General features: G+C 39.4%; 7 protein-coding genes and 1 pseudogene across 36 annotated transcripts in view; 5 read left to right on the top strand and 3 right to left on the bottom strand.

Moving 5' to 3' along the window:
• Nucleotides 1-70,973, bottom strand: part of tcf7l2 (transcription factor 7 like 2) — a 163,662-nt gene extending 92,689 nt beyond the window's left edge. For 7 of the 18 annotated variants that reach the window (XM_088323944.1, XM_088323945.1, XM_088323952.1 and 4 more), the window contains exons 1-5: nt 70,283-70,973; nt 70,099-70,165; nt 69,863-69,987; nt 21,130-21,228; nt 8,367-8,426 (exon numbers count right to left, since the gene is read on the bottom strand). In XM_088323944.1, the coding sequence (XP_088180070.1) occupies nt 8,367-8,426; nt 21,130-21,228; nt 69,863-69,987; nt 70,099-70,165; nt 70,283-70,471 (540 nt within the window). In that variant the 5' untranslated portion in view covers nt 70,472-70,973. The remainder of the gene's footprint in view (nt 1-8,366; nt 8,427-21,129; nt 21,229-69,862; nt 69,988-70,098; nt 70,166-70,282) is intronic. The other 11 variants (XM_088323949.1, XM_088323954.1, XM_088323948.1 and 8 more) reach the window with 7 other exon arrangements.
• Nucleotides 70,974-136,653: 65,680 nt separating this feature from the next.
• Nucleotides 136,654-412,928, bottom strand: vti1a (vesicle transport through interaction with t-SNAREs 1A). 2 transcript variants are annotated; one of them, XM_088323629.1, is made up of 8 exons: nt 412,739-412,928; nt 407,054-407,112; nt 401,823-401,933; nt 358,911-358,988; nt 322,235-322,319; nt 220,115-220,185; nt 216,374-216,446; nt 136,654-137,376 (listed from the first exon to the last, which is right to left on the bottom strand). In XM_088323629.1, the coding sequence occupies exons 1-7, from the start codon at nt 412,830-412,832 to the stop codon at nt 216,381-216,383; spliced, it is 564 nt and encodes a 187-aa protein (XP_088179755.1). In that variant the 5' UTR covers nt 412,833-412,928; the 3' UTR covers nt 136,654-137,376; nt 216,374-216,380. The 2 variants fall into 2 exon arrangements, with proteins under 2 accessions (XP_088179755.1, XP_088179754.1); XM_088323628.1 differs by having other exon boundaries at nt 216,385-216,446; nt 412,739-412,927.
• A 78-nt stretch (nt 412,929-413,006) lies between these two features.
• zdhhc6 (zDHHC palmitoyltransferase 6) lies at nt 413,007-423,322 on the top strand. Of its 8 annotated transcripts, none has more exons than XM_088323627.1 (11): nt 413,007-413,166; nt 413,594-414,070; nt 414,156-414,247; nt 414,768-414,927; nt 415,307-415,465; nt 416,389-416,442; nt 417,011-417,178; nt 417,255-417,296; nt 417,574-417,628; nt 418,611-418,657; nt 422,693-423,322. In XM_088323627.1, the coding sequence occupies exons 2-10, from the start codon at nt 413,816-413,818 to the stop codon at nt 418,637-418,639; spliced, it is 1,014 nt and encodes a 337-aa protein (XP_088179753.1). In that variant the 5' UTR covers nt 413,007-413,166; nt 413,594-413,815; the 3' UTR covers nt 418,640-418,657; nt 422,693-423,322. The 8 variants fall into 8 exon arrangements, with proteins under 8 accessions (XP_088179753.1, XP_088179752.1, XP_088179748.1 ...); XM_088323626.1 differs by having other exon boundaries at nt 422,690-423,322; XM_088323622.1 differs by having other exon boundaries at nt 417,574-417,719; nt 422,690-423,322.
• A 10,176-nt stretch (nt 423,323-433,498) lies between these two features.
• Nucleotides 433,499-444,810, top strand: coasy (CoA synthase). Of its 3 annotated transcripts, none has more exons than XM_088323939.1 (10): nt 433,499-433,615; nt 434,789-435,497; nt 437,841-438,055; nt 439,188-439,319; nt 439,444-439,633; nt 439,701-439,765; nt 439,821-439,905; nt 441,462-441,559; nt 442,020-442,166; nt 444,555-444,810. In XM_088323939.1, the coding sequence occupies exons 2-10, from the start codon at nt 434,846-434,848 to the stop codon at nt 444,600-444,602; spliced, it is 1,632 nt and encodes a 543-aa protein (XP_088180065.1). In that variant the 5' UTR covers nt 433,499-433,615; nt 434,789-434,845; the 3' UTR covers nt 444,603-444,810. The 3 variants fall into 3 exon arrangements, with proteins under 3 accessions (XP_088180065.1, XP_088180064.1, XP_088180066.1); XM_088323938.1 differs by having other exon boundaries at nt 441,459-441,559; XM_088323940.1 differs by lacking the exon at nt 444,555-444,810 and adding an exon at nt 443,514-443,667 and having other exon boundaries at nt 441,459-441,559.
• Nucleotides 444,811-447,265: 2,455 nt separating this feature from the next.
• On the bottom strand, nt 447,266-470,968 carry LOC148346911 (myosin light chain kinase, smooth muscle-like). 2 transcript variants are annotated; one of them, XM_088323934.1, is made up of 12 exons: nt 470,774-470,968; nt 466,730-466,886; nt 466,354-466,665; nt 464,074-464,164; nt 461,782-461,985; nt 461,494-461,711; nt 458,313-458,436; nt 455,679-455,831; nt 453,042-453,171; nt 451,556-451,637; nt 450,125-450,265; nt 447,266-447,649 (listed from the first exon to the last, which is right to left on the bottom strand). In XM_088323934.1, the coding sequence occupies exons 1-12, from the start codon at nt 470,939-470,941 to the stop codon at nt 447,444-447,446; spliced, it is 1,986 nt and encodes a 661-aa protein (XP_088180060.1). In that variant the 5' UTR covers nt 470,942-470,968; the 3' UTR covers nt 447,266-447,443. The 2 variants fall into 2 exon arrangements, with proteins under 2 accessions (XP_088180060.1, XP_088180059.1); XM_088323933.1 differs by having other exon boundaries at nt 464,074-464,167; nt 470,774-470,967.
• Nucleotides 470,969-485,108: 14,140 nt separating this feature from the next.
• pus3 (pseudouridylate synthase 3) lies at nt 485,109-500,811 on the top strand. Its single transcript, XM_088323935.1, has 7 exons — nt 485,109-485,156; nt 491,179-491,554; nt 491,639-491,907; nt 493,981-494,164; nt 494,249-494,358; nt 500,235-500,407; nt 500,492-500,811. Exons 2-7 carry the CDS (start codon nt 491,183-491,185, stop codon nt 500,686-500,688), a joined length of 1,305 nt encoding a protein of 434 aa, XP_088180061.1. The 5' UTR covers nt 485,109-485,156; nt 491,179-491,182; the 3' UTR covers nt 500,689-500,811.
• LOC148346910 (U2 spliceosomal RNA) lies at nt 495,181-495,294 on the top strand (annotated as a pseudogene).
• Nucleotides 500,812-503,514: 2,703 nt separating the features above from the next.
• Nucleotides 503,515-523,567, top strand: dcakd (dephospho-CoA kinase domain containing). Of its 2 annotated transcripts, XM_088323937.1 has the most exons (6): nt 503,515-503,772; nt 507,270-507,384; nt 509,934-510,137; nt 511,132-511,219; nt 512,345-512,552; nt 523,436-523,567. In XM_088323937.1, exons 2-6 carry the CDS (start codon nt 507,273-507,275, stop codon nt 523,496-523,498), a joined length of 675 nt encoding a protein of 224 aa, XP_088180063.1. In that variant the 5' UTR covers nt 503,515-503,772; nt 507,270-507,272; the 3' UTR covers nt 523,499-523,567. The 2 variants fall into 2 exon arrangements, with proteins under 2 accessions (XP_088180063.1, XP_088180062.1); XM_088323936.1 differs by lacking the exon at nt 523,436-523,567 and having other exon boundaries at nt 512,345-519,524.
• The last annotated feature ends 467 nt before the right edge of the window (nt 523,568-524,034 follow it).

Here is a 524,034-nt window from a genome sequence, read left to right as displayed (position 1 = left end):
TGCGTGTATACAAATTTTGCAGTGATTTTGTGATAAAACCTTTAGCGATGTTTTATTTTATCTTTTTTATTCGTATTTTTAATTGTCTATCAAAAATATACAGGCAAATTTATTTTAAAGTGGTCATTTTGTTCTAATATATACATGTATATTGTAAAATGTACATGTTTTTGTAACCAAATAGTTGATAACTTTTTACAATTGCTTGTATTTGTTTAAATATACAGTACGTTATTTATACTATGTTATGTTGACTTGATTAAATCTGTTGTTTCAGCTCCATGTGAAAAATATTTGAGTAACTTTTTTCCATCTTCACAATATTGCGGAGATTCCCCCAAAACTGTTTAAATGTGATGCTGAGATTATGATAAATGTGTTTGTAACATCTTGTCTTGATTACTAAAATGTATTGCTCTCTGGACTGCTGATGTATAGCATCAAGTGTTTGCAGCTACTTCAAAATGCTGCAGCAAGACTTGTGACTAGGACAAGAAAGTTTGAATACTGGTATACTGCCCCGTTTTTAGCTAAATTGCACTAGCTACATGTCCATTTAAGACTATAAGGTTCTGTCACTAAAATACAAAGCGTGCCTGGTCTTGCCTTTCTCATCTTTATGATTTAAGATTCAGACATAAGATTTGCAACGTCACTAGAGGCGTTTAAACCTAGAGTAAAGATATATCAATATTCTTTAGCTTGAAATTGATAAAGGTTATACTATTGTTTTCTCGTCTTTTACTGCAGCCTGGCTAGTGGCTGAGCCTAGATATTGCACATTGCATGCATTCAAAGCATGCCATCTGGACCCAAATGCATTGATAGACTGAGGTGGAAAGCTTTGATATAGCTGTCATGCACAATTTCAGTTATTACTTAAGTTTATTGTTGATATTGACTATTGGTGCCCACACAACACCTGCGTGATCATTCTGGATTACCTCGTGTGTAGCCCCTTCACAACAAATTTTCCTGGTGTTTTTGTACTTTTTTTCTGCCCTTATGTCGGAAGTACTTTGAGACTCGGAGGGCTATACAGATATATGTCACTTAACTTGAAGTTTGTGTACTTTTTTCTATTTGTCTCCCTATATTTTCCCTTTATTTCTATTAAGCGTTCTATAAAAAGTGTTCCGTAACGGGAGTAGCATTAAATTAGCCCGGCGTAACTAATATTTTGACTTGTGCCACTCCCATCAGTAAAAGCCAAACCTATTTTGGGTAATGCTGTAACAACAACAGTAGGATGAGTAACTTAGTAAGCATGTGCACACCTGCATCGGTATGCATACGGTCTCTGATCGCATCATCACCCGTCTTGCTCAAGTGGCCCAACCACCAGGACAGGAACAGGGAAGCACGCTGAGAGCAAATCAAGTATGCCTCATATTACATTTCTTCCAAAACAAAACTCTAGTATTCAGACAAGTTAACGAGTACGACATCGACCTGGAAGAAGATATGTTAGGAAAAAATATATACGCAACAAGACGGATCAAAACATAAAATCTGATGAGTTTAGGTGGGTCTTTTTGGAACTGCGGAGAGGAACAAAAATCAAATATAATGGGTTAGCTTTGTGTAGGTCTGTAATGCCCGGCAAACCTGAAAGCATTGTTTTAAATAAACCTGATGCATGGCAGTTGGGCAGGAGAGGGAGGGGATAGCCCATCAAATGTCTATACACAGAAGATACCTTGTATCCCCCTGAATTGCCTCAAAGAGCAGCCCCTTTCCTTTTTAAGGGGGGCAGCAAACAAGAATTTCAGGCAGCTTAAGTGCTTTCTGGAATCACTCACCATTCAACAGCACCATTCAAATTTTACTGCAACAATGTATTGTCCATATCGTAAAATTGTTCCAGTGGGTTTTTAAATATTTTTTTCTTTCTAGGGTGACATAAAAGGATGAATTTTATTCTACAATGCCGACATCCATTGTAATATTAACCGTTATGTTGTCATTTTTTAATGCAGTAATTTAAACTAATCCAGTATGGGTAGGAATCTTTAGGTGAAGCACAATTTAGTTCAGCAGAACAGGAGACTAAAAAGACGAAGATATTATTATATAAAGCACATTATATAATACAACAAGTGACAATAAGGGTCAGGAGTAGTAGCTCAGGATGTAAAGCGCTCTTTCCACATACTGTTTCCAAACTACAAATATGGACTATCTTGCTTCTATCCATGCCATCATTCTGTGTGTGATGTACAAACTCTTTTAAAAGGTGAAATGCTCTGAAGCTGAAGTCCCAGCAGAAAAAAAGTCTCCGATGTCTTCAACCCAAACCATAAATTCAAATTCTAAATACTAACCTAAACCATGACACAAAGGCAGAAACATTTAAAAAAAAAAATCAAGCACCTCCCCTCAACTTCCTTTCTGTGAATCTAGTACCGGAAAAAAAAAACATTTTCAAAAAACAGCTTCACATAAGTACAATCAAAAATTCTCAACCCAAATAAAACCCGTAACCATGAATCTTTCCCATTTACAAGTATTGTAAAATAGGGAATTCTATTTAGTTTAAAATTAAAAACTGGACGGTATGTTTCAATTATTAATGTTTTTTTTTATCCATTCTATGTGTAAAAACTGAGTCTGGGGATGCCATCCTACTTGCAACCATTTTTTCTTTTTCTAAAAACCTGGGTGCTGTAAAGGCAATCTACACATTTCCTTCATGCCTTTTAAATGTGTTGTCTAATGATTGTGTCGCACCCTTAATCCTATAATCACAAATGTATGCTGGTCTTATCAACAATCCATGTAGCACACCTAACTAGTCATTTTACTGAACAATGTTTACAAACAGACAATTCGGTATGGTTCCTCATTATTCATCAGCTTATTGTTGACTGTTATACATGAATGTACCACCAACCTATTATATCATTGCAGTTAAAAGTTTGCTTGACATAAGTGAAACCGCAGAGACGATTGTGTGTTTTCGAACTCACTATCCTTTAGAACTGTTTTACAGAAACAGTTCCTACCTTAAACAAGCCATCCAATGCAACTACAAGTTTAGAGAACATCAATCCACAACTTTCATCACAGAAGAACAACCCTGACCCCCAAACGCTCTGCAGTGATTCGCACAATTGATGCACACCTCGACATTAAGCGACATTTTTTAATGCCTGACACAAGCATTGTCGGCAAGCCCCAGTTTTGCCTCTTCTGCACAATGATGCCCAGCTCCCTTTTGTTCGTGTGTGCGCCGCACTTGTTTGTGTCCACACCGCTTCAGACCGCCGCATCTTTTGAATGGCAAAAATGCATTCAGCATCTTCTGAAAAGGTTCGATTCTTGAAAGTTCCTTGAAAAAGGGAGAAGACAACTCTTGGGAATAACAATGAGTATTGGTCGTAGGGAAGGAAATGTGATGACGCCCACAGAAGCCTGAATTAACACGTGACCACACTCGGCCAATAAACTTTAGAAAAGTGTCCCGAGGCAATAGCACTTAATATTTACATTTTTAACACCCGAAACACTTCAATTCTTTTTTTTTTTCTTAATTTGTTTTTGTTTCTCAATACTTTGCCCTTCTGATATTTTTTTCCAGATACGGGTATGGATAGTTTGGTACTGGGCTGCACAGAAAAGAAAATAAGTTCCATTATCTTTTTTAACTATTGTTGTTTTATTGAACCGGGACTTAAAGGTGGTACATCTGAATTAAAATCTGTGTGGTTCGCAGTTAACTGTCGGGCGGTGCAACTGTCAACTTTGTAAACAAGAATTCCCGCCCGCCAAAAATACAGTGAAGGACGGATCAAACCAAACCTTTGGGCTTGTAGCCAATCAGTATAGTGAATGGTCAACTATGTCATGCTAGAACGATAGGCAACACACTTGCTGCTATGGAAAAACTTTTTGCAACAGAGTTGGATAAAGAATGGATCCCTAAATAAAGAACACGACAGAAACCACAAAACACAAATTAGCGTTTTGTGTGGCTGGCTCATTCAGTGGGATCGTAATTTTAATTTTTTGGCACGCGGATCGGAGTGACGTTTTGCGTTAAATGTTACAATAGCGACCAGAGTGACTATTAGGACGTCCACCCCACTGATCAGCGGTCCCGGGTTCAGTTCCAGCTACCGGCCTCCTTGAGTGAAGTTTGCATGTTCCAAAAACATGGCTGGGATGGGCCCAGCACCAGAGAAGCCCTCTTTAGGGTAACCGATTAGGGAAAAAAATAATGATATTTTGGTTTAATATTACGAGGACATCTAAGGCTTACACTGCAAAGCTTAATGCTCAATTTCGATTTTTGAGTGAAATGTGATGTTTTTGTAAATTTGTTAACATTGCAAATCAAATGGGACTCGTATGCGATCTCATGTGACCTCAGCGTCTCCTGTGTGATCCCAAAAGTGTCCGTCATGCGCAGAAAAGGACATTGACGTCATACGCAATACGCTCAGTGTTTATGGAAGTTCACATGGATAGAAAGGGCGTAGATAGTATTGTGCGAGTGGAGGCCAAACACAATTGTCTTTAATTAAATCCAAAACCTCACTATCCCTCCATTGCATGCCCTCAGTGTTTTTGTCTGCGATGTTTGTTGAGTTCGATGCTTTCTCATGCTTCTCAATGGTGTGCATGTCGCAAAAATGCGCCTCGACCGCTGACACAATGGTCGCATTCCAAAATATCAATTATTGGATTTAGGACCACATCTAAATTTGGCGTGGGCCTGGTGTGAAAAAAAATCTGATTTGTGCCATTAAAACAGACTTTAACTGATCGGATACAGGTCCTGTCCCTGCAAATCCAAATTCCCTGCAGTGTTAACCTGGCCTAGATGTTCTACATGACCACACGGTCAATTTACAATCATTACTATTGTTAATGCTGTTATCATAATAAATGTTGTTACTATTCTACATAAAGCACAAACATGTTTAATGTTGCCCTTGGGCCGGGCCAGAAAAATATAGTCAGACAATTGAACCGTTTGCCAACAGTGGTCAGAATCATTCTATCACTGGAGCCAAATTATCATCCAACATCTACGTCCTGCCCCCGCCTAAGTCCCTGCCCCTCAAATTCTGTTGTGTTACCTCCCACTTGTAGCTGTGCCCCCACTCTACTCCTGCCCTCAGCCCAGTGCTAATTGCTAAATCTGTTGAACCATGTCAGAGCCAACAATGAGACACCTGGAGTTCTGTCAAAACAAGTTTCCCTGTGAAACAGCCCCGAGCGTTAATACAGTGGCACAGTGAGCCGCCCGGGCTGTTGTCACTCAACGTGCATGCTGGCTGTGGCAGTCGGCCAAAATTTGGACTACGGCAGAAGGAGGGGGAGACTTAGAGGGTTCAGTAGAAATTAAGTGTGCTGTACAGTTTCAGATATAGATTGGATTATTGATGCCACTTCTTAACCTAAACCCTAATTGATGTTGTATACGCAGCAAATAAAGCGTGATTACCACATTTTTTGATGCCTACTTAGCACCACGGTGGGAGTAAAATGGGTTCAAGTTGTAGATTGTGACATGTGACGCCCGTGACAAGACTTCCATCTGATTGGCTGTCATCTGATACTCCAGCCACGCCTTTCCACGGCAGGATGTAAAAACGTGTATTTTTTGTGACACCATTGCACACGCGGACAGACAGGCAGGCAGACACACCCAAATGCAATTGTGCCAGACCTCGTCAAACAAGTTTGAGCAAAGAAGTATCGCATGAGAACAAAGGCAGCCAAGATGACACGTAGGTAAACAAAAACCTCATATTAGGGCGGTCGTGGCTCAAGTAACGTCCATAACCAGAGAGTTGCTGGTTAAATTCCAGCAGTCCCCTCAGTCATATCTCTTTGTGTCTATTGGAAAGGCATTTCACACACCTTGCCTTCAGTACCAATGTGAGTTACACTGGTGCACGAAAGGTGGTGTTTGGACACACAAACACTACCACAACTCTAAACGTGATTGTGTAAGTAAATAAATATTGCATCCATTTTAGGTTTTTCGAGTGCCTAGACACGCACTATATGAAAAAAATGCATAATTATTTTCAGCAAGATTGTCTTGTACACATACTACTGTTGCAATAAAGTGTGGTTTTGTGTCTTTAAAGGGATGGTGTTATTTACTGTCAAGAGATTGTGCAAGGTCAATGAGTCTGATGAGCCAAACCATCCCAGGAGGAAGTCCCAAATCAAGCATCAGATCAAAAACCGCTATGTAATCTTATCGTGTGACAACTTGTGAAATATTTTATTGCTTTAATTCAATGACCAAAATACCAAAAGTTTTTTTCCCCATCTTCTTTCAATAATAATTTTGTTAACCGCTATGACCACTACCAGATCCTTGTAGATAGACATTTAATTTTGACATCATCAGTTTCTATGAGGAAGATCTTTGTGGGAGAAGGTAACTCTTACACTGAAGTAGAGTATGTATCAATCTACGTAGTGCCAAGTGTGTCACCGAAGGTGATAAAAAAAACATTTTGGCATTGCAGAAAAACTATGTAATTTTCCTTGTGTTGTTTCAAACTCAGTGAGTGACTCAGTTTAACTTCTAGCGTGACTTCATCCATACTGTACATATTTCAAAGATGCGTGGCTAATTAGGTACAATTACCTTCAAGTCCATTCATCTACATTTTGGCAGATTTTCAGTGTTCATTTTACCTCTGAAAAGTGGTGGGGCCCGGGGACTCGCATGCTAAAAAAATCTATGGGTCCCAACAGAGAAAAATTTAGTGTTATCGGGGTTGAAATTGTAAATCGGCGACAAGTATATAAATAAATATATAAATCTATATATTCATTCAGTTTTAATCATCACACTTACTTGGTAATACAAAACAGTTATCACTTCAGATTTTTCAGTTCACAAAAATATTGTACATTATACAAAATAATATTGCTGAAATATTAGTCTATATATTCATGGAGTTTTCATCACTTCAGATTTTTCAGTTCATATATTCTTCGTGGTTTGCTGTCCCGCCACAGTTCTAATGTCTTCTCAATGCCCAATTGCAGCAATGGAATTTCCATAGCTAATTTGTGGTTTTCATGTTGTTGCGCCGATCCAATGTGCTTTTCTGAAAGTTCGTATTGCGAAATGATTTATGCAATCCAGTTTTTTTGTCACGCTTCACAGAACATGTAGCCCCATTATCATCCTCCTCATAGCGTAACCAGGAAAATATTAGAGTCCATTTTGGCAGAACAGTCATTTTCTTGTTAGGAGTATTCTTTTGATTATTATCTTTCGTCGAATCGTTTGCTTCAAAACATGTGTTTTCCTTGCCTTTGCGGTCCTCTGAAGAATTTCTCAGCTGTTTTTCGTGCCGGAATTAATGCCGTTGTTACCACTTTCTGTATTATGTTTCGACTTATTATCGACACTGAAGAAATTACCAATTTTTTGTTGATTTGCACCTAATACCAACTGTTTTTTCGGAGGCGTACTTCTCTTTCACTCGACAACCACCAGAACAATGACGTCATCTCGAAGCAACGAGATCTCGTTTGCCGAGATCGGCGTGAGACCAAAACAACAATGGCGGATCTGCCTGATGAAAAGTTTGGAGTGCAGTAAATCTTTGTTGGAAAAAAAAAAGTAATCGGGTAATAATGACAATTTGGTGTCAAAAAATTTGTGTCCCGGGGACGCACGTTGATTTGACACAATGCGTCCCCAGCAAAAATGATGCGTCTAGGACGCAGGGACGCGGGCAAACGAGAACACTGGATTTTTGAAAGATTGATGCCTCCACAAGTGACACACAGTCCATGTTTTAATTGTCAAATTAACTGCATGACTATTTTTTTGCTTGCCTTTTTACAAACTCCATACTCCATCTACTAGTTATCATGGTAAAAAAGTCATAAAATTATTTTCCTCATTTACATGAAATAATACCGCCCCTAAAACTGGCTGATTTCAACAGAATCTGAAACAGTAAATTAGGTACTTTGTCATAGATGGTTTTACAAGATGTTAATGATCGTGCCAAAAAATATTGCATACAGCAATCTCATTCCAAAGTATGAGCAAGCTCAGCCGAGCCAGTTAAAATGAGGCAGAGAAATGTGAGAGAGAGAAATTAAAACACACAGAAAAATAATATCAAATAAAACTTAGTTTGGTTATGAGAAAAGCTGGCAAAGACCATAAGAAGCAAATCAACAAGAAAGGAGCAGCAACTGAGTAACAAAGAAAAACACAGATTAGCATTATCACCTTGATCCCAAGGCATCGTTAATTTATATTCTGGTTGAGTTGTTTTTAATCATCAATTAGCAGGTGTTAATTTATGTGATGTGGAATCAAACCAAAGAAATCTGGCATATTTTGGGGGAATTCAAAGGTCTCTCACCAAATGAAATTGGTGAAGGCTCAGATCTGACTGTCCAGGGAATTCCCAGCAGAAGGGCCCCTGAAAGGCAAAGATGGACGGTCCCAAGTCACACAATTATATGAGCTCTTCACGCAGAATCACACATACACACAAATGACATGAGCGAAAATTCAGGCAAAAGCAACACGTTCTCCCCATAAAAATCATGCATCGCCTTGTTTTCTGACTTATTGAAACGACGGGCTCATCTCTGCGGGCTTGACTTCTCCTGGGTGCATGTCGAAGTCGGTTATTAGAGGCTTTTACAGCCAGAAACCAAAAGAAAGCCTGCGCTGGTAGCTGGTTACGTCGCTGTCCGTACCGGCTGGCTCCTTGTTAGAACACCATTACACTCTTTAGTACATTCCAAACATTTTGCTTTATTTCTCAGAAGATAAAAAGAAGCTGCCACGTTCAGAACTTAATGGGTGTTTAAAAAAAAAATTGATAACTTTAAAAAAAAGCCCGTCCCTTTTAAAGTAGTGGAGGTGAAAAAAAGACTACTGGAAATTATTATTGGAAAATTAAGCAGGCTTTAAACAAATAAAGCCAAATAAGACTACAATAAATCCCAGAAAAAGAGTAATGTAAAACAAAGCAACTTTTATTTGTAGGGAATACTATTTTAAAGCCCTCAAATATTACTCCGGTTCCTTGTAAGAGCAGTGTAAATCACAGAAAAACTATTGCATTTGAAAATTGGGCTTTCATATCATGATACTGATCACATCTTTTTTTTCCTCTTGCATTTTAAAGACACATTTTTGCCCCTGAGTGGAAGTTGACAGAAGCACATGCTGCTTCAACCAGCCTGTAATGTCGGAACAAAGACGCATGGTGACAAAACTACTACATAGAATTTCACAAATATGAGGAACATAAAAAAAAAAAAAAATTGAAACGTCACAAAAAGAGGTAACCCAAACCAGAGGAGGCTAGTAACAGAGTATATCAACTCCATTACATTTACTTGAGTAAGTTTTGTGAAATTATGTACTTATAGAAGTATTTTTAAATCCTATACTTTTACTCGAGTAAATTTGTGGAGAAAATAACTATACTTTTACTCTGCTACATTGGGCAACATTGAAGTCGGTACTTTGTTACTTAATAAATCCCCTTCATGAAAGAACGCGTCTGTCCGTCTCCGCTGAGGCGCATTTATTTTTACGCAGAAACCCGCCAGGCTCAACGTAGCAGCCTTGTCACGTGGTCATATTCAACTTCAGTGGGAGAACATTGTTTACGGAAGAAACAGCTAGAAAATGTTGCTATGAAAACACAGCGGAGGAGGCGCACCCCTTGCCTCACATCAAAAGTATATTCCCCTTAAAAGGGTGACAGACACCAGCAACAATATGCAATGTTCCTTTTGTTCGAGGTTCATGGGCAAGCTTGTTGTTCTGCTTGGAGAGCCTGTTAAGATAAGTATTGGGGCTTTAATTGTGCTACATGTGCTTTATTTTTTTAATTTGATGTATGCTGTTTTTTAATTGTTTATTAAAGGCACTTGAATTTACATTGATTATTTTAATCTACTTTTTAATTAAATGTATTTTCTTGTTTGTTGGATGAACTTTGATAATTTCGGTTGTTTAAAAAATACGACGCTGCTACAGTTACAAAATATTTGGGTATTTTTTTCACCAAGTACTTTTATTTACTTTTATTCAAGAAAGTATAAGGATGACTAATTTTACTTCTACTTGAGTACTATTGTTCTGAAGTAACTTTTCTTTTACTTAAATTTTTGGCTACTCTACCCACCTCTGACCAAAACGCAGAACATTGTACGTAATCTGAGGTAGCCACACAATCCCCGAAATATAAACAACCATAGATATAGACACTTATTTTAATTTACTCTCAAAAACAAGTTAAAGCCTTTTGTAAATGAAGTCTTAAGGTATCTGACAATGTTCACAAAATAAAAAGACATCGCAAAATGTTCAGTTTTGCAAATGTTACAAAAGAATCTTTTAAAAAACGACATTGCAATGAAGGTTACAGTCTGAAGAAATCAGTCCGTCCACAGTATCAGGCTTTAATGCTGCTCATTAACGGGTCACTATGTTCCCACCTTTACTACTGAGGACCCTTTCAGAGGGAATGCTGGTTGCGGAGATACACGGATAGCGCTTTGCTAGCTAGCTGTTTTTTAGCTTAGGGTCAACGGTCACTGGCTTGGTGCTTGTTTAACATCAGCTAGCACTTGTTTGGGACTGAATTATTTTTCCTTCTGCATATTCTAGCAGTCCATAAAATGTGGAATAAGTTTGCCGTATTGCCAATCTTGTGGTCAAAGTTTGCAATGCACATCACCGCTGTTTTTTTTTTTTCTTAACACTCTTTTGTTTTAAGTGGGTATGTTGGGTGTTCATCATTTGTGTCTATCGCTCATTTTGACCATCTTGTGGTCTATTCTCTTTAACTCTGTGTGAGCCGCTCTACCATTATTCCTGCAGAAAGCTTGGTCGGACCTTGTCACTTTCTTCGTCTTCTGAATGTCAGTCTGGAAATTGCATTTTTATTGCATTAGTGCCCGGATTTTCTCCGTTCGGGTGATCTAATTACAGTTAAAATATTTGGACTTTTAACGAACGTTTTTTTCATTATTTATGTGATCAAAAAAATTTGACTATAATTATTGTTATTGTTTTATCGCCCAAGCCTACTTTTGGGGTTAATTTATACTGCTATTAAAGGCTAAACAAAAACTACTTTAAATCGTCAAATTACAAAATATCTATGTATATAGGTTGATCCATAACCAAATAGATCTTATTTTTGTGTGTGTGAGTAACTCATCTGGGTGGGTATGCAACAATTCCACCGATGCTGTCCTCAAGGGAAAGGATACCTTAGGACAAGTATCATAAAAGTGCACACCAGATCAGATGTGTGTTTGTGTTGTTCAGCAGTCAGCTACTGTTGAAAGTTTTCTTAGCTGACCCTCAGGGGGTTAAGTGCAAGTGCAAATAAAAGCCGGTGATCTCAGCGCAAAGAAAGCAACTTGTCGGATTGCTTCCAGGCACCCAGATTGGTCAGTAAACTAGAGGTCATGCTGCCTTTCCTCAGCAAAGTTCTCTGCCCTGTTCGCTGAAATCAATAGTATCTCTTTTTTATTGCAGTTTTATCGTGTGCAGATACACTTACATAGGGACATTGCTTCTTTGCATCTCTATTGACCAGTGTTTTTCAACCTTTTTTGAGCCAGGGCACATTTTTTTCACATTGAAAAAATTTCGCAGCACACCACTAACCAAAAATGTTGTAAAATGACGCTGAACAGTATGTTTAATTACAATATAATTTATAATACCCCCAGTTTTTACAGCACAGACACTTGACAATGACATATTTGCAGAAAATCATTCATAAATGTTTTATAAAATTTTAAATTTTAAAAAGTGACATTGGATAATTTATACCGGCACATCTGACGATCCCTCAAGGCACACTAGTGTGCCGCGGCACAGTGGTTGAAAATCACTGCTATAGACGACAATGTTTTATCCGAGCAATGACAACCGAGTCAACAAATCATGTGGTTCACTGTACTTTATTGTTATTGTAAATCTCACAAGTGAGAGGTAATGATTAAGTGATAAGTATAGGACAGGGGTCTCCAACCTTTTTCAAGGAGAGACCTACTATTTTGTTACTTATTAGCGCAAAGGGCACCCAGTTTGGTAAGCATTTCTAAAATAATTTATGTTTTAAATTACTACTTTTTTACTTTTGTTTACCAGGTTAATTATTGGATGTGGGGTTAAATAGACACAGTCAACCACAAAAAATAAAATCATTTGACTAGAAAATCACTAGAACTAGTGAGCTATTTTTAAAACAGATCGGCGGGAACCTCAGCTGTCATCAGGGGGGCACCTTGGTGACCGCCGGCACAACGTTGGAGGACCCTGGTCTAGAATGTATTTCTATAACTGAATAATTTTACAGATCTCGTTAGAAAAAAATCAGAATTTTAGCTTCTATTTTGGAGAGCAGTTGACTATATCAGTGCCTATTTTCTTTATGTGAATGAAAGTATTATTTTGCGTATTGTCAGTTTGAAAAATAAGGCCCGTTTGTGCTGATTCATCAAGTCATTGAAAAAAAATCTAGAGATTGATCAATTTAATGATACAGTCATTATCGTGCCCTGTTAACAGGTATCATGACCTAAACAACTGTGCATATTTGCAGGATTATTATGTGAACCAGGACAACCTCGATCCACTCATTCATTTTCTGTGCCGCTCAACCTCAGTGAGTCGCGGGGGAACCTTAACTTATTAATCTTATTTCACCATGAACAACCTTTGAAAGATATACAGCAGCGTTATTTTACGATAAATAATTTTAGAGAATTAACTGCTGACACTTTACACTGCCTTTTTCCTCACAAAACCATTAAGAAACATTCAAATTCATGGATTTTAATCTAAAAACTGCAGTCAGGAACCTTTTTGACCCAAAGAGCTATGAAAGCAAAATATTTTTACTTTTAATTTTTGAGAGGCACATATGTTTTAAGAAAAAGTTCAACAAAACCCGCTATCCAGACAAAATAAATTCTTCAGCACATTTTATTTCACTGTGACGTTTGCTTTGATAAAATCTATGCAATATAAAATATTATTGCCAGAGCCTGTTTTCCGTATCAACAAATGTACAACTTAAGTAACTGTGGGTGAGAGGCAAATTAAGATTGCTGAAGCTCATTTGAATTGTAATTTTTTTTCATAAATAATGGTTCCAAAACATAGTTATTTTGTTAAAATGTCATAAAATACTGCAACAGAGAAGGATATCGATGTATTTAGGGGAATGCGCTATGGGTGCAGCGATCCACACACTGTACTGTTTCCCCAATCAAATTGCTCAGGGTGCTTGGCTGTCGTTTTTAGGTGTTAATTGTTGTTTTGTGTGTTTTCATCATAAAGTGTCTCTAGAGTGAACACAGATTGTTTAATGGGTTTCCATATAAAGTATTCCTTAGAGATGTACAGCCTAAAGGTGTAACACCGTTAAGAGTAAACTGTAGTTAAAACTTTACATTATATATTCTGGACTAAACCATCAGTGTGCAATATTGCTTCAGCTTTGTTTACACCTAAGTGGACAAGTTACAGAGAAGATCACCATGGCCCGAATTTTAACTCCAAGCCAGATGTACTCATGAAGAAAGCCGTATCTGGCTCGCGAGCCATTCGTTCCGAACCCCTTCTCTACAACTTGGGAAAGTTATGATGTTAAAATTTTACAGTATTATGAGTGGCCGTTTCTTAACCAACACAAACTATGTGCGATATATATGGTTAATTTTTTTACAGCAAATGTTTCATTGTAGTGAAAGTAAGCAGCCAGGAACTTCACATACCAAATAATGTGTTGTAGGTTCAAACACCACTCAAAACCAATCAAAAGGTAAGAAACCATACATGATTTTAAAAATAGAGAGCAAAGGTGTGAAAAGCAGAAATTATTCTCAAGAAGTTGGTCCTAAGTGAACCTCTTCGTGGCAGGTCCTCAATGGAAAGTGTTCCATTATCGATCACCAGGACTCTTCTAGTCATTGTTGTCTTGCTGACAAAGTCGACATTGAGTGGATTGTCTGCGGAAACAAGAGGCTGTCCAGACAACAGCCCGAAGCCTGACAGGGCGTCTCGTGACATTGCATCCCCCTTCGCTAGTACTTGAGCAAACGTCTGCCAAGGATTACACAGAGCATAAAATTATGAGCAGTATGTGGACTTGGCCGCGTGAGGCCTTCGGTCCGCTGCTTGGGTGGTACCTGCTGACCACAGGGTAATTCATTAACAATCGTGAACAATTGTTGCAAGTCCAGGTGCCCTGGCCCATTCAGACCATAGGTAGCCCCCCTTTTGTCCTGACTGAAGAAGGAAACATAACAAAGAGAGTTTGATCTGGGGACTGTCTATTCACTGGATGACCTTAAGCAACTCTCACCGGACCATCTGGTCTCAATCAGAGTTAAAACATTTCCTAATGTGAAAGTGAAAGGTGCTAAAATGGTGGGCGGTCCTAAAGCCATAAAAATGTCCAGATTCCATTACTTCCTTTGCGCTAATTATGATACTCTCCAGGCGGGGGGAGGGGGAGTGGTGGGGGTTTATACCGACATGTTCCCTCCCCTGATTTCCTTTTCCCGGGGTCATTTTTCTTCTCTACCTTAAAGACACAATAATACACTCATGGCGGCACAGTAGGGGAATGGTTAACAATGCAGCCGTCCCTTGCTGCCAGTGAAAGCAGACAAAACAATGGAGTCGTTGTTGGCCTCTAGACATTGATGCTGTGCGCGTGAGTGCATGTACATGCTCCTGCCCCAATTCCAAAAGTGGCAAATTAAGCATCAACGGCAATCAGGACATGACAATGCATGTCCAAATTTCTTCCACCAATTATGTCATGATGCCCTCCCTCAGTAGAAGAGACCACCTCCTTGTTGTTTCATAAGCCATATTCCTTCTATGTAGAAATGGCCAAGTTGTTCAATTACACAGAATTGTTGATTACTACATGGCTGAAAGCAATGCTTACAAACCAGATTAAGTTGGCCTTTCAGCCTAAGGGCACTGCAGTAGCGGATCAAATCATTTTGTATAAGAATTATTTAGACCACATGTGTCAAACTCATGGCCCATGGGCCAAATGTTGCTTTAAATGTATGAGTGTCTAAAATAAATTGGGTCAAAAGAGTGCTTAGACAAAAAAAAAACTACATTTTCCACAGTGCCTGTTACCAACAACACCCACAACTAGACAACAGTATTTCCATATCAATGCCAAGTAGAAAAATCAATTATCCTAAAAATGTCCAATACTTATTTTATTATGTTTAGATTATAGTATGAATGTGTGGTGACAAATTTTCATGCAATTTTCATGTTTGTGACTTGAATAATACATTCAGAGTTACATTACCTGAACGATAGGTTACATCTATTTTGCATACCAATTACATTTAGTTAAAGGGAGAGACTAATATTGAATGCCGCCTAGTGTGCAAAAAACTTTCATCTAGTAAAAAAAAAAAAAAAAAAAAACCACTGATTTGAATAGGAAGTAAAACACATTACCTATCATACCAATGTTAATGTTTATTAAAAAAATGTAGGTCTAGAAATGTGTATTTCTTTTAAACCGGGGAATCCCCACTAGATAAGTGCCATGATTGTTTGGCATCCTGCCAAAACATTGTGCTGTTTATCACTGGTCCTCGCTCGTATGAGACAATACAGTGCCATCTAATGGTCAAATTTTAGAAATTGGGGCTTTAAATTTTGAAGTTACATCAGGACCTTTGATGTCCTCAGTGAAAATGAGTTTTACACCCGAATCAAGACTCTTAAACTAAAACTTTGAGTTTCCCAACAATTATTCAGTTCAAGAGAAGCCATTTCTAAGTTATATGTTCCGAATATATTTGAATGTGCGAACAATATATCTGTCAATATGCTTGACACAACATGTAAGTGTTTAAATAAAATGACAGTAATATGAAGCTTACAGTTATAGTTGCGGAAAGTTCTCTCTGATCTCTGTTTTTGTAGCTTGAAGTATGTTGTGCATGGATTTGTTCCACGTTTTAGCTATTTGTATTTTCCATTTAATATCCATTTTTCATTAAAACAGCAGCCTCCCAGAATTTGGTCTGATGGTTATCGTGATTTGCTACTCAAATTATTTTTTAAGTGGTTGACTAACCTTACATCCAATAATTAACCTGGTAAACCAGAGTAAAAAATTAGTAATGGAAACATTTTATTTTAGGGAGCGATGACGCTTCGCATTACAATGCATTACCTACTATTATCAGCTGCCGTTAATCACGAGGGAAGAAGAAATGCAAAGTCAAACCAAAGCCACCAGAGAGAAGTGCCTGCGTAACTTTTAAGCAGGGTTGTTATATTTTTCTTCATTTAATGTATGGCCTATTGAATCGGACTGCTGAGGAACACGGAAACAAGTCCAAGCTTTTACAAGCACTTAACCCAAAATTCAATCACGTTTGAAAACACAGAATTAAAATGGAAGCAATTTCAAAGATTTAAAGCAAAAAAAATTTGGGGAATATAATATAAGTTTGGTATCGCCATTTATTTTTTTTCGACGTGACAATTAAGTATATTTTAAACTGGGTTATTTAAGCTCAAATGCAGCTCAGCTTTACTTCTTTTTCCTCGGACGCTACCTAACCAGCCCCGCCTGATTGGATAAGCAATCGGGGAGGAGACACTGAAGCATTAAGGCTCCTCTTGACACGTCTGTGAATCAAGACAGCTGATAATATTGAGATTTTAAAAAGTCGGTGGTGGAGTCATGTTGGTAGTATTAACATTTGGATTTATGTCTTGTAAAAATAAAATCAGGGAGCTATTTAGGTTTTAGCGTACCTATATAAAAATTGCTGCTAAACCAAATTTTATTTCCTGCACCATTAGTGTTTGGTTTAAGTGAAAGATTAGTCATGTGAGTTGTGTTGAAATTCTATTCTTTTTTACTGTAAACAATTCAGGGAGCTATTAAAGTTTAACTATTTAAATTCATAACAAATGTTCTTTGTTTCTAATAGCATTATTAAAAATGTTTAATGCTAATAATCCGTATCGGTATCGGACATGAAAAACCCACATTGGTCAATCCTTGGTAAGAACCCTGTAATTTATTTGCTGTTGTCTGTATGACCTGAATTGCTAACATAAAATGTTTTTTTAACTGTCCAAACTTTTAACCTGTAAAGCATGTACAAATCTTTGAATAGATTTTATTTACAGTCCCCTCAATCTTTGTCTGGATGGCTCTATGTCATTTTGCCATCTATAATGAACACTCAAGCCAGCCTTTATCTTGCTACAATCGTATCAGGGCCAAAGCAGTCCCACTACAAGAGCTTCGGGCACTGCCAGGTCAAGGTGACGGACTGTTTCCTATAATTTGCTAAGAAAAAAGGAACCCACTGTTTATAGCACTTATTGATAAGGGGATCACGCAATGAAACAAGGAGGCCAACTTTCGCTGAAATTATTGACTGAATGACATGGGTGCTAGTCTGTTCAGGGTCAAAATTGGAACGGCGTCGACAGGAATCGGTTTAAGATTAAAAAAAAAAAACACACACACACAAAAAAAATCCTCTCTTTTCCAGATGCTATGCAATCGGAATGATGCAAACCAAGGAAACATTCAATCGCACCTCCTTCGCAGTCAAGCGGTAGATAAAGGAGAAGGAGGAAAGGAATGCCAACAATACAAGCTGCGTTTCACGTTCAATTTCATCACGCGCGCTAACAGAAACTTGCGTGTGTGTGCGCGCAATTTTTGTGTGCATGCGGTCACGCACAATGCTGCAATGCCTTGGAGCCTATTCGGCCTGTGTGCTGAAGGGGGGAATCAGCCTACTGAGTTATTTATCATCAAGTTCAATAGTTTTTCTTGACCAAACAAAGACACTATCAGAATTGAACTCACTCAATTCAATGATTTTAGCTTAAAAAACTTCAACAGCATTACACTCTGTAAATACTGTCAATACTAACAATTTGTTTTGACTTGCAATTCACATTGTAAGTGATTCCAAGGTCGATACTTGCTGTGGAGGATGAACTATAGATTTTAAGTATTCATCAGCAGATGAGGAAACTGGATTGATGTGAAAATCAGTTATGTTGAAAAAAAAATACATGCACAGTCTTACAATCTAAATGCAAATGTTAAATTGTTAAAATCTACAATGAAGAGTCATCAAAAGCAAAAATCCCCAGAACTATGCAAATTACTAACAACAACATAGTCAAGATCTACATACCATGAAAAAACATTGACAATTCACCAATACATTTGATTATAATTACCGCATGTTTTGTATTATAATTTGCATCTATTTTTAGTTTGGCCAAAGGTGCGACTTGTACTCTGGAGCAACTTAAAAATGAATTTTCTAACATATTATATAATTGAGTTTAAAATTTTCTTTAGCATATTTTCTGTACTATAAGTCAGTTTTTATATATATACGTAGTTTAGGGGGGGTGACTTTATATGTGAAATTATTAACACATGATTACATCACTGAGTTTTACATTTTCATTACCGGTACTGTATCACTTCAAATGTTATTATCATACTAAACGGAAAGAGGGTGCTCTAGGCCCATGTTCATAATTTCAACCTTGACCGCGACAGAGAAGAGGGAGGAGGAAAATGTTGTCTAGCTCTAGAATGCGGGGAGTTGTTTACTGGTAAAAGTGACACCAAGTATGAATAATTCAAAGGTTTTAGTGATTTGGAGTGAAGCAGAGTTTGGTAAGCATGTTCTTTTTGCTAGTTATGTTAATCACTCTGAATATGTTGTCGTTACTGAAACATACCTTTTACGTTAGTATATCGTGTTCTCTCTTTTATTTTTATTTCAAATTGCCTTTCAAGATGGAATGTATGATTTTGTGTTAAATGTCCCAAAAAAATTAGACTTATACTCCAGTGCGGCTTGTATGTTTTTTCCTTCTAAATTGTTCATTATTTGGCTGGTTTGATTTATAATCCAGAGTGATTTTTAATCTGAAAATGATGGTAGTATATAACTTTCCATTAGGTCAGACACCCTCATTCTTAAAGGGCTTGAAGTCCAACACTTGAGTCATTCTCCAACACATCTGTTTGAAATGATCAAAATCTTGATTAAGTTTCTGGTGTGTATCCTTGAAATCTGCTCATTGGAATCTTGTGTGTTGGAAGACGAACATATCTCAAACATGCGGAACTACCAGCCTCAGGAACAGGACTCTGAGGCCTCTGGTAAACCATAATCTATGATCCTAAACACATGGGAAGATGCAAAAAGCATACAAGAAAAAAAAATCCCAGGCTTGAGAGACCTAATGGACAGGATTTCACAAAAATTACATGTCCCAACAGAAATACAGAGACATAAGCAGTAATACTTAACATACACATATAAAAATCCGCTATTATATATCATGTTTATCCATCCTTCCATCCATCTAACCGTTTTCTGCACCACTTAGCCTCAGTCGAATCTCGGAATATCATGTGACAAATTATAATTTTCATCGTTTGACAATTTTCATGTCATTTGTGATCATTAGTGGGCTAAAATACTGGGCTACATCTATCAATGGCGCTGTCTTTTCAGTCTCAACTGTTATGTGAAAAAGAAGAATGGTGAGAAGCAGTTTGGAATGTAATACATGCCCTTTTTAAATGGTATTCAAGGAATATAGATTCACAATCACATCCAAAGACGAGTTCAGAGCAGTGGATACTGTACAAGTTAAATCAAGGAAATCATTCATCCAAAAGTGAATCGCATATTTGATCAAATAGATGTGACTAAAATTGGCAATCTTTCCTTCCCTAGTTGCTATCCAAACATGAACTATCACAGAGAAAATGATGCGCAATTTTCCTAATTTGAACCAAACGTTTTGACTTCAATCAATAAAATGTTTGCAAACTTTGTTTAAAAGAAGCCTTAAAAAGCAGACATGGAGGATGGACGCGAAGCATGTGAGTAATTACGGGTATTCAAGCCGTATTAATCACTTTCAAGGAAAATAAGAGGCACGATTATTTACCTGGCTATGAACCGTTAAAGGACTCATTTTCAGCAACTACGAAAATAACAGTGCAAGTAAATATGTCTAAGCTGAACACTCAGGTTTAAAAATAACACCCACATCCAGCGGAAGAGAAGGGCCGACCCGAGACAATTTTATTTTGCTCAGAATAACGCTTGTTGACACTCAAGTCCTTTGTCTGCAAGACAACTTTTGACAGTGTTTCTGTTTCAAGTAAATAACTTTGTCAACTCTTGCTATTTAGAGACGGCTCACAACAAGAAAGGAGGCTTGGACTTTGCAGAATATGTTGTCTGTCAGGCATTGTAAAACATTACTCATAGGGATTATCCAATATCCAGGCAAATAAATTATGACCACAAGTTAAATTATGAGTCGACATTTCTTCCAGTGCTAGACCTAGGTGGCCAAAGTAAGGTTCGTATAAACTGGCATTGATCTACAAGAGTTACCATGTTAGGTTGACTGAGCCTATTTGAACTCTACTTCGAATAAGTACAACCGGGTAATAATCTTGTAACAATTTAGTAGTAACAATAACAGTAATAAATTGTTATTTTAGAATTTAATTTCATAGGTAGATACTCGCCACACACACACATTATATATTAGGTACTCAATCTTTGGTGATTTTCTTCCTTTGGTGAGCATGCGGACACAAAACTTCCTTACACTCTAACCTTATCAATGACCTGTAGGGCACGCAATGCCTTTGAGTGCCAACTAAGACGGGCTAAAGAATGTGTGCTTGCGTACTTGGGTACCAACAAGCCTGGGGAAGGACATATGGGCAGCCCAGCTAAATCTCTCTCGCCACAACTGCACAAGCTCTACCTGACATATCTGCGGGGTAGAATAAGCAATGCTGGGATGGTCACCTAAACTCGCCCCAAAACCAGCACGAAAGCAGAACAGCAGTGTTACCTACTTCTTAACAAAGTATTAAAATGTGCACATTTACTCGTGCCACATTCTCAATCCTAGGAACCTTACCAATACAGTTAACTTTGAAAACATGCAATCATTCATTCAAATAGTGAGAGAGGAATTTTTGCAATTTTTCCTGTATTGTGTTAAAAATCTGCTAAGGGGGCAAAAAAACAGCTGTTACTTACAACAATATGGGCTGGTGATGGGGACCTGGCATCTTTAAGTGCTTGTCTACTCTGAAGACCTGGTTGAACATCGAGCAGGGGCCATTTCATCTGTAGGTACTGAATGGCAGAAAAAAGCAGAATGGAAAGAAGGGAACAAAACATGTTAGCAATAAAGAAAACAAACAAACAAACAAAAACAAGTAAAACAACAGAAAGGTATATTTCCTTGAATGGGCAACGGCGTGCAAACTTGAAAACAAAGTGGAGGATGGAAATATTGATTTTACACTAAGCCATTAAGTTTACGGGTTCAATGAATGGAGTTGTTATTTTTTCTTCAGAATTAGTTTTTTTTAAATGGGGAATAATTGTATTGAATTAGATTTGAGCAATTCCCTCAAAATATGTTTACGATTAATAAAGAAAACACTCAATAGAGTAGACGTAGTTTTGTTAAAAACACACATAAAAACAAGCAATATGCTTTGGAGAAAAAAAAATGAAAATTGAAAACAAATCATATATTAGGGTTCAATTGAGCCAATTGTCTCCTCAGTTCTTGATTTGTTGGGAATTTTTTTAACTCTTCAGTGAAAGCCACATGTCTCAAATCTCAATTTGACTGTTTTCCTGAAGGCCTTTAAAAAATACGTTCTAGAGCTATACATGCATTGAATCTACCAAATTAGATATGTAAGCCTGCTTTTTCACCGGAAAAAGATGCACATCTTACTTTTATCATCCTTAAGTGAATTGTAGTTGAATTTTGGTATATTTAGTGAAAATGTTCATTTCCAGGGGAAAGAAAATGACAAAAAAAATAGTTTTGTGAAAAATGTATTTATACTATAATATTTGCATCAATGGACATTTTTTTGCATCTGTATAATCTCAAATATCCAAACGATTAATATTCACAATAGTGATAACACCTCAAAAATGTACTACAAAATAACAGTTGGTTCATAGAAGAAAACAGCATTGTTGGATAATCTTTTTTAATTGCTTATATATGACTCCTCAAATCATGTATCCACACCACAAGACAAAAGAAATATGCAAACATATCGCAGGATGCATGATTCGTAAACTACAACATTATTGCCGTTGTCCCTTTTGCAAGACGATTATTACTAGACGATCCAGAGGGACAAATTAGACAGCAGTCGTCGGCTAAAATGTTTAGCAAAGTCTTGCCCTTTCCTGGACTGGGTTTACGTTAAGTATGTATGAACCAGCCCGGTGGCCTTCGGGGTAGGGCGCCCGCCCAGAGACTGGGATGTCGCTGGTTTAAGCCTCGGCCGAGTCATACCTAAGACTTACAACATTGGTACTTATTGCCGACTTGCTTGGGGTTGGAACTGGGGGGTTTGGTCACCTAATGACTCCCAACACATCAGTTGGGTTGAGCGAGGGGGCTGGGAATTCCCTCCTCTGTATCAATCTCCCAGAAAGAGTCAGAAATATGAACATGTTCCTGACTCTAGCCACCTCCCACTAGGGGGATATGGCTATATATTATATACTCTTTGTACTCTTAATTTAATCATCTCAAAGTTTTGCGTTTTTGCCATCATGGTCACCATCACTGTTAAGAGTGTGTTTCTGCAGCGGTTTACTTATGGTCCTTCAAAGGCTTGAATAACAGATATGATGGTGATGATGATGTGACATTGCTATTTCTAATATAATTTCAACTTTATTGAAACCAAAAGTTATCTGTTGGTTATTATGCTACTCTGCTCTTTAACAGCGAACACGCTAAAAATTTCACATACTTGCTAGTGCAACAAAATGAGCTGCAATGATTATTTCAGCCAGAAGATGGCGTCACCAAATACAATATTTTCTAATTTACATGCATCGCCTTTAACTAAATTAAAATGTACGAATGACAGAAAACATTGTTTTGTCATAAACAAAACCATAAACATACATTCAAGCAACGTGAGCTTATAAAATGGTATAAAACATAGACCCAAATAAAGTCTAAATTTGACTAATTGGAATGGGAGGGAAAAAAACATAAAAGAGTTGGTCTTAAGAACAGGGCAGCACGGCGGCGCAGTGGTTAGCGCGTGATTGGCCGGTCCAAATTGTCCCTAGGTGTGAATGAGCGAGTTGTCTGTCCCTGTGTGCCCTGCGATTGGCTAGCAACCAGTTCAGGGTGTCCCCTTCCCACTGCCTGATGATTGCTGGGATGGGCTCCAGCACCCCCGCGACCCTACTGAGGATAAGCGGTGCAGCTTATGAGATGAGATGAGTCTTAAGGACAACATGAATGAATGAATAGCCCTAAGGCCTGTTTTAAAAAATAGCTCACCAATGGATAGACTGAATTAAAAAGGATCAAAACCAAAACAAACTTAAATTAATGTGTTTTATTTAATTATACTTTAAAACAAGTTTTACCTAAAACAAATGTTTGAGTTGAGCATTGAGCTATAATCTTAATACCATGGTAAGTGACATTTTTTATCAAAATTATTTTATCAGACATAAAAACTGGCCCAAAACTTTTCGCCACCTACAAAAAATGAATGACTATTTTAATATTTCACTACAAATTCTGTGGAATTATTCAATGTAGTTTGTATTTAACATTAATTAAAGCTGGTCAAGTCAAAGTGAGGTTACACAAGCCATAAGCAGTTTGTGGCTTGGAGATGACCTAATGTCATATACTCGGCCGTTATGAGTCTTTTATTGGCAGCCATAAATGGGTGCAGGCGTGGCGTCTCACCAGGCTAGACCTCCTGACGGCTCTCATAAATGATTGACTTGGCTGATATCAGGCATTTTTCCCAAAGCCTTTCACTCTCGCTCGTTGTGTCTCTGTGTCACACGTTCTCGCAAGAACAGATAAGCAGAAACGGGACATGTGAAACATCTGTCAAAATGTGATGACACACTGAATGGATTATTCCAGAGTGTCATAAGGTTTCCCGGAAGAGCATCGCCGGATAGATTTCCTTTGTGGCAAAAGTCGCTCTTTCCTAACAAGTAACTTTTCTACCGTTTCTACCCTGGAAAAGTCTACCTTTAAAACTGGGCCAACAGGAAGGGGTATTTTTCTTAGGCTTTGTGGTCCATAAAATACAATTTCAGATGTTTACATATGATCGTTCCACTTACACCCAAAGAGTTATTTTACAATTCCAGCGAAAAAAGTGTAGCCTGTGTACCATGTGTGCTTCAATAAGTTGTGTCAATGAAACAAAAGACTCTAGCATTGTGTGTAAACTGACATCCATGTTTTACATGATATTCTTCCATCTTCCCAACATTGCTAAAATTCGTCCTATGCTGTCTCAGTCAGATGCGGAGATTATAATTCACGCGTTACTGTAATGCACTACTCTCTGGTCTCCACTAACGTGTTTCAAAATGCTGTAGCGAAAACCACAAGAAAGTTTGATCACATTACCCCGATTTTAGCTAGCCTGCTTTGGCTCCCTGTTAGCTTAAGATGTGAGTTTAAGGTTCTGTTGGTATTATACAAAATTGTGCATGGACTTGCTCCCTCATATCTTTCAGATTTAATTTCCCCCTATTTTCCGGTCCGGAGCCTTCGCTCTGAAAACGCTGGTCTACTAGTGATCCCAAGAGCCAGGAAGAGATCCGCAGGTTCGAGAGCGTTCTCCATCCGAGCCCCGATACTGTGGAATGCAATTCCCTCTGAGATTTGATCTGCAACCTCAGTGAAAATGTTTAAATCTAAGCTTAAAACACACTTCTACTCTATAGCATATGAATAACCTATATTTTATGTTGATAATATCTGTGTATTATTTGCCCTCAGGTAGGTTTCAGATGAGGGGATGGTGTCATAATAGTCTGTAGTTTGCAATAGTCTTTGATCTGTGCAGCCCTTTGAGACTCTTTGTGATTAAGGGCTATACAAATAAACATGACTTGACTACTATTTGAAAAACGTCTACAAAACAAGTTTGTGTTTTCTTTATTTTGGTAAGAATTTATTATGAAACTGACGACTACATAAATAGATTGGGTTGTTGTGAGAGTTCAAGAGGTGTACAATTTTGATTGATACCAATGATTTACTGTTAATGGCCGCTTAAAACGGACATTGCCTGCTTTATGAGGCCATGTTTTTTATGATTATTTGAGGCAGCTATTAAACTTTTTGCTTTAAAGTAAAACTGGCTTCAAGGGCTGAAAGAAACAGTCAAGAGTAAAACAGAGATTACCATATTTATTTGTGTATCCTGCACGTTTTTTAACCTAAATAAGAAATCAAACTTTGGCTGCGTTTGTCTTACAGTCGTTTAGTACAGAATTTGTGCAATGGTTGATCAGTCGAAAATGTTGCTGACCACAATCACAAAACATTGGATGCAGCAGGAATTGAACCTAGGTAGCGGCAGTAAGAGTGCTGAATCATAACCACCACGCAAGAAAACATTAAATTGTATCTCATCATTACAATATTTTGATTCATGGTACGAGAGACGAATGTTAAAGAAAGGAGAAAACAAAGTTATCCTTAAAGAAATGAAATAACACAAAAAAGCATGAGGAAAACAATTATTTGGTGTAGAGGTGAGATTGGGCCTAAAAAAATCTAACCAGTCTCGGGCCCATGTGTATTAAAGCTTGAACAAGCCCGTGTCCAACCAATTAACATGATTTGGTGGCGCAGGGTGGGGGACATATTGTGACACAACATTCATTACCTTTAATGAACCAAATCGACTTAATTCACTAACAAGAAATTAACTTTCACCACTTCTATTGACATATTGAAATGGATGTTAGGATGTGAAAAAGGGACATTTTTTAATTTAAATTGTGGCTTTTTTGTCCAGGTGATAATATACTCCCACCATCTGACATCCACATGGTTAAGTTTGCTTAAGGTCTAGATGGTATCGGACAGCCACTTTATTGCAAGCAAGGGTGAGTTTTTTTGTTTAATTTCAATTCAGACCTTTTTGTGTTTATCTCCATACATATACACAACCTGATTAAACACCCTTTGGTTTGCCATGCTGCAGGAGTGCCCAGTGTTTTGTATGCACATATGTGTGTGTTTGAGTTAGTCAGTGCTGGTCTAGAGAGTGTGTCACGACCCTTCGAGAGACTGTGTCTAAATCAGTTGTAATTAGCGGGGAGTTCACCACAGGGCGCCTGCCAATGGTCTACGCTGGAGGGAGTTATTGACTCCATGACCAGTTACAACCCTTGCAAGGAAGGGGAGGAGGAACTGTTGCCTGGTGTTTCTCTACTACTCATTTATGACCACAAGACAGATTTTAGAGCTGCAAAAGTGAGACTTTATTTATTCTTGTTTGTTTCCTGGGAAAAGAGAAAGGTTGCAGAAACCTGGGTTGAGCTCCTTTAGTGATTTATAACGGCAATATAGTATTAATGTTAGAGTGAGAGAATGATAACGATGGCAGTGAGTTAATATAGGAGGGTCCTATATCAGAAACAAATATACGGACTCTGCCATGTTTAAAGGTCAGATAGAATGCTTTTTATGAAGATTGGAGATAAATTACCTATTTGTGAGGTCAAGTTCTTATCTATTACTTAAAAATGTGCTGGTTGTATTCAGTCATGGACTGTATTTGCGTGGAGAATTTCATAGAGTTGCACCAAATACAATGAGGTGCCATACTTGCAGAATACTGAAAGCAACCTCCAGACAAATAAACATTCACCATTTAATTAACTGACCCCAAATACCTACACTTGTTTGTTCGGCTACCGTTTTTAATGATGTGGTGCTTCAAAGTCAGTTTTATAATATTTGGTTGAATGATTACCATTATACGTCCTATTCAAATACACATAAAAAATATTGTTGTACTCATGTATAACATACAATTCTAATTTCTAAAAAAAAAAAAAAAATCACTGTATTTTGTTTTTCACAGCTCAGACTACCGCAATATTCGGACTATAAGGTGCACCTGATTATAAGCTGCAGCCAGTACATTTTTAAAGGAAAAACAATTGTTTACATACATGATCTGCACTTGACTATAAGCCGTATGTGCCCACGTTGAAACGTGACATATTTACATAGAAAGAACGTACACAGAAAGTTTTAGTATACGGTACCTTAACCCCTTAATGTTCCAACGGCCACTGGACTTGTGATAATCAAATATGTGTCTGTACGATGTCACATCAAATTGGAAAGCTTAAACTCTAGGGATTCAAGATATGATGTCCATTTTAAAACGTATTCATCAGAAAAACATCACGATAAGTCTGGAACAAGATACCCAAAAACTTTAAAGCTGGCGTAACTCACCATTATGTCCTCTAGCCATCTTGAACGCTTTTGAATTGTCCATAGTGCAATTATAGTGTACAGGTCACACTCCTTTGATATTGAAATAATTTATGATGATTTGCTGCGACATTCAACTCGGTAGCAGTGATGACGTATTAAACGGACAAGCCAGCATGCTCAATGAGAAGGTTCCTCATTTAGTACAAAGTCTAAAGAGCTACTGCTGTCATCTGTAAGGTAATTCAAGACAGGAGCAGGAGAGGAGCCAACAAAGGCAGTGAGTCCAGAACTACTGCCGCAGATAGGCCCACAGGAATGTCCTGTAAGCACATGTGCTCACATGCACTAAAATATGTCAACTGTGGCAAGAGCAATTTCTAAAGGGAGCAAGAGGGCGACACACATTCCGTAGTAACTCGCCACCTTCTCCTAATGCCGAAGGGTTGGCACCGTGGCAAGTTTAGGGAGGGAGCATGTCAGGACAAGTGGCCGTACTTCAGAGCTTGTTGGTTGCATATATTCTCACTTGCTAATCTGTACTGCAGATTTTACACAGATACCAAGGTAAACCAAGGCCTTGCAAGCACGTTCTTTTCTGGACAACACCCCAATGATCAGCCAGCTTGCTTTCTACATCCCATCCCTCCCCAACCCTTCCTTCCTCTATCAGCAGACATACTGCCTGGGCCACAACCTCTGACCCATCTCTGCTGCTCCCAAGCCCATGCTGGCTCACCCAGCTCCTACAATGAGGCCTGAAAACACTTCTGCCTTAAGGGGGGCCTCCCGGGTAATTCAAGAGCCATTCCGAAGTGACAAATTGCTGCATAGTTCTATGGTATGTCACTCATCAATGTCGTCTCCCCACTTGCTCCAAAACCTCCTCCAGGAACTCCCAACCCAGTAAGAATCTCTCCATCCATCTCTTTGTTTCTCTTCCTCTCTCTATCTCCCCTACATTTCCGACCCCCAAATCCCTGGCCGGACCCACAATTAAAGCTGAATGACTCAATTGTCTCTCATGAAGTGAAAGACTCCTCCAAATTATTGTGCTTGCAGTGAATGGAACTCATGCCAGGACAAATGTTTCACCCAATATAACTGGGTTTTTATTCATTTGTTTTAATTTCAAGCTTGTATAACTCCCCAATACAGGAAAACATTTAAATAACCAAGTGTCTGTGACATTTTCCCTAAGAATCCGGGAGTAATAGAAAAGGTGGTCTTCAGATTAGCCAACAATAGATAAAAATGTATTATTAGCTCAGATTTTTCATGTATTGTTTTTATGTATATGTTTGACTTTTAATTTTTAACACATAATTATTTACCATAAAAAAATACCTTTTAAAGGTTTTCTCACCAACTGGTGACAATGTGTAGAATAATAAATCAGACCTTGCTGACAAGTGTTTATAATGAATTGTTCAGTGTTTTAATTGCTAATAATTCCTGAAATGACCAGTGTTACTTGCTTGATTTTGCCTTTAATAAGTCATGGGGTAATTAGCCATTTGTTTTGGATATTAGCTCAAACCTTCTATTAATAGAACCTCCCCATTGTCTAAGGATTGGTCAAATGTCACCATTTTTATCATAGAAACTACGTAATTTCTGCATATACTAGATACCAAAATTTTAATCAGATGCATTACACGTAGGAGGTCTCAAATACAGGTTATTTGTTGTGGGATTAAAAGTGGAGGGTATCAAAAGGATCAAACTAATTAAGATTTATGTGTGCCAATATGGTCCAAAAGATCTGTCTCACTTTACAACAGGACTGTCCGACAGATGAAAGGTCTGCCAGGCACCCTATCCATTTGGGGAATGCTAAATTTGTGTGCAATAATTAGTAGAGGGGTAGGATGCAAGACATAACACAGCTCAGATTTTGAATCAACACACATATGATGTGTGTCTCGACTGAGTATTGGAGAACTCCTCTGCCACATATGGTTAACCAAGAATTATAAATAGTTAAAAAGATTGTTGCATTATGCCAATCTGAAAGAGAGAATTGAGTCATGTTGAATAGAAAAAGCCCTATCTGAGATGGGGTAGATAGTAAGGAGATTACACTCAATCACATAGCTAGCGCTTTAAGAAGCATTAATAAAAAGTGACGAGATTAAGACAAATGGAGATAATTAAAAAAAACAAAAAAACATCCGGGTGAACTACCAGCAGATTAACGGATTAATCCCACCAGTTTAACAATCTGATCCCGTTAAAAACAGGAAGGCCAAATTTTCACTTGATTTGTTTGCAGTGAGTCTGTCCTTAGAAGCAGGTGGAGGGGAAGACACAAACAACAGTTGTTGGAAAAGTAGAACTCAATTTTGTGCAACAGAGGTCAGAGGAATCTTAAAGATTCCACTTTGAAAATCTCCTTAAAGGATAAAAAAAACGACTACAGATGTTTTTGGGCGAGGTCACTTGATGAATAGACCAAGTAAAACTCTTCACAAAAGTAGCTGAAATGTGGACAACATCAGCATCTTTGGTCCTACTAATAAAAGTTTTATTGGTAAATATTGGCGAGAGGAAAAAAAAAAAAAAACACCCACCTGCCTTGATAGCCAGAGGCATTTCTAAGAAGGAAAATAAAAGCAGACTATGGGAAGGCCTGGGGTTTGTGAGCCCTAGTGCAGGAAAGAGTCCATTGGGCCTCTATTTAGTCCAAAGTCAGTGACACTAGGGCCGGTTGTGAGGTGTGAGTTCAGCTGGAGATGAGGGTGTTCAGGCAGCCAACTTGGTCCAAAATATACCAAGTCAGACTCCCTACTTCCTTGGAGGAAGAGCTCTTCCAAATAACATGTATTCCTAAGGGAGATGCCCAGGTGGTCTCTTCTGTCTCAATTGCACATATTTGACTCGCTTCTTTAAATTAAGCTATGATCGTCAAACTCCAACTGTTATTTTGTTCCAAATTTGATGATTGTTTTTGAAGCATATATTTGTCAACTAAAATTGAACCAATGCCAGTTTAAAGGCCAAAGGAGGATAGGAAATAAATATAAATAGGATTGGTTCATCAATTCGGGTTTTGTATTACGACAGCATTTATGTGGACCATGAAAGAAAACAAAAATGGCCTTGTTGTGCCAACTAAGAGAGATAGAACCCTAGGCGTTAGACAAAGTGAGGCACAGTAATATGAGCAATAATGAATACCGTAAATTCCGGACTATAGAGTGCACCTGATTATAAGCCGCACCCACCACATTTTAAGAGGAAAACCGATTTTGTACATACACAAGCCGCACCTGTATATAAGCCGCATGCGCCCTCATTTAAACATGTAACACAGACACAAAAGTAACCCAAACCCGACTTCAAGTCCCGCGATTGAAACTAAATGTCCTTCATTAAAGTCCGCAGTCCAAAAAGCACAGCCGGCAAAATGAACGTAAAATGATACCAGTACCGAATGTTTGATGCAGACCTGCAGAGTCCAGGTCCCGTTGAAAGTAATCCAAGGAAAAAGTGTATATTTCCAAAGGTAAGGGTGGGAAAAATATATCAGATTAACACATTTACTCACGCAACTCCTTTTTCTTTAACCAACTTTTTACCCCTCTTCTTTCCTTGTCTGTCCCTCACCTTTAGCGGTCCCCACTTAAACTCGGCACCCCGCGTTGTTCCGCCCCTAATTTTTCGTTCATCCGTGCAAAACATATCAGAATAAGTGTCTTAAATAAATACAAATAAAGACATTACAAAAATATACAGTTGCAAATACATATTATACATGGGTTACACATATTTACAAAGAAAGACGGTACACCGAGAGAGTTTTCAAAGCTTTAATAATAATAATGTAGCTTTGACAGGGCAGTTAATGGTAACAACACTCGAGCGCCGCTAGCGGCCGTTAGAAAAATTACATAAATTGGCCGCATCACTGAATAAGCCACAGGGTTGAAAGTTAGGGGGGAAAGTAGCGGCTTATAGTCTGGAATTTACGGTAATATTGTGCAAATAAATTATGTTTGGCAGCAAAGGCCCATTTATGCTTCTGTGTTGACTCCTGCTACATTACAAGCCACGTGTTCAGTGTTGGGCAAGCCTTATAAAAATCTATATAAATATTAGATTAATATGTTCATTTTAAAAGCCCATTTCTAGTCTTGCATTTGATGATTTATATATTTAAGAACAACAACTTAAATGTTGGGTTTACGTTTCTTTAAACAAAAAGTTTGTGCTCTGTACATAAAACATGTTAAACTCCTTATTACACAACAACGGAAACCGCAACAAATAAGGGTTCACTACGTGTGAATGTTTGTTAGTCTTTATTTGACCTGCCATTGATTGGTGACCAGAGAACGGTGTACAGTGCCCGGCCACCCAAATCACCCTGGATATGTTCGAGCTGACCCACAAACGTAGTGAGACTTGAAAAGCATATTAGAACTAGACTTGGGAGTATTTATAGAGAGAAAATGTGTGAATGCTGATAGCCGAGTTCCAATTATTAAATATTTTGTGAATATATGCTAGTTGTTTTCAATTACCGCATTTTCACGACTATAAAGCGCACCTAAAAGCCTTCATTTTTTTTCAAAAGCTGACCATGCACCTTTTAATACAGTGCGCCTTTATATATGGATAAATATTGAGTCACAAGGCCTCGCAACTAAGGCAAGCAGCCGCTGACTAGATTTTCCCCCGTAGGCGAAGTATTTCGCGGAGTATGCTGGGATATATACACGGACGATTCATTTCCTAACCAATGTGTCAATCATCATTTGAATTGGTCACTATTGGCTAAAGTTATTCGGAGGTAAAGGAGGCGGGTCCTTTTTAGCATTTACAGGCTCGCAAAGGCTTAAGCGGCCCTAAACAAAGCCTTAGGTTGCTCTATGGCCTAGAAAAAAACATTTTTTACATGTCTGTATTTGTAAACAGGAATTATGGGGCTAAACAGACAGCTAGCAACAAGCAACGTCCATCGATGCAGATGCCTCTCGGCATACAGTGCATCCGGAAAGTATTCACAGCGCTTCACTTTTTCCACATTTTGTTTTGTTACAGCCTCATTCCAAATTGTATTAATTTAATCTCCTATCTCAAAATTCTACACAAAATACTCCATTATGACAATGTGAAAAAGTTTTTTTTTTTACTTTTTTTGAATTTATTAAAAATAGAAAACTAAGAAATCACATATACATAAGTATTCACAGCCTTTGCTTAATACTTTGTTGATCCACCTTTGGCAGCAAATACAGCCTCAAGTCTTTTTGAATATGATCCCACAAGCTTAGCACACCTATCTTTAGGCAGTTTTGCCCATTCTTCTTTGCAATAAGTCTTAAGCCATCAGGTTGGATCGGAGACGTTTGTTCACAGCCATTTTCAGATCTCTCCAGAGATGTTCGATCGGATTCAAGTCTGGACTCTGGCTGGGCCACTCCAGGACATTCACGGAGTGGTTCTGAAGCCAATCTTTTGAGATCTTGGCAATGTGGTTTGGGTCGTTGTCCTGATGAAAAATGAACCTTCGCCCCAGCCTGAGGTCAAGAGCGCTCTGGAGCAGGTTTTCATCCAGGATATCTCTATATATTGCTGCATTCATTTTTCCTTCTATCCTGACTAGTTTGCCAGTTCCTGCTGCTGAAAAACATCCCCACAGCATGATGCTGCCACCACCATGCTTCACTGTAGGGATGGTATTGGCCTGGTGATGAGCGGTGCCTGGTTTCCTCCAAACATGGCGCCTGGCATTCACACCCAAGAGTTCAATCTCATCAGACCAGAGAATTTTGTTTCTCATGGTCTGAGAGTCATTCAGGTGCTTTTTGGCAAATTCCAGACGGGCTTCCATGTTCCTTTTACTAAGGAGTGGCTTTCGTCTGGCCACTCTACCATACGGGCCTGATTGGTGGATTGCTGCAGGGATGGTTGTCCTTCTGGAAGGCTCTCCTCTCTCCACAGAGGAACGCTGGAGAGTGACCATCGGGTTCTTAGTCACCTCCCTGACTAAGGCCCTTCTTCCCTGATCACTCAGTTTCAGAAGGCTGGCCAGCTCTAGGAAGAGTCCTGGTGGTTCCAAATGTCTTCCATTTACGAATAAAGGAGGCCACTGTGCTCATTGGGACCTTCAAAGCAGCAGAATTTTTTCTGTATCCTTCCCCAGATTTGTGCTCAAGACAATCCTGTCTCGCAGGTCTACAGACAGTTCTTTTGACTTCATGCTTGGTGTTTGTGCTCAGACATGCACACTCAACTGTGGGACCTTATATCGACAGGTGTGTGCCTTTCCAAATCATGTCCAATCAACTGAATTTACTGCAGGTGGCAGATGCACTGTATTTTGTCTTTTGTTTGTCTGCATCAGTGCGTGTTTTGTGTAATATTTTACACGGTTGGATTTACCACACTCATGGATGTAAGAGTACGATGGTTGCGTATTATTATTGAACGTGATGGCAGCAAGACGACTTTGGTGAGCTACCCCGGCTTTATATTTTCCCAGTATAATGTTTCAGACTGATCTTGATGTTTCTGTGAAGATTTTTAAAATCAATTTCAAAGAGTTTATTGCCATATGTAAATCAAGAACCATGTTTCCCTGCACAATGAAATTCTTAATTTGCTGTACACACAGTTGCCAGCGAAAAAGAAAATCGAAACTAAGAAATGGTCGTCATTTCTTGAATCCCAAGAATTTAACCTTCCTAATGATATGTGGAATGACGCATTTGAGTAATTGGTGACATTGTATAGACACCGTGTCCGTAGATGTCTGAGACATGTATTTGCTTCTTTGCGAGCCGTCGGAATGTTAAGGGGTTAATGAGTTTGACTTAACTATCTGACTGTTTTGTTGACATTTCCAGGGAGTAGTGCCTTATAGACCGATGTGCCTTGTGTATGGAAAATATAGGACAAAAACCTTATTGGAGGGTGCGCCTTATAACCCAGTGCACCTAATAGTCGTGAAGATAGGGCAAGTATTGGATATAGAAAAAATATGTTAAAAAGAGCATAGTTTTCACCGGATTTACAGTGTGTAACGAGTAGGGATTCAGCGAAATGCAAATCTGGTCCAAAAACAAAAATGTGAAACCGAAATCTGATCAATGCTCCATGCCACAGTTAAAAGTTCATATTGAAAGGAATAAGGTTAAACGTACAAAAGAAGGTCAGAAGAAAGTGTGACTGCTGAAGGTTAACAAAAAAGAAGTATGTTTGGGTGATGGTTTCAAAGTTTTGGGGTTTATTTTGATTTATGTTTTTCTCATAGGGATTTTACATAAAACAGTAACGTAGAAAGAAATCTACACCTTTTTCGGATTACACAGCATTCTGATCCATTCAGGTAATCTAATAACTAGCTTCTTTTTGCAAATTGTATCAAAACTAAAACTTAGTTTTAGCCTGACCTATCTTGGATGTTTATTCTGCTCTCTAGAACAAGGGTTCACGAGATATAGTTTCTGCCCTTGAACTGTTGACCTAACAGGTGTGGACAAGAGTGTTAGTCAAACACAGACCAAAGTGACCAGTAAATTGTGCGGATTGCACAACTGATAGACACACGTGCATTAAACTAGACAACTATCCATAAAAAAATCCTTGAACTCCACAACCGTATTTTCTGGACCATGAGTCACAGTTCTTCTTCATAGTTTAGCTGGGGGTGCGATTTACACTACGGTAAGACTTTTATGTGAAATTATGAACACATTATTATATCAATTAGATATACATTTTTATTACTGGTACAATACATCACTTCACATGTTATTTTCACATTAAAGCGCATGAGGGCGCCCTGGGACTGTGTTGATAATTTCAACCTTGACCGTGACATAAAGGAAGAGGAAGCTTTTCGTCTACCACCCGAGTGTCCGGAATATTGGGTAATCTGAGGTGGGAATGACAAAATTATTGTATTTTGGCAGAAATAAAATACAAATGTAAGTAAATAGCTGTACAAAAGGTTCTTTCTGAACTAGCCTCAGTGGAGTAAACGGTGTTCCATTTCTTAAAAATCTCCTTCCATTTCTTATACCGAGCCTTTAGGAGTATCTTGGCCACGCTATTAATATCAAGAGAAACGGTGAAGGGCTAGCTGAGGATGGCGCGGCTTCATTCAGCTTGACTAATGAACAGGCTTTTGCTGGCACTTTAAACACTGGGTTATACTGTGAAACATCTCCTTAAAGTCCTTCCTATTCCAACAAATCCGTGCTAGCTGTTCATCAGTGACTGTGATTTCTTAATGAAACTATCTGGCCTTAGTGCAACCTAGAAATCATAAGGGAGTCAAACTGAGCAAAAACTCTTTTGTGCACACAAATAAGTTTAAATTAGCAAATAATTAATTTTCCAAAAACCATTTGGCATTTCCATCCATCCATCCATTCTCTTCCACTTATCTCGTCTCTGTTTGTAGGGGCAGAGCCTCAGCAGGGAGGCCCAGGCCTCTCTATCCCCATCTACACCATCCAGCACCTACAACAAGATCCTGAGGCAAAGGCCAGCCTAGAGACATAGTCTCTCTAGTGTGTCCTGGGTCACCCCATGGCATCCTGCCGGTGGGACATGCCCAGAACACCATCCTAGAGAGGCATCCTTATCAGATGCCCAAGCAACCTCAGGTGGCTCCTTTTAAGGCAGAGAATAAGCAGCTCTACACAGAGTCTCTACTGGATGACAGAGCTTCTCTAGTTTTATCTCTAAATTAGAGCCGAGCCACCCTTTGGAGGAAACTTATTTTGGCCGCTTGTATCCGGGATCTTGTTCTTTCAGCCATGATCCACAGTTCGAGACCAGAGGTGAGTGTCAGAACAAATTTCCTTTAAAGGGACAGTGTGTAATAGAGCTGCTCGATTTAGGAAAAAAAACCTAACTGCGATTTTCCACACCAGTATTGCGATTTCGATGCGATTTTTGACCTTTTTATTTTTTAAGTGCATTTACTCTGCTAGTTGTTTTTTTGTGAGTATTCAATCATATTAGCATGCTTAACCTTGAAAAAAACAGCGTTCTCTTTGTTAGGGTTGCTGTCTGTTGACAATTTTCTACTTATTGATTCCTCAATCGATGTAAGTACAGTACTTACCTACCTACCTGTGAATTGCACAACTTCAAGCTCATTAAAAATAGTGGTCCAGTCTACACAATTTTCAAAACATATGCATATCACAAAATAAAATTCAAATTATTTATTTTGACATGTCTTCCTAACCAAAGTCAACCTTGAACATAAATACCATTAGAAAAAAGGAATTGATAAAATCTTAAAAAAAATCAAGAACATTTGCACACTATAAAAGATAAACTTTGCACTCTTAAAATAACCCACACAATCCAAAGCAAACCTGTATCATTATTAACTTTTGAAAAAAGTAAATTATGAACCAGGGCTGCACGATTTTGGAAGAAAACTAATTGCAATATTTCAGACCTAAATTGCAATTTCAATCCAATTTTTGATTTTAAAAGAAACGTGCAATTTCTGTGCTAGTTTTTTTTCCTGGGGAGAACATAAACATAGTGACATGCAAACTTACCTTGAGATAACATACTTAGAGACAGAGAGTTACAAAATATCAACTTTAGATGTACAAATAAAAACAGGATTGCAGTTGAAAAAATGGTCTTTATTGCCATTATAAAAAAGGAAATTGGAGGGTTATTGAATCAGTGTAAATAAACAATTAAGGGGCTGGCAAGCTACACATTAGAGTCGGGTCCCCACGACTTTTGCAATGTCTTTGTGCTCCAAGTCGTCCGCTTTATTGGTAATGGATTTGGTGTTTGTGACTAGCCACATTAAGCAGTGGTGGCTTAAAAGTTGTTGGCCTAGCTGTTAGCGTAGCTTTCCGACGCCGCCTCTGCCAATTCCCAGACTCAGCGCTTTTAGAGACACTAAAGCCTGCGGGAAGCGGAGAGGACGTGGACTTGCTAACACGAGGTGGTGTATCCCTGGGCACAAAGATTTCCATCTGCTGCAGGGACGTCGAACTTTTGGACTAGCGTGTGACTTCATCCACTCCGCGGTGGCTAAACTACAGCAAAGCACCCCGAGGGCATCCTGTTAATCTGTTAATAAACAACAAAGGAGACTGCTGGAAATGTGGGATGAATAAAGTATCTATCTATCCATCTTAAATTGTACATCTTAGGAGTCCCTAACCTTTTTCAAGCTGAGAGATACTTTTGTAACTATTAAGCACAAAGGACGCCCACAGTTTGATGTGTTTCTAAAATAACGTATGTTATTACTATGTTTTTACCATGTTAGTACCAGGTTAATTAATAGAAGTAAGATTAAATAGACTCATTCAACCAGTCAAAAAAAAGAAATCAACGAGAAAATCACAATAAGCAAGCACTGGTAGGCCATTTTTAAAAGATGTCCACGGGCATCACGTTGGAGACCCCTGTATTAGATAATTGACTAGATTAATTATTATTAACTCTTGAATTGTAGTTGGTTGCTTGAGCAGATCATTCTCTATTTTGTTTTGTATTAAGCTGAACCCAATCGTAGCGGACTACCCGGAAAACAATCGCAAGAGTATCTAAGGTGAATAAAATATTTGCATACTCCAGTCACAGTCAAAATATTTTTCACGTAATATAATCCTGTTAACTGACTTGGCAAACAGCATTCCAAACATGTTTGTGGGTGGAATATTGATAACTACCTTACCAATAAAAAACAAACCAAATATTCACAAGGAATATAATTGTAAAATTTCTATACAAGTTGAATATTACTGCATTTTGAATAAATGTTTGAAATTTTGACAAATGTTGTTATATTTTATTGTTTCAACTTTATGTCCATTTTTTTGACTCAAGTGTTCAATTTGATTGCTGGCAGTTATGCTGAAACTAAAATGAACGGATAACGAGACCCTTGCGAGACTGCCTTCTTCAGAAATACCATTTAAATTGGTGTCAGCATAAACTGACGCGAAAGTAATTGGATTTACTTGTAAAGCTTTGTCTTCAGAAAGCTGTTACTCGTATAAAATCAAAATACCTGAAAAACAATTAACTTCGAGTATTGGTAAAAACAACGAAAAAAAAATAATTTCAAGTTATTTTATGACACTTGATCTAAATTTCAGGACTAGTTAGGAAAAAAAATAATTTGCATTAATTTAAAACAAATATGTGATTAGGTTTGAGATCTTGATATTTTGCTGCAACATAATGCACCATATTTTTGTGTAAGACGTACTCGTGTGTGACATGCATCACAATTTTTGATTAAAAATTGGTAAATACTTTGTTTTGACTTTTTCTCAGTTCAAACTAAGTATTGAAAGTGACAAATATTGAATATGTGCTGCCATGATTAAAATAATTACAACATACACTTTTAACAGAATGCCAAAATAAGATAAACAATGAAGTTATTTAATGTCCTTTAAAGTCATATTTATCATCAGATACACCAATAAGATGTTTCCCTCGTCATGCTTTTTTGTGTTCATTCATATTTTTCAGGATGACTTTGATTTATTCATTCTCTAACATTCGTCTCTGGTACCGTGACTAAAAAAAGTACGATGATATATATTTGAATGCATTTTGTGATCAATATCCATGGCTGGGTTAAGTGGTTAGGATTTGGCGCTCTCACCGCAGTGACCCAGGTTTGATTCCCGTTACACCCAATGTTTTACGATTGTGATTGCACAAATTCGGTAATATACCGCAAAGCCTTGTGTATGTCGAACACCCAAACCTTTAAGTTCTTTTCTAGGTTGGAAAAAAATGTGCTTCATGCAAAAATATGTACAGTAAGTTGATTTCACTTATATTTTAGTTATTCAAGTAGTCAATTATTTAATGTATTTTGTGTCACCAATCAGCAAAAACGACCAAAACATTTGTCAACCTGTGGCAAAATGTCTGGCTAACAAATTAGTTGTCTTAGTACATGTGCACATGTCAAGGAGTAGGCAAGTACCATATTTTCCGGACTATAAGTCACAGTTTATTTTCTAGTTAGCCGGGGATGTAACTTGTACTCTGGTAAAACTTATATGTGAAATTATTAACACATTTTTATGAAGTTGAGTCTTAAAGTTCAATTACCGGTACCGTGTATCACTTCACAATTTATTTTCCCACTAAACCACAAGAGGGTGCTCTAAACCTGTGTTGATATTTCAACTATGGCCCTGTTGTTGTTGGAACATTATTTTAAGCGGAAGGAAAAGCGGCTTATCTTCTACCTACCAAGTCGGAGGCGTTGTTCACCAGTAAAAGTGACATTGAGGATAAATCTTTCATTGAATTTAGTGATTTGGGGTAAAGCTAAAATTTTTGTAGGAATGTTCTTCATGCTAGAGTTACCTGAATAACTCTTGATATGTTACATTGTTACTGACATATAAGAGCGTGTCTAAGATATGCACGTATGAGTAATGTTAGTATGCAGTGTTCACCATTTATTTTTATTTTAAATTGCCTTTCAGGATGTCATGCATGTTTTTGGTGTTAGATTGTATCAGATAAATGTCCCCCAAAAACGTGGCTTATACTTCGGGTGCGACTGATACATTTTTTTCTTCTTAAAAATATATTTTTGGGGGCTGGTGCGACTTATACTTTGGAGCGACTTACAGACCAGAAAATACTGTACAAATTATTTTATTGAATCAACACTTGCCTTTTTTTGTAATTGGAACGATCATACAAAAAAAACCTTTAGAGTACCCTAAAGAGCAACTGCATTAATCCACTTTTCTTTTTTTTTTTAGCTGTAACAGTGCCATTAAAAGAAGTACACTAGATTATTGTCTAGGCTAAACAATCCTTATTGGACTGACCTACAAGATGGGCTTTCAGCAGGCCTCCTTTTGGCGTGAAGCAAAGTCAGGAGGCAGGCAAGGAGGATTTCGGACAACCTTAACAACGAGCTGAAGTTAAAAAGGTGAAGCGGCAACTGAGCTCAGCTGAGGGTGAGAACTGCACAGTGCCCACAAACTGCTGGAGAATGCCTGTTATTTGTTATAGCACTATGAAGAGAGTTGCCCTTGATGGTCCCTTTTTTTTTTTTTCGTTTTTATGCTGTGAGAGTTCGCTGCGAATTAGTTAAACGGCAGCCGGGATATAAGGAAGCTCCTTTCCACAGGGGAGACGATGTGTGCACTCTCAGGCTTCAACAAAGACTTCCGACACGCATGGAACACCGCCGCGCGCTATCACAAGAATCCACCTACACATATTCATCAATCTCCAAGTATCATGCAGGAGGCACCGCGCACACACACACACACACACAGGCAATTAATCCTCACAAAAGCAATGTACAGACGAGCCAACACTCGCTTTTTTTTGTTTCGTCTGTTTGCCACCTGAAAGTGCACCTAGAAGCAGTCGAACCTGCATATTCATGAGAAATGTTGGATTGCAACTCTGGTCTCAAAGATGGTTTAAGTTGCTAACTCGGAAGAACATCATTATTTTTTATCTTATTTATTTATTTATTTTTTAAGCCTACTTACGATTAGGTATCTTTAGTAGGCTGCATCAAAAAACTCATTGATTTGAGTCTAGGAGTTTCCATTGAAACAGAATTCAGTATGAAAAGTCAATTTTCTTGTGTGGTGCGCTGGTCGAGATGCTTTTTACATAATCCTGCTGGCTGACTTAAGAAATATGTAGACCTTTAAATCACAAACAATCTTTCGCAAAAAGCCTTACTTAATCAACTCCCACAACAAACCACATTTATGAATAACATTTTGGGGAATTTTTACCAGCACTTGATTTGAAATTGTATTTAAAGGATGGGATGCGTAGTTTGAGGTGCCTTAAAAAGTGTAAACCTAAATATTTTTTTATTTTAAGTGTGTGGTATGAAAGCTAAACTGAGTTCAAAAAGCCTTGTATTTCCTTTCACCGTGCCGATCTGCTTTTATCTTACTTTTATCATCGATGTTATGTCTGCCTTATGGTCGTAAAATACAGGACTAATATTACAATGAGCATAAGCATAGCGTAAAAAAGTGTAGTCAAGTCAAGTTTATTTGTATAGCTCTTATTCACAAGGTGTCTGAAAGGGCTCCACAGACTACAGACTATTGCATACTACAGACTAGTACTACACCATCCCGTGATCTAATACCTACATGAGGAAAATTAAGAAACCTTGAAAAGGTTTGAAAAGTTTTGAAAAGGCACACAATCCCCCTTCCCGGATTACCAGGCTGAAAACAAAAACCAACAATAAACAGAAAGTGTCAATATGAAATATAGGTCATTCAATAAGCCATAGAACAGGGGTGGCTAACCCCGGTCCTGGAGAGCCGCATGTCCTGCATGTTTTGGAGGTTTCTCTGCTCCAATACAGGTGATTCCAATCACCTGGATCGTTATCAAGCTCTCACAAAGCCTGCTAATAAGCCAAAAATTTGCGTCACCTGTGTTGGAGCAGAGAAACCTCCAAAACATGACGGACGTGCGCTCTCCAGGACCGGGTTAGCCACTCCTGCAATAGAATATAAGTGTGTTTTAATGGAGAACACTCTCGAACCTGCAGATGTCTTTTTGGCTCTTGGGATCACTAGTAGACCAGCATTTTCAGAGCGAAGGCTCGGGTTAATTAATTTGTTTTAGGGAAGCAGGTTCACGTGTAGACTGACGTATTAGCTTTTATCATAACATAAGTCAGTCAATCAAGCGTGTATGTTTGTGATCGAGAGAGAGAATAAAAAGTATGGTAACGTGAAAGGTGAAGTGATTAGCTGTTACTATAACATTAGTTTGTCAATCTGGCTCTACAACAAGAGTGCACACTTTTTAATTGTCATGCTATGCCTCTGAGTGTTTATTAAGACCACTGAAAATATTGAGATTTTAAAGTCAGTGGTAAAAAAAAGCCTGTTTGTGATTAAGAAATAGCGTTAAAAGTGTAGTTAACTTGGAGAAAAGGCAAGGTGAAGACTGATATATTCAGGGATCAGAATGGAGATTTTCATTTTCAGCTGAAATAGCCAGCGTCCAGGAATAAACCAGGGCTGATCCCTGTATATTAGCTCATATAATCATTATTTTGTCAATCAAGCATGTGTGTTTGTGATTGAAGGAGAGCATAAAAAAGTATGCTAAAGTGGAAGTGATTAGCTCTTATCACATCAATAGTTTGTCAATCTGGCTCTAAAACAGGGGTCCCACACTTTTTCGTGCTGCATTCAAATTTTGATGCACTTTTTGTTCTAAGTCAATTTAGGTCATGTTGGTTGTATGGACATGCTTATATATTTATTATTTAAAAAATCAGGGAGCTATTTTCGTTTTATGTACCTTAGCCTAATTTTATTTCCTGCACTGTTGGTTTTTGGTTTAAATTGAAAGATAAGTAATGTAAGTTGTATCCAAATTCTAATGGATTTACTGTAAAAGGTTTAAGAGAAGTATTTAAGTTTTATTTGAATTTATAACAACTATTCCGTATCTTTTTGCATTATTAAATTTTTTTACTCCAATTTTGAAGCTTTTACAGCTAATGAATATTGGCTTCAAATATCCGTTATCAGCCTTCTCTCAATACTAATAATCACTATCGGCCCTGTAAAACTCATATCGGTCGATCCTTATCCCGCACCCATTGAAAATAAAAAAACAAGCACGCGCGCGCGCACACACATACATACATACACACACACACACAAACACACACATACACAATGTTACACACGCCCCTGGACAAAAATCCCACGCCAACGATAACATGTCAATAATGAGATCGGGCCATCTATTGATCATCTTAATTTTGCATCTATTATCAAGGGAGCAGTTTTCTCCTGGGGGCTATGAAGCTGGGCACTAGCTCGCACAGACAGGCTGAATGGAGATCATTACAACTGATGTTATCTCACCCGCACACATGCATTCACCAAACACACGGATGCAAGTACGATGCCGTGATTGACATGAAGATAAGGCAGCAGGCGCACGCCTCCCTCACACACCAAGCTAATGATAGACCTGTGCATACAAACAAGTTTTGGTACATCTAGGAAGCTGAAGTGGAAAAGAAGAAAAGCAGGCTCCACTGCTTTTTTCCTTTTGCTAATTGGCTTAGTTGGATAAGGAAGCTTGTTTGGAGTTTGTGAAAAAATGAAGCATTTAGGAAAGCACTTCTAACATTGTTGGTTTTTGTTAATGCTCTTAAAATGTTCATTTTTGTCTCCTTCCATAATGCTTTTAATGTTTCAGCCAAAGCCATTTACATTTTCTTGTCCATAAACTGTCATACAAAATAACTTGCCTTGCATCATCCGTTCATCTTTTAAATAATGTAAAAGCATACTGAAGGCATACTGCAAACTGGATTTAGAAAGTTGGAAGCTTAACAAAATGGTGTGGATTGTAAAAGAAATGTTTCCATCAATTTGCCACTCATAAGAAAAAAGATGTGTTGACAATCAATAACTTCCCCGCTGCACAGGGATAACGCTCTCTAACTGAACTTTAAAATCCACCAATTATGTGATTCCAACTAAAATCCCAAAAGGTTAAATTATTTTTGTGTAACATTATACATGGCAGCACGGCGGCGCAGTGGTTAGCGCGTGTGCGGCACAGATCTGAGGTCGTGGGAACCGCCTGCGTGGGTTCGAATCCAGCTCCCGGCCCTACTGTGCGGAGTTTGGCATGTTCTCCCCGTGCTTGCGTGGGTTTTCCTCCGGGCACTCCGGTTTCCTCCCACATTCCAAAGACATGTATTTAGGTGGATTGGCTGGTCCAAATTGTCCCTAGGTGTGACTGAGCAAGTGAGTTGTCTGTCCCCGTGTGCCCTGCGATTGGCCGGCGACCAGTTCAGGGTGTCCCCTGCCCACTGCCCGATGATTGCTGGGATGGGCTCCAGCACCTCCGCGACCCTACTGAGGATAAGCGGTGCAGCTGATGAGATGAGAGATGAGATTATACATATCGACACTTAGTCTTGCAAACATATGTCAAGTGGAATAAGGGGACAAGAGGAACTATTTCCGTTACAAAGATAAGTTATGAACAGAGGGTGGAAAATGCATGCTAGTAAGTCAAATAAATCTGCACTTATGTAATAAAATGCTTACACCCTTTGTGCACATGAACTAAAACAACATCATGGAAAGTCAGTTGAAAATCACAGAAGGGCCTTTTTATTTTTATTTGTTTCGTAAGATGGCCAATGGGATTTTAGTGAAATCAACGTTTGTTTTCTGCGACTGTATCACAAAATTTACAATTCAAGCTCCTAAATGAACAAACTGTTATTTTAAGTTGATTAAGTGGTTAGTTTTGTTTTTTAAAGTCGATCATTCTGCAGACAGTATGTTTAAATGCAGGAATAGTCGGACTAAAATCAAAAAGTTTTGCAAATATCTGTGTTTTGAAGAGCTATGTGACTATGCTCTAATTAAGTGAATGGAGTGACTAATTCATAATCAAAATTCAATTGATGTAAACCCATTGGGCGTATGCAATGCCTGATGAGCAAGCACTATTTCTTCTTCGGCTATTTGTTGTCAGTTGCCTCATGAACCTTGGTCTTGTAGCGCAGACACAAATTATACACACGTAAGCTAAATCAAAAACAAGCATAATGTGACATATTTGAAATATTTTCATTTCCTGTCACTATAGAAAACAGTTACATGTATACACTTCTGACAGGCACCATACGGGTAAAATCTGTAAACAAACGAGAATGAAAACGTCATTTGAAAAGGAGAATAAAATAACAGCAACTTCGTTAATTGGGGGTGAGTGACATGAAAAAAATTGTCTTTCATTTAATTTAAAAAGTTGAATGCAGAAGCAAGTCTATTTGATTAAGGGCTATACCAATAAATAAATCAACATTTGCAGAATTACGTCGTCTGAGTTGCCCCTTCCACTTAAAGTTATTCCAAAACCCTAAGTATACAAGTATTAACTCATCTCACTACTCATTGAAAAATATTTTAATGATTGGTCTAAAACTAAATACCCATCTCAATAACACTTTTCCGTGCCTGTAAACCTACAAAATGTATAACTACATCACAAAAAATATTGACTCGGTATACTATTCTCCACTCCTTACACAACCGACATCTCGCTTGTCTTAAGGCAAATACTTGAAATACAATATACAAGAAGGAGAAACTTTATATCAACAAAAGCCAGTGAGTAAAACATTTGTGTATGTCTAAAATTGACGCATGGGGGAAGTCTTACATCGGGTAACCTTGAATGTTTAGAGGTGACGTCCGAGGTACATAAAAACCTTGGCTGCGAACTGTGTTTTTTTTTGTAAGAGATGCAGACAAGAGTGGCAATGGGGGGAGGTGAGTAGCGGTGGTGAGAAATTAGAGGATAGAGTACATGGTGGTTGGTGGGGTGGGGAAAGCCTTCAGCCAAGCCATCAAGTTGAACATTGAACTTCACAGTAGTAGCTGCCTTTCTGCGCTGCGCTGTTTGATGTTACCTCTAAAGCAAGCGATCAAAGGTTTGGAGTCTGTGGCGTGGGGAAGTCCCAAGCTCTTAGCCTGCCAGCTTGTAATATATGCAGAGAGAATTGGGAGCTACATCGAGAAAAGTGAATAAAAAATAAAAAAATGAAAGGAGGCTTGCACAGAATTTTGGTAAATACAATGAAGACAATAAGATGTTATGCATATGACTTGGCTGTAGACCAGGTTCATATTTGCAAAAAATCGTGTCAAAATAGGTACCCAATGGTAAGGCAAAGTACCTATAAACATTGTTAAAACCTTTTCCCTGATTAAGTGGCTATATCCTTATTGCTTCAGACCAGAAGTTAAATTCTAAAGAGATTTACCGGATATGAAGTGAGCACTACATAGACAAGCATTCTGTACACACATGGCACAGGATGAGGATGCCATTTTTCTGGCTTGCTCTTTTTCAATTCAATGCTGTACTATTTTATTTAATGTTAATCACTATAACATTAGCTACTAACGATAATATTGCCTTAAAATCACAATAAGTAAGTCATTTTTTTCCTAAAATGTTGTTAACAAATATGAAACGCAGTGTCACTTTGCAAGCTCTAAAGATCCCACATGAATACATTCTATAGAAAACAATGTGTTATGTGTGTTAAAGTCACCAGTAGTTGAATATGTATCAAGTTTGAGACAATAAAACAACGGTTTGTATTGACAATAGCAAATCATGACTTTAGAGTGACAGTTCACGGATCCCTTAACCGCATGGGTTGTCGAGGCACCAATGAGGACGCAACTCTGGACAGCCTTTTCCACTGTTGGCAGTCCCTGGCCTGTTCTTAGGTCGTGGCAAAGTTGGCACCAGTCCATTCCTTAATGTTGTCGGCCCAGTTCTTTTTTGGTCTTCCTATCATCCTGCCCCCTTGGACTGTGCTCTGGAGAATTAATTTGGTCAGTCCTGATGATCTTGTGACGTGACCATGCCATTGGAGTTTCCGTCTTCGAACAACTGACATCAGTTCTTCATAGAGACCAATGTGATGGTGTTGCGCACTGTTTTGTTTGTCACATTATTATTCTTAGAGGTTTCCTGAAACATTGCATCTCCATAGCCAAGATTTTCTTTTCCAGTTTTGCAGTAAGAGTCCATGTTGTTTCGCAAGCGAAGAGGAAGATGAAGGTAACCAGAACACGATGAGTCCGACCTCTGATTTCAATGCTATGTTCTTGTCCCTCCCGATGGGCTTAGGTCTGGCAAGTGAGGCTGTGATTTGAGCTATCATGGCCATGATTTCTGGTTCCGACCCCTCGTCTGATATGACAGCTCCACGATATTAAGACTTAGTGACAGGTTCTAGCTATCTGTTGTTGAATGTGAGGTTTGTGGTGATACCTTGTGTATTGTTCTTTACTTTGTTTTTTTTCTGTGCTGATTTCCATCCCATACAGGGTTGAAAATTAATAAAAGGAATCGTCAACTATGGTTAATGGCTAATTACTTATGGCCGATGTGACTCATCAATGTAAAATCAATGTCTGAAACTCATGACAAAAAGTTACCGGACACCAGGGCTGACAACTCTAAAAAGTTGCCTGCTCAGCCATAAAGTTGCCTGCCCTATTTTTCACAACTTGAAACACAATAAGACAAATATTTGCAAAAAAAACAACCACTGTTGCAATGTATTAAGGGTTGATAATCAGAATATATAACAGAACAACACTTTTAAATTATTATAAATCTACTTATAACATTCATTGCATGTGTATGACATCGCTGATTTCCATCTGCCATCAGTATGTACCTGTATTTACTCATCTTCATTCATGCAATGTTTGTGTTGCGTCGTCTGCTACAAGCCGTGAACTCCTCTTTACACGATCCTTTTAATGTACGTTTACGTTTTGTAGCGTCATAGATTTTGTTAGCTTCTTTGAATCTTTCTTCTGGGGCTGAGGTTTTGCCTTGATTCCTAACCACTTATCCATTTTTCTTGTGTTCTCTGTGCATCTACTTTGGAAAATGATATGCAAATGCACAACCTTATAACCCTCGGGAAAGTCCGGAAGCACGAAGTTATTTGATGCAGGCTTCTGATTAGCTGCAGAGTATGCAAGTTGCCAAACGAACCGAAATTTACAAACGAAGATTTTGAAATCGGAAGAAAGCAAAGGTTTGATTAAAAAAAAAAAAGTATCTTTTTTTTCTTTTTTCCCTTGAAAAAGTTGTCAGCCACCAGGGCGGAGAAGTTTTGTAAGTTGTACGCCCGACGTAAAAGATGCACGCCACAGGCTCCAGACAAAAGCTTATTCCACCATCTTGAGCCAATTTCAAGAAATGTCGGTGGAGAGATAATGAAGACCTTCTTGATGTCAATTTGTTAAATGCCAAAGCAGATTTTTCTCCCTGTGTCTGCATTCGAGCAAACCGAAATCTGTTTTTCCTGTTTCTATTTCACTGTGTGTCATTTTATCAAATCTACGAAATAATAATAATGATAATGCTAGAGCCTGTGTCCCATATATATATATATATATATATATATATATATATATTTGACTTAATTTGTTCTCCCTCCCTCGGTTACTTAAGAGTGCTGGGCTCATTTTTACCATAATTTTTGTCCTAATTAATGGTTTCAAAACGGTGTGCAAGAAAAGTTATTTTGTAAAAACGTCACAAAAAACTGCAAACTATAAGGATATTATCGTATTTAACTTTGGCACAGACTGTACTGAGCAAGAGAGCAACAGGAGTGATTTGCGCTGTGTCCAGAGATTCGCGGACCTCATCAAATTATTCAGATTGATTTTCTGGAGTTTTGGGTGGTTTTTGAATGTTTACTGTGGATTTATATCATTAAGTATCCCTACAGTGAATACACATAGCTTAATAAGCTTCAAGTGTTCGCCTCCCATAAGAGCATACAGTGGGACCTCGCTACTTCGAGAGCGTCGGACCCGCTCGGCTTGTCGCGGTGTTGTGCGTATCGCGCCCGAAAGTACCCGCGCCGCGGGTTAGGGGCTCGCTCGCGAATAATAAGGATAAGCGGTGCAGATAATGAGATGAGATTTATTTCTTTTTTTCTTTTTGAAGGGGCGTCGCTACTTTGCAGATTTACACTTTTTGCGGGTGGTTTTGCTCCCCATTAAACGGGTCTAAAAAAATCTCATCTCATCTCATTAGCCGTGCCGCTTATCCTCAGTAGGGTCACGGGGGTGCTGGAACCCATCCCAGCAATCATCGGGCAGTGGGCAGGGGACACCCTGAACTGGTTGCCAGCCAATCGCAGGGCACACGGGGACAGACAACTCACTCGCTCATTCACACTTAGGGACAATTTGGATATATTGTTTTTTTTTTTTCTTTTTGAAGTGGCGTTGCTACTTCACAGATTTTCAGTTTTTGCGGGTGCTTTTGGTCCCCATTAACCGGGTCTAAAAAAATAATAATTAAAAAAAAAAAAAAGTTTTTTTTTTTGAAGGTGCGCCGCTACTTCGCGGATTTTCACTTATCGCGGGTGGTTTTGGTTCCCATTAACCGCGATAACCGAGGTCTTACTGTATATGGATGACCTTACAATCACCACAACAACTGTCCCTGGCAGCAGATGGATCCTGCAGGGTTTGGAGAAACTCATTACATGGGCGAGGATACATTTCAAGCCCTCAAAGTCAAGATCCGTTGTTTTGAAGAGGAGGGGAGGTGGTGGATAAGTTCAGGTTTTCGATCTCTGGTACTGAGATCCCAACCATTTCACAAAAATCAGTTGAGAGCCTGGGGAAACGCTTTGACTCAACTCTAAGAGACTGCTGCCATCCAAGAGTCTGGAACAACTGGGAATGTGGCCAACCAATGTAGACAAGTCCGGCCTGCCTGGTAGATTTAAAGCCTGGATCTACCAGCACTCTATTCTTCCCAGCGTCTTGTGGCCTCTTCTTGGTCTATGCAGTCCGGCTGTCAACTGTGTAGTTCCTCGAAAGGCAGATCAATGGCTTTCTTTGGAAGTGGCCAGGACTTCCCCACAGCTTCACCAGCGCTGCCCTGTACAGGACAAGCAAACCGCCCAGCTATCTTTCAGTGGGCTCACTGAAGAGTTCAAGGTGGCACGTGCCAGAGAGGCTCTTCATTATAGGAATTTCAAGGACAAGGTGTCATCAACTGAGGTTGAAGTGATAACTGGAAGGAAGTGGAGAGCTGAGAAGGAAGTGGATGAGGCAGAGTCATGACTGAGGCAGAAGACACTGGTTGGGGTCCTGGCATTGGTGAGAGCTTCTCTCCAAAGACCAAAGTGAGCCAGGACCAAGGAAAAGAGACGCCATCTTCTCCAGGGAGAGGTCAGAGCAGGTGAGGAGGAAGAGCGGGTCAGCAAGGCAGTCAGACTCCGGAAACAGGGAGCATGGACAAGGTGGGAGAAAACATTGCAGCGCAGAGTGACCTGGTCAATCATCATGAAGATTTCCACCATGTTAGGTTCCTTGTGCAGGCAGTTTACAATGTCCTACCACGCCCAGCGAACCTTCATGTGTGGGGGAAGAGCAAGACACTCTCCTGTTAACTCTGCTCTGGAAGAAGCTCCTTGGAACATCTCTTCAGCAGCTGCCCAAAGTCCCCAGCTAACAGTCGCCATCGCTAGCGCCATGACCAGGTTCTGAAAGGAGTTGCTCACCAAGCAACATGGGCAAATACCATTAAGCCCAGAGCAAGGATGAAAATTTCATGAAGGCACGAGAGAAACCCAGGCCTTGTGCACAGACAACAACAGGACTCCTCCGCATTGCCTCTAAATTGGCACTTGCACGTCAACCTTGGAAAACAACTAAGGTTCCCCCAGCATATATCAGCAACATCGCTCTGACCAGACATTATCATCACCTCTGAGGCTTCAAAACACCTGATCATTCTGGAACTCACAGTCCCATGCAAAGAGCGCAATAAGGAAGCCAATGAAAGGAAACGTGCAAAGTATCAATATCTGTTGGAGGAGTGCAAGTGTTGGGGCTGGAATTTTTCTTTTTGAGCCAATAGAGGTCAGCTGCAGAGGTTTTGCAGGACGATCCTACTTTAAAGACCTTGGACAGTTGGGTGTAACAGGGGCAGCCAATAAATCCGCTAGCGAAGCTGCAGAAAAAGCTATTAGCTGGCTATGGCTCAAAAGGGCAGATTCTGTGGGCTGCTACTATGACGCAAGTTAAGGCATGATCACCTTTGGCTGGGTCACCTGAGCAAGAGTGTCTGATGTTGCGAGACCCGAAACACTCAATGAACCCAGGATAAATCACTGATGATGCATCCCAGTTGCATCCAGGAGATGTTTCTTTCAAGTTTATTCAAATTATTTCTTAGCGACCTACTGCCAAAATAAGGAATGTTCATACGACAACCTTACTGTTAAAAATATGCCCGATATATACTGGACTGAACATTGGTTTGTCTCAGTGTGGTTTTGCCTTCACATGTACCAAAACCGCAGTTTGACCAAATTACTTTGGAACGCTCTAGATAAATGTGTAATGGTCAAATTTGATCTCCAAGCCATATGTACTTATAAAAAGAGCCATATATGGTTCGTAAGCCATAGGTTCCTGACCTATGGTGTACAGTATTCTCATTGAGGGGAAATCAAATATGAGAAGTTAGGTGGTTCCTGGCTGTATGCAGTGTAGCTATAGACAGTGGATCTTTGCCTTGTCCTCACGACGGAATATTTTGCCATGTTGCACAGGCATCCTAATAGGTGGATAGAACATTTAAGGTAATGAGCGATTTTCAAAATCTTAAATAAATAAACACAAACATGACCGCTTTTATGCTGGTGCTTTAGCATCCTTTTAGAGAAGCTTAAGCTTTGGACTGAAATCTTATGTACAACTCAGTTATAGCAAAATCGGTACGATTAGGTTTAGCCTTTCTAAATATGTTTAGGTATTCGTATTGATAGTTTTTCGTTAACTACGTTCTAATACTCAAAATAAAAATGAAAAAATTACAAAATCAACATCTCAAAAGTTATCCTACTGTAATATTGTCACTCCCATTTCAAAGAGATGTTATATTTACCTTTACATATTTTGTTTACATTGTTGCACCTTTTTATTGAAAACATCCCAATGAATGTATTACAACGTTCGAATAGCAGCAATAATATGAGTTCTAATTTTTAAAATGTATCTTAACTTTACAGAAAAACAAAAACCTGCTCTAAGCAGTTGTCAGCCATCCCTATTGGTATGATACTCTTAGTATGTAGTATATAAGGTGGAACCTAAATTATCAAATACATCAAAATGAATATGTAGTGGTTATAGTGGTGAATTCACTAGGGTTGGTGTGTAACCCACTTCGATTCAATATATTATGATTGATGCCTACCATATGTTTTTCTTTTCCGGTCTTTTTCAGACTGCCTGGCTAGTGATGATACAAGGGAGAAGGACGATTTGACACGAGTCGGCGGACCAGCATTTGGACCTGAGGCATGTCAACCCCTGCATCGACCAGCCGGCAGAGATGGTAAGCTGCGTCGTTGCTGTTATGGACTTTTTGGACTATGTTATAGGGTTGAGGCGTTGTTGCTGTCACGCACTTTCTGGACAAATTTCAACATGTTTCCTATCATTCTCTTTTATTGTTGTTCACTATGTTTGTGTAATGCTACCCAATGCAAAATCAATTGCACACTGGTCATCCTGGAAGGGGGAATCCCACTTGTGAGGCCCTTTCTCAAGGTTTCTTTTTTCCTCCTGCTGAGGTTTTGAGTTTTTCCTTGGTTTAAGATCAGGCGTAATTGGTGTAATTGAAATCCTGTGCAGTCCTTTGAGACATTTTGTGATTAAGGGATGTACAAATAAAAGTGACTTGAAGTGGGTATACAGTGGGACCTCGCTACTTCGCGCTTCGACGTTCGCGGATTCAGAGCTTCGCGGGCCTAAAAAATAATAATAAAAAAATAAAATAATTATTTTATCTTTTATTTTTATTTTTTTTAAGCATTTTTGAAGGGGCGTCGCTACTTTGTGGTTCCATGTTTGTGGGTTCAGAGCTTCGCAGGTCTAAAAAAATAATAATAATAAAATCAAATAATAATGAAAAAAAAAACACACAAAAAAAAAAAAACATTATTTTTTTAAGCATTTTTGAAGGGACGCTGCTACTTCGTAGTTCCACGTTCGCGGGTTCAGAGCTTCGCAGGTCTAAAAAATAACATTAACCGCGATAACCGAGGTCCCACTGTAACTGGAAAACTGCGAGGAAAGATATTTAATATCAGAAGTTCTCCCTTCTTCCCATGTCGTTTGGTGAGAGGGACTCATCTGGATCTGAGTATACAGATCGGTGTTAAAGGCAGGACTGAGTAAACAAACCTTGGTTGTCTCAATGAAGCACAAATACACACACACATGGACTCAGCTGGGGCACAGTGTTGTGAAAGTTGTATGAGAGATTTGACGCTGAGACAAACTCAGACACACACATGCACTATTGCACACATCTAAATATTCACACATGCACACACACATATGCAGACACTAACACACCCTTTCCCCAAGGCTGTAGGATTAAGAGGTCCAGCTGGCTGACAGCAAGCCCCTTCCTTCCCACGTATCCTGTCAGCCCCGCTTCATCCCACCCCTGCAGAACCCCAGGTCTGTGTGGCAGTCAGCTAGGTAGAGCATGCCAGCGTGACAAACCTGAAAATCACTGATCATTTCGCACAGATATTGGGGAAAATCGGTTTATGTTGAAGTCAATTGTTTAAGGTAGAATAGTAAAATTTAGCAAATAGCAAATAGAAAAATCTAGTTTTCCTCCACGCAAAAACTGCACACATTCCCGAACTTGGCTTGTGAAGTCATATCTATTCTCCCTGCACTGGATTAAAGTATAAAGTCATGTTTCCTAAAAGCCGCTAGGACATTAAATCATGATCTGGCCAGTTTTTGATTGCTCAACTACGAAAGGGTGTGGTATACTGAGACAGGGGTCAGGAACATAAGGCTTGCGAGCCAGGTACAGCTCTTTTCATGAGTACATCTTGCTCATAGATAAAATAGGCCCCGCCAATCTATATAGTTTCGGTTTCAGTAAATTAAAAGTTGTATATTTGTTGATAGTGGGCACAGGCTATGGCATTATTATTATTTTACATATTCTGAAAAATCAAAAAATATCACGCAGTGAAATAAAATGTGCTTAAGAATAAGCTTTTGTCTGCAGAGCGGGTTTGTTTGAAAACATATGGAGTGGCTCCCAAAGAAAATTGTCAAAATATTTTGCCTTCGTGGCTCTTTGAATCAAAAAGGATCCCGACCCCTGTACTAAGATGTGCAATCGTGTACTTTTTTTCACAGCTTTGTACTGGAAAGAAAGCACTAAGTATAGATTCATCATTGACCAATCAATGGACTAAATTATCTTGTCTCCCTGTTTTGATACAATGCTATTCTTTGAACATTTGCAGGTTCCTTAGAACACCACTAACAAGTAATGTCAGACCAGTATGGATTTTGTTTTGGCAGATGAATATACCAGATTTTTTTACAGAAGGAAATGTTGCTCGTCATTAAGTCTGACAATAACTTAACAATTAATAAGGCGAAAAAGTGTTGTAACCCAATCCTTTTGAGTATGTGTCATTCTACATGGATTACCTTTAAATAAATTGGCACTGCTTGAAATGACAGACCTACAATGTAACGTACTTAACTAATGTCAGTGAATATATTTAACAATTACACTATTTACCCTTGTTATGATAAATGGTTAAGCCAACATCTATTGTATACTAGGATAACGGCCTGCTACATTGGCTATGATTACAGTACATACTTGAGCAAGGAAAAATCTGTCTAAATTCAAACTATACTAAATCTAAACCCAAATGTAATGCACTTTGTACATTATTTCTGTGAAACACAAACTAGGTTGTATGCATTAAAACTTAGAAATGCAAAAAAAAAACACTATAAAACACAAAACAGAACTACAACAGCTCTGCAAAACACAAAAATCTTTAAGGACAAACATATTCCCAAAGAGAGCCTTTTTTTTCAGTAGCATTGTCATTTCAGTCTTGCGTACATAAATATGGATCACTAAATCAGAGGTTCTATGAAGCAAACAATGTTTTCTTTAATTCTTCAACTTACTGATTACCAAGCCAAGCATGAGTGATGGGCTTGAGACCGAAAAAGTTCAGTCAAACAAAACGTGAGCGGGACAAAGGTTGCAAGCACAACCACAGAATGCCAATACTCAACTCAGTGATCCATTCTGGCAAGGCAGCTCTAATGAGCAGAGGAAGAAGAAAAAAATCCATTCCACAACTCTGATACTGTTGGTGGGGCAGATCACTACCATAGATTGGGGGAGGGTGTGGTGTAGGAGAAGGAGGGAAAGAAACACAGAAGGTCTATGGAAAGAATAAGAATGAGGGAGTGAGAAATAGGGAAAAAGAAAAAAAATCGCTATGATGACACGTAAGTGCAAAGAGCGATTAAGGGTTTACTTTCAAAAGGACTCCCCATTGATCTTTTTTGATAGACCTGCAATAAATCAAACTGGATTGACTCGCATGAGAACCGAGCCTAATCCTTTAGTCAGATCCGGGAGAACTCAGACCAGACCAGCTGTTAATTTAGGCTTTACAAGATAAAGAAGGAAAAATCCAACCTGATGTACCCTTGGGCAGAGGCTTACATCATCCCTGTAAAGCAATCAACTTATTGCCAGTTTGGAGAGGTAATCAGAGCACATATTGAGAGAGATGGCTGGGGAGGGATTTCTGCACGGAATGGGAAGGGAATTTGAAGGGTAGTAGTGGATAGAGGCAAAAAAAGTCAAGAAAACGAACATTATTGAGGCATCCTCGGTAGATGGATTTTCATAGTTTGAAAAATATTCTGACATCAAAGACATATGTCAGAATGGTGATCTATTTGGAAACAAGGCTTCCGGAGATGGCCCCGAGTCTTAGGGTTAAAAATCGCAGCTGCTTGGGAGGATGTATTAAGTCTGGTTTTTCACTACGTTACGTTCACTTAAGACCTGAAATTGTCACTGTGAACAGTTATTTGCCTATAGGTACACAATTGGCTGGCAACAACTACAAGTTGCAACCAATGTCACATCAAAGCCCCCAAAGTAGAAGTTGCAATAAAGAAAATGGATGGATGGTTGGATTTACGCATATATCCATCTCTCAGACACGAGGTTGAATCAACAGGTAAGGTTGGGCAAGATCTTGACCCCGAATCACTCATGTGATAGTGTCAAATCAATTGAGTCCTGCTTTGCACAATTCAACCACAACATAATGTCACCATAGCAATTTAAATGGTTAGTTTTTAGGACCTAACCAAGAGGATGTTTGTATCTTTTCATACGAACTGGTAGAAATTATAGCAAGGCACAGGCTGAACTGTGCTAATGTATTTAATAGGTCTGTTGCTCCTGTTCACCATAATCAGATGATGGCAGGGGTGTACGATTCTCTCCTTCACTGCGTGTTACTGCAATGACGGATGCAGTGGATAGGGCTCCAAGCACAGCCACCCTGGCGAGCTCACACTGACACAAAGACTCATTAGCTTGCCACCTCACCCACCACCACCATCCCCAGTCTTTAATGTCCTCTTTACGCTGCAAAAACAGCCAGATCAGGCTTGAAATCGAATAACGGAGCTTTGCAGGGCCCTTTAGCAAACCCTGCAAGTGTGCTAAAGAGAAGCAGGCCTTTTAGTTTCTGGATTGTTTTCAAAGGGAAACCAAAGCTCAGGAGTCCATACAAAATTACACATAAAATAAGAGGCGAAACAGCAGTCACAGTTGAGGCCGTTTAACAAACCTAATAGACACACTTCAATCAAATATGCATGTCAACTGTTCCACTACTTATTAACGCAAACCAAGACATCGTGTAAAATATTTTAAAAGAATATAATAATCAGTCCAGCTATATTAAGTCTAATTTTTTACTTTCAAGCTTTTGCTGCTGGTATCCACCACTACTATTCTCAGTTTTCAAAACGGTCATATTTATTTACAAAAAGCATTAATGGAACGGGACATATGGCAAAGAGGCCGTGTCTCAATTACTTTTTGCTCAATTGAATCATTTCTGCTGTGATTCACTAAGTCACAGCACATTGAAGCACGAGGGGGAAAATGGGTGCGCTAAAAGTAGTGTAAGGCTTGGGGAATAGAGCAGGTGGAAGTGATTGTCACAGAGATTAGAAAAAAATAAAAATACAGCGGAATGACTTTTAGGATTTTAGGAAATTGTGAAGTTTGGCACTGGTCGTTGTGGTGTTCAAGACACGGGCTTTATTTTTCTTGAAAATAAAAACAGAACAGAAGGCTAATGTGGAAGCAGTTGGCTCCAGGCAGCCTATCCGAGGAAACCACATGGCAGGGCCAATTGAAAACATGAAGAAAACAATTTTCTCCTCAATGTGCGCCAAGTGAAGTTGAGTTTTTTTTCCTGGTAGCCGGGGTCTATTTTATGACAAGCATTTGTCATTGGCCTAAAATTCCCAGCGGGTTCCATTCCTTCCAGATAAAACCCCCAGAGTGAAAACCATCCCATCGCAGTATCCACCCATGCTTATGCCTTAATCATCAGTTTGAAACAATTAGAGGTTGACTTTTTCCGGCCTCTTTCACCACATCTTGTCGTCTCGCCAAGGAGCTCAAGAGGCCAACAAAGAAAACTCTCGTTGAGTTGTGCCAGTTTTGTAATGTATTTGTCCCTTAAATGGCAGAGTATCTTATCTGTGCTAACAGTCCAAACATATGGTGTGCATTCCATGCAATGTTGTCCAGGTAACATTATTAAAATAAGTCTGACAATCCCCACTTCAGATGTTGAAAATGATACATAGAATATCTTCACAACTGGGCTGCATAGTGTGAAACTATATCCAGCAGTAGTGAAAAACATTTGTCCAACTGGCAACCAAAGTCAGACTGGCATCTCGCCACTAACTGGGAACTGTAGTGTATAGACCACTGGACTAACAGTGTAAAACGATCTGTAGGAGCGTATAGAAAACTTCCACAAGTTATCCTTTTCCAAGATCAGGAAATGAATTCTTCATGCCTATAGACAACAAAAAACAGTTGTTCTCCCTAGGGATTGGGCAAGCACATTGGGCAGGAGCTAGCAGTCAAATTAGAGGAGATATGATGAAATGTGCACATGCAACGTTAGAATGCTATATTTTCACACTGCCAAAGATGATTTGGATTGCCCCAAAGACTTCTCATGGCATTCCAGACCATTAAGATGCTGTTTCACTCCATTGCTAATGTTTTCCATGTTTGTGTTGCCATCATTTATAAAGGCAGCCGGCATTCAAAGTTGTTCAAAATAATGCAGTCTCATGCAAAATGTGATTTATATGACAGCCAACACCCTAAGGGCATAATACACAATTCAATGGTCTCAAGGTGAATTGAAAAACTGCTGGCCGAAAAATTAATATCTCGATTTTGTAGAAGTATAGTCTCTTCATAACAAAATGCATCCTTTGCAAATTTTCAAGCTACCATTTTTCAGAAATAGCAAATGTATCAATTTATTTTTATTTGATAAATTCCCAGCATTATTGGCAGTCCTAATTCATTAAACTGAATCAAACTTGCACAATAGATACTGGTACTAAGTTGCATATTCAAAATTCTAGTACTAGGCAATGCCAACCATTCAAATGATACAGTTTCGGATAAAATTCAGGACCATAGTTTTCTTTGTATATCTTGAAGTAGGTTTAAAAAAACCATGTACGAGAAGGTCTGCAACAAGGTTATACAAATGGTTTATTTTCTGTGATTTGGATTTATAAATGCAATAAGTTGGTTTCAGCAACCAGATTTCATCCATATTTGGAATTTCCAGCTCATTCACGATCAAGAAGGGAATTTAACCCAAGGTCTCTGACCCGAACTTGACCACAAGCCTTAAGTCTTTCGCCAGCTGCTGTGTGTCAAGCCTGAGGCTCCAGCACTGGCACCTGTCTTTGACAAGCCTCCATATTCACACCCGTAATATTTGCACTTTTCTGTCAGGTGACAAATTGTAACACACATACTCTGCATCCAAGAGTTACTTACTTAAGCAGCATCATAATGAAAGAGGGCTTTGTTCCAAATGTGTGAAAGAAAGAATAAGTCTTAAGTGTAGTCACCAAAACTTCCTTCAACGCAGAAACTGCAATATTATTATTTTTGATTAACATTTTTGCAATTGTTGATTGGTTTTGCTCCAGTTAAACATTGGGTTCCTCGGCCAGAAAATGTAAGCATAACTCATAAAGACCATTTACAAAGAACAATAAATGTTACCCAGGAACATACAGTTTGTGAGGGATGTTGAAATAAAACCTTCCCTAGGCATCAACATTTAGCAGAAAACTCTTTGGCCCAAGTCAGACATAGAAATAACTGGGTAGGCTAGATTCTGCACCACCTGATTGAGAGTGGTGTTTGGTAAATGGGGCTTGTATTCACTCAGGCATGTGCTGGACTGTGACCACATGTCCCAACCTCATTTGCAATGCAATCCCGCAAGGTGCACACACTGGATCTTTTGTGACTGACGTGTACAGGCTTCATTTGTTTTTATCCACCAAATACATTTTTACGCAAGCAATGAGCATCACGTGTTCCATAATCCCTAAAAAGTCTCCCTGGCGCAGACACGCCCATCCACACCAGTGAGCTGCCACACACATGCTTCTTTCCCAGTCTGACTAATGTGCCCTGACACTCGTACATCACCCCGCAAATTGGCCAAATGAATTAACTGCGGACCATGCTGAGCTTTACGGGCTTTAAATGGATTCCCTCCACTCCAGGTCTGCCCAATAATTGCGTTTATCCATCTTGTTGAAGCCAGGTTTACACACTCGCAAAAGATCATTCCAATCCCCTGGAAACATTTTCCGCTCCGGCAGCCATAGCAAGAGACATTTGTCATCGGATCATAACGGCTAATTCAAACAACAATTAGCTTGACGACTGGGCCGTATGTCAATGTCCAGCTCATGTCAGACGGCATGTCATCTGTCTCTTCATTTGTGCAACACCTTCCATTTTGTCTCAGTGTAATCAATTGTGCTGTGTACGACTTCATAGAGTACTCTTGCTGGTTGAAAAGGCCACAGTAGGTTATAAAGTGCCTTTGTTCAGAAAAGAATACAGACAAGCGTGCTGGGCAGGCATTGAGCATTTGTTCAGTAGGGGTCATCTCAACACTTGGGAATGTTTGAACAGAAGTGCATTAGACACTAGATGGGGTAGTAGGGGTGCGGGCAAAGGATAATTCAACTATGTAAACATACAGCTACTTCCTTCCCGGGGCTCCTGAGACAACCCACTGTTCAAACAGCGCGTATCAGATTCTTGTGCATAAGAGTGGAGGCCAGCTGCTGCCTGTCCCGTTGCAGATATGGATAAGGCCCTACAAGACTGAGAGGCTTCCACAGTCAGCCAGACTCCCGGCAGCCAGCCCAGGGAGTGTTTCTCCGCCGCATTTTGGGGCTCACCTCTCTGCTTATCTTATCTCATTGATATTCTAAATATGCAAAAATGTGGCAGCCAATAAAGATAGAAGTGGCCATAAAAATTGAGATAAGGACCCTTCGGGTTCAAAAGGGCACTGCAACGTGTGTCACATGACAGACGCCATTCTGCATGGTGATGCCAGTTTCTAATCTCAACTTTCATTATGAGGGCTGTGGTTTCTGATTCATTGCAGGTATCGTATATCAACCTTTGAATGGCATGCCATTATTTTGGCCTAGAATAACTTCCTATTTGTGACTCCTATGGCTTGCGCTGGTTTTATTTTGTGAAGGCTGTATCATTTAGAATTCTTTTGTAGAATTTACTTTTATCGTCATTCTTTGTAACAATGCACACAGAACGAAATGTCGATACACCTGACCCGTACAGTTAAACTGTAGCGAGCCGATGCAGCCGCAGCCAAACAGGGCGTCGCCATTTTGGACCCAACTGCTGTGTTGGGAGTGATTAGTTGACCAAACCCCCCAATTCCAACCCTCAATGCCGAGCGCCAAGCAGGGAGGCAATGAGAAGCAATGTTGTAAGTCTTAGGTATGACTCGGCCGAGGCTTGAACCAGCGACCTCAGTCTCGAGCAGGCGCCTTACCATCTAGGCTACCGAGCTGGTTTAGCGCAAAAGCCCGTGTTAGTGTATATAAAAGAGAACACTGATTTAGAATATTACTTTTGAGTGGATGGCAACTGTAGCTCAGCTTCCAAAGACACATTCTGCGGTGTTAATTTTGGACTTCTATAGGGGTTGATTCACTTATGTGGCTTTTAAACTAAAAAAAGATGTCCCCCACTCCCTCAGATAGGAAAAGAAACTGCCACTTGGGAACCTGCTGGATGAGAACTTGTCCCAATTTCATTTCCAGACCCATCATTACTGAGAGGGCAGGATGTAGTCCAATTCTCCAAGAGGCAAGGTGTGGAGACTGAAACTATAGGGAGGTGCACACAGAAGATTCTTGTAACTTTTTTTTTTTTTTTACACGGGAGATTGAATATATATTTTTCCATTATTTGGGAAGGGCTTTGCCCATTTCTGCCTTTCTTCAATGCAAGAAGACAAACACAATTGTTGAGCAGGTAGACATGCCGCGCGTGATTATTCCTATCCAACAAGCCATTTCAGGGTGAATAGATTGCATCAGCTTACGTTTCAAAAATGCCAAAACGCCTGGTCGCCTTCACAGTCTTGCTATCGCTGTCAAAAAGTCAGTCAGTCAATCCCAACTGGCTGGACACCATTGTCTAAACAAGTCACTTCATCCACTTTGACATTTCCATGGAAAAAGCCCAATTGACAACTCACTCAATGCTGTGAGTTAATTTGCTCAATTTCAGAATCGACCCCAACCAGACGGTTGATGTAATGCGCTGAGATGAATACACTGACAATTTTGAGTGGTTCGAATGGCCTTAATTGAGTGAAATAATTACTAGATTTTCTCACTCAGTCATGTAGTGCTTTATATGGGTGGCCTCTAAATGAGCAACAGTGCAAGCTTTGCCAATGTTAGATGATGTAAGCCAGGGAGAAACCAACATGGTGCCAGCCTGGTCTGAGAACCTGGCTACAGGAAAAGCCTATCTTAAATTTAGCTCAGTGAGGCATGATTTTGATTTTGTGTGAATAATGTTGTAAAAGTGATAATTGGAAAATGTAAACTAAAACCCTTCAACCATATATTAAATAAACATATTGTAAAAATAATTTGTAAATTCCAAAGCTTGTATAAAGCAAGCTTAGGTCAATTTTAATAGATAAAACTAATGCTCTTATTTAAGTGGAGATAATTGGAGGGAAATACTTGTAAGAGCTTGGATAAAGCCTCAGGTAAAGCAATGCAATGAAAGAGTAAATCACAAACTTTAATAAAACACCACACCGAGTCCGTTCAGCAATCAATTTTGAAGCTGTTGAGTATCTGGAGGTGCATGAGCCTCGCTTTAGTCAATTGCCTTTAATACACGGCTTTGCAGGGCTCACATGCATGGGGTAGGACCATGTGCGGCCACAACAAGCTGTTCCCATGAAATGTTATCTCGAGCTTTGCACAAGTTGACATCTGTCGCTTAACAAGAAGTATTATTATTCTGTAAATGGGTTTATAACATCTGCTTTAGGAGCCAACATTGGAATTTAGTCTTAATCCGTTTTTCTGATGGAATTTGTTCATCAACGTTGGGAGGAGGGGGGTTGAATAAAAAAAGAGGGAAAGTTTTAACACGGCTGCACATTGAAAGGGTTTACTTTTAGAAACATTTGGAATGTTCAGGCCATGGCGCAAACTTTATTCAGTCTTTTACATGCAAATGCTGCCATAATCCATTGATTAACAGATTAATTTATTGCGGCGTGTGCTGGCAAATCTCCCTCACCTTTCGCATGCGGCTTCACATCCACCACCTTTCATGGCGGATTGCCTCATTAGTGCCCCCGCGCTGTTTTTTTTTCCTAACACAATTGCACACAACCCCTCGGAGTTTATGCCACTACAATTAAAAGTTTAATTAGTAGATTAAGAATACACAGGCTAATGTTTTAATCGCCAGTTTTCTTAACAATAAAAGAACCCAATATAGATCACGATTTAAAATAGCATACTGAGTGAATGGATCCAAAACAAAGTGAATGGATATACTGACAACTGATTTGATTATATTGTTAGTTGTTTTGAGACCTGTGGTGTAGTTGTTGACCAGGATGAATTCTTCACTCAATGTCATGCTGCCAAGTAGGTAAACAAAAACAACTTATTTATTCTGTTTTTGTATCAAATATTTAGAAATACTATAGTATCGGTATATGTTTTCCATCAATTAACCTATATTTACTATAGCTTTGTCAGGTTGGTTCCAGCCAGGATTAAATATTCTCTTGATTTGAATTTAGAGGGAGAGGACACTTTGGACCCGCGACTCTACTGAAGATAAGCGGTGCAGATTATGGATGGAAACATTGGTTGCCAATCATTTAAAGGGCACAAAGATACAGACAACTAACAAAGCGCTCACTTATTCCTAGGGAAAAATTGGACCTACCAATCAAAAAGCAATAAATGTTTTGAAAATTTGGGAGGAAACCAGAGTGTCCAAAGAAACCTATGCAAGCACAGGGAGATCATACAAACTCTAAGCAGGGAGGTCAGGAGCTGGAATTGAACCTGGCACCTCTGAATTGTGAGGTGGAGATGCTAACCAGCCAGCCCCACACTGCTGTAAAGTGATCCTAATCTGAAAAATGTTTTTCAATAAGAACTCAAAGGAACTAAAGTTATCTATTATTCAACCTATTTTTGGGGCCGTTTTAGTGTTTTTATGAAAGGTGAATAGAATGGGAATGTTGAGCTATCAAAAATAATTAATTTTGCAAATAGTAATAATAATAATAATAATAATCAAAAGACAATAAAGCATATGTTCTAACTGCACACATTTTGGGTCATGTTTAAATCATCCAAGTTAGTCTGATTTGTTATTTTGCAATGGTATTGTCACTCAGGTTTGAAAATGTTACTTGCTCCTTATCTGGCCACATGTTAAGGTTAGTAACTTCAGTGACACTGAACAGTTGCTACGAGCTTTCATGAGAAGGGGAGAATATGCCATGTGTGGCGGTCTAGAAAATAGGTCCTCTATTGTTTTGTCACTGATGAGCATGTCAGTGCACTTTGACCCATTCTTAAACTTGCTGCGAAATCCAATGAAGCCAGGATAACACAGCCGGAGTTCAACACGTGCGGGAAACGTTGCCGGTTCTAGTTCCATTCCTGCATCCAGGCCATGGTTATGTGAAGTGTTCACTTTTATCATGGTTATGCTTGGGCATCTTACCAGGAACTGTCGTGATAACCAGCAATTATGCTCTCCATTCAGAAGACTTTTGTCATGGTGACCCCCACAACGCAACCCCTCCACATACAGGCGCCCCTGCTACCCACCTCACATACTCCCTCCTCTCCACTCCAATCCGTTTGCACATATTTCCCGCTTTCTTGTACTCTTCCACCTCTATTACAACTACTACTGTGTGAATGAACTTGAATTTTAACCAGTAGCAACCCACCAAATCAGGTCCACTGGTTTTATTAGTGTATCAACTTTGGCAAACAAAAAGAGAAAACCTATTTTGTACTTGAGAGAACTGTTTATATAAGTCAACTTCATTTCACCACCATCAATACCATGTTGCCTCAAAAAGAGTAATTGAAGGAATGAATTGGGATTTATAAGTTTTATGGTTCTCAACACACTTGAACAGCTTATCTTTGTGCGAACAAAAATGAAATAAACCCTTAGGATTTCTCCAAACAACACAGTTTATCAAAAAAAAAAAAAAATACAAGACATGGAACTATTGTCCGTTTTTTGAGTAGTTTGCGCTCGGTTTATGTACAGAAGTGTGAACGTAACAAACCACATCCATCAGATTTCAATGGTAGGGATCTATCAGATATGTTCTACGTCTCCACTTAACAGATTTTTTTGTTGAATTGACAATGACTACTAGAACTGTTCTACCTGGAAGCGCAATTAAGGCTTTTCTTATTGCGAAAATAAACCTAGGTTCTATTGGAACCTATGACGCAAGGTTTATCAGAATTAACCTAAATATAACTGCTTGCGGGCAGCACGGCGGTGCAGTGGTTAGCGCGTGTGCGGCACAGTTCTGAGGTCGTGGGAACCTCCTGAGTGAGTTCAAATCCAGCTACTGGCCTTACTGTGCGGAGTTTGTATGTTCTCCCCGTGCTTGCGTGGTTTCCTCCGGCCACTACGGTTTCCTCCCACATTCCAAAGACGTGCATTTCAGGTGAATTGGCCGGTCCAAATTGTCCCTAGGTGTGACTGAGCGAGTAAGTTGTCTGTCCCTGTGTCCCCTGCGATTGGCTGGCAACCAGTTGAGGGTGTCCCCTGCCCACTGCCCGGAGATGGCTGTGATGGGCTCCAGCGAACATCCCCCCCCCGCCGCCATATATTTATTTATTCCTGAATCTAGCAGTGCTTATGGTAGTCCGGTTGACATGAAGTCAAATCTAATGGCTAACAAAACTTCCACCACCTCAAGTGGAATTATTTAACCTCAATCTACTTAAACAGAAAAAATAATATGGCATTTGTGGCCGTATTTATACTTTATCAGTGCTTGAGCCAACCCATCACAATCCATCAAGCCACGGTGGCCACTTAAAAGCCTATTGAGGCAGTGATTTTGCTGTCAAGGCAAATACAGTCTGCCGCTTGCTTGCTCCCAACAAATATTTTTTTTCTGGAAAAAAAATTGACATTTTTACTGCAGGTCCCAAAGAAGAAAATTGGGGTATGAAAACAGACGTAAATTTAACAGCCGGTGAAGTGGGGGAAGAGCGCAGAAATTTTTAACACGATGACAAAAGTGAGCTTTCCAGATGTACAGTGCTATCTTTTTGTGTGCGGCTGGAGTGGCCGTTATAGAACCGCACAAGAGAAAAAATAACCAAAAGCAGAAGGGAAAAGGGAGCGAATGAGATGGGGGGAGAATGAAGCTTGGGAGGGTGTCTGAAAAAGAGGGTACACTAAAAGGGGGGCGAGACGTTTCTATCGCACAGCTGCTAAACGAATGCCTTTGTGCGAGGCTATCGACATAAAACTAAAAATATGCCAAGATGTTAAAACAACAGTCTAAATAAGTTCAACAAAAAATCTAAACCAGACTTCACTGCAGCTGAAATCCCTCCAACCTCCTACATCATCACAACTGTCATTTTTCTTTATATCGCTACGCACCAGTTAAAAATATGATGACACATCCATGTTTTAATTTTTAAACATTTCAGACAGTGACAGCTCAACCCACGAACATATGCAGAATAAGACAATTAGGCCACGTGAGCAAGGATGATGGAAGGGTGGGGAACGTGAACGCACATATTTTCAGTAAATATTTACGGCAAATTTGTTTTCCATTCATACACCAGGCACCAAAAAAAAAAAAATCTTACTGTACCGCCTCTCCAAAATCCCCCCACATCGCTCTCCCTCCTGCACCTCTACATCTGTGATTCATTGACTTCACAATTTACCACATGTCGAGCCGGGGAGAGGTCAGGCTCCACGTGAATCATGGTGCAAATATGCGGGTGATTTATTGTTTTGTTTAAAAAAATAATAATAATAAAAAACTTGCGGCCTTGCTCCTTGCTGATGGCAGAACGTGAACAATTATATTTCAGACTCATTAAGCAGAACAAACGCAACGCTCTTAACGTCTCGCAGGCACAGCATTTTAGCGTGCCAAACTCCCCTCTATACCCTCAACCCCTTGCAGTCTCCTAACATTAACTTTTTAAATGCAAAACAAATTTGAAGAGTTGAGGAAAGAAATATGGAAGCGTTTCCTGCCATAGTTTTTGTCAATCAAATTGATTACCAAAAAAGCCCGGCAACCTTGCGCAATTTTGATGTCCCCCACTCAAAGTCCGTACTCCCCTGCAGACACCAATTAAGACCCCATTAGTATGTAAAGCCGATTTTATAAAGAGTAGCAACACGCACGCACGAACACACACATTTCTTCAAATCCCCATTTTATGCCAAAAAGGGAAAAATCCATTTACAGGAGAGCAAATGCATGTAATCCATACGATGATGCATTGTTGTGCTGACAATGCCGCCATGTTTAGCAGATACCGTTGCGCGGGTGCGACGATTAGAATGGATACAAAAGAAACTCATCGTTGCATGCTTTCAGGGACAGTAAAAGCCAGCCGTATGCATTATCAAAATTCAGAAAACAAGATGCAGTGTGTTTTTTAAAAACTGAGAAGAAAACCAGTTTCCCGATATGGGGGCCGATTAAACATCCAACTGCTAAACTCCTAAAAATGAGTCCACGGGGTTGGTCAGGGAGGAAGGGCAGGGGGACATTGCCTATTTTCGGTGGGATGCAAGCTTATACAAACCCGCTTGTCCGCAGACGGAAAAAAAAAGACAAGCGCAGCCTGACAAGTCTTTGTGGTGCCTTAAAGAAAAAGTCCAATCAGAGCGGAAGAGGGGGAAATGTGGGTGGGGGCTCTTTTAAAAAGACGGAGCACATGTCGAAAAGCTTAAATTATACTTAATTGTCAACCTCTCAAGACTCGGCAGTGACTGACAAAACATTTACGTCAGAGGTCATGTAAGTTATGTTAACCCCTAGCTGTTGAAAAAAATCTTAAAAACAAAAAAATATTCTAAATCCAAATAAGGACCCCTTTTTTCTTTGTCTTTGTAAAAAGTTGCAGCATAACAGACAGCTAATCAATGTCCCAGTGAATTATTAATGCCGGCTTTAAGTCGAATACATTGATATTAGACGCACCGACCACTTCAAAGGCGCTAATGACTTGAACACGGCAGGGGTGTGTTATGTAGGGGGTTATTTACAGACTATCCGCAGGCTTGAGGAAGTCCAATTGTAGACACTTGGATGAAACCTCACAAAATGCTATGACATTCCAAAGATCAAAATCTCTCTTCAATGTTTTAAAAATGGAAAGCACCAATAATAAAACGAAAAAATAACTCGTGAAAAAAAGGCCTTAAATTTGGTGTTTAAGTTGTTTGACACCACCAGGCTGTACTTGCCCAAGACACACCGAAGGAAATGGTGCCCCTACAACCGTAGTGGTTAAGGGATCCAATCTACCATCCAAAAAACCAGCCATGTTTTCTGAGAATCAATGTTATTTTGGATTTGGGTCAAATGAGATCTCAGCTAGGAAATTTAGGATGCTGAAAGATCGACGTTACCTCAAGATAATCCTGACAGGAAAGACTTCATAATAAATGTGCATGCCCCTTTATTTTAAATGGAGAAAAATCTCTACATAGCAATTAAAGAAATATAAAAGAATTTCATTGCACTGGAATTTAAAGAGAAAAGTCTAACGCCTTTTCACAATAATCTGCTTACAAGGAAATGCTTCACATTAGTGTCTGTGTATTCAAATTGTGTTTGTGTTACAATAAATCAACGAGAGCAACTGACTTGAAATAACAACAGAAGGAAATGTAGCCAGATAAAAGGCCCGGATTTTTGCTTTTCAATAATAAAAAGCAGAAGTTATCACACAGACACTTAAAGAATGGGCAAAAACGTCAACCTTATCTTAAGAGTCTAACATATTATTTTTCAAGGTGTGCAAAATAGAAAATGGAGGGAACAAATATGAGATGCTCAAGATGGACTGAGAAGCATGGTGAGGGGTCTATTGCAGCTCGGAGGTTTCCAATTTCCTAAATTCCTCGCCTTCGCCTTAAACTTGTAAAATGAGATGACAAGTCCTAAAGCGCATGACTTGCAATTGTAAACGTTTAAAGTAAAAAAGGTGGAATGCAAAAAAATGGAGGAACTTGGGGGAATTACGGCGCTTGAGACTCGTCGTAGCCCCGGTGGGAATCCGCGAGACGCATAATTATGGCCCTGCTAAATAACATGAATTTATTGATGAACCTGTCATTTCGCCCTAAGACCCTAAAAATAACACTGATATTATTTGTAGATTGGAAACAAATAAGAATGGTTAAAAAAATGTTTTTTGACACATGTAAATAGCAGCACATTTGCAGCTTATTTGCAGATTTCACTAGTGCAGCTCACACATTGTTGAGAGGAGAAAAAAGGGCATTTTTGATGAGGGCTGAGCAAACACTGGCCGAATGCATACCTGTTAACTAATACGTTTTTCCCGTGTTTGGTTTATTTTTTGATTATTTCAATTTGTGAAACGTGAATAGCATTTTGCAGAGGATTTTACTTGCTTTAATTGTTTTGTTGAACCGATCATCTTGCACATTTCGGCTCTAATTTAGATCACCTCGGTTACTGGTAGCAGACAACAACGTCATCGTAGATTGGCAATGAACGTGAAGCTTGAGAAATCCTGCAATGCTATGTATAATAAGCAAGTGAGGAAAGAGCTTACATGCTGAAAGAATTGTTTGTGCCATTTATTTGGAAAATAAACCTGACTACCCAAATCATATTTTTATTATTCTACACGGTCTGTTTTGAGTTTAGTCAATATATGCCGTGATGTGTTTGTAAGGTTTATCATCGCATAGTATGGGAAATTGTTATCGTTTATAAGCGGAGCAATTAGCTGAAGTTGACAAGTATACCAATGTGTTATTCATTGTGAGATACCTTTATGATATTTTTTCATGGTTGTTATTTTTAGGAAAACAATTAGAATTGTATATGCGCGCACCGCACACACACCTTGGCCTTCCTATTAAAGCCCCTTATTCATTAGCCACTTAGCATGCTAGCAGCGATGACAGACAGGACTCTGGAACCTCTCCAAATGTACCCTTCACGGACAGTCGCGAAAAGTCGACTTATTGGGGGAACTTTTTCACCATCCGCGCCCCCCGCCCCCACCCCGTTTTCCGAGACGCCGTTAACAAAGTTTGCAAATGTCCGTGTCAACAAAAACAGAAAAATCACAAACTTACTGTGCGTGCCGTGGGTGAAAGTGATCCGTTGGAGAGATAGGGGCTCGTGAGATCGGGGATCATAATAAACGGGTAGCCCGGGTACGGTGGGCTCTTGAATAGCCCTCCATCTTGCCTTTTCGCTGCTAACATGGCGGGACCGGAGTTGCGGAAGAAAGAAAAAAAAGGGGGGGATAAAAGTTGTTTTTGAGAATATAACTCAAATCAGAGAGTAAGAAATTAACGCAAGAACTCACCTTCTTCTAAACTTTCTCGTGTTTTGTCTCTGAAAGTTTCAGACCGAGGTGGAGGCCGTCTCTCCACCTTAAGGGAGGTTGAAAAGAACACGGAAAATGCGTTACGGGAAGAAACAGGCCGACCTGTCGGCTATCTCGCCGGTAGTTGACCCGCGGGGGCGGCCGAGGAGTTCCAAAAACTTACCTCGGAGTCGGACGAGCTGTTCTGATTTGTTTCCGACTCGTTAACAAGCGACGACTTGACGTCCGCTAAATCCCTTTCAGCCGACGAATTCTCCGAGATTTTGTCCTCCTGTTCTCCTTCGTCTTTGAAGGAAATCATTTCGTCGTTGGCGCCCAGGTCGTCCCCTCCACCGCCGTTAAGTTGCGGCATTTCGCTCCCGTTTTTTTTCTCCCCCCCACGAGCTTTGCTTGAAGGCGTCTAGCTGCTTTCAGTAAATAGGGGGTAGGGGAAGGGAATATCTCCGACAGGAGAAACTTTTTTTCCTGTGTAGTTTCTCAAAAATGACCACTCGCCGTCGAAAAACTGCCACTTTCCGCGACTTCGGGGGTTGTCGTTGGTGGCGTTTCCCCCCTCCAGTTAGGAAAAAACACACACACCGCGTGCGGTGTTCGCGGTCCCAATGTAAAAAAGTCCCCAAAAAGAAAAAGAAGGAAGCTCTTGGCGGAAAAAGCCAGAGAGGAGCCGCGGCGCTCGGATTGAGAGAGTTGAAGTTGGTCGGAGTGGTTTTCAGTTCAAAGGCGGCGCTGATTGACAGATAGAGAGGGATGGAAATAGAGAGAGTCTGGATTCGGGATTATTGACAGGGAGAAACACACAAGAAACTAATGAGATTCAAACGGGGAGGGACTTGAAGTGACGTCTCATAAATAGGAAAAAAGAAAAGGAGGAGTAGAGCGAGATAGAGATCGTGAGAGAGAGTTAGACTTGAGGGCAACACTGCAGGAAAAATGCAAGCGGTGAATCGCACATGAAAAAACAAAAACACACATGGGCGGGCTAACACAAGAAATAGCTTTACCGTTTCCTCATTTTTATTTAGATTTTCAAGTACTACGACAACCCCAGCCCAAATTTATCGGATATTTTATAAATATTTTCATGTATTTCATTTATTTTGTCCCCTTAAGGCAGTGTTTTTCAACAAGTGTGCCGAGATACCCTGGCTAGTGGGTTCCTGATATTTACTAGTCTTTAAGTGACCCAACCCCCCAATTCCAACCCCTAAATCCGAGCGCCAAGCAGGGAGTTAATGAGTACCAACTTTGTACCCAAGTACAAGTCTTAGATATGACTTGGCCAAGGCTCGAACCTACGACCTTCCAGTGTCGGGGCGAGCACCAAACCTAGCTAGTTTTATACACTAATGACATGCTTATGAGGTAGTACACGAAAATAGATTTAATATTTGAAATAAAAATGATAAGATTAAACTTTAGTAGGGACTCAAAATAAGGAGGAAAGACATTAATTGATTTTAAACATGCAAGGAGAACAGGGAGAGAAGCCTTCAAAAAATGAAGTCCAACCTGCTCTAAAGGCCTTCTAAACAGCAATCTCTTTTTATTAAAAGTTTAAGTTAGTGTGCCCCTGACACTGTTTGATAAACACTGCATTAGACAGCTGCTTTTGGCCTGTTAAAAAAAAATCTACAGCATTTTCAAATTTAAACAACAAAGACTCGAAACTTTAAAACTCACTTCTACTCTATAGCATACGAATAACCTAAACTTCTTATATGTAATAACTTGTGAAGCCCTTTGAGACTATTTGTGATTAAGGGCTATACAAATAAAAATGACTTGACTTGAAACTATTGTTTCGTCACGGTTGTTTTATTTTGAAACGACAATGAGTACCTATGCATTAATACACCACTCCAATGATCGCACCGTATTTCCGTTTAAGTAAGTTTGCCCTTTCCTGTTTTATCAAACACATGTTGTTCTCGTTTTTTTCTTTTTTTGTCTTTTATATATATTCTGAAGACAGGTTGTGTTATTGCGCTTAAAAATAGAGTGCGTGATAAAATCTGCCGCTTTTTAATGTCAAAAGGTTGGCATGTTTGTGTGAGGCAGGAGGTGAAGGCAACACTGCAGGAAAAAAGACTGGCAGTTATTGCACACGTGAAAAAATTAAAATAAAAGCACACATGGGCAGGCGCACAAAAGAAATAGCTTCACAGTTTCCTCACTTTTATTTACATTTTTAGACATTGCCATACTCCCTGCTCAAAGGTCTTGGATAAAAGCATAGCAAAGCCTTGCTTAGAGTACACTAGACTGATATGTTTTCATCATATTACAAGATATCCTTTGCATTTGTGTTAAGCATATATTGAGATCGTTTCTTTTTCTTACAGCCTCCTGCATGTGATACGTTAGATGTCCTGTGAGACTAAGCCGAATTCTGCTCCCTTTTTTTTCTTCTATGATTTTATTTAGAAGAATTATTCTCACCATCTGGACTAAAACAAGAAAAACATGTTTGTGATTTAGAATAAGGAGAAATGTTGAACTATTGAAATAATATTATACTTTTGTGTAGCTCATGCTTGTTAATACTGGAAGTTAATGGTACACTGATTATATGTGCAGTTACTCGACAGTAGACTGCATAAAGGGGGCTTTGACAATAAATATAAAAATAATGAAATACCATGAAACATTTTCTCAAATTTTTAAGCATTTGAAAATTAAAACATTTAACCCCAAAAATATAATAAGAAACAAGGAGGAACAAAATTAAAAACATGAGGGACTTTCAACCACCTCTTGGTTAAAGGTTAAACACAGACCATTGTTTCCACATGTAATTATGAACTGATATTTAGAAAAATAATTCATATTTCTAACTATGACAGGGAAAACAACAATTGTCAGATTTTATTTGAAGTAAAATTAAAAGCAAATGTACGGACAGTAGAGACAAACTTGTGTATAAACTGACTGTGAAAAAAGAATAACTCTTCATTTATTTGAGCTTTTGTCTACAGTATATTTTAAATCCAATATTTATTTTTTAATAAAAATCTTCAAAACAACATTGTCAATCTGAAGGTATTTCCCAGAATTGGATAATGATTTATTCATAAGATAATGAAATGTGATCGTGGGGAAAAAACATAAGTTATGTTTTTTCCTTTTATGTTTTAATAATTTATGTTCAAATAAGTAAACAAAAATGATATTTCCCCCCTAAACACAAAATATGATACGGCAAGGCGCTCAAATATTTTAGAAAAGGAGGCCCCATCCTGCATTTCTTTTTTCTAGGGACTTGTGTGAGAGTGTATGTGTGCGTGCATGCACGTGATATAAATCAATGATGAGGGCTGCTTACCTTATCTCCTCAATTCAGAACACGTCTAATCTCTTTTGAGCAGTGATTCAATTGAACTACATATTACCAAATCTGCAGTGAATTTCTTATGGATGACACAATTATATAACATGAAAAAATTCTAACATAGTTGATTGCATGTATGGACGGCATAAAAGACACACAATCATGCGTACACACATCTTCACCAGCTCAGGCTCTGCTGAGCAAGTGCCCACACCTTTCAGACCAAAACAGTCGAGCGCCGAGCAGCTTTTACTGTGGATTGAAATTTGACCGTCCTGACCTTGATTTAAATCAGTGCTTCTCAATTATCTTCTGTCCCACCCCCCTCGGAAGAAGAAATCAACTGGCGCCCTCCTAAAATTGATCTTTTCCTTTTTTCAAGCGATCACATATTATTGGTAGGGACAAAACAAAGCTTTTCGGCACTTTTTCGCTAAAGAATAACTTAAGCGTCTTATCAGCGTGATTGGGTTGTAATGTCTTTAAGTGACAGCTTAATTTATTTGGCTTTGTGCTATCTGCTGCCAACATTTTTAACTTAGCAAACACATTTGCCTTTGCTAATGTCCCTCTAAGGTTGCAATCAGGGGTGCTATGGGAGGAGACTTTTGTTCGTCTCTTCATCCCGTCTTTCTTCTCCTGCCTCTGTGTCAAATAATTTTTCATGGGATCGCCTGAAGGCCTGCCACACTGTCTACATGCCATACTCAATATGTATTCTCTGTGCTTAATGCAGTGCTTTGAGGCTAAATTTAATCAAAACACTCTGCCACTGAGAACACCACTACCCCTTAGTGTAGGGGAGGTGAAATTGCACTTCATTCTGGGAAAGTTAAAAAGAGAAGTTCCCTAAAGTCAAATGCCTCGCTCCACCCAGGGGTCGCGCCCCACTCTTTGAGAACGACTGATCTAAATAATTTGGAATCAAATGAAAATACATAAGGCATCTACCTAAAAATAGCCTGGAGAGGGATGTGTGCCACCGGGCTGTACTTGTCCAAGACACACCATAGGAAGTGGTGCCCCGACGTCCCTGGCTGTACTTTGGCGCTTTTCCCCTCTTATGTTGCCTGTGTCTGAGCCGAAAAAAGTGTAAGATCCGCTCTTTTTACAGGGGGAACGTCCGCATCTGACTCAACCTCTCACTACAGCCCAAATTTTAACACAGAGGTCACATTAAACAGGTCATAAGGCAATCCTTGCATCGGCACTTTTTTAGGAACAAAATAGCTGTTTTTATTAAATGATTTTTGATTTTTGTCAGTATATATTTGGAATGACACCCACGGATATTTTATGTGTTTTATTGCTCAGATTTGGAATCAAAAGAGAAGAGGATGCTTCTGCATTTAACCAATGCACTGACTTGGTTGACATTTGCACAGAAATTAAACTTAAATTGTATTCATTTGATTGCATTTAGTTTTTCAAAAGCCTGTTGTTTTATTATTATAAATGCATGATGCATTTTATTGCACTCTTTTAATTACCCAGATAAGCAGCACATCGTGCACATTCCATTTAAATGTTTTTTCGAATCCTCAAATTAAAACTGACATAATAATTGCATTTCTTGATTGCATTTCTTTAATTTTATCAAAGCCAAGGAACATACTGTAATTCATTAATATTGTAGATATACTATATCCATTTTATAAGTTATACTTGAGGCAGTATCCTATAACTATTTTTTAAAATTCCTTTCAAAGTTGTTGTTAAATAAGTTATTTTGGCAAAGCGTTTCACATTTCTATTTTCATTTATGTGTATACATATATACAAATATATACAAATATACACATACATACATACATACACATACATACATACACACACACACACACACACACACACACATATATATATATATATATATATATCCATCCATTATCTGCACCACTTATCCTCATTAGGGTCGCAGGGGTGCTGGAGCCCATCCCAGCTATCTTCGGGCAGTGGGCAGGGGACACCCTGAACTGGTTGCCAGCCAGTCGTAGGGCACACAGAGACAGACAATTTGCTCGCTCATTCATACCTAGGGACAATTTGGACCTGACATGCATGTTTTTGGAATGTGGGAGGAAACCGGAGTGCCCAGAGGAAACCCACGCAAGCACGGGGAGAACCCGCAAACTCCACACCGGAGGTTCGATCTCATGACCTCAGAACTGTGCCGCACACGCGCTATATATATATATATATATATATATATATATATATTTTAGATTTTATATTAAGCAGGTGAAAAATGGACACTTGAATACATTTTCTTGATTGACAAAAAAGCCTAATTAATATAAATGTTATTACTTATACTAAGACTATGCCTCATTAGTTTGTAATTGGGTCAAGAATGAATAAAAATACATCAGAAAACCACAGTTGATAATTAAAATCAATTGATTATAGATCGAACTACTCAAAAATCGATTATGCATAAGTGCCGAAATTTCTCATGGGAGATAAACTGATTACTGATTAGTGAGTAATTAAACAATATTTGTGAACTTTACTGCAGTTTTTAAAATGCTAAACCTTTCTGTTCATATTCAGGGGTGGAATTATCAATAAACAAGTTGGACAGGTAGTCACTGTGAAAACATTTCCTTGGTAAATTTGCATGCAGATTCCGATCAATGTTGGCCAAATAAATTCAAAGCGCAGCCAATGAATATGATATATGATTGATGCTGCTCTGCACAGCACTAGAAGTATTCAATACCCCTGCTTCCCATGCCTAAAGCACGACAGCCACTGTGGCGCTAGGCCACAGTAGGCCCCTGCAAAACCATGACGATTTTCAGCCACACTTGCGATAGTCATTCATCACAGTTTGCGGCAGGGCATAAACACACCCAAAATGGACTGTGCACGGACAGGCACACAAACACACACCTCACTTGTCCGTCACATTGCCTGGCCAAAATGCCTGCAGCCGCTCGGTGCTTAACACAAATGTAAAGGATATCTTGTATATTCATCTGTACAAGTGGAACTCGGGACAAGTTTAGGTTCAGAACTTTAGGGGTGCTGAGCCCCCAGAGTTTCTAGCTCGGTAAAAAATGGTTCATTTCACACCATTGTTCAGGAGTGTCACTGCATCTGAGCCCCAAATTGTCATTGCAGTCTCCTAATAACAATAATAATTATAATTATAATAATACTACTAATAATAATACTATACAACATGCTAAGATTTTTTGTTCCACTAGCAAAACTACCCTTATTTTATGTATTACCATTCCCCCCATTTTTTTGTTTTGTTTTTCAATGTACGATATGGTAGTAGCGAGCCAAAACTAATTTACTATCATCAAGAAGTCTCCAGGAGAGTGTTTCTTTCCATTGTGTCCCAGGGAAGGGATATTCAATTACCGACGATATAAATCTGTATAATATTCTAGTCTTATCAGTGTTTGTAGGGGGGGGCAGTGTGTAATATTTAGTGCATCCTAGTGGTGCAAAAAAAGATTGGTTTGAATATTAGGCAAAAATACATGAACTATCATACCAACTTTCATTTTTATTAAAAAAAAATCAAGATATATGTATTTCTTCTACACTGTGGAATTCTCACTGTTATTGTCTAATTTTGGTACCATGTTTTTATGCTTGTATTACAACACTAATCTTAACACCAATAAGCTCAGGGAAAGATAGAATTATAATTAGAGGTTGTTTTCTTAAAGAGTGTGTTTGAATGTTTTCCACACTGTCATTTCCTAACAAACATTTGACCAAAAATGCTTATTCAAAAAAAGTTTTGGTCATTAACACATACATCCATACAATAATGAGTTCATTTCATCTCATCTCATCAGCTGTACCGCTTATCCTTATTAGGGTCGCGGGGGGGCTGGAGCCCATCCCAACCGTCTCCGGGCAGTGGGCAGGGGACACCCTGAACTGGTTGCCAGCCAATCCCACACGGGGACAGACAACTCACTCGCTCAGTCACACCTAGGGACAATTTGGACCTGAAATGCATGTCTTTGAAATATGGGAGGAAACCGGAGTGCCCGGAGGAAACCCACGCAAGCACGGTGAGAACATACAAACTCCGAACAGTAAGGCCAGTAGCTGGATTTGAACCCACGCAGGAGGTTCCTACGACCTCAGAAGTGTGCCGCACATGCGCTAACCACTGCTCCACCGTGCTGCCCAAAATAATGAGTTAATAGTATTAATATAATATTCGGAATATAGGTTGTTATTATTATTATTATTATTATTATTATTATTATTATTATTATTATTATTATTATCACTCCCGGACATACTGTTCATTGACCTAACTGGGAGGAACCTAACAGGGTGGAATTTGTTTAGCTAATCTATATGTAGCTCTTTAGCTGATCAACTTTTAGCAAGCTAACTTTCAACAGTTAAACAAAACTTTAGTAACTAAATCTAATGTTTTTTTTTGAAAATCTGTTCTCAATAAAAACTTTTCATAATTTGCCATAACAGTGTTTAAGAGTGACTCATACAAGTATGACACGTTTGAAATAAAATAAAAGGTAAGCAGAGTAAAAATTGATGCTTACCCCTTTTTCCACAGTTAAACTCCCACCAAAATCACATGATGTCGCTTGGCTTTTATGTAATTGTAGTCTTGGGCAATTGAGCACATTCCAACAGGGTGGATAATTATTACTGGGACATGTGGATTTTAAACAAAATGACAAATAATAATATAAATTCATCACATTGAATTGTATAATGAAATTAAGTTTAGTATAGTCTATCAAATTATTAAAGAAAAAAAAGGATTTTATAATTATTTAGCTTACACCTCTTGGGGAAGTTGATTACATTGCACTGCAGACAAATTGAACATGTGTGGCACCAAAAATGATCTAAAATACAAAGTAAAATTTGAAATACATTTTATTTAAAGTTAAATGATTGCAAACACTTAAAGTAAAATATTTAAGTACTTTTTATAAACATTTTGCAGATTTTAAAGAAAAATCAGGTTAAGAGAAAGATGCGGGCATGAAATGTTGCTCCACAAAGAGGAAAAACGGCGTCAAACAGTGGTATTGTGCATATAAAATTAACCGTCAAAACCGGTCTCAAAAGTTCGATGTGAATGCACTGTTACGGACAGAATTTTATTATATCAATGCAGTGTCTGAAATTCATGACAAAAAGTTACCGGACACCAGGGCAGATAACGCTAAAAAGTTGCCTGCCCAGCCATAAAGATGCCTGTCCCATTTTTACCAACATTAAACACAATAAGCCGACTAATCGAAAAAAAAAACATTGTTGCAAAGTATCAAGGATTCGATTGATAATAAGAATGTATAACAGAACAACACTTTAAAATTAAGTTTATTATAAATCTACTTATAACATTCATTGCATGTATATGACATCGCTGTTTTCCATCAGTATGTACGTGTATTTACTCATCTTTATTCATGCAATGTTTGCGTTGCGTCGTTTGCTACAAGCCACGTGAACTCCTCTTTCCACGATGCTTATAATGTGCGTTTACGTTTTGTAGCGTCATAAATTTTGTTAGCTTCTTTTCAATCTTTCTTCTAAGGTTTTTGGCTTGATTTCCAACCACTTATCCATTTTTGTTGCACGACCTTATAACGCTCGGGAAAGTCCAGAAGCACGAAGTTATTCGATGCAGGCTTCTGATTGGAGTATGCAAATTGCCAAACGAACCGAAATTCCAAAATTTCCAAACCAAACGAAGATTTCAAAATCGGAATGAAGCAAACTTTTGATTTGAAACAATATATATATATATATATATATATATATATATATATATATATATATATATATATATATATATATATATATCTCATCTCATCTCATCTCATTAGCCGTACCGCTTATCCTCAGTGGGGTCGCGGGGGGCTGGAGCCCATCCCAGCAATCATCTGGCAGTGGGCAGGGGACACCCTGAACTGGTTGCCAGCCAATCGCAGGGCACACAGGGACAGACAACTCATTCGCTCATTCACACCTAGGGACAATTTGGACCGGCCAATTCACCTGAAATGCATGTTTTTGGAATGTGGGAGGAAACCGGAGTGCCCGGAGGAAACCCACGCAAGCACGGGGAGAACATACAAACTCCGCACAGAAAGTCTGGAGCTGGATTTGAACCCACGACAGGTTCCCATGACATGAACTGTGCCGCACAAGCGCTAACCACTGCGCCGCCGTGCTGCCCTATATATATATATATATAAAATAAAAACAAAACATTGTTTTGTTTTTTTCCTTTTTTGAAAAAGTTGTCGGCCACCCGGGCAGAGACTTTGTGTAAGTTGTACGCCCAAGGTAAAAGATGCACACCCCAGGTGTCTGGGCAGACGCTATTTCAGACACTGATCAATGGTTTGGTATAAAATATTTGAAATCGGTTATAGTCCAGCAAATTTTCTCTGAGATTTAAACTTGACACTGCCACTCATTTGCTCATTTTGCATTCACGGCTGTTTTTCTTACATCGCTGACATTTCTCTGAGAAGCTGTAAAATCTTTTATTTTTTTCCTTTTTTTCTCCCCCTAACGCCACCACTTATTAACGAGCGGCACAATAGCTGCTGACCTTGAGTCAAATGGCGGCGCACGCCAGCAAACCGTGTGGCGTTCATTAGCCGAAGGGACGACACCGGAGGGGGAGTTGAGGCGGCCATTGTGCTCTTCACAATGAAAAGTCAAAAAGGACGCTAAACACCATCAAGGTTGCAGTGGTGAGAGGGCTCCTGCGCCGATTTGCTCGAGCATTACGTGCTCATAAAGGATGGTGAAAACAACCGGCGCAGGTAAATGACAATAAATCTATTCATGGCAATGTTTCTAAAGTTTTTGTTTGCAAAAGCTCTCCCTCACCTTGTGCTGGAGGCCTCCCAGAATAGCTCACATTCAGTTAAAAGATTTTAGAGCAGTGATAATAAAGTCGTAATAAAATAGTTTGTAAAATTGAGGTACTGCACCATTCTGAGTGCATATATACATTTGAGAAAGAAGTGCTCTAAACTGTATAGTCAATTGGTTTTAGAATCCGAGCTTTAGATTTTACAATAAAATGCACACCCATAAGATTAATCCCATGATTTTGCGTGGGGGCAGGTGTGTTTGTGGTGTCTTACGTTCCAAACGGGACCCGCAATAATCAAAAATGCCTAATAAGCTCAAGGTTAGACTATTGTAGTGCACTTTATGTTGGCGTTTCCCAGTCTTCATTTAGTCGACTTTAACTTGTGCGGAACGCCGCCGCCTGTGTTTTAACCAACACCAGTAGACATACGTATATCTCTCTTGTTCTTAACTTTCGTCATTGGCATCCTGTCATTTTATTAATTGATTTAAAACTTTTAATGCTTGTTTTTAATCATGTAGTAATCCATACCACAAGCGGCAGCAACAGGTAGCTAAGTGCCTTGTGCATTGAGATAAGCGACTTAGTGAAGCATGGATGCAGCGAGAGGTGGATAACAGGACAATAGTGAAAATCATGGAACGTTTTTTAAGAGGAAAAATAATGACTATGAGACCCACATGAAGCTTAGTATGACTGGAAGTCAAAAGTAACAAAAGATGCCCAGCAAAGTTTCTGGCGCGAGGCAATACAACAAAAGCTTTCTTTCATTTCAATTTACTTTCATTAGAGATGTTACTGCACCAACTCTGTTATGCTTGGTATGTGGTGAAAAGCTCTTCAACTGTGTCTTGGTCCCAAGTAAACCTAAATGTCATCTTCAAACGAAACACGCCTCACTTCAAAACGAATGTCATGGACTAACCTCCCATATCTCTCAGATAAAATTTACCGCTATGTTCCTGCTCAGAGCCTTTGCTGGAAAATGTTGGTCAACTAGTGATACCAGGAGTCAAGAAGAAATGCGTAGGTTCAAGAGCCATCTCCATTCTTCTCCCAGTGCTGCGGAATGCTCTGCCGTCTGAAATCCAATCTCGAACCTCAGTGGAATTGTTTAAATCTAAGCTTAAAACACACTTATATTCTACATCTTACGAATGAACTATGTTCCATCATTTTTTTTTGTGTTTACGTAAGTTTTGTGCATGTTTATAAAGCTTTTATGTGTGTTTACGTACATTTTTGTGTCAATTTACGTACATTTTTGCGTCTATTTACGTATGTTTTGGAGTGTGTTTGAGTATGTTTTTGTGCGAGTTTACATACGTTTTTGTGCATTTATACGTATGTGCTTGTGCGTGTTTACGGGGGTTTTTGTGCATGTTTACGTAGGTTTTTGTGTGTATTTACGCAACTTAATTGTGTTTTTACTTATGTTTTTTGTGCGTGGTTATGTACAGGCGGATTGTTATTTTTTGATATTGTTGACTTTATTTTTGTTTCACTTGAAGTCTAAGATATATCTGCTGGGAAAGTGGAATACATTTTACAAGGTTCTATAACAAAACTACCTGTCAGTTTGTGTCTATTCAACTGACTCAAATACCGCTCAGAAAATGTAAAATTATTTGACTTACAACTTATTTTTAAAGAAACGGGAATAGTTACTTTCCCTGGTAACTAATTACTTTAACTATAAAGTAATTCTTACACAGTTACATTTTGGAAAAACTAGTGAGTAACTATAACTAAACTTTTTTTAAATTACGTGCCTAACACTGATACTTGCCTAGTTTTTTTTCTTTTTTTTTTACCAAGTACTTTCTAACTTTTGCAATTTTTTGGATGACTACTTTTTAGTTCTACTTGATTCTTGTTATTCTGAAGTAACAGTACTTTTACTTGAGTCAAGTTTTTGACTACTCTACCCACCTTTTCACAAAACACACACACACACACACACACAATGTTGTCTTTGTTTGGAATTTGAGGCAACATTTTATTTCACCTATCGATTATCTCTACGGTCTTCCCAAAAGTGGATCGTTAGTTACTACACGATTGCTAAAAAACACTCGCCGGCTCAAAACTCCAGTGGAGTTTAAGGCTCTCTGGCACTCGTGGTCTTTCTGGCTCTTAATTTATAAAATGAATGCAAAAAAAAAAAAAAAAAATCAATCGGCCTCAAGTTTTGCATCCAAAGGCTTTTTGTCTCATTCTTCTTGCGCAACAATCAATGTGCTGCACATGGCTGCAGGATTTGGCCGGATGAATTTCAATGAAAGCGGCGCTAATGACTTCTGGAGCCTTTTGCACCAGCCTAACCCTCCATCCCCAGCAGTCTACATGGTCTGTAATGAATAACGAATATTCCGGCCCGCAGGACAACGCCACTGAGATAAGGCCTTAAGCCGATTGACGACAAGCTTCGTGCTAACAAACTTTTGACAACATTTAAGAGCATCAAAACTAAAAATGAAATACAGTAATATTCGTACTGTATTTTCTGGACAATGAGTCAAAATTTTTCTTCAAGCGCTCGGTACTCTTGTGCAATAATGCGGCTTAATTAGTGAAAAAGACTATGTTAGCTTTTCCAGTAAGGTCAAAGAGGAAACTTTTTAGTGTTTTAGTGATGATCATAGTTTTACTGGCGCTCGGCCTCTGTACTAAGATTAATGATATGTGGCATGCCAGTCATGTTGACTGCAGTATAGAAAAAAATGTGTACCCCCCAAAAAATCATCAGATCATGGCAGTAGCCCTTTGCCCACTGTAAGGGAAATTATGTTCTATGTGTGCCTTTTGTACTATATTCTTTATTTCACACCCAATTTAGACTTCATACGTTTACATATCTTTATACGTTTATATATTTCTGTATTGTACTCAAAACCAGTCAAGCTTTCAAGTTGTTCTCAGGAGCAAGCACCTTCAAAGTCAGGGCAATAAGGTTCCAAGCCAAAAAGCTACAATTCAGACATTTACTGTTAGACTCCTATGTGTTGCTAACTATCTACAACTTGAAGGCCGCTGGGTACGGTGTGTTCTGGGAGAGCCTGACTCATCTCATCTCATCAGCCGTACCGCTTATCCTAATTAGGGTCGCAGGGGGGGCTGGAGCCCATCCCAGCCATCTCCGGGCAGTGGGCAGGGGACACCCTGAACTGGTTGCCAGCCAATCGCAGGGCACACAGGGACAGACAACTCATTCGCTCATTCACACCACAATGAGCAATTTTCTATTGCTCATTTATTATACTCGCACACTATCTAGTGACGAACATTATACACTGCATTTACTGTCTGAACCAATAAGAAACCAAATTGTGTCCTCCAATCAAAATCCAAAAAGACTGTACAAAAAAGAGGCGCACACTTCTGTCTGCGGAAGTTTTTTATTTCAATTTACGAGAACGCAACTTTGCCATTGTGATTTTCATGTTAAAAATGTTGGCAGGGGAAAGTACAAAGCCAAATAAAGGATGCTGTCACCCAAAGATATAACAACTCAATCGCGCTGATAGGACACTTGAGTTTTTCTACAGTGAAAATGTGCCGAAAGACGTAAATTTGGAATGGAGGGATGTGTTATCGTTAATGTCGAACAATCTTTTTTTGTCTCCACCAATAACATGTGATCACCTTTTTTAAAAAAAGAGCCATCTTGGGGGGGTGTTGAAGAAGATAATGCTAGACATAGGCATAGGAAAAGACACCGTTAATTTTGGAAATAGAAGATGGATGGAGTGTTTGGTAAAGAACAAAACAACCCTACTTTTTGAGGATGCATAAAAGAAAACAATGCAATTTTTGGCCAGAGAAAATAAATGCTACTTTGTCTCATTTTCAGAATTACAATTTGAGAATATTGCATTTTTAGGGAAGGGTTGGAGGTATTTTGAATCAAAACTGATTGTCGTAACAGACACTTGCCAAAGTGACAATTTACTATTGAAAATAGGGCTGCACCATTAACCAAAATCTGTCAATATTGCGATGTGACGTAGTGCGATTGTGTAATTGCAAAACACTGCATTTTTATAAGGATTTATTGTCAGAGACCAGAACAAGCACTCGGAGCCAATCGTGTCAGTTTTATAATTTATTTGGACAAGGGTCGGTGGAGCAGGCTTGGGACGTCGTCTCTTGGTGGCAGAAAGTCTCTTTGGACGAAATGGCAGCTCCGTGGTGAAACGCGTGACGAGTAACGTAGCAGGTAAGTCGGTGGCCGGGGCGGGAGAGTAGGTCGTAAACTTTTAACAGAAAAGGGTCAGGCAACGAGAAGCAGGCTTGGAATACACAAAGGGAACGTGGGTACCTTGAATGTTGGAGGCTCACTCATGGAAACGAGGAGTACACTCGAACGTCCATCTCTGGACGCTGACAGCTTAAGTAAAAAGCTTCCACCAAACAGGAAGCACGCCAGCTGATTACCTCAGGTGGCTCCAGTTAGGTAATCACGACAGAACCCCCCCCTCAAGGGACGGCTCCAGAAGTCCCCCAGGGAAAAAAATTAATCCAAAACACGTCACATGGAAACACAGGTAATCCAAGGGAACAAAAAGTCATAGGCCAGTTACGAATAATCCCCAAAACCCAAAATACGTCACCGATAATCCAAAATAGAGAGTCCAGCGGTCGACCGACGAACCCCAGAGGACCCCTCAGAATTCTTCCGAATGGACAGACACCCCATCGTCTGCATCTGAAGGGGCGGTAGCGGGTGGGTCCGCAGGCGGAGGAGTAGCAGCGCCAGACCCCCGAGGACGACCACGGCGCGGTGCTGGTTGGTCTGGATGTAGTCGATGGAACTCCGCCACAAGAGACCGGTCCAGGATCTGCCTGCTGGGAACCCATGATCTCTCCTCCGGACCATATCCCTCCCAGTCGACCAAGTACTGGAAGCCCCGACCCCTGCGTCGGGAGCGAAGCAGGCGGCGCACTGTATAGATAGGCTCCCCGTCCAAGGAGCGTGGAGCCGGGGGAGGAGGTGGAATGGGTGCCAACGGGCTCCGGCTGACGGGCTTGATCCGGGAGACATGAAACGTGGGGTGCACTCTCATAGATCTTGGTAGACGGAGACGGACTGCTGAGGAGTTGATAATTCTAACAATAGGAAACGGGTCAAGATACCGAGGAGCCAGTTTCCTCGACTCAACCTTCAGTGGTAGATCAGCGGATGCAAGCCACACCTTCTGGCCCACCTGGTAATTTGGAGCAGGACTCCTCCGTCGATTAGCCCCGACTGAATGAGCCTTGCCTGCCCGAAGGAGTGTGGCCCGAGCACGAGCCCAGGTTCGCCGTGCGTTCGCCGTAGCTGACGGGCAGTTAACTTCCTCTTCTTGACTAGGGAACATAGGAGGTTGGTAGCCATATACGCACTGGAAAGGGGACATTCCCGTGGAGGAGCTAACCAAAGAATTGTGAGCATACTCCACCCATGCCAATTGCCGAGCCCAAGACAACGGTTCACTAGAGACCATACAGCGAAGTGCCGTTTCCAGATCTTGGTTCACTCGCTCAGACTGGCCGTTGGATTGGGGGTGGAACCCCGATGAGAGGCTGACTGAGGCACCCAACAGACGACAGAACTCCTTCCAAAACACGGACGAGAATTGGGGACCCCGGTCAGAAACAATGTCCAGAGGGATGCCATGGAGGCGGAACACGTGTTGCTGGACTATCAACGCAGTTTCCTTGGCGGAGGGGAGCTTCGGTAGTGCCACGAAATGGACCATCTTACTGAACCGGTCCACGATTGTAAGTACGGTCGTCATCCCCTCAGACACTGGCAACCCCGTCACAAAGTCCAGGGCGATGTGGGACCATGGCCGGCGGGGAACCGGTAGTGGATGTAACAGACCGGCCGGACGTTGGTGGGATGCTTTGTTCTGGGCGCACACTTGACAGGCGGAGACATATTCCCGAACGTCCTTGGCCATGGAAGGCCACCAGAAGCGTCGGGACAAAAAACTGTGGGTCCGAGCCGACCCTGGATGGCAAGAAAAGTGAGAATTGTGCCCCCATTGGAGGACCTCAGACCGTAAGCGTTCGGGGACGAATAGTCGACCCTCGGGACAGGAGCTGGGACCCGCCTGATCGGGTAATGCCTCTCTGACTCGGGACTCGATATCCCAGGAAACTGCCGCCACCATACGGGAGGCCGGAAGGACCGTCGCAGGACCCTGAGGTATCTCATTGGAACTCTGGAATTGCCGGGAGAGCGCGTCGGGCTTCACATTACGAGATCCGGGTCTGTAGGACAGAGTGAAGTTAAAGCGGGTGAAAAACAGAGCCCAATGTGACTGGCGAGGGTTGAGCCGCTTGGCCGATCTAATATATTCTAAATTCTTGTGGTCAGTCCAAACTATGAACGGCACCGTTACCCCCTCCAACCAATGCCGCCATTCTTCCAGGGCTAGCTTGACGGCCAACAACTCACGATCCCCCACGTCGTAGTTGCGTTCGGCCGGGGACAACCGTCGGGAAAAGAAGGCGCACGGGTGCATCTTCTGGTCCTTGTCAGACCGCTGGGACAAGACAGCGACCACTCCCACATCTGAGGCGTCCACCTCCACTACCAGTTGGCGTGCGGGGTCAGGTACCTGGAGTATAGGGGCCGTAGAGAAATTATTCTTTAAACAGTTAAAAGCTGCATTTGCCTCGGGAGACCACCGGAATGGCTCTTTGGGGCTGGTGAGGAACGTGAGGGGAGCTGCCACCGAACTGTAGTTCCTGATAAACCTCCGGTAGAAGTTGGCAAAACCAAGGAATTGTTGGAGTTTTTTGCGAGACTCAGGGACAGGCCAAGAGGTGACAGCTGATACCTTGGCAGGATCCATCTGAAGGGTCCCCTCCGCCACGATGTAGCCCAGGAATAAAACCGTCTTGGCATGAAACTCGCACTTCTCCGCTTTAACAAATAAAGAGTTCTCTAGGAGACGACGGAGAACAAGCTGGACATGTTTTCGGTGTTCCTCGAGGGACTTCGAGAAAATTAAAATATCGTCCAGATACACAAAAACAAAACGATTAAGCACATCTCGTAAAATGTCATTTATCTAAGATTGGAAAACGGCTGGAGCATTGGTTAACCCGAACGGCATTACCAGGTACTCGTAGTGACCGGTGGGTGTGTTGAATGCTGTCTTCCACTCATCTCCTTCCCGGATACGGACTAAGTGGTAGGCGTTGCGCAGGTCAAGTTTAGTGAAGATTGTGGCCCCCTGTAGAAGTTCAAATGCAGAGGCAAGCAGAGGCAAGGGATAGCGATTCTTAACAGTGATTTCATTAAGGCCCCGATAATCTATACAGGGCCGGAGTGACCCGTCCTTTTTTCCAACAAAGAAGAACCCCGCCCCAGCTGGAGAAGAGGAGGGTCGAATAATACCAGCCGCCAAGGCATCGGAAATGTACTCCTCCATGGCCTTCCTCTCGGGAATGGACAGGGAGTAGAGGCGGCCCCGAGGAGGAACGGACCCTGGCAGAAGATCAATCGCGCAGTCATAAGGTCTATGAGGGGGCAGGGAAGAGGCCTTAGCTTTACTGAAGACCTCCCGTAGGTGGTGGTAACAGGCTGGGACCTTGGACAGATTAGGTGGGGCCCTCGTGGAAGCAGGGTGATCCGGGTAAGGAGCGGCTCGCAGGCAGGTTTGGTGACAGTCCATGCCCCATTCTAGTATCGACCCAGTGCGCCAGTCGAAATGGGGGTTGTGTTGCACCAACCAAGGATGACCCAGAACAATGGGTTGGCTAGGGGAGTGAAGTAAATGGAATCTGATCTTCTCTCTGTGATTTCCAGACAACTGTAGTTCTATGGGTTCAGTTATTTGGGATACGGTGCCTAACAGGTGACCATCCAAAGCCCGAGCTGATACCGGATTAGGAAGGGTTTTAACAGGTATCCCCATCTTGTGTGCGAGTGACAGATCCAGGATATTGGCTTCGGCGCCAGAATCGATCAGGGCATGTAAGGGCTGAGATGAACCGGAAAGAATGAGATTTGCTCGGAGAACAGGTCTATCAGTCTTGGGGAACGAAACTAAAGCCGAGCTCAATCGGACGTCCCCTATGTCCGACGAGCGTTGGCTTTTAACGGGCAATTGACCACCCTATGTCCCTGGCCGCCGCAGTAAAAACATAGCCGTTCGGAACGCCTTCGCTGGCGCTCTTCGACGGAGAGAGAGGTGCGGTCCACCTCCTTCATCTCATAAGGTGTGGTAGAAGTGGAAGAAGGTGTGGTAGAAGTGGTTGGGGGGTTCGGTACCTTACTAACGTCTTGACTATGCCTGGTGATGAATTGGCTGGTATCTTCTCTCTCTCGGCGTCTTGCCTGGACCCTACGGTCGATCCGGGCGGTCAAATCGATAGCATCGTCAAGTGTTACCGGAGGAGCGTGGGATACCAATTCATCCTTGAGATAACCGGACAGACTGTGGAGATAGGCGTCGACCAGCGCCTCTTCGTTCCAGTGACTCTGGGCTGCTAGTGTGCGAAAGTCGATGGCATAGTCGGCAATGGAACGTCTCCCCTGGCGGATGTTCATGATTGAACGAGCAGCGTCGACCGATGAGGAACCAGAATCAAATACTTTATATCATTTCCTGGCTTAGCAAACTAAAAGAGGTGCATGCTGTCGCCCCCCGTTCGTATTCAGCCGTTCCCCAAAGGCGGGCTCTTCCAGTCAAATGATTTATTACATAAGCCACCTTCGTCTTTTCGTTCACAAAGGTGCGCGGCTGTAGATCAAAAATTAGTCGGCAATTTATGAGGAAGGGGCGGATCTGGGCGGGCTCTCCACTGAATTTCTCTGGCGAACCTTCTCGTGGTTCAACAATGCCGGTTCCGGCCTGATCGGAAAGGGGCGGATTTTGTGGACGGGCTGCCAGGGAAGTGTCGCACTGTTGCTCGAAAAATTGTTGGTGACGTTGTACTTGCCGGACCAGTGTGGACACGTCATGGGCCATCTGTTGTACCGCGCCTTCGGTGTGCAGTAGGCGCTGTAGTGCGGATTGCTGCTCGGCATTTCCGCATTCTTCGGAGGTGGGAAAAAACGTCGCTGGATCCATTTTTTGGTTCGAGTGTTCTGTCAGAGACCAGAACAAGCACTCGGATCCAATCGCGTCAGTTTTATAATTTATTTGGACAAGGGTCGGTGGAGCAGGCTTGGGACGTCGTCTCTTGGTGGCAGAAAGTCTCTTTGGACGAAATGGCAGCTCCGTGGTGAAACGCGTGACGAGTAACGTAGCAGGTAAGTCGGTGGCCGGGGCGGGAGAGTAGGTCGTAAACTTTTAACAGAAAAGGGTCAGGCAACGAGAAGCAGGCTTGGAATACACAAAGGGAACGTGGGTACCTTGAATGTTGGAGGCTCACTCATGGAAACGAGGAGTACACTCGAACGTCCATCTCTGGACGCTGACAGCTTAAGTAAAAAGCTTCCACCAAACAGAAAGCACGCCAGCTGATTACCTCAGGTGGCTCCAGTTAGGTAATCACGACATTTATAGTGTGATGTTAGGGCGTGATGGAGTGTTGAGACAACCAGAATTGTCAAAGTTCGAGTTTTTACAGCATCAGTAACGGTAACAAAACTAACGCATAAAATCAAGGCAAAGTTAGCAAGCAGTGTGTGTGTGTGGCTGTGATACGCTGGGGTCGGCGGGCGGGATGCACAATTGGCCACCAAAACAAACAACGTTGCGTCACGACATCTAGTAGCCTTAGCAGCTCGCCCCTTAATAAGAAATTCATCAATAAAATCGGTCTCTGAGGAAAGTCAGAAGACTGCAAATAAATGATGATCACGAGCGGGTGCTCTGTGGATTTTTATCGCGTCTGGAAAATGACTGAAGAGGTGTCGGGAGAGATAACAACGGCGAGGCTGCAGGTCCGTTATGGCTAGGCTAACAACTCTCTTAAGACACCTCTGTGGAGGCTGTATTTCACCAACGCCAAATCCTTCACCCATGAAATAGGTGCCCTGGAGCTACAATTTGTAGGAAACTGCTACATTTGCGACTCTTTGGGAATCATTGCGCAGACCTTGCTAAAGTTGCGGTTACCCGATGCTAGTGTGCAGCTATCCAGCTGCTCTCTTTTTACTCTCAAAGGGGAAGCCCTTCCATTTTGTCACACTTTTGTATAATGACAATATGGATAATTTATTCAAATGTCCAGTCAAGTCAAGTCAAGTCCCATTTATTTATATAGCCCAAAATCACAAAAATGTCTCAAAGGACTGCACAGGATTACAATTACACAATTACCTGATCTTAAAACAACATGCGGGCAAGGAACAACTCAAAACCTCAGCGTGAGGAAAAAGAGAAACCTTGAGAAAGGACCTCACAAGTGGTAATCCCCCTTCCAGGATGACCAGGGTGAATCACAATTAGCATTACTATGAATTAAAATTCTGAATACCTTGTTGCAAATTATGTTGGTGTTGAAATGTGACAGGTTAATTGGCCGGTCCAAATTGTCCCTAGGTGTGAATGAGCAAATGCAATTCTGTTTTCATTTGTATCTCTACAGTTGTATACTCTCAGCCGGTAATTATGTTATCTTGGGGTTAACTTTGCATGTCTCTATGATTATTAGGTTCTCACTAAAAAGAAAACTAGCACAGAAAACGCGCTTTTCTTTTAAAATCGAAAATCACATCGTAATAGGAATACAGTTCTGAAAAATAGAGATTGTGTTTTTTTTTCCCAAAACCGTGCAGCCCTAATTGATACAGTGTAAAAAACACTGTTATTAATATTTCATAAAACCTTTATGACATAATGGATATGTATTTGAATTTGTATAAAACAAATCGTGATTATGTGGGAGGACCAGACACTTGTTAGCTACCTTCCAAAATCATTATCATATCAGTCATATTTGAATAAAATTAATAAAGAAACTCCTACATTAATTAGCGGTGAATCCTTGGGTCGTTGAATCAGACCATTACGAACACCTCAGCATCTCTTAGATTTAGAAACTAAAGAAAAAAAGAGAAAAAAAACCCTGCTGTCATCCTTTATTTTGTAACATTAAAAACCTGCCATGCGTCTTCTAAAAGCTCTAATAGGACAAAGATTGTATTTGCATTTCCATACAAGTGCCGTTTTCAATTGATTAGTAAGCGGTCATTGATGTGGCGCAAATGGATGTGTTCCCCTCTGTTCTTAAGGGTGCCTAATAGGAAAGGGTGGGCAACCCAGACGGAAAGGGGGACTTTGCTACTTTGATGTTCAATCAGAACTGGGTAGGAAAAAAAATCCACTTTTTTTGGGCCTGATTCCGTTTGGTCAATAATGACGCCAGGCAAAGACAGAGAACAAGAATTGTATACTTTTCTATGGGGGATGGGTTTATGCAACACAGTTTACCTTGACCAAAAAAAACATAGTTATCCCTCGATGTAACACTATATGAGTCATTTTACTATTGAGTGCCCTTTCAGCATGATAACCTTCACTCAAAAAATATTGTAAAATATTCAAGTCAAGTTATGTTTATTTGTGTAGCCCTTAATCACAGGAGTCTCAAAAGGCTGCACAGACCACAGACTATTGCAAACTACAGACTGTTATTGTACCATCTAATCTAAAACCTACATGAGGGTAAGGAAAGACTCAAAAACCTCAGCATGAGTAAAACGAAGAAATCTTGAGAAGGAACCGCACATGAGGTAATCCTTCCAGGATAACCAGGCTGCAATGGATGTTACATTAACAAACATCAAAAATATTTTATGCTTAAGTTAGGCATTACTACTTATGTGATGAAAAAGAAGCTACTACACAAGGATTACTATGAACGATTTTTAACACGTTTATTAACCATATTATCAAAATGACAAAAAAAATCTAATGGTTGCCACTGGAAATAAACGTAACAGGGAGGATACCTTTTGCTTTTCTCATCAATAAACCATAATAAAAACTTTGAAAAAAAGGTTGATTAAAGAGTGGTTCTTACTCTTCTTCTCCGTGAATGTTTTCCCTCCAACAAAATGTTTTACATCACATGGCCCTATGTGACTAAAATGTCATTATTACTGATGTGACTCACCTGTGCCCGCTCAGTGGGTGCCAAAAGCCGCGGGTTCTGATTGGCTCCCTGTCACTATTTGAACCCTGTCCTCTCAGTCCCCTGTTGTCAGTCCGTCTGCGAACCTCAGTATATACCAGGTAAGCCTTTTTTGACCCTAACTCCCACCTGTCCCGTTTTTGCTCCCGTCTGTCTTTGACCCGTTTTGATCCTGGCCACGTCTGCTCACCCGTCCCAGCTTACAACTTTTTTTGTCCCCGACTACGTATACTCTCTCATTCTGGCTTACGAGCTTGAGGTTTTCCATCAAATCTGGTGTGATAGTTTGTTGAAGTATAAAGCGGCCCTTGCCTCTGCAAAATCAGCCTACCTTTCGAAGGTGATTGCGTCACAAAAGAACAATCCCAAGGTCCTTTTGGACACTGTAGCATTGCTTACAAGGCAACAGACTATCCCAGATAGCTCCACTCATTCTGCCCACGACATAATGGTCTTCTTTACTAAGAAGATCCAAAGCATACAGAAAGAAATCGCTAAAGACAGTATTAATTCAACACATACTAAAGCACTCAAATCTATAGATGCACGACATGGTGGCTGTCCAGGGATTTTGTCCCGTTTTAGTGAACTGTCACTCGATAATCTTAAACAGATGGTGAATACGGCCAAACCGACGACTTGCCAGTTCGACCCGCTTCCAGGTTTACTTATTAAAGGTCTCTTTGGCGTTCTTGCACCTTCAGTTCTAAATATTTTAAACATATCACTCTCCTCAGGTGTAGTTCCAGCGGCTTTTAAGTCCGCCGTCATTAAACCCACACTGAAACGACCCAACCTTGATCCAGAAAACGTATGTAATTATAGACCTGTGTCAAACCTACCGTTTTTTCTAAAATACTTGAAAAAGTAGTGGCACAGCAGCTGAATGATTTCATGTCCGAGAACAATCTCTTTGAATCAATGCAATCAGGATTCAGGGCTAACCACTCTACTGAGACAGCTCTGATTAAGGTAACCAATGATCTCCTACGGGCAATGGATTGGTATCTCAGGAAACGTCCTCTTATGGTTCAGATCCTACCTCTCAGATATGACACACTGCGTTAAATATGGCGAATTGACATCTGAGCCCTTTAGTGTTACCTGTGGTGTTCCGCAGGGTTCAGTGCTTGGCCCCCTTCTCTTCAGCATTTATATGCTTCCACTAGGTGATATTATTCGCAAGTATAATATCAGTTTCCATTGCTACGCAGATGACACTCAACTCTATCTCCCGATGGAGAAATCTGCCACACTAAACTGTGGAAATTTGGAGGCCTGCCTCATTGAGATAAAAGAGTGGATGTCACTCAATTTCCTGCGTCTTAACTCTGAAAAGACTGAAATGTTAGTTATTGGTCCATCTAAGTCCCGTGACTTATTCTCTAAACCCGCTGTGAACATCGACAATTGCCACATCACACAGAGCGACTCACTTAAAAATTTAGGTGTCATATTTGACCCCGATCTGTCCTTTCAAACACATGTGAAGAAAATTACTAGAACCGCTTTCTTCCATCTTCGCAACATTGCTAAAATTCGTCCTATGCTGTCTCAGTCGGATGCGGAGATTATAATTTACGCGTTTGTTACCTCCCGTCTCGATTACTGTAATGCACTACTCTCCGGTCTCCCGAAGTCCAGAATCAAGAGTCTTCAGCTGGTACAAAATGCTGCAGCGAGGCTTTTAACTAGGACAAAAAAGGCTGATTTTGGCTAACCTGCATTGGCTCCCTGTTTGCCTAAGATGTGATTTCAAGGTTCTCTTAGTATTATACAAAATCATACATGGACTTGCTCCCTCATATCTTTCAGATCTATGTACTTCAGGTACTTTGTAACCTTCGTTCTGAAAGCGCCGGTCTACTGGTGTTTCCAAGAGCCAAGAAGTGTTCCGCAGGTTTGAGAGCGTTCTCCATCCGGGCACCGGTGCTATGGAATGCTCTTTCCCCTGAGATCTGATCTGCAACCTCAGTGGAAATGTTTAAATCTAAGCTTAAAACACACTTCTACTCCATAGCATATGAATAACCTATACTTTTTGTGGACAATATCTGTATTATTTGTAATTGCAACATCCTTTGCTGTCTGGTAATCCTGAAAGGGGGATACCACATGTGCGGTCCCTTCTCAAGGTTTCTTCATTTTCCTCATGTTGAGGTTTTTGAGTTTTTCCTTGCCCTCATGTTGGTTCCAGACCAGGGGATAATGAAATAATAGTCTGAAATAATAGTGTGTGCAATAACTTGTGCAGCCTTTTGAGACTGTTTGTGATTAGGCGCTATACAAATAAAAATGACTTGACTTGACTAGTGGTGGTGAGTATGTGGCCTAGTAGTTATTTGTATAAAAACTAACAAACAAACAAACAAAACGTTTATACAGTACTTTTATTTGTTGAACCAATGCTTGAGGCTGTAAAATGTTTTTTCAGTGTATTCAATTGTATAATAATTCTAAAAAATAAAGGTTTTCAACTTATCACAGGTTCTTTTTTTGGAAAAAAAAAAAAAACAGTGACAAACAGGGGATTGCTTTGTATGTTAAATCTAGAATAACGCCCAAACGAGAGGCACATAATGTAAACAAACAAAGAAAGAGAATACACTAAAAATATTAACTTATCTTTTCTTAGCAATGTTTTTTTGCCTCACGTTTAATGAAAAACTGATCCAAAGACGTCTTTTGGCAATCTGTTTGAAATGCGTGAGGCAGACATCATCATAGTTAGCGATATCCTGACCTATCAACACTTTTATTTATTCCTTTCCAAAAATTTAAACTTCGTGGAATTTTTCCTAAATGTTTTACTTTGGGCTGATAGAATGATGGCTACTGCGTCTACCTTCTTGCCTTCTCCGAATCCCAAGTTTACGGCAGTGTGTGTTTTTATACCATTCAATTATCTCTCGCTTTGTTTAATGGCCAGAAAAAGTCTTTTCCTCTTCTTCTCTCCTTTTCAGCTTTTCTGCATGTCTTTTGTGGGGTCTATTGTGAATGTTAGCTCTTCGTAGAGGTACCATACAATAGACTGTTTACAGAGCAGAAAGGGGTTACGAAGCTCATGCCTCAGAGGGGGACACGAAGAGCATCCTGGGATTCACAATATGCCAGGTAGAACTCTGGGAGCGGCGAACTTTGTATCTTGCGAGAGACAATATATTTCCATTCAGGTACTTTGTAACCTGAAACTTTTGTATATAAAGACATTTGTAGGTAAAGGTATCACGGTATAGGCAAATAGTTAAAAAAAAAACCTATTATGACAACTATACCGTGACATTGATGATGTATCACCCTTTAAAAAAGGAGTTTGAATGCATAAAAAGTAAAAGGATACTTTGACATTTTAAAATTAAATATTAAAATGGGATAAGAAACGGGCAGCACGGCAGCACAATGGTTAGCGTGTGTGCGGCACAGTTCTGAGGTCATGAGATCAAACCTCCTGTGTGGAGTTTGCATGTTCTCCCCGTACTTGCGTGGGTTTCCTCCGGGCACTCCAGTTTCCACCCACATTTTAAAAACATGCATGTCAGGTTAATTGGCTGGTTCAAATCGTCCCTAGGTGTGAATGAGCGAGCAAATTGTCTGTCCCTGTGTGCCCTGCGACTGGCTGGCAACCAGTTCAGGGTGTCCCTTGCCCACTGCCTGAGGATGGCTGGGATGGGCTCCAGCACCCCCGCGACCCTAATGAGGATAAGTGGTGCAGCTAATGGATGGATGGATAAGAAACATGAGTAGATATTTGACATGTAACTAAATGATCAGATGAAATATATGTTTTTAATTAACAATGATTTGTTATACACTGCTTCTATAAGGTTTGTAAAAAGAAAGGCATCACAGTCACCATAGACGTCTTAGACATTATGGCAAAAAAACAATAGCACGTCTTTTGTCATGGGAAGAATACGCACACTAGCATTGACGACAGGCAGGACCTGCGATTATCATCACAAATGTTAGCACGACATTTCTTGGAATTAACAAACACAAATGTCTCTTTTTCTTTATTTTAACTCCACCAGGTGACTGTATGATTCACAAAGGACGAAAAACTATAGACAGGTTTTGGCCAGGTCGCCCCCTTTGGAAAATACCTTGATTCCTTGGACGATTAAAAAACTCGGTGACCAGAATGGCCAGCTACCCAGACCAAGAATCCAACAAGGATCTGGTTTACCATATTTTTTTTATCAAGGTTGCGGTAGGAATTGGATTCTTCCTTTGACCTAGACTGCGTGAACTTTGAGAAACAAGCGATACCTATTGATTTGGGATTCCATGAATTGGTGATCATCGTAATTTGGTTTCCCATTCCTTATTTGATGAAAAGATTTAGGTTGACTCTAAAACTTTATCAGTTCGCATGAATGTAAATTTTGCTACTAATGATATGTTTATCAACTGAAATTAGAGCATTGTCTGTTGATGCCCTTGCAACATCAATTGTTAAGAGGAGGAAGTTAGTTACTTCTGCAGATCCATATATTTCGTACATTTGACGATCCTCCTACTGGCTTGTTTCACTCAACACGTCTTTTGCACTTTTATTTTTTAAAATACTTCAAATCATTACTACATACTTGTATTTATATATTTACAGAAACTGTGCGGGTCAGATGTATCAACATTTCATTCTGTATACATGTACAGGAATGACAATAGAAAAACATCCAAATCTGTTGTAAATCTGACCACAGAAGGAGACAAGCAAAGACCGGTGTGCTTGTTATGTTAAACATGTTGGCAGCAGACAGCATGTGGCCGAAAGAGTTAAGCTGTCACTTCAAGATATTACAACCCAATTACGCTACGACACTAAGACACTAACTGAAAATGTGCCAAAGGGCATAGATTTGGCATGGACAAAGAGAATGTGTAGACACTAATATTGAGCAATCATCGTTTTGTCCCCACTCATATTAAGTGATCACTTAAAAAAGAAAGATCGATCTTGGAGGTGCACGAGAGGATTTCTTCTTCCAAGGGGGGTGTGACAGAAAATAGTTGAGAAGCACTGGCCCAACAGCATTCTGTAGGCGCTACGATAACAAAAGAGCAATGATTTCATCAGGTGGCTTAAAACATAAAAATGCCCTTGCTAGCAAACTTTGTATTTGTCGGAGCAGAAAGGAAAATGGCAAGGAGGGTAAAGAGGTGCGTGGTGTCAAAAAGTGTGTTTGGGCGCGAGATCTCATCTGCATATGTGAATAATACATGTGTGCTGCTTATAAGCATATTAAACGGCGGGCTGGCAATGTGACGGACGGGCGGCCGCTCCGTGTCGTGTGAGGAGGAAGAAGAGATTAGACTTTGCCTCTTAATTATAAAGATGTCAAGTGTCAGCAGCTGAACTCCCTCCCGTCGGGGTCAGCGCCTTTAGTTTGCTGATTATATGCACAAACTATAGATAAAGTCTCATCATACGGGCTATTAAGGACGAAGCATTAGCATGCTAGCACAGTACAGCGGAGTATGGAAGCACAAAATGTTTTTGATGATCGTTTGTTGTACTTGAACCGTTTGGAGAATCAGCATAGTTTTGGTCTCTTTTTGAAGACAACACTTGGAAGTTTTCTCCTCTACAGTCAAGATCTGTTTAGGTGCGACTGGCCCTGAGTTATGGAAGTTTGAATAGACACACACACACACACACACACACACACACACACACACACACACACACACACAAAACAGATTTTGTGTCCGCCGATTTTTTCCGAATGATTATGAAATTGTGTCAAACATTTATGAGGCTGAAATAGTAAGTTTAATATTTTGGGGATATTATCCATTGTTTGACTTAAATGCTCGCAGTGCCTGCAGATTTCATTTTTTCTTTATTGCTTGTTGTCATGATTACTGATGCGAGGCACCTGAGGCTGTCCCATTGGCGCCAACAGCCATGGACCCTGATGGGCTGTTGGACTCTTTTTAAACTCCTGCCCTCCTAAAAACACTCGTCCGATCGTCTGTGAACCTATGCTCCCAGCTAGGCAAGCTTTTAGTAAAGCTTGGACTCTATCCTGCCCTGTTTCCTGCTTGATACCTGTTGCCGACCTCTATTCTGGACCTGTTTCTGTTTTTGCTCCTCCGCCTCGGCCATCGACCTGTTTTTCTCGCTGTCTACGACTACCCTCGCTCAACACGAAAGTGCTACTTCTGCGTTCCTGCTATCTGATACCCGTGACGGACGATCATCGGATGCAAGTCCTGTTCTCCTTCTTAATAAAAACTGAGTAAAACGAATGCAATTGGGTCCCGACTCCGTTACTGGTCTGTGACACTTGGAATCAATCCAATATGTAGAAACTCAGTATTCTAATAATATACAACAGGGGTCGGAAAGCTATGGCTCGCAAATCAGATATGACACTTTCAAAGAGTACATATTGGTAACATGGCGGCGCATGGATGCATGCATGCGGTTAGTTGCTCTCCAGCTAATCTTCTATTTATTGCCGTTCTCTTGTCTTTTTTGCTTTCACTTTTGGACACATGTGTGGCCAAAAATACTTACAGTAGGGACGAACTTTTTCGGTTGGGTGGGCGTCTAAATTTCGACTTTTCGGGCACTTTTTATACCGCCTATGTTATACCGAGCGAACTTCAAAGAGATCCGGCATCCTTGTGGACAGCTATTCTTCCTAATAAAAGACGACAACGGCGCCGTAAGGACAGAAAACAGAAGCGTGGTTGCCGTGCAGGTAGATGTGTGAAGCGTGCGAAGTCTAAGGAGCAAGAAGAACGCGAGGATGTAACTAATTCCACCATTCATTCCTAGCCGGACAACCGAAGCTTTACATTCAGCGCACACGAAAAGCCACAACGGCGGCATCTTTTGAAGATCTCTACAAAGACTACAAAGAGTTCAGCTAAGTCAAATGATTCAGCAAAGCTAAAATTTGGTCTTTTAAATATTAGATCGCTTGCTCCTAAAGCTTTACTTGTTGATAACATTATTCGTGATTATAAACTTAACTGTATGGGTCTTTGTGAAACTTGGTTACGCCCGGATGAGTATTTAGCGCTAAATTATGCTTCTCCCCCAGATTAGGAGAGTAGCCATTAAGCACGCACGTTGAAAAAGGGTGGCGGTGTCGCGCTCATTTCTGAAAAATCGCTCAAATTTAATTCTCGTACCTCTAATAATTACAAGGCGTTTGAGGCTCTTGTGATGCGGTCCTCTCTATTGTCAATTTATGTAATAACTATCTATCGCGCACCTGGGCCATACAGAACTTTCTTGGACGAATTTGCTGAACTTTTGTCTGAACTAGTAACCTATGCAGACAAAATTATAATTATGGGGGACTTTAACATTCATATGAACTCCGCACTCAGTTCACTTACTATTGCGTTTAAGTCTCTAATTGATGCATTTGGTTTTAATCTACTGGTTGATTTGCCAACCCATAAAGATGGGAACACGCTAGACTTGATTCTGACTCGAGGAGTTTTAACCTCAAACATTATGGTGTTACCGTGTACTACCGTTATCTCGGATCATTATTTAGTTACATTTGAGGTGCTAGCTAAATGTAGTGTTAAAAAAGCTGAAGGATTTAGCGGACGCAATATAAGCACTGGCACAGTTTCTGAGCTCTTTGAACTCCTTCCTGGAGCAGTGGCGTCCTTTCCTTCATACAATGGCTCGATTGACTCACTCATGAATGAGTTCAATACCACCCTGACTAGTGTCCTGGATTCAATAGCGCCCATAAAGCTAAAATCACGTCCTAAAAGATGCACGCCTTGGTTTACTGATGAAACTAGAACCCTTAAACAAGAATGCAGGAAATTGGAAAGAAAATGGTGCGCCACCAAGCTTGAGGTTTTCCATCAAACCTGGTGTGACAGCTTGTTAAAGTATAAAGCGGCCCTTGCCTCTGCAAAATCGGCCTACCTTTCGAAGGTGATTGCGTCTCAAAAGAACAATCCCAAAGCCCTTTTTGACACTGTAGCATCGCTTACAAGGCAACAGACTATCGCAGATAGTTCGACGCACTCTGCTCATGACTTAATGGTCTTCTTTACTAAGAAGATTCAATGCATACAGGAAGAAATTTCTAAAGAAATTATTAATACCACACATATTAAATGTCTGAAATCTACAGATGCAAGACAGGGTGGCTGTCCTGGGAAATTGTCCGGTTTTAGTGAACTGTCACTTGATGATCTCAAACAGGTGGTGAATGCGGCCAAACCGACAACTTGCCAGTTCGACCCGCTCCCAGGTTCACTTATTAAAAGTCTTTTTGGCGTCCTTGGACCTTCAGTTCTAAATATTATAAACATATCACTTTCCTCAGGTGTAGTTCCAGCAGCTTTTAAGTCCGCCGTTATTAAACCCACACTGAAACGACCCAACCTTGATCCAGAAATCTTAAGTAATTATAGACCTGTGTCAAACCTACTTTTCCCCTCTAAAGTACTTGAAAAAGTAGTGGCACAGCAGCTGAATGTTTTCATATCCGAGAATAACCTTTTTGAATCCATGCAATCAGGATTCAGGGCTAACCACTCTACTGAGACAGCTCTGATCAAGGTAACAAATGATCTCCTACTGGCAATGGATTCTGGCGCTTCATCACTTTTGCTGCTGCTGGATCTTAGTGCTGCTTTTGACACAGTGCACCACAATTTCCTACTAGAACGGTTGGAAAAATGGATTGGTTTCTCAGGAACCGTCCTCTCGTGGTTCAGATCCTACCTCTCAGATAGGACGCACTGTGTTAAATATGGTGAAATTACATCTGAGCCCTTTAATGTTACCTACGGTGTTCCGCAGGGTTCAGTGCTTGGCCCCCTTCTTTTCAGCATTTACATGCTCCCATTAGGTGATATTATTCGCAAGTACAATATCAGCTTCCACTGCTACGCAGACGACACTCAACTATATCTTCCGTTGGAGTAATCTCCCACACTAAACTGTGGAAATTTGGAGGCCTGCCTCATTGAGATAAAAGAGTGGATGTCACTCAATTTCTTGCATCTTAACTCTGAAAAGACCGAAATGTTAGTCATTGGTCCATCTAAATGCCGTGACTTATTCTCAAAAACTGCTGTAAACATTGACAAATGTCACATCACACAGAGTGACTCAGTTAAAAATTTAGGTGTCATATTTGACCCTGATCTATCCTTTGAAATGCATGTAAAGAAAATTACTAGAACCGCTTTCTTCCATCTTCGTAACATTGCTAAAATCCGTTCAATACTGTCTCAGTCTGATGCGGGAATTATAATTCATGCATTTGTTACCTCCCGTCTCGATTACTGTAATGCACTACTCTCTGGTCTCCCGAAGTCTAGAATCAAGTCTCTTCAGCTGGTACAAAATGCCGCAGCGAGGCTTTTAACTAGGACAAAAAAGTACGATCACATAACACCAATTTTGGCTAACCTGCATTGGCTCCCAGTTAGCCATAGATGTGACTTCAAGGTTCTCTTAGTATTGTACAAAATCATACAGGTACATGGACTTGCTCCCTCTTATCTTTCAGATCTGATTTGCCCCTATGTCCCGGTCCGAAGCCTACGATCTGAGAGTGCCGGTCTTCTGGTGATCCCAAGAGCAAAGAAGTGTTCTGCTGGTTCGAGAGTGTTCTCCATCCGGGCACCGGTGCTGTGGAATGCACTTCCCCCTGAGATCCGATCTGCAACCTCAGTGGAAATGTTTAAATCTAAGCTTATAACTCACTTCTACTCCATAGCATATGAATAACCTACTCTTCTCGTCGGCTGAAAAATAGTCTGTGTAATATAGTGTAATAATCTGTGAAGCCCTTTGGGACTCTTCGTGATTTAGGGCTATACAAATAAAGATGACTTGACTTGACTTGATATGGCTCCGAGATACATTTCGGGATGTGTTTTTTTTTAAAAAGGTCGTCCTCTTTCTCTCTCTTTTGTTTTGAAAGCATTATTTACGGAAAAATTAAGATTGAAATGAGCTTCAACGGTCTTAAGTAACTGTGGGAGGGAGATGAGTCTAAAGTGGTATATTTGTTTATATGAGACACAGACTCTGGCATTATTCTTAATTCATGAATTTTATTTTTTAACGTTACACAGTGATAAAATGCGCTGAAAAATAAGATTTTTTTTCCGGAGAGTGGGTTTGGCAGTTTTGTTGAATTTGGTCTTAAAATATATGGTGAGACTCTCTAAAGAAAAAGTCAAATATTTTACTCTTGTAGCTCTTTGGATTAAAAAGGTTTCCAATCCCTGAAATACAACATGAATGGTTTATAGTTGTTCTGTACATATGTCAAATTTCACTTGACTATAACGCAACCAGGCCCGGGGTGGGCCGAAGAAAAGGGAACAGTTCAAAAAGACAGTTTTGATCCCAGTAACATAGTATCGATACGATACGATCGATATACCCCCACTTAGTTATTTCAAATTTAAATTTTGTGCGTGCATGATTATAGCATCAGTGATTGGAGCCAACCACAGCAACAGTGTAATTTGATTGTCGGCCATCTTGCTGCAAAGGATACCCCCCAAAAAACAAAACCTGACAAAAGGCTGGGTAAAAATACAAAAGAAAAATTGAGTTTCAAGGTTATTATTGAATTTACATAGTTTGTAAATGTTTTATTACTCGTTCTTGGCTGTCAGAATACCACATTTAGATCAAATAGTAAACACAGTCTTTTTTTGCCTTTTCTTTTTTCTATTTTTCTTCTCTTTTGGGATTTTCCTGTATTTCCTGTTTTTTTGTCTTTCTTTTGTTTTTCCCCCCTTTTTTCTTTCTACCTTTTTCCCATTTTCTTTTACTTTTCATTTTTTTCCAGTTTTTGTTGTTTTTACTCTTTACTTACCTTTTTATACTTCTCCTTTTTATCTTTACCTTTTTCGTTTTTTTCTGTTTTTATGTTATTTATTTATTCATTTTTTTACAGGTACGAAGAAAGCTCCAAAAGACTTGGGCCAAAAAAGGAGAATTAACAGAGGACCCTTAGGTCAATATGTATTCTTCATTGTGCTTTATAGCGTTGTTTTTGGTTGCACTAAACAATACAGCAACAACTAAGGGTCAAATATTAAATAATGTAGCTTTTAGAAAATAAATGTAGTAAAATTAAAACATTATTTCCTCTTTATTTTCACATTTTTTCCTTCTTTTCCCTATCTTTTTGCTTTTTGTACCTTTTTCTGATTTGTCACTGTTTTACCCTGTTTGTCCTTTTCATCCTATGTTGTCTTCTCCTTTTCCCCTTCTTGTCTTTCTTTTCACCTTTTTTTCCTTTTCCTTTTTATGTTTTTACTTATATTTTGTTCCCTTTCATTTTTACTGTTTTTTTTCCTCAAAAAACAACAACATTCTTTTTCCTTTTATTTGTTTTTTACTATTTTCTTAATTCTTGGTTGATATTTTCCTGTCCATCCATTATCTGCACCACTTATCCTCAGTAGGGTCGCAGGGGTGCTGGGGCCCATCCCCGCTATCTTCGGGCAGTGGGCAGGGGACACCCTGAACTGGTTGCCAGCCAATCGCAGGGCACACATAGACAGACAACTCACTCGCTCATACACACCCAGGGACAATTTGGACCGGCCAATTAACCTAACATGCATGTTTTTGGAATGTGGGAGGAGACCGGAGTGCCCGGGGGAAACCCACACAAGCCTGGGGAGAACATGCAAACTCCATACAGGAAGTTCGATCTCATGACCACAGAACTGTGCCGCACATGCGTTAACTAATGTGCCGCTGTGCTGCCTGTCATACTTTTACTTTTTTGATTTTTTTATTTTTTTCTTACTTTGCAAAATGCTGGGCTCTGGGTCCGCAAAAAAAGGCCCAGGCACTTGCATAAGAGTGGATCCCAGGTTCCATTTACGCACGTTATTTTCGGCTCTGATTTAAATACACACCCGGAAAATGGCATTACATTATGTTCTGAATTTCATTGGATAACCAATGTGTCAATAGTCATTTTAATCGGTTACTACTGGTTGAAGATATTCGCAGCTACAGGAGATGTTTTCCTTTTATCAAACAGGCCAATATAGGCTAATGCGGGCTGTTGACCGTGAAAAAACCCTGCTTGTGTCAATCAAAAGGTCAGAGGCTAACTGCCATATTGAAAATAATTTTACGAGTCAGTTTATTTTTAAAGGGGAGTTTTGGGGCAAAACTTACGAATTAGAAGAACTACGAACGAAAAATACATGCTTTTAGGCATATTATTTTTGCATCAGTCAGCATTATCCTGTGTTTTGGAGTAAATATTTTACTCGGTTGTATTCACTAGACGGTCTTGGGTCCTTTACTCATGTTTGCGGATAAATATATCATTTGATGACAATCAGAGGATGTAATTTGTGAGTTATGCCAGCTTTATAGTTTTCGGGTATTTTATTTCAGACTGATCGTGATATTTCTGTGATGAGTACATTTGGAAATGGTCAACATGAAGCTTTCCAATGATATGCAAAATGAGGAATTTCAGTGACTGGTGTCATGTATTTGTTCATCAAGAGTCCTGGCCGTAGGAACATTTAGGGGTTAAGCACTCCAGTTAATATTCAATTAGGAATTGCTATTGGTAAATTTTGTAATTTTTAAAAATAATTTTCTCTGCCACATGTACCGTATTTTCTGCACTATAAGGCGCACCGGGTTGTAGGGCGCACCCCGAAAAAATAGTTTTTGGTCCTATATTTGACATACATAAGACGCACCGGATTATAAGGCGCTACAATGGGAACGTCGACAAAACAGTCAGATAGTTCAGTCAAACTTATTACCCCCTTAACATTCCCAAAGCTTGCAAAGACGCAAATACGTGTCGAGAACACGTGCGGATGCGGTGTCCGTACGATGTCACTCAAATGCATCGTTCCATCATTCGGAAGGTTAAAGTCTTGGGATTCAAGAAATGCCAACCATTCCTTAGTTTCTATTTTCGCTTGCAACTTTACTGTGCATATGACAATAAACACTTGGAATTGAGTTTAATTTAAAAATAGACACTCCATTCCATCCATTATCTGCACCGCTTATCACAGAAACATCGAGTTCAGTCTGAAACAAGATACAGGGAAAATATATAGCCAAAGTAGCTCACCGAAGTCGTTGTGTTCAATAATAATGTGCAGCCATGGTCCTCTTATATCCGTGAGTTTAGTAAATCCAGGAGAATAAAATATTTACAAATACAGAATAGTAAAAAAATGCTTTCTGTATGCCGTCAGCCATGTGCTATACGCATTCATCTTTTTCGGCCAATTGCAGGCTTTGTTTTGCCGCTTCAGCCAATTCCAACCTGTAAATGATAAAAAGGATCCTCCCCTTGACCTCCGAATAACTTTAGCCAATAGTGATCGATTCAACTGATGATTGACACATCTTTTTCGGCCAATTGCAGGCTTTGTTTTACAGTTTAAGCCTATGTCGACCTGTAAATAATAAAAAGGATCCGCCCCTTGACCTCCGAATAACTTTAGCCAATAGTGATCGATTCAAATGATGATTGACACATTGGTTAGCCAATGAAACGCCAGTAAATAAATCCCAGCATACACCGCGGACTACTTGGCGTTCGGGGGAAAATCTAGTCGGCGGCTGCAAGTTAGTTGGAAGACTTTGCGATTTAATATTGATCCATAAATAAGGCGCACTGTATTATAGCGCATGGTCAGCTTTTGAAAAAAATTAAGACTTTTAGGTGACCCTTATAGTGCGGAAAATATGGTAAATGAAAGGGAATGCAATGCAGGCAAATATTAGAGTGCACAAGACAGTGGTTTGATGCCTTCTTTCAACAGGGATAAAATGTCTGCACTGAAGCTCAGCTGAGTGATCGGATGACATCCTGACATCGCTGCACCATGAAAAAATTTAGTTGACTGCTTCCAAAAGACAAAGAAAGCAAAGCAGTCAGATTACAACAGGGAGTGAGAAGAATAGATTCAAAAAAGACCTAAAACATTATTATATATTGAAGTACCATGCATAAGGCTAAGAAGCTCTTACAACTTTGGACAGTTTCCAAGCACTACCTTGTCAAAGAAAAATCTAACATTCCTTCTTAACTTATTTTTCTCTTTTAGGCCTTTATTACATGTTTATCATGGATTGTAATGTCTAATCTCGTTGCAAACAAGATTGTTGTTTTGAATGACAAGAAAGATAATTCTAATTCAAATATAAAATGTTATTTACATATACATATTTATTCTAGGCGATTTATGGTAAAATGTATATATTGCTAATGTGAAATTCATGAATAATAAACTGCATAATCGTTGGCAGGGAAGGAGCCCGAGTTGGAGTGTGAGGTTGAGAAGTTCCGACGAGAAATAGTCGGACTCACCTCCAGGCACGGTTTGGGCTCTGGTACCAGTCCTTTACGAGAGGGTAGCCTCCCTCCACCTTCGGATGGGGGGACGGCTCCTGACTGTTATTTGTTCATATGCACCATATAGCAGTTAAGAGTACCCACCCTTCTTGGAGTCCTTGGAGGGTGTGCTTGAGAGCGTGACCCCTAGGGACTCCCTCGTACTGCTGGGAGACTTCAACGCTCATGTGGGCAATGAAAGTGAGACTGGAAACACTCTCCAGTTTCAATGATTTGTCCCTTGATAATCTAACACAGATTGTCAGTAGGGCCAAACAAACTACGTGCCTGCTCGATCCGTTTCCAGCTTCACTGGTGAAGGATCTGTTTGGGATTTTAGGACCATCAGTTTTAAATATTATTAATACATCGCTATCCTCGGGTATTGTTCCTGTAGCCTTCAACTCTGCCGTCATTAAACCCACGCTTAAGCGACCTAACCTTGACCCAGAAAGCCTAGGTAATTATAGGCCAGTGTCAAATCTGCCATTTTTTGCAAAATTACTTGAAAAGGTCATTGCACAGCAGCTAAATGACTTGATGTCAGAAAATAGCCTCTTTGAAACTGTCCAGTCAGCATTTATGGCAAATCACTCTATTGAGACAGCCCTGGCTAAAGTAACCAATGATCTCCTTTTAGCAATAGATTCCAGTGCCTCATCAATGTTACTGCTGCTGGATCTCAGCGCTGCTTTTGATACTGTCGACCACAACATATTATTGGTTCGTCTAGAACGCATTGGTATCTCAGGAACTGTACTCTCGTGGTTTAGGTCCTACCTCTCAGACAGGATGCAACGTGTTAACTATGGCAATCTGACCTCTAAACAATCTAATGTCCCCTGTGGTGTTCCTCAAGGCTCTGTACTTGGCCCCATTCTTTTTAGTATTTATATGATCCCGCTTGGTGACATTATCAGCAAGTATAATATTAGTTTCCATTGCTATGCAGATGACACTCAACTGTATGTGCCACTGGAAAAAACTGGACATTTAAGTTGTAGAAATCTGGAGGCCTGCCTTACTGAGATTCAAAGATGGATGTCAAATAATTTTTTACGCCTTAACCCAGAAAAAACTGAAATGTTGATTATTAGTCCAGCTCACTGTCGTCAGTTGTTTTCAAACACTACCCTGAACCTAGACAAATGTAATATCACCCATCGTGACTTGGTCAAAAATCTAGGCGTTATATTTGATCCTAATCTGTCGTTTCAGTTACACGTGAAAAATATTACTATTATAGCTTTCTACCACCTCTGTAATATTGCGAAGATTCGTTCGATGCTGTCCCAATCAGATGCAGAGGTTTTGATTCATGCGTTTATTACTTCTTGGCTTGATTACTGTAATGTATTGCTTTCTGGTCTACGGATGTCTAGCATTAAAAGTTTGCAGCTGTTTCAGATTCCGGCAGCTAGACTTTTGACTAAGACCAAAAGGTTTGAGCATATTACTTCTGTATTGGCCAACTTGCACTGGCTCCCAGTCCACTTAAGATGTGACTTTAAGGTTCTCTTATTAACATATAAATGTTTGCATGGGCTTGCACCCTCTTATCTCTCCGATTTGATTTCCCCCTATGTTCCTGCACGGAGTCTGCATTTGGAAAATGCCGGTCTACTTTGACTCCGAGAGCCAAGAAGTCTGCAGACTCGAGAGCGTTCTCCATCCGGGCCCCGGTGTTATGGAATGCCCTGTCTCTGGAGGTAAGATCTGCAACCTCAACGGAAGTTTTTAAATCAAGGCTTAAGACACACTTCTGTTCCAAAGCATATGATTGATGCCTACCTTAAATTCTGTTTTGTGCTGTCTTTTTCCGACGCCTCCTGGCTGATACGAAGGAGAAGGATGATTTGAGATGAGTCAGTGGACCAGCATCTGACCTGCAGCATGTCAACCCCTGCATTTACCAGCTGGCAGAGATGGGGAGCAGCGTCGTGGCCGTCATAGACTTTCTGGACTGGTTTACAGGCTGGGGGCGTCGCTCCTGTCATGCACTTTCTGGACATCTTCAACATCTTACCTAATGTTTACTATTATGTGTACAGTAATGTTAATTGTAATTCACCCTGGTCAATCCTGGAATGGGGATTACCACATGTGAGGTCCTTTCTCAAGGTTTCTCTTTTTTCGTCACACTGAGGTTTTTGAGTTGTTCCTTGCCCGCATGCTGGTTTAAGATCAGGTAATTGTGTAATTTTGTAATTGTAAACCTGTGCAGTCCTTTGAGACATTTTTGTGATTAAGGGCTATATAAATAAATGTGACTTGACTTGACCTGGAGGGGCGTGATTGGGAAGAACGGCCCCCCTGACCTAAACCCGAGTGGTGTTTCGTTATTGGGCTTCTGTGCCCGTCATGGTTTGTCCATAACGAATACCATGTTCAGACATAAGGGTGTCCATATGTGTACTTGGCACCAGGACACCTGAGGCCGTAGTTCGATGATCAACTTTGTCGTCGTTTCGTCAGACCTGCGGCCACATGTTCTGGATACTCGGGTGAAGAGAAGGTCGGAGCTGTCAACTGATCACCACCTGGTGGTGTGTTGGCTCCGATGGTGGGGAAAGATGCCGGTCCGACCTGGCAGACCCAAGCGTGTTGTGAGGGTCTGTTGGGAACGGCTAGCAGAATCTCCTGTCAAAAGAAGTTTCAATTCACTCCTCCGGCAGAACTTTGCCCATGTCCCGAGGGAGGCGGGGGACATTGAGTCAGATTGGACCATGTTCCGTGCCTCCATTGTCAAGGCGGCTGATAGGAGCTGTGGCCGTAAGGTAGTCGGTGCCTGCCGCGGCGGCAACTCTCAGACCCGTTGGTGGTCACCGGCGGTGAGGGATGCCATCAAGCTGAAGAAAAAGTCTTATCGGGCCTTCCTGGCCTGTGGGACTCTGGAAGCAGCTGGCAGGTATCGGCTGGCCAAGCGGAATGCGGCTTCAGCAGTTGCGAGGCAAAAATTCGGGCATGGGAGGAGTTTGGCGAAGCCATGGAAGCCGACTTCCGAACGGCTTCGAGGAAATTCTGGTCCACCATTCGGTGTCTTGGGGGGGAGCGGTGTGTCATCGACACTGTGTATAGTGGCGATGGGACACTGTGCATAGTGGCGATGGGGCGCTGTTGACCTCAACTCGGGACGTTGTGAATCGGTGGGCGGAGTACTTCGAAGACCTCCTCAATCCCACCGACACGTCTTCCTCTGGGGAAGCAGAGCTGGAGGACTCTGAGTTGGGCTCTCATATCTCTGGGGTTGAAGTCACCGAGGTGGTCAAAAAGCTCCTCGGTTGCAGGGCCCCGGGGGTTGATGAGATCCGCCACGAGTTCATTAAGGCTCTGGATGACCCGTGGCGTAGTAGCCTTAAATGTTACAGTGTTACCGTATCCTAATGCCATCTCTAAACACTATTTTGTTAAATGTGAGGTGCTGTTTAATGTTTACTGTGATAAGGAAAATTTAGGCTTTAGCAGTCTCAATATCCGCCCTAAAACGGTGTTAGCCTTAAAAGAATTATTACCTACGGTAACTGCAGCCTTCCCTTCGTACACTGGGTCTGTTGACTCACTTACAAACAACTTCAATACTGCTTTGGTAAATGTTCTTGATTCTGTGGCGCCCCTTAAGTATAAATTCCGACCCAAGAAGAATACACCTTGGTTTACTGAAGAAACTAGGTTACTCAAACAAAGTTGCAGAAAAATTGAACGAAAATGGCGCACTACTAAGCTGGAGGTTTTTCGACTGGCCTGGTGTGACAGTTTGCTGAAATATAAAGTAGCTCTTGCCTCAGCTAAAGCTTCGTATTTCTCTAAGTTTATTGTTGAACATAAGAATAATCCGAAATTTTTATTTGACACAGTGGCGAAACTTACCAGACAACAACTTAACCCAAATGGTTGCACTTATTCTGCTAATGACATTATGGAATTTTTTAATAAAAAGATTCAACTAATCAGGAATGAAATTTTAAAAGAACGTTCTGTTTCCTCCTCCTATATCAAAGATGTGGAGGTGCTAGGTATGGACTGTGTCAGCGGTTGTTCAGAAACATTCTCCAGTTTCAATGATTTGTCCCTTGATAATCTAACACAGATGGTCAGTAGGGCCAAACAAACTACGTGCCTGCTTGATCCGTTTCCAGCTTCACTGGTGAAGGATCTGTTTGGGATCTTAGGACCATCAGTTTTAAATATTATTAATATATCGCTATCCTCGGGTATTGTTCCTGTAGCCTTCAAGTCTGCCGTCATTAAACCCACGCTTAAGCGACCTAACCTTGACCCAGAAAGCCTAGGTAATTATAGGCCAGTGTCAAATCTGCCATTTTTTGCGAAAGTACTTGAAAAGGTCGTTGCACAGCAGCTAAATGACTTCATGTCAGAAAATGACCTTTTTGAAACTGTCCAGTCAGCATTTAGGGCAAATCATTCTACTGAGACAGCCCTTGCTAAAGTAACCAATGATCTCCTTTTAACAATAGATTCTGGTGCCTCATCAATGTTACTGCTGCTGGATCTCAGCGCTGCTTTTGATACGGTCGACCACAACATATTATTGGTTCGTCTAGAACGCATTGGTATCTCAGGAACTGTACTCTCGTGTTTTAGGTCCTACCTGTCAGACAGGATGCAATGTGTTAACTATGGCAATCTGACCTCTAAACAATCTAATGTCCCTTGTGGTGTTCCTCAAGGCTCTGTACTTGGCCCCCTTCTTTTTAGTATTTATATGATCCCGCTTGGTGACATTATCCGCAAGTATAATATTAGTTTCCATTGCTATGCAGATGACACTCAACTGTATGTGCCACTGGAAAAAAATGGACATTTAAGTTTTAGAAATCTGGAGGCTTGCCTTACTGAGATTCAAAGATGGATGTCAAATAATTTTTTACGCCTAAACCCAGAAAAAACTGAAATGTTGATTATTGGTCCAGCTCACTGTCGTCAGTTGTTTTCAAACACTACCCTGAACCTAGACAAATGTAATATCACCCATAGTGACTCGGTCAAAAATCTAGGTGTTATATTTGATCCTAATCTGTCGTTTCAGTTACACGTGAAAAATATTACTTGAATAGCTTTCTACCACCTCCGTAATATTGCGAAGATTCGTTCGGTGCTGTCCCAATCAGATGCAGAGATTTTAATTCATGCGTTTATTACTTCTCGGCTTGATTACTGTAATGTATTGCTTTCTGGTCTCCCGATGTCTAGCATTAAAAGTTTGCAGCTGGTTCAGAATGCGGCAGCTAGACTTTTGACTAGGACCAAAAAGTTTGAGCATATTACTCCTGTATTGGCCAACTTGCACTGGCTCCCAGTCCACTTAAGATGTGACTTTAAGGTTCTCTTATTAACATATAAATGTTTGCATGGGCTTGCACCCTCTTATCTCTCCGATTTGATTTCCCCCTATGTTCCTGCATGGAGTCTGCGCTCGGAAAATGCCGGTCTACTTGTGACTCCGAGAGCCAAGAAGTCTGCGGGCTCGAGAGCATTCTCCATCCGGGCCCCGGTGTTATGGAACGCCCTGCCTCTGGAGATAAGATCTGCAACCTCAACGGAAGTTTTTAAATCGAGGCTTAAGACACACTTCTATTCCAAAGCATATGATTGATGCCCACCTCATATTCTGTTTTGTCCTGTCTTTTTCCGACGCCTGCCTGGCTGATACGAAGGAGAAGGATGATTTGGGATGGGTCAGCGGACCGGCGTCTGACCTGCAGCATGTCAACCCCTGCATTTACCAGCTGGCAGAGACGGGAGGCAACGTCGTGGCCGTCATAGACTTTCTGGACTGGTTTGCAGGCTGGGGGCGTCGTTGATGTCATGCACTTTCCGGACATTTTCAACATCTTACCTTATGTTTACTATTATGTGTACAGTAATGCTAATTGTAATTCACCCTGGTCAATCCTGGAAGGGGGATTACCACATGTGAGGTCCTTTCTCAAGGTTTCTCTTTTCTCCTCACACTGAGGTTTTTGAGTTTTCCTTGCCCGCATGCTGGTTTAAGATCAGGTAATTGTGTAATTTTGTAACTGTAATCCTGTGCAGTCCTTTGAGACATTTTCGTGATTAAGGGCTATATAAATAAATTTGACTTGACTTGACTTGACTTGGATGTTGTGGGCGTGTCACGGTTGACACGCCTCTGCAACATCGCGGGACATCGGGGACAGTGCCTCTGGACTGGTAGGGGGGTGATTCCCCTCTTTAAGAAGGGGAACCGGAGAGTGTGTTCCAACTACAGGGGAATCACACTTCTCAGCCTCCCTGGTAAGGTCTATTCTGGGGTACTGCAGAGGAGGGTCTGCCAGGAGGTTGAATATCTGATTCAGGAGGAACAGTGTGGTTTTTGTCCTGGCCGTGGAACACTGGACCACTTCTACACACTCTCCAAGGTCCTTGAGGTTGCATGGGAGTTTGCCTGTCTGGTCTACATGTGGTTTGTGGACTTGGAGAAGGCATTCGACCGTGTTCATATCCGTTGTGGTGAAGAGGGAGCTGAGCTGAAAGGCAAAGCTCTCGATCTACTGGTCGATCTACGTTCCCATGAACCTATGAACTTTGGGTTATGACCGAAAGAACACGATCCCGGATACAAGTGGCCGAAATTAGTTTACTCCGCAGGGTGTCTGGGTTTTCCTTTAGCGATAAGGTAAAAAGCTCAGTCATTCGGGAGGGACTCTGTGAAGAGCCACTGCTCCTCCGCATTGAGAGGAGCCAGTTAAAGTGGTCCGGGCATCTGATGAGGATGCCTCCAGGACGCCTCCCTCGGGAGGTGTTCCGGGCATGTCCCAACTGCAGGAGGCCCCGGGGGCGACCCAGGACACACTGGAGAGACTATGTCTCTAGGCTAGCCTGGGAACGCCTCGGGATCCCGTCGGATGAGCTGGAGGAGGTGGCAACTGGGGATAGGGACGTCCGGGCTTCCCTTCTAAGGCTGCTGCCCCCGCGACCAGAAGATAATGCAGAAGATAATGAATAGATGGATGGATGGATAATGTTTGTTAATTGTCAACAATTAAATAACCAAAATATAAAATGCAAATATATTTAAAAATCACACACAAAAAGTACAGTGATCAATAAAAATAGGAAGAATATAGATTTAAATGTGATATTTTTATTGAAAAATGTTTTGATACATAGAGGAAACTACAAACATTTTGTTAAATTTGATAAATCAATGACAAAATATAATAAATAAAAAATGCAAATATCAAAATACACACACACATGTAAAAATTGAAAGAAATGCATAAGGTTAAAAACAATAATTTTACAAGATAAACAGTGGTTTTTAATGAGTTTGTTTTGGTTCGGGGGGCTGTTACAGCAGCCCCCAACTAATGCTGCTTGCCTCCATTCCCCCCTTTCTAAATATTTTATGTGTTGAGCTCACGCTGAGTATGTGAAGGCCACGCTAGCAGGGTACAAAAAACAAAAAGGCAATAAGAGCAAACACAATCGCGACTGCAACAAGCTTACTGACTAAATCTTGTTTCTCACATTTCTGTTCTTCACCTTTTTCCATCAAAAACTATGTTTAGGAAATCCCCAAAGGGAATACGTCCTATCCACATTTATCATTTTTACCATCAAATCTTGTGACTAATGATGTCACTTTTGGCATTTGTGATGATGGGCGTTCACAAGTCTTTTGTTGTGTAGTGAATTGACACAATTGACAATGTGTTAAGGTCTGACATACCTCCTACCACTGGAGGGCCCAAACCGGGGTTTGAACTTCAATTATCACTCACCTTTGCCCAATTATCCAGAACCCTTTAAAATACATTTTGATCATTGCCAATTTTTGGTAATTGTGTAATTTCATTCCACCACCACGCCAGGTTTGTTTGTTTGTTTCTGGGTTTTTTTGTTTCTCTGCTATTTGCAGTTTCCATTTCCAGTTTCCATTCCTTATTACTTATTTGGAGTTTTTAAGGTTTATTTCGGACATGTAATTTTTTTTTGGTCCCCCTTGTTTAGTTGTTACTTTGGTCCAGAAAAAAAGAAAAGTAAAGAAAAGAATGAAAAAAAAAACAAGAAAAAATGCAACACCCAAAGAAAAAAAAGGGATAAAAGCAGTCAAGTCAAGTCATGTCTATTTGTTTAGTCCTTGATCACAAAAGAGTCTCAAAGGGCTGCACAGACCACAGACTATTATTACACCATCCCCTGATCCAAAACCTACATGAGGGCAAGGCAAAACTCAAAACCTCAACATAAGGTAAATGAAGAAACCGTGAGAAAGGATCGCACACAAGGTAGTGACCAGGATGCAATGCATGTTGTAATAATAAATAATACACAGATATTTTCAGCATAAAATTAAGGTTATTCATATACTATAGAATAGAAGTGTGTTTTAAGCCTAGATTTAAACAGTTCCACTGAGGTTGGAGATCAAATCTCAGAGAGAAGAGCATTCCACAGCACCGGGGCCCGAATGGAGAACATTCTCGAACCTGCGGATCTCTTCTTGGCTCTTGGGATCACTAGTAGACCAGCATTTTCAGAGCGAAGGCTCCAGACCGGAACATAGGGGAAAATTAAATCTGAAAGATATGAGGAAGCAAGTCCATACATGATTTTGTATACTACCAACAGAACCTTAAAATCAAATCTTAAGCTAACAGTGAGCCAATGCAGGTTAGCTAAAATCAGGGTAATGTGATCAAACTTTCATGTCTTAGTTAAAAGCCTCGCTGCAGCATTTTTGTGAAGGCTCTCAAAGAAAAAAATAATACTCTTAACATTTGAATACAAAAAGTTTGTTTTTTAATTTGCTCATTAAAAGACATTTGGACCACCAGAAAACCTGCCTTCTTGCAAGGGCTCAAATTGTAAAAGAAAAAGCAGCGACTGATAAATATGTGTTTATCGTCGTGTGTTTGTTCATCGCTATTTTGTCGAGTGAAGTCAGATTAAAATACTGGCAGCACCGTGGCGCAGTGGTTAGCGCATGTGCGGCACAGTTCATGTCTTGGGAACCTCCTGAGTGGGTTCAAGTCCAGACTTCCTGTGCGGAGTTTGTATGTTCTCCCCGTGCTTGCGTGGGTTTCCTCCGGGCACTCCGTTTTCCTCCCACATTCCAAAAACATGCATTTTAGTTGAATTGGCCAGTCAAAATTGTCCTTAGGTGTGGATGAGCAAGAGAGTTGTCTGTCCCCGTGTGCCCTGCGATTGGCTGGCAACCAGTTCAGTGTGTCCCCTGCCCACTGCCCGATGATTGCTGGGGTGGGCACCAGCACCCCCGCGACCCTACTGAGGATAAGCGGTGTCGCTAATGAAATGAGAGATGAGAAGTCAGGGTACTTATTTTTTCCCCAACTTTGCGACTATGACCTCCCACTTCGAGTGACATTTATATTTTCCTGGTCGTGCGTCGGTGAACTCCCACTTCCCACTTTTCTGGAATGCAGCATTAGCCCTCAATCCCCTTTTCTTTTGGCGCATTAGTCAATACTATATACTTAATCACTATCTAACTACATTGTAGTCGCTGTTTAGAATGGTGACATGATCTGAAAGGATGTGCCGTAAGCAACTCAGAGGAGAGCAAAAAAACTCACCGCTGAAAACAGCGTCAGGTGCGCTGGGACCACACGACTGTTGGCGTTCTTTTGACGGTCAGCAACTGTAACGGTGTATTAAGGGCGGAACAAAATAGCTAGATTACGACATTGCTGTAAAAAGAACCCTGTAACGTAATTGCATTATTTATAACGGCGTTATTCCCAACACTGACCATAACAACAGATTTACAGAAGTTCCAAAGTGAAAGAAAACCCCATCCGTTTCAAATACTCCTTTTAACCAGATGATTTTGTTTTAAATGTTATATAGTCAATTCAAGTCATTTTTTATTTGTAAAGCCCTTAATCATGTCTCAAAATGTCATGTCTCATAAGTCTCAGAGAGCTGTAGACAACGCAAAATATTATTACACCATTCCCTGATTTAAAACCTACATGAGGGCAGGGAAAAACCTTGAAAAGGGACCGCATATAAGGTAGTCCCCCTTCCAGGATGACCACGCTGCGATGGATGTTGCACTACACAGACTTTGTTAACATGAAATATAGGTCATTTATAAGCTGTATAATATAAGTGTGTTCTAAGGCTAGATTCAAACGGTTCCACTGAGGTTGCAGATCGAATCTCAGAGGGCAGAGAATTCCACAGTACCAAGGCCCGAATGGAGAAAGCTCTCGAATATGCGGATCTCTTCTTGGCTCTGAAAACAATATATATTATATATGTATAATATATAATAATATATCTAAAAATCTGCAAATATGTGAGTTTGTCAGTATTAAATGGGCGGGTAGTGATGACATTTCACATTTTAGAAAATGCCACTATGGTGTCCGGACGTAAAAAACATCAAACCTTTACCTTTTTATGCCTTCTTTGTTTGCAGCTGGATGTCATTGGAGAGCCCAAAAAAGACAGGGGAAAAAAAACTAAAAGTGTGCCTTTTTTCCCACTGTACATCCGCATGCGTGCATGTGTGTGTGTTTCGCAAACGAACGTGCACGCAGGCTTTGTTTTCCTTTTGAACATCCCTTTGATGCCGCCGCTTACTTATTTATTTATTTCCCCCTGCTCGCTCACTCGCTGGTTCGGCCGGATGAGCCTCGCCGAGTGGCATCCATCAGCCAGGCGCCTCACCGGGTGACCTCCAAACCTCCTGCATGAGGCGAGAGGAGTGGAGGGGGGGATTCGATAAGAGGGGATGAAGCGGGTGAGGGTTTTGAGATTCGGAAGTCCATTTGTGACGATTCGGATTCGATCTGTGACGTTCTTTATAAGGAACATGTGACCTGTTGTGACATTTGGGAGTAGGTTTTTTCCCCCCAAGATTGATACCAATTTTGATATTAGACTCTTGAGTTATCATTGCAGTAGGCCTGTTATGATGTCCTTGTGTGTATGCGATACACCATATTGAAAACTCATCTCATCTCATCAGCTGTACCGCTTATCCTTATTAGGGTCGCGGGGGGGCTGGAGCCCATCCCAACCATCTCCGGGCAGTGGGCAGGGGACACCCTGAACTGGTTGCCAGCCAATCACAGGGCACACGGAGACAGACAACTCACTCGCTCAGTCACACCTAGGGACAATTTGGACCGGCCAATTTACCTGAAATGCATGTCTTTGGAATGTGAGAGGAAACCGGAGTGCCCGGAGGAAACCCATGCAAGCACAGGGAGAACATACAAACTCCGCACAGTAAGGCCGGTAGCTGGATTTGAACCCACGCAGGAGGTTCCCACGACCTCAGAACTGTGCCGCACACGCGCTAACCACTGCGCCGCCGTGCTGCCCATTTTAAAAACTAAATATGAATAAAATTACTAAATTTTGTGCAGGCTTGGGGAGTAACGGAATACATGGAACGGTAAAAATTATGTTGGCAAGCTGTTTGGATTTATTTTCATTTTGTTTCTATCGCATTTTATGTTAGTTTTGCCGGAAATCAAAGAGATCAAAGCCAGGAGAGAAAGCTTACTACGTGTTGTGAGTCATAATTTTATACATATTTAGTTTATTTTGTCTTTTATTAGCATATTTGGTATTGGAGTAATCCAAAAGTAATTGAAAGTATTCAAGTTAAAGTAACCCTACCCAACCCTGGTTATATACTAGACCAAACCCTTTGTCACATTCGGTTGCTTTGGCTTGGCACGCTTTAGAACTTTCAGGAAAATAGCAAAGGATTTTTTTTAAATTTCCGAACCAGATGTATTCATGAAAAGGGCCATATCTAGCTCGCGAGGCATAGGTTTCTGACCCCTACCCTAAAGAGCCACTGTGTTATATTTGACCAGTAGGGACGGTTGAAAACGAGCGCTACAAAGCACAAGGAAGATTAAAAATGACAGAGTTTTTACCCAGCCTTCGAAAACTTTTGTTTTTGGGGGTACCCTTAGCGGCAAGATGTCTAACAATCATGTCAGTTCCCACTAGGTGAACCTCATATTATGTAAAACAAATATTAATGAACGAGTATTTGAAAAAAGTATGTTCATATTATGGTCCATGTCCAGAGAACCCAAATAGTATGGGAAAGATATATGACCTTGAGTAGGGATTGCATAAGTGTATAAACCCCTTCTTGACGTGCTAGATTTGTGGTCTAACTATTTTCAAAATGTTTAAGAAGGTAGCAGTGTGGTTGGTTTGGTCCTGAAATCCCTGCAGCAGAGTAGTCAATTTTTGGAATAACAACGCATTCAAATCTATAAAATGTATATTTAATAAAACACCCTAAAACACATTTCACCCCCATAATCCCTTTGTCTGTGACTTCTTACCTTTTCCTCTGAGCTGATAAAAAATTATTTGGCGGTCTCTAGGGATTGAAAGATTTTCCCATCATTTATTTATTTAACCACTTTTGTAAGGACTATAATTCTGCAGCTGTGATCTAAGGTGGAATGACAATTTTTCAGGGTCAAGGAGGGACTGGGGTGATGGGGAACAGTGATGCTGGTAGGAGGAACAAGTGGAAAGAGCATTTGGGGTTGACAGGAAGAAAAAAAAATCTGAAATAAGAAAAGGGGAATACAGTGCCATTAAAAAGTATTTGTCTCCTTCCTGATTTCTGTTTTTTTTTTGTGTGCATATTTATTACTTACAAAATTTTCAGATCACAAACCAATTTTAATTCAGCAAAGAGACAACCCAAATAAATACAAAACATAGTTTTGAAATGTTAATTCCATCAATTAAGGCACACAAAAAACAGAACCTATTTGGCCCTATGTGAAAAAGTAATTGTGTTGGTGGGTATTATATAATGGCATCAAGCTATATGTGAAAAAAAAACCTTTATAAATTTAGTGTTGAATTATGCTTTGTTTTGTGGTTTACAAGTTACAGCGGCAAACCTTCCTGTGTGGAGTTTACATGTTCTCCCCGTGCTTGCGTGGGTTTCCTCAGGGCACTCCAGTTTCCTGCCACATCCCAAAAACATGCATGTCAGGTTAATTGGCCGGTCCATATTGTCCCTACTTGTTAATGAGCGAGTGAGCGGCAATCGTTGAAAGTTTTGCAATTAGAAAAAAATCTAACATCTTTGGAAACAAGCGCACCTGCACAGAAGGCCCACTGCCAGCCTTCCTTCCCCCACGTCCGTCCACTCGTGCACCGCGAGCGCTAAACGAACCCCGGCACCGGCAGCGAGCGCGCCGACGCCCCCTCGTTCATTAGCGAGCTCTTCAGTAGCCTGTCACGGCGGATGCGCTCCATCAAAGCTGACGGCCTCGCCGTTTTTTTTGCGGCGAGATGTCGCGGGTTATCACGCTGTGCTCAGATCTCGGGCTGCGGGCGGAGCGTGACTGGCAGGCCGCCTTTTGAACACGCTGATTTCTCCCAGTTGGAAATTTAGAATCGTGTCGGCTAAGACGACGCATGCAAAGTAAATTGCCGTGCGTGTTGGTGGAGAGAGGGTGGGCCGGCGGCGTAAAAGCTTCTCGCTCTCAATCAACGTCCGAGCCACCTACGAGAAAAACGGACAGAAATACAGCAGGGACGTTACAACGCTTTTTATTTAATGGGCAGATTCAAGGCAAGTCACATTTATATGTCTGAAGGGACTGCACAGGCCGCAATTAAACCATTCGTTGATCTGAAACCAACATGCGGGCAAGGAAAAATTAAAATCCTAAACACAAGAATAATAAGAAACCTTGAGAAGGGGCCTTACAAGTGGTAATCCCTCTATCAGGATGGCCAGGCTGTAATATATGTTACATTGGGTAACACTACACAAAAGATAATCAACATAATGAAGGATTTTATAAATTTGACTATAAAGGATTTTATACGATTGAATACAAGTTACATTTATCGAGTTTAATGCTGTAGCTATTTACTGACTGTGCCTTTATTCAATGAGCAGTAAAAGTTCAGGGCACCCGGGTAGGAAATATTGCTTATGAAATGAAATGATCTGCATTTATATAGCGCTTTTCAAGTCAATGACTTCCCAAAGAGCTTTACATTGTGCTTCACATTTCCCAATAGCGGCCGTGATCTGTGCAGCCATGTAAGGCGCTAACGTGCTTATTGGGGGTATTGGGGGTTCAGTGTCTTACCCAAGGACACTTCGACATGTAACACGGACAAGCCGGGATTCGAACTGGGATCCCTTAATCCTAAAACGATCGCTCTACCTCCTGAGCTACTGATGCCCCACCGCCTGCCATTCCGCTTACAGGAATGGCAGGAAGGTTGATAAGATAATCAGCACAGCCAGACGCAGAAAGGCCCTGATGACGGAGGACAGCAGGCATTTTTTTGAGAAACGCTCTCCGTTGTTTTGAGGAACCACAGACATCGGGACGCTCGTCTCTGAGATTGTTAAGCTCACATGGGCTTCATTGGCGCGCCCATGGGAGGAGCCGGCACACTATCTTGCAGAAAGACGTGGGCCGAGAGGACGAGCGAGAGGACTTCAGACAGGGCTCCCCAGAGACTCCAGCGACACCAATTCGGCCATTTTAGATGGAGTACACCTAATTAAATTGCTAATGAAATTAAATCTGCCGCCGTGTTGGCTCTCTTGTTCATTGTTTCCATCAAGAAACAAGCGCGCATAGAATGATGGGTGAATGTAGGTTGTGTTTGGTTAATGGGGTCAGATAACTAATTTGAACAATTTGGTAAACAGTACATTTTAATATTTAAAACCTAACAATAATAAAAAAAACATAGTTAAGATGTAAAATTGTCCAGAATGACAGTGCTTCCGATCTCAGCCAGCTGGTTGATGCAGATGATGACATGCTTCAGGTCCAGGCGCTGGTCTGCTGAGTTCTCTCGATACTTCCTTCTCCCTCGTTTCTCCACAAACTAAGCAGAATGAAAAGATAGGGGAAAAAAGTATGAGGTCTGCATCAATCATAAGCTATAGAATAGAAGTGCGTCTTAAGTCTACATTGGAAAACTTCCACTGAGGTTGCAGATCTTATCTCTGGAGGCTGAGTGTTCCACAGCGCCGGGGCCCGGATGGAGAATGCTCTCGAGCCTCCATAATTCTTCTTGGCTCTTAGTCACAAGTAGACTAGCAATCTCCAAGAAGAGGCAGATGTGCTCAGTAAAAGACTCCAACTGCCAAGCATGGGCATAACCACCTTGTTTATCGGGGTGCTCGAGCGCCTCAAAGTTTAACCCAAGCACCCCCAAAAAAATTATAGCATCTTGAAACTTTTCCCTAATGCTGCAGGGACGTCGAACTTTTAATAAACAACAAAATGATACTGCTGGAAGTGTGAATTTCCCTGTGAGGATGAATAAAGTATCTATCTATCCATCTATCTATATACGATCCACGCTCCGTCTCCCGCCCCGGCTGCCCGACTTGTTCCGATCTCCGATCCATGCTCCATCTCCTGTCCCGGCTGCCTTTCTTGTTCTGATCTTTGATCCACGATCCGTTCTCTGTCCCGGCTTCCTGACTTGTTGTCTATCTCCAACCACGCTTCGTTCGCGAAGGCTTCCCGCTCCTCCTGCCCAGCGAGCACCGGATCGCGGTATTTTTCCTCTCGCCCTGACTTGCCCGGTCCCTTAATATAGCATTGTGTTAAACGTTATGCATTTGGGTCCACTTCTTCTACCCATTGTGACAGATTTCACATCACTAAGCCTGGTGTACTGAATTATTCCTCGGCAAGGAGTGATAGAGAACATTAGGTACAACATAATTATCTGGTACAAAAGTATTTAATATACAAGAATGTAAAGCCCTTATTATCGTCGATTCAAATAGTACCAACAGTATAAGCTCTACCCATGTCAAAATCTTGAATTAATATTTTATGACGCACAAGGATATTAACAAATCTATAGAAAACATTATAGCAGTAACTAGAGGATCGATACTGCGCCTAAAAGAATGTCCAAAAACCAACACTGTCAAATGTATTTGAATGAGTTGTGATAAGCGAAACATCCATCCATCCATCCATTATCTGCACCGCTTATCCTCAGTAGGGTCGCGGGGGTGCTGGAGCCCATCCCAGCTGTCTTCGGCAGTGGGCAGGGGACACCCTGAACTGGTTGCCAGCCAGTCGCGTGGCACACAGGGACAGACAATTCACTCGCTCATTCACACCTAGGGACAATTTGGACCGGCCCATTAACCGAACATGAATGTTTTTGGAATGTGGGAGGAAACCGAAGTGCCCGGAGGAAACCCACGCAAGCTTGGGGAGAACATGCAAACTCCACACAGGAGGTTCGATCTCATGCCCTCAGAACTGTGTCGCACACATGCTAATCATTGCGCTGTCGTGCTGCCCTATGAGAAACATTATACAGACAATACAGTTGCCATAGCAGTATTGTACATTTTGGAGTTAACTTGGACTTTAAAGTTAATTTGTTACTTTCAAAATAAAAGTGATATGTAAATACCATACCGACTCACAACATCATGATAAAATGACATATATATGACTTAATACATATAAATCCCCTACTGTCACAATATCATTAAAACAGTATAAAGATCCCTCGGTTTTCGCTGTTAATGGGGACCAGAACCACCTGCCAAGAGAGAGAGAGAGAGAGAGAGAGAGAGAACGAGAGTCAAGAGAGAGAGAAACTGAATAAAAACTACGTACGTACGGTATTGAAACATTTTCTTAAATTTTTTTTTTCCGGCAAAGCATTAACTAAAGTTCACAAAAGTCACGGTTCCCTGTATTGTGATACTGAACACTTGTCACGGAGGAAAGTATCATGACACAGCAATATTGGTGCATTCCCATGTTTTTCCCCAGAGTGCAGATGATGACAAAACAGGTGTCTTGTTGAGGTTGAATCATTTGTGTCCCCCCATGTGGGAGGTTTGGGGTCCACTTTGTCATTAACAATGGCAAATTCATGGCAGAACTCAAATGACACCATTGTTGCTTCTCCTCAGGGAGTTGTCTCAGAATTCTTCTCATGTGTATAGTAGACAACTAGTACTTTTCTCCGCATGTCTTTTTTACTTCCCTGAGAGAAATGAGCCTTTATTCTCTGTACTTCCCTCAACTACTTCTTTCCTGATATAAATACTGACGCTAAAGCAGAGAGTTCTGTTCTTTTATTACAATAAAAAAGTAAAATCAGAAAACAAATACAAAAAACAAAACATATATAATATATTCAGGGCGAGGTCAGAAGGGTGTCCACCCAAAAATTATTGGGAAACTCTTGGAGCGGTATTTTATGACATGGGTGAAGTGTGCACGATAGAGGAGCATGATAGATGAGCCCTTGCGTATCGTGGGAGTTTATCAAAAGGATCCTATGTTACACCCTGGGCAGATGGACTCACCCATTGGAATTTGAGCGTGTTCTGGAAATAGTCCAGACCAAATCCATGAGTAAATCCTTTACTTAAATACAACAAAATAATTGATATGATATAACTGGAAAACTCATGATTACAGGTATATATGCAATGACATTTTAAAGTAGTCAACATCAGCGCCTAACTGAGTATGGTAGGCAGCAGAGGCTCGGTGGAGTACTAAAGTTGGGCACTTTAAACACATATACAAAATCAAGCATTATTTAATAAAGTTTACATTTCATTGAATATTTGTTAATGAAATGGAATGTGAATAAAATAAAGATTACGTAATTCTACTGAAAAATGAGAAACATATACAAGGACTAGTGGTCCTTTACAATCATAAATATAATTATTACAATTAGTATGTAACATATTACTGTGACGAGCGTCTGCAGATGCAGAGTGAGGCACACAATTCTCTGGCCTCTTAGCAGAGGGCCAAAGTGAGAGCAAAGATTCTGATATGGTGCACACCTCAGCCACAAAATATAGAATAAATTATGGTATTAGCAGGAATGTCAAGCCATTTAGTATTTTTTTTCATAACGGAGGATTACCTATCTGTTGATGCTTTTATTCAAAGGAGCATCACATACACCTTATTTATAAGCTAAGGTAAGACTCTGAAACATTTTTTCTATGCTACAGATTATATATTGCTTTCCTACTATGCTTATCAAATCGAAATTCAATGTAAAATGTGTGTATGTGTTTGTATTTGATTTATGGGCTCCTAAACTGTCTTGATTACTAACTCTGATCACCTGGAGCAATCGGGTGGCGCCTGGGTGGGCGCCTTCTGATTGGCTGGCACTTCGCTGTTAAGCGCGCTGCGCCCAGAGTTCCGTGTCAGAGTGTACATTTGTAACTCTGTGCGACTCTCCTGATTTCCCGTTCGTCTGCTTACCTGTCTCCGCCCCACGCTTCGATCTCCTCTCCAGCCCCGGTAAACTCGACCTGCCTGATTTCCGCACTCCGATTGGCCACTCAATCCGAAGCTATCTCTTTAGCGCCACTGCTGACGTCTGACGGCCATCACGTCTCCCGCAAGCCCTGAACGCTTCCTTAAGTAAAGAACTGAAACGAATGCTCTGGGGTTTCCTGGTCTGTTCTAGTCTCCTGATAGAACACTCTGACCAGAATGAATCCCGCGTTCGTTACGGAAGCGAGAACCAGCATGGGGCATTCCAGTGCATTCCTCCTGCCGAAGGTGCGGTTCGACAAGTCGCCTCCGAAGTGGCCAGCCTGGCTCAGCAAATGTGCCAGCAACGGCATGAGCTGGATTACTTACACCAGGATTGGTCCAATCTCTCTCAAATAATGGTCCGACAAGCCACTTCATCGGTGCCCAACACCGACAGCGCTCCTTCAAGCTCCCGGTGGCGAATTCCAGCCCCGCCCTCTCCAGGTCCATCCGGCGCCGGATTCGCTGAGCCACGAGTGGGCGAGCCAGAGAAGTTTTGTGGCGATCCCGCCCAGATCCGCCCGTTCTTAGTAAATTGCCGGTTGATATTGATCTCCAGCCCCGCAATTTCACGACTGCGGGGCTAAAGTGGCGTTCGTCATTAACCACCTCACGGGAAGAGCTCGTCTTTGGGGAACGGCCGCATACTAGAGAAGTGCGACGGCGTGCACTTCATTCAACCTTCTGGCTCAAGAGATGACGAAGGTATTTGATTCGGGTTCTTCGTCGGCCGATTCCTCCCGTTCACTACTGAACATTCGCCAGGGAAGGCGCACAATAGCCGATTATGCAATTGACTTTCGTACACTCGCGGCACAAAGCCAATGGAATGAAGAGGCGCTGGTCGACGCTTATTTGCATAGTTTGGCGGACTATCTTAAAGATGAATTGGTGTCACACGCTTCCCCGGCTACGCTAGATGAGGCGATAGAATTAACCGCCTGGATCGACCGCCGGGTTCAGGCAAGACGGCGGGAGCGGGGAGGTCCGAACTGAGTCGTTACCTGCTCGACTCCAGAAGAGGGTAACGTACCGAACCCCCGGGTCCCAGCATTCCCCATTGTAGAAAAAATAGAGGCGGACCGGGTCTCTCTTTTCCCCGAGGAACGCCAGCGAAGGTTCGTTGAACAATTATGCTTATACTGCGGCGGCAAGGGACATCGCGTGGCCACCCATCCGGTAAAAGCCAACGCTCGTCGGACATAGGGGGCGTCCGATTGAGCTCAGCCTTCGTATCTGCTCCCAGGAACGCAAGACCCGTTATCCAGGATCCCTCTCTACCTCTCCGATTCTGCTCAGACATTTCCGGCCCTGATTGACTCGGGCGCCGAGGTAAACATTATCAATCTGTCCCTCGCCCGCAAGTTAGGTATACCTGTAAAAACACTCCCTAGTCCTATCTCGGCACAAGCGTTAGATGGGCACTTGCTGGGCTCCGTTTCACAAATAACGCTCCCCGTCGAAGTAAGACTGTCCGGTAATCACCGAGAGAAGATTTGTTTTCATCTGCTGCATTCCCCGGGTCAACCTATAATTCTTGGCCACCCTTGGTTGGTCCAACATAATCCACATTTTGATTGGCCTTCTGGCTCGATATTGGACTGGGGTATGGACTGTCATCAAACCTGCCTGCGGGCGCCCTCTCGACCAGATAGTTCCGTTTCCCCGAAGACTCCACCCGACCTGTCCCGGGTTCCTGAGTGCTACCATCATTTACGGGAGGTTTTTAGCAAGGCCTCTTCCCTGCCGCCCCATAGGCCTTTTGATTGCGCTATTGATCTCCTGCCCGGGTCCACTTCCTCTCGGGGTCGGCTCTATTCCCTGTCGGCTCCCGAGAGGGAGGCTATGGAAAAGTATATATCAGATGCCCTGGCGGCCGGCATCATTCGACCCTCTTCTTCGCCAGCGGGAGCAGGGTTCTTCTTCGTTGGGAAGAAGGATTGGTCTCTCCGACCTTGCATCGATTACCGGGGACTCAACGATATCGCGGTAAAGAACCGTTACCATTACTTCCTTCGAGTTACTACAAGGGGCCACGATATTCACGAAACTCGATCTCCGTAACGCCTACCATTTGGCCCGTATCCGGGAGGGAGACGAATGGAAGACGGCGTTCAACACCCCCACCGGCCACTACGAATATCTGGTAATGCCGTTCGGGTAAACCAACGCTCCCACTGTCTTCCAATCTCTGATTAATGACGTGTTGCGGGATGTGCTGAACCGTTTTGTTTTTGCATATTTGGATGACATTATAATCTTTTCCAAGTCCCAAGAGGAACATCAGAAACACGTCCAGCTTGTCCTCTGGCGCCTCCTGGAGAACTCCCTGTTTGTCAAAGCCGAGAAATGTGAGTTCCACTCCAAGGTTGTTTCATTCTTGGGCTACATAATAACCGAAGGGAAGCTACAGATGGATCCGGCCAAAGTATCGTCTGTCACCTCTTGGCCCGTTCCGGAGAATCGTAAAAAGCTCCAGCAATTTCTTGGGTTCGGCAATTTCTACAGAAGGTTCATCGTTATTACAATTCGGTGACGGCTCCCCTTACGGCTCTTACCAACCCCAGGGACACTTTCCGGTGGTCCCCCGCAGCTGTTGAGGCCTTCCATAAACTTAAAACTTACTTTTCCACGGCCCCTATTCTTCAGGTACCAGACCCCGCACGGCAACTTGTGGTTGAAGTGGACGCGTCGGATGTGGGCGTTGGGGCTGTCCTGTCCCAGAGATCTTCGGAGGACCAGAAGATGCACCCATGCGCCTTCTTCTCCCGGCGGTTATCCCCGGCTGAGCGCAACTACGATGTGGGGGATCTGGCCATTAAGCTAGCGCTAGAAGAGTGGCACCGCTGGCTGGAGGGGGTGACGGTGTCGTTTATTGTCTGGACAGACCACAAGAATTTAGAATATATCCGTTTGGCCAAGCGACTTAACGCACGACAGTCGCGTTGGTCTCTGTTTTTTGCCCGCATCAATTTCACCTTGTCCTACAGACCTGGTTTCCGCAATGTGAAACCCGACGCCCCCACAGGTGACACTAATCAGTCATCATGACAAACAATGTATAAAAAAAAAATCGAGGAAACCAAGACCAGGTAGTTGCTTGTAGTCCAACAAATTTTATTTTTACATTTTAACCACGTATTGAGAAAAAATAAAACATTCTTTTTCACATGGTGAATAAGATGCTTTTTCTTAGTTACATTAAGAGCACATCAAGAACCCAATATTGTTTTAAACACAGCCAACACACTCTGGGACTTCTCGTCATCTCTCTCTGTCTCTCTCGTGTCAATAATCAAAATGATGTTAGATACAATTCATTTATGATCACTCGACCCCTTTCAGTTTGCCTACTGGACAAACCGCTCCACCTGGGGTGCCATCTCCTCTGCTCTTCACCTGAGCAGGAGCCTAACACACCTAGAGGAGAAGAACACCCATGTGCGAATGCTGTTCCTGGACTTCAGTTCAGCATTCAACACCATCATCCCACAACACCTGGTAGACAAACTGAGACTCCTGGGCTTCAACACCCGGAACTGGCTGCTGGACTTTCTCACTGACAGACTCCAGTCAGTGCGGCTTGGTCAGAACATCCCTGATGTCATCACCCTCAGCACTGGCTCCCCCCAAGGCTGTGTCCTGAGCCCCCTGCTGTTCACACTGATGAAACACGACTGCGTCCCTAGGTCAGCCACAAACCACGGACGACACAACAGTGGTGGGCCTCATCAGGGACAACAACGACTTGGCCTACAGAGAGGAGTTGGAGCAGTTGGTGGGCTGGTGCAGAGTCAACAGCCTGGTCCTGAATGTTGACAAAACTAAAGAGATCATTATCGAAAAACCAGCCCAACCATGCCCCACTTCTCATCAACAACAAGGCTGTGGAGGTTGTCAGCAGCCCCAAGTTCCTAGGGGTGCACATCACAGAGAAACTCACCTGGTCCGTGAACACTACATCACTGGTGAAGAGGGCACAGCAGCACCTGTACTTTCTGCGGAGGATGAGGAAAGCCCACGTGCCCCCACCCACCCTCATCACATTCTACAGGGGCACCATAGAGAGCATCCTGACTAGCTGTATCTCTGTGTGGTGTGGAGGCTGCAGTGCCTCCGACTGGGGTAGTGTGAGGAGGATGATGAGGACAGCAGAGAAAATCCTCGGGACTTCTCTCCCCTCCATTCAGGACATTGGCCAGAAGCGCCGCCTATCCCGAGTCAAGAACATCATTAGGGACCCCTCTAACCCCCATCATGGACTGTTCACTCTGCTAGCCTCCGGGAAGAGGTACTGTAGTGTCCGGTGCAGGACCACCAGGTTCTGCAACAGCTTTGTCCCCCTGGCCATTAGACTGTTAAATGGTCAATCACATGTAGTAAGCCTACACAGCAGCTAATCTGTACATCTTTTTTTTGTTTTTTGCACTACTGGCAGTTCTCTTATTCCTAGCACATCTGTTCTCCTCTGCACTATCGTACTCCAGTGTTATTGTTATTGTATAGTGACTTGTTTACCTGACTGCCCATTTTGCACACCTGGTTAGCTGCTCCTCTTGCACGCTTTGCACTACTGTATAATACTTTACATAGCTATAATTATTTAGTATATTATTAGTACTTCAATACTCCAACTCAATACAACATTTTATTTATATCTGTACATTCAAGGAAACTGCGGGTCAGATGTATCGACATTTCGTTATGTATACACGTGTACAAGAATGACAATAAAGTATATCTGAATCAGAATCTGAATCTTATGTACAGTACAAGTTGATGTAAGACACATGTCAATGAGTGCATGAAGTAATTGAATGGATGCTTGAAAGGATGCTGTGTAAGATGACACATGCTCTCAGGCTTTAAATTGCGTTTCATTTGTTCATCCTTGTTTGTTGCTATTGTCTTGTTAGTTGCACTTTAATAACTTGGCACTTTTCTGTTAGTTTTGCAACATTTGGGTCATATAGTCATGTGTTGAAGTCAGGCTTGGGCAACTGCAGGGGTAGGATGAGCGGTCCTGGGAGCACCGCTGTGTGTGTGCGCGGAATGAATGACATTGCAAGGAGAGAGATGTACATGGCAAATGTAAACAATGCTAATGCGAACGTGGAAAAGGATAAAAAGAGTTAAAACTAACACACACCGCTATTTAATAATGTCCCCTGTAGTGTGCAACATAAAAATGCTTTTAAATGAAATTGTAATCCTGCAAAGCAGTCCTTATTTTTTACAAAATGTACCTGTAATTTGCCTTTTTTTTCCTGCAACTGTAAAGGAATACAATTACATTTTTTTTGTATCCTGATAACATAACGCCATTACATGCATTTGGTTACTCCCCAAGCCTGCACCTCACTTACACCCAACATGTCTAAAATGAGGGGTCCTAATAAAAAAGTGTACTGAAGGGTTTTCATGGGGGGAGGATATGGGGACTCCCTCGAAATATGTCTACTGACTGTTTTTTAACGCTTCCTCTTAATCAACATAATCGCCCGCTGACAATAATGACAAGAAAATAAAAACATCTTACAAGGCATGGGGGATAGATGAGTAGACGGGTGCCCCCCTGTTCCCTGCACCCCCATTGCCCCCCCCTCTCTCAGGTTGTCGCCGGTGTTCAATTATTTCCTTGTCAAGTGGCGGCGTTTTTAATGAGGCCCTGTGGGACTGACGTCTGTCAGTCAGCCCTGACTTTTTGACACCATTACAACTTCAAATAGAAGCCGCCGCCCGCCACGCTGCCTTCTACCCGCTCGTCTGACAGGCTGAGGGGGGGACCAGGGGGAGGGAGGGAGAAAAGGTGGCAGAAGAGAAGAGGGGGAGACTGTGGAAAACACAGGAGCGTGCAGGTAGGATGAACACAAGGGTGCATGGGCGGTCACTATGCGCCTTCTCATCCTCGACTTCAAGACGTTGATCTTCGAAATGCCCCCCCCTCTAAGCGAGGGACTGGACACCCCCTACCTGCCGCCCAGTGTGGGATGATGGACTGTTTTGTCGATTGCTAATGTGCCACTTTGAAGAGAAATAGAAGGCCCTGGTGGAGATGGTGGTGGGGGGGATGTTGCACAATACATGGGTCATTTTTACTATTCAGGGCCATTTTCAGCATGGTTACCTTCGCTCAAAAAAAAAAAAAAAAAAAAATTAATACTTTCAACATTCTATCTGAAGGAGGGCCTTTAAAACCATAAATTTATCGATACAGTTTAAGATATAATCCTGAAACTTTTTTTTACCAATTACTTGACACATGACCAAGGTCTGGTTAACAGTTCTCAGGTCAGGAGTTTAAATCCAGCTACCAGCCTTCCTGTGAGCGCTTTGCATGTTCTCTCCATGCTTGCATAGGTTTCGTCTGGACACTCCCATATCCTCCCCAATTCAAAAAACATGCATTTCACTTTAATTGGACGGTTTAAATTGTCCCTGGGTGTGAATGAGCAGGTGAGTTGAAAGGACAGAGGGCCCCAAAAAATATATTCCCATCTTATCAAATAAACAACACAAAATGTTGTACTGTGCCAAGAAAAAGTAGTTGCGTGTGCGGCACAGTTCTGAGGTCATGAGATCAATACCTCCTGTGTGGAGTTTGCATGTTCTCCCCGTGCTTGCGTGGGTTTCCTCCAACATTCAAAAAACATTCATGTCAGGTTAATTGGCCAGTTCAAATTGTCTCTAGGTGTGAATGAGGGAGAGAGTTGTCAGTCTCTGTGTGCCCTGTGACGGGCTGGAAACCATTTCAGGGTGTCCCCTGCCCACTGCCCAAAGATAGCTGGGATGGGCTGCAGCACCCCAGCGACCCTACTGAGGATAAGCGGTGCAGATAATGGCTGGATGGATGAATTAAGAGAATAAACTGAGATCCTAAACATTTATGAAACACATGCATTTATTCAACACCAAAGATAAAAGCAGACAAAACAATATATATATATATATATATATATATATATATATATATATATATATATATATATATATATATATATATATATATATATATATATATATATATACTGGACTGTCTCAGAAAATTAGAATATTGTGATAAAGTTCTTTATTTTCTGTAATGCAATTAAAAAAACCAAAATGTCATACATTCTGGATTCATTACACATCAACTGAACTATTTCAAGCCTTTTATTATTTGAATATTGCTGAATTTGGCTTACAGCTTAAGAAAACTCAAAAATCCTATCTCAAATTATTAGAATATCATGAAAAAGTATACAAGTAGGCTATTCAACTAATCACCTGAATCATCTAATTAACTCGAAACACCTTGCGAGGGTTTCCTGAGCCTTAAAAACACTCAGCTTGGTTCAGTAAACTAAATCACTGCTGATCTGACTGCTGTCCAGAGGACCATCATTGATACCCTCCATCAGGAGGGTAAGACACAAAAAGAAATTTCTCAAAGAGCAGGCTGTTCACAGAGTGCAGTTTCAAAGCATATCCACAAAAAGTCTGTTGGAAGGGAAAAATGTGGCCGGAAACGCTGCACAACCAAGAGAGATGACCGCAGCCTTAACAAAATTGTGAAGAAGAGCTGCTTCCAGAATTTGAGGGAGCTTCAAAGACAGTAGGCTGAAGCTGGAGTCCAGGTATCAAAAGCCACAGTTCACAGACGTGTCCGGGAAATGGGCTACAATAGCCGTATTCCCATGGTCAAGCCACTTCTGAACTCAAGACAACGGAAGAAGCGTCTGACTTGGGCTATGGAGAAGAAGCACTGGACAGTTGCAGAGTGGTCCAAAGTCCTCTTTTCAGACGAAAGCAAGTTTTGCATTTCATTTGGAAGTCAAGTCAAGTCAAGTCAAAGGCGCCAGATTCTGGAGAAAGGCTGGAGAAGAGCAAAATCCAAGTTGCTTGAAATCCAGTGTGAAGTTCCCACAGTCAGCAATGGTTTGGGGAGCCATGTCAGCTGCTGGTGTTGGTCCACTGTGTTTCATCAAGTCCAGAGTATATGCAACTGTGTACCAAGAGATTTTAGAGCACTACATGCTTCCATCTGCTGAAAAGCTCTATGGAGATGAGTATTTCATTTTCCAGCATGATCTGGCACCTGCCCACAGTGCCAAAACCACCAGTAACTGGTGCACTGACCATGGCATCACTGTCCTTGATTGGCCTGCTAATTCCCCTGACCTGAACCCCATCGAGAATTTGTGGGGTATAGTTAAGAAGAAGATGAAAGACACCAGACCTACAAATGCAAATGAGCTGAAGGCCGCCTATCGAAGCATCCTGGGCATCAATAACACCTCAGCAATGCCACAGGCTGATTGCCTCCATGCCACGCCGGATTGATGCAGTAATCCGTGCCAAAGGATTCCCAACCAAGTACTGAGTGCATCAATGGACATTTTCAAATGTTTGATTTAGTTTTGCTGTTATAAAATTATTTTTTTTACTTGGTCTGAGGAAGTATTCTAATATTTTGAGATAGGATTTTTGAGTTTTTTTCAGCTGTAAGCCAAATTCAGCAATATTAAAATTATAAAAGGCTTGAAATAGTTCAGTTGATGTGTAATGAATCCAGAATGTATGACATTTTTGTTTTTTTAATTGCATTACAGAAAATAAAGAACTTTATCACAATATTCTAATTTTCTGAGACAGTCCAGTATATATACCACAGCCATATCCCCCTAGTGGGAGGTGGCTAGAGTCATTTCTGACTCTTTTTGGGAGATTGATTCAGAGGAGGGGATTCCCAGCCCCCTCGCTCAACCCAACTGAGGTGTTGGGAGTCATTAGGTGACCAAACCCCCCAATTCCAACCCCTAATGCTAAACGCCAAGCAGGGAGGCATTAGGAATCGACAAAACAAGCCTCGGCCGAGTCATACCTAAGACTTCCCCCCCTCTAAGCGAGGGACTGGACACCACCTGCCTGCCGCCCAGTGTGGGATGAAATCCCGTACAGTAGCGTCATACCTTCATAAAAGTCCCCAGGGTCAAACTTACCTTGATTTGACATCCTTACAGAGAGTATACGTTCTTCATTGTCAATATACAAAAGAACAACAACATTAGGAGGGCTTCTCCTTTCAGTGTGAAAAAGCAATGTAGAGCTCGCTAGCTGCACGCCAGCATTGGGCATTGAGTTAAGCTAAGTCTCAGCGATTATTAACCCTCGTGACATGCATCTTTTTGGTTACACAATTTATGACAATGTACATGATTTGGAAGTGAACTTAAAGTGTTTATGTATTCCTTCCCTGACCCTTAGGACAGTACATATCCTAGATGTGACGATAGAGAACGCTAATGTAACTGTATTGCATATACATACAATTTCTAGGTGAATATTTCATATGGACTTATTAGAGCTTTGTATCAGTCAAACAGTGGTGAGCTCCCAAGTGATACAAAAAGTAATACAAAAAGAGTGAAGATGTACATAATATGTAGCTGTTTGTCACGAGGGTTGAAATACAACCGTCCCAAATGTAGTTTTCCAAGAGTTGTAGCTCCAGGTCATTAATTTCATGAGTAATGGATCTGGCCTTGGTGAGATACAGGCTCAGCAGGTATTGCTTGTAAACATAGCCGTAGCAGTAAGCCGGACGCACAGCCTGGCTATTGCCTTCTCTCCAAAAGCCATCACAGAATTTTCCCGAACCCGATAATATTTCACAGAGCACCCATTGGTGATCACCATTTCTTTGAGTTTTTCTGACTTCCCTCATTACTTTAAAAGCTAGCTGTCCTTATTTGTTTTGGATGGACCCATTGCGCCCACCCCGCTGTTCAACTGACAGCATACACCTGCCTATCACAGTCGTGCACAGAGACAGACAAGCCCACTCAACACTCCAAGCTCTTCCTAATCTGGCTCTGTGTTTACATTTGCTGTGTGCTGAATGCTCAGAACACAATAAACGATATGTTCGTATTAATGACCATTCAATTCAAAATCGGCGAGGCAGTGAACCAGCAATAATCGAAGCACGAAGTACCCAAGAATTTCTCTCTGCCGAAGTGTCTTGTCGTTTAGATTATTGTAATAGTTCAATGGCTGAAAACCCTGAAGCCATCTAATGCCATCCCTAGTCAAGTCAATTTTATTGTCTTATTGTACACTATTACACAAGATTTATGTACGGAGTTGCCCACACATATTTTTCACATCAAATTTCCCCTTATCTTTCTGCTCTGAGCCTTCACTTAGAAAATGCTGGTCTACTGGAGATCCAGAGTCAAGTGTAGAAATCCGCGGGTTCGAGGGCCTTCTCCATTCGGACCCCGGTGCTGTGTAATGCTGTGCACTCTGAGATTCGATCTGCAACCTCAGTGGAACTGTTTACATATAGATTAAAACGCACTCATATCGTTTATGAATGACCTATATTTTATGTTAATGATGTCTGTGTGTTGATTTTTGATGCCCTTGCAACATCCATTGCAGCCTTGTCATCCTGGAAGGGATTATCAGAGATGCAGCCAAGAGGCCCATGATCATTCTGGATCAACTGCAGAGGTCTACAGCTGAGGTGGAAGAATATGCCCATAGTACAAAATTCAGTCGTATACTGCACAAATCTGGCCTTTATGGAAGAGTGGCAAGAAGGAAGCCATTTCTTAAATATATCCATAAAAGTGTCGTTTAAAGTTTGCCACAAGCCACCTGGGAGACACACCAAACATGTGGAAGAAAGCGCTCTGGTCAGATGAGACCAAAATCGAGCTTTTTGGCAACAATGCAAGACGTTATGTTTGGCGTGAAAGCTGCACAGCTCATCACCCTCAACACACCATCCTCACAGTTAAACATGGTGGTGGCAGCATTATGGTTTGGGCCTGCTTTTCTTCAGCAGGGACAGGAAAGACGGTTAAAATTGATTGGAAGATGGACCATTCTAAAGGAAAACCTGATGGCTGGGACTGAGATTTGTCTTTCAACAAGACAATGATCCACAACATAAAGCAAAAGCCACAATGGAATGGTTCACCCCAAAAAATATCAAGGTGTTAGAATGGCCAAGTCAAAGTCAAGACCTCAATCCAATTGAGAATCTGTGGAAAGAACTGAAAACTGCTGTTCACAAACGCTTTCCATCCAACCTCACTGAGTTTGAGCTGTTTTGCATGGAGGAATGGGAAAAAATATCAGTTTTCGATGTGCAAAACTGATAGAGACATACCCCGAGCGGCTTGCAGCTATAATCGCAGAAAAAGGTGACTCTACAAAGTATCAGCTCAATGGGGCTGAATAATTTTGCACACCCACTTTTTGGTTTTTTATGTGTTAAAAAAAGTTTAAAATATCCAATAAGGTGTGTTACACTTCATGATTGTGTCCCACTTACTGTTGATGCTTCACAAAAAAATTACAGTTTGATATCTTGATGTCTGAAGTCTGAAATGTGGCAGAGGGTCACAAAGTTCAGGGGGGCCAATTAGGGGGAACACTGTTTTAAGAGCTATACAAATAAAGGTTAGTTGATTACACTAAATGTCTTTATACTGCACTTTGAATGGCAATTTATTGTCTGAAAAGTGCTTTACAAATAAATACGATTTTATTTGTAATGAAAAAATCAGTGTTTCAAGACACATTTGCAAATGGTTTTATTGTAACACAAAATACTCCAGCCCAAAACGTGATAAAAATGGAGCCACATTTGCAGGGAAATTGGAAAGAGCGTTTTGTCTTGCTGTGTTTAGCACGGTCAATCTGATTATCAATTAAAAACTTGAGAAAACAGCTACTACCATTCCTTTATTACACACTTAAATGTCTTGATAAATAAATAACAGAATCAGTGACTTTAAACATCTCCAAGCTATACAATATTAGTACACACTGTAGAAAGTTGAATTGACAAAACAATGAAAGTGTTTGTTAAATTCTAAATTTCAAGAACAATATTCTAGTCAAATGTTAGTATCCCGGACGTCGAGCTTTTTTCTCGTCCGTAATGGAAGGGGCTGAGATCAACTCATTCTTGTCCCCGGAGACGGACGTCAGAGCGTGACGGAGGAGAAAAGACGACAAAACAGCCATAAGACGACAAGAGCGAGGAAGGAAAAAGAAAAGTCCTTGTCAGTTTCTGGAAAAGCTTGATTCATGGTGACCATTTGTCCTGATTACAGCATAACAACGCTTTTTGTCGCTATTAATCATGGGTGTGTGTGCGGTGCCTGTTGTTCTCTCGATAAATGTGTGTGTTTTGGGAGGAATCAGTGGCCCCGAAGATTGAAATAGATGGCCAGAATAATGGTGAGGACGATGAAGGCTCCCAGGACGAAGACCAGTATGCGATTCTGGATGACCCTGCAGAGAAACACAGAAGAAACACTGAGCATATCATGCGAGGGTAGGCACACAAACAAACAAAAAACTTGAAACAATATATTTATATATTATATGCAAATATAGTTTCTTCATTTATAAATTTGTTTGTTTAGTCATAATATATGAACTTCTTCATTATTGGATAGCAAAGCTTCATTATTATTATTATTATGGGTTGTGCTTTATTTTGTAGTCAAACGAGACTTGGCCTTGTCATATCAGTTTCTAAACCTGTTTAAACACCCCTCTTCCCAATGGAAACTTACACTCTCTTAGTTTAGTTTTTACTCAGGGGCTGCCCTTCTTGTATAAAAGTAGTGATTAGCTATTTTTAGTGCACACTTGTGAATCCTTTATATTGGGTTACAATTTAGAATTATTAATTATTTCTAGGTCAGCAGAAAGGGCCTTGCAGGCTCTGAAAGCCCATCACGGCCTAAACCAAAGTTAAACGTCAGCGCTAAGCGCATAAACTTCTGTCTGAAAGTTTATCTGGCGAAAAAAAAGCAGAAAAAGAAAAGTGTTTTGATAGTACGCTGGAAGTCATAAAACAGCAAACTAATGATGGAATTTAACAGAAGAACATTTTGACCGGGCCTGACTTTGGAGGAGGATGGATAGCGAAGTAGGACAGGGGGTGCGCGTGGTAACATTTTGACAAGACAGATCGAGCGCCAAAGCATTTGTGCCTCCCCCCAAAAAAACGCTCCACACTGGCTGCCGCTGACAAATGAGAGAATTATCACATTTGCTGACATGTGGAGGAGAGGCCGAGGTTGGCGGGGGTGCGCGCTGTCCACTTCTCTAAGCAGGAGATGAATAACCCTCCCAGTGGTGGTCATTTATCAACGGGGGTGCGCTCGGTCACCCCCGGAGCAGCCCGCTGCCCACAAACACGTGCTTACGTCTTGATTTCCAGAATGTTCTTGAAAAAGTGCGCACAAGCTAAAATCCTATGGTGCTGGTGCGTCGGTGCGCCACCTGGGGGAGGAGACGCTGCTGTTGAGTCTTTAGCAGGGCCAGGACTTCCTCTGACTGACATGTACAAAACAGGTGAGGATGGGGTTAGAGCAGGGGTCTCAAACTACAGGCCCTCGGGCCATTTGTGGCTCCAGGATAGTTTGGGGCTTCCGCTGTTAACGTTTGGTGGTAGATGATGGGGGAGGCAGGAACTGGAGGCGGGGGTGATCAAAAGGAGGGTGTGGTATTTATTAACTGAAGAACATTCAAAGTAGCAAACAAACATGCGTTCACTAAACAAGGAAATGTCTGAACCAGAAAATAAGACCAAAACCTAAGTAAAAACGAAAACAGAAACAAACCTGGCGTGATAGTGGGAGTGATATGACAACTAGGTTGACAATGTCAGAAGAATAAAGATTTGACAAAGACCAAACAAACCTTGCAGATCAAAATGTCATTTTTAAGGGGTTCAGGTTAATTGAGCACAGTTGTGTGGTGGTTTGGGTCCTTCTGGTGGTAGGTGTGAACACCCGCCTTTATATGATTGTTTAATCTAAGTGAGACCAGCCCACGCAAATTATGGATTATTTTTCTATCACCCGCGAGTAAAGCGAGGGTGGTGATAAAGTTTTTGTTTCTGACCTTAGTATACATATCTGTTTGTTTGTCTGTCCACCCAAAAAGGGGGAGGGAATTTAGATATGACCACCATCTTTCACAGACAGTGAGGTAAGTTACCCTAGATAATAAAAATGCCCCTAAAAAGATGCCTTAGCACTTTTGGTTTTGGGGACTCAGCATTTTTCCCCAAAAGAAATTCCACGCCCCCGGGCTAAAACATTGAATATCAACACCATCTATTACAGGCAGTGAGGTAGATTCCCAGAAAGACATTCTACTGTCCAAGGCCAGAACAAGTTTGGCCAGGATCACAATCTTTCACAAGCAATCAGGCAGGTCACTCTAAAAGTGAAAATCCCAACACAAACTCAACTCACCACTTTTGGGTTTTGCGGACTCAGCAGTTTTTTTCAGAAAGACATTTCCCTCCTCCAGGCCAGAAAAACCTTCTATTTTAACACTATCTTTAAGGGTTGGCCTAATGTATATGTGAGTCTCGGTATTTTATATTCTTGCCTGTACTTTTTAAATCTCTCTTTTTAGTTGCACTACACCAGGGGTCGGGGACCTAAGCCTCAAGAGCCATATATGGCTCTTTTCATGAGTACATCTCCCCTTGAGATAAATTAGAACATGCACAATTATTTACACACTGTTACATGCAAAGCGGAATGAAGCACAAGTGAAGCCAAGACAACACTGACAACATGTGAGGTTCGGTCAATTATATAAAGGGCACTGTTTCACACCAACAGACCCCGTTTTGGTTCTACAGTACATCCCTAAATAATATTTTATATGGAAGCGCATTAAACCATTTATGTTGACTGTTGAAACTTTTAATGACGAAAACCCTAAGAACAATCTGTGAACACCCGAAAATTCTAGCAAAGCATCTAGAACAATTTGATAGGGTGAGCGGTAGGAATGGGTGCATGCACTGGTTCTTCCCATGCCCAGCGCCGTCCGCACCGAAGGTAAATAGGCCTGTTTTCTCGTCTACAGTATTTTGTGACATTTTTACGAAAATAACTGTTCGCATCTTGTTTTGAAACCGCAAAGAACGACGGTCAAAATGAGCCTCAACTCTCTTAAGTAACTGCGGAAGGAAGACACATTTTAAGGGGTATTTTTATATTGATATGGGACGCAAGCTCTGGCATCATTAGTATTTCATACATTTTCAGATCAGATCATTTTCAGATAAGACCATCAAATATCACACAGTGAAACGAAATGTGCTGTTTAGCGTTGTACTTTAATTTTGTCTTAGAATAAATGGTGCGTCTGTCTCCTTCAAAAAAAATAAAAAAATAAAGAAAATTATTGCTCTTTGGCTCAAAAAAGTTCCCGCCCCAAGCACTAAACAACACAGCGACATTCAGTGGTCAAATAATAAATGATGTTGCCTTAAATTGAGTTATTATATCGATATTGATAATCTTGGTGGAGAAAAGAGTTCATTCAAAAAGTTAAAAAAAAAGGGAAAAAATGTTGAGCAGAAGTGAAGGGAGCTGTTGTGGATGCTCTTTGTGTTATTCCCCGGAAACGCAAACCATTAAACTGATCAGTGAGTGGAAACGCGGTCTCGTCTGACCACACGGGCGTCCCCCTCCTGTCAAGGCTGCAGGACGCTCGCGGTTTGATAAGTTGTGTTCCGTCTCGCCACGTGTCAAGACGGGATCAACGAGTAGCGTGTTCTTCACACCTCAACTTTTTCGGCTTTTTTTTCTCTCTTTCTTCCTTTATTACAAGCTGGAGACTTTTGCTGGCGAGCCGAGCTTGTCCCGCTCAGCAAAAACACGCATCAGTGTCACTTGGCGTCCAAAAGAGAGGAGCATATCCTCTCCGGATGTGCAACTCGACCGTTGCCAAAAAAAGAACCCCTCTACCCTTCACTCCAAAATTTGATGATGCTTTCCAAACACACAATCCGTTTTGTAAATAGAGTCAAGGAGGGTTGCACTGAAAAAAATGATAAATTTTCTGATATTATCAATCACCTAGAGCATTTCAGTCAAACATTTAGGTGTCACATTTGACCCGAATCTGTCCTTTCAGTTACACAATAAAAATATTATCAAACCATTTTTTTTCAATGTTCCCAACATTGTAAAAAAAAATACTTTGCTGCCCTAGCCTGATGCAGAAATTAAAACTTCTGCGTTTGTTACCTCCCGGCTTGATTACCGTGCTGCATCGAGGCTTTTTAACTAAGACAAGAAAGTTTGATCACATTATTCTGATTTTGGCTGACCTGCATTGGCTCCCTGTCAGTCCAAGATGTGCTTTTAAGGTAATGTTGCTATATACAAAACTATGCGAGGACTTGCCCACTCATTTCATTCAGATTTAATTTCCCTCTATGTTGCTGCTCGGAGCCTTCGCTCTGAAAATGCTGGTCTACTAGTGATCCCAAGAGCCAAGAAGAAATTCATAGGTTCGACGACGTTCTTCAATTGGGCCCCGTTGCTGTGGAATGCTCTGCTCTTTGAGATTCGGTCTGCAACCTCAGTGCAAGACTTTAAATCTAGGCCTAAAACCCACTAGCTTATGAACAATGTTGACCTCAGGGAGCTGACCTGCTATTTTATGTTGATGATGTCTGTATATGGTCTATAGAGCCCGCTAAGACTTCTGTGATTAAGGGCTATACAAATAAACATGACGGGGGCGGCAGTAGCTCAGGAGGTAGAGCGCTCGTCTTGGGATCAAGGGATCCCAGTTCGAATCCCGGCTCGTCCGCGTTACATGTCGAAGTGTCTTTGGGTAAGACACTGAACCCCTAATACCCCCCAATAAGCAGGTTAGCGCCTTACATGGCTGCAAGGCCGCTATTGGGAAATGTGGAGCACATTGTAAAGCGCTTTGGGAAGTCATTGACTTGAAAAGCGCTATATAAAAAAAATGCAGATGATTTGACTTGATATGGTAATGAATTAAATGATATGCCATATTTTCTGTATACCACATTCAATGCCAGGCATTTCTTTCAAACGGAAGGTGCCAGTGCCAGCCAAATTGCACGATTTTGACTCATTTTTGAAGGCTCACAGAAAATGTAGCAGTACAGGCATAGGACATATCCAAAGAAAGCTTGAACTCTCATCTTACATGAAAAAAAAACTAAAATATGCTCTTAGCTTTTACCATTGTTCAGTAAACAAAAGTTGAACATGGCTTAGTTACTTGAAATGACTTATTTTCAAGAACTTCCAAGAAAAACAGGATAAATTTGAAGCAGAAGATATTATATTTTATAAATATATTTGTTATACCTCCAATATCTGAACCAGGGGCCAGGAACCTATGGCTTACAAGCCAGATAGGGCTCTTTCATGAGTACATATGGCTCCAACAAAATTCGGGTTATTCAAATATGTTCTAAGACGATCCATTTCTAGCAAGTGCAGATTCGATTGTGGTGCATGCATAGCCAACCTAACACTATTCTGGTTGCGTATGTATAGAGAGCACAGTTCCCACAGCAGTTTTAGCAGTACGTCACTAAAGAATCCTTTTTATAGACGCTCCTTAAAAAGTGTATGTTCACTGTTGACACTTTATGATGAAAATCCACAGAACAATCTGTAAATACCCAGAAACGGGAGCCAAGCACACAGAGCAATTTGATTGGATGAGCGGTAGGTGTTGGCAGGGCTATGCACTCACCGCAGCTTTTTAAATGTTTACATTTTGACAAAATAACTGCTTGCACCTTGTTTCGAAACCATTACTTAAGTCCGATCAAACCACCTTCAGGATTCAGTCTGAAAAAGGAATGGTGTAAAGCTGGTACCTTGGGAATTTCCATTAACTTCTGTGTATATAAATAATTGTCATCCATTTTGAAAGTCCACTTGAGAAATCATTAGGGTCGTGTTATGTTCTCAAAAGCCTAAAATATTCAGTTGTATTTATTCTATTTGTTTTAGTGTCATAAAACCTCAAACTGATCTCTCCAGTGCTTATTTTTACCAGTCTAGTCCCGAGACCCGGATGTTGATTTCAAAACACGGAGTAAAAAAAAGTCGGTCCTCCTCAGAGACAAAACCGCAACGAAAAAATGCACTCTGATGGACGGAGGTCCGTTTAGCTGCGGGGGGAGAGAGAGGCCCCCTTAGAGACCACATGAAGATAATGAGGACTTTTCTGTCAAGAAAGATTTACAAAATCCAAGCAGTGCTATTAAAATTTAAAATCTCCCGTTTTTCCTCTTCCTTCTTCTTCTCTTTTTTTCTTACGTCCGCAGCCTTGTTAGCTCTAATGAATATCCGGGTACACCTAACTGTGAGCTCACGTGGGTTCGACCTACATGGCACTCTTATATACCGATCATGCGCTGCCTCGATTTGTGAGTTGAATTTCTACCTTGGTCAGGCTTGTACCAAGAAGCAAATGCTAAAACTATGCAGGAACCGTCCAAATGACGTCTCCTCAAGAGTGTTTCCCTGTATGTCATTATGAGTGAAATTAGTGAATTCAATTTGCTGTTAATTCTGAACTACAGAGCTCACCCAAATAAAAGCTGCAAGCTCAAATATAAGAAGTAAACTCAGTTTTGTCTTGGTACAACCTGCACAGGATTTTAAGCTGCAGGCCTAGAATGATACCCAAATTCTCAAACAAGCGAAATGTGAGAAAATAGTACATGTTTTCAGCATAATATCTATTTATTTCGACTGTATGTTTAAATTTTCAGAGATAATGCATTTTGAAGACAGATGTCTCGTTTTCAACTTTCAACATAAACTGTAACGTCATCAGTGTAATACAGGCCCCCTTGCAAGCCATTCCTCCGAATGGTTTACGTGTTAATTATTCGAATAGGTTTAGAGTGTTCTAAATTTTGGTAGTTTTTGTGGAGAATGCCTAGGCGTTGTGTCACAGGTGTGTGCTACAACAGTACAACAGATGGCGAGCAGCAAAAATGGGGCAAATTAGCAAAAATAACACACAAAGCTAACGGGGCTAACCCAGCCAGGACACGGCAGACTTGCCGGCTGCTGAAGAGGGCTAACCTACTCCGATCAGTGGAAAGACAGGCGGCTGGCCGACCAAACACATGCAGAAGGCAGGCAGACAACCCAGAAACCAACAATGAAAAGCGGCAAATTCAACAGACACGAATCCGGCCAGGAATATCCAATGAACACGGCAGGCTTGTCACTGGTCAAGGTGGCTAACCGGGACGATTATTGCCAGGCTAGGTGACCCAAAACACGCATTAAGCAGCCAGGGAACCGAAAAAGAAAATTGTCCACGTTAACAAACAGGAACCCAGCTGGGAATTACTAATGGACACGGCAAGCTAGCCGGATGTTATCAGGGGCAAACTTAAAGCAAATAAAACTGAAAGCCTTAGGCAACCCCAATGCTGATGGGGAATTTTCCGGACAATATTACACTAATTGTGGAAAAAAAACAAAGGAAAGGAATTGTGATACCTTGAATATCTAAACAATAAGTTCCAAGGATACTTTGTTTGCTAAATAACATTTTATTGCAAGAGCACTGAACTTTGTGAGAACTTTTCAGCCCCCGAAGTTTCCTGTGATGTGATATAATGATTCGGGTTGTTATGACGATCGCGGACGTAGACTTGACGTCATCCCTCTCTGTCCTGACGATTTCAGAGGCATTTCCTCCTGCCATATAGATAGATAGATAGATAGATACTTTATTCATCCCCGAAGGGAAATTCACTTTTCCAGCAGCATCCCTGAGCTGAGAACAATCGAAAATAACACGGGACCTATATATGGTGTAATACACAATGCCATACGGTGTAATACGGTAAATAGCAGTAACGAAACTAGGCATTAATTGTTGATAAAGACCTGGTCAAAGCCATACATGCCATCTAGTGGTGATCTATCATGTTGATATAATTCACAGAGGTTTCATACTCACATAAGGGCTGCGCCAAAGCCTTGCGAATGGTTAAATAAACAACCACCGAATTTCATGTTTTGGCACTCAGACAATGTTACTGTTTTATACGTTAGGACTTATTGAACCATAAGCACTGTGTTATCATTTTTGATTGCCAGCACCCTAAAATGGCATTATTTTACACTTTAGTCTTACACATAGACGAAATACAATTCCTCAGATTACTGCTTAAAAAAACCTTGCTTTCCAGAGGGATATATTTTGAATCCTACACCTTCTGTTTATTTCTAGATGAAAATGGCACACTTGCAACCATTTCCAAAATTTGGTCGACACGGCTCCTCCCACTCGGCACCGAACCAAGATGTCTGCCAAGAACAAAGTTCGCCGCCGAGTTTCATCTCTCAGGCCCTCCTCCTCAGCACCTAAAGCCCGAGAAAATCAAAATCAATTGCTGCCTGAGCCGCCCTGGCTCCGCCTGCAGAGAGCCTGGGAATAAGCTGCAGAGCCAACCAGGGAGGGAAAGATCAATGTGCTCACAAATGGTTTGAGTGACGGACACGGACGAGAGGAGGGGCCAGAGCCAAACATACACTTGTTCGCGCTAACTAAAACAAATACATCTTGCATTGTGCCACACATGTGCCCACACTCACAGATATACAGTAAAGAAAATAAGTATTTGAACACCCAGCTATTTTGCTATTTCTCCTACTTAGAAATCATGGAGGGGTCTGAAATTTTCATCGTAGGTGCATGTCCACTGTGAGAGAGATAAACTAAAAGAAAAATCCAGAAATCACAATGCATGACCGGCAGGGCTCTGTCAGGGAGCAAGTGGGCGCGTTTGACCGCAGAATGTTTTTATTTTAACCTTCTAAAGAATTAAGTGCACTTGCACCTCCAAACCACAGTGTTTCGTTTACATTTAGCCTCCACGCCGTGAATATAAGCATAGAATATGAAGTGTATCTACAGAGTGAAGCACACCCTCAAGTGACCCCATGAAAACATAATTAAACAGATCCCTTAGTGAGGTAATAGAGGATTTCTTCTTCCGGGGGGGCAGAAAACAGTCGAGATGCACTGCTCTGGTTTTACAAGGAGCTTGGAGATTTCCATATTCTTCGGACTATAAGATGCGCCCGACTATAAAAGCACAGTAAAAGTGTACAGACAATATAGAAAGGAGTTTAAGAAAGTCAAGTTTCCTTCACTTTATGGATGCGGGAGAACATTGCAAAGGCTTTACAATTTCATTCATACGTATAAATAATATATATTTTATATTTATTTGTTTTACTAAGGCAGAGGTGAGGTGCAGGTAGGAGAGGCACAGCTTCAATTGCCCCCTGAACCTAGTAGGGAATTGGGCCACCTTTAACAGCGATAACAGAAGTCAAACGTTTACAATAATTGGTAATGAGTCTTTCACAACGCTGTGGAGGAATTACTTTTCACATAGATGTTTTTTTTTTTCTGCCTTAATAAATTGAAACAACATTTCACAACTACATTTTGTATTTCCTTCTGTTGTCTCTGTGTGATATTAAAATTGGTTTGTTGATCTGAAATCTTTGTAAATGATAAATATGCAAAAGTCACAGAAATCCGGAAAGGGGGCAAATATGTGTTAGGGTTTGCTTGAAATCATCAGTCTTATCGTAGCTGGTATCGGTATCAATGACACCTATATCCATCAATTAGAAAAAGTGGTATGGAACTTGATTTAAAATCTTTTTACCAGATACAATTTTGCATCCTATCTTTTTATCTTGTTTTTTTTTTGTAGTTGTACGTTTAATCTTTGTCCAAATAGCCCTTACCAGATTTGAATGACTTGAAAACAAACTAGTAAGATTCTCTAATCTGCCGGACTTGAAAGTTGCTTTGCAGTTTCCCACTCGGACATAAACAAACAAGTTGACCTTAGACGCCGCAACCGCGCCACGTTGTTTACGTTCCCCCGATTGCTCCCCAGAGAGAGTTCAAGATAAATGATTTGACTTATTTGCTTGACTCTTTTTTCCCCCTTTAAGCAGAGTGCCGCTCGCCCGCTGCTTAATTGCAGGCTGTTTACGCTAATGAATTATTTAGAGATCATCGCTAAATTCCCTGCAGATGGACGAGTGTATAAAGAGGAGCTGGCTTGCACCTTTTTACGTTACTGTTTAAGTCACAATTTTTAATGGTTTTAATACTCCGGTGTGACTTGTATGTGAAATTATAACCACATAATTATAACATTGAGTTTTACATTTTCATTACCGGTAGTGTATATGACTTCACATGATATTTTCACACTAAACACCAGGAGGTTGCTCTAGGCCTATGTTCATCATTTCAGAAAGAGGAAGCAAAGTGTCTTATCGTCAAAAAAATGGAGGAGTTGTTTACCGGTAAAAGTGACACCGAGGTGGAATGTTTCATCGGATTTAGTGAATTGGAGTGAAGGTGATAGTTTTGTTAGCATTTTAAGTATGCGAGAGTTAGCCGTATAGTTCTACATCTAGTGTTAATTTTGCTTTTTGGAGTTACTCTAAATTGTTTAACAATAAACAAATTAATAATAATAAAAAAAAATGGACAAGGTAAAGAGGAGAAAAACTATTGATTTTTTTAAAAAATCTGCCGGTACCGAGTCTCAATAATGATACCTTGGCAATACATGAGGAAACATGAATGGACACTAGGGACAAGAGTGGAACCAAATTAAATAAATTGTTTTATTATTTGTACTTTACATACTATTATATTTATTATCATTATAATTTTAGCTTTTTAGTTTGATGGGTTGGATTAATAAACCGACTGGGCCTCATGTGGCCCCAGGCCCTAGTTTGCCCACACCTGTTGTAGCAAATTAAATAAAAATTAGTATAATGCCAGAAACATTGAAACATTTGAAATATAATAATCAAAAAAGTGACAAATCAAAAAAAAGATTGAATCATGTGTAAGTGATTGCATAGAGCCAAATTTCACCCAATGTATTACCGTATGACCATTATGATATTTGATATTCATAAGTTCCTAATGAACATTTTATTTAATTTTTTAAAAATAACTCAAAGATTGGGTGCGGGTGAAACACAAGGTCTTACAATAGAATATAACAGTGATTTCACAGTATGAAAATTAAAGGTACAGTGTGTATTATTTGCCCAGTAGAAGTTGCTTTATTCTGTCATGCCACGAGTGCTAACGGTACGGAGACTCAAACTGAACACACACCTTATTACTTTTGAAAAGAAGAGAAATATATATATATATATATATATATATATATATATATATATATATATATATCTCATCTCATCAGCTGCACCGCTTATCCTCAGTAGGGTCGCGGGGGTGCTGGAGCCCATCCCAGCAATCATCGGGCAGTGGGCAGGGGACACCCTGAACTGGTTGCCAGCCAATCCCAGGGCACACAGGGACAGACAAGTCGCTCGCTCATTCACACCTAGGGACAATTTGGACCGGCCAATCCACCTGAAATGCATGTCTTTGGAATGTGGGAGGAAACCTGTCACCCTCTCTCTTAGTTCTCTACTACTTGACGGCTTCAAGCCATAAAAATGTATTACGATTTTTAATAGAAAATATTATGGGTGCGCGTTATACACCAATGTATGTTATTACTTGATTAGTTGAAAATTATATTTGAAGCAGAATAAATAGATGAAAAAGAAACTGGTTTTCTTGGATCAAGGTTTTTCTGTAAATCTCCCTCCCTCGACCCCCACTTGCACCATCTCACTCAGTGGGATTTGTGGACGCAGAAGAATGGCGCGGAGGCTCTACAGGTTCATTCATTTTTAATAGAAGCGGCTAACAAGGCTGGTAGAATCTGTAAGACTGGGAACCCTTTTTCTCCCCGGGCCACGGTGAGCCAAAGAAAGAGCGAATTTGTGAAACGGAGAGGAGAAAGTGAGAGAGCAAGAGATGAAAAGGAGAAGAAAATGATGCAGAAAGTATTTGTTCCCATAGGTTATGTGAATACACACTTACTTTATCATCATCATCACTACCACCATCACTGTTATCACCGTCATCATCAGTATCATCGTTGTCTCCATATATTTTGAGCATACTATATAATAAGAGTATCTATTATATTAACAATAATTCTTGTTGGTGCTCATGGTGACAACTGACAGTTTTGTGGTGTGTTTTTGACCATCATACAAAGTATCTTTAAAAGCAGGATCATCCATAGCTAAGTGTCCTGATCTGCGCACTTTTGACCAAAAGCGAAATCAGAATGACTTTCCAGTTGTTCACATTTGACAAAGAAATCTTCATGATAAAGTTTTGGAACGTCTGTGAATTTCCTGCATCACATTCATCAAGGTCTCACAACACATTAGTGTATCTCGGAAAACTGAGAAACAGTGCCATAAATATAACTAAATTAAAAAACTGGCCGAAAATAGTGCTTATATTTGATAAAATGAGCAAAACCATCCATTACAGCACAGGGGGTAAGTACTATTGTAATCAAAATAAATATTGCCCTTTTAAATAAAAAAATATTTAAAATGAGCAAACCCATCTGCTATAGAAGACATTTTTATTAAGTTCGAATTTATTATACTTTTACGGCCATACTTCTCGTTGGAAACAATGTCCACTATGTTCTTATAGATGACAATAAGAAGTATAAAAATTAATACCTAGCAGTATTATTCTGCATCTGCCATATCAGAGACTTATGCATATTTTAGTATTATATTTTTTACTACAAAAAAAAAAATCAAAATACAGTGAAATACGATAAATACAATTTAAAAAGATTACCAAAAATATATATCTTACATGAAGGTTAAAAGTGCTGTAAAATGAGGGCAATAGCATCTCAAATATGTAGATTATCTGCAAAACTACCATATTTTCCGGACTATAAATTGCTCTGGATTATGAATCGTACCAGCCAAAAATAAGTAATTAAGAAAGAAAAAACTTCACCTCTGGCCAAACTATGAAAAATACTCAGACATATGGTGGGAAAATATGATACTTACAATGGGACCTGCAGTAACCCCCAAAAAGCCTGCCAAGGGGTGCATATTTTACAAAAATAACATAAGAGTCAATAGGCTTCCATTGATGATAATGGGAACTGCAGTACCACCTATGGTCTTACAGGGGGCAAATTACTTAGAAGAAATAAATGGGAGCCAATGGGCTTCCATTGACCTACTGTATTTCCCTGACTATTAAGAGCTCTGCATTATAAATCGCAACAGCAAAAAGATGCATAATTAAGAAGGAAAAGAAATATAAATCGAATTAGAGTCGTCACCCATGGCCAAACTATGAAACTGCAGCTAATAGTCCGGAAAAAAACGGTACACCTTTTTCACTTTTTAAGATATTTCAAAGCCAATTTTCCAATGTCTCCAGCACCAATCAAAAGAAAAAATGCAGTGTGAATCATGTATTTTGCAGAGCCACAAATATATATGCATTTCACATATGTGATTGTCAATCTTGCGTCTGCATTCATCAAGACATATGATTTTTAGATCTTGATTAAGTCCCAAATATATTTGTTTTTGAGACAAATCTCTTCCGACGTAAGTGTTGGGTAAAAACGAGTAATATGTGCCTAATATTTTCAGTTGAACGAAGTTCTTCCCATTACAAATTTACCAATGAGAAGGTTACATTAATACACATTTTATAATGCGTTGTTTAGGTTTAGTATGCACCTGTCCTAATGGGTGCAGCCTGTTGAGGGTGATGATGCTTTATAGGACAATGCCACACAAACTAATGACAGCTGCAATTAAAAACCAGAGAGCAGTGTCACCGTCATACTTAAGTAGACTTGTTAAGAAACATGGCCACAATTTCAAGTATTTACATGCAATCCCTGAAAACACATCATTAAAATGTAAGCATATAAAAAGGATTATAAGCACCCGTATGAACCCTGGGTATAGAAGATAAATTGAGTGAACATTAAGAAAAAATTGCAAACATTCCGTTGCTTACAGGAACTTGGGATAAATCTTCCTGCTAAAGTTTTGAAGAGTGTTTGGGAATTTCCTCAGTTGCCTCAAAGAGCAACTTAACACCCAGGTTCATCATGGTGAAATGTGACCGCGCTTCTTCGGGTCATCCCGTGAGTGACACGTTTTAAAAATAGTCACGCACGCACGGCTCAAATTGCAAATTTCATGCCAACACTTTGGATATTATATCCAGTATTGTTACAATGCATTTATAGAACTTTACTAGCGTCGCTGTGAGGAGAACAATGGCTTACAATAATACTGCCACACCCACAATGATGTATTGACAAAGACTATAATACTTATAACCTTTCTTGCTCACTGCCGCTCTCCTTTAACTGCTACCATACATACTTGCATACAAGCCAAATTTAGAACTATAAAATACAGTGTTAAAATAAAGTGTTTGGCTTATATGCGCGTAAAACAAAGTAAGACATGTATATCCGACCAATAGCCCCTGGCTGTGCTTTGTTCTCAACTACTCCCCTGGCTAATCTTTTCTTCCCTTTCAGTCAATCTGTGCCATCCTGATTGTGTTTGAGAGGGACTACATCTAATTTTATTGTGATTTTGTGCGTTTTATTACCTTTTTTAACCCATAGAACAGGAACTTAAAGACCTGGTCAATTGCCTGGACAAAGCATTAAGCCAGTATGCGATGGAATTCAGCACAGAAAAAAACACAAGAAATCACCAACAATCGCCGTATCACCCCAACATCAAATATCAATTACAGAGCTAGAACCTGTCACCAAATTTAAGTATCTCGGAGCTGTCACATCAGAAGAGGGGTCAGAACCGGAAATCATGACCAAGATAGCTCAAACCATACAAAAACATAGCCGTGAAACTAAAGATCAAACTCATGCAAGCGCTGGTTACTTCCATCTTCCTCTAAGCTTGCAAGACATGGACTATCACAGCAAAACTGGAAAAGGAAATCAAGGCCGTGGAGATGCAATGCTACAGGAAATTTCTAGGCATCAGGTACCTAGCCATTGTGACAAACAAAACGCTGCACAACACCTTCAGAGGGCACATTGGACCCTACGAAGAATTGTTGTAACATTTGCGAAGACGGAAATTTCAGTGGTATGGTCACGTTACAAAAAAATCAGGACTGGCTAAGATCATAAGGATTTTTCAAAGTATTTCTTTTTTTTACAATTGAATACAATTTGTGGGTTGTTTAGAACAAAATGACTTTTCTTTATATGGGGTTGTTATGTACAAAATCCGGTCTTGTTTTGGGTTGCTTTAAACAAAAGGCGGTGTGAACAAAATTAACCTCATTTTTTTCAACCTTTAAAAAGATTGTTTATTTTTTTTTGTGCGTGGATGTGCGGCTGCATTTTCAACCTGACCCAATTTTGTTTATGGTACAAAAATAGACGACAGGATTTTGTAGTTTTTAACTATTTTTATACTCTTTTTTTTCAAAATTGCTTAATTTTCGTATTACGTTATGAATTTGATAATACAATTATTATATAACGTGTCACCCGCAGATAGAGTATGAGGCACGCAATTCTCTTACCTCATGGTAAAGGACAAAGTAATTATTGATAGTATTAGTAAGCTCGTAAAACAATCCAGACTGAAGTTAGGGGTAGTTTTAAAACGAAAACAGTTTTTTGGGGCAAAACAACCCCAAAATATGGTTCGAACTAACGTAGGAAGTGGATAAGTCTACTCTTGTCTAAAATTGGGGTACTTTTGATCTAAATTGTTATGATATGCAATCAAATAGTTTAAAATAACTCAGAGTGGGTGTGAACATTATGTTATAAGTCTCTCAAATTGAAAAAAGACTTAAGTGACATTCTCAGATTTCTTTAAAATATATTTGATTTTCTACTTTTTAGTTAAACGAGTGAGCAGTTACTCTACAAAGACAAGTAATGTTTTCTTATAAAAACGTGGGAAAAAAAATTTGAATTCGCATGCGTCACATTAGAATTTTAGATGGCGTAACATGATGCCAATGTTCTGGTTCATGATGTATGATTTGGTAGCTATGAGGATATTTGTGTTTACGTCTGTGTCGGCACGCGGCGTCCTTGCCTGCTCTTAGTTTGCAAAACTAAACCGCGCTCTCCAAGTATATGCATCACCATTCCAAAGTAGTGATGTCGATACCTTCCTCATCCAAATAAACATTTCTGACCAGAATCAGAGGACATCAGCTGCCGCACATTCACTTTAAATTTCAATTATTAAATACTGAAAAACGAGTTAAACCAAACCTAGATAGTCTAAATAAAAATGCTTTTAAAAAAATAACTTTTGGACAGAAATATTCTCATTCAATTGTCCAAAGATAGTACTTACTTATCTATCTCTTTCTCAAAATAATAATAATAATAATAAAAATAAAATGGCCATTAAGATGAGTAAAAATATCAAATACAGCAGAGGAGTAAGTATTTTTTCTCATATAAAGAATTATGCTCTTCTAAAATTAAAAGAATATTTAAAGTAATATAGAAAATTCCTTATTGCCATTAATAACAACAAAGTGAACATTGTCTTAAATTAGATTAGACAGGGCATTCCAGGATAAACGAGATAAAAATATACTAGATACTGAAAAAAGAAAAGCAGATTAAAAAAAAGTTATAACTAGGGAACATTTTTACAAGGTTGTGTTTAAAGACTGGCCCAAGTGTAGAGTGAAATTTTAATCCGTCATAATATTAAAATGGAAAATAATGCAAAACATATGCCATCTGCCATGGTAGACTTTTTTCTACTTTTAAGGAAAAATTCTATTATTTTACAAAAAAAAAAACTAAAAAAAAAATAAGATTCAAAATATTATGAAACAAGAACATAAATACAAATGAAAATAAATATATACAATACAATATACAAATACCCAATGTGACGTGCTAATACCCACTGTAGCGTGTTGTATAGAGTATTTAAATAGTGCTACATAAAATACACACTGCAATAAAAGTACGGTAAGTCAAGGGACATTATTCTTGTTAAAAAAAAATCCAGCAGAAAACCACCAGCTGAAAATGTGAGAAAAAAAGAAGAATTACAGAAGTTTCTTAGTACCATGTTACAACAAACCCTAACCTGTAGCCGTTTGGTGATCATTTCAGAATAATTTCAAGCCATGAATAAAACATCAGATAGGGGAGAAATCGACGGGATATTTTACACACATGAATCCACATTAATGTCTCAGTCAGGCAGCCCACGCCGAAGTCAAAAATAGCCTGCGAGGACAAAAAGTAGAGCTGCAAGAAACCTCATGTCCATTCTGATAGTCTCCACACACGAGGGCATGGTAGTACGACGGCTGGCAAATTGGCCAAAGACGGCACATAAAAAAGAAAACCTTTAACCATAGACAAGTCTAAAAGGGCCGGGACAACTAGTAGAACTCTTGAAGAGCTTTCCAGGAAGAGCAAAAGTACAAAACATTAATTTGAAAGATGGTGTGGAAGGGTGTGTGGTACAAGTCGCAGTTTTTTCATAGTCTGGCCTAAGGATGCGACTTATTCTACAGTGAAATTATTTCACACATTATTATATAATTGTGTTTTAAATCTTTATAACCGGTACTGTGCATCGTTCCACATGTCATTTTCACACTAAACAGCAAGAGGTCGCTCTAGGCCCGTGTTGATAAAAGCAGAAATAGGAAACCAGCATATCGTTTACCTCAGGGACCTACGGGGAGTTTTTTACCGGTAAAAGTGACACAGAGGATGAAGATTTGATTAGATTTAGCAATTTGGAGCGAGGCTGATAGTTGGGTAAGCATGTTATTTATGCTAAAGTTATCTGAATAACGTACTGTAACGTAAGTCTAGCACAGTGCCTCTCAATGATTTTCTGTCACGCCCCCCATCAGGTAAAGAAATACTCTTGCACCTGCCAAGAAGTCTGTTTCCTCATCTGGGTCAATTATTATTTTCATGGGGTCACTTGAGGGTCTGCATCAATTTGTATCTACACTTCATATTCAATGTTCTTACGCTGTGGTCTTTAGTATATGGAGGCTGATTGTTTACAAAACACTCTGCAAGAAGAGCGTCACTGCTCCCCTCGTGTAGTGGAGAGCAATTGCACTAGATTCTGGGAAATTAAAAAAAAAAGTCCTGAGGTCAAGCGTGCCCCCGGCCATCTTGAAGAAACATCGTGCCCTTCCAGGGGAGCCCGCCCCACTATTTAAAGCCAATGGTATACTGTGTTCTCCATTTTATCTTACATTTAAATTTCCTCTCAAGATTAAATGTACAGTATGTCTTTGGTGTTGGACTTTATCAAATTAATCCCCCCCCCCCAAAAAAATGCAACTCATACATGTTTTCTTCTTCTTAATTATGCATTTTTTGGATTTTGCGATTTATACTAATAGTCCTGAAAATACAGAACTTTTAAAATATTTTTATGGTACCAGTTTTCAACTACCCCAAAATATGACTAAGTGGTTAAATTCCTGTTATTAAGCGAATGCATTTAAAGCTCTAAATAGGTTTTAAATAATTGAAAGCTGTTTGAAACACATCCTGTGACTTACACCTTGAACACATTTAGAGGTGCTTAATAAACCAATGTAGCGAGGTAAGCGAGAGTTGCTAGCCAAGAATGTACAAGTTACAATGTTATCCTACAGCTCACTGTTTGACACTACAAGAAATACTTTAGTCATCTTAAATAATCCATGCTCTTCATTAAATTTGCAGACTAGCTTCCGTAGCCCATCTGCACACATGATTCTTTTTGCCTGTTCAAAATGGAAGGAGTTGCTGAGAAAGGAGAAGGAAAGTAAATGATTTGTAGAAAGGAAAACAGTGTCTATTCAAGTATAACACAAAAATTATTTTTGACAAAATAAGTATTCAGAGTTTGGGTGCATGTTGTACACCAGCTTAGATGTATCAGTATATTATTTGCGCAATGATTTATCAGTCGGATATATCGCTGACCAAAATTGCATAACATTGAATGCAACCACATCTCTCGACTCACAAGACACCTACCTTCTATTTTTAGTAACACCATCCAAATCACCTTTGTGGACGAACTGAAATAAATAATTCTCGAGGGATCATGCACAGAGGCGGGACTTAACTAAGGAAATAGTTTTAATCATCAAACGCTTAAACAGCAGACTTTGTAAGACGGCCCCATTTCTGTGGATTCTAATGTGAAGTCAAGTCATGTTTATTTGTATAGGCCTTAATCACAAGAAGACTCAAAGGGCTGCACAGACCACAGACCTTTACGGACTGGGTAGTGGTTGGTTGGAAATCCTTAACCACTAGGGTGTAGGGGCACCATTTCCTGTGGTGTGTCTTGGGAAAGTACAGCCTGGTGGGGCCCATCCTCTTCCAGGCCAACAAATGCTTCCACCCAGGCTACAGACTTTTATATTCCACCCTCCCCTGATCTAAAACCAACATGAGGACAAGGAAAAACTTCAGCATGAAGAAAATGAAGAAATGTTGAGAAGGTACCGCACATGAGGTAATCCCCCTTCAAGGATGACCAGGCTGCAATGATTGTTGCAAAGGCATTAACAAACAATACACAGGCATTGTCAACATGAAAAATAGGTCATTCATAAGCTATAAAATACAAGTATGGTTTAAGGCTAGATTTGAACATTTCCACTGAGGTTGCAGATCGAATCTCAAAGGGAAGAGCATTCTACAGCACCTGAATGGAGAACGCTCTCTAACTTGCAGGCCTCTTCTTGGCTCTTGGGATCAGTAGTATCCAGCATTTTCCGAGCGAGAATATTTTCTAATGTGATGTTAGGCATTCGATTATTGATGACCTACAGCTTTAAAGCCCCGCACCAAAGCAGCAGGGAATGTATTGCAACGGCAGCTTGGTTCAGTTTCTGAGGGCCCCATATCCCTTTACCGTTTGGAGAACGGATGAGCGGCCACAGGTGGGAACGCGGGGAAGCCATCCAGGGTTGGGAGCCTAGGGTTGGACGGCACTGACGCAAGCCATGAAAGGGGTTATCTTCCATATTATGCTTATGAAAGACAAAATGAACATAAAACAAATAGAATTACTTAATTGTGTTTAGTTATAGCTTCTCGGTAAAGCGTTTTTTTTTTAACCCTTCCAGAATGACTAGCAGACAGCCAAAGGGCTGTGTTAAAATAAACAACTCAACGGCCCATCATGTCACCATTTTTCTGTAAATGCGGCGAGGTGGGTTTGTTCAAATGGAATGTGATGGGTGTGGTGTAGATAAAGGCATGAAAAGATTGTGCACAGGACTACTAATACGACTACAGTAATACTAGGATTCCAATATACCATTACTGAAATATTAGAACAGAAATACAACAACAAAAATCTACCACAGTAATAGTAAAAAATGTTAAAGAAATACTACAAAGATACTAGTATGGAAATACTTCAAAACAATTCTACAGAAATACTGCAAAAATACCAGTACAATAATACAAAAGTACTGCTATGTACATTTTTCAACGAAAATACTAAAAAATACTGCTACCGAAATATTAAGACAGAAATACTACAAAAGCACAACTACATTAATACTCCAAAAAACTAGATTCTAATAAAATAAATCCTAAAAATATTCTGGTTTTAAGTGTAATCCAACCAAATCACTAAACCCAATAAAATTTTCATCTTCTGTGTCTCTTTTACCGGTAAACGAATCATCCAACTCGAGAGGTAGACGATTAGCTGCTTTCTTTTCTACATTGCTTACTTCATTCTTATCGTCACCTCCGCTTCTCGCTAACTCCAAACTATTTTTGTTTGAAGCATGTAATCTGCAGAGTATGATTTTCTTTTCAGTATTTATTCAGCACAGTTGTTTTTATATGTTATCGGTGTTGACAAATGTCCCCCACCTCCACAACGGAGCAAGGTTAAAAATCATCAGCACAAGCCTAACATATGAAGTGATATACAGTACCAGTAGTAAAGATTGAAAACCCAAAGATATAATAATGTGTTAATAAATTCACAGATAAGTAGTGCCAAAAGTTAGGAACAAACTGTGACTTATAACCAAGAAATTATGGTATGATAAAATGCAAAAGATCGCAGGTTCGATTCCCAGTTCCTCCGTGTTATATGTAGAAGTGTCCTTGGGCAAGACACTGAATCCCTAATGCCCCCAATAAGCAGGTTGGAGCCTTGCATTGCTGCATGACCGCTATTGGTGTGTGAGTGTGTGTGTGAATGGGTAAGTGTGAAGCACATTGTAAAGTGCTTTGGGAGGTCTTCATTGACTTGAAAAGCGCTATATAAATGCAGTCCATTCAATTTACAATATATTATGCTTGAAAAATACATTTGTATTTTTAACACGAGTGCCAGTGAACCAATATTGCAGCTGAAATGGATTCGAACTAGGGGTCTCCAGCGTGGTGCCCATAGGCACCAGGTTGCCTCCTTAGAACTGCAGAGGTGCCTGCAAAACTGTTCTGAAAATTGCATACCAGTGCGGGGTCATTGTGCGGGGTCATCAAACTTCCTTTGCGCTAATTAGTAATAAAATGTAGCTCTCAATTTGAAAAATGATCGAGACCCCTGATTTAAACTTCAGGGCAGACAAGTAAAGGTCAGCCAGTCCCCAAAAATGGGCAAAAAAAATAAAAATAGTCGTCCTTCCTCCCTTGCACAAGAAAAACTCTCCTCAGTCCCGACTTTTATTGGATGCAGCACAGGCGTGGGTGGGAATCGCCACGAGAGATGCAGATTGGCAGCTTCACCGTCTTGCCTTTTTGCTGCCGAACCGGGTTCAAAAGTCAAGGGGGCACCCAAGACGCTTTGGGACTTTTTGGAAATGTGAGCGCCAATCCATATTTGCAGAAGGCCGCAGTGAAATCTCTGGAGTGTCTGCTGATATACAACAAGGTGGGGGTAGGGGAGCAAATGTAGTGAGTGTATCCATTGCAAGCATGAGGTCTCAACTAAGAAGAGAAACCGTGTGACCAGCAAACCGGTCAGCAGTCCGAGGCTTCGCGATCTGTATTCGAGTGTTCGCCACATGACAAGCTCGCTGCAATACAAAATTCATGGAGGAACTGTCCATCAACTATTTATGATCACGTTTTTTTTTCTTCTTGTGGACACTAAGAGAGTTCCCCCATGAGCAAGCACCAAAGTGAAAAGAAAACAACAGAAAGACTGAGACTCCAGAAAAAAAGGCTAAAAGCTGCGAGGCTAAGGAAAGGCTACAAACACCTTTGGGTGTAAAATAATTTTCTTTTCAAGGGGCTGGGACCTGAAAGCGGGGTCTTGATATGCAGTACCTTAGGTAGCAAACCTTGCGGGTAGTTTGTGTGGTTTTCCTACCCCCACCTTCCACCTCTGACACTTAATATAATTTGTAAAGCAACCAAAGTTTCGGAAGACAACAGAACCCAGGGAAAAAAGGATCCTGAGGAATGACTTGGGAGTGCATGATAATTGACCAATGGCTAAGCCCCGCCCCCTTTACTAACCCAGACAAACATTTAACATTCTGTGAAAAGCGTTATGGCGAGAGTCACAGTACGAAACATTTGGCAGGACTCAATTGATGCGTTTTGGGCCCAGAAATATTTAGTGTAATCTCAAATTTACCAACTTTGTATTAGAAGGTTATATTCATGATTTCAAAGTTGAAAAGGTCTATGAAAATTTCTAGCTTAAGGCAAAAGTGTACAGGTCACAATGTAAACATGATATACCTCATCTCGTTGCCATCCCCATCTTAAAAAACAATAAAGAGCAGGAGTTGGGGACCTATGGCTCCCCGTTGACCAAGAAAACGGAAGGATCTCCATAGCAAGAAAATGAAAAATATCAACAATTTTGTGTGGACCATATTTTTTCTTTTGCAGTGTATAATATATAATATTTAGTCCGCGGTTATTTTATTGGTCTGGGAAAGAAAGACGCGAGCTGTTCTCAGTATTGGTACAAAATTACATTTATAACACACCCCTTTAATGATTGCAAAAAACATTTCACATTGGAGAAGTAAACAGGAAAAAAAAATGAAATTCTCTCCACTCCAAAGATCAGCAAAAACCACAAGGTCAGCAACGTACCCTCCGGCCTTGCTGACCAGCACATAATAATAATCACCTTTTTTTCGCCACCCGTGAGCCTCCGCAGCTAGGGCTTTAGTGAGCTGCTCGGATCCGTTAAAACGGTCGGCCTCGCCGATCAAACGTGGCAAATACCTCCCAGGTCAGCAAAAGGGCTACCCCGCGTCAGTTAACAATGCGGCATTTAGACATCAGACGTATGCAAAGCGGACAGTACACAGGGGGAAAGGAGATGGAGATGTGGGGAAGACTTGTGGGAAGCAAAGGCTGGACTGGAGTGATAATAAGCGCCGGGGCGCGCCCGAAAAAAGCGACGGGAAGTATTTAACGTTGTTGCATCAGCGCTGCAAAAAATTTGGGATGTCGGATTGAAATGAAATATCACTCAAATAAAAAGACTTAAGTTTGTTGATCCTTCCTTGTCTGCTACCTTTCAGAAGTTAAAAACGGAATAATGCTACATTCCATAAAAATGGAAAATCTGATTATCATACTCCGATGGTACCAGATGCGACCTCAAGGCGTCCCAAGAAAGGTGGTAAAATATAATTGGATTGACACTTGAGGTGGTAGGTCCTAGCCACAAAGTCAGGGTATTTATTTTTTTCTCCTGGTCGGAGGTTGGAAAACTCCAACCTCCCACTTTTCTGGAATGCAGAACAACAATTGGTAAGGGTTTATAATCAGGAATTAGAGAAGGCAGCACACATAAAATATAAAAAAGAATTCAGTATTTTCCGGACTGTAAGGTGCACCTAACAACTGTTAAATAATAATAATAAGCGGGGAGAATCTTTAGCCAATCAGAGTGCAGAACACAACGCACAGCGCAAATCCGTAAAGTAGCAAAACTGTGAAAAGTAAACTGGGTTAGAGTGAGGGATTACTGTGTAGGGCATGGAATATAATATCAATACGCACTGTCAGATGAGACATGCTGACTAGAAAAAGCTACCTGGAAATGAACACTTTGAAAAGGTGAAGCAACTGGAAGCTGTTTTGACGACAGGGCAGCGCTTTTTCACGATACTTTGCGAGTCAAATGAAAATGTTACAAAGGTGAGCTACGAGGTAGACGCCAAGCACTGCAAACCTTTCACGGAGGGTGAATTTATTAAAGACTCTTCAAATAATGCCAGGTTGAATAGTTGGCCCTCACACATTTTTAGCTTACCAAATCTGGCCAGCTTTCTGAAAAGTTTGGACACTCCTGATATAGGGGTTTTCAACCCTCATGAGAAAAAAGAACTGATAAATAGTCACTTCACAGCAATAAATAAATTATTAACCCATTTGCAAATGTGCTTATTTTAATTATCATTTTACAAATTTCAAAATATCTTTTTTATATTTTTCAAGCAAAATTGAAAAATTAGCCTGAAAATATATAAAAATATCTACCTTATGCTGGATAAGATGATGTAGCTTATTTTTTGCTATTGGAGCAGAACAATCTTAAATCCAAACAACATAAAGAACACATAATACATAAGATTTTTAAGAGTGTTTTTTTTTAACAAACTGCACAATAGACATTCTTTTCTACACTAGTAGGAATGTTTGTATACATTTTATTTCTCATTTTGAGATTTTTTTTTTTCTCATATTGGAAAAGACACTTGAGCAAATCAGGAATCGATTGGTACCTTTTTTTCTATCTGATATCTTGTGAAATGATACTGATCTCTTACCATTTAACTATTAAAGAAGAATTAAAGAAGGCAACATGTTGAAAAAAAAAAATAAGACTGTACTTTCCAGATTATAAGGGTACCTAAAAACTCCAGATGATTGGCCAGAAATTTGAAAGTGCGCCTTGTAATTCGGTGGATAAAATTGGAAATCCATACACGGCAATCAAACCAGTGTAGATCAATATGGTAGCACTTATTGTAGTTTTAATTACGTGCGCCTGATAGGCCAGTGTTCCTTATATAAGAAAAAGATAGAATGAATGACTTTTTTTTGGGGGTGCGCCATATAGTGCGGAAAATACGGTAATAATAATCCTGTTCTCTTGGTAGTGTTTTTCACATTTTAGTTGTTTTTGTATCAAGTCTTTTTGCTTTGTACTACAGCATATCAAGTAGGGATGGGCGAATACAGACACCATGTATCAGATAACAGCCTTTTGTTAGATATTGGTACTCACAATGGTAGCTGATACCAGTATCAGCTGTCCGTTACTAGCCATTTACCAATCACAAACCTGAGATTACAGGATTCATACATTCCTATCCAATTTTTTGACTTTTTGGTAAATTATGTTGCTTCTAAATGTTATTACACTAAATTGTATTGCACTGTTATTACAAAGGATGATTAGGCGGTCTCCAAACACAACTTTTAAATATGTTTGTCTTTATTTCCTGACATTATTCTTTTTTTCTTTTTTAATTTTCTAGTACATGTTTGTTTATCCTGGAGTGCCAAGTCTAATCTCCTTGCAAACAATGTTCACTACATTGTTATCAATTACAATAAAAACTATTCTATTTTATTTTATCCTATTCTATTCTATTCTCAATTAACTAAATGCAACGTTAAGGAGAACGTTAACATTGGAATTCAAATATGTTTCTTTCATGATATAAGTCTTTTTTGCAGAAGTAATAAAGGTGCTGTATCTCAGTCCGATCAGGAGGTTTCTCCTGCAACTGGTAATCATGGAAACCGATACTAACTGTTTCAAGTGGGGGAAAAAACCTCAAAAACAAAACAAAACAAAAAAAGGCCTGGAGAGGGATAGGCACCGCCAGGCAGTACTTGCACAAAACACACTCCAGAAAGTGGTGCCCTGACAACCCGATTAAGGGATATGTGAATGAATTATTATTAACTAGGGTATGTGATATTGGGGCCAATGAATACTATACAGTACAGTACTTAATAGGTGCCATTCTAAAAAATGTGGTATCAAACAGTCCTAATATCTAGATCTGAATTAATTGTCGAATTGGAGAGTTAAAGTATACTTTTTTATTCATAATAAAAGCAAGTTATTTAATTACGAGTCATGACAACAAAAAAGTAAGTGTTTCATGACCTTGTGAACCTTGTGAAGTCATACTATATTGAGTCCAATCCAATCAAATTGAATCGTTTCTGTCCCCAACAAAAGCATCCTAAAAATTACTTGCACCCCTAGTATGGAAATCCATATCAAGTGGTCTTTAGCGGCGATATTAACACCCTTCATAGTTTCTTTGTTTTTGTAATTGCTGCAACACTTTAGCATGGTCAGGATTCAATGAATTGCATTGCAAGACTCAAGTTTGTTGACCATTTTCTGCTCCCTCTTAAAGAAAGGGTAGCCTTAAGGAATCAATGGTAGGACCCCTATGGTTAAGGAATCAAGGGGTGAAAAGGTAAAAGGTATTTTTCTGTTGCTTGGCCGATTCTCCGTCTGCCTTTGCCTCTTGCTTGGTTGGTTAACCGACTGACCTGCTGTCAAAGGAGCCTTTGTGATGGCTTCCTGGCAGGAGGCCCATTCGATCTTGTGCTTGCCTGTCTCAGCGATAAAAAAAAAAGAAAAAGAAAGGTATGTCATTGGTGGCAGGAATGTGCAGACAGTCTGACTGGTGTGGCCTGTCCTGAACTATGTTCCAGGAATTTGCTGCTTGGCACAGGGGCTAGACTTGAACACCAAGTGGCTCTTCTCTTAACATGGTTTACCTTGACGCTAGGAACATTGGGTACATACAGGCAATTATCCGATTGGAAACTGATTATTGCAGGTATTTTGATTATGTATACCCGTGTAAGAGCACACATAAAACCAAGTAAGGTCTTCTGTTTGAAATGGTTGGGTTATACCAGGGGTCTCAAGATTAATTTACCTGGCGGCCGCCGGGGCTAGGGGTCTGGGTGAAGTCCGGGTCAAAACGGGGTTCCCACAAAAATTTTGGGATAAAAACATTCCACTGTTTTGGATTATCATTTTTTGAAAATTCCCTACAGAAAATAAGATCTAAAAAAACAAAAACAAAACAAGAATTCATATGAAATCGGAAGTAGAATTACAATTGTCTTTAAGGTCATTCCAATATGTTTTCCCTTTAAATGTCTTACCCATCATAAATCTCAGTTTGTAAAGAGAACAACTTGTGAGTCAAAATAAGTATTTAGTCATGGTCCCTTTGTAATATAACGGCAACATCAGAGTTAAGTCTGGATAGTTAGCATCTACCAAATCAAAGACGAAACAAAAAAAGTACTGACGGAGCTGCTTTACTCTAAACTGGATCACAACTTGTACTCTTTATTTTCAACTCGGTAGAAAAACAAAACAAAGAACCTTTCACAGACTCAAAAACAAAACAAACAAAAAAACGTTACCTTTTCATCAAAGGAAGTAAGACACCTGCTTAAAAAACAATTCTGTCAGCAGTCAATAATCACTAAAAGTAGCAGGTGTAAATTATTTTTCAGCCCCCTACCACAGCCTCAAGCCCATTACTGTATCCTCCTATAAAAACAAGGTGGGGTGAAAACAGACACAAATTTAATAAATATAAAACAAATACAAATCAAGACAAAGGTCCAATTTTACGTCCAACTATGAAACATTTTCCACATGTTTTGTTAAATCTAAGCTTAAAACTCACTTCTACTCTATAGCATATGAATAACCTACTATTCTCGTCGGCTCCAGAGCAGGGGAATGTATAATAATATTTTGAAAAATAGTCTGTGTAATATAGTGTAATAATCTGTGAAGCCCTTTGAGACTCTTTGTGATTTAGGGCTATACAAATAAAAATGACTTGACTTGACTTGTGACCTTCTCATTCTTTAGAAAGACGTTACCTTTGGTATGGTATGAAATGTAAGACTTTGAAGTTGAGCTCCAAATTTCTTTAACCAAATGTTTTTAACAAGCTTTCTATCGCCTTGTTGGACATCTAAGACATACAAACAAGACAACACAAAACTATTTTTATTCCTGACATAAAATATGTAGTACAATTTATTAGTAAAAATAAGATTGAACGGCATTCACCCAATATACTCGTATAGAGACCCAAAAACTGTTTTAAAATGGCGACGTACTAAAAGATACCAGACATAATAATAAAACATATAAACAACAATAACTGTTATTATTTAAAGTGTAGAGGATAAAGATTATTATACTGGTAACAATGATAAAATTAAACAATTTAAACCATTTACTGAGGTTTTACGGTAAACCTGTATCTTTGAGCAGAATTTGGGCAAAGACTTGTACACTTTTTTCGTATTTTCCAATAATTTCCTTCTTAGAGTCTGACCGCCAGAATGCCGCATACGGGTTTTTGAACTGGGCAGAAGTGTGTGGTGATTGGACACACCTGTGCCCAATTATTCTGAACCCTTTAGAAGGACATTTTGATTAGCAAACTTAGTCGGGTCATTTTCATTTCTTCTGCCATTGTTATCCTGTTTCCATAGCAGGTTTGTTTGAGTTGTTTCTTTTTTTTTTTTTTTTTTATATAATTTACTCCATCTATTTTCCAGTTCCAGGGTTGGTTTTTGTTCCTGTTTTTTTTGGGGGCCTTTTGTTAGTTGCTTCTTGCCCACTTGTTTGTTTGGTACATTGGTCTTAGTTTTGTAAAAAAAAAAACATATTCTCTTGAGCACCCCTGTTTCCTTTTTTTTTGTCTCCCCCACCTGGGTCCATAACAGACAAAACTTGAAATTCATTCTCTGACTCAACAGTTGTTGTCACTTTTTTCCACTTTTCCTAACTACCAACTTTCTTGGGAACCATTATTATTGGCAAAAAGGCAATAAAACAATACATCTCAATAAAATAAGAAGTGGTCCCTCTCAAACACTTTTCGCACGGCAACAATTGACCGAACAGGAAGAAGAAATCACATATGAACTGAGAGGATAGGCAGTTTGGAAAATGAATGAATGAATCTAAAGGACATTTTTCACCCCATGTAAGAAATACAGTTTTAGGAGAACAAAAAAACACACTATTGGAAATGACAAGTTTTTTAAATGAAAAGGTTTTATATTATGATTTGCTGGGTTAGGGAGAGGGTTACACACACACAAGTACTCTAAATACCGCAGGTCTGGTGATATACTGTGCGACCGCAATCAAAAGGACAGGCTCAGCAAATCGTCGAGAGAATATATGTATATATATATATGTATGAATAAATACGTCTCTCTCTCTCTCTCTCTCTCTCTCTCTCTCTCTCTCTCTCTCTCTCTCTCTCTCTCTCTCTCTCTCTCTCTCTCTCTCTCTCTCTCTCTCTCTCTCTCTCTCTCTCTCTCTCTCTCTCTCTCTCTCTCTCTCTCTCTCTCTCTCTCTCTCTCTCTCTCTCTCTCTCTACGACCGCACTGCACCGTAGTGGTTAGCGCGTGTGCGGCAGAGTTCTGAGGTCATGAGATCGAACCTCCAGTGGGGAGTTTGCATGTTCTCCCTGTGCTTGCGTGGGTTTCCTCTGGGCACTCCGGTTTCCTATCACATTCCAAAAACATGCATGTTTGGTTAATTGGCTGGTCCAAATTGTCCCTAAGTGTGAATGAGCGAGCGAATCGTCTGTCCTTGTGTGCCCTGCGACTGGCTGGCAACCAGTTCAGGGTGTCCCCATTGCCTGAAGATGGCTGTGATGGGCTCCAGCACCCCCGCGACCCTACTGAGGATAAGCGGTACGGATAATGGATGAACGGATATATATATATATATATATATATATATATATATATATATATATAAAATCTCGCCTCTATCCAGTACTCGGATACAGCCAGAAACACAAACCTGATATGCTGATATGGTTTTGTCAGAGAAAGGTGCACTGACAAAATTCCCCTAAATACATGCGTTATAGAAAAAATATTAACAAATTAAAATACACATTAAAATCAAGGATCTTCAGAACATCTAAAAATAGTTTAATTTAACAGAGGTGGGGATTAAAAATTGAGCAAACCTAAAACCTCCCCATGTCTGCACAACATTAAAAACATTTTCAATTTTTATATGTGGAGCGGGCGGCTCGGCAGCTGAGTGGTTAGCGCGTCAGCAGCACAATTCTGAGGTAATGGATTAAAATCCAGCTACCAGCCTTCCTGTGTGGAGTTTGCATGTTCTCCTCGTGCTTGGTGTTCTCCTGGTACCCCGGAGAACATGCATGTCAGGTTAGTTGCCCGGTCCGAATTGTGTGTGAATGAGCGAGTGAGTTGTCTGTCACTGTGGGCCCTGCGATTGACTGGCAACCAGTTCAGGGTGCCCCCTGCCCACTGCCAAAAGACAGCTGGGATGGGCTTCAGCACCCACATGACCCTACTGAGGATAAGCGGTGCAGATAATGGATGGATGGACATATGTGGAGTAACTACCTGGACAAAAAGCTTTTCATATGTCATAAAAGCAAAGAACATCATGTATTTCCCATCGAGTTTGTTTTTCAACCAAAAGTATGATAGCAAGGGATCCATGAACCGAGAAAAAAACTTAAGTAAAAACATTTTTTTGTTTCACTGAAAATTAAATAATTTTTTTAACTTAGCATTTTGTTTTGCCGCTTGCTTTTCAGGGATTCTGAGTTGCTTGACTTTTAAAAATTAAAAGTTTAAATTAAGTCGAAGTATGTTGCCATTATAATACCTTTTCGTCATTTAATGGAAGGTCTATCAAGTCAGACTGCCAGGAAACATGTTAGCGGCAAAAATTTCAAGCAATTAGAAGCACGTCACCTAAAATACCAGCAGTTTTCAACCCTTGAAATCACTTAAATTCCAGCAGTTACAAGGATTTCGAGCACCCATACAAACCATGAGCATCATGCTTTGAGACTGGCCTAAGTTAATAGTGCAATGAAAAATGCATGGTAACCTTAATGCAATGAAAGGCATTGAAATAATTTTTCAGCAAAAACAATCCCGAATAAGTCAGATCACAGTGTAGCCAGGTAGCTTTTTTTGGTCAAACTTTCATCCTGCCAGAGTGCCACTGCAAACATGTGGCAGATTCCGATGCTTCTTCTATTCTGGTCTGTAAGCCACAGTGGTGTGTAAAATGAGAGGGAATACTATGTTTGGGCAAAAGTAATTTCAGGGCCTTGTTTGTTTTTACTGCCTTATTTTGCAAGCCGGAGGTTGGCTCTCGAAACGCTTTCTCTAGTTTTTTTCTCTCTCTTTGCAAACAACATCCAACACAAGTGCTTATTTCCAACAGAGGTAAAAGGAGTCCAGTCGTCTTTGGCTGGATGTGGCGCTCGATTATACGGGTGGTTAATTGCGAGGTTATCCCTGCATGTCAGTGGAACATATGCACCAGCACAGACATATAGACGGAGCTGAAAAGAAATGAAATTAGCAGCCGTCTTGGGGAGTCGGCTAATTGCGATGTATTCCCAGCGGGGCGATAGAGGAGCCGTTTTCAGGGAAGAGTAAATGCACGTTAAATAGTAGGGAATGGAGCCAAGCGCCATTATTTACAACCGGCGATTATCGGGAACATTATGGTGCCACTTGTTTAATGACTCGGAAAGCTGTCCGAGCCGGTGGGCAGGATGAGTTCGCACCCGGAGACACAGATGGGGTTGCCTGACAATGACACTTCTTGAAGAGATAAAGGATTTTAATGGCAGATAGGCAAGAGAGCACTGTGTCGTAAGGGGTGTTGAGCACTAGAGACTAGAGTGGAATCACGGAAAAAGAAGAAAACAATCTTTGCCCCGCTTGAAGTAAATTCCAAACATTTCTTAAGTTATATTTTGCATTTTACTATCCAGAGGGGCAAGTATGTATTTAGTCAAACACTACTTGTGCTAGTTATCCCGCATTAAAATATTAGAGAGGCCTGTATTGGTCACCATGGGTAAACTTCAACCACGAGAGACACAATGTTAAAAAAGGGACAGTATTGTTAACTATTATATTGTTGTATATTATATATAATATATTGTTCATCTCGGGCAACACGGCGGCGCAGTGGTTAGCGCGTGTGCGGCACAGTTCTAAAGTCTTGGGAACCTCCTGTGTGGGTTCAAATCCAGCTACCACACTTACTGTGCGGAGTTTGTATGTTCTCCCCGTGCTTGCGTGGGTTTCCTCCGGGCACTCCGGTTTCCTCCCACATTCCAAAGACATGCATTTCAGGTGGATTGGCCGGTCCAAATTGTCCCTAGGTGTGAACGAGCGAGCGAGTTGTCTGTCCCTGCGTGCCCTGCAATTGGCTGGCAACCAGTTCAGGGTGTCCCCTACCCACTGCCCGATGATTGCTGGGATGGGCTCCAGCACCCCCGTGACCCTACTGAGGATAAGCGGTGCAACTAATGAGATGAGATGAGATATTGTTCATCGCAATAATTTCATGATTACTGATGCGGGGCACCTGAGTCTGCCTCGTTGGCGCCAACAGCCGTGGACGCTGATTGGCTGCTTCCTCTTTTTTGAACCCCCGCCTTCCTGACAACACTCGTCGGATCGTTTGTGAACCTACGCTACACTCAAGGCAAACTTTTGTGACTCCTGACTCTATCCTGCCCCGTTTCCTGCCTGATACCTGTTGCCGACCTCTTTTCTGGACCCGTTCATGTTTTTGCTCCTCTGCCCTGGCCATTGACCTGTTTGTTCTCGCTGTCAACGACTACCTTCGCTCGACACGGAAGTGCCACTTCCGCGTTCCTGATATCTGCCACCCTTGACCGACGATCATCGGATCTCGGATGCAAGTACTGTTCTTCTTCTTAATAAAAACTGATTAAAACAAATGCAATTGGGTCCCGTCTCCGTTCCTGGTCTGTGACAAATAATTTGTTTTTTACCCTTTGTTGGCAATGACGGAGAACCATTGTTCTCTGTAACTCTTCACAAGCTTTTCACACACTTGCTGATATTTTGGCCCATTACTTTATGAACATTTTCTGCCATCTGCTATACAAATTCAAATTCAAAGTGACAATTTAGTTGAAACATAGTAAACATATATGAAAATTAAATTTTAAAATAAGAAAAAAAGGATCTGCGAATTAAGGTCCACTTTAAAAATATGATTTTAGTCAAATGAAATTTGAAATATGCTTTATATTCTGCTCATTAATGTAAGGCTTATTTTCCTTACTTTTCTAATTGAAGAGTTAGAAATATGGTCATATTTTTTTTTTAGTTTTGGTGTCTTATTCTACCAAAATATTTTAGATAATTGACAATGACAAAAATAATAGTTAAATTGATGATAATGAGAATATTGTGATTATACTTTTTCTAAAAGAGGTTAAACATAGGTTTGGATTTCATTTAATATTTTTACTACAAATTTTATTTTAAATGAGAAAAATATTAGTTAAAATTAACACAATTAACTGCTATGTCAGATAATTTTGCTCAATTTAAGTATTATGGTTAACTTCTTTTAAGTTGAATTTTTTTTCTCTCCATACTAGCTTGAAAAACATTGTGTTTCTTGACGTACTAAAAAATAAAAAAAATATAGTACATTATTTTATTTTTTATTTCTTTCATTTGATCAAAGTATATTATTTACAAGCAATTTCTAACCAACTCTCTGAAATGCATCAAAGCACACATACTACACTCCAATACTCGTGTGCCTAAACACATATCCATCAAGATTCTCTCACACTGTCGGCACGAGAAGGAAAAAGTCACAGACTAAACTTTAATCTTTGACACAAAAGTTGTGTTGAACTCTAATATGAAGTAAACTCCAAGGATCACATTTTGTATAAGGGCATTTTTTAAGCTTGTACCTCAAAACAAGCAGATAAAAAAAACAAACAAAAAAAAAAAACGGCAAATCCCCTTCGAAGTAACCACTTACTGTACAACGAATCACATGTACATAATAAACTTGTAAAATGTACACACACGCCCACATTGATACACTGCCTGCAAAAATAAACTCTTCATACAAGAGTGTGAAAACCCATAAAAGTGAGCTGAAGAAACATCGGTATACATTTCACAAAAGGCCACTTGTTGCACATGGGTCAGTATATTCAGAAATGGCAGGATTGATAATTTGCTACACAGGACTATGCAAAATGACAAACCAGACTATTTGGAGTACTTGTATGAACTTCTTGATTATCGAGTGGCGGGAGTTTTTGTGTTGCTCACGTCGTCGCGACTACGAGTTTGATTCAGATTCCTACTATAGCAGAATTCTGGACTGAGACTTTTTATCTCAAACAGTTGGAAAGTTTCGGGTAAGTATCTTGGACGATTGGCGCAAGGTAAGTGCCGCGCACAATTGTTTTACAGTCGGAAGCTGCTGCCGATTGCTGTTGAAGGGCATCCCCTCGTACGGCTGCTAAGACGCTCTTTCGGCATCCGAATGCTCACAAGTGAGTATGGGTTGCTGTAAAGGTTGCTCCCGCTTCCGTAGGCAAGTAGCCCTTCTAGAGGGACGTGTCCGTGAGCTAGAGCAGTTTAAACGGAAAATGTTAGGTGCCTCGGACACCACTGCTAGCGTGGGTCGTAGCAAACCTGCCAGTCCGGTTAGCACTAGCCCTAAACGGCATGCTAATCGCGCTGAGCCAATTCAGACGCATAACAAGTTCAGCCCCCTAGCTAGTCCCACTCCACCCCTGTCTACTGGCTCCCCCACCCTAGTTATAGGTGACTCCATCACCCGTAACATGAAGCTTAGCACCCCAGCCAAGGTTATGTGTATTTCTGGGGCCAGAGCACCTGACATTGAGGCTAATTTGAGGGAGCTGACATGCAAATCTAGACACCAGGACAGGGCTAGCTACACCGATGTAGTCATTCACGTCGGCTCTAATGATACTAAAATGAGGCAATCTGAGATTACAAAGAAAAATATTGCTAGGACCTGTAATCTCGCCAGAAAGACGAGTCGGCATCGAGTAATTGTCTCTGGCCCCTTGCCTGTGAGAGGCAATGATGAGAGGTTTAGCAGACTAGTCTCGCTAAACCGGTGGCTGGCTAGTTTTTGCAGTAAGCAGGGATTTAGGTTTGTGGATAACTGGCCTGCTTTCTGGGGCCGACCTGACCTGCTGAGGAGAGACGGCCTTCACCCTAACTGGGAAGGTGTTCTCACTCTTTCTAAAAATATATATTACTGTTTAGGCCTTCCATGACAGGGTACACTAGTGCAGGCCAGGTCACAGGTGATTAGTGAACCTGTAACCACGGGTGTGGAGTCTGTAATGCTAAAGCTAACTAGCGCTATGCTAGATTCATGCAATTCACATAGTTTTTGTAGTTTAGAGCGTTCTATTGGCTGCACCATACACCCTGATCTGTACTCTTCTATAGAATCTTCTTCTGTGCTTCTTACCCCTGTTTCTCCCTTGTTAGGTGAGGAGGGAGAAGAAATAACATTATTTTCTACCAATAGTCATCCTGCTACTCCACCTGTCAACAATATTCCTGTGGTTTGGAATTCGGGCCGCATCTGCCGTCATGCAAGGCACAAGACCCGGGACCGGCAGTATAATCCTGTGAAGGTAACCACTAAGGTTGCCATTAAGGTTCAAAACTCGCGAAAGGTTTCAGCTCAGTCCACAGTGCTGAAGCTTTGCCTTCTGAATATTAGATCACTAGCCTCCAAAGCTTTACTTGTCAATGAACTTATTAATGAACACAATCTTAACCTTATTGGCCTTTGTGAGACCTGGTTAAAACCAAATGAGTTTGTAGTGTTAAATGAGGCTTCGCCCCCTAAATTTGTGAGTTCGCACTTGGCACGACCATGCAAAAAAGGTGGAGGTGTTGCTCTTATATCGGAAGGTAAGTTGAAATTTACTGCTGGTACCCCTACTGTTTTTAAAACGTTTGAAGCACTTGTTATGAGGTCCTTAATGTCAACACCAATTTATGTAGTTGTTGTGTATCGCCCACCTGGACCATACTCGAATTTTTTGGATGAATTTTCGGAACTGTTAACAGACTTAGTAACTTATGCGGACAATGTTGTAATTATTGGTGATTTTAATGTTCACATAAACTCCCCATCAAATTCACTTGCAATTGCTTTTAAGTCACTGATTAAAACATTAGGTTTCAATCAAATAGTTGATGTGCCCACTCATAAAGATGGGAACACCCTAGATCTCGTTCTGATAAAATGCAAATGATATGTGTAGTATACAAGCCTTGACTTGTTTAGACAACGGGAATGGTTGTTTTGTCAATTGAAAAGAAAAAAAAATCTCTTTGTGAATGAAATCAGGTCACATCAGTGACAACTAAGACGTGTTTTTGTGCCATTAAGTACTCCGATTATGGTTTGGCTCCTTGAGGAAGTTGACTGTCTTACACTTTGGATACAGTAAAAGCAGCTCAGATGGCAAGTGACCTCACTGTGTGGTTTTCAGTAACAGTATTGATGTTGGCTGAAACCGATGACACCAACTACACTGATGACACACCCCACCCCACAGGGTGCACCTCACTCTTGGTTGCTATTCTGTGTCCTAAACAATACGGGCTGTCAAAAGAGACAAACAAACTTGAACCGTCTCTAGAACACAACAGGTGAGTCCAGTGCATTGTTAGTCTGCTAATGAGACGACGGCTTTTTTTCCCAGTGTTTGTAAAGCTTGGCATAAGTCAAGCACTCCAAGTTCTCCACTACCATTAGAATAAATCTGGTGTGAATTAATCCATACTCCTGTCATTTGAGGTCACTGAGTGCTGCCGGTGTATATTCATTTGGTGTTGAGTATGTATTTATTAGTGGTATGGAGAGAGATTTGTCTCAAAAGTATTTACACACATATTGTGCAGATCCTAAAATATATTCGTGATTTACCCATGTTTGTGATAGATCCACAAATATATCCACAATTCACACACAGGTTTTTCAAGTTCTCAAAAATGTTCACTATCTGTTTGCTGGGATATTTGTAAACCACAAATGAATTTGTTGATCTGAAGTATAAATGTGTAAACATTTTTGAGACAAATCCCTCCCTATTTGGTAAAAATCAGGGTAAAATGTAGCTTGCATTTTCAGTTGCGGGGAGTACTTCCCAAAATCTACTACTTGGAAACGCTACCTTCATTTATTACACGGCCTTAACAGTGCACCTCAATTATTTTCTGTCACGCCCCTATTAATGTGCCCGTGTCCCCCTTAAGGCTGCCTCACTATTTGAGAACCATAATTTATGCGTAATCCTTGCACCAATACAAAGCACAATTGTAAACTTCAGGTATTTTCAAGAATTTCAAGAAAGGATCGAGCCATACGTTTTTTTTATAGGCGATAATTAATATTTGGAGCCATTATTCATTTTCTGTAAAAACTTAAAAATCTGCTTAAGTAACGTTTAATAATGTAAAAAGAAATAACTAATATTTGTTATAAATTCAGATAAAACTTTAATAACTCTCTGAAACCTTTTACAGTAAATACATTTGAATTCCAACTCAACTAACATGAAAATCTTTCACTTGAACAGTGTATGAAATAAAATTAGGCTTAGCAGCAACTCGTGTAAAGGTGCAGAAAATCTTACATAGCGCCCTTCAAAATGTGGGCACTCCAGTTTTATGGCCAGAATGACAAATTACTGTTATGGTAACAGCTAATCACTAAGCCTTCCACTTTAGCGTGCTCTCACGCTGAACGTTGTGGGATGAATAAAGGATAATCTTATCTTAAAACAAGTTAATTACATTTTTAACACTCTTTAACATCTCTTAATCACATACACGCTTTTGCATCTTTGACACAAGCATGTCGGGACAAGTTAGCTGAGCTCTCACCCTAAGCGTATTTTTTTTGCTTGAGTGACTCCGCCTTGGTCACTTATCCACTCAGAAAGCACAGGGTGGGTAGCGAGGAAGGAGGAGTAGGAGCAAGAGAGAAAGAGTCTCGGCTGCATCTGAGACTTAATCATCGGCACGTCGAATAAATAAAAATCGCAATACAGATATCCGTCAAATTCCCAAATATAGGTGCAGATAATCGGCCCACCCGATAAACGGTCGACTTCTAATTTCAAGCATCGATAAAAACCGTGTAATTCCCATACCCAAAAGTTTAGGACGTGGTGCCTTCGAGATTAAAAGAGGTCTTCTCTCGACTTTTTTGTTCTCTTTCCGAGCTGAAGGGAAACTTCCCAGCGAAATCCGATAGCATCCGAGAGGAGAAGGCGTCTAATTTGTTCATGGCGGCGCTCGCCAAACTCGCACGACCTATTTTCTCTTCGACCGACATGCCGATCGATCTACTTATCTCTGCAAGATCAAAGTCTCGCACCGCCTGTGTACATTTAGCCCCGACTCTGGTCCTCCCACGTCATTGCTAAATATTAATGATAATAAAGTCTCACAGCCGTTAGTTGTGTCAGGCAATTACAGCCGTCATCGATCGCCGCTTCGGCGTTCCAATTAGAAGCCGCCGCCCGTAACGTGTCCTGGCACATCAAAGGATAACCGCCATTGATCCACTCCTGGATCTTAACATTTACCGTTAGGAGACAGAAAACAGGCAGCGATGGGGTGTGATGCAAGGGAGAAGGTTCACAAAAACAGCAAATCGTTTCTCCCAGGTCTGGCAAGGAAGTGCGGAAGATGGAAGGCTGAGGTGCAAAGCAGGGGGTGACCGCAAGACAAACCGAATGGAAAAAAACCCAAGCATCCGACAGAGGAAGTGAGGATTTGGAACCCTGCAGAAGGGGTCCATATCATGGAATAAAACAGTTGACAGCTCTTCAATTTTTGGGAAGCTTTTGTAAGAAGAAAAAAAAAAGTTAAAAAAAATGTTACATTTGTTATTTGTTAAAAATGTTTAAAATATCCAATAAAGTGTGTTCCACTTCATGATTGTATCCCACTTATTGTTGATGCTTCACAAGAAATTACAGTTTTATATCTTGATGTTTGAAGTCTGAAATGTGGCAAAAGATCACAAAGTTCAAGGGAAACAGTTTTGCAAGCCACTGTATACTCTGGACTTATATGTGAACTCATTAACACATTACTATATCATTGAGTTTAAGATTTGATCACCAGTACTGTGCAACACTTAACATCTTACTTTCACTCCAAACGGCAAGAGGGAGCTCTACGCCTGCTTTGATATTTTCAACATTGACCGCGGCCTAGAGGCAGAAGGAGGAAGTAGCTTTTTGTCTAACTCCCGAGTGGTAAAAGCAACACCTCAGATGAAGAATTGATTGGATGTAATGATTTGGAGTGAAGCTGGAGTTTAGTAAGCATGTTCTTTATGCTAGAGTTATCTGAATAACTTTATTTTTTAGGTCATTAGTGACATGCGTGTCTAAGTTATGCAAGTACGTGTGACGCTAGAAACTGTGTTCTCTTCGTGCTCTTAATTAATATGTTACAACAATACTGACATGTCATGATTACTGATTCGGGGCACCTGCGGCTGCCCCGGTGGCGCCAACAGATCTGGTCGCTGATTGGCTCTTTGCCACTTTTTAAACCCCCTGGCTCCCCGTTACCGGCGTCTGATCGTTGCAAACCTTCAGCTCCCGCCAAGGCGAGCCTTCCGAACCTGACTCCATTTTTGACTCCTGTACGTTTCCCGGCTTCGACCTGTTTCCGTTTGATCACGTCTCTGGTCCTGCGCCCCGGTAACCCGACCTGCTTTTCCCTCTTCGACACCGCTATCTCTCGCCAGAGAAGTGCCACTTCCGCATCATGAGCGACCTGCTCCCCACAATCTACGATCACTGGATCGTGGGTGCCAGCTTACGTCTCTTTTCAAATAAAACTAAGAAACTAACGCAATTGAGTTCCCGTCTCCGTTCCTGGTTCTTGACACTGACATGCATGTCTAAAAAATACACATACTTGTAACGTAAGTATACTGTGTTCTTGATTTATTTTATTTTCATTTTTTTCCAATCAAGATGACATGTTTGTTTTTTGTGTTGGATTTCATCAAATAGATTTCCCTCAAAAATGCGACTTATCCTCCGAGTGCGCCTAATCTCATCTCATCAGCCGTACCGCTTATCCTCATTAGGGTCGCGGGGGGGCTGGAGCCCATCCCAGCCATCTCCGGGCAGTGGGCAGGGGACACCCTGAATTGGTTGCCAGCCAATCGCAGGGCACACAGGGACAGACAACTCACACCTAGGGACAATCTGGACCGGCCAATTCACCTGAAATGCATGTTTTTGGAACGTGGGAGGAAACCGGAGTGCCCGGAGGAAACCCACGCAAGCGCGGGGAGAACATACAAACTCCGCACAGGAAGTCTGGAGCTGGATTTGAACCCACGACAGGTTCCCATGACATGAACTGTGCCGCACAAGCGCTAACCACTGCGCCGCCGTGCTGCCCCCCGAGTACGCCTAATACATGTATTTTCCTTCTTTTATCCATCTATCTATCTACCATCGTCATGTCCCTCAAGAGGGGTGACCGACAGCAAGACAAACACATACAATGACAAAGAAAATAAAAGGGAAAAAAATAGGAAAAAAAACACACAAAAATATTTGGACTATAGCCAACCCAATTGCCCAAACAAGTTTGGCACCTCGGCACCTAATTTGGTCATGTTTTCGTCCCTCCAGATGAAACGGGACACAAGAAAGCGGCCATGTCACTCGGGTCAGGGTGACACAACACACTCTTTTGTTCAACAGCATGGCCTGACAGCTTTCACTGGTTTACCCCTGCCGCATCATACGGGTGCCCAGCCCATCCTTAAGAACGCGTCCACAATCCCACTATCCTTTCACAACAACTCTCCACTCCTTTCTATCACCAACAAGAGCTCTAGCTTCCATTATATTAAGACCTCTTTCCTGCAGTGCACTCATAACACCATCCATCCACGTCAATCGCGGCCTTCCTCTTGGTCTCCTTCCATTGACTTCTGCTCTGTAGATCCTCTTCAACATTCGCTCCTCATCCATCTTCTCCATGTGTCCAAACCAACCGAGTACTCTCTTATCAACACGCTTGCTCAGTTCCATGACTACTCCAGTTCTGTCTCTCACAATTTCATTTCTCAATTTATCCAATCTTGTCACTCCCAACATAGTCCTCAAACACTTCATCTCAAAAACATGCAATTTCCTTCTTAAATCTGCGTTCAGATTTACTGATGCATTTTTAGGCTAGTTTGACTTATACTCCAGTGAGACTTATAGTCCGGAAAATCAGGTACTATATATATGGGCTATAAGGAGCACCTAAAAAACTCAAAATCAACTCCTTGCCCTGAAGAATTCTCATGCCGGCGTGAGGAGGGGGCCCTAACGTGGATACAGCTAAGCGGCTAGAGGCGTTATAAGTCTTCGGTACCGTAATCATGGTAAATGTGAACTCTCTACCAAATAAGACAGACGAACTGGCTGTACTGGTGAAAAACATCAAAGCGCGCAGGGAGTGCAGTTTGCTGTGTTTTACGGAAACGTGGCTTAGATCTAGCATCCCGGACGCTAACGTGGCGCTACCCGGAGCAACCCGGAACTATCCGGCTTCACCTCTGTTAGACAGAGACACGAAAGCCTGCTGGAAGCAGAGAGGAGGTGGCTTGCTAACACGAGGTGGTGTATCCCTGGGCACAAATATTTCCATCTGCTGCAGGGACGTCGAACTTTTGGACTAGCGTGGCTAAACTACAACAAAGCAACCCGAGGGCATCCTGTTAATCTGTTAATAAACAACAAAGGAGACTGCTGGAAGTGTGAATTTCCCGACGGGGATGAATAAAGTATCGGTTTATCTATCCATTTTATACACCAGAAAGTGTGGATACAAATGAAAATGCCACATTACAATTGATTTATACTGCATACAATAATTGTTCAGATTTTGAGAAACATATAGAGTGGTCTTTGAATGACCTCTTGCGGTTAACATAAAGTGAGAAACTTATTGTGATTACTTGGATGACATCTTTAAAATTTCAAACATATGTATATATATATATATATATATATATATATATATATATATATATATATATATATATATATATATATATATAAAATTATATATATATACATATACATATATACTTGGAGTATTTCTACATCTTTTGTAATCATTGCATTTAACATATTTTAATTTGGTCTTAATTCCCTTTTTTAAATTTTCTCAGGAAATATTACACCACAAAAGGAACACACCATTGATAAAAAAAACATAATGACAGGTTATAGACAAGTCTTATGGGAGACTATTTCCCTAAACAACTTTAGACCCTTCTTCTATCAATTATTTCAACTCATTATCAACATAGAGTCATAAAAAGCTAAATCTCCAAAAGCTTTGCAATTTTGAACAAGGTAAAACCATTCCTTGATGAGGACGCACTCCGTACTAAGTACTGTACTGTGAATATGTCCTGCCTGCAAGGAAAACAGTGGAAAAGGGGTAGCCACTTAAAAGCTTTGGCTTTAGCTTACGACCTTTGAGCACATGTTTATGTATTATATAATTGATTTGTACAACTGTATTTTTGTGAAAATACTTTGTCTTTTCCGATGGTAATTTGTTGATGTTTGTTTTTGCCGTGCCTAAATAAAGCCTCAATAAATCAAACATCATATAATACTTTTTTATTACATTATTAGAGGAATTATTTGGTGATCAATTAAGAAACGATCACTTACAATTTACATTTTACAATACATACATTTCCCCACATCCTTCTGGATTTTCTCCTCTTTACTCTCTAGCAAACATTTTCTGCTACTGTGTGAGCTCCATTTCCTAATGGACACTTTGGCTTAAATTAATTTATGCTGATTTGCAAAAGAGTATCACAATTTAATGTTTTATACTATTAAAGCCTAGTTTTTAAATCATACTTATACATACAGTTATACAAATTTGTACCAAAAAAAAAAATCAAAATTGAAATTAGAATTGTATGTATTACCATTGGCAACAATGCTGAAGAACATTGTTTACGTGGTACTCCATGATAAACACATAGTAAACACATAAAAGAAAAAAATAAAGTGGAAAGAATGTCAGCATAAATAGGCAACTAATTGTAGTTATGGACGAAAATACCTAAGCTTTTAAGTACAATAATTCGGGGTTCTTCTTTTTAAAAAATGGAATAACAGTAGATGCTGAGAGGTTAAGAAAGCCGATTAATTATCTAAACGGGTCTCGGTGACATTTCTTCACAAAAAGCTGGTTTCACATTATTGTACTATAGATCCCTTAACCAGTAAGGGTGTACGGGCACCACTTCCTTTGGTGTGTCTTGAGCAAGTACAGAGATTTTTTTGGGTGATAAAGGGCTTTACAAAAAAACATGACTTGACAAGAGGCGAGTTGGATTCAAATTGTCTAGTGTTATCTAGTATTATGGTAAAGCTCATAAAAGAACAATGTCTCGCTCACACTTAGGTACAATTTGGCCCAAGCCGTCCTCCGATCGAGTCAATAGACAGCGACGTGCCCTTATTAAACCGTCAACATCCCGTGCACAATAGCCACCCAACAATCCGACTGTTGACTGTGTGACAGGGCCTGTTGTTGTCCTCTTTCTCCACTGTGCCGATAGCTCGGATGGTCCCGAGGTTTAGCCGTTGTTCTGCTTTACAATGCCGCGCTTCAAGCCGCTGATAATGGACTGGAACGGGGAGCTTGCGTGGAATGCTGGCCCCTGTGCACACAGTTGATTGACTGACTGGGGGTGATGTTGGGATGCAATGATGCAAAGATGCCGAAACAAGAAAAATGTGAGAGGACTTTACACTAAAGTTTGTCCGATCAGTCAGGATACATTTCCTTAATACCGTCTTCTTCTTTTTCTAGGTTTTTTTTTCACGTCTCGTATTTTTCCCCGTAGATGCCGTGACCCTCGCCATTATGCGGTATGCTAAGACGATGCCTTATTTCAGGGGTCTCCAACATGGTGCCCGCAGGCACTAGGGTGCAGCCTAACGACAATTGAGGTTCCCGCGGACCAGTACTGAAAATAGTAAATTTATTTAAAAACATTTTTTTTTCATTGATTGACTGAGTCTATTCAACCTTTTTTTTAATAATTAACCTGGAAATAAAATAGTAAAAACCTAGTAAGAACATGATACGTTGATCATTGAGAAATTCAAATAAATGAATGAATGAATGAAAACTTTTATTTCGAACATAAAAATAAAAACAGGACAAAAACAATGAGTCAACAACAAAATAATGCCACATAACATGTTAGAAAAGGGGTAGCATATGCTTATTTTCCCTACCATATCATGGGCTTCATGGACAATAAAAATGTATTCAATTGATTTTAGTCTTTTGATAATTATTCTTGAGCAATTAATTAAAAGAATAGAATGATAATCTAGTATTAAGTATTAAACACATAGATTCATTCATCTTTTTATTTATTTATTTTACAAGAATTACAACAAACGTATTCCAATTAATGGGTTTAAAAAAGTGAATGATTAAATAAATTGCAGAAAAAAGTGAATGATTAAATAAATGTGCAGTTTTTAGCTCTCTATCTGGCTACCTTTTAATCTTTGTAGCTAGTGACCTTCCTACCTTCTTAGCTGTTTAGCAAGTCATCCAGATAGCTTTTTACATTTGTTGCATGCTATCTAGCTAACATTTGTCTGTTTTTGCTAGTTTTTAGCTTTCTATTTAGTTGGGTTTTTACTCTTAGCTAGCTATCTCACTCCCTTTGTATTTTACTTGGTTACCTTTCAAGCTAAGTATTAAACTACATTTTAGCTATTTAGCAAGCCATCTAGATGGCTGCTATTTTAGAAATAAATATTTAAACTGATTAGTAAAAAAATAAAAAATAAAAAGTAGCTCACAGCATGAAAAAGGATGGAGATCCCTGCCCTATTTTACTTCTATACCTCGGCTTTCCTACCAAATCATGTAATGAAAGAATATTCAAGGGAAACTGATTGTTGGAAAAACTACATTATTGTACAGGGGGAACATTTTTAGAAGTGCTGATGCAACGCCTGTTAAAAAGAGAGTTAGAAATAAACAAACAAAAGGTTAATTCCACATTTAAATTAAATAATAAAATTTGATATGTAACATATTGTCATTAATATTTGATCACGTAATTGAATTATCAAATGAAAAAAAATATTTTAATTAGCGAATAATGTGTTACTCCTGTTTCAATATTTTTTTGTAAGAAAAGACAACAAAGACATCATAGACATTGTAGACCAGGATTGCTCAATATGTAGATTGTGATCTACCTTTGGATCACTGATGTAGTACTGGTAGATCATGGGAACGTATGATATGCATTGTCTTTGTTGGGACATGCTGCAATCTAGCAGTCAAATGCAGTATTTCCGCAGACAAAAATGTTGCTTAGCAGCAGTCGCAACTTGGTGAACTCCTGATTTTGTTGAAGTAAGATGCTATTTTTTTCATTACATGTTTTTTAATTTTTTGATTGTGATGTAATTTGTATTTATAATTAGGAGTTCAGATAAAAAATAACATTTGCATTTACATTAATATATTACAGGAAAGATGATGTTGGAGTTTAGAAATATCTGTCTTACACATAAATAAAAAAAATACTATTAATTAAATTACTATTTAGGTATATATTTATTTTTTAAAAAAAATATTATTAACCACAAATGTAAATATTTGCCTGGTTTGACAACAGAGTATTTTTTTTTCTTCGATGAATCAAACTGCACTACAGCAATACAGTGATCCTTATTTATTGCCAGAGCATTATTGGACAAAAAACTAATCAGAATTTAAATAAATGAGTTATGAGGTTCACGATTGTATTCAAAATAAATTTTAATTCAATTCATTTGATTCGTTTAAGCGTGCAGTGAGAAATATTGTGAGAATTCAATTCCACTAATGATGAAACTTTCTTTGAATGCTAGAATGCTCTTAAATCTCTGTTTTTATGTGGTGGGTAGATTATATTAACTTGTAATAATTTTGTAAGTAGCTCACATAATGAAAAAGTATGAGCACCCCTGTTATAGACATAATAGCGAGTGCCAATAGCCAGTCAGCAAATCCCTATCATTATGCATAAATGGAAATTCTCCGACTAATAATAGGTTTTCAAGCAAAATTAGAGTGGATGACCGGTTATCAAACTGAAATAGAAATAAAACAGGGTTAGAAATCTAAGAAAAACCAAACTTATGATTTCTCGTCTAACACCTTGTCCCTTGTGTTGTGTTAAGGCTTCCAGTAGCCCGTTTCAAGGTTATAAATGTTATATGTTATAACCGATGCATGGGAATATAGGGTCATGGATGCATACGTATGTTAGGATGTAATAATTTTACCCCTCAACAAACCTAGAACTAGTCCAGTAGCTTTTCTCCCCTTTTACCTAACAGCATTGGAGCTTGTACATCCGAAAACGTTAGACACGATTCAGGGTGAAACTTTTGGGACAACAAAACATACTGGCAAGTAGGCGCAAAAACCGCTGGTGCAGTCAGGTCAGATGAGGGGACGGGTAAGGTTGAAAAAGTAACACAAAGATGCTAAGTCAAGACTGACTTGCCCTCAATACTTCCCCTCACAAGGTTAGAACGCTGGCGCCATCAGAATACAGGGGCTAGGAGGAGGGCTCCGGGTAGTGTTGGAAAACAAACAAGACCTAAGAACTGTGGATTTTCTGGGCTTTGGATGATAGGAATGCAACAGGCCAGAATACCTTCTATGTACTGTCACAGTGAATGTACGTATAGCAGAAATAAAAAATGGCACTAATAGTAAATCAATTATTGTACTGGTGGTTGTAATTTTAGGTAAAAATGACATTAAATTTTAAAATTTAAGAAATTGATTAACGATCAACAATCCCAAAATGATACATCTTTACAGTGATCTGCAAAAACGAGGGTTACTACGTTTAGAATTACATCGTGTAGTTTCTTATGCATTCTGAGTGGCTAAACAGTCCCAAAGACAGTAGTTATTTTTTTCATAAAAACATGTTGATAGTGTACAATACTTTTACTTGTTAAACAAATGCTTGTGCCTGTGAAAATGTTTTTTCTTTCATTTTAATGTAGAGGATTTCACTGTATGTATTTCGCCTATCATATAGGTTCATTTTGGAACCTTACCCCAGCGATAAACGACAGATAACTATATATTTTTTCAGATTTTTTTTGTTATCCCAATTTAAAAAAAAACCTTTAAATAAAAATGTCAACAAAAACTTTTGACTTCATTCCTTCAAATATTTGAAATGAAAAACATCCCTCAAAGAAAGCAATAATTCCATATGTCCAGTAAAGATCTGTATTTTATGTTGAAAAAGACCAACAAAGATCAACCAACTGGGTTTCATTTTGAGACAATAAAACTTTTGTTGACAAATCAGCTAGCTGCTAATGCTATTTGAAGCCTCCGGAAGGCTACCGCTAATGCTAAGCAGGCACATTGTAGTATGAAGTTGCTATTACAGGTAAGTATGGGCGTTATGGCCATTATTTAAACTTTCAAATTCAACCGTCTCACAACTTCGATTTTAATTGATTTTGAATAATAAACCTTCTGACACAGATCTAATAAAATAACTTTTCTTAATTTTCCACATGTTTTTCCTTAATTATAACGTAGACTTCAGATCAGAGCATGTTGTTGGTCTTTGAGACTTTTTGTGATTAAGGGCTATAGCAATAAATGTGACTTGACATGATTAAAAAAATACCTCCTATACAAAAAGTTGAATAAATGCAAATCTAAACTTCACACATTTCGCAAAAAAAGATAATTCAGGTAACTTGAGCTAATTTGTTTCAGTGCCACAAAAACAACTAGTTAGTAACTCTTCTTTTTCATTAAATCAAATAAAATTAAAAAGTATTAGTGTTGAAATTATAAGATGTGTTCTTACAAATTGAGAAATTCATAAGCATGTGGGATTATGAGAACAATTATACAATGTGCGCAACGCCAGATACACAGCACAGTTGGTAATCCAACTCTTGCCAAACACGCTGAAGCATATCTCAGTCTCCAGCAGATTACTGTATCTTTCAGACTATAAATCTCTCCGGAGGATTAGTCGCACCAGCCAAAAAAGCATATTTATGAAGGAATAAATATTTGTCGCGCTGGGAGTATAAGTCGCATTTTTGGGGGAAATTTTTATAAAATCCAACACCAAAAACATACACGTCATCTTGAAAGGCAATTTAAAATTAAAATAACATTGAAAATGCGGTATCCTAATGTGACATGAATGTGTATATTTTAGACACGCAAGTCAGTAAATCTTTATGCTAAGGTTCTTCAGATACCTTTAGCATACAGGACATGCTAACCAAACTATCAGCTTCACTCCAAATCACTAAATCCAAATCAAATCTTCATCCTTAGTGTAAACAACTCCTGATAGACCATAAACTGATTTGCTTCCTCTTTCCGCTTTGAAACAGGGCAAGATTGAAATGATCAATACAGGCTTAGAGCACCCTCTCACGGTTTAGTGTGAAAATAACTTGTAAAGTGAAATACAGTACCAGTAATAAAAAATGAAAATGTGAGGGCAGTGTGCGGTGCAGGACCACCAGGCTCCGCAATAGTCTAGTCCCCCTGGCCATTAGACTGTTAAATGGTCAATCTAACATATAGTTAACTTAAATCTAAACGGCTGCTAATCTGACTTTTTGCACTACTGGCAGTTTTTTTTTTATAGCTTGCCACTCCTTGCACATTGCTCTCTGCACTATTGTAATTACAGCGTTATTGTTACAGTGTTAATGTTACTGTGTACCTGACTTGTTAACCTGACTGCCCATTTTGCACATCTGGTTAGCTACTCTTCTTGCACTATCGGCACTATGGTAAAATACTATACGTAGCCAAAATACAATACAACATTATTTATATCTGTACATTCAAGGAAACTGTGGGGGTCAGATGCATCGACATTTCGTTCTGTATACACGTGTACTAGAATGACAATAAAGTAGATCTGAATCTGAATCTGAATCTGAATCTGAAAAGGGGCTAATGACTTTTTTGGATAGCAGCCGCAGGTTTACACGTGTTCTGAGATTCTTCTGACAAGAGCCGTAACATGTTTTTGAATGCTAGCCTTATGTTGCTGTGGACAAAACAGGCGTTGGCTGCCAAAAGTAAAAATACCCAATTATACAGTGCAGTAGCAAATTCCTGCACAAGACAGCTCGCAGAGTGATGATGTTGACCCTGGAGGTGCAGGGAAAGATTACTGTCGCCACAGAGACGTGAAAACGGTGACGGAGAAGCCTTATCCCGACCACCGCCGGCTGGCAGCGAGCCCGACCTAGCACTGGGGTGCTCTGCCAAAACCTCGTTGGCGCCCCAGCCCCTTCGACAGCCTCACGCATGCCAGCCTATTTGCTGGCGTGGGCCATAGGCGAAGGAAGGGGTGGTGAAAAAGGGCTGCCAGCTGGGCTGCTTCTTGGTCGCAGAGTAGCACTCTCCAAAAACAAACACAAGCCGTTGGTTACATGCAACCTGTCATTAGCATTCGTGCACGATGGGTCTACTCCCCAAAAAGCTGAGCCAAGCCTTGAACATGCACTGAACTTGTGTCGAACAAACATCTCGGTCAAAAGGAGTCAGTCTGGCTGCTAGGCACCTTTATCAGCGGGGGAACTTTGATGATTGAAAGGATGAATGCAGAACGGTCTTTTAGGGATCAACTTCATCCCATTTAATTACACATTGAGCGTGTTGTTAGTAGCGTTTTGCTTCCCTTCACAGGCACGGTTTGGGATGAAAGTTACAATATTATCATTAAAGCTTTGAAAACTCTCTCGGTGTACCGTTTTTCTTTGTAAATATGTGTAACCATGTATAATATGTATTTGCAACTGTATATTTTTGTAATGTATTTAATTGTATTTATTTTGGACACTTATTTTGATAAGTCTTGCACTGACCAATTAAAAAGAAGGGGCGTAACAGACACGGGAGATGACGGGAAGTGGGGACCGGTAAAGGTGAGTGTTTGTGAACACTGCAGACAATATTGGATATATATTTTTCCCACCCATACCTTTGGAAATACACACTTTTTTCCTTGGATTACTTTTAACGGGACCTGGACTCTGGAGGTCAGCATCAAATCTTAAGTACTGGTCTCATTTTCCGTTCAATTTGCCGGGTGTGGTTTTTGAACTGTGTACTTTATGATCAGTCTTCCTGTATGCATTGAATCTTCTTATTAAAGAAGACCAAAATGTGTTCAATATTAGTAATGGAGTGTTAGCGCTTCCTTTCCCCTTGCCTCTCAAGGAAGCACTGTGAGGGGAAAGAAAATGCACCAAATTGATTGTATGAATGATAGCTCTTTAACACAAAAAATGTATTTATTTATCAAATGAATTCATTAAATTGAACAATGATTGGCTAAAAACCAGTCCCACACCCATGCTCAATATTATTGTGTCTGCAGGGCAATGTAAACAATTTCCTCAAGAGGTGTAGGACATTAAATACTAAAATATTTTTTTTCTTTATTAATTTGATAAACTTCACTAAACCTAATATAATTATGCAATTCAAAGTTAAGAATTTATATCTGTACTTGCTCTTCAAATTCTACATGTCCCAGTCGTAATTTTCCGTCCTAGAACGGGCTCAATTGCCACTCAAAAAGACTACAATTCCATAAGAGCAATTCACAGGAAGTGACATCATTTGATTTGGGCGAGAGGTTAAATGTGGAAAAAGAGGTAAGCTTCAACTTTAAGTTCCTTTACTTTTTATTGTATGTGTTTTGCTTGTCTGAGGCACTCTTTAAGTTCTACAATGTTATGAAAAATTATGGAAAAAGTTTTATTGAGTACAATTATGTTTTGTTAATAACGTTTTGTTGTTCTGTTGAAAGTTAGCTAGCTAAAAGTTGTATCAACTAAAGAACTACAGCTAGATTAGGTTAAAAAAATCCACCCTCTTAAGATGCAAAAGTTTTCTTTAATCCTTACAGTTTGGAGTAGGGACCTAACTGGGGCGGAATTTAGGTCAGGGAGTGATAATAATAATAAGACTAATATTCTATATTTTTAATACTATGATGATATTAAGTTTCTATAATATAGAAAAAACAAAAGGTTTTTTTAAAAAAAAAGGTCGGTTGGTTGTTTGTTAGGAAATGGCAGGGGGGAAAACATTTAGAGACAGTGTTAAAAAAAACAAGCAATAATTATAGTTGTATCCATCCCTGAGCTTGACTAATATGTCTTTTTAAGTGTTGAACATATAAGTAATGTAAACAAACATTAAAACATGAAATATAGGGTGTTTTTTTAAACATGGCAGTAAAATGTTGCTGCAAACCAAAAAATCAACCATAAATGAACAAATTAAATATGTAAGAAACTGACACAAAGTCAATTTCCCGTTAAATTTTGTAGGTTTTAACTTCCAAAATGTGGCTAAATGCATCACAGGGACTGCGTCAACCTGATAGGAAAAACAAAACAGATCTTAGCCGTGACTATTTTGCTGTTTCGTCCAGTATTGTTCACTTGCTTTGTTGATGTGAGACGCTTGTGCGCGCTCAGAAGAACTCCCGCCAGACGATCGTCACGACAATGCCTATGTAGTTGTACGCTAAGACCACAAAGACTGCCTTTGATAGTTTTTGACAACGCAAGTTGGTACTTGAAGCCAGGCAGATTTATGCTCTGTCCTCGAGTCTTTCTAGGCTCTTAAAAAGCAAAAACGACATTTGTTAGGAACAGTGGTGACCAAACTTTTCAGAAAGCGAGCCAAATTTGGTATGTTGAAAATGTGTGAGGGTCGACTGTCTTTAATGAATTCACCCTCTGTGAAAGGTGCTTTGTGATAGGTGTTTGGACCTGTTTTGCAGGGTCTCATAAGAAACCGCAGTTGTGCCGTAAAAAATGCTTCCAGGTGCTTCACCTTTTCACAGCGTTTGTTTCCAGTTAGCTTGTCATAGTCTGCATGTTTTGTCTAGCAGTGCCTCTTGATACTATATCCTTTGAAAGCAGCCTCAGCAGACGCAATTGTTTCGGATTTCGACGAAAAAATACTGCAACTTCCACTGGAAGCAAAAAAGTCACAATCAACTTTCCTTTTTTTATTTCCAGTTGCCATGTCAGAAATAAGATCGGTTAAAATTCACACAGAAAGCCCAGGACAAGGTGGCCAAAGGACTACTGCCATCATCTTGTGAAATGGGAATTTTTTTTATTTGATTTTTTTTTACAAATTTGTTTTATACTTTGGTCGACATTACTGGCGGGCCACATATTAATAATTTTATGACAAGGGTTGCGAGCCAGTTAAAATTGGACCCCGGGCTGGACCTTGAACATGCCTGGTTTAGAAGATCAGAGAAATAAAGGCATTTGACATAAACTTGTTGAATTGATTCACTCCATTCTTGCCAGGTTGATTATGTTGAAAAGTATTTCAAAATATGGTCATGGCTTTATTCAAAAAGGAAAAGAATAAAAGAAAAATGGAGAAAAGGAAAGAGATAGAAAAATACAGGAAAAACAAAATTGGGTTATTTATTTATTTTTTTTGGGGGGTACTTTTTTGCAGCAAGATGACCAACAATCATGTCACCTCCATTCAGGTGAGGCTGTTATGTCAAATGAATACAAATCTCTCCACCTACAAAGCATTTAAAAAAATAAACATTTATATCCTAGTTCATGTATATAGTTTTTTTGGTAGTATTTCCATAGGATATTTTTTGAAGTATATCTAGTATTTTTGGAGTAGTACTATAGTTGTACTTTTGTAGTATTTCTGTCGTAGTATCTCCGTAGCAGAATTTTTTTGTATTTCTGTCGTAATATTTATGTAGCAGTATTTTTGTATTAGAGTATTACTGTAGTTGTATTTTTGTAGTATTTCCGTTGAAGTATTTTCATACTAGTATCTTTGTATTTCTTTTTTTTTTACTATAACAGGGAGTGCAGAATTATTAGGCAAGTTGTATTTTTGAGGATTAATTTTATTATTGAACAACAACCATGTTCTTAATGAACCCAAAAGTCTCATTAATATCAAAGCTGAATATTTTGGAAGTTGGAGTGGGGCTTTTTTAGTTTTAGCTATTTTAGGAGGATATCTGTGTGTGCAGGTGACTATTACTGTGCATAATTATTAGGCAACTTAACAAAAAACAAATGTATACCCATTTCAATTATTTATTTTCATCAGGGAAACCAATATAACAGCTCAACATTCACAAATATACATTTCTGACATTCAAAAACAAAACAAAAACAAATCAGTGACCAATATAGCCACCTTTCTTTGCAAGGACACTCAAAAGCCTGCCATCCATGGATTCTGTCAGTGCTTTGATCTGTTCACAATCAACATTGCGTGCAGCAGCAACCACAGCCTCCCAGACACTGTTCAGAGAGGTGTACTGTTTTCCCTCCTTGTAAATCTCACATTAGATGAGGGACCACAGGTTCTCTATGGGGTTCAGATCAGGTGAACAAGGAGGCCATGTCATTAGTTTTTCTTCTTTTAGACCCTTTCTTGCCAGCCATGCTGTGGAGTACTTGGATGCGTGTGATGGAGCGTTGTCCTGCATGAAAATCATGTTTTTCTTGAAGGATGCGGACTTCTTCCTGTACCACTGCTTGAAGAAGGTGTCTTCCAGAAACTGGCAGTAGGACTGGGAGTTGAGCTTGAGTCCATCCTCAACCCGAAAAGGCCCCACAAGCTCATCTTTGATGATACCAGCCCATACCAGTACCCCACCTCCACCTTGCTGGCGTCTGAGGCGGACTGGAGCTCTCTGCCCTTTACCGATCCAGCCACGGGCCCATCCATCTGGCCCATCAAGACTCACTCTCATTTCATCAGTCCATAAAACCTTAGAAAAATCCATCTTGAGATTTTTCTTGGCCCAGTCTTGACGTTTCAGCTTGTGTGTCTTGTTCAGTGGTGGTCGTTTTTCAGCCTTTCTTACCTTGGCCATGTCTCTGAGTATTGCACACCTTGTGCTTTTGGGCACTCCAGTGATGTTGCAGCTCTGAAATATGGCAAAACTGGTGGCAAGTGGCATCTTGGCAGCTGTACGCTTGACTTTTCTCAGTTCACGGGCAGTTATTTTGCGCCTTGGTTTTTCTACACGCTTTTTGCGACCCTGTTGACTATTTTGAATGTAACGCTTGATTGTTCGATGATCACGCTTCAGAAGCTTGGCAATTTTAAGAGTGCTGCATCCCTCTGCAAGATATCTCACTATTTTTGACTTTTCAGAGCCTGTCAAGTCCCTCTTCTGACCCATTTTGCCAAAGGAAAGGAAGTTGCCTAATAATTATGCACACGTGATATAGGGTGTTGATGTCATTAGACCACACCCCTTCTCATTACAGAGATGCATATCACCTGATATGCTTAATTGGTAGTATGCTTTCGAGCCTATACAGCTTGGAGTAAGACAACATGCATAAAGAGGATGATGTGGTCAAAATACTCATTTGCCTAATAATTCTGCACTCCCTGTAACTGCAGTTCAAGTTCTGTAGTATTTCTGTTGTAATATTTCTGTAATAGTATTTTTATATCATAGTGTTACTGTAGTTATATTTTCGTAGTACTTCTATAGTATTTTTTCTTACCTGAAGACAAAATAACATATTTGGTCCCTGTTTCGAAGCACTAAATCTAGTAGTGCAGTAACTTTGTTGTACATTTTTAGTATTTTTTATTTTATTATTTTCTCCAGCTAATCTTCTATTTGTTACCGTTCTCTTGTCTTTTTTGCTTTCTTTTTCGGACACATGGGTGGTCAATAACACTTATAGTCGGGAGGAACTTATTCAATTGGGTGGGCATCTAAATTTCGACTTTTCGGGCTCTTTTTATACCACCTTTGATATCCCGAACGAGCTACAAAGAAATCCGGGATCTCCGTGGTCGGTAACCCCACTTACGAAGCGACGAAGACTGCGTAGGGACAGAAAGCAGGGGAAGTGTGCGAAGCCGAAGGAGCCATATCGGCGAAACAACAGAGAAGGACACGAAGATGTGCCTAATCCCACCATTATTTCTCCATCGATCTTGCCGGTCAACCGACGCCTGAAACTCAACACGCCCGAACGGCGACATCTTGTGACGATCTCTACAAAGACTTCAGCTAAGTTAAACGATTCAGCAAAGCTAAAATTTGGTCTTTTAAATATTAGATCGCTTGCTCCTGAAGCTATACTTGTTGATAATATTATTCGTGATTACAAACTTAACTTGATTGGTCTATGTGAAACTTGGTTGAGACCAGATGAGTTTTTACCGTTAGATGAGGCTAATCGTCAAGACTACCTGAGCAGCCATGTAGCACGCCCTTTGAAGAAGGGCGGCGGTGTCGCGCTAATTTCTAAAAAAAAAACACTCAAATTTACTCCCCGTACCTCTAATAATTATAGATAGATAGATAGATAGATAGATAGATAGATACTTTGTTCATCCCCGAAGGCGTTCGAGGCTCTTATTATGCGGTCCTCTCTATTGTCAATTTATGTAATAACTATTTATCGCGCACCAGGGACATACTCAGCTTTCTTAGATTAATTTTCTGAACTTTTGTCTGACCTAGTAACCTATGCAGACAAAATAATAATTATGGGGGACTTTAACATTCATATGAACTCCCCAATCAGTTCACTTACTGTTGTGTTTCGGTCTCTAATTGATACATTTGGTTTTAATCAACTGGTTCATTTGCCAACTCATAAAGATGGAAACACGCTAGACTTGGTTCTGACTCGAGGAGTTTTAACCTCAAACATGACGGTGTTACCGTGTACTACCGTTAATTCTGATCATTATTTAGTCACATTCGAGGTGCTAGCTAAATGTAGTACTAAAAATGCTGAAGGACTTAGCGGACGCAATATAAGCACTGGCACAGTTTCTGAGCTCTCTGATCTTCTTTTAGGGGCAGTTGCGTCCTTTCCTTCATACAAAGGCTCTATCGACTCACTCATGAATAAGTTTAATGCTACCCTGACTAGTGTCTTGGATTCAGTAGCGCCCATACGGCTTAAATCACGACCTAAAAGATGCACGCCTTGGTTTACTGATGAAACTATATCCCTTAAACAAGAATGCAGGAAATCTGAAAGAAAATGGCGCGCTACCAAGCTTGAAGTTTTCCATCAAACCTGGTATGACAGCTTGTTTAAGTATAAAGCGGCCCTTGCTTCTGCAAAATCAGCCTACCTTTCGAAGGTGATTGTGTCACAAAAGAACAACCCCAAAATCCTCTTCAACACTGTAGCACCGCTTACAAGGCAACAGATTATCCCATATAGTTCTACCCATTCAGCCCATGACTTTATGGTCTTCTTTAATAAGAAGATTCAATGCATACAGGAAGAAATTTCTAAAGACAGTGTTAATACATCACACATTAAAGGGCTGAAATTTATAGATGCACGACATGGTGGCTGTCCAGGGAATTTGTCCCAATTTAGTGAACTGTCACTAGATAATCTTAAACAGGTGGTGAATACGGCCAAACCGACGACTTGCCTGTTCGACCTGCTTCCAAGTTCGCTTATTAAAGGTCTTTTTGGGGTCCTTCGACCTTCAGTTCTAAATATTATAAACATATCACTCTCCTCGGGTGTAGTTCCGGTGGCTTTTAAGTCCGCTGTTGTTAAACCTACACTAAAACGACCCAACCTTCATTCAGAAAGCTTATGTAATTATAGATCTGTGTCAAACCTACCGTTTCTTTCTAAAGCACTTGAAAAAGTAGTGGCAAAGCAACTGAATGTGTTCATATCCGAGAACAATCTTTTTGAATCAATGCAATCAGGATTCAGGGTTAACCACTCTACTGAGACAGCTCTGATTAAGGTAACCAATTATCTCATACTGGCAATGGACTACTGGCAATGGCGCTTCATCACTTTTGCTGCTGCTGGACCTTAGCGCTGCTTTTGACACAGTGGACCATAATATCTTACTAGAACGGTTGGAAAAATGGATTGGTCTCTCAGGAACCGTCCTCTCATGGTTCAGATCCTACCTCTCAGGTAAGACGCACTGTTAAATATGGCGAAATGACATCTGAAACCTTTAGTGTTACCTGTGGTGTTCCGCACGGTTCAGTACTTGGCCCCCTTCTTTTCAGCATTTACATGCCTCCATTACGTGATATTATTCGCAAGTATAATATCAGTTTCCACTGCTACGCAGATGACACTCAACTATATCTTCCGTTGGAGGAATCTGCCACACTAAATTGTGGAAATTTGGAGGCTTGCCTCACTGAGATAGAAGAGTGGAGGTCACTCAACTTCTTGCGCCTTAACTCTGAAAAGACCAAAATGTTAGTTATTGGTCCATCTAAATGCCGTGACTTATTCTCAAAAACTGCTGTGAACATTGATAAATGTCACATCACACAGAGACTCAGTTAAAAATTTAGGTGTCATATTTGACCCCGATCTGTCCTTTCAAACACATGTGAAGAAAATTACTAGAACCGCTTTCTTCCAGCCTTCGCAACATTGCTAAAATTCGTCCTATGCTGTCTCAGTCGAATGTGGAGATTATAATTCATGCGTTTGTTACCTCCCGTCTTGATTACTGTAATGCACTACTCTCCGGTCTCCCGAAGTCCAGAATCAAGAGTCTTCAGCTGGTACAAAATGCTGCAGCGAGGCTTTTAACTAGGACAAAAAAGTCCGATCACATCACGCCGATTTTGGCTAACCTGCATTGGCTCCCTGTTAGCCTAAGATGTGTCTTCAAGGTTCTCTTAGTATTATACAAAATCATATATGGACTTGCTCCCTCATATCTTTCAGATCTGATTTCCCCCTATGTCTCGGTCCGAAGCCTTCGTTCTGAAAGCACCGGTCTCCTGGTGATCCCAAGAGCCAAGAAGTGTTCTGGAGGTTCGAGAGCGTTTTCCATCTGGGCACCGGTGCTTTGGAATGCTCTTCCCCCTGAGATCCGATCTGCAACCTCAGTGGAAATGTTTAAATCTAAGCTTAAAACACACTTCTACAGTGGGACCTCGCTATTTCAGAGCTTCGCGGCCTCTAATAGTTAAAAAAAAAAAAAAAAAAAAAAATATATATATATATATATATATATATAAATAAATAATAATAATAATAAAAACATTACATTAAAATTAGAAATTACATTATTTTACACAATTTGAAAACAAAATATTTAATTAGAATTAGTAATCGCATCATTTTTCAAAATTTTAAAACACAAAGAAATGCACGTATATGCTAAGCGTCACGGCCATAATCGCAAGCTCATTGGCCAGCACTTGCTGAATACTCGACTCCCCATTGGCCCATTCACTACAGTATGCCACGCATATCTCGTACCTATACCGTACAGCAGAATAGCCTTTGTCTTTTAAAGTTTTGTGAAGTCCTCGTGATGGCTACTAAACGCTCTTCATCCCTTGGTGCAGCTTGTGAACCGAAGAAAAAGCGAAAGATGCTAACACTTACCAAAAAAGTGATTTTATTGGACAAATTGAAAGCGGGAAGGCAGCACGGCGGCGCAGTGGTTAGCGCTTGTGCGGCACAGTTCATGTCATGGGAACCTGTCGTGGGTTCAAATCCAGCTCCAGACTTCCTGTGCGGAGTTTGTATGTTCTCCCCGTGCTTGCGTGGGTTTCCTCCGGGCACTCCGGTTTCCTCCCACGTTCCAAAAACATGCATTTCAGGTGAATTGGCCGGTCCAAATTGTCCCTAGGTGTGAATGAGCGAATGAGTTGTCTGTCCCTGTGTGCCCTGCGATTGGCTGGCAACCAGTTCAGGGTGTCCCCTGCCCACTGCCCGGAGATGGCTGGGATGGGCTCCAGCCCCCCCGCGACCCTAATGAGGATAAGCAGTACGGCTAATGAGATGAGATGAGAGATGAGAAATTGAAAGCGGGAAAGAGCTACGCTAGCAGCTTCTCCTGCATCGTCTGCGCCGTCATCCGAGGAGCAGTAAGGTGTCGCCGCTACTTCGCGGATTTTCACTTATTGCAGGTGGTTTTGGTCCCCATTAACCGCGATAACCGAAGTTCCACTGTACTCTAAAGCATATGAATAACCTATACTTTTTGTGGACAATTTCTCTGTATTATTTGTAATTGCAACATCCTTTGCCAGGTAATCCTGAAATCCTTCTCAAGGTTTCTTCATTTTTCTCATGTTGAGGTTTATGAGTTTTTCCTTGCCCTCATGTTGTTTCCAGATCAGGGGATGGTGTAATAATTGTCTGAAATAATAGTCTGTGCGATAACCTGTGCAGCCCTTTGAGACTCTTTGTGATTAAGGGCTATACAAATAAAAATGACTTGACTTGACTATTTTTGCCAACTGACTTTTTATGCATCTATCAACACCACACCCACCACATTCCATTTGAACAACCTCGCCTTGTCTCATTTATGAAATGAAATGAAATTTACAGAACAATGGTGACAATATGGGCCATTGAGTTGTTAGTTTTAAAAAACAGCCTTTTAAAACTGTCCGCTGGCCATTCTGGAGGGGTAAAAAAATTCCTGTGACTTTTTATGTTAATGATAAATCCTTATTCTGATTTGATTCAAAGTGTTCTTTATCCAGAACAGCCCAGTCTGCCACATTCTGCTCAGAGGGCACCAAAACTAAAAAGCAGGAACCCTTATTTAGATAATTGTTTGTGGTTAAAAAATAAAATAAAATAAATCAAGTACATCTTCCCCTCTACAAGCGGATCTTCTTGGTCGACCTGAACTCGACACTGAGGTGATGCTTACGAAGAGCATATTTTTTCAAATTTTCTTTTAGCACAGCCCTCCTTTAACCCCGGCTGACTGTCATTGCGACAAGACGGCGGGAGATCAGTGGCGCTAGCATCTCTTGAAGTGGCTCCAGGTGTCACTCCAAGGGTACCCACCCTGTTTGATCTACAGTCGAACACCTGTTGAGCTGTGGCAGCCTCTGATTTTGTGCGTCTTAAGGGTGCAGGAGAAAGGGTGGGTGGGGTTGCAGGACGGCATTACCTGTCCAAAAGTTCTTTGGAGGGACTGCTGGGGTTAAAAGACTCAAAGCGCAAATGTGTGTTGTTGTTCATTCATGTACGAGTCGGGTACGCACATGTCTGATAAAAAGGGGAGCACATAAGCACTTTTCTAAAACTAGCAACGCAAGGTGCATTGGTGCCTTTATACCATTTCAACTCATTGAATGCCATGCGTTTTTCTCAAATGGGAAGTGCCAGTTCCAGCCAATTTTTGCCATTTGGACTCATTTTTAAAGGCTTACAAAAAAATTTGTTCTGTAGCTATATAGGCATAGAGCATATCTAAAAAAAACTTGATCGGCCATCATTCATTAGAAAAAAGTATGTTTCGAGCTTTTACCATTGTGTAGTAAACAAAAGTTGAACATTGCTAAGTTTCTTGAAAACACTCGTTTCTAAGAAGATGTTTGAGGAAAACATATTTTTGCGTAAGGATGCATTTCAAACAGAACTTTCACTTCTGTGCTTTTTTTGCATTCTAATACCTCCAATATCTAAACTAGGAGTTGGAAACTTATGGCTCGCGAGTCATGTATGGCTCTTTTCATGAGTGCATATGACTCAGAGATAAAATAGAAGATACGCAAATATGGGACACAGGCTACACAGGACCAAAGCTATCAAATAATAAGAATGCCACACATTATTATTATTATATAAAATGTATCAAATCACACAGCGAAATAAAATGTGGAGAAGAAATAGCATTTGTCTGCAAAACGTGTTTGCCAGTTTTATTGAATTTTGTCTTGAAATACATGGTGTGGTTCTTTCTGAAAATAAATAAATAAATAAATAAATAAAGAAAGAAAGAAAGAAAATATTTTTGCTTTTACGGCTCTTCGGGTCAAAAAGGTTCATAATCCCTGATGTTTCCCATTAACACAAGGGCACTTTTCTTGTAAAACAACATTTTATAGCAAGAACACTGAATTTAAGCATGAACGATGCATGAATTTTGCAAGAACTTTTTAGTGCTAGTTGTTTTTGCTGACATGATCACACGATTTTGATCACCATGGCAATCACGTTCCTGCAGACATGCACAACACCTCTTTGCCCTGATGATGAAGCTTTTTAAGCATTAAATGTCTGTTCTTATCAGTTTCTTTTCTACTCTCAACACGCGGCTTCACTACACCTACTACAGGCCCACTAGCAAACCCTCAGTCGCTGGATACGAAAAGTAACACAAGGAAGGGGGGCGGGTGGGGTTCCTTAATGTGTGGACAAAGGTCTTGTTAGATTTGGCCTCTTAGTTATTCGACAGAAGAATTTAGCTGACTCCCTAGATGGCTGTGACTTGTCCTTGCTTAGACGTAACTTATTATCTAAAAGCACTCTTGGCACACATTATCCAGTTTGAACCAGTTAAGACCATAGAGTCTTGTGTAGTCACCTCGAGGCCGCGTCGCCCCACCTGCGTGGGTGGGCGGCCAAGACAGTAAAAAACTAGGCCCTATCTTTGATAAGACAGACTTTTTTAGCTTTATGCTCAAGGAGGCTCCACAGCTGAATATTCAATCTTTCTGGCATCCAGTAATTAAAGAGAATTTGCAGTTTCAAACAACACACCCCACTTTTATTGTTGGATCTTTCTGTTTCATTTAAAAAATATATTTTTAACCGATCTCTTAACCCACAATAAACACAATAGTGTGCTATAGTCTTGGATATTCCTGGATTTCTTTTGGAGCCAGTTTATGTCGAAAATACACGCAAGTTATGAAAACATAAATAAAACGACTATTGAGAGCTTTTAAAGGGACAGTGTTTATTATTTGACCAGTAGATGTCGCTGTATTGTGTACGGCTACCAAAAACAAGTGCTAAACAAGACAAAAGACGAGTTAAAACTACAGACACTCAAACTATAGTTTTCTTACCATACGTACGTATTGATGAATAAATAAAAAATCTACAGTACATACATACTTTTTATTTGTTTAGAATTACACAATTTCAACAAATAAAAATGTCATATATTATGCCCCATTTTTTAAGCACTCTATTTGATATGTATGCAAAAAGAGTTTTTTTTAATACTCAATCTGTTGAAAGAATGATTTGACGAAATAATTCCATTCATATGCAATAATTAACAATTGTAATTACCCCTGAACATAAAAGCCCTCGCGCTTACACAAACCCATTTTGTTGCTTTGCAAAACAGCAGCACTTCAATTTTTTTCACCTTCACTCTCACATGCTAGATAATAGAAGCTAACCTCGGGTGGTCTAGACCGTGTGCGGAGAAAAACGAAAGGAAAAAAACGTTGCTCTTTTTCATCCCAGGTCAACAAGGGGTTCGTTTACAGGCCTAACGAAAAGCGCCTCATCAGCACTCTCTAACGGGCGAGCTGGGAGACGAGAGAGGAGAAAAAGATAAAGCCAGGGAGAGGAGGGAGAAGAGGTAGCAATGGCGTTTGTTTGCCGAGTAATGAGGGTGAAGCGCGCAACCCCACCATTTTCCTAGAGGCGGCCGTGCAAACACACAACCCGTTATTAGTACAGTACGAGTAAAGCCAAAGTATTGTTTCGCTTACATGCCGCAATTCCTTAAATAGCGTCTGTCACTGCAGGCACTAGCACAGGGGTCGGGAACCTTTTTGACCCACAGAGCCATAAAGCAAAATGTTTTGAATTTCTTTTTTGAGAGAGCCACATCATATATTTTAAGACGGAAATCCACCGCCAAACCCGCTCTCCAAAAACAAAGCCAATTCTTTAGCACATTTTATTTCAAAGTGTGACGTTATATACCGTATTTTCCGCACTATAAGGCGCACCGGGTTATAGGGCGCACCCCGAAAAAATAGTTTTTGGTCCTATTTTTGACATATATAAGACGCACCGGATTATAAGGCGCTACAATGGGAACGTGGACAAAACAGTCAGATAGTTCAGTCCAACTTATTACCCCCTTAACATTCCGAAAGCTTGCAAAGACGCAAATACGTGTCGAGAACACGTGCGAATGCGGTGTCCGTAAGATGTCACTCAAATGCATCGTTCCATCATTCGGAAGGTTAATGTCTTGGGATTCAAGAAATGATAACCATTCCTTCGTATCTATTTTCTTTTTCGCTCGCAACTTTACTGTGCATATGACAATAAACACTTGGAATTGAGTTTAATTTAAAAATAGACACTCCATTCCATCCATTATCTGCACCGCTTATCACAGAAACATCGAGTTCAGTCTGAAACAAGACAATATAAAACCGGGAATAGCTCACCGAAGTCATTGTGTTCATAATAATGTGCAGGCAATGTCCTCTTATATCCGTGAGGGTAGTAAATCCAGGAGAATACAATATTTACAAATACAGAATAGAAAAAAATGCTTTCTCTATGCCATCGGCCACATGCTATACGCATTCATCTTTTTCGGCCAATTGCAGGCTTTGTTTCGCTGTTTAAGCCAATGGCAGCCTGTACATTATAAAAAGGATCCGCCTCTTGACCTCCGAATAACTTTAGCCAATAGTGATCGATTCAACTGATGATTGACACATCTTTTTCGGCCAATTGCAGGCTTTGTTTGCCGTTTGAGCCAATGGCAGTCTGTAAATGATAAAAAGGATCCGCCTCTTGACCTCCGAATAACTTTAGCCAATAGTGATCGATTCAACTGATGATTGACACATCTTTTTCGGCCAATTGCAGGCTTTGTTTGCCGTTTGAGCCAATGGCAGTCTGTAAATGATAAGAAGGATCCGCCTCTTGACCTCCGAATAACTTTAGCCAATAGTGATCGATTCAACTGATGATTGACACATTGGTTAGCCAATGAAACGCCGGTAAATAAATCCCACCATCCACCGCGTACTACTTGGCGTTCGGGGGAAAATCGAGTCGGCGGCTGCAAGTTAGTTGGAAAACTTAATGTTGATCCATAAATAAGGCGCATTGTATTATAAGGTGCATGGTCAGCTTTTGAAAAAAATAAAGGCTTTTAGGTGCGCCTTATAGTGCGGAAAATACGGTAATTTGATATACCGTATTTTCCGCACTATAGGGCGCACCGGGTTATAGGGCGCACCCCCAAAAAATAGTTTTTGATCCTATATCTTCCATAGATAAGGCGCACCGGATTATAAGGCGCTACAATGGGAACGTCGACAAAACAGTCCGATGATTCAGTCAAAATGATTACCCCCTTAACATTCCCAAAGCTTGCAAAGAAGCAAATACGTGTCGTAGACACGTGCGGGTGCGGTGTCCGTACGATGTCACTTAAATGCGTCATTTCAAATATCATTCGGAAGGTTGAAGTCTTGGGATTCAAGAAATGCCAAACATTTCTATGTTTCTATTTTCTTTTTCGCTCACAACTTTACTGTGCATATGACAATAAACACTTGGAATTGAGTTTAATTAACTCAACTCATCACAGCAACATCAAGATCGTTCTAAAACAAGATACCGGGAAAATATAAAGCCGCATAACTCACCTAAGTTCTCACGTTCAATAATGATACGCAATCATGGTCTTCTTACAACCGTGAGTGAAGTAAATCCAGGAGAGTAGAATATTTACAAATACAGACTAATGAAACATGTTTCTTTATGGCGTACTTTAGCAAGCTTGCTACGCCATTGCTAAACTCGGCCGATTGCAGGGTTTGTTTTGGCCATCTAGCCAATCCGAGGCTCCGAATAACTTCAGCCAATAGCGATCGATTTAACGGATGATTGACACATCTTTTTCGGCCAATCGCAGGGTTTGTTTTGGCCCTCTAGCCAATCCGAGGCTCCGAATAACTTCAGCCAATAGCGATCGATTTAACGAATGATTGACACATTGGTTAGCCAATGAAACGCCGTTATATAAATCCCAGCATACACCGCGGACTTGCTACGCCATTGCTAAACTCGGCCGATTGCAGGGTTTGTTTTGGCCATCTAGCCAATCCGAGGCTCCGAATAACTTCAGCCAATAGTGATCGATTCAAATGATGATTGACACATTGGTTAGCCAATGAAACGCCGGTATATAAGCATACACCGTGGTAAAATCGAGTCGGCGGCTGTTGCGTAAGTTGCGAGACCTTGCGAATTTAATATTGAGCCATATATATATAAGGCGGACTGTGTTATAAGGCGCATGGTCAGCTTTTGAAAAAAATTAAGACTTTTAGGTGCGCCTTATAGTGCGGAAAATACGGTAATCTAAGAAATAATAAAAATGCCAGAGCCTGTGTCCCATATCAATGCAAATATGAGACTTATAATTGGTCTCCCTCCCGCAGTTACTTTAGAGTGTTGAGGCTCATTTTGACCTTTATTTTTATCCGGAATAATGGTTTCAAAACAAGGTGCAAGCAAAGTTGTTTTGTAAATATGTTAAAAAAATACTGCAAAGGAAGATAACAATGTATTTACCTTCAGTATAGACGGCCCTGGTCAAAGGAGAAACAATGTGCGTGCCCTGTGTATGCTGCGCCCATTCTTACTGCTCACCCATTTAAAATGCGCAAAGTTCTTTGCTAGAGCTTCTCGGTAAAATGTTTGTTTTCTGTTAAGGTGTGTTCTGTGGCTTTTCATAATAAAGTCTCTCAACAATTAACCGAGATTGCTATTGTTGAGAGGGGGTGGGGTTACATTCAGTCCTGTCGCAGGAGAGCGTGTGCCAAATGATCGATTTACAGCACCTGGTATTTCCAGGTGCCCTCCCATAAAAGTAACAACCAGGCCTTACCCTGCTTACAGTGTTGCTACCAGCATGATATGAATCTCAGTACAGACCACACTGGATTCTTAGCCGAAAGCTAAAGCCGTTCTCAGCTATTCTTCGAGGTGTTTACGTCACGTGTTTTCGGATCATGTGACCACTCAAGATGCAGACTACCAAAGGGATCATGAAAATGAGCACACATTTACTACTAGCAAAAAAAATAGACGAATGAGGGCTGCATTGCGTAAACTGTGAGTCTTACAATTCTAGATAGGAGTGCAAGGGAAACCGTACACTGGAGAATAATGCCATATTGTAACACACGTAGTTTTGTGTTGTTGTCATTGGTGGTTGCCACAGTGACGTCCAAATAACATTAGCTTCTCACCATTACCATAGGATTAAACGAAACTCAAGGGACCTGAAAATGACCAAAAATGAATGCGTTTTTGATAGATAATTTCCACTGCTGTTTAATTCCGATGTATACATTGAGGACTTGATTTATGAGTGAAAAAGTTGAAATATTGTGAGTCAATACTGAATAAAGTACAGTCAAATTCCCACTTTGCTCTTATTAGGTATTAAATGAGTAATATTGGGAAAATAATTACTTATTTCTGCTCTAGAAGGGCTTCGTAAATGTGTTCAGACGTCACCGTGGTGTTTCATGTTTAGAGCGCTTGCATTGTAAGAAAGGGCAGCCCGCCGTTTTCCTCTGTCCCTTGAACACTTGAGGATTTGAGCGACCGAGTGCCAAAATGATCAAATATATTTGAAAAAGTGCCTCCGCACACCTGACTGATTTACCATAACAGAAGTTGTGATCAACACTTGTGGCAAGCAATTGACGTACATTTTTTATGCATTTTGCAGTTTCAATCAAAGGGAAAACATTTAAAAGAGAACACTTGCGACCTCAAATTCCCCTGGGTTGTGAGAACATGTTCATGTTGAAAATGGTATTGTGAGGTTATTTATATGCTATTGCAATAGGGAGCCAACCACATGCCTTACACAAAACACGGTATGTAGATAATTTGGACGTATCGACATATATTATAATCATCTTTGACATAACATAGACTTGGTGCTTTTCAATCAATTTCCTAGGATTTGGGTATTTTTCTCTTCGGTGCCAAGAAGTCACTTGTATGCGTAGGATATTATTGTTGTTGAGTGTTCACATCTTTACAACAGCTAATGGGGCCAGAGCAAAAATAATAGTGGCTTAGAGGCTTAGCATGTGACTTTTTTTGGTGAACAGTTCTGTTATCAAAAAATTGGAATTTATTAAAAGAATATTGTCACAACTTTTTGACCAATTCAAAGCTCTAATTAGCCTCGACATTTTATGTATACAGTAATCCCTCGGTTATCGCGGTTAATGGGGACCAAAACCACCCGCGAAAAGTAAAAATCGGCGAAGTAGCGACGCCCCTTCAAAAATGCTCCAAAAAAAAGAAATTTTTTGTTTTGTTTATTATTTTATTTTATTATTATTATTTTTTTAGACCCAGTTAATGGGGACCAAAACCACCCGCGAAAAGTGAAAATCCGCTAAGTAGCGACGCCCCTTCAAAGATGCTTAAAAATTAAAATAAATAAATAAATAAATAAATAATTTTTCTTAATTATTTTTTTTTATTAGTATTATTTTTTAGACCCGGTTAATGGGGACCAAAACCACCCGCGAAAAGTGAAAATCTGCGAAGTAGCGACGCCCCTTCAAAAATGCTTAAAAAATAAATAAATAAATACATAAATAAATAATGAAATTTTATTATTATTATTTTTAGACCCGCAAACCTCTGAACTTGCGAACGTGGAACCGCGAAGTGGCGAGGTCCCACTGTAATTATATCTATAAACATATTTATATAAACATATTTATATAAACATATTTATATATACATGTATGTAAATATATATATATATATATATATATATATATATATATATATACATATACACACACAAACACATAGTCCAGTTATGTACTGTACAGTGGAACCTCGGTTCTTGACCATAATCCGTTCCAGAACCCTGTTCGAAAACCGATTTGTTCGATCACCGAAGTCATTTTTCCCATTAAAAATATTGTAAATCGTTTTAATCAGTTCCAACACCCTGAATGTTTACCTTGAATGTTTAACATAAACATAAAGCTAACCCAGGCTAATCGTACGTTCACGTTATCGTAATCTTCTGTACGAAAGATTACGCTAACATGAACGTATAAAAATAAAAAAATCCGGTCGATTACAAGTCATTTAGCACCCGGGTCTCCACAACAAGTGGTGAGCGGTTCATTGGAAAGGGGGCTTCGTGGCAACACCCTGAATGTTGGGCTCCGTTCCAACACCATGAATGTTTACCTTGAATGTTTAACGTAAACATAAAGCTAACCCAGGCTAATCGTACGTTCGCGTTATCGTAATCTTCCGTACGAAAGTTTACGCTAACATGAACGTGTAAAAACAAAAAAAAAGGGCTAAAACACTTCGTACACCTATATTAAAAGCGAAAGCAAAACGAAGCACGTCCGCAAGCGATAACAGTTGGTCACGAAAAGAGCGATCTACACCCGTAGCTCGCTCAGCATTGCACCCTAGCGTACGCACTCACGCATTACCGGCGTTCCAACTCCGATTTTTTGACCCAACAGCGAAGCCAGAATTTCTTGAAATTTTGCTTCGGACTCCGATTTGTTCGAACTGAGAAGCGTTCGAAAACCGAGGTTCCACTGTATAGGGGCTCTTAGGAATTGTACTCGTCCTCAAGGGGTGGAGGAATAAATAGATACATAAAAACTACATATGTATTGATAGGTCTAATGCCACAGAACATTTTGAGTGGTTTGGAGTCAAAACAAATTAATAAATGACTGAAATATCACACTTCAAGTTAACATCCAAATAATATACACTGATATAAATTGTGCAATGTTTTTGAGGAAACTTCAAATGTCAAAAAAATTGGCTCCAATTAGGGCATGGAATATTTACCCGTAAATGTTATTTATATGTATAAACAGTTGAGTTAGTTTTTCTTTCCAAGCACTCTAGGGACTTGTACTGTCCTAAGGGGGAATTAATAAATGAAAAACTATATGTGAATGGATAGGTCTGATGCCACTAAACATTTTGAGTTGTTGGAAGTCCATTTTTTTCAAATGGCTGAGTCATCCCACTTTTAAGTTCACATTCAAATAATGTACACTGACATATACATTGTTTCACCAAAGAAAACCTATGCCACAATAATTACACAATTGAAATGGACCTCCGTGAACGAATTATTTATTTTATTATTCTACTGTTGCTCGGCAGATTGTTTTTTCCACAACATACACACCCAAAAAGAGAATAAGCAACATATTACTTAAAGGTGGGGTGCTTAGTTTTAGGTGTCCTTAAGAAGTGGAAAGTAGAATATCCTCTTCTATTGAGGATGTGTTAAAGCAACAGTGTTTAATATTTGTTCCTCTTAGTGAAACCAAAAACTTTCAGTAAAAAAAAACATTGATTTAATTACTATGTAAAAAAAAGTATTATACCAATGTTCATTTTTAATGAACCAAAAAAAAGGTACATAGTGAAATCCATACCTAAGGTTGCCACCATGTTTGCAGCTTGCTCTTGCCATCTAATGGTAAAATATCACACTGGGGCTTCAATAATGTTCAATTTGGTTCCAACAGCCTTTATATATTTTTCAGACCACGCCTATCCGCTTTCATCTTACTATTATCATCGGTGTTCCGGCAACAGAACACACTAAGCTGGAGGAAAGAAGGCGGGTGGATGGGGGGAGGAGAGTGATTTCACGTGCGTGCTCACGTTTTTTCTACATGAAAGATGAAAATGGTGAAAGCAAGGAATGCCAACCATAACGCCAAAAAAGATTAAAACAGAATAGTCATGTGCTAGCATGCGCAACAAAAGGTCATGATAGAGGCTGCACTGATGATTTCAGCCAGAAGATGGCGGCAGCAAGTAGAATATATATATACACCACCTTCAAACAGGGTTCGTACACCTTCTTCTTGGCCAAATTCAAGCAATTTAAGGACTTTCAAAGACAAGTTTCCATTTCAGTACCATTAAAAGAAGAAAATCCAGCGCCTAAACGTGAGCCTAAACCTTTGGTTTAAACTACAAACTCTAGCCGCAAGCTTGTTTTGGAACCTTAAAATCGGTTTAAAACCATAACTTGCAGCCCAAACTCTAGCTCTACATCCAACTCAAGCTGTGAGCCTAGCCCTAACCCTATTTCAAATTGTAACCCTAGCTCTAAACTTATTTGTGAACGCTACATTCAGTTTAGAAACCTAACATGGAGCTCAAATCCTAGTTCCTAGCCCTAACCATGATTCAAACCGTAACCCTAGCTCTAAACCTACCCTGGAACCCTACATTCAGTTTAAAATCTCAATTTTGAGCTCAAACCTTAGTTCCTGAACTTACACCTAACTCTAGTTATAAACCCTAGCCACAACCCTATTTCAGAACCCTTAATTCTAATAAGAAGATTAAACTTTAGTTTCTTACCCTAGCTCCAATCCTATTTTGGAACCATTCAATACGTTTAGAAACCTTAATTAAAGCACAAACCCTAGATCAGGGGTCGGGAACCTATGGCTCGCGAGCCATATATGGCTCTTTCTATGAGAGACAAATTTGATTGCATGCAAAATTTCTCCATCTCGTCCAAATGGTAAGCTACTAATACTGTTCAGATACACACAAAGCCAAATCGAAGTTGACAATGAAGCAGTGCTTGGCCGAATATATAGGGCACGTTTTTCACTACAATTTACAGTCAAGGTGTCACACGAAAAAAAAAAAAACTCGTTCTGGCTGTACATCGCTAAAGAATCCGTTATATAAAACCTCACTATATTATCTGTCTTCAGTGTTCAGATACATTACGATGAATCCACAGAAAAAACTGTAAATACGCCAAAACACTCTCTCTTTTTTGACTGGGTGAGTGGGAGGGATGGGCGGAGCTATGCAAAAAGTGCAAGCACTCCCTCCTATCTCTCGCCCTACGCCGTCTGCGTCATAGATAAGCACATCAGTCTCCCCATTTGCAGAATGTTGTGACGTTTTTACAAAATAACTGCTTACATCTGGTTTTGAAACCAATATGTATGAAAAAAAAGGGTCAAAATGAGTTTAACCGATCTTGAGTAATTGCAAGAAAGACACAAGTTTAAAGTGGTATGGTTGTTGATTTTGGGACACGGGCTCTGGCATTATTTTTTTTTCATAATTTTTTATCAAATCATCAAAAATAAATGTGCTGAAGACTAAGCTTTTGTCTGGGGCGCGGGTTTTGCAATTTAGTAAATTTGTCTCATAATATATGGTGTGGCTCTTTCCCAAAATAAAATTAATATTTTTGGCTTTTACGGCTCTTTGAGTCAAAAAGGTTCCCGACCCCTGCCCTAGATCCTAACCCCAGCCCATCAACTCACCTAAGGGACATGGCAAGAATTTCAAGCATCTACAAGAACTTCACCTAAAATTGAAGCACTTTTCAAACCTTGAAAACACAAAATTAAAATTCAAACAAAATGGATTTCAAGCACCCGTACGATTCCTGTTCAAAGCAGCAGTGTTTAAAATGTAGCATAAAGTAGTGGCTTGTAGTTTGGCATTTACGTAATGTCCATGGCACAGCTGCCTCACTTAAAAAGTCGCACGGGTTGAACACAATTCTCATATTTTAACTTCACGCCAGGATAAAGACGTTTGAACATGAAAAAGCCGCCCTGGCGCTGTAGGACTGACCCACAAAGGATGGGATGATATGGCGTCGGAAGCAAAGGACAACGCGTTTCCATGTCCAACATGGCATCTATCAGCAAGATCACAAGGCAAGCAAATCCGGGGGGAATGTTCTGCATCTAGGGCCGATGTGATGCGTTAATGTTAGCATGTAAAAAGTCAAGTGGAAAAAAAAGAGTAGTGCTTTCAAATTGAACCCTAGTGCGGACCAAAACAACACCCACGAGAGATACACAGAGATCCCTCAGTTTTCGCAGTTAATGGAGACCAGAATCACCCGCATAAAGTGAAAATCTGCGAAGTAGCGTCAAACCTTCATTAAAACCCTCAAAGTTCAATAGCACCTTAGGATGACGCCATTACCGACTGAAAGTATACAACTGTAACAAAATAACAACTATTGATCTACAAATAATAACACACAACACATAATTGCCAAATTGGAGGGCTCTACTTTCAGAGTAAGAAAGCAAACACAGAGAGAGTCTGGCTAGCTGCCCGCTCGCATTGGGTGTCCTAAATTAGAGCTAAGTCTCTGCGATGATGAAAATAAAAAAAGAGTCCAAAATGTATCCTTTTCCCATAAGTTATAGCGTCAAGGCATCCATTTCATGGTTAATGGATCTAGAGTTGCTGAATTACAGGCTCAGCAGGGAAACTTAGGTTGTTTACCTAGCCGTAGCAGTAGGCCAGACCTTCAGCCTCACTATTGCTTTCTTTCCTGATGCCGCCTCAGGCGATTCCTGCACCGATAACAATCCACGGAGCACCCACTGGTGATCAGCATTTCTTTGCGCTATTCTGACTTTCCTCAGCGTTTGATTTAATTGCTGAATATCTTTTCAATGTAACGAGCCGCTAGAAGCTAGCGGACGCTATCTTTCCCAATTTGTTTTGATTCTGAGGCGTTGACTACACATGCCCGAACAGGCTGTTTGACTGGCAGCATACACCAGCCTATCACAGTCATGCACAAAGACAGTAAGTCCCACCCATCACTGTGCAGCGTCCCTAATCTGTGCCTGCTGTCTGCTGTCTATTAGAAACGCAATGCATGGTGCATTGATATCAATGACAATAAAGACAATTCAATAAACCAGCAAAAACTGAATCGCAAAATAGTGAGAAGTATTTATAGAAAAATAATTTATCTACTAACAATTTATTTGGATCAACTGTATTACTCAAACGATTTCACAAACGATTATTACATGAACTTGAAATATTGCCCCTAACCCACTTTTCTTTTCCCTACTCGCCTGGCCCTAAAAATCCGCGTCAACAATAAATAAATAAACGAGAGTACAAAAGGCAAAGGCGAAAAACAAAAACAACATTGCGCTACATCTTTCAACCTCAATTATCGCAAAAATCGATTTTGTTCAATATGGTGCTTTAGAGGGCCGTGGGATGCAGCTGTCAGGGATGTAACCTACATAGCTTTTCCACAAATACAGACCCAAGAGCAGGGAAGTAATGTACAGTCTTACAATGTAGGAAAAAAGGGTGTTTTTAGCAGCCAAAGCTGGACAATTGGGATGATTTTGCAAAAAGAAAGGGATTTGGAGAGGGCTTTAAGAACAGGTTTGAATTTATTTTTTTAGGTTTGGGAGCTCATTCCAGTTCTCCTTGCAAGTTCAAAATACATTGATGTATTCTCTTCTAATTTTAAGTGCCTACTAAACCTTTAACTTGTCTGTATCATCTAGTCCAAACCATTATATAAATCCTGAATAACACAAGTACGTAAACACACACAAAAAGGTACGTAAACACGCAAAACGTACTTGAACACACAAAAACGTATGTAAACACGCACAAAAACAAATGTAACGCACCTCTTTTGACTGTCAGTATGTTTAACAAAGCGGAAAAATAAATAAATTAACCCACTACTGAAGAAATGACATCATTACGGAGTTATCCATAACACTGCTGGTAATACTGCAAAACTGCAAAATAAAATGCCCTGCATTCGATTCATAAAATACTACAACTGGATGCATGGCGGGAACCGCCCGACCAGCAGTTCTACCACTAAAAGTGCTGGGGTTGGGAAGGTGGCTCCTGGCCCAATTTGGGACCACTGGGCCTCTGGCAGTGGGAAGAAGTGGGCACAGTAAAAATGGGGCAGTGAGGCAGGCGAGACAAGGAGGAGTAAGGGAGACGGTAGAAGCAGCCGGACCCCGGCTGGCAGCTGATCTCAAATGCAGGTGGTCGACTCAGTCGCCAGGCGGATCAAAAAAGTCGAGGCCCCGGGTGGACCGCCCTTTGAAATGGGAATGGAGGGGTCTAGATATCAGACGGAAAACATAAGCAAGCTCCCGGCCGCAGAAGAGCTCCATATTTATGCAATGTGGGGCTGTCGGTGTGGACATCGCTTGGATGTGCGATACTTTGGGACGCTGGATCTGGGATCATCACCGGTCCGAACGACAACAGACCGCAGATGAACCCCAAAAATTGTTAGCATTGCAAATGTTAGCAGAAAACCTGAAACAGTCTTTTTATCTTTTCTAGAGCACAACAAATTGAGTTTATCAGACATAAAGTACCAAAAGTTACGTCTTTTATAGTTTTGCTTCATGTTGTTTATGTCATGTTTTCGGATCATGTGACTTTTCAAGATGGCGATTCCAAAGACGAGCACATATTACACTAAAAGAGAACGCTAATAAGGGCTGCGTCACGTAAATTGTAAGCCTTAAATTTCTAATTTAAAATAAAATTAAAATAGGGAACATGGTATTCTAATATTACACATATGTGCATATCTTAGACACGGTGATGTACGTCTGTAAAGGTGTAACATATTAAGAGTTATTCAGATAACTCCAAGAAAAAAGAACATGCTTACCGAACTTTAAGCTTCACTCCAAATCACTAAATCCAATTATATATTTATTCTTGGTCTCACCTTTAACCAGTAAATAACTCCCCCAATTAGGGAGGTAGACAACAAAATCCTCCTTTTGAGACACAGGCCTAGAGCACCCTCTTGCGGTTTACTGTGGGAGTATTGCAAGATTGCAATACCTTCGTAAAAGTTCGTCATTTTCTGATGTTGTCATTGTTGGTTGATACGGATATTGCAGTTGATTAGAGGAAGCTCCAGCGACCTGACAACGATGGTACGGAGAGAGAAGTGTAGTACTTTTGATGGATAACATTCCCACTACTGTTGAATTTGGATGTGTAAAGACTTGATTTGTGGGTGAAAAAATTGAAATACCACGAGTCTGTTGTAAATACTGAATATAGTACAGCACCGTTCAACCTCCTTTTTTGGTACTGTTATGAATTATATGAATAATCTTGGCAAAAAAAAAATCGACTAATTTTGCCTCTAAAATGGTGTTTAAAATGTTTTCAGATGTACAGCAGTGTTTTAAATCTTGAGCGCATGCGTTGTAAAAAAGATGCAGCTTGCCGTTTTCCTCCATACCGATGCTTAAAATAAAAAGAAAAGGCCGCACCGTATTTAAAGCAGCAGTAGCAAAAGAGTCACGACATTTAGTCCGGAATTTACAGTAGAAGTTGTGAAGGTGCTTTTCTAAAGAAAGCCGCGGGGGTGTGGAGACAAGCGTTAAGGATAATTGGTTTTTCATGATCCCTGACAATCTGCTAAGTGAGTGTCTAATTGTTTCCCGGTTGGGGTGACAGCTGACGCCACATTGGATGGGAGGCACAAGGGAAAACAAGCCAACGCTCACAAAAACACGGAAATGTTAACTCAAAAGCATCACACATTCATGTACCTTCTGGCCTACAATGTGTCGCTAAATTCGACAGGGTTGCTATAGCTCAGCGTTTATAAATTCTTTCCTGTCACACCCCCTCTTGCGCTCCCCCAAGATCAATCTTTTTGGTGTGTTTTTAAATGATCACATAATATTGGTGAGGACAAAACGAAGATTACTCGATATATCACTTTTGTCTATCCCAAATCTTTTCCTTTCGGCATATTTTCGACCCCCCAAAAAACCTTAAGCTTTATATCAACATTATTGGGTTGTACCGTATTTTTACCCAATCACTGACTTCTTTGACATTGCACAGAAATCAAACTTAAACTGCATGAGTTATTCTATTTACTATACCTCATCAAAAGCCTGTTGTTTTGTTTTTATAAATCCATGCTGCGTTTTATTGCACTCGTTTTGTTGCCCAGGCAAGGGCAAGTCACGCACATTCCATATTGTTTTTTAAAATACTCAAAATGAAAATGAGATCAATTTTTCATTTTTTATTGCATTTCTTAAATTTGATCACAGAAAGGAAATAAACTGTAATTCATTAATATTGTAATGAGGCTAAATTTGAGGATGTAATTTACTTACGAACATTGGAGTTACAAAAAATAGTAGATACGAACATTTTTTTCGGGGTATCGAAAAATATCCGAGCTCACCCAGCATCCACCCCGAAGAAGAAATCCGGCTTCCTCTTCCTAGTTCAAGTGTAAACATACTATAATGTATCTCAGCGCACTAAGAACTTTGACATTTTTATTGTTGTGCATCCATTCAAGATTGTTGGTGTCAAGTGTAAAGAAGAGGCGAGTCGTTTCTTTTGAAATGAAAGTGTAATAAGAAAGCTTGATGTGGTTGAGAAAATGGTTGGATAGCTTTTTTTCAACCACTTTCTACCACAGAGGAGGAAGTCGCCTAACACTTGAAGCTCATCTTCAAAAAGTAAGTTAAACTTAACTTTATTTATCTATCTAGCATATCATTTTATTAAATGTTTTTTTTTAGTACAAAACAATACAGGTTGCTTATATAAGCCTTAAACATACTCATATAAAACTTAAACATACATTCCATACAAAATATAGAACTGAAGCAACTTTAGAACAAATTCGATCGTCCGGATCATATCTCGTTCGAAAGTAGAGCAGCGTCTGTATCCTACAATAGAAAAGTCCCGTGGTGTATTATTCTCCACTAGATGCACTGCATTAAACATTTTAATAGTAATAGCAGATATAGATACACACAGCTGGTGTTGCAATCAGTATAAGGATTATATAAAGCTTTTATTTTTAGCAGCTCCAGAAAGTTTTTTTTTTCTTTTGTTTTTGGTCCAATATGGCTCTTTAAACATTTTGGCTTGCCAACCTCTGCGCTACACTAATGGTCTTGGAGGGAGCATCCAGTGTTGCGAAACACTTCAACACCAAGATCCTAAATTCCGTTCAGGCCTTGATAGTTGACCATTTTGCGCAAAAATGCACTTTGTGAATGTGTGGAATAAATCAAGCCTGGCGGGGAATGTTTTTAGGTCATTTGTGTTTATTTCAACAAGCGATTTTATCAGTATCAAAAGGAAAATCAGCCTAAATGGAATTATTTGAGATGCGCTCGAAACGCAAGTTGAGTCGTCTTTTAGTGAAATGGTGCCAACTGCATCCAAATATTTGCGCTTTGAGAATAGCGTGAAGGGGAACGCTCATAAATCCTGATTTGAGCCGGGCATGGCACCAGACAGTCTGATTAAGTCTTCCCATTAGGTGACAGCTGAACTTTAACAATAATATGATAATATTGAAATAAGTGTGTTATTTACTTAACGGAGGGGACGGGATGATGAATGATTGTTGGGACAGTTATGGGTGAGTGACCACCCTATGATTCTCCCCCCTTGCAAGCAATCTCCCTCCTCTTGCTGTAATCAAACATGACGAAATGGAGACATATGCAGAAATATTGGTTACAGTCGGCCTGGTCTCTTTTGTACCAACCCCCCAAAGAGCAAATTGTCTACGGGCACTGAAGCATCCATTTCAATTGTAACTTCCTTCCTGGCCCCCCGGTTTTACATTTAGGCGCTGTCATTTACATATTACTCTTAATCAAAATCCACAGTGGAGCCACAGCGAGGGGTGTAGAGGAGGGGGACGACAAGAAAGAAGGAGCGGGGAAACAAAACCGTGGCTTCGCGGTTCAGGAGGTTGGCACTTTATGAAATGGAGATGTGATTGAGTGTGTGTATAGACACGGATGGCGCAGCAAGGAGCATTGAATTATTTGCGTTTGAATTGTGTGTTTGATGGCGGGAGCGGCAGGATTTGGAGACATGGGCAAAAGTTTTCCGGATGTTTTATCAAGATGTACCCTGAAGTAGTTAGAAAGGAAACACCCACCAAAAAATATCTGTGAAGAGACTCAAGACTAAAGTTGTAGATATAACCTCGACGCACAAATTCAACATATGCGTAGAATTGCAAAATCCTTGCACTTGTGTGCATGTTAATGATATTGTAACAACAGCGTACTTTTGCAAAAGGTCAGGAGTGGGTAAAAGTAGGTTGAAACATTTTAATATGGCGCATATAGAACCGACTGAAAAGCTAACAAATATATTCCAATATGATTAGAGAAAAAAAAGCAATATTTTCTTAGGGCTATGTCAGTAATTTTTAATTTCTTTGAGCTAAAAAACTCAATTAGAAGGTAAAAAACACTTACATTCACCACAGAAATTACCACATGTGAGGGGCCCTTCTCAAGGTTTCTCATTTTCCTCATGTTTAAGTTTTTGAATTTAGGATGTGTAGCGTCCCCAATATCCTTTATTTCCATTTTTACACGTTTTCATTTCCCGAATTTTTTGACAATGACCAGGAAGCCTAGCACTTCTTGTGATACCTGTTCAGAATAAATAAATGACAACAACAACAACAACAAAGATCAGGGGATGGTGTAATTGTACCCTGCGCAGTCCTTTGAAAAAAATTGTGATTAAGGGCTATACAAATAAATGTGATTTGACTTGACTAAAAATTCATTCCACTCCGCTCTTTCCAACCTGACACCGAACATTAAGCCCACAGCACAACAAGGGGGTGAGTTGCTGAGCCATGCAAACACTTCATCAGCAAAGAGGCCCGACAGCATACGCTGGCTTACTAAGCCATACTGGTCGCAGACGTTCCCTAACCCTAACCCCTCCACATGATATGGTTTGATGCCATCTTGGTCCCCCCCTGTTGGCCCTAGCAGGTCACCTGGGAGCCCAGGTTAGCATTTCAAGTAGTGGTGACGTCAGTCATTCGTAACTATCCTTCGCCATTCACATCTATCCCTAGTACACTGTTGCATCCATTAAATTAATCGACCTCACATTCAGAGCACATTTCACCCCACCCATCCAACATTTTCAGGCCTTCCTCTCATTCTATTTACCACCACTTCTGCACTACATATTCTTTTAGTCAAACAACCTTCATCCATTCTTTCCATACGTCCAAACCATCTCAAAACATTTTCCTCAACCCTTTCAGCAAGCTCTCTGACCACACCAGTTTGAACGCTTTTCAAATTCTACTACTCATGCAGAGGAACAAAGATAATGTTCTTAAATGGCCATCTTGATCCCAGACATGAATTTTATTGGAAATCTGTGGTGTAATTTAAAGAGGCCTCCCCATAATCAGGAAGCATCAAATCTGACTGAAATTGAGTCGTTTTGTAAAAACAATGGTCAAAAATACCTTCAACCGGTTTCAAAACCCATATAGGAAGTTCTAGGAAGTATTTTGAGGCTGTTATTTCTGTGAAGGGAGGATCTACGAAATATTTATGTCATTTTTTAATTTGGGTGCAGAAAGACCCGTTTTACTTTAGTTTTTTTTTAATACACGATCTATCAAGGCAGACTGCCAAGAAACATAGCAGCAATGTCAAGCATTTACAAGCACTGCCCCCAAAATTCAAGCACTTTTCAAACTTTAAAAACACAACAATAAAATTCAAACATATTCAAGGGTTTCAAGCATCCCTATAAACCATGATTTGTAGCTACTTATAGGATGAGGGATTGTGCATTTATTTTGTAAAAGGAGGAAATATAGAGCTTTGTGATGATTAAATCCGGACATTTTTCCCCATAATGATTTGGTTGCCTACATCCAGTTTTTATATCTACTGACTACTAAAGAAAGGAATTCCTCCGATTATCCCAAGGCTGTTGCCAGTAATCCATTCCCAAAAAGCACGTAGTAGTTTCCTACCTGCCGCTTACCTTCTCAGCATGCCGGTGAGGATGCGAGAGCTCTTGCCTAGGTTGGCGTCTGTTTCTCGTAGCTGGAAAGACACAAGAAACGTTTTAGGTGCTCGTAGGCTAGTTCTTTGAGTCAAATCAATGACTGTTCAATGTGTTCATTCAAGAAGACCATAAAATGAAAGCATCAAGCAGGTGGGTCTGGATGGTGCCACAGAGTATTCAGAAGAAAAAAACAGACATTTTTTGCATTTCCCAACAAAAGTGTTCATGTATTTATAAATCAACAAGTTTAATATGTATTCACATTGTTCTTTATTTGTAAGATTCTTTAAAATTATTCAAGATTCTACATCCCAGACTTATAACGGATCAGAATTTATAATTGAAAAGAGGAGTTTACCGCAAAAACAATTGCACATGGCCCCCAACTGTCAAGTTGCATTATTGTCACAATGCACTAGTTTTCATTGCACTGTTATATTAACAACAATAAAGTAGCTGGGATAACATACAGGAACGTCTGCGACCAGTATGGCTTAGAAGTGCCCAAATCCCGGTGGGCCGTACCACAGAAGGTTGCTGAGAACAACAGGGCCAAGATCCTGTGGGACTTCAGCTTTCAGACTGACAAGCAGATCCTGGCTAACCAACCAGACATAGTGGTATTAGACAAGAGCAGAAGATGCTGGTGATAATAGATGTGGCGAACCCAGCTGACGCCAACCTCAGGAAAAAGGAGCACGAAAAACTGGAGAAATACCAAGGGTTGAAAGAGCAGCTGGAATAGATGTGGAAGGTCAAGGCCAGCGTTTTCCCCGTGGTAGTTGGGGCACTCGGGGCAGCAAATAAAAAAACAAATAAGAAAAAAATAAAAATAAAAAATAAATAGATACAATCAAAAACTCTATATTTCTCTCTCTCCCTCTCCCTCTCTCTTTCTCTCTCTCGCTCTCTTTCTCTCGCTCTCTCCCTCTCTCTCTCTATTATATATATATATATATATATATATATATATATATATATATATATATATATATATAGATAGATAGATATATATATCTGGTATAAAGGGGAGCTCCTGAACCACTTTGTGTGGGGGCAACTGGTTCCCCCCACATCAAAAATTGAGTTCAATTGGATTGGATATTATTTTTGTGAGAAAGGCCAGCTTTTAGTTTAAACAACTATTTTGTATTACAAAGGCAAAAAGAAAAAAAAACAAAAAAAATCAGCAATTTCTCCCGAGCATATTGTAGCACTTGATGTTGCGTGTGTGTTTTTAGTGTATAGTTTTGTGAGCGGATGAGATTTTCAAAACCAAACAAATCTTCATGGATCAAACATTTCCTATTCCCGCAAAAGTGGTTGTTAACTACCTCTTAAACCTCGATTTATCTCCCAGTCTCTTTTTCCTTTGCCCCTCAAATGGACTTTAAAGTTGTGTGTTTGTGTGAGTACAGAGGGGGGCGTCAAGCAAAGGAGACTCTCGGGAAGAAAAAGGAGTAAAAAAAAGAGGAAAAGAAAGAGAAAAGTAGCCTCAGTAGGCACGGAGGAGCGTTTTTGAAAGGCGATGTTTGATTTCCTTTGAAAAGGCCTGAGCAGGGCCTACTGCCTTGTTGTGATCCTTAAGTATTCTGCGTTGAGGGGGACGCCAGGGATGGGGCGGCCTTTTCTCTCTTTGCTCTCTTCTTGCCTACCTGGCTTGTGTGTCCATCTGACAGTGTTCAACAGGAAATTAAATTCCTCAGGCAGAAATGTATCAATTTAAGTAGAAAGATGGATCAACTAACCGAAACGTTGTTTCACGTGATATCATATATCATAATCCTTATTGCGGCGGTTAAGCTCCTGAAAATAAACCATAAAAAGCAAAATATTCAAAAATAAACAATCATGTACAATATCTGACCACTAGATGGCACTGTATTGTCTAATACGGACGACATCCAGTGGCACAGAGCGCAGCGTAGCAGCTAGTTGCCAGAAAAACATGGGGACAAACGTAGGTAGGGATTCCACTATGCGAAAGAAATACACATTTCTCGACCTATGATTTTTTTTACCTAGTATTCAAATCAATGTTTTTTTTTTACCGAATGGAAGTTTTTTGTACCACTATCTTGAACTGAGCATTAGACAATATTAAACTTGACAGTGTGTTCAATAAACAAATGTTTAATCTGGAAAAAGTTTCCTGGGAGTGACATACATTTAAACTGATCTATCATTACACAGGGTTCCTACAGCTTAAGGTAAGTTGAATTAGAGATTTTTAAAGACATTTTAATCGCTTTCGAAATAAAATTTAAGACCAACTTGACAAAAAGAACCCATAATTGAAACAAACAAAACAAACCACAAAACAAAAAACACCACAATAATTAGAGGTAATTTTAAACAAATGTTTATTTTATTTATTTTTCAAATACGTTTTGGTCCAGTTGAAAACTTCCCATCTGAAAAACATAGCAGTCTAAAAAGTTTAAGATATGGAAAACAAAAAATAAAAAGTATGTTTACGGTACATAATAGATCCTCAGTTAAAACTGATTACAACTAATTCCAAATAACTCTTATGCTACATTTGTTAAGCATTTATATCATGATACATATATATTTTTTCCTATTATTTTTAGTTTCAACTGATATAATATATATAATAATAATAATATATATGCCATGATGACTGATTAACTTCACCTGTGCTTGCTCGTTTGGCGCCAGCCTCTTCTGGCTTCCTGATTGGTTCCCCATCCTACTTAAGCTCAGTCCTTTTACCCGCCTGTTGTCAGTCGGTCAGTGAACATCTGTTTCTACAAGGCAAGCATTTTGACTCTGACTCCCGTCGGTCGCGCTTTTTTCACCTGTTTTCCACCCGTCTGTTCGTGATTTCCCCGTTTGTCTCCGGCTAAGACCTGTTTTTTGACCCAGACTACGTTTTTGATCTCCCGTCCCAGCTTACGACTCGTTTTTTATCCTGACCAAGTTTTACTCTTCTGTCCCGGCTATCGACCTGTTTTTCCGTCTATGACACTACGATATCCCGTGGGAAGATCCACTTCCGCATTCGGAACACGTTCTGATTTTGTGAGCGGCTTGCTTCCCCCCACCAACAAGCACCGGATCGCGGGCGCTGCCTTTCCTCTTTATCTCAATAAACTTGTGGTTAACGTTACGCATCTGGGTCCTAATTCCGTTCTGGTCGTGACAATATAATATTAATGTGTTCAATTTTTAAGACTATTGCAAATTGGATTTAAGGTCTATTTTTAGAACAATGAGTTCAATGCATTTTAAGACTTTACAAAGATCGGCTTTGTTGTTTGGCAGTTTCTTTTTTCTTAAATGCTGAAATTTATAAAAACTACAGAATGTGGGCGCTTAAAAACAGACCTGTCCAGTAAAGAATTCATCCAATATTTGGTTCATTTTGTGGGAGACAAACACAAAAATCCACACTTTACTTAAAGACTGTCTTTTCGTTTTCTTGAAGATGAAAAAAATGCTCCAAAAAAAGAAATCTGAGTGACCAAGACTGTTGCCTGCAGCATGTGGCCCCACGTTTGCCGATGTTTAAGCAGACCAAACAAACTTATTCAAATGGTTCGGAAGCCAGCGCAATAAAAGCTAACGAGTAAATACAAAATGGCAAACGTGCCTAAGGTGGCGTTATGTCACGGCTGTGCGCACACAAGCATATGTTTACCAACGTTTACAGGCCTGCAAAGATTTGCAAAGTGGCACTCACCCTCTCTCTGGCCCTTTGGATCTTCTCGCGGTCGGTGTGAAGATTGGAGAGGATCTCTTGGCCCACTTGCTCTGCCGAAACACAAAATATACTTGATTAACTCATTCAGTGAAAGACGTTTCGCTCTAATGGGAAGAGCCGGACATCCATCCATTCATCCATTTACTCTGCCGCTCATCTTCACTAGGGTTGCAGGGGTGCTGGAGCCCATCCCAGCCATCTCCAGGCTGTGGGCAGGGGACACCCCGAACTGGTCGTCAGCCAGTCATACACGGAGACATACAACCATTCACATGCTCACTCAAACCATGGGAACATTTGGACAGGTAGATTAACCTGACAAGCATCTTTTTGTAATATGGGAGGAAACCAGACTACCCTGAGGAACCCCACGCAGGCATGGGGGGAACATGCAATCTCTGCAAAGGAAGGCTGCGGTAGCTGGAATTGAATCCTGTACATCCGCACCGTGGAGCTGCGCGCCAACCACCCAGCTGCCATGCCACCTCTGTGCCAGACAATGTGTTGCTATTTTGACTCATTTTTCAACACCTACAGGAAATCTAGCTCTGGGGCACGGATATCAAACAGATAAAGCCCACCAACGGAATTAATCCGGCCCGCGAAACAACACCAAGAGAAACAAACGAGAAAAATCAGCTGCAGTTTTAAATATGTCCACTCAATTTTTCCTCCCTCTCTTTTCCTCTCTTTCTCTATCTTTCTCTCCTTTTTTCTCACTATCTTCCTTTCTTTCTCATTGTATTTTTCTCTTTTTTTCCAATTTTATCCTTTTCCTACGCTCATTTCCTCTCTTTCTTTTTCACACTCTCTCCCTCTTTTTCCCTCTCTCTTCTTCTCTCTCTTTTTCTGTCTTTCTTTCTGTCTCTCTTTTCTTCTTCCTCTCTCCTTTTTTCCACCACTTTTCTTTCTATTGTGCTTTCTCTCCATAGTACTCTCCCTATCTCTTTGTCTCTTTTTCTGACTCCCTTTCCTTCTCTTTCTCTCTCTCTCTTTCTTTCTGTTTTTTATCCTTCCCCCTCACTTTCCATCCCTCTCCTTTTCTCCCTCTCTGTCCTCACTTAAATCTACTTGCCTGGCCTCTGTAAGATTTTTTTTACATGGGGATCCCCAGCTAGAAGGAGTTTGACACCCCTGTTCTAGACATAGCCCATATTAGAAAAAAGCTTCAACTCTCATCTTTCATTAGAAAAAGGTATGTTTCTAACTTTTCTCAGTTTAGTAAACAGCACTTGAACATTGCTAAGTTTCTAGAAGATATTTGAACCAAAGGAAAACCTCTGGGAAAAACGACTTGTTGTGAGAGGCTGCATTCCAAGCAGAACTTTCACTCCGGTGATAGTTATACTCGCATTTGTGATACCTCAAATATCTAAGAAATGCTTTCCCAAAACACATATACTTTGCTTGCAAAATAGCATTTTATTGCAAGAACACTGAACTCATGCATGAACGATACATGCAAGAACTTTTTCAGCCCCCAAAGTTTCCAGTGACGTCAACACGATTGCGGTCACAATGGCAATCACGTTCCTGTAGATTTGCACGAAACATTATCCCTCTCCGCCTCTACGATTTTTTTAGAAAGAAAAAAAGCTTTGTTGAAGAATCTGCATGTCCTTAACCATACATCCGCTTTTCTTACCACAAGGCTGCACGACACCTCCGAGTCAACTTCCTTGAGGTGAGCATCATGTTATTATAAATGCAAATTACCCACAAGTAGTTAAAAAAAGCAAGTTTATGTTGTAGTTCATGAATTTTTGCTAATAATTCAGATAGTTTTTTTTCCTTTTTACCTCTAGAAGGCGCTAGATCACACAGACGATAAAACAAACAAAAACAAACCAAAGCGTGCCCTTTTTTCTTTTTGAAACACACGCTTACAAGGCTACTGTTGGCATTTATGCAACACGCTAACAATTAGCTCAAGTTAAAACAATAACAAAAAAAATTTCCGATATTGTAAGTAATATGGGCCTGATAGCAACAATCGTTAACGTTTAATTTCTCATTCTTGATATGAAGTGTGTTGAGCAAACCAGAGCATTTTTGATGAGTAGATCAGTCTAATGTTTCCGCTTTAATGCACAACTCTCTTCTATAACTTTGATCATGAATGTCTGCAGGGATCCTATAAAACTACAATCTATTTTCACTGATGTTTTTTCACTGATTCTGGCACACAAGCACAAAACATGACGACAACTGGCAGATATGACAGCGTTGTTTTCGTTTGTCTTCGAACCTTTTGCCTCCAGGCTACGCCCCGCCCATCCGGATACGTCACAATGTTTACAAACAAATGAAAGGGTCTTCAACTATCACCGGAGTATAGTTCGCGCCCCCAGCCAAACTATAAAAAAACGTGACTTATAGTCTGGAAAAAATGGTTAATTTATAGTAACATCAGCCCTTTGAAGGCATCTATTACTTTGATGGAGCCGTCGGTGAAAATGAGTTTGGGAACCCTGTGCTAAAAAATGCACACTGTCCCTTTACAATGAGGCAAATTTCCTGCCAGTGGTGTTGGATATTTTTTTTGTGTAATATTTATTTAAAGCTGCAGGTATGACTAATAATTGGAAATGATAAGTGAACCATGTTTTTCTGCTTTTAAAATGAATCTACACTGAGGCAGCGTAATAAAATCTCAATCACACAGTCTTAATAGAAGAAGATTGACAGATCTACACTGCAGCAATTTTTTTTTTATATCTCTCTTTTCTTTCTTGAAATGCATCTCGTCAGCCCGGGTGCAAAGGCATTAATGCGCAATTACAAAAAAACATTGCCGACAAGGCACCTGACAAGCTCGTCAATGGTCACTGTCAGTCTCCTGTCCCTTGGGTTGGATACACCAAAAAAAGAACCGACGCCTCCCCTCTCTCCAAAAATTCCGCTTCCATCAACATGGCTTCAGCATTAGCGTTTAAAAATGATGGCGGCGAGAGGATAAAACGGGAAGGGAGTGAAGAATCCTTGCGCGGATCAAAGACGGCCTTTCAAACGCACCAAACAAATGCGGGATAAACAACACAGTCGCTGACTGTATTACACTACACAGGTGCCGCACACCAAAGGGCCCACGTGCTGAGCCTCCAGGAAAAAAAAAACAAAAAAAACGGGGTGGGTGATTCTTTGTTTGCAGCAACATTTTGGTGAAACGATTTTTTTGAAAAATAAATTTATAAATAATATGTTTCACGATTTTATTACAACACTAATATGTTTTACACAAATAAATACATAGTGGTCAAGCTCATGGATGGATAAAATTATAGTTAAAGCTAGTTTTTTTAAACAATGTCTCAGAATATTTTCCACCCTGCCATTTCCTAACAAACATTTTACCGACAAAGCTTAATTTTGTAAAAAGGTTGTGTGCATAAACACATGCATCTATACCAAGGCTTTCCAACACAGTTCCCGCGAGCACCAGGGTGCCCCTAAAGGACAGCTGAGGTGCCTGCAGACTTGTTTTGAAAACAGCTAACCATTCCTGGGTCATTGTGATTTTATTATCATTTTTTTTAATGTACAAACATTTTTGGGGTTGACTGAGTCCTTCCTATATTCCTATATTTAACCTTGTAATAACATAGTAACATATTAATAGCATGATAAGTTTTTTTTTAAAAATGCATATTAAACTGGGTGCCGTTAGAATATTATTATTATTATTATTAATATTATTATTATTATCACTCCCCAACTTAACTACCCCCCTGTTAGGTCCCAAATCCAACATGTTGGGTTCATAGACCTACAGAGTTGGAACTGAAAATGGTGGAATTAATTTTGACTTATCGAGCTGTAGCTCTTTGGCTGATCAATTTTTAGCTAGCTAACTTGCAACAGAATAACAGAACTTCAATAACAATATCCAAATGTTTTTTTAAAAACTCGAAAAAAATATTTTCCATAATTTGCTACAACAGGGTAGAACTTTAAGAGTGCTCATACAAGTATAACACATTTGAAATCAAATAAAAAGTAAGGAGAGTACAAATTTAAACTTGACTGGCATTTATGCAGCACGCTTACAAACTTGGGAAAAGTCCCACAGTAAAACTCCTGCCACGATTAAATGATACTAATTCTTGTAAATGGCTTTTATGGAATTGTAGCTTTTTTGAGGGGCAATTGAAAATACTGTAGGTGGAATTAATACTGGGATATAGAACTTGAAGAAAATAGCAAGTCAAAGTGTACATTTATAACATGTAATTACATGATGAAATTAGGTTTAGTGTAGTGTATCATTTTTTTTAAACCAAAATGATTTATAATCTTATGCACAACACCTCTCGAGTAATTTGATTTCACTTCACTAAAGACACAATCAAGATAAGCATGTGTGTTACCAAAAACTTCTAAAATAATCTAAAATACAAAATAATGTTTGAAATGTATTTATTTAGGATTAAATGATTGCTAACACCTATAGTGAATAATTTAAGACATTTGTAAAGACATTTTTGCAGATTTTCGAGAAAAATCAAGGTAAGAGAGTGATGCAGACATGAAATATTGCTACAAACTCACTACATCTGGCAGCTAAACAACAGAGTTATATGGGGGGATGTGGGTGGCGGGACGTTTGGGGGGTGAATTGACGCAAAATACGGGAAAAGAAGACAATGGCATAGCGGAAGGGGAAATGAGAAGACGCCGTCAAACGGGATGACACCCCCTTCATCCCTCCCGAACCTTTTAGCTCCCCGACACTGTAAGTGACTCAAATGCGGCACTTCCTGCCTTCATTAATTTCTAATCCAGGAGCAGACAGATTGAAGGATACCCAGATTAAACAGCGCAGTCAGACAGTCACATGTGACAAATAGGGCAGATTAAAAAGACTGAGCACAGGTATTAATAACCATAACAGCCCCCCCGCTGTCCCCTCGCTACCGGAGGAGAACAAGGGAAGAACAGGGAAAGCGCCAGTTGCGGCAAATCTTTGGGTAAAGAGACAAATAAGCACATCTTTCCCTTTCTGTCACAGCTGTGATTTGTCTCACATTCTACTTCCATACCTCAAACAAGAACAATGTCTTTTACACAGCTATTTAAAGAGACAATGTGTATTATTCAGCACCTCCCAGATTGATTTGAAAAGTAAGCAAAAATTCATAAACTATTATATAATTATGCATTTTAAAAACAATTCTTGAAGTGCAACTTGATTGAGAAATAATTTTGTTGATTTTAGACATTAATTGCCATGTGTTTTTCAAGAGTTTAAAACAAAATGGCCTTTCAGCTCATTTTGGTCTGGTAATACGTTTTGAATAATTGCAAATATTTATTCAAATTATATATATATATATATATATATATATATATATATATATATATATATATATAGGGCAGCATGGCGGCGCAGGGATTAGCGCGCACAGTTCATGGGTTCAAATCCAGCTACCGGACTTCCTGTGCGGAGTTTGTATGTTCTCCCCGTGCTTGCATGGGTTTCCTCCGGGCACTCCGGTTTCCTCCCACATACCAAAAACATGCATTTTAGGTGAATGGGCCGGTCCCTAGGTGTGATTGAGCGAGCGAGTTGTCTGTCCCTGTGTGCCCTGCGATTGGCTGGCAACCAGTTCAGGGTGTCCCCTGCCCACTGCCAGAAGATAGCTGGGATGGGTTCCAGCATCCCCGCGACCCTACTGAGGATAAGCGATGCAGATAATGTATATATATATATATATATATATATATATATATATATATATATATCCATCCATCCATTATCTGCACCGCTTAGACAATTCGCTCGCTCAGTCACACCTAAGGACAATTTGGACCGGCCAATTAACCTAACATGCATGTTTTTGGAATGTGGGAGGAAACCGGAGTGCCCAGAGGAAACCCACGCAAGCACGGGGAGAACATGCAAACACCACACAGGAGGTTCGATCTCATGACCTCGGAACTGTGCCGCACACGCGCTAACCACTGCGCCGCCACGCTGCCCTATATATATATATATATATATATATATATATATATATAAATAAAAATAAAGTTGAAAAGAAAAAAAATATTTGCTGGTATCACAAGAACATCTTCCATATAGGGATGATTATTTTACTTGATTTATTATATTAGTCAAACTGGAAAAACTGGATGCATGAAACTACACATTTCAGATAAAAGTATCAACTTGAAATATGTGCAACAAATATCAAACATAAGTGCAAAATGAAATCCATGCCGGAAAATAAATAAACATGGGCGTGTTGGTAGAATATGACGCAGATGAAGCTCATTTTTGCCATCTAGTGGTGTATGGTGCTGGTACAACTTAAAACTATAGTCAAAACAAACATTCAAACGACAATAATAATAATTTCACTCCCAACATTCGTATGAAAAAGTCATCCATTACAATGTATTTTTTAAAAACAATTTTTAAGCCAAGGCACACTTTTTTTTAAATTAAAAAATCCGCAAGGCATGCCGTCCTTCGAAAAATAAATACCCGGCACTAGTTTCATTTCGTTTTTTTAAGCTTAAATTATCATATTGCTTAAATTGACAGGATACTTTAATATCTTTTGAGATTACCAAGGCTCAAAAGATAATACTGACCCATTTAGTTGTAAAATGTTGCTGTCATTTTGGATTTTTCATTTTAAACATACCAAAAAATCTAAATGAACAAAAAGTATCAGATTTTTTTTTTACTATTATCTATCTTTTTTAATATTAAGTAATGGAATATTAAAATAAAAAAAAAACATCAGCAAAATCTCGTGCAAGGTTTGTACATTATTTTTTCTGGGCAAACTAAACATTTGATAAAAAGAAAGGGCACAGTGGAAGGCCTTTAGAGCAGATTGGACTTCCTTATTTCAAGGCCATCTATTTCTTCTTTTCTTATTTCACTGTTTACTAAATTTTAAAAATATTAGGTCAGAAAATAACCATTATTTTCGTGATCGATGAATCGGTCGATTGGTTTTTTTAATTAATCGTATTTCTCCAAGACCCTTTAAATTCCCTTCTCTTTACTTAAATATTGACTTTTGCACTGATACAAATATATTGCTCAAAACAACAGAATATTATATAATATGAAACAATAAAAAAAGTGTTTTTGTCAAATAACTTGACAAACATTCCGATATATGAAAATAATATATAATATGCTTAAGAATCTGCTCCCTGTGAAAGGTAAAAAATGGTGTTATTATTAATATGATTACCATTACTATTTTCCTTTTTGGGCAGCACGGCGGCGCAGTGGTTAGCGCTTGTGCGGCACAGTTCATGTCATGGGAACCTGTCGTGGGTTCAAATCCAGCTCCAGACTTCCTGTGCGGAGTTTGTATGTTCTCCCCGTGCTTGCGTGCGGGCACTCCGGTTTCCTCCCACGTTCCAAAAACATGCATTTCAGGTGAATTGGCTGGTCCAAATTGTCCCTAGGTGTGAATGAGCGAATGAGTTGTCTGTCCCTGCGTGCCTTGCGATTGGCTGGCAACCAGTTCAGGGTGTCCCCTGCCCACTGCCCGATGATTGCTGGGATGGGCTCCAGCCCCCCGCGTGACCCTAATGAGAATAAGTGGTACGGCTAATGAGATGAGATGAGATTTTCCTTTTTACTTTATTCATTTTATTTAATTATTTTCAGAATTTTTTTCTCTGTACTTCTGCAGCACTTTCATGATGAAAAAGTCAAACACTACAAAGATAAAACTTTCGTGATAATTTTGTTTGTAATGATGCAATGTTCAATAAAATAGATTTTTTAAAAAGATAACTTATAAAAATGGTCATTGCACCCTCTGCCAGACCTAAATGGTACTTCAACTCTCAACGTCACAGCGGAATTGTAAGCACTCTTATTTGCATTGATTTAACGTACTTAGTGGCTCATTCATCACATGATACAACAAATTAATGATCTAATTAGTTCCCAACACTTTTAATAATAAATTATAGTAGATAATATCGAATAGATTTTGCAGCCCTAAAACTCATCATATCAATTTCAAATGAAATATGCAGAAATCAACGATACTGAACAAATGTCTCTGCACACCAGCGTTCCCCAGCACATTTGTTGAAAAACACATCTGTTTTATGCTGCTTATTTTTTTGACTATGTGTGGAGTTTGTATGTGTGAGACGGTTCTTACATTTACTACATTCATAACATTCAACCGATTTACCTTCAACTGAGAACTAAATTGTCAGCCATTTTTAATGCCCTGCCCCCCAGTTTCTTATTTGTCTGCATTTTGGATCAGTTAAGGTGGATGTTCCAGCTTCTGTATTGAACAGAAGTACGTCCTTCAACACAGCCATACTGCTGCTCTATATTGAATAGTTAAGTCAATATGCTTTTTTCGCAGAAAAAATGGGCAAGAAACTGGAAAGCGACCACTTTTGACACGAGTCAAATTGGTAAGATATTATGCATAAAATGGTAATGGTTGCCCTTGGAGAAAAAAAAGATAAAAAATGGTATCCTCTATTTGTCAGGGATGGTTTGTTAGATTAAAATCTCACACAAAGTCAATGCAGTCGTGTCCTAACCTTGTCTGAGAGTTGAAATTAGATAACGGCATTCTCAACAGGAGAAAAAGAAAACCTTGCTGACTGACAAGATTTAATAATAGTTTTTAACACAAATCCTTTAAAATAACTCCTAGCAGTCTAAACAAAGACTGAGATTTGGATTCAACGTACGTCTTTTTCAAGAATTACTCATTATTAAAACTGCATGCGCACATATAATGGAAACCCTACCTTTGTTTTTGTATAAGCTGCACCGGATTTTAAGCCGCATATTTAAACAGCCATATAGATGAACTCATTCACATCAATTTCCCTTATTTAATAACTCAGAGGTGAAATGTCTAGTACAGAAAAGTAACACATTGTTCTGCAATTAAGCTGCGGACTGTGTCTGGAGCTGTCAATCTTAAACCTCCAGTGTGTAATATTTGACCACTAGATGGCACTGTGTTGTCTGGTATGAGCCAGAGCCAGAGCCACAGAACGTGTGGCGGCTGGATGCCAGACAAACATGGCAGCGACATAAGATAGGATTCCACTGTATAAAAGAAATACATATTTCTCGACCTATGATGTTTTTAGATAAAAAATACCTTGGTATGATAATTCATGTATTTTTGGCTAGTATTCAAATTATGTTTTTGTTTTTACTGAATGAAAGTTGTTATACCTCTAAGAGGCACTAAATAGTATACACTGAGACCCTTTAATTTACTAGAGCGTCAAATCTTACTGAAATAGGTTTAAACATATATGCGCTAGGGCGACAATACAATTTTCAAAACAAAACTCAATGTACTAAACTGACTTAAATTCAGAACCCTGTACAATCACAAAAGTCAATCATAATTATTGCTACACAAAAAAATCATTTCACATTCCTACTTTAGTTACTAACTCAGAAAGGGCACACAATAATTATCCGTCTGACAGTTATCAGACTAATCACAGCCCTATATGACATCACAATTTCGGCCCAAAAAGAAAACCATACGCGACAAGTGTAATGGCCAGACATTGCCGGGCTAGCGTTGTCAGGTATTCAACTTTGGTGAGGTTGTCGGGGCCTTGGTTTGTTGAAAAAGCACCAGGAAGCTAGGAGAAAGTGCCATAGAGCCACATGCAGCTTCAGAGCCACTTGTACAGGAAAGCCGATGGTTATCGACTTTGATGGTATTTATTGGAGGTGCCTTGACACAAGAGCTAGCTCAAGACACTCCCAGAGATCTAAAGTACTACTGTGTAAATGTTCACAAAAAAACGGTTCAGCCGTTTTAGAGCCTATAAGTCACATACAAATACACGAATCGGGATTTAAAAATACGTTTAGATCAGATTAGAAAGAAGATTGGATAGACAGACAGACAGACAGATAGATAGATTTGGTAGTAGCAATATTTGGTCTCCTCTCAAACATTGTGTCTTGTGCGCAAGGGATGGGACAGCTGAAGATCCGTCGCATAACTCTGCCAGTCTACAGCTGTTGTGATTGTACAGGCTTTTGAATTTGAGTCAGCACAGCACATGGAGTTTTGTTTTGAGAACGTTTTTATTCCTGCATTGATGTTAATGCCAAATCAGTTAATATTGAGGCTTGGGCTGGTTGATTAAGACAGCTGCTGACACAGTCAATCACGGCACAATACTTTTTGTACTATGAAATGAAATGAAATGATCTATTTTATATAGCGCTTTTCAAGTCAATGACTTCCTAAAGCGCTTTACAATGTGCTCCACATTTCCCAATAGCGGCCTTGCATTGCAGCCATGTAAGACGCTAACCTGTTTATTGGGGGTATTAGGGGTTCAGTGTCTTACCCAAGGACACTTCGACAAGTAACACGGACAAGCCGGGATTCGAACTGGGATCCCTTGATCCCAGGACGAGTGCTCTACCTCCTGAGCTACTGCCGCCCAACTAGACATTTCCCAGCTGATTTTTTTAAATGTAAGAAATGAATATGAATGAGATTTTTTAAGGCTATATAAGCCTGAGGTTTAAAATCCCGTGCATCTTTTACAAGAACAAAGTTGAATTTTTTTCTTAACACATGCCGCTTTTATCGGGTGCACTCTCGACTCTGGAATTTAGATAAGTCCCAGTTTATTTCATAGTTTGACCGAGGGTAGGACTTAAACTCCGATGAGGCTTATATGTGAACATATTAACACATTACAATATCATTTGGTTTTGATGTTTTGATTTTTTTTATTACAGGATGGAAATACTTGGCCTGGAGAAGGATGGGCGCCACCAGGCTGTACTTGCCCGAAACACACCACAGGAAATGGTGCCCCTACAGCACTAGTGGTTAAGGGACACATCCACCAACCCACTGTATTTCACTTCACATGTTATTTTCACACTAAGCTGCAAGACGGCGCTCTAGGCCCGTGTTGATAATTTCAACCTTGCACTGTTGTGGGTGGGCATCTTTCAAAGCAGAAAGAGAAGGTGAAGCAGCTCATGGTCTCGAGTTGTTCTCTGTTTTTGTTTTAATTTTAAATTGCCTTTCCATATGTTTCTGGTCTTGGATTGTATCAAATAATTTACCCTCAAAAATGCAACTTATACTTCCAGTGCCACTAATGTTTGTGTTTTTCCTTCTTCTTTCTGGGGCGACTTATACGCCGGAAAAAATGGTACTCATTTTGTGGCAGGTATTTCTATTTATCTTAATTCATGACACAATACTTCATTATTAAGGGCATAAAATGAAACAGAGAAGCCAGGTCAAAATGAGAAGCATAGAGGATATTCTACAGCTTCTGGACTTGTTGCTTGTTAGACAGTTAATAATCCCTGGCAGTTTAAACAGCTATTAACAATTTAAATCACCCCGGCGCAGAGATCTCGCTCTGACTGACTCGCTAAAGATCTCCGCACCCTAAGGTCTATTTAACAAGCCTATTATCACAATACTTATGCTCCGGAGCTCCTGTTTAACTGCTCGTGCCGCGCCAGAACCGCAGGAAGGAATTAGTGTCAAAAACCAAGACCCAAATTAGAGATAGCCAAAAGAGGAAAATGATCTCATATGAGATTTTCCACACTATAATCCGCTTGAAGAATTGAACACAATTGTCATCATTCAATGTTTTTGGTTGTCTATTATTAATTTGTCGTTATAGTTGGTAAACTACTACATATGCTGCAAAATCTATTACTGTATTTTCTAAACAATAAGTTGCAGGTTTTTTCACAGTTTGACCGCGGGGTGAAACGTATACTCCGTGAGATATAAAATTATTAACATGTATCATGTATTTCTTCTTATATCATTGAGTTTTAAGTTGTTATTACCGGTACTGTATATACAGGACTGTCTCAGAAAATTAGAATATTGTGATAAAGTTCTTTATTTTCTGTAATGCAATTAAAAAAACAAAAATGTCATACATTCTGGATTCATTACACATCAACTGAACTATTTCAAGCCTTTTATTATTTGAATATTGCTGAATTTGGCTTACAGCTTAAGAAAACTCAAAAATCCTATCTCAAAATATTAGAATATCATGAAAAAGTATACAAGTAGGCTATTCAACTAATCACCTGAATCATCTAATTAACTCGAAACACCTTGCGAGGGTTTCCTGAGCCTTAAAAACACTCAGCTTGGTTCAGTAAACTAAATCACAAGTATGGGGAAGACTGCTGATCTGACTGCTGTCCAGAGGACCATCATTGATACCCTCCATCAGGAGGGTAAGACACAAAAAGAAATTTCTCAAAGAGCAGGCTGTTCACAGAGTGCAGTTTCAAAGCATATCCACAAAAAGTCTGTTGGAAGGGAAAAATGTGGCCGGAATCGCTGCACAACCAAGAGAGATGACCGCAGCCTTAACAAAATTGTGAAGAAGAGCCGCTTCCAGAATTTGGGGGAGCTTCAAAGACAGTGGGCTGAAGCTGGAGTCCAGGTATCAAAAGCCACAGTTCACAGAAGTGTCCGGGAAATGGGCTACAATAGCCGTATTCCCATGGTCAAGCCACTTCTGAACTCAAGACAACGGAAGAAGCGTCTGACTTGGGCTATGGAGAAGAAGCACTGGACAGTTGCAGAGTGGTCCAAAGTCCTCTTTTCAGACGAAAGCAAGTTTTGCATTTCATTTGGAAGTCAAGGCGCCAGAGTCTGGAGAAAGGCTGGAGAGGAGCAAAATCCAAGTTGCTTGAAATCCAGTGTGAAGTTCCCACAGTCAGCAATGGTTTGGGGAGCCATGTCAGCTGCTGGTGTTGGTCCACTGTGTTTAATCAAGTCCAGAGTAAATGCAACTGTGTACCAAGAGATTTTAGAGCACTACATGCTTCCATCTGCTGAAAAGCTCTATGGAGATGAGGATTTCATTTTCCAGCATGATCTGGCACCTGCCCACAGTGCCAAAACCACCAGTAACTGGTGCACTGACCATGGCATCACTGTCCTTGATTGGCCTGCTAATTCCCCTGACCTGAACCCCATCGAGAATTTGTGGGGTATAGTTAAGAAGAAGATGAAAGACACCAGACCTACAAATGCAAATGAGCTGAAGGCCGCTATCGAAGCATCCTGGGCATCAATAACACCTCAGCAATGCCACAGGCTGATTGCCTCCATGCCACGCCGGATTGATGCAGTAATCCGTGCAAAAGGATTCCCAACCAAGTACTGAGTGCATCAATGGACATTTTCAAATGTTTGATTTAGTTTTGCTGTTATAAAATTATTTTTTTACTTGGTCTGAGGAAGTATTCTAATATTTTGAGACAGGATTTTTGAGTTTTTTTCAGCTGTAAGCCAAAATCAGCAATATTCAAATAATAAAAGGCTTGAAATAGTTCAGTTGATGTGTAATGAATCCAGAATGTATGACATTTTTGTTTTTTTAATTGCATTACAGAAAATAAAGAACTTTATCACAATATTCTAATTTTCTGAGACAGTCCTGTACTTGCCCAATACACACCACAGGAAATTGTGCCCTACGACTCTAGTGGTTAGGGGATCCAACCCAAATGTATATCACTTCACATGTTATTTTTACACTAAGTCACAAAAGGGCACCTTAGGCCAGTGTTTATAATTTCAACTTTGCCCTGATGTGTGTGGAAGCGGAAAGAGGAAGTATCTTATCGTACCGAGTTGGAGGAGTTTTTACCGGTAAAAAAGTGACACAGATGATGGATATTTCATTGGATTTAGTGAGTTGGAGTGAAACTGATAGTTTGGTACGCATGTTCTTTATGCTAGAGTTATCTGAATAACTTTATTTTTTAAGTCATTACTGACATGCGTGTCTAAGATATGCAAGTACGTGTGACGCTAGAAATCTGTGTTCTCTATTTTATTTTTATTTCAAATTGCCTTTCAAGATGACATGTGTGTCTTTGGTGATGGGTTTTATCAAACAAATTTCCCCCCAAAATATACGCTTTTTCCCCTTAATTATCCATACTCTAGCTGGTGACTTATAGTCGGTAGTGATAACTTGCTCGCTAGCCTAGATGGTAGGGCGCCCGCTCTGGGAGGTCGCTGGTTCAAGCCTCGGCCGAGTCATACCTAAGACTTACAACATTGGTACTCATTGCCTCCCTGCTTGGCGCTCGGCATTGAGGGTTGGAATTGGGGGGTTTGGTCACCTAATGACTAAAATGGCTGCGCCCTGTTTGGCTGCGGCTGCATCGGCTCACTATAGTTTAACTGTACGGGTCAAGTGTATCGACATTTTGTTCTGTGTGCATGGTTACAAAGAATGACAATAAAAGTAAATCCTATTCCTATCCTTCCTATTCCTATTTGTCAACGCTACAGCAAAGAAAATTTAGAGCAAATAAAGATTCTTCTTCAATATGGTACCAAAACGATATTTATATGGACAACAAAAGCAAAAAAATAAAGTTGTGGTGCAAATAACTGAGCAAAAGTTTCAAATTAATTATATAACATGCCAAAATAATAACACATGCCGCCAAGGACTCAAATCCTGCACTGCCAGACATGTCCCACTGCTGAAGCCAGTACACATCTAGGCCCATCTGGAGTTCGCAAGAGAGCTTTTGGATGATCCATAAGGGGATTAGGAGAATCTTATATGGTCAGATGAAACGAAATAGAACTTTTTGGTAGAAACACAGGTTCTCGTGTTTGGAGAAGAAAGAAAAATGAATTGTATCCAAAGAGGACCATACCCACTGTGAACCTGGGGGTGGATACATCATGCTTTGGGGCTGTTTTCTGCAAAGGGACAAGGGGGACGTGCCTGCATCCCTTAGCATGACAATGATACAAACACACAGCCAGGGCAACAAAGGACTGGCTTCGTAAGAAGCATTTCAAAGTCCTGGAGTGGCTTAGCCAGTCTCCAGATCTCAAGGCAATAGAAAAACTGCGGAGGGAGTTTAAAGTCTGTGTTGCCCAATGACCCAAAATACCAGCATCAGTGTGTGAAAAGCTTGTGATAAGTTACAGATAAAGTTTGGCCTCTGTTATTGCCATCACAGGGTACAATACAAATTATTGAAAGGAACTTTTGGTATTGACCAAATACTCATTTCCCCCAATAATTAGCACTTTTACTCAACGTGATTTATTTGTTGTTTTTTTTCACATTCTGTCTCTCAGGGTTGAGTTTTACCCATGTTGCCAATTACAGGCCTCTCTAATATTTTAAAGTGGGAGAACTTGCACAATTAGTGGTTGACTAAATACTTATTTGCCTCACTGTATGTGAGCTATAGCAAGGCTTATAGGACTCTTAAAAATCAGTGGACACCCTGGCTTATAAAAATCTCAGGCAACACGGGTAAAACAGCTGAGTGTGGCACCCAGCAGGTGTGAAACAGATGGATAAGCCAATCACTCAGCACAAATTTCAAAAGCGAAGAAGAACAATGTGAACGCCATCTTTCTCAACGTTACGGGAACATTTAATTGGACTCAACATCGATGGTGTTTTACTGAAAAATACCCGTATCTCTTTTGCCGTGTTACGTTCTAAGCGCTCCTCACCGCAAAAATCTATAGCGACCCCACAGGAAGGTTGAAGGGAAACCAGATCCATTTTACACCATTCCCCCCTCCCAAGTTGTTCAGAAACTCAGACACCGTGAGTGACAAAGCGAACCAGTCGACTGCCAGCGACTCCCAGGTGCTTAAAAGTTAACTGTCTTTGTACACTTTTTTATTTCTCTTGACGGAGTAACAACTTCTACAACTGGCTGGTGACACACTTTCATCACCTTTCATCAGAGCTGTACCCACACTGGGACGTATTTGTGATGCCAAGCCCAGAGGCCATGAGGCTAGCGAGCTGAAGCGCTCCTGCTTCTCTCGCTTGGAATAAAGTGGGGCATTTACACGGGAGGAATCGCGCAAGATGGAGTGCGGGAACTAAAAACTCAAGTCCGAGTTAGTTAGGAGTTTGAGGATGTTGACAGAGGAGATCGGACAATACGCTAGCTTGAGAGGTGAGATGAGGCATTTGGTTTTGGATGAAACTAATTGGTTAGCTTTGCTTGGGAGTAGGGTTAGGGGTGGGGAATAGTGGAAGGTTATGTCTCAATAAAATAAAAAATAAAAAACACGTTATTGTTTATTGGATTAGAGCCGAACTTGGTTGATGATTCCCTTGAAAGGGCTGTGTATTTTATTTATTCCTAAAAATAATAATGATAATATATATATATATATATATACAAACATTACAAAGTCGTATGCAAAAGTTTGGGCACCCCTGACCATTTTCAAGATTTTCCTTTGTTCGGATCAGCAATTTCAGCAATCAAATAGCAAACAAACACAGTGATATCTGAGAAGTGAAATGAAGTTTATAGGATTTACAGAAAGTGTGCAATAATTACTTAAACAAACGTAGGCAGGTGCATAAATTTGGGCACCCTTGTTGTTTTATTGATTTGAATACCTTTAGCACTAATTAATGGAAGTCAAAATTTGTCTGGTAAGCTTATTGACCCTTGACCTACATACACAGGTGATGCCAATCATGAGAAGGGGTATTTAAGGCGGCCAGTTGCAAGTTGTTCTCCTCTTTGCATTTTCTCTGAAGAGTGGCAACATGAGAGCCTCAGAACTACCGCCAAATGACCTGAAAACTAAGATTGTTCAACATCATGGTTTAAGGGAAGGATACAAAAATGTAGCACAAATTTCAGCTGTCAGTTTCCACTGTGAGCCCATAGTGAGGAAATAAAAGTCCACAGGCACAGTTGTAGTTAAGGCCCGGAGTGGAAGGCCAAGAAAAATCTCGGATAAGCAGAGGCGAAGGATGGTGAGAACAGTCAAACTCAACCCACAGACCAGCTCCAAAGACCTACCTACAACATGATCTTGCTGCAGATGGTGTCACTGCGCATATTTCAAATATACAGCACACTTTCCACAGAGAGAAATGCGACGGAAGCCTTTTATGTGCACATGCCACAAACAGAGTCACTTGAGGTATGCTAAAACACATTTGGACAAGTCAGCTTTATTTTAAAATAAGGTGATGCAGACTGATAAAACTAAAATTGAGTTATTTGGACATAACAAGGGGCAGTATGCTTGGGGGAAGAACAACACAGAATTTCAAGACAAACACTTGCTACCCACAGTAAAATTTGGTGGTGGTTCCATCATGCTGTGGGTCTGTGTGCCCAGTGCAGGTACTGGCAATCTTGTTAAAATTGAAGGTGACATGGATTCCAGTCAGTATCAGTAGATTCTTGCAAACAATGTTCTAGAATCAGTGACACAGCTGAAGTTGCGCCGGGACTGGATACTTCAACAAGACAACGACCCCCAAACACTGCTCAAATTCTACTAAGGCACTCATGCAGAAGAACAAGTACAATGTTCTGGAATGGCTATCTCAGTCCCCAGACCTGAATGTTATAGAAAATCTATGGTGTGATTTAAAGCGGGCTGTCCATGGTCGGAAACCATCAAACCTGACTGAAGTGGAGATGTTTTGTAAAGAAGAATGGTCAAAAATACCTTCAACCAGAATCCAGACCCTCATTGGAAGCTATAGGAAGCGTTTGGAGGCTGGTATTTCTCCAAAAGGAGGATCTAATACATATTTATGTAATTTTTCTGTTGGGGTGCCTATATTTATGCACCTGTCTACTATTGTTTAAGCAATTATAGCACATATTCTGTAAATCCTGTAAACTTCATTTAACTTCTCAGATATCACTGTGTTTGTCTGCTATATGATATATTTAACTGAAATTGCTAATCCGAACAACCAATGATTTATAAAGGAAAATCTTGAAAACGTTCAGGGGTTCCCAAACGTTTGCATACGACTGTATGTGTATGTATATATATATATATATATATATATATATATATATATATATATATATATATACACACACACACCTACCATCATTACTCCACCGCCTACCCCTACCGATCACCCAAACAAATTGCTCTTTGTGCTTGGCCCGAACAGAAGTATTGAAAATAATATGACTAGTCTGTTTATTTTTAAAGGGGAGTAATAAGGCCAAGCAGATGGATTACAATGAAGCTCGTCAAACAATGCAGAAAATGCTTTTAGGTGTGTGTTGGAGTAAAGAGTGTATACAGTTGGATTCAATTGTATTTGCGAGGAATCATGTCATGAATTGAAGTTCTCAGTGATTTTGGGTGAGCTGTCCTGTTTTCATAGTTTCCAGGTATCTTGGTTCAGACTGATCGTGATGATTATGTGATGAGTATATTTATATTTATGTCTTGAATACCAAGAGTTCAAGCTTTTCAATCATACATGGCATGATTTATTTCTGTGACTAGTGATATCGTAGAGTCACATATGTATCAAAAGTCATGATGCCATTAATATTTTTTCCCCCCCACTAATTTTTGACCCTACTCATACACGAGTGTATGTACTGGTAGGTCATAAATTCAAGGGTCAAGTAATCCCCAAAAAATGAAACTAACACGGAAATGCACTTTTATTTTAAAATTGAAAATCGCATCAAAATTACAATATTGGTCTAAAAGAAATTGCAATAAAGTTCCATCCTTACTACATCATAAAGTGTCTCAACAGTGAACCTAAATTGTTTCATGAGCTTCCATTTAGAGCATTTCTTAACTGTTGAACACCAAAATAGGGTCTGTTGATGTGAAACCATGAAACCGTAATGGGAATATGCGCTTTATATAATGGACGTCTGCTATGAGTGCACGAGAGTCGAATAGGAACGCTATAGATGAAATCTGCGTGAGTATGATTTTATCTCCGAGCCATGTGTACTATTAAAAAGAGCCATATCTGTATTGCGAGCCTTAGGTTCCCGACCACTGCCTTGGACTGTCCACCCACCAGGGTCTCACAAAATTCTATGGGAAGCACAGTCTAATCCAAAAATTACGGTAATTTGAGTGAGGCAGCGTGGACTAAAGTATATTCTAAGTTAGCCCTTCTCTTGTCAGAGGGCAGTCAGCTTGGATTTGTGGGGGCTTTCTTCACTTGGCCAGGCTTGTTTTATTCATCGCTGGTGCCCTGACCCCACACGGCTCCTGTTCTGACAAATCACTTCTGATTAAGACAGATCTCCGTTAGTCAGCCACTCAACTTGGCCAATTCATCATTCTCGCTTCTCCTCCTTTCTCCCACCCCCTTCGGCTCCCGCGACCCCCTTCGTCGTTTTCGTTTGCCTGTCCGTCAGACCGGAGAAAAAATTTCCACCGACGCTTTAAAAGGACTGATTATGGACAATTGGTGGGATGGCGAGGTGTGAGGCAGTCTTAGGGGTGATAAGACGCCGGTTTAATGGGTATAAATGACAGGGACGGCAAGATGACGGCAGCTAATAGACACATTTGTTTAAAAATGAGTAAAGGTGCGGAGAATTGAAGGCTGCATTCGAGCATTGCCCCCTTTTCCTCTCTTTAAAATCTCAGAACGTCAAATTTAAATGCATTATTTACGACCCTCAAAGTCAGTTATGAACAGTGTTCGGAAAAACGCTGTTATAAATAACGCCGTTACGTAAATGTTTTTTTTTCCAGTAACAGGGTAATCTAATTATTTTATTTTGCCGTACAACGTCGTTAGCGACGATCAAAAGTGTGATGTTACGTTCGTTTTAGTGGGTATTTCCGTATGCTTTAGTGTGTATTAATCTACATTTTTTTGCAGGTGTACGTACGATTTTGAGCGTGTTTACATACATTTTTGTGCATGCATTTCCATATGTTTTTGTGTGTATTTAGGTATGCTTTATGTGTTAACATACGTTTCGTGTTCCCGTACATTTACGTACGTTTTTCGTGTTTCCGTAAGTTATGTGTGTTTACATACATTTTTGTGTGTTTTAACAAACGTATTAAGTGTTAACATATGTCTTGTGTGTTTCTGTACGTTTTTGTGTGTAATTACGTACAATTTTTGTGTTTCTGTATGTTTGAGTGTTCACGTACATTTTCCATGTTTATTTACGTAGGTTTTACTTGTTAACATAAGTTTTGCGTGTTTCCATATGTTTTTGTGTGTATTTACGTACGTGTTGTGTTTCCAAACGTTTTGTTTGTTGACGTAGATGTTTGTGTGTATTTACGTACGTTTATGTGTTTCGGTACGTTTATGTGAGTATTGACATACATTTTATGTGGTTCCGTACATTTGTCTCTTCACGTGCATTTTTGTGTGTATTTACGTACGTTTACTGTGTTTACGTACATTTAGTGTGATTACGTACGTTTTTGTGTGTATTTACGTATGTCTTTATGTGGGTTTATGCAAGTTTCTTTGCATGTTTACGTACGTTTGTGTGCATGTTTATATAGATGCTGATTTTTATTTTATTATATTGTTTTTGGTGTACCTCAAGTGTTGAATAAATCTGGTGCTGATTAGGTGCAATAAATATTAAACGGTTTTATTACACAGCTACCTGTCTGTTCTTCTCTATTTAACTGACTTATATACTGCTCAAAAATGTTCAGGGTTTTTTTGACATACAACAACTTATTTTTAAAGTAATGGAAATTGTTACTTTCCTGGTAACTAGTTATTTTTATAATAGAGTTCAGTTACTAACTCAGTTACTTTTTAGAAGTAGTAGTGAGTAACATAAAAAAATACTTTTATAGAGTAACATGCCCAACCATAAGTGGTTGTGAGGTAACTTTTCTTAATGAACATTTTTTCACTTTAAGCAGGGTTCGTACTCCTTTTTGTGGCCAAATTCAAGCACTTTTTAAGGAATTGAAAAGCAAACTTTTCAATTTCTCCAGGACAATTAAAAGAAGAAATCCAGTGTGAATCCTGTATTTTGCGGAGCCATAAATATAGAGTTACATATAAGAGTTACATAAGTGGTCGGCGGCGCCCTCTGTTGGCTGCGGCTGCATCGGCTCGCTACAACGGGTCAGGTGCAATTGACATTTCGTTCCGTGTACATTGTTACACAGAATGACAATACAAGGAAATTATTATTATTATATGATTTTTAATCTTGCATGCACATTTATCAAGACATATGATTTTTAGATCTTGAGTAAATCGTGATAATATTTATGGATCTCAACAATATTTTCAAGACAAATCTCTCTCCAAATACTGTAGGTGTTGGGTAAAAATTACAGTAATATGTAGCTTACACATTAAGTTGCAGGAAATTGTTCCCATTACAATTGAAACATCTTAATATTTTGCATGGCTCATAATGAACATCCACAAATGATACACAATCCTTGCACTAATGGCAATGGCGCTTCATCGGACAATGCCATACAAACTAATGCCAGCTGGTGTTAACCACGTGGGAAAAATAAATGCAATAGCAAAGCAAAGCTACCATAGAGCAGAGTCGGCATACATTTTTAAGCAGACTTATCGAGAAACATGGCAATAATTTCAAGCATTTACAAGCATTTCAACCCAAATTTAAGCACTTTTAAATCTTTGAAAACACAAAATTAAAATTCAAGCATTTTTAAGGATTTTAAGCAGCCGTACGAAACCTGTTAAAGGCTCACTTAGATACCGATACCAGGCATTGATACGTGCCTCTTTTAACACACTAAAAATATATAAAATGTATGTTTATTTTCTATATTAGTAATATATTTTAATTTGTTAATCTGGTAAAAGAAGGAATGTTTACTTATAATATGCAAAACTACCTAGCAGAATGTAGACAATTTTTCTTATTCAATGTACTTTCTTCTTAGGTGTATAGAAAATATCTCTTATAGGGACAGTGTGTAATACTTGACAACCAGATTCCGCTGCATTGAGTAGTAAAACTGAAAACAATTGCAACAAATCACAAGGAAAAATACTAACTAACTATGGAGTCTCAATGTGACCAAATTGCAAGGTGCTTTTTCTTATTTTCTAGCTAGCCTTCCACAAGAAATTTGTTTATTTGGTGTACCCTAGGTAGATGTAGACCTATCATGTTAGCTCTCTCGAGGTGAGCCTCATGTAAAAAAAATAAACAGTTGATTTAACATTTGTTGATGAGGTCCGTATGATTACTGAGGTAGTGTTAAAAGTTTTCTCTTTATATAAGGCATAAAAACTATGGAAAATTCGTAATATTTAGTATCACTGATTACAAATAAATATACATATGTAAATATACATCCATCCATCCATTCATTATCTGCACCGCTTATCCTCAGTAGGGTCGCAGGGGTGCTGAGCCCATCCCAGCTATCTCCGGGCAGTGGGCAGGGGACACCCTGAACTGGTTACCAGCCAGTAGAAGGGCACACAGAGAGACAACTCGCTTGCTCATATATATAAATATATATATATATATATTTTTTATTTTTTTTCAAAAATCATGACACAAAAATGTTGCTGCAAACAAAGAATCACCTGTATACATAATACAAAAGGCATTCATACAAAAAAAGAAAAACACTGCTTGGCAGATTAAATAAACTTGTCGTGCACACGAGATTGGCGACAGGAATTGTGTTAGCACGTCCGACAAACTCGATTAAATAAAGCCAACGGGCACTAGTGCCAGAGGCTGGGAAGGGAGAGTGGAGAAAACCGAGTTGTCGCAATCACAAATTGCTTGGACTTAATCAAGCCCTCTTTACTCAAGCATCCAAATGAAAACTAATGGACTTGGGGTGCTTGGGTGTGACAAGCCTTGAGAGTTTTTTCTTCCTTTCTAAGGTTGTCAATTAAAAAGACCACAATGAAAATTGAATAGACTGTTGGTCAGCCAGTACAGCAAAGCTGACAAGTTAATTCCATTTTCACAGTTTTTTTTTTTAATCTTTATTTGATTAAACTTGGCTGGAATTCGTAAAAAATGTATGAAGCGCAGAATTAAAAGTCACCAATGAACCTGGAATGCATTATTCAAAAGGCTGACATTTGTCTTGCGCAAAACTGCACATAAAAAATAAAAAAGGAACATTACAAAAAAGAACAGGTACTGGATAATGAAACTAAGTTGAGTTGATTATCTATTGAATAACTGCTTAAAACAACCACAATGACAAACAACGCTTAAACCCGTAAAATCAATGACTGACTTTTATAGGCATTTTGTCAAGAGTCTATAGATTATAGTAAAGTATTTTCGACCAAAACAATTAAAGTCGTACATAAACAACAAATCATAACTTGACAAAGAGATTTGTCTAATGGATTTTTTTTAACGGCAAGGATGCCAATTTAGTAATCTGAGTTATAGCTTGACGTAACAAAATACAATAGAACAAGTGCATGTATGTGTATTTTTCAGTTCTTATACGCACAGAGTTGTGTTTGATTCTGTAACAATTTTTCTCAACATAAGACATACTTTGGATGTTGCAATTTATTGAAGATAAATGAATTTGCAGGGAATGAAGACAAAGAAACAGCTAATGAAATAATAATATTAAACAAATCACATTGGCAGAAAATGTTGTTCAATGGAGAGATAATTGAGAGATATTTGTCATTTATTTTGTATTTCTCTTTTTTTTAATATATTGTGTAATATCTTTGTTATATACCATTTGTATTATTTTCCGTGTATTTTTATTTTGTTTTTATTATTTTTACTTTTCCTTCAGAATAGAAAATTAGAAAAGTACTGTTACTCCTTTCCAGAACAATTTTTGACACGCTAAATGTCTCCGGTTCAGGCCACTAAGCTGCATAGCTCATTTTATTTAGTATTTGTTCTTATTTTACAAGCATGGATAAAGAAAGATTGTATCTTTTATAGGTGAAGATTCAGTTTTTTTACCTGCTTGCACTAAATTAGAAGCAACCCGTGTCACATTGAAACCCATGTATTGTTGATGGCATATGCATAACAATTGTGTAACCTAGTAATGTTGGATTCAATTTTTTCAAACCATCATAGTACTCAACACTCAAGTTGTTAGGATACAGCTAATAAGTATCTTAGTACTCTTGGAAATTGTTTTTAATCAATCAATTTGAGTAACCAGTCTCCAGATCTCAACCCCATAGAAAATCTGTGAAAGGAGTTGAAAGTCCATGTTGCCCAATGAAAGCCCCAAATTATCACTGCTTTCGAGGAGTTCTGCATGGAGGAATGGGCCAAAATACCAGCAAAAGTGTGTGAAACACTCTTGAAGGGTTACAAAATAATGTTTGGCTTTCTTTATTGCCAACAAATGGTACATAACAAAGCATTCAGATGAACTTTTGGTATTGACAAAATTAATATTTTCCACCATGATTTGCAAACTAATTCTTGTGATTTTGGGGTGCTTGGGTGTGACAAGCCTTGAGAGTTTTTTCTTCCTTTCTTTGGTCGTCAATTTAAAAGACCACAATGAAAATTGAATAGACTATGTGATTTTCTGTTCTTTTTTTCACATACCGTCTCTAATGATTGAAGTTTACCCATGTTGACAATTATAGGCCTCGCCAACTAGTGGTTGACTAAATACTTATTTGCCCCAATGTAGAAATGTTCACATCCACTTTAATGACTCAGTTGCATCCTAATACAACTTGACGCGGAGGGAGGCGAAACTTTTCCCAGTTTATCGGGAAAGCGGACCCCTCAAGAAATGTGTTCCCTAGCGAAAGACAGCAAGGAAGGGGGTAAACCTGACAGTCATTTTCAACAGTTTAAGAGAGCTAATCATCGCATTACAATTGATTAAAGGCTTGGGCGTCTTTAATCAAGTAAGTTGACAGGCAGATCAAAGAGTCTAACACACCATTACTTGCCTTTTAATTACGTGTACTACACCACACCTCGGGCACACTCCTTCCCTGCCTGCCCATCCTCTCAAACTCTGCAAATAGAGATCTAACACTCCAAAAACCCAGTTCATTACCCAATCAAATGGGAGACAAGTTAGAAAAAAACACACACACATTCACATAGACAAGGTGATTAGTGAGGATCGGTCTTTGCTGTTAACATGTCCCGAATTGGAACACCTTCATTATCCTTGTCAAAAAAAATGGGATGCGGCATCAAGCTCATTTGCATGTTTTGACAAGGCCTGTCCTGAAACCGCCTCTTTGCGTTTTTACCTCTTTACCTCGATGACTGCTGATTACAGGCCCCCGCTTGCTGCTAAATGAATTACATAGCTTGTTAAACGCCATTCAGCACACAAGCCCGCCTGTTCCCCTTCCACTTGCTAAAAACTGAGTGAAGTCACATCAAGGAACTTGTGGAAGTGATAGCAACATCAGAAAACAAAACAGTGATTGTTGGACCACTTCCAAAAGTTGGCGGTGTTTGTGTCCAGCTGTCAAGTGTTTTTGGAAGTTTTTGAAAGTCGTACAGGTTGGAGCACAATCCAGCTGGATTTGGAGAGCCAGAAGCTTTTAAATGTAGGGCTGCAACAACTAATTGATTATATTGATAAAAATCGCTAATTAAAAGCATTGGCAACTAATTTGATCGAAAATTCGTTGTATAACATGATTTATGAGCCACTAAGTATGTTAAATCAATGCAAATACGAGTGAATACAATCCCGTTGTGACACTGAGTTGTAGTATCAATGTGGTCTGGCAGAGGGCACCAAGACCATTTTCATAAAATGGTTATTTTATATTTTTAAATCTTTTTTATTGACCATTGCATGATTACAAACAAAAGTGGCATGAACGTTTCAACTTTGTAGTGTTTCATCATGAAACAACACCAACAATTTTCAAAGGAACAATAATGTGCTGCAAAAGTACAGAGTAAATAAAATAAATAAAGTAAAATGAAAATAACTATATTGACATTTTAACCCTACACAATACTTTAGAAAAAATTATCATATTCATAGTTTAACCCTTAAAAACAAAAACAAAAAATAATGACAACATTGTGAAGTCGGTTTACATTTTTTATATATTTTTTGTGTGTAAAAAAAATTGCTACGCCTAAAATTCAATGTATTGCTTTTTTTTTGTTTTGTATGATGAGGTCAAATATAATATGATATTTGGATAAGGTGGTAGAAAAACAGTATCTTACATATTTGCAGGTGTTTAGCAAATATATGTATGTTTTGGTTATTGTCAAGTTAATTGAGAAACACTTGGAATTTGTTATTTCTTATTCTGTTGTTTTGTGCACTATTTTTATGTCTGTCTACAAAAAAATAATATTTGAATAAGGGGAGGGAATTAAAAATGTCTTTCAAAAATCAGATTCATCAAAAATTTGATGGTACATCAATTCTAAAAATAAGAATAAGCAGCACTGTATTTGAATTGTAGTAAAAAGAACTGGCTGGTAATCCAGAGTTTATGGTACATTTACAGTTGGGCGAATACGTATTTAGTCAACCATTAATTGCGCAAGTTCTCCCACTTGAAAATATTAAAGACCCATGTAATTGTCAACATGGGTAAACCTCAACCATGAAAGACAGAATGTGCAAAATAAAGGAATCACGTTGTTTTATTTTTAAATAAATTATTTGCAAAACATGGTGGACAATATTCATTTTGTCAATAACAAAAGTTAATTTCAATACTTTGTTGTACCCTTTGATAGCAATATTGGAGGCCAAACGATTTCTGAAACTCTTCACAAGCTTTTCAAGTCAAGTCAAGTCAAGTCAAATTTATTTATATAGCCCTTAATCACAAAAATGTCTCAAAGGACTGCACAGGATTACAGTTACAAAATTACACAATTACCTGATCTTAAACTAGCAAACCAGCAAACCAGCATGCGGGCAAGGAAAAACTCAAAAACCTCAGTCGCTGGTATTTTTGGCCTATTCCTCCATGCAGAACAGGGATGTTTTGGGGCTGTCAACAAATTTATATTCTATAGCTTATGTATGATCTATATTTCCTGACAATAGCTGTGTTTTATTTGTTATTGCATCATCCGTTGCAGCCTGGTCATTCAGGGTCCGGGATTACCTAATGAGTGGTCCCTTCATTTTCCTCATGTTGAGGTTTTTAAATCTTTCCTTGCCGTCATGTAGGTTTTAGATCAGGGCGTGGTGTAAAAATAGTCTGTAGTTTGCAATAATCTGTGTTGTGTGCAGCCTTTAGAGACTCATTGTGATTAAAGGCTATACAAAAAAACACGACTTGACTTGCCTGTTGTTGGGCATCACAGACTTTTAACTCCCTCCACAGATTTTCTATTGGTCTGAGACTGGCAACTCCAGAACCTTGAAATGGTTCTTACAAAGCCACTCCTTTGTCACTCTGGCTGTGTGTTAGAAATAATTGTCATGCTGAAAGATCTGGCCGAATCACATCTTTAATGCCTTTGCTCATGGAAGACCATTTTCACTCAAAATTTCTTGATACGTGACCCTATTTATCCTTCCCTGTCAGTTGTCCTTGTCCCTTTGCAGAAAAACAGCCCCAGAGTATGATGTGTCCACCCCCATGCTTCACAGTGGGTATGGTGTTCCTCAGATGCAATGTGGTATTATTTATCCTCCAAACAAGTTAACCTGTGTTTTAACCCCCCCAAAAATCTTGGTTTAATTTGACCATAACACATTCTCCCAGTCCACTTTAAGATCATACAAATGCTCTCAAGTGAACCGCAGGCGGGCGTGGACGTGTACTGGTTTCAGCAGGGTGACACGTCTGGCGGTGCAGGAGTTCAGTCCTTGGCGACGCATTGTTTTACGGATGGTAGCCCTTGTTACTGTGAGCCCAGCTCTATGTCCCTCGGTGTGGTTCTAGTATTTTTGTTTACCATTCTTGTTATCATTTTACCACAGACTATTATGACACCATCACCTGATCTAAAACCTACAAGAGGGCAAGAAGAGAGAGCCACGGAGAGAGCTCTTGCATGTAGCCCCATGTTCTTGTACTTTATCAGTGGTCTTGTATGTTTTCCATCTTCTAATAATTGCTCCCAAAGTTGATTTATTTACACCAAATGTTTTACCTATCACAGATGCAGTCTTCCTAGACTGGTGAAGGATCAACATTTTGGATGTGGTACCCTTTTACAGCTCTTTAGCAGAGTTTGAAACTCATGACAAAAACTTACAGGACACCTCTGAAAAGTTGCCTGCCCAGCCATGAAGTTGCCTGCCACATTTTCCCAACTTGAAACACAATAAGACAACTACAGTAATCCCTCGGTTATCGCGGTTAATGGGGGACCAAAACATCCGGCGAAAAGTGAAAATACGCGAAGTAGCGACGCCCCTTCAAAAATGCTAAAATATATATATATATATATATATATATATATATATATATATATATATATATATATATATATATATATATATATATATATTTATTTTTTAATTATTTTATTTTATTATTATTATTTTTTAGACCCGCGAAGCTCTGAACCCGCGAACGTGGAACCGCGAAGTAGCGAGGTCCCATTGTAATCGCAAAAAAAACATTGTTGCAAAGTATTAGGGAATGATAATCAGAATATATAACAGAACAACACTTTACAATTAAGTTCATTATAACAATCATTGCATGTATATGACATCGCTGTTTTCCATCTGCCATCAGCATATACATGTATTTACTCATCTTCATTCATGCAATGTTTGCGGTGCATCGTCTGCTACAAGCCACGTGAACTCCTCTTTCACGATGCTTTTAATGTACGTTTACACTAGAAGCATCATGGAAAGTTGTCGGCCACCCGGGCGGGGACGTTTTGTAAGTTGTACGCCTGACGTAAAAGATTCACGCCCCGGGCGTCCGGGCAGATGTTATTTCAGACACTGACTTGAGTCTTGGCCATTGTGGAGTTTGGAGTGGGACTGAATGAGGTTGTGGACAGTGTCTTTTATACACCTAATGAGCTGCCGCTAACACATGTAATGCGTGGAGCCTCGATAGATGAAGTTAGACAGCTTTGACAGGAAGAAATCTTGCTCTTTTGTAGGTGACCAAATCCTTATTTTCCACTCTAATTTGCAAAAAAAATCTTTAAAAACAAAACAACGTGATTTTATTTTTTCACCCCGACATTCTGTTTCTCATAGTTAAAGTTTTGTTCACAATTAGAATCTTTTCAATTAGGAGAACTTCCACAAGTGGTTTACTAAATATTTGTTTGCCCCATTGTACATTTGTACATACAGTAAAACTCGGATAAGTCGGACTCGCATAAGTCGGATTCTCGGATAAGTCGGACAAATTGCGTGGAACGTTTGTTCTCTAGGCTTTTCTGTAGTATTACACCTCCCATAAATCGGATTTTATAAGTCGGATCCTCGCCTAAGTCGGATGGATTTTTCCGTACAATTGACCCTTTTTAATGGTTTTCGCCTCTGATAAGTCGGATCGGTATCAGGTCGCCTAGGACATCTCCCAAATGCTCTAAATTTCAGCCTCCAGTGGCAGTAAGCGATGGAATTTTCCGGGAAGATTTTCACTCCTCACAGATTTTCCGGGAAGATTTTCACCCCTCCCAGATTTTCCGGGAAGATTTCTTGATGTGACGTGGCGTTCCGTGATTGGCAGAGGCTATTCATCAAACTCCTCCTCAGTGTTGAATGATAGCACTCTCAATCACAGCACGCGGTCATAGAACAAAGCCTCGTAATCATAATCCCATTGTTTCTTATTACAGTAGTGCTAGCATTCAAATTGAATTTGTGTGAATTTCTTTGGACTTCCTTGCGGTCTGTGCGGTCTACGGTGTGGCGATGGCCTCAAGTTCTAAAACCAAAGGCAGGAGTCTCAAGACTAGAACGTATGAAGAAAAGCTCGCTATCATTGAATTCCAAGAAAAGAATCAGCACATGAAGCAAAAAGACATCGCGGCGAAGTTTGGAATGAGCCCTCAAACTTTGAGCGACATTCTGAAAAGCAAGTATGCACTTTTCTAAGAGTTAAATTTCTTCTTAGTTCGAAATTTTGCGACCTCGGATAAGTCGGATCCTCGGATAAGTCGGATGAAAATGACCGGTCCATCTGGATCCGACTTATCCGAGTTTTACTGTATATCCCTTTTCAGTTGCATGAAATTCCTCATATTTGTAGTTCCTGAATGTAAAAAGGACATGGGGAAAGGAAACCAATCCTGGCATCGGCCACAGTTACCACAAGTTACAGTACCTTGTAACAAGCGAAGTACAATTTGAGAAACAAGAGCAGCAGCATCAACTCTTATTTAAAGAGTCCCAATGCAAGAGAAAATGGAGTTTCAAGTTTGTTGGCGGAACAAATTCCAAGTCCTATGTCAAGGTAACAATGCAGTGATGTTTACTTGCAGTGCAAATGGAAATTGGAGTATTTAACAAGGAGTGAGGACAAAAGGCGGACAGCGAGGCCGCCCAAACACCAAGTTTATCTTTGATTTGAGGGTAATGCCAATATTGCGCTATAAGGACAATAATAGCACCATTATACAAAGGGTGGCGACATCACGCGCCTCATTTAACGGTGAGCGGGGGCCACCCAGTTGAAGGCCGATTATTGTCATCTGCCACTGTGAATACGTGGCGTGGCACTACAAGTGTGGGCATTTCAAAACACTTGTGTACAGAAAGCAGTTTTTCCCCCCTCTTTCTTTCTTTCTTTCTTTCTTTCTTTCTTTCTTTCTTTCTTTCATTCAGTCATTGAATTTTTGTGTTTAAAAGCCTCAAATACACAACGTATAAGAGGACGAACAATAGGAAGCTTTGACAACCAAGATCTTTTATGACCAAACGTATATTGGTTGTGTGCTTGGAACGAAAGTCAGACGGAAAACAGATGTCACGTTTATTTACTGCAGTTTTTATTGAATCTTACACAACAGTTGGATGTAATGTAAAAAGACAGTTTTTTGGCAAATTAACATTTCGACATAAATGTATTCTGCTAGCCCCAAAACATGACTACTGATGGTACTGTATTGTATAGAAAATGGGTGTTCATCTTATTCATCGACTCATTGGGGAATTTATTTTTTATGCTAAATTTTATTGCGCTACTTTTTAATTATACCATTGGTATGTTGCACTATTTCTCATTGCATTATTATTACAAAAGAAAATTGCACTAACAACTTAAACCAGTCTCCAAGCATACCTTACAAATGTTTTTCTATATTTATTCTGACATATTATCAATTTTTTTATATTTTAAGTCTTTGTTACGTGTTTATGTTGTTTATCCTGGAGTGCTATGTCCAAACTCAAACAATGTTCACTGTGTTTATCAATGCCAACAAAGAAAAGTATTTTCTATAGTTTTGATTTTTACAAAAATATATTTTTTAAAAAGAGGCATTTTTTTAATCATTTCCATTATTAGTAAAACGACAGAAAATTAATGGCTTCCGTATTTATTGTTAAATAACAAGACAGACTTTTAAAGGATTTACATTACATTATCATTAAAAAAAAATCCCATCCCAAAAATTGTATCACAGAAAGTCAAATTTATTTGCAAAAGAAAAACCCTTCACTCCACTAAAAATTCCATATAAACAAACACACAAGGATTTTGAAGATGAAACTGGAAAGGCACAGATCAACCATGTGACCAAAAAAACCTAGGGAGTCTAATAATAACAGAGCTTGGATATTATTAGCCTTCCAATACGCTCGTTTAGTGGTCCCTAACCTTTTTTAAGCTGAGCTACTTTTTGTTCCTAATTAGCACAAAGGGTACCCAGTAGGGCTGCACGATTTTGAGAAGCATTGCAATTTGAATTTTAAAAGAAAGGTGCATTTCCTGTGCTAGTTTTGTTATTTCCGTAACTACTTAACCTTTGGATGCATGACCTACCAGTACATACCCACTTCCATGAGTGGGTAATTAGTGGGGAAAACAATAAAAGTACTAAAGGCATCATATCTTACAAGACGTTTTATTAAGAATACTTGGAATATGAAAGGATTATAACTTGTATTGTTCAAGGGTTAATACTAATGACAGGGCCATCAGAAAGTTCGGAAGGAAAGACATGTCTGTATGATGTCCCCAGTCACGCTTAGACATACCCTTAGAAAATGTATAAAATACCAATGTTTTGTTTTTTAGATCGTGATCAACTTTGACCTGGGACCAGGCAAGGCTTCATGCTATTTTCCCAGGTGTTTTCTAGCTAATATGCCAATGTTAAACTCTTTTGCAGGCATTTAATCGCAGAAACAAATTAAGCGGGGGAAAAAAACAACTTCTAATTCTGTGCGTTCCAATTTAAGATTATCCAATGTTAGTATCACTTGCAGTGAATATTACAGTTGGTGACAAAACTTGAGAGTGGTCCCTTCTAATAGAGACCAAAAACTGTCCAGATTCTCCAAACGGTTCAACGGTATTCAATTTACTTTTGGTACGTCTTGGATTGAGATTTTAGGTGAGTTTTATAGGGGTTAAACTTAAGTAAAGAGTACCCTCTTCTGGGGAGCTTTGTTAGGGTTTCTGTCAATAGATCATTGAAAAAAAAGGGTGTCATACAATAACACAATCGTACTACGTCAAATCGCAATGTCGATTATATTTCGGTTAATCGAGCAGCCCTATCACCCAGTTTGGTATGCATTTTTAAAATAAAAACGTATTATGTTATTAACATGTTGTTACTATTTTATTACCAGGTTGATTATTGGAAGTAGGGTTGAACAGACTCAGTCAGCTACTAAAAAAATCCACATTTTACTAGAAAATCACAATGACCTAGCACTGGTGAACTATTTTCAGAACAGGTCGGCTGGCACCTAAACTGACCTCAGGGGCACACACCACATTGGAGACTCCTGCAATGAATTATATAGGTATTATGACTGATTTGGAGGGAGAACGCACTAGTAAAAATAAATCCCCTACCACAAAGAGAAAGTTTTAAACTATTTTCTTTAGAATAAATACAGAACTATAACCATGTAATTCTATTGCAGGGACAGATAATCAAAAATATCATCAACAACAATACAGAGAAATCCATTGTTGGTAAAAAATTATCCCTTACACTAAATACAGCCTGTTATTTTCTCAAGCTGAAAACATTTACTTCATATAATATAATATACATAACACTTAAAAATATGTTATTTTGACTGAAAACGTACAGCGAATAAATATCAGGTACTACTTTACGAGGGAAAACTGCAGCTCGACATGCAAATATTCAATTCTAAGACAAGCACGTTTCATTTTGATTGAGGGTGACACTTGACAACCAGGCGCAGGGTCCCGGCCTGGCAGAGCCACCTTGCCGTACCCCAGGGGTTCGTCAACCCGGTCCCCTTCCCGGCACCATGGCCCGCCTCAGTCACAGGGGCTAACGAGAGGGCGGCAGCCTGCTTAGCCATTCAAGACCATCCGTCAGCCGGATGTGTTAGCAGCTCCCCGAGAGACCCTCAGTGAAACAAATGTCAAAAGCTAAGGAGACGCTTTGTACCTGGGAGGTATATTAATGCTCTGATAGCTTCTTGAAGGATGCGGGCAGGGGAATGGGGGAAAAAGGACTTTGTCCTTGTAGAAGATGACGGACAAAGCCTGACACAACTTTTGAGTATGTTAACTGGGACAGAACAAAAGGCAGACATCTTGGGAAAAATACAGAAACCAAGCGGCTTAAGATGACTAAAATGAGGGGTTTACCAGATTAATAGGCACACAAGGCATTCACCGGAGTGGGGCATCGAAACAAGTTTGTGTAACATCGAAAATTAATAGATGCGACAGCGCTTGTTCTCAGCCAATGAGAACATAAGGATGCCGACAGCCGGTGGCTGCCGATTTAGGCCGTCCATCTTTGTATTACAAGTGAATGTGGGAGAAACCGAGGTGCCCGGAGGAAACCCACGCAAGCACGGGGAGAACGTGCAAACTCCACACAGGGAGGTTTGATCTCAGAACTGTGCCACACACGTCCTAACCACTGCGCCGCCGTGCTGCCCATGAACACAACTCTGTACATAATAATTGAGACAATTTTCTACTGTCTTTTGAGATAAGTTGAAATAATAAAAAATAAATGATAAGAATAGAAACTCCAGAGTCGCTCGCTGTTGTTTCATCCGCTTTTTTTTCTCTGCATGTGATACATGGATACTGTAAGTATGGTGGGAATAGCTTAGCGCTCTGTGTCGTATCTATTAATTGTACCTACGTCAAACGTATTTATAACACCTACCACAAAAAAAATAAGTGCAGGTATAAATGAAAAAATAATGTGGTATTAAACTGGAAAGTGCTTTATATAGACTGATATGTTTATTGTTGAGTAAACATTCAAAAATAAGAAGAGAAGGCATCAATGGATTTTGAACTGGCAAAGAGAACAGGAGAAGACACAAACCTCTGATAAGAAATTCCGACCTGTTCTACAAGCTCTCCCCAGAACCCTTTATTTTATTAAATCTCCCAAGTTACAAAAAGCAGATCTGGCCTTAAGGATGTGGGAATCAAAATCAGCAAAATTATTAGCTGATAGTAAGAAAAGAGATGAATGTCTATGAATGTTTAACGTTGCTAAGGAGAAGAATACATTGTACGTGTGGTGGAAAATGTTTACCTTATAAATGAGGTATAAACCTCATTTATAAGGTAAACATTGCTTTAATTACATTTTATTACACTGGTTATGCTAAAGGTAACATATTTTCCGGACTATATGTTGCAGTTTTTTTTTTAAGAGTTTGGCCAGGAGGGGCGAATTATTGTATGGTGAGACTTATATGTGAAATCTTCAACATATTATTATATCATTGGGTTTAACATTTTCATTCCTGGTACTGTATATAATTTCACGTGCTATTTTCACACTAAACTGCAAGACGGTGCACAAGGCCTGTATTTATGATTCAAACCTTGCCCTGTTGTGGGTGGACATTTTTCGAAGCAGAAGGACAAGGCAACTTATTGTCAACTTCCCATGTTGGAGGAGATCTTTACTGTTTAAAGCGACACAGAGGATGAAGATTTGAATGCATTTGGTCATTTGGGGTTGAGCTGATGGTCTAGTAAGTATGTTCCTCTGCTAGAGATATTTTAATAACGTACTTGAGCGTGCTTAAGATATACATATATGTGTTATGTTAGAATACTGTGTTCTCTCCTTTATTTTAATTTTAAATTGCCTTTCAAGACGACATGTAAGATTTTTGGTGTTGAATTTGATCAAATAATTTCCCGCAAAGTACAGCTTAAATTCCAAGTGTGACTTATGTATGTTTTTTCCTTCTTAATTATGCATTTTCTGGCTGGTGTGACTTATACGGAGATACTTGCACTCTGGATAATACGGTAGCTAAAAACAAGAATAAAAATGTATACACTTAGTTAAAAAGAAGAATCTGAACTACTTTAATCAGTGTACTGCGGACTCACTTTTAAACAGCAACCGGACTCCTCTAACACGTTTAAGTCTACGGAGGCCTTTTGCCCTCCATTGGGCGATGCATAATTTAAGTAACGCAGAGACGGAAGCGTGTTACTACCAATGTTTTCATTAGGAAGGGCTAACACATGGGATTCAATGACGAGTTCACTGAAACCGGGGAATATTCTGCATCTTTTTAGGGACAAATGTGCAAAACACCTAAATCCAACATCAGACTATAAAAGTAGCAACGGCCTGCTTTTTTTTAACCCGGTGATGTATTTTCAGTCTTTCCAAGCTTAAATTAGCTGGGAGTTTTAAGATCAGGGAGTATTTTTTAAGCTATGAAAAATGGATTAAATGAAGAGGAAGTCTGGCCTTAATGAGCTCCCTGGGCTACAGAGCAGCAGGGACTGTGCGGTGGGGGGGGGGCAAAAGGGTTAGGGGGGTGCAAGGAGGAGAGCCTTTGAGGAAAATGGGGGGAGACTGTAGGGTTTTGGGGATGCGGCATGTCCAAATTGTGCCAGCTCTTGCCAATGACACATACGGCACCTGGGCAAAGCCTTGATGCCAAAAGGAAGCGAGAATCAAGTTTTTGTTCAAACCGAGGAAACTTTAGTCCAAGTTGTGCTTTTTGTCTTTGCTTGGAGGGGGATTCTGTTGGATGATAATAACGTTGAATTTGTGAGCTAACCCTCCTGTTCTGCATGTTTTTTTATGCTTTTTATCACGATCCGGACCAAACTCACATGTGTCTTTGCAGCAGCTAAAATCATCAGCCTACCCGAACCCAACCTCTCAGCCTTAAACAACATGTCCATCATTCGACTGGCTAACACAATAGTCCAGGATATCACTTACACACTACACCAGAGGTCAGGGACCTATGGCTCGCGAGCAATATATGACTCTTTTCAAGATTACATCTGGCTTGGGGATACAATGGACCTTGTTTAAATATTTTCTGTATCGCTGATTATGGTATGTCCGATGCAGAGTTTGCATGTTCAAAGCCGGGACGCCACTGATATTATGGTTGGTTCGTCTCCAATATATATATATATATATATATATATATATATATATATATATAGGCAGCACGGCGGCGCAGTGGTTAGCGCGTGTGCGGCACAGTTCTGAGGTCATGGGTTCAAATCCAGCTACCAGCCTTCCTGTGCGGAGTTTGTATGTTCTCCCCGTGCTTGCGTGGGTTTCCTCCGGGCACTCCGGTTTCCTCCCACATTCCAAAAACATGCATTTCAGGTGAATTGGCCGGTCCAAATTGTCCCTACGTGTGAATGAGCGAGCGAGTTGTCTGTCCCTGTGTGCCCTGCGATTGGCTGGCAACCAGTTCAGGGTGTCCCCTGCCCACTGCCCGATGCTTGCTGGGATGGGCTCCAGCACCCCCGCGACCCTACTGAGGATAAGTGGTGTAGCTAATGAGATGAGATGAGATGAGATATATATATATATATATATATATATATATATATATATATATATATATATATATATATATATATAATATATATAAATATATAAAATGTATATAAGGCACAGTCTCAACTACAGTTTATAGTAAAAGTTACACCAACAGACCCCGTTCTGGCTGTTTTATATGGAAGCTCAATAAACAGTCTATGTCTAATAATGAGATACATAATGATGAAAACACACAAAACAAACAGTTAACACCCAAAAATGCCAGCAGAGCATCCAGAGCAATTTGATTGAGTGAGCAGTAGAGATGGGTGGTGCTATAAACACAGCACACTCCATTCTCCCCCTCACCAACTGCTGTCAGCGCCGAAGGTAAATACTGCACGTGTGCCATTCAAAACCAAGGGGCCTGGGGGGTAGAGCCACAACTGTTGCAGCAGAGCGTGCTCCAAATTACCTATCTAGGGCACCTGGTATTACAGTCAATTTCCTAACCAAGTAATAACCAGGCCAAACCTTGCTTAGCATCCCAAGATTAGACGCTCTCTGGGTGGTTTGGCTGCAAAAAGAGCATAAAAAAAGGTTTTTACCTTCTGGATTTTACATGTCATAGGTCATTTTTGGAACATAATCCCTCGGATAAACAAGGGTTCACTGTACTGCAAAAAGTCCAGCTAAATATTTGAGGGGGTTAATGTAGCAAAATTAGTCATATTTCCACATAACTATAGAGTGTGCTTAAATCTACCACTTTTTATTTGCAAAAGAATGGGATGTATGAGTTAAGAAGCAAATTACTGGATTTTCCAACTATAAGTCCCAGCTTTTTTCATAGTTCGGCATAGTTTGGGACTTGCACTCCAATGAGTCTTTTGTGTGAAATTATCGACACGTTATTCCTGAGTATATCATTTCACATGGTATTTTCACACTAAACCACAAGTGAGCGCTCTAAGCATGTGTTGATTATTTCGACCTTACCGTGTTGTGCCAATACTGTGCTCCACCCACTTCTACTGCTCATTGAATCAAATAACTAGAGTTTTCTGATGTTTACAATTTGTTTTGTGGCTTTTTATTAGAAAGGTTTTCAACAATAAACATTTTTTTTTTATGAAGTTCCATGTAAAGGATTTTTTTTAGCAACTTACAGGCTAAATGGGGTCTGTTGGTGTGACACCTTCAGTGTAAACTCTACCTAAAATTGTGCTATTATAAAGGACCGAACCTTTTAAGCAGTCAGTATGAAATCGACATCGGATATGCGACAATCAGCTCGGCACGTAACAATGCGTTAAATATTTGCACTAATTCTATTTTATCTCTGAACCATAATAACTCATAAAAGGGTCATAGGTCATAAATTTCCCCCCGAAATGCGACACTCCAGGTGCGACTGTTTCTGTTTCTCTTCCTAATTATGCATTTTTTGGCTTGTGCAACTTGGAATACAGAGCAATTTATAGTAGGGTACTGGATCACCCGTAAATTGTGCATGCTGTGCAGTTTAATCGGTTTAATGGTGACAGAACATCATGCAAACCGTCCTGTTTTCCTGTCTGCTGTCTCCCTCGGAAAGTTAACAGAGAATAACGAGCCAAGTGACTTCCTGGATACAGTGTCAATGGGAATTGCCTTCCCTGAAATTGAAAAATGACCTATCTAGCCTATATGACAGTTGCGGGCTGCTTTGCTGACAGGCAAAAACAGTGCAGGAAGAAGGCTTCAGTAGGTTAAGCCTTGTCAATTGTACAAGGGCATAAACTGCAAGAGCCTAAGCTACTGGAACAAAAAAGAAAATAAACAAAATGAAAAAGACTAGCGACTTTTACTTGGGCCTCAAACATGTCATAGGCTGCTGTCATGTGAGTGGCAAGGGGATAGAGCAATTTAAACTCATATATTTTTTTTTTTATAGCCCCTTTTCTTACAACGTTTCTATGAAAAACATTTATTGTCAACGACATAAATCCAAATTTCCTTCTACCAAACATTCCAGGCAGTCGAATAAACAAACACACATTAAAACAGGGGCATCAAACATACGGCCCCATATCAGGCCCGCCAATGGGTTTAATTCGTCTAGTGAGACAATGCAGAGAGAAGCGCAAGAGAAAAATGAGCCGCATCAAGTCAAACAATGACAGGCCGTTTTGAACAAATCCGCTAAATGTCATCAAAGCCAGGCAACACTTGCAAAGCAAAGCCCCCATTGTAGCTGTTTATGCTGTTCGGCGACCCCACGCTACTTCACACTTCGGTTATCGCTGGTTCAATCCTTCACAGATTTTGAAGTGAATTGTCATTTAAAAGAACGTATCGATAAAGTGTAGTCAGATAAGCACACAGCATCTACTAGACAAGGCAAATGTGTGTGCATTGGGTTGGCGTGACTGTATGCAGGCGCGACTATAATAGGCTGGTGTCAGTCAAGCAGCCGCGACGTGTGCAGATTCAAAACATAATGGGAAGGATAGTGGCCGCTAGCTTTTAGCGGCTTGATACCTTGGAAATGAATTCCTCAAATAAACTCTGAAGAAAGTCAGGCGGGCCAAACAAAATGGTGATCGCGAGCGGGTGCTTTGTGGATTATTATTGGGTTCCAGAAGCAACTGGGGTGGCCTCTGAGAGAAGGCAATATCAGTGCTACAGGTCTGGCCTACTGATATGCCTAAGCTAGCAACCCTTACAAGCTACCTCTGTGGACCCTGGCTAGTCCCCAGTGCCAGACCCATTAGCCTAACAGACGATCTGGAGCTACAACTCATGGGAAACCGGTACATTCGTTATTATAATGATTTATTTAAATCATTGCGGAGCTATGGCTCAATTCGAGGACACCCAAAGCTAGCGTGCAGCTAGCCAGACGCTCCCTCCATTTCTTTCTTACACTAATAAGAGAAACCCTTCAATTTAACTTTACTTTTATATAATGACAATAAAACCATTCAACTGCCATTATGTGTTGTATGTTATTATTTGTAGATCTAAAATTGTTATTTTGTAACAGTCGTACACTCTCAGTTTGTCATTACATCATCTCGAGGTAAGTTTAACCATTGGGAGCTTTGATGAAGGTGCAACGTTACTTCGCAGAGTTTTGCAGGTGGTTCTGGTCCCCATTAACCCGATAAGCAAGGGGTCTCTTTATTTGCCATTTTTTAACCAGAGAACAACATCCTGATGTTATTCTACTTAAAATATGTAGAAAAAGCAATGTGGATGTCTCTCTCAACTGCAACATTCGCTACGTAAAGGAACATTGTTTAATATTTGGCCACTAGATGGCAATGTATTGTCTAATTCAGGAATTCAGCCCAAAAAAGATTGCCATTAACATCAGATTGTTGAGGAGCAAAGACGTGTCTTCACATTGTCGCCAGTCACTGAAATAGGTCATGCAACATATCATCAAAAAAATGGAAACTTCTAGGATTCAAGGCATTATAACCATTCTAAAATGTACTCATCACGGAAACATTATGATCAGGCTGATACAAGATACCCGAAAATCATAAAGCAACTACAGCTCACTAATAAAGTGCTCTGATAGTCAACTGATGACACGATTTTTTGCAAACATGGTCTGGTGACATTCACAACAGTCCAGTGAATCCAACCGTGTAAAATATTAACTCCAAAGCGCACAATTCCGACAGTTAAAAAAAAAATCCACCGAAAGGCATTTCTGCATCGTTTGACAATCCTTGTTGTAATGTTTCTTTCACTCCATAATATCCAGCAAAGTAAAATACACGATTGCAGAGGTTTTAGAGCAGTAAATTGGTCGTCTCTATATGACCCTTTTTGGAAACGCCTTTACATAGCTTTAGAAAAGTGTGTAAACTACAACATTTAGTTTTTTTTTCAGATCGCGATTAAATTTGACACCTCATTTAAAAAAAAAAAAAAAGGCAACAATAAAAACCTTCTATTTCTGTGTGTTCCAACTCAGATTACTCAATGTTAGTGGCACTTGCATTAAGTTTTTCAGTTTGGGACAAAACGCCAGTGTTACCTTTCAAAAGAGTCCAAACCGTCCATATTACCCAAACGGTTCAAATTACTTTAATTTGGGTATGTCTTGGATTGGGGTTTTAAGCGAATTGTGCAAGTTATAAGGGGTTCAAAACAACACACCAAATTGAGACCCCTAACACTGGACTTATCTCAGACAAAATTGGCATCTAGTCAGGTTACTTCAAGTGGATGCTTCTCAATGTGGGAGTACAGGTCATGCACCCACACCTATGAAAAAGCACACCTAATTACAATCCAAAAAGACCCTGAGCTGCCAGTGGTGCACTGTTGATCCAGTACAAGATACGTTGACGGTACAAGGGAATTATGTTTAATGTATAGTCCGCTCTCCCGGCACATGTGAAAAATATGTACATATTCATAAAGCGTGAGGTGGTACACGAGTGCAAGTTGCAAAAAAGTAAAAGAGACCGACTCCCGCATGCGTGTGTGTGTGTATACGTGCTTGGACAAACTCCCAATAGTGACCCGGTTCCTCATCTCCAGGGCATAAATAAACATGTGTGTGCAAGAGCGCCGGTGGATTCTAATCAGAGAGAGAAAAGGGAATCAAATTTATTCCGCAACCATCATTAATATTTCAGGCCCGTTACTGTAGCCCGTGAGAGGGAGCATGAATGATTAATTCAGACATCACCTCTGTCACCAGCCCTTACCAGGCTCGGCCCCAGATCAACCTATGAGAGCGGTAAACAAAAGGGGGGCTCCCCTAATGTTTTTGTTACTGTTGTCATGCTGCTTGGGGTTTGAGGTTTTTCTTGTCTGGCAAGACAAAAGAGAGGACAGGGCGATTTTGAGCTTGTTGTCTTGTGTTCTTGGACAAGTTGTCTGCCTTTGTGCTTTCAAGACTTTTTCTAAGTTCGTGTTGACCTTCAATAAAACCATCCAGAGGATACTGTGCGAAAGAAAAGCTTTTGCTAGCTTTAAGAATTTAAAAGTAGCAGTCATTTTTTCCAAGTTTTTTTTTCCCCTCAGAGTTGCATTCAACAGATACCTCAACCATGTTAAAAAAATTTCACCAAACATCAAGAACAGTAATTTGCTACAACACCTTCCAAAAAAGCATACTTTTGGTGGGAATCCTTTTCAACGGCAAAGTAATGATTGATTGATATTTAAAAAGGACAGTGTGTATTATTTAGCGCCTCTTACTGGTTAAAAAAAAAAACTAATTAAAAAAATAAATAAATAAAAACATATATTATATCATATTATATTATATTATATTATGGGCCGCACGGCAGAGAATTGGCTACCGTGTGTGCAGCACAGTTCTGAGGTCATGGGTTCAAATCCAGCTACCGGACTTCCTGTGCGGAGTTTGTATGTTCTCCCCGTGCTTGCGTGGGTTTCCTCCGGGCACGCCGGTTTCCTCCCACATTCCAAAAACATGCATTTCAAGCGAGTTGTCTGTCCCTGGGTGCCCTGCGATTGGCTGGTAACCAGTTCAGGGTGTCCCCTGCCCACTGCCCGAGGATAGCTGGGATGGGCTCCAGCACCTCCGCGACCCTACTGAGGATAAGCGGTGCAGATAATGGATGGATGGATGGATGGATATTATATTATATCATATTGACTAACTAACTAACTAACTAACTAACATATTCACGGCCAATAATCTTGGTGTTCTTTGTTATTCACACCCTTTAGGATGGATCAGATTTCATAACCTAGGAGATTTAATATACAGAAAGTGCTCAGGGGAGGGCTTTTTAAAAGAGATACGGAATCTGACATTGCAAGGTGTGTTTTTGTGTGGGTTTTTTTTGTCTTTTCTCCTTATTTTGAATGTCTACTGAACAATTAACTCATCACATTCCCTGTAAATTAGGCAGAATGGCTACAGACAAAATAAAGGTTACAGCAGCTCAAAATGGAGTAAAGCGGTATGCCAATTTACGAACCGATCGAATCTTGACATGCACAACAAAATTTGTGGTCCGTGTAATGAAAGCTGTACTTTCCAAATAGGTGTATCAATATTAGCAATATTTTCATATTGGTGTGCTAAATACAAAAGCCCTTTCAGTCAAAAGGTCCAATGTCCACAAAGCTACGTGATACAAGGGCGAGCTGTAGAAACGACTGATAGCAGGATATTGATCAAAAGATTAAAAAAAACAACTTAGAGCATTAACAGAAGTTTTAGAACGCCTCAGAAAAAGTAGGAAAGTCATATGTTCAGTGCCGTGACTTTTGCATATTTGTAACTCAAAAGGTTTCTTAAAGGTTAATTGAACCAATTATAATATCACCCACAGACAACCCAAGGAAACCTAAGGAAACAGAGCGCAGTTTTCAAATGTTGATTCTATTTATTAAGGCCCCAAAAAATAAAAACCGTAACCTATTTTTTGAGACATTTAGAGGTCACAAAGCCGTTTCCAAAGCTGTAGGGTACCAGCGAACAGTGGCAAACCTTCCCAGGACTGGTCGACCAACAATAATTATTCCAAGATTGCGACGATAGTTTATCCGCGAGGTTACAAAAGAACCTTGAAAGGAACTGGAGGCCTTGCTGGCCTCAGTTAAGGTTAGTTATCAGGCAAAAACTACTGCTGTCACAAAAGAAAACAAAGAGTAGTCTTGCATTTGCCAAAAAGCATCTTGATTATCATTAATACTTGTGGAGAAACAATCTGTGGACTGATAAGTCAAAAAAAAAACATCATGCAAAGAACAAAAGAAGAAACTATTGTCCTTCAACAGTAACCAAGTAGGCAAATGAGAACAGTTTTGCTATAGACAAAAAATACGGATTTAGTAGTCTCCATGTAAGAAACCGTATATGAAGAAGAAATCAAATCCGTACTATGTTTGACCTATAAAGATGCAACGTAGATCAAAGCGTATATTCGAAATGCTCAGCAATGTTTGTCCTCAACAAGAAAAAAAACTGAGATAAAAGCACAATCTCAACATAACCATTCAATCTATTAGTCCACAAAGCGCATACATCAATGGCGTGTTAACACCCTGACGTCAATGGCGGCCGACGGACGGGAATGCGAGATGAGTCCTCCAATGTGTGTTTTTTGATTTGCGCTGCAGGCTTTGTGTGACGCTTTTTTGACAAGTGGAGATCACAAGCAGGCGGCATACATCTCGCAGGCCTGTGATGCCACCGCTGGCGTCTTGAAGGCCTAAGGGGTCTCGGAAATATACGATCCGGCGCTGTATGTATGGTGTGCGAATGTCATTGTCGAAATTGTCCCACAACAAAGTGAATTAGGGTTTCTATTGTGTGTTTTAATGGGGTGAATGGTTGGGTATACGTGGCTACCTGCAGGGAGGCTGACGGGTTGGTTGGGAAGTGGGTGGGGTACAAATCAAGACGGGATGACACTGATGGGATGTGTTGTCATATGCCCTCCGGTGGTTTTGGTGTGGTTGTCATTTTGTTGTTTTTCCTCCATCGCTGTCATATCATTCAAATGGCGCGACCCACCCCCTCCACGAGAAAAAAAGTTCCATAAATAAATAAGAAATGCACACAACAAGATGGATTGATGAGCTGTGATGTTTTGGTTGTTGTTTGGACAAAGTTGTTGACAGGCACTTTTCTCTCCAGGGGGCTTGTCACAGAAAAAAAGAGCTGGCTAAGAAAACTTGTGTTTCGGTATTCCACACCCTAGGTAATTACCTGCGTGACCTATGAGACCGGCATCAAACACAATGCCCGGGGGCCAAAACGGTACCTGACATTATTTGTGGGCAGTTTCATAAAAAGACATTCTCCCCTGTTAGAATATTGTAAAATGTCACTTCGAATATAGTAATATTCATATGAATTTTCCATGTATATCTATTTTACAACTTAAATCATCTCAGTATTCATTTGGTTGTAGATGGCACACTTCATGGTTATCTGTGAACGCTATATGAGCAAAGCATTTACTTCTGGTTGCGTTTATTTGTCTCCTTCGGTCATTTTTTGCACTTTAAAAGTGATTTGGTTTTTGGCTTAACCTTTGCCAGAACAATGACAAAGATTCAGCTTATCTACTCACAGTTGAAAATAAGGTCATTTGGTAAACTTCCTTTATGCAAACCATATATATATATATATATATATATATATATATATATAATATGTAATAAAATAGAAAACATCTCAATATATTGCATAACATAGGTAAAATGTATACTTAAAATCGGGAACAATCTGCCATTTACAAAGTTTACTAAATGCCTATCAATCGAAACTCTGCTTTGAATGACATGTCATGATTACCGATGTGAATCACATGTGCCCGCTCATTTGGCGCCAACCGCTGCAGGCTCTGATTGGCTCCCTGTCTCTATTTAAACCCAGTCCTGTCACTCTCCTGTTGTCAGTCCGTCTGCAAATCTCTGTTGATACAAGGCAAGCCTTTTTTGACCCTGACTCCCGCCTGTCCGGTTTTGGCTCCCGTTTGTCTCTGGCTACGACCTGTTATGTTCCCTACCACGTCTGCTCCCCCGTCCCGGCTTGCGACCCATTTTTGACCCCAACTACGTCTACTCTCCCGTCCTGGCTTAAGACTCCTTTCCGACCTCGACCACGTTTTTGCCCTCCCTGTCCCGGCTACCGACCTGTTTTTCCATCACTGACACTGTCATCGCTCGCTACGGAAGATCCTCTTTCATATTCGGATCACAATCTGAGTGCGAGAGCGACTTGCCTCTCGCGTCCAGCGAAAACCGGATCGTGGGCGCAACCCTTCCACTTTCTTTCAATAAAACTGGTGGTAAACGTTACGCAATTGGGTCCTTATTCCATTCTGGTCGTGACATGACAGGCCCTATAATAATCAATTTCATTTAGATTAATCGTACTGCATATATTTAAGAATTCATGGAATTTGTGTTGATTTCGGTGTAATAAAAAATAATGAAACCCATGTGTACAACTGATCTTAATGATGTAATAATCAAAAAGTACAACATTGCATGTTGTATAAGTAATGTATATTAGCACTTACTACAAAAGCACTCGAATAAAGTAATTAAAAGAAAAACAATTGTTCGAATTGCATTGGATTACGTTATAAAAAATCGATAGTGACCCAGCCCAACACAAAGTTCATACTGAATACTCGTGGAAAGCTTTTCATTCCCTCAAAACAAACAACAAGTCAAAGAACTGCTCATATATCAAGATATTAGCATAATAAAAGATTACATAGGGGTCTTGTTTCTCAACACTTGGCTTCTGGGACTTTCAGAGGTCAGCATGAAAAACTTCAGTGTAGGACTTGAAAGCTGTTTCAACTTCCCGGCTGTGTTGGCTATAGTTTCTAACGTCGGTTGTGGATCGATACCAAGCCATACATATACTGCGAGTGGAACGAGTCCTGTCAAAGGTCACGCTTTTATACTCTGCGCTTTCCTCTTCATTTGGAGCGAAGAGGAGGTGGAAGAGGAGAAAGACATGAGAGTAAAAAAAGACAAACCAGAAAAGAAAAAGAAACAAAAACAAAAATGCGTGAGCGCACACACAAAAACACCAGTTCTCGGCTCTTGCAGTCGCGGAAACTGGGCACTTAATGGGCTTTGACACGATAGCCGGAAGGCTGAAGACAGAGGGAGAAGGCGGGGTTAAGTCGATAGCGCAGCCGCCTGGGGGAGATAGCGGCAGCGAGGGCCAAATCCCTGGTACAAGCACGGGCTGGGGGCCTGACCGCTAATCATTAGAAAGTCAATGAGTTCTCTTGCGCTCGCAGCCACGCATCGCATCCCGTGGACATACAAATATACTAAAAAAAATGTATACATAGGAGGCGGGTGTTTCATTTTTCGTACATTGTTCAAACAACTTTTTCATGACAAAATTCAAGGACGTTTCAAGCACTTTCAAGGCCAATTTTTGAATGTTTCTAATACCTTCAAAGGAAGATTCACAGGAAAAGATCCACCACCAATTGATAGAATGTTTATTTTTTTGTTGTTGACTTTGATGACTAAAATAAAGTTATTATCTCTAACGAACTAATGTTATGGTAACAGCTAATCACCATGCCCTCCACTTAAGTGAGCTTTTTATATCACACAACACACACGCTTGATTGACGAACGTGCTTCCCTAAAACAAGTTAACTACACTTTTTACACTCTCTTAATTACAGGCATGCTTTTCTACCACAGACTTTTTAATATCTCAATACAAACAGTGGTCTGGATTCACAGGCATGTCGGGACTGAAAAGTTAGCTGAGTTGCAGCTGTTTACTCTGATCTGACATTATTCTTCCTGCTTCAGTGGCTCCGCGCCTGGTCGCCTATCTAATCAGAAGGCATGGGGTGGGTGGCGTCTGAGACAGCGGGAAGGGAAAAGATGGAGGCAAATGCTCAGCTGCATCTGAACCTAAATAATCTACCTGTCAAATATATAAAAATGCCGATACCAGTATCCGTCAAGTTCTTAAACATTCGTGCCAATAATCGGCCCAACCGATAATCGGTCGACCGCTAACTGTAACTCGTTATTAACTCGTTCAGTGCCATAACATACGAATATGTTTTCAGAATCATGTCCGTGAGTGTTTTTGTGTGTTTTTTAAACTACTCTAAAGGCTTTGGAGCAGCCCTTTATTGAGTATCAAGCCTCTGTGAATGATTTTAGTCTGAGAACTGTGGCTTTGATCCGATCTTTTTTTAACACACTTGTGGCTTGTTTCATTCTTGTATCCAGCGTATGGCAGTGTGTTACAAACATGTTTTTACTAATTCGTTAAAATTTGCTGTATCGTAAAATTAAGGGTTTATATTAAGGAAGTTAATTTGCATTCCTCAATGCTGGTGCTAAGAATTTAAATACATTTTTAAAAAGTAACCAGTGAATTCTGACATTTTAAGCAACATCAGCATGAACCATGACAATTTTTTGCTTGAGCTAGGGTTGTTAGGTGGAATTGACTGAGCAACTTAGACAGAATCAATTTTTATGGTATAAAGGTTTTAAAAGAATGTGTGCTGGGTCGGGTTCATGGTTGAATATCCCCACAGCAGCTCATTTTAAATACTATTTTTCAGAGCAAAATAAGAAAAGTTCGGCAGCACGGTGGCGCAGTGGTTAGCGCTTGTGCGGCACAGTTCATGTCATGGGAACCTGTCGTGGGTTCAAATCCAGCTCCAGACTTCCTGTGCGGAGTTTGTATGTTCTCCCCGTGCTTGCGTGGGTTTCCTCCGGGCACTCCGGTTTCCTCCCACATTCCAAAAACATGCATTTCAGGTGAATTGGCCGGTCCAAATTGTCCCTAGGTGTGAATGAGCGAATGAGTTGTCTGTCCCTGTGTGCCCTGCGATTGGCTGGCAACCAGTTCAGGGTGTCCCCTGCCCACTGCCTGGAGATGGCTGGGATGGGCTCCAGCCCCCCCGCGACCCTAATGAGGATAAGCGGTACGGCTGATGAGATGATGAGATAAGAAAAGTTATGCTCAAAATATTGTCAACCATGCAAAAACGCAGATACTTTTGCTAATTTTGAATGTAATTTTTATTTTACCAAAACTTTGACCTTAAAATTTGATTATTTAACTTTTTTATTGTTGTTGAGTACTACATTTTTTTAACTGGACTGTTGTGCGTATTTTTTGGGTGTGTATTTGTGAATATAGAGCTCCTGGCTACCATTTCACGCAAAATTGAATACTGCAGAGTTAATTTTATAGCATTATGTATTGCTTTGATCAATTTGCTGCCATTTTTTGGGGGGGCGCTCAGATTCAAAATTGTCATTTTACTTTTTAAAACTTCAAACTTTTTGACTCAACTATATAATGAGACAGGTAGTTGATATTTAAAACTAAGTCCATTACATTTTAGAGTAATCCAAGTAAATCAAGATGGCGGCGCGCGAGAATGCAGCAGCTTCAGGGGCTCCTCTTTTGTTTTTCAGTGTTCTTTTATCCCTCATACTTTCCCTTTGACTCCTTTCACAACTACAATAACATCCACAACATCCCGAGGGATATACAGAGACCACCGGATCTCCCTGGGTGATCTGCCCGCCGACAACAACGGACCAAAAGAAAAAGGCTGCAGGTCGGGCCTAGGCTAAGAAGGCAACCACACAGACCAGCGCTCCCGAGCATGTCCCTGACCAACGCCAGATCCATCGTCCACAAAATAAGTGAAATTGAGCTGCAGATCGCCAACAGCTTCGTCCGAAATTTGAGTTTTTTTGTCATCACAGAGTCTTGGCTTCCCCGACGCAGCAGTCCAACCAGCAGGACGCACGCTTCACCGGCACGAACAAGACGGAGACTCCGGTAAAAACAGGGTTGGGGGACTATGCGCTACAATAACAGCCGAATAATTGACACACATTGCTCACTCGATATCAAGTTTCTAGCAGTATCGTGTAGACCAAACGATCTACCGAGAGAGCTAACTGTGGTCATTGTGGTTGCTGTTTACGTTCCACCGGATGCTAACGTTCCACCGGATGCTAACGTTAGCATAGCGCTAAATCTCCTGCCCGCTGCTATCAATAAACAGCAGCTCGCACACCCCGACGGAGCTATTATCGTCGCCGGCGACTTTAATCGGGCATGCTTAAGGACTGTACTTCCCAAATTAATTCAATACGTGGACTGACAAATTAGGGAAAAAACACTGGACCGTGTGTACAGTAAGATCAAACATCTAGTCTCGTCATCTTGTATCCGGTCATCTCTGTCTGTCCCTCACCCCCTCATACAACCCCCTCCGGAGGACAAAACAAAGCCTATGCAATCAAGGACAGTACAAACATCTTCCTTGTTCCTTTATCTCTTTGTTTTCTTTATCCTCACTGTAAAATGTGGAACTGGAATGCCACGTCCAATTTCGTTGTCACAATATATTTAACCCATGTTGTAACAATGACAATAAAGGTATATTCTATTCTATTCTGTTCTAATCTCCTGATAGTGTCCGTTACACATCAAAAATAAAATCTTACAGTTTTTTTAAGAAGATAATTAATACAATTTTCTGTTTTTAATATCCGACACCTGAAAAGGAGATCGCGTAAGATGCCAGTTTGTTATTTTGACTATTATACTTCACTATTATACTTCACCAGAGGTCTCAAACTTGCAGCCCTTAGGATGAGTTTGAGGCCCCTTCCTTAATATGAAAGTAAAAGGGACAGAGTGTTTTATTTCGCTGTGTCTAATTGTGCAACCGAAAATGAGTTCTGAGAATAACAAGCAAAAATACTATACACAGAAACTCAAAATGACGATAACGCACTGTTCTTTTTTTTTTACTGTCCCGTCGTTAGCCAGGTTTTTGTTTTTCGGGTGACAATTATGTCACCTACCTCAAGTAGGAAATACACCCTTTAAGTGCAGCCCTGGCGAATTATGGATTAATTTATTTCTTATTGATTGATTTTCACAATAAGTCTTTTTTTTCAATTTTTAGATCTTTTTTGTGTAGGAAAAAAGAACAGTGTATTCTTTTCGTCAGAACTTTTTTGTGGAAAACCCAATTTTAACCTCAGGCAGACCTTAGTGCCAGTGGCCCCCAAGTTAATTGAATTTGAAACACCAGGTTTACATCATTGTCACTATCGGCCAATCATGTTGCTGTTCTTTGATTTTCCACACCCTTTAGGCAGTGTCTAAAACTCATGACACCGGACACCAGGGAAGACAACTCTGAAAAGTTGCTTGCCCAGCCATAAAGTTGCCTGCCCCATTTTTTTCCAACTTGAAACACAATAAGACGACTACCGGTAATCGCAAAAAACAAAAAAAAAAAAAAACAAAAAAAAACATTGTTGCAAAGTATTAAGGATTGATAATCAGAATATATAACAGAACAACACTTTAAAATTAAGTTTATTATAAATCTACTTGTAACATTCATTGCATGGATATGACATCGCTGTTTTCCATCTGCCATCGGTATGTACCTGTATTTACTCATCTTCATTCATGCAATGTTTGCCTTGCGTTGTCTGCTACAAGCCACGTGAACTCTTCCACGATGCTTTTAATGTACGTTTATGTTTTGAAGCGTCATAACTTTATTTAGCTTTTTCAGAATCTTTCTTCTGGGGCTGAGGTTTTGGCTTGATTCCTAACCACTTATGGATTTTTCTTGTGTTCTCTGTGCCATTACTATGAAAAATGATATGCAAATGCACGACCTTAGAACTCTCGGGAAAGTCCGGATAACAAAATTATTCGATGCAGGCTTCTTATTGGCTGCAGAGTATGCAAATTGCCAAACAAACCGAAATTCCGAAATTTCCAAACCGAACGAAGAGATCGAAATCGGAATATAGCAAACGTTTGATTTGAAAAAAATTGAAAATAAAATAAATAAAAACTAAATATTTATTTTTTCTTTCTTGAAAAAACTGTCAGCCACTCGAGCAGAGACCATGTGTAAGTTGTACGCCTGACGGGCAGACGTTATTTCAGACACTGCTTTAGGGCAGATCTGCTTTTGTAACTTAGGAAATTTAATAATAAGAAAGGTCTCGGGGATAACAAGTTGGAATTCATTATTTCAGGTTTGGGTCCTCTCCAGTTTTCCAATTTCAAAACCTGTTTACAGCCGTACCTCCCTGAGGTTGCCCGGTCTCGGGTATCTAAGCAGGGATGGACCTGGTTAGAACTTGGATGGGAGCCGCCTGAGAATACCAGATGCTTAAAATCTCTTAAGATGCTCTGCTGCGACAGCACTGACTGGTACAGAGAGTGAAAATTAATTTTCCCTAAAAGGACAAAATAAATCAATAAATCAATAAATGACATTCATTGAAATATTTTGTCTTTATTTTGAGTGTTTACTAGATTATAAACCTATCAACAATAAAAGAAAACTATGTAATAAGGTGATCAGTTTTTGGTTTCTTTGAAAACAATACAAGCTTGTTTGGTTGCACTTTTTTTTTTAATGATTTTCGAGGAAGTTAGCATCAACTCTTGATGCACGAAGGCCCATGTGATAAAAACAAGACTTGTATAGTGGTTATACCGCCAAGACACAAAGATGAGACAAAAATGTAAATAGTTCTGATGATATTAAGAAATTGATATGAAGGACTTGACCACAGAGTTTTCACACCTGTTTCATGGCCGAATTCAAGCACTTTCTAAGCACTTTAAATGCCAATTTTTAAACTTCTCCTGTAACTTTAAGGAATAAATCCAGTGCCGATCAAAAGAAAGGTTTTTTTTTGTGTTGGCTTTGATGACTAAAATATAGTTGTTGTCTTGCTCTTAGCACATACTTTGTGCTGTTTTGCGCTGTTCCCATCCAAGATCTACAATCGTTTTGTGTCAAATGGGATGATATAAAGTGAGATGAATTCTGCCGTTCTGCTTTAACAATGCACACGTAATTTTAATACCTCACACATGGTTACAAAAACGGAAGAGGCTCTATAGGTTGTGGGTAAGAGTTGAGTCGATTAAAGACAACAAAAGAAACAACTGTTTGTATAAAAAGCAGAAAAATGAGCCAGAATTGGACTCATTTTAATGATATTGATTGCTCCAAGCAGAGCGCATTCAATCTTTGAAAATGCTGATCTTTTGCTTGTAGTTTTACTTATTTAAATGTATATTTCTTGCATGTTTTTCAGGAGATCTGTTTCCAAATTGGTTAAAATAGAACTGTAAATGGCAGGGTTTTTTTGTGCATTTTTTTCACTTATTTATAGCACTGAATAACATATTTTTATCTTTTATTTTATTGCTTGCATTTTCAGGGATTTGGTGTTGTTATTTCACTGTAAATCTATTCAGTGTGTAGGAATATAAAGTTGTTTCATATTTTACAATTTTGGTTGATCTGTGAACACAGCAAAATATATGAAATAAGTATATAGTAAATAATTTGCTTAATGTTTTAGCAAGATTGATAAAAAGCACTAAAAAATACAGCCGGTTCTCAAAAAAGAGCCAGAATTTCCTTGTCCTCTTGTATGTGTCCGTTAGAGGGTAGTAACTTTACCATGAGAACTCAATAATGAGGACCAGAGCCACCATCGGCGTCATTTTACGTACGTCGTTTATTTTTCTTTATCTAAAAGTGTGGTCTACCAAGTCAGACTGCCAGGAAACACGGCAATGGAAATCGTTTCAAGCATTTTCCAGACATTCACCCAAAACTCAAGCATTTTCAAAGATTTCAAGCACCGTACAAATCCTGTCACCAACTCAATTCTGCAAGGCATTTGATAAATTTCGGATCAGTTTGAGGCCATGGGAAGAGACAGTAAAATGTAAAACACTGAAGAGTCAACACCAAGACAAAACCATTACTTCAAACAGTTGAGACCAAATGTAGACAAGCCCAAGAGAAGCCCTGAACGTCAAGGAGTCTAGGCCATTAATTCTCAACTAGTGGGTCGGGACCCTAAAGTGGGTCGTCCACAAGTTTCAGTGGGTCGCAAATGTTTAACTTGGCAAAAGTAATGCAAAGAGAAAAAAAAACAGAGTCAAGTACACTCTTTAACAGAAGATAGCGATAATGCCCTGCAAATGGGAGTGTACACCCCCAGAAAAAACAGCTATAAAGTGTTTGAGTGTTGATAAGCTAATCAAAAGAATATGTTGTGTACTTGAATCATATTGAATTGCTCTTTTTATTGAATTCATTTAGAGTTTGTGCATGAAAATCTTCACAGGAAAGATACTTTTCCTCCAATAATGCAGTGTTTATCAGTTGGGTTACATAAGCTAAAAGTACAGAATTTGAGTTGAATTGAAATGAGTACATCTCAGTAGTTGCACTTTTTCTTTAAATGTGTGTGCATGGTGAGAGTTTTAAAAAATGGCCCAAACTACAGAATGAACAGTTTTAGAAATCTTGAAAAATGTAGCTAATTGAGCATTAAGGAAATATTTTTTTGCATTTTCTGGTCATTTTGTCTTTAAAAAAACTGAATCTTTTCTACTTTCTCTGATTTAAACTGCACAATCCTTCCATTCAATACGTTGGAGAAGTTGATTTCTTTTTTCTAGACTTCAGTCACAGCTTGTAATTACCGGGGGATTGCGGGTCCTGAAGTTAGATCAGTTAAGAACAACTGGTCTAGACCAAGTTGACACTTTCAGTATTTCTGACCAAATAATGACTGGCCAGTTGAAGATCCCATCAATGGGTTTGCATACTCAGCTGAACGCCTTTCTTTCCTCAAAGCTTGGATTGATCTGTGTTGTTTGGGAGGTCCAACTTTCACTTGAATACATCTCATTACAGTTGCTGTATTGGCCCTTAACCCACGAGTATTTGGGTTCTACGATTGGTCTTATAAATCCCAGTATAATAGTTACTTGTTTTTTTTCTAGGCAAGGTGTTCGTTTTTTGTGCTTTGACTCTCGATCATATGTAACACCCTAAATCCAAATTGTGCCTAATCAATATCCTTCCAGCTTCTTAGCCTCTAATCAATATACACCCAACCTTAACTTTTTTTCAACCCATATTACAACAACAGAGACCATCGCATAGATCAATGGCATATCGATCAGACACTCAATATTATAAAAAGATTTGGACAGACCGCATCTGCACATTTGTGTTTGTCAACTTTGACCTTTATAGTAATCCTTTAACAAGGGGGGGAGGGGGTGTTCCTTGGCAAGGTCTGGTTTGAAGCAAAGATGGAAGTCAGGACATTGCATAGCTGATAAAAAGTGTAACTTCTGAGGGAACCGATGCAAGCAAATTGGGAAAAAATGACTTGGTTGATAAGATCAAGAGAGAGGACAGAAAAAAAGGAGAAAAAGAGTGACAGACGGACGTGCGAGGGTGTGGGCTGCCAGAAACGGGGTCTTGGGAGAGGATTGACGTTCACTGAGGCTTCTCAAAGCCACAGAGCCTCCTTTGAAGGGATTATTAACACATTTTGATTACTTTGGTCCAGTTGTCGCAGAAAATATAACCTCTATCAGGGCTAGGGAACCGGAGGCCGTGGTCCTAGCCACCTCCTCCCGCTACACATCACCCTCGGCCGGCCCGACTCAAAGACGGCTGCTAATTACCACCTCTGACGTTTCAGAGAAGCACCTTATTAGTTTCACAGACGCATTTTGGTGCGTCTGCAGTGACCTGCATTAGAAATAAAAAAGGCCTGAAGTTGATGGGTAACTTTTCCTTTAGGTGGTTAGTGTGCAGAAAGTTTCTTTAAAACTTATAATATTTGATTGGCTAATAATTGTGCTCTTGACTGGTTGTTGGTTTATAAAGTCCAGAGATGCAATTGATCAACTGCAAATTTCACGTTTTGGATTACAAATTCTTGAAATCTTAAAATATTACTTGCTTAACAATGAATATTTGCAGTTTTTTTTTGCGCTTCATCATTCAAGACCAATTATATGTGCATTGAATTAAATAAGAATTATATATTAAATAACTACAGTAGGAATAAGTTAAAATAAATTTGCATTTTTCTCAATCTATTATTTTGGTCAGGACAGTGGACCACAGCTAGGGGTTGTTATTTTTTTTACACAAAATATGAACCTATCTAAAGTTAAAAAATGCCATGTTAATGCCCGGATAAAGATGCAATTTTTGGTTGAGCCTTTTATTGATTTATTTAATCAATGTTTTTATCTTTATTTACCTAAAGGGCATAGAAGGTTTAGATTGACACCATCAATTTGCTTTTGGTGAAATAAACATGTTATCTTAGTACCGTATTTTCCGCACTATAAGGCGCACCTAAAAGCCTTTATTTTTTTCAAAAGCTGACCATGCGCCTTATAATACAGTGCGTCTTATTTATGGATCAGTTTTAAAATTGCAAAGTTTTCCAACTAACTTGCAGCCGCCGACTAAATTTTCCCCCGAACGCCAAGTAGTACGCGGTTTATGCTGGGATTTATTTACCGGCGTTTCATTGGCTAACCAATGTGTCAATCATCATTTGAATCGATCACTATTGGCTAAAGTTATTCGGAGGTCAAGGGGCGGATCCTTTTTATCATTTACAGGCTGGCATTGGCTTAAACGGCAAAAAAAAGCCTGCAATTGGCCGAAAAAGATGTGTCAATTATCAGTTGAATCGATCACTATTGGCTAAAGTTATTCGGAGGTCAAGGGGCGGATCCTTTTTATTATTTACAGGCTGCCATTGGCTTAAACGGCGAAACAAAGCCTGCAATTGGCCGAAAAAGATGAATGCGTATAGCATGTGGCTGACGGCATAGAGAAAGCATTTTTTTCTATTCTGTATTTGTAAATATTGTATTCTCCTGGATTTACTACCCTCACGGATATAAGAGGACATTGCCTGCACATTATTATGAACACAACGACTTCGGTGAGCTACTCCGGATTTTATATTGTCCCTGTATCTTGTTTCAGACTGAACTCAATGTGTCTGTGATAAGCGGTGCAGATAATGGATGGAATGGAGTGTCTATTTTTAAATTAAACTCAATTCCAAGTGTTTATTGTCATATGCACAGTAAAGTTGCGAGCGAAAAAGAAAATAGATACTAAGGAATGGTTAGCATTTCTTTAATCCCAAGACTTTAACCTTCCGAATGATGGAACGATGCATTTGAGTGACATCTTACGGACACCGCATCCGCACGTGTTTTCGACACGTATTTGCAAGCTTTCGGAATGTTAAGGGGGTAATAAGTTGGACTGAACTATCTGACTGTTTTGTCCACGTTCCCATTGTAGCGCCTTATAATCCGGTGCGTCTTATGTATGTCAAAATCAGGACCAAAAACAATTTTTTCGGGGTGCGCCGGGTTATAGCCGGTGCGCCTTATAGTGCGGAAAATACGGTATCTAAATTACGGTATAAGCAATTGCTTAAACTGCAATTCGTATATATTTTTCCACAAAGCAGCTAGGCACATTGCATGGCTGTGGCCGCTATCGGTGTGTGAGTGTGTATGAAATGGGAGGTCTTCAGTGACTTGAAAAGCGCTAGATAAAATGCAGACCATTTACCATTTAATAAAGCTGTTTCAGAATACAGGGGTTTAACAGTTCATCAATTACTTAAAAAAATAAAATAATAATTAAATAATAAAGAAAATATTTGTTGCAGTGGAAGGTCCTAATTATAGCTTTGACAATTTTTATTTGATAAATGAGGATATTTTTACACTAAACCTTTTTTAAGAAATCCATTTATATTATTTATCAACATTATAACTTTGTTTCAACCCCTTCTGAAAGATAAAATCTTGACTGCTCTTGGTGTGGTCGTACAGTAATGACTTGGTTTTGACTTGATGTTGAGTGTTCTTCTTTCAGTTATTAGACAAAAACTTCATCCATTGACTAACCAAAGAAATCTTTAGTGGCTGAACAGAATGTGACCACAATGTGGTTTTATATTTTACAGTTAAAAAAAACAAACATTATTATTATTATTTTAAAAAAGAACACATTTCTCATGAAATCAGATAATTTGATAAAAAATAATAAATAGTAAAAAATGACTGCAATCTTTAGAAATAATCAAAATATAAATTGCAATAAGTTACTATTTGTCAACCCACAACTAGAATTTTTTCTTTTAAAATATAGTCAAATATCTCTATTGTCTCTTAGCAACAGAAAAGCAAAAAATACATTTGGTAAAAATTACAGAAACTTTTTCCCACACAGCAGTTTCGGGAAATGTGTTCAAATACCACTGACTCTTGGAATTGCCTTGCAAATTCAACCACAGCCCAGCCATTCAGACAGACATTGTGGCTTCGGGGAAAATGTGTCTGGTGACTGAAAAAGGGAGTTTGATAAAAATGTTGACGCTTAAGTGATGGATTTGTGGGTAAAATTGACTTCATAAATAAAATATGTGTTCCTCAAGCCATATTTCTGTCAAGGAGCCATTGCAATCGTGGCCTACGCAACTAATCGCTGGTCATTTCAAGCTAACACAAGATGAAAAAGACCGCAACAACCTCTAAATTGAGAAAAAGGTATCTCAGTGTTTCCCATACCATTTAAAAACTGTGGTGGTTTAATTGGTCACCGCCAGGGTCTCAAACTGTTATATAAAAATATTTTTTTTTTTGGGGGGGTCCTCTTACTCACTTTTGGTTCATTGGTTGATTGGCTAATACAATTGTTTTTTGTTTCCTGTGCTGATGAGGGATGGATTGGGGGTCGGGGAGCTGTTTACTGCTGCAGGAGCAGATTGAGCACAGGAACGGTTCATGAGAAATTGCAGTACGAAGGACAAAAAGGAAATTTAAAACATGAGTCAAGGCAGCAAAATGATCCTCATTTTAATTAATGGCTCCAAAATATTGTGCATTGTCTATCACTGACAGAAAATTCAGAAAAAGTCCCTCAAAGCTTAGCACTTTGTGTTCCTAAATGCCAATATTCAGTAGAGACCAGTGTCCCCTCTAAGCTGCGCGCGTGCGCAATTGCGCACTGCTCGCACATTCTCGGCGCACAAGAAAATCTAGCCAGCACACCAAAATGAAGCTCAAAATTACTTATTAAGCGACTTAAGTCAAAGTTACAGTGCATGAAGGTAAAAATACACGGGTTCCCCTGACGTTGTGTCCCAAATGCGGTATTTTGAAGTCGAACGAAGTTGAGTAAAGTTAGTAGAGTATGTCGAGAACCGTCTTCTTCGGCTCTGCTCACTAAAAGGAACCGGCTCTTTCGGGTCCTAAATGGCTCTTCAGGTTGTTTTTGCTTCTTTAATCCCAACATGACCAAATATTAAGTAAAATTATGCACAAAATGACTTAAATGAAGGGGGGAGTAGAACAAAAAGAAAAAAATACCAAAATGAAAAAGTAGTGAAAAGCTGAGGAAAAAAAGAAGGAAAAATTTAGAAAAAAGCCAGAAAAAAAGAAAAGAAAGAAATGTAGGAAAAAAGTAAATAGAGAACAAAAAGAAAAAAGGTAACAGCTCGGAAAAAATAAACACAACGATTTTTTTAAAGGAATTAAAAAAAAAAGTAGAAAACAACACAGAAAAAGAATAAAAAGTTTGTGTTGCATTCAAATAATTTCCAATTCTCATTTCGATAAATAGATATCGGGCGGAGCCGTGTAAATAAAAAGTGAATTTTGTAGCCAACATTGTACTTCCACTAAAAAATGTGATTAAGTACAATTCTGTATCTTACAACCGACTAAATAAGCCCCCAAAAATGTTAATATTATGCGACAAAATATATCAGGAAATAAAAAGAAATGGATATCTTGTGAAAGAATTGTAAGAACAAACGGCGTTTGTAGGCCGTACGACCTTTGCAATAGTACATGAGTCAATTCATTCAAAAGAGAAAAATTATTTAGCATTGCCTGAAACTCCGCAAAATGTAACTTGATGTCAAGTTTTGGACATGTTTGATAATTAATTATCTTGCCACACTTGGGATTATGGTTGCTCACTGTAGTTTCAAGCGTTGCTCACCGACTTTGTGTGAACGCTCAGACCCGTGGAAAATTAGAGGAAACATTTTAATTTGTATTTTTGCATGTTTTCAGAGGTTCTCTTGTTGTTTGCGTCAACATCCGTTACCAGTTCAATTGTAAATAGTTAAGTTTTCCTATTTAAAAGTTTTTTCATAAGACTCAAGAGTTAGTATTTGCAATTATTACTTTGTTGTATATTATGTTTTTCAGGGATTCTGTGTTGCTTGACTTCAAAGTTGCTTATCATAAAAAAGGTTCGGGCAATGCGGTTGCCGTGCCCCTAGCCCCCCCTAAACTGTTCACCCACTGGGGTCTCACAAAATTCTATGGGAAACAATGTATCCACAACAGAAGAAGAGAACAAACTATGTGAGGTTAAGAAAAAAGGTTGACTTTTAAGTGGCTGTTGATAACAAGCAACACTAATGCTCTGAATCCTGTGTGTGAAATGTATAGTCATAAACACACCAATCTGAGGTGGAGGTGTTGTTTTTGAGCCCATTGCACACAGGGTTTGAGGAAAAGTCCAATAAAGACGACATCAAAAAGGTCCAAATACCGTGAGTTAAAAGTAGGCCAATCAAGTAGGATGCACAGGATGGTTAAAAAAAAGACAGCTAGAGTCAGTAGAAGGGTCTTAGTCCCAAGCTGGGAGGAGCTCAGGTGCGAGTTGTGAGGAAGCACCTTCTGTTCATGGCTCGGAGGCCCCATGGTGGGCAGGAGAGGCACCCGGACAGACATGGGCTCCTCATGTTTGGCCCAAATAATCCAGGTGGCTCAAGACGCATGGCCCTCTCACGCCATCCAACTGCAGCCACCAAACTGAACAACCACAGGAAAATACTCAAAGATGACTAAAAACTGGCCACTTAAAAGGCTAGCAAGAAAAACTAGATCAAAAAAGATTCCTACATATATCAAATAATTGATTTGCAGAAATTGATTTGTTGTAAAACAGTTTCACTACTGACAAACCATGTTGCAAGTAGTAGTGGTGTTATAAAGACCATGTACACTGGGACAAATTTAAGGCCAAGATCTGGCGTTCAAGTTAAGTCCTGGATATGTATATAGTCAAAAATATTGAGATAATGAGCAATTCGAAGACTAAAGTGGAAGTTGACATAAAAGAGTTCAAACAAGACAATGTAAAGACAAACAAATGATTCAGACCAAGAAGACCAAGAGATTTAAGTTCGCTTAAGATTTTTCAAGATGAAAACTTAACAATGATTGAGCAGAGGCCAACATTTTAGAAAGTCAGACAAAATTAGGACTGTTGTTATATTGATACATAAAGACCATAGCCAATACCAAGACATGATTAACTCCCCCAAAAATATTCAAATTCGCACATGAAAATCTTGAAGGACAACAAAACTAAGACATTGGAATATACTGGGACCAAGTCCAGAGACACACTTGAAGAATATTAAGAAAAGACCAGCATTTTTGAGGTCTCAGACTCCAGGGCAGGCTATGCCAAAACCAGAACCCTACTAAATCTAGAACAAGCCAAGACCAAGACATAATTAGATCCAAATTAAGAATTTGAGGAAACCAGGTAAGTTAAATCTTTGAAGTTTCTAGATCTAGTCAAGAGTAATACCATCCAAGAATTTGATCCTTGAATATGAACAACTGTGACTGCTGCGACATGTCCACACTACTTAACAAAGGCTGTACGTGTTGGGAAGTACATCTCATTGATGGACGTTCATCACAGCGCATATCTAATGACCTGCATATCTCAGATGATCATCTCAGCAGATCTACCACCACACACAAAAAAAAAAAAAATTATATATATTTAAATCAGCTCTCTGCTTGAAATATGTTCAAACCAGTCAATTCAATTAGATCAAAGACAGAGCTCACGTATGGAGACTTGTTAAGTTAACTGAAGGTAGGATGCCAGAGTCGTTCTGCCGTCACTCGCCGTCGCGGGCGCCTAAATTGGGAGTGAAGGGCTCAGTGGGAGAGAAGGGTGAACCTGTCATGAAGGACTGAGGGAGTACAGTGCACCACTATTTGTGATGGGAAATACGTCCCATGCTCATCAGCGATTGGGTAAAAACAAGTGGGGGTGGTGGAGGACACAATTTTAATCAGCATTGTCGTCTGTGTCTGTCTCAAAGACGTTTCCCTTTGCCTGAACATTTGCATGAATTCCATCGATAGGGCTTTTAATAAGAATTATGTGCAGAGCTGCCCGTTAGGGCCTAGATGTCTAAACAGCTCATTAAAACCTCCACAATACCTGACATTAAGGACAGCAAGTGAAGCGAAAATTGGCAGGCAAAGCTATGGACGGCAGAATATGCAATTGGGAGCTTTATGCAGGTTTGTATGTTTGCATTTGATTGTCAGCCAGTGTTGAATTACTCTATCCTGTCTAAAAATGGATATGGTAGGTTTCTTTATTTAATATGTTTGTATCATTGTTGTACTGTTTGTTGTTTATGTGACAAGGCCATTTGTGTTGCATTAAATGAATGTGAATTTAAAGAATACCTAAATGGACTTAATGAAGAAAACCGTCAAAAGTCTGTACATGAACTGTCCCAAGACTTAGGATGATGGTCCCAAACAAAATCTATGAGTGGTTTAGACCTAGCATATCTTTGATGATTAAGAGACAAGATTGTGAAAGATTTCCGAAAATACCTAGCTAAGGCAGTGGTTGTCAAATAGGGGCCCGAGGCTTTGTCAAGGGGGTGCACGGGCGCGTCTGACTTTAGGAAACTTTTTTTTTAAAGTTCCAAGAATAAAGTGCAATAGCACCTCCACTCCACTAGGACGCAGTAGCATTCTCATAGGCAATGTTTTCGTAACATTTAGACTCCATGCAGAGCATTAAGCATTGTAAAATTATTTAGTACAAAGTGTAGACACGAAGTGGAGCAGACCCTCACAGAAAATAACTGAAAATTGAGAAGGGGTTAGACAATTTATTATGTTCAGCGCTACAAAGAAAGTCAAAAATCTATTTAATAACCCTGGTAGTAAAATAGAACGTTGAAAAGGCAAGATGGAGTCATGACTAATAATAAACATATATAATACTACAATTTTGAGAAGTTCGAAATATGATTTTTTCTCCAAAAATTAACATCGGTATGATAGTTAAGGTGTTTTTGGACCACTAAGAGGCAATAAATATTACACACAGTCCTTTTAAAACAGAACTGTGAAGTAAACCAACCAAAGGTCATGACAAAGCAAGCTTCTGAAATTGCTCCAAAGACACACAACATATAATTCCATCCATCCATCTATTATCTGCACCGCCTATCCTCAGTAGGGTGGCGGGGGTGCTGGAGCCCATCCCAGCTATCTTCGGGCAGTGGGCAGGGGACACACCGAACTGGTTGCCAGCCAATCGCAGGGCACACAGAGACTGACAACTCACTCACTCACTCACTCACTCATTCACACCCAGGGACAATTTGGACCAGCCAATTAACCTAACATGCATGTTTTTGGAATGTGGGAGGAAACCGGAGAACCCCGAGGAAACCCAAGCAAGCTCGGGGAGAGCATGCAAACTCCACACAGGAGGTTCGCTCCCATGACCTCAGAACTGTGCAACACACAAGCTAACCACTGCGCCGTCAGGCTGCCCTCACAACATATAATTACTTTTCATAAACTACTACTTAAGGCAGCAGTCTAAAACTTGTGGCCCGGGGGCCAATTGCAGCCCACAAATTGACAGTTTGATGCCCCTCAAAAAAATATTGATTTTAAAAAATTTGCAAAATATGATATTAGCTTTCATGTTTTAAAATACTTAGGTTACGCAGTTTACGTGGGTTGACACATTTGCATTTATTTTACATAACATGGACAAATTGTGCTAATTTTGGTCATTCCTGTTCAATTTCATCTTTTCTTTTTTCATTCTTTCTTTTTGAAAGGCTGTGAGAAAAATGAGAAGAACATTTTTGGTCACTGACTCTCCATAGTCTGTGTTCCGTATTGTACTTTGTAGCACTTAATTTAATTGAGGTCCCTTCTCAAGGTTTCTCTTTTTCCTCACGCTGAGGTTTTTGAGTTGTTCCTTGTCCGCAAGTCGGTTTAAGATCAGGTAATTGTGTCATTGTAATCCTGTGCAGTCCTTTGAGACATTTTTGTAATGAAGGGCTATATAAATAAATGTGACTTGACTTGACTTCTTTTGGTTGTACTATACAATACAGCGGCATCTAGTGGTCAGCTAATACACTCTGTATTTTTTATGTAGTTGCAGTCCACGCAATTTATGGAGTAATTTATTTATGATTGATTGATTTTCATATTGATTTTTGATATTGTTTTGCTTTTTAGAGCTTATTTTGCGTAGGAAGTTTGTTAAAAGTGCAATCGTGCAACATTTTACATGAGGTTTTCTGGTGTAGAACCCGATTCGGCCCGAACCACATCTGGACCCGAGCTTTGACCACACCCAAGTAAATCAAGTTTGAGACCCTTGACTTAAGGGAAGTATATTGTTAATTGGATAATAATAAGTCACCCAGTAATGTATAGTTTCTTCACTTTTTTCAAACCCAGACAAACAATATTTTTTCATTGAAAAAGAACTCAAAACACACTGCTGATAAATAATGTTTCATTTTAAACTTTTTCCAATTTAATGATTTAACATTTAATTTTTAAAGGTGCTATAATGTTACCATAATTGACAAAGGTTCTGTTCAAAATTAAATTTGTGAATGTTTTTTCTTCGTTTTTATTCGTGAAGCAAGAAATAACATACAAAAAACTAGCAAATTAATTTGCATTTGGAATATACGCCAGTGTAATATTTAAACATCTTTTTTCACCTACTGATGCCTGATAACTTGTTTAAAACATTTAGCACTTTGCTGTAATTTTATCATTTGGCATTCAATTTACCAAGCCAAGTGACAATGTAATCGAATTGGACTCCATGAAGTTGTTCCAATTTTTGGCCACTGTGGCTCAGAAGCTTATTCTTCTGAACTATCTCTAAAATTAGCAAAACTACCAGCAAATATATTTATTGATTTTTGTGTTGCAATTTCAATATTCATATTCAAGCAATATCTGTCACAAAGCTATAGTATTTACTTTTACATTAATTGTTAAATTCCTTCTGATTCCTTCTGAGTTGGCAAAATGTAACAGGTGCTTTTCTGATCACTGGAAAACTATGGATGACCAATCCAAATGTCATTTGTCAAAATGTATAAATGAATAAATAAATACCTACAAATATCCATCCATCCATTATCTGCACCGCTTATCCTCGGTAGGGTCGCGAGGGTGGCGGAGTCCATCCCAGCTATCTGCAGGCAGTGGGCAGGAGACACCCTAAACCGGTTGCCAGCCAGTCGCAGGGCACACAGGGACAGACAATTCGCTTGCTCATTCACACCTACAGAAAATTTGGACCGGCAAATTAACCTAACATGCATGTTGTTGGAACGTGGGAGGAAACCAGAGTGACGGGGGAAACCCACGCAAGCACTGGGAGAACATGCAAACTCCACACAGGAGGTTCGATCTCATGACCTTAGAACTGTGCCGCATACGCGCTAACCACTGCTCCACCGTGCTGCCCACCTACAAATATATTCCATTTAAACAAACTAACATATAATTTAATTGTAAAATACCGAAATGTATGACATAGATTACATTTATTCATGCATTTTCTTACTTATTTTGTCACATTTTTATTTAGTCATGTACTGGACTGTCTCAGAAAATTAGAATATTGTGATAAAGTTCTTTATTTTCTGTAATGCAATTAAAAAAACAAAAATGTCATACATTCTGGATTCATTACACATCAACTGAACTATTTCAAGCCTTTTATTATTTGAATATTGCTGATTTTGGCTTACAGCTGAAAAAAACTCAAAAATCCTATCTCAAAATATTAGAATACTTCCTCAGACCAAGTAAAAAAAATAATTTTATAACAGCAAAACTAAATCAAACATTTGAAAATGTCCATTGATGCACTCAGTACTTGGTTGGGAATCCTTTTGCACGGATTACTGCATCAATCCGGCGTGGCATGGAGGCAATCAGCCTGTGGCATTGCTGAGGTGTTATTGATGCCCAGGATGCTTCGATAGCGGCCTTCAGCTCATTTGCATTTGTAGGTCTGGTGTCTTTCATCTTCTTCTTAACTATACCCCACAAATTCTCGATGGGGTTCAGGTCAGGGGAAATAGCGGGCCAATCAAGGACAGTGATGCCATGGTCAGTGCACCAGTTACTGGTGGTTTTGGCACTGTGGGCAGGTGCCAGATCATGCTGGAAAATGAAATACTCATCTCCATAGAGCTTTTCAGCAGATGGAAGCATGTAGTGCTCTAAAATCTCTTGGTACACAGTTGCATTTACTCTGGACTTGATGAAACACAGTGGACCAACACCAGCAGCTGACATGGCTCCCCAAACCATTGCTGACTGTGGGAACTTCACACTGGATTTCCAGCAACTTGGATTTTGCTCCTCTCCAGCCTTTCTCCAGACTCTGGCGCCTTGACTTCCAAATGAAATGCAAAACTTGCTTTCGTCTGAAAAGAGGACTTTGGACCACTCTGCAACTGTCCAGTGCTTCTTCTCCATAGCCCAAGTCAGACGCTTCTTCCGTTGTCTTGAGTTCAGAAGTGGCTTGACCATGGGAATACGGCTATTGTAGCCCATTTCCCGGACACGTCTGTGAACTGTGGCTTTTGATACCTGGACTCCAGCTTCAGCCCACTGTCTTTGAAGCTCCCTCAAATTCTGGAAGCGGCTCTTCTTCACAATTTTGTTAAGGCTGCGGTCATCTCTCTTGGTTGTGCAGCGTTTCCGGCCACATTTTTCCCTTCCAACAGACTTTTTGTGGATATGCTTTGAAACTGCACTCTGTGAACAGCCTGCTCTTTGAGAAATTTCTTTTTGTGTCTTACCCTCCATCAGGAGGGTATCAATGATGGTCTTCTGGACAGCAGTCAGATCAGCAGTGATTTAGTTTACTGAACCAAGCTGAGTGTTTTTAAGGCTCAGGAAACCCTCGCAAGGTGTTTCGAGTTAATTAGATGATTCAGGTGATTAGTTGAATAGCCTACTTGTATACTTTTTCATGATATTCTAATATTTTGAGATAGGATTTTTGAGTTTTCTTAAGCTGTAAGCCAAATTCAGCAATATTAAAATAATAAAAGGCTTGAAATAGTTCAGTTGATGTGTAATGAATCCAGAATGTATGACATTTTTGTTTTTTTAATTGCATTACAGAAAATAAAGAACTTTATCACAATATTCTAATTTTCTGAGACAGTCCAGTATATTTCGTGTATTGTGACGTCTATTGTGTTGTGTATGTTGTTATCTATTTTGTTGTGTATTTTGATGTGCATTTGGTTTTATATTTTATTGTGCATTTTATCTTGAATATTTTTATTTATGGTGTCATTTATTTTGTCGTTGGGTTGTTTATTTTGTCAAGTATTTTGTCATATATTTGGTTGTGTATTTTGATTGTATTTTGTAATTTATAGTGTAATCTAATTTATTGTGTATTTTGTCATGTTTCTGGCCGTATATTTGGTCGTGTATTTTGTCATTTATATGTCTAATTTACTTTGTTGAGTATTTTGTCATGTGTTTTGTCGTATATCAGTCGTGTACTTGGTCGGGTATTTTGTCATATATTGTGTCATGGAATTGGTCATGTCTTTGGTCGTCTTGTGTCAACTATTTTGCTGTGTATTTTGTCATCTGTTTTGTCATGTATGTTGTTGTGTTGTCCACAACAAAATGCTATTTGAATGAGGGGGCGGGTACTGGAAGAGATTTAAATATAAATTACATTTTGAAATATTTCACAATTTATTTGTATGTTCCTTTATTTATATGGCATAGATATGTCGGTATGTTTTATACATTTATTTGTACATATGGCAAGATGAGTCCTCCATAGAAAACAGCAGATTTTCAACAAAATCACACTTTAAGCAAAAAAATGAATACATCAATAAATAAATAGTTACCGTAAATTCCGGACTATAAGCCGCTACTTTTTTCCAAAAATTTCAACCCTGCGGCTTATTCAGAGATGCAGCCAACTTATGTCATTTTTCTAACGGGCCGCCAGCGGCGCTCGAGTATCAGAGGTAAGATTTAGACCGGTGGAATATATGTGCTGAGGAAGATCACAACTTATGAGCGTAAGCATACCCTCATCGTGTAAATTGCACAAAACATGGCTCATGACGCAGCCACTGTATTAGAAGCAAACGGGCATATTACTGGGAAGTATTGAAGTAAGGGTGCATGGAACGACGTCATCATGATATACTTTCTTTCCAACATTGAGAAAGACAATTCAAATGTCTTTACCAATAAGGAAGAAGAGGATGGCCTGCCGTGCATTTTACGATTTCGGCTGTTATTTCCACAGACTAATTTGCAAGTATGCGAGCGTCTTTTTAGTAGCGTGAGGCTACCTCCCAAAGGCACGGTTTAGGATGAAAGTTATATTATTATTATTAAAGCTTTGAAAACTCTCTCAATGTACCGTATTTCTTTGTAAATATGTGTAATATGTATTTGCAACTGTATATTTTAATGTAATGTATTTATTTGAGACACTTATTCTGCACGAGCAAATTAAAAAAGAGGGGCGGAGCAAACGCCAACGCTGATGGGAAAGTGAGGACCGGTAAAGGTGAGTTTTTGAGGACACGGCGGACAATAATGGATATATATTTTTCCCACCCTTGCCTTTGGAAATATACACTTTTTTTCCTCGGATTACTATCAACGGGCACCCAGAATCTGCGGGTCTGCAACAAATTTTAAGTACCTATATCATTTTGCGTTCATTTTGGCGGCTGTGATTTTTAGACCGTGTGCTTCAATGAAGGACATGCTTTGGGTTTTTCTCTGGAGGTGCATTCGCACTGATCGCTGCTTGGCTCTGTGGCTAGGACCTTGACTCAGCCTCTTGGCTGAGAGAAAGTGTCTCGGCCCCTTGGCTTTGTAGCGCATTATGATTTGACCGATAACGGATAATGAATAATTGATAAAGAATGTAGAACAATAAATCTTACAACCCCCCCCCATTTAGTTTCAATCGCGGGAGTTGAAGATAGGCTTGGATTAATAATAATAATAATAATAATAATAATTTCCTTGTATTGTCATTCTTTGTAACAATGTACACAGAACGAAATGTCGATTGCACCTGACCCGATGCAGCCGCAGCCAAGAGAGGGCGCCGCCGACCACTTTTTTAAGTCTTAGGAATGACTCGGCCGGGGCGCGAACCCGAACCTCCCAGTCTCAAAGCGGGCGCCTTACCATCTAGGCTACTGAGCTTAATGTCGTTTGTTTGATGTGGGCGCGTGCGGCTTATATACAGGTGCGGCTTGTGTATGGACAAAATCGGATTTCCCCCTTAAAATGTGATGGGTGCGGCTTATAATCAGGTGCGCTCTATAGTCCGGAATTTACGGTAGTTGATACAAATGCGCAAAAAATTGTCATTTTCGGCATACCAACCAAGGTCTCACAGTAAAACACAAAAACAAGGGCCTTGGTATTGGTGAGGACTCAGCAAATTATTTTTTAAGTGATCACATAATATTGACAAAATAATCAATAACTGTTTGATATTGCATGGTACACGTCCCCTCAGTCCGTGCTAAAACTACACCCTTGCATTAAAATGGAGGTTTTGAAAACAAACATTTGAACAACCAGGAAAAAAAATACTGCTGAACAATAACGAGCATCCAAACATTACAGTCATTAGCTGCAATTCCATATGTTGCCATAAGAATACACACCTTTATATGAAAACTCTAGATGGTCTAGACCAAGTGAACAGTTCCCTTAGGCCAGCCATGTAAACAGTCCGGCCTGTGGGCCAGTTACAGCCAAGAATCCAATTTTTACTGGCCCGGGGCCTCTGTCATAAAATAAACCATATGTGGCCTACCAGTAATGTTGACTGCAGCAAAAATTATACTTGTACAAAAATAAAATACCATTTCACCTGAGGATGGCAGAAGCCCTTTGGCCACATAGCCCTTGGCTTTTGATGAGGAATGTAGCCCACCCCAATTCCGACAAAGAGACTGTAAATAAAAAAAGGAAAGTTGACCTTGAGGGCCGCGGCTTCCAGGACAAGTGGAAATTGGAGTATGTTTTCACCAAAATCCGCAACAACTGTGTCTGCCTATACAGTGGAACCTCGGTTTTTGAACGCCTCTCAGTTCGAACAAATCGGAGTTCGACCAAAAATTTCGAGAAATTCGTGCTTCGCTGTTCGGTCAAAAGTTCGGAGTTCGAACGCCGGTAATGCCTGAGTGCGTACGCTAGAGTGCGATGCTGAGTGGCGTACGGGTGTAGATCGTGTAGATCGCCCCCCACCCCTCGTGACCAACTGTTATCACATGTGCACTTGCCTCTTTTTGCTTGTGTTTTAGCCCCTAACTATGCCTCCGAAGAAGGTCGGTGCAAGCAGGACAGGTGAAAAAGGAAAAGTTGTTCGTACATCTATTGCCTTTAAGAAAGACATAAGAGCTAAATATAAAAGAGGTGTGCGAGTTTCCGATCTTGCTAGGGAATACAGCATGCGCATTCTGCTGACCACCACAAAGGTAAGAAATCCTATTCATAATTCTTTTCTTTATCTTTTTTTCTTTTACACGTTCGTGTTAGCGTAATCTTTCGTATGGAAGATTACAACAACGCGAACGTATGATTAGCCTGGGTTAGCTTTATGATTCGAGGTAAACATTCAGGGTGTTGGAACTGAGCCCAAAATTCAGGGTGTTGGAACGGAGCCCCCTTTCCAATGAAGCGCCAGCCACTTGTGGTGCTAAATGACATATAAAAGACCTGATTTTTTTATATTTACACGTTCATGTTAGCGTAATCTTTCGTACGGAAGATTACGATAACGCGAACGTACGATTAGCCTGGGTTAGCTTCATGTTTACGTTAAACATTCATGGTAAACATTCAGGGTGTTGGAACGGATTAAATCGATTTACATTATTTTTAATGGGGAAAAATGATTTTGGTGATTGAACAAATCGGTTCTCGAACAGGGTTCTGGAACGGATTATGGTCGAGAACCGAGGTTCCACTGTATTTCCAAAAAACTGTGGCAGTTCCCAAAAAAATAATATCAAGAGGCACTGCGAGATGAAATATCCTGATTAAAAAAAGTTAAACACTGTGAAAAGGTGTGCAAAAAGGAATCCGTTTTAACTCCGAGTTAAATAAAAATGCTACAAAGGCAAGCTACGAGGTCACACCGAACACCAAGCACTGCAAACCTTTTACGGAGGTTGAATTTATTGAAAACTGTTTAAATCATTCAAGGCTGAATAGTCGGCCCTCACACATTTTCAGCTTACCAAATTTGGCCCGCTTTCTCAAAAGTTTGAACACCCCTGCCTTAGGCCACCTTAGCCAGTCCTTCTCAACTGCACTTAAAAAGCTGCGGCGGTTGGGCTCGATTGATGCTCAACTAACCCGAGATCATAGCCGCGCTCGGGGAAGGAACCGAGCCGGTACCCGGCCCGCCGCATACATCAGCCCTTCAGGATTAGCGCGACACATATCACGCGGCGAGGGTCCGACTGATGTGAGCGTCGGGAACCATGTCGGCCACTTAGCCAGGCCTTTCTACCTGCTAGTCAACAGTCAAAGTTGACAGGAGAACGATTAGAGCGTAGGCGGCTAAAGAGCCCACGTAGTCCCTTTTTTTTTTAAATAAATCGGGACTGAAAATCTTACCTTAGGACAAAATGCTAATATTAACTCGCTGCTACCCCTTCACAAGTACAAAAGCAGAGATGGATGAGTTACTACTACTTTCTATTTTCCTTTTCTTTTTAGGAACTTGGGCTCACAAGCCTGTCCAAGTGATTATTGTGTGTGTGTGTGTGTGTGTGCACGCGTGCATTCAGTCGTGCAGCTTATTTCTACAGAAGCTCAAGGGCGCAGCCTATCTACCAAAGAATAGAATGCAGGAGGAAGGCTTGCAGAGATTATAAAAAAGAGCTTTGCTTTCAAAGCTCATTCACGGATGGATCGGTTCCTGTTCATGCAGTGGTCTCAAGCTATTTCCAAAAAAAAAACTTCTGATTAAAAACAAGATTCACTGTTCAAAAATGCTATACAAAAAAGATCTAAAAATATAAAATATTGAGAATTAATGTGAGAATAAATCAATTGGGAAAAAATGAATCCAGAATTTGCGTGGACTGCACTTATATTAAAGGGACAGACTGTATTATTTGACAACAAGACGTTGCTTTATTGTGCCGTGCAACTGAAAACAAGTTCTTAAAAGAGGACTAACTACAGAGAGTTAAAGTGACCAGACCACAGCATTTTCCTTTTTTTCCTAGCTTTTTGCAAAGAGAGAAAAAAGGAAAAAGAAAAGGGGGAGAAATCAATTAAAAGGCTAAAAGGGAAATAGGGAAAAAAATAAATAAAATATGGGAAAAAAAAGGAAAAGGAAAAAAGACAAAGATTAAAAAAGACAAAGAAAAAAAAGAACAAAGACAAAAACAGAAGAAAAAAGCAAGGTAAGTTAAAAAAGACGGTTTTTGTTTTGTATTTGGGGGTTCCTGTTGGCAGCTCCATCTAAGTGAGGCTAACGTTATGTAAAATTTAATGCCTATGACTATTTTAAAACATGGACGTTTATTTCAATGTTCTTGTATTGTTGCTTGTTGTTTGAAATTACTATTTGTTATTATTATTTGTAGTATATTTTTAATTAATTAAATTTTTCCCACCAGGAGGCGCATCCTACACACTGTCCCTTTAGACTTTCGTATTAAGGCTGGCGCCTCAGACTATCACCCTGGGGGCCGCAATTGCCGCCCCCCCCAACCCCCCTTTTATGTACCATAAATGTCTTACCGGTTTAATGTCTTACTATAGTTTCATTAAAACATTCGAAAAAAATAACAATAACAAAAATAGAAATAATAATAATAGTTAGCCAAAATCCACTGTGTAAACAGAAGATGACTTGGGATGTAGATGACACATGACAATCTCTCTTGATATAATTATTGTTATTATTATTTTACTTACATATCTAAAAATACATCTTTTTGGGCCTTTTACGGTACAAACATTTAGTTGTAATAATGCATTTTCAATTTTATTCACCGTATTTGGCGCACCAAATCATAAGGCGCACTTTTAGATTTCTGGCAAATTTTTGTTATCGGTTGCGCCTCGTAGTCCTGAAAATACAGTCATTAAACAACTATAAAAATTGTTGCAGACTATTTTATGAATTGGTCAGTTGTATATCTCTCACAGATTTGTTCTCAGGAAAAAAACATTTCCTTATTTTGACTCGACATGTTCTATTTTGCTTTTGTAAAATAGACTTCTATCATGTAAAACTTGAGTTGGTTGCAAGCTCAAGCATCAGCACTACTGAGGTTAACCTCCTTCATAAGATAAAAAGAGGATGTTTTTTTTTCCCCTTCCGCCCCTCATAAGGCAACAACATTGTTTTATTTTTGGTAACATTACGACAAACAAATTCATCTTCTAAGACAGTGCCTCACGCTGAGTGACGCTCGCAAGGTTAGCCCACCTCCGAGACCAAAGGATTTCTTTCTGCTTTGGCCCTGGTGTGGCAACTCCAGTTTTATTTTGGATAACACCGTAGGCAAATAGTTTCGAGTGTCGTGATGTGTCTGAGCTGCAGCCTCCTAAGGTTAGCGCTCGCTCCAGGAACAAAAAGATTTTGAAGGCTTTTATAGCAGTGTTTCTCAACTGGTGGGTCGAGACCTAAAAGTGGGCCGCGGACCCTTTTTCATTGGGTCACAGACCCTTGCATAGGCACAATAATACTGAAAAAGGGGGTCATTTTAACTCCTTAACAGTAGATAGAATTTACTCAAAGTTGACGCATGTCATTTCATACCACAGAAAACACTGGTAAGAAAATTGATGAGATATAGATTTTTTTTATTTATTTTTTTATATTGAAGACAAAGCCACTGAAGTGCTGGTTTTGACCCCTAACTACTCAAACACCAGTAGTACACTGATGACGTATTTGATTTTATCTATTGTATATCTATTTCATCTATTTATGAATATTGTGGGTTGTTATAAGTACGGTGTTGTTTTTCTTATTTTACCTGAATGAAAGAAATATATCTACATCTATATACAGTATATATTGTATATATGGTAAAATAAGAAACATAAACATTTGACATAAGAATTTGTCTAAGGAACATGTAATTAGGGCTCTACTAATAAACATGACTTGAGTATGATCATGATAACTATCGGTGTGTAAGTCTGAGTGGCTAGTTGTGAAGCATCTTGTAAATCGCTTTGGGAGGTCTGCCATGACTTAAGAACACTATATTACACTATATTTACTCACGGTGCCAGAAACAAATGTGAGTAAAAAAAAAACTTGTCATCCTGCAAGCTATAAATAAATGCAAAGTCTGATTCATCATCAGATACACCAAAGCGTTCTTACCCTCTCTGTGCATTTTTTGCTTTTATTCAAAACTTTCAGGTAGAAATTTCTGTTCCCTCCATTCTCTAACTTTCGTTTCTGGCACCATGAGTAAAAATAATATAATAATGAGATAAAATGCCTTTTCGTGTATTGTCTGTATCACTAATCGTCTAGTGGAGTGTTTTTCAACCAAATTAATTGTCGTACTGTGCTGTGGGAAATTATACCATTTGTGTAACTGTGTGAACTAGTGAAAGCTATCTTTCATCTGGATTTACTTTTACAGGAGATGTAACGCCATCGACTGGTGGTGTCCTGCGGGTTTTTTAAAATGAAAGAGATGTGCCTTGGCTCAAAAAACGTAGGAAAACACTGGTCCAGTGGTTAGGTTTTAGCGCTCTCACCGCCGCGAACCTGGTTCAATTTGGCGAAATTTTTGACTGATCAATCATTGCAATGTTAACGGTCGATTTCATAGCCTCTTAAATTTGTCTGAATGCCATGTTTTTTTTTCTTTGTTTCATTTTGATTGCTTGTATAAAGAAACCCCAGTGTGTCATAGATTAAAACAGTGTGCGTGTTCTGTTTTCGTCATCATTCCTTTCAGATTAATAATTATTATCACAATGCATGAACTGTAACTAAAATAATTAAAAGTTAAATTAATGTAGTCAAGGGGCAGCAGGGCGGCGCAATGGTTAGCGCGTGTGCGGCACAGTTCTAAGGTCTTGGGAACCTCCAGTGTGGGTTCAAATCCAGCTACCGGACTTACTGTGCGGAGTTTGTATGTTCTCCCCATGCTTGCGTGGGTTTCCTCCGGGCACTCCGGTTTCCTCCCACATTCCAAAGACATGCATTTCAGGTGGATTGGCCGGTCCAAATTGTCCCTAGGTGTGAATGAGCAGGCGAGTTGTCTGCGATTGGCTGGCAACCAGTTCAGGGTGTCCCCAGCCCACTGACCGATGATTGCTGGGATGGGCTCCAGCACCCCCGCGACCCTAGTGAGGATAAGCGGTGCAGCTAATGAGATGAGATTATTGAAGTCAAGTCATGCTTATTTGTATAGCCCTTAATCACAAGAGGTCTCAAAGGGCTGCACATTCTACAGACTATTATTGCACCATCCCCTGTTCTAAAACCTACACGAGGGCAAGGAAAAACTCAAAACCTTTTCATAAGGAAATTAATAAACCATAACTCTGGGTGATATTAATTTGCCAATGTTCAGAGCAGTGTTTGAGAACAAGTATCGTCATTTAGATGGACAAATAATTAACATTTCAGTCTTTTCAGGGTTGTGGCGCAAGAAGTTAAGTGACATCCATCCATTTATCTCAGGCTTGAGTTTTACCTTCTGATTACGATACTGATCAAACTAAACTTTATGGTGAATCGCTGGCGCCTTCTATTGGATGGGGCGAATTTGGCAACTGCTTTGAATAAAGAATCATTCTTTCTAAAGCTAAATATACTGAAATTAAAGCAGAATTCCTTACATTTTATGGTATGAACAAGTGTATATAAAGTATAAGGCCCCCTTATAAAATCCGAAACAGTTATACAGCAGTAGCTCTAAGTGTCGTTTTAATTCAATGCGCCTAATATTCTAAAAAATATATGACAAAAGATTTTTTTTTAGGGGGTGCGCTTTATAATGCGATACACATTATAGTGTAGAAAATACAGTACATACATTCATTAAATCAAACAAAGCAAAAAAACGGGTTACTCCTAAGGTTAAAGCTCCCCGACCCACCCCACAGAAACCCCACCGAATGGCAGATGGGCCGAGCAGCTGATATCCCGGCCCGGCTCCGTTTCATGTTCCTTAAACAGGCGTCCGGCTTCGTCTGATGGGCAACCGGGAGGGCTAAATGAGGAAGGCTCCTTTGACACGGCCGGGAGAAAAAAAAATGGCGAGGGGAGGCGAAGAGGGGTTCCTCGGGGCTCCCATTGAGTAGCGGCGAGGACAGATGGAGGTGCCTAATGCGCCTGGCTGTTTTTTTTCTTTCGCGATAGCTTCACAAGGCGGATATTAATAAGGAGCTAATGGCGTGTGTTTAAGATAAAGATTTCTTTTTCTTGAGCGTGACTTCCTGAAGGCTTTTCAACTACAGAGATGCTCCGGCTGCTGTGTCTGCAGGTTTTCTTTTACACTAAAAGGTGTCATGGTGAAAAAGTGATCCTTTAAAGAATGTAAAAACGATTTATGGCTGAATAGAAAAATGCAGCCTGCATATATTTCTAAATAAAGCTGCTGATTTATTTATGGCTCATGCAGGATTAGATTTATTTTAGAAAATCAATGTCAAAGACTTGATAATTTCACAAGTACATTTCAAATCATCTTGGTTACACAGCTTTTCGAAACCAATCATCAGTTTCAATTACTCAAAAGTCTAATTCTATGTATTAGTATGATGTATTAATGTATTCGTTATTCTTTATTCTACATGAATGTTTTTATATGTTGAGTCACATTTTAATGTGTAAGATGCTAAACAAATGCATTTGGTTTGATTTTGGTGAGGGGCAATGCTTTATATAAATGAGTAATCTTAATTTTAGGAGGTTACATTTTTATATTTTAAATATTACATTTGAACTTACATGAGTATTGAAAACTTTTCCAAATTTGGCGACGTTATTTATTTTTAATTTTTTTCAAAACAAATACATTTGAGCATCGTGATATAAAATATTAAATATTTTATTCAGAAATGTCACAAAGACTTTGGAGGAATCATACAATTGAAAATAGAATACAATAGTCATTATTGTCATTGAACATCACTTGCAACAAGATTAGACATGGCACTCCAGGATAGACAAGATAAACGCACAATCAAGACTGAAAAAAGAAAAGTTTGACAAATATTTACAAGGTATGTTTGAAGTTGTAATTTTATATTTTTAAAATTACAATTTTATAAACATAATCACAATCATAGTGCATTTAAAAATAGTGCACCGTAACAATAGAGCAATTAAAATTAGATCTATTACTTTTAGCAGAAAACACATTTTCCAATAGAACCTCCAAGATTGATATTTTTCACAGTATATAAATATCTAATATTATTTCGAAAATGCATCACACAAAGGGGGTTAGTTTTCTATAATTAAAAAAGGCTATGCAATAAAGGATTTTTTCTTCAAATAAAAAATAATATTAAGCACTTGCACATACTGTCTTCTTTTGCCTCATTCGTATCACGAGCGCATCAAATGTGTAATCACGTTATTTCTCCCTCGCTTCTCCCTTTAGTTGACGTTTTTATTTTCCAATTGTTCCAACATTTTGGATATTAAAAATGCTTGGATCAAAAAAACTTGTGTCCCTTTTTTGCTTGATTTTTTTTAAAATTAAACATTAATAAAATACATGCATGATTAAATCAATAATCACTTTAGTAATTTAATACAGCCACCCCTCTTTTTGCACAACCCAAATCAGTTAAGACCGAATGGGTAAAAGGCTCACTGTCCTTTTATGTACTTTTTCCTGCTTAAAAGTTATAGTGGTAAAATTAATAAAGAAAATAATTTAGGAATGTCAAAAAATGCTATTTAGGAATTTTCTAGTAAATTGCTGACATCCTTTTGTACTTTTTTGCATAACCCAAATTATCTGAGACTATATGGCTCAAATTGACCCCTTGTTCTTATAGTTTTCTTTCTTGTTGAGAAGTTATAGAGGTAATATTAGGAAAATATTTTATGGAATGTCTAATTCCTTTCTATTTCTGAAATTTCTAGTACATTTCGAACATCCTTTTTGTACTTATTTGCATAACCCAAATTATTTGAGACTGTATGGGTTATTACGTTATTTCTCTCCCCGCCGCTTCTCCCCTTTTTCTTTTTCTGAAATATAACGGCGCTTCAGATGTAGCGGCCCTTTAAAGCGCCCGTGGGGGTGCTCGGCGTCCTCGCTTTTGTCTCCCATTTCCTTCTGAAACTGCTTTTCTTTAACCCTGCGCCGCACTTCACAGTTGTTGCCTCGGCTCTCTGCTCACTGTGAGGCTGTTTCTTTTTTACTATGACCAACAACACCCCCGAACGCACCCACCAAATGCCCCCCACAGACCGCCCTGCAAGCCCCCCTGCAACCCAACTACCCTCTCTCTCTTCCACATGTCAGCCACAGGTCAATGCAACACTTATTTTCAGAGTGCAACAAGCCAGAAGAGAAATGTGTGTGTTTTCGTGTATGTGTGTGTGGAGGTCTTTTTAGTCATTGTAACCTAAAAATAGCAAACTCGATTTCTTTAAGACACAAGGGTAAGGAATTGTCTGGAGTTATCAGCCCGATTGCATCGGGAGAAGGGAATTCTATCATGCTGCGGTTCCAATTAACCCAATTAGAAATAATTTTGAATAGGATATGACATTTTTGCTATATAACTAATTTCGCAAACGCACTTTAACATCCATTTTTATCCAACAATGTGAATAATAGTCAATAACAATATTAGTTTCTAGCATTTTTTTCAAGCCAACTCAGGAGAATTAATGACTGGCTCCCGACTGTTTCCTTCTCAAGGCCCACAGCATAATATTCAGCTTTTGTGGCAGCTATTATATATTGTGATATTTAGAAACTAATACTGAATATGTGGGTCAAATTAATTAATGTTTCAAATAAAGAAGTAACTTTTTGCAGAAATGAATACAGTTGAATTAATATATTTCTTTTATTCTTTTTTTTTGCAAAACCCAAATTTTTAAGACTAAATAGGTAAAAAAAATGCTATTTCCAATTTTTGGGCGCAATAAAGTGTTTAAAAATGCACAGGTAAAAATTGCCCATTGTCCCTACTGTTGTTTGAAAAAATATTTTTCTGAGAAAAATAAATGGGGTGGATAAAGAAATGACTTTTTGGGAAACCTGTAATATTTTTTCATGTCCTGTTTTGACACTATTAGATAACCAAAAAGATTTGGGTCAAATAAACCCATTGATAACCTTTGTTCACAAGAAACAACATAGGAAGTGTTAAATAAAGAAGAATAACATTTTCTCACCACCTGCTATTTTTTATAATTCACACAGATCTATTTCATGACTTTTCCCTCTGTGCATACTCTGTTTATTCTTTGTGTTCCACATTTCGGCTTGCATATTCCGAGGAGCTCGCTTTTTATTCGTCTGTTTAAAATAAAATAAAAAAAGAAGAAAAAAAGGACACTCCTTGAGGTATAGCATAATAAATGACTCTTGGTTCGCCGCTACAATGTAGCATTGTGCTTTCACACGGAATATGCAGTCATTTGATAATTGTTAGATTAATGGCGCTCCGAGCTAGGACGTAAATATTTCACAGCTTGGATTTTCCCGCGTAGAGAAAAAGGAGGCCTCGAATAAAGGAAAATGTTTTGAAGAAGGGGGAAGCGGGCAAGTAGTTGTTTTTTCCCTCAAATTTAGTTAACTCTATTTCCTGAATGTATATGCTTCAGCTCTTAAAAGAAAAAATCCAGCCGTGGGCGTCCTGTTTATCGCCGGATGAAAGGCAACGCCGTAATTATTCCCCTCCATCGGGCGAGCACCCCCCAAAACACACACACATTTTTCCTAATCGGACCTTGTCAGCAAGGCGTCTTATCGAGTCAAGGAAAATGACACCGATACTATCGAGAAACCCCGGAGTCCAAGCCCGCGGCGCGTGTACGGCACCAATCACGATAGCCCTTCTCGGCCCCCGCCGTATCTAGCGCCGCCACAAATGGCGAGCGGGCCCCTGTTTTTTTTCTTTTTCATGTGGACTTCAAAAAATGGGCGTTAGTCATTAAAATTGCAGCCGCGTCGTTCCTTTTTGAGCGGCGGCTGTGGGGATACGCCAGAGTGAAAATGGGATGTGGGACGAAGAGACTAGCAAAATGTGTTAATTCCGGTCTCACATGCTTGCGGCTTAAGTTTATTCCATTTACAGGGCTTGTACACCTTTTTCGTGGCCAAATTCAAGGAACTTTTAAGAACTTTTATGGCCAATTTTCCATTTTTTTCTAGTATCATTAAAAAAAAAAAATAGAATTAGAATTGTGCGTTATTTTGAATAAATAAATTAAGACGAGACGTGTTGACGGGAACGGATGTCTCCTTTGTGTGACTCGCAAGTAAACCATAACATATAACAGGAAACTTTAGGAGACACGCAGTACATGCTAGGTAACGGTGCGGCATTGTGGGTAATGTAGTTCATATCTTACGAAGCCTATAACATCACATAGAGAGAGGTATTAAATAGTCACTTTATATTGATTTAATGTTGACTTTTGTTGTGAACAAAATATTTGAAGTGCAGTTGCCTATTTCCACTCTACCAGTGATGCAGGTTGAAGGGACTTTTATTTATTTTACACAGCAGTGTTAAACATATTCTATATAGTTGTGTGATAATACTTGCAGTACAGTAGCATATGTGATTTAGTCTAAAGAGTGAAACTCCATTTTCATTGTTTTATGCTTGACTTTTGTTGTGAACAAAATACTGGAAGTACAGAGGCATATGTATACTTGACCAGTTGTTTCAGATAGTGAAAGTTAGATCTAATTTAGTTAAGTCACTTTGTATTGTTTATTGCTGATTGTTGTTTCCCTCTTTTTGTTGCACTTTAAATGTAGGATAAATCTGTTCCTGGTGAGGTGCAATAAATAGTACAAGGTTCTGTAACACAACTACCTGTCTGTCTATTATACGTACTCAAATACTGCTCAGAAGATTTCAAATTCTTTGACATGCTACAACTTCTTTTTAAAGTAACGGTTACTTTCCCTGGTAACAAGTTACTTTTACTATAGAGTAATTCATTTACTAACTCTTTCATACTTTTTGAGTAGCTTTAACTAATAATTGTTTTAAAGTATCATGGCGAACACTACCCACAATAGAGGGATTCTCAAAATTGATTGGGAGCACCAGTTTTCCAATATAAGCCAATGAATAACCGTCTAGATAAATCGATGTACATTTTGTCGATTTGTAAAGTTCAAATCTAAGGCTAATATTAGAGTTGCTCAGATTTCAAGCATTCGAAAGTACTCTAGCGCCGATATTTAACAACATTACATATAGGTCCATCACCGCTGGAGATTTTTGGCAAAGCTGTAATCTGTTGATTCAGCTCTTCCCATCCCATTGAGGGGTCCGTATGCTAGCTGGCCTTTGTGTACCGACAGCCTTTTGTCCAGCAGCACCTCAGCTAGCGCTGTTGAAGCGTAAACAATTAGTTTCTTTTTTTTACCCCCTAAATCCCCGCGTAAAAGCTTAGTCCAAGGGGTGTCAAAGATAATGGCGATTTATTGCAGCGCTCGGCTTTCTGGTTGCCCCAAGCCCCATTCCCAATCACCAGCCATCCCTTCTTTTTAAAACATGGGTGCTTGAAATTCTTAAAAATGCTTGACTTTTAATGTAGTGTTTTCAAGGTCAGAAAAATGCTGAAATTTTATATGAAGTGCTTGAAAATGCTGGAAATTTTGCCATATTTCTCGGCACACACATTACAAAGAAAACATAAACCAATTAAAAAATGAAGTTGACTTAAAAATCACGCCGACAAGGAAGCCAAGATTGCAGTGCTTTCTAGGCGTTGCCATATGAAGCATTATCGCCTTCTACAAAAGCATAGGAGAGGTGCATCAGAACAGGTAAATCACACCCAGATGCCAGGAGTTTGCAGTTTAAATAAAGGATGACTCGAAAAAGGAAAATAAAAACCATGGTTAAAATTGAGGAGAACATCCACACACAGCATGCTGCAAAGTGTACCAGTCAGGTAACTCGCGGAGATGAAGTTTGATTTTTTTTTTTTTGCCAACAGTTAGCTGCATGCTACAGCTAAACAGGGCAATATGAAATGCGTATTAGTGGAAGGATTATGTATTAATTATAGAATTTAGTAAGATCCATGTAGAAAAATAAGGTAAGGTTAACGAGGGGTAAACTGTAATAAGAAATACTTAATGCAATTGAAAATGTAAGCTCCATATTACCAGTGTTGGGCATGGTATCTAAAAAAGGTAGTTATAAAGTCCAAGATGGCGGCGCGCGCGAGTGCAGCGGCTTCAGGCTCTCCAGGTATTCTTTTGGTTTTTAGTGTTCTTTTATCCCTCATATTTTCCCTTCGATTCCTTTCACGACTACAATAACATCCACAACATCCCGAGGGATATACTGGGACCACCGGGATCTCCCTGGGTGATCTGCCTGCCAGAAAAACGACAGAGACAGCGGAGAGAGCCAAAGTAAAAGCGAGACTGCTGGACGGGCCTAGCTGCTAGGCTAAGAAGGCTACAACAATCAGACCAGCGCTTCCGAGCATGTTCCTGACCAATGACAGATCCAACGTTGACAAAATTAGTGACTTTGAGCTGCGGATCGCCACCAATAGCTTCGTCCGGAATTGCAGTATTTTTGTCATCACGGAGTCTTGGCTTCCCCGACGCCGCAGTCCAACTAGCAGGACGCACGCTACACCAGCACGACCGAGACGGAGACTCCGGTAAAAGCAGGAGTGGGGGACTATGCGCTGCAATAATAGCAGAATCATTGACACACACTGCTCACCCGATATAGAGTTTGTAGCAGTATCATGTAAACCCTTCTATCTATAGAGAGAGCTAACTGTGGTCATCGTAATTGCTGTTTACGTTCCACCGGATGCTAACGTTAGCATAGCGCTAAATCTCCTGCTCGCTGCTATCAATAAACAGCAGTTTGCACACCCCGACGAAGCTTTTATAAAGGTATATTCTATTCTATTCTAGTTACTACTTCTTCCAAAATTTAACTGAGTTAGTAACTGAATTATTATTTTAAAAGTAACCAGTTAAAAGGGAAAGGAACTATTTCTGTTACCTTAAAAATAAGTTGTACGTCAAATAATTCGAAATTTTCTGAAAAGTATTTGAGTCAGTTTAATAGAAAAGAACAAACAGGTAGTTGTGTTATGTAACCTTGTAATATTTATTGCAACTCACCAAAGAAACAGTTAACAATAACCTAAAATAACAATCAGCATGTAGATAAACACGCACAAAAACATACGTTAACACGCACAAAAATGTACGTAAACACACAAAACATACGTAAATACAAAACGTTCGTAAATACACACAAAAATATACGTAAGGCGCGCACCAAAATGCATGTAAAATCCTACAAAAACGTATGTTTACACACCGCTTTTGACCGTTGGTAATAGCTTTGTAACGGCAGAAAATTATGTTCACTGCAGATTATCACGTTACTGAAAAACTGACGCCATTACGGCGCTATTCATAACAGCAGTATTCCAAACACTGATTGTGGGACCGAACCACAAATTGAGCTGTATTTGTTTTCTACTGTTTTCTGGCCTCTGTCGAATCATTCTGTGTGGAACCAATTCATGGAACCTAGCTCCCCTCTGTCTAATAGAGTCTTCGCCCTGAATCAAAGCCTTTTCTAAAACAAGCCATTGCGGCCTGTTATAGCGTCGCCACATCATCACAGCATCCTCGCTTAGCTTAGTCCGCGCTACTGCTGCTGCTGTCACTTTGTTGCTGGCTACAATGATTTATGACAAAAAAAAATAAAAAATAAACGAAAGAGAGAGAGAGTGAGCACAGAAAAGGAGGACAGAAAGAAATAAAGTGGTCCCCCCCACCATCTACTCACAAGCCCGATTGCTGGCACCTTTGATTGACAAGCTCTAATCAGCTTATCTGCCATCCTAATAAAGTTGATGGCCCGGGGTGCTGCTCTCTACCTGGCGTGCCAAAAACTTTGGGGGGCCCCCAGAGGCCCCAGAGGCCCCAAAGCCCAAACCGCTCAGCTTATCGAAAAAGGAGTGAAATCAATCCCGAATGAGATGGGTACAGGTTTTGTATTATTTTGAATTGATTTTTGTCTCCCACCCCCTTTCACGGAAGCCTTTGTTAGCCGTGTCACCTTTTTTAATATACTGCTGCTTTCTACTAAATTTATTTTGAATGTTCTTTTAAAATTCTTAAGAGTACAAAAATACTCCCCAAGACCAAAGGGAAAATACATTTTTGGGATAATTTGCCACATGGTTATTTGCGTTTTTAATGAAAACAAAATTCAACCCAAAAAAAAAAAACAATCAGTGAGATAAACTTTGGTGAATGTTTTCACTTTTAATAAAACAGTTTTGTCTTAAATATTACATTTGAATTTGCACGTGCTATTTATAATAAACACTTTTGCTGAAACGCAAAAACTGCCATTGATGGCGTAGTTTTATTGTGTGTGTGCAAAATATTACTCTTTTGTACGGAAATGACACCCTATTGTAATGTTTAACAAAACTACAATGTAGAGTTAGATCAAATATTTTGAATTGCTTATATATGGAAATATATTTTTAGGAGTGGATACAAAAATTTAATATTTACAAAACTCAGATGACCTGTAAATCACACAAAACAAAACAAAAATCTCTTTAGCAGAGTTTAAAACTGTCCTTTTTTTTAATTGTACTAATTAAAAATATTAAATTTATTATGTTTATATCTAATAAATATAGTAAAAAATATATATATATATTTAATCTTTTTGTATTTGCTTGTTGCAGGGATTTGTCTTTAAGTTTTCTATTTTTTTTTATTATTTATTCATCCAATTTATTGTAATGTTTAGCAGAACACAAAACTACAATGTAGCGTGCGATAAATTATAGGAATGAGATTTTTTTAAGTGTAGGGTACAATAATTAAATATTAACAAAACTCAAGACCACATGTAAATCACACAAAACAAAACGAAATCTCCTCAGTTGCATTTTAAAATATCCTGATGTTTGTTTGTATTAATTAAAAATATGATATTTAAAGCTGTCTATGTGTTTGCTTGTTGTTGCCATTTGCCTTTAAGCTTTTTTTTCCGAAGAAACTTCCATCTTTTATTTATGAGACAAACAAAAAAGCCGGCTTGTCAGTATTAAGAAGGAAGGAAGTATGCGCGTTGCGGTAAATAAATAGCGCCTTGTGTCCAAAAAGTGCACTCGCTATCCCTTTAAGGGCTCTCACTGCTTTTGACAAGCCTTTGTTTTCTTTAAATACACTGGGAGAAGTTCAGAATAGTCAGAAAAAAATAAATGCTAAAGTGTGATGATGATACATTGTGAAGATTCGTCTTTTCTTAGAACAAGTGGCCCTCCCTTCACTCCATTTATATCTGACCCAGAAGCATCCTGGCTTTTTGTTTGCGGTCATTACAAGAAACGCTGCTCGGAAAGCAGAAAGAAAAACAGAATTTTAACGCCGTTTCTTTGTTCTTTGAAAGTATTAAAATGTGCTCGTGTGTTGAATTCCTTTAGAGGCAGTAAATGGCATTTCTCAAAGGAACACACAATTCAATTGTGGACGACCGTGTCTGGACTGGAGGAATTGGTTTAATTATTTACATTCAACACCAGTCTTAATTTTCCTTATTTGCTATTTAAATGTAATTTTAAGGGACACTTGGCCCGTTGTATATTTTCCAATAGTTGATCTGGAGGCTTCTTATTTGGATTCTAGTGGTGCAATAAACATTTTAAATTTAGGGTTAGATAAATCTGTCAATTATTTTGTATGCATTTATTCAGACAACATCACATTAATTAAAAAGTCATTTTTACTGGTTGACACTATTTATGAAATGAAGAAACATTAACACCTGTTGGCTAATCCTAATTTCTCAAAGATTATGATAAAACATACTGTTGTTTTACTTGAATTTGCAAATTTTGGAGAGTGACATTTCACAAATATTTAGTACTTAGAAGCTATATTTTATATATATATATATATATATATATATATATATTTTTTTTTTTTTTTTATTTTATTTTATTTTTTTTTAATTATATGTGTGTGTTTAGGTGAAAAAAATCTGCACAGCGATGTAAAGCTGCATATATTCCTCGTGTATCCTTGTTCTTTGTTGCGGGTGCTTTGCAGGTTTGACCCGAGAGAGCGTCACCTTTTTAGGTTGTGCAGTTGAGCGGAGGTACGCTTTGGACAGCCGAGGAAAGCGAGGGGTCGCGTCTTTAACGTGTGGGGGCGAAGCTTCATCCCTGCCTGGCCCAGCAAACAAACAACCGATGGACGCACCTCGGTGGGATTTTTCTTGTTTGAGTCGGCCGCTGGCAGGGTTAGGTGGGTTATTTTTAAAAAATTTAATCGAATACAAATATTAGTTACCTGTTGGAAAATGCAATCAGTAACACAATCTTAAAATTATAATATTGAAGTAATTTAACTTGATTACAACCCATTACTTTTGGATTACTCCAATACCATAAATGCTAATGAGAGACAAAATATATAAAATATGAATACGATTACAAAAATTGGTTCAAGATAAATCAACAATGTAATCATAAAAAAGAATTGGAGGAAACCATGGTAGTTACTTGTGGTCCTACAAAGAGTGCCCCAAATTCCAAAAAGTAATGTAGTTTATCCAGCAAAAATAAAACCTGTTCATTCACGTGGCAGACAAGATATGCTCTGTTTTAGTCCACGTTAATAGCCCAGTATTGTTTCAACAATATCTGAAAATTATAACCTTGCAGTAATGTAACCTGATCAATTTCAATTACTTTTGAATCACTTCAACACCAAATACGCAAATGAGAGACAAAATAAACAAAATGGAAAAACAATTAAAAAATTTGGTTAAAGATAAATCAACAATGTAACCTTGAAAAGAATTGGAGAAAACCAACGGCAGTTAGTTACTTGTAGTCTACAAAGAGGACTCAAAGTCTAACTACGTAATATAGTTAGGTTATTGAGCAAAAATAAAACCTTTTCTTTCACATAGCAGACAAGATACGCTGTTTTAGACTACATTAAGAGATAAATATTGTTTTAAACACACCAAGTGTTCACTTTCTAAATTTCACCAAAACATTTCCGATGACTGTGTTTTGCATACCATATAAAAACCCTAGCGGGGCTGCCAGGGTTTAATTGGTCATAAACTTGAAAAAAAAATTAATTTTCACTCACTTTTTGTTAATTGATTGATTAGTTAATATGAGTGGGTGTCTTTTTCTCTGAGCAGAGGAGGGAGGGGTTCAGAGGGGGGATCACAGGAGCACAGGAATGGTTCAAAACAGATTGCAAAAGGACAAAAAGGATTTTTTTTTAATGAGTCAAAGCAGAAAAATTATCCTTATTTGGATTCATTTTATTTTTTTTAATGGGCCCAAAACAAGCACATTTTAGTTTAAATCTTTGCGTGCTTTTCAGAGTTTCTGTGTTGTTTCAGTCAACATTGGTTATAAGTTGAATAGCAAATAGTTAAAAGTTCTTGTATTTAAGAGTTTTTTATAACACTCAAAACTTAATATTAATTCTGTGTTGCTTGATTTTAAAGATGCTTAGTGTACAAATATTTAAATTAGTAAAAATAAAAAGATCATTTCAAATTGTGTACGCCGTATAACAATTTTTGCATGTGAATTTTTTTATGCCAATTATGTAAGACCTTTACATGTATTCAGTCACTCCCCAACCCTGAACGCCGGTGATGGAGGGCCAGGAATGGCGTAGCAGCAAAAAAAAAAAAACGGCTAGGGCTCGAAAGCTTAAGAATTTGTCACGAAAAGGCTTGACATTTTATGGAACACACTAAAAAAAAAGAAAACCCTTACAAGGAGCAAGAGGAGTTAGTTTTTATGTATTGTTTAAAAGCTTTGATGACAAACACAAAAAGAAAATGATGATTTGCAGATTGCCCATTTATTATTTTTATACTTATTATCTGTTATGACTAGGCAAAGCGCTAAAAAGGAAATATTTTGGGCAAATACTAAAAATTAGAAAAGCTTAACTAAAAAGCGGAAAATGAAACCCCAAAATATATTACGAAAAAAATGAAGATTAAAATGTATCGTTGGCAAAGCTTGGCAGAGCCCCAGTTTCTATTTTCCAGAGGGGAAAATTGAATGGTTGCGTAATCAACGTCCAACCAAGCAATAGCCAAGTTGATATTGCACTTCATTCTAGAGGAAGGACGATACGCTTTGGTGACTATTGGATTGTCTCACAATACTAAGGTGCCGATTTGATTTATATCCCAATTCACGATAATTGTGATCCTGCAAGTATGACGATTCGATATAAGTGATGAGTGCGATATAATCTTCTTTCCTAAAAAACAAGTAACTTAAATCATACACTTCTGGGACAATAAAGTATGAATGATGTTCAAACAATGCACTACATGTAATTTGTTTATGTCGTAGGTCGGCAAACTACGGGCCAGGTGCCAAATGTGGCCCTGGCAGGCTTTTTCATATGGCTCGCGACAAAGAAGGTGACAAGGACCAGCCTATCATTTTGCAGGAATAGCGGATGGCAGCTAGCACTGAGTCAAAGCTAAAGGACTATAACCCTGTTAAAATGAGCGATAAAGATATGAAGGATAACAGCCAGAATACCGACTCAAAACATGCTTTATGTGTCGTAGACAGTAGAGGCCACTCATCTTCACTTGTTTGGAAGTATTTTGGATACATAGAGTCTGATAAAAAAAACAGGGCTGCGAAGTGCACTGCAAACTTTGTTGACCAAGACAGGCAAGACGACAAACATATTCCACCATTTAAAAAAGTATGAGCAGCTACAATAGGCTGAAGCAAAAACAATTCAGTCCAAACGAGTAAGTGATAGCGGACGTTCAAGCAAGCATTGGAACAGTGAGCGGCAAGCATGCAAGGTGCAAGCAAGGTGCTACCTGCGTGTACCTGCAACTAGCTCCCCCTCTGAGATCGATTTCACTTGTTTAATGTTCCCCATATTTGTGAAATGCTGTGTAATAGTTTGTCATCATGCGTTTTTGTTTGACATTAAAGATTGGTTAAAGCAGCATTGGATTTTGTTAACTTTCAAACAGGGGAAAAAATTGACTTAAAATGTGAAAGGAAAGAAAATACGTGATTATTATCACAATATTTATTGGGATAACAATTTTGGTAGTATCGCCCAGACCTAATCCCAAGCATCCAAAGATCTTTTGATTGGCTGAACTAATGACGTTGAGTCACATTTTCAGATTTAGCATGTCTATTTTTAATTTTTAGGAGGAGTTAGGGTTAGCTATGTTGTGTTCAGATATTTCAAATTATTTTCAATGAGGATAAGTTAACTTGTATTAACCCAGTTCGTGGAGCAACAGAGGCATTTTTGTTGCAGTGAGTTTGAATTAGAGGTGAAATGTACAAGCGTCAAAATTAGTTTGTAATTGTTGCATTTAGTCCTTCCTGTTGATGAGTCTTGTTTACACACTTAAAATGCCCAAGTTGAGTGCCTCCAAAAATGATCCTGTACACTGCATTTTGTCTTTGGGTTTTTGGGAAATTTGTAGCTTGGGTAGGTTAAAGTTTGGGTCGGCAACCCGCGGCTCTTTAGCGCTGCTGAGTAGCTACCTTGCGATTTTCCAGAACTGTTTCCAAAATGAGAAAGATTGGGCAGGAAATATATTTCTAAAGTATTTAATGCTGTAAAAATGCGTAAAATAAATATTACATTTCAACTACTTCGCCGCATGTCTCCTCTACTTGTATCCTTCTCTCCCGTGTTTCCTGTGTTGGTGGCTCCAACTTGGAGCCAAGCGTAGCGCAAGCTCCGCCGCTTTTAAAAGGGCGGCGTCACAATATAACTTAACCTCTCTCTACACCCCAAATTTAAAAACAGAAGTCACATTAAACGGGTAAGAATACAATCCTGACAAAGGAACTTTTTGTAAACAAAGTAGCTGTTTTTATGACGTGATTTATGGATTTTGTTAGTATATATGTTAAATGGCAATTAAAGATATATTTTGAGTTTTGTTGCTAAGGCCCAAGGATTACCCAAGCACTACCTTATGACATTTGCACAGAGTACAGAGTAAAGTATGAAAATAATAAGTCTGCCTTCCTCAACTTGAATTATTAAATGTTTCTTTGTCGCACCGGCGCCATTTATAGTGTAAATTGACGAACTTTCTCGAAGACAACATTGGAACATTTGAAGAACTCAGCTTTGATCCCTCTCGAAGGAATACACTGAAGTGAGGGAGTAAGGTGGGATCCCCACAAAACAATAAAAAAAAAAAAACACACAAAAAACGGTACTCTAACTGGTTCAATCTATTTAAGAATCAAACAAGGTGACGAAATTATAAAAAGATAAAACAACCTTATTATTACATTTTGGGGGGAGCATTTTTCTTCCATCTGAATCGAGTTCATAAAACCCTAAAAACAGAGAAATAAATCATATGCCAATACACAAACATCCTATGAAAAATACGCAGCCAGGATGGCGTAGCGAGCGTATGCATGAATTTTCCTCTTTGGGATGCGTCGCTCGCTTTCTCACTCCCCGACTGCCTCACCTTTGATGTGCACCCGAAAATGTTATCAGGCGTCAAGGAACCAGTAGTAAATATCTTTTTCAATTTGAATATGAGTATATTATATATCTTCATCTTATTTCTACATACATTATATATATATATATATATATATATAAAAGTGTTCATTTTACCTCTGAAAAGTGATGGGTCCCTGGGACTGGCATGCTCAAAAATCTATGGGTCCCAACAGAGATCTATGGGTCCCCAAAATTTAGTGTTATCGGGGTTGAAAATTTAAATCGGCGACAAATATATAATATAAATCTATATATTCATTCAGTTTTAATCATCACGGTTTATTGGTAATACAAATCAGTCATCACTTCAAGACTTCAGTTCACACCGATATTGTACATTATACAAAATTATACTGCTGAAATAATTATTTTAATCTATATTTCCATTCAGTTTTAATCATCACAGTTAATTGGTAATACAAAGCAGTTATCACTTCAGATTTTTCAGTTAGCAATATTGTACATTATACAAAATAATATTGCTGAAATATTAATCTATATATTCATGCAGTTTTAATCATCAGTTAAATGGTAATACAAAGCAGTTATCACTTCAGATTTTTCAGTTCATATATTCTTCGAGGTTTGCTGTTCCGTCACAGTTGTAATGCCTTCTCAAGGTCCAATCCATTATCATCCTCCTCAGAGCGTAACCAGGAATATAACTATAAATATAAAGTCCATTTTTTTGCTAGAGTATTACTTTGTTTATTTTCTTTTGTCGAATCATTCACTTCAACACACGTGTTTCCCTGCCTCCGCGATCTTCCGAAGAATTTCTTCGCCATTTTTTCGTGCCAGAATTATTGCCGTTGTTATCAGTTTCTGCATTATGTTTCTACTTGTTATTGACACAGACAAGAAATTACCAATTTTGTATTGATTTTCACCTAATCCTAACAGTTTTTTCGGAGGCATACTTAGCCTTCACCTTCCCCCGACGACAAGCACTACAACAATGACGTAATCTTGAAGCAACGAAATCTTGTTTGCCGAGATCGGGGTGCAGATCTCATCTGCCTGACAAAAAGTTTGGAGTGCGGTATATCTTTAAAAAAAAGTAATCGGATAATAATGACAATTTTGTGTCAAAAAAGTTGCGTCCCGGGGACGCACTTTGATTTGACACTATGCGTCCCCAGCAAAAAATGATGCGTCTAGGACGCAGGGACGCGGGCAAACGAGAACTCTGTATACATATATATATATATATATATATATATATATATATATATATATATATATATACACCACCCCTAGCAAAAGGTATGGAATCATCAGTCTTGGACAAGTACTCACTCAGACATTTTATTCAGTAAAAACAAATTAAGATAACAAGCATGACAAAATGATAAAGTTATTCAAAAGTTAAACCCCTTGGCATTCAGAAACACTAAAAGAAATGAAAGAAAAACACTTTGTGGTGGTCAGTAAATGCTACTTTTATAGACCAAGCACAGTGAAAAAAGATGGAATCACTCCATTCTGAGTAAAAAAATGGAATCATGAAAAACAGAGAAAGAAATAACAATCAAAACCTGAGATAAAATCAAATTGTAATAGCAAAACATATCACTAGTATTTAGTTGCACCACCTTTGGCTTTTATGAGAGCTTGCAGTCTCAGAGGCATGGACTTGATGAGTGACAAACTGGGGCCAATTCACTTTGATTGCAGTTGCCAAATCCTCTTTGCAGGTCGGAGCCTTGCTGTGGACAATTTATTTTCAATTTCCACCACAGGTTTTCTATTGGGTCGAGATCTGGGCTATTTGCAGGCCATGACATTGGCTGGAAGTCTCTTTCACCAAGGAATGATTGCTCTGTGGCATGAGGCACTGTCATCTTGGAAAATGAGTTTATCATCTCCAAACATTTTTTCAATTGAAGGAATAAGAAAGCCGTCCAAAATGTCAATGTAAACTTGTGCATTTATTGCAGATTTGACCACAGCCATCTACCCAGTGCCTTTGCCTGACATGAAGCGCCATATCATTAAGGACTGTGGGAATTTTGATGTTTTCTTTAGGCAGTCCTCTGAATATCCACACGGAACGTCACCAAACAAATGTTTCAGTATCATCACCTTGTCCAATGCAGATTTCAGATTCAGATCTACTTTATTGTCATTCTAGTACACGTGTATACAGAACGAAATGTTGATACATCTGACCCGCACAGTTTCCTTGAATGTACAGATATAAATAAAATGTTGTATGTTGTATTGAAGTACTAATAATATACTAAATAATTATGGCTATGAATAGTATTATACAATAGTGCAAAGAGTGCAAGAGTAGCAGCTAACCAGATGTGCAAAATGGGCAGTCAGGTAAACAAGTCACTGTACAGTAACAATAACACTGTAGTACAGAGGAGAACAGATGTGCAAAAGAGTGGCTAGGTATGTAGAACTCCTAGTAGTGCAAAAAAAAAAACAGACAAACAGATGTACAGATTAGCAGCAGTGTAGACTTACTATGTGTGTGATTGACCATTTAACAGTCCAATGGCCAGGGGGACAAAACTATTGCAGAACCTGGTGGTCCTGCACCGCACACTGAAGTACCTCTCCCCAGAGGCTAGCAGAGTGAACAGTCCATGATGGGGGTAAGAGGGGTCCCTAATGATGTTCTTGGCTCGGGATAGGCAGCGATTCTGGCCAATATCCTGAATGGAGCGGAGAGAAGTCCCAATGATTTTCTCTGCTGTCCTCATCACCCTCCTCACACTCCCCCAGTCTGAGGCACTGCAGCCTCCACACCACACAGAGATACAGCTGGTCAGGATGCTTTCTATGGTGCCCCTGTAGAATGTGATGAGGGTGGTTGGGGGCAGGTGGGCTCTCCTCATCCTCCGCAGGAAGTACAGGCACTGCTGTGCCCTCTTCAACAGTGATGCAGTGTTCACAGTCCAGGTGAGTTTGTTTGTGATGTGCACCCCTAGGAACTTGGTGCTGCTGACAACCTCCACAGCCTTGTTATTGATGAGAAGTGGGGCATGGTTGGGCTGGTTTTTCCTGAAGTCGATGATGATCTCTTTAGTTTTGTCAACATTCAGGACCAGGCTGTTGTCTCTGCACCAGCCCACCAACTGCTCCACCTCCTCTCTGAAAGCCAGGTCGTCATCGTCCCTGATGAGGCCGACCACTGTTGTGTCGTCCGCAAACTTCACGATGTGATTTGTGGCTGACCTGGGGACGCAGTCGTGTGTCATCAGGGTGAACAGCAGGGGGCTCAGGACACAGCCTTGGGGGGAGCCCGTGCTGAGGGTGATGACATCGGAGCTGTTCTGACCAATCCGCACTGACTGGGGTCTGTCAGTGAGGAAGTCCAGCAGCCAGTTCCGCAGGGGGGGTGTTGAAGCCCAGGAGTCTCAGTTTGTCTACCAGGTGTTAAGGGATAATGGTGTTGAATGCTGAACTGAAGTCCGGGAACAGCATCCGCACATGGGTGTTCTTCTCCTCTAGGTGTGTCAGGCTCAGGTGAAGCGCAGAGGAGATGGCATCCCCGGAGGAGCGGTTGTCCGGTAGGCAAACTGAAAGGGGTCGAGTGAAGAGGGGAGACTGGAGGTGATGTGCTCTTTAACCAGTCTCTCAAAGCACTTCATTATGATGGGAGTCAGTGCAACGGGCCGGTAATCGTTCAATGATGAGTTCTGGGGATTCTTTGGCACTGGGATGATGGTGGCAATCTTGAAGCATGATGGTACCGGTCTAGCGAGGTGTTGAAAATTGAAAATGTCTGTTAGGACACAAGCCAGCTGATCGGCGCACTCCCTTAAGACCGGCCCTGGAATGTTGTCAGGGCCTGGAGCCTTCCGTGTGTTGAACCTTCTCAGGGTCTTCCTCACGTCAGTTGAGTCCAGGAGGAGTGCTCTTTCGTCCTGATGTGGAACCGCTTTCGCTGCAGGGGTGCCATTTTGTGCCTCGAACCTCCCAAAGAAGTTGTTGAGGTCATTCAGGAAGTCCATGCTAGTGTCCCCCACTGGGGCGGTGGTTGGCTTGTATCTGGTGATGGCCTGAATGCTTTTCCACATATCCCTGGTGTTGGTTGTGCTGAGGAAAAGGTCCTGGATTTTTTGACTGTGCGATCGCTTTGCTAGTCTGATAGCACGGTTAAGGTTGGCCCTCGCAGATCTCAGTGCCTCCTCATCACCAGAATTAAAGGCAAGGTTCCGTGCCTTTAGCAATTTACGTATCTCAGCAGTCATCCAGGCCTTCTGATTGGCACGGGTGCAGATGGTTTTGGTGTTGCTGACGTCCTATGCGCATTTACTGATGTAGGCTGACACAGACATGGCGTACTCATCTATGTTTATTTTGTTGTTGTCAAGTCAAGTCAAGTCACTTTTATTTGTATAGCCCTAAATCACGAAGAGTCTCAAAGGGCTTCACAGATCATTACACTATATTACACAGACTATTTCTCAGAATATTATCATACATTCCCCTGCTCTGGAGCCGACAAAAAGAGTAGGTTGTAAGTGGCAGCCGATTTAAACATGTCCCAATCTATGCATTCAAAGCAGTCCTGTAGTGCCTCCATTGCACCCTCAGTCCACACCCTCACCTGCTTCACTGTAGGTTTTTCTCTGATCAGCAGGGGCTTGTATGCAGGAATTAGCATAACAGAAAGGTGATCCGATGAGCCAAGGTGGGGGCGGGGGGCTGCTCTGTATGCTCCTCTGATATTTGTGTAGGCCAAATCCAATGTGTTCCTACCTCTTGTAGCAAAGTCGACATGCTGGTGGAAATGCGGGAGAACTGTTTTCATGTTGGACTGGTTAAAGTCCCCCGCAGCAATAAAAATGCATTCGGTGTAAGCATGCTGCAGGTCACTCACAGTTCGGTAGAGAACGTCCATTGCCTCCTTTGTATTAGCGCTGGGGGGCATGTACACGGCAGTAATGATAGTAGCGCTAAACTCCCTGGGGAAGTAGAAGGGTCTGCAAATCACCGTCAAAAGTTCAAAGTCCCGTGAGCAGTGATTTGAGATTATCCTAGCATGTCTACACCAGTTGTTGTTTGTATAAATGCATAGTCCGCCACCCCTGTTCTTACCGGTGAGTTCGCTGCTCCTATCAGCGCGAAATGCAGTTAGCCCCACATTGCTAACAGCGTCAGCCGGGATCGATGAGTTTAACCATGTCACCGTAAGAATTATAGCGCAGCAGTTCGTCATCTCGCGGTTTGATGTAAGTTCCACTTGTAAATGTTCCAGTTTATTGTCCAGAGAGCGAACGTTGGAGAGGAAAATGGATGGGAGAGTTGTTTTGAAGGGTTTTGCCTTTAGCCTAGCTGTTAGCCCGGCCCGATTACCTCGCTTCCTCCAGTCACACCGCCTTCTCTTGCTACTCTGCTTCGCTGCTTTGTAGGCCGCTGGGGCTTGTTTACCTAGCACTCCGAGGATAAGTAAACACTCCAGAGTGGTCGTAGCAACGAGCGCTGGATTTCTGGATGATCGCATATCCAGCAAAAAACTGCGATCGTATATTAAACTGCAGTTAGAGTTGACTTTGTTCGCCGTCAAAAACTAAGTCGAAGACTGGGATTTATGACCAAAATGTAAGAAACTGTAGCGAGCCGATGCAGCCGCAGCCGTACAGGGCGCAGCCATTTTAATTAGTGACTCATAATTGAAGATAACCTATATCCAGTCATCCATAGTCCATGATTGCCTCTTTGTAGCCCATTGCAGTCTTTTTCTTTGTGATTAAGCGTCAACAATGGTCTCCTTTTAGCTTTACCAAATGAAAATCCCATTTCCTTGAGGCCAGTTTGCACAGTTCTGTCACATACATTGACCTCAACTTCATCCCATTTCCTCTTTTCAGGTCATATGGCCTTTAGTTGTTTGTCTTGATGCCTACATGTATTTCTTGGCCTACCAGTATGCTTGGCCTTTCCATGCTGTTTGTACTTGGTCACAATCTTGGATACAGCTGACTGTGAACAGCCCATATCTTTGGCAACCATACGAGGTGAGTTACCTTCTTCAAAATTCTGTCTTAAGTCTCAAGAGACATGTCTCTGGTTGGAGCCATGATTCTTGCCAATCCACTTAGTCCAGGAGCCCTCCCAGGTGTGATTGCTGCACTGTATTTAACTGCTGACTAACAAGCAGACTTAATCGAAGCCAGGTACCCAACAAGGAAAGGAAGTTGACAGGGTAGGTCATTATTTTCTAATAAAATTCACTGATTTGTTTTTTTTTTTTCTCAGAATTAAGTGATTCCCTATTTTTTTCGCAGCACTTGTTCTATAGAAAACACATTTACTGACCAATGCAATGTTTTTTTAAAAAAATATTTTTGTGTTTTTGAATGCCAATATGTTGCATTTTTGGATGAGTGAAGGCTCGCCCAAGACTGGTGATTCCATACTTTTTGCTAGGTGCATGCCCACTGCGAGAGGGATAAGCTTAAAAGAAAAATCAAGGAATCACAATGCATGGTTTTTTAACAATTTATTTGTTTGAAATAGCTTCAAGAACGTATTTGAACACCTGTGTATAATCTACAATTCTGACCCTGAAAGACCTGTTAGTCTGCCCATCAGAAGCACTCCATGTATCATCCTGAATCAGATGCACTTGTTTGAGGTTATTAACTGCATAACGACACCTGTCCACCCCATACAATCAGTAAGACTTTAACTTGTAACATCGCGAAGACCAAAGAACTGTACAAAGACACCAGAGACAAAATTGTACACCTCCACAAGAATGGAAAGGGCTACGGAGCAATTGCCAAGCATCTTGGTGAAAAAAGGTCCACTGTTGGAGAAATCATTAGAAAATGGATTAAGCTAAACATGACGGTCAATCTCAATCGGAGTGGAGCCTCATGAAAGATATCACCTCGTGGGGTCTCAGTGATTCTAAGAAAGGTGAGGAATAAGCCCAGAACTACACGACAGGAGTTGGTCAATGACCTGAAAAGAGCTGTGACGTCCGTTTCCAAGGTTACTGTAGGTAATACACTAAGACGTCATGATTTGAAATCATGCGTGGCAAGAAAGGTTCTCCTGCTTAAACCAGCACATGTCAAAGCCCGTCTTAAGTTTGCATATGACCATTTGGATGATACAAAGGAGTCATGGGAGAAGGTTTAGTGGTCAGAAGAGACCAAAATAGAACTTTTTGGTCATAATTCCACTAAGCGTGTTTGGAGGAAGAAGAATGAAGAGTACAATCCGAAGAACACAATCCCTACTGTGAAGCATTGGGGTGGTAACATCAAGCTTTGGGGGTGTTTTTCTGCACATGGGACAGGACGAGTGCACTGCATTAAAGAGAGGATGACTGGGGCCGTGTATTGTGAGATTTTGGGGAACAACCTCTTTCCCTCAGTCAAGAGCATTGAAGATGGGTCGTGGCTGGGTCTTCCAACACGACAACAACCCGGAGCACACAGCCAGGAAAACCAAGGAGTGGCTCCGTAAGAAGCATATCAAGGTAAGGGCATTGCCCCACCAGTCTCCAGACCTGAACACAATCGAAAATCTTTTGAGCTCCGTGTTTCTCAGGGGCAGCCGAGAAACTTGACTGATCAAGAGAAGATCTGTGTTGAGGAGTGGGCCAAGATCCCTCCCTGCAGTGTGTGAAAACCTGGTGAAGGACTACAGGAAACGTGTGACCTCTGTAATAACAAACAAAGGCTACTGTACCAAATATTAACATTCATTTTCTCAGGTGTTCAAATACATATTTGCAGCTATATCACGCAAACAAATCATTAAAAAACTCATGCATTGTTATTTCTGGATTTTTCTTTTTGGTTCGTCCCTCTGACAGAAGACATGCACCTACGGTGAAAATTTCAGACCCCTCTATGATTTCTATATTTATATGTGTGTATATATTTATATGTGTGTGTATATATATATATATATATATATATATATATATATATATATATATATATATATATATATATATATATATATATATATATATATATATATATATATATATACACATACATATAAATCAGTGCCGGGACACCAGGGCAGAAATCTCAGTTGCCTGCCCCATTTTCACAACTTAAAACACAATAAGACGACTAATCGCAAAAAAAAAAAAACATTGTTGCATAGTATTAAGGAATGATAATCAGAATATATAACAGAACAACTCTTTAAAATTAAGTTTGATGTTTATGACATTGTGGTTTTCCATCTGCCATCAGTATGTACCTGTAGTTACTCATCTTCATTCATGAAAACGTTGCGTTGCGTCGTCTGCTACAAGCTACGTGAACTCCTCTTTCCACGATGCTTTTAAAGTACGTTTACGTTTTGTCATCAATTTTGTTAGCTTCTTTCGAATCTTTCTTCTGGGGCTAAGGTTTTGGCTTGATTCCTACCACTTATCGATTTTTCCTGTGTTCTCTGTGCGTCTACTTTGTAAAATGATATGCAAATGCACGACCTTGTAACGCTCGGGACAGTCAGGAAGCACGAAATTATTCGATGCAAGCTGCCGAGTATGCAAATGGACTCCATGCACGACTTACTTCCGCGTTCGAGTAAGGATGATTAGTCATTTCCGGTCTCTCGTAAACAGCACAAACAAAGCACGAAATAACGTAGAATCAAATGCCTTAAAGGATTATGTATGCTGTTTTAAAAAAAGTGAACTTAGCTACGTGTGGGCTAGAAGTTCATCCATATGCACCGTGGTTGGGTGCATCACCTGATGGGCATGGTATATGACCCTATCGAGAGACCATCATTTGGGCTCGTTGAAATTAAATGCCCAAATATACAAAGTTACATAGATTGCAAGTACCTCAAAATTGATCATGGTGTGCATAAGCTGAAAGAAAGCCATTGCCATTATTGGAAAGTCCATGGGCAGTTGCTGATTACAGGACTTGAATGGTGTGACTCTGTTATCTTTGCCAATGAAGACATTCTTGAGCAGCACATTCACAGAGACAATGCTGTGTTGCATTGTATGAAACAAAAAGTTGATTTTTTTTCTTGTACACGTATATGTCAAAATACCTTTCAATGTGCAAATAAGTTGACATGGAACAAATTTCATTGCAATACTTTAATTACAGAAAAAGTCAACGAGCTGCAACGAGAGCTTTGTGTGTAATTTAAAGAAAGCAAAAACACAACACAAAATTGAACACTAAAGCATATTGCAGGTAAGTTATCAGGAGTCAAATATCTCTACACATCTGTGGGCATTAGCTATCAGGTCTGAGGTTTGAAAATGTCGGCTACACACTCGAGAGCTACTTTTAACAATTAAGTCGTCTCTTCGACTTTTGATGACCCACCGTTTTCATAATTCGGAGTTTTGGGGAAACGTATGGAAGCTCAGGACCGAATTACAAGTAGCCGATGCTGTACATTTGTTTAGAAAATTACTTGGTTTGTACTTGGCAAATCGAAGTTTCTCTAAATGTTGACATATTTGGAGAAGCTCAGAATGTTAGTATAGTGGTACCTCTTCATATGGGCTTAATTTGTTACAGGATCGTGGTCTTAGCTTGAATTGCTCGTGTGGTGTAGGAATGAGTTCTTATCAGTGTCCGCTAATCGCACTGAACCACTTTAATTTCACAGCAGTAGTGGCTGGCCGAACTGTCTCCCCGTTTTTTAAAACAAACATTTGTGCGTTTACAAGTCATTTTGACCTTCGGTGGGCATAAGAAGAGTTGAAATTAACTGCAAATAACGTCCAAAAACAAATCCGTGTTCACCTTTGGCGGGTTTGTTGCTAGCAAAACATTGAGACTAGCCCTGACTGGAAATTTCCAACCATCCTGAGATTTTTCCGGAAATACGTCATTGTTTCTCTTGCATAGAGCCTATTGGCAAACGAACCGAAATTCCAAAATTTCCAAACCGAACGAAGATTTTGAAATCTGAATAAAGCAAACGTTTGATGTAAAAAATAAATAAAAATAAATAAAAACTAAAACAATTTTTTTTTCTTTCTTGAAAAAGTTGTCGGCCACCCGTTGTGTAAGTTGTACGCCCGACGTAAAAGATGCACGCCCCGGGCGATATACAATGGAACCTCGGTTTTGGAATGCCTCTCAGTTCGAACAAATCGGAGTCCGACCAAAAATTTCAAGAAATTCTTGCTTCGCTGTTTGGTCAAAAAATCGGAGTTCGAACGCCGGTAATGCGTGAGTGCGTACGCTAGGGTGCGATGCTGAGCGGCGTACGGGTGTAGATCACTCTTTTCGTGACCAACTGTTATCGCGTGCGGACGTGCTTTGTTTTGCTTTCGCTTTTAATATAGGTGTACGAAGTGTTTTAGCCCCTAATTATGCCTCAGAAGAAAGTCAGTGCAAGCAGCAAAGTTGCTACAGGTGAAGTAGTGCGTACAACTATTGCATTTAAGAAAGAAATAATAGCAAAATATGAAGGAAGTGTGCGAGTGTCTGATCTTGCTAGGGAATACCCCACTGTCCACCTGTGCCTTCTGCTGACCACCACAAAGGTAAGATATCCTATTCATAATTCTTTTCTTTATCCTTTTTTTTTTTATTTTTACATGTTCATGTTAGCGTAATCTTTCGTACGGAAAATTACGATAACGCGAACGTACGATTAGCCTGGGTTAGCTTTATGTTTACGTTGAACATTCAAGGTAAATATTCAGGGTGTTGGAACGGAACCCAACTTTCAGGGTGTTGGAACGAAGCCCCCTTTCCAATGAACCACTCACCACTTGTTGTGGAGACCCGGGTGTTAAATGACGTGTAAAAGACCTGATTTTTTTATTTTTACACATTCATGTTAGCGTAATCTTTCGTACGGAAGATTACGATAACGCGAACGTATGATTAGCCTGGGTTAGCTTTATGTTTACGTTAAACATTCAAGGTAAACATTCAGGGTGTTGGAACGGAGCCCAACATTCAGGGTGTTGGAACGGATTAAATTGATTTACATTATTTTTAATGGGAAAAATGATTTCGGAGATCGAACAAATCAGTTTTCGAACAGGGTTCTGGAACGGATCATGGTCGAGAACCGAGGTTCCACTGTACACACACACATATATATATATATATATATATATATATATATATTATATATAGGGCAGCACGGCGGCGCAGTGGTTAGCGCGTGTGCGAGTTCTGAGGTCATGAGATCGAACCTCCTGTGTGGAGTTTGCATGTTCTCCCCGTGCTTGCGTGGGTTTCCTCCGGGCACTCCAGTTTCCTCCCACATAGCAAAGACATGCAAATTAGGTTAATTAACCAGTCCAACTTGTCCCTTGGTGTGAATGAACGAGCGAATTGTCTGTCTCTGTGTGCCCTGCGACTGGCTGGCAACCAGTTCAGGGAGTCCCCTGCCCACAGCCCAAAGATAGCTGGGGTGGGCTCCAGCACCCCCGTGACCCTACTGAGGATAAGTGGTGCAGGTAATGGATGGATATATATATATATATATATATATATATATATATATATATATATATATATAGAACATGATGACACATCAGCAAGTCCACCTCTGAATGGCTCTAAAACAAAACAAAATTAATGTTCTGGAGGGATCAAGTCAAAGTCTTGATTTAAATCCAATTGAAATGTTGTGATGTGACCGTAAATGGTCAGTTCATGCTAGAAAACGCTCCAATATGATACATTTGAAACAATTTTGCACAGGAGAGTGGGGCAAAATTCCTCCACAGTGTTGTGAAAGACTCATTACCAATTATTATAAACGTTTGATTACTGTTCCTGCTGCCAAAAGTGGCCAAACTTGCTATTAGGTTCAGGGGGGAATTATTTTTTCACATAGAGCGGATAGGTTTTGATTTTTGTTTTTGTGTCTTAATGAATGGAATCAACATTTCTAAACTGCATTGGGTATTTCCTTGGGTTGTCTCTATGTGATGTCAAAAGTGGTTTGATGATTTGAAACCTTTTTGAATGATAAATATGCAAAAAAACACATAAATCAAGAAAGGGAAAGATAATTTTTAACGGCGCTTTACGCAGTTCTGCACATAAAAACATCAGCACCCACCTACATTCCAGCCCACTCACACAAACACATCACACATTTCTACCCAACTCACATACCAGTGAGCCAATTTTCTGTCGTTCACTCATTCTTCACAGAACCCACCTCAATCCAAAAACAAGAATACGTACCGGTTTCCACCGCAATCTGGTAGCCGGCCTCTAGTCTCCGCGATGACCTTTCCAGTCTCTCTGTGTTGTCCAACAGATGCGCTCTCTACATCAACAACAATAAAACAGAGGAAGCGTGAGTAGGGAGGTGAAAGAATTCACAAACGTTAATTTAGAGAGAGCTGGGACGCGTTTCAAAAGATAGGCGCCGCCAGCCCTAAACGCAGAGATTGAACATGTCCGACGCAACGGTGCCGCGATTGCCAATAACCTTCACAGGTAACAATGTGTTTCTATGCAGATGAAATAAGAAGAGCATGCATGTCGGGGATGACAATGACGACAATCCAAGGGCCCATGTCCTCGTCTTTGCAACCAAAAAGCAAACGTGGGACTTTGAGGTGGTTTGTTTTGGGGAGAACAATGGCAGCTTGAGTCATGAGCAATAATCCTTTTAAGCTTCCACGGGTCTGTGCAATCACACAAATTCTGTGAGCGTCGCTTGCAATAACGATGAGCAACATCAGTCCTGTGTGTGGCCAATTAATCATTATCAAACATGTCCAAAACCTAAAATCAAATCAAGTCACAATTTGCTGATTATCCGCCAATGGTTAATTATTTTTTCACATATTAATGAATTTGCTAATGTACTCTGGGTAGGTTTCCTTGCAGGGTGGCTGGGTTCTTCCTTAGAGATAAGGTGAGGAGCTACGCCATTCGGGGGGACTCTGCTCCTCCAAATTAAGAGAAGCCAGTGGAGGTGGCATCTGATAAGGATGCCTCCTGGACGCCCCCCTTTAAAAGGACATTTTGAACATTAAATGTGGTCAAGTTATTGTCATTTTCACTTCCAGCACCACGCAATATTTTTTTTCACGTTACTCCATGGATTTTATAGTTCCAGTCCAGTTTTTTTCTGATTTGGGCATTTCCTTGTTTTGTGATCCATGTTTGTTTTTTTACTTTGAACCTCCTTTTTGTAATCAAAATGCAATCCCTTACTCAAACACCCATGCCTTGGGTTCTGCCTCCCCACCATAGGTCCACACCTCTTTCAAACTTTAATCGTATCACACAACTGTTCGATCGATACAGTATGATTAAAAAGATCTGAATGAAAACATTAATAACGATGTCCTTGACGTGACAAAATGTGGTTTGTTTTTGAAGACTGAATTGCTAGTTGCTATTTTGACATATTATAGGTCACTATTTATTCAAGGTAAGACGAATACAGGGATTTACTCATTACAATAAAGTCTTAAAGGGAGAGTGTGTATCATTTAGTGGCTTCTGGTGGTACAACAAACTTTGAATACTCAGCAAAAATACATGAACTATTATACCAATTCTAAGTAATATTTAAAAAAATCATAAGTCGAGAAATTTGTATTTCTGTTACATATGGGAATCTATACCTAGTAGTCGCCGCCATGTTTGTCTGGCATTTCGCTGCTACTCAGTGATCATTTAGCACTGGTTTTTGTTTGCGTTAGAACAGAGTGCCTTCTAGTGGTCAAATAATACACACAGGGGCTATAATATTAGGGTTTGGTCACACACATATGGTATAATGTTGTATCATTACATTTGTTGTCATGGTACAGGATACATTCAAATCCAACTGTGTTCAGTAAAGCATACTCAAAACAAGAATTACAGTGCGGATTTACGCAAACAATTTCTCATTTGATGGCCTCTCAAATACGCCAAATAGTTTGACACTCAAAAACAACTACGACAAATTGATGCCCACCACATGAGCAATGGGGAAAGGCGGAAGAAGTCGAAACTGAAGATTTGGTTGAGCTGTCAAAACACGTAGCAGCTAATCACTCAGAGGAAATGGGGAAAAAAAACACGCAAGGAGGGGGAGACAGATGGGAAATGAGCCGACACACATTTCAAAGTTTGACAATAAGAGGAAGGGGATGCTGAGAACTTGGCTTCCATCTTCTTGACATATGTCATTTAAAATAAAGAGAATTTTTCTTGGCTAAAAGTGTAGGACGGTAAGAATGGCTAGGGAATAAAGCACTCTTTATACACTGTACTGTATCATTTAATTACTTCTATGGCTACACTATTGATGCAAGAAGCGGCACATTTTGTTACCATCTGGCATCATTACCACAGTTATGGCGTGCAAATAATGAAGGCAGGTAAACTTGTTTTTTTATAATAGTGAAACAAAGTGCACAACAACTGCCAAGGTTAAAACCTTTTTTAAGTATTTATTCACACAGTTAATGTGGATAATACAGATACAAGTTGTGAAAAAAACAGCTTTAAATTAAAGTGTATTTATATGATAGTTAATGATAATAAGGATTATAAAATTCAAGTTATTGAAAAAACGTTTATCAACATCATGTCCAAAGTTTGAGGGCCAGTTATGGTCCGTGATCAAATTTTTACGGGCCAATGGCGTATGTCATAAAATTAATAATATGTGGCCTGCCAATAATGTGAACCGCAGTATAAAATAAATGACCATTTCACCAGATGATGGCAGTAGCCCTTTGGACACTTGGCCCTTGGCTTTCCGTGAAAAATGTAGCCTACCCCATTTCCAACATGGCGACTGAAAATAAAAAAAGATAAGTTATCTGTCAGGGCCGCCGCTTCCAGGACAAGTGTAATTTGGAGTACAGTGGTCTCTACATACAAAAGTGTTAAGTTACAAAGTACCTAAACAGGAAAATATTGTAGTCTAGTTCCGAAGATTGCCTTTGGTTATGAAGTGAAAATTACAGTACAGTACACGCTACTCGCCATTGCTTTAAACCTGCCTGGCAACCAGTGTGCAACCCGTGTAAATATTTTAATTATTTCCTTTTTCTTTGTTTTTTTTAAATGATGCGCATCATGTTTCATGTTTATTGTAAAGTAATATAATCCTGACATGTATTTATTTCATGTTCTGATGCTCTTTTATAATTAATTTCAAATATTGTACTGTACTTTTAAAAGAGTCGTTTAAATGGTGGATGAAGTCAAGTCTATCTATCTATCTACCTTGGTCATATCCCTCAAGAGGGGTGAGTGACAGCAAGACACACACATACAATAACAAAGAAAATAAAAGGGAAATAAATGGCCAAAAAAAAAACACACAAAAATTTTTGGACCATGGCCAACCCAATTGCCCAAACACCCGAACAAGTTAGGCACCTCGGCACCCAAGTTGGTCATGCTTTCATCCCTCCAGATGAAATGGGAAACCAGAAAGCGGCCATGTGACTCGGGTCAGGGTGACACAAGACACTCTTTTGTTCAACAGCAGGGCCCGACAGCTTTCACTGGTTTACCCCTGCCGCATCATTCGGTGCCCAGCACATCCTTAAGAACGTGTCCACAATCCCACTATCCTTTCACAACACGTCTCCACTCCTTTCTATCACCAACAAGAGCTCATGAAGTCAAGTGATAATAAAAAATCCTACAATCTCAGCAAAATAAAAAAAAAATATTTCAAAGATTAGCGTATTTTAAGATGATAGGAAAATGATGGCTGCCCAAATTCAAGAATTCTGTCCATACAATGGCAGACTATTAATTTAGTACTGTCTCAGCAATCAGCCCACTGACACAACGCCAAGGTCGAGTTCCAGAAAAGGGAATATTCACTGTCTTGGACAACAACGGAGCTGGACATCAATCATCGGGACCGTGTCTTAAAAAGACCGAAATTTTATGGTTTGGTACAGTTTCTCAGCGTATTTTCAGGAAGTTGCGGGCCTTTGCCTTGGCAAAAAAATGCTTAGAAAAGAAAATATAACTGAGGGTAATTTAATTCTCTCAAAATGCAAATCGACACCCATCATTTTGCATCACAGAAAAAGACAGACAATTTTTGTTTGCACATGTTGACCATGGCCAATCACAGATATAGCAGAGAATGATAAATGGATGTTTTTATCTGGAAGACACTGAAAAGTTCAGTATTTGGCCCCCTTCTTTTCAGCGTTTATATGCCATTAGGTTATATTATTCGCCAATATAATATCAATTTCCATTGGTACGCAGATGACACTCAACTATATCCTTCGATGGAGGAATCTGCCACACTAAACCGTGGAAATTTAGAGGCCTGCCTCACTGAGATAAAATAATGGATGTCACTCAACTTCTTGCGCCTTAACACTCAAAAGACCGAAATGTTAGTTATTGGTCCATCTAAATGCTGTGACTTGTTCTCAAAAACTGCTCTGAACATTGACAAATGTAATATCACCCAGAGTGACTCAGTTAAAAATTTAGTTGTCACATTTGACCCCAATCTGTCCTTTCAAACACACTTTAAGAATATTAATAGAACAACTTTTTTCCATCATTGCAACATTGCTAAAATTCGCCCTATGCTGTCTCAGTATGATGTGAAGATTATAATTCATGCGTTTACCTCCCGTCTCGATTATTGTAATGCACAACTCTCTCTCAGATTGAATGTCCCCCTATGCTCCGGTTTGGAGCCTTCGCTCTAAAAATGCTGGTCTACTACAGTAGTGATCTCAAGAGCCAAGAAGAGAACCGCAGGTTTAAGAGCGTTCTCCATTTGGGCCCCGGTGCTGTGGAATGCTCTTCCCCCTGATGATTCGATTTGCAACCTCAGTGGAAATGTTTAAATCTAAGCTTAAAACACACTTCTATTCCAGAGCATATGACTAACCTACATTTTTTGTTGACAACATCTGTGTATTATTTCTTATTGCAACATCCATTGTCATCCTGGCAGGGGGATTACCTCATGTGCGGTCCCTTCTCAAGGTTTCTTAATTTTCCTCATGTTGAAGTTTTTGAGTTTTTCCTTGCCCTTATGTAGGTTTTAGATCAGGGAATAGTCTAATAATAGTGTGTGGTTTGCAATAATCTGTGGTCTGTGCAGCCCTTTGAGATTCCTTGTGATTAAGGGCTATACAAATAAACATGACTTGACTTGACATTTGGGATTTCATTGCAGCAAATTAAGCATTACAGAGAATACAATTATTTTGGGTCATTTTAGTTTAGCTGTTTTTTAGATGAATGTTTTCAAGTAATCTGTCTTAAACTGCAGAATTATTTTATTCAATAAATTTGAGAACTGGAAATATTTTGGGTCGTGGATTGTAATCAGGGGGGAATGGTGGGTCCTGATGTCAAACCTATTAAAAAAACACTTGTTTATTAGACACTAAAATTAAGGAAAAACTAATATAACTTAATTTTATATTTCCATGATGACAGGTGGGGCACAGTCTTAACTGCCTCTCCTGACTCCATTTCACTGGTGGACACAGAAAATAAGGAGAGAAAACATTTTGGATGAACAGGGGAGAGACCCCAACATCAGATTAGATATTTCAACTTTTTATGAAGGCCCTCTCCTACACACTCTTTTTTATTAATCTCCAAGGTTTCAAAAGCAGATCTGCTCTAAAGGATGTAAAAAATAAAGAAACATGAGTTAGGGTCCAGGTAAATTGGGGCCTCATTGCGTTTTCTACAAGATAAACATACTCTGCTTTTCTCAAATATGTTTTTTTTTAAAATTCCCTATGGAAAAAAAGACCTAAAAATAAGAAATAATACGATTGAATTTATATGGAATTGAATAATAAGCAAATATACATAATCTATCATATAAACATGCATTTTCAATACTTGTAGGTCAAGAAATGTGTAATCATTTTACCTAACATGAAACTCACCAAGAGAGCAATAACATGATTGTGTGCCATCTTGCAGCATGTACCCGAAAAACCCCAAACTTGGCAAGAAAAATTCTGCTCTATGGTTACTTTTGAGTCCCTTTAGTATGTATTTTTACTTGCTTTTTAGTACTTGTTTTCAGTTGCATCACACTATACAATGAAATTTAATGATCAAATATTACAGAGTTTGTCTACTTACTAGGGCCTTAAAAGATGGTGATCAGCAGGAGCTAAAACGAGTACAGAGGGAGCTCAGAGTCCAGCTCCAGGAAGGGAAGGAGCAGTACAGGAGGAAGTTGGAGAAACAGCTGCAGAACAACAGCAAGAAGGAGGTGTGGGAAGGCATGAAAACCATTACTGGCTGCAGCACCAAGCAGGGTGTGGCTGTGGACGTAGATGTGAGGAAGGTCAACCAGTTGAACAACTTTTTCAACAGGTTTGACTACCCCAACTCATCCTCACCCCAGAGTACTGCAGCTGTCCCTCCCCCTCTGGACACTAGCACGGAGGTCATCCCCGTCCACTCAAGATAACTGCGGCCCAGGTGTGTGGAGAGCTGAAGAGGCTGCGAACCAGCAAGGCAGCTAGTCCAGATGGAGTACCCCCCCGACTGCTGAAGGCCTGTGCGTTGGAGCTGGGAGACCCTCTACAGCGCATCTTCAACCTGAGCCTTGATCAGGGGAGGGTCCCTCAGCTGTGGAAAAGATCATCCCAGTCCCAAAGAAATCAAGACCTGAGGAACTCAACGACTTCAGGCCGGTCTCCCTGACATCACATGTGATGAAAACTATGCAGCGGTTGCTGCTGCACCACCTGAGGCTACAGGTCCGTCACGCCATCGACTCTCTGCAATTTGCTTACCAGGAGAAGGTGGGAGTGGAGGATGCTATAGTCTACATACTACACCGATCCCTCTCTCACCTGGATAGGGCTAAGGGGGCTGTGAGGATTACATTTTTGGACTTCTCCAGTGCCTTCAATACCATACAGCCTCTGCTACTGAGTAGGAAACTGACAGAGATGGGAGTTAGCTCACACCTTGAAGAATGGATTACGGACTACCTGACAGGCAGACCCCAGTATGTGAAACAGGGGGGCTGTACATCGGACACTGTGGTCAGCAGCACAGGATCTCTGCAGGGGACCGTGCTCTCTCCGTTCCTATTCACTCTGTATACATCGGACTTTCAGTACAACTCTGAGTCCTGCCACGTGCAAAAGTTTGCTGATGACACTGCGATCGTGGGATGTATCAGAAATGGGCAGGAGGAGGAGTACAGGAAATTGATTCAGGACTTTGTCCAATGGAGCGACGCAAACCACCTGCACCTGAACACCACCAGGGAGATGGTGGTGGACTTCAGGAGAACTAAAACTCCCCCGGTTCCTGTAACCATCAAAGGAGAAGGTGTAGAATTTGTCCAGACCTACAAATACCTGGGTGTGCAGCTGGACAACAAACTGGACTGGACTGCCAACACAGAAGCTCTATGCAGGAAAGGTCAAAGCAGACTTTACTTCCTCAAAAGACTGGCCTCCTTCAACATCTGCAAAAAGCTCATGAAAATATTCTATTGCTTTATTATTGTATTGTTCTCAGCGAAAGGATGCTGCTGGAAATGTAAATTTCCCTGCGGGGATGAATAAAGTATCTATCTATCTATCTACTGTACAATCCTTTCAGTTGCGGCTAGGAAATACCAAGTTTTTACTTTTTTCATTTGAAGAAAAGCTAAAAAGTAAGCAGAAAAGACAGATGGATGGAATTAAAGATATCTGAAAGACGAGGTTGCACAACAGAATACAGTGACATCGAGTGGTCCAATAATACACACTGTCCCTTTAACTTTCATATTAAATCATCCTGAGGGCCAGAATTGGCCTCCAGACTGTGAGATTGATGTAGGCCTGGGCAATATGATCAAAAATTATCATGGTAAAACATTATCTGTCGATATCAATAATTCTCTCAATGATTCCTTTTACAATTTAAATCAAATGTTCACCCCAGAGTAAAATTTGGCAAATTCCAAAGCTGCTTTAACCAATCTTTAATGTCACAACAAAGACGCATTGTGACAAACTGTTACACAGCATTTCACAAATTTGAGAAACATTGAACAATACCTTCTCAGAGGCAAAGCTGGTCAAGTCAAGTCAAGCCACATTTATTTGTATAGCCCTTAATCACAAAAACTGCACGGCTTACAATTACACCATCCCCTGATCATAAACCAACATGCAGGCAAGCAAAAAATCAAAACCTCAGCACGAGCAAAATAATTAAGCTTGAGAAGGAGCCTCACTAGTGGTAATCCCCCCTCCAGGATGACTAGGGTGCGCTAGATTAAGCATTGGGTAACAGTACACAAATCATAGTGAACATCAATAAAAGAAAACAATTGGTAATATGTTGAAATTCGTCCAGAGAGTGCATGACAGCAACGACGCCTCTAGCCTGTAAAATAGTCCAGAAATTTCATAACAGCAACAAAGCAGCTTCCCACGGTTTCAGGGATACACAGGTAGCGCCTTGCTAACTGGCTCATTAGTGGAAAGTTTTTTTCATGGGGCCTGGTGCTTGTTGAATGTCTGCTTACACTTGTTTGGGGCTGGATTGTTTTTCCTCCTGTGTGTTCAAGTGGGTGACACTGTTTTAAAATCTCTCATTTTGACCGAGTTGTAGTACTTTTGTTTTCACTGTGTGAGCCGCCCTCCCGCAATTCCTGTGAAATGATTGCCTAGTGCTTGTAACCTTCTTCGGCTCCTGAATGTTGGTCTGTAATTTGCATTTTCATTGCATTAGCGCCCCCATTTTCTCTGGTGGTTGGGTGGTAATTGCATTTTGAATGATCGACTTTTATCAAACCTTAATTTGATTTATCGTGGCAAAATTTATATGAAGATATTTTTTATTGCCCAGGCCTACCCTGAGGAAATAAGGAACAGCAGTGATATCTAATAGTCAAAACACCGAACTAGCATTCAATCTCCTTTGCAGGTTTCCAATCCTAAAAACAGAATAAACTATCACCGACCAATAAATTGGTTGAAACAAATGGAGCTACCAACAAAGATGGAGAACACTTCCCTTCCTTCGGTTTCTATAAATGTCATTTCAAAAATCATAAAAGCCTTTCTTTCGTAGCTTAAAGCAAGGACAAACTAAAGATGTGTGCAAGCAGGAGGAAGTGAGTTTTTTTTTTTTTTTTTTTGGGCGTGAGAGGCGGTTGTGCAGCTTTGGCGAATGGCGACGGGTTCTATAATGAGCCCCCACGGAAGAGCCGAAGCGGCGGCGGGGACGTATTGACGCGAAAAGTCGGAGCAAACACACCTCGACCATGGCTGCAGCTCGTGCACGGGAACGCTGACAGAGTGGCGCACCCCCCCACAGCTTCTTCAAAGAAGCCCAAGTGATTAGTATGTTATCATTACCATTGGAAACGTGATTTTTCTATTCCCTCTTGGCAAAAGGTGACACGTCTCGGGGAGAGACGGCCGGCAGACTCGCTTCGATGGGAAGCCACTTCAAAGGCCTTCTCCCCCTGTATCTCTCTCGCTTCTCTTCCTTCGTTCTGGGCCGGGGGAGTGTGCGGAAGGCGGTGGGGAGAGGAGGTAGCGCTGGAGGTGGCAGAGTAGGATATGTGTGTGATCATTAAGAATAATGCGCCCTGAGTTAGACGTCGAAAGAACCCAAGGCAAAAGGGTAAAGGTTCAGCCGCTAAGAATGCAATAATGACACGCTGCCATGCGCCTAATAGTGACACAAGCCCAACGGGGAAAGAAATTTTTTTTTTACTTTTCCTTAATTCTTGACATAAGTGTCGGGGGAAAAAAGGCACTTCTGCAAATGTGAGGAATCATTGGCATGCAAATTAGTATTTTCCGCACTATAAGGCGCAACGGATTATAAGGTGCAGCCCCAAAATTAGTCTTTAATGATATATTTTTTTACATATATGAGACGAATTTGAAAAAAAAAACCTAAAGTAATTTTGCACAAACCATTCAAAGTATAGAGCTTTAGAAAAATAAATAGCCTATCTATACCAGGTATCATAATTTGTTATGGTATTGGTACTCACGATCGAGTATCAGCTACCGTTTAACAATCAGGAGCGGGAAATGAAAGGAATCGTAAATTTAATAATGAACTAATGTCATTTGGCACAAAGGGTTCAGAGTAAAGAGATTTTGAAAAAAATTACCTCTAAAATGACACCCAAGACAAATATAGCATAGCATAGCATTACATAGCATAGCATAGCATAGCATAAAGTAGAATGGAATAGAATAATCTTTATTGGTATTGATTACAACATAGTGATTATTGTTTGCAATGAGATAAGACATGGCACTCCAAGACAAAAAAGATAAAAATATAGGCTGGAAAGAGAAAAATGAGATGAAAGATTGTCTGGATAAAGAGGCAAAAATACAAGGTAAGTGCTTGGAGACGACATTCCCAGTGACTAATGGGGCCCAGTTTTACCCAGGGCAAGACTTTCATTGTAAAGATATAAAGTGCATGATAATGGAGGTTTGGGCCTAAAGCTTCTACTACTTCTAGGTTTGCCAGTAGGCGCGTCCCGATGTGAAAGATCTGAGAAAATCACCAGAGGTGCAAGCCCCAGTAACCGGAAGGAGTTCGTGTTATCCAAAGCATGAATGTCTATGTGATGATACTCAAATGACTAAGTTGTAAGTGCAACTTTCTTTTGTACTAATAGTGTAATGAAAAATTGTGTATTGTAAAAATACTGCAATGAACAGTGGTGCGTTAACATTCACTGCGTCAATATGACCCACATATATTTAATTCCATAAAAGTCAGAGTTTCAAAAAATTACAATTTATAATAGCTGCCACAAAAATGGGTGATTGTGCTTGAACCTTGAAAAGAAAATGCTCTAAAAAAGACTAAACTTCGAATAAATACCATATTTCCCACACTGTACAGCGCACCTGATTATAAGGAGCAGCATCCTATAGAAGTTTTTTCCTCGAATCGACGCTCGCCTACTTACGTCGATTCGACTTACGCAAAACGGTAGATACAATCATTTATTTTGGGATGTTGAAAAATATACGGACATTGCTGTAAGTATTATTTTGTAATGTGTGCACCCTTTTCCGAGTAGAGGACAGTACTTTAGTGATTCTTTCCGCCGAGTGGCACTGTGAGAGGTCACCCAGCATCCACCCCGAAGAAGACCGGCTTCTACTTCCTAGTTCGTGTGTAAACACACTGCACTAAGAACTTTGACATTTTTTAATTGTTTAATATCTCGTGCATTCATTCGATCTGGTTGGTGTAAAGTGGTAAGCCGTTTTTTTTTTTTAAATGAAAGTGAAATTAGAAAAGCTTGATGCTTTTGAGAAAATGGTTGGATCGCTTTTATTTCGTCCACTTTTTACCACAGAGGAGAAGGTCGCCTAACTCTTCCAAAAGTAAATTAAACTTAACTTTATTTATCATCATAGTCAAGTCATTTGTATAGCCCTTTATCCCAAGGAGTCTTAAAGGGCTTCACAGACAACAGAATGTCAACGCCTAATGTTTAGCTTTGTTTTTAGTACTATGTTTTATCATTCAGCCTGCTTTGTAACGTTATACAGCATAGATGAAATGAAATGATCTGCATTTATATAGCGCTTTTCAAGTCAATGACTTCCCAAAGAGCTTTACAGTGTGCTTCACATTTCCCAATAGCGGCCGTGATCTGTGCAGCGATGTAAGGCGCTAACCTGCTTATTGGGGGTCATTGGGGGTTCAATGTCTTACCCAAGGACACTTCGACATGTAACACGGACAAGCCGGGATTCGAACTGGGATCCCTTAATCCTAAAACAATAGCTCTACCTCCTGAGCTACTGCCGCCCCTGAAAATGGTAAATGGTAAATGGTCTGCATTTATATAGCGCTTTTCAAGTCAATGACACCTCCTAAAGCGCTTTACAATGTGCTTCACCCATTCACACACACACACACACACACACACACACACACACACACACACACACACACACACACACACACACACACACACACACACACACACACACACACAATAGATAGTAAGCCGTGCAAGGCGCCAACCTGCTTATTGCATATTATTTTATAAAACGTTTATTTTTCCGTTTCAAAAGAGTATAGCTTTCTTATACAAGCCTTGAAAATACCTATATAAACCTTAAATATACATTCCATACATACTGACAACCATTCGTCCGGAACCTAACTCGTTCGTAAGTAGGGCAGCGTCTGTATACATTTTTTGGCTGGTGCGATTTATATTCCAGAGGAATTTATAGTCCAGAAAATACGTTAATTAATTCATTAATGGTTACTGTGGTGTCCCTAGCTCTGAAGTATCCCCTTTCTGGTCAGCTAGACAGATAGTGAATGTCGTGTAACACAAAAAAATAATTTGCAACAAGCATTTGAAAGTCGGCATCATTTCTGCTGTTAAACTTACGCGTATTTTTTTTTAGCAATAATCAACACATGATCAAAATAGAGCGCTCCAAGATGACTGTGTATGTTTCTCAGAATAGTAACCTCACACTGGCAGAAATGATTGTGAACCAAATATTATTTATATCGATTTGATTAAACATATCCAATCAAAAAAAGATACTATTGCATGAAAAGCTCTCAATAAAAGCCCTGAAAATTGGATCAAAACAAAATAAATAATGTTGTTGCATTTTGGTTATTATAAGAACCTCTTACACCATTTGTTGAAATGTAACAAGCATTTCTACACAAGTATAAAACTTGACGGCAGTCAAAGGCCACTCCAGTAGTATCTCAAAAGCAGAACCATTACCGTATGTGGTATAATTTGGTTGTAACTAAGCATATTCAATGTTAGCCACAGTATTTTATGGTATGTAAGATCGTTTAAATTCTTACAATCTTAAAACCTTTTTTAAAGTTTTATGTTGGTAAGTGGAGGTGTTATGATTTGAGCAGATGAAAGGGAATTTGTTGTACTAACATTCTACAGTACAAGCATCAATACCTTGTTTAGATTCTGGTTTCTGTATCTGTTTAAAAAATAATACTTTGTTTACATTAGGAGGTCAAAGTTTAGATTCTTGTTGCTGACTGTTCCGGCGATGCTCACAGACTTTGTGTGATTGCTCAGATCCATGGAAGCTTAGAGGGAACCTAGGTTACGAGTGCGTTTCTCATGTTTGCAAAACCCTTACATATATTGTGAGAACTACCCCCCCCCCCAGCCCCCCCGTTACTGTTATAACATGACCCTCTGATGTAACAATAATGTTGGAGGGAGAGAAGAAGTAAGTTCCACCTTTTGACCAACGTTTTTACACTAATAATCGTATACTGGCTTCTTTTTCCGTCACATTACTCATAATGGCTAACTTAAACATAAAATGTGCCCCCTGTTGCTATGAACTGTAACAGGGGACATATTAGGCCTGTGTCATCTGTGAAGTAATTGTTAAAAAAAGAAAAAAATAGTATAAAAAGGGTTACAGAATTGTATTCAGAGCATACATACATACATTTATCTTATAAAGACCCTGTTTCAGATGAAATGTTGAAAACATTAAATATTTTACCGTTTTTGAGTAAAGGTTAACCATGCTGACATGGTACTGAATAGTAAGAATGACCCACCTATAATTTCTTCTGACGAGGAGGAAAAACGATATTGTTTTTATTTTGTGCGTGCGCACGTGGCAAAGCGCTTCTTGGTTGTGAGTTGTGAACAGGAAGCCCTGCCACAATGCAGCTTGAGTTTAAAATAAATAGCTTCTGTTACTTCTTTTTTACTCTCCTGCATCGTTTTTTCCCTATATCAAAGACGGGCGGGTTTCTATTACCATTTTCCAAAGTTCAGATGATTTCCTTATTATTTCAATAAGGGGCGGAGGAGGAGGCTGAGTCAAAGTGAATAATGATGACAGCTGTGATTCAGACTGACTGTGTGATCTTCCGCGCCGTTTGTTTGGGACTTGTAAGACGAGGAATTACAAGTGTCAAACAGCTGCGAATATGGCTGCTAAATATTTAAACATGTTTTTCAGCTGAAGAGAGAGGGGTGAAAGAAAAAAGTATAGTTTTTTCCCCCCTCTTCTTTCTTTAAAGCTGAGCTTAAGTGTGAATAAGCTGTGCCAGCCTTTGAAGACTGGCGTCAAGAAGGGGGCACCCGATCGAGGCTGATTATGTCGACGGAGCCTTCGGAAAAGGGGAGTCGACAGGTGAGGTAAACGCGAGGTGTCTCCTGACCCTGAGGCGGGGAAGAAATGAACAAAAGTGTGGTAGGAAGACAGGAAAACCCAAGATAAACCTAAATAAAACGAGAAGAGGAATATGGGCGATTCTCTGGTTATAGCATCATTTTACACCTGCATCTTCCTCTTACCCTGATTTTTCTCTGCAACCTGCAAAATGTATATGAAAAGGACTATAAATATTCACTTATACTGTTTGAAATCATTTAACCCTAAATAAAATGCATTTCAAATCGTATTTTAGATCACTTTTTGGTGACACACATGCTCAATTTTATTGTGTCTGCAGGGTGATGTTACCAATTTCCTCAAGAGATTTAGGTTATAAAATTATTTTAAATAATGTTTTTTTTAGTAATTTGATTAACTGCACTAAACTTAATTTCATTATGCTATTAAATGTTATGAATTTATATTTTTGCTGGCCATTTTGTTCGTATTCTACACGTCCCATAAGTAATATAACACCCTGTTAGAAGGTGCTCAATTGCCTCCTGCCCCAAAAACTACAATTCTATAAAAGCCATTTACAGGGAGTGACATATTTTGAGTTAAACAGTGGAAAAAGAGGTAAGCTTTAACTTTTACTCCCATGACTTTTTAATCGTATTTTAAATGTGTTATACTTGGATGAGTCACTCTTAAATGTTCTACCCTGTTATGTTGAATTATAGAATATTTTTCTTGTTTACGATCATTAAAAACACATAAGATTTAGTTATGCAAATTTTGTTAATCTGTTGAAAGTTAGCGAGCTAATAGTTGATCAGCTAAAAAGCTCTAAAATTATGAGATGCTTTAAAAAAGGCCACAACTCCAGAGATGGGAAAGAAAGAAAAATCAGCATTTTAATTTTAAGGGGCGCATATTGAGGCTCCTTTGAATAAAAGCAAACGTCGTGCCTCGCAGCGACTCAACAAGCTTTGTTTAAAAGAGCAAACACTAAATATTGACAACGTTCAGTATTTTCAGACTATTATATTTTCCAGACTTTAAGGTGCACCTAGGGCAGCACGGCGGCGCAGTGGTTAGCGCGTGTGCGGCACAGTTCTGAGGTCTCGGGAACCTCCTGCGTGGGTTCAAATCCAGCTACCGGCCTTACTGTGCGGAGTTTGTATGTTCTCCCCGTGCTTGCGTGGGTTTCCTACGGGCACTCCGGTTTCCTCCCACATTCCAAAGACATGCATTTCAGGTGAATTGGCCGGTCCAAATTGTCCCTAGGTGTGACTGAGCGAGCGAGTGAGTTGTCTGTCCCCGTGTGCCCTGCAATTGTCTGGCAACCAGTTCAGGGTGTCCCCTGCCCACTGCCCGGATGGCTGGGATGGGCTCCAGCCCCCCCCCGCGACCCTAATAAGGATAAGCGGTACAGCTAATGAGATGAGATGAGAAGGTGCACCTTAAAACCTAATACGGTGGGACCCCGGTTATCGCGGTTAATGGGACCAAAACCACCAAAATCCGCGAAATAGCGACGCCCCTTCAAAAATGCTAAAAAAAAAAAAAATGTGTATATATATATATATATATATATATATATATATATATATAATATTTTATTTTATTATTATTATTTTTTAGACCCGGTTAATGGGGACCAAAACCACCCGCGAAAATATGCGAAGTAGCAACGCCCCTTCAAAAAAAAAAAACCTTTGCAGTACACCCCCCTGTATACAGTACAATACAGTACACCATATGGAATACGGTTAGAGAGAGAGATTCTTGTTAAACAATCAAACAATCAAACAATAAAGCAAAATTTAACTTACCTCTTACAATAAGTTCTTTTAACCTCGGATTAGGTTTGCATCCAGGCTGATTTTCTTCGCCCTACAGCCGTGGATCCCAATAACCAGTGCATTTTCCATTCGCACCATGGTCTTGTTCTGGGTGTTTACAACCCTTTTGGCATCTTTCGTGAAAAATATTGCAGCAGTTTTGCGGATGTAAATCTTTTCCTTCTTTATGTATCTAATAGTGGATTTGTTAAGGCCATATTGTCGGGCTACGCTAGCGTAGCTATTTCCTGCTTTCAATTTCTCCAATAAACTCACTTTTTCGGTAATTGTTAGCACCTTTCGCCTTTTCTTCGGTTCACAAGCTGCACCAAGGGATGAAGAGCGTTTAGGAGCCATCACGAGGACTTAACAAAACTTTAAAAATCACCGCGAGACAAAGGCTAACTACACTAATGGCGAGAAGCGTACTGTATTGTGTTGTACAATATACGAACGAGATAAGCGTGGTCTACTGTAGTGAATGGGCCAATGGGGAGTCGAGTATTCAGCAAGTGCTGGCCAATGAGCTTGCGTTTATGGCCGTGACGCTTAGCGTATACGTGCATTTCTTTGTCTTTTAAAATTTTGTAAAATGATGCAATTACTAATTCTAATTGAATATTTTGTTTTCAAATTTTGTAAAATAATGTAATTTCTAATTTTAATGTCAAATTTTTCATTATTATTAATTTTTTAATTTTTTTTATTGATATATTATTTATTTATTTTTAACTATTATTATTTTTTAGGCAGGCGAAGCTATGAACCCGCGAACGGTGAACCGCGAAGTAGCGAGGTCCCACTGTATTGGCCAGACATTTGAAAAAGGGCCTTATATACCAAAAAATACGGTGTAATTAAGATTATAACACAATGTTTTACGGTATACAGTGTTTGTGCAATGATTGATCAAATGCTGAACAACATTGACTAAAATCGCAATATTGTATGCAACGGGATTCAAACTCGAGTCTTGGCAATCAAAAATATTTTATAATTTGAAAATTTCTAAAAACATAAAATAGAACATAGGATTTTAAAGGTACATTATGTTATATTTGACCACTAGGTGTCACTCTATCGTATGTGACCGGAAACGAGTGCTTCAAAGCAGAAGGAAGAAGAACCAACTACGGTAAGTTCCTTTAATTTAAGGGGCCAGCCTAGTTAAACTCCTTGTCGGGATGTCTTCCAGCAAGCAAGCCTAATGTCGCACATGACTTTCAGTATTTAACGTTAGCATAGCGCTAAATCTCCTGCCCGCTGCAATCACTAAACAGCAGCTTGCACACCCTGACAGAGCTTTTATCGTCGCAGGCGACTTTAATCAGGCATGCTTAGATGCGCTGGAAAAAACTTTTACTTTTTCATCTTTTTTAGGGTTTGGCTTGGCATTTGAACTGTACTTAAAAAAGTCATTTTCTTACTTCCACCATATTCATGCTACAGTTGTAAGGAACCACAACCACACACGTGATATCACTCTCTTCCCCCCACTTCCCTGACTCTTTCCTTTCAGTGTAATGTACTTTGTGGCCGAAACACCGATGATAAAAGTAAGATAGGCTCGGTGGAAAAAAATGTATAAAGGATCTTTGAATTTAACACGTAGCTAATAGAGAAACATTTTAAGTTTAAACTTGTTAAGGACACCTCAAACTACACTACCCACATTTAAAACCCACAAATTTGTATCATAATTGCCCTATTTGGAACACCTGTGGCAGCTTGATTGGCTTCAACAGTTCCTGGGTTTCACCAACTTCTACAGTCGCTTCATTTGGGGCTACAGCACGGTAGCAGCGCCCCTCACGGCTCTCACTAGTCCAAAAGGTGCGTTCCGATGGTCTTCAGCAACCGACAATGCTTTTACCACCCTCAAGAACCGCTTCTCGACGGCTCCTATCCTGCAAGTGCCTGATCCGGAACGTCAACTGGTGGTTGAGGTGGATGCCTCCGACGTAGGAGTTGGGGCGGTGTTTTCCCAGAGGTTGGCAGATGATAACAAGATGCACCCCTGCGCCTTCTTCTCACGACGTCTATCCCCCACTGAGCGTAATCATGATGTGGGGGATCGCGAACTGTTAGCAATCAAACTGGCATTAGAGGAATGGCGTCACTGGCTGGAGGGGGTGGCGGTTCCATTCTTGGTTTGGACCGACCATAAAAATTTGGAGTACATCCACTCTGCAAAACGTTTGAACCCGAGACGGTCCCGCTGGTCCCTCTTCTTGGCCAGGTTTAATTTCACTCTCTCCTATCACCCGGGTTCCCGTAACGTTAAGCCTGATGCTCTCTCCTGTCAATTTAAAAAGGAGGAGAACCAATCCCGGGGTCCGGCATCCTTCCTGCTTCCCGGGTGGTGGCCACGATCACCTGGGACATTGAGGATCGCGTTCAAGAGGCTCTCCAGGACCAAGCAGGACCCAGTACATGTCCGGAGGGTCGTCTGTTTGTCCCGGAGGGATTATGTCTCGAAGTCCTCCGATAGGGGCACGAGTCCCGCCTTTCCTGCCACTCGGGAGCAGCCAGCACCAGCAACTTCCTGTCCCGACGTTTTTGGTGGCCCACCTTGGCTAAGGACGTTCAGGAGTACGTCGGGGCTTGCCAGACATGTGCCCGGAACAAGGCGTCTAATCGACCTCCTGCGGGTCTGCTACAACCCCTACCGGTTCCCAATCGCCCCTGGTCCCACATCTCAATGGACTTTGTAACTGGACTGCCTGCCTCGGAAGGGATGACGACTGTCCTGACAATCGTGGACCGCTTCAAATGGTCCATTTTGTGGTGCTCCCCTAGCTACCTTCCGCCAAAGAAACTGCACAGGTGGTCCAGTTACACATCTTCCGGCTCCATGGGATACCTGAGGACATCGTTTCCGACCGAGGTCCCCAATTCGCCTCTAGCTTTTGGAAGGACTTCTGTCGTCTTCTGGGGGCCTCGGTCAGCCTCTCCTCTGGCTTTCACCCGCAGTCCAGTAGTCAGTCCGAGAGGCTGAATGAGGAATTGTAAACGGCGCTTCGTTGTATGGCCTCCAGGGAGCCCCTCTCTTGGGCCCGACAGCGTGTGTTGTTGTTGTTGTTGTTGAGTCACTCAAGGCGCCTAAGGATAATCCTCAGTAGCGCTAGACTCGCTTGTGGGAGGCTCCGTAGTTCTCCGAAGGAGAATCCCAGCTGGCGGTGGTATCGGGCAGATTGGAGTGCAGGGCACCGCAGCCAGAGATGCTCGGCCGATTTTTCGTCCTCACCGCAGAGACGGCACCGACAGTCTTTGCATTTCCCCGTCAAATGTTGCCATCTTCGGAGGGAGGGGTGATGACTGGACCGGAATCGACAAGGTCTTTCTTTGAGAGCTGGGATTCTTCCTCCGGGTTGTGGTGGGAAGAGGTAAGAGAAATGAGACGTGGGTGGGTAGATGGGGGGGGGGGGGGTTGCAGCTCCTGCGAATAATGGCGAGCCGAGTTTGTAGGTCTAGCGGGGCGGTAGGTTGAGGGAGGGCCGAGCCTAATTTAGCCTGCTCGTCTGCAAGATCGTTACCCGGGAGGTTGCAGTGACCCGGGACCCAAATAAGCCGGATGCTCTTGGATGGGGAGAAGGCCGCAATTGAGGACTTGCAATCCGTGATGATGGAGGCTGAGGACCAGTCGTTATTGTGGTCTAGCCAGGCAATTGCAGCGATCATGGCAGACTTTTCGGCCTGAAAAGAACTGCTAAAGGCCCCGGTTGGCGCATGCCAGGAGTGGATTAGTGTGTTGCCTTTAAGGATGACCATTCCGGCTCCTTCATTGTCCATACCGTTGAGGGTGGAACCATCGGTGAAAATATACAAGTCAGTTGGGCCCAGATGCGCAAGTGTTTCCTCAGCAGTGGCAAGTTGTTGGGCAGGGAATGCGGACTTTGGGACGGGGGTGAAATGGATGGATGGTGGGGGTGCCAGAGGCCACGGAATATTAGGGTCATGTACGGACTCCGAGTCCACTGGCGTGAGGTTGAGAGAGGATAAAATGGGGGTTGTGGAATTACGCCAGTCCTCTCTCTTGAGGCGTTTAGGACCGTGCTTTTGGAGGAGTACTCTCCTGTGATCGTTGGGAGGGAGGTGGAACCATTTATCAGCTTTCCTAAGGCTGGCAAGCTGAAGTCAGGAGGAGAGCGGTGGGAGCTGGGCTTCATGGAGGACAGCGTCGATGGGAGTAGATCGAAGTTGGCCCGTAATTGCTCGAGCCGCGTCCGATTGTGCCCTCTCCAGTTTCTGGATATTGGTGTTGGAGGCCCAGGGCGCCCAGGCAGGAGCTGCATATTCAGCTAGCGATCTGACGGTGGCAATGTAATAATAATAATAATAATAATTTCCTTTGTATTGTCATTCTTTGTAACAATGTACACAGAACGAAATGTCGATACACCTGACCCGTTGTAGCGAGCTGATGCAGCCGCAGCCAACAGAGGGCGCCGCCATTTTACCAATTAGGTATGACTCGGCCGAGGCACGAACCAGCGACCTCCCAGTCTCAAAGCGGGCACACTACCAAGATCGTCCGCATCTTCAAGGGCCGCCATCCCCAAGACATGCCGGTCAGTAGTCGCAGGAGATTGAATCGTTGCTTCATGACTTGGCTCAAGTGCCGGACAAGCTCATTGAAGGTCAGTCGGCGATCGTATCGAACCCCCAGGAAAGTAGGATTCATCTTGAGTCTCAAACCACCTACAGTGATGTTTGGGCACCAAGAGGATTCCGCAGCGTCCATGGAAAAGAAGGCGACTTCTGATTTCGCCGTGTTGAGGGCGAGATGATTAATAGTTATTAATAGGGCATCATGTTCATCTGTTAATAAACAACGGGGTAGACTGCTGGAAGTGTGAATTTCCCTATGGGGATGAATAAAGTATCTATCTATCTAGTGGCCCATTGGTTGACTTTGGCCACCTCTGACTCTAGTCTCACCGCCACTTCTTCTTTATTACGGCCGCTACAGACCAGCGCCAAGTCATCAGCATAGCCGGAGACGAGGGTGGAGGATTCGAAAGAATCTAGAAGGTCGTTGATGTAGATGGTAAAGAGGAGTGGAGATAATACCGAGCCTTGGGGGAGGCCTTCTTTGAACGTCCGGCAGCGTCCCGTAGTCCCATTAACCCTCACACGTGCCGTACGATTGGTGAACCAGAACTTAGTCTAATCAACAAACCGGAGAGGTACGCCAATGTTCAGCATCTTTTGGAGGAGATTGGCACGCCACACTTGGTCATACGCCTTGCTGAAATTGAAGAAGGCAGCAATAGAGGGCAGACGTTGTTTTGACTGGAACCCATCCATGATGAATTGAGACAATCTGAGGCATTGGTCAGTGGTGCAGCGGCCTTTCCGGAAGCCTGCCTGCCATGGGCTCAGAATCCCATGGTCCTCAAGCCATTTTGACAGGCGGTTCACGATGAGACGTTCCATAGTTTTGCTGATTGTTGAAGTGAGGGCGATTGGACGGTAACTCCTGATGAGTTGTGGGTCTTTGCCTTTTTTGTGGTACGGGATGATCTCCGCTGTGCGCCAGGACTGGGGGCACCACTGTGTGGTCCAGCTGGTGTTGATAAGTTGGAGAAGGATGGAGAGTGCAGCTGGGGGCAGATATTTTAGACCAGGAACCTTCCCGTGGTGTCCTGCGAAGGGCTCTCTCCCGGGGGAGCCTTACGAATCCAAATCAACCCACTCAGACTTGCGCCGTGGGAGGCGCCCTTTTCCATGATCGGAGCTGCATCACCCGTCCTGCATCTCCGGTCACTTCTTCTTAGGGCGGGCGACATCGAGAGCAACCCTGGTCCCCAGTCCAAAGTCAAATGCCAGTGGTGCTTTCGAACCATCCGCTGCGACCACACCCCAATCACCTGTACTGCCTGCCCACGGGGCTTCCATAAATCATGCACCGGCCTTTCCGAACGAACTAAGGACTTCAGAGGCTTCGTATGCTTGGTTTGTTTGGGTCACACCCCGCCAGGCCTGGCGGCACAGGACAGTCGCAGCCCCCTCTCTGCATCAATTTCTACCGAATCTATCATCCCTCCTTCCTCATCGCTTCCATCTGCACCATCATCACATCCTCCTTCATCATTGTTTCCTGCTTCATCTACCCCAACCGCTCCGCCTGAAGGGACCAAATGCTTCTTATGCCCTCGAGTCATACAGCGTAACAACGCCCCCCTTCAGTGAGACTCCTGTGATAACTGGGCGCACAGATCCTGCACTAAGTTCAGCCGGTACAACAAATCCCCGCACTGGACTTGCTCCAACTGCCTCAACCCAGCGATCTTTCACCCAGCAATCGTCAACTGCTAACCCCCCCAACCCCCTCCAGCTCTCAACCCCGCCAACCAAGCGCCAACCCCCCAACAAATAGCGCCATCACCCAACACCCAACTGCCCCTAACAAGAACTGTCCCGTATGTAAGAACCAACTTCCCATCCCCTGTGCCCTCTTCTGCTGCACGTGTAGTAGAGGATTCCACGCTCGATGTGCTCCCGAATCAAAGTCCGCAGTTGACGTCATGAGGGGTGCTAACTCATGGATATGTCCAACTTGCTCCAAACCACAAATGCCATCAGCGGGCGCACGGTGTGAAGATAGAAAGACAGCTGGTGTGGGTGGAGTACGCCCATAACTCCTTGATCAGCTCGTCCACTGGAATGTCCCCCTTCCAGTGCTTATATGGCTACCAGCCACCTCTCAGGAGGGTGAGGTCTCCTGTCCCTCGGCGTTTGCCAACGCCCGACGCTGTCGCCGCACCTGGGCCCGGGCACGCGCCAATCTTCAACGGACAGTCAACACCTCTAAAGGTGCCAACCGTAGGAGGGTTCCGGCTCTGGTGTACCAGGTGGGCCAACAAGTATGGTTGTCTTCCAGGGACCTTCCGCTGCGGGTGGAATCTAAGAAACTGGCACCTCGATTCCTGGGTCCCTTCCCGGTGGAGAAAGTCATCAGTCCTACTGCGATCAGACTTCGCCTGCCTGGTACCATGAGGGTCCATCGTACCTTCCACGTGTCAAGGATCAAGCCTGTCTGCCAGAGCCCGCTGGTTCCTGAGACTCCTCTTCCTCCAGCCCCTTGCTTTCTGGATGGTGATGCCATCTATATGGTACGTCACCTTCTCCGCTCTCGTCGAAGGGGAAGGGAATTCCAGTACCTGGTGGACTGGGAGGGATACGGTCCGGAGGAGCGCTCGTGGATCCCCGGTCGACAAATTCTGGACCAGTCCCTCATCACGGAGTTTCATCGTCAGCATCCAGCCTGCTCCTCGCCGAGGTCGTCCTAGGGGTGCCCGTTTGTCGTCTCCGTCTCGGGCTGTTCCCTCTTCTGCCTCGCCTCCTGATGATGACGATGGGGCTTCAGTCCGTTCCGAGGAGTTCTGATGCTTTGGTACCTTCCTGTTGGATTACTTTTGACCTGTTGGATTACCTGCCTGTTGGATTATTTTTTTTGTCTGTGGGATTATTTATTTATTTATTTTGCCTGTTGGATTACTTTTTTTTGTTCCTGTCTGTTGGATTACTTTTCATTTTATTTGTTGGGACTTCTGGAGCCCTCCCTCGAAGGGGGGGCGGGGGTTTCTGTCATAATTGCCCTATTTGGAACACCTGTGGCAGCTTGATTGGTGGCCACACCCTTCTTAAGCCCCCGACTTCAGTTCAAACTTTGTCAGATCGTTGCGAGCTGTTGTGTTTCAATCAGTGAGCATTCCCGTCCGACTCTGTCCCTGTTAAAACCTGTTTCCTGCCTGATTCCCGTTTTTTGACCCATTTCTGAACCTGACTACGCCTGTTTGCCTGCCGCCTGCCTATGACCACTATTATGAACTTGACATCGACTCTGATCTCCAGCCCTGGTCAAACGACTTGCCATTCCCGCCTGTCTTTTTCCAACACGGAAGTGTCACTCCCGCCTTGTTCGTTCCTGCTCTCTGCCAGTCCTCGGATCAACTAATCAAGCCTTACTCTCACTCCCTTTCAATAAAATCTGAGAAACGCATACAATTGAGTCCAGTGTCCGTTCTGGTCTGTGACAGTTTGGTGCTCTTTATTAAAACGTGTCTAAGTGTCAGAATGCAAAATTAGATGGTTTACAAAGGGTGTTTTTAGTGGGCAATAACTAGTTAATTGTGGTAAGCCACAGGTATAGTTATTTCTTACACAAGCTGGGAATGTTGAATTTATGTTAAAACAGATTGGAAATTAGTTTTTGTCTCACTGTTTTGCAAAGGATGCTTTCATAATCAAATCTTTGAAAGAAATGATAGCTGCATAAAATTAATACTTTATTTGAAAATTAATTTAAATTTCACAGAAGGGGTGAAAGAAAATGGAGATTTTATATTTAAGCCGATTCCAGAAATAAAAGCGATTTAGATGATTGGTATACCGAGCCCTACAATTCATCATAATAATGTATTGGCTTTGCTCACTCTTTACAGTGTGGATCCTACAGATGGCAATACAGTGATCCCTTTCAGTATCACGGTTAACTTTGCACTCTGATTGGCTACACAGTCAGCCCGCCCCCTTTCTGCCTGTGCGTCAAAAATGCCGCATTCCAAGTTATGCCCAAACGTAAAAAAGGTCGACAAACCTAAATTATGTCCATGCAAATCTTTATAAATCTTGAGTTTTTCTAAAAGACATCATGTGAACAAAACGCTATAGACTGACACAGCATCTAAAGGCAGAGGAAAATGCTTTCCATCCCCCACAAATTGGGACTTTTCTACATGCTAAAGGAAGGCAAAAGCATTTTTACGCCATCATTTTGTTTTCCAATAACGTCCACATGATGGCGACAAAATATCATCTGAAGAAAAAATGTGGACTGTGTCTTGAAATCATGTCCACCCTTTTTTGGAATCTAGAGTGCAATATAGCAGCAGAATCAGCCCCATTGAGTACTGTCCAACCACTAGATGGCACTGCATTGTCTAATGTAAAAAAAGAAAACACAGAGCAGATAGTGGCAGCAAGTTGCTAGACAAACATGGCGTAACCTTAGGTATGGATTCCAGTATGTAAAATAAATTTCTCGATCTTTTTATAAATATTAACATGGGGATGATAGTTTAGGTAGTATTGTCTAATATTTAAAGCAATTTTGTTTTTCTATTGAATGAAAATGTAGTACCACTAGATGGCACTAAATAGTAAACACTGTCTCTTTAAAAATGTAATTTAACAGTACAAATGTTGTTTTTTTAAAACAATATAAAGTACAGTACTTGCATTTGGCGCCTTATCTTCTGAACATTTGTGCCTTGGTTGAGAAAAGCTGGTGTCATTTTGCCAAAATAAATATTTGCTTAAATGTCATTTCTATATGGGGTGCAAATTTTATGTGCTTGACTGTTTTATTACATTTCCCCCAAAATTAGATACAGTCAATTATTTCAGTGACATATGCTCTGGAGGGACATTTGTCAGCACAACACCACAAGGTTGAAATTATCAATACAGCCCTCTTGCGGTTTATTGTGAAAATAGCATGTCAAATGGAATCAAGGGTTCCTCCAGCTTAAGAAAGGCAAGTAAAGTTCAAGACTTTTTGAGACTTTTTTAATGCCTTTTGAAATCAAGTTTAAGGCCAAGTAGTAAAAGAGCAAAATTGAGACACATAAAACAAAACACACAAATAGTTCCTGCACACAAACATCGTGCCTGGTACACATTACCTTACACAGTTTTTAGCCGAAAAACTTTCTTGGAAAGCCACTTTTCATTAAATGTTCACTTGACCATGGTCCAAAGTAAATGTCTCTGTCTCAAGTTGCATGTGTAATGTGGGTAGACTCTGAAAGTCCGGATTGAAACCACATCACCGTTTTGATAGTTCCGTTACTGTGATCATGCCATGTTGCCACCAAGGTAAATAAATGAATTATCAAAAAAGCCATTGATAAATGTTACTCTAATGTTAAATCTTATAATGAGTTCACATTTTTAAGAGTTTTGAAAACTGGATTTAAGACATTTTAATGCCAATAAGGCTTTTTTTGGGAATAATGAAGTCCTCGACCACAGAGTCCCATGTTACACAACCCTGGTAGGGTAAGCCGGCTTTGAATTAGGAGGGAGAAATTTAGCTGGGGACCAGGAGAAGATAGGCAGTGACTGGCCATCACTGCCGGCCCTCCAACTTGAGGGCATTGTGGTTCAGGGTCGAAACGCCCAGTGACGGATGGACACCACCTGATGACATCTTCTCCTGGTTGAAAGCTACAGTCACTTTTTTGGGTGACTGTTAAGAGTAGCACTATTTTGTGTATGTTATAATTTGGATAAGCCTGGGTCACCAGTGACTTCCAGGAAAGGCTGGATGGCAACCAAGGAAGACTGGTGACGCTGGAAAGACAGATGACTTTCAGGAAAGTCTGGCACGGGTGTGTGAGGCTAGCAACCCCACCCACAGCACTCGCAAGAGGGCACCAACCATTGCTACGGAACAGGACAAAAAGCAATACCCCCAGAGTCTCCCGAGAGGGGGGGAGGATGAGAGACTGTGGTAAAGGCGAAAACACTCATTGAGACGTAGGAGGACTCCAGTCAGGAAGCACCCCACAGTACAGGAGAGCTCTCTGCATCTGCCGCACCCCTCGACCACAGAGTCCCATGTTACACAACCCTGGTGGGGTAAGCCGGCTCTGGATTAGGAGGGAGAAATTTAGCTGGGGACCAGGAGAAGATGGGCAGTGACAGTTGGACACCACCTGATTACATCTTCTCCTGGTTGAAAGCTACAGTCACTTTTTTGGGTGACTGTTAAGAGTAGCACTATTTTGTGTATGTTATAATAAGTCAATACCTTTTGAAAATGTTCAAGGATCCGCGGGAACCCTGGACATACCCGGTAACAATGTGTCAATAACTTCACAGATAAGTCTCACCGAAGGTTAAGTCTCATCTCATCTCATCTCATCAGCTGCACCGCTTATCCTCAGTAGGGTCGCAGGGGTGCTGGAGCCCATCCAGCAATCATCGGGCAGTGGGCAGGGGACACCCTGGACTGGTTGCCAGCCAATCGCAGGGCACATGGGGACAGACAACTCACTCGCTCAGTCACACCTAGGGACAATTTGGACCGGCCAATTCACCTGAAATGCACGTTTTTGGAATGTGGGAGGAAACCGGAGTGCCCGGAGGAAACCCACACAAGCACGGGGAGAACATACAAACTCCGCACAGTAAGGCCGCGAGCTGGATTTGAACCCACTTAGGAGGTTCCCACGACCACAGAACTGTGTGTGTAAGTCTCAACCCCCACAAAAATATGAAAATCAACAAAACGGTGACTTTTAGTCAGGAAAATACGATATCTAAAAAAAAGTTCATTGGTGGAGACATTAAGTTTCGTACACTTTTTTATGGCTAAATTAAGGCTCTTGTCAAGCACTTTCAAGAATTTTTGTTAAATTATTCAAATCTTTTTGTAGGAAGAAATTTTGTGCAGATCAAACACATTTTTTTTGGTTTACTTTGATTATGAAAACAAAGCTTCTATTTTGGTGCTAGCGCACACTTTGCTATCTGAATCTTTTCCTATTCGTTTCAATGGGCTGCTATAAACTGACATGAATTCTGCCATTCTGCTTCAACAATACACACAAATGTTTTCTTTTTGTTGACTTTGATGACAAATAAAGCTGCTATTTTTATCTTTTCTTATTTGTTTCAATGGGCTGCTATAAACTGACATGAATTCTGCCATTCTGCTTCAACAATGCACACACAGCTTGGATACTTCACACTTGTATACAAACACGGAAAGAGCTCTGTAGGTGTTGGGTTTATAATTGAGTTCAAAACAAAGACAAAAAGAAAAATAATACTGTATTATAAAAAGGAGAAAATTTAGCCAAGTTTGGACTCATTTTAATGATAATGATTGCTCCGAAGCAGACTGCATTCAATCTTTCAATCTTATTGACTCCTGATCTTTTTCTTTTTATTTTACTTATTTTAGTCTATATTATTGGAATGTTTCATGGAGGATCTGTGCCTAAATTGGTTAAGATAGAATTGTAAATAGTTAAATTCTATCCATTTCTCATTTATTTATAGCACTGAAGAGTTAATGTTTTTATTTTTTAATTTAAATTGTTTTGCATTTTTAGGGATTTTGTGTTTTTGTTCGACTTTAAATCTGTTCAGTGTTAAAAAAAATCAAATATTGCATTGTATTTTACATTTTTCTTTTTAATGTTTTAATGTATATTTCATGTATTTTTCAGGGATCCCAAGCATGGCATATTCAATTACTATTTACTAAATATTTGTGCATAATGTTTTATTTTTATTTCAAATATATTGTTCAAAACAACAAAAAATCATAGCAGCCATTTCAGAGCCAAAATAGACAGCTCTTCTCAGTGACCCAGGCCAAAAAAGCCGGTTTTCTAAATAGAGCTGTCCTCTTGGGTGCGACCACTAGGGGGTGGTGGCGCTTCATGTGACAATGTCGTAATAACCGTCTCAGCGTCATTTTCACTGACTTTTTTCAAATTTGCCTTCATTTATTGCATGATCTATAGAGTCAGACTCACAAGAAACATGCCAATGGTTACAATTGCATGCAATTTCCAGCACTTTACCCAAAATTCGAACATTTTCATGACCTTAAAACCACAACATTAAAAATAAAGCATTTTCAAGGATTTCAAACACCCATAAGAACCCTGAGAATGGACTTGATGCTTTTCACAACTCACAACTGATGGGCTTCAAAAAGGGCAAACTCTTAAGTTAAAAAAATGGAGCGAGCGAAGCTGGCCTTTTCGCAAATTCATTATCTTTGACTTGGCCTTTAAGCGCTTCAATCCAACCAAAGTGTGTCCAAATGAGGTGAATTTAATTTCCTGCGTAACGGACAAGGAGGGCAAATGGATATCTCAGTGGATGGATGGTGTGGGCGGACGGTTAAAAAGTAATTTAAATCAACAGAGCAGTACTTACCTCTTCGCGCAACTTTATCAACTGCATCATGAGGGCCAGGCAAAGAGATGGAGAAAGAGAGAGCGGAAAAGAAAATGAGAGGAAACAAGTCCAAGAAGAATGATTCGTCACGCGGCGGCAGGTGGAAATCAACCTTGACGATATTTCCGTTAGTGCGCCCAAAATCAACAGACAAATGCGCTAAACGTAGAAGAGAGCTGACTTTTTATGTTTTTAACAAACAAATATCAGCTTGTCATATTAAACAACGGATGGCTGCGCCTGGCAGGATCAGCTAGAGTTATCTCGGATGTCACACAAAACGATGTTGCGAGAGAAAAGGGAACACTATAGTATGCACTCACATTATGTTCAAAATGTGTCAAAACATGGACTTTACCATTTCTCAGCTGTCACTTTGGTAAATTCTCCGGAATGGGATTTTGGAAAGGTGGAGTTTCATGGCGTTGGAGCAACAGGAATTAGTCACACACACTTTTTGATAAAAGTCTTACAGAAAGTGAAGTTGATGAAAATTGAATTTCATAGAGGGAAATGTGAAGCTTGTGTACAAAAGCAAACTATGTTTTTGTTGTATGGGGGCTGCTAGCCTGAGTTGGATATCTAAATCTTATGTCTTCTTCATTCCATTATTATTATAACCTGTGCTTCTAAGAACAATGTATATTTATTTTCTTTATATATTCATCCTTATAGTCTTGTATCTATTTCCTCTTCAATGTCTTTATATTACATGTTTTACCATGGAGTGCCAGGCATACACTGTTTCACAGTGTTGATATCAATGACAATAAAGAAAAAAATGCAACCGCTATTACATTTTGACCGTGATGCTACACTGTGTACATTTTAGTAATTTTTGAAGCATTTATCCTTAACCCCATTATGTTCCTGTCAAATTCGCTTAAAATCCAAATCCAAGACATACCCAAAGTAAATTGAATGCTGTTTTTGAACTGTTTGGGGAAGACGGAAGGGTTTGCGACTCTTTTAAAAGGTAACACTATGAGGTTTTGTTCCACTGATTCTGTCTAATGGACTTGATCAGCCATAAATCGAATAAAAACTTATGCCAGAAGTATGAAAGGAAACACTTGACATTCAGCATTAGCTTCAATGGCAAAAGAAGAGAACTTTTTGATGGAACTGATGGAACTCAATGACAGACTAATTGAGATCTTCTTGAGGAAGGAAAGGATGATGGATTTGGTTTACAAATTAAATGGATTTTTGGTAAGTGAAATCCGGCTAAATAAAATTGCAGTTTTTTGAGTTTTTTCATTGATTATTATTTATATGTGTTGCAGCTATAGCTGCAGTAAATGTTTTTTTCCTGGGAGCTAATTTTGAGATGTACAAGGTAAACATGTCTAAATAAGAAGATTTATATAGAGCTTGTTGCCACTAACGAAAAGCTACTCAATTCCATCCACAGTGGAAGGTTGGTTTTCGGAAGCATTGTCCCTGAGTGCCAAAACGTGAAAATGTTTATTTTATTTTTTATTTTTTTTAAACAATTCTAATGGCTTTGGCGCACCCCTTTTGTGAGTATCAATCCTCCTTGAATGAGGATTTGATAAATTGATAAATGATTTGATAAATCACCGCTAGACGGCAGGAATGGCTTTGATCTCTGTCAATGATTAGTGGCTTGTTTCCTTCCTGTGTCCAGGGTATTACACTGTATGACAATGTGTATACGCCTGCCAATATGTCGTGTATGCGCATGAAGTGATAAAAGCGAAGATATACAGTAAGTAGAGACTGTTAACGCTGCAAAGCTTGATTGTTTCCAAAAAAGATGACAGTGACTTCGTAATCGGCCGGACAGAGAGAGATGTTTACTGCACGTTTGCGATTTACATGACGACCCCTTCATGTGATTATTTCACCGGAAACATCAGTTGCAGAAAGGTTCTTGCAATGTTCATGCATCATCCTAAAAAGGTTCAGTGTTCTTGCTATAAAAAGTTCTTTTGCAAGCAAAGTGCCTTTGTGCTTATGAAAGGCATTGTTTAGATAGGTATTAGGTGAAAGTGAAAGTTCTGCTTGAAATGCATCCCTTCACAAGTTTTTGGGAAACGAGTATTTTCAACTAACTTAGCAATGTTCAACTGTTGTTTTCTAAACAATAGTAAAAGCTACAAGCATACTTTTTTTCTAATGACAGATAAAGGTTCAAGCTTTATTTTGATGTGTCCTATACCTACATTGGTTAGTTGGTTGCTTGGATCTCTTAACCACTAAGGTCGTAGAGGCACCATTTCCTGCGGTGTGTCTTGGGCATGTAAAGCCTGGGGTAGCACATCCCTCTCCAGACCAACATATGTTTCCACCCGATCTCGAACAGGGGACCTGTCGCGAATGTGCTAACCAATGTATTACAGAAACATCTATATTGCTGCAGGGCTAAATTTTCTGTAGGCCTTCAAAATGAGTAAAAATGTCAGGCACCGGCACTTCCAATTTGAAATAAATGTCTTGTATTGACTAAATTAAAAGGGCAAAGTTTAAAATGACACTAAGAGAGGGGATGATGTGGTGGGGGCAGGCTTATTGCGGACTAGCAGACCCTATGACCGCTCAATGGCCTGCAAAACAAAACTTCTTCTAGGCTCATTTGTGCCGCCTGGCTAAATGCAAATCCGCACCAGAGGAGAAAACCTGCACAAAAGCCTGCTTGAGATGCGCTTTTTTAGCTCGATTTTCCCAGCCTGGCGGCGTCTTTAGCTCAGCCAACGTGCTGTTTCGCATTGTGGAGCGTGGTAAATGTCCTAATTACGCCGTCTCCGTCCTGTGTTTCTGCAATGCCGACCGGCCACCGAGCCAGCATTCAAAATTGCACTGCTGCAATTTTTCTGTTATGATAATCAGAATTTTTTTTATCCAAACAAAAGATTTCTTTTTTTTGCCAGAAAAGAAACCCCCACCCAATACAGAATCGACACAAGTGGTAATGCGCTTCCTTTGGAGCTCAGGAAAAATCTGCTCAAACCGCCGCAATCTCTCATGGCCGAGCCTTCTGCCGCGACTGAAATCGAAACTATTCCCGTGTCGTTTATGTGTACATGCAGGAGAAAAAAAAGGGAAAAAAGATAGGTTGCAAGGGGGGGAAAAATGTGTCTTGCACGTGATAGCGCCAATTCCGCCTGTGCCGGCGTAGAGATAACGAAGAATTGGCCAACTCTATTAAATTGTCCTTTAGCTATTATCGCAACTTAGGATGCTGGGCCTATTTACTTAAGCTGTAAATCCTTTTGCCTTGTAACTGGCACATTTGTGAGCCGTAATGATCGGCGGGGACTAGGGGCCTTGCCATGCCATTCGGGCAACTGGTTTATAAATCGCAGGCAATTAAATTGACCGCACTTTGCCCCCAAATCCTACCTATCGACAAGATCTCGTTAGATGAGGAAATTTTGTTATTTTTTTTCAAATTATTAAATACCCAACTTGTGAGTACTTGACACTTACTGTGTATAGATTTTAAAGGCATTTTTAGACCAAGGAGGAGTTAAAAAAAGGGGGGAAAAAACATAGCTTCACTATACCTGTAGAACAGGTATGCCCATTAAGTAGATTGTGATCCACTGGTTGATCGCAGAACTAATACTCGTAGATCACAGGGAAGTGTATTCAGGGCATTGTATTTGTTGGGATTCACTGACAATTAGTGGTAAATGTAGCATGTGAATATGAACATAAACGTTGCTCATGCTGCATTAACAAATTGGAGAACTCCAAATGGTATCAATGAAATTTATTAAAATTATGAATGTTTTTAAAATGTTATTGATTTTACTTATGATTTATTGCAGTAATTTAATAAAGTATTTAATGAGTTCAAAAGAAATGTAAGAATTACATTTATGTATTGTAAAATGTATCACTATGGGGTTTATCAAAATGCCTTACAAATCTATCTATCTATCTACCCTGTTCATATCCCTCGAGAGGGGTGACCGACAGCAAGACAAACACCAGTGAAAGCCTTACAAATCAATAAGGGAAAAAAAGTAAATTCATTAACTATTTAAGTAGATACTGAAATTTAGATTATTAAAATCAGGAATGTAAGTACTGTATTTGCCTGGATTGTACTTTATATTTTTTGATTAGTTGATTTGCTCTACAGCAGTACAGTGTTACCTATTTCTTGAAAGAGTAGAAACACTTATTACAATTCGACAATTGTATTAATTTTTTAATTTTGATTAAGCATATTCTTTTTATATATGTGTGCATTAAGAAAAGATTGCGAGCATTCAATTCCACTAATTGGAATGCTTTTTCTAAATGCTCTTCAAACATTTTGCAAACGGGCTAGAGGAAAAAAAAATTGTTTTTATTTTTTGCAGTCTTGAATCAGATACTTTGGCAGTATGCGAGGAAAAAAAGTCTAGATTTATGTTTTGGGGTTTGTTTTGTTTTGTTTTTTTGCACAATCCATTAATGTAAAAATAAAAAATGACAAAAAGAAATGGAGAGAAGTCATTTTAGAATAACAACAACAATATGCATGCATGGTTAAAAAAATCATGCAGACATTTACTAGTACATATTTTGTTATGTCTATGAATAAACCTTTGCATCATATTGGTTTTAAAACGCTTATATTTAAAGCAAAGTCATATATTATGTTTCTTATTTGTTTTTGTTTTGTTTTGCATTTTTTAACAATCCATTTAGGCAAATGTAATATATGAAGAACAATAGAGTATTTTTAGAATGACAGCAACATTATGCATGTGTGAATAAACAAACATGCAGGCATTTACAAGAAACTGTTCGAGTTCTCTTTTTTTCTGGCTATAAATAAACCATTTAATCCTATTGGTTTTGAACGCTCATTATTAAAGCAAAGTAGTACATTATGACCCTTTTTGCTTTATTGGTTTTGTTTTGACTATTTTTTGCATATTTCTTTTTTTGCCTATTAAAAACAACACTAATAATTAAACCAAAGTAATAAATTATTTTCCATTTTAAAACATTACATTTGAAAGTATGCATTGAAAAACTGTAAATGAAAACCAGCTAGTTCAGAGTTGCTTGTTTTTACAATAAATTCAATAAATAGATTAATAAAATAAATACATAATTAATATAGCAAGCTTTTCGAATTCTGGGCACACAGGTGACAATAGTGGCACCAAATCAACATGAGTAGTACTTTTCTTAACCATTTTGTAACATGTTTTTTTTTACCATTTTTGTTTAGCGAGCCAGATACCAAAGCTTGAGGGAAAATAACAATTGTAAAGAAAGGTGGAAAAATGGTAGAGAAAAATGTCAGTGACATATTTGATGTTTTTTTTTAAATAAAAATCCGAATCAATCAGATGTACTGACTATAATTGAACGACTGAACTTATAAATATAACTTAATCAATTAACTTTAATGAAATAGGCAATGCAAAAAAAATCAGATACAAAAATAGCATTGATTTCTTTTCACCATTTACTTAAAAAAGGAAATAAAAAGATCAAAAACAGCTAATGATGTAGTTGTCACTTAATTTTCCCAAAGCTGTGAGCAAAAAGCTATTTTTAACAGAAAGAGGAACTGGGTTTCAATCGTGCCTGCTGCTACTTCTTTTGGGCTTTTTCCCCCTTTTATTTTTCCTTCCTTTCTCCTTGATGGGCGGCCTGATGGCATCTCAACCTTGACATCGGTGACAGAATATCTCCTTTTTTTGGCTTGCGCACGTCACCTTTATGTTTCGCTCATTTGCAGCAGAAAATATGCATATCAATTACATGGAACGCGTGCATGCACACACAAGCACATATGTTTGGAAGAGGATGGCTCATCATTGAAATGATAATAAGGGGATATTTAAAAAAAAAGAAGAATCCGGGCCGTATTTTACTCTTAAATATAATCTCAATTATTTTAGGCTGACGTGTTTAGCATTGTGAATTGTCACAATCTATAAGTAATTCTTTTTTTAATGTTACGTAATGAGAGTGTGGGGTTTTTTTTCATAAATGCTAGGCCTAGATATTATTAGTGGCTGTTTGATTTGTAGTATTTTTAAAAACCCACGTAGAATTTCAATGCAAAATGATTTATTGTATTTTCATAATTTTGTCCTTTTAATAGTTGCTGCAATAAAGGAACAAATTGTGGCACTATTTTAGTCTGATAAAGCACCACATTAAACACCAATTCAAAAGCGAAACGGGACCAAAGAGCATGCTAAGAGTCAAAATAGTTTTTATGCTGTGTTTTGCATTATTTTAGCTGTGCATTTTTTGCAGCTGCAATGGAATAGTAAATCCCTTTTTTTGGGGAAAAAAGCTAAAGAGGATAATGTGTTGAAAGGTTTAAACAATATTACTATTACAGATCTTTAGGCAGGGCGAATTGGTAATTACCAAAATATCTTAGGATAAATTGTTGAAAACTATAAATGTCTTGGGAAGAAAGCTGCAAAATAATATTAATAAAAACTCCCATATATATATATATATATATATTATATATATATATATATATATATATATATATATAAAACTGCTTTGTATCACCAATTAACTGTGATGATTAAAAGTGCATGAATATATAGACTAATATTTCAGCAATATTATTTGGTATAATGTACAATATTTTTGTGAACTGAAAAATCTAAAGATATAACTGCTTTGTATCACCAATTAACGGTGATGATTAAAACTGAATGAAAATATAGATTAATATAATTATTTCAGCAATATTATTTTGTATAAGGTAATATATTGTTGTGAACTGAAAAATCTTGAAGTGATAACTGATGTGTTCCCAATAGTTGTGATGATTAAAACTGAATTAATATTTAGATTTGTATTATATATTTGTCACCGATTTACAATTTCAACCTCGATAACACTACATTTTGGGGACCCATAGATTTTTGAGCATGCGAGTCCCCGGGACCCATCTCTTTTCAGAGGTAAAATGAACACTGTATATATATATATATATATATATATATATATATATATATACATACATATATACAGTATATATACCATATATATATATATACACCATATATATATATATATATATATATATATATATATCATATGTATATTCATGCACACAATTATATAAAATAGGATGTCCCCCAAAATGAATACGACACTTTGACTTTAAATACCCAATAGACTTTTTTTTTGTTTAAGATGTGATTTGAAAATGGCGCGTATTATGCTAACATTCGTACAAGAAGAATGTGCAAAGAGATACACACACAGATGCCCCAACACGTATATGTAGTTCAGCTTTATTTGCACATTTCCCAAATATTTTCAAAAGACCTTTTTTGCACAAGCCTAAGCACATTATCTACATTAACTACATAATACTATTAGACCATCCCCTAATCTAAAACCGACGTTTTGGCAAGGAAAATTCAAATACTTTAGCATGAGAATACTGAACCAGCAGTACACATACATCATTAACATGAAATATAGATAATAGCAGAATGTCGGGTTGAGTCAAAGTGTGTATACATTTGTTGGGACATCCTGTGTGTATCTATTATAACTTGAATCCTATGAAGTGTTCAACTTGCATTTTTGTTATTATTATTTTTAACAGATGTGCAGGTGAAGTAGATTTGGGCATTTTATCCTCGGGGGCGATTATGGGGCGACTCCCAGCTGCTTTGCGACTGTGGTCAGGTATTGAAATGCTGCTCTGCATTGTGCATTTGTGTTTGCACGGCTTTGTGCATGCATGTTTGTGTGGGTGCCGACAATCTGGCCGGTCCCATGCCCCGCATCGGCCCAGCTTTGCATTAAACAGTGTTGCTTCCGCATGACTTGGTGACAATACGCCAACGTCGCCGTCAGATCTGGAGAGGATGAGGGCGGCCCACCCCGAAAGCCAGACCCAAACCCCCTTCGGCCCCACCTAACCACCACCGGGACCCGAAAAGTCGGCCTCCCACGCAGGTCGGTGGCCATTCAGGCTTATTAGCGCCTCACCTGGCTCTCAGAGGAGCTTGCGTCGTCCCCCAGGAGCTCGTTGCGCACTTCGTCACTGTAGGCAATACGTGACCTTTTCTGCAAGGAGAAAGCAAAAAAGGGAAAAAGGGGGAGTAGGGTGGAGAGGAGGAAGCAAACAGAGAAATGTGGCTTAGTGCTGATTTGAGTATTGAGAAGAAAAAAGAGCAACAGCACAGGCATTCCTTAAACGAGAGGGCCCCCTAATGGAAAAGCTCCACAAACGGGAGGCACAACAAACAACTCCAACACTGACGAAATGCAAAAATCTCCGATAGGGCAGCAGAGACATTTTGTGGTTTGAAGCCGATTATCTAACCAAAACAGCAGCACCTGCAGAAGCATGGAGGGGCTTGTTTAGTTGTGATTATTATTACTTACCATTCATTCTTATTCTAACTGCTTTTATTTCCTTGCTTGATATTTAATGTGTACATTTTAAACATCAAAATGAGTCACAATGTTCACAAAAAGCTGGAAAAAATCATTTTTTATTGTCAATGACATACCATATTTTCGGACTCTGATTGTGAGGTGCACCCTCAAAATACCCCTTATGAGATTTTGTTTCATACAGAAGGCGCACCGGATTATAAAGTGCATGAAATAAAACTGCAGTAAGGACAATGTTTGCGTTAAAAAAAAATCTCAAAATTGATAATAAACCTTATGTCAAAGAAAATAACATATTGGATCAAATAAGTGCCGTTGATCCTAAACTATAAGTCAGTTTTTTTCGTATTTTCATATTATACTCCAGTGAGATTTATCTTAAATCAGTGAGTTTTAATTTTGTATTACTGGTACTGTATATCACTCCTTATGTTGTGAAATGAAATGATCTGCATTTATATAGAGCTTTTCAAGTCAATTAAGACTTCCCAAACCGCTTTACAATGTGCTTCACATTTTACCCATTCACACACACTCACACACCAACAGCGGCCGTGCAGCCATGCAAGTCGCCAACCTGCTTATTGGGGTTCAGTGTCTTGCCCAAGTTCCAACTTCGACATGTAACACGGAGGAGCCGGGATTCGAACCTGCGAGCGCTCTACCTCCTAAGCTACTAAACCGTAAGAGGGTGCTCTAGCACCGTGTTGATAATCTTAACCTGACCATGATGTTAAAGCAAAAGAAAAAAACAGCTTTTGGTCTACCTCCCGAGTAGGGGGAGTTGTTTACTGGTAAAAGTGACACCCAGGTTGAATATTTCAGTGGATTTACTGATTTGGAGTGAAGATGATAGTTTGGTAAGCATGTTCTTTATCTAATTAATATGTTACGTCATTACTAAGGTAGGGTATTTTAGTGTGTTTTTTAACCATTGTGCCGCTTTGTACTGTTGTAATTATTGTTGTGCTGTGCCATGGGAAATTATCCAATTTGTGTGCCTGTGCAGTCTAGGAAAAGCTATCGTTCATTGGGATTTACTTTTACCAGGGATGCAACTACACCCAATGGTGGTGTCCCGCAGGATTTCTTTTAATGAAAGAAATGTGGCTTGGCTCATAAAAGGTTGAAAAACACTGGTCTAAAATAAACATGATGTATGTGCAACGTTAGTATGCCATGTTTTCTATTTTATGTTTGTTAAGTTGCCTTTTAAGATGACATGTATCTGTTTGGTGTTGCATTTTTTCATATAAAATTACCCCAAAAATGCGACTTACACTCCAAGTGTGACTTATACACTTTTTTTTCCCTCCTTAATAGTGCCTTTTTTTTGACTTGTCCGACTTATATACTCTAACAAGACTTGTAGTTTGGAAAATGCAGTACGCATCTTTGTGTGGAAATGGTTCTCGTGGAAGTGAGAGGACACAGGATGAAATGTGGGAGGTAGTGTACTGCTTAAACTTGTGCCACAGGGGTGGTGAATAAATAAAATAAAATCTTGTGTGCAAAAAGAGTCAGTGGGACAGAGGGTGTACGGGAAGTGTGTGTGTGTGGGGGGGGTGGGGGTGGGGGTGTCGCTGTATTATGAGGAAGTAGCACTTGTCAGCACTAAATCTTTCCTTGGGAGGGGGGCACAGTAGGATTGGGGTCGGAGGCTGTCACTGCTGTCATCCCTATGAACTGGAAGCCTCTATGATAACACCAATGCTGAGACTTAGACAGGGAATAATTTATCAGCCGGTGGTGTGGGGTTGACTGTAAGCATGCATGCACACACACACTCAAGATATCGACAATAACGTTAAAAATCGTGTCCAAAATGTGTGTGTGTTTATTTGTGTTCGTGTAATAGACACCCACTTCACAAGCGACTGCAAGAGTGGGCTGCCCAAGTGGCGCTTGTTTACAGACGCCCGGCCCCGTGAAAAACAACGTGTCGGCGTGCCCTCTTAAACTGAGCGTGCAGCGACAGCGCACACGGTAAAGTGTTTACCGAGCGGGATTCGCACCAACAAACAAACATGCACTTGCTCAACCCCACCCTCATGCACCCAACTATGCCTCACTGCTGTTTTGGAAGGTGGGATGAAAATCAAAGACAACAGCATGACAGACTTGTTTTATACAATGCAATTTGCTTGGACTTTGGTAGATGAATGCAAAAATTGAGCTGATGTTTATTTTTCCACAAGGACAAATTGTTTTATTGTCCTTTTTCACATTGAGGCCATGGGTGACATATTCTTAAGTCAGATCTTTATAAAACAAGTTGTAATTTTTGAAGAGAAACATTTTAGAAATAGTTCTACATGCTAGTTATAATAGTAAAATAAGAAAAATAGGTAAAATTAGGAAAAAATGAACAATAAGGAACAATAAGAATGGTATTGACTTTAAGTATTGTTAATTGATGCAGCTATTTTTATCATGTTCTTTTCTAGTAAAATGAAAAAAATAATACATTAATTTAAATTTAAATGAAAATGGTCTGCATCTATATAGCGCTTTTCAAGTCAATGAGGACCTCGAGCACACACATATATATATATATATATATATATATATATATATATGTGTGTCATGAGTGATAATTTTTCTCACCTTTCTATTTTTTTCATTGCATGATTATTATAACTTAGGCCTGTTTTCCTAAGCACAACTTTGTAATTTTTTTGTCCTTTTTTTCTCTTCAAAGTGTTTATTACAGGTGAACAATGTTGATATCAATGACAATAAAGTAAGTTCTAATTCTATTTCTAATATATGTATCAATGGTCAAATATCTTACAATTTTTATTGTTTTGAAGATAAATGTTTTTCATTTTTAAAATACAGATATTTTATAGGAAAATCAATACAGAACAAAAAAAAACTCTTTCCACCAAAATGTTACAAATTTTTCTTTTGATGCTTCTCAATTTGAAATCACTGATGACTAGAAAAAAATTATTGTTCCACTGTCATTGTCATTTTCTTATTTACCTATAAAAGTGTAATACAAATGTAAAAGAGACCCACAAATAAAACTAAAAAATAATTAATACCCAGAACAAATAAAACTACAAGAACAATTTAGGAATACGGTAAAATGGGAAAAATATGTGAAGTTAGGTATAGTATCTGCCAGTGGCATTATATTTTTCATAGGCAAAAAAATAACCAAATAAATAAATAAATGTTTTGTTTATGTTACGTTTGATTTGTCTTATCTTACTAAAAACCGTTTAGAATGGCTTACTGGTTTTTAACATTTTAATATAAAAATAATCAAATTTTAAGAAGTTATCTGGGAAAAATCTTGTTTCACTAACAAATGTTAACAAAGAATTTTTAAGTATTGTATACAGATGTAACTATTTTTATCTTGTATTTTTTTAACCAAAATGACACTAACAATACACTAATTTGAGCAAAAAATATATATTTTCCCACAAAAAACATGACATTTAATTACGCAAATTTACTAGCCAGGACTTTTGCACCACCGTTTTGAATCATACAACCCAAAATATTATATTTGAACAGGGTGTGTGGACCTTTTATAATGTCGATGAAAGGCTCGTGAGGTGGTCACTGCGGCCAATTTCTCACAATAGAATTAGAATTGTCTTTATTGTCATTGATATTAGTGTTTTGAAACATTCTAGGCAACAAGATTAGACATGTAATAAAGACTTTGAGAGGAATAAAAGGCAAAAAAATTACAACATAATGCTTAGAAAAACTGGCCTAATGTACAATAATAATAATAATAATAATAATGCAAGGAAGAATAGTGTGTTGCAACAATACTGCAATGACAACAAGTGCAATAAAATAGAGCAGCGACAATTTTAAAAAACGCAATATAATTCACAAGATATTTTTGTCACAGTTTTAAGAAAGATTATAAATGTTTTCAGTTTCATTTGGCAAGACCAAAAAGAGAAACAATCCCAAAATTGTTGCAAGATATATGTCTCAGTGGTCTGCATTTGCAGGTCAACAATAGGAGGCGTGAATTTGCAAAAGCGCTTTAAAATTAAAAAAAAAAAAAAACCCTGTGAAAAAACGGCACCCACGTATTCCATTTAAGTGGCGCTTCATCATAAAGCGCCTGTGTGCAACTTAGGCGGAGCGCCGACTTGCAGCCGTAATTGAGACGAGGAATGCGTCGCGAGCGCCATTGATTCCAATGTCTTCAAAAACAACAAACGGCGACGGGAGGTGTTTCCAAATCGCTGTTCGCGTGTGAAGCACTTCCGCAATGTGACGGGTAACAAATGTATGAAAGGGCTCGAAAATGTCAGTGCCATGAAAGCGTCGCCTGGCGTTTCCCACCCCTGCACCTACGACAGGTTTTTTTCTGATTCCCCCTCTGGAAAACAACACATCCCCAAATGATTAGCACCAAACAACGACACATTTGCTCTTTAAGATGCTGACACTTTTGATGATGTGCAGAAAAATATGTATTTCAGACAGGTTAGGAAATCCAAGAATTTTTCATGAACAGATCACAGAAAAAGACTTTAAGGCGAGCCATACAACGCCCTTAAAATAATTAAGATTATCAATAAAATGTAAAATATGGCGGCATTACACTCGCTCATAAAAAGAGTTTTATATTCAGGCCAAGAGAAAGACTTTAAAAACACAAATATTGTGGCTGAAAACACCATTAAAAAAAATGATTGAGAAACAGATAAAAACGAAAATCAGTCCAATGGGTAAGTAAATACAAATCAACCTAAACTGCAAAATAACTAAATAGATGAAAAAAAGTCCAACAGGCAGATATTTTTGTTCAATTTCTCGATTTTTTTTCTTGCTTAAATACATGATAATTTTTTCTAGCAAAATAATAAGAAAAAAAATTCCTAGCCTTTTTCAGGTTTTTGGGTACCCATAGCAGTAAGATGGCGGATATTTATATCAGCTTCCTGTAGGTAAGTCACATGTTATGTAAAAATAAATGCTACTTCCTCAACCTATGAGTATTTTTTAAAAATCCATGTTTATACTTCATGTATTGGTTGATCAGGATTAAGGGGAAGGCATTTTTTTCTGAAAATTATGGACTATGATGCAAGCAGCAATTCTTTAAGGCCTACGGCATTTGAAAACATTTTTAGACAAAAAAAAAAATATAGGCAATCATGCTATGAGGGAAGTGAATATCGTACTTGCTGATGCCAGAGCTGGCTAAAATGATAATTGCAGCTCCTTTGGTTCCTTTGGTGTGCTCGAATAAACACTTCTTTTTCCACCTTTTTGGAGGGTTTGAGTTGGCATTTGGACTGTATTTGAAACATTCATTTTCTTACTTTCACCATTTTCCTCCTGGCGTAAAAGATAACCCCCAGAATTCGCGCAATATCACTCCCTCACACCCAACCCCTGGCCTCCTACCCTTCAGCGTGATGCGCTTTGTGGCCAGCCACCAAGATAGAAGTGAGATACAGTAAAGAGGATATGTTGGGCATTGTGAAAACCTTCATAAAATTGAGTGGATATTTAATTTTAAACTTTTTAAGGACACCTCAAACGACGCACCCCACCTTTAATGGTGGAAATAATTTTCAAAAAGACTGGGCAAAGGTGCATGGACAGACAGACGCACGCACGCACATGTGAACGTACACGCGCGCGCGCACGCGCACACGCACGCACACACACACACACACACACACACACACACACACACACACACACAGCATTTTCAAAAGAAAAACTTGTTAAAAAATTGGTAAATTATTGCGATAATATGAGAAGAGTTTTTTTCGTAACCCTTTTCAAAGATCTATCTTTTGTTATTTTTCTAATCTTGGGTGAGAAGTTTTGCATCGTATTCCCAGAAGCGCACACACAGAAACAGTACAAAGCTACATCTTAACGTGATGCAAACGCCGTCCAAACAGCCCTGCCGTGCAGCTGTTGTTGTCCTGTCAAAAGAAAGAAGGGATGACACGAATAGCTCAGTTTTAAAAAGGAAATTTAAAAAAAAAACATTATTCGTCACCCATCACAACATAATTACATATTCATATCAGATATGCTAATCAGTTTCACATAATCCTCTGTACATTATTTCATTATTGTAACCCTTAGTATGGTGTTTCTGCAATGGAAATTGGAGAAGACAAGCAATGATTTGCCAATTAAGTCCTAAGTCTTTTGATGGAGAAACCCTTTTTTAGCCTAAAGAATGGATTTTATGTGAAGCAGTAATTTATTAATTAATCTATTTTGTTTTACTACAAGCGGTATGGTTTGGCGTTGCCAGGCATTCTACTTGGGGAGGTTGTTTGGGCTGTGGTTTGTTGAAAAGGCACCAGGGCACCACGAGGGAGTGCCAAAGTGCCGCTTGTAAAAGAAAGCACATGTTTATCAATTTTGTTGGTATTTATTGAGGGTGCCTTGATGCCAAACCTAGCTAAAAACACTCCCAGAGAACTAAAGTACTACTGAGTAAATTTTCAAGAAAATCAGTTTAGCCATTCAGAGTCTATGAGCCACATACGAACACACACACACATGCATGCAAATAAGGATTTATAAATATGTTCACGTTTTTTTAACTGAATAGTCCCACAACTTCAGAAAAAATACACCGAATTTTCAAGGCTGAGTAAAATACCTTTTATAATGTCGAATGTTGGGTCGGAAAGCATATTCATTTTGAAAAAAAAAGCGTGAGGAAAAAGTATATCTAATCAAGGAAAAATTGTAGAAATGAGTTTAAGGATTAAAAAAATATATATAATAATAATAATAATAATAATAATTTCCTTGTATTGTAATTCTGTGTAACAATGTACACAGAACGAAATGTCGATTGCACCTGACCCGTTGTAGCGAGCCGATGCAGCCGCAGCCAACAGAGGGCGCCGCCGACCACTTTTTAAGTCTTAGGAATGACTCGGCCGGGGCGCGAACCACCGACCTCCCAGTCTCAAAGCGGGCGCCTTACCATCTAGGCTACTGAGCTGGTATCCAGTGAATGCATATATTTCTGAATCCAAACAAATCATATAGTTGATGGGGAAAAAAGAAAGACGCACTATTTTATATAGTAGCAATGTATACACATTAATGACCGCTGAAAAGTTACAAATTGGTATTGGTATGAAAAAAGTGAAATCGAACATCCGTCAGAATTCATTGACATGGGTTACTTTCAACTATTCGTTCAGGTTATGGGTTTGAAAATGGTATAAAATGTAACTTTTGTACACTAGTGTTTATTGGTTTCTGCTGACAGTATTATGACTACTAATAATTATTCGGTTTTTAATATCGATCTCTGGCAAATGAAATTGCATAGGACGACAGTTTGTTGTTTTGACTATAATACATCACTGCTGTTAATTGTTTTAATTAATATGCACAATTTACATCATTGTCACAATTGGCCAATCATTTGGCTAGTCTTTGATTTCCACACCCTTTAGGGGTTTTGTAACCGAGATTTCGTGAAAAAAAAAATAGCTTAGGGGAGGGCTTTAACATATTTGGAATTTGGCATTGTTAGGGTTTCTTGTCCAGTCCTCCTCTGTTCTACTTGCAAGTTAAAACCTATTGTTGCCTACTCTCCTTATTTTGGGTGTCTACTAAACTACAAACGTAAACTAGAAACAAATCAACTACCTAAGCGAGAGGGAATGGATTATGGTGTCAGTCTGAAAAAGTCGTATCGAACATATCTCCATAATGTATTTGCATATCTACAAATGTGTTTGCCGTAATGGGCATTTACGCTATCGGCTCAGAAAGTTAAAGGGATACCGTGTTTTATTCAGCATCTCCTAGTAGTAGAAAAACCTTCAATCATATTGATTTAAGTAATAAACAAACATACATGAACTCTCAAATAAAATAGCATTTTTTATACCCATTGGTTGAGATAATCACATTTATTTTAGAGGGTACTGACCTAATAGTCGGCCATCTTGCTGTTATGGGTAACGAAAAACACCAAAATATCCGGGCAAACAAATGCGAAAAAAAACGGTGCAGTTTCGTCACTTTGAGTCTCTGTGATTTGTATTCTACCTTGTGCTTTTTTGGTTGCACCACACAATACAGTTTCATCTGATGGTCAAATAATATACATTGTCCCTTTAAGAAAAGGTAAAATTTGAATGTAGTTGTGGAATTTGTATTTGGTGTTGGTATTGAAGATTACTCCTAAATTGACAATCGGTAGTGGTAGAGATGTGAAAAAAAGTGATGGAGTAGTTCACAGTTTACGGATCCCTTAGCCACCTGGGTCATAGGGGCACCACTTCCTGTGGTGTGTCTTCGACAAGAACAACCTGGCAGCGCCCATACCTCATCAGGCCGTTTTTGGGGTAAGAGTTTGCTTCTCCACATGAAACAGTTTTTACCGGTTTCCACTGTTACCAGTAGGAGGAGGAGCCTACTGATCTGACTTGGATCGAGTAGTAGTATAGTTCATTTGCATATTTACAAAGGTGTTTTGGCTATTAGCATTAAAATTATTGAAAAAGGAAGTAACTCGTTGTTTTGGTATATTAAAAAATGTGGGACTGAAGATTTATATTTAATTATTTTGTATATATTTGAAAAACTATCAAAATCAAGTGGATCGGACTCCAGCACTATCATGACCCTTTGTGAGGACAAGCAATCATAAAATGAAATAATTAATTAATCTTCTTTTTCCTTGCCTTATCTCCGATTAACCAGGTTCCTATACACACACATGTGACCGTGAACAGTAAATGATGCGACAATAGTTCTACCCAAGCGACGTGTCGCAACAGCCATTGTTGGAAGTCACTGGGTGACCAAAACCCTCAAATACCAACCCCTAATGCCGAGTGCCAAGCAGCGAGGAAACGGATACCAGTGTTACAAGTGTTGGGTATGACTCGGCCGACGTGCGAACTAGCGACCACCCAGGCCCCGGGCGGGCGCCATACCCCAAGGCCACATATAAACACACACAGAAGCAAGCAGATCAGGATTTATAAATAAGTTTCGATTTTTTTAACTAATTAGTCCCAGAACTTTGGGAAAAAAAATTGGGGGTAAAGTCATGACAATTAATTAAAAAAAAAAAAAGAACTTCACATAAAAAAAATAATTGAATGTTAGGTTGGAGAGCATATTCATTTCTGGAAAAAAAAAATATATATATATATTTATATAGAGTATATGGAGTATATAGGGGGCAGAGTATAAACTACAATAGTTTAGGTGTACACCAACAGACCCTGTTTTGGCCTTCAGTCGCAAAAGAATCCTTAATATTACGGCTGCAACTAATGATTGTTTAAATAATCACTTAATCCAACGATTAATTTTTCGATTAAACAATGAATCGAGTAAAAAAAAACTAATTTCCTCTTGTTTATTCAAACATTGAAATTTTGTGGTCAAATAAGAATATAGTGCACAAAACAGATTATTCTACAATATTAAACTAAAAAAAAACAGTTTTTTTTCAAATAACAAAATAAATACATACAAATGTTTGCTACACCTGCAAATGCATTTTTTTTAAAGTGTGAAAAAACATTTTTATTGTTTATTAAAACAAGAAATAAATGCAATTATGAAAACATTTTTACAAAATAACTCGCACTTTGTTTTGAAACCATTATTTAGGAAAAATAATGAGCCTTAACACTCATTAGTAACTGTGGGAGGGAGACAAAACTTAAGGAGTATATTTATATTGATATGGGGCACAGGCTCTGGCAGTACTTCATGGATATTATCAAATCATCAAATGTCACACAGTAAAATAAAATGGTCTTAAGAATAAGTTTTTTTTTTAAGAGTGGCTTTGGCGAGTTTGTTGAATTTTGTCTTGAAAAATATCTATGGCTCTCAGATAATATGTATACATTTTTGCTTTTATGGCTTTTTCTGTGAAGAGGTGCCTGACCCCTGGTGAAGTCATAAAAATGAATTATTGACGATCAACACGTCCATACATACATAAGTAACAATCCATATTTGCGAAACACTTTTGTATGTGATCATTTCCATTCCACACTATGCCTTTGTATAAAGACCACCATTAGGCTTTTGAACTATTATTATTTCTCATCTCGCTGCTTGACAACAACAAAAAGGCACACATTTGGATGTTTTAATGATTTCCAAAGTGTCATGTGTGCGAGCATTTGACGGCCCTCCAACTGTTCTTTGTGCCTTTTGCCCGCAGCCACGAGTGACACAAGGACAATTGAAAATAATGGTGTGCGCCTGCAGAGCTGGGAAGGAAAATGTAAACAGTTCATTAGATGGGGGAAATAAAAGGCGTGTATATACAAAATGAAAAAAAAAAATACCCAAGGGCAGAGTGTAATGAGGGGGCCAATGAAGTTTGGCGCTCTGTTTGGCCAGCCGCTCATGGCTGCTCGATAGCGTGAAGTGCAATTAAGCAGAGTCGCTGCAAGGTGGCATCTTCCCTTACTTCCCTGGCAGGAAATTGGGCCAAAGGCACCCAAAAAAAAAGCATCCGAAAAACTGCATGTGCTCATCTTAATCCAGTGTTATGATTTTATATTGAGTTTGGAGGGGAGAGCAATATGAAAAATAAAAATGACTTTTTCATGTTGTTAAAGTTGAAGTCCGTAAATTCAAAATATTGTACGCCATCTTCTGGCTAAAATCATCTTTGCAACCTCTTTTGTTGCGCGTGCAAGAATCCAAAATTCTTTGATGCGCTGGAATAAACTCTTCTTTTTTCATCTTTTTGGGGGTTTGGTTCGGCATATAGACTATTTGAAACAATCCTTTTCTAACTTTCATCATCTCCATCCTGGGATAAAATAAAACCAGGACCACGTACAATATAACACTCCCCCACCCCTATCCTTTAATGGACAAATTTTATATTGGGATTTGAAGGTATTTATTTAAAATACAGTAGTTTGGTGAACTGTAGTGGCCATTGCCGAAAGTGAGTTAAAAATTGGTACTAGGATCTATGAAAAACAAAGTGGTAAAAAAAACCAAAACACTTTTAATCTTTATTTTGAAAAGAGTATATTTCATTCGTGTTTTTCTGTCTTTTTTTCCCTTTCTGCAGTTTCCTCCCTATCCATAGAGAAAAACAAGCAGTACAGTATTGTAAAGGATGCACTATTTTTTTATTGTTGTTCCCAGACGCAAGCAAAGCACAGGAGGGTGTCGTTTGTTTTATTTCCATCTCTGCCGGTTTCCTTTGCCTCGGTGTGTCACGCAATCGCTCGCACGAGGGCTACTGTACACGAAAAATACAATATAAAAAAGCAAAAAAAAAAAAAACACAGGAGCAGAAGAAGAGAGCCTCCTTCGGAGAGAAAGGCGACAACAGCAAAGAAGAGAGACGCAGAGCGACTCAGATAACAGCATGGGGGCCTCTCTCATTATCTCACAGGTTGGCGCTTTTGGTGGCGTTCCACTCGATGCGTTCATTGTGTTCTCATTCCATGAAAACCAAAAGTGTGTCAAACCCACAAAAATCTTAATGAATAACCGATAATAAAATAACATGCGAAGTAGGGCTGCAAATAATTTAAAAAATAGATGAACAGTCGATTATTCTTTCGATTAATCGTTTAATAATACTTTTAAAGACACATTGTTAAACTACTCCTAGATTTAAATATTGACGTTTTGAATAAATAGAAAATAGTGCCCAAAACAACAGAATATTCTATATTATAAAATGATAAAAAGGGTTTGTCAAATTACTATATAAAAATGACATACAAATGTATGCTATACACATGCAAATATATAAAATACTCTTCTCTTACCACTTTATCCAAAGATAATATTACACTTAAGATTTATCATACAGGACAAATCAGAGTAATAAATTCTATTCTATATGAAGGAAAACTTTTATCCCAGGTTTTGTAATCATTCATGGCCAAATTAAGGCACTTTTCAAGATCTTTCAGAACCAATTCTCCAACTTTTCCAGTACGGTTAAAAAAGTAAAGTCAAGTCATTTTTATTTGTATAGCCCTTAATCACAAAGAGTTTCAAAGGGCTGCACAGGTTATTGCACAGACTATTGTTACACCGTCCCCTGATCTGAAACCAACATGAGGGCAAGGAAAAACTCAAAATCCTCAACATGAGGAAAATGAAGAAACCTTGAGAAGGGATTGCACATGTGGTAATCCCCCTTACAGGATGACCAGGCTGCAATGGATGTTACAATAACAAATAATACACAGATATTGGATATAATATCTTTGTATTATTTGTTAAATGAAAAAATCCAGCGCCGATTAATAGAACGAGAGTCTAAACATAAGTTTCAAACCCCAACCTTATTTTGTTTCAAAACCATAACTTTTGCCGACTTTACCCAGAGTTGTCAATCTCAATCAATTAGCGCAACAGTCAATATTAACTAAATTGGCATTGACATATACAAAGGAGTACGACAAAAATCATTATACATAACTGCTTGGAATCTTTCTAACAAGTAGTGTAGGCTGACTGATTATTTTGCATGTGACTAACTATCGGCTACATTTTTCCTAATATGACGTCACGGTTTTTAGCCCTGTCGGAAAATGACACCTAATAATTAGGTACCTACCGCCACACTAAAATATTCAATCGATAGGCACTACTACTAAGAAAGATTACAAGCATTTATGTATAATGATTTTTGTCACACTCGTATCTATATGCTACGTGAAATTGATTTATCAACTGCTGTGAACAGAGTCTGCAAAGTAGAGATTTTTTATCTTAAACGAGAAGTGCATTTACTGTGCTTGTTTTATTTTTGTGAGTACTTGACCCTTGGATGCATGACCTGCATACACGCTTCCATGAGTCGGGTCAAAATTTGTGTGTGTGTGTGTGTTGGGTGGGGGGTGTCGGGTGGTGATTAAATATTAATGGCATTCTGTAATGAACATGTTTACAGTGGAACCTCGGTTTTCGAACGCCTCTCAGTTCGGACAAATCGGTGTTCGACCAAATATTTCGAGAAATTCTTGCTTTGCTGTTCGGTCAAAAAATCGGAGCTCGAACGCCGGTACGCTAGGGTGCGATGCTGAGCGGCGTACGGGTGTTTTAGCCCCTAATTAAGAAGGCCGGTGCAAGCAGCAAAGTTGCTACAGGTGAAAAAAAAACAAGTTGTTCGTCCAACTATTGCCTTTAAGAAAGACATAATAGCTAAATATGAAAGAGGTGTACGAATTTCCGATCTTGCTAGTGAATACAGCATGGCTAAATCTACTATCAGTACGACAGTAAAAAATAAGGAGGCTGTGAAATCGAGTGATGCAGCTAAGGAAGTTAGCGCTATAATCAAGCAACTGCCGCAAGTTTTGGAAGAGGTTGAAAAACCTTTGACGACTTTTTTCTCCCCACCGTCCACCACAAAGGTAAGAAATCCTATTTATAATCCAGTTTTGTTTTTTTACACGTTCATGTTAGCGTAATCTTTCGTACGGAAGATTACGCTAACGCGAACGTATGAGTAGCGTGGGTTACCTTCATGTTTACGTTCATTGTAAACATCCAGGGTGTTGGAACGGATTAAAACGATTTTACATTACTTTTAATGGGAAAAATGATTTTCGGTGATCGACCAAATTGGTTTTCGAACAGGGTTCTGGAACGGATTATGGTCGAGAACCGAGGTTCCACTGTGCAAGGAATACCTAAAATATGACAATATTACAACTCGTTTTATTTTCAAAGATTTTGAAGAATAACAAACCATAGGGTAATTTTGATCCCACTTTTGCTTCCATGGGTTAATACTAGTGACTGGGCCGTCAGACTGTTAGTAAACAAAGACATCTGTATGACGTTACCATGACTGGTCCTTATGGAGTCTCTCAATAGCCACTTTTGGAAAGATCTAGACATACCCTTAAAAAATGTTTGGTTTTAAGATTGTAATCATGTTGACCAGGGACCAGTTAAACCTTCATGCTGTTGTCCCAGCTGTTTTAAAGCCAAGATGACCATAATACACTCGCCTGCACGCATGTGATTGCAAACACACAAAAAAATCAGGCGAGAATAAAAACCTGTGAGTTACAACTTAGTTTACTCGATGTTAGTACTACTTGCAGTGATTTTTTCAGTTGGGGAAAATACGTCATAGTGTTACCTTTCAAAAGAGACCAAAATCGTCCAGATTTTCCAAATGGTTCAACCACAGCATTCAATTTACTTTGGGTATATCTTGGATTGGGATTTTAGGTGAATTTTACTCGATTGTTAATTGGGTTAAACTTAGATAAACAGTGCCCTCTCCTAAAGAGCTTTGTTAGGGTTGATGTCTTGCGATTACATGACCGCACTAAGCCTCATCAGAATACTGATTATGAGATTTACAAAGAACAGTTGTGTGTGTTCAACCATATTTTACGTAGAACAAGAAAGAGGTATTTTTTAGAAATGATTGCAAAGTGCAGTCACAACTCCCGTGTCCTCTTTGCGACAGTTAACAGGTTAACAAACCCTCTTGTTCCATTACCATCAGAACTAGTTTCCACATCTAAGTGCAATGAGTTTGCAATATTCTTTAATGACAAGATTCAGGGCATTAAACATTCAATAAACCCCACAACGCAGTTACCACTGCAGCCTTCCACACACCCAGAGCTGACACATTTCACACCTGTCACTGAAAAAACAGTCCAAAAGACTGTCTACAGTCTGAGTTCAACCACATGTTGCCTCGATGAGTTGCCGACTAAATTTCTAAAATCTGTGCTGAGCAGTTTGTTACCACAACTCACTCATTTAGTGAACATTTCACTCCGGTCTGGAACATTTCCAAGGGCCTTGAAAACTGCTGTCATTAGGCATCTCCTAAAAAAAGAGTAGTCTGGATGCCACAGTACTGAATAACTATCGTCCCATATCAAACCCGCAGTTTTTAGGGAAAGTCCTTGAGAGAGTTGTGTACCAACAGCTCAGTGATTTTCTTCCAAAAGGCAACTGCTTTGATGATTTCCAGTCAGGCTTCAGGCCCCATCACAGCACTGAGACCGCTCTGATCAAGGTGACAAATGAAATCCGTCTGAACACTGATGCAGGTAAAGTCTCAGTCTTAGTCCTGCTGGATCTGAGTGCTGCATTTGACACAGTCGATCATGTGATCTTGTTGCAGAGGTTAAAGGACTGGGTAGGCATCTCTGGTCCTGCCCTGAAATGGTTCCAGTCTTACCTCGAGGACAGGAAGCATTTTGTTCAGATGGAAGACTATGTGTCAGACCAATTGGCAGTGATCTGTGGGGTCCCCCAGGGGTCCATCCTGGGACCCCTATTGTTCAATTTTTACATGCTGCCCCTGGGCCAGTTAATACGCAGTAATAACGTGTCCTACCATAACTATGCAGATGACACTCAGATTTACATCTCGCTGACAGCAGGAGAACATGGGCCCGCAAACTCACTCTGTCACTGCCTCCAACAGATCACTGTGTGGATGCAAAACAACTCTCTCCAACTAAACTCAGACAAGACTGAAGTCATTATCTTTGGCCCACAAAAACCCAGAGAAAGTGTCATCAGTCATCTGGAATCACTTAGTTTAAAAGCTAAAAATCACATGGGAAATGTGGAGCACATTGTAAAGCACTTTGGGAAGTCATTGACTTGAAAAGCGCTATATATATTTCATCTGCACTCTTCACTTTTACCTTATTTTAATTCATTGATTTTATTATGTTTTATCTGTGGTTTTAATGCATTTTAAATTTTCAATGTTTTTTATTCTGTGTTTTAACCAGTCTGCCATTTCTGTAAAGCACTTTGAATTGCCTTGTGTATGAATTGTGCTATACAAATAAACTTGCCTTGCCTTGCCTAGACTTTGGTTAATCGTTCAGCACACACGCACGCACACGCACACACAAATTGGGATTTATAAATAGGTTTAGATCTAGAAAATGGTTGTAAACAAGTTGATTTTTAATGTTCTTTAAGCATGCGGCTTTAAATCCGGTGTGGCTCGGACTAAGACAAAATTAAAATTTGTTCTTAAATTTCTGCATGCGGCTTTTAATAGGGTGCACTCTGTAGTGCAAAATTGACAGTACTTCAAGGCATCCATTCCATTTAAAATAACTAACATCTCTCAAAATGGAATAAACAGCATCTTTAAGGGAAAAAAGGGAGTGCTTTGAAGTTGGCACCTCTGTGATAGCACCAAGCGGTCGAGTCATTTCGACGCCTTAAAGAGTGGCCTGAAGACGCCGACAAGGAGATTGGACCCGAGAAAAAAGGAGCAAATTGATGGAAGGCTTTGATTGAAAGAGCTCTCTGTGGCTAGCAGGATGGTGGTGTGCTCTCCAATAAACCCCGAATTAAAATATGGGGGTGCGTCTAATGAAAAATCAAAGGTGATCCGTTTTTCCCGTGGTTGCACGGCACTGGATGTGTGAAGGCGAGAAAGTAAAACAGGAGTATTGAGGTGTGGGGGGTGTCAAGGTGCTTCCGGTGCTAAAGACAGGCAGACAGTGTCTGTAATCGATAAAAGAGGAGCTGTCAGGGGGGTGCGAGATGAGCTTCTGGGGGAATAAACTAGGCCAGCCCAGGTCAGCACCAGAGAGAAAGGTGAGATTACAGCAAAGTGGAGGAGAGATTTTCCTGACGGGGGGGACACGGCCTACCTGGCAACCCTGCCAAGCAAACGGCCCATTAGCCCGTGGCTACCAGCAGAAGGTTCACCAAAACAACCTCAGCCACACAAATTTCCTCCCCACGCACCCTCTTTTGTGAAAAAAAAAAAAAAAGAAATACCCTCACTTTTAACCCGTTCCTTCACTTTGGAAGCAGGATCACTTCTGACCTGCGTTTGTGATTCATTTCTTGTTTGATGTCTATTCTCGGGCTCTTATCTAGAATTGAAATTGAAACTGACTCAAAGACTGTTTCGGGTGTGTAAGAGTTGTTTTTATTATTCGGACAATATTATAGAAATTCTGTTTTCTTTAGGGATCGACCCCCTTTTTCATTCAAATTCAACGATTTTTTTTAAAGGCTATTTTCCAATTTTTCCAGGACCATCATAAGATGAAATCCAACGCCAATCAAAAGAACAGGTACCTAAACCTTAGTTTCAAACACAAACTTTAGCCCCAAACTAATTTTGGAACCCTAAAATCAGTTTGGAACCCTTACTTATAGCCTAAACCCTAGTTCCCAACACTAGCCCATCACAAAATTGTCTAGCTGTAAACCCTTGCCCCAACCCTATTTCAGAGCCCTTAATTCAGTTTGAAACCCTAATAAGGTACCTAATCCTTAGTTGCTAATTATTGCCCAAATCCTATTTTGCAACCATAAAATAAGTTTAAACCCCCTATTTGAACACCTAAACTAAGAAACATGGCAACAATTTCAAACATTTACTAGCATTTCATCTAAAATTCAAGAACTTTTCAAACCTTGAAAATACAACATTAGAATCCATGGATTTTCAAGGATTTTAAGCACCCGTACAAACCCAGCTAAGTATTATTACTGCTATGCTAAACAGACAAATATACTATCAAAGAGTTGTATTATAATGATAATAGTAATCTAAATCTATCTATCAAAATGTAAACTTTTTTTATATTGTCTGTCCAGAAAAGAAAGGGCAGTTTAAAAACATCAGCCTTTCTGCCAACACCGTGGCAGAGCGCATTTCTGACCTGTCAAGTGACATTTATGATCAACTGCATGAGAAAGCACAATGTTTCAGTGTATATTCAGAGGCTCTTGATGAGACCACAGACATCACAGACACTGCCCAGCTCGCAATATATGCCCGTGGTGTTGATGACAATTTTGAAGAGATAAGAGGAGCTGCTCACAGTAATTCCAATGCATGGCAAGACCACCACTCAAGAAATATTTCACCAGCTATGTCATGCTATTGAGAATGCCGGTTTGCCATGGAAGAGTTTTGTGGGAATAACAACCGATGGAGCCCCATCGGTGACAGGGAGGAAGAATGGACTGGTAGCACTTGTTAAAAAAAACTGGAAGAGGAGGGTGTGGAGGCCATAGCTCTGCACTGCATTATCCATCAGCAGGCCCTTTGTAGCAGATGCATCAAGTTTGACAATGTGATGCCTGTCGTAGTGAAATGCATCAACCAAATCAGATCCAGGGGCTTAAAGCACAGAATGTTCCGTGCTTTTTTTTTTAGAGGAAATGAAGTCAGAATATGGGGATGTGCTCTACTTCACCGAGGTACGTTGGCTCAGCAGGGGAAACGTACTGAAGAGATTTTTTTGTGTTGAGAGCAGAAGTGAAAGACTTCATGAAGAAGGAAGGGGTGGCTGTTTCTGTGCCAAGTGATCCCAAATGGCTCATGGACTTAGCTTTTCTTGTTGATATCACACATGAGCCTAATGTACTGAACAAGAAGCTACAAGGGCAGGGGCAACTTGTCAGTGCTACCTATGACAATGTGAGAGTATTCTGCACAAAACTTGTGCTGTGGAAAGCCCAGCTCTCTCAGACAAACCTTTGCCATTTCCCAGCATGCAAGGCACTCGTGGATGCAGGCGCATTATTCAGTAGTGAGAAGTATGTTGGGGCCATTTTGAAGCTACAGGAGGAATTTGATCTCAGATTTGCGGACTTCAAGACGCACAGAGCCACATTTCAAATTTTTGCGGACCCCTTCTTTTTTGATGTGCAAGATGCCCCTCCTGTGCTTCAAATAGAGCTCATTGACTTGCAGTGCAACTCTGCACTCAAAGCTAGGTTCAGGGAGGGGAGTGGAGAAGCAGACAAGCTTGGGCAATTTTTGAGAGAGTTGACACCCAGCTTCCCTGAACTTTCCCGAGTGTTCAAGCGGACCATGTGCCTTTTTGGAAGCACATACTTGTGTGAGAAGCTCTTCTCCACCTTGAACTTCAATAAGTCCAAGTACAGGTCCAGACTTACTGACGAGCACCTTCAAGCTCTACTGAGGGTCTCCACTGCTTCCTCCCTCAAGCCAAATGTGGCTCGGCTATGTGAGAAGAAGCGCTGCCAGGTCTCTAGCAGCAAGTAGTAGGCAAGAGAAACCTTATTTAGAACAGTTCAGGTTTAATGTTATATTCATGTTCAGAAAGTTTAAGGTTAATCATCTGTATCTGCTGTATGATCATTTTCATTTATTTATTTAATTATTATTTTGTGTTAAAAATAAAGGTATTTGAGAACATTGGAATGTTTTATCAGCGCTTTTCTTGTGGAAATCCTGATGCGGCCCAGCCCCATCCAGGATCTGCCTCCAGCGGCCCCTAGGTCAATTGAGTTTGAGACCCTTGGTCTACACGGAAGGTAAGTACGCCAGTTTCCTCGTTTACAGTATTTTGTGATATTTTTACAAAATATCTCTGATGCAACTTGTTTTGAAACCATTATTTATGAAAAAATGAAGGTCGGAATGAGCCAATCTCCAAGAAACGGCCGCTATTGGTGTGTGAGTGTGTGTTTGGGAAGTCTTCATTGACTTGAAAAGCGCTATATAAATGCAGACCATTTACCCTCTAACCAGCTCGGTGGCCTTGGGGTTATGGCGCCCGCCCCGAGACTGGGAGGTTGTGGTTCAAGCCTCGGCCGAGTCATACCTAAGACTTAAATATTGAAAACTGTTGCCTTCCTGCTTAGCGTTCATCATTAGGGGTTGGAATTGGGGGGTTTGGTCACCTAATGACTCCAAACACCTCAGTTGGGTTGAGCGAGGGGGCTCTAAATCAATCTCCCAGAAAGAGTCAGAAATGACTCTAGCCACCTCCCACTAGGGGGATATGGCTGTGGTATATATTTACCATCTGCACCTCTTTTTCATACCAGGTTATCCGTATTTGCACTGTAAATAACCAATCATCTGTAAATAACCAATATTCATCATTGATTGCTGCTAACACAGTAGCTGCCAGCACAAACCCTGCTGGGTTTTTATATTGTTTCCGGTCTAGAGTGGTGTAAATTTAGATGTATTATCATTAGCATATTGGAACTTTTAATTTCTATGTTACTTTTGTAATCCTATGTTACTGTTAAATGCTATGTAGCTTTCAATTTTATGTGTAGATGTTCACTATATGTGAAAGATTTGAATTGCATGACACACTGCGTAATAAAGATAAAGGTGATCCATTCTATTCTATATGAGACACAGACTCTGGCATTATTTTAATTTCATAAATTTGATCAAATCCTTTCAGGTCACACAGTGAAATAAAATGCTCTGAGAAATTTGATTTCGTCTGAAAAGTGGATTTGGCAGTTTTGCTGAAATTTGCCTTAAAATCTATGGTATGGCTTTCAAAATAAATAAATGAATAAATTATTTGTGCTATAATGGCTTTTTGGGTCAAAAAGTTCACCATCCCTGCTCTACATGCTCATCTGTACCCAAAAAAAGCTATTAAAAATGTGTTTTTCTAAACCTATACAAGTCTTCATTTGAGAAAATGTACTCGAGACTCCAGTGGAATGGACTTGGCGGAAAATACCCAGCTTTGGCAGAAAATTCACTTCTGACCTCTATTTGTGATTCATTTTTTGTTTGATGTCTGTTCGCGGCTCTTATCTAAAATTGAAAACTGTGGCAAAAAAAAAGAAGCAGGGAAGACACAAAAGCCTTGCCCATGCGTGCAAGCGGTCGACATACTCAGCCAAGACTATCTTGCCTTTTCTTGTAACGTGACCATTGTCGCTCCCCAATTGGTGGACTTCATTTACATGAGAATGCTTTAAGACGCGCTTCAGGGACTTAGCCAGATCATTATCGCTATATATTGTGGTGTTACTTTGTTATTTCAAATGGCAGGAGACATATTCACATGCTTATGAGTACACAACCCCAATCCCACCCTCTGCTCTCCAGGTTCCACATGCACACTCCTGAAACACTTGGAATTTGCAAAAAGTAGAAAAATAACATTTTAACTCAAGGTACAACAACAAATCAAATAAATTGATAGAAATTGATTATTGAAAGCGGTGGTCACTAATTAGATTAACGATTTGTTGTATCAAGTAATTTATAAGCCACTAAATACGCACATTAAATCAATGCAAATCAGAGTGTATACAATTCAGTTGGGACGCAGATATTTGTAGTATCACTTTAATCCAGCAGACGGCACCAAGACCGTCTTATAAAAAAGTTATCTTACATTTGTTTTTCATTTAACATCTTATCATTACAAAAAAATGGGCATGAATGTTTCTACTATGAAGTGTTTGACTTTTTCATCATGAAGCAAAGTTAACAAATTTCAAGGAAACAGCAAGTGTTGCACAAATATAGAGAAAAGAAATAAGAAAATAAGTAAACAAAATGATTAAAGTAAAAAGAAAATAATCATTTTAATGACATGTTTAACTCTACACAAGAGGGGAACGCTTAAGCATATCATATATCATTTTCATATTGGGAATGTTTACAATATTAAATCATTTAGCCTAAATTAAACGAAATGTATTGCTCTTTTTTTTTACGTTTAGAATGATTAGTCCAAATATGATACTGTATAATCTTTGGATAAGGTGGTAGGAGTATCTTGCATATTTGATGGTGTAAAGCTTATAATTATATGTATTTTTGTTTATTGTCAAATTAATTGTCAACATTTGAATTGTTTTCATTGTTTTATGTTAAAGAATATTCTGTGGTTTTGTGCACTATTTTTCTATACGTACAAAACTTCAATATTTGAATAAAGATGAGGATATTAAAACGTCTTTTAAGAATAAGATTCATCGATTAACCGAAAAAATAATCGAACAATTCATCGATTATGAGAACAATAATTTGTTGCGACCCTGATTTGAACCACAGACTTCAATGTATAGCCTAATAACGAAAAAAGACAAATTTACCTTGCAAATTTGCTAATAGGTTAATGACGTCCATAATCCGGGCAAATTAAGTAAATTTCAGTGGGGTTGTTTTCTGAGATTAAGCTCATTGTTACGTATTATGGTTTTTCATAGCATTGCACCTTTATTTATGTTATATTTTAAAGTTTTCATAAATAAAAAAAAAATAGCCAGACTTTTAGCTAAGGCTTTTATGAATAGAAATAAACCATCTAAAATTTATTAAGAGGCTAATATAATTAAAAACACAGTGCTTGGTAAAAATGTGTGGTTCTGTTTTTGTTTTCTAAAAAAAAAATCATTCAAATATGGCTTAGGAAATAGAAAATGCTCACCCTTGACATACTGTACGTTTAAAAAGAAAATTCAGTTGTTGTGGTTTTGTTTTTACCAAGCCTCCTTCACATTTTAAACAAGAGAATGAGTGAAAGAAAGATGAACTATAGAATGAATGAAAGAAAGAGAAATACAAAGAGAAAGATAGAGAAAGTTAGAAAGAAAGAAAAAGCTAGAGAGAAAGTTGGGTAGAAAGTTAGAGAGAAGAAAAAGAGAGAATGAGAAAAAGGAAAAGAGAAGGAGAGAAATAAACAAACAAAAGAGGAGACAATGAAATAGAGAGAAAGAGAGAAAGAAAGAAAAATAAACTTGATATTTTGAAATTTCATGTCGGGAGATTGATGCAAGAAAATTAGTAAAACTAGTATTTCCTAATTAGGAAACATTTAGGAATTCAATGTCAACTGAAAATCGATACGAACATTTTTTTTTCTTTCCCCTTTACATTATTTAAAATCAGAATACAGATATAGAAGCCAAGTATCCATAATATATTTCATGAATACTTTATGATTCCCCCAGACTTGGAGGCAGCATTAACAATAAAAAAAATGAAAAGGGGAAAAAAAAAATTGTCATCTATCCTAGCATCCGCTTGTCAGCACATCACTGGGGAGTGGGTGTCACATGTCACTTCTATTTTACGGCGATGTACGGGACAGGCTACAGACGCCGGGGGTAAGACGGCCGAGAAGAAAGTGATGTGGTACCAAGTGGGGGTCGAAGGAAGGGGATGTTATCGTATCATCGCCCTCTGTATTTATGTTTCGCTCCCTTATTATCACCTCATAAGCCCCCCAGACCTTCACCACACTCTGGCACGTCACTCAATCAGGCGAGCCCTGAGGACAGCGAGGCGACCATGAGAAGGCCTTTTTCGCATCGCCAGATGAGCGTCTGAAAGCTATACTTATCGCTGTCGCTTGAGAAAGAGAAAGTGTTAGGAGAAGTGTGGCTAAGCTAACTAACAAACCAAAATCAAATACAGTGGTACCTCCAAACATGAGAATTATATGTGAGGTTAGTTTGGAACAAAAATCGTGCTCGCCAGATGAAGGAAAATCCAGATCACGGTGCAAATGATTACAGGCAGAAAAAACTGTGGAGAACAAGAAAGAAAAAAGAAAACTTGCAAAACATATAAACAACTCAAGGTTCCCTGTACAATTCCCCTAAAACCACAATGTACCCAAAGTAAATTGAATGGTGTTCTTAAACCAGTTGTTTCTTTTGAAAGGGAAGACTCAGAAGTTTTGTCCCAAGCTAAAATAATCACTGCAAGTGCTACTAACATCGAGTAATCTGAGTTGAAACACACAGAAATAGGTTTTTATTCTCGCACAGCATTTCTTTGCAATGAAATGCCTTCAGATGAGTGTAGCATGGGCATCTTAGCTGGAAAATGTATGAGACAATAGTTTGAAGTACCTTGTCAAATATGATCACAATCTAAAAAAACTAAAAATTAAATTTTACACATTATTTTAATGGTATGTTGAGGGGTTTGAAAAGTGCCCATTTGGAGACGACCACTTAACTACACTAAAACATTTGCAAATTTGTATTTAAATCGTATTTTCTTTGTTATTGTGTGTGTGTGTCTTGCTGTCGGTCACCCCTCTTGAAGGATATGACCAAGGTAGATAGATAGATAGACTTCATAGACATTGTGAAAGAGTTGTAAATGTTTGTTCTATCTTTCCAGATGTCAAATCAATAATTGTGCACATTTGCGTGTAATAATTGTGCATAAAGAGGAATCACGGATTGCCTTGCGCACGGTATTTTAGCCTCTGATTTTAATATATCCACAGAAAATAGCATAAATTATATTTGCATTATCATTGGACCAATGTGTCAATCTTCATTCAATTTGGTTAGTATTGGCTGAAGATATTCAAACCTAATGGAGGCGGTATCCATTTTATCAAACAGGCCCGTCTAGGTTAATACTAAATGTGGACAATGAGAAAATCCTGCTATTGGCCGAGAAAGATGTCAATTGATAAGGGAAGAAAAACTACCATATTGGGAATAACTTTTTTTTCAAAGGGGAGTTTTGGAGTGAAATGAACCGATTTTCAAAAGGAACATCTAACGAAGTACAAATGCTTTTAGGCGGAATTTGTTTTATCTGTCGACATTATCTTGTGTTTTGAATAAAATGTTTTACATCGTTAGATTCAATAGACTCTTGCGGATGTAAAGGGGCCATGGTTGCGTACTTTCATTGAATTTGATGGCTGCAAGACGATGTCTTAGATGAGTTACGCCGGCTTAGTAGTTTTCGGGTATCTTGTTTAAGACGGATTGTGACGAGTATATTTGGAAACGGTCAGTGTATCTTGAATTCCAAGATTTTAAGCTTTACAATGCTATTAGGCATGACGTTATTTCAGTAATTGGTGACTTTGTACAACCACGTAATTTTGTGTATCAAAAGTCCAGCGGCCCGCCGGGGCCATCGAAACATTAGGGGGTTAAATAATGAATTACTAAATAATTTGGTGTATAATGTTTTATTATTACTGATGAAAAATAAAGGGCAGCACGGCGTGCCCTGCGACTGGCTGTCAACCAGTTCAGGGTGTCCCCTGCCCACTGCCCGGAGATGGCTGGGATGGGCTCCAGCACCCCTGCGACCCTACTGAGGATAAGCAGTGCAGATAATGGATGGATGGATGGATAATAAATAATTTAAAAAAACAAAAAATCTGAGGAGCCGTTTGGGAACCGAAAAAGACTCTTCTCAGTGAGCGAGCCAAAAGAGCCAGTTTTCTAAAAAGAGCTGTCCTATTGGGTGCGGCCAGTAGTGACCGGTGCTGTTTCACATGCCAACGCCATAATGACAAGCCACCAGAACAAGGGTATCAACATCATTTTCCTGTACTTTTTAAAAAAAAAATCTTACTGTGTCGACAAAAAACATAGAAATGGCGATGATTTCAAGCTTTTTCAAACACTTGACCCAAAATTCAAGCATTTTCCTGACCTTAAAAACACAACATTAAAATTCAAACATTTTCAAAAATGTCAAGCACCAGTACAAACCCTGAATATCAAAAGGCAGCCGAAACATGCTGATGACTACAAATTGACTGGAAATGAACGCTGTGAAAAAGGTGAAGCAACCGGAATCTGTTTTAACGGCACAGCAGCGCTTTAACGAGACCGCTAGCCTAATGAAAATGCCACAAAGGCGAGTTACGAAGTCGTGACGCTGATCGCCAAACACTGCAAACCTTTCAGGAAGGGTGAATTTATTAAAGATTCTTCAAAGAATGCCCAGGCTGACTAGTCAGCCCTCACACATTTTCAGCTTACCAAATCTGGCACGCTTTCTGAAAAGTTTGCACACCCCGGCCTTACGCTGTCATTCAAACATAAAATCCCATGAAACAATGCAAACTCAGCACCAATAGGGTGGGGGAAAACGGGCTTAGCTGCAAACTTGCATGTTGTCACAGATGAGGACACAACGTGACAAATCCGCAAAAAGAGAAAAGACAGACAACAAGATCCATTTGTTTACATCTTAAATCTCGCCTTGATTTTTCATGGGGAGCCGAGAGTGTTAACACTTTGGTGTTGTATTAAGAGTCAATCTGCTTTGACTCCTCATCCACTAAGAACAAGTGAGGCGGGTGAATGGGGTTTATTAAAGCGGCCGACTCATGTCGGACTGTCATGTCTGACGACGACCGAGGTCTGAAGCAGAGGCCTTCATGACGGATTACAACAATGCGAGTGTGTAATGACGCAGGAGACTATAGCTTAAGCTAAAAGAAAACGACATTCAAAACTTAATGTTTTTCAATCAAGCCTCTGCAAACTTGACTTGTCCCCGACCCTTAATTAAAAATAATACTTGTGAATATGCATGCCTAAATGAACACAAAAGAGCGCCATTGTTGCAAGATTATGGCCTTGCAAGCAAAGACGAATAACACAGCTCATTCACTTAATGAAAAAGTTGAGGAAAAACTGAAGAGGACAAAAGCCAGCTCAAAGTCGCTTCTAATTTTTATGTGATTTCAGAGGCAAAGAAAAAAACAAATATCCTTATTTATTCTGCATCAGATCAAAAGAAAAAGTGGTGGTGTTTTTTGAAACAGTTATTAGCAATTTCTCAACTTTCCCATTAACAAAAGCATCTGAGCACTCTTAAAACAGCACTGAGAGTAGTGGAGTTCCACATTAGCTCTTTATTGACCTTTATTGAAGTATCAAACAGGTTGCCCAATATTTTGGCCATGAAATAATTTATGTTATGAGGGATTACTTTTGGCCCTTTTTTCAAAACACCCATTTTTTTCAACATATGGCAATATCCATATACCATAAATTAGTGTTCAGAGAATGTAATAACGGTCTTAAATGAAAACAAAACAAAAACAGACTTGGATTTTTCAGAATTATATGAAGTAGAGACTGGAACTATAAATTAACATTTTGTAAGACGACATAAACTGGAAATATGAACTGTTATAAATACATAGGCTATAAAAACATTTTTGAGTCTTGCTTTCTCAGTTGTCTTATATTGTCAACTATTTTTTCACCATGACCAAGCGTTTTATTAGCCCGTGTGGTAGATGATGAAGCAATTCATGTCATTGTTTTCACTCACTTCTTTTTATATTTCGTAAATCAAACGGTAAAAGTTGATTCAATCGGGTAACACATGCTCCCTGCTTAGCTCTACCTCAGTTAAAAAAGTTTATTCATAGCCAAGTTGGAAATTACAATGGCGTTTTGAGCGATTACATTTTACATGTAACATTTTCCTTGGGTAGCTATGCCCTTGTGCTTTGTAGATATTTAAAAAAAAATTAAGATCAAATAAACAACTTTGATTTCTAATATGTGCCCTGCAACTGGCTGGCAACCAGTTCAGGGTGTCCCCTGCCCACTGCCCGAGGATAGCTGGGATGGGCTCCAGCACCCCAGCGACCCTGCTGAGGATAAGCGGTGCAGATAATGGATGGGTGAATGGATTTCTAATCTGCTTAAAAAACAAAGAAAGTTACCAAATTGTAATTATTTATCGGTCTTACATACGGGCATTGTGTATTTCCTCAAATAGCCATGGCCTTGTGCCTGTGCCTAGATATAAAAAATAATGTCATAACTCAACATAATTTGATTTCACATCCGTCAAAAGAAGTTTACTCAGATCTTAGACCAAACATACACCGGCCACTTTATCATGTACACCATGCTAGTAACAGGAAGGACGCCCTTTTGCCTTCAGAACTGCCAAAATTCTTTGTGGCATAGATTCAACAAGGTGCTGGAAGCATTCCTCAGACAGTTTGGTCCATATTGACATTATCGCGTCACACAGTTGGCACAGATTTGTAGGCTGCACATCCATGAATTTCCAGTTCCACCACATCCCAAAGATGCTCTATTGGATTGAGATCTGGTGATTGTGGAGGCCATTTGAGTACAGTGAACTCATTGTGATGTTCAAGAAACTAGTCTGAGATGACCCCAGCTTTATGACATGCCACATTATCCTACAAAAAATAGCCATCAAAAGTTGGGTACATTGTGGTCATAAAGCCATAGACATGGTCAGCAACAATAGTTAGGCAGGCTGTGGCGTTGCATCAATGTTCAATTGCTACCAAGGGGCCCAAAGAGTGCCAAGAAAATATTTCCCACACCATTACACCAACACCACTAGCCTAAACCATTGATACAAGGCAGAATGGATCAATGCATTTATGTTATTGATGCCAAATTCTGACCCTACCATCAGAATGTTGCAGCAGAAATCGAGACTCATCAGACCAGGTAACGTTTTTTTCAATCTTCTCTTGTCTAATTTTCATAAGTTTGTCTAAATTGTAGCCTCAGTTTCCTGTTCTTGGCTGAAAGGAGTTGCACTCGGCGAGTTCTTCTGCTGCTGTAGCCCATCTGCCTCAAAGTCGGTTGTATTGCACGTCCAGAGATGCTCTTCTGTCTACCTTGTTGTAAAGGTGGTTATTTGAATCACTGTTGCCTTTCTATAGGCTCAAACCAGTCTGGCCATTCTCCTCTGACCTCTAGCATCCACAAGGCATTTCTGCCCACAGAACTGCAGCTCACTGGATATTTTTTTTCCTTTTCAGACCATTAGACCATTCTCTGTAAACCCTAGGGGTGGTTGTGCGTGAAAATTAAAGTAGATCAGCAGTTACTGAGATACTCAGACCAGCCTTTCTGGCACCAACAACCATGCCACGTTCAAAGTCACTTAAATCACCTTTCTTCCCCATGCTGATGCTCGTTTTGAACTGCAGGAGATTGTCTCGACCATGTATACATGCCTTAATGCTTTGAGTTGCCGCCATGTGATTGGCTCTTTAGAAATTAAGTGTACCTAATAAATTGGCCAGTGAATGTATATTGCAATTACTTATTGCACATGACCGGAATTGGGTATCAGCACCAATAACTACGGCCTTGTGCTTCATCAGTATAAGTAAAAATAGAGACCTACCTGAAATAAACGCCTTCCATTTCCAATTTAAAAAATTATATTTATATCTAGAGATAAGCCAAAGTGTAAATTGCAGTGACTTTCCGAGTTTTGACACTCAAGCGTGGCATATTGTATTTCATTAAAAAGCTTTTGACTAGTGCTTCATCAATAATGAAAAAATAAATGCCAAGCCTTGCCATGAATTATATGTAACCCATGCAAGTAACATTTTTCCTTGTGGATTATATTTGTTTGTTTTTTTTTTAATTACTGCTGCTAAATGTTATTGCACTTATTATTGTTGCACTGTTCTTACGATGCACTAGTCTTTTAATTGCATTATTATTATTGCTATTATTATAACTTGGGCCAGTTCTTCTATGCACTAGGTTGTAACCATTCTTGTTTTGCCTAAATTTTCATATTATTTTATATTTTTTTCTCTTCAAAGTGTTTATTACAAGTTTTACCCTGGAATGCCATATCTCATTGCATTCTGCCTTATATCAATGGTTTTCACAACGTTGATATCAATAACAATAAAGGCAATTGTATGTTATCATATTCTATCCTTTTACAGTTTAACAATAATCATTTCTTAAATAACCTGATATATTTTTGGGAAGAATTAACTCATTCCCCCAACTCTTTTAGGACACACAGAGATAAACTCCATCTTTTTGCAGACAGAACAAAAAATACAATGCACTATTCTTTTTATTGCATTGTTATCATAACTTTGGCCAGTTTTTCTAAGCACTATATTGTAATGATTGTTTTTTGTCAATTTATCTAAAAGTCTTCTATCTTTTTGCTCTTAAAAGTCTTTATTTCACATATTTTTTACTGGAGTCGCATGTCTAATCTTGATGCATACAATGTTTCGCAACATTGATGTCAATGACAATAAAGACAATTCTGTTCTATTCCAACCTTTTCTAGTTTGAAAATGATCATACCTAAAAAATTGGATGCTAGTTTCTCAAACTGTTTTAGGCGGCAACACTCGAGATAAACTCTTTTCCAAGACAGTGCAAAAGGGGGCCATTCATTGCTCTTTTACATTGTAATTACGGCTGTAAGGAGACTAAGCGTGGCACTTTTTGTCTCTCTCTATGTAAGGTACATTAACCCGAGTGTAGTTTATAGTTCGCCGATTTCATTTGCAGCATTCACGCACAAAAAGGTGGATGTGTAGGCAGTAGGGGGTGGGGGTTGGTTGGTTGGTTAAGTACAGATTTCATGTCGTTTAGCCATGTTGAAAGCGCTGAAGCTATTTCAAGAAGGTCACGAGTGAAACTGATAGAGCCTAAAAAGGAAAAAAATATAAAGACATTTTGAGGTGGGTAGAACGGAAGGTGATGTTAACATTCTATTCCCCTATTGGCAAATAAAGTGCTCTGTATTCCAAGGTTGGGCTTTGGAAAGGTATTAATTACTTCCCGGGGCGGCATGATATCTGCTTTTTTATTTCCAAATGAAAAGGCACAGTCGCAGATTCCACTTGACCGTGACTGAAATGCCAAACAAGAGAATTCAGGAAAGGGATAGGTGAGCGTGACGACATGCACAATGCAACCGAGGCCTTATTGAAGTGAAGTAGGTAAGTTGGAGTGGGTGGGGACGGGTCATCGGCATCAGCAACGTTACAAAAAACTAGCACAGTGAGACTAATACAACATAGACGGCAGTAATAACAGCGAATTGAAAAAGAAAGGGTCTAGATTAAATGATATCACGCTCACAAAAAGGGACTTTGGCTGCGGTCTAAACCACAGGTGATCAATGAAACCCCCCCTTGGTGCATTGTGAGAGGGGAAAAATAGCGCTTGCTTTGCAGGCTGACACCACCTTGACCATCGTCGGCCTCTGTGTCGAACTTTGGCGCCATCCCATCAATAGTATTCCTCGCCGCTTCGAGTATAATGACTACCGATGAACCTGACACGAAGTCAAGGATTCGTTGATTTAAAGAAAAACACTTTAAAATGTGATTGTCAGATTTGTGTTATTTTTTTAATGCCACAAGGGGGCAGTGCAGAACAGATATGTGTAAAAAGGTCACCATAAAATAGCATGGAAAGCTGCAATTGAAAGATATTAGGTATGATGATATTTAAGCCTGGTCGATAAAACGATAACGATAATTATGCAGGGTTCATACACTTTTTTTCAGAGCCAAATTCGATCACTTTTCAAAGACTTTCAATGCCAATTTTTCCAGAGCCATTTAAAGATAAAATCCAACACGAATCAAAAGAACAGGAGCCTAAACCGTAGTTTGTAACCCTACCTCTATCCCCAACCTTATTTCAGAACCCTAAAATTGGTTCTAAACCCACTTTACAGCCCAAACACTAGCTTCTAACTCAACCCTAACACCCAATCCTACAGTGGCTTGCGACACTATTTGGCCCCCTTGAACTTTGTAACCTTTTGCCACATTTCAGACTTCAAACATCAAGATATAAAACTGTAATTTCTTGTAAAGCATCAACAATAAGCGTGACACAATAAAGTGGAAAACACTTTATTGGATATTTTAAACTTTTTTAACAAAAAACAAAAACAAAAAAACAACAACAAAAGTGGGTGTGCAAAATTATTCAACCCCTTTACTTAGCAAACTCTGTCCAGAAGTTTAGTGAGGATGGCCCATAACCTGTGAGCTGTTTTCAGAACAGATCTGCGGGCACCTAAGCTCTCCTTAGAGAGAAACTTGGTGCCCGCAAGTCACTAAGTTGAAAACCCCTGATATAAATCAAAGTTGTTCTTATGAATGTTTTTCTCCCACTTGATGTCTTTATATTCTTTCGAGCTGCAGAAAATGAGTAGTAACTTGTTCTTTCGGGGGGGGGGGGGGGGGGGGGGGGGTGCGTGCGTAGCAGCAAGATGGCCGACAATGATGTCTGCTCCCTCTAAGTCATTAGTGTCAAACTAAAGGCCTGCGGGCCACGTCCGGCCCGGCGTACAATTAAATCATTTTATATACATCTACTATAATAGCCCTATAAGGGCAACAGAAGCTCAGGAGGTAGAGCGCTCGTCTTGTGATCAAGAGCAGGTTCGATTCCCGGCTCATCCGTGTTATTTGTCAAAATGTTCTTGGGCAAGACACCGAATCCCTAATGCCCCCGATAAGGTAGTTGCCTTGCATGGCTGATGCTGCTATCGGTATGTGAATTTGTGTGAATGGGTAAGTCTGAAGCACATTGTAAAGCGCTTTGGGAGGTCTTCATTGACATAAAAAGCACTATAGAAATCCACACCATTTACATTTAGACCATCTATGGGAATGCTGATAACTCTCAAACTACAGATCCCACAATTCAGCGCTTCAGCTGCCATGTCGCCGCAAGACTTCCTGACGAGCGCAGCCACTTTTAAAACTTTTGTTTGAATCTTCTGACAAACAAGACCGACAAGTGAATCTCATGTTTTTTAAAATAATGCAAATTTCTTGATCTAAGAGTATTGTATTTAAAAAAATACACATGTATTTTAGAGTTTGTGATTTTGTGCTTATTGTTTAATCTTTTTAAATACGTTTTGATACCACAAGGAGTCATGTCAAGTCATGTTTATTTGTATACCCCTTAATCACAAAGAGTCTCAAAGGGCTGCACAGGTTGATATTACGTTTGTCAATGTTCAGAGCAGTTTTTGAGAACAAGTCACGGCATTTAGATAGACAAATAACTAACATTTCAGTCTTTTCATAGTTAAGGCGCAAGAAGTTGAGTGACATCCATTCTTTTATCTCAGTGAGGCAGGCCTCCAAATTTCCACAGTTTAGTGTTGCAGATTCATCCATTGGAAGATATAGTTGAGTGTCATCTGCGTAGCAATGGAAACTGATATTATACTTGCAAATAATATCACCTAATGAAAGCATGTAAATACTGAAAGGAAGGGGGCCAGGTACTGAACCCTGCGGAACACCACAGTTCAGTATAGGAGGTGCTAAATAAGGCACAATGTCCCTGTAAGTTTGAAACCATAGCCATTCTCACATTTATTTCCCCCACCATGAAAGCAGATAATTTTTGTACTGAGTCCAAATACAATGTTTGCAAAATATTTTTTAAAATAAAAACACCAATAGATTAATACAATGAACATATTCGGCTATTTTGCAATGATGATGATTGATGATGGTGTTACGGACTTAACAATTAAAGCCTCGATGCTTAACATTTGACCACTAAGTGGCACTGTATTGTCTAATGCGAACATAAACCAGTGCCAAAGAGCAGAGCGTAGCAGCATGTTGTCAGGCAAACATGGCGGTGAGTACTCGCTAGGGATTCCATTATAAAAAGAGATACAAATTTTTCGACCTATGATTTTCTTTTATAAAAAAAAATAACATTGTTACAATAGGTCAGGGATTTTTTCTTCGTATGAAGATCAATGATGTTTTTTTTTCAATAAATGAAAGTTTTTCTGTACCAATAGGAAGCACTTAATATTACACACAAATATTACACGTATAGGGCAGCACGGCGGCGCAGTGGTTAGCGCTTGTGCGGCACAGTTCATGTCATGGGAACCTGTCGTGGGTTCAAATCCAGCTCCAGACTTCCTGTGCGGAGTTTGTATGTTCTCCCCGTGCTTGCGTGGGTTTCCTCCGGTCACTCCGGTTTCCTCCCACGTTCCAAAAACATGCATTTCAGGTGAATTGGCCGGTCCAAATTGTCCCTAGGTGTGAATGAGCGAATGAGTTGTCTGTCCCTGTGTGCCCTGCGATTGGCTGGCAACCAGTTCAGGTCCACTGCCCGGAGATGGCTGGGATGGGCTCCAGCCCCCCCCGCGACCCTAATGAGGATAAGCGGTACGGCTGATGAGATGAGATGAGATTACACGTATACTTTTTTTATGTGTGGGTGATAATTATTGATGTTTACTGTCAAATATTTGTCATATTACGAAAGAAAAGATAATATTATGTTAACAGAGAGTAGCCTTTATGCTCCAAATCTCAGAGCTCCATAAGTGATGAGTGCATTCAGACATGCAGTGAACACACAAATACTGGAAAAAATAAGATAAAATGCAGCAATACTACAAATACTCAACATAGAAATAGGAAGAAAATACTATCAAGTAAAACTACAGTAATACTGCACTAAAAAATACTATAAAAATGTTACAGATATAGGACAAAAATCTTCATACAAAAATACTAAAAAGTACAAAAGAAATACTACAATACCAAAAAATAATGCTACAATAATACTACTAAAAAAATAAAACTACAGTATTACTACAAAAATACTACAAAGAACACTACAGATATACAACAAAAGTTCTACTATATGAATACAACAAAAAGAATACAAAAAACTACTGCAGAAATACTACAAAAATACTGTAAAACTAAAACTACAGGAAAAAAACTATTTCAACAAAAAATACTAAAATATACCAGACGAAAATAGTAAACAGTAATGCTTTCAAACTAAATATCAAATAAAGTTTTTAAAACAGGGATCCAATATTATATTTTGCTTTAATTGTGATCATTTCAAAACAAATTTGATGAGACTAATTATTTTAAAAGAAATATAACATGGAAATGTCTGCATGTATATCTTCTCATAAATGAAAAAAATTGATCTGCCCCTTGACCAAATTTTTTAACCTAATGCGGCCCCTGACTCCAAATAGTTGCCCACCCCTGGAGTAGTTATATTAGGTATGTAAATAATCAAGTTATAGTGGGCCCCCCAAATATAATTTTGTCTCAGGCCCCCATGAAACTGTTGATTTAAGATGCAAGTCGTTTGTGTTATAAACATGGTCAGTGTAAAAACAATTTAACCCGAAAGTAGATGTGCAAGATAAAATGTTTTGTGAATTAAACGAATGCCTTGTCAATTTGGCTAGTTGGGATAAATAAAGCGAAACTATCATCTGAAAGAACATTTATAATTGTTTCACAAAGCTGGTGGATCAAGCATAGCACTAAAATAATGTATTTTATGATAAACCTTTTAAAAAAGGGGTAAAGTCATTTGGTAAATGAAGCCCGAGATTGTCCTTGTCATGAACTTTTCACAGTGGAAAGATTCTTGGAGCTTTGTCGCCATCCGCTGGGTGAAAAGACAAACTGGCAGGCAGCCCACAAAACGATTTAAAAGTTCATGAATTATTGCAAGAGAAATGAATACTTAAAAATGTTCATGCTGAACACTCACAATTCAAAAGATATATTTTTCTAGATCAAAATTAACAGACACGTTTCTATATTAAATTGGTAGGATGAATTTGAAGAAAACTGTCCAAATAACACAATAACAATAACATAAAATAATACCTGCATCAATTTTGTTAGCCACGTTAGAGTGATCGGTTGAATAAATAAGAGGATATTGTGTATTACTTAGCGAATCTCAGTACTAAAATGTCGTTCATTTAAAAAAAAACAAAAAAACAGTATTGATTTAAATAATAAGAAAAACATACTCAACGTATCATACAAACTGTTTTTAAATACTCACAGGTCCAGGAATTTGTATTTATTTTACAAAACATGAGTAAGCTGACATGATTGTCCGCTATCTTGCTGCTACAAGTACCCAAAAATCCCAAACTTTGTGAAAGGCAAAGGAAAATGGTGCATTCTGGTCACTTTGAGTCTCCAAAAATTGTATTCTTTGTTGTGGTTTGTCGTACTCATTTACATATGCGCTACACAATGCAGCGACATCTTGTGGTCAAATATTACACAGTGTCCCTTTAGTAATCGACTCAAAAATACTGTATGTTTTTTTTTCATTTGTTTTGGTTCGAGAGGGTTCTCCATTCGTGCCCCCGTGCTGGGGAATGCTCTTCCCCCTGAGATTTGATCTGAAACCTCTGTGGAAATGTTTAAATCTAAGCTTAAAACACACTTCTATTCTATAGCATACGAATAACCTATATTTTATGTTGACAATATCTGTGAATTATTTGTTATTGCAACATCCAATACAGCCTGGTCATCCTGGAAGCGGAATTACCTCAAGTTTCTCCATTTTCCTCATGTTGAGGTTTTTGAGCTTTTTCTTGCCCTCATGTTTTAGATCAGGGGATAATAATAGTAATAATAATAATAGTAATAGTAATAATAGTCCGTGGTTTGCAATAATCTGTGCTCTGTGCAGCCCTTTGAGACTGTTTGTGATTAAGGGCTAGACAAACAAACATGACTTGACTTGCTTAGTTTAATCACTAAACTGGACCTCAACATTTCTTTAAGGTTTGTTCAGAAATGTGCAAACATTATTCAAAGACAATGTTCCAATTTTCAAACTTAAAAGGACAGTGTGTATTATTAAACGCCTCCGAGGTGTAAAAAACTTCAATCATTAAAAAAAAAAAAAAAAAAATCACAATACATGAACTTTCAAATTAACACATTTTTTAAAAATACTCATTTTGCTGCTTACAGGTACAAAAAAAAATCCAAAAACCTTGCAAAAGGCTGGCCAAAAAATTGGAAAGATGATGTTCCTGTTTGGTCACTTTGAGTCTCTGTAGTTTGTGTTCTTCCTTCTAGCACTTGTTTTCGGTTGCACTGCAGAATGCAGCTACATTTAGTAGTTAAATATGATACTTTGTCCCCTTAAATTAATAATGAAATTTCTTTCATTTTTTGGTTTGATCTGATTTCAGAAATTAAATAAACATTAGTTCTAATGCAAATAAATAATGTTTAATTATTTTTTGACCAAAAGGCAATTATTTCTCATTCAGTAAACCAAATATTAATATAAATCCTAGGCAAAAGTAAATTAACAATTTACCATACCAATATTAATTTTTATGAAAAATCTTAGGTCGAGAAATTTGTATTTCATTTACACAGTGGAATCCCCACTTAGGTTGCCGCCATGTTTGTCAAGTCCCAAGTCGCCACGCTGTACACTGTGGCACTGGCTTCCGCTTGTACCTAGCAACACAGTGCCATCTAGTGGTCAAATATGATGCACTGTGGCTTTAAAGGTGGTGTATGCAACTTCAAATATTCTGCTTGCTAACGCCATCTTCTGGCTAAAACCATCAATGCAGCTCCTTTTGTTGCACATCCAAATGTGTGGAATTCTTAGAAGCACTCTAATAAATGCTTCCTTTTTCATCTTTTTGGGGGTCTAGGTTGGCATTAGATCTTTATATGAAACACTCTTTTTTTTTTGCTTTCAACATTTTTATCCTGGATATTTTCAAAACACGGGCACACGTGTATACAAAGGCTTTTTGAACTCAGTTGGGTATTGTTAACATATACTTAATAGAAAAAATATTTAATTTTAAACTTTTTAAGGACACTTCAATGTAAGTACCCTACCTTGAGAGTCAACAATGTGAAACTAAATATTCTATAACTTAAATAGATTTCTAAAATTATTAGCATGGTACATTATGGCATTTTTTCATATATATTTTCTGTACACATTTTTTAAACAAGAGAAATGCATTCTTTCTGTTATTACTATAATTATTAATGTAAAATAGTTTATAGCTGACATCTTGTCACATTTAAAAGAAAAATAAAAAAAAGGAAAAAGTGGAGTGTTGTTCCCGAGACACAGCAGACATGTATGGACCCCCGCCGTCCCCGCTGGGACACGACGACAGGCTCCTTTGAACACGACGGTGTCTGTTTACCCGATAAATTTGATGAGATTAAGCCGACGTTAGGCCTCCTCTTTGCTTGATCAAAGCGGCGCTTGAGAGGCACCAGTTTTTTCTGCCTCCATGAGCAAAGCGCATCCGTTGGGTGCTGCTTTTCATGACACCCTTTACATCAATCAAGTGTGGTACGCTGGCGACCTCTGTCGGTACGACATTGAAGTACTACCTAGAGCTGGTTCAGTTGTAATTAACGTTAAAATCTGTAGCATGGGTCGGGAAACCCCCGGCTCCTTTCATGATTATATCTGGCTCAGATATAAAATGGAGCTTGAGCAAGTATGTGTTTGTGTATCACTCTGATGATGGTATGTGCGAACCAACTTTGAAAGCGCTAAGCTCAGACGCCACAGATAATTCAAGTGGTTCGGTCCAGTAAATATAGGGCACAATCTAAACTACAGTTTGCAGTCAGGGTGTCACACGGACCAAATCTGTTTTGGTTGTACGTCGCTCAAGGATCCTATATATGGAAGCTCATTAAACAATCTATGTTCACTGTTGAGACACTTTATGACGAAAACCCACAAAACAAACTGTAAAGACCCGAAAATTCACGCAAAGCACACAGAACAACATAATTAGGTAAGCAGTAGCAATGGACAGAGCTACAAAAACACCTCACTCCCTTCTTCCTCTAAGGGTTCGTAAATCCATTTCATGGCCAAATTCAAGCACTTTTTAACCACTTTCAAGGCCATTTTTTTCATTTTTCCAGTACCTTCAAAGGAATAAATCCAGCGCTGGTCAAAAGAACGTTTTTAGTGTTGTTTACTTTGATGGCATAATTTTGCAATTTTGAGAGGTTCATATGATCTTTATGTGTCAATGGGCTGCAATAAACTGACATGATTTCTGTCGTTCTGCCTCAACAATACTCCATCACACTTGTTTACAAACACGGAATGGGCTTTGTGGGTGTTGGGTAACAATGGAGTTCAAGACGGAAGACCAAAAAAAGTGCAGTATGTATAAAAAGCAGAAAAACTAGCCAAACTTGGCCTCATTTTAAGGATATTGATTGCTCCAAAGCAGAGTGCATTCGGCCTTTCAGAGAATATGTGTCTAAATTGGTGAAGAGAATTGTAAATAGTTAATTGTTTCGTATTTAATAATTTCTTCATAGAGTTGATATTATTCATTTGTATTTGATGGTTTTGCATTTTCAGGGATTTTGTGTATTTACATTTTTTTGGAGATCTGTGAATGTTTTAATTTATAGTTCATGTGTTTTAAAGCATCCCTTTCAAAACAAATGCAATGATGAATTACTAAAATATTTGGTGCATCATGTTTTAATATTGATAATCTATCACAAAAAAAATAATCTGAGGAGCCGTTTGGGAGCCCAGCCAAAAAGACCCGCTTATCAAAACAGCCGTAATTCCCATGACAAGTCTGATAAATCTGTCCTCTTGGATGCAACAGTAGGGGGCAGTAACGATTCACATGACAACTCGATAATGAGGAGTAGAGCCACCATTGGCGTCATTTTTATGCACCTTCTTAATTTTTTTCTTTAATTGAAAGTCTATTCAGTCAGACTGCCAGGAAATATGGCTATGCAAATAACATCAAGCATTTTCAAGCACTTGACCCAAAATTCAAGCATTTTCTTGACCTTGAAAACACAACATTGAAATTCAAGAATTTTCAAAGATTTCAAGCACCTGTACAAACCCTGCAAATCAGATACTTTGATTGGTCAAATAGCTTAGGTAAAGCACCGGAGTGAAACCTTCTTTATTAGCATACTTACAAATAGTTTTAATTTAATATGAACCCGAAAAAAAAAATGCCCGATAACAGTTTTTTTTTCCCGATTTAAAATAAATCCTTATAATGAGTAAAAATCATCTGCCATATCAAATAATGTTGCTTATTGTAAGAATTATTTTTATTTTAAGAAAAAAAATGCAAGAACATTTTCTTGCCACAATGACAGATTATTTTGCTCATTATAACGATTATTTTTCTTATTGCACTTCAAAAATATGTAAAAACTATACCAAAACAAATAAATACAAATAAAACTTATTTCTGTATCATATTTTATAATTCCAGACAAAAGTAAAATTAAAAAAGTCAACTCTAATTATATTAAAAGAATAAAATTTTCTGATAAACCTCATTGTAGATATTTGTACCTCATTTTAGATATTTTTGTTTTATTATTATCGTAGAAAAATGAGAATTATGCATGGTAATTTTTTAGTATCTAATTTTTTTTCAAGTAAATAAGAAAAATAGGACAAAATACCTGACATTGCACTGTTTTTGCTTGAATAATTTAAAAATATTTTATATCAAAAACAAAAAAACACACTACCTAAAATGAGCAATACTGTTTGCCATCTGTAATGAGACAATTGTAAATCTTACGTAACTCAAAAAAAATAGTCAAAAACACATATCTTATCAATGAGACAACAACTAGGAGTACTGTAGTCCCTCGCTATAACACGGGTCACCTTTCAAAGTCTTGCTGCTTCACCGATTTTCACCATGCAATGTGTTTTGGATTCTGATTGTCGAAACAGTCCCCTAAGAGGATAGTGATTGGTGAAAAAAAAAATTATCATAATAATAATAATTAAAAAGATAAATACATGTTTTAAGGTGAAGTACAAAGATAAACGAAAGCTTGGGTCTGTAAAAAAGGTTTGTTTTTTGCTCTCAATGTATAATAGAGTATTTAACCGTATAACAATTGTAAAAAATAAAAGGTTTACACTTTGGAACTTAAACCATGGTATAAACCACAGGTGTCAAACTCACGGCCCGCGGGCCACATCCAGCCTGGCGTACAATTATATCTGGCCCGTGAAATCCTTTTATGTACATCTACTATAATGGCCGGGTCTATGAAACCCTGATAACTTTTAAATTATACTCTGATAATAAAAACCACAATGGCCGATAAAATTATGTTAACTGACATTGCCGGTAAACCCGTGTGTCTTATTTGTGGAGATTTTGTGGCCTTAATTAAGTAATTTAATGTAAAATGGCACTACAAGACAAAACTTCAGAGTAAGCTAAAAAACCTTGAATCCAGAAAAAGATACAGAAAGTTGAAGAGTTAAAGAAGAATATGAAGAGGTTTTTCAATAAAGCAAATTCCAAAAGTGAAATCACAATTTTTTTTAAATTTTCCGTTTTTTCATATTTTCATTTCTATAGTTTTGACAGGAGATATTTTTATGGAGAGCAACGATTTTCAATTCATTTCATGTTTAAGTTTGTTTATTCTGGAATAATATTCCTGACTGTTTTAAATTTATATTTATTTATTTTCAAAAAGGAAAGTGTATTCAATAAATACTTATCCTGTTCGGCCCGCGACCAGAGGTGTGGTTTGAGTTCTGGCCCTCTGTATAATTGAGTTTGACACCCCTGGTATGAACAAAGGTTCACTGCATTTGCATTAGGGCTGCAACTAACGATTATTTTAACAACCGATTAATCGGTCAATATTTTTTCAGATTAATCGGATTTTTAAAAAACACATTTTTAATTTATTTCTACATTCAAATATTGAAGTTTTGGACTGATAGAGAAATAGTGCACAAAGTAGAAAATTCTATAATATAAAACAGTAAAAAATCCAAGAGTTTGTCAAATAACTTAACAATAAACACATTCATACAAATACATAGATCATATTACACTTGGACTTATCATTCAAAACAAAAATGAAGAAAGAGCAATAGATTATATTTCAAGTGTAGCAAATGTTTTATCTGCCAAAAAATGTAAACCCACTTTTAGAAATACAATCAACTAATTTGTTTTTTTGTTTTTTTGGGGTTAAATCTTTGAATATGATAAATATTTCCAATGTGCAAATGATATATAATGTGCTTAAGAATATTCCCTTTGTGTTGAGATCAACATGTATGTATCAGAAACGGGCAGGAGGAGGAGTACAGGAAATTGATTCAGGACTTTGTCCGATGGAGCGACGCAAACCACCTGCACCTAAACACCACCAAGACCAGAGAGATGGTGGTGGACTTCAGGAGAACCAGAACTCACCCGGTTCCTGTAACCATCAAGGGAGAATGTGTAGAATTTGTCCAGACCTACAAATACCTGGGTGTGCAGCTGGACAACAAACTGGACTGGACTGCCAACACAGAAGCTCTATGTAGGAAAGGGCAAAGCCGACTTTACTTCCTCAGAAGGCTGGCCTCCTTCAACATCTGCAAAAAGCTCCTGAAAATATTCTATGAGACAGTAGTGGCAAGCGCCCTCTTCTATGCGGCAGCGTGTTGGGGAGGCAGCGTCAAGAAGAAGGATGCCTCTCGTCTCAATAAACTGGCTAGGAAAGCGAGCTCTGTTGTGGGCAAAGAGCTGGACAGCCTAACAACAGCAGCTGAGAGACAGGCACTGAAAAAGCTGAGGTCAATCATGGACAATCCATCGCATCCGCTTCACAGCATTATCTCCGGACAGAAGAGCAGTTTCAGTGACAGACTGCTGTCACTGTCTTGTACTACGGACAGACTGAAGAGATCTTTTCTTCCTCATGCCATGAGGCTCTTTAACTCCACCCGGCAGAGTAAAGGCCCACATTAAACCACACCACCTACATTGGATCTTACTGCATTATGTGTTCTGTGTAGCACTATTTAGTTAATCTATATAACATGCTAAAGTGGGCATTTGCACGTCACACTGGGTATTTGTATATTGTTTTCTTTTGGCTTTATTATTGTATTGTTCTCAGCTCAGGGATGCTGCTGGAAATGTGAATTTCCCTTAGGGGATGAATAAAGTATCTATCTATCTATCTATGTTTTCAGTATCATTTTTATTTTATTTTATTAATTTATTTTCTCATTTTTGTCTGCAGCACTTACTGTTCTCTTAGAAGATAAATATGTAGTTTTTTTTACTGTTTAATGCCAAATTTGTTTGCAATGATGCAATGTTCAATAAAAAGGATTTAAATTAATTCAAGATACTTTTCATAAAACAGTCTTGAGGCGCTCTTTGCCAGAGCAAAGTGGCACTATCACTTTCAGCGTCAACAGAATTGTGTGCACTCTTATTTGCATTGATTTAACGCACTTCGTGGCTCGTAAATCGTGCAACATGTAATAAGTAGCCAAGGCTTTTGATAATTGATTTCAATTGACTTTATCAATTCGTTGCTGCAGTCCTAATTTGCATGTTTTAAAATTACTTACAAAGTCCTTCTCCAGCTTCTCTACTTCCTGCTTGTAGCTCTTCAGGCGGCAGTTGTACATGGCTCGGCTCTGGACAGGAATCTCACGCACCTCCAAGTCCATCTGCTCCAACTGACAAAAACGATTTAAAGTCAGTTTTTTATATTGAAGGCCGTGGTTGGGTTTATAAATTTTAAATGATTATTTTCCAGCAGAGTTAGAAAGGTAGTAGTACTTTGGCATAAATTTGAGTGGACAGCAAAGGACAGGTAAAAAGGGCATCCTGATGAGGAAGGAGTCAGGTATCGCAATGCTACATCTATTTCACCTCTGCTGGATTCCTGACTACTTCAGTCAGCTAGGAGTCGAAACTATGCAAGGATGGCAAAAGTTTTATGACCCTTTCATAGACTTCGTAACGCATGAAATCACAATCGAAGCTGGGAGCAAATGAATACTGCGCGCTGGTCAACACACTGAAGAAACATAGCTTTTGTTTCTGCTAGTCAAGTATTAAAATGTCATGTTGTGAGATTGTGTACCAGAATCAGAGAAAAAATGTAAACATAAATTAAAGTTTTTACGATCCTGGCTGACACTCATCATCGAAGAATAAGAAGAGAGTTTTGGTATTTTCATTAAAGTTAAAGTTAAAATAATTGGACCGAGCCAATCATTAAAAAATGCTCAGGTTTGCAGAGCACATTTCATATCAGCTAAGAAAAATGAAACTTTAATGATTGTCGCTAAGGAGTCCATATTACTTTTATATCTTCAAAGTATCTTTTATTTTCTTAGCTTCAGCTAACTGTTATCATGTAGCCTAATCAGGAGAGGTTTCTAAATAGAAACATAAAAAAGTAAATGTATCTAATAATTTACTTGGACTGTGGGCCCAACAATTATTGGCAATACAGGACTGTCTCAGAAAATTTGAATATCGTGATAAAGTTCTTGCAATTAAAAAAACAAAAATGTCATACATTCTGGATTCATTACACAACTGAACTATTTCAAGCCTTTTATTATTTGAATATTGCTGAATTTGGCTTACAGCTTAAGAAAACTCAAAAATCCTATCTCAAAATATTAGAATATCATGAAAAAGTATACAAGTAGGCTATTCAACTAATCACCTGAATCATCTAATTAACTCGAAACACCTTGCGAGGGTTTCCTGAGCCTTAAAAACACTCAGCTTGGTTCAGTAAACTAAATCACAAGTATGGGGAAGACTGCTGATCTGACTGCTGTCCAGAGGACCATCATTGATACCCTCCATCAGGAGGGTAAGACACAAAAAGAAATTTCTCAAAGAGCAGGCTGTTCACAGAGTGCAGTTTCAAAGCATATCCACAAAAAGTCTGTTGGAAGGGAAAAATGTGTCCGGAAACGCTGCACAACCAAGAGAGATGACCGCAGCCTTAACAAAATTGTGAAGAAGAGCCGCTTCCAGAATTTGGGGGAGCTTCAAAGACAGTGGGCTGAAGCTGGAGTCCAGGTATCAAAAGCCACAGTTCACAGACGTGTCCGGGAAATGGGCTACAATAGCCGTATTCCCATGGTCAAGCCACTTCTGAACTCAAGACAACGGAAGAAGCGTCTGACTTGGGCTATGGAGAAGAAGCACTGGACAGTTGCAGAGTGGTCCAAAGTCCTCTTTTCAGACGAAAGCAAGTTTTGCATTTCATTTGGAAGTCAAGGCGCCAGAGTCTGGAGAAAGGCTGGAGAGGAGCAAAATCCAAGTTGCTTGAAATCCAGTGTGAAGTTCCCACAGTCAGCAATGGTTTGGGGAGCCATGTCAGCTGCTGGTGTTGGTCCACTGTGTTTCATCAAGTCCAGAGTAAAAGCAACTGTGTACCAAGAGATTTTAGAGCACTACATGCTTCCATCTGCTGAAAAGCTCTATGGAGATGAGGATTTCATTTTCCAGCATGATCTGGCACCTGCCCACAGTGCCAAAACCACCAGTAACTGGTGCACTGACCATGGCATCACTGTCCTTGATTGGCCTGCTAATTCCCCTGACCTGAACCCCATCGAGAATTTGTGGGGTGTAGTTAAGAAGAAGATGAAAGACACCAGACCTACAAATGCAAATGAGCTGAAGGCCGCTATCGAAGCATCCTGGGCATCAATAACACCTCAGCAATGCCACAGGCTGATTGCCTCCATACCACGCCGGATTGATGCAGTAATCCGTGCAAAAGGATTCCCAACCAAGTACTGACATTTTCAAATGTTTGATTTAGTTTTGCTGTTATAAAATTATTTTTTTACTTGGTCTGAGGAAGTATTCTAATATTTTGAGATAGGATTTTTGAGTTTTTTTCAGCTGTAAGCCAAAATCAGCAATATTCAAATAATAAAAGGCTTGAAATAGTTCAGTTGATGTGTAATGAATCCAGAATGTATGACATTTTTGTTTTTTTAATTGCATTACAGAAAATAAAGAACTTCATCACAATATTCCAATTTTCTGAGACAGTCCTGTAGATGACTTTTTATTTTTGACCAACACAGTGTTTAGAGGACTACCATTGGCTTTTAAGCCACACACCTCAGTTAGAGAAAATGCAAACAGTTCCTGGAAGAAGAGAAGACGGGCTTTGGATATAACCCTCGATTTCAGTGAAATTCAATAATAGTAGTTCTCAAAAACACCAACAAGGTGGGAGCAACTTCCCATGATGGATTATCTCTCAGGCTTTGGTATCTCACAGGCATCAAAGTTGGCAACCGTCCAATCACAGGTAAGAAATAACATATGCAGAGGCGTGCAGAGTCGGAGTGTTAGCCATTAGAACTAAGTAAGAACACGTCTAGAAAATCTCTGAGGGTGAAAAAGCCTTCAAAAAGATTGATATTGGAGGAGAATGAAGGGTATGAGAAAGGAACACGTTTGTCTGGAGCAGATTGATCTCAAACAGAGTAAGTAATGCATTTTGTAAAGCATTTTGTGGTTTGTGTAACCAATAAAATAATGATTTGTAATTTTTAAACAGTATTTTATTAGTTTTGATTGTCAAAGGAGAAATTAATTGGGGTACTGAGGGATGGGTCATGTATCGGAGGAAACATGATCGTGGTCCGATCAATAAGAAAGAAATTAGGGCAATGAATTGTTAGTGAACTTTTGTTGAGCACTTCCTGAGTTCACTAGTCTATTCTAATCTACATTTTTAGTTTTTATCCTCAGATATTGTTGTACATTATTTTTGTTATTATTTCAATGTACTGTACTTACCTCTCCAATAGTTACTTTCTTTCAAGACTAATACATGCCTATCTTTTAGGATGGATACTGCTGAACAAACACAATCCTCCCCTGTACTGTAGAAGATACAGGGTCAGAGTCGGCGCCAGAGATTCAGTGAAAAAAGTTACAAATATATGGACAACTGAGAGAGCAAGACTCGAAAACATTTCTTATATATATATATATATATATTAGGGTTTGTTTACCATTAACATGGCCAAATTTAAGCATTTTTATGCACCTTCAAGACCTATTTTTCATTTCTTCCAATACCTTCAATCAGGTTAAAAGAACGCTTTTTTGTTGACTTTGATTACTAAAATAAAGTCGGTATATTGCTGCTAGCACATATTTTGTGCTACTTTAAGATGTTCCTATCAATGATCTTCAATCTTTTGTGTCAATTGGCTGCTATAAACTGACAAGAATTCTGCCATTCTGGCTCATCAATGCATGGGCAGCTTGGCTACGTCACACTTGCTTACAAACACAGAAAAGGATTTGTACAGTGAAGAAAATTATTAAGTATTTGAACACCCTGCTATTTAGCCATTTCTTCCACTTAGAAATCATAGAGAGGGTCTGAAATTTTCATCGTAGGTGTATGTCCACTGTGAGAGAGATAAACTAAAAAGAAAAATCCAGAAACCACAATGTATGATTTTTTTTAACCATTTATTTGTGTGATATAGCTGCAAATAAGTATTTGAACACCTGAGAAAATAAATGTTAATATTTGGTAGAGTAACCTTTGTTTGCTATTACAGAGGTCACACGTTTCCTATAGTCTTTCACCAGGTCTGCACACACTGCAGGAGGGATCTTGGCCCACTCCTTCACACAGATCTTCTCTAGATCAGCCAGGTTTCTGGGCTGTCGCTGAGGAACACGGCGTTTGAGTTTCCTCCAACGATTTTCGATTGGGTTCAGGTCTGGAGACTGGCTGGGTCATGCTAGAACCTTGATATGTTTCTTACGGAGCCACTCCTTGGACAAAATGTCAATTTAAATTACGTACGTTAAAAATACGTATTGACATAAACATCAAACATTTGTTGTCCTGGAGAGAGATGGGTGCCACCTTCCCAAGACAAACCACAGGAAATTGTGCCCCTACAACCATAGCGGTTAAGGGATCCAAAAATGTTTTGACAAACAAATTTAGAATTTTTACAGAATCTATGGGAAAAAAAAGAATATTGACCAACTACAAGAGGAAAAATATTTCTAGAAAAGAGCTGGCTGTATTTATTTTAAATGATAAAACCTGAAGTAAACTGCTGCTGGGTGTGGTGTTGGTTATGTTTAATGTGTAATAGTGCTGTGTAAAAAACTTATTGGGGGTAATAATAGTGACCGATGCCACCATTTACATGACATAGTTTTCCAAAAAACAAAATGAGAAAATGATTTTTTTTTAATATCAAGTTCTGGTTTGAAAAATTGAAAACGTCCGGTTCAACGTAAAAAATGTAAATTTAAAACCAAAATGTCCCAAGTTGGCAAATTCCTAGATGTTTTTAAACATTTCCTCAAATCAAGGAAGCATTGCACAACTGTGTACTTGTCAGAATGATTTCATTTACACGTGGTTTGGCGTAAAAAAGACAGCTCTGAAAATAGCATAAATCAGCAAATGACAAACGTTGCGCCCGTGTTAATTAAGCATGTTGCCATGCGGATTACAAAGCGATGTCACTCACCTCACGGCAAGCAAAGTTGTCAAAGAGGAGAACATCGTAAAAAATCCACTGAGATGAAGTGAAAGTATATTTGATGCGTGGCTAAGGCGGCTGTTTTGACTAATCACCGTGACACGACAAGACAATTTGTCTTGTCGGGCTTGTTTGCATGAGGACTCCCAATCAGCTTGAAACGTGTCAGGGTGGGTGTCGACAAAAACTAGGACATTAACGGGCAAGTAATCACGCAGAATGCAGGGAGCCGCCCGGTTCATTATTTAGGAAATGGATATGAGCCATCAAAAACGTACCAGCTCTCTGACTTCTTCAAGCTGTTTGTCGACATTTAGAACCAGCTGTGTCTTCTCCTCTGAAAGGGAAGAAGAAAACATATTGATCAGGAGGCACTTGGTGACAACAGCCCCCACAAAAGTTGGCGGAGGGGAAAAAAGAGCAACACAAGGACACATTTGAAGATATATTTACACACTGTCTGCATGCTCGCGTGACGCCTTGTACTTATAGGCGTGCACGGGAGAAGCCTTTGTTGGCTGGCAAGATAGCTCGACAGGGGGAACCGTGTGGTGTCACCTCGGCTCGCAATGCGAGAAAGCGCCGCAACGCCCCTCAACCTCGAAATGCTTCAACTGAAAATTTGCCCTTTTGGAACATGCATTCATTTAACTTTTTTTTTTTTTTACTATTAATTGTTCATATTTGTTTAGGTGTTTTCATTGGCAACAAGTCATAATGGATAACTGTGTCTTCTAAACTTAATGTGGACCAAAATTCAAGCAAAATGCATATTCAATGAAGATTCGTCAAATGTAATTACAGATTTAATATTTTCATTTTGGTATCTGGTAAAATAGGGATTGGGGAGACCTAATTTTTTTGTTTGTTCCAGTTATTTCAATACTCTCTTTTTTTATCAATTTCTGATTTGAAGTGTGTTTCAAATCTGAATTCTTGATTACAAGGTGGTGTATTTAAATAATTGACTGACTGAATACATTTAGGAATCAATTTACAGATACAGACGCTCATACTTACGAACCTTATCTTCTCTGTTCCTTTATCTTCTTGGCTCATACCTAACTGTGAATGTGTAAAACTGGAGTGTCATGCCCAATTTCGTTGTCACAATATGTTAACCCATTTTGTAACAATGACAATAAAGGTATATTCTATTCTATTCTATTCTATCAGAGTTACAAAAAAACGGTAGATACGACCATTTTTTTCTGGATATCGAAAAATACTTGGACATTGCTGGAAGTTAGATTTTGTATTGTGAACCTTTTTTCGAGTACAGGACAGTACTGTAGTGCATCTTTCTGTCACTATCGGCATGTGGCGCTGTTAGAGCTCACCCAGCATCCACCCCGAAGAAGAAATCCGGCTTCCTCTTTCTAGTTCGTGTGTAAACATTCTATACTGTATCTCCATCGCGCTAAGGACTCTGACATTTTTATTGTTTAATATCTCCTGCATCCATTCAATATGGTTGGTGTAAAGTGTGAAGAAGAGGCGAGCCGTTGCTTTTGAAATGAAATTGAAATAAGAAAGCTTGATGCGGTTGAGAAAATGCTTGGATCGCTTTTTTGGTCACTTTCTACCACCAAGGAGGAAGTCGCCTAACTCTTGAAGCTTATAGAATAGAATAGAATAGAATATACCTTTATTGTCATTGCTACAAATGGGCTAACATATTGTGACAACGAAATTGGGCATGACACTCCAGTTTTACACATTCATAGTGAGGTATGAGCAAGAAGATAAAGGAACAGAGAAGATAATGTTATAAGACAAGGGGGATAAGGCTATAGTTATAATTTATATGGTATTTACACAAGAAATGTTGGCATGTGGGATGTTACATACAGGGTTGTCGTGATAACGTTGGTATCGTAACGGTTGTGCAATATTGCATTTGGTGCAAAGTCATCATAGTGCAAAAATAGTCAGCATATGCATTGGTGCAAACATAGACATCATAGTGCAGAAACAGGAAATGGTCAGACATTGTGCAATTTGAGCATTAAACGTAGTGCAGTCGGCATGTGCAAGAACAAGACATGAGTAACATTATATTCGTATGAGGTAGTGTTGGCACGAGTTTTCAGTTTTTTTGTGCGGTGTCTGTTTGAGCAGTGAACAAACATAGTGCAGACAGCATGTACGTGAGTACCATTTTACATACGTGTGAGGTAGTTTTTTGCAACAGTTTTCAGTTTTTTGTGCGGTGTCTGTTTAGGGTGGTAATGGCTGTGGGGAAGAAACTGTCTCTGAGTCTGTTCGTTTTTGCTTTGTGTGACCTGTAGCGCTTGCCGGAAAGCAGCAGGTCGAAGAGATGGTGGCCGGGGTGAGAAAAGTCCTTGATGATGTTTTCTGCTCTGCTAAGGTAGCGAGAGCAGGCAATGTCCTCCAGACTGGGCAGAGAGCAGCCGACGATTCTCTGGGCTGTTTTGATGATTATCTTTCAAAGGTAATTTAAACTTAACTTTATTTAACCTTATAGAGCATATTATTTTTTTAAATGTTTATTTTTTGATACAAAACAATACGAGTTACTTACACAAGCCTTAAACATTCTTATATAAACCCTAAACATACATTCCAAACAAAATATAGCACTGAAGCGACTTACAAACAAATTCAACTTACGAACAATCGTCCGGAACGTGTCTCGTTCGTAAGGAGGGCAGCGTCTATACATCTTTTTTTTCACACAATTTAATTTTTTTAAATGTAGATTCTATTTAGGATTTGAGTCTGATTTCTATTCTCAGGTTCCATTGAAGCTTTTGTTATGAGTTTAATTTCTGAAAGAATTGTTATCACCTTGCACTTGGTATAAAATAATTTGTCTTTATTCCTTATTCAATCTCAATCATGAGACAATCTGTCATGCATTTTTGCAAACAATTTTCAAACCATCAATGGGGCTTCTGTTACATTCTCTATTAGACTTGATTTGAATTCTGGTCAATTCAATTACCAATTATTTCAAATATCATTTAGGGTTTCAAATGTGTGAAGCAATAGCTGATTTGAATGTTTCTATTTGTAAGCCCGAATTTAGAAAAAAAAAGTATGGAAAAGCAGGAAAGGATCATCATTTAGTCATTCTTATATATTCAACCGTCTCAGTGCAAGGTATTGGTTCAAATGTATGCTGACCTCATCCACCTTGAGAAGAAAATCAACACTAAGCAAAGGATCTTAGGCTGGTTAACAGGCCATTAAATCGCGTTCCTCTGTTTGCAACTGATCTCATTTAAATCAACAGTAGAAAAAAAGTATTTGCCGCATATATTTAGATATCTATGGAATTAATCAATGCAAAAAAATGGCTAATGTATGCAAATCTAATGTGATCGTGACTGCGTCTGAGCTGAGTGATGCATTTTTGACAAATGCATATTAATCAAGATGATCTGTTCAATAATTAAGTTAATTTTGTAAACTAAAGCCCAAAGAAATGTAGGTGAAGGGGTTGAAACAAATTTGGTCTTCCTCACCTGAAATAATTTTGTCTCTTGACCATGTTGTACGGTCATTTTTGTTGGCAAACCTTGCCTAAAACTAAACTAAATGATTCTTATAAATTGCACTCTTTGTTTAAAGATGCACTAGAAATGTATTTCAAATTCAGAAAACAATCAAGAAGTAAAAATTTGATGTTTCCATGGAAAATATGTAGTACATTGAAGACTCTGAGGACATTTATTTGCTGCTTTTCATGCTCATCTCAGCCATTTCTGTCTACGATTTTATGTGGAGTTTGTTGAAACAGCTGCAGAAAATGTCTGACCAACTGCTTAGATATCAGACTGGCACAACTGAGATCTAACTTTAACACAGTGATGCCGTCCTGGCCAACAGCCTCACCGAACAAAAAAACACGCTCAAATCCGCCTTGATCAAGCTAAAAGCAGACCTCTACAAGAAATTCGAGGACCTCGACATCAACATGGAAACTACTGACTGACAGACCAGCTAGACTGGTTTTATCGATCAAGATTGACTCTTGGCTCTTGTAGAAACTAATCAAACACTAAATTGAGACATGATCAAGTATGAGGGAGAGATGTCAAAGTGAAAAGATTAAAAGAGTCTATAATATATATGTTTTAATAAGGAAGGTCAAATATGGTTGGATGGTTGCAGTGAAACGTGCTCTGGATGTGAGGTCAGTTAATTTAATGATGCAAGAGTGTTTGCTAGGGATAGATGTGAATGGCGAAGGATAGTTAAAAATGACTGATATCAATGCAGTTCTGGCAGGCTAACCGGGGCTCCCGAGTGGCCTGTTTGGGCCAGCGGGGCGCCCAAGGTGGGATCGAACCATATGATCCGAAGGGTTTGAACCAGTGTATGCTGTAGGGCCTCTTTGCTGGTGAAGGTTTGCGTTGCACAGCAACTTAACCCTTCTTATGCTGTGGGCTTAATGGTCGGTGTCAGGTTGGGAAGAGCGAAGTGGAATGAACTTTTGGTGCACGTGTTCTTGACTATAGCCATCTCCCATTAGGGGGATATGGCTTTGGTATATGGATGGATGGGTGGCTGGCTGGCTGGCTGGAGACAAACTGACAGACATAAAAGAATTCTTTATATTACACTTCACGTGATGATGCTAATTTTGATTTATTTTCTTCTTTTAACTAGCGTTCAAGATTATTTTTCATTTATGATAATGTGATGTGACCAACAGTGTGTTACATAAAATGCATTGTATAAAAAACTGATTAGATGATGTAATTACAGTTAATGTGAAAAGTGTTTTGAGTGCCTGACTCCCTATTGGTGTGTGTGTGTGTGTGTGTGTGTGTGTGTGTGAAGCACATTGTAAAGCGCTTTAGGAGGTCTTCATTGAATTGAAAAGTGCTATATAAATGCATTTACCATTTACCATTCTCAGGGGACGGGAACAAGATATTGCTGTTGATCTTAAAAACATTGTAACCTTGTACAACAATCTGGCCTGGAGAGGGATGGGCGCCACCAGGCTGTAATTGCCCGAGACACACCATGGGAAATGGTGTCCCTACGACCCTAGTGTTTGCAGATATCCAACCAACCAACCAATCATATGATTATCAGGGGGAAAAAATGTCAATAAATTAAAAACTGACATAGTAAACTATGGAGAATTCATAGTACTTGGTAGCTCTGTTTCCATGGTAATAAGCATGTTTATACTAAAATTGTCAGATTCTCAATTCATTTTATCAGTGACAAACATACGTAATTTGTTGATTTGTTTTAAACTATAAACCATGCATGTACTTTTTTCTCCTGTTGTTTTATATGAACGTTTTGATAGTTTTTATTATTAGTAGCATTATTGTTATTACCATTATTTGGAGAATTATTTACCTACCATTGCACGTCCATATTTTTTGTACATTATATGACCCCCCACTTGCGTGTTTCACTCTACAATTATTTTATTTTTTGCACTGCTGTACATAAAATCCCTTTTCAACACTCCAACTCAATACTACATATTTATATCTGTATATTTAAGGGAACTGTGCAGGTCAGATGTATCGACATTTTGTTCTGTATACATGTGTACAAGAATGTCAATAAAGTATATCTGAATCTGAATCTGAAAAGAAGGTTTAAGATTTGGGGTAAATCCAGAGGGTTTAGGAGATTGAATTGGCTGAATATCTATGAAACGTATTCACTCCAATTCTTGATTACTGTGTGAAAAGTGAACTTTATATTTTGAGCAAAATATGCAGTAAAAATCAAGAAGTAAACAGCAAGCATTAGGTCAGAGATAATATACATTTACTTGTTAGGGAAATTGACCAAATATCAATGGTGACACGGAAAATAGTGACAAAATAATGAGTCGAGACCTGACAAAACCTATCGAATTTAAAAACTATTAATTATTTTATTTTCAAACCCGATTTGACGCTCTCACTGTGCTCATTAGCTAGCCTTGTCAATCGACGATCATAATTTCACAAACGTACCTCCACCCAGTTTGGGAATTTTGCCAATTTTGTTGGTAATTTCCGCCGTAACAGTTCCAAAGTCCTGTTCGTAGGATTCGAAGTCTGAAGACATTTTCTCTTGGAAGTTGTATCACTTACAAGCTCAGAAAAAATAAATACAGTAGCTCTGGATTGTTTCTTCCTTGTGTCGCATTAAAATATTTCCGGCGCAGAAGTGCATTTCGTTTACTCTTATTTTCTTTTTTTTTCAGCACTGTGAATCAGAATTTTTTCTAAATACACCTTATATCCATTATTTTTTTCAAACGAAATATTGGTAATGTTTGAAATAAAAATAAAATTATAACGTTATCTTATGGACAAGACCTTATAAATTATCCGGAGCAAACTAAAATACGACAGTTGTTCCGCACAGTCACACAGACGAAGGGAAAAGAAACAAGGAAGTGAGTGAGTTGGTCATTTAGACTAACCCTTTTTTCCCCACTGTCATTAAACCTATTTATCAACGTACAAAGGCACTTTCAGAATCTGTAAGTAACACTATTTTCCTTTGTGTGTGTTGACGCTTTCGAAAACTCAATATCGAGGCGTCTCTCTAGCTGCCCGCTAACGAGTTAGCCGACTAGCAAATGCTGGATGTTAATATTGTGTTGTAAAATACTGGTTGAATACACCAAACATAATAACCAGAACATGATTATCTTCTCCCCCCTTTATTTGAATCAGCTGGACTTGATAATTTATTAACGTTGTGCTACAAAGTGCTTTTTAAAAGCAGATATCAATTTTACTATGCATTCCGAGACACTTGAGGCAACAGCCTAAATCTCTAGTCACTACATGTGATTCTCATAGTTTCTTCCTTCGTAGATGTGGAGTTGGCGTGCGTTCCAAGCATAGCATACTCCCGAGAGCACCAGTAGAGGATGCTGCTCCTTCCCGGGATAAACAATAATGGCACACAGGATGTCCTGCTGAGCTCAGCTCAGCTTTACTGGCTCACCGGACGCAGAAGTGGCAAATTATGTCCACTGTCCTCACTGATGACTCTGAAAGATAGCACAAAGTAACCCTAACTTCAAATATTTCACCATGAACTTGGTGGCGTGGGGTAAGTTGCACGAGGTGCGACGGTTGTGCCACTGGGGACCGATTATCGCACTGTCTGTTATCGCCATTTGCTCTACTGTGGCCGTGCTGGATTCCATCATTTGGTACTGGCCTCTGGACACGGCCGGCGGCAGCATCAATTTCATTATGCTTCTCAATTGGACCGTCCTCATCCTTTACAACTACTTCAACGCCATGTTTGTCGGGCCGGGGTACTTACCCATAGGTTGGAAGCCAGTAAGTACGCACTGTTAGTTTGTATCAATGATGATGTGACATTTTGTTACTCATCTTTTTTCCTAAACACTTGTGTCCGCAACAGGAGAACGAAAAGGACACACAGTACTTGCAGTATTGCATTATGTGTCAAAGTTTCAAGGCGCCAAGATCTCACCACTGCCGCAAGTGCAACAGGTACAAGTTGAATTTTGAAATTTTGGATTGAATTCCAGATACCAGCCTCCCTGTGTGGAGTTTGCCTATTCTTGTACCTAAGTGGATTTACTCTAGGCAATCAGGATTCCTCTCATGTCCCTGAAACTTGCATTACAGGTTGATTGGTAAGTCAAAATTTTCCTGGTTTTCTGTACCCACGTGCTTGGCTGAAAACATGTCCAGGGTGTCATCTGCCTGCTTGCCAAAGTCAGATGGGATAGGCTCTAGTAGCTCTGCAACCCTCTAGAGCAGGGGTAGCTGGAGAGCCACACGTTCTGCATGTGTTTGGAGTTTCGTTATCAAGCTTTCACAAAGCTTGCTAACAAGCTAAAAATTGGCGTCACCTGTGTTGGAGCAGAGATACCTCCAAAACATGCAGGACATGCGGCTCTCCACCGTTGGCCACCCCTGCTCTAGAGGAACAACTTCAGGATAACGAACGAATGGAGGAATGAATGTAAAATAAACGTGATGCAAATATTTTCCTTGTGTCACACAGATGTGTTATGAAGATGGATCACCACTGCCCTTGGATTAACAACTGCTGCGGCCACCAAAATCACGCCTACTTCACCAGTTTCCTGTTGTTGGCCCCGCTGGGCTGCGCCCATGCCGCAGGCATCTTCATCATGACCATGTATACACAACTCGCTGAGAGGGTGATTGTGCTTCATTGTCATTTCAAAACTGTTGCTATGATATGCAAATGAAGTATTTTTTATTACCTCTGTTTGTGATTAACATCACAAATGAAACGGAAAGGTCATTCTTTAATATGGAGTTTCCACAGAAAAAAATGTGACAAGCACACCACAAAAAAGTAATTTTGTGCGCTACTATTTTTCTTTTACACAATGAAACGGTAATCTGCTGTAATTGACACTCATACAATTATTTTTTGAGAGCGTTTTGGCACCGACCTGTGTAGTATTAGACATGTCTGCGTCACCTACGGCAGAGTGATTCTTAGCATTTTTCAGCATTATTGATTCAGACAAAATTCATAAATGAGCCTAAAACCGTGCTATTATTTTCCAGATTTCCTTCGGCTGGAGCACAGTAAAGATTGACATGAACGTCGTTCCTCAAAGCCAGCCTCTCATGCCCTTCAGCTTGGCAGCCTTTGCCACCACGCTCTTCGCCTTAGGCCTGGCGCTCGGTGTCACCATTGCTGTCGGCATGCTCTTCGCCATACAGGTATGCTGCAGCAACATGTGTGTTCGTAAGGGAAAAACAATTAAAGCATCAATTTTAAAATCAGTTATTCAATTATAACTTCAGTGGGAAAGTGTACATTTAATGAGAAGTGGCTGTCCGACAAAGTTTTTTTCCCTGTAGCTAAAGGTTCTGCCAAAGATAATTTTTAAAAATGCGTTCGTCCAGTGTTTTATAAATCTGTGTATTTCGTTTTTTCAACACATTTTCTCTTACTTTAGAGAAAATGTATGGCACAGAGGATGCTAGTGTGCAAAGGAACTGGTTCGCTTAAAAAAAACTGACTGGGAAGGTTGACTGAATATTCTTTCAATGATGAAAGATCTTTGAGACGTTGCAAGTTACCAATTGTGAAGTACGTTACACTTTTGAGTTTCTATCTGTTGTCTTAGGTGTAACCTTTTCCAGTTTGTGGTCGAAGTGCTGCCACAGTTCATCTAAAATATTTGATGTAGCAAAAAAAGTGTGTGTCTGTGTGTGTGTGTGTGTGCGCTAATCCCTCGGTTATCACGGTTAATAGGGACCCAGACCACCTGCGAAAACTGAAAATCCGCGAAGTAGCCGCGCCCCTTCAAAAATGCTTTAAAAAAACGTATACAGTATACCCCCCGCCACACAAAATATGAAAGGAAGTGGGTAAAATAAGGAGTACAGTACAAATACTTTATTTTCTGGCAGAGGGAGAATTTTATTTAACACCCTTTTTCATGATAGTTCTGGTATTTTTGCTTATTCAAATTGATATTGTGGTTGTTGTTTTTTATATAAAGGCAAAATAATACATTTTCCATTTTCAGGAGTGACAACCATTTTTGTTTTACTAGTGAGCATTGATCTCTTGTTTTTCCGAATGTAACTTTTCTGCCTTTACTAATTAATATGTGGTCATGTTATTTTTTTTCCAGCTCAAAGTCATCCTTCGAAACAAAACCTCAATAGAATCCTGGATCGAGGAAAAGGTCAGAATCCATTTCTTATTTCTATTATTTTGTCGTGCATTTATATTAATTTTAATTGCGCTGCAATATTTCTTTAAATGTGAATGTATTTTTGTTAGATCGAGCAAGAGTTTAGAAGCATCATTTGTTTCCACATTGTCGTTTTACGAGTTTAACACTAGATGTCAGTGTCGTTTTGCAAGAATGTCCTTTCCTTTCAAACGATGTTTCTGAAGGAATGGCGTTTTTCTCCGGAGGGTGATATCCACATTTATTTTTATTTTTTTTCTGCGAGATGTAAGTTCTTGAAGATGGGCTGTCAACGCAGTTTTGAATAGTATAACAACTGCAATGTATTTGTATGGTTAGAGCTTATTTTGTTTCTGGGATTGAGCCTCTCAGTAAAATAAACAAGACCATTTACTTCTGCTTCAACAAAATGTATTCATTGTAATAATGTGTGTGTGTGCTACTGTGTATTTGAGTCATTGTTTTTTCATGTAATTTGATATTTCATCATCAGGTCTTTGAGTATTCTCTTTTTGGTACGGCTCCAACAAAAATATGCCTTTCTCATCTGATCCTTTAGGCCAAAGAAAGAATTCAGCACTATCAAACCGGGGAGGAGTTCATCTTCCCTTACGATCTTGGGAGCCGCCTTCTTAACCTGAAAGAGGTCTTCACATGGTCAGGGGCACCCAAAGGAGACGGCATCTCGTGGCCCGTCCACCCTAAGTGTCACCAGCACACCTTAACGGTCAGCTTATTTTTCGAATTCTATGTGTCAAACCGCAATGGATTCTGTTTTAATTGCATTTTTCCCTTTGAGACAGATCGAGCAACTCAAGCAGAAGGCCGACAAACGAGTTAGAAGTGTAAGTACCAGGTGATAATGTGTGGAAAGGCCAGGATTTGTTTTTGGGAAGAGGATTTTCAATATGCATTCAACAAGAATCTCTATTTCGGAATTGGGATTTTTTTTTTTTTTTTTTTTACTAATCTTCACTTGAAATCATAAATTTTAATCATCTAATTTTGTAATGATACCAACGCAGTTTTTCCACAATTTTTCATTTTTGGCTTACAATTTAAGAAGCTGTAATTGCAAACTTGATAGAATAACCACAAATTGTCTGTGCGACGGGCCAGCAGGTCCAGTACCAGGCAGTGGAGGACTACAATGGTGCTTGCTGTCCTATGAGCAAAGGTATCCAGACGTTTTTCCGGAGCCCTTGGACTGAGGAGCCCAGGATACCCCTACATCAGGGGGATACCATCCTGGCCACTCGTGGGACTAAGTATGTGTCTTGTTGTTAAGTATAGAGTAAGTGTATAATCCCTTAAAGGTGGTGACCGAAACTTGAAACTATCTTATTGCTAACACCATCCTTTGGATGAGATCATCATTGCAGCCTCTGTCAAGCTCCTTTTGTTGCACGTGCAAGTATATGAAATTACTTGGATAAACTTTTCATTTTGCATTTTTTAGGGGGTTCATGTTGACATTTGGGCTTTATTTGAAACGGTCCTTTTCTTATTTTACCATTTTTATCCTAAAATTAAAGAACTGCGAGCACGCGTATGAAATCACTCTTCTTTCCCCAACTCCCCCGCACCTTTTCCTCCAGCGCAATGCGCTGAAAGACCAAGGGTAAAAGCAGATAGGCGCAGGTGGAGAAAAAACGTAATGAATGCTCTTTGAACTCAGTTGGGCATTGTTAACCTACTCAATAGGGAAAACATTTAATTAAAAACTTTTACGGACTCTTAAAACTCTCTTGGACGTGCAGAAAAAGGAGCTTGACAGAGGCAGCTATGATGATTTCAGCCAGAAGATGGAGTCAGCAAGTAGAGTATTTTGACGTTACGGACACCATTTTTAAAGCCCCTGTGTGTAATATTTGACGACTAGATAGCACTGTATTGTCTAAAGTGAAACAAAACTAGTTTCACAGAGCAAAGCGTAGCAGGAATTTGCCAGACAAACAGCAGCGGCCTTGGGTAGGGATTCCACCATGTAAAATTAACATTGGTGTGATAGTTCAGGTATTTCTGCCTAGTATTGAAATCGATGCTTTTTTTTTTTTTTAACTGATTTAAAGTTTTTTGTACTACCAGGAGGCCCTAAATATTACACACAGTCTTTATAAGGTCATTAGATGACTATTATTTCTTTCATTTCCTTCTAGGTGGTGGATGTACGGAGACAAAGTGTTAACTGAGGAGCAAACAAAAGGTAAAAATTGATCAACTTTATAAAAAATACCTTGTTGGGGTGATCCATATGTTACCTTCCACAATATTCCAAGTGTATTATTTGGAGCTGTACGAAAGTGCTTGAAAAGTGCTAGAATTTGGCCATGAAAAGGAGTACGAACCCTGCACTAGATCTGCTCCTTGCAAGCCCTAGGCTTGTACTTCAATTCGCAGATAAATTTACAAGAGGTCCTCCAGCTTGTAAGATTTCAGTCCAAAATGTTCATATTTATTGGGCTACATTCAGGAGTAAGGTTCAAAACCAAAATTAATGCCAAAATATCACAAGTAAAATTATTTATACTTAAATAAAATCGTTGGATGTTTTGGCATTATCTTTCCATATTCTCTGGTTTGTTTGTTTTCATCTTTCTATAGTGTTCTTTTGTTTTTGTTTTTCAATTTAAACTTTAATGGTTGAGGATGACATAACAAATGTTAGTTTCTATTCTTCAACCCTTTTTTTCCAATTTTGCTTGTATCAACGGATCTGAAATGAAAAAACTGAAAAAAGTTTTTTTCCTTTTTCATTATTCATATATTACAGGTACCAAGAATTGGAAAAGTACTGGTTCCAATGCTATTAGTCAGTCACAATTGTGTTGAAGCTGCAGCAATTAATAGGGCTCCTAAAGTGTCCAGAATTTAATTACATACGTTATTTTACGCCTGCATGGCGGTTCAAAATCACCAGTGAAGCTGCACTCATCACATGGCGCAACAAACAGTGAGCTTTAATTCTTACAAGCGCACACATTCCAGACCCGCTAAGAATCCGCATTTACAAAGTAAAAGACGGTCCAAAAAATGACATCAATACAATACTGTAATCCCTCGATTATCGCGGTTAATGGGGGACAGGTTTCCTCCATGATATGTGAAACCTGAGAAGTAGCACCGCCAAACCACACTATTTAAAAAAAAAAAAGGATTAGTGTTGGTGCATGTTTGCCTCATGTGGGGACAAAAAGTGTTAGATCTGTAGATGTACAGGGAAAAATACACAGTAAATAAAACATAAACATAGAATTGGTAAAAATCTCAAATACAGTATTATTTTAATTAATTATCGCTGCAGTTTCAGTGCTACAGTCGTATGCAAAAGTTTGGGCTGCCCTGAACATTTTCAAGATTTTCCTTTATAAATCATTGGTTGTTCGGATTAGCAATTTCAGTTAAATATATCGTATAGCAGACAAACACAGTGATATATGAGAAGTGAAATGAAGTTCATAGGATTTACAGAAAGTGTGCAATAATTACTTAAACAAAAGTAGGCAGGTGCATAAATTTGGGCACCTTTGTTGTTTTATTGATTTGAATACTTTTAGCACTAATTATTGGAACACAAAATTTGTTTGGTTAGCTCCTTGACTTACATACACAGGTAAACCTAATCATAAGAAAAGGGTATTTCAGGTGGCCAGTTGCAAGTTGTTCTGCTCTTTGCATCTTCTCTGAAGAGTGGCAACATGGGAGCCTTAGAATAACTGTCAAATGATCTGAAAACAAAGGTTGTTCAACATTATGGTTTAGGGGAAGGATACAAAAAGCCAGCTCAGAGATTTCAACTGTCAATTTCCACTGTGAGGAACATAGTGAGGTAATGTAAGTCCACAGGCACAGTTCTAGTTAAGGCCCGGAGTGGCAGGTCAAGAAAAATCTCAGATAAGCAGAGGCGAAGGATGGTGAGAATAGTCAAATCCAACCCACAGACCAGCTCCAAAGACCTACAACATGATCTTGCTGCAGGTGGTGTCACTGCGCATCGTTCAAATATACAGTGCACTTTGCACAAGGAGATGCTGTATGGGAGAGTAATGTGGCAGAAGCCTTTTCTGCGCACATGCCACAAACTGAGTCACTTGAGGTATGCTAAAGCACATTTGGACAAGACGGCTTCATTTTGGAATGAGGTACTGTGGACTGATGAGACTTGAATTGAGTTATTTGGACATCACAAGGTGCGGTATGCATGGCGGAAGAAAAACACTGCATTCCAACACAAACACTTGCTACCCACAGTAATATTTAATGGTGGTTCCTCCATGCTGTGGGGCTGTGTAGCCAGTGAAGGTACTGGCAATCTTGTTAAAGTTGAAGTTCGCATGGATTCCAGTCAGTATCAGCAGATTCTTGCAAACAAAGTTCTAGAATCGGTGACAAAGCTGAAGTTATGCCGGGGCTGGAAATTTCAACTAAACAACGACCCCAAACACTGCTCAAATTCTACTAAGGCATCCATGCAGAGGAACAAGTACAATGTTCTGGAATGGCAAGCTCAGTCCCCAGACCTGAATATTATTGAAAATCAGTGGTGTGATTTCATGCTCGGATACCATCAAACCTGACATAAGTGGAGATGTTTTGTAAAGAAGAACGGTCAAAAATACTCTCAACCAATACCCAAACCCTCATTGGAAGCTATAGGAAGCGTTTAGAGGCTGTTATTTCTGCAAAAGGAGGATCTACTAAATATTGATGTAATTTTTCTTTTGGGGTGCCCAAACCCATGCACCTCCAACTTTTGTTTAAGCAATAATTGCACATTTTCTGTAAATCCTGTAAACTTCATTTCCCTTCTCAGATATCACTGCGTTTATCTATTTGATATATTTAACTGAAATTGCTGATCTGAACTGTATTTTATCTTATTTCAAATTATGTTGCACTTACGGATGACACTTTTTATTATAAGTTTAGATTAGATCTATTCCAATGACAATAAATTGTATTACAGAGACTCCTCACTACTTTGCGCTTCAGTTTTCGCTGGTTCACTCCTTTGCGGGGGACAAAAAGTAAATTTAAAAAAAATAAAACAAAGGATCCTTACCACACCACCGAGGGATGTTGCCAGCAGCCAGGATTCAAGCCAGCTGGACGTTTAATTTAAATAAATGAAAAACTTAAACAGACAAAAGAACAAGGAATGCTTTTTCCGCACCAAAGAAGTACATTTTGGACAGCCAAGATTCATGCCGAACACCTATTTACTTGAGATCTCCCATATTTTCTCCAGCTTTTATGTACCGCAGGCCCCATTATGTATGGAAAAAAGAATGATCACATGTTCCCTAGAAATTTATAGATATTATTTTCAGGCCACTGTATGTCAAACACCACTAATTCCTTGTAGCGTGAGAATTTACTCATTAAAACATAGACGCTGCCCTACTTACGAGCGAGATAGGTTATAGACAATCGTTGCCTCAGTGTTATATTTTGTATGTTTTAGGTTTGCATAAGTATCTTTTAAGGCTTGTATAATTAACCTGTATTGTCTTTTGTACTAAAAAAATAAACATTTCATAAAATAATATGCTCCTTAAAGATAAAGTTGAGTTTAACTTACTTTTGGAAGATGCGCTTCATGAGTTAGGCAACTACCTCCTCTGAAACACTTTTTCGGCCACTTTTTACTTCGGTCATTTTCTCAACAGCATCAAGCTTCCATATTCCACTTTCTTTTAAAATGAAACAGCTCGCCTCTTCTTTACACTTTACACCAACTATATTGAATGGATGCATGTAGATATTAAACAATAAAAATGTCAAAGTTCTTGGCACACTGGAGATAGTATAGACATAGACGGTGTAGAATGTTTACACACAAACTAGGAAGAGGAAGCGGATTATTTTACTTCCGGCTGGATACTGGGTGACCTTTTATAGCACTACAGTGCCGGTAGCAGTGGAAAGAAGAACTACAGTAATGTCCTGTACTCTGAAAAAGGTGCACACAATACAATATATAATTTGCAGCAATGTCCGGATATTTTTCGACATCCCGAAAAAAGGTTCATATCTACCGTTTTACGCAAGTCAAATGGTCTTAAGTAGGGGAGTGTCTGTATGAAGGGGAATATGTGTGTTGACCAGACTTATGTGTTTCTCTTTTTTGATATGCTAGAAATTAATATTTGTTTGTGTAAAATGGGTTTATTAATGTGTATTTTTCGGAACTTCTTGAGCAAATGCCAAAGCTGTCTTTTTTTTTTTCCATTTCCAGCAGGAGAGCGCATCCGAGGTTGGTTTCCACGGCGATGCGTGGAGAAGTGCCATTATGACACGGCAGCCGTCAACAGTGCCACTGACAAAAAAGCCAACTAATTGCTGTAGTCCACCCTCAAATATTGATATCACTCTGGGTGCTGCATAAACTATACATTTTGTTTTACACACAGTTTGATACTGACTGGAATTTGTCACACAAAAATCAAAGGCCTGGAAATCTTACTGAGCATATTTAGTTCGGATAGAGATGAGTTTGTATTGCAACAAGGCTTTAATGTGACATGTTTCACTTGAATTCTTAAATCTTTTTACGTGTGCCAATGTTGTGCATTTTTTGCTAATTATGCAATGCCTCTGCTGCCCGGCCTAGCCTAAGGGCCACTTCATGCAACCCTTTCTACTTCTGTAGCCCCAAACACAGTGCTCTGGGTTTTTTTTCTTCGACTTTTGTAAAAACAAGTTTTTTGGCTCAAATTATATACATTTCAAAATGGACTCAATGACTCTTTGTATGGTGTTTTAATTACACATGAGTTTAATTCAGTCCTTTATAGTGGGGCAAAACGGTCAAGATTCGACTTAGGGAAATTTTCCCGGAATAAAGTGCAATTGCACCTCCACTACACTAGATTGTTGTGGCGTTTTCAGTAACAGATTATTTGTGTTTACTTTTAGCCTCCATGCAGTGCATTAAGCAGAGTATAAGCATTGAGTATGAAGTGTAGCAGGCCCTTGAGTTACCTCATGAAAAAAAATAACACTGATGTGGAGACAGGCGAAGAGACAGGGTAAAGAGAAGACAAAAGTCTCCTCACGTTGCTGTTTACTGCAACTTTGGAGGGAGACTAGCAAAGACCAGTGGTCTTGTCACGTTAAAAATGTTGGAAGCAGGGAGCACAAAGGGGGGAGTGACAGAAAATAACTGAGAAGCACTAATTTAATTTGAGCACATCTATATGTAACGTATTTCATTTTTAACTAGTACTAGTTTTTAGTGTTGGGATGAATGTTCTCTACTTTGTGCATGCAACACTGCTATTGTATTAACTAGGTCTGCTAGATTAACCGAAATCTCATCGTTATATAGTGATGTGATGCAGTGTGAACGTGTAATCACAAAACACTGCGGTTTGAGCTTTGTGTGGGCAGACACCATATAAAGCTGCGGCGGGGGACCTGTTTTCTTAAGGTTAAAGCATGTCAATATGATTAACAATCATGTTGTCTTGATGTTAGGGAACATTTTTGTACTTTTTTTTTTTTTTTATATATACTGCTTACACGGAAATGTGAATAAAAACAACATTTCATTGTTCAATTTCTCGGAACAATCCAAGAACATTCAAAGCAGTTAAAGTTAAATAAAATATATTTCAAGATGATTTTTCTGGGTTTTTGGCGGACAACTCACTCGCTCATTCACACCTAGGGACAATTTGGACCGGCCAATTGACTTAACATGCATGTTTTTGGAATGTGGGAGGAAACCCACGCAAGCACAGGGAGAACATGCAAACTCCACACAGGAGGTTTGATCTCATGACCTCAGAACTGTGCCGCACACGCGCCAACCACCGTGCTGCCTACTTGAATGTCTTACAAAATAAATTATAAATGAAAAAAGGAGAAATATTATCGTCAGTTCTGTATATAGATCACCGGGCTCAAATCTCGAAACCTTCACAAACAGCTGAAAAAACATATTCAACAATAGGCAACAAAACACTATTCATCTGTGGAGATTTCAACATCGATCTAATGAATCCAAACAAACATAAAAACATTGACTATATTAATATAATGTACAGTATGAGTTTGTTACCCATCTATATTAAGGCCTAGTAGAATCACTTCACACAGTGCAACACTCATTGACAATATATTTACAAATAATATGGAATTTACAAACGTCAGCGGATTACTGGTACCTACCAGTATTTACAGTGTATGATGAAAAGCACGGGCTCCCCCCAAGGCTGCGTCCTAAGCCCCTTGCTGTTCACCTTGATGACACACGACTGCGTCCCTAGGTCCGCCACAAACCACATCGTGAAGTATGCTGACGACACAACAGTGGTGGGCCTCATCAGGGATGACAACGACCTGGCCTACAGAGAGGAGGTGGAGCAGTTGGTGGGCTGGTGCAGGGACAACAGCCTGGTCCTGAATGTCGACAAAACTAAAGAGATCATTGTCGACTTTAGGAAAAACCAGCCCAACCATGCCCCACTTTGCATCAACAACAAGGCTGTGGAGGTTGTCAGCAGTATCAAGTTCCTAGGGGTGCACATTAGAGGTAAGATTTATGGCCCGAGCCCGAACCCGAACCCGAACCCGAGGCAATTTCGGGCCGGGTCGGGCCCTGAAATGTCAGTCATACGGTCGGGTCGGGTCGGGTTCGGTCCTGCTTTTTTTTTTTTTTTTTTTTTTTTTTTTAATTAATTAATAATGTGTTAAATGTTCATTAAAAATATATACTTAAACTATGTATGGATACTAGACCAAGGAATACTTGTTATAAAATAAATAATTTGGATAAAACGGAGAAGGAGCTGTAATCGCTATTTTTCCGACTCCTATGGAAATTCCTCCCCCCCTCCGATTTTAAATGAAAAAAACAACAATTTGTTTACACCGCGGGATCCAATGCAACCAGGGTTTCATTCACAATAAAAAAGACATTACGTACGGATATTATAGTAAATCAAATGAATATTATTTGTGTACAATTAGTTGTGGTTGCGGAAATCATAGCGTACAGTGACGTTGGTGACTTTTCCATCCGCGTTAAAAAAATGCATTTTGTAAAATACGATCGCGCTTTATTGTTTAAATAAACGCGATCTCCCAATGATTATAATTAGCTCGCTTTATTTTGTTTTAAAGCGTATTATATAGAATACGATCGCTTTTGTCGGAAGCGTACATTGACGTTGGTGAGATTTTCATCCGCGTTAAAAAACGCAATCTGTAGAATACGATCGCGCTTTATTGTTTAAATAAACGCGTTATATAGACTAGGATCTCCCAATGATTATAATTAGCTCGCTTTATTGTTTTAATAAGCGTTTTATATAGAATACGATCAGGGGGGGGGGGGGGGGGGATTTGCATAGGAGTCGGCACAACACGTCAACATCCCCTCTCAATGAAAGTGCTGCGCTAAAATCTTAAAGGCGTACTACTACTGCTGCTGTGGATTATGGCCCAATGATCAAGTCGTCAAAATGACGGACGCCTTTAAATGTTTTCGCTACCTCAAAAAAAAAACCGTCAATGACAGATTGCAGTGCAGACACAGAAATATAAAAGATGTAAATGTTTATACAGTTTTATTTAACTTAGGCCTAGATGTTGTAACAAAAGGCAGAGTTTAATTTGTTATCATAAATCACCCCTCCTTATAAATAAAATATGTAATTTCGGGCCCCCTCGGGCCGGGCCAGCAAATCCAGTTAATTAGTCGGGCCGGGTCCGGGTCGGGTTTAATACCCCCCGGGCCTGCGTCGGGTTCGGGTGCTTTTTTTGGGCCCGATCTTACCTCTAGTGCACATTACAAACACACTCACCTGGTCCGTGAACACTGCATCACTGGTTAAGAGGGCACAGCAGCGCCTGTACTTCCTGCGGAGGATGAGGAGAGCCCACCTGCCCCCACCCTCCCTCATTACATTCTACAGGGGCACCATAGAGAGTATCCTGACCAGCTGTATCTCTGTGTGGTGTGGAGGCTGCAGCGCTACCGACTGGGGTAGTGTGAGGAGGATAACGAGGACAGCAGAGAAAATAATCGGGACTACACTTCCCTCCATTCAGGACATTGGCCAGAAGCACTGCCTATCCCATGCTAAAAACATTACCGGGGACCCCTCTCACCCCCATCATGGACTGTTCACTCTGCTAGCCTCTGGGAAGAGGTACTGCAGTGTGCGGTGCAGGACCACCAGGCTCCGCAATAGTCTAGTCCCCCTGGCCATTAGACTGTTAAATGGTCAATCTAACATATAGTTAACTTAAATCTAAACGGCTGCTAATCTGACTTTTTGCACTACTGGCAGTTTTTTTTATAGCTTGCCACTCCTTGCACATTGCTCTCTGCACTATTGTAATTACAGCGTTATTGTTACAGTGTTAATGTTACTGTGTACCTGACTTGTTAACCTGACTGCCCATTTTGCACATCTGGTTAGCTACTCTTCTTGCACTATCGGCACTATGGTAAAATACTATACGTAGCCAAAATACAATACAACATTATTTATATCTGTACATTCAAGGAAACTGTGGGGGTCAGATGCATCGACATTTCGTTCTGTATACACGTGTACTAGAATGACAATAAAGTAGATCTGAATCTGAATCTGAAAAGATTACAAGACAAGAATCAACCAAGGAATATGTTTACAAATGTCAAGTCAAGACATTTTAATTGTATAGCCCTTGATCACAAAAAGTCTCAAAGGGCTGCACAGGTTATTGCAAACCACAGACTATTATTACACCATCCCCTGATCTAAAACCTACATGAGGGCAAGGAAAAACTCAAAAACCTCAACATGAGGAAAATGAAGAAACCTTGTGAAGGGACCACACATGTGGTAATCCCCCTTCTAGGATGACCAGGTTGCAATGGATGTTGCAATAACAAATAATACACAGATGTTGTCAACAAAAATATTGGTTATTCTTTTTTTGTTGTTGTTCTGTCTTCTTCTTTTCCATTATCCGATATCGGTCAGTTCATAATGCGCTGCAAAGCCTAGGAGCCGGGATTCTTACTCAGCCAAAAGGCCAAGCTAAGGTCCTAGCCTCAAAGCCTTGCTGCGATCATTGTTAGTGTACAACTTTGGAACCACAGTTCACACTACACTTGATCTTAGCCAAAAGGCCTCGAAATGAAGAGAAACAAGAGTTGCATATGCTATAGAATAGAAGTGTGTTTTAAGCTTGGAATTAAACATTTCCACTGAGGTTGCAGATCGGATATCAGGGGGAAGAGCATTCCACAGCACCGGTGCCCGGATGGAGAACGCTCTCGAACCTGCGGAACTCTTCTTGGCTCTTGGGATTACTAGTAGACAAGCGTTTTCAGAACAAAGGCTCCGGACTGGAACATAAAGGGAAATTAAATCTTTGCTGAATCTTTAAACTTAGCTGAAGTCTTTGAAGAGATCGTCACAAGATGTCGCCGTTCGGGCGTGTTGGGTCTCAGGCATCAGTTGACAGGCAAGATCGATGAAGAAATATTGGTGGAATTAGGCACAATGCCATCATCGTGTCCTCCTCTGCCGTTTCACCAATGTAGCTCCCTTAGCTTAGCACACTTGCCCGATCGACAACCCTGCTTTTGTTTACGATCCCTACGCCTCCGCCGCTTCGTAAGTGGGTTGGCCACACACGGAGATCCCGGATCCCTTTGTATCTCTTGTGGGGTATCAAAGGTGGTATAAAAAGTGCCCAAAAAGTCGAAATTTAAACGCAGACCCAATTGTATAAGTTCCTCCCAACTATAGGTATTATTGGCCACGCATGTGTCCAGAAAAGAAAGCAAAAAAGACAACGGTAATAAATAGAAAATTAGCCGAAAAGCTATGAGCCGCCGCGTCCGTGCGCGCCGCCACCATCTTCAAAGCCTTCATCAACAATTGCAATTATTGATGCAGTAGAAGAAATCACCCATAATATACAAAAGAAGAGATACACAGTTGGGGTATCTATTGACTTAAAAAAAAGCATTTGATACCATTAATCATAATATACTATTTAAAAAAACTGGAAACATATGGCATCAGGGGCATGGCTTTGCAATGGATTTAAAGTTATTTGACGGGAAGGAAGCAATATGTAAAAATGGGAGAGTTGTCATCTGAATACTTAGACATCTGTTGTGGAGTACCACAGGGTTTTATCCTGGGTCCAAAGTTATTTAATTTATATATTAACGATATTTTTAATATTTTGAAACTATTAAAAATAGTCATATTTGCAGACGACACGAACATTTTCTATTCAAATGATAACTAAATTGATTTGGTAACCTGTATTAATCGTGAATTAATTAACCTAAAAGTATGGATGGATATAAATAAATTGTATTTAAATTTAAATAAAACCAAAGTAATATTCTTTGGTAATCGCAAGGCAAATCAAGATTTAGAAGTAAAATTGGATGGTGCTGCAATAGACGCTGTATCAGAAATTGCGTTTTTAGGGGTCATAATAGACAATAAATTAAGCTGGAAAACACACATCAGACACATACAAACTAAAGTATCTAAAAGCATTTCAATAATTAATAAAGCCAAATTCATTTTAAACTATAATGCATTGTATTCATTATATTGTTCTCTAGTTCTGCCATATTTAACATATTGTGCAGAAGTCTGGGGCAATAATTACAAAAGTTCACTACAGCCCCTTTTTATCCTCCAAAAACGTGCAATTATAACCATACACAGGGTATGATATCAAGATCATACTAATATTTTATTCCTGCAGTCCAAATTATTAAAATTAGATGATGTAGTACATTTTTTCACTGCACAACTGCTATTTAAGGTCAACAAAAACATAGTGCCAAAAAACATCCTAAATGATTCATTCGGAAAGAGGGAAATTATAACTTAAGGGGGCTGTAGTGAATTCATAATCCCAAAGGTGAGAACCACCAGGAAAAGTATGTGTGTGGAGTCAAGCTTTGGAACGGTTTGAAAGACGAGATCAAACGGTGTCCAACTATTCACTTCTTCAGGTTTAGATACAAAGAAACATTCCTGTCGGAATACAGAGCTGAGGATGGTGGGGAATGAGTGGTGCGGGGGATTGGGAATAGTGCGTGTAGTTAACTTTGTGTTATTGTTGCTATTCTTACATCATAACTGTTATTATTAATATCATTAAAATTGTTGTTATATAATTGGTGTATTCGGTGGGAAAGATGAAAGGGTAGGGAAAATAAGCATATGCTTCTTACTACCCCTTTTCGAACATATTATGTAACATTATTTTGTTGTTGAGGTTTTTTTTTTGTTCTGTTTTTATTTTGATGTTCGAATAAAGTTTTAAATCAAAATACCTTTTTATGGATGCCTTTTAGATAATAAAGCTGGTCATATTCCTCAAGAAGGGTGACCAAAACTAAGACAAACACATACAAAAAGAAAGAAAATTAAAAAAGGGAAAAAGTAGCAAAAAACAGACACACTTTTGGACCATGGCTAACCCAAATACCCAAACAAGTTAAGCATCTCAGCACCCCAAGTTGGTCATGCTTTTGTCCCTCCAGAAGAAACGGGACACAAGAAAGCAGCCATGTCACTCGGGTCAGGGTGACACGACACACTCTTCTGTTCAACAGCAGGGCCCAAAAGCTTTCACTGGTTTACCCCTGCCGCATCATACGTGGCCCCTCCCCATCCCTTAGAACACGTCCAAACATCCCACTATCCTTTCATACACCTCTCCGCTCATTCCTATCACCAACAAGAGCTCAAGCTTTCACTACATTTAGACGTCTTTCCTCTACTGCACTCATAACACCATCCATCCATGTCAATTGCAGCCTTCCTCTTGGTCTCTTCCATTTACTTGCGCTCTGTAGATCTTCAATATTTGCTCCTCATCCATCCTCTCCATGAGTCCAAACCAACAGAGTACTCTCTTATCCACACGCTTGCTCAGTTCCACGACTACTCTAGTTCTGTCTCTCACAATTTAATTTCTCAATCTATCTAATCTTCACTCCCAACATACTCCTCAAACACTTCATCTCAAAAACATTTAATTTCCTTCTCAAATCTGCGTTCAGGCTCCAAGTCTCTGCACCATACAACACAGTCGGCACAATCACAATCTCATACAGTCCTCTCTTAACATCAACACTCATACTCTTGTTACTCATTACTCTCCTCAGAGCACCCAAAACCTTGCCTCCTTGGAATACCTTGCACTCCATTCCACCAACTACAGCCACATCACAACCCAAGTACCTAAAGCTTTCAACTTCTTCCAGCATCCTTATTTCTAACGCCATGCCCACTCCATCACGTGAACCTGTCATGTACTGCACGGTTGTCATGGCGCCCAGCTGGCCCCGCCCCTTGACACCGGCTGACCTGCATTTCCTGATTACTCCTATGGGTACTTAAACGCGCCTTTTGGAACTGCCCTTTGCCAGATCGTTGTTTACCCTTGTTGAAAACTTGGTGATACCTGTTTATTCTTGTTTTGCTTGTAGGACTTTGTTGCACTCCGGTGTAACATTCTGAGAGATTCCTGCAAGTTCTGTTTAATCCTGTTAAATGCCTAGTCTGTAGTTTTGCCTGCATTTGAGCCTGCTTTGTTTTGTTTTTGGTCCGTTTGTGTGTTAGACAACTTTTCTTTCTCAATTAAAGTGACAGATCGTCTACGCAAATGAGTTCCAACTTTCTGCTTCCCGACCCGTTTCGTGACAGGACCCTTCATCACCTTACTCTTCCCAACATTCACACATAACTTACGCCTATCACAAACTCTTCCAAACTCCATTACCAACCTTCTCAAAGATATTAAAGCTTAGGTGTTTTATCTTGACTACTAGATATCGCTGTGTGGTGCAACCAAAAAACAGTTCTAAAAAGTACAAAGAACCATGGCATCTCCAAAGACCCAGAGTGACCAAAACACACCATTTTAATTTTTTTTGCCCAGCCTTTTTGATAATTTCGGGTACTTATAGCTGCAAGATGTCGGACAATTATGTCAGCTGCCTTTCGGTGAGGCTTGTGTTAAATAAATGTTAATTTATTAACCTTAGGAGTGTTTTAAGAAGTGCATGTTTATATGGTAGTTCATGTATTTTAGCTTATTTTTTTTTTTCAATGAAGTTTTATTTACCACTAGATGGCACTGAAAAATACACACTGTCCCTTTAATTCATGGATGTCAGCAATCTTCCTGCAGCTCAACCAGGACAGAACAGAGGACTTAGTCATCAGTCCTGAAAGTTTAAGAGAGGAACTTTTACCAAAACTGCAAGATTTTGACCTTCACAAAATGTCAGAGTCTCTGGCCTTATTATTTACTGTAACATTAATTTCATCCCACATATTAAAATGTAGCTAAGATTAGTTCATGTCATCTCAAGAATGTAGCTAGAGTCTGCCGTTTTCTCTCAGGCTATGGTGAAGCAGCATTGATCTATATTTGAACAGTCTGCTGGAGAACGTAAGGTCTGCTGGCACGCTTAATATTGTTAAGAGGAGGCTCAAGGCCCACTTTTTTTTACAATGGTTTTTAATTGATCATTTATACAGTATTTAGTTTCATTGATTGGTAGAGTGTTGTTCTGCTGCTATCCCTACCAGCAAACCTCCCTCAGGCAGGCTTGGGGAGTAAAATACACAAGAATACACGTTTTATTCTTTTCCTTGTTCGCTTTGTTTACATTCGGCATGTCTGTTTGCTCCTCTTTCTCTCTCTCTCCTTTTTTTCTCTCTCCTTTCTTTCTCTTTCTTTCTTTCTTTCTTTCTTTCTTTCTTTCTTTCTTTCTTTCTTTCTTTCTTTCTTTCTTTCTTTCTTTCTTTCTTTCTCTCTTGCTTTCTCTTGAAGAAGTAGTCCCTTGAATTTAACTTTAAGCCTGCACATATAAACTCAAGCAAATGAAAGCTATTAGAAAAAGACAAAAACAGTAAAATGACAATTTTGTCTCGTTTTAATTTTGGTCCTTTTATTTCTTTTTATTTCTTTCATTTTTTGGGAGTTTCACTTTTTGTCTTATTTCTTGATTTTTTTTCCCATTTTTGTGTTTTTTTTGTCCTTTTGTCTTTTTCTTTCATTTTTTGTTTCTACCTTTTCTTATTATTTTTATTATGTTTATCTTTTGTTCTTTTTTATTTTTTATTTTGTTAAAAAAAACATTTTTCTTGAGCTTTACTTTTTGTCTTCTTTATTTTTTTTACTTTCTCTTTTCGTTTTTCTTTAGTCCTTTTTTCTTATATATTTTTAATACTTTTTCTCATTTTCTTAATTGCCTTTTCTATAGTAATAAGGTGCCTTTTGGTCACTTTGAATTTACGTATGCCTTCTTCCATAGCATTCGTTTTCAGTAGCACATCCATCATTCATCTGCACCAGTTACCCTTAGTAAGATCACAGGGTTGCTGGAGCCCATCCCAACTATCTTCAGGCAATGGGCAGGGGACACCCTGTACTGGTTGCCAACAGAGCACACAGAGACAGACATGTCACTCGCTCGTTCACACCTGCATGTTTTTGGGACTGTGGGAGGAAAACCGAGTGCCCGGAGGAAACCCACGCAAGCACGGGGAAAACATACAAACTCCACACAGGAAGGTTTGATCTCACGACCTCAGAACTGTCCAGAGGACGCACTTCCCACTCAGCCGCCGTGCTGCGACAAATTACAGCAACATTTAGTGGAAAAATAATACACACTGTCCCTTTAATGTTAATATTAACCATGTAATACCTAGATATAAACAAAACATACAATACATTTCTTTTAACCACTTAAGTGGTGTTATGGGAGGCCTTTGAATATGGAAATTAAATGTGGGGGGAATTTAATATCCGCTGATTTAATGGGTTTAAGTAAATTAAAACTTTGAAAGTTATCATTTAAAACGTGAACCAGCTCTAATTTTTTCATGGTTCTGCACCGATATGTAAATGAATATTTTCAACTAACTTGTGTTGTTAAAAATGTAAAACTAGCCGACGTTTCTTTACGGGACGAAAAGAACTTGCCATCCCATGCACCACTGCGGTTCCCCTTTCAAACCAATCAGACTTCCTTTTGATATCACGTGATACTCCGCCCACATCTTCCATGATCTCTGTCAAAGCTGGTGTTTACCCATTTGGACTATCTCGTTAAACATTCCCTTTCTATAGAGTGTGTCTTAAAAACGACAATTACAAGGTATGACCAAAGGCACACATCTCCTAATTTCACCTTTTGTTCTATGTTGTGACCGTGTGTTTAGTTTACGAAGTCTGTTTATGTTTGCCAGTCGGGATGACACATAGCCCACAATGATGTATTTTTTGCTTTTTTTTGCTAACATGCTAATGTCCAGCTCCTCAAAGAAAATTAGCCGTAACTTAGATGTATGAAGTGCCTTGACTGTAGCTTTAGGCCTAGTCATATTAGCTTAAGTACAAAATGAAGGCTTTTAGATAAACAGGCTCAGACAGGAATTTTCCCAGGCAATCAAAATGTTTAAATAATAACTACCTAACATTAACAATGCAAAGCGCCCTTTTGTTTGTGACTCAAATTCTGTGTTGTTTTTTTATAACTCAATGCATTTGACTTAGGTGCTGCTCACTGGGATTTGATTGATTAGCACAAAGTAGCTCTAAAACAAGTAGTACGGCGTATAACAGCTGTGTCCAAACTTCATGAAGTTGTTGTTTGAATTGGTTAGCTAAAACTGTGTGAGGGCCTGGGATTTTTTTGAACAGTCTTTAATAATTTCACCTTCTGTGAAAGGTTTTCAATCATCGTCGCTACCTCGCCTTTGTAGCATTTTCATTTGACTAGCTGGGTTTTGTGAAAAACCGCTGCTGTGCTGAAAACAGCTTCCAGTGGCTTTACCTTTTTTGCAGCGTTCGTTTTCCGTTAGCTTTTAGTAGTCTCCGTGTTTCATCTAGCAGTGCCTCTTGATATTCTATTTATTGCAAACTGCTGCAGATTTTTTTAGAAAGTTAGGCAGACGCAGGTGTTTCAGATTTTGGTGAAATAACACTCCAAATTCCACTTGTCCTGGAAGCGGCAGCCCTCACAATCAACTTTCCTTTTTTATTTACAGTCCATAAGTCAAAAATGGGGTGGGCTAGAATCATTGCAGAAAGCCAAGGGCAGGATGGCCAAAAGGTTGATGCCATCATCTGATGAAATAGTGAATTGTTTTTTTGTTTTTGTTCAAATGTATTTTCTACTTCGGTCAACATTACTGGTGGCCACATATTAATAATTTTATGATTGAAGCCACGGGCCAGTAAAAATTTGATCACTGGTTGTGACTGGCCCCCGGGCCAGACTTTGGACATGTTTGGTGTATAACTAAAATATTTTTTTTCTCATCTTCAGTCTTTCCTCCCTGCAGCTTTTATAGTGGCTGTTCCCGCGACAACAGTATCCAGGACAATGTCAATGTTCAGCACGGGTATCCTAGTGCTGACTTCCCCCCTGCACACCTTGCGTATCACCCCCGTGCTCCGCTCGGCTGCCCAGAAGGTAGAGCAAACCCTGTACGTGCACCTGCACCCAGGCCTCAACCTGGGCAGCGGGCAAGCTTGGCCCGTTTTCATCCCTCCGGCCGTAGACTTGTGCTCGCTCATTGCTCGCCTGTACAGCAAGGCGGCCGATGTGTGCGCGCACCTCGACGTCCGTGTCCTCCTTACCCACATCCACCCCCCTTCTGGCACAGGGGGCCCCTTCCCCACCCCGCAGTACCTGTCCCATTCCCCCGAAGTGCTACTGACGGACTTTACTCTCCAGGACCCGGCGCAGTCGCACCAGGTTACACAGTGCCTGCAGGGATATGCCGGACGATGCTACGTGTGCCGGCCTGGCTTGCCGTCTGTGCTGCTTCGTCCGCAGTTTGCCATGCTACAGGAAGAAACCGGTCCATTAGAATCTGAAGAGGATTCTAAACCCTTGGAGACGTACCCGGATGTGGTGGTGGGCGGCACCTTCGATCGCCTCCACGGGGCCCACAAAACCCTTCTCAACGTGTCTTGCTTGCTCGCCACCAGACGATTTCTCATCGGTGTCTGCGACCAAGGAATGCTGAAAAGTACGGTTGAAACCTAATATAGTTACTACTTAAATCGGGGGTCTCGAACTCAATTGATTTGGGGGCTACTGAAGCTAGTATCTGGGTAAGTTTGGGCCAAATGGGGTTTTCCACGGACACAGCTCTGATAAAAACATTCTGCTGTTCTTAAAGGGACAGCGTTTCGTATTTATCCACTGGATGTCGCTGTAATGTGTAGTGCAACCAAAAATGAGTCCAAAAGTGCCCTTTTTCTTCCAATTTTTACCCAGCTTTTGGCAAAGAAATATAAAAAGAAGGGGAAAATGCATATCTATGTATATTATTATATGTATATTATTATTATTATTTTTTAAATGGAACAAAAATAAGGAAGAGGAAAAAAGGGGCAGAAAAGGTACACGGGAATTAAAAGAAAAGTAGGGAAAAAGAAAGCAAAAAAAATGAAAATGGAGAAAAAGAAAGAAATTGAAAACGAAAAATAAGCAATTTTATCCCTTTTTTCTTTTAATTTTTACATTTTTCTATTGTCTTTTTTCATTTTTCATTTCAGGAAAGTAATAAGGTGCATTTAGGTCATTTTGTGAGTGTCTGTATCTTGTCTGCTTGCGTTGCGCTTTCAGCACTTGTTTTCGGTGGCACAACAGAATACAGGTACATCTAGTGGGCAAATATTACACACTGTTACTTTAACTTTCATATTAACCCTGTAAGACCTAGATATAGAAAACCATAAAATACATGTCTTTTTACCACTTAGATCAGGGATGTCAAACTCCATTGCACAAGGGGCCAAAATTCAAAACACACTTAAGGTCACGGGCCAACCAGGATAAACATTCATCGAACACACTTAAACTGAACGTTTTTGAAACATAAATATGAATGAAAACAGACAAGAATATTAAATTTAAACCTTAAATCACTTATACAGTATTTATTATTTTGTTCTAAATAAAAATATCTTGTTAAATTATACAACTTAGAACTTAACTTAAACAACTTAACATTAAAATACAATTCAAATTTATTTGCTCCTATGTCAATGTATATATTAAAAAAAACTCAAATATCCCAAAAGATTTTGCTCTCCTTAATATATCTCCTGTCAAAAGAAGAAATATGAAAATGCTACACAAATTATTTTGTAAAAACGTCACAACATTCTGAGAACAGGGAACCTGATGTGCTTAGCTTTGGCGCAGACGGAGTAGGGCGAGAGATGGTAGGGAGTGCTTGCACTTTTGCATAGCTCCACCCATCCTTCCCTCTCACCCAATAAAAAAACTAAGTTCTCTTGCGTTGTTTTGGCGTATTTACATTTTTTTCCGTGGATTCATCAAAAAGTATCTGAACACTGAACACAGATTATATTATACTACTGATACATCCAGCTTTTATATAAAGGATTCTTTAGTGTTGTACAGCGAAAACGAGTTTTTTTTGTGTGACACCTTGACTGTATCGTAGTGAAAACGTGCCCTATATATTCTGAAAAGTACTGCTTGGTAATTCAGCCTTGGTTTGGCTTTGCGTGTATCTGAACAGGATTATTGGCTCAAGTTTTGAAGGAGATGGAGAAAATTTGCAATTAGATTTCTCTCTGAGTTATAGGTACTCATAGAAAGAGCTATATCAGGCTCGCGAGCCATAGGTTCCCGACCCCTGGTGTATAGTATAGTATACGTCATATATAAAGGAATAGGTACAGTGACTAAAACGTCAGAATATGATGTCCAGGGATGAGACGGCGTTGTTCATATTGATGGGTCGTTAATAACAATAATGTAAAATGGTCGTGATTACACGGCGGGCCGGATGTGGCCTGCGGGCCGGGAGTTTGACACATGTGACTTAGATGGTGTTATATGAGGCTTTGAAGATGAAATGAATTTTTTGCAAAAAAATATTTGTAAAGTATTATGAGAATGTTATTATACTTACTTGATAAATCCAGTCCATATAACAAAGTGTTCTTACTTAGCCAAAGTTTTGCAGATTGTGAAAGTTCTGCGACTGTGAGCCAGGATTCTTTAGGAATTTCCAACCCAAAATCATTGCGAGTCTGAACAATAACACCTAATGTGACTATGTTAACGTGAAGAATGTCAACAACAATAACAAAAAATCCCCCACTTTTTGGAAAAAATAAACATTTTGTCATTTTACAATGCTGGGTCTTAAGAGGCTTAAGGCGGGGACCTCAAGCTATCATATTGGGGGCCGCAATTGGCCCCCGGGCCCTGATTTTGAAGTCCTTGACTCAACTGAAAAATTGATTTGACGTACATATCTGTCAAGGGTACTGTTACTTACAATTCAAACCATTTGTGTTGGACTGACATTGTCTTTGTTTCCCCTCAGAAAAGGTCCTGAAAGAGCTGATCCAATCGTACGACCTTCGTGTGGAAAAGCTCCACGAGTTTCTGCGGGATGTCAAGCCCTCGTTACAGGTGGAGATCGTGCCCCTGAATGACCCACTTGGGGTATCTGTGTCGGACCCCCTGCTGCGCTGCATCGTGGTCAGCGAGGAGACCCGTAAAGGGGGAGAGGCTGTCAACAGGAAACGTATCGAGAATGTAAAGTTACCACTCACATATTCCCTTTTTAGGTTATTATTTAATTCCAATTGAAATGATTAGTCCGTCCGCGGCACAGTTCTGAGATCATGGGTTCAATTCCAGCTACTGCAGCCTCCCTGTGCAGAGTTTGCATGTTCTCCCAGTGCCCGTGTGGGTTTCCTCCAGGCACTCCGGTTTCTTCTTTCTTTTTCGAAAAAACATGCGTGGCTGATAGGTGACTCCAAATTATCCCTAGGTGTGAGTGAGTGTATGATTTCATGTCTCTGTGTGCCCTGCGACTGCCTGGCAACCAGTCCAATACGTGCCATTAAATTTGTTTTGAAACAGTAATAATTAAAGCAATTTATTTCTCTTTTTGGGCACTAAATTTGATAACATGTTTTGAGAACTTTTTTGCTCAACTTTTGATTTTTGTTGCGAAACGTGTTTTTTTTCTTGAGTAAATGTATACAGAAAACTGTATCTATGATATTAACAAAACTTTAATGTGGGTCTTAAACCCAATACACTTAGATGCTTTAAAAGAATATATTTTTTATTGGGAAGGAGTTGACAAAGAGACTGCTGGGAAGATACCAAGGTGGTGATTATTATTAGGCTTGTGTTTGCTAAGAAAATAGCAACACTGTTATTTATTTCATCAACAAACAAGCACAACTTTTTTTATGAGCTCGATAAATTTTACCTATGGGGACCATCTTTGTCATCAAATAATTAGCACTAATTTGAAACTTTTTTTAAGCTACGCACATCCAGCTGTTAATCATTTGATTCTGTCTGCTCATTTTTAATGAAGGGCTTGAATGTCGTTTTGAAACAGATGGAAAAGAACACTTACAAGTTTTGTTGGCACTATGAGATCCATGCCTGGAATCCTGACTGTAGTTTTGTAGCTAAACCAGGAACGGATCGTGTTCTTCCGACAACGTTCAATGTAGTTTGAGTGAGCCATCGTTTGGGTAAATGTGGTTATTACAGTAAAAGGGAAAATTATTAATAGTACGGTTTTAACATTATATTTTTAGTATTTTCATTAGTCGGGCTGGATTCAAAAGTATAAAGTATGTGTATGTGGCCAAAAGACCATAATTTGCACATGCCTTTTCTAAGGTCTTTTATTCTCAATCAGGGGCTTCCTGCGTTGGTTCTTCACGAAATCCAGCTGCTCAAGGATGTACATCACTCTGAAACAGAGGAGGAGAAGATAAGCTCATCCAGCCTACGCTCCCGCCTGCTGGGGACCCTCCTTAGGCCACCCAAAGTAGGTCCATTCATTTATGTTTTTGTTTATATTTTATTTTTTAATTGAAAAATGTTTAACCGGCAGCTCAATTTAAGACCCAAAGCTGAGCTAAATGTCAACTCTTTTTGTTTCCTCGGGTAAGGACACACCCCACCTTCCTCTCCGGCCGTATGTAATCGGCTTGACTGGTGGGAGCGGAAGCGGCAAGAGCTCAGTTGCCAAACGATTGGAGGACCTTGGAGCTGTCCGCATCGACTGTGACAAGTTGGGCCACCAAGTCTACGAGCAGGACACCGCTGCCTACCAACGCGTCATGGAGGAATTTGGAATGGGTATGCTAGTTTTTTGCAGCGCTGGGCCACAGTTTACCCCTCAATTGATTGTTTTAATTATTCCTAGATATCTTAAATGAAGATAGAAGCATCAACAGGCGTGCCCTAGGGAAGAAGGTGTTTGGAAAAGAGGTAATATAATATTAAAACACATGATGGGTCCCCATCTGATTTTGTTCATTTTCAGGAGAGATTAAAAGCGCTGACAGACATTGTGTGGCCTGAAATTGCACTTTTAGTCAAGGACATCATCAACGAAGCCAGGAATCAAGGTACTAGATTCCATTTATGTGCAGTGAGGTTTGTGTCTGGTGAGGCAGTCAGATTTACAACTAGATGAACCTTCATCTTATCATTTGATTGTCAGAGCTAGAAAGCTATATATAAACTGTAGCATACGAAATACACATGGTAGTGTCTTGCCTTAACTTACACTGTCGTTTAAAGGTTTGGGGTCACCCAGGCAATTTTGTGTTTTCCATGAAAAAAAAGTCAAATTTCTTTATCAAATGAGCTGTACAATGTTTCCTGTTATTTAGTCCATATTAATTGTTTCCTACTGTTGGCCTGTCTTTAATATGTTTTTTTTTTTCCTTTGCCACTCGGACTTGAAGGCCAGCATCTTGGAGTTGTCTTTTCTCTGTAGATGTTGACAGTGGTGTTTGGCGGCTACTGTTCAACCAAGCTGCTAATTTAGGCATCTATTTTTCAATATAGAGACTCTAATTTACTTGTCCTCTTATTTTCCTACTCTTTTGTGCTGTTCTCTGAAGGAAGTAGTACAAACCGTTGTAGATCTTCCATTTCTGGGAAATAGATATCTCTCATGGAATAGTCTTCATTTCTTAGAACAAGAATAGTATGTCAAGTTTCACATTAATGTTTTCCGGCCATTCTAAAAGTTTAATCATACTCAGAAATGCGACGCTCCAGATACTCGACCAAGTCAAAGGAAGGTCAGTTTTATAGCTTCTGTAACCAGCTAAACTGTTTTTAGTTGTGCTAACATCGTTGCATTACAACCAGACCTTTGCAGTTAACACATTTACCACATTAACAATGTATGGACTGTATTTCTATTTAGTTTCATGTTATCTTCATTGGAAAAAAAACTGTGCTTTTTCCTTAAAAAAATAGTCATTTCTAAGTGACACCAAACTTTTATCTGTAGTGTATAAACGAAGGCTATACGCGGTTCCTTTTGAATAAAAGCATCAAATGGTGGGTAATTATCCACCCAACTATTACATTATTACTGGAAGACTAGTCTTGCTGTTAGCTTGGTAATATGATCACGAATTCTTTTGTTTGGGTCTGAAGTGTGCGTGAAATTAGAATCCTTGGTCTCTCGCCCTCTGCCATGAGGCAAGAAAATTTTGTGCTCATTTTGTATCTGCAGACACTCAGCACAGTAATATGTTACATACTGCTCCTTTTCAATACAAGCATCAATAAATAGGTAATTCTTTATTACAAAATAAAGGGCATGCAGCAAGAAAAAAGTACTGGATGCCTGACTTGCTCTTTTCCATTAGTGATGGTATTAGAAAGCCTAATACCATCACTAATTCTATTGTTTGGGTCTCACTATCACCTTCTGCCTCGGGGCAAGAAAATTGCGTGCCTCACTCTGCATCTGTAGACATTCAGCACTATAATACGTTACATATAGGTATACAATATATTTCGTTTTATATTTCCACGATGACCTCACCTGCCTGCCCTGACTGCACGTCACTGCTTTTTTCATAGGGAACAGTTATATAGCATACAGAAGTGAATTTTTTTTTTTTTTTTTTTTTTTTTTTTTTTTTTTTTTTTGGAGCAGGTAAAGACGTATGTGTGGTGGATGCAGCAGTTCTCCTGGAGGCAGGCTGGACAGACATGGTCCATGAGGTGTGGGTGACCATCATCCCAGAGGAGGAGGTACTACGCTACATGTCCTACAAGCCACATTAACAATTAATAGTTACAATCCAATGAGGAAAAATAACAGTTTTGCTGAGTTAGGAGGTGTGAAAAATTTGGTTTAGGAAATAAACACTTGAAGAGTTTAGAAAAGAAATTGAGCATAGTAAGGTAGAATCATTAAAATTATGCTTAGGTGTCCAAACTACAGCCGAGGGGGGGGCATTTGCAGCACACCTACCATTTTCCAGCTTTCCGTGGCATCTACCAAAACGTATTGCTCCTAAAAAGTGTAATGTGTCCTGTTGAGCATTTTAAATAGTCAACGATGCAAATTAACACATTCACAATCCTGTAAATAGAAAAAAAAAATCTTAAATAATTTCAAACAAAGGGCATTGGAACAACTATGATGATTGCTTCCATTTGTTTAATTTTTGCAAAAAATTTTGTTTCACATTTAATTGATTTTTTGTAGGCGGTTTCTCGGATTACTGAGCGAGATGGCGTGACGGCGGAAGACGCCCAGCACCGCCTCCTAAGTCAGCGTTCCAACCTCCAACGATTGGAGTATGCCAACGTGGTGTTGAGCACACTGTGGGAGCCCGAGGTTACCCGCAAACAGGTGAGCTGCTGTCCTCCAAACATACTCAACTTCTGTCATTGGTCTGTTTGGAGTACCAAATAGACCCCGCTTTCCATGTTTGTGAACAAGTGCGACGTAGCCAAGCTGCACGGCATTGTTAAGGCAGAATGGTAGAATTTGTGTCGGTTTATACCAGACCGTTGACATAAATTGTAGACAGTAACATCTCAAAGTATGTGCAAGCCGCAAAATAGCAACTTTTTTTCAGTGATTAAAGTCAACAAAAATAACCCCTTTTTTTTGCTCAGCGCTACACATACAGTGCTTAGCGAAGGTATCTCAATCTATGCATGGGTCATTTATTAATATGACTCGCATAAATCTGCATGGCAGTATGGTGCTCTGGAGTTGCTTTTGTTTAGCAGGAACTAGGAAGGTCGTTAGAGTTGATGGGAAGATGAATGGAGCCAAAAAAATCTGTTGGAGTTGCAAGAGACCTGAAAATGGTACACAGGTTCACCTTCCAACAGGACAATGATCCTTAACATAAGGCAACAGAAAGGTCCAAACAAACAATATAAAGGTGTTAGAACGGCCAAGCTAAAGTCCAGACCTTAATCTTATAGAGCATTTTTGGAAAGATCTGAAAAATGCTCTGCACAAACGATCAACATTAAACCTTAAGGAACTGGAGCTGTTTTGTAAGGAAGAATGGGCAAATATTTCTGTTTCAAGATGTGCAAAACTTATAAATACCCAAATTCACTTGTGGCTGTGATCGCATCAAAAGGAGGTTTGTACAAAGTATTCACTCAAATTGGGTAACTATTTTTACAATGCCTACTTTTCCATTTTTATTTGTTAGCACAATAGGAAATGTTTAACTTCACGATTGTGTCTCAAGTGTTGTTTTTTTTTTAATCTATAAGTTTGAAGCCTAAATATGGCATTATGTCTAAAGTGCTTGGGGGTGCAATACTTTTGCAAGGCACTGTAGACCGTGTGAGCCACTTTGTATAGCTTTCCTAGTATTTCTGATGCTGCGTTGTTCCCATTTGTCTCATGCATAGGCCAATCTTGTCCTTTATTAAGGAAAAGAGAGTTATAAAAATGGTATAGTTTTTGGCAGTGCTTGGGTTGAATTTGGTGCTGCTTGACCACCCCCAAAAACAGGCAGGATACGCCCATGACTAAAAGTACAATTTAAAAAAATTGCGAAAATCTATGGTAATGAATCAGAGTGGTCTGTAGCTTAAGACTACAGACCACTATAGAATATTTTGAAAAAGGGGATTAAGATCAAACAAGTTGAATATTAACCTTTTTTAATGTTACCTGTTTCTGAGTTTGATAATCTGCCATATTTTTATCTTTGCACATGCGCAGATGGACGAATCACAGCTCAATTAATTTTCCATCATCTGTCTAAAGCCTCCATATGCAGTCATCATAATTTACATACCTCTCTGATTTGTACTCTTGTTTTCCTGTAGGTTTTTCATTTGTACTCATAGCTTTTCGACCCATGGGTTATCCTGTAGCTTTTCACTGCGTTCTGATTTTTACCCGTAGGTTTTTTTTATTTGTAAGCGTAGCTTTTCAACTCGTAGTTTTCCTAAAGCTGCGTTTTGGTACTCAAACCTTTTTTCAAAACTTTGAGTTTTACCTGTAGCTTTTTGATTCATTGCTTTTTTTTGTAGTTTAATTTTTTTATACTCATAGCTTTTTGATCCATAGTTTTCCCATAGCTGTTTTTGGTTCTCATAGCTTTTTGGGTTTTTCGTCTAGCTTTTTGACCCATAGGTTTTCCAGTAGTTTTATTTATTCTCATAGTTTTTTGTGAACATTTTTATTTGTACTCAAAGCAATTACACTCCTAGGATTTTACATAGCTTTTATTTTTGTACTTGTAGATTTTTGCCACTTTTGGATTTTTATTCGTAACTTTTTTGAGCCATAGGTTTTCCCGGAGTGTTTTTATTTGTACTCGTGGCTTTTCGACCTGTAGTTTTAGATTTTGTTAGTTTTATAACACTTTTTGATTTTTCGTTGTATTGTTCTTATTTGTACTTGAACCATTTTAATGCTCTTTGATTCTTAACTCGTAGCTTTCTGACACGTATCCACAGCTGAGTTTTTTTGTGTATGGTTTGAAATCCATACATTTTTCGATTCCCACACAAGGAACATTTAAAAGACATAAATAGATGCATTAATGGGTAAGGGTCTCATTTTACAGGTAGGAATCGAGATCATGCATATGAATCATGTTTTTGTGACAGTGATCATAGAAGCTACTTAACTGTACAAAGTTGACAAAAGCATGCAACAATGCAATGACTCACACAGTCAATGACATTTTCTCTGTAGCTGTACTTGTTTTGTAAATAAAATTGAGTTTAAATTTCCTTTTGTTGTTCCAAAAAGGTAATAAAAGCTTGGAATCTTCTCCAGAAGAGGATGCACCAGCGATGAGCAGCACAGGGGAGTTAAGTAAAACAGAAATGATACGACAGTGGCAATCCAGTGCTCCTATCATACGGGGAACAACCAAAATACGTGTGCCTTTTTACCTGGAAATCAGAAATTATACTTCTAAACAGAACTGGAGAACATTTTACACCCAGTTTCTATGGCATAATTCAATCTTGCTGCTCTAGTACTCTCCAAAAACTGGGAAATTAACTCTCTCTCTATATATATATATATATATATATATATATATATAAAATCACACACACAACTATTTGGTGTCAGTGCCTTTTATACGGTGCAGTAACAGGGTCAAAATCAATTGTTTTTTTAAACACGACTGTACTTTTATGGATGAAATGTTTGTGCACGAGTATGGAGAGGAAATATTTTTTTGAAACACTATATGTTCTTAAGAATTGGGACACCTCATATGGAGCTTTTGTGATTAATTGCTTAAAGGTGGTGTGCGTAACTTCAAAAATATTCTACTTACTGACGCCATCTTCTGGCTGTAATCATTGCTGCTCCTTTGTTGTGCGTGCAAGTATGTGAAATTCTTAGATATGCTCGATTAAAGTATTTTTCATCATTCACCTCACCTTGAAAGGAGGCTGGGAATAGGAGGGAGGAGAGTGATTTCACACGCATGCTCGTAGTGTTCTTTTGTCTAGGATGAAAATGGTGAAAGAAAAGCACTTTTAAGGACACCTCAAATTACGCACCCATTTAAAGTGTTTAAAGTTTTTCGCCTAAAAGACATTATTTTATGGATTTAATTTTATTAGAATAAATTGAGACTTCACACCATTGTTTTTTTGGAAGGTTAATGAGGAAATAAATATTTCACTGTATACAATGATCTCAATTGAACCTGGGGTTCAATTGGCAGCTCTCCAATCGTTTGTGGTTCTCCTTTTGATGAAAGTTAAAGGGACAGTGTGTATTATTTGAACATTAAATCGCTGTATTCCGTTTCACGACAGAAAACCAAGTTATGATTCAAATTATGGAGACTCAATGTGCCCATAAAAAACAATTTATTCATTTTTTTGCAAAGCGTTTTTCGCCAGGTTGTTGGGTTTTTTGATAACCTTAGCAAGATACTGAACAATTATGTCATCTCATGCTAAGCGAGACCTATGTTATGTAAAATGAAAAATTCTCAACCCATTTCAATGCACATTTATGGTAGTTCATGCTTGTTTGCTCATTAAATACTTTATGAATTAAAGTTACCATTAGGAGGCACTAAATGATACACAATGTCCCTTTAAGTTTAGCCAATACCATTATGCATTTTACTGACAAGCATTATGACTCTGTTGCCGGGTATTCTACTTGTGCGAGGTTATTGGAGCTGTGGTTTGTTGAAGTGCCAGGTAACCACTAGGGAGTGCCAAAAAGCATCATGACCGCATGCAGCTCCGGAGCTGATTGTACACTGAAGCAGATGTTTTATTTTGTTATTTCAGGTGCCTTGACACTAAACATAACTAAAAACATTTCTAATGAAAAATCAATTTTTTGTTTTTGCAATTGTAATATTCAGGGTTCGTACAGATCCTTGTTTAATGTCTGGTAAATGTGAAAATATTGGGTGAAGTTCTTGAAATCATTCATGACCATGTTCCTTGGCAGTTGTGCGTAAAAATACCACCACGCCAGCTTTCAGTCATATGAACAGTCTTACTGGTTGCACCCAAGAGGACAGCTTTATTTAGACAACCGGCTTCCTGAAAGAAGCCGGTGCTTTTGACCTTAGTAATTTCATGTTTTGCAGCGGATTTCTGAAAAACAAAATATATGTTAGAATATTTAGATTTTTTTTTTTTTTTTTTAAAACAATTTGCTTTTTACACTCTGAACAGATTTAAAGTCGAACACCAGATTCCTGAAAATCCAAAACAAAAAATTGAAAATATTAATTTCAGTGCTATAAACTAAAATGCAAAAAGATTAACCATTTACAATACAGTTTTCACCAATTTAGACAGATCCTCTGAACAACATGCAAACTATAGGAATTAAAATTGGTAAAAGATCAGCAGTCAAGAGATTTATAGCACTCCGCTTCGAGGCAATAAATATTTAAAGAAGTCAAAATATAGCTCATTTTTCTGCTTTTTATACATACAATACTTTTTATCTGGGTTTGTAAACAAGTGTGACATAGCTTAGCTGCGGGTGCATTTTTGCAGCAGAATTCATGTCAGTTTATAGCAGCCCATTGACAAAGATTGTAAACGGGGACAGCTTAAAAGAAAAATCTAAAATAGAGATTTTAGTCAGGTGAAAAAAAAATTTTGATTGCTACTGGATTTCTTTAAAAGTACTGAAAAAAGTAAATAACATTAAATGCCTAAATTTGGTCATTAAAAAGGTGTACGAACCCTGGATATTTTAGAACATTGGAAATGTTTATATATGAACCTTTGTCGCAAACCCAATTTTGCACAACCTCACCCAGACCTTAGCTGACGGCCCCCCAAGTAAATTGAGTTCAAGACCCTTGCTAAAAGTGCATTGTTTATCGTAAAATGTTTCCCCTAATTATTAATTTAAGACCTTTTACATCGGTCAATATGAAACGTTTTATTTTTAAGAAAAATGTCATAACAGCTTGTGAAAATATTTCAACTGATGCAGAAACATGGACCTCCACATCTTTTAAATGAAGCTTTTATTTACGAATACTATTAAAAAGATTCACATTAAACAATGGACTATGCAAAAGAAAATGTACAATTTCTTCTCGACTTGTGTTGAATCTTGCAAACATTGACCTAGGAACGGCATTTTTTTTTTTTTATGTAAGAATAAGTGCTTTTTTTCCCCCAAACTTCACGTGCCCACTTTGAGTCGGGCGGAGCACGAGGCCGCACCCGATTGGTTGCTGGCCCGGCACACGTACACCCCCGCGTCCGACGCTTCCAACTCTGACAGCACCAAAGAGCAGCAACCGTCTTCCTTGTAATCCATCTTCACGCGTGACGACTCTGCGATCGGCTTGTCATCCTGGAGCCAATTGATTTTTGGGCGAGGGTAACCTGGTGGGTAGAATAAAATAAGGTAAATAGACTGCATTTATATACAGTGATGTTCAAAATAGCAGTACAATGTAAATAACTAAAATATCTCTGGTTTTTAGTACACGTTTTATTGTTACATACCAGACAAGTCACCAGTAGGTGCAGTAGATTCTCGGAAAAATAGACCCAACATTCATAATAACCATATTCTGAAGCCTGTGTGTTTAAAAAAAAAATATAGTGTGGCAACCAGTCAGAGTTCGATTTTGGGGACGAAAAAAAAAGGTGTGGATCGAGTGGTGCCTATTTAAGGATGATGAAGCCAGCACAGGTTGAACATGCATGAGGAAAATTGTTCGTTCAAGACACTGCTTTGAAGAACGGTGGTTCTTGGTTAAAAAGTTGATAAGAGGGAAGCATCTATAAATGATGCAAAAAATTGTTAGCTGTTCAGCTAAAATGATTTCAAATGCCTCAAAATGGGTCCAGTGACACCAAGAAAACTGAAGCTAACTATTAAAATTGACCGGATAATTACCAGAATGGCAAAGGCTCAGCCAATGATCAACTCCATGATGGCAAAACAGTCTTTAAGAAAAATGAAGAAACATTTTGTTGACGAATGAAAGTAAAATTGTCTTTTGGGTCCAGGGCCACAGACAGTTTGTGAGACAACCACCAAATTCTGAATTCAAATCGCATTACACATTAGACAGTGAAAACTGGTGGTGCAAGTATCATGGTCTGGGCATGTTTCTCCTACTCGGGTGTTTGGGCCCCATTTAGCACATACTAGGGATCATGTATCAGTTTGTGCATGTCAAGATACTTAAAAGTTATTTTGCCTTATGCTGAAGAGGATAGGCCCTTAAAAAGGGCCTTTCAACATTTGAGAGAGAACTTCTGGGGTGATATCAAAAATGTTGTTTGTTGAGCAAAATCAAGAAATGTAAATGAATTGTGAAACGTTAAGCAATCATGGAGTAAAATAGCTGAACGGTACCACAAGTTGGTTGACTATGCCACACAGATGCGAAGCAGTTGTTAAAAAATACTGGTCATGCAACTCAATATTAGCATTGCTAATACCCACCTGTTTTTGGAAATAATAATAATTTCCTTTGTATTGTCATTCTTTGTAACAGTGTACACAGAACGAAATGCCAAATAGTTTTGATTTTTTACAGTCAACAGCAGACACTTTTTAAAACACTCCTTCAAACCATTTGCCTAATTACACAGAATTCAGAGTGTGCTTAGTGTTAATGATGGGCCTCGTTTCCAGAGAATCTACTGCACTTACTGGCAACTTTTCTGACATGTAACCATAAAAAGGTATACTCTAAAAACCTGAGATATTCTGGGTTAGTCACATTGCACTGTTATTTTGAACAACACCGTAGCGCTTTACCAGTCACTGAAAAGCTCTAGAGTGCTTTACAATACATTTCTCACACACACTGATATGCAGGTCGTCGTCTTGCTTACTCTGAGGCATTAGGGGTTGAGTCAACTCTAAGGAGCCGGGAATCGAACATACCACCTCTTCAGTCCCAACATGACTGCTGTACTAATGAACCATTGCCCATGAATCTTTTGAGGTGGGTTACACCGGATTTATGAATGGCAGCTAAAATTGTTTTGTACGTTTCGACCTTTGTAGATCTGTGAATATTTTGATTTATTCATGTCATGTTTTGCAGGATCCCCTGCAAAACATGAAATTGCTAATTACTAAATATCTTGGTATAATGTTCTCTTGTTATTGGTAATATCATTAAAAACGAAAAATAGCCGTTTGTGAGCAGGAAACGCCAGTTTCTTAAACAGAGCAGCCCTTTTTGGTGCGACCAGTAGGGGAGTGTGACACTTCACATGACAACGCCATGGTGACAAGCCACATGAGCAGGTGTGCTGGCGTCATTTTAACACACTTTTTTTTCTTCTAAATTTATTGCATTGTTTATAGTCAGACCTCCAAGAAATATGGCAATGTAATAGTTTCAATCATTTCCTGACTTTGAAAACCTAACATTAAAAGTCAAGCATTTAAGGATTTCAGTCACCCATACAAACCATGCAATAACTATCAATGATAACGAGATCTTGGTATTTTGTGGTAAAATATCTGTTTAACATAACCACTGTATAACATACTCTCACCGTAATACATGATAGCCTCCACCGCTACGTCGCAAGTGACATTAGCTGAGCGAAAGAGGAACGGGGCTAGGAATCAAATTAACTGAACCACTGTAAGGCAGTGGCTTATTTACCACGCTGCATTCGTTACATTTGTTGTTTTTTTTAACTCTTATTCTGTCTCAAGGAAAACTGTTTTTGAAAAAGCTATACCGAGCTCGTTATGGGATCCAAGTTAAAATATTCACTCCAATCAAAATATTTCTCCCCAAAAAGATTTAAGGAATTTCATTATTTTCGTTGTTTAGCCTCCCGGTTGGTATTTAATGACGCGCCCGGAGTCATTCTAACCATCTACTTGGCACGCCAGATGAGCGGTGGCTCCGGCGGGGATGCTGGCGTCCTTCAGGGGCTCCCGGAAGCGAGGCTCACCGTGCAGCTGCTTATCCAGAGAGCGGATGGCCTCCTCTGCCTCTTGGCTCCAGCTCGGCTCTGGATTCAGACAAAAAGCCACGGTAGGGAAACTTCAAGTGACAATGTATGAATGCCAATTCGTTTGGGGCTCAAAAACAGATTTATGTGCTGTGTATCCGGAAACATTGCTTTTTCCATATACAGTGGCCCTTCTACATACGATTAATTCAAGCTTGTGTCGAGAGCAGGGGTCTTGAACTCACTGCCCCCCAGGATGATAGTTTGGAGCCCCCGCCTTAATATGAAAGTAGAAAGTGCCATTGTATATTTTCCACTAGATGTCACTGTATCCTGTTGTGCCACCAAAAACGAGTGCTAAAAGCACAACGGAAGACGTCAAAATACATAGACAAAGTGACCAAAAGGCATCTTATTACCTTTGGAGAGAGCAAAAAAAAAACCCACTTAAGAAAAAGAAGAAACATGAAAAAAGACACATAAAAACAAGGAGAGAAACAAAAAAAGACAAAGGAAGAGAGAAAAATGACAACAGGACAGAAAAATGGAAAAACTAGGACAAAAGAAGAAACAAGTGAAAAGCTAGGGGGGGAAGGAAAACAATCAAGACTAAAAAGGAAAAGAGTAGGAAAAAGTGTGGGGGGTGTGAAGTAAAAAAAAAAAAAAAAAAAAAAAAAAGGTTTTAGGGTCCCTTTGTTCAGTATATTACCAATGAAATATTCTGCACAAAATGCATTTTCAATAGAATCTATTCTATTAATAGTAACATCTGTTTTAAATATGCTGCAAATTTTAACTCATTTAAACTGCTACTAGGCAACTTTAACCAGAAATCTGCATGACACAAAAAAACGTCCTAAAACTCTTAACTTTAGCACATCAACTAACTACAAATATACTACAACTACACAAGTACATTTCAGGAGTATTCTTTTTGCCTTTTTTATTGTTTGTGTTGAATTTTCTTCACTTTCTTTTACCGTTTTAGCTCGACTCGCAACACTATTCTAAAACACGTCTGGGGTCACAAAAAAGCCACATTAAAAAAACAACACACGATCGCGGGATCAGGTCTGTATGGCAGGAAACGCATGTGCCTACTGGGACGAGACGATGCTGGTGGTTGAGCGGTCTCTAGTGGTAACGTCTGGAAATTCTCTGCATTTTCTCTTCTAATCGGGCGAGATTTTTGCTCGAAAAATGTCTCGTATGTTGAGGGGCCACTGTAGTGTCATTTTATGTATGAAACTGTATTTTATCGGAGTCTATAAAAATGCTTGACACACCAAAATTCCTTTTTCATAGTTTTCCGAGCTCAAGTTTTAGCTTCATGGCATTTAGCGGTCTTACCGTCTGAGGAGCTGCCAGGAGAGTCTGGCTTGTTGGATAGGTTGGTCATGCGCTGCAGGGCCAGGACTGCCTTGCCAGTTTTCTGAAAGTTTGTAAAGAAAAGTCATCACTACCAATGACACCAACTGGTGCAAAAATATTCATATTGGTCTTTGTCATAACCAGTGTTGGGAATATCGCAGTTTAGCTCAGGAGGTAGAGCGCTCATCTTGGGATCAAGGGATCCCAGTTCAAATCCCGGCTTGTCCGTGTTACATGTCGAAGTGTCCTTGGGTAAGACACTGAACCCCTGATACCCTCATAAGCAGGTTAGCGCCTTATATGGCTGCAAGGCCGCTATTTTGTAAAGCGCTTTGGGAAGTTAGTGACTTGAACAGCGCTATATAAATGCAGATCATTTCATAAAACACATTTTAGAAACCGTATCCATCCATCTTGATCATATCCCTCAAGAGGGGTGACCGGCAGCAAGACAAACACATACAATAAGAAAATATAAAGGGAAAAAAAATAGCAAAAAAAAAAAAGTTTTGGCCCATGGCCAACCGAAACGCCCAAACACCCAAACAAGTTAGGCACCTAAGTTGGTCATGCTTTCGCCCCTCCAAATGAAACGGGACACAAAAAAGCGGCCATGTCACTCGGGTCAGGGTGACAACACACTCTTTTGTTCAACAGCAGGGCCAGACAGCTTTAATTGGTTTACCTCTGCCGCATTATACAGGTGCCCTACCCATCCCTTAGAACGCGTCCAAACATCCCACTATCCTTTTACATCACTTCTCCACTAATTCCTATCACCAACAAGAGCTCTAGTATCCACTATATTTAGACCTCTTTCCTGCAGTGCACTCATAACACCATCCATCCTTGCAATCGCGGCCTTCCTCTTAGTCTCTTCCATTTGCTTCTGCTTTGTAGATCCTCCAACATTCGCTCCTCATAACACGCTTGCTCAGTTCCACTACTACAGTCGTCTCTCACAATTTCATTTCTCAATCCATCCAATCTTGTGACTCCCAACATACTCCTCAAACACTTCATCTCAAAAACATTTAATTTCCTTCTCAATGTTAGTTACAAACAGGCTTTTTTTTTATATGATCAAGTGAGTTGTCTGTCTGTGCCCTGCAACCAGTTCAGTGTGTCCCCTTCCCAAAGACAGCTGGGATGGGCTCCAGCAGTGTAGATAATGGATGGATGGATGAATAAAATTGGACAATTTCTTGTGGCACAGTATTTGGAACACTGATGTCAATTATTGGAACTGAAAAAATTTAATTCATAATATGTTGTGAACTAGATGTTAAAATTGTGTCATTTAATTTCCACAAACAATTTGAATTATTCTTTGTGATTAAGGGCTAAACAAATAAACATGACTTGACAATATTAAAATGATCAAATTTACTAGAAACATGTATTTTAGGTAAGCACTCTGGTAAATAGCCCTGATGAAAAAAAAATATATATATTTAGCCATTACCTTCCACTTGCACCTGACCAGGAAACGTCTCATCCGCTCTTTCCTAAGGGTTTTAGTCGGTCTGCGGTTTAGAGCTGTAAAGGAGGCCATCCAGGGGTGGACCAGGGCCTCGATGCACGACATTCTACTCCTAGAAAGTAGGAGCAAACATGGGTAGAGTAACCAACTTTTAAAATACTGAATAATATGACTCAAGTAGTAAAAAAGTAGTCATGCAAATAATTTGAGTGAGAGTAAAAAAAGTACTTTTTGAAAAATCTACTCAAGTACTGAGCATCTAGCAACGTCTTATTTATAGTCTTTTTTTAAGAAACCACCCTTCAACTCAAAGTCCATCCAGTCAACAATTACTTGTAATAGTAAGTCAGTGTATTTGTTTGAATCCTCTGGATTACAATATATATTTAAGGTTACAGCTATATACACTGCCCATACAGTCCAGAGGAAAAAAAAAAACGTTTGCAACGCTGCCCACAAGTGCTACCTGGTGGTTGTTTGGGTCACTGGTCAAATCTAAAAGGAAACGGGTCTCTGACAATATAAGTGAACCTTTCAGAGCTATAGTTACGTAGAGGGGATTTAACTTCGTGGTTAAATGTAACAGTAAGAGTACAGCTTCTTCACAAATCTACTCAAGTATAGCGATTTACATATACCGTAAATTCCGAACTATAAGCCGCTACTTTTTTCCCCAAATGTTCAGCCCTGCAGCTTATTCAGTGAAGCGGCCAATTTATGGAATTTTTGTAACGGCCACCAGCGGCGCAAAAGTTTAAAAGGTAAGATTAAGACCAGTAGAATTTGGGCGCCAAGAAAGACTGAATCTCCGGGGGGAAAAACAAAGACAAAAAAAATATGAACACTGAAAACCACAGGAAATATAGTTTAAGTATTTTCAAATGTACTAAAAAATAAATTAAACTTTTAACCTTTTTATGGTCCGTATTAAAGTCAACAACACAGAATTCCTGAAAAATGCATATTGACCAATCATAAGAAAAAAGCGTCTCGAAGGGAACTACATGGTTTGGGTGCTGTCAAAACTCGTCCCTCATTTGCCTTTTCTTCAGGCGCGTTAGTTAATAATGTACCCATTTGTAATCAATGTAATAGTCGCTATGTTGGTTGGTGACATGAGCTGATATTAGTGACTCGGAGCAGAAAACACTTTGCTGTTGGCGAGCGCAACACTTTTGACCGTCAGTATCACTAACGGTGTAACAGTGGTAAAAGTTTGATTACCCAGTTACTGAAAAAGATAATGCAGTTACATATAACAGCGTTATTCATAACATGAAACAGATGACCTGGATCAAAAACTCGTGGAAAATCACTACATACGGGACTTATTTTAATCATCACGGAGGTCTGTCTCCATCCAAAGACACCTAATGCTAGTGCGTAGCTACCCGGACGCTCTTTTACTTTCGTACACTGAAATGAGAAGCCCTTTAATTTTGTTTCACTTTTTTTTTTTTTTTTTTTTTTTTTATAGCTTGCCACTCCTTGCACATTGCTCTCTGCACTATTGTAATTACAGCGTTAATGTTACTGTGTACCTGACTTGTTAACCTGACTGCCCATTTTGCACATCTGGTTAGCTACTCTTCTTGCACTATGGTAAAATACTATACGTAGCCATAATACAATACAACTTTATTTATATCTGTACATTCAAGGAAACTGTGGGGGTCAGATGCATCGACATTTCGTTCTGTATACACGTGTACTAGAATGACAATAAAGTAGATCTGAATCTGAAAAACACTTCATTAAACTGCAATTATGTACAGTAATCCCTCAGTTATTGCGGTTAATGGGGACCAAAACCACCCGCGAAAAGTGAAAATCCGCGAACTAGCGACGCCCCTTCAAAAATGATTTATTAAAAAAAAAAAAAAAAAAAAAAAAAAAAAAAAGGCTTTTTTTAAAAAAAAATTATTTCTATTATTTTTTAGACTTGCGAAGCTCTGAACCCGCAATTGTGGAACCACGAAGTAGTGATGCCCCTTCAAAAATGCTTAAAAATATATATTTTTTTTAAATTTTATTTTATTATTATTTAGACCTGCAACGTGGAACCGCGAAGTCCCACTGTAATGTGTTTTATTGACAGGATTGTAAATGTGTAATTCATGAACTACAAACAATGAGCATTATAGAAACAGTTTACTTCAAAGAGTATCACCTTGTAAAACCACTCGACCTGGCATGTTTGTGTTACTCCAGTCTGTTTGATATTCCTTGTTTTAGGATTGTGCTCCCTTGATATGTAAAGCTTCTCAACCCCCCCCCAACAACTGGTTTGTAATAGAGGAGCTGTTGAGGTTCTGGGCAAATAAGAATCGGGCCCTTAGACTAGATCTCACGAGTTAAAATGATATGTCTCATCGTATGTTTTATCCAGATAAGGTGATCAACCCAACAGTTAATATTTGTTGATCTATAAATGTTAATTTAATTATAGTATACAGTACTCTCAGTCAGTAACGATGTCTTCTTGGCTTAAGTTTAACCCTTTAGGGACTTGTATGAAGGTGCGACACTATGCGGATTTTCACCTTTTGTGGGTGGTTCTGGTCCCCATTTACCAACAAAACCTAGAGGATCTGACGTGTCCTCATGCTTCCAACCAACCTGCGGTCTTTCTTCAGTAAGCCGCTGATGAAGTCTTTGGCTTGGTCCGAAATGTCCTCGAAGCCCTCTGGGTCGAAACTGTAGCGAGCTGCCGTGACGAGTGCGAAGGTTTCGGCGTCGCTGCCTCCTTGGAAAGGCGACTCTCCGCTAAGCCTAGAAGGAAAAGTAAATCTGTTATCATTTTTAGGTTCACAGATTCCTTAACCACAAAAGGTCGCTGAGGCACTGCTTCCTGTGGTGAGTCTTGGGCGAATACAGCCTGGCGGCGCCCATTCTGCTCCAGGCAGATTTATTGTATGGTCACAGATACTCATATTCCAAGTTACCATTTGTACCAATATCACCTCTATATAAAACAAATTTCTTCCTCCCCAAAAATGACTCATAAGTCTAAGGACTTGTCTACATACAGTATAAAGATACTTACCGTCATTATAATTGCATTTTATAAGTGGGAATTGTATTATAACTGTCATTTTCGTTTTGCTATTGTTACGTCAGTTTATAGTAAATGGATAAATATGCACTTTTATAAAAACTACGAAAAAGAAAAATAATGCTTATTTTTGTATTGAAAACGTATTTTTACAAATGCATTGATTTTTACAGATATTTGGCAATTATCTTCTTGCACATTTGAGCATTATAGGGAAATGTATGCATGGAAGTGTATGTGGTTTGTTAAATACATTTGTTTTAAATAAATAGCCTTATCTTTTCCTCGAGCTTTCCGGTAATAAGTTTCACCCCCATACGCTATCAGACACTGATGCTAGAATAGACGGCATGAAAACGAGTCGGGGCTTAAAAAGGTGAGAAAGATTTGGTGAAAATACCCTATTGGTGTATAATGTGCACCCTTAAATTTTCCATAAAAAATCCATATAAAGTTTTGCTTCACTTTGTTAGCTCAATTTACGCTGTCAAAGTAACTTTGAATACCAGCAGTCACGATTACATCGATCATGTAAACTATGAACAATTCCAACAAATTTAAATGCATTTAGTCCTTCAAATTTAGTGTCATCATTACTGATGCGAGGCCTGCTCCTTTGGCGCCAACTGCCTCAGATGCTGATTGGCTCCCTGTCACTTTTTAAACCCCCACCTTCCTGTCACCTGTTGTCAGTCCGTCTGCGAACCTCAACTTACGCTAGGCAATTTTTCGACCCCGACTCACCTGTTCCGATTCCCGTCTGTTTCCAACCCCTTTTCTGATTTCAACCACGATTTTTGCTCCCCCGTCCTGGCTACTGATCTGTTTTTCCGCTCGCCACGGAAATACCACTTCCGCGTCCAAGCAACCTGCTACCCGCGACCAGCGATCGCGTATATCCTTCATTCATTCCCTTCTTCCCGATATAACCAAGAAACGCTCGCAAGTGGGTCCAATCTCCGTTCTGATCCTGTCATTTAGATTCATTATCAGATACATCAAAAAGCTTTGGCCCCCTCATCGTGCCAATTTGCACCGTGAATAAAAATAGTGTAATAATGAGAATATCTAATAAAAACTGCTCCTGCTTGCACAAATTACAGATTTTAATTGAGACGCACCACCTCAAACACGATTCACTCTTGGAAATAGACATTTTCTTCAGAACAGAATTCAGTTTACCTTTTTACTTTAAGACAAGCACTTTTTACTTCCTCATAGATGCTACCACTCTTACACGGTTATTAGCGCCTTTTTACAAGTTAATACATAACTCAGTTTATTGTAATTGAGACCCTTTTCTACTGTCTTGACACAAGTTTGCATAATAAGAAAGAAATGACTTTGACTAAAGAGTCACTCGCTGTTCCACACGCCCCATTTGCTCCGCAACTATCGTGGGCATGGCTTAGCGCTTCGTCGGATCTATTTGCCTTTTCTTCCGGCGCATTAGTTAATAATGTACCCATTTGTAATCAATGTAATAGTCGCTATGTTGGTTGGTGACATGAGCTGATATAAACCATGTGGCTGTGAGCCGGTGAGGGAAATACAGATGCGCCAGACGCGGCTTAGTGTTTTTGAGAGGAATGGCCAATGACAAATGTCTGGTTCAAAGAGTGCCAGGCTTAATAGTCAGCCCCCTTACATTTTCAGCTTACCAAATATGGCCTGCTTTCTGAAAAGTTGACACCACTTGGCTAGAGCCTTTTCATAATAGAATATAACAAAGTGCTAGTTTTCACTTAAAAGTGAACACACTCAAAATAAGCCCTTTATTGTGGTAGGTTATTTGCCAAAATGTGTTTTAGCACCATAAATGGAGGTATATTTCGTGTTGAACTAAATTCAGGCTTTTGAAATCAGGGTGTCATATGTTACTCTGGGCTAGGTCGCTGACCCCTACAGGGGTTCAATGTAGCACTAACTTTAAAAAGGGGGGCAACTATGAAGGTGAAGCTCCAAATGTGGCCCCCTGAGCCTTTGTGGAAGTCTGCACCCCGACTCTAAACCATGTCCTTGGTGTAATACAGGGGTTAGCAGATTGAATTCTGCCATTCAAGCCAAGATGTGAGTGCCTTTGCCCAGTTATTTATAGAGTATGGGAATTGAATTCCCTCTAGGATTTCAAAGAGTATTTTCCAGCAGGCATATTCAGGGAGGAAAAAAAAAATGTATTACATGATATTTTGACTTACAGTATAAAGCAGATGACCCCGATGCTCCACATGTCTGTCTCCACTCCCACGGTCTCGTAGTTGATCACCTCAGGGGCCACAAACTCTGGCGTTCCGTGCATCACCATCAGAGGCTTTCCCTCCTCTTTATGTGGCACGAGAAAAAAAAAAAAATATGTACAGGTGACTCAAAACAGAACGATATACATACAGGTAGGGGGGGAGGTTTCCCACGAAAGCTGAATAGAGAATATCAAAAATAGTCAAATTCTACTCAAGTGTGTGCAGCCACCCTTCAGAATAACTAAACAAGATTTTTCATCCGTTTTCCTGACATAATTGTCTAAAAACGTACGTGTTGTTCCAAAAAGGCGGGACGAGTTTTTGAAAAGAATTAACTCTGCTTTTTAATTTAATTGGTCAATAAATTGTTAAAATAATTTATATACCATCTATATTCATACATATTTAACCTTCCTGTTCTTTGGTCAAAACAACACCACATTGTTGTGTAATAAACTAGAAAATCCCTGTGATTTTTTTAAAACTTTAAATTTAATCACTTTTCCAAGATTGGTCCCAAAAGTAAAATTTTTATACACATTTGCATGTTAACTGTACATATACACACAAGTCTAAATTTGTACTTTAAAATTAGGACATAAAGTGTAATTCACTTTTTTACAATGATTTTTTTTTACCAGTAGGAGGCACTGTCCCTTTAAGTCCAACCTTAATATAATTGATCAATTTATTATACATTGTTTTTTTTCCTCTATCTTGTTTTGTGTAGGGAATCTAAAAAATATATTTGAGAATAATGGAAGGTTTGTATCGAACTCTGTGGTCCAACCTCACCCAGACCCTAGCTCCTCCAAGTCACTTAAGTTTGAGACCCCTGGGGTAAGGAGTAAGCTTTGATACTGGCAAACACCTTTGTCATGTAAAAAAAAAAAATCTTGTCAGACATTAAAACCCAATCGTACTGATGTTTGAATTTTCTCAAGCAATAATGTGCTGAAAGGCATAGATTACCATCAATATTGAAGGACCTTTGTTTTGTCCCCATCAATCTTTTGAGTGAAAAAAAAAAAAGATTTGGGGGCGGGGGCATGAAAAGATTTTCTTCAGAGAAGGTTCGTGACAGAAATTGAGAAGCACTGCCTTAATCTGTTGCTGAGCCAGGATGTAAAGGTGTGGTTATGCCAAGCCGGCTGTAGATATTTGAAGTTCACAGCTACTACAAATGGACATCGTGATCAAACCAGGAATCACGGATAAGAAAATTAAGTGTTACCCCTAGTCCTTTACGGTTTCTGAACAATGGCTCCTTGGGGTTTAAGGTTACACAAGCACTTTCTGGAAGATAAAGGTGCATATATTGCAAAAATGTGTTTTGGGAAACTTTTTTAACCAAAATAGCAAACATTTGTAGAGACCCACTGCATATATTTTTAGACAAAAGTCAATATTTCAGTCCATTTTATTTCACTGGGACATAAGATGAAATGTATGAAATAATACCACAGCCTGTGTCCAATATAAATATACCACTATAAACTTTACTCTCTCCCACAGTTAAGATTATTGAGGCTCATTTTGACCACCATTTTTCTTATTAAAATAGCTTCAGAATAAGGTGTAAGCAGTTTTTTTTGTAAAAATGTCCCAAAATACTGCAAGCAAGTCTAAGGTTGTATTTCCCTTTAAGCACAGTGGGCGCGTGCGAGAGAAGGAAGCCTGCCGTTTGTGCAGGGATCTGCCCTCCCTATCAAATTGCTGTGTGCTTTGGGGGTCTGCAGTTTGTTTTCATCCATGGCCCTTGTATACTGGACGGAACCAATTACCATTCCTGCATCAACTTTGGACATTCCAAATTCTGTTTGGAGCAAATTAGAATGACGCAGTAGAAATTCGCACGAGTAGAATTTTGCCTTACAGTAGTTTTAATTGTATGCCCCAAAAAGTTCAGGGGGCCCTATGCATGAAAATATTTCAAACATTTTGAAGGTTCCTTTTATAATCTAGATTCTAGAATATATGTCATCTGTAGATCACACTGAAGTATATTCAGTGGTATGTTTTTGCCTGCCACGCAAGAGGCCCTGGTTTGATTCACAGCTAATGCAGCAATTACATTTTTTTTTTAATCCGTTTTTCTCTTTAGTCTTTTATTAGGAACTTATCCTGGAGTTCTATGTCTAAAATAATTGTGAACAATGCCCACTATATTATCAATGACAAGAACAATAAATCTTATTTTGTCATAGATTTTTCTTTATTTTATTGATCATTTAAAAAGAACTAACTTCTCTATTTGACGAAGGGAGCAGATGAATGGGGGTTGTTCCTGTATATAAAATACGCTTGTCAAAGACTGTTAACATCTTTGCCTTATTCTTTAAAATATCAAAAACTAATATGCATATCCAGCAAAGCTCTGATGGCAATTTGACAAGCTTGGCAATTAAAACTTGCAATTATAGTAAGTAAAAGGTAGTGCATACAACTTCAAAGTAGTTTACTTGCTGGTGCCATATTCTTTGCAGCTACTTTTGTTGTGCCTGCATGAGTATACTCTCATCTTTTGGGGGGTTTCCAGTCAGTATTTAGACTGCATTTAAACCAGTCCTTTTCCCACTTTCACTATAGAATAAAAGAAAACCCCTATCACATGCGTGATACGATTCTCCTCTCCCCACCGTGGCCAGATGATAAAAGCACTAGGTGAAGCGAGCACATACCTTAGAACTCAGTTGGGCATCGTTACAGAAGAGTAAATATTTGATTTTAAACTTTAAGGACACCTCAAACTATACACCACACCTGTAATGACATTGCGATAAAGCCTATGCAAAAATTTAATGCAGATTAAAATATTGCAACATATCAAGGGCCCATGGCAATGCTATAAAACCCGTTCATTTGTCACACAAGTGCCAGATATATTTCTGAGGATAATCTTATTGTGGAGAATAAATCTCCTTACCAACTGAGCTCAACTAACCTGCTTTCATGCAACAGACTTGAGGCTAAATTCAAGAAGGAAAAGAACATATCCCAGCTTAATCTTATCTTGGTTTTGTGCAATACCCCCAAGAAGACACAAATAGACACCATAGAGGAGGACAAAAATAAACGAGACAAACAACATATCCGATTTTCTAAGCAGGCCAAGCCCCGGGGTGTTTAGTTTCCTCACCTAGTTTACTTGCCAGGCCAAAGTCTATGATCTTTATTCGTGTTCCAGTGTGGTCGGTGCAGACAATGTTCTCAGGCTTAAGGTCCAGATGGACGATGTTCTGCTTGTGGACGTACATCATGCCTTCTAGGATCTGTCGCATATAGCCGGCACTGGTGGGCTCTGTGTGCTCAAAGTTGTCATCCACAATGCGCTCAAAAAGCTCGCCGCCTGCAATGCTAAGCCAGAAAAAAAAAATGAATAAAAAATAATTCCTGGTTGGAGCGCCAACATTTCTTGGTTACTTACTACTCCATGACCATCACTGTCTCGGTGGGGGCTTCGTAAGCTGCCAGGCATTGAACTAGTTTGGGGTGGTGGAGGCAGTTCATCAGCTCGATTTCCTGGTGGGCAGCCTGGCGCTCTTTTGAGGTTTTGGCCCGGTAGAACTTCCCGGCAAAAACGTCACCAGACTTTTTGTGGGACAAACGGAAGACTTCACCAAATTTGCCCCTGGTTTAAATAAGCAGCAATAAAGAACAATGTGAATAGAAGGTACCAAATGACCTTCATTGGATTTTCTTATCCTATTGTGCAGGGAACTTTTGACCTGAAGAGCTATAGAAGCAAAATATTTTAATTGAGGGAGAGCTGTTTATATATATATATATATATATATATATATATATATATATATATATATATATATTTTAAAGACATTCAATAAAACCATCTATACAGACAAAAGCTTAACACATTTAATTTCACTTGTGATGCTAAATTTGATTAAAATTTATGAAATACCAGAGCCTGTGTCCCATTATCAACAAATACTCAGCTTTCAACTTGACTGACTCCCTCCCACTTAAGATGGTTCAGGGTCATTGACTTTCAGTAAATAATTGTTTCAAAACCTAAATTCAATGTTTTTGTAAGAATGTCACAACTTCAAAAGAAAAGTGCATGTATGCATTTTCATTCACCGCAGTGGACGTGTGCAAGAGTGTGCTCGCAGAGATACGCCTAGCCCCACTACTCTACCAATTAAATTGTTCTGTGCTCGGCTGTTGTTTACAGTTTCTTCTGTGGGTTTTTATCATAAAGTGTCACAATAATATGCATACATTATTAAATTAACTTCCATGTAAAGGATTCTTTAAAGCCGTTCAGCAAAAAAATGCGGTCTGTTGGTGTGACACCTTCAATCCATTGTAGTTGACACTGCACGCACGTGCAAGAGAGAAAGAGCGAGAGCAAGAATAATGGCTTCAGCTCAGATAAATTGAGACAAGGAAAGCATTCTAGTAAAAAGGGTTGCAGAGGACAAATTAAACACATTTCGTTAGCAATCAACTGGTTATTAGATATGTATGCCAACAGTTTCACTCAGGCTGCCCAGAATTTTCTGTTACCACATGATTTGCCCTCTAAGATTGAAAATTCAACCATTTGAAATAACCTCATCTAAATGTGAAACACGCATCAGTAAGAAAAACACAGGGTCACCAGTGTATTTGCCATGTAAGTATTTTGTAGTTAAAAGTTCTATTTTGTCCAATCATATGAGCCCCAACAGTTTGATTTAGGAGATTCGGATTCAAGGTATCATTATCAACCCTTTTACTCCTGCTTCTTATTTTCACTTATCCATGGCAAATGCAATTCCTTCAGATCCAGCTGAGCGTCTGACGATTTGAAGTAAAAAAGCAGAGGTAGAAACGAGAAGAGTCCAATATCGAAGACTCTGGAAAATCTGATTAATCTGAGTTGATATGAGATCGATAGCCAACAATAGCAAATCGGGACACAATTTCACAAGGCCATGTGGTAACGACTTTAAAATATCAATCATTGCCCCTAAAGGGATATCTCTGACTGTAGATGCTGTCCCCAAAATCTACCACCATCATTGTATTATAGCGAAGGAGTTAACAACCTTTTTAAAACTTTATTACCAATTGGCTTGAATGGCTACCACTTTTATAACAATGCCTAAACTAACAACTTGTTTTATCATGTTGTAATTATTGGAAGTAAAATAAGCCCAGTCAACCACAAAGTTGGTGTCTAACCTAAAATTATTCGACTTGCTGAAACCATCTTCTGGCGGAAATTATTGCAGCCTCTGTCAAAATGCTACGCATCTCAGATGTGCTCAGAAAAACTTTTTGGGGGCTTGACAGACTATTTAAAACAGTCATTTACTTTCACCATTTCATCCCAGAATTACAGACAACCCCAAGTATGCGCTTCACTTCAGCCCCCCCCCCCCCCCCCCCCCAACAATCCCACCAATAATAAAAGCAGATAGGCACAGTGGAAATCCATTTCTAATGGCTCTTTGAACTCAGTTTGGCATTGTTAACCCATACATGAGAAAATCTTTAATTTTAAACTTTAAGGACACAAACTATGCAACACATCTCAAACCAATTAGAAATCAAATTTCCTAAGAGGGGAAGAAACAAAAAAAAAACTAAAAATAAAAATCATTGACCCATGTTCAAAACCTGTCTGAAGGCTACTTGTGTTATTAGTGAACCACATTGAAGACATCAGTTATAGTTTGTTGAAATTCCAGATTTGTACTGAATCACTTACATTCCCAGCTTCTCATGGACATTGTAGTGGTCCTGAAGTTCACATTTTGTTTCTATCACAACTTTGAAATGAGGGCCCCTGTCCTCCTTATCTTCTAAAACAAACAAGAATGGGTCATTTGGGAAAGATGAATGCGGAAATGATTAACCCCTTAATGTTCCAGCGGCGGGCCATCAGACTTGATAAACAAAGGCGCAATTTCATGATGTCACCAGTTACTGAGACACATGCCACATTCATTGGAGAGCTTAAACTCTTGGGATTCAAGATATGACCATTTCAAACTACTCATCACAGAAACATCACCAACAGTCTGAAACAAGATACCCGAAAACTAAATCAGACATAGCTTATCAATAACGTCCCCTCACAGTCAGCTGATTAGAGCACGTCATGCAAATATGTTACGTCCAGTGAATAGAACTGTGTACAACATTTACTCCGAAACGCATCATGCACACAGATATAAAAAAAAAACGCTTGAAAGAATTTATTCAATGTAGGACGTTCCTTGTCTTGTTTCGCCCGTTTACAAAAAACAGCCCGTAAAATGATTTCCAATATGGCAGTTAGCCTCTGACCATTTGATTGACACCACTCTCGTCCAATAGCAGGCTTTTTCTCCGCGGTCCAGGGACTTAGCTTCCTTTACCTTTGAATATCTTTAGTCAGTAGTAACTGAATCATTTGACACATTGGTTAGCTAATGAAACCTGAGGAGAATGCTACGACGATAAACAGTGTATGCAAATTAGAACCCAAAATAAACCTGTTTAACGCTACTCGTGATTCATTTTTATGCAACTTTTTATGCATTAGTGTGCACAATAGTGCTAGTCGTAGAAAGAAGTCAATTTAAAACACTTTCAAAAATGTCTAAAAAAAACTTTGCCAGAGTAAAATACACCATTGCAAAAGTTTTAGTGCTCTAAACCGGTCATCTCCAAATGTCCACTTTAGGAAACGCCAATATTTACAATTAGAAAAACGTGTGAAATACAATGTTCAGTTTTTCGATTGTGATCAAATTGGACCAAGTACGAGGTAAGGCTTTGATCTATTGTGTCACACGTTTTACAGCCAAGATGCCCATGGTGCACTAATCTGCAGGCATTTAATTGCAAAAAATAAAATAAAAAATAAAAAAATCCATGCAAGAATAAAAACCTATTTCTGTGTGCTCCAGCTCACATTACTGTATTTTTCAGGCACACGCACAAGTCTGATTTTCTTCAAATTGTACGGCATACCCCATCCTGCATTAGACCCTACGTCTCATGTAGAGCGGCGGAACAACTCTGTGGCCTTAGGCATGGGCTTCCTCCCGGCGACGGGGAAGTCACAGGTTTGAGGCAGGCCAAGTCATATTGAAGACTAATCTTTGTGTGAAATCCAATGTTTTAGTGAGATTGTTAATCTTCTATGCATTTCCTGTGACTTGAGCACTGTTTGATATCATATCCGCGTGAAAGAGGACGCGAGATGTCACATGCATTGCATTGTTAGCTGAAGTACTCATGGATGCGAACGCTATCCAATAATTTGAAAATGATTGTGCTACCAGAGGCAGGACAGAGATGACAACCCCCCCAAATAATAAATCCAAAATCTCACTTTTCCTCCAATGAATGCTTTCCATCTGCAATAGGGTGTTGATTTTTACTCTACATGGAAGAACATTTCTCGCGGCTGGTTGATTTAATTGAAGATTAATGAAACAAAGGTTTGCAAGTGGGGGACGCTGAAAATCTAATGACGAAAAGTTTTTATCTGTGCGTTTTACTTCGTGATCAATACATAAATACCACAACTAAACTCAGTTTTGCTACCGCTGTATGTTTAAATACGCACACTTGTATGCTTGTCTGTGCTTTGCTGAAAAAATTTCCCCTCTCACAAACTTTACTAAAACATGTTCAAATCTAATTTTTGGGAGAATACAATAGAACAGTGAAGTAGGGAGCATTTGCACCTTGTATGCATAAGGGGAAACATTTCATGCAAGCACAGGGCACCCTCACCCTATCGTGCAGGTTCGTCCTTTGTAGTGTTAATTGGAAAAAAAGAACCAGCTATGGAGACTGCGCCCAGTGGTCAAGAAAATAGGGTACTTTACAGTTTGGGACAAAGTTCAGAGGGGTACATTTCAAAGGAGACCAAAACCATCCATTGTCTCCAAACGGTTTAAAACGGCATTCAATTAACTTGTCGGTACGTCTGATTAGGATTTCAGGCAAATTTTAAAGGAACGTTAAGGGGTTAAATGCCAAATAAACTAACTCGTAGTTGCCATGGTGACACAGTCCGACTCTTGACTGGGTTCGCTGATGCCCTCCGCATTGTAGGCCCGCACCCGGAATCGGTACTTCCCGTAGGGCTCTAGGCCCGAGCTGACTTGGGTGGAGGTGTTCTTAGACCTTTCAGCTATTTCCGTCCAGTCTCCGGATGAGTCGGCGCCCTGCCGCCGGACCTCCACGATGTAACCCAACACTGCAGTGCCGCCGTCAAAACTGGGACCCGTCCAGGAGAGGACCAGAGAGTCTTCTGACAGCTGGGAGATCACCGGGTGGGACGCAGGCGGGTCAGGGCGATCTTTTAGAAAGGTTTAGGGGGTAATCGAGCACTCTGGTTTCGTTTTTCGAAGCCGGATACTCACGTAGAACGCTGAGGGAGACCGTGTGTTCGGCAGAACCGCATCGGTTGCGAGCTATGAGCGTGTAGGAACCCGTATCTTCTGGGTGTGCCTCGGAGATCACCAGGTTGCTTTGTGTGTCATCACTGCTGACAGACATCCTTGGGTTTGGTAAAACCGCCTGAAGAAAACAAAACAAAAATCAATACAGTGGTACCCATGGGTGTAACCAGCCTGTTTTGGGGAATGCTTAAGCATCCTTAAATTCAACCCAAGCACCCCCAAAATTATAGCAGCTCCAGAAATACTCCACTGGCTTGAAATGGTTCCGCCCATTTGATTACTAGAACCGCATTGGAGAATTTCTATAGTTGATGGTTTTGTAATATTACTCTAGTTGTATTTTTGTAGTATTGCAGTTTTATTTTTGTGCTATATTCTTGGTATAATTTGCAGTATTTTTTTTAGCTGAATTTTACAGTATTCCGTACTTTTTCTTTGAAGTATTTTTACAGTGGTTATTTTGTAGTATTACTGTTGTATTTTGTATTATAGTGTTACTGTAGAGGCATTTCCATACAATTATTTTCGTAGTATTTTACTATTACTGTTGTATTTTTGCAATAGTATTTCATCTTAGCAGAATGAAGACAGAATAATAGGTTTGGTCCCCGTTTTCAAGCACTAAATTTGATATTTAGTTTGTAGTAATTTTCAAGTATTAGTGTTGCAGACAAAGTTGACCATTTTAGTCTGGCAGGCCAAATGAAGCCTGATGGGCCGCAGGCCATAATTTGTCCAACCCTGATCTGGGTACTCAGCAGCCCCAAATTTCTGAGCCTAAAATCGCCCCTGGTGGTACCTCATTCTATGAATCTTTCGATATTCGAAGTTCACATCCTGGTTACACGATCGATTCTCTTGTATCCAAAGTCAGTGACTGCCACGCAGGACATTGTGTGTACTTGCGCGGTTCATCAGCTCGGTGAGAGCTATGCAACTCCCCCTTGCATTACAATGCTAAATGGTTTGGTCCACAGGTGTCAAACATGTGGCTCAAATCAGGCCTGCCAGGAGTTTTAATTTGGCCCATAAGATATCACCGAGAAGCACTAAAAAAAAGTGATTTACAGTCCACTGGATGTCCCAAAGCAACCAGAGCTGTGTTTATTCATCTCTCCCTTTCTCCATGTTCATACTTTCCCCCCCCTCAATTGATTGCTCTTTTCCACTCACACATTTCTCACCATTTTTTTCCCTCTCTCTCTCACACCCTTTCTCCATTCTTCCCCCTCTCTAATCAACTTGTCCGATCTGAGATTTTTTTTCCTACAATATGGCCCACTGAGCTCAAAGGAGTTTGACACCCCTGGTTTAGTCCATTAAGTCACCAGAGCTCATTTCATTTCCGCCTATTGCATGTTTAGGTTCCCAGCCATGGAGAAAAGAGCCAGAACTCCACGTACGGTCGAAAAGTAAAAGATGAAAGTGGGATGCCAATACGTGAAGATTGAAAAATGCTTCCGGTTTTGATACATGAAAAAAAGCCTTCGGAAAACTATATCGACGGCAGAAATTAAGCAACCCCTCGCCAGTTGGGAAAACGGCAGACTTATCACAAAAAAGACACCGCTATAAAGCCAAAAGCAGTAATGTGCGTTCAAAACTATCGGGAACATTTTTCAGAATTAGACCGCACAATCACTGGATCGTTTTTATGTGTCCAGCAACTGAACTGGCACAATGAGTGGAAAAGCGTGCCAAAACATTTAACTGACTACATCTTTTCTTTTTCAGTTTTGCAAACTATTCTCAACTGATATAGCAATTTCATTTTTTGCCCCATTTCTCATTTTTATACTATGTGGTACATTTATGGACTTTGAACATTTGTGTACCTACAGGGCAGTTGCAGTTTATTTAATGTCCTTGGAACAGATTTATCCCATTTCAGTTCATATTAATAGGAAAACGTGTTTTGATCTACAACGGTTACATTATGCAACGTCACTGCTGGATCCCACTAAATTTGTTAGAAGTACTGCTGAATCTTAAATGATAGTTACCACAAGTATCAGTTGCCTTTTAGTGGCAAAAATGCAGTGTTTAGAAAACAATGGGATTTGATAATCAACTACAGTAATCCCTGGTTTAAAAAAAAAAAAAAAAAAAAAACAACCTTTGATAGGAAAAATCTGTCAAATAGAAACCTTTATTTACAACTACTCGATTGGACATTGAAACCAAACGCTTTTGCAGGCTCATTGTTTAATAAAAGTACTGTATAAAAAGTTTTTAAATTTATTAATTTTTAACAAATAAGTACTGTGCTATCAATTAATAGCCAGTCAGAATGCAGAACACAATGCTAATCCGTGAAACCGTAAAACCATAAAAAGTTAAGGTTATTGTTGGAATTATATACATATATTTATCCTACAGTTTACATTAATATGTTATAAGTGTTCTCAGCCCTTTTTGTAGGGTTTTCAGCCGTAAGCTGTTCTTCAAGGCCATGAGTTGTTTTTTGTTCAGTCTGTCTCACATTCCAGTGGGTGCACCCTGATCTGGAATATGCAATAACTCAAGTTGTTTTTAAGAAGAAAGTAGGACAGAGGCCACCTGTCATCATCGGGTGGAAAGCAGGCCGTGCGAAAGAAGAGTAATTAACTCCGCGTAGCAACAGTGCGAACCTTAAGAAGGGAAGGATCGGAGATTTCTTCAGAGTGAGGAGGAGATTTGTAACAGCCCGGTCTCCGCCGCTCTCATTATAATGATTAATAAAATAACCAATTCTCATTGACCGATTCTCTATGTCTTCTTTTTTTCCAGAGCGTTTTATTAAAAATGTTGGGGACTTAAACCTAACATTTATACATTATAGCAATGGATTACTACTATTCCAATAAAATTGGATTTTATTTAAAAACTTCTCAGTTGATGCAGCACAATAAAAAAAACTATTCCTGGCGAGTTAAACAGCCCAAAAATAAGCAGCTGTCAAACATTGAAAATCATATTTAAGAATTGATTAAAGCATAAAGTTTATATTTTGACATTTTAGTAGCGCCATTTAAGTCAAAAGTGGTCATTTTACAATGTTAGCACTAAAAACTGTACACCAAACCTGCTATTATGGCAAATGTCCAGCAGATGGCACTAAGGCACCATAAACCAAGGAATAGTCAACATTGTCAACACAAAAAAAAGGACCATTGGAACATTTCCACGCTCTCACTTTTAAAAGAAAAGGCAGATTTTGTAGTTTGCTATAAACTGCCATAGTATACTACAGAAAATGTGTAGTTATTGGTAACAATGTTGAATTGCCAGAAAATAGAACGCATCGCACATATTTACGGTATTCAACTTTTATTAAAAACAAAAACATTTTTTTTTTTATAAACACTCATTTGACAGTTTCATGAAGTGTTTAGACACTACGATAAGCTCTAATATCTCCCAGTGAACTTTTCGCCCCCTCAATTCTTTCAAAAAAAGGTGTTGATTTTGATACAATTAAATATCCTTGTATTTGTACAAAAAAGAATAACGTAACTCAATATAATGTCAAACTGAACAAAACGAATATTTTTTGTAGCCGTTTTCCCCCCTTTTGTGCATAATGTTACATAATAGTTGGTAATATTTGATTAAAGCAACTATACCCATGTTAACAGACTCTTGGGAGCCCTTAGTGCCACTCCTCGAAAAAGAGACAGAATTCCCCATCGCTACAACAAAGGGATATGCTGGGTAGGGCTACTCCCTCCGTGGGGACCAACGCAGACGCAGTACTGTGTGCTGTAAGGGACAGCAGAGCCCACACTAATGGCCGCTGACATACACATTATATGGATGTGATAGCATGTGCGCTGTCCAGACTGCCATCACTACTGCATCCGCCTTTGCGTGGGGAGAGTGTGCCCCTGGTATCAAACATACACCCCAAAAGTCATATATGAGTAAATGATATTAATTGGAATTGACAAGAATCAACCCAAGCATAGGCTTGTAGCAAATCAATATTACACCATAAAAAGAATGTGAAAATTCAAATTCTGAGACCTTTTCTCTGTTGAAAATCCAGCAGCAGGCCACAGGAACGAAGGCAGAACGGAAATCGCAGCGCAATCTGGCTTCTTCGCCTTTCCGAACTGTCACATACTCAAGGGGCTCCACAAATTCCACAGGCGAGCCTTGAAAACAACAAACACATACAAAAAAGGAATACATTTTTATATGTTCCTGTCTGTCATTTTGAGGTTTACCAATTGCCTATTCCAGGTGCAAATCGGTACAGGTAACGAGGGGGCAGGGCAATACAATAGCGAGATGATAGGCGCATTCAAACAGGAATGGACCAATCATGCAATTGGTCTTTCTAGCTAGCTATCGAGCTCTCTTTAACTTTGTATCATGCCATTTAGTTGTTGTTTTTTTTTAACTCATTTAACAAACTATCTAGTCCTTTGGAGTTTTTTACCTGTTTACATTTCTAGCTAACTATCAAGCTACCTTTTTAGCTATTTAGTAAGACATCTTGCTGAGTTGCTATTTTAAAATTTCATATAAAACTGGGTTCCTTTTGCGCTAATTAGTAACTAAAAGTAGCTTTCATCTTGAACAAGTTTGGAGACCCCTGATATAAACCGTAGAATGGGGGGAAACCATTATTCTTTTACCTTAATTTACAAAGAAATTCTATGTACTGCTTTTTTTGTAATAAAATCACAGATCTGTAGGTAATCCTTTATTATGAAAAACAGTCCATGCAACAAGAAATGAATTACAGATAGGCTTATATTATCACAGATTATATTGTTTGGAGCTGAAGTGTGCTTAAACTCAGAATCCTTGGTCCCACTATTGCCTTCCCTCATGAAGCAAGACAATTGCGTGCCTCACTCTGCATCTGCAGATGCTCAGCACATTAGTATGTTACATATGTAACAAATTAATATTCATTTAAATAATAAGCAAAAATATATGAACTATTATTCAAACAATAATTTAAAACAAACTGTATAGTCAAGAAAATAGCATTTATTTGACAAAAGATTCTCACCGACAGAGAGCTGACATGATTGGCCGCCATTTTGCTGCCATGGCTACTCTCCTGTGTTTTTTTTCTTATGTTCCATGCTCATAATTGTAATTGTTTAATTTTCCCCCCCCCAAAAAATCGAAAATAGAACAAAGTCAAAAAAGATTGTTTAAATTTGAGATAACCTTTGCTGATTTCAAGTATGACTTTGTTATTTTTCCTTGTTTCTTTGTTATTTTTCTTTCTTCTTTACTGCTTTGCCCTTTTTTTTTATCCATTTTTCTTTTTTTCCGGTTTTCTGGCTTTTTTTCTCTTTTACTTTTCATTTTTTCATATCTTCTTTTTATCACCCTTTTCTTATTTTCTTCTTTCTTTTATTTCCTTTTTTTGTTGTTGTTTTTTTTTTCTTTGCAGAAAGATGGCCAAAAAAAGTGAGGGGAAATAATCACTTTGAGTCGCTGTAGTTTGTATTTTTCCTTGTGCTTCTTAGTACTTGTTCTTGTTTGCACAACTCTAAATAGTGATCAAATATTACACACCGTACCTTTAAATTGAGCTAAATTGTGTAATATATCAAATAGGTTTGCTCATTTTATACATTGGAGCTTTTATTTATTCTTTTATTTATGTTTAACAGTGAAAATAAGCCAGATTTTCTGCCGCCTGCCAACACAAGGAAAATGTTATAGCAGAATAAGTACAATTTTAAAATGAGCAGAATTGTCTAATTATGGCAGTCGAGTTAGTAAAAATATTTACCGTGTGGGAAAACGTTTTTTAACATGCTGAACAATTAAAATAAGCAACATTTTCTGTGACCAGATGGAATTCGAAAAAAGTGAAATATATAACAGAATAAGTGAATATTTAAAATGAGAAGGATTGTCAAAAAAATAAATAAATAAATTTGAATTAAATGTTATAACTATAAATTTTAAACACACATATATATATATATATATATATATATATATATATATATATATATATATATATATATATATATATATGGGCAGCACGGCGGCGCAGTGGTTAGCGCTTGTGCGGCACAGTTCATGTCATGGGAACCTGTCGTGGGTTCAAATCCAGCTCCAGACTTTCTGTGCGGAGTTTGTATGTTCTCCCCGTGCTTGCGTGGGTTTCCTCTGGGTACTCCGGTTTCCTCCCACATTCCAAAGACATGCATTTCAGGTGAATTGGCCGGTCCAAATTGTCCCTAGGTGTGAATGAGCGAAGGAGTTGTCTGTCCCTGTGTGCCCTGCGATTGGCTGGCAACCAGTTCAGGGTGTTCCCTGCCCACTGCCCGATGATTGCTGGGATGGGCTCCAGCCCCCCGCGACCCTACTGAGGATAAGCGGTACGGCTAATGAGATGAGATGAGATGAGATGAGATATATATATATATATATATATATATATATATATATATATATATATATATATATATATAAATAATTAATTAAATAAATTATTACGGTTTTTTAAAAAAATGTTATGATGATATACAATGAAAATCAGCAAAATTAACTGCTTTATGCCACATCAGATAGGTTTGATAACTTTAAGTATTGTTTCTGTATTATTTTTCCTATAAAGAAAATTACATTTATAGTGAAATAAGTAAACCCATGGCAGCACGGCGACGCAGTGGTTAGCGCGTGTGCGGCACAGTTCTGGGGTCATGAGATCGAACCTCCTGTGTGGATTTTGCATGTTCTTTCCGTGCTTGCGTGGGTTTCCTCCGGGCACTCCGGTTTCCTCCCACATTCCAAAAAAAACCATGCATGTCAGGTTAATTGGCCAGGTGATTGCCAACACCCTGAAGATGAGCTGCAGTACAGTGGCCTAGATCCTCCAGCGTTTTAAAAAATTTAGGATGCACTCACAACAGGGCTTGTGTTGGATATCCATAGAAGCTGAGTGAACATTAACAGCATCACATCAAAATGCTATATAAGAAAGATAGGGGCAGGAGTGGGGCAGCAGTGCAGCACAGTTCTGAGGTATGGGGTCGAACCCCCTATGTGTAGTTTGCATGTTCTCGCAGTGCTTGTGTGGGTTTCCTTGGGGCACTTTGGTTTCCTCCCACATTCCAAAAGCATGCATGTCAGGTTAATTGGCCAGTCCAAATTGTCCCTAGGTGAGAATGAGCGAGAATGAGTGGTCTGTCTCTGTGTGCCCGGTTTAGGGTGTCCCCTGCCCACTGCCCGAGGATAGCTGGGATGGGCTCCAGCACCCCTGCGACCCTACTGAGGATAAGCGGTGCGGATAATGGATGGATGGATGAAGTAAACCCAATGAGTAAAACTTTTAACTTAATGAATGATCTTCCGATTGTACAATATACAGTGCCCAGTGAATATGAGTTCACCGCCCTTTCTGTTTTTTGAATAATTAATGCTATATTATTTTCAAATTAAGCTGAAAAATTTGCTTGGACCAGTGTGGCATTTTTTTCTATCATACATGTTACAATGTCAATAAAGATTCTAATGTATTTTATTTTATTCCATTCATTTTGGAATAGAAAATATCGTGAGTTTGTTTAATTCACAAAAAAATTAATGTAAGGTTCGTAATACAATGCAATAATGTATAAATATATTGGAGTATGTGGTAACATTGAGGGCTGGGATCTGACTTGTGCACAGATAGACACTAAGTGGGGCTAAAGTTCCTACCCCACTCCCATTTGGAGTTTTTTTACTGGATAAATATTTACAAAATTTTCATAAATTTGAAAATACAAATAAAGTCGAGTGAAGAACGAATCATCAAAAAGAATTCCCCCAAAAATTCCCTTTGATTGGTTCTACAAAATAGATTGATAGACAGACAGACAGACAGACAGACAGATAAATAGACAGATAAATAAAAAGATAAATAGATAAATTGAATAATAGATAAACAAGTAAATAGATAATTACATGAATGAATAATGACGTTAACAATGTTAGCAATGAGAGCTTGGAGCAGACTTGTGCACGAATAGAGATTAGGTGTTGCTCGATTTTATGCCTCTCTCCCATTTTAATTTTTTTTCCTTGGTAGATTTCCAACTTCCAATAAAGTTTGATTAAATTTTCTCTCATAATTTGCCCTTTTTATTGGAGCTACTGAATAAATAAATAATGATATTAACAGTCACAACATTGAGGACTGGGACCAGACTCATGCACAAATAGACAAGTCGCACACCATTCACATTTAATCTTTTTTTTTTTTTTAAATAAACTGAACTAAATTTGAATAAAGTTGAAGATTTCATAAAATTCAATCAAAGAAGAAATCATTGAAATGTTTTGCCATAATTGTCTCTTTCGATTATATATAATAAATAGATATTATTATTACTATCGTACTCAATTGAGGGTTTACCAAAATATTTCTACAGTTTAGTGATTGTTTTATAGGATTTCTGTTATTTTCTCATTGGAGAAGCCCTTATTTACTGTATCCATTAGCAGCGTGTCTTGATTTCGTCACGTCATCGCCTTCCAAAAATACGTGTCCATCAGCACATCATTCAGCGCCACGGTCAGTTGAAAATTTCAGCTTACGTACCTGCTTCTGTATTTTCTTCCATCAACTCCATCGTGTCTGGACCGTAGCGTTGCTTTTTCTCTGTTAACACAATTTCATGTCAAAAGATGCAAGTTGCCCAGGATTATTTGTCCCCCTCCCAATAAACCCTACCTTTTAAGGGTAATTCCCCACTGTGGGCCTGATTTCCAGTTGAATCCTTGCACATTAATGTTGTAGCGTCTCTGGTAAAGCCATTTATGATATTTGAGTGATTTTGTTGAAGATTAACCTTCTTACCTAGAATATAATGAAAAAGTAATAAACAAATGAGCAAGCCGGAAACCTTGTTGGAAACTGAAGGATCCATTTTACAGTGGCTTGCAAAACTACTGGGGCTCCAAAAACTTTTGGACCACCATATTTCAAGATTCACATTAAAAGATAAAAAATTCTAAATATTTCCGTAGAATAGAATAGAACACCTTTATTGTCATTACACAGAGTGCAATTCAAAGATGCCCAATGTTGTTTACAGCGGCTTGCGAAACTATTTGGTCCCTTGAACTTTGTGACCTTTAGCCACATTTCAGACCTCAACAATAAGTGGGACACAATCATGAAACGGAACACACTTTATTGGATATTTTTAAAAAAATTAACAAATAAAAAACTAAAAAGTGGGTGTGCAAAATTATTCAGCCCCATTGAGTCAATACGTTGTAGGGTCACCTTTTGCTGCGATCACAGCTGCAAGTCGCTTGGGGTATGTCTCTATCAGTTTTGCACATCGATAAACTGATATTTTTGCCCATTCCTCCTTGCAAAACAGCTCGAGCTCTGTGAGGTGAACAGCAGTTTTCAGTTCTTTCCACAGATTCTCAATTGGATTGAGGTCTGGACTTTGACTTGGCCATTCTAACACCTTGATATGTTTTTTGGGTGAACCATTCCTTTATGTTTTGGATCATTGTCTTGTTGGAAGACAAATCTCCTTCCCAGTCTGAGGTCTTTTTCAGACTCAATCAGGTTTTCTTCCAGAATGGTTCTGTATTTGGCTCCATCCATCTTCCCATCAATTTTAACCATCTTCCCTGTCCCTGCTGAAGAAAATCAGGCCCAAACCATGATGCTGCCACCACCATGTTTGACTGAGGGGATAGTGTGTTAAGGGTGATGAGCTGTGCTGCTTTTACACCAAACATAACATCTTGCATTGTTGCCAAAAAGTTCGATATTGGTCTCATCTGACCAGAGCACCTTCCTCCACATGTTTGGTGTGTCTCCCAGGTGGCTTGTGGCAAACTGACACTTGTATGGATATCTTTAAGAAATGGCTTCCTTCTTGCCACTCTTCCATAAAGGCCAGATTTGTGCAGTATACGACTGATTGCTGTCCTATGGACAGATTCTCCCACCTCAGCTGTAGACCTCTTTAGTTCATCCAGAGTGATCATGGGCCTCTTGGCTGCATCTCTGATCAGTTTTCCTTGTATGAGCTGAAAGTTTAGGACGACGGCCCGATCTCAGTAGATTTGCAGTGGTCTGATACCCCTTCCATTTTAATATTATTGCTTGCACAGTGCTCCTTGGGAGGTTTAAAGCTTGGGAAATCTTTTTGTAATCCAAATTCAGCTTTAAACTTCTCCACAAAAGTATCTCGGACCTACCTGGTGTGTTCCTCGTTCTTTAAACAGACCTCTGAGACTATTACAGAGCAGGTGCATTCATACAGAAACTCGATTACACACAGGTGGATTCCATTTATCATCGTTCATCATTTAGATCAACATTGAATCATTCAGAGATCCTCACTGAACTTTTGGACAGAGTTTGCTGCACTTAAAGTAAAGGGGCTTGATAATTTTGCACACCCATTTTATCATTTTCTATTTGTTAAAAAATTTTAAAATAATATAAAGTGTGTTCCACATCATTATTGTGTCCCACTTATTGTTGATGCCTCAGAAGAAATGACAGTTTGATATCTTTATGTTTGAAGTCTGAAATGTGGCAAAAGGTCACAAGGTTCAAGGCCAAATAGTTTTGCAAGCCACTGTATACACATATAATTTTAAAGTAACATAGGATTTAAAAGTAACAGGATTTAAAAGACATGCATTTCAGGTGAATTGGCCGGTCCAAATTGTCCCTAGGTATGAATGAGCGAGCGAGTGAGTTGTCTGTCCCCGTGTGCCCTGCGATTGGCTGGCAACCAGTTCAGGGTGTCCCCTGCCCACTGCCTGGAGATGGCTGGGATGGGCTCCAGCCCCACCCGCGACCCTAATGAGGAGAAGCGGTACGGCTAATGAGATGAGATGAGATTTTATACTGTGCTAGAAAAAATTAAAAGATTGAAAATTGGACAGTGCTAAAATATTGTCCCCCTTTGAGTTAATAGCCATACCATAATTTTAAGACCAATTCAGCAAATGCCTAAGCCCACTCTCCAGACAAAAGCTATTTTTTTTTTTGCACATTTGATTTCTATGTGTGACGTTGAATGACTTTATAAAATGTATTAAATCATTTTAATGCCTGAGCCTGTGTCCTATACTAATAAATATACTTATTTTAAATCGTCTCCATCCCACAGTCACTTAAGAGGCATTTTGACCTTCATATCTTATATATCTATAAATATTGGTTTCAAAACAAGGTGCAAGCAAAATACTTTTGTAAAAATGTCACAAAAAAACTGCAAACAAAAAGTTTATGGATGTATTTCCCTCTAGCGCAGTGGACACATGTGAGAGGGGACTGAGCTGTGTGTTCATGGCTACACCCACCCCTACCGCTCACCCAATCAAATTGTTCTGTGTGCTTGGCTAGCGATTTTGGGTGATTACACTTTGTTTTGTGGGATTTTCTCATGAAGTGTCTCAACAATGAACATGCATTATTTAATGAGCCTCCATATAAAGGATTCTTTAGAGACGTACAGCCAAAATGGGGTCTGTTAGTGTGACACCTTGACGGTAAACTGTAGTTAAATCCCGGCCCTTTACACACTGGACCAAACTATTGTTGTTGCCCGCACTATACTTGCTTCGCATGAACAAAACTCAGTTTGAGTATATCAGAAATGGATTGACACAGGAAATGTTATCACTGAGCCATTTGTATTCCTTGAAAGAGCCATATGTGGCTCACGAGCCATAGGCTCCCAACCTGTGCTCTAAATTATTTATCTGTTCAAGCATCAATTAGTGGGTATGGTGTTTATTCCTGTCAGTAGACAACTAACATGTCCGGTGATTAACTGAAGCCTGGTGTCTATTTTGGGAAATATGGTGCAAAGTAACTCTACCTTGTCGTTGCATCTATTTTTCAGCACTTACCACTTAGACAATATGAAACGTCGGTTTATATTTTCAAGGCTTCCAAGTGCGTTTCAAGTAGAAGCGTGCAAACTTCCAAAAGTCATTATGTTGCTCCTGATGGCAGTACGCAATGCCCTCATGAAAAAAGCTTGAAGTTAAAAAAAGGTCAAGCGTGAAGCGACTGTAGCCTCTCAGAGGGAAGCCAGAAACTTAACGGGAGATGCGCTCAAATTACAATCGCTAGTAAAGAAGAAATGGACAAAAAGAGGTGAGATTTTTACCTCTAGGACCAAAGAGTCCTGCAGTGTATTTCATCCCCGTCTCGGCTCTGAGCAGGTCCGGATCGCGGCGTGTGTCCCCCCTGAGCAGCAGGCGCACTGTGGACACATAAGTCTTTGGCTCGCCACCATCCTCGTCCATCCTTGCGTTTTAAAATAGCAGCTGACTTTCACTTTGAGTGATTCATCACACGGGCCTCCTCCTGTATACAAAGAAACAAAAACAAAAAACGCCTCTTATGTCGAAAAGAGATTGTTTGAGATTTTGCAATGACCTCGCCCAGGGGATGCAGGAAATTCCTTGTTTTGCCGCCCCGCTTTCTGGTAAACAGACATTCACATGTACTAGTCAAGAGAAAAACCCGTCATTGTGAAGGAGAAAACATGTGGGAAAGCCAAAATAGAGCTGATGAATGAAAGAGGCAAAAAAAAAAACAGCAGCGGAAAACCAAGTAGATGAGCTCGAGTGGCAATGGAATCAGGAAAAGCTAGTATGGTGACAATGTGTTGTAAATGAATCGTCTTACCTGCCATTCTTGGACCTGAGCGGCTGTATTAAGGGTGTGGCCCACAGAAAAGACTCTCATATTGCTTTTTGTCTATTGACTACAGTCACCTTGGGGTTTTTGGTCTGAAGGGGATTACTTATTATTACCTAGTTCAGGGGTTAGTATCCTATGGCTTGCGAGTCATATGTGGCTCATTCCTGTTATTCGGTGCCATTCGAATCCCAGTGACATAAAATGGTATATTTTGTGTAAAAATGGGCTTAAACAGAAACACCTCACTACTTTATGCTTCAATTATTACTGGTTTACCCCTCCGTAAAAAGAACATTTAATTAAAAAAAAAGAGTGGATAAAAACAAAGTCAACAGATGACATATATACCCAACAAATGCTTCCCACACAAGGGCGGGGCCAGACAAGATTCATGCCGGCCCGGCAGCATCCCTTGACTTGAGATCTCCTAAGCCAACTCATGTCCTAGTGTCTTTTATATTGTACTGTGACCTGACACCTGCTCTGCATTCCTCTACATCTCGCTAAGAGAGTGTACCACTCGTTTGTCATGCTCTCTCTCTCTCTCTCTCTCTCTCTCTCTCTCTCTCTGTCTCTCTCTCTCTCTCTCTCTCTCTCTCTCTCTCTCTCTCTCTTGCTTTCGTCCTTGCTCATTTTTTGTTATTGCTTATTTTTATAGGAAAGAAATATTTTTTGGTGATTTTGATAATATGGTTAATAAACATGTTGAAAATATTTCACAGCAATCATCATATACTAGCTTTTTTTCCATCACATTATTAGTAATGGCTAACTTAAGCATAAAATGTCCCCCTCCCTGTTACTGCTATTCACTGTAACAGGGGACACCTTTGGCCTATGTCATGTGTTAAGTAATTGCAATACAAATGTTTACAGACATATATCCTGACCTGGACCAATACATTTCCCCCATGGTTTGAAAGCCCCCCTTTCAGATGAAATGTTGAAAACATTGAATATTTTATATTTTTTGAGTAAAGGTTACCATGCTGAAATGGCACCGAATAATAAGAATGACCCTTAGGGCTCTTTCAATGGGACATCTGGCTCGGAGATAAAAGAGAATATGCACAACTATCTACTGTATTGTTGCATGTATAGTGATTGAAAAATACTCCCAGAAATACAAAATGTTCCAAAACATACTCAAGAAAATGTAACAGAGTAATTGTAACTCTGCATTTCTCAAAAAAATGTTATGGAGATGTTCCCAGCATTTAACAACAAATAACATACCGTATAAATAACAATTACTTGGGGAAACAGGACAATCTGATTCTGGAACATTTCATTCTGTTGGAGAATGTCAGTGTTATGGTTTCACAGACTGGTATGTGTGAATTGGAACCATATGGGAGGGGTGGTGGGCTCATGGTATTTACTACCAGCAGGTCCCCTGGTGCTGAAAGCATGCAAAACACACCATTGCTTTATGTAAGCTCCATGCTCTAAACATAGTGGTTTGGAGTTCACCGTGAGCTTTAAACCCTCAAACTTAACTCTGAGAAGAACCCATATGCCCTTTTTTGGCCAATCTTTTCTGAGATTATTACCAGGCCAAGTCACTGGCCTTCCTCATTTCCAGGCTATCACTGTAATCTTTCCCGTGAATTCATAGGAATTCAAAACAGGAAAAGGCAAATGCTAGAAGCACACATAAGTGTTTACCGGTGTTTGTTACCCCTGTTCCAAGGAAGAACACAAAAGGCATCATTTGTTGTGCTTTTGCGACCTATAGCACAAGAGTGCCAAATGTGGGCACTTGGAAAACCCTTTTCAGGCGAAATGCCTCAGCTTGCAGGCATTTTTGCTTTACGTGGAAGGTTACAGAGCACATTTTCAGAGCGCGACCACAGTGGTTCTAAAATAGGGGTAATATTATTGGGAATAACACCGTTATGTAAGGGTGTTACTTTTTCAGTAACGGGGTAATCTAACTCACTAATTTTTCTGCTGTTCTAACGCTGATACTGTTACTGATGGTCAAAAATGGTGCGTTACTTTGAATAAACTGAGATGCGGCGTTTTGTCGTGGACGGGTGTTTACTTTCGTGTCACTCATAGGTTAACTATAACATACAAATGTAAACATAGGGCGACACAACGAGCTTGTTCTGTAAACATGTAGTATTGTGGGTAATGTAGTTCTATTGTAGTTATCAAGCACATTAACATTACATAGAGGGAGGGTGTGGATATAAATAACACTTTGTTTTACTGTTAACTTTTGTCATGCACAAAATATTTAAAGTGCATTTGCCTATTTCTACTTGACCAGTGTCTCAGGTTGTGAGTATGATTTATTGATTTTACACTGCAGTGTCAAACGCACTTAATGTTGTTGGAGTGTTTACTTTTGTTGTGCAAAAAAAAACTACAGTAGCATATGTCTACTTGAGCAGTTGTCTGACTAAAGATCGTGATTCGTTCAATAGAGTGAAACTCACTTTATATTGTTATACAGTTGACTTTTGTTGTGAACAAAATACTTGAAGTACAGTAGATTTAATTTAATAAACTCACTTCATGGTTTTTACTGTGGATTATTTTTTTATTGTTGTTTATTGTTTATTGGTGCATTTTTAGTGTACGATATATCTGTTGCTGGTGAGGTGGAATAAATATTTCAAGGTACTATAACAAAACTACCTGTTTGTTCTTATCTATTCAATTGACTCGAATACTGCTCAGAATATTTCATAGGTGGGTTACCTTATGTGCCACCCCTTTTCAAGGTTTCTTAATTTCTTCATGCTGAGGTTATGAGTGTGTCCTTGCCCTCATGTAGGTTTTAGATCAGGGGATGCTGTAATAAAAGTCTGTAGTCAGTACAGCCCTTTGAGACTTAATGAGATCAAGGGACATACAAATAAACATGACTTGACTTGACATACAACAAATTTCTTTTAAAGGAACAGAAATAGTTACCTTCCCTTTTGACTAGTTACTTTTAATATAGAGTAATACAGTTACTAACTCAGTTACTTTTTAAAGTACTGAGTAATTAAAACTAATTACAACCATTTACTTGTTTAAAGTAACGTGCCTAACGCTGATAGTACCCCTGAAGGTACTTGAAGACACTTCAAAGTATACTTCAGATTTTGAAACAGATGTAGCAACAGTTTAAAATGATAGCACTTGATCACTTCTACCTATCCCACTCGAACAATTGTTTTTGCCCAATTACTGTTGTTTTTCATACTTTAATACATTTTGAAATATGTTTCCTACATTTTTAGTTTCTCTTTCTTTCTCTGTCTCCCTCGTTCTCATTCTGTCTCTATCTCTCTTTTGCACTTTGTTTGTTCTCCTTTCTCTTGCTCTCTTGTCCGCTCTCGTCTCTCTCTTGTTCTTTCTCCTCTCTCTCTTTCTCTCTCTCTTTCTCCCAGTTATCTCACTCTCTTTTCTCTTTTTCTCTGTTCTTTCACTTTCACTTGTTCTCTTTCTTATTTTGCTTTCTGTTTCTTTCTCTCTTTCCCTCCCTCTCTCTCTCTCTCTCTCTCTCTCTCACACACACACACACTCGAGTTTATCGTTTACCTGCTGGTAAGAATTGACCCTTTGCACACACGTGACCTAACCACGTGATAACACCCTGACGAATGGCAGTAAACTCTAGTAAACAGTGGGTGAGGCCACTTACTATATCAGTAGACAACAACAGCAAAAATAAGCTATGCTATTCAACACCATTGGCAACAACTAGTCAAACGAATATTGTGCAGCTCTCGAATGAGGTGGCTCACCTTGTCGGAAGGCACAAAGAGCGGTATTTAGAGAAACTGAGAATAGTATTAGCAGGGTTAGCTACAGACCCATACCGTCTTCCTCCTGGCTTATTCTAACCAAATGGTCCAGTCTGTCTGACATCAATCCACATCATCTGTACCACTTTATTGTAAATGCAGTATCCCCATACATCTGTGCTGATCTAAAAGCTTATAAAAGTCTGGATGCTTAGTAGTTCTATAGGTGTTGTGCTGAAAAATGCACTCCCGGCGTGAAATGGTTCTATTATTCTGTCGTTGTTATTGATATTTATTTGAACTCAAATGCTCATTTAAGTGCTGACCGCTAGGGTGCTTCTGCCATCCGTCATGGCTCTCATTTTGCTGGAGACAACAACCTGACGTCAAATGCAGAGTATCAATAAAATGTCTACATGGACCAGTGCTAAAAATGTTAATTAAATAAAGTCCGAGGCCAAAGAGAATGTAAATACAAATGTAGCACATCACAAGAAAGTCACAGTATTAAATGAACTGGGATCTGACATTATGAGAATAATCTATAGCAGCGAGGAACATACTTTTGACATTTTAGATGCAACAGGTGGCAACACCGATAGTAAAACCTTATCATGGCTGCAGGTCCTGGAGTCGAGAATTAATTAGTTTTTTTTTTTTTTAAGGAGGAGGAAATAACCTTTTTCGACTTGTATTTGCTGCCAGTTATACCCGACCTTTTGGGTTTTTTCCTTTACATTCATTTTTTAAAATATTTTTTTTCAGGTGGTTATCTCAGCGTAGCTCAGTGCTTCTTAAGACTTGACTTCTTAATTGTTTTCTGTCACACCCCTCCTCGGAAGAACGCACCCCTCCCAAAGGTCGATTTTTTTTTTCTTTTTTACCTAATCACATGATATTGGTGGGGACAAAACAAAGATTTCACAATATTGGTGGAAACATGTCACTTCCATCCATGCAAAATCTATGCATTTCGGCACATTCTCTTCTTTCGTCGTGGTTTTAGTACTTGTTTTTAGTGGCGCGACAGAATACAGCAACATCTAGTAGGAAAATAATACTCACGGTCCCTTTAGTTTTCATAATAAGGCGAGGGCCTCAAACTGTTGAGTTTGAGACCCCTGTTCTATATAAACCTAAAAAGAACTACTGTATTTATAATACAATTATTCAAAAGTAATTATTAAATAAAATCCGTACAAACATTTTTTAATTGAAAAGTCCATTCATTTTAAAATCTAAATGTCAGAACCAACAGGAGGGTCAGTCCATACGATAAGAACCAGAACAGGAAGAGGACCCGGATGCGTAACGTTTTCACACAGGCTTTATTTTTCTGGAATGGGACAGTGAACACAACACCAGTGATTCGCTGATCGCTGGGCGGAAGAAGTAAGACAGAAGTTCGGCGTGGAAACACAGGAAGCCAGAGGCCGACAAGATCGATACCAGATACACGAGCAGATACCGGACAGACGGGGTTAATACCGGACAGGACGGGACAGCCAGGAACGATACCAGATACACGAGCAGATACCGGACAGACGGGATCGATACCGGACAGGACGAGGCTATTTAAGCTCAGTGCTTTCACTCGCACGTTGTCAGTCCGTCGGAGTACCTCTGTTTACATATGGCAAGCATTTTGACTCTGAGTCCCGTCAGTCCCATTGTGTCACCCGTTTCCCGGTCGTCTGTTCCTGATTTCCCTGTTTGTCTTTGGCTACGACCTGTTTTTTGACCCTGACCTCTTTCTGATGATCTCCCGTCCCAGCTAAGGCCCCCTTTTTTTTTTTTTACCCCGACCACGTTCTGATCTCCCGTCCCGGCTAACAACCCGTTTTTTCCTGTTTTAACCACGCTATGATCTCCCGCTCCGGAAGATCCACTTCCGCATTCCGAACACGCTCCGATCCCGTGAACGGCTTGGTTCCCTCGCCCACCGAGCACCGGATCGCTGGCGCTTGATTTTCCTCTTTATCTCAAACTTGTGAGTAAACGTTACGCATCTGGGCCCTCTTCCTGTTCTGGTTTTGACACTTTATTACTTTCTGTCTTTCTTTTTCCGTCTCTTTCTTTCTCATTTTATCTATTTTTCTTTCTCCCTCCCCTTTTCTCCTTTTGCTCTCTAAATTTCTCTCTTTCCTTCCCTTTCTCTCTCTTTCTCTGTCCTCCTGGCTCTCTCTTTCTCCAGTTTCCTCTCTGTCTTTCCTACCGTACCCCTCTTCTACTCCCCTAAGCCTGTCCTCTCTCTCTCTCTCTCTCTGTTTCTCTCTCTCTTTTTATAACTTTCTTTCTGTTTATTTTCCTCCCTCTCTTTTCGGTCCCTTTCTTTCTCTATCCCTCTCATTTTTCTCCCTTTCTCTCTATTGTGCTCTCCAACTCTATTGTGTGCTCTCTATTTTTCTGTCTTTTTCCTTCCCTTTCTCCTTCTCTATCTCCCTTGTTCTCTCTCTCTCTATCGATCTCTCTCTCTCTTCTTGTGTGTTACTTCTTTCTCTCTTTTTTCCCTTTCTTTCTTTCTCTCCATCTCTTTGATCTACTAGTCTGACCCCGGGAAATTCTGTTTTCTAACTTGTGGCCCCAACCTAAAATGAGCCTGAAACCTCTGTTTCAGAAGGATTTTTAGCAAAGGTTTTACATCTATACATTCTAAACATGTTTTGAATCTGTTTTTGACATTTTTTTAACACCCACAAGCAAAGCAAGGGTGGGGATAATGCTTTCATTTTGGATCCAAGTATATGCCAAGGTCCGGCTCATCTCTGAAGAGCGGGATGAGACTATTTCAAAAACAACGGTGATGAGATGATGATTTTGCTATATCGGAGTCGGATCAGGAAGCTTCTCCTGCTAACTGGAAACCAGTACTATCTGTCTCATACAGGCGAACAAACTCTATGCATATAAACACCCTAGAAAGGGATGGCCGTTGCCGGGCTGTTCTTGCCCAAGAATCGTCTCTCCATGTCACTTTCTTCTTCTTCTTTTACTACCAGAAGACAAATAAAAACATGAGACAACAGAATTACCTTATGATGATTATGAAAAACAGTTATAAATTGTTTTAACAAATTATTCGAGAACTTCAAAAACATAGGAGCCAGGGGCGATTTTAGGTTCAGAGCTTTGGGGGTGTTCAGCACCCAGATCAGGGGTGGGCAAACTGTTGCCAGCTGGCCACATGCGGCCCATTAGGCTTCTTCATCTGGCCCGGCAAACAAAAATGTTCAAAATATAATGAAGATATATATGAGTAAATATTGTACACGTATTAAAAAAAATGTGTGCAACTTTGTCCTTTCATCTCTCTGCAATACAAATAATAAAAAAAAATACTACAAAACTAAACATCTGTCACGTGGTGGACCGGACCAGAACGGAGGCAGGAGGAAGGAAGGGAGAACTCAATTGCGTTGACGATCAAAACTTTTATTTACCAAAATAAAAGTCGTCCAAAACTCCAGGACAAAACAGAACAAAAACATTCTTACACTCAGAATGGGCAAGTACAGGTTTCCTCCGACTCAAACTAAACAGGACAGGGCATAACAGAACGGAAAATGTGTAATGAGCCAACAGCTGCAAATCCCACAACCCACCCTTAAGTAGCACACAGGCAAATTAGCTGATCTGCTTCAGCTGGTGCCCAGGGGGCGGAGCCAGCCCGTCGCCACGGCGACCATGCTGGCCATGACAACATCAAGCTTAGTGCTTAAAAACAGGGGCCTAACATATTATTTTGTCTTAAATCCTAAAAGAAAAAAAATCACTATAGAAATACTACTGCAGCAATACTATATTACAAGAATACTATTACCAACATATTACAAGAGAAATAATACAAAAATAAGACTACAGTAATATTACAAAATACTGAGGAAGTACTAAAAACTTGACTTAAAAAGATACTAGTATGGAAATAATACAAAATACAGAATTATTACAAAAATACCACTTAACAACACTATAATTCAGAAATAATGCTACAGAAATGTTACAACAGAAATATTACAAAAATACTTCTATACAAATATTACGACATAAATACTACAAAAATACACCTAAGTAATACTCCAAAAGAACTACAAAAAATTGACTGTAGAAATACTCCAAAAAATACTACTGTAGAAACACTACAAAATGCTTCAATATAAAAGTACAGCAATACTATAGCAAATACTACAAAAATATGAATGCAGAAATACCAAAAGAATAAAACTTTACAAATACTACAGCAATACCACACAATTATGGCTACAGAAATACTATAAAAAAATCTGCAAAAATAAAACTACAGTAATCCTACAGATTGATTTAAAAAAATTCTACTGCAAAAAATACTACTGCAGAAATACTGCAGAAATAGTACATGCGGTGCTAGTAATCAAATGAACTATTTCAAGGCAATGGAGTAATTCTGACGCTGCGTTGTTCACATTTTTGTTTAGTTTTACTTTGGTTTGTTTTTCTTAATCTAACATTTTTCATCATTCAGATTCAGATTCAGATTCAGATTCAGATCTACTTTATTGTCATTCTAGTACACGTGTATACAGAACGAAATGTCGATGCATCTGACCCCCACAGTTTCCTTGAATGTACAGATATAAATATAAATAATGTTGTATTGTATTTTGGCTACATATATATATAATATATATATATATATATATATATATATATATATATATATATATCATATATAAGCCTATCCTATCTTTTACTTAGGAAAAGAGAATTTATAAAATTCTATTTTGGGGGATGCTCGGGTTAAATTTGGGGGTGCTCGAGCACCCCCAAAAAGGGACTGATTACGCCGCTGGTACGAGCTAAAGGTTCGGGGAGGACATGTCTCGCTCACATGGGATAGTAAAACCTTATAATGAAAACAAAGTTGTCAAATACTGTACGTTGTGTTGTGTTCACATAATATTATGTTCAAGTCTAACAGGTATATGGTCAATAAATAGACACTTTGTTGGATTTCCTGACCAACAAGTGATTTTGGACAATGAACTTATCGGCTTTCATAGCAGCTTTCTCAAGTCGCACCCTCAAAGTCATTAACTACATTTCCCAGCACACCTTTGAAAAGGAAGTGACTCTGTACCGTAAATTTCTGCAGTTTGAGGTAAAATCAGCACGTAAAGTAAGCACGTTGAAAAACAACGCATGAAAACGAAATTAATGCTTGTCTAAAGTCCTGTAGTTATTATTAAGGTAAGCGGCTTATTATTACGGAATTTCACATCGCTGTTCTTGCATAGAAGACCTTGCCACGTTGCTATTGTGTCTTACTTTTAAAAGAGAATATGCAGTAAGTTACACGACCCGTCGCCTACCTGTCAATTTATACGTTTTCCTCGTATTTTATCCGCTTTTTGATCACTTCAAAGTGTGTACGCCGTACAATAATTATGTACGGGAGTTTTTCCCAAAAAATATTATGCCACGTATAACAAGCAACATTGAATTTGCTGCAAGTGTGTAAAGAACTAAAAAAAAGAATAGTTTTCGATTATTTGGTACATAAAATAAAGTTGTTCATACAATTTTTGTATTTGTTTGTATTTTACATTGTCTTGCTGCTTTGCACTGGGGCGGCAGTAGCTCAGGAGGTAGAGCGCCCTCTTGGGAGATCTCAGTTCGAATCCCGGCTTGTCCGTGTTGCATGTCCTTGGGTACTGAACCCCTAATACCCCCAATAAGCAGGTTAGCGTCTTACATGGCTGCAATACAAGGCCGCTATTGGGAAATGTGAAGCATACTGTAAAGCGCTTTGGGAAGTCATTGACTTGAAAAGCGCTATACAGGACTGTCTCAGAAAATTAGAATATTGTGATAAAGTTCTTTATTTTCTGTAATGCAATTAAAAAAACAAAAATGTCATACATTCTGGATTCATTACACATCAACTGAACTATTTCAAGCCTTTTATTATTTTAATATTGCTGAATTTGGCTTACAGCTTAAGAAAACTCAAAAATCCTATCTCAAAATATTAGAATATCATGAAAAAGTATGCAAGTAGGCTATTCAACTAATCACCTGAATCATCTAATTAACTCGAAACACCTTGCGAGGGTTTCCTGAGCCTTAAAAACACTCAGCTTGGTTCAGTAAACTAAATCACTGCTGATCTGACTGCTGTCCAGAGGACCATCATTGATACCCTCCATCAGGAGGGTAAGACACAAAAAGAAATTTCTCAAATAGCAGGCTGTTCACAGAGTGCAGTTTCAAAGCATATCCACAAAAACTCTGTTGGAAGGGAAAAATGTGGCCGGAAACGCTGCACAACCAAGAGAGATGACCGCAGCCTCAACAAAATTGTGAAGAAGAGCCGCTTCCAGAATTTGGGGGAGCTTCAAAGACAGTGGGCTGAAGCTGGAGTCCAGGTATCAAAAGCTCACAGTTAGCAGACGTGTCCGGGAAATGGGCTACAATAGCCGTATTCCCATGGTCAAGCCACTTCTGAACTCAAGACAACGGAAGAAGCGTCTGACTTGGGCTATGGAGAAGAAGCACTGGACAGTTGCAGAATGGTCCAAAGTCCTCTTTTCAGACGAAAGCAAGTTTTGCATTTCATTTGGAAGTCAAGGCGCCAGAGTCTGGAGAAAGGCTGGAGAGGAGCAAAATCCAAGTTGCTTGAAATCCAGTGTGAAGTTCCCACAGTCAGCAATGGTTTGGGGAGCCATGTCAGCTGCTGGTGTTGGTCCACTGTGTTTCATCAAGTCCAGAGTAAATGCAACTGTGTACCAAGTGATTTTAGAGCACTACATGCTTCCATCTGCTGAAAAGCTCTATGGAGATGAGGATTTCATTTTCCAGCATGATCTGGCACTTGCCCACAGTGCCAAAACCACCAGTAACTGGTGCACTGACCATGGCATCACTGTCCTTGATTGGCCTGCTAATTCCCCTGACCTGAACCCCATCGAGAATTTTTGGGGTATAGTTAAGAAGAAGATAAAAGACACCAGACCTACAAATGCAAATGAGCTGAAGTCCGCTATCGAAGCATCCTGGGCATCAATAACACCTCAGCAATGCCACAGGCTGATTGCCTCCATGCCACGCCGGATTGATGCAGTAATCCGTGCAAAAGGATTCCCAACCAAGTACTGAGTGCATCAATGGACATTTTCAAATGTTTGATTTAGTTTTGCTGTTATAAAATTATTTTTTTACTTGGTCTGAGGAAGTATTCTAATATTTTGAGATAGGATTTTTGAGTTTTTTTCAGCTGTAAGCCAAAATCAGCAATATTCAAATAATAAAAGGCTTGAAATAGTTCAGTTGATGTGTAATGAATCCAGAATGTATAACATTTTTGTTTTTTTAATTGCATTACAGAAAATAAAGAACTTTATCACAATATTCTAATTTTCTGAGACAGTCCTGTATAAATGCAGATCATTTCATTGCTGCTGCAAGTGTGTAAAGAACTAAAAAAGAAGCTGAAAGAATTGTTTATTTCGTAAATAAAATAAACGTGTTAGTATAAATCATATTTACTCTTATTCTATATTTTATTGCTGTGAGTAAATTGGTAAAATTTATTATTGCTTAATAAAATGAATTGCAACCATTAAAGGGACGGTGTGTAATATTTAGTGCCTCCTTGTGGTATAAAAAACTCAGTAAGAAAAGAAACATTAATTTGAATGCATCGCAAAATCGCAGACAGGATGGTTAAAAAATCATGGGTAGAGAAATGTGTTTTTTTTACACAGTGGAATCCACATTTAGGTCGCCGCCGTTTTTGGCCGGCATCCACCTGCCACGCTGTGCTCTGTGACACTGACCCTCGCTCGCACCGGACAACACAGTGCCATCTAGTGGGCAAAGATTACACATTGCGGCTTTAATAAAAACCAGGACGACTGGTCAAATATTACACACTGGGACTTTAAAAAGAGGAGAAATTGGTTTGACAGGTATACAGTCGTAAAATCATTCTGTAATTGTTTTTCATTGTTGTTTGTTTTAATTCCTCCCTTTCTAAGCAGTATGTCGGAGCTGTTAATCCAGAGAATAAAGCAGCTGGAGATGGAACTGGAAAATCTCAAGTCCCAGATGAATGGAAACTACTCGGAGTCTATTCCATCTTCCAACATTGAAAAGTCAAACAGTAAAAAAGGAAAGAAAGGAGGCAAAGAGCGCCAGTTTGACTTCTCCACATACCCTCGGCGCCACGTTGCCCTGCGTCTGGCTTACCTGGGCTGGGCCTACCAGGGCTTTGCAGTCCAGGAAAACACAGACAACACAGTGGAAGCCAGGCTTTTTCAAGCCCTGCTGAAGACACGCCTTATTCAGGACCGTCAGAGCTCCAACTATCACCGGTGTGGACGCACAGACAAAGGTGTCAGTGCTTTTTCCCAGGTGTGGTCACCTCTGCCCTTCCCCAGGTGTGATCACAACTTTGATTTAGTTTTGGGATTTTTACACTCTCCCCACCATCCACAGGTGATCACCATCGACCTTCGCTCCACACAGCATACGGGATTGGGCGTCTCGCTTCCTTTAAATGCCAAAAAAGATGCTGCCACAGCCACCTCCGAGCTTCCCTATTTGAAGATGCTGAACAGAGTCCTCCCTCAGGACATCCAGATTTTAGACTGGGCCCCCGCACCTGAGGGCTTCAGTGCGCGCTTTGATTGCCAATCCCGCACGTATCGCTACTACTTTCCACGTGGCTCCTTGGACGTGACAGGGATGGCCGATGCGGCGAAAAGGTTGGAGAAATACTAATTTAAGAAGATGAAATTGATAATACATGCACTGTTTCTCAATCTGTTTGTAGCCAAAATACACTTTTTTCCCCATCCCAAAAAAATCTATTGGCACATCGTCTGTCGAAAATGGTTAAAAATTCCTGACATCAGTTTAATGTTTATCGGTTTTTCAAGCTTAGATTATCATGTTGCCCAAATTGACAGTTTTCCTTATGTAGTCGCCGTAGCTCAAGAAGTAATGTAGGTTACCCATTTTGGGTATTAATTGAGGACTTGTAATGTTTGGTTTTACTATAACAATATTTATCATAATTATACATTTTATTTCACAGCACCTTTCTGGAAACCCAATGTCACTCTACACAAAATTAAAAACAGTGATATTGATTAAAAGGAAACAAAAACAAACAAAAAGTAAAAAATGAAAACAAAGTATATTAAATAGGGAACTTTTCACGTTATACTTTTTAAAAATTTTATATTTCATTTACATCTACTTTTCACCTCTGCCGGTTTCCTGACTACTTGAGTCAGCTAGGAGTCAAAAATACATGGGAAGGACAAAAGTCTTTTAAAGGTTTATTCTGAAGAGCACAAATACACGCACGCGCACATACACACACACCACACACAAAAAAGGAAGCCGCGATACTTTGATAAAAAATGGTATCCGATCAGATACACTGTGCATCAAAGAAAAAAAATATTGTTTGATCTTTTATTTGTTGTCCTATATTCTTATGTTGTTTCTGTAAAAGAATAACTAATTCTTAAATCTAGAAAGTATATCTGCAAGTTAATTATTTTTTTACTACTACCTAACTTATTTCTCCTTTTTTTTAGTTAAATTGAAAAAAGGTACCATCAGCAAAATTATGTGCAACATTTTCCTTCATTTGATCAATTTTATTATTAATTTTGCAGTGAAATCTTTAACATCTTCATCAAACAATATACTGTATTAAATAGATCTCGCTCCGTACTACCTCATTAGCAGATAATGAGTCTATTTAAAAATGTTTACAGTAATCAGCTGCCCTGTACTGATTTTTTTCCTTGTTCTGACTTTTCTATTAATAAAAATGTTGAAAATTGTCAATTACATGCAATATTTTTACTTCATTATATATATATTATAAAATTTATTTGCAGCGCGATTTTAAACAGCTTTAACAAACCAATTAAATTGCATATACTGTACTACATCAGCTGCAGATTGTTTGTTTGGGAAAAACTAATCTGCTGCCACCTACTGATATGGATGAGTCAGTCACTTGGTTGATCACTGCAAGAAAATAAAGATACTGTACAATCGCATGCTTTCTGCAAAGATAAAATTGGGCAATTTCCTGCGGCACATTAGACTAGGTCTCGCGGCACACTAGTTTTTTTAGGGCCGATACCGATTATTATTATTAAGAGGAGGTCGATAACCAATGTTTAGAGGCGATATTACTTTGCTGTAAAAGCTTAAAAAGTTGGCTTAAGACATTTTATTAATGCAAAAAATAAGAATATTTGTCATAAATTAAAAAAAGACTTTAATAACTCTCTGAAACCTTACGCAGTAAATAAATTAGAATTTTAACGCAACTTTCACTTAAAACAAAAATTAACTACAATTTTTTACGCTATCTCTTCATCACACACACGGTTTTCTACCACGGACTTTTCAAAATCTCAATCAGCGATCTCGATTCACAGGCATGTTGGGACTCAGGAGTTAGCAGAGCTTACCCTATTTACACGCTCTATAGTTCTTCCTGATTCAGTGGCTCCGTTCCTGGTCGCTTATCCAGTCAGAAGGCCTGTGGTCGGTAGTGTGTGAGACAGAAGGCAGGAAACTGGGAGAAAGAGGTTCTATATCTGAGCCTAAATAACAGGGATGTCGAATAAATGAAAATGCCGATAACAATATCAAAATGAAAAATATAAGTGCTGATAATCAGCCCGCTGATATTCGGTCGACCTCTACACATATATCAATAATCATTTAACTCAAGTTAACGCACTTAAGTGCTGCTCTAATAACTGTCACAAGTTGCATCCCATCTTCCTATCCTCAACCTTCAGGTACGAAGGCACTCATGACTTCCGTAACCTGTGCAAGATGGATGTAGGCAACGGCGTCCTGCAGTTTGAGAGGACCATCCTGTCTGCGACTGTCAGACCGGTAGACCCTGAATGCGCCAATATCTCAGATCTGCACAGCTTATTTGTGTTTGAAATTAAAGGACTCGCCTTTCTTTACCACCAGGTAACCAAACCAAAACGATTTGATCCCAATGTGGGGAATTTTTTTTATGTTGTTTTTGTATATGACTTTAATGTCATGCTGCAGGTTCGCTGCATGATGGCTGTGCTGCTTCTGATAGGTCAAAAGCTGGAAGCTCCAGAAATAATCAACAGCCTCTTGGATGTCCACAATAACCCCAGGAAGCCACAATATAGGTGACTATACTGCATTTTGTTACCTAGTAACCCAGCTTTGATGGTACGAAAAGGCCCAAACTATAAATAAATCAATGAACTAAATAAATACAAGTAAAAATAAGAACAGATGTATACCTTATTTTCTGGAATGTAGCGAGCACCCCAAATTGGCCAGAAATTTAAATTGTGCGCCTTATATGCTCATAACAATGGCGGCAGTGGGGGTCAAATCAGATAGCAATGGTAAAAGCACCAAATCCCAACCACCAGGCTGCTAAGGACTTGGATGGTTGTTCACAATTCCATTACATTGAACACAATGAGGGCGGTGGAGAGCAGCAGATCGTTTGCACTAGACCACTAAGGATACAGAAGACACATAAAAAGGCATTGGGTCTTATATCATTATCACACCATTTTCAGAGTAGAGACTTTTTCTAAGCCTAAACCAAGCATTGTAAGTGACAAATATTTTGGCAATATTTATTTCAGGTCGATCGAATTACTTCCCACAATAGTGTTCTCTTCATTCAGTTCAGAACGACCAAATTACTTCCCACAACGCTGTTGTCGTTATTCAGTTCAGAATCGTGTGTGTGCTCCGTAAAGACTTTGCGAGTCGGCTGTACAACGGACTGGTTTAATGTCAATGTTCTGGCAGCCCGGCTCAAAAATAAAATCGCCGATTTGGTACCATGACTAAAAATAGTGTGATGATGACATAAAACCTAATGCCTTTCATATGTGTTTGCCGTATCCCTAGTTTTCTAGTAAATAGGATCACTCTAGCCAACTATGAGAATCTAAATGTGTCGGCATGTGACGGCCAGGTTGGAGAAGATACCATTAAACGTAAATTTGATTTTTGCAATCGGTAGATGGAATAAGAGCTTGCTCTGTCCACTCCACGCATCGGCCCGGTATTGCAGTACCTCCGGGAACGGTGCATTCGCACTGATCGCTGCTTGGCTTTGTGGCTAGGACCTTGACTCGGCCTCTTGGCTGAGAGCAAGTGTCTCGGCCCCTTGGCTTTGTAGCGTATTGTGATTTGACCGATAACGGATAGTGGACAATTGATAAAGAACATAGAACAATAAGCCTTACAAAATCACCCTCCACCATCCCCCCCAAACAAACAAAATAGTAGGAGGAGTAGCTATATATGTGCACAAAAGATTCTAATCGAAAAGAATACAAAACATGTCATTTGTCATTGACGATTTACTTAAAAGTATTACAATAGAAATTATGAATAAAAAAAGGAAAAATATTATAGTCAGTTGTGTATATAGCTCACCGGGCTCAAATCTGGAAACCTTCACAAACTGGGCTGAAAAAACATATTCAACAATAGGCGCCAAAACACTATTCATTTGTGGAGATTTCTACATAGATCTAATGAATCCAAACAAACATAAAAACATTGACTATATTAATATAATGTACAGTATGAGTTTGTACCCAACTATATTAAGGCCTAGTAGATTCACTTCACTCAGTGCAACACTCATTGATAATATATTTACAAATAATATGGAATTTACAAACGTCAGCGGATTACTGGTTTGTGATATTTCTGATCACCTACCAGTATTTACAGTGTATGATGAAAAGGTTACTAGAAAAGAATCAACTAAGGAATATGTTTACAAATGAGTTAGAACTTAAACGACTAGAATATCACTCTATGATGACTTAGTTAAACAAAACTGGAATGCTATATATATGGTACAGATGATGTGGATCGTGCATTTGACATATTTTTGGAAATATTCACCAACAAGTATAACAAAAATTGCCCAATGAGACAAACTAATAATAAGAATAAATCTGTAAACCATCCATGGATAACTAAAGATTTATATAATGCTTAAAAAAAACACCTTATATAGAAAATGTATTAAACTAAGAACTGAGGAAGACAAATTCCGATATAAAACGTATAAAAAAACTAATCGACAGGAATATTAAGAGTGAGCAAGTAATTATACTATACCAATTTATTACATCGTAACAAAAGTAATATCAAAAGGTATTTGGGATACAGTGCATCCGGAAAGTATTCACAGCGCTTCACTTTTTCCACATTTTGTTATGTTACAGCCTCATTCCAAATTTTATTAATTTAATCTCCTATCTCAAAATTCTACACAGAATACTCCATTATGACAATGTGAAAAAGTTTTTTTTTTTTTTTTACTTTTTTGGAATTTATTAAAATAGAAAACTAAGAAATCACATTTACATAAGTATTCACAGCCTTTGCCATTAAGCTCAAAATTGAGCTCAGGTGCATCTTTTTCCACTGATCATCCTTGAGATCTTTCTACAGCTTAATTGGAGTCCACCTGCAGTAAATTCAGTTGATTGGACATGATTTGGAAAGGCACACACCTGTCTATATAAGGTCCCACAGTTGAGTGTGCATGTCAGAGCACAAACACCAAGCATGAAGTCAAAAGAACTGTCTGTAGACCTGCGAGACAGGATTGTCTTGAGGCACAAATCTGGGGAAGGATACAGAAAGATTTCTGCTGCTTTGAAGGTCCAAATGAGCACAGTGGCCTCCATTATTCGTAAATGGAAGATATTTGGAACCACCAGGAGTCTTCCTAGAGCTGGCCGGCCTTCTAAACTGAGCGATCGGGGAAGAAGGGCCTTAGTCAGGGAGGTGACCAAGAACCCGATGGTCACTCTCTCAGAGCTCCAGCGTTCCTCTGTGGAGAGAGGAGAGCCTTCCAGAAGGACAACCATCTCTGCAGCAACCCACCAATCAGGCCTGTATGGTAGAGTGGCCAGACGAAAGCCACTACTTAGTAAAAGGAACATGGAAGCCCGTCTGGAATTTGCCAAAAAGCACCTGAATGACTCTCAGACCATGAGAAACAAAATTCTCTGGTCTGATGAGACAAAGATTGAACTCTTTGGTGTTAATGCCAGGTGCCATGTTTGGAGGCAACCAGGCACCGCTCATCACCAGGCCAATACCATCCCTACAGTGAAGCATGGTTGTGGCAGCATCATGCTGTGGGGATGTTTTTCAGCAGCAGGAACTGGCAGACTAGTCAGGACAGAAGGAAAAGTGAATGCAGCAATATATAGAGATATCCTGGATCAAAACCTGCTCCAGAGCGCTCTTGACCTCAGGCTGGGGCGAAGGTTCATTTTTCAGCAGGACAACGACCCAAAGCACACAGCCAAGATCTCAAAAGAGTGGCTTCAGAACCACTCCGTGAATGTCCTGGAGTGGCCCAGCCAGAGTCCAGACCATGTTTTTATCTGAGGTTACAAAATCAGAAATCTTAGACGTGGTTAACAACTGTAAAAACAAAACTTCTATGGATTGTTTTGACATCGATATGGTACTGGTTAAGCAAATTATAAATAGCATTGTGAAACCATTGACCTACATCTGTAATCTATCATTTCTAACAGGCAAATTTCCAAATCAAATGAAAATAGCAAAAGTTATACCAATATACAAAAATGGAAACAAGCACATTTTTACAAACTATACTGGACTGTCTCAGAAAATTAGAATATTGTGATAAAGTTCTTTATTTTCTGTAATGCAATTCAAAAAACAAAAATGTCATACATTCTAGATTCATTACAAATCAACTGAACTATTTCAAGCCTTTTATTATTTGAATACTGCTGATTTTGGCTTACAGCTGAAAAAAACTCAAAAATCCTATCTCAAAATATTAGAATACTTCCTCAGACCAAGTAAAAAAATAATTTTATAACAGCAAAACTAAATCAAACATTTGAAAATGTCCATTGATGCACTCAGTACTTGGTTGGGAATCCTTTTGCACGGATTACTGCATCAATCCGGCGTGGCATGGAGGCAATCAGCCTGTGGCATTGCTGAGGTGTTATTGATGCCCAGGATGCTTCGATAGCGGCCTTCAGCTCATTTGCATTTGTAGGTCTGGTGTCTTTCATCTTCTTCTTAACTATACCCCACAAATTCTCGATGGGGTTCAGGTCAGGGGAATTAGCAGGCCAATCAAGGACAGTGATGCCATGGTCAGTGCACCAGTTACTGGTGGTTTTGGCACTGTGGGCAGGTGCCAGATCATGCTGGAAAATGAAATACTCATCTCCATAGAGCTTTTCAGCAGATGGAGGCATGTAGTGCTCTAAAATCTCTTGGTACACAGTTGCATTTACTCTGGACTTGATGAAACCCAGTGGACCAACACCAGCAGCTGACATGGCTCCCCAAACCATTGCTGACTGTGGGAACTTCACACTGGATTTCAAGCAACTTGGATTTTGCTCTTCTCCAGCCTTTCTCCAGACTCTGGCGCCTTGACTTCCAAATGAAATGCAAAACTTGCTTTCGTCTGAAAAGAGGACTTTGGACCACTCTGAAACTGTCCAGTTCTTCTTCTCCATAGCCCAAGTCAGACGCTTCTTCCGTTGTCTTGGGATTCAAAACCCATGCATGTATTGTAGCCCATTTCCCGGACACGCCTGTGAACTGTGGCTTTTGATACCTGGACTCCAGCTTCAGCCCACTGTCTTTGAAGCTCCCTCAAATTCTGGAAGCGGCTCTTCTTCACAATTTTGTTAAGGCTGCGGTCATCTCTCTTGGTTGTGCAGCGTTTCCGGCCACATTCTTCCCTTCCAAGAGACTTTTTGTGGATATGCTTTGAAACTGCACTCTGTGAACAGCCTGCTCTTTGAGAAATTTCTTTTTGTGTCTTACCCTCCTGATGAAGGGTATCAATGATGGTCCTCTGGACAGCAGTCAGATCAGCAGTGATTTAGTTTACTGAACCAAGCTGAGTGTTTTTAAGGCTCAGGAAACCCTGGCAAGGTGTTTCGAGTTAATTAGATGATTCAGGTGATTAGTTAAATAGCCTATTTGTATACTTTTTCATGATATTCTAATATTTTGAGATAGGATTTTTGAGTTTTCTTAAGCTGTAAGCCAAATTCAGCAATATTAAAATAATAAAAGGCTTGAAATAGTTCAATTGATGTGTAATGAATCCAGAATGTATGACATTTTTGTTTTTTTAATTGCCTTACAGAAAATAAAGAACTTTATCACAATATTCTAATTTTCTGAGACAGTCCAGTAGATCTCTGCTTCCTCAGTTCTCTAAAATATTAGAGAGACTTTACAATAATAGACTAGAACAATTTGTAGATAAACATAAATTGATTAATGAAAGTCAATATGGTTTTAGAGCAAACAGATCAGCAACAATGGCAATTATTGATGCAGTAGAAGAAATCACCCATAGTATAGAAAAGAAGAGATGTGCAGTTGGGGTATTTATTGAGTTAAAAAAAGCATTTGATACCATTAATCATAATATACTATTAAAAAAAACTGGAAAGATATGGCATCAGGGCCGTGGCTTTGCAATGGATTCAAAGTTATTTGACGGGGAGGAAGCAATATGTAAAAATGGGAGAATTATCATCTGAATACTTGGACATCTGTTGTGGAGTACCACAGGGTTCTATCCTGGGACCAAAGTTATTTTATTTATATATTAACGATATTTTTAATGTTTCAAAACTATTGAAAATAGTAATATTTGCAGACGACACTAGACGTTCACGGGTTCAGAGCTTCGCGGGTCCAAAAAATATAAATAATAAAATAAAATACTTTTTAAATATATATATTTTTTTTTTAAGCATTTTTGAAGAGGCATTGCTACTTCGCGGATTTTCACTTTTCGTGGGTGGTTTTGGTCCCCATTAACCGCGATAACCGAGGGATTACTGTATATAAAATTTAATCTCAACCAATTAATAAAAATAGTCTGCACCCACATGCATGTTATCTCGGGACATTCTTTTAAAATAACCTGAACGCCTGCGAGAGGAGTCATGACTTTTTCTTTTTTAAATCTCTAATCCAGCATGGCCGTGGACTACCCACTGGTCCTGTATGACTGCCACTTTAAAGGCCTTTCCTGGAAGCAGGACCCCGAGGAGCTGAGTTTTGCCCTGTCTTCTCTGCAGCAACATTGGACCCAGAACACTATCAAGGCCCACATCCTTCGAGACATGATCGGAGGCTTGGAAGACATGGGTATGAAGTCCAAACACTAAAGTTTGAGTTCACAAAAATTAATGACTGATAAAACTCCACCCCCCCCAACCGTTTCATTCACAGGTGGGGTTTCGTCCAGCCAATGCTTGCTGGTTGAAGGAAGCCGGCAGAAAAAGTACCGTCCTTTGCTGGAACGCCCGCTGTGTGAGAGCCTGGAGTCACGCATTGAGCATTTCGTCAAGAGAGGCCGGCTGGAGCGGGAGGAGAGCGAGGATGGCGGTGAAGCGGTTCATAAAGGAAAGCTCTCCAAATATTCCTGAAATTCGCCCGTTGTTTGAGGTGTCTAATGCAAGTCTGCAATAGATTTTCTTTATTTAAAAAAACTTTTTTTTTTTCAGTTCCTTTGAGTGTGTGTTTCTGTGAAATAAACACACTAAATCCAATTTAGTCTTATTTGTCTCACTAGACAATTTCCGCGGCAATTTTAAGAGTTGGGGCTGGAATTTAGCATCTACCTGTTAGGATATAGCAGTTCACATTAATCGTTAACATATAGCCGTTAGCATGTAGCTATTATAACCATTAGCATGACTCATTATCATCTACTCATTAGCATGTACCCATTAGCATTACTCTATACAATGTAGCTGTAAGAATGCCTCGTTAGAATGTTGTGGTAAGCATGACTCGTTAGCATGTACTACCCGTTAGCATGCCTTTTTTTTTTTTTTTTTTTTTTTTTTTTTTTTTTTTTTTTTGCTCATGGTTACACTTCATGTGGGTCAGTGAACCATTTGGGCCACCTCTGGAAACATCCCCGGTGACCTCCCATGTAAAATAAATGAACCCACTTGTTCTGGAAGGTAAATAAGGAAATGCCTTCAGGGACAGTCCACAGTAAACATAGTAAAAACCCTGTTATAACACAGTAGTAACAAATGACTGGGACGACTCATTCCAGATGACAAATAAGGAGACGGTCTAAAATCACAGCTACAATAATTAGTAATTACCTAGTGTAATAACTTAAGCCACCCCTGGAAACTTCCCCGATTACCATAGTGAAAAAGCCTCCCTATTTAAAATGAATGTGCCCTAGCATTGCGGATGGATAAAATCTAAACCGATTCATTGTCTATGGGACAGAATTTCTACATCATTTGCTAGCACTGATGCCTCACCAGTAGAATATCAAATTAACAACACAAAATACATACACCTTAAGAGGGTAGTTCTGTTGTCTAATTTAATAACTTAGGGGAAAAGAAACGTTAATCATTGAAGAAAGAAAAATACATGAACTATCATATAAATTGCATTTTTAAAAATACACTTAGGTCAAGAAATGAGCATTAATTTTACATAACACGGGCCTCGCCTTAAGGGGAGCTGACATAATTGTCTGCGAACTTCCTGCCACAGGTACCCAAAAAAAATAAAAAAGGCTGGGCAAAAACATGAAAAGTAAAATGGTGTGTTTTGTTCATCTTGGGTCTACATAGTTTGTATTGTCACTTGTGCTTTTTAGGGGTTGTTTTTCTGTGCGGTTGTGTACACTGGGGGTCAGCAACCTGTGACTCTAGGGTTGCTTGTGGCTCTTTAGCCCCCCCAGTGGGACCCTGGACCTTTTTCATTAATGTTTTAAAATAGGGAGGGAAATGTTTTTTTATTGAATTATATTTAGATTGGGGCAAATTAGTATTCTGTCAACCACTATAAAAAGAACACTGCTTTAGAGGAGATTTGCACGGGGGAATAGGACAAAATACCAGCAACAGTGTGTGAAAAGCTTGTGAAGAGTTATAGAAAACTTGGCCTTCCTTGTTGACAACAAAGAGTACACAAAAGGTACTGAGATTAAATTTTGTTATTGATCAAATGCTCATCTTGCAAACTTGATTGTTTTGCGAAATCTGTTGGAAGCAATCATAATTGGTATTAATGAAGAGAATAAAAAAAGAATTGTCTTTATGATATTTAATACTGCATGAATAAATTGACGGGAATTTGAATAGGTTTGTTTACATATGATACTTTTTATCATTTTTATTGGTGTAATAATAGTATGCAGCCTGTACAGCCCTTTGAGACCTCTTGTGATAATGGCTATACAAACAAACGTGACTTGACTTATTTTCCACCATGATTTGCAAATACATCTTCTAAACATCAAACAAGGTGTTTTTCCCCACATTCTGTCTCTCATGGTTGATGTTTACAAATGTTGACAATTCTAGGACTCTCTATTTTTTTTCATTCACGGCCCGTGATCAAATGTTTACTGGCCCGCTGCCTATGTCATAAAATTATTAATTTGTGGCCCTCCAGGAAAGTTGACCACAGTATAAAATACATTTGTAAAAATTAATAATATATATATATATATATATTTTTTTTTTATTTTTAACCAGATGATGGCAGTAGCCCTTTGGCCAGCTTGCTCTTGGCTTTCTGTGAGCATTTTAGCCCACACCATTTTCGACATAGTGTCTGTCAATAAAAAAAGGGAAAGTTGACTGTGAGGGGTGTCACTTCAGTGACAAGTGGAAGTTTAATAGAATTCTAGAACAACCGCATCTGCCTAATTTGCCCAAAGACTGGCTGTTTTCAAAGTATATACAGTATTATCAAGAGGCACTTCCAGACGAAGCATGCTGACCACGACAAGCTAACTGGAAATGAACGCTACGAAACGGTGAAGCAACGGGAAGCTGTTTTAAAAGCACATCAGTGCTTTTTCACAAAACCATGCGAGTCAAATGAAAATGCAATAAAGGTGAGCTACAAGGTCACAACGCTGATTGTAAAGCACAGCAAACCTTTGACGTAGGGCGATTTTTTAAAAAAGACTACATGAAGAATGCCAGGCTAAATAGTCAGCCCTCACACATTTTCAGTTTACCAAATATGGCCCACTTTCTGAAAGATTTGAACACCCCTGCTTTAATGTGTTTAGAATCCCTTCACAACTGTTACCATTTTTTTTTAACCGAGAAAGTAATATTTTGTTTGTTTTGTTTACAGTTATTGACAAATTGATTTAAACAGATTTATATTACCGTGAAAATGTTTAATGTGTGTACTAATGCCCGGTGTGGGTAAACGGAAGCGGAACCTTATTGTTGTAATGTCGGAATTATTTTGCAAGGACACATTGATCCCAATACCAGCTTGTTACAATGTTTTTGACCTCAAGTAATCAACGCTGAAATTTGGGACTAGTATAATCGAGCATTTTTTATTGTGCTCGAGTGCCAAATTGCAGGGAAACGTTAAAGTGGACGATGGCCAATTTTGTTGGTCAATATGCGTCAGTTTTGATGCAGTCGACACCGTTTAGCTTGTTAGCATTGGCTTAAAGTCCCGAATTCTTTACAAGTGTTTAGCCGTCTGGCGTTTACGAGGTAAGAAAGTACAGTATTAAAACACTCTTTTTTTAACATACACAACAAGTTGTAATTTTAGTAATGGTCATTAGCAAGTTATGGTTCAGTGCTGACTTAAAAATAATTCGCTTTAAGCTCCAATTAGAAAGTGTAAGCGAGTCGTTGGACTTAAATTATCGCAAAATACTTTCTTGAAGGAATAACATTTTTTTTTCATCTGTCTTTGTCAACGAAGCACAGTAACAGGTGAAACTGAATTACATGGTGCTCCACTTAATAGATGGCATAAATTGTGGCACATGTGTAAATAACCTGTTGCAATCTACATACCGTTCTGAAGTGCCAGTACAGTATTTAAAACAGGTATTGATGCTGATACCAACCCTTTTAAAGGGACAGTGCGTGTCGTGTTAAACCTATCATCGTAGTAAAAAAACAAACCAAAAACAACTTTATTTAAAATAAGCAAAACATGATCTGTTATATTGTACGCGCGTTTTTTTAAAGGGGCAGTTTCTGATATTTTGTGCCCCTTAGAATTACAAAATAATTTCATTGATTTGAATGTTAGGCAAAAATACATGAACTATCATACCAATGTTAAATTTATAAGGAAGCATAGGTCGAGATATTCTTATTTCTTCTACACTTAGGTTGTCACCATGTTTGTCTGGCATCCTGCCGCAATGCAGTGCTCTGTGGCACTGGCCCCTACTCGCAGCAGAGAACACGGTGCCATATAAAAGTCAAATATTACACATTGTGGCTTTAAATATTTGAGGGTCAATAAATGAGCATTCATTTGACATAACGTGGCGCTCACCTCGAGGAAGCTGACATAATTTTCTGCCATCTTGCTCTTTGGTTCCCCAAAAACCTGGCGACAGACTTGAAAAATAATGAAACTAAAATTGCATGGTTTAGTCACTTTGGGTTTTGTAGTTTCTATCCTTTCTTGTGCTTTTTAACACTTGATTTTGAATCGTCGAGTGGTCAAATAATACACACCATTCATCTAAGGCAGCGTTTTTCTAGACAGGGCACACTATTTTCGTTTAAAAGCTCTTTGTTCCTAAATGATTCCCTAGCACCAGTTTCCTTTTAATTTCTTACATTTTGTTAAGTGTTTTTTCCCCCATTTGTGGTCACCATGGTTCATATGCAATACAGTTTATAGTTTTTGGTTTTTGATTTTGCTGTAATTTTGGCTTTGACTCCATTTTTAACAATATAATTAATTCGAAAAACAGGTTATCTGTTTTCTACAAAAGTAACAAAAACAAATATTCAAATGAGCAAAAAATATTTGTGGTTGGAACAAAAAGTGGTTTTACTGTGTTTTTTCTTTAAACAAAAACGTTTTTAAATATACTTCCCTGTATTTCCATTTTAGCACATAATAAGTATATCATTTTTATTTTAAATGGTAATTTTTGTCCCCATACTGATCTGGGCTATTATTGATCACTGGAAGTAAGCAAAAATATTGAAAATGGCAAGCTTATTTGCAAAGATATGTTTGGGCAACTTCCTGCGACACGATAAACGAGGTCTCACAGCACAAAACACTGCTTCATTGTACCAGTACAGTATTTGTGATTCTACCATTATTGTCTGCCTTTTATGACAATTTAACAATCTGCAACCTGACATTAAAGGAACAATAAATGTCCACTAAATAATTGCTATAACAACATTAAATAATAAAGGTGGCATCTGTAACTTCAAAATATTCTGCTGGCTGGCACCATTTTCTGGCAGAAATCATTATAGCACCCTCAGTTAAGACGCTTGTGTGACGCGTGCACATACAGTACGTCACAAAAGTGAGTACACTCCTTAAATTTCTGCAGAGATTTCAAGATAATGTTCAGTAGAACAACACACCTAAGAATCATCGCTTTGACTTAATAAAAGGTAGTCTGTGTAATCCTTATATAGCTGGGTGAATTTATTTTGACCCTCAAAAAACTCAAAATATAGCCATCAATAATTAAACAGTTTGCAACAAAAGTGAGGACACCCTAAAGTCTGAGAACTTGCAGGCTGACCTCCCCCACCTCTTTAATCTCTGCAGCAATGCTGACAGCATTCCTGCCCCATCCATCCATTATCTGCACCTCAGTAGGGTCGCGGGGGTGATGTAGCCCGTCCCAGCTATCTTCGGGCAGCGGGCAGGGGACACCCTGAACTGGTTACCAGCCAGTTGCAGGGCACACAGGGACAGACAATTAACTCGCTCATTCACACCTAGGGACAATTTGGACTGGCCAATTAACCTGACATGCATGCTTTTGGAATGTGGGAGGAAACCAGAGTGCCCCGAGGAAACCCACACAAGCACTGCGAGAACATGCAAACTACACATAGGGGGTTCGATCTCATTACCTCAGAACTGTGCTGCACTGCTGCCCCACTCCTGCCCCTATCTTTCTTATATAGCATTTGGATGTGATGCTGTTAATGTTCACTCAGCTTCTATGGATATCCAACACAAGCCCTGTTGTGAGTGCATCCTATTTTTTTTAAAACGCTGGAGGATCTAGGCCACTGTACTGCAGCTCATCTTCAGGGTGTTGGCAATCATATTGTAGCCTTGTGCAACCTTATGTAGAGCCACAGAACATTTTTTAAGGTCGTCAGAGTTCCTTGCCCTTTTGTGGCATAATTGGGGTTTCAGTGACCAGCCTGACATAGTGTACTCCAAATTGAACACATCTGCTCCCTATTCATACCTGACACCTAGTAAGGGGAACAAGTCACATGGTATTTTGGAGGGGAAATGACAAAAAGTGCTTTGTTTGTTCAAGTAGGGGTGTAATTCCTTTGGGGTGTACTCACTTCTGTGGCCAGGGGTTTGGTTATTGATGGCTATATTTTCAGTTTTTTAAGGGGAAAAATAAATTGACTCTGGTAAATAAGTTTTACATAGACTTTTCATTGTGTCAAAGAATGTTTCTTCAGTGTTGTTCTTTCAAACATTATATCTCTGCAGAAATGTGAGGGAGTGTACTCACTTTTGTGACATACTGTACGTGTCTCTCTTAGACATGTTCGAATAAACCCTTAATTTTTCATCTTTTTTGGGGGGGTTGGGTTAGCATCAGGACTGTATTTGAAACAGTCTTTTTCTTACCTTTGCCATTTTCATCCTGGAATAAAAGAAAACCACAAGCATGCGCGTATACTTAATAGATATACTTAATAGAGAAAATATTTAATCTTAAACATTTTAAGGACACATCAAATTTCTCACCCCACCTTCTAATACTATGTTGTGTTTTCAAGATTTATTCTTTAATAGTTTTTTTTCTAGCAGAATACACTGAACGTTGTATACAAATGATTTTAGTATTTGCTATCAATATTGATTGCTCCTAATGTTTTCTGAAAAATTGTGGGATTGAAGACCCGTAATAACCTGTTTATTCAAGAATGGTGATTATTCATGTTTCTGTTTCTATCAGTTTGCTTTTATCACTAACTTAATTTCATATGGTTGTTTCTTAATTTAGAAGATGTATTTGGTGGGCTTGACCGGAGGTATCGCCTCAGGTAAAAGCACTGTGTCGTCGATGCTGCGGGAACTTGGCTGCCCCATCATCGATGCGGACGTTGTTGCTCGAAAAGGTGATTGATCAACATCTGGATTTGGAAGATATACATTTATTTGTGTCTGAGTAGAAATAAAATTGAACGTTGGCTCCAATTCAGGATCTCACATATATTCAATTGCCTAAAGAAATACCCCAGATTGTTTTATTCCAATAATTTGCTTTTACTGTATATCTTGCCGATGTATTGGGTAATGAGTATTCATATTTTACTTCTTGCCTGGAAATATGTTACTGCACTGCACTATATTTCATTGTATTATTATTAAGAACATTATCGGGGACCCCTCTCACCCCCATCATGGACTGTTCACTCTGCTAGCCTCTGGGAAGAGGTACTGCAGTGTGCGGTGCAGGACCACCAGATTCCACAGTAGTCTAGTCCCCCTGGCCATTAGACTGTTAAATGGTCAATCTAACATATAGTTAACCTAAATCTAAACGGCTGCTAATCTGACTTTTTGCACTACTGGCAGTTCTTTATAGCTTGCCACTCCTTGCACATTTGCTCTCTGCACTATTGTACTTACAGCGTTATTGTTACAGTGTTAATGTTACTGTTTACCTGACTTGTTAACCTGACTGCCCATTTTGCACATCTGGTTAGCTACTCCTCTTGCACTATCGGCACTATGGTAAAATACTATACGTAGCCATAATACAATACAACTTTTACTTATATCTGTACATTCAAGGAAACTGTGCGGGTCAGATGTATCGACATTTCGTTCTGTATACACGTGTACTAGAATGACAATAAAGTAGATCTGAATCTGAATCTGGTGCACTTGCAACTTGGGCCAGTGTCCAAGCAAGTACCATTTAAAAATATAGTTATCCCAACATTCTTTTTTAACATTACCTTTTAGGTCTTTAAAGGCATGTTTATTCTAGTGTGCCATGCCTAATCTCGTTTTTAGCAGTCCTTACTATGTTTTTATCAACAACAATACAGGACAAAAATTGAACTTTTTGGGCTGAATGCAAAGCATCATGTTTGGTATAAGAGTAACACTGCACATCACCCTGAAAACACCATCCCCACTGGAAAACATGGTAGTGACAGCATGATGCTCTGGTGTTGCTTTTCTTCAGCTTGTTTAAAAGTAACAATGTAAAGGTGTTAAAATGGTCAAGTCAAAGTCCAGACCTCAATCCTATAGATCAGGGGTCGGGAACCTTTTTGACTCAAAGAGCCATAAAAGCAAAATATATTAATTTTATTTTGGGAAAGAGCCACACCATATATTATGAGACAAATTTACTAAATTGCTAAACCCGCGCCACAGACAAAAGCTTAGTCTTCAGCACATTTATTTTTGATGATTTGATAAAAATTATGAAAAGAGAATAATGCCAGAGCCCGTGTCCCAAAATCAACAAACATACCACTTTAAACTTGTGTCTTTCTTGCAATTACTCAAGATCGGTTAAACTCATTTTGACCCTTTTTTTTCCACACATATTGGTTTCAAAACCAGATGTAAGCAGTTATTTTGTAAAAACGTCACAACATTCTGCAAACAGGGAGCCTGATGTGCTTATCTATGGCGCAGACGGCGTAGGGCGAGAGATGGGAGGGAGTGCTTGCACTTTTTGCATAGCTCCACCCATTCCTCCCACTCACCCAATCAAAAAACTTTAAGTTCTCTTCCGGTGTTTTGGCGTATTTACAGTGTGTTCTGTGGATTCATCATAAGGTATCTGAACACTGAAGACAGATAATATAGTGAGGTTTTATATAACGGATTCTTTAGCGATGTACAGCCAGAACGAGTTTTTTTTTTTTTTTTTTTTTTCGTGCAACACCTTGACTGTAAATTGTAGTGAAAAGCGTGCCCTATATATACTGCCAAGCACAACCATCATGTCAGCTTTGATTTGGCTTTGTGAGTCTTTGAACAGGATTGTTAGCTTACGTTTTGGACGAGATGGAGAAAATTTGCATGCAATCAAATTTGTCTCCGAGCCACAGGTACTCATAGAAAGAGCCATATATGGCTCGCGAGCCATAGGTTCCCGACCCCTGCTATAGATTGTGCACAGCATTTTTCAGATCTTTCTACAGACGATCATCATCAAACCTTAGGGAACTGTGTCAGGGATAGACATTATTAAAACTATTTAGTGGCTATATTTGCACAGATAAAATACATGTATATAGTTTAATTCTACATGATGTGGGAGCAAAGAACTCACGTCCTTCTTGGCTGAGGTCCCGAACAGAGAGAGGGGCTGTTTATTATCGTCAGAGGAATCAGTACAAACAAGAACACGACTTCAAAATAAAAGAATACAAGATTGATAAAAGTACAAGAGATATAATTACACTCATTGTTGAAACGTTACTTTATGTGTGTGTTTGTATGAGAAACATTGTTTTTATATTTAGTTATATAAAAAAACAAGCTAATTACCTTGAGACAGAAAATCAAGAGATTTACATTGAAAACCTGACAAACTGGACCAGTTTTGACAATTCTAATTATTTTACTCAGAGCAACACAGGATGCTTTACAAACACTGCCAACCGATTAACTTTGTGTTCTTAATTTTTAAACGCAGTCGTGGAGCCCCACTCACCCGCCCACTCGCGCATCGTCTTCCACTTTGGGCACGAGGTTCTGTTGGAGAATGGCGAGATTGACCGGCAGAAGCTGGGTCGCATCATCTTTGCTGACAAGGAAAAGCGAAAGCTGCTCAACTCAATCACGCATCCGGAGATCCACAAAGAGATGCTCAAGCAGATTGTGCTCTATTTCTTTAGAGGTAATATTTCATTCCGTGCATTAAAAACTCAGTATTTTTATGTTAAATGTCAGAAACATTTGCCATTCAAACATTCGTGTAACAGGCACTGTCAGGTCCACCTGATGAAATCTGCCGAGCAACTAGCTAACTTCCAAAATGTAAATTAAATTTCCAGCGTTATTTATGTACACTATTTATGATACAGATGAGAATGCTGTAGTTAAAACATACAGGTTCTTATAATACTATCTATCTATCTACCTTGGTCATATCCCTCAAGAGGGGTGACCGACAAGACAAACACATACAATAACAAAGAAAATAAAAGGGAAAAAATAGCAAAGAAACACACTCACATAATACAATGTAGAGAATTTTGGTTGGTCAATAAACAATTTTAACAAATAATCGATTAACCAATTAAAGAGCTGAACTCGTCTTGTCTTTTTGGAGCACCACATTCGTTTTTAGATAATTTTATCAGGAAAACGGATGAGAAACCTTTAACGTTATCGTAATTATCGGATACACTTAATTTTAGGTGAATCATTCTCAGTTTTTAATAGTTCAACATACGTTAACCAAGACACACACTTGGGTTTATGGAGATTTTCCTTTACTAATATTCCTTAGAAGAAACTTGAATAGAATACAAAATAAAGCAAGTATAAGAAAATAAAACAAAAAGAGCCAAATATTGGGATCTTGGCTGGCACAATTCGGATTGAAAAAAGTTGACTTAATTGTTACTGTAGATAGAGTTTAAAGTATCTGGGCGTGAGCAGGGGCATATTTTGTCTGCCAGAAAGAACAATGCTGTCCCAAAGTTGAGTCCTCTACACAAGGATTAAAATTAGAAAAAGTAATATTGGAAAAAGGGACATGGTAATGCATAGAGAAATCACATCAACAAAAGCCCATAGAATACACTTTTTAAAATCAAAAATAGATTTCTTTCAAATGTATTGAATTTCAAATGTGTGTTTTTCTGCATTTGTGTTTGTTTCTTAAGGCTACCGCTACGTTGTGCTGGATGTGCCACTTCTGTTTGAAACCAGAAAGCTCACGCAGTTTCTTAACCACACTGTTGTTGTTTACTGGTAAGGCTTGATCCAAGATATAAATGATGATGATGTTGTTGTAGTTTTTGTTCTTGTGTTGTGAGTTTCTTATGAGATGTATTTGTTTGTAATGAAGTTTATTTTTGAACTTTTTTCGTTTTTTTTTAAACAATATGTTTGTCCTAGAAGCCTTGTTCTCAAGGTTTCTTCATTTTCCTCATGTTGAGGTTTTGAAGTTTTTCTTTGCCATCATGTAGGTTTTAGATCAGGAGATGGTGTAATAATATTCTGTAGTTTGCAATAATCTGTGGTCTGTGCAGCCCTTTGAGACTCCTTGTGATTAAGGGCTATACAAATAAACACGACTTTTGAGACCTTTTTTCATCACGTTTTCAAACAGTGCATTTGCAAGTGTGTTGATAAATTCTGCAAAATCTCAAAAGTTTTCCGTTCATGATACCTTTTATTCATAGCAATTCTTGTACCCGAAACGACACAAAACCTATTATACTGCAGTCAGCCTGAACATTTATGAATAGACAGTGCTATTAAAAACTAAAAATGTATCATAGCTTACTGCTCCATTTTTATTTTAGCAAATTATGAAACACAAAAATACAAAACAAAAAAACAAATCATGCAACACTTATTTCTATGGTTATTTATGGTGCATAATTAGCATCTGCTGAAAAATGCATTGACATCTACTGAGATCCCTTGGTTATCGCGATATATGATATACACATTTAAATATATATTTATGCATTTTTTCCAAAGGTTTTGTGTTGTTGCAGTCAACATAGGTTAGAAGTTGAACTGTAAATTGTTTAAAGTTCTTGTATTTAAAAGTATCTTTATTGCACTGTAGAGTTAATATTTTTATTTTGTTGTGGAGTTCATTTTTCAGCGATTCTATGTTGCTTGACTTTAAAGTTGCTTAGTATAAAAAAAAGAATAGATTAGTTAAAAGTTCACTGTAGAGTGAAAAAATAAAGGCGAGTATGACATAGTATATAGCGTTAAGGTATAAAACATTTTTCAGTTACTCAAAAATTATGGGAAAACACTGACCTCTATTATCAATCTTTGTTAACAACCTCGACTAATATTTGCAGCCCTCGTAAGTACAGGTTATTAAAGCTATCATTACTTCTCAATTTGCAGCGACCCGGCCACTCAACTGTCCCGCCTAATGCAGCGAGACAAGCTGACGGCAGAGGAGGCCGAGCAGCGTCTGGCGGCTCAGATGCCGCTCAACGAGAAGCGAGGCCTGGCTAGCCACGTCATCGAGAACTCAAGCACACGAGAGGACACCCACCGGCAGGTCCTGAGGCTGCACACCAAGCTGGAGGACTCCATGGACTTCCTGTTGGTACGGGTGCTCGCCGTGGCTGCCGCCGCCGGCCTGGGTGGGATTGTGCTCTACGCTGCCAAGATGCTCTTGTCTTAGCGGAAGGGGGATGATGTGGTTTTGGTGTGACAGGTTGTCAGGTAGAGAACATGGGGAATGGTAATGTTCTTCACTTGAGGCAAGTTCTCGCCAGAATTTAGTAGGATTTCTTACAAAACATGCATTTTACCGACACATTTTTACTTCATTAAATACATTTTAGCATTGGACAATTGCATCCCTACTACTGTAAATATTCTTGATTAATGCACTTTTTTTCCCAATCAAGAACTCAAAAACTATCGCTGACCACAATTCCAAGACGGATGTGAGAGAGCCTAATTCTAACCACTGACCACCAGTGATACATATGACATATGAAAAGGCGAACAACTTTAACTCGTTATCACACTATTTTTTACTCGTGGTACCATTCTTCTCTGGTACTGTGAGTTAAAATAGTTTGATGGGGGGATACAATTATTATTTATACAATTACTATGTTTTTCATGTGTCATGTACATCAAGGCCAGCACCCGTGGTTGGAATCTGGCGCACCCTGGCTCTATTCCCAATTAATCCACCCGAAGAGTTTGAGCTGAGAGAAACCTACACAGATTTAATCAAATGTCAGGGTTGCGCGTTATGCACAAATAAATACAGAACATCCCTTACAAAATTTAAGATAAGAATGTATAATGTAACATTTACAAAACACAATATTAGTTTAACAGGCCCATGACAAATTGTGAATTATCAAATCGCTGCTGATTTTATTGTGTATATTTATTTGCTTTATTTTTAACTGGCATTTTAACCTTTTGAACTGTGCTGTGCAGGTAATGGTTTGAATTTGATTTGCCATTTGCTGCTGGTTTATTGAGTATTGCTATAAAAGGTGCTCCCAAGAAAAAGTAGAGATTTAAAAGTGAACTTACAGCACACATTTTTTATTTATTTCTCTTTTGCCTTTTACGAGGTTTTTGGGGCTACCCGTAGCAGCAAGATGGCCAACAATCATGTCAGCTCCTTCTTGGTGAGTCTTGTTATGTAAAATAAATAAACATTTTCTTGATAGATAGATAGATAGATAGATACTTTATTCATCCCCGAAGGGAAATTCACATTTCCAGCAGCATCCCTGAGCTGAGAACAATACAATAATAAAGCAAAAAGAATACAATATACAAATACCCAATGTGACATGCTTATACCGACTGTAGCGTGTTCTATAGAGCTATAAGATGCTACACAGAATACATATTGCAATAAAATTCGGTAATATACAATGTAGGGGGTGTGGTTTAATGTGGGCTTTTACTCTGCCGGGTAGAGTTAAAGAGCCTCATGGCATGAGGAAGAAAAGATCTATTCAGTCTGTCCGTAGTACAAGACAGTGACAGCAGTCTGTCGCTGAAACTGCTCTTCTGTCTGGAGATAATGCTGTGTAGTGGATGCGATGGATTGTCCATTGTTGATCTATGAGTATTTAAAAAAAATGAACTTTTATATAAGAGTTGGTGTATTTTCGCTTATAAGGTTTTTTTTTACCCCTTGGATGCACTAAATAAAAACACTGTACATTTAAAAGTGAAATTGAAGGAAGGATTTTAAGGGTACACAGTGTTATTTAGCACCTCCTAGCGGTATTTTTTTTCATTTATAGAAATAAACAATACTGATTTAAAAAATACATGAACTATCATATAAACGTACTTTTATTTAAATACTTGTAGGTCGGGAAATTTGCACCAATTTCGCCTATCATGAGCCTCACCTACAGGGAACTGACATGAATGTCAGTCATCCTTCTGCTATGAATACACAAATAAACAGAAACCTTGTGCAAGGTTGAGCAAAAATCTGAAGGAAAATGCTGCGATTTGGTCAATTTGAGTCTCTGTAGTTTGTGTTTCTTCTTGTGCTGTTTAGGACTCATTTTTAGTTGCACAACACAGCGTCACCTAGTGGTCAAATAATACACACTGTCCCTTTAGGAGTTTTATAACCTCACGCAATGCTGGTCCTTAATGCTGATAATTTAAGGGTTTTGCACAAGTGTCCAAATGCTGGAATGGGGAGAGGGTCACAAGCTTTATTTACAAGTAATTATTACTACTTGCCTGTTTTTAGATTAGTTATTGTCGTTGGACTTTTTTGCATGGGATTCTCTATATAATCAGACTTACTTCAAATGCTTCAAAATGTATTACTTTCTTTACAAATTCACAAGCTCGTAGTCACTTTTATGACTGATAAAATTGAGATTTTACATTTTTAGCCTTATTGCCTAGCCCTACATTAGCCTTTTTATGACCTGGGGCCTTGTTTATAAGAGACTAAGTACGCACAAAACAAGGCGTACACCATTTGTAAGCAACATCAAGTATTTATAAAAAACTAACTTGACCGTGGAATATGCGGACTTTTGCGGGAGCCTTGGCCCTGCCGTACGCACAAAATCTGGAGAAATGGGAAAATAATACCCAACGGCAGACAGATGAAACCAAAGAAAGTACAGTATCTGAAATCTAAATGTTTGTGCTAAAAAAAAAAATATTACTTTTCACATAACATAAATGAAGCAAAAATCTTATATTATCAATCCACCAATTAACCAAAAGTGAGTAAAGGGATAAATTATATATATATATATATATATATATATATATATATATATATATATATATATATATATATATACACACAGTGCATCCGGAAAGTAATCACAGCGCTTCACTTTTTCCACATTTTGTTGTTACAGCCTCATTCCAAATTGTATTAATTCAATCTCTTATCTCAAAATTCTACACAAAATACTCCATTATGACAATGTGAAAAAGTTTTTTTTTTTACTTTTTTGAATTTATTAAAAATAGAAAACTAAGAAATCACATTTACATAAGTATTCACAGCCTTTGCTTAATACTTTATTGATCCACCTTTGGCAGCAAATACAGCCTCAAGTCTTTTTGAATCCCACAAGTTTAGCACACCTATCTTTAGGCGGTTTTGCCCATTCTTCTTTGCAATAAGTCTCAAGCTCAATCAGGTTGGATGGGAGATGTTTGTGCACAGCCATTTTCAGATCTCTCCAGAGATGTTCGATCGGATTCAAGTCTGGACTCTGGCTGGGCCACTCCAGGACATTCACGGAGTGGTCCTGAAGCCAATCTTTTGAGATATTGGCTGTGTGCTTTGGGTCGTTGTCCTGCTGAAAAATGAACCTTCGCCCCAGCCTGAGGTCAAGAGCGCTCTGGAGCAGGTTTTGATCCAGGATATCTCTATATGTTGCTGCATTCATTTTTCCTTCTATCCTAACTAGTCTGCCAGTTCCTGCTGCTGAAAAACATCCCCACAGCATGATGCTGCCACCACCATGCTTCACTGTAGGGATGGTATTGGCCTGGTGATGAGCAGTGCCTGGTTTCCCCCAAACATGGCGCCTGGCATTCACACCAAAGAGTTCAATCTTTGTCTCATCAGACCAGAGAATTTTGTTTCTCATGATCTGAGAATTATTCAGGTGCTTTTTGGCAAATTCCAGACAGGCTTCCATGTTCCTTTTACTAAGGAGTTGCTTTCGTCTGGCCACTCTACCATACAGGCCTGATTGGTGGATTGCTGCAGAGATGGTTGTCCTTCTGGAAGGCTCTCCTCTCTCCACAGAGGAACGCCGGAGCTCTGACAGAGTGACCATCGGGTTCTTGGTCACCTCCCTGACTAAGGCCCTTCTTCCCCAATAGCTCAGTTTAGAAGGCCAGCCAGCTCTAGGAAGAGTCCTGGTGGTTCCAAATGTCTTCCATTTACGAATAATGGAGGCCACTGTGCTCATTTGGACCTTCAAAGCAGCAGACATTTTTCTGTATCCTTCCCCAGATTTGTGCCTCAAGACAATCCTGTCTCGCAGGTCTACAGACAGTTCTTTTGACTTCATGCTTGGTGTTTGTGCTCTGACATGCACACACAACTGTGGGACCTTATATAGACAGGTGTGTGCCTTTCCAAATCATGTCCAATCAACAATTTGATTGCAGGTGGACTCCAATTAAGCTGTAGAAAGATCTCAAGGATGATCAGTGGAAAAAAGATGCACCTGAGCTCAATTTTAAGCTTCATGGCAAAGGCTGTGAATACCTATGTAAATGTGATTTCTTAGTTTTCTATTTTTAATAAATTCAAAAAAAGTAAAAAAAAAAAAAAAAAAAGAAACTTTTTCACATTGTCATAATTGAGTATTTTGTGTCGAATTTTAAGATAAGAGATTAAATTTGGAATGAGGCTGTAACATAACAAAATGTGGAAAAAGTGAAGCGCTGTGAATACTTTCTGGATGCACTGTGTGTGTGTGTGTGTGTGTATATATATATATATATATATATATATATAAAAAAAATATTTATTTTAATGTATTTATTTTAATGTATTTTTTTTCTTTTAACTTGGAGACCCTGGTTTGGTTGTATATGGTATGGGAAACACTGTGAAGAGTATATTTTAAAAAATGAAGAAAGAAGCGCAATCGACATTGACTCTCCATGTTGTCGTGCCGAAAAATGCACCCCCGGTGTGAATTGTACTCCACCGTGCAAACGTTAATAAAACAACTTTGTATTTAAGTCTTGGTGGAATGTAATAGAATAGTAAAGCACAGAGTATTTGCAGCTTATATACCTTTCAGAAATCACTTTTGATGAATTAGAAAATATTGACTTTGGCGAAATAACACCTAATGTTCTGAACCTTCATCTCCCATTTCAGCTGTTGAGAATTTGACAGTTTATTTCAGCGTAATGAGCTTTATGGTAGAGCACATTAGTTTCCAATCCATTTGACATTTGGAAAATTACTATTATTTTAATCGCTGGTTAACCGCAATGAAAGCAGCTTGTTTACGTGTCCATCGATTGGTAAGAAAAGGCGGCATCGTTTCGCCGAAGTAAATATTTTCAATTTGCTCAAAAGTGATTTCTACAAGGTATTTAAGGTACAAATGAACCGGCTTTACTGTTCTATTACATTCCCCCCCAAAAATAGATACAAATTATTTTTAGTGACGTTTGCGAGAGGTTACATTTCTCACGGGGGTGCTTTTTTTCAGCACACCACTACTCTGCATTTTTTCGCATTGATGCCAATGTCGAGCCCCCCCAAAAAATAACTAATGACAATCCAACTCACCCATGAAAACCTCCACTTTGCATTGTGTAAAAATGTGCTTTTTGGTTCTTTTTTTTTCTTTTGGCCATCTTCGCGTTTGGTATGTTTAAATTTTTATCAAGGGCATTCCCACAGCCTTTTTTATAGGCATGAAGGGGCGGCTCCCTTCACGTGCGCCCAACTTTAGAGTTGATTGTGATTACAAAGAGAAACAGGCATGGGGCGTGCATGCCTTTAGTAATCTTTTTATTAATGAGAGCCCTGGTCTTAAAAACGCACAACGTTGTACAAATAATCAGAAATAGGTACATTTGCAAAAGTAGGAATGCAAAGATCTTCTGTCATGTTTTGTACAATTTCCGACTGAATTCTTGTGAAGAAACTTGATTAATAGATTAGCTACACTTGCACTGACTTACTGTCAATTATATTTTCACGTGCAATTTGCGTTGGTTGTGCTGACACATGAAGGTTGTGAAATCTTACAGAGGAGTTTAATAAATACTAAGAGATTGTAGCAATGTTTGTTTTTGTCCTCCTACTGCGAAGAAGACTCTTAATACCACTGTATTTTCACGGCCTTAAGGTGCAAATGAAAGTCTCAAGATTCTCTTCAAATTGTGTGGCGCGCCCTATCGTGCAGTGCGCTCTGTGTGTGTGTGTTTGTGTGTGTGTGTGTGTGTGTGTGTGTGTATGTGTACGATGTAATTGGGCAGACGCAGCTGACGATACCATGAAGGCTGCTAAAGGGGGAAATATAGGGGTCAACACTAAGGGGTAAGGTGTAGGCGTGTATTTAAGGCTAGGTTCACACTCCAGAGCTTAATGCTCAATTCCCATTTTTGGGTGAAATACGATGTTTTTGTGGGATTGTTCACATTTCCAACTAAATCTGACTTGCATGCAATCTCCTATTTGAAAGCCAGAAGTGACCCACATGCGCAGAAGAGGACACGTGAGGTCACACGCAATGCATGAATTGTTTGCGGAAGTACTCATTGATGCTAACGACATGGCGTATCCAGCAAGTGGAAAGTTATTGTGCTAGTTATTGTCCCCAAATATGAATTAAATCAAAAATCTTTCCCTCCATTGAATGCTTTCCATGTTTTCGTCCGCCGTAGTGTGTTGATTTCTACGCTCAAGGAACAACATGGAAACCGAACAGCCGTGTGAAAATCAAAGCTTAATAAATCGATGATTCGTAAGCTGACTGAGGTTCTGCAGAAATAAGGCAAGGTGGCCTCAGTTGAAGGAATAGACTCAGACAGCGCATCATCAAACAAAGAACAACAGTAATTGAAGACTTTTCAGACCCCATTGTGTGTATCGCTACAGACCCCTTAACAAAAAAAAGTTGTATCCATGGGTTTTACTTTGTAATCAATACTTTAATAAACCACAACCAAACTCAGTTTTGCTGCCGCTGTATCGATAAATACTCACACTTGTATGCTTGTCTGCATTGTTGTAAAGCAGCCGCAGCAGAGGGCACCCGTGCCCAATAATCAGGAGTGCCGTATGTATTTATTAAGTACAGAAATGGAACCAGCTCTGAATACTGCGGCTTTTAACATGGTGCGCCCTATGGCAGTGAAAATACGGTATATACTGTACATGTTACCAGAACGAATGTATTTGACAATGTAGTCAAAACAGGAGAAAGTTAATCAACTTTATTGTAATTCTTTTTAGATTTTTTTATCCTATGCTGTGATTTGGTCCCCTCTCTGTGAACACTCTTTTTAAAATGGATCCGCTTAACACAAAATAAATTAATGCTGTTTCTTATAACATGTTTGACTCTTTTTTTCAATAACACAAATAAGCTCTGAATCTCTGTAGTAAAACTTTCTTGGACAGAAGAAACATTAAGACCCGCGGACAACAAAATTGAAGAACGCAGGCAAATGGAATGATGTCATTGCCCCCATCGACAATGTATCTCACTTGGCTGGGTTCAGGACCCTCCAAGACACAAAGTCACTAATGTGGAGTGATGTGTGGCGGGGCTGTGCGTTCATAACATACTGTAAAGCAACACAAGAGCATGTAGAAAACTATTGTCTCAACACAAGAGGTGGCAAAAGTCATCATATGAAGTAGTCCGTACACAGTTAGTGTGATGTTACTGTGACGTTCTAAAGCAGGGATGTCAAACTCAGTTCGTCCCTTAGGCCTGGTCCCGATTTTCTGTTCTGAGGCGGGCCAGATCAGTAGAAAAAATAACAACTCCAAATGTTTTGCTTTGTTTCAGTATTATGCCCTACACGGGAAATGGTTAAGTGTTAGAAAGTGTGTGGGAGAAATGGAAAAGAAGGGATGGAAGTCAAAATAGAAAGAGACGGGAAGAGAAGTTGTAGAGAACTTGAAGGGCAGGGAGGATGACACTGCTATCAATCAATCAGTCCAAATTAAAAACATTTCAGCAAAATATTGTGATGTGTCAGAATGTGTAAAGGAATAACCCGGAAAAAGTGTTGGCAAGTCGGGCCATCACTACGAATACCTCACGCAATTACAACAGTTTGGCAAAAGCCAGCAAAAGCAGACGTCCTTTGATCAGTTTTTCAAGAAATGCGAGGCAAAAAGGTAAATGCATATTTGTATTTTTTCTTTATTCTTTATATTTTTACATTATTTGCCCTTCGTTTTATATCTATTGTGCGGTGATCAAATTTTAACATGTATTAGTATCATGTTCTGATGCTTTTTTTATGATGAATTAAAAACATTCTTTTCGAAACACATTTATTCAAATACAATGGGGGGAAAAGATGTTCATGTTTGGCATTGAATGTTCTAATTGTTTTTTTAACAAGTGATTGAATGCCGTTTTACACCTGAACCAACTCACCACGATACACAAACTCAACACTGCCCTCTAGATAGATGAATAGATAGATGTAATTTATTTGGCATCATTGTACACATGCATACAGAACAAAATGTCGATAAATCTGGCCCGCACAGTTTCCATAAATATATAAATATAAGTAAATAGTAATGAGTTAGAGTGTTTTCAAAAAGGATACTGTACAATAGTGCAAAAGACTTGGAGAACGATACAAGCCAGTAGGAGGATCATCCATCCAACCATCATCTGCTTATCCTCAGTAGGGTCGCGGGGGTACTGGAGCCCTTCCCAGCTATCTTTGGGCAGGGGACACCCTGAACTGGTTGCCAGCCAGTTGCAGGGCACACAGGGACAGACAATTCGCTCGCTCATTCACACCTAGGAACAATTTGGACCAGACAAATAACCTAACATGCATGTTTTTGGAATGTGGGAGGAAACCGCAGTGCCCGGAGAAAACCCACGTAAGCATGGGGAGAACATGCAAACTCCACACAGGGGGTTCGATCTCATGACCTCAGAACTGTGCCGCCGCGTGCAAAAAACACAGAATTCAGGAAGGAGGCAAATAGTTTTTCACAGAATGGTAAATTAATAATCCCTAAATAGATATTGGGGACTTAGACATCTTACTTGAGTTGCCTTGTACAAATTTTAAAAAAATAAATCCAAAAACACTTTTTAAACGTTATGAGTTGGCCTCAATCTTATTCGAGAGTCTTTTTGCACGAGGGCCATATTTTATGAGGTTGTACTTTATCTGAACCAGCCAGTGTGAAATCTCTTGAGGGAACGGCTTTTGGGAATATTAATTGCGGCTTTAAGATCGAAGCCAAGAAGGTCGATCGTCCTAAAACCATTTCGGATTCCGCCGCTATTTGCTAACATCAGAGCTCCGTCCCCCTGCGGGCACCCGTAGCGTATCATCTGTCTGAGCGCTGTTTCATCAGTGCCCACCAACCATCAGGAAAATAAGAGCTGCCAATACTGATAAGGAAGCCGTCCGGGCAAAATGCTAATGACAACTTCATTGTGTTGTATAATTACTTTGGTTATTACATGGACACTAATTGTTTTCTTTATCCCAAAAACGGGGAAAACATATTGTCTGAATATTCGTAATTCCTCGAGGGCTTACAAGCAATTAATCTTTGCAGACGGTTATCAAGAACTACAATTACATTTTTTCCCTAATGTGGTTTTCACTTGGCTTCCTCCTGATTCACAAAAACTAGTCTAAATGCTAACCTCATCTGCATTCGAACTGTGCTCATTGCTTACTATGCGTTGTAATATCTAAAAAAACAAAGCTCAGATGATATCAACCCAACATTTCCTGGCTTCACTTCCTGGACATGTAAGTAAAGATTGACTGTTATCGGTTTTTCAGGGAAGACACTGATTAATAGTATTAAGAGGAGGCAATAACCGATATTTGGAGCCGAGATTCAATTGCTGTAAAAGTTTAAAAATTGGCATAAAGAAATTCCTAATAATTAAAAAAGAAACAAATAATATTTGTTATGAATTCAAATAAAACTTCAATAGCTCTGTGAAACATTTCACAGTAAATAAATTAGACTTTCAACACAACGAGCATGACTAATCTATCACCTAAACCAAAAACTAACCGTGCAAGGAATAAAATTAGGCTTAGCAGCTACTTGTTGAAACGTTTTTAAAAACTTAAATATCTCCATGATTTTTTTTTACAATACATAAATAATCATTACAACCAACATGTCACGGTTGCCATGGCGCCCAATTGGCCCCGCCTGTGTGGTGCCAGCTCGTTGACAGATTGGCTTCCCTTCTATTTAAGCTCAGTGATCTCACGCTTCCTTTGTCAGTCCGTCAACTAACCTGTAATCCCGCAAGACGTGGGTTTGGACCCAGTCCTTTTTCCTGTTGGTATTTCCTGTCCGATTTGTTCCCGTTTATTTTGTCCTGTTTAATATCGGTTTCCAGTTTCGTTCCCGTCTAGTTTGTCCTGTTTGATTTCGATATCCTGTTTTGATATCGATTCTGTCTGTCCTGTCCTGTCCGGTATCGACCCCATCTGTCCGATATCTGCTCGGGCAATTGGAATCAATCTCGTCGGCCTCCGGCTTCCTGTCATTCCAAGCCAGACTGCTGCCTAACGTGCAGGACTCCCCATTTCCCGTAAAATAAAAGGCTTGTGTAAGAAACGTTATGCGATTGGGTCCTGATCCTGTTCCGGTTCATGACACAACATCACTTAAATCAAATTTGAGGCATTGCATAAACCTCTCATAAAACCGTATTGCAACATGCAATAGAAATTTCATCGGGGCTCGCAAACTAAAAAGTGTGGGCACTCCTGTTTTAAAGCCAGATTGATGAACTAATGTTATGGTAACAGCTAATAACTTAGCCTTCCACTTCCTTTGTGTTCTCAATCTCAAACATACACGCTTGATTGTGGAACTTATGTTATGATAAGAGCGTTCTGTTTTTCCCGCGTACAACAGATTAGCGGTGCAAAGGCTGAAATTGAAATGAATTATAAAATCAAACTGCAATTATTTTTATAACTAAAGAATAGTGTAGGTATAATTTCTCACTCAATAGTTGTTGATGTCTTTTTGTCTTTAAAGGGACAGTGTAATGTTTGACCACTAGATTTCGCTCCATTGTGTAGTGCAATTGAAAACAAGCACTGCAAAGCACAAAAAAAGAATACAAACTACGGAAACTCAAAGTGACCAAACTGCACTATTTTCTCTCAACTCTGTGTCATGATTACTCATTGCCCTCACCTGTGCTCGCTCGTTTGGCGCCAGCTGCTGCTAGTTGCCTGATTGATTCCCCTCCTATTCAAACTCAGTACTCCAGTCATTCCTGGTCAGTCCGTCAGCGAACATCTGCGAACGCGAGGCAAGCACTTTAACTCTGGCTCCCGTCTGTCCCGTTCTCATCCGTATCCTGCTCGTCTGTCCCGGATTTCCGGATCGTCTACGGCTCCCTGACTTTTCCCTTCCTTCGACAACGCTCTGATCTCCCGCTCCGGCTAGTGACCCGTTTTGCCCATTCACCACTTTCCGAACTCCCGCTCCGGCTACTTGATCCAATTTGCACGTCGATCATGCTCCAATCTCCAGCAACTCTACTCGTTTCTGCATTCCGACCATGCTACGATCCCATGAGCTCCTTGCTCCTACTGCCCACCGAGCGCCAGATCGCTGGCATTTGTTTCCCCGCACCTGACTTCCTCGATTATCCAATGAACTTTTGTGTGAAAATTTACGTGTTTGGGTCTGGCTCTGAACACTCTGTTGACTAGCCTTTCACAAGGTTTTTAGTTTAGTGGAGTACCCGTTGCAGTAAGAGGGCGGACATTGTTGTTAGCTCCCTCTAGGTGAGCATCATGTTATGTAATTACGAATTTTACGAAGAGTTAGAAAAAAAATTATGTTTACATGATAA

This window comes from Urocampus carinirostris, chromosome 19, assembly GCF_059441175.1.
Source record: "Urocampus carinirostris isolate Australia breed hairy pipefish chromosome 19, RoL_Ucar_1.0, whole genome shotgun sequence".
Taxonomy (NCBI): domain Eukaryota; kingdom Metazoa; phylum Chordata; class Actinopteri; order Syngnathiformes; family Syngnathidae; genus Urocampus; species Urocampus carinirostris.
This window is presented reverse-complemented; position numbering and strand designations above follow the sequence as displayed.

Excerpts from the sequence above, each read along its gene's own strand:
- coasy (XM_088323938.1), top strand. The coding sequence starts at position 434,846 with ATGTCAATGTTCAGCACGGGTATCCTAGTGCTGACTTCCCCCCTGCAC. Across the intron at positions 439,766-439,820 it reads AGAAGGTGTTTGGAAAAGAG|GAGAGATTAAAAGCGCTGAC; the intron begins GTAATATAATAT and ends GTTCATTTTCAG. Across the intron at positions 442,167-444,554 it reads CCGAGGTTACCCGCAAACAG|GTAATAAAAGCTTGGAATCT; the intron begins GTGAGCTGCTGT and ends TGTTCCAAAAAG.
- dcakd (XM_088323936.1), top strand. The coding sequence starts at position 507,273 with ATGTATTTGGTGGGCTTGACCGGAGGTATCGCCTCAGGTAAAAGCACT. Across the intron at positions 510,138-511,131 it reads TGTGCTCTATTTCTTTAGAG|GCTACCGCTACGTTGTGCTG; the intron begins GTAATATTTCAT and ends TTGTTTCTTAAG. Across the intron at positions 511,220-512,344 it reads CACACTGTTGTTGTTTACTG|CGACCCGGCCACTCAACTGT; the intron begins GTAAGGCTTGAT and ends CTCAATTTGCAG.
- LOC148346911 (XM_088323933.1), bottom strand. The coding sequence starts at position 470,941 with ATGTATTCCTTTTTTGTATGTGTTTGTTGTTTTCAAGGCTCGCCTGTG. Across the intron at positions 466,666-466,729 it reads GGTCTCCCTCAGCGTTCTAC|ATCGCCCTGACCCGCCTGCG; the intron begins GTGAGTATCCGG and ends CCTTTCTAAAAG. Across the intron at positions 450,266-451,555 it reads TCCTGGCAGCTCCTCAGACG|AGCCGAGCTGGAGCCAAGAG; the intron begins GTAAGACCGCTA and ends GTCTGAATCCAG.
- pus3 (XM_088323935.1), top strand. The coding sequence starts at position 491,183 with ATGTCGGAGCTGTTAATCCAGAGAATAAAGCAGCTGGAGATGGAACTG. Across the intron at positions 491,555-491,638 it reads GTGTCAGTGCTTTTTCCCAG|GTGATCACCATCGACCTTCG; the intron begins GTGTGGTCACCT and ends CACCATCCACAG. Across the intron at positions 494,165-494,248 it reads TCGCCTTTCTTTACCACCAG|GTTCGCTGCATGATGGCTGT; the intron begins GTAACCAAACCA and ends GTCATGCTGCAG.
- zdhhc6 (XM_088323620.1), top strand. The coding sequence starts at position 413,816 with ATGAACTTGGTGGCGTGGGGTAAGTTGCACGAGGTGCGACGGTTGTGC. Across the intron at positions 415,466-416,388 it reads GCATGCTCTTCGCCATACAG|CTCAAAGTCATCCTTCGAAA; the intron begins GTATGCTGCAGC and ends TTTTTTTTCCAG. Across the intron at positions 418,658-422,689 it reads AACTGAGGAGCAAACAAAAG|CAGGAGAGCGCATCCGAGGT; the intron begins GTAAAAATTGAT and ends TTCCATTTCCAG.
- vti1a (XM_088323628.1), bottom strand. The coding sequence starts at position 412,832 with ATGTCTTCAGACTTCGAATCCTACGAACAGGACTTTGGAACTGTTACG. Across the intron at positions 358,989-401,822 it reads AGAAGCTGGAGAAGGACTTT|AAAAGGTCACGTATTGCCTA; the intron begins GTAAGTAATTTT and ends TTCTCCTTGCAG. Across the intron at positions 216,447-220,114 it reads TCCAAAGGGCCAGAGAGAGG|CTACGAGAAACAGACGCCAA; the intron begins GTGAGTGCCACT and ends GTGTCTTTCCAG.